This window comes from Dromiciops gliroides, chromosome 2, assembly GCF_019393635.1.
Source record: "Dromiciops gliroides isolate mDroGli1 chromosome 2, mDroGli1.pri, whole genome shotgun sequence".
NCBI classification, from domain to species: domain Eukaryota; kingdom Metazoa; phylum Chordata; class Mammalia; order Microbiotheria; family Microbiotheriidae; genus Dromiciops; species Dromiciops gliroides.
Window position 1 is genome coordinate 138,155,928 of NC_057862.1, and position 576,716 is coordinate 138,732,643.

At 37.9% G+C, this 576,716-nt stretch overlaps 4 protein-coding genes and 2 non-coding genes across 7 annotated transcripts; 1 reads left to right on the top strand and 5 right to left on the bottom strand.

Annotated features, from left to right (window-relative positions):
* Positions 1-2,531: 2,531 nt before the first annotated feature.
* On the bottom strand, positions 2,532-94,615 carry CHSY1 (chondroitin sulfate synthase 1). Its single transcript, XM_043986189.1, has 3 exons — positions 94,239-94,615; positions 80,506-81,001; positions 2,532-9,268 (listed from the first exon to the last, which is right to left on the bottom strand). Exons 1-3 carry the CDS (start codon positions 94,610-94,612, stop codon positions 7,676-7,678), a joined length of 2,463 nt encoding a protein of 820 aa, XP_043842124.1. The 5' UTR covers positions 94,613-94,615; the 3' UTR covers positions 2,532-7,675.
* Positions 94,616-139,816: 45,201 nt separating this feature from the next.
* On the bottom strand, positions 139,817-159,549 carry SELENOS (selenoprotein S). Of its 2 annotated transcripts, none has more exons than XM_043989930.1 (6): positions 159,391-159,549; positions 158,004-158,141; positions 156,132-156,238; positions 147,215-147,307; positions 147,034-147,109; positions 139,817-140,426 (listed from the first exon to the last, which is right to left on the bottom strand). In XM_043989930.1, the coding sequence occupies exons 1-6, from the start codon at positions 159,539-159,541 to the stop codon at positions 140,347-140,349; spliced, it is 645 nt and encodes a 214-aa protein (XP_043845865.1). In that variant the 5' UTR covers positions 159,542-159,549; the 3' UTR covers positions 139,817-140,346. The 2 variants fall into 2 exon arrangements, with proteins under 2 accessions (XP_043845865.1, XP_043845864.1); XM_043989929.1 differs by having other exon boundaries at positions 147,034-147,112.
* A 5,394-nt stretch (positions 159,550-164,943) lies between these two features.
* SNRPA1 (small nuclear ribonucleoprotein polypeptide A') lies at positions 164,944-175,013 on the bottom strand. The gene is made up of 9 exons (XM_043980146.1): positions 174,867-175,013; positions 172,688-172,835; positions 171,512-171,590; positions 169,622-169,668; positions 169,013-169,115; positions 168,396-168,475; positions 167,929-168,004; positions 166,256-166,349; positions 164,944-165,418 (listed from the first exon to the last, which is right to left on the bottom strand). Exons 1-9 carry the CDS (start codon positions 174,946-174,948, stop codon positions 165,360-165,362), a joined length of 768 nt encoding a protein of 255 aa, XP_043836081.1. The 5' UTR covers positions 174,949-175,013; the 3' UTR covers positions 164,944-165,359.
* Positions 175,014-204,118: 29,105 nt separating this feature from the next.
* Positions 204,119-464,343, bottom strand: PCSK6 (proprotein convertase subtilisin/kexin type 6). The gene is made up of 22 exons (XM_043985253.1): positions 463,903-464,343; positions 422,503-422,607; positions 387,829-387,939; positions 387,296-387,439; positions 384,724-384,800; positions 381,902-381,990; positions 355,795-355,967; positions 347,810-348,022; positions 340,761-340,861; positions 331,460-331,563; positions 327,586-327,703; positions 301,243-301,431; positions 290,169-290,305; positions 253,044-253,223; positions 252,878-252,916; positions 244,953-245,055; positions 242,654-242,850; positions 241,203-241,290; positions 228,110-228,213; positions 212,228-212,357; positions 207,133-207,245; positions 204,119-205,753 (listed from the first exon to the last, which is right to left on the bottom strand). Exons 1-22 carry the CDS (start codon positions 464,209-464,211, stop codon positions 205,656-205,658), a joined length of 2,922 nt encoding a protein of 973 aa, XP_043841188.1. The 5' UTR covers positions 464,212-464,343; the 3' UTR covers positions 204,119-205,655.
* On the top strand, positions 332,663-332,769 carry LOC122744752. The gene has a single exon (XR_006355100.1). It is a non-coding gene; the product is annotated as a U6 spliceosomal RNA (small nuclear RNA).
* Positions 352,190-352,317, bottom strand: LOC122745133. The gene has a single exon (XR_006355418.1). It is a non-coding gene; the product is annotated as a U6atac minor spliceosomal RNA (small nuclear RNA).
* Positions 464,344-576,716: the final 112,373 nt, after the last annotated feature.

The window sequence follows — 576,716 nt, forward strand, 5'->3', positions numbered from 1 at the left end:
TTCTCTTTCTATATCCTCACCTTCTTTGCCATTGTCTTTGGCAGCATACATAACATATAAAGGGCTGATCTTAAAACTTTGAAGGCCAAGTAAGAATATGATAGAGAATAGAGTAATAAATCTCCAGATAATACTCTATTGGTTGGCCATAAATCCTCTCTCTCTGAAGAAATATCTATTCTAATGTTTAGCTGGTAACCCATCTCACAGCACAAGTGGCCATATTTTTATTCCCTGTGGGAGAACGGGGCTAGTTGTCATGGGAAATAACAATCAAATGAGAATGGTGAGTTGATCAATATTACTGTTATAACAGTATTACTGTTACTGAGCAGAACAGGGGGTGGGGGGAAGCTTAGTTGGGACTCTAGAATACTCAGCTGACAAGATTATTGAAGGGCATTCAATTTCTCTATTGCTGATTACTATTTACACGTTAATATCATAGATTCTAAACAAATAGTGACTGGAAAATATTACTATTTTAAAATTCAATAAGATCCTTAAAACGTGTTTGGAAAAGTTAACCTTAAAACACATCTAGGTAGTGCAGTGGATACAGTGCTGTGCCTGAGTCAGGAAGACTCATCTTCTTGAGTTCAAATTTGGCCTCAAACATTTACTAGCTGTGTGACCCTGGGCAAGTCATTTAATTCTGTTTGGCTCAGTTTCCTCAACCATAAAATGAGCTGGATAAGGAAATGGCAAACCACTCCAGTATCTTTGCCAAGAATATCCCAAATGTGGTCACAAAGAGTTGGACACAACTGAAAAGTGACTGAACATCAAAAAAAGATAAATATAACCTGTCACTTCACCCCTGAAAAGGACAACACACACACACACACACACACACACACACACACACACACACCTATAGGAAAGCCTATATGTATTTTCATACCCACACACATGCTGAGAATCAGAATCACTTTTGACATTAGTGAAGAGGGAATTCTTCCCTTTATAATGTATCTTTTGTCACCTATCCACTTCCACATTTCATTCATGATTACTCCATAGTATTTTCTGAACTCCAGAATGGCAATCTTCTAATGTAGATTAAACATTTCTGTAATTCCATGACTTGGAATTCAACTTGGCTTCAAAAGTATCTCCTCCAATTCTTTCTCTGTGGTTCTCTACAGGATTAAGAGCTTTTGGAATGGGAACAAATGTATATGTACCTCATTCTTACATAGTCTTCTCTGTCTGGAACTTGTTTCTTAAAATCCACTTGTTTCTCAATGTATCCATTTGCTTTTTTCTTGCTTTATACTGACAGAAATGCTTTGATAAGTGAGTTAATTTGCAAAGTTTCCTTATTAAACATCTGATGAAAGTAACTAACTGAAATTTTCTGTATGGATTCTCATCTTTTTACTTCAAGGCATTATTTACCTAAGTTGTCTATGGAACAGAAAATGTATCACTGAAATATTTTGGAATAAATATATATTGCCATGTGCAATCAAGTTAAATATTTGAGCATTCAACCTGACAACAGAATTACCAAATGGCAAATTCTCTCCCTCTCCCCACCCCACTACTTTTGGGATTTAGGATAAAGGCCCTGTGTTGCCCTCAAAACAGTAATATGTTTACTCTTATGTGAACTGACAGAAGTGGTTAATTCCTAGCTCTAGACTGACATGTCAAAGGCATTTCAGAGCATAATTGAGATTTTTTAATTAATTTTTTTTTGTTTTGCCTTAAGAAGTGAACTCTTGTTACCAAGAAAAAACCATCAACCAAGGAAGATCCATCCATGGTTCAGAGTCCATGAATTTTGGACTCTAGATTTAGCTAAAAATTATTTCCCCTAAAGTAAACTTGTATGAAACAGCAGCAACTCAGTTTATAATATTCAACCAGTCTTGGTCCCCAAGGCTGATTAGCTATGAACCTTCCACAAATGAACCAAATTTAATTCTTTTGATGATGAACTACTTACCAGATGAATGAATCCAAGATAAAGAGTTTGACAAATTTTTAGTACTAAATAATGTTCAACTTTCTCTCACATTTACTTACTTAAAATTAGTTAGGAATAACAAGGTGTGTGAGAGGCAGCATGGAGTAGTGAACCAAGAAGGCAGATTTTAGAGTAAGACCTGGGTACTGTCTTTGAGACAGTGAGTGACCATGGGAGGTCACAACCTCTCACTGTTCCCAGGCATCTGTCTTAAAACCAAGTTACAAAGAGCTGGCCATCTGCATTGGTGTAGGGAGTTTCTAAACAGATAAAACCACAGGTCTGGAACAAAAAGAAAGGCCAATATTAACACACCATTTTAAATGAGGAATAGTTAACTGTTAAAAATAAAAAAATATGGGAATTAAGTTAGGAAATGATGAACCTGACAATTGCAATAATTAACTTTCAATTTAATGTAATACTTTTAATACCAAATAACAGATGTTTATATTGTTTTATTGCATTAATTACATGCAAACCCCTAATTTGCTTTGAATGTGTACTTTCATTTATCATACAGATAATGAAAAATCCCACCCACCCTTACCCCCAACAAATATCAAACAATCCTTTCAAAAAATTGTCAAGCCATTAACAGAGTGGCCACACAGTGAAGCACTTTTCTACTGCTAGTCATGCAAAATGATTTAATTGATTTAATCTAATTTACTACATAGCAATGTGAGGTTACGTCAATAAAAAAATATTTCAGACTAAGTAGATTTTGTTTAAGCAACATTTTTAACTCCAGCAAAAAAGGAAGCTTTTTTCCTGTGGGCACCAAAAACTGAGGGAAGTAATGCAGGTAATTTCTTGGAGTAAAGAAAATACAATCTACTTTGTGTCATCACATAAAGCAACATTTTAGTATGACCCAGAATTTTAGCACATAACCTACTTCACCAATCTATGATGTCAGTTATCAGTTTGTAACAGTAATATAGTTTAACTCCCCAGGACTATATTTAATGAAGTTAAGAGGATGCATTAATTACATTTCCAGTTAGGCCAAAAAAAAAATGTAAAAGGGCATCTTGTTATTAGTTCTGAATCTGTGTAAACTCTCAATATCAAGACACCTAGCCACTAGCCATGAGCCTTGTGAAAAGGCAGTACCAGTAAGATTCAGGGCTTTGGTCCTCCAATGTCCCTTGTGGCTGGAATCCTTGTTTCATAAGGGATGGGATTCAAACTTCAGGGATAAGCTTGGGAACATCAGTTCAGTTCTCAAAAACATGCTTAGCAGAAATGGTTTTTCTGATGGGAAGGTGAAAGACTCTTAAAACCCATTTGCTTTACTGACACACATACACACACACATCTTATTCAAGGGAATGAAAAGGGGTTGGCTGCATAGAGGAAAAAGACCAACATCTCTGTATCATTTCATCAAGAATGCAGAATTAAAAGGGGGAAAATGATGTGCGTCACACATCATATATGTGAATGTATGAAGGGAAAAAAAAGGAAAGGGAGGTCAGAAAACTACCACAATAAAACTAGGGGTATAGAATTCAAGAAACATTTTACTTATGACAAAAAAATAGAAATATCCCTACTTCCTTATCTTCTATTCAGAAAGAGAGAAATTGCCATTTTTGTGCCTTACTGCCCTGTTTTGGCCATGTGCATTGGAAGGTTTGGTTGAGATGTGGTAAGAAAGCTGGGCAGGCAGAAGGCTTAAGATAGTCTTTGCTTACATATTTGAAAAAAAATTGTCAGTTTGGCTGATAAATGAGACATTTGATTAATCCAGGGAAAGAAAAGATTTATATTATTTCAATCTAAAACTTTTTCTTGGTTTTAAATTTTATACTGCCACAAGGCACATTTAGCAATTTTCTTCTTCTCTCCTTTTCCCATCTCTGGACTCCCTAACACCCATGACACCTTATAAGCCATCTACATAGATGTTTCCTAAGGCACAGGTCTGGAGAGAGGTATGTTTCATTCTCTTTTCTCCTGGACATTGTTTTTATCAGTTACCGTTCTCTAAAACACTAAGGTAAAGGGACATATTTTCCACAGGTCCACTGTCTGCTTTCATAGTTAGATGGGAGGATAACCAGACATTTTCAATGATATTCAGACATGTAAGATTTAGGGTGACTAAGTCTTGATTTGAGCTTACGTGTTGATCTTGGCCCTCTGCAAAAGAGAAAAGACTCACTTACTTGAAAAAAGATCACTTCCACAGGAAATAATAGACTACTAATGTCTGCCTAGAATTTACTGACTACAAAGTCAATGATTCCATCTTCTATTCTGCAAAAATGGCAGTAGTACACGGCCTACCACATATCCATAGTAACACAGGAACCTAACAGTTGGAAAGATCAGTTATCAAATCTGATCCTCTCATTTAACAGATCAGGAAACTGAAAAGAACAGAGGTAAAGGGACTGGCTTAAGGTCATAATCTCCTTACTCCCAATACAGTATTGGACATTGCAATTGGCCACCTGGGAAATTCATTCCATGCCCAATTCCAGACAGAATACCATGTAAACAACTTCAAAGAAATCACTGCTTAACCTTCTCTAAAAGGATTATTTAACAGGGATTGGTCAGGATACAAGGGGAAATGACAGAACACAGCTTGCTACCTGAAGCTCAGAAAAGCTTTCCTAGTTCATTTCTGTAATCCGTTCTGCAGAGTTGAAGATGACATGGAGCTCATTATAGTAGCTACTTGAGGAGTGGTTTAGGGCTAATGTAATAGGTAAGGGTCTCCTATGCTACCCTGTGGCACAGATGATGGTGAACTGTGGTCCAGATTTGAAAGAGAAAAACCACATTGCCTGAGATTCACCACTGTTATAGTTTTAAAAAGCCTCAGGTGCTGGTGAAAGGCCTCTGTAAGGATTTTTATCTATCTTTAGAGGCAGTGAAATTAGAAAGCACTAATTGTTGTATTTGTTGAGGATAACATCTGATAACAACAGCAATTCCCTAAATAGTACCTTAATGCCCTGAAATAATTTATGTTTTGGATCAGAAGTGTCAAACACACCACCACCCCTAGCTGCTGAACCAGATTAAAATGTAATCGGGAAATATTTAATAAAATAAATAAAAAGTCAATAGAATATAGGTAATGTTATTATATGGCTTTGTGAGCCAATATGTAGCCTGCAGAGGGATTAGTGGCCCTGTTTCAATTTGAGTTTGTTTTTTCTTTTTGTTGTTGTTGTTTTTTTTGTTAGGCAATTGGGGTTAAGTGACTTGCTCAGGGTCACATAGCTAGTAAGTGCTAAGTGTCTGAGGTCGGATTTGAACTCAGGTAGTCCTAAATCCAGGGCCGGTACTCTATCCACTGCACCATTTAGCTGCCCCTCAATTTGAGTTTGATACCACTCCAGGAGGAAATAATTTCTAGACATCACAGGGAACAAGACTCCAGTATATCTTCCCCAAATTAACCGAATCTGCAATCAATGTTAAAGTTCCACCTTTAGAACCATGTATGTGTGTAAGAGAAGTACACATTAACTGAGTTCATATGAGAATGATTTTATCTTGTAATTTTCACTTATGGAAGACTAAGTTTTTAGCAACCTCAGACACAAGTTATCAAAGTGAATGTGACTCAATCCTTACCTAGATTGGCAAACTTCAGTATCACAAATTATTAATCAATTTAAAAATATAACTACCCTGCCAAAAAACCTCTAATTTCCTTGAAGTTCTATAATTTATTATGAAGAAGAATGAAAGGGAAGAATTAAACTACTTTGTCAGAATGAATAACAATAAGTAGTTCTTTTTATTTGTTAAGGGCTTTTAAAATCTGTTCTTTCCCTTGGAAAGGCTAAAATTTGCCATAAAAAAGACTGTCAATTATATTGAATTATAGCAATTCCTATTGAAAGTACAATATCATTATCTTGGGACTTGACAGTAATTATGCTATAAATACCTATTCTGGGAGTTTAATACTCTACCACAAAAGTTTACTGAGCCCTGGCACCAAAGGTCTCACTGTGTATGTTATTTTATTATTGGATTATATATGCCAACAATATGTAATTTCTCCTACAGCTCTATCCTAAAACTCTCAAGAACACAGAGTTAACTAGATAGTATGGGGAGGAGACGAAGAAAGAATCCATTCCATGATAAAAGCATGGATAAGTACTTATAAATTAGTTTCACACAAAAAATACCTCTCAAAGAACCACTTAGTCATTGGTCAGTCTTTAAAATAAGTATGATATCCCTCCTCCTCCTCCTCTCCAAAGGTAATAACATTCTTCATTTAAACTAGGAAATAACGAGACTAAATGGTGCTAAAAAATAAAATAAAAAAATATCGTTCACTAGTTTGTTTTTCCATCTGAGCAACCGGCTATTTACACATAGGTAGGTAGGTTTCAAACGATGTATTAAAATGGCAATTCTATCACTGTCTGAACTCTAAATGAAAAAAATTTCCTTTCATTAAGGCACATTCAACCTGTAATTTTAAAACGAATTTAAGTTTTCTGATGCAATCATATACAGATCCATTTGACTTGTTTTCCTTTAGTGTGTGAGCACCAAAAAATGTCTAAAATCACTTAATTTGTAAAATGGAAAGACTACAAATTATAGGTGGGAGGAAAAAAAAACTTTTCAAAAAGAACTCTTTGGAGATCAGTTTACTGCAAAGAAGACATACACTAACAGTGATTTTTAAAAAATTCCTAATACACACAAATATTAATAACTAACAGGCATTCAAAAATAGGACAGGAATCTATGCCATGGTTATTAAATAAATTAAAAGGTATATCAGATACAGAAAAATAAAGCAGTTTTCAAAGAATGAAATAATCATCTTCAATATAACACAAATGGGATAAAGTGAATGCAGTTAGAAATACAGAACACTGTATATTTTTCCCCCAATGTCCTCATTAGGGAGGGAATTTTTTAAAAGTTTACTTATATACTTTAGATTTGCAACAATAATTCTGCTTTGCCAGACTAAATATTACATATTGCCTTTTAGCCTTAAACTAAAGGACCAGGAAAGGAGAAATACTAAATTCCCCTTGGAATATGGTTTAATTCCATTTAGGACTTAATGCCAAACAAACTGCTATGAATAACCATATAACATATTGTGCTTTTCCCACTTCCCCTTCCCCAAAAGTTACATGATCACAACAAAATTATAATTTGGGTGAAATAACCTTTGAAAGTAATTTTGAGGATAATGACACAACTACTGTCATACTTCCTTATTTTATAAACTCGAACATGTAATGGCTTTCTTAAAAAATAAAAATCTTTTTGAAAAAGAAAAAAAGGTAGAATCTGTGCAATGTTAACAGTCACAACAGAACATTTACCAAAGGTACAGTGTTTTGTTACAATAATACTTTGCATCAATGTTCATGTTCTCTACTATAGAACCATAGCAAAGAAGTCTGGAATGAAAAGGTTAAAAAAAAAAGGATTTTTTTTGTTCATCATAGTTCTATTTCAAGTCACAATTATGCAGGATTGCTACATAATGTTCAACAAGATGTGTTCAAAGGCAAATATTGATCACATTTTTGTTCAAAAAGCTCAGTCTCTAAGGAGTTCTTTGTAAGAAAATCACTTCTAAAATATATCCTTGTGTGGACTTCAAAAATGACCTATCATATTAAAATTTTTAAAAATAAATTAGATAATTAAAAAAAGAGTCTTATCCAGCAGAGCTGGACATCAGGCTGTCCTCACTGAGCCATTATTATTGCTGCTTTTCCCATAATTTGGGTCATTTTTTTCTAGCCATAATTCAGCCAACTGCTGTGTAGATCCATATGTGGATGCTTTAGACCCTAAGCACATTTTGTACTGTTTGGGATCAAGATTAGGATCACAAAAGACAGGATGGTGAACATGGACTACTCCAACTTCTTGGCTTCTAAAAGTCTTCAAACCAGCTTGAACCACTTTGTTGAAAAGGTCCACATCTTCAAGTCCCCAACCTTGAATAGAAACATCGAAGCCACCTACTTTAACAAGATCTCCCTTATAAATACAAGTAATGCCAAACCCATAGTTTCTCCAAAAGCCAGTTTTTTGAGTGAAGGCAAAATGGTTGTCACTGGGAACTGTCCCACTATAAACAATCTTTGGATCATACTGGCTGAAGATGATTGGGAAATATATTTGTTGGCCCAAAACCGTATTTGCTCGACATCGTTGTAGGAATTCTGAAGTAAACACCAGGTCAACATCACAGAAGAACAGCAAAGATTCATTATTAAACTGAGAAGATCCAACTTCAAGAGCCAGAGCTCTTGAGAATTCTCCAGAAACTGGCAAAATCTGCATATCAGCTTTAGGATATTTAACTCGATAATCTCTCATCAATTCTACTTGTTTTGCTTTGTCGGGGTTAGAGTCAGAATTGAAAAGTAGGACAACAAGCTTGACACTTTGATTTGGAATAAGACATGTCTTTTCAAAATTCCCCATAAATCTTACAAACATGTCAAATCGCCCAGACAAAGGAATCAAGATATTTATCTTTGTATCTTTGGGTTCTTTGTTTTCATTTTTTGATCCAGGAAGTTGAAAAGGAACAAACATCTTCAGGGAGTTTGAGAGAAAAGATAAGGATCCAGATTCCTGGTTAATTTTGTTGGCCAATTCTTTTGCATCCATTTCTTCATGCTCCATAAACTGGATCTTGCTGAAGGTCTGTTGCAAGTAGGCATGCCTTCTCACAGGAACAGTCATTTTTTTCCCTTTATGTTTTTTGTACAGGAGTAGAAGGTCGAGAATGTATTCAGCCCCATACATAGGATTGACTCTACGGTAACCATACTGTATTTCTTTGAAATCAATAATTCGCCCCCTGGTCTTAGCATTTGCATTGATCATTTCCATGACTTGCATAACAATGTCTTCCAAAGCTTCTCTCTGAGAAGAGTCCATTCCTCTCCTGGGGGGCTGACCATCAGCAGCTGAATACAAGTATTTTCCAGTAAGAAACTCCCATTCTAAAATCTCCTCACGCTGGCGTGGCTGAAATCTCATAAAAGATGGTGGAATCCCCAACTGGAGATCTTCTTTGTGAATCTCTGTGTTACTGTACTTGCTCATTAGAACAATTTCTCTGTGGAGTTGTATGGTTCGGTGACGCAGTTCAGCTATTTTGCGACTCAACATGTAGCTGTGAAGTCTATACTGGTAAGGAGGGTTTTTGTTGGGATGTAAAGTTATAGCGCGGTGGATTTTGCTGTTGTGCAGGTCTCGGATGTAACCCTTTTTGTTCTGTTCATAGTTCTCATAAAACAGCTGCTGCATCTGGTTTAAAAAAAAAGATAAAGTTATTATTTTACTATTATATAATTTTAAATTCTGCTCTACACTTCAGCAATTTTTGAGCTATATGTTAGCCCACCCTCAAGATCCTTAGGAATAAATCTTTCTTATTAAATCATAATACATAAAAGGCATTGGTTATAAACTTTGATGTAGGAGGCAAAAAAGGGGTTAACAGAAAAACCGAAGAGCTGAGCTCTAATTTAGATCTGAGCTCCAAGAGGGGTTATAACTTACAGACTCCAGCACTGAAAGGGATTAATGGATAACTTGGGCCTTCATTACAAGTCAAGGACTAGGCTCTTGTTAACCACATTAATCACCACCCATAACAAGAATATAAAGAGGCAGGTCATAGAGACCTTAACTATAACAAAGACATAGAGATAGCTTATAGAAATCTTAATTGATAAATATGTTGATGCCCAGAGACTGGGCCTGGGAATGAAACATTCTGACCATGGCAAATTGAAGTAACATGCACAGAAAAGGCCAAATTTGTCCCCAGATTCACCTTATGATGTGTAAACTCTAAAAACACACCTCCATGAATTATGCCCAAAGGGCGATAAAGCTGTGCATACCCTTTGACCCAGCAATACCACTTTTAGGTCTTTTTCTCAAAGAAATCATGGAAAGGGGAAAGGGACCCACATGTACAAAAATATAGCTGCTCTTTACGTGGTAGCAAGGAATTGGAAGTTGAGGGGGTGCCCATCAATTGGGGAATGGCTGGACAAGTTGTGGTATATGAATACAATGGAATACTATTGTGCTGTAAGAAATGATGAGCAGGAGGAGTTTAGAGAAACCTGGAGGGTCTTACGTGAGCTGATGATGAGTGAGATGAGCAGAACCAGAAGAACATTGTACACAGCATCATCAACATTGAGTGTTGATCTACTGTGATGAACTATATTCTTCTCACCAATGCAATGGTACAGAAGAGTTCCAGCGAACTCAAGATAGAAGAGGATCTCCAAATTCAAGGGGAAAAAAAAAAAAAGAACTGTGAAGTATAGATGTTGAATGAACCATACTATTTCTTTTGGTTTTGGTGCTGTTGTTTTTTCTTTCTATTTTGAGGTTTTTCATCATTGCTCTGATTTTTTCTCTTATAACAGGACTAATGCAGAAATAGGATTAATGTTATTATGTGTGTATATATATGTGTGTATAGATATATCTATATCTATAACCTATATCAGATTACCTGTTGTCTAGGGGAGGGGGGAGGGAGGGGAGAAAAATCTGAAATTGTAAAGCTTGTATAAACAAAAGTTGAGAACTATCTTTACATGTAACGGAAAAAATAAAATACCTTATATGTAAAATAAAAAAATTAAAAAAACAAAACAAAACACACCTCCATGGAAAAAGGTACCCACCTTGGGGGTTGGCCTAGGACCCCAGGAACTCCAAATTAGGATAAGCCCTCCCCTGTACCTCCCTAAGGTAGAGATTATTATAATGAGACTGATAATCAGTTTATCCATACTATAAATATAACTATCTTTTCTTTCCCTATTCTAGAGACACCTCCATGATGCTCTCCCTGTGGTCACTCACAGTATTGCAATAAAACTTGGGAAATTGAGTCACTGAGTCTCGTAATTCTTTTGGGACAACTCACAATCCATCTGATCAATTAATTTGCCATCCCACATCAACTTGATGAGTTGGAAGAGGATTATGGGAAATATTAATAGAAAGCTAAAGAAGAAAGAGCTGTAAATAATTATTTTTAACAATAGTCTGTATACTTGGTATACAAAGTTTGTGATTAATATAACATTATAGTTAACACTGGACTCTCCAGAAAGTTGCTCCTGAGATAAGATAAGGAGATGAGTGAGACATCATCCTTAAGTTCGCATTCTTAAGACAAATGTTCACCATTACTAGAGAGACTCAAGGATAATGCTTCTCAACTGAGGAAGTAAACAGTATGATGCTATTAGTCTTCTTTCTTTCCTTATCCCCCCTCCCTCAATTGTAGGGTTAGCAAAAATTTTGACTACACATCTTATAGTAACAAGCTCCCACTGCATGGAACTCTGGCAAAATCTCCAGGATGAGAGAGGGGAAAGTATCTAGTAATGCTTTGCAAAAAATTAAAGACCCTCACTTCCTCCCCCATATATTGCAACTACAGCCTCTTAGACCTCTTTCCTGCCAAAAAGAAACCCATACAGTGAAGCTGCAGCCTCTTTGAACTGGCAGGTAGCAACTTTTACCCCCTTTAGACTTTCATGCTATAAGGGTCATATTAAAGGACAAAGAACACGAGGCCAGAATCCTCATAAATCAATCTTACAAAATAGACTCTAGAAAACAAACTTGGAGCCAATATACCTTCAAAGAATAAAGTCTAAATAGTTACGCTTTATTGCTCAGTACAGCTGAATAACTAAATAAAATAAGTATTTAAAGTTTTTAGGAAAAAATTAATCATTTAAAAAAGATTTTAAAATATAAAGAATATTGTCTCAAATTAAATTGCTAATTTACATAGGCAGATATAACTGATGTTGAAAGTTTAAAATAGGTGTTCACTTGCAAAGCAAACAGCAAAAGAAGTGATCAGGAAACCTGATTACAAGTATTCTTATTATACTATGATTTTTATACCCCTGTGTTCCCTTGCCTCACGAGTATTTCTGAGATCCACACATATGTCAAGTATTCTAATTACAATGCCCATATCTGAAATCTATTATTCTGGAGAACAATTTAGTATAAAAAATTGCCTCCATTTTCATGGAGCTTATAGCAGAGGCTGAAATTTTAATTATGAATGCTGAATTATTTCAAAAGAAACTAGAGATAAAATTTTAGATCTAATTGCTGTTGTCTCTTAATGCTATAATTTTACCAATTCTTTAGAACTCTGGCAGCTTGATGGGATACCAGCCAAATGAAATTTAGTTCAAGTTAATTATATTAGGCAAAGAATAAAACACCTATAATTTGGCATATACCTGCTCAAAAGTCAAATTATTAGTTCGATAATGAGTACTTAAGGTATTCAGTCTTCAATCAAGTACTGAATACTATCTCCTAATCAAACACTACTCTAGTTACCTCTCCATTAACCACAGTAATAGAAAAACAAAACTCACAAGTTTGAGCCAGAAATTTGTAGGAGTTTTTCTCTTTGCCAAAAGTAGTATGTGAGGCCCAAAGTCAAATAATGAAAAAAAGCAGCCAAGACCTGAGAAGAGCTGGGTGTAGAGTTAGAAAATTCAGTCTGCTTTTTTCCCCGGAATATTTTATAACACTCATTCTGTACCAATTAAATTTCGGGGGTGAAGGGGAAGAGGGATGCAGTTTTATACAAGAGAGTGGTTTCCTTTAATTACTGCTATTTCTGAAACAGAGGAAACACTTAAATGAAATATTGGTTTAATTCAGGTTCACACTGATTTATTAGTTGTTTAAAAGTAGTTTTATTCAGGATTTAACAAATTAATATGCCTAACAATGAATGACTCTAGTGGAATTTTAGGTACTGTATCATATGGTTATGGAACTATTTGCAAAGTACATGAGGGGAAATCATCAAATCAGACTATGATTACTTTGTACTACTATTGTAGCTGGGATGTTTGACTAGATATGTTTTGGATTCAATGGCCTCTAAAGGTCCTTCTCTAAGGGGCTGATATTCTGAGATTCCAGGTTCTGGGTCATGTTCTGGCACTGGAAGAGCTAATTTGGGAAATTTTCTACCTCATCAGTCTCTTTCTCATTTCTCCTTTAAATGTACAGTTGAATGACAAAGAATATCAGGCTTGAACAAGAGAAGAAGTAACATGGTAACAGAGAAAGCAGAGATCTCATGAGGCCACAGAAAGGGAAGATGACAGTCCACATCTCTATACTGCCTTAATGAAAGTTTTACAAAGTGATTGCCTTGTAAGATCCCTCTGAGGGAGGTAGTACAATGACCATTATCACTATTTACATGTGCAGAAACTTAAGAGTTTATCAATAAATCACTTGTCCAGGGTCACACAGTAACTTGTGGAACTAATATTATAAAACAAGTCTTCTATTTCTAAGACTAACCAGTGAAAAAGGGAATCAAGAGGAAACCCTGATCTTTTGGTATAATAGGGTAAGAAGGCAGCTGCAAAACCAAGTAAACAGGTTGTAGAAGACTGGTCCTAACACAAAGGTTAAGAGAATTGGGACCTAGTCCCAGCCCTCTAATATCAGAAGCTCATATTTATGCTATATTGTTCTCAAAACACTCATTCACTCTTCTCTCACGTCTGCTATTGACTCTGGATTTTCTTCCAAGCTCCTGTAGCCTTCTTACCCTAGAAGATCCCTTCATCCTTGAAGCTTCTGTCGGGAAGCTCCATTCCTACGAAATTTCTAGGTCAGTCACGCTCACTCCTTTATTGTTCTCCAATCTCCACTCCTACCTCTCCAGGCTTTTCCATCCTGCCGCTACATGAGTACCTTTTCCATCCCCATCTCCACTTTTAGCTCCCTTTTTATGTATGTTTTCTTATTAGAATTGTAAGCTCCTTGAGAACAGATATTGTTTTTCTTTTTGCTTGAATTTGTAATCCCAATACTTAAGCTTGTGTCTGGAATATTTTATATTTATAAAAAACTGTTGATTTCACTTGAACAGCCCTGGTATTCGGGTGTTTACTCTTATTTTACACATGAAGGAAATGAGTTATCTGGCTTCTTGTGATCACAAAACCAGTTAATGACAGAACAAGGAACTGAAACTAGTCTCTCTCTTTTCTTGGGGGGGGGGGGGGCAGGGCAATGAGGGTTAAGTGACTTGCCCAGAGTCACACAGCTAGTAAGTGTCAAGTGTTTGAGGCTGGATTTGAACTCAGGTCCTCCTGAATCCAAGGCCAGTGCTTGATCCACTGCGCCACCTAGCTGCCCCTGAAACTAGTCTCAACTCCAAGTTCATTATTGTTTCCACTATACCATGCTGCTTTTATATTATTCAGATAATTGGGTTTTCACTATAGCAATGCAAAAATATTTATAAGTCAGCATGACTAGTAGAAACAAAACTGGGCTGGAAATCAGTATTTTATTCTTGGCACTATGTAATTATCTCTAAAGTTTTTAGTTGTGAAGAAAGTACTTCAAAGATTATAAAGTGTTATATAAATATAAGCTATCATTATAAAACAGGTATTTACCTATTTTTCTACCTCACAAAGTTCTCTGAAGGATAAAATGACAATATGAAGGCATCTTGAAAAAAACTCAGTATTATACAAATGTAAAGTGATGATTTTTTTGGGGGGTGGGACAATTGGGGTTAAGTGACTTGCCCAGGGTCACACAGCTAGTAAGTGTGTGTTAAGTGTCTGAGGCCGGATTTGAACTCAGGTACTCCTGACTCCAGGGCCAGTGCTCTATCCACTGCGCCACCTAGCTGCCCCCCCCTTTTTTTTTCATTCTGTCTCTTTTAAGACAATACATTATCCTAGGGCTTGCTGGATTGGATTGAGTATCATTCCAAATCTCACTGATAGCTAAAAGATTAAATTTGCCCCCTTGAATTAAGCTCTTATTTATCTCACTTGTTAACTTTACTCTGTATACATTTGTATCAGTAGATAGTTTGAGGTCATGAGTTTCATTGCTGGCTTCTTTCTTGGTCTCTTGTTATAGCTGTTCCTCTCTATCTGTTAATTTAGCTTGGTAACTATATGCAGGTTGTTTTCTCCCTTTTCCCCTTTCCTTTCAGTTTATATCCTTCTTAATCAGAGCTGCAAGCCTCTAGACAATTTACAGATCCTTCAAAGTATATGTTCAATCCTTGGCCATTCTACCTTTTAAGTTGTGTTTGAGAAATCCAAATCCGATTCTCATCATTTTCTTTATCAGCTGTTCACTTGCCAGCATTACTTTTCCCTTCCCAAAATCTGATCTACAAATCAGCATCCATGAAAAAACACCATCAATGACTCTGGTGTCTTGCCTAAGATTTCATACATCCTAGGCAAGGATTTCTAGGTTCTTCCCGAAGGTCTTCTGCATCAATCAACAATCACTAAGTATTTATTAAGTGCCTACATACCAGGCACTTTGCTAGGTGCTGGAGAATGAAATAATTCTTACTTGCAGCAAGCTTACTTTCTTTTTTTGTTTGTTTTTGTGGGGCAATGGGGGTTAAGTGACTTGCCCAGGGTCACACAGCTAGTGTCAAGTGTCTGAGGCCGGATTTGAACTCAGGTACTCCTGAATCCAGGGCCAGTGCTTCATCCACTGCGCCACCCAGCCGCCCCCCAAGCTTACTTTCTAATGGGTGAAACAAGCACATATAATATAAAGTTAATAAATGCAAATACATAGTTAAATACAAGGTGGTTTGGGGAGGATACTAGCATTTAGAGGGATCAGTTAAGAAGATAGTGTTTTTGAACTCCCTTTTTGAAAGAAGAAATATATTCTTTGAGGCAGAGGTAAGGAAGGAGTGTAATCCAGTTATGGAGGATGAACAATGCAAAAGCACAGAGATGGGAGGTATCTCATATGAGGGACAGAGAGAAGGCCAATTTAACTGGACTAGAGAAAGTTGGAAGGGGAACAGCATCTAATAAGAATAGAAAGAGGCTAAGAATAGGTTATAGGGCTTTAAATGCTATACAAGAGTTTTAATTTTATCCTGGAGGCACAAGGAAAGCAGTGGAATTGGCTAGCTAAGGGAATCATATAGTCAGATCTATTTTTAAGGAAAATTATTTTGGCAGCAGTGTATAGGATAGACTAGGAGGGTAGGGGAGAGACTAGGCAGGGAAATAAATTAAGAAGCAGTAAAAATAATCTTGGTAAAAGATAATGAAGATGGTAGGTTTCTCAATAGACAGAAAACGTTAGATACAAGAAATGTTGTGAAGGTAGAGATGACATATTTGTCAAGTGACTGGATGTATATATATACACACATTTATGTATGTATGGCCAGAAAGAGTTAGGAGAGCAGGATAATGCTGAAGTTATGAACCTGGGAGACTGGAAGGATGGTGGTGACTTCATTAGAAATAAGGAAATCTGGAAGAGAGGAGAGTTTGGAAGGAAAAAATGAGTTCACCAGACATCTTGAGTTTAATAAGTCTGTGGAAATGTTTGAAATGTCCAATAGACAACTAGTGATGAAGGACTAGAGATCAGGGGAAGATACTAGTGCTGAATATGTAGCTGTTTGTATCATCTGCATAAAGGTGATAGTTAAGCCATGAAGACAGATGAAGTACCCAGAGTGTAGAGCAAGTGTTCTTAACCTGGGGTTTGTGAACTTATTTTTAAAATTTTTTGTGTGAGGCAATTGGGGTTAAGTGACTTGCCCAGGGTCACACAGCTAGTAAGTGTCAAGTGTCTGAGGCCGGATTTGAACTCAGATCCTCCTGAATCCAGGGCCGGTGCTTTACCTAGCTGCCCCAGTTTGTGAACTTATTAAAAAAATTTTTTTTGGTAACTGTAGTACTTTAATATAAGTGGTTTCCTTTATAATCTTTTGTAATTCCATATTCTTTATGCAGTTAGGTAGTGCAATGGATAGAGTTCTGGGCCTAAAGTTAGGAAGACTCATCTTTCTGAGTTCATATTTTGCCTCAAACACTTACAAGCTGTATCACCCTGGACTAGTTACTTAATCCTGTTTGCCTCAGTTTCCTCATCTGTAAAATGAGCTGTTGAAGGAAATGGCAAACCACTCCAGTATCTTTGCCAAGAAAACCACAAATGGAGTCATGAAGAGTCAGACACTGCTAAAACAAGTGAATGACAACAATCCTTTGTGCATTTAAAAACATTCTGAGAAGGGGTGCATCCATAGGCTTCATCAGACTGCAAGATGTCCATGACACAAAAAGTTACAACACCTGCTGCAGAAGGAGAAGAGGGCCTAGAACCTTATCTTGGAGCATAGCCACAGCTAGGGGCGGGGGAAGATGAAAGATAGATGCTGAGCCAGGAAGGGGAACCAAGAAAACAGTGTCACAAAGACTTAAAGAGAAAGTGTCCAGGAAGAGAAGGGGATCAACAGTTTCAAATGTAACAGACAGGCCAAGGAGGATGAGGACTGAGAAAAGGTAAATCCAAGCTGGCAATTAAGAGAACGGTTGGTAACTTTGGGGGAGCCGTTTCAATAGAGATTAGTGTCCTCACACAAAGGATAAGAAATAGGTAGTAAGTGGGCATTAGCATTCATGTGCCTCATGCACATCTTCTCAAGCAGTGTTAAAATGACAAAAAAATCAAAATAACCATTTGTTACCAAAGTTAACAAATAATAATAATGAACTTGCTGCCACTACTCACTGGAAGCTGCTCTCTCCAAGGTTATTGACAATCTCTTAACTGCTAAATCCAGCTGCTGCTTCTCAGTATTCATCCTTCTTGACTTCTCGGTATCATTAGACACTTTTGGCCTGTCTCTTCTCCCTTACTTTTTTATTTTTGACACTGCTTTCCCTGCTCCTTGTTCTATTTGTTTTACTGTTCCTTTTCAGTCTTCTGTCAGATCATCATCCATGTTCTGCCCCTCAGTTGTGGATTGTCTCTCAAGGCTCTGACCTGGGTCCTCTTTTCTTTTTCTACATCCCCTCTCTTCATGAGCTCATCAGCTTCCAGGGGTTCAATGATTAATCATCATTTCTAAAAAGTGAATTCCAAGACTATGTATCCATCCCTGATTTTTCTTCTAAGATATCTCCAAACCTACATCACCAATTGTTGTGTGGCATCCCCCAACAGAATGTCCTTTAGGCATCTCACACAAAAGAGACTGCTCCTTAATCTCCTCAAATCACTCTTCCTTCAAAAAAGAATTCCTATGGATAGAGCACGGGCCCTGGAGTCAGGAGTACCTGAGTTCAAATCTGGCCTCAGACATTTAACACTTACTAGCTGTGTGACCCTGGGCAAGTCACTTAACCCCAATTGCCTCACTAAACAAACAAACAAAAACAACACTTACTATGTGCCAATCACTGCTAAACACTGGAGGAAACAAATCTAAAAGCAAAAAACCATCAAGGAGCTTACATGCTAATAGTTAGAAACAACACACATAGGGGAGTTGTGGCAAGAACTGGAGAAAGTCACGGGGATGGTGAGTAGGGGGAGGAGAGTGACATAACCCATGCAGCAACAAGGGCAGAGTTGATATAATCATGCTTTATAGTTCCAGAGCTGGAGGAGGGAAAAGCAGGGGGTTGGCGAAGGTATATGCTCAGTGGTGAAGCAGCTGGTGAGAAGGTTGTGGAGGAGGTGGCCTTTGAAGGTACTCCATCCTTCCAGTCACCCAGGTTCATAACCTCTGAATCATCCTTGACTCATCCCTCTCCTTCACCAATCCCTTTTCCTCTTATGTAATCAGACACCAAGTTTTATTGATTATACTTTGCAACAAATCTTGCATCTGTCATATTGTCTCTTTTCCCATAGCCACAATGCAAGACCAGACTTTCAATACAAGATCACTTGTCTCCTGGAATACTGTAATTAATTTCCTAACTGTTTCTTTCAGTCTCTCCCTTCTCCAAACCACCTTATACACAGCTACCAAATTAACATTTCTAAAATACAAACCTGACCACATCATCTAACTACTCAGGAATCTTTAGTGACTTCTTATTGCCTCCCTGTGTTCTGGGGATTATTTTCATATTTCTCCCCTTTATATACTGTACATTCTAGCCAAACTGGGCTATTTGCTGTTATTCAAATTCATTATTTCATCTCCCTCCTTTGTGCCTTTGCATGAGGTGCCCCTACCCTTACCTAGAATGCATTTTGTCTTTGCATTTTGTTCATAAAATTCCTAGTTTCCCTCAAGGCTCAGCATATATCCTCCTCTTCTATAGGGAACCTTTCCTGATCCTCCTAATCAATATAGGCATATTTCAATTTATTGCACTTCACAGATACTGTGGTTTTTGTTTTTTTTTTTACTAATTGAAGATTTGTGGTAACCCTGTGTCTAGCAAGCCTATGGGTGCCATTTTCCTAACAGCATGTACTGACACTGTGTTTCTGTGGCACATTTTGGTAATTCTCACAATATTTCATACTTTTCATTATTATTATATCTATTATGTTGATCCGCATATAATCAGTGATCTTTGATATTACTATTATAATTGGTTTACATGAATTGTGCCCATATAAGAAGGCAAACTTAATTGCATTAAGAAGTTAGTAACAGGGAGGGGTTTGGGGAGAAAGATTAGTTCAGTTTGGGACATATTAACATGAATACAGGACCTCTAGTTTGAGATGTCTAATAAGCAGTCAGAGAGGTAAGACAGAAGGCAGTTGGAGATGAAAGAGAGGTCAGGGCTGTGCATTTGAGAATCACTGGCATAGAGATGATAATTAAATCAAGTGAAACCGTATAGAGGGAGTAGTGAAGAGAGCCCAGGATAGAGCCCTATGGAACAGCCACAGTTAGTGGAAATGAAAATCCAGCAAAAGAGATTGAGGAGTGGTCATACAGACAGGATGAAAACCACTAGAGAGTAGTGTTCTGAAAACCTAGAGAGAATAGAATGTCAAGGAGAAGAGGGTGATCAACATCATCAAAGGCTGCAGAGATCAAGAGAGATGAGGACTGAGAAAGGACCCTTTATATTTGGTAATTATGAAATCATTAGTAACTTTGGAGATAGTAGTTTTGGCTGTATGGTGGGTGAGATCAGAAGCTAGACAGTAAGTAGACTTAAGAGAAAGAGAAGAAAGGAAGTGGAGGCACTTGTTGTCAACAGCTTTCTCAAGGATTTTAGCAACAAAAAGCAGGAGAAATACAGGATGATGATGAAGATAGAGGGAACAAGTAAGTGAGGAGTTTTTGAGGATGGGAGTGACATGGGAGTGTTTCTAAGTAGTAAGGAAACAGCCAGTATACAAAAAGGGATTGAAGATAGTGAGAAAGGGGCTGAAAGAGAGAGAAATCCTACCGAATAAGATGGGATGAAAGATGATGACTTGTGCATGTGGAGTAGCTTTAGGTAAACTTAATATTTGAAAAATTAAGTAATTGCATGAAAATAACTAAATACTTACTCCAATTATAAAATACACCCTTGGAATCCTACCAAACTTCCATGGATAAATTTCATATAATATTCATTTATTTGGAAAGTGCTTAACAGTGCATAGGTTGGTGCATAGTGAATACTTAAAAATCCTTCCTCTTCCCTTCCTTCCCCTCTTTCCCTCCCTCTCTTCCTTCCTTTTGTCCTGTTACTGAGTTCTTACTACTTGAAGTTACACTATTATGTGTTAGATAATTGCCCTCAAGGAATTTATACTGAATGCAGCTGACTGCAGCTCTAGCTAAAGGAGTTTAGCCTTTTTTATTCATTTTACTTCCTTACTATACTAGCTAAGACAAATTGGAGTAATTTTTGTTTCTATTACTGATCTGACAGAGAGGGAGAAAACCCTACCATCCTAAAAGTTGCCACAGGCTTAGAATAATAGTGATAGCATTTATGTGTTGCTTTAAGGTTTGCAAAGCTCTAAAGCAGGCCTACATCTTTTTGGTACTCTTTTTGTACCCCTTTTGGTAGTCTGATGAAACCTATGGACCCCTTTCTCAGAATGTTTTTCTGTCTACATTCATAATTAAAGGAAATGCTAAGTTTCATCCAGAGGTAAATGAAAATAAAGATGCAATTTCTTTTCTGATCTAATTTCAGACTCCTTGAAGTCTATCCATGGAGGGGTCCATGGGCTCTATGTTAAAAATACCTTCTCTAAAGACTTTTTTGCCTGATAAATTTTTATGAAAACCTGGGTATATAGGTATATAAAACAGGTATACATAACCTTTTACTGTTGCCAAATTTCAGTTACACAACCCCACATGGGGTCGCAACCCACAGTTTAAGAAGCTAGGCTAGGGCAGCTAGGTGGCACAGTAGATAAAGCACCAGACCAGGATTCATGAGGCCCCGAGTTCAAATCTGGCCTCAGACACTTGTCAGTTACTAGCTGTGTGACCCTGGGCAAGTAATTTAACCCTCACTGCCCTGCAAAAGAAAAAGAAAAAAAAAAGAAATGAAAGAAGCTAGGCTCTAAAGTAACTCTGAAATAAGTAGCAATTATCATTAACCAACTTTACTCAACTTTTTCTTCTAAATACTTTAGAGAAAAAGTATGCCTTATCCATTGTAAGGGTAGCAGATTGTGAAAATATTTTCATATTTGGCACATTCAACACAAGGTAGGAAGTAGAAAAAAGGATTAGCTCTGGACCCTACTCATTAGTGTATAGGGTATATCTAATCTCAACCCTAGTCCCAACCCTCTTATCAATCATCACCACCAACTCCCTGATAACTAAAAAAAGCAAAAATTAGGGCAGTAGTCAGCCAAAGCTTTGTTCTGTGTGTGGTGAGAGTGGGGTAGGCAAGAGGGCAAGGAGAGAGATGTTAGGGGAGAATTGTGTTGTTATTTTTTTAAAAAGCTACTTCTCAGGGGCAGCTAGGTGGCACAGTGGATGGAGTACAGGCCCTGGATTCAGAAGGACCTGAGTTCAAATCGAGCCTCAGACACTTAACACTTACTAGCTGTGTGACCTTGGCCAAGTCACTTAACCCCAATTGCCTCACCAAAAAACCAAAAAAACAAAGAAGCTACTTCTCAGATTATCTGTACACTTAATCCATTAATTTGGGCCTAAATATCAGCTTCCTAAATTCTGTCCAAACAATTTGAAACAAGTGACTTATTAAACTTAAAAGGAGGAATCTATAGTAAGAACTTAAAGAAAGGAAAGGAGAAAAGAAAAAAGGAAGGAAAGAAGGAACTAGGGGAGGAGGAAAAAAGAAAGAAAGGAAGAGAGAGAGAAAGAAAGAAAAGCTTCTCTCATCACCTGGTAGTGAGAATGGTCATTAGAAAAAAAGATAAAATTTTAAATTAAATGCTCAGGGTTCTGGAAGTTATTTCTTTGTAAACCTTAAAGTGCTATATGAAGTGATGTTATTAATCATTTTATTTCAGGGAAAAAGCATTGCCTACACATAAATAATCATATCCCCTACTTGGTTGATTCCATTAACAAATATTTTGAAATTATTTTTTTTAATTGAAGATTTTTTTAACCTGGTATACTAGGTTTACAGTAGTAAAGTACTACTGCAGTTCCTGCCCCCCCTCCTAGTTCTTGATATGTTAATATAAACACATTTACATACATTTTCAGCTTGGCTACAAAAATGTAAAAATAAAAGATAGGAAAAAGTTCAAATAATAGAAATGCATATTATGCTATTAATGGTTTTCAATTAGGATTTTCCACTAGAAGTTAAAGCTTATTAGCATGACAAATTGACTACTGAGTATTTGCTGGGAAAATTTGTCCTCAAACTCTTAACAATAATTTTACAGTTTTTTAAGAGACTCTTGCTAAGGTCATTATTAATTTCTTGGAAACTGTTTTGAGTGCTCTAAAGGTAGCATTATAAAGAAGAGTAAATTTTTATTGACTAATATTTACTTTAAACTTTGTTGAAGCCTTTAAAAATGTTAATGTTCTTCATTCTGTTAGAGACTGAATATACAGACTGAACAACTGTGTTATAGTTGTTACGGGTACCATTGGCTAAATCCCAAAATTTTTGAGTGAAAGCAATGTTGTGTTATATTCAAGAAAAACTCTTACAGGAAAAAAAGGCAGCACATGGGAAAAAACAGACTTAAAAATAAGGCAATTTATATGTAATCTGGCCAGCAGCCACCAAACAGCCCCTAAGGAATTACAGCTCTAGATTAAGCTGCTGTTGCAATCCTAAAGATACAGTTTGACACATTTTAATTTTGGGGGGGGGGCATTCTAGGCACTAGAAATACAGACATATCATACAGGTTCTGCTTTCAAGACACTTACAATGGGGGGGGGGGTGGTATATGTATGTGTTTCTCACTATAATAAAACTGCAAGTGAGATAAGTGAAAAGGAGAGGTCCAGACATAATGAGAAACTAAAGAAGATGGCACTTGAATTTTGACTTGGCAGAAAGAACAGACAAATATTTTTATATGGGTCTGTATGGAAGACAAGTCCATTCCTAGCACTGTGGGGAGAGAAGTAAGCATGAAGCGATAGGTTAAGATGAAAATGGGGGACAGTGAGAAATCTAGTTTGGACAGAAAGTGGACCGCATTCTGAAGGGAAGTAGAATAAAATAAGGCTGTATAGGCAGATGGAGTACAAGCAAATTGTGAAGGACCTTGAACAAAAAGTTTATATTTTACTCAGCATCTAAGGTGGATATAGCTACAGTTGGCTTTTGAATATGAGTGACATAAACAGGACAGTCAGTATCAGGAAGAATAGACTGGAGAGATAAACTGGAGAAAACATGACCAGTTAGTTGACTACTACAATAATATAAATAAGAGAGAAATGAAAGCCAAAAGTAATGTGGTACCAATTTGAGGGGCAAGGAAAGGATATCAAGGAAAATGAATGAGTTAGAAACAATAAGCCTAGGGGCAGCTAGGTGACACAGTAGATAAAGCACCAGCCCTGGATTCGGAAGAACCTGAGTTCAAATCTGACCTCAGACAATTGACACTTACTAGCTGTGTGACCTTGGGTAAGTCAGAAGAAGAAAGAAGGAAGAAGGAAGAAGGAAGAGGGAGAAGAAGGGAGAAGAAGAGGGAGAAGAAGGGAGAAGAAGAAGAAGAAGAGGAAGAAGAAGGAAGCAGCAGCAGCAGCAATAGGCCTTGGCAATAGAATACACATTAGAAATGTGGAAGAGAGAAGAATCCAAAGTGACTACAAAAGGGGAGTAGGGGTGGAAGGAAGAAGCAAGCTAGGAATAAGTAACAAAGAAGGGAGGGAGACCACCGGAGCAATTTTTTAAAAATGCACAAAAGAGAACAGATGGAAAGCCAGAAGAAATCACAGACAATTAAGCTAGCTTTGAATTATATGCAGTTGCCCTAAACTAGACTTCTCCATAGCACTGGGAGAGAGTCAAGGCAGCCAATAATGTGAGTTACCAGAATGTCCACCAATGGGGGATGCAATTAAGTTTTTTTTCTTTTTAGTCTTTTATAAAGGAATCAATATGTTGAGCTGTACATCCAATACTACTGACATGGCAATGTTCAATGATAGCATATCAACATTTCCTTGAAGAGTGTGCCAGCAGAAATATATCTGCACTCTTCACCATTCCTCTTCCCAAGGGCAGTTTTTCAGGGACAAGTGAATTGCCTACAGGCAACAGCTGACAATAATTATTTGCCTCCTCCAGCAATAGTTTCTAATCTCATAGATCAAGAGGTAGACAATTCTCTCCAGTCATTACCCAGGGCTGGCTTCCTCAAGGACCTTCAGTGCCCCAAGGACTCAGAGAAACAAGCTTTTCTTCTTCCTCTTCCTTCTACACACATTTCTTCCCTTAAGAAATGAATGAGTAATTGTGCTAATCTCTTCCACTGCATAGACTTAAAAATGACATGAATTGAAATGTAATGAACAAAGTTTCTTTTTAGACTAAAAAGTTATGTTGAATTTATTACAAACTTTGAAGGGAAAACAATCTGTACATAATAAACACTTGCTGGGGTTTTTTTAAACTTTGTGTTCCAAATTTTCTTCTTCCCTCCCATCTCCCTAAGAAATCAAGCAATTCAATATGTCATACATGTGCAGTCATACAAAACATCTTCACATTAGTCAGGTTGTGAAAGAAAACAGACAAAATAACTTTAGAAAGAGGAACTAATAAATAAAATTATACTTCAATTTGTATTCAGATACCATCAAGTTCTTTCTCTGTTGATGGTTTACATATTTCATATGTCCTTCTGATAGCATCCTGCTCATCATTTCTTTCACAATTACTATTGCTAACTGTATTACCCTCTATCCTATTCCCTCCCCTTGATATTTAATCTATTTTCTATCTTCTTCACCCTATCCCTCCTCAAAGGTGTTTTGCTTTTTACTGCACCCTCCCCCAATCTGTCCTCCCTTCCTTCGCTTCTCCCCCCTTATCCCCTTCTCCTCCCACTTTCCTTAGGGCAAAATATATTACTATACCTACTTGAGTGTGTATGTTATTCCCTCTTTGAGGGAATCTTGATGAGAGTAAGACTTACTCACCCCCCCCCCTCCTTCCCCATCTTCCCCTCCACTCCATAAGCTTTTTCTTGTTTCTTTTACATTAGCTACTTTACATATTCCACCTCTCCCTTTCCCTTTTTCCAGTGCATTCCTCTTTACCCCTTAACTTTATTTTGAAGATGTCATCATGGGTCAGCTAGGTGACACAGTGCACAAAGCACCAGCCCGGGACCCAGCAGGCCCTGAGCCCAAATCTGGCTCCAGACATAAGACACCCCATCCTGCCTGCCCCACAAAAAACAAGGATAAAAAAAAAATATGCTTTACAGATATCATCCCTTCATATTCAGTTCACACCTGTGCCCTCTGCCTAAGTAAATTCTTTTCAACTGCCCCAATACTGAGAAAGTTCTTATGAGTTGGAAGTATTATCTTCCCATATAGGAATGTCAACAGTTAACCTTTTAAAATCCCTCATGATTTCTTTTCCCTGTTCACCTTTTTATGCTTCTCTAGGGTCTTGTATTTGAAAGTCAAATTTTCTAGTCAGTTCTAGTCTTTTCATCATGAATGCCTGAAAGTGCTCTTTTTCATTGAAGTCCCATTTTCTCCCTTGAAAAATTATACTCAGTTTTGCTGGGTAGGTGATTTTTGGTTGTAGTCCCAGTTCCTTTGCCAGATCTTGTGTTATCCTGACCGTAGCTCCACAGTATTTGAATTCCTTTTTTCTAGCTGCTTGCAATATTTTCTCCTTGACTTGGTATCTTTGGAATTTGGTTATAATATTCCTGGAAGTTTTCCTTTTGGGATCTCTTTCTGGAGGTGATTGGTGGATTCTATTAATTTCTATTTTACCTTCTTCTTCTAGAATGTCAGGGCAATCTTCCCTGACAATTTCTTGGAAGATGATGTCTAAGCTCTTATTTTGATCATGGTTTTCAGGTAGTCCAATGATTTTCAAATCATCTCCCTTGGATCTATTTTCCAGGTCAGCTGTTTTTCCAAAGAGATATTTCATATTGCCCTCTTTTTTTTTATTCATTTGGATTTGCTTTATTGTATCTTGATTTCTCAGAAAGTCATTACTTTCTATTTGCTCTATCCTAATTCTTAAGCAATGATTTTCTTCAGAGAGTGTACGGACCTCCTTTTCCATTTGGCCAACTTGGCTTTTCAAGCTGTTGCCTTTTTTCATGACCCTCCTGCATCATGCTCATTTCTCTTTCCATTTTTTCCTCTACCTCTCTTACCCTATCTTCAAAGTCCTTTTTGAATGTTTCCACGGTCTGAGATTAATTCATACTTTTCTTGGAAGCTTTGGATGTAGGAGATTTGACTTTGTTATCTTCTTCTTCTGAAGGTGTATTTTGATCTACCTTGCCACCAAAGAAACTTTTGATGGTCTGCTGCTTTCTCTACCTTCTCATCTTGGCCTCCTGTTTCTTGGCTTTAACGCTTTCTTAATGTATAGCGCTGTTCCCAGGATGCGTTGTCCCAAGGTACAAGGGGTTCCAGGTGGTAAGGTTCTCACCCCACCTGGCCTGTAAGTAACCACGGGCCTGCTTTCTCTTTAACCAAGAAGCAGAGGTCTGATTGAAATCTGATTCTCTAAGGTTGAAAGCTTGGCATTCCTGTGCCCCTCCCCTACTGGGTCTCTGCCACTCAAGTCTGCTTCCTGGGCAACACGCTCCATCTCTGCTCCTGCAGAGATCCCTATTATTTCCCCCTGGGCAACCGCTGGACTCCCTCACCAGTCGGTGAGATGAATTTCAGAAGAAGCTGCTGATGCTGAAGATTACGAGGCTCCAGAGGTACAGTCTGCCTGGGGCTGAATCTGTGCCACATGCCAAGCTTCTTTCTCATCTTGTACAGCAGATGATCCCTGCTGCCTATTTAAGACATCTTTGACTGGAAAATAGTTTCACTATGTTCTTTTGTGGGTTTCGCTGCTCCAGGAGTTGTCTTATGGCATTTTTTTTTGAGGTATGTGCATGGATTTGTCGGGAGCACAGAGAGTAACAGTCTTTCTTCTGCCATCTTGGCTCCGCCCCCCCTACTTCTCAACATTAGCTGTTTTATAAATGTGTGTACATATATATATACACACACATACACACACACACACACACACACACACACACACACACACACATATGTGGAAATGCTGATTTTTTTTGGTCTTTAAGTTCAGAATAAAATAATAAAACTGAGGGTTAAAAAAAAAAGATGATTCCAAAACTATGGACATAAGAGACTAGGAAGATGATGTTACACCAAATATAAATAGAAAAAGTAGAGGGAAGGTCAGATATTATTGGAAAAGGGGGAGAAAGAAATGGGAAAAGGGAGTGTGATTGACAGTTCAGCTTTGGACATATGAAATTTGGGCACTGGTGGAACATCTATAGGTAGAGATACCCAGAAGGTATCTGAAATTACAAGATTAAAACTCTTGGGAGAGACTGGGGATTAAGTTATATATGTGGAAAATGTGTACTGGAGTGTAGAGGGACTTTGCACCAGGATGCTGACATCTGGGGAATTTTCATTCTTATCTCTCTATCATTTCTCCTCTTGTGTACACCAAAGAGCTGTCTTCAGTAGACAGGAGTTCCTCTTTACTTTTGTTCCTTATAATTCCTAGTTTCCTTCAACACTCAGCTCAAGCATCACCTCCTATATTAAGCCTTTCCAAATCCTACCCCAGAATGTCCTTATATTTACTTTGTGTATGTATTCTGCATTGCTTTATCTGTGTGCATGTTGTTTGGCTAGATGGAGCGCAATCTTCCTTAAGAGAAGAGGTTTCATTTTTGTCTTCGTATTCCTACAAGCTAGTATAGTGACTGCTCATGTAGTAGTTGCTTAATGAGTGCTCACTAACTGATTGACTAGATAGTCTTCAGAGACACTTCCAAATCTAAAAGAACTCTGAAAAAATGTTACTCATCTAAAAGAACTTGCAGTTACTCTCCATGTCCAATATTGGTTTTCCTGTAGGACTTCTGAGCAGCTTCTCTGGACCACCATTTCCTCATCTGTAAAATGAGGGAATTGGACTAGATGATCTCAGTCACTTCTAACTCTAAAATTCTATGATTCTACATGGAATAACAAAAAAGTTGCTATATATTTCATTTTATGATTATAAGCCTCTGTTCTTCCATCACCACTACTGTGGCTGAAGTTACTAGAATATTACAGGATTCTGTCTTCACTGGGGAAAACTATATTTGGAGCATTAAAGGGTAACAATACATTCCTAAGAACTGTTCCCACCCTGTAAAAACCTAGTCTCCAACTCTACCATAAAATAAGAATGGTTATGGAAAGAATGTAGAATTCATAACAGTGCATTTTAATAACTTCTGGGGCAATAAATATAACATAATGACTCTTTCATAAAAAGTCTTTTTTAAAACTTCCAAATTTAGAACTTAAAGCATTGCCAATGCTATAAAATATTTTAAGTTATCTATATTCTGATGCTGCAATTTTGAAATATGCCATAAAAGCAGTATACCAAAAAAGCACTAAAGAACAGAATTTGGTTTGGTAAAACTTTAGCAAATTAATAAATAACAACAAATTTCTCTTAAGAAGAAACAATATTTGGTTTAATGTAGAACCAGTGGTTTTACTTAGCTTCTTATGATCTGTCAAACTTGATTCTTCAGTGCCTCCCATGTTCCTGCATTCCAAACAATGCTCCCTCCTTTATTAAAAAAAAATGTTTCAGGAACACAAATTGTTCCACAACAAAACTAAAAGGTTACTGAATTCCCAAGTAATTTGGAGTCCAGCTGTGAACAAAAACCAATTATCCCAAATTTAATCTTTAATTTAAAAATACTGTGCAAGACCTTACATACTCTCATTCTAATTTCTTCTTTCCTCTTCTATTCTTCCCTTCAATACATCTACATTTTAACTCCTGCTAACTACATTACTAAAAATCTAATCCCATTACAGCTCTGCAAGATAAAATATTACCAAAATCTAAATATTTACTTGAAGAAATTTTCAATATTTGTATTGATTTTATTGTATCCCTCCCTTTAAGCAAACTTATTTTTCTTTTTTTTTAATCCAGAATTTAAAATATATTATATATTAATAAAGTTCATTTTGCAGAACCTAAATTTTCAAATTCTAAAAGGCTGTTGCATAATTTATGTGGCAAAACAATGTGGAATCATGTGATGAGCATTAGAGTCAGCCAACCAACATCTGAATCCTAACTAGCTAATTTAACACAAGTCATTTAAAGAAACTAAAAGAGATAATTATCTGTTAAATGAAGGAATCAGAATAGATGAACACTAGACTCTCAGCTCTAACATTGTGATTCTATACCTTAACAGTAACTATAAGGGAAAGTGTGATGCTGTGTTGCAGTGTAGCCCTAATGAACAATGCAAATGCTTATATAAATTAAGGGAAGGTTCTAAATCAGAAATATAAGTGGATCACCAAGGCTAGAGATTTTCTTTGACTTGTGAAAGATCTAGGATTAAAGAAGAATACAATAGCAAAGAAAAGCTCTAAGAATAAGTAAAGTATTTTTTAAAATTACAATATATTTTTTTTAATTACAAAAGTACTCAGTATAACAATACTCTACATCCTAAGGTCATGACATAGACCACAACCTAATTAGATTCTTTTCCAAATCAAGGACCTCCATCTGTTGGAGTTTAATTTTTAAAAATTGATACATTTTATTTTGACACAATCACTTTATAATACTGTCAATCTCCGCCTAATCCAGTAGTTTCTTCTCCTTTAAAAAAGTAAGAGGGGCGGCTAGGTGGCGCAGTGGATAGAGCACCAGCCCTGGAGTCAGGAGTACCTGAGTTCAAATCTGGCCTCAGACACTTAACACTTACTAGCTGTGTGACCCTGGGCAAGTCACTTAACCCCAATTGCCTCACTAACAAAAAAAAAGTAAGAAAAAAATTTACTTTTGAAAGCCTAGGGATTATTCTGACAGAATGCTGTATACTGTACTAAATATAGTCACTGTATTAGGTTTTTCCTTAATTAGTTTTCTTTATTTCAAGTGATGGTTCAAAAGGGAAGAAGGGTGAGGGAGGGGCAGGATATTTCCCCAGAAATCAGTAACACAATGACAAAAGACTCCAATAAAATGCATTTTTTAAATCCAATATAATGATTGTGACTAATAGCACATTTAACTTTTTTTTAAACACAAACTATTATAATTCACTACTTCTTAACAGAAAGGAAGTGAAATATATTTTAATCACAGTAATCTGGAACTGACATTAACCTGAATTCTGTTGCCTTTTGGTGTTGTCTTCATTTATGCTACTGTGTATATGGTTCTTTTAGTTCTCTTCTCTTTGGGGCTTAAAAAATTGAGAATATGCTTTCAACTTTAATAATAAAAATTAGTTTTACTGAAGCTTCATATTAAAGCCAATTTTGTTAAAATAAACCAAAATCATAAAATTAGTCTTAACAAATCTGCTTCGGATATCTAGGAGACTTTCGAGCAGAGAAAAAGACAAAAGGCAAAAATGATAGAATGACATCATAGGTCACTGGTTTTCAATATAAGGTCAATATCCAAGTTATAAAAAGCTCTAAAGGAGTTTTTAGAAAGGTCCAAACAGGCAGCTAAATTTATTTGATCTTGGTACTGGTGGGCAATGGCCTCACTTCTGTCTCATTCTTTGACCTCATCTTTTAAATGATCAAAGAGAGAGAACTGCCCAGTCCCATGATTCAAAAAGGCAGCAGCACCAGAGAAGTTTTCAAGGTGGTTCCCAAGATGGTAGTGGCTGGGAATACAATCTCTTTTCTATTTCACTTTCTTCCAGACATGTTTATTTAAAAAATTTTAAAAGATTTTTCTACAAGGTAATTTTGCATTTTGGGCATTTTCAATTCTTTCTCACCCCCTCCCTACCTCCTTTTATTCTAAATGTCAGTCTCAATTAAAATAGTGAACTTTTCTCCTTAACCTCAGAAAGCCTCTGATCCCATGGTTGGGTGGGTAGGTGTGCATGTACTGTGAGTGTATATTAAGTTAAGGAGGTATACTTGTAATCATTTCATTAATTATAAAACATACACCAGTATTTTTTAAAAAGTGAAATCTCCCTCTTAAATGAGTTTTAGTGGTTTTTTAATGTGCATGTTATTTGACTAATATACCAGGGGAAATATATATGATCACAGCTCATTATGACAACTTATATTCTGAATAGATTCATCCAATTTCCATGTCATCAAACAACTAACCTTTCTGAAAGGAAGTAAGATGGACAGGTGATAAAAGCTACAGTCAAATGGAAAAAAACAAAACTTAGAAAGAGTCCCCAGTGGAAAAAAGAAATGGACATAGCAACATGAAAGTGATTTCTCATTCATTAATTGATGGTTATGCTTCTTCAAAAAAATCAGTATTCAAAAAAAGAACATTTCAGTTCTTCTTAATAAAAATCAGAGAAATCAGCAGTACTCCCAAAGAAAGCCCCAACTAGATTTTTGTTACAAACATCAATCCCCAAAGGCAGATTTTCCTCTCCACACAAACTGGAAAGGAATCAGAGGGCTAATTTTAAGCTGAGGATAGGATACTTTTGCGGGGTAAGGGGGCATGGTTGTGGGATAATAATAATTTGATATAATAATCATCAGACTCAATATGTTCCTTGATTAATGTCAGTTTCTTCTGACATTAAGGGAAAATTTCCCTTCTTACCAGTATTATTTATACCAGAATGGTCATTAAAAGCATTTAAATTATGACCTCTGGGCTTTTTGATTTCCTATAGAAGAAACTGATTTGAAAGCAATGCCATAATAAATTTTCCTATTAGAGATAATGTTTAAAAAGACAGGAGACAAAAAACTACCCCAGAGCAAAGCCCTGAGCCTGATTGGTAGGGTTTAAATGAGTAGACTGTTAAAAGGCATTTAAAAGTCTTTAAACATCAAAACCAGATTTATACAAACAAATGGATGCACAAAACGATGGAGGCCATATAGTAATTATAGCAGATGTTTTGTTATATAAAAAGAATAAAGAAGTGCAGAGCATCAAAAGGAGGAACAAACTTTAAATGGGGGAAGCTAGGTAGTGCAGTAGATAGAGCAATCTGGCCTCAGACACTTAACACTAGCTGTGTGACCTTGGGCAAGTCACTTAAACCCCAATTGCCTCACTAAAAACCAACAATAACAACAAAATAATTTAAATGAAAAAGCACACTAGAGAAAAGTGTGGAAGGACAGTTCACTTATTTGGTTTGGGGGGCAGGAAGAGATGTGAAATAGACACATTAAAGTTCTCTTTGCAAACAGGTAAAGTGGACAGTAAAAACTGGCTTTTTTATGGTAGTCTCTTCTTTTACTGGCTTTTAAAAAATATGCTTGGTATTCTAATATACAGAAGTGATACAAATGCAGAGACCACTCAATCAATCCACCAACTGGTGTTACTATCAGTGGTCACAATGAAAGCATCTAACGGTTTCTTTATTTTGCTTTTGTCATCTGGATAAAATTCCCTAATAAAAGTCTTGGATAATTCTTGGGCATCAGCAGAATGCCTAACATCTTCCAAAGAAATTTTATTAATGAAGGATAGTTACTTTAGAAAACTAATTGCCCCCCCTGCCCAGTTTTATATATTACATGGTTTCACTTTACATGTTTTTTAAATAACAGCATCAATCTTTCTGTAACAAAGTACTATTTGAATGTGCTCACAAGGGAGGGCAAGAAGACAGTGTTATGACTGTCCCTTGGTAGGTTCTAACTGTGTTCGTTGTGGGGTTAAATGGCGGTAAACACCTACCACCTGCTCCAATATAATAAATTTAACAGTAGCTCTCACTTCACAATTAACATACAAAGGCATGACTTGTCAAATGTTTGTAATGAAATATTTAATTAACCCTCAGAAATGTCTTGTTCACATGTTTCTTTTATTTTAGCTTCTGATTATATGGCAATGATTCTCAGTGACATAATCAAATTTTTTTAAGACACATGCATCCAATTAACTAAAAATAAAATTTTGAAATCTAGCTTCAAAAACATGGTATAGTAGAATAGATATGAATATGAATGGATATGATCTATGTTTGAATCTCAGCTATGCTACTTATACCATGTGACCTTGGGAAAGTCTTCTAACCTTTCTGGATCTTGATTAAATGAATTCTTTTTCTTTTCTTTTCTTTTTTTTTTTAGTGAGGCAATTGGGGTTAAGTGACTTGCCCAGGGTCACACAGCTAGTAAGTGTTAAGTGTCTGAGGCCAGATTTGAACTCTGGTCCTCCTGACTCCAGGGCCGGTGCTCTATCCACTGCGCCACCTAGCTGCCCCAATTAAATGAATTCTAAACTTCAAAGAGAGATACTTATGTGGCATTTGTTTAAATTCTGACATATTACTAGTACAATCCTTTTTAGAAGAATATATAAAATGAAATGACTATTTCCTTTTGTTATTCTGTTTTCCAAACAACTCCACTTTAAGAAAACCCAACTCAAAAAGAGTCTGACTTCCACAAAATAAATTTGGAGGCAATTATTCACATTGAAAAGGATTCTTTACAAGATTCCTTTAAATAGCCATATCTTATAAGAGTACTTAAAATAACTGGATTTTCAAAAAAAACCCAGTTAACTTATAGCTGTCCAGTAATATATCTACTGTATAAAATGAGGTATACCAATGCTAATTATAATTACAAATTTAAAGTTAACACTTTTGAGATTCTATATTATTAAATATTCTTTTTTTTTTTTAGTGAGGCAATTGGGGTTAAGTGACTTGCCTAGGGTCACACAGCTAGTAAGTGTTAAGTGTCTGAAGCCGGATTTGAACTCAGGAACTCCTGATTCCAGCGCCAGTGCTCTATCCACTGTGCCACCTAGCTGCCCCTATTATTAAATATTCTAATAAAGATTTTAATATTTAATCTATTGCAGATGATTCAAAAGACATGGCACAAGTAGATTACAATACAGTATCAGTGATGACCTATGTTCAAAAAGTGGCATGATGGATAACCCAAACTGGTTGTATAGCAAGATGACATACAGATGGGGATAGGCATAGTACTCCAATGGAACACAAACTGTAAAAAGGGCCCAGAGGAAGGGCTTCTTTTAGAGGATTTATAAAAGAACTCTGACAAGAATCACACATTAAAAAGAAAAAGAAAAGAAAAAACCCACAGATGGACCATTACCTATACAAAAAGAAAGAATACCCACGTGGATGAAAGAACTTCCCTTAAGTGCTGTATAGTAGTAACAACACTAGATTAGGTGTTGCAGGACCTGGGTTCATATTCTGGTTCTGTTATTTACCTTGGGCAACTGACTACCTCTCTGGGTCTCAGTTTCCTCATCTATAAAATGAAGAGGGTATATAAGATGACCTCCAAGGTCCCTTTTAGCTTTAAATCTATCTTCCTATGACTATACCTGTTCTATGTGAAAAGTTGAAAAATAGCAGTATAGTATACACAGAAAAATGAAACTTTAAAAATCTGTACCTGTGAACTCCTGCCTTGCTGCTGCTCCTCTGACCTATTATTTACAGCATTCAAGAACTGCTTGAGCCATTGGGAGGATGTGACTTTCCCAAGGTCTTTGTAACTCCAAGAACCTCTAAGCCCTACACTGCTGTCCCTCTAACTCTGCCTAGACCACATGACCAAAACCCTGGAAAATGGGAAGCAGCAAGTCTCAACAATGAGTAGAGTATTATTGAAAAAAACTTTTAAGTTTGGCATTTAAAAATATTTTTTCATACTTGTAGAATGACTAAAGACTTTAAGAGGTCATTTGGTCTAGTTGTTTGACTTCTAGCAAAGTTACCACAATATTAATTATATTAATTCTTTCTCTTCTGACAAGAGAGGACAAGTTATCTAAATATAAGAACCCTTGAGGAGTCTAATATTTCTAAGGCTCCCATGCACTTTTGATTTTCAGTTATAGAATTTACTTTATATAAAGCTATAAGTGTGGCATCCTTAAAAAATTCTTTGGATCCCCAGTGTCACACAGTGACATATATATTAAGTGCATAAAAATGCAGATGAAAGATGAGACATTATTAAGAGTGGACCATGTCCATGGGAATTCATCCTGTAATAATTTTGAAAAAATGGCAATGAATTCATACCACAATAATGTCTAAAAGTGAATGTCATTGAATAAATTCAGTTAATAATGTGCCAGAAAAAAAGAACATTAAAAAGAATATTTGTGGCAAAACTAAAAAGAAATTATTCCAACGTTAAAGTAATTTCCTGATTTTTACCAATGAAGATATCTGGAATCCTGAACTTCAGTCAGGCTAGTAAGAGAATACAGAAATTGGGTTATTAAACTACTGTAACATTGTTTTGAAAAGTATTTAATACATTTAATCCCAAGCCAAAAGCTCACATTACTCTTCAGAGCTTAACATGTATTTTATGTGGATAAATTAAATGTTTTAATCAACTAGAATGTAATTCCTTTGTTTCATTAATCAAGACTATTGGACCTGAATTTTACAACTTTAACCCTAAGATTAACTACCTACTGTGTAGTAGTACTTCTGAAATTATTTCCATACTAAGATGCCATGGATCATGAAAGCACTTATCTTACAGACAATATTATCCAATGACTTTTTTGTTGTTGTTGTTGTTTTGTGTGTGTGTGTGTGTGTGTGTGTGTGTGAATGGGGGTTAAGTGACTTGCCCAGGGTCACCCAGCTAGTAAGTATCAAGTGTTTGGGGCTGGATTTGAACTCAGGTCCTCCTGAATGCAGAGCCAGTGCTTTATCCACTGTGCCACCTAGCTGCCCCCTATCCAATGACTTTTTTTTTTTTTTTTTGGCGGGACAGTGGGGGTTAAGTGACTTGCCCAGTGTCACACAGCTAGTAAGTGTCAAGTGTCTGTGGCCGGATTTGAACTCAGGTACTCCTGAATCCAGAGCCGCTGCTTTATCCACTGCGCCACCTAGCTGCCCCCTATCCAATGACTTTTTAAAGAAAAGGATAATACCATAAGCTTTAAAAGTGCCCATTTTAAGTATCCCTTTAATATACTATGCATACGTAAAGTCGGCGTGATTTTTCTTTCCCACATCTGTTACAATGTCAGTTCTATATAACTAATTAATCATAATCTTTTAAAGGCTCCTCTTCTATTATAACAATCTGATAATTTCAAATTATTGAACCCTCACCTTGAAATTAAATTATTTGCAATTGTACATTATTTTCTTTTTTTAATTGTACATTATTTTCAATAGAATTTTTAAGTAGTGATATCTGGATATAATGTAGACTGATACTTCCTGTGTTGTAGGCATCATAAAACATTTTTAAAATTCCATAATTAGGTGTCTAAGAGTTTTGGTTTTGGTTTTTTATATTTTTAAACATTCAATGTATGCAAATGATTTTTTCTTAGTAAAAAAAATCAAACCAGATCTGAAACTGCCTAAGAACTGGCACTTTACAGGCTTTGGAGTAAGGCAATACATATAGATAAGAGTTGAAAAGGAAAGCAATATTCTAATAGGCAAATAACGCCTTTGCATTGCTATAAAAATAATTTTGACCTTGTAGATCTCCTGAAAGGATCTTGAGGAAACCGAGGCGTCTACACCACACTCTGAGAAAACTACTATTACAGGGAAAAAATAATTTTGAAAGACTTGAGAAACTTTGATCAACACAATGATAAATCACAAGTACAAAAGAATGAAGATGAAACACGCCATTCACTGATACAGGTGAAAGACTTAAAATGCAGAAAGAATATACATTTCTGGATTTAATAATATGGAACTTAGTTTGGCTGGATGACACAGCTATGTTTTGAGAGCTGTAATTTTTGTTCTATTCTGTTTTAAATTTGCTGGGGTAAGTAGGAAGGAAAAAAATGTATTAAAATGTCTGTCCCTATAAAAAGTAATAAACTACACATATACATGTATGCATGTTAGATGACCAGGAATGAGTACTGCAACTTAACCCCCAAAAGTTATATATATAAATCAAGTGCTGACAAGGTACATTCACATGCAAATAAAATTGAGTACAACAACAAAAAGTTTCCCTTTCCAGTACAAATTCAGAAACTATAAAATCCACCCTTTTACTGAGGTTCTATTGTAGTGTTTTGCAATGTCCAAATACTGAAGAAGCTGGAATGATGGCTAGCATTTATCTAGTGCTTTTAGCTCTGCAAAGCTTTTATACATGTTATCTCATTTGATCTTCACAACAACCCTCTGAACTAGGTGCTGTCATTTTCCCTGTTTTACAGCTGAGAAAAGTGAGGCAAAGAAAGGTTAAGAGACTTACCTAAAGTCCCAGCACTAGTGTCTAGGATAGGACACTTGGGCCTTCCAATGCTCTACCCACTGAGCACCTAGTGGCCTTAAGATCTCGATATTCTGACTAGATTATTCAGGTGATCAAACTGCTCATCCACATATCAAAGACCCAGGATATTTGCCAGGAATGAGTCCATATAACAGAAAGAATGTAGAGTTTACCTCAACAATTTCCCCCAAAGGAAGAATTCCCATTTGTTGCTATTGTTCAGTTGTTTTCACGTCATGTCCAACTCTTTTTTGACCCCTATTTGAGATTTTCTTGGCAAATATACTGGGATGGTTTGTCATTTCTTTCTCCAGCTCATTTACAGATGAGGAACTGAGGGCAAACTGGGTTAAGTGACTTGCCCTGGGTCAACCAGCTAAGCAAATGTCTGAGCTGTTTTGAACTCAGGAAGATGAGTCTTCCTGACTCCAGAACCCATACTCCTATTCACTGTAACCACCTAGCTTCCCCTACCCACTTGGAAATGTAACTATTTATGCTAGGGAAGCAGGGAAGCAAGCTCACTCAAAGTAAGTAAAGGGAAAAGAGATACTGGAATACTGTTGCATCTCTGGTCTTCCACCAGGCTTGCTAAAGGTTTATTAGAACTTCCCCTTACTTTAGCCCCCTCCTCTGAAGAGCTGTTGTGTCTTGTCTGACTCTAGTTGATGAATTTTCTGTAATTAAGTCATTTCAAATAAATTATATACATACATTTAAAATAGATAAGGAAACAAAACAGTTTTCCTACTGAATTCAGGGACCTTTTCCTATAGTACAAAAATATCATCAAGGTAAAATATCTTAGACTTCTACTTGATTTCAAGTGTAGTCCAAATGATATTTTATAGATAATGCTAATTATGAGGGAGTTGTAGTAAACAACAAAAAAATCAAATAAAGCCCCCTAAAATATTCTAGAGATTTTACTATTATTCAAATACTTCTTTTCTAAAGTTATTAGGCTATTTATTTCAATCAGAAGTATTTTAATGGACCTACAAACATATCTAAATCTCAAATTACCAACTACTGTTATAGTCAATTAAGTAATAAAGAATGCATGTGGTCTGTACTCCAAAGAGATAAAAGAAAAAGGACCCATGTGTACTAAAATATTTATATAGCAACTCTTTTTATGGTAGCAAAGAATTGGAAATTGAGGCAATACCTATCAATTGACTAAACAGGTTGTGGTGTATGCTTGTGATGGAATGCTATTATGCTTTAAGAAATGACAAAACGGATGGTTTTAGAAAAACCTGGGAAGACTTATATGAGCTGATGCAAAATGAAGTGAGCAGCAACAGGAGAACATTGTACACACTACTAGCAATATTGCAATAATAATCACCTATGAAAGACTTAGTTAGCTACTCTGATCAGTAACAATTATCCATGATAGTTCTAAAGAAATCATGATGAAAAATGCTATCCACTTCCAGAGAGAGAATTGATGAGCCCTGAGTACAGATTAAAGCATATTTCTTTTCTTTTGTTTTCCTTATTTTTTCTGCTTTTCTTTTTTCCAACGTAGTACTACATCAAATAAAACAAGTTACAGTTCTGTCTCTGAACAAAAGCTCACATTCCATTTCACAAACTCATTCTTAAACGCCTACTGCTCCTTACCATCCAAATATTGCTTCACCTGTTTCACACAAAGGTGACCTTTCCCCACACCAAGACAAAAATCTCATGATCCCATTCCATCCCCTCTGCTCCAGCAGACTGTCCTCTCTATTATCCCAATTCTTTCTGAGGTCTTCAATCTCTCCTCTACTGGCTGCTTCTCTGGAGCCCACAAACAGCCCAACTGACAATCCCTGCTAGCTACTAACCTCCATCTCTCCTCTCCTTAATGCCAAAACCCAGCCAGCAGCCTGGGACTGGTCCTCATCACCAACTGCAACAACAGCCTGGCTGGTTACTTTGCCTCAGGTCTCTCCTGCCTCGAATCTAGCCTTTAATCAACTGCAATGATGAAGTTCCTAGGGCACAGGCATTACCATGTCACCCTGCAGTTTAATAAACACTAGTGGCTCTCTATTTCCTTTAGCATCTAAGGCTCTCCCAATCTGCCTCTTCTCCAGTCTTCTTGTTCAATACATCCTTCTCCACACCCAGGGATCTAGCAGCACTGGTCTTTTTGCAGCTCTTCCCATAAGGCACAACCTTTATGATCCCCTGGCTCCTATTAAGACTGCTCCAATTCTACCATCTTCAGGAGGCCTCTCCCAGGACCTCCCATAGCTTTCCTTCTGAGATTATCTTTCATTTACAACATATATCTAGTACACATAATCTTTTGCATATTGTCTCCCTCATAAGAATAGAAGCTCCTTGAGGGCAGAGACTGTGTTTTTGCCTGTCTTAAATAATAAGTACTTATTAAATACATGTTGAATGACTTATCTATCACCAAATTATCTGGACAATTATGAAAGTCAAACTAATGTCTCATGTAGACAAAATATTAAAGAATAAGCAAACTATCTTCCTGCAATTTAAAGTAAGAGGTAGCATGTATAGTAAAAAGGTGCTGGAACTGGTGTCAAAGTGATGGGTTTGAGTCCTGGCTCTATATACTACTTGAATGTTCTTGAGCAAGTAACTTCTGATGCAATCCAATAAAACAATTTTCATTAAGTGCAATGCCCTCTGTTAAACAACAGGACAATAAATGAAAAAGTCCCTGCCTTGTGCCTTGGTTTCTGTATTTGTAAAATGAGGAAATAGAACTGTATGATCTTTGAAATCCCTAACTCTAAATATATGGCCTGTAAGTCTAGTTATTAGAAAAAAGGGTCATTTCAGAATCAAAGAAGCTTTTATGTAAAACACTGTACACTGGGAAAAATGATAATGAATATTATCCAATTTTTAAAATGAAACAAAACTAAAATTTAACTGAATAATCTTGGAGTCAGAAAGAATACATGGTATTTCTCACCAGCATTATAATTTGTGGGATACTAAATTCAATGTCTTGAATACTACCTTTTAGACTAAAACTAAAGACAGATAAAATGTCTAGATTATAACTTTTAAAGAACATGGAAAAACATAAATTAAAATTTATAAGAAACTACATAAATTTAGAATAGGAGAGAGGGGAAGAGAGAATAATGTGAATTGCTAGTAATAGGATTTAAACACTTATTTTATATTCTCTCAAGATACACATTTGGTATCCCTAATAGGAAAGTGCCCAATTTCATTCTGACACCTAGATTAAAACCTACATAAATAGAAATTTTGATGAATGATGGCTAATCCTTATGTAATTATTTCATAAGACTATGCTGTTAGCTTATAGAAGCTCAAACTCTCATTTTCTTTAAGGCATATGGGAAAAGTCTTAAATACTGAACTTATTTAAAGAAATCTGGAGAGAAAAACTGATTAAAAATGCTTGTTTTAATCTCTTTTTGCCCTTGATAATCCCCCTGTTATGAAGTGCCCAGGGTGGGGAGGAGGCAGAAATGCTTTGAGAATCCAGGCTCCAAGAATCTCTGTCTCCTTAAACACTGGGCAATTCATGGTTCATTAGTCTAGGTCTGCCCCAAGTGATTTTTGAGTGGTCAGAACTGGCCTTCAGGCTTAGTGGAGTGTTGCTCCCCTACACTCTACACCCCCACACAGAGTCTTGTCCTCCTTCCTCTGTTTCTCAGTGCTCTGGCACAACACAATACAGCACTAATACTATGGGGCTGCAGCTGCTGGATGTCTGTCAGGCTGTGTAAGAGGAAAAAGGAACTGGGGTATGAGGGTGGGTTTTGTTGAAAGCCTGTGTCAGGTCCTTGAGTCTTCTACTGCAGCCTTGCTTTGGTACTGTGGGAGGTGAGAGGGGTACAGAGTGAACTCTGGGTCAAGGGGCTATTGATTCATGGAGTTTAAAAAACCTCCTTTGAGATTCTGGTATGTTCTATATGGCCAGAAAATCACTGAGGGTCTTCCCTCCCAGATTAAGTTTTTTTAATGCAAAGTGTAGGCCATTTTTGCCTCTATTCTTACCTAGGCTTTTAATCACTGAATAGTTGTTGCCTCAAATCAAACTGTGATTTAGGGAAAGACCTTAGCTTGAAAAAGGCCAAAGGTCTCCCAATTGCATCTAAGACCATTACCAGTTGTCCTGATCTCTGTCTTGCCATTGGACTCTTGATGACCTCTGGAAGAGAGATTGAGGTTGATGCTTTGCAATACCCTGCCTCATTTAAATCCAATTCAGTCGCACGTCAAGACATCACTCTTTTGATGTCATTGGTCCCTCCTTAGAGAAAGAAGGTAGGAACAACAGCAAAAAGTCCTAGACCATGAAAACAGCTGAAGTAGCTTTATCTTTGGAATATAATTCTGTTTGGAGGAGGTATGAGAAATTGGAGGATAAGAAAAAATGTCTAGTCTTATTGCTTATGTGACCCAAAAGTACCCTAAAATACTTCTGGTAGTCAAATAATTACCCTTACTCTCACAAAAAACCCACCTCACCCTCCAAAAGAACAAAACCCAACCTCATCCAACCAATACAGGGGTGAGAGGAATGTTACAAATAGCAGAAAAACTTGCAAAACTGCCAGTAAAGCAAATGCATTTGCCCATTATTGGAAGTTCTCTAATTATTGACTTAAATACCCTACATTTCCAAAGCTGTATGGGAAAGCTTCTTACCTTCCCTGGAAAATTCAGGTATCTTATCTCCTGTGGATGCTTAGAATTGCTATCCTATCCTGACTTTTTATTTTTACTTAGGGACAATTAAATAAAGACTGGAAGACTAGTAGAGCTTAGGAACAAAGAGAAAGTAAACTCCTCTAGGCACAGACTCTATGACCCTTTCTTAGAAAGTTTAACTGATTCAAAACAACAGTCACCACAGTGAGAGTCCTTAGGCAGCAAACTCTCAATGTATTTGCCAAATGAAAATGCGAGCCAGACAACTGTGACATAAGTTTTGTTGTAAATTCATTTGTAAAACATTATATAGGCAAATATGTACAATCACAAGCATCACTTTCTCACATGGGATGAAAAGTCACAGTGGGAAAAAGGAGCTTTATAAAAGCTTAATATGAAATCCATCTAAGCCAAAGCATTCTGAAAGTATTTGTTGTAGTAGGGGAAAAACTGGAAGGAGCACAATAAGCAGATGTGAAATGGGATTTAGCAACCATAGCACATCTGCTAAGTTCACAGCTATTAGTGTAACTAGTGTTAGAGTTGACACCAATTCATAATTTTTATTTTATTATTTTGGGTTTTTTTGCGGGGCAATGAGGGTTAAGTGACTTGCCCAGGGTCACACAGCTAGTAAGTGTCAAGTGTCTGAGGCCAAATTTGAACTCAGGTACTCCTGAATCCAGGGCCTGTGCTTTATCCACTGCTCCACCTAGCTGCCCTCCAATTCATAATTAATCTTAAAAATGGTAATTTCTGTTATGTACTAATGTATATGCTTAGAGATTTTTAAAAAGAAGCTGGAAGGAATAAAATGGCTCATCACAGGATCATATATTTAGAGCTAGAAGACACCTTAGAATGGCTTTAAGAGCAACTCCCTTATTTTACAGAAGGGGAAACTGAGTCACAGAGTGGTTAAATTAATTCTCCCGAGTCAAACAGTTACTAACTTTCTAAGAAAGGATTTTAACCTAGGTTCTCCTGACTCCAGGTCCAGGGCCCTAGCAACTATGATTCCCTGCCTTTCATAATGTTCCTGATGCTTTATAATCACTGGACTTTCGATGAAGATTCAAATGTTAAATTTATTTGACAATGATAATTCCCATCCCTAATTTACTAGAGAACTTTTCCCTGATTCACACTCAGAAAACAGATAAGCACAAGCAAAAGGGGTGTGTGTGTTTTTTTCTCCCTTCTGTTCTGATCTTAGGAATAACTACCTTCAAGCAGATAGGACAGTCAAAAGACTGAAAAAATGAGAGAAAAATTTAATGTACCTCATAACAAAAACGACTGACCTATAAAAGAGATTGAGAAGAAAAGATTTATGAGTCATCAGAGCATCTGAATGCCATAACCAAATCAAGGGCCTAGAAATCATATTTCAAGAAATCTTGAAAGAAAATTGCCTAGATTACTTAGAAGTAGAAGCCAAAGTGGAAATAGGAGAAATCTTCTGGGCTTCTCCTGAAAGAAGCCCCCCAAATGAACCCCCCCCCAGGAACACTGTAGCTAAAAGCCAGAGCTTTCAGGTCAAAGAAAAAAATACCACAATCAGACAAAAAGAAAAAAAATCAAGTACCAAGGAGACACAGTCAGGATCACACATGATTTAGCAGTCACCAATATAAAGGATCAGAAAGCTTGGAATATCATATTCCAGAAGGCAAAGGATATAGGCTTAGACTCAATAATTACCAACCCAGCAAAACTAAGTATAATTAATCCTTCAGGGGGAAAATGGATTTTTAAAGAAACAGAAGACTTCCAAACATTCCTGATGGAAAGATCAGAATTCTGCAGAGAAACTCAAAAATTCAAACAAAAGGAGGAGAAGAAGAATTGGTGGGGGTGGGGGATGGGGGGTGAGTTTTGAGGGAAAGGGAAAAGTATGGCAAAATTATCTACCATAATCAGGGTGTGCAAATAGATAGCTATACCAACAAGGAGGAGAGGGTGAGAGGAACTAGACATCTCACTCTTTTTTGAAATGGTGAAAGAAGGAAAGAACACACAGAGAATTGCTTACAAAAATACATTTTACTCAATAGAGGAATAGAAGATAAAAGAGAAACAAAAGGAAGAATTAGAGGGAGAGCAGATTAAGGGAGGGATTATCCTAAATCAAATAAACCCCTAAGGATGCACAAACATATTTATAGTTCTTTTTGAGGTAGCAAAGTATGAGAATCTGAGGAGAGGCCCATAAATCAGGGAATGGCTGGATAAGTACTGGTTTATAAATGTGATAAAATACAATATACTAAAGACATATGAAAAGGACAATGGTTTCAAAGAAACCTGGGAAGATATATGAACTAATGCAGAGTGAACATAACCAGAATAATTTAAACAAAAACAACAATATGGTAAACAAAACCCAAAAATTTTGAAAGAATTAGGAACTCCAATTAATGTGATTATCAACCATGATTCCTGAGAAATAATGATGAAATAAACACGCAACCTACCTTCTAATAGAGAGGTAAAGGACTCACAACACAGAATGAGACAAATTTTTTTTTTCGGACATGGCCAACGTGAAAAATTTGTTTGCTTGACTATACCTGGTTTTAACAAGAGTTTCATTTTTCCTTCATTCTCAATAGAGGAGGGGTTAAGGGGAAGAAGGGGAGGGAGAGAAGGTAGATTTTTGATCAAGAAACATACCTGTTTAATTTTTTAAAAAAAGCATTAACTTGTAGGTAAACAACTAACTACTGCTGAATAGAGGATCAGCAAGAAATGTTCCTGGGTGTGGAATCAATGGCACTCTATGTGCCTTTTTTTTTTTTAAAGACCCATGTGACAACTTGAGAGAAGCCAGTCACCTTAAAAGATCAGTTTCTATGACTGAAACACAGGGTGTCCCAAAAGTCTTTAAAATAGGAGAGAAGGTCCAAACCTTTGTTCTAGAAGTTATTTTTATTACTGGCACTAACATGAAACTTGAGGTTTTCTTATTTTATCTTTTGGTTCAAAAAAAATTTTTTATAAAGTAATCAACATGGCAATAGCACATTATATCCTTTGAGGTTTCCTGGACAAAAAAATCTGTAACTATTCCTGTCTCTAATTCATCCTTTTTGCTTGCTATGCTGTGGGCATGACATCAAATTATAACCAATAATTTACTGTGCCTTCTAGTCACTAAATTACCACACTCTAACCACTGATGATTCAGTCAGAGCAAATGAGATGCACTACGTAGGAACGAGAATATTCATTTATCCAAGCAAAAGTTTGGCAGTTATATTGGTACAGACCATCATGTCTGTGTAGATCCTACAACACTTTCTGATAACTACAAGAAAACATGGATCTATAACAAAATATTTAAAGGTTATCTGTGGAAAGAAACTAAATTGGAGAGCTAGCATTCCATCTTAAAAATCCTACAAAATTTTATGTCTATATCAATAACAATTATTATAACAAAAACAAAATACAATTATTAATTTAATTAAAATGGAAGAATTTTAATTTTGATATTGTTTAGAAAAATAAATTAATTCTTATTACAGAATTAATACTGTATTTGTATATAAGTAAAGAAATAATCAGAGCAACTCTGTCAAATTCTAACACTAGGAACTTTAGATAGAAACTGTCTACAGAATAAAACCATTTTATATTCTCAGAAATAATATTTCTGTTTTAGATAGTTTAATAACCTTATAATGAATCAAAACTATTTGAAATATTTTATCCATTTAAAGAGTGACAAATTCCTCTCTGATTTCAAAGCCTCTTGCTATGATATCTCTTTATCCTTTTCTACCTATGGCAGTCTTTAAGCTACAAGAAAGAATAAGTCCATGAAAAGAAAAGTTAAGTGAAAATGGTTTTATGTGGAGCTAGTGGACAAGATCAAAAACATTCATAAAACCCACAAATGAAGTTCATAGCTTTTAAATCAGTTTTCAGTCTTAAGAATTTATTCTTATTAAGCAGAGTATATTATACAGAGACCTAAAATTTAGAATGTATGAAAAGGGAACTTGACGTAATAGTTTCTTATTAATTCATTCATTGACTTTAATTTATCCAGGCATATTAGGTCATTTAATCATAATGCACAGTTGTTGATGATTTGATCAACTTAAAGAGAAACTGGACAAATGTAAATTATTTCTGCAAGAAGAAAAATATACCTAGTAAAATTATTCAATGAAAGAAGACAGCTGTGTTATCAAATATAACATTAATGCTGTAATATGAATAGTTTGGTTATCTGGTAATAATAGGCAGAGTGGAGAGAATAGAAATATTATTGCTTAAAAACCTCATACGTGTGAATACACGTATTTACTAACAATATGAGATAAAAGATATTGGAAAAGAAATGTACCTACTATACATTTTCCCAGACCTATAAACTATTATTTGTTTTTAATTAACAAACCATTTAATATTTTTTATTCTATTACTTTTATTTTAAAAATTTTTTAATAAAAGTTTTTATTATTTTCCAGTTACACATAAGGATAGTTTTCAACATTTGTTTTCATAGGATTTTTAATTCCAATTATTTCTCCCACCCTTCCTTGCCTCCTACCCCAAGATGGAAAGCAGTCTGATATAAATTATATATGTAAAATCACATTAAACATATTTTTGCATTAGTCATCTTGTGAAAGAAGAATCAGAGCACAAGGGAAAAACCTCAAAAAAGGAGGAAAAAACAGCCCCAAAGTAGAAACAGTATGGTTCAATCTGAATTCATAATCCACAGTTCTTTTTTCTAGATGTTGAGAACATTTTCTATCCTGAGTTCTTTAAAATTGTTTTGGATCATCGCACTGTTGAGAAGAGCCAAGTCTATCACAGTTGTTCATCACACAATGTTGCTGTTACTGTGTACAATGTTCTGGTTCTGCTCCTCTCAGCATCAGTTCATGTAAGTCCTTCCAGGTTTCTCTGAAATCCTCCTGCTCATCGTTTCTTACAGCACAATAGTATTCTATTACATTCATATACCACAACTTGTTTAGCCATTCCCCGACTGGTGGGCATTCCCTTGATTTCCAATTCTTTGCCACCACAAAGAGAGCTGCTATAAATTTTTCTGTACATGTGGGTCCTTTTCCCTCTTCTATGATCTCTTTGGGATACAGACCTAGCAGTGTTACCACTGGGTCAAATGGTATGCACAGCTTTATAGCCCTTTGGGCATAGTTCCAAATTGCTCTCCAGAATGGTTGGATCAGTTCACAGCTCCACCAACAATGCATTAGTGCTCCAATTTAAAACCATTTCATATTCAAAAAGAAAATAAAAACACAAACTTTTACTATTGCCTAAAATGGAAAAGGGATGATATATGTTACTGGAAATAGAAATGTTTGGCTGAAAGAGGAAGAAAAAGTTACACCCACAAAGCTTTCACATAGGAAGGCTATCACTCTCTGTAGTGCTTTAACAATTAACAGGAGTATTCAAAATATTATTCATTTAATTCTTTTAAGAGAAAAATAAGTTTTAGTTACATGTCAAGTGAAATACTATCTGTTCATATTACCTACACCAGTGGTGTCATACTCAAATCAAAACAAATTCCTGCAATTGCATACTGACTTAGAAAACCACAAATTAACATTATCCATGTTCTCTTGTATTTTCATTTATTTTGCTAAATATTTCCCAATTCCATTTAATCTGGTTCCCAACCCAGAATATGACACCCCTAGATCTATACCATGAGAGTTGGTGAAATATTTTTCTTTAAGTCTCTAGGGACAGTTTCTGCTCCATATCCAACACTGCCTAAACAAAAGAATAAAATTACAAAGTGTTACCTTTGGCATATAGACTTTTCTTCAAAAACATATATGCATGCACAGAGATAGTGGTCAACCAACAGAAATATCCCACTATCTCCCCTTAATTAAATTTAACAAGTTTCTTTTTTAAAAAATTAAGGCTGGGGCAGCTAGGTGGCGCAGTGGATAGAGCACTGGCCCTGGAGTCAGGAGTACCTGAGTTCAAATCCAGCCTCAGACACTTAACACACATTCACTAGCTGTGTGACCCTGGACAAGTCACTTAACCCCAATTGCCTCGCCAAAAAAAATTTTTTTTTAAATTAAGGCTATATAAATTCCCAGTTGAAATGTGTAACCTAAGTCTAACAAGCTAAAAATATTTTCAAAACTCACATTGGGGCAGCTAGGTGGCACAGTGAATAAAGGACTGGCCCTGGATTCAGGAGGACCTGAGTTCAAACCGGCCTCGGACACTTGACACTTACTAGCTGTGTGACCCTGAGCAAGTCACTTACCCCACTGCCCCCCCCCCGCCCCAATCACATCACCAAACTTCTGATACTTACTTACTATCTATGTGAATCAGGTAAGTCAGGAAACTTTGTTGGGCATCAGTTTCCTAATCTGTAGAACTGAGTTCAACTAAATAGACTCTAAAGATCCCTTGCAGCTCACATGTGATTCTAAGAAAAGCTATACTACATTTAACTTATTTCCTCTTTTGATAGGGATAATAAGTGAAAGACAGGAGAAGGCTGTAGCTATAGATGCCCTAAATTTTGGCTAGACATTTCATAAAGTCTTTCAAACTATTTTTTTGTGGATGATATGTGGGAGAAATGATAATCTGATGGATTCATTACTGACTAAATAGCTAACTCCAAAAAATGTTAAATTAATGGTTTGATGCAAACTTTTTAGAAAAACTCTAATGAAATGAACTTCTTTGGGGAGGTAAAGGAAAGAAAAAAATAACTCCCACAAAGGTTGGAAACTGTTATATTACACAGTTAAATATTCCTCAGAAAAAACATGACAAATAATAAGGATGGTTGCTATGTAATACTAATGTTCAAAGTTTCTAAGAATTCAGCAGGGAGGGGGGAAAGTAATAAAAAAAGAAAAAATCAATAATGACATTTTCTATGTTGTGATATTAAACAGGCAGAAGAGAAGATACTCCTAATATGAAATGAATGGAAGGATTTCTTTAAAGAAAAATTTAAAAGTACACAATGGCATTCTCAACAAGAAACAAAAAAGGAAGACAATATGAATGTTAAAGGCAAGTTTTTTGATGAGAACACTTTTCTGAATGATGTAGTAAAGAGCTGTATAAGATGCCCAAAGTTCTGAAAAGCATGCATATCCTAAGTAATTATTAGAAAAGTTAGTGTCATAAGAGCAATGTATTTCTTAAAGAGCTACACAAATTCACACATGTACTTGTACTTGTTTTGTTGATTTAGTCGTATACAACTCTTTGTGACCTCCTTTGAAGGTTTTCTTGGCAAAGATACTGGAGTGGTTTGCCATTTCTTTCTCCAGCTCATTTTACAGATGAGGAAACTGAGGCAAACAGGGCTAAGTGACTTGCCTGGGGTCACACAGCTGGTCTCTAAAGGCAGATCTGAACTCAAGTCCTCCTGATTCCAGAGCCCATATTTTACCTACCTGCCTAAAATAATAATTCAAAGCCTGAAATTTCAACTTTATTTTTGGCATTGCTTTACCAGAATTAATAGCTAAAGAAAAGAAGAAACTCTGTCTTGGGCCTCTTCTCTTCTTTCTACACTGCTCCCAAAGTGAAGCACCTGGGGTAACAGGGGCACCCATCCCACTGCCACGTCAGATTTCCCAGAGGACAACACCCTACACAGCTGACCATCAAGACCATCTTGCCACGGACTGTCACTGTGAACTTATCATCTCCCTTCACCTCTAGCATACTTTTTTATCAAAATTTTCAGGAAGAGGAGTTTAATAAAAATATATTCTTATTGCTGACACCACACTCATGGGGAGAAGGCATAGCATAGCAGCAAGAGGACCTGGGTTTGAATCCTTATTCTGCTATTTATTGCCTTTGTGATACTTGGCTAGTCACTTTACCTTTGTAAGCCTCACTTTCCCTTATCTATAAAGCATAGGAGTTGGACCAAATAATTTATAAGATCTACCCCAGTTTTAAAGCCAATAAAATCTTCATTTTAATGTGTTTTTATAACATATTGAGCAATAAGTTAAGAAATTATTAATACATTCTATTTTTAGTTGTTTTCTTATGTCAAATTTCCCAGTATCCCTAAAAAGACCTTAGAGGAAAAAAATTATAAGCCATAAACAAATACACACAGCTGCTGAATCACTGTCAGACTACTTTTTAAACAAAAGAATTAATACATTTCTCAAAATGACTAGGAAAAATGGTTTTAAATTCTAAAAAGATGAATTATAACTAACCCTAGAAGCAACATGAACCTCCTACTAGAGTTAACTGAGTAGAGGAATGACGTCGATAAATCTGTGATTGATTTAGGAAAAATCACAAAGTGTGATTTTGGAAATTCCCTTTGGCAGCTTTGTGGAGAATACATTGGAGACTTGAGCCAGGGAGACCAATTAAGAGACTATTAACAACTGTCAAGGTGAGAGGTGATGAGATACTAAGCTACTGTAGTAAAGTGGAAAAAATTCTGGATACTTATTTCCTGTGTGACCAGGAGAAAATAACCTCTCTGAGCCTTGTTTTCCTAATATGTAAAAGGTACTTATGGTATCCAACACACAGAGAGATGGTAGATTCAAAATGCAGATTAACAGACACGGCCAATGTGAAAACTTGCGTTGCTAGACTACACATTTGTTACAAGATTTTTTTTCTTTTTAACTTTGGGAAGTGAGAGGGAGGGTAAAGATGGGGTAATGTCCTGTCCCTCCCTGCCCCCCTCCAAAAGAAAGAGGGTCATCAAGGCATTTCTTAAATACATGAATAGAAGGAAGGCCAGAATCACAGACATGCAAGATAGCTTGAAAGTTACATATTAGATTTATTACCTATTTAAAAAACAATAACAAGATGAATATACAATTTTTAATTTCATGTAAAATCCTTTTTCTGTTCTACTAAGTACATATAAATACCCATTTATTAAGTATTTGTTAAGTTCAGAATAAAAATAAATAACTTTTCAAAAGACATCCCAATAGTTCTTGAGGCTCTGCCTAGTCTAGAGAGAGAAGAATGGCTATAAGAATAAGGAGAAGAGTCTGAGAAAAAAGGGAAGGTGTGACAGCCTGGATAAAAGAATAGTTCAAAGCTCTGGTACAATTTGATTGGGAAGGTCCTAGAGGGATGATTATGTCGTCCTAGCAGTTGCCATAGGAAAAAGGAATTACCCTTTGTCCCCTCCCCCACCTTGGATACCATGAGCCTATACTGTGCATTTAATAAATTGTTTTTTTTCTCCCAGATTTCTGTGTGTTGATAGTTTTGACTGGCAACAGCACCTATCAATGAATCCTTGAATATTCTCATAGCACACATCTAGAGAACAAGTAATAGATATTCACACAGAACACAAGGTCCTTGAGAGGAAGAATTCTTTTCCATTCATCTCCATATCCTTAACTCATAACACAGCTCTGTAATACATACATAACAGATTGCTGCTATTGTTTTCCTTTAGAGTGAAGATAAAATACTTAAAAGCAGAGTCAAGTAGACTTGGAGCCAAATCCTGCCTGAGATACAAATTAGCTGTGTAACCTTGGGCAAGTCATTTATTATCCAGGCCTTGGACAACTCCCTAGATTTTATCTACTAGGTCACAGACTGTTGTGATCTGCATTGGTAGAAAGAAGGCCCTAGATGAATGAAAATAAGGTCATCAGAGGAAAAAGATTGTCTAAAAAGGGAAAAAAGCCTTCTTCCTATACTGTCATCACTATAAAATTCGAGACCATTATAGATAGATATTCTGAAAGATACTCAGAAAATCACTAAACTGTGCATCCACTTTGATCCAGGACTATCACTGCTAAGGGGGGAAAAGGGGAAAGGAAACATACATTTAATATGGTGCCTACTATGTGCCAGGAACCATACTAAGCATTTTTTTCACAAATATAATATTATTTCATCCTCAAAACAATTCTAGGAGGGTAGGTGCTATTATTATCCTAATTTTAAAGCTGAGGAAGACATATTAAGTGACTTTCCCAGGGTCACAGAGCTAATAAGTTTCTGAGGCTACATTTGAACTTAAGTCTAACTCCAGGCCCAATATTCTATCCATTGCACCACCCATTCATTCCCTTCAACCAGACAGAACTAAACATATACCCCAAAGAGATCAAACACAGCAGGAAAAAACTCTTAGGTCCAAAAATATTTACAGCAGCACTTTTTGTTGCAGCAAACAACTAGAAACAAAGGAAGTGCCCATCAGTTGGAGAATGGTAAACAAATTATGTTGTATTAATAGAGTAGAATATATAAGCTATTAGAAATGAGATGGTGACAGATCCAAAGAAAATTTGGAACTTACAGGACTTAATGAAGAATGAAGTGAGCAAATAAGACTCCAACACAATAAAGGAAAACTATTTTAGAAGAATTGAGAACTCTGATAAATGTAATGAGCAACCAAAACTCCAAAAGCTGATGATTAATTATGTCTCCAACTTCTTTGAGTACATAATCAAAGTGTAGATTTTTGATTAATTATAGTTATTTGGAAGTGCTTATTTTTTCTAGGTGGAAAGAGGAATGGAGGGAAAGAAGAACTGATAGTGATCCTCCCACCAAAGAAAAATAGGGTGTCAATAAAATCCTTAATAATTACAAGAAGAGAAGGAAATTCATAAGAAGATACAAACAACGGAACTGCTATGCTAAATTTAGCGTATACTTAAGAAACCAAGCTATACATGATCGTTTCATGATTTCATATGCAATCCTCTTTTTATGATCTCTGCACATATTAATGTTTGTGCTTCCTAATGTTTAATCAAATTCAAAATAATTTTTAAAAGGACAGTTTTTAAAAGGAAAAAAAAATCAGGGAGATAGTGCAATGTAGCAGATGGAGAACAAGTCAGGAAGAAGCAGAGTGGACATACCATTGAAGGAATTTATAGTCATGGGACCTAATTTCAAAGGCTGTCTCTGCCATTAGTTATTTGAGTGACTTTAAACAAGTCATTTAACTTTTCTTGGCATCATCAGCTTCCTCATCTGTAAAATGACAGGGCTGACCTAGACAATTTCTAAAGTTCCCTTAGGGTCTAAATGCATAATTCTATACACACCTCCCATCTCTGTGACCCTGGGGTAACTCTCTGAGCTTTTATATATTAACTGATGGCCTTTGCACCATATACAATTGATAAAAAGAAGCTAAACGTTTAAGTGTCGTAGAGAAGAGATGATGGAATGTATCTCCCTCATTTCAGCAGAGGTATAGGAGATACCACAAGCAGAAACACTGTTACTGTGTCTAGAAGGATTCAGAATGGAGAATGACTGAATTAAAAAAGCAGTTATTAATGGGTCAAAGTCAGCATGGAAGAAGGTCTAGTATATTCCACTAAGAGTGTTTCTGTTAAACATTTTTATCAAGGCTTTCAACTGAAAAAATTAAATGTCCCAAATACAGGGCCACAGGGTCACTAAATCTGAATTTAAAGGAATCTTTTTTTTTTATAAAAAGTATTTTATTATTTTCCAGTTACATGTAGAGATAGTTTTCAACATTTTTAAAATAAGATTTCTAATTTCAATCCCCCCTCCCTCCCCCCTCCCCAAAATAACAAGCAATCTGATATAGGTTATATATGTAAAATCACATTAAACATATTTCTGCATTTGTCATGCTGTGAAAGAATCAGAGCAAAAGGGAAAAACATAAAAAAAAGAAAAACATTTTAAAAAATAGAAGTAGTATGGTTCAATATGCATCTAGATTCCATAGTTCTTTTTTTCTGGATTTGGAGAGTATTTTCCATCATGAGTCCTTTGGAACTATCTTGGACCATTGCTGAGAAGAGTCAAGTCTATCACAGTTGATCAACACACAATGTTGTTGATATTGTGTACAATGTTCTCCTGGTTCTGCTCATCAGACTCAGCATCAGTTCATGTAAGTCCTGCCAGGTTTTTCTGAAATCTGCCTGCTCAACATTTCTTCCAGCACAATAGAATACTATTACATTCATATAAATTTTGTTCAGCCATTCTCCAATTGATGGGCATCCCCTCAATTTCCAATTCCTTGCCACCACAAAATGAACATCTATAAATATTTTTGTACATGTGGGTCCTTTTCCCTTTTTTATGATCTCTTTGGGAAAAAGACCCAAAAGTGGTATTGCTGGATCAAAGGGTATGCACAGCTTTATAACCCTCTGGGCATAGTTCCAAAATTCTCTCCAGAATGGTCAGATCAGTTCACAGCTCCACCAACAATGCATTACTGTTCCAATTTTTCCACAGCTTTTCCAACATTTATTGTTTTCCTTTTTTGTCATATTAACCAATCAGGTGTCAGGTGGTACCTCAGAGTTGTTTTAATTTGCATTTCTCTAATCAATAGTGATTTAGAGCATTTTTTCATATGGCAATAGAGAGCTTTGATTTCTTCATCAGTAAACTGAATTTAAAAGAATCTTAAATGAAATCTGATCCAATTTGGACCTGAACAAAAATTCCCTCACCAGCACCCTAAATCAAACTACCATACATCGTTGGCTCCTGCTGACCTTGGAATCCACTAAGAGCCCTAAGTCTTTATTTAACAAGGTACTACATAATCCTATCTCCTCCAACTTTTACTTATGTTTAACCCAAGTTTATGACTACATTTATCATTATTAAATTTCATCTCTAGATGCTCCTGCTTATGGATGACACTACACAACTGACTGTAAAGGCCTGGGAACAGTGCAGAGCCCCCTAAATGAAATTCATAATCACTCAAGATATGCAGTAAAAATGAAGTGGATATAAAATGTCTATTATCCAGATGGACGTTGACATGCAGCTGGATAATAACACATATATAGTTTTTAGATCTGCAAAGCAAAAACATGCATTACTTTGATCCTCGCAATGCTTTTATGATGGCGTTACTATCTATCCTCATTTTACAGATGTATAAACTGTGGGCAAGATGCCTCAAACTCGGTTGTATGTCACCTAAAGAAACTGGAAATGTGTATGGGAGAGACAAGCAAGCGGTAGTTCTTACCTGATGAAGAACTGCGTGGGAGAAAATGGCCTATCAAAACCAATAATGGCTCAGTAATCACACCCACCATTGTTAGTATTCCGAGATCCAATTTATCTAAGGAAGGCATTGATAGGCAATAGTTGATGTGAAAAAGATATAATAGAAAACTGTAAGTTCAATGTGAGACTACAGGATTCCTGCGAAGCCAAAAAAAAAAAGTCTCTATTTTGTCCTGGTCAAAACACATCTGAGTATTGATAGGAGCATTATAAGGTGGAAAGACCATGAGCAAATACCCTCTCCAAGTTTCAGTTTTCTCATGTGGGACTAGAAATGTAAAATATACCTCTAGTCTTTCAAGATGATTGTGAGGCTCAAACAAGGCAATCTATGCAAAGCATTTGCAAATCCTTAAGTGCTATATAAAGGTCAGGCATTATTATTATTGCATTTAGTTTTAAGAGCCCCTCTTTAGCTTGTCCAAAGCTTTAATATGTTAAAAGGAAGGTGATGAGGAGTATAGACTTGGAATCATACCAGAGAGTGGCTGAAGGAACTTGGAATGCTTAACCTGAAGAAGAGGAAAATGTAGGAGGTACATGACCCCTTGTCTTCAAATATTTCAATGGCTGTCATATGAAAGGGGGAGCCAGAGGTGACAGATGGGTAAGGGGGGGGATCAGAAATAGCAAAAACTTTCTAACAACTGTAGATCTTCAAATATGATTCAATGGACTGCTGCAATAAAATCACTTACACTGGGGATCTTCATCAAATAGGAAACTAAATGACCACTTTGGTAGAGGTGATTTTTGTACAGTTATGGGTTAGACTCTATTACCTCTAAGATTCCTTTTTAACTATAAGTTTCTAAGATAGTACACTTTAGGGAGCAGCTAGGTGGTGCAGTGGACAAAGCACTGGCCCTGGATTCAGGAGGACCTGAGTTCAAATCTGGCCTCAGACACTTGACACTTGACTAATTGTGTAACCTTGGGCAAGTCACTTAACCCTCATTGCCCCACCAAAAAAACAAAAAAACAAAGATAGTACACTTTTAAATTCTTCAAGTCTGAAAAATCTGCTCTTCAAGTTACTCTGAAACAAGGAATAATTAAATTTACCTCAATGAAAATAATCTCTAAGGTAATTTCTAGCAACTTTATTCCATTTTAAAAGAATAGATCAGACATCCAAACAAATTTTTAGCACAATGCTTGCCTAGACTTGAATTAAGAAAAAAGAGAAAATAGTAATTTGGGCTAAACTGCTTGCATCCTGGCTAAGATGGATCTGGGTGGTCTCAACCACAAAGTTACTAATTAACTACAAAGCTAAAAAGTGATTTGCCTTACAAGCCTGCATATGTTTGGAGGGATGAGGGGAACAGAAGGAAGAAGAGGAAGGCTTCTATCATAGTGGTAGTAGATAGCTTGCTCTGGTGTTTCTAGCTCAGAAAAAGGCTGTCACTGCATTCTAAAATGGCTAGTGAAATCTCTCTAATTTAATGCTTTCAGCTTTGGTGTAGATAGATGATAGAGCTGAACAACGTTCAGAGTTTGGACAACTAGCTGCCCCAGAGGTTTGACAAAGACCTGAGGTACTTTTCCCACATCACTGACCTTCTTCTTAAACTCTCTTCCAAAATTCTTATTTTGTCATTTTCCATGAACGATGGTATGGGTGTTTCCTCCATAATGAAATGGGAGTCCTCTGTAATTTTTCTTATCACATGAGAAAACTCTCCAAACTTGGTCTCTGGACAGCAGACAGGAAATCTATCACAAGTCTTGCAAATAGGTTCAAAACTATAATCTAGTTGGAAAAAAAATCCTGCATAATGATTTAATAACAAGGAACCTCAAGATACAAGTAATCCAATGTGGTAAAAATTATTTGTGGTAAAAAATTATTGGAGTTTTAGCTGACTCATTTGGGAGGGGCCACACCTGGCCCACCCTACAGTTACATATGCTACTGAGGTCAGAAGAACTCTCCATAGGCAGTTTTTGAAGGACCTCCCCTTTTGGGGGAGGAAGATTGAACGCTCCCTGAGGGAAGGCGGAGACACTTCTGGAATGCTAGCTCTCACCCTGTATTATATAAGGAGGGGAATGTAATATGATATAGATAGATATAGATATAGATATAGATATAGATATAGATATAGATATAGATATAGATATAGATATAGATATATAGAGAGTTTGAGTATGAGTTATATTTTGAAGAACTCTCACTGTTTAATTTGATCATTGACAATGCTATGCTAAGGATTAATAAAAATCCAACAGTTCAACAGCTAAAGAAGTGAGTCCAGAGACAACCAGAATCCAGACCAGAGTCCAGTTTTCCTGATGAGTCCAGACCAGAGTCTAGTTTTTTCCTGATGACCACTCCAAGAAGACAAGATCTCAGAGACTTTAAATGAACAGTTTTGTTTTGTTGTTTTTCTTTTTTCCTTCTGTTATTATATACACCATTTGTAACATGTATTCTCTGCAGAGGCCCTCACTCTGCAGGCCAGTGTCAAAGCGCCAGTTCATGAGAGACTGCCCCTCTGGACAAAACTTTCCTTTCTCCCTTTTCTATATTGTTATTAACATATTGTTTGCTAGCACAGGGTATTATATTCTGTTATTTTTGGCTGTTTTATCCAGCAAACCATATGTGTTTTCCGAAGAAACAAAGGGGGGGAATGTGGTAAAAATTATTTGTGGTAAAACATTATTAGAGTTTTAGCTGACTCATTTGGGAAGGGCCACACCTGGCCCACCCTGAAGTTACGTATGCTACTGAAGTCAGGAGAACTCTCCATAGGCAGTTTTTGAAGGACCTCCCCTTTTGGGGGAGGAAGACTGAACACGCCCTGAGGGGAGGTAGAGGCACTTCCGGAACGCTAGCTCTCTCTCTCTCTGGCTTCTGCTTTTTCCAGTGGCACGAGCAACTGTAGACATTCCAGGTTTAGGTGAGTGAACACAGAAAACCCTGCATTCCTTTGAATTAGCTCAATTGGAAACGATCTGGGGATTGTATAGATTTTAGGTTAGAGTTAAGAGGATTTATCTGTATTTCTTTTTCCCTATTTCCTTATATTTGATTTTTTATTAATTTCACCTTTGTTGTTTAATTAGTTCCCAAATAATAAAATCTGATCCTTTAGTGGAAAAGAAACTGTAAGGCTCCTTTCTTATTGGCCTGGGAGAAATATCTAAAAGGGCAGTTCAGAGGGGAGGGAGCTTTGAACCTAAAGGTGCCTCATATTTCTGGGACCCCAATATTTCAGCAGGTCACCCAATTAACACTCTGCATATTAAATTCTTTTTCTTTTCTTTTCTTTTTTTTTTTTAGGGCAATGGGGGTTAAGTGACTTGCCCACAGTCACACAGCTAGTAAGTGTCAAGTGTCTGAGGCTGGATTTTCCATATATTAAATTTCAGCCCTTACACCAAGTAACATTTAATTTGCCTTTTATATATCTTATTGTCTACAAATTTTTTTAAACCCTGAGCATGTAATTAACTATATATCCTTTTCAAAGTTTCCAAAGGGTGAACTGTTCAGTACATGCAATGGGGAGGAATGTGAACAATTTTCTTTTGGCAATATACATAAATGATGATTTATGTGAGTTTATTTTATATCCTGCAACTTTGCTGAAATTGTTAATCATTTCAATTAGTTGTTAACTCTCTAAGATTCTCTAAGCAAACCATATTACCTGGCTATGCTTCTTCCCTCAATTTCTTTTTCTTATTTCAAGAGTTAGTATTTCTAGCTCTGTTTTCAAATGAAATGGTAATATGGACATCCTTGTTTGCTTTATTCTGCTGTTTTGGCTTCATGGCTAGCTTGCTTTCCCCGCTCCCCCCCTTGGACAGTATAGCAGCCCTTCCTTAAATAACAGTTGGGACTGACATTCACAATTGAAGACAATGCTAAATTTAATTTAGATGTCAGTGAAAATCAAGATGTAATTTTCTCCATTCGAATTCACAAATATCCCCAAAAATTTGTTCATGGACCCTGTTAGGATCCAAAGACCCCAAGTTAAGAATTCCTGTTCTTGGTCCAACCATTTTGGAGAACGAATTGGAAATATACCCAAAGGGCTATAAAATTGTACATACCCTTTGAACCAGTAATATTACTAGTAGGCCTGTATTCCAAAGAGATCAAAGAAAAAGGGAAAGGACTTATATGAAGAATGAAGGAATGAAGACCCAAGTTCAAATTCTGTCAACACATACTAGCTATGTGATCCTGAGCTAGTTACTTAACAGCTCTCGTCCTCAGTTTCCTCATCTATAAAATGAAGATAAATAATGGTACCTATTAACAGTGTTGGGAGGATTAAATGAGATAATGCATGTAGTGTTTTACAAACCTTAAAACATGACATGTTCATTCTTCTTCTTATTAAAGCATGTCAGGCTTGTCCCCAACCATTACATTTAAGTAAGAGCTCTTAACTTGGAATCCACCGATCTACTCTCCACCCTCCAACAAAGGGGGTCGATGTATAGATTTCTCCGGGTTAATGAACTTGGATGGGGGGGAAAAATTGCATCTTTATTTTAATACAATTGTTTTCCTTTGTAAGGCTCTGTAGTTTATTTTATGAATTTAAAAACATTATTCCGAGAAAGGGGTCAATAACTTTCACTAGACTGTCAAAAGTGTCTATGACACATAAAAAAGTTAAGGACTCTTGATTTAAAGGATTCTACTGTATAATTCTACTTTGTATTCAAAAATTCTCTCTAAGAGCCATTGTTCAGTTCAACAACAATCTGAACTTCATTCACTTTATACTTGGCAGAAGCAGATAGAACCCCTTTGTGTTCAGTCTGCTCAAAGACAAATAAATCACAACTAGCAAGGATTGTTTGGAATCAGACAAAAAACTCATAACAGTGTGAACTCTTTAAAAATATTTTAGATCTTCGCTTAGGTCACTCATTTTTACTTGGATCATTTTAGTATTAGTATATTCCACAATTTGACTTGTCTTCTTGTGAGCTGTTTTTCTAGTTTGTAGACTTAATAGTAATGACAAAAAAAAAAGTTTCTAAGTACTGTGCATTAAGAGACCAGATGCCCTAAGGCACACACATATCCATAAAGTACAAGAAGTCAAATCCCAAACCTCAGTTGTAGTTAAGAAGTTTAAGATTTTTCCATATCCTAATTTTACAGTCAAGCACAAACATGTTCAGCTTATAGTATTATTAAAACACAAGATGGAGAGGGGAGGAGGATGTGGAAGAGGAGAAAGAGAGGTAAGACAAGAGAGAAGCTAATCAGAAAAGAGAAAGGACAACTACTGTACTAAGTAAATGACTTGATTTTGTGGAACCTTCCTCATACCCTAAAGCGGTATTCTGAAATGGCCATGCAGGCAGGTGCCTGAAGACTTTCCAATATGATTTGCAAGGACTACAAATGTTGAACTGGGTTCCCACTAGGAGAGCATGGTTCTATACAAGGTGTGGGTAATCACAACGAAATAAAGAGGACAACTGGAAAATTCTTGTCTATGAGGTCTAGACAGGAGCTATTTTCTGCCATTCCCAGAGAAAACTCTAGGGAAAATAGACATATTTTCAAAGGGAAATAGACAGGTTTTCAAGGGGAAGTCACTGGTTAAAAAGTGATTTGCTGCAAGTCCCCATGACTGAGTCCAGAATGTGAGTTGTTTGGATATAGGGTGCTCCCAGGGAGGGGCTTCTATAAATGCTTATCTGTAGCTTCTCTGAATCTTACATTTTTAGAGAGTTGATTGAAGCACTGAAATATTAAATGGCCAGTCCAGGGTCATACAATTAGGATGTGTTAGAGGCCAAACTTGAACTCAGATCTTTCTAAGTGCCTCTCTTTATATTTAATCAACAATATTCCGTTATACAGCTTTCACCAATCCTCTCCAACATGTGCATGTGCATTGCGTGTTGCACCACACCCACAAACATACACCCACCACAATTCCTTTGCCAAGAAGGGCTGTACTTTTCCTTGCTTTTCCTCGAAAGCTATGAAAGTTATACATCTTACTCACATACGATATCTTTTTTAAACAGAAAAAACTCATTTTTCCTACAAAGTACTTCATTGAACTTTTTCAAATCTTTTATCTTCATACAGACTATGTGGCTAGGCTATTAAAACTGGAGTGTAAAAGGGCAAGGATTGTTTTGTGTTTGGTCTAGATCTGTGATTGCAATGTATTTTAAAATTAATTTTTACTGGTATATTTTGTTTTGATGTCACCTACATTTCCAAATATATCCTTTTCTTCCAATTGCCCTCCTCCAAAAGTTTCTCCTTATAAGAGAAAAACAAGCTGTTCAGAAAAAAAAACCAAAACAAACAAAAAAACAAAACCAAAACTAAGCAACATATCAAATGAATCTGACAGTATATGCAATGTCCCACACCCATATCCCTGAACCTCTCCACAGAAGGAAGGGAAGCACATTTTCTCATTTCTTCTCTATGACCAAGATTTCACAGTAGTTCTCTTTTTATTGTTGCAGTCATTACTTCTGCTTACTTCAATCCGCATCAGTCCATTTAAATCTTTCCTAAGCTAGGAGGGTAAGTCTTACTTTCTAATGTTAAACATAAAAAAGGCTTTTCTCCAAAGAAAAAGGGTCTCCTGTAAAAGAACCTTACAAAAATTCATTTGTGTAACCAGGTATTGAAGGAGGAAAACAACACTAATTTGGTTTATTTTATGGCCCATGTACTATATACAGAGTAGGGGAGGAAAGAGAGATATTTAGAAATGAAGGTGATATAAAAACAAAAGATATCAATAAAAGTTTCTAAAAATAATTTAAAAACACTCATCAGATAAAAGAGCAAAGAACAAACATAAGGCAAATGTAATTTTAAAAGTAATAATGTAATGGGATCAGTATGTGTAGCTTTGATCTCAACTGAACATTTTTATATAATGATATTGTAATTAGACTGTTAACCTTACAGCTATAACCCTAAAACCATAGGAACAATTTAGTTCTCTCAATTTGACTTCACAAAAAAAAAAACACAACAACAAAAACTGATTCCTGAACTAGTTAAGGGTATGGCTGTAAAGAAAAGGCCACCTTGCCTCTGGCCTCAGAGAATCTAGGAAGTTAACAAGCACATTAATTCAAGAAGATAGTGTTTACATACAAATCTGCCAAAGCGACTTCACAGTCAAACAGGAAAATCAACAGGAATAACACACGAGCCTTAAATGGAAAAAAGTAATTTAAAAAACACATATGATGCCCAAGAAATCCTTTGAAGCTTCAAAAACAAAAATATTCGTAATAACAAAAGATGAATCAATGTTTAATCATATTTGTTTCTGATGACAAACCACAGACTTTGTCTATGGAGCTAAAGTTACACATCAAAGTCCTTTTCTCTTCCAAAAGTGAATGTTCTTGTCAATCTCTGTTTAGCTTTTAGTATACTAAGCTTTGGATTGACTAAAGCCTGTAAAGGAAATGTCCAGCTGCCAATGTCCTTTAGTAATTCATGAGAACTATATGAAGAAATCTAATACATGACCAACAAAGTCCAGTAGCAAGAGATAGAAAGAGAAATTCCATTTAAAGTAACGGTAGATAATATAAAATACTTGGGAGTCTACTTGCCAAGACAAACCCAGGAACTCTATGAACACAACTACCAAACACTCTTCACACAAATCAAATCAGATCTAAATAATTGGAAAGATATCAATTGCTCATGGATAGGCAGAGCTAATATAGTAAAAATGACAATACTGGGGGCAGCTAGGTGGCGCAGTGGATAAAGCACTGGCCTTGGATTCAGGAGGACTTGAGTGCAAATCCAGCCTCAGACACTTGACACTTACTAGCTGTGTGACTCTGGGCAAGTCACTTAACTCCCATTGTCCCACAAAAACAAAAAACAAAAATGACAATACTGCCTAAATTAATTTACTTATTCAGTGCCATACCAATCAGACTACTTAAAAATTATTTTATAGAGCTAGAAAAAATAATAACAAAATTCATCTGTAAAAACAAAAAATCAAGAATATCCAGGGAAATAATGAAAAAAAAATTCACAGGAAGATGGGTTAGTGGTACCAAACCTGGAGCTTTACTATAAAGCGGCAGTCATCAAAACTATCTGGTACTGGCTAAAAAATAGAGTGGTAGATCAATGGAATTGGCTAGGCACAGGAAATGCAGTAGTAAATGACACTAGTAATGTAGTGTTTGATAAACCCAAAGACTCCAGCTTCTGGGATAGGAACTCAGTATTTGACAAAAACTGCTGGGAAAACTGGAAAATAGTATGGCAGAAATTAGGCACAGACCAACATCTTACACCTTATACTAAAATAAGGTCAAAATGGATACACGATTTAGACATAAGAGGTGATACCATAAGTAAATTAGGAGAGAAAGGAATATAGTCTACCTATCAGATCTTTGGAAAGGAAAACAGTTTATGATCAAACAAGAGATAGAGTATATTATAAAATGCAAAATGGATGATTTTGATTACATTAAATTAAAAAAATTTTGTACAAACAGAAGCAATGAATCCAAAATTAGAAGGGAGGCAGAAAGCTGGGAAACAATTTTTGTGGCCAGTACTTCTGATAAAGGCTTCATCTCTAAAATATATAGGGAACTAAATCAAATTTATAAGAATCCAAGTCATTCCCCAATTGAGAAATGGTCAAAGGATATGAACAGACAGTTCTCTGATGAAGAAACCAAAGCTATCTATTCCCATATGAAAAAATGCTCTAAATCTCTAATGATTAGAGAGATGCAAATTAAAACAACTCTGAGGTACCACCTGACACCTATCAGATTGGCTAAAATTACAAAAAAGGAAAATAATAAATGTTGGAGAAGCTGTGGGAAAATTGGAACACTAATGCATTGTTGGTGGAACTGATCCAACCATTCTGGAGAGCAATTTGGAATTATGTCCAAAGGGCGATAAAGCTGTGCATACCCTTTGACCCAGCAATACCACTTTTAGGTCTTTTTCCCAAAGAAAACATGGAAAAGGGAAAGGAACCCACATGTACAAAAATATTTATAGCTGCTCTTTACGTGGTGGCAAGGAATTGGAAGTTGAGGGGGTGCCCATCAATTGGGGAATGGCTGGACAAGTTGTGGTATATGAATACAATGGAATACTATTGTGCTGTAAGAAATGATGAGCAGGAGGAGTTAAGAGAAACCTGGAGGGTCTTGTGTGGGCTGATGATGAGTGAGATGAGCAGAACCAGAAGAACATTGTACACAGTATCATCAACATTGAGTGTTGATCTACTGTGATGGACTATATTCTTCTCACCAATGCAATGGTACAGAAGAGTTCCAGGGAACTCATGATAGAAGAGGATCTCCAAATCCAAGGAAAAAAAAAAAAAGAACTGTGGAGTATAGATGCTGAATGAACCATACTATTTCTTTTGGTTTTGGTGCTGTTGTTTTTTCTATTTTGAGGTTTTTCATCATTGCTCTGATTTTTCTCTTATAACATGACTAATGCAGAAATAGGATTAATGTTATTATATGTGTGTGTGTGTATATATGTATATATGTATATATATATGTATATATGTGTATATATATATATATATAAAACCTATATCAGATTACCTGCTATCTAGGGGAAGGGGGAGGGAGGGGAGGGAGGGAAAAAAATCTGAAATTGGAAAGCCTGTATAAACAAAAGTTGAGAACTATCTTTACATGTAATGGGAAAAAATAAAATACTTTATTAATTTAAAAAATAAAAATAAATTAAATTTTAAAAATAAAAATAAATTTAATAAAGATTTAAACAAAAAAAAGAAATCTAATAACAATGTAAAATACATTTGAAGAAGAGAAATATTTGTATCTGCTACTGTGATGAGGACTTCTCTTAAAAAAATTTACATGAATATCAAATCTTTTTATAAACAAACATCTCTATAGCAAAAAGATGTTTGTGCTCCAATGGTTTACTTATTTCCAACAATATTCCAGGAATGCATGATATATTAACCACCTACCACATGTGATAAACTGGTCCTGTGACGAAATTATGTTCTTATAGTATAATGATGATGATAACATCTGGCATTTATATAATACCTACTATGTGCCAGGCAGTATGCTAAGTACTTTTTATAACTATTATCTCATTTGATCCTTACCCTGGGAGGTGGGTGCTATTGCTACTCTTCCTCCTCCTAGTTAATAAAAGCTAACAGTTATATAATGCTTTCTATGTTCCAGGTACTGTACTAAGTGCCTTACAATTATTATTTCAACTGATCCTCACAAGAACCCTGAGAGGTAGGTGCTATTGTTATCTCCATTTCAGATAAGGAAACTGAGGCAAGCAGATGTTAAGTGACCTGCCCAGGGTCACTGCATCACCCAGCTACTGACATTATATACAGATGATTGATGCCAGTCAGATAAAGGTTCTTCCTGATCCTTTTATGCTAGTTCTCCTGCCATAATACCTAACTTGTTTAGGTTTCCTTTACCACTATTCTTTCTCCTAAATTCATGGGACATTTAGGCAAAGACTATGTGACAAATATAGCAAAATGACTGACAAAGATGGAGTATTTCAAAAGCCCATTGAGTACTACTGTAATTTGTGAAGCTACAAAAGTAACAAAGAATTTGGAGAGTACCAGAGAGTTCACTAAAACAAGATCTGACCTGTATCTAAATCAGAAACACAAAACCAAAACCACATTTTCAGTAAATATAATGCCCACAAGTATGATGTTTTGATGGCAAAAGATATTAAAATATGTTAGAAGAGACACAAATAGATTTATATGTCTTTATTTAGTGTCTCTTTTCAAAGTCAAATGAATCTAGAATTAATCCCCAGGAAGCATCTCCAAGTTTGTATTATTAAAATACAATAAAACCTCAATTAACCATGCAAACTGAAAGTTTTTATACAATTCATTTTTTAAAAGAAGTACAAGGCAAAACCCCCAAAAAGATGAGTAAGGATGGCATCACATCTAGGCTGGAGGAATTAATGCAAACTCTTCTGTCTCAAACCTTTTATAAATAGTATGATAGTTAATGTTCAAGCTTTACTCTGTTGGCCACTCAAGACCTCAAATGAGTGAGAAAAAACAATCCTTTACAATAGTTCATTTGCACACTGCACTTTAGAATAGGATCTGACTCCATTTTACAGGAGAGTAAATTGAGGCTCTGACAAATTCAATGACTTGTGACAAGTTTCTAGAATAATAGGACAGAACCAGGGATAGAATCCATATTTCCTAATTCCCAGTACTGTGTCTGTTAAAAACTAACCTTTATATACCTTTAAAGAGACTTTCAACAAGGGTTGAAGCAAAGATAAAATAATTTTTTATGTTTTACTGTAGCAAATAATAAGTTTAAGCCAAATTCAATGAAATTATCATTAGTTAATATTCTCAAAGAACTCCCTACAAGGTTATAACAATGGTCAGGTACTAATAATAAATTAAAACACTATGTTTGTTTGTTTGTTTTTTTAAATCAACTCTTAATTCTCTTTGTACATAATTGTCTAAGACAAATTTGTAGCAGTGGGTTCAACATCACCAAGCAGACCTCTGGGTTGATTTCCCTTGCTGCCCAAATGTTATATATGCACAATCTAACGTATTTCTTTTATTTATCTAAGCAAAACCTAATTGGGAAAATAGGACACTAAATGGACACATGCTACCGGGCTTCAATTTCCTCATCTGTGATGGCATGTGAGAGGTGTACGTATTAGACTAGATCATCTCTAATGCTCGTCCTAGTTCTAAAGTTCAATGAGTCTGTGTACAACAAAAGTATTATTATGCACTCTAAAATTAAAATAAATTATTCTTATGTCATCAGGATTTTAAAAAAAGTCTATCCTGATAAGGCAGCTAAATCAAGAGCAGGCAGTAGTTAAGAATTCTAAATTATTACATCATCTACTTGTACATATCATATTGATTTGAATGTCATCTGTGACCCTAAAAATTTGCTATATTTTAAAAGAAAAAACTGTATATGCACTAGAAAATGGCACTAATTATAGGTCACATCTAAGTTACATAAAGCAGATGTGGGAATAGAACAGAAAAATGGACAAATGTGAACCAACATTGCAAGTAGAATATCAAATAGATTTAAAATACCTAGACATTTCACACACATTGTGGACAGTCTCATAATATAAATGAACAAAAAAATATGTCAGTTCTCCTTAATTTTGATTTGTAAAAATAAACCATACCATGTTTTATAACAATAAAAAGTAGGTTAATATTAGAGCCGTATCTTTAAAACTTGTGTTCTTTTTAATAAAGTATTTCCTATACAAATGTGTTTTGTTTTTTGTTTTGTTGTGTTGTGTTGTTTTGTTTTTATGGGGCAATGAGGGTTAAGTGACTTGCTCAGGGCCACACTGCTGGTAAATGTCAAATGTCTGAAGTCGAATTTGAACTCAGGTACTCCTGAATCCAGAGCCAGTGCTTTGTCCACTGTGCCACCTAGCTTCCCTATAAATGTGTTTAAAGGAAAATTGTTATTCATAATACTCAAGTATGGAAGGGAAGAATTTCTAAAATATAAAACGTCATAGAAAAAAAACTTAAGGACATAAGGTTGGTTTTTTTGGTTGTTTTTGTTTTTGTAGGGCAATGAGGGTTAAGTGACTTGCCCAGGGTCACACAGCCAGTAAGTGTCAAGTGTTTGAGGCTGCATTTGAACTCAGGTCCTCCTGAATCCAGAGCTGGTGTTTTATCCACTGTGCCACCTAGCTGCCCCCAGGACATAAGTTTTTTTGGCCTTTTTCTCCTTCAAGGGTTCATTGAGAGAAAACAGAGAAACAAAATACTACAGGATTAATCTTGATGACGTTAGCAATATAGTTAGCATTAAACTGCTAACTTAAGATTGAAAGATTCTTTTTAGGCAGGGACAAATTTTGCTCCAGTAGTGCTGTTACAAACTTCTTAAAGCAATAACATGGTACATTATAAGCTTGCTTACATGATAAACTCTTTAAAAGGGTCAGGATTCTGTAGCCCTCGAAAACAAAGAACTTTCTGTCTTACATTTCCTAGAAGTCAGTTAGCTAAAACTCACATACAGCACAGTATCCATTTACAGTTTTAGAAGATCTAACCACCCCCCCCAACAGATTAAGTTAACAATCAACTTTTGATATAATACCAGGAAATACACACAAACAATTTTTCATTCAATTAAATGACCATTTTTATGTTCTATCTACTTGTTTCCTCATTTCTGTTGGATACAAATCTAAAATTATTACTCAAAAAAGTTTATGTTATAAGGTTAGTGACAGATTTATAACTGAGAAACTAATAAACAAAATCTTTGGGACTTGCAGAGACAAAAAGTCTTATTAAATATCATCTAACTTTATCATTTATTTCTGCCTCTAAGTTTGTCATCAATCACCTAACATTTCTTTTCAATATGTCATTTGCTGTAAAAGTATAACGAACCCTTTCCCTCTCCTCTTCTTCCCTAGAAGAAGCCTAAGGCCTCTTGCTCATCTTGCTCACCTCACCAGCTAATGACTCGGCAAGTCATTTAATATCACTGAACCTTTATTTCCTATAATATAAAACAAAAATACTTCTGAAACCTATTTCACAAAGCTGTTGTGTAGAAAGCCCTTTTTAAAGCTGTAAAACATTACACGAAAATAACTATTATCTTCTAGACCCTGAACTTCCATGGCGACAACTCTACCTAAATTTTGTCGTCTTCTTACCTCATCCTTTATATGTAGCTTTCTACACAGAAGAGGTGCTTAAAATTGGGCAAATAAGATATTAATAAAGCCCTTTTATGTTAATTTACTTCATTCTGAAAAAAAGCACAAAAAAATACCAAACTTACCAAGCAATGTAGGCACAGCTAGTCTTCCCAATACAGTGTAAGTGACATATCTTGCATTTGTTTTCTATTTGCCACAACTGTACCAGTGTATTCTGTATACAATAACTCAAATATTTATTAACTTGTAATTTTGGTTTCTGGATGGCATCGTTAATACTAAAACAATCACTGTAACAGGAAGAAATGCTTCCAGAACATGACATAAAGCAATGCAAACTGATGTAATATGTCAATGACTCCCCCCACTAAAAAACAAGGGGCAGCTAGGTGGCTCAGTGGATAGAGCACTGGCCCTGAAGTTGGGAGGATCTGAGTTCAACTGTGACCTCCAACACTTACTAGTTGTATGACCCTGGGCAAGTCACTTAAACTCAATTGCCATAAACATCAGGGGCCATCTCCGGTTGTCCTGATAATATATCTTGCCAATGGACCCAGATGACTCTGAAGGAGAGAGTGAGGCTGGTGACTTTTCACAGCCCTTCCTCACTTAAATCCAATTCATTGCAAATCATGATATCTGTCATGGTCCTCTGTAAGAGCAACGGACAAACAAACAAACTATTTTTACTGCTGTCATCTATTTACTTCCTGTCCAAACTAGTGAAAGTTTGGGACCAACTTTATCCCTCACTTTCATTTCTCTCCACCATCATCACCAGAAGTTCTTTTTTTTTCTTTTCTTTTTCTTTCTTTTTTTTTTTTTTTTTTTAGTGAGGCAATTGGGGTTAAGTGACTTGCCCAGGGTCACACAAGCTAGTAAGTTGTCAAGTGTCTGAGGCCGGATTTGAACTCAGGTACTCCTGAATCCAGGGCTGGTGCTTTATCCATTGCGCCACCTAGCTGCCCCATGTTTTTTTTTTTTTTTAAATGATGCCAATTGACTCCCTTCTCTTATTCATTCCTACTTCCCCTTCCTTCAAATATGTATGGCCTGAAATACTGTCCAATATTCAGAATACTAAAAAAACACCCAAAACTGGGCTATGTTCGGTAAAAGTTTTGTATGGGAAAGAGGTATTCCCTTAGGTATTCCTCAGTAAAGAATTACACTCTTGTACACAGTCCAGTTAGAATTAAAATGGTCTTTTATTTGACACTGGAGAAAGTGACAGAGGGTGAAGTCACCCCTGGGGAGTGGCTCAGAAACATTCTCCTCCCCAGAACAGAAGGAAGGAAAGGCTTTTATAGTGGATAGATGGGGTGACCACCTGAAAATGGAAAGTTATTTTTTGGGCTGGGGAAAGCTTGGATGTTTGTCACATTCCTGAGAGTCAGTGGGATTTTTTTTTATTTTCTTGGAATGATGGTCCTCACTTCTGGGGTTATCTCTGCCTCCTAGCTCCAGTCAGGTAGTAGCCACACCTAAGTGACTGTCAGCTATAAAATTATCTTTTCCCTTACTGTCTATCTGATATCTAGTTGGCCAATCTAAACTTTATTTGTCCCTTGATTCCTTGATATGTCTGTCCTGTTATCTGGTCATCTTTGGTTTTGCTTCTCACTTATCCTCACTTCTGACTTATCCTAAGCCCATGTCAGTTTCGTTTTCACCCTTGAATATTATCAAAAAAAAAAAGAGAAAACTGTCATGGACAGTAGGGGGCTAGATCAGATAATCATTTCCTTTCAACTGTGCTTCAAATTACGATCCAGGAAGCCTTAAAAAAATTGCTCTACATTTGTCCTTAATTATACTTTCTTTGCCATGGTTTATGTGTTTCTTCATAATTGAAGTATTTTTTTTTATGTAAGCTCTTTGAAGGTAGGAATCTTGTCCCTTTTTTATCTTCTTCTAATGGCTTAATAAAAGGTAGCTTGGCATAGTAGATAGAGAGAGACCCAGGCCAGGGAGCCTGGATGAACATCATTAAATGTTACTCTGGATAGGCCACTTGACCTCTCAGTCCCAACTCTGACTTTCTAACACTGTAAGTTGCATAAAAAATGGCTACCCTTCATGGGTAGAAGGAGTTTCCTTTTCTGGGAGTTTCCTATACCAATGAAATCACTGGTCCAGTCTACATTCCTATGCATAATGCTAACACTGTGCTCCAGCCAGCCGGCAACTTCAGATCAAGTAACAGAATTCAAGTTACCTCATAGTGAGCAAAAACAAAAAGTTCTTAAGTTAAGTTCTTTTTAAGACCAAGGAACACCAAAATGATAGCTTTAGTGGCCTCTAATCATTTGGATAAGAAGTCAATTTTTTCCAGTCACTAAGGAAATCATACTGATCTCTACCACCTTAGTATCAAAGAAATCTTACATCCATCCTGTAATACCAAAAGTTAAACAAATCTAAGTCCAATGTTCATAGCGCTAAACTTTTAAAAATAACTCTTAATAATAATATAGGTTAATATTTCTCACATTTCAAAGTTTGCAAACACTGTCAATTTCTATGGAACTTCAATTCTTTGAATATCTTGCTTAACATTCAGATTATTATTTCTCAGGCTATCAAAATTACAATATTGTCTGAATAGTTAAGTGAAATTGGTAAAACTTTAATCAGCTTTAGTAATAATTGTTCAGAACATGGACCAACATTTCTTTTCAGTAAGACCTCCACTCACCAGTTAAAACCAGGAATGAAGGATTTGAATATCTGTGTTTTCAAGATAGCTCTGAGAATGTCTTCTTTAAACTTCAAGGTTTTAAAGGGGGAAAAAGACAAGGGGACAGAGAAATGGAGATTTGGGAATTATCTGTTTATAGGTGATGAAAAAGAAAAGATTTCCAGGTAGAATTCTGTGGATCACCTTAAGGAACTGGGAATAAGTCAGGGAGGAAGCAAAAAAGAGGAGAAACATTTAGAGAGGGAGTTGAAGAGAATCAGGAGAATGCAGCATATGAAACTAAGGGAGGAGATATAAAGGAGTGGGTTGCCAATAATATCAAATTCTGCACAGATGTCAGGGAAGATAAAGATAGGAAAAGGCTTCAGCAGCACTGTAAGAGCAGGAGCTGAGGTGCAAGAGGCAGAGGAAAAAGCAGGTGGCAAAAGAGTAGAAGCATCATGTATAGATACCTTTTAAGGAAACTGGCAGTAAAGAGGGGGAGAGAGAGTTTGGGTAGATGAGCCAAAGGAAGGCATTTTCAGGACTGGAGAGAAAAAAGCATTTTGCAAGCAGGTGGGAAGATAACTTCCAGGGAAAAAAGAGAAGAATTCAAGATAAATGAGAGACAGAGACTTGGGGGTCAGGGGGATGGGGATTAGCTAGAGCAAGGTGCTGGAAGAGGTAGGAAAGGATGGGATCCAAGAGCATGAGTAGAGGAATTAGCCTAGAGATTCGAAATACCTCCTTCTCTGTGATCCAGAGGTAAAGAACAAAGAGCACAACGATCCTTGAGAAGTTTTGAAGATTGAAAAAGGAGAATTGTGGAAACTCCTTTCATGCGTCCTAAATCTGAAGTAGGAAGCTTTGGGGAAGAAGGGCACAGTAAGAGGCTTGAGAAAAAAGGAAAAAGTTTATGATAACTGCCATGGTCAATAAGATCCAAAATTCAAGTGTAAGTGCTATTCGACAGCAGTGAAGCTCCAACTGAATATATGTAAGCATGAATTTGTAGTGGGCAAACCCCCAACCTTGTGGGGTTTTTTCCAACAATATTCAACAGCCTAGTCAAAAGAAAAGTCAAATGTTTGGGATTACCAATGGATGAAGACTGCCAGGTGTAGAGTAATGGAAGGCCCAAAGGATGAACAATATGATGATAAACTCCTTAAATTCAGTTGGCATAGTTTGTCACTGGGATAGAAAAGACAGTCATGGAAACTGAGGAGGTGAAACAAGAGGTCAAGATGCTAAAAGGCCGGTGAACATAAATACTTAAGCAAACTGTTCAATTCAACAAACGCGTGTTAGAAGTACCTGTTATACTCTGGGCACTATGCTAGGCACTGGGGATATAAAGACAAAAATTAAGCACCCCAAGGAACTCACATTCCGGGACACAGCATGTACATAAACAAATTTTCATGGTTCACATTTGTAAACAGTCCTAGAGCTGATATTACCTCAGGGATTGAGGTTAAGTGACTTGCCCAGAATCACAGAACCAGTTATGTGTAGCATTTGAACCCAGGTCTTCCTGACTCCAAAGTCAGTTTTCTATCCACTAACTCCATGCTACCCCCTAGATACAAAATATGTACGAAGTAAACACAGTCTAACTCTGGAGGACTGGGGGGGAAAGGAAATTGTTTAAAAGACACCCTGAAGGAGGCAGCATTTAACCTTAATCTTTAAAGGAGCTAGGGATTTCTAGAGGGTAAAAAGGTAAAACATGACAAGAATTGGGGGGGAGGGGAAGAGGTCAGTCTAGCTAAGACATGAAGGCGGGAAATGGAATGCTGTGTAGAGGAGACAGTCAGTAAGCCAGGTTACCTAGAATGTAGAATGCTGCTGGAATATGGTAGTTAAGTTCAACAAATAGCTGGGGAGACTGATAGGGAAGTCAGTAGATAAAAGCAACAAAGTTAGAGAAAGGGTAAGATAAATGTGGGCTTCAGAAAAAGCAAGGCCATTGAGGGATGTTAGAAGAATGTTCTGCAAATAACCCCTCCTGCTGGCCCTGGAAGTTAGGGACTATGGGAGATGGAATGGGCTCCAACTAAAAAAGGGTTCTGGAGCATGTGGTTTCCCCAGGGAAAGCCAACTTTCATTTAAAAGGAAGGAGAAGAAACAGGTTAGGAACACAGGGGAGTGAGAGAATAGAATATTACAAAAGCTCCAAAGGCCACAGGGGCACCAGTAGGTCTGACTGTAACAATCCTTCTCCTTATCTCTAATGTGTTGCTTCTCATTTGCCCTGGAATTGGAAAACAGATAATCAAGCTCATTATAATTGTATGTAAAGTATGGGTAAATAATCTCTGAGTAAGGGCCTGAGGAGCTGCCTTATAATTAAAAGCGAGTTATTTTGGCTGTTCTGAGATTCTTTTTGCCTCCTTTCTCCCTGGCCCCCAGCTCTGCCTTAGATAGAGGTTTTGAGTCATCTGTAAATAAGTCTTGTACCAATTCCATAGGTAACATTAATTTTTTTTTAATTCTAGGCAAGTCAGAACACAACCTTCCTTTATAATCTATTCCAACAATATCAAAAACACTGGTTTTTTACATTATATTTCATTGTAAATTTTGTTTTTGTTCTTTTCCCCGTGATATTCCCTACCCCAGGAATGTCCCTGATGTCACCCTCCTCTGAACTAGTATCCTTGTGATTCATGCCAAACAGATTAGCCCTTAATTTGGTATCCAATTTTCTCATGTATACATGCTTTACTTTCCCAACTAAACCGTAAGAGCTCAGGAGGTAAGGGCCACAGTTTACACTGTGTTCCCACAAGACCTGCCACAGGTTTTATGGCACACAGTACAGATGTAACAGATGTTTATTCACTGACTAATCCACTCTGCCTATCTCCAAATATCATTTCAAGACAGCTTAAGAAAATATGCTGCCTTTCACATGCAGAAATGAACTTGATTACTTTCCAAAATATAGGGGGTGCAAAGGTAACTGACTAAAAAAGGAAAACAAGATTAAACTTCTCATATACTCTTGTACTTATTGATGGTAGGTTCTTTATGATATCAGCTTTATATAAAACAAAATGCTATGAGTTCAGATCTTACATTGGTTTTTCCTCCAAATGAGAAGCTTCAAAAAGACAAATTTCATCTTTAAAATAATGAAGATTTTTGGAAAGACTTAAAGAGAACTCCAGCTAATAAGACTAATTTCACATCAGGAGTCCATATAAACGAAACTAATATTAAGAGTATGCTTTTAAAGAATTATTTACAAACATTTCAGGAGAAATAACAGTCCATTTTAAAAATGATTTTTTAAAAGTTCTGTCACATAGAAACATTATAAAATTAAGATGTATTTAAAAGGTCACTTAGTATAAGTCACCTGTAACTTATAGCAGGTCAGCAACCTATGGTGTTCATAATTATTCAGAATAGCACAGTAGTATAGTAGTATGGTTTAAGATGAGTATATTACAGTGGAGCTAGAACAAAGTGAACCTTCTCACTCTCTTTAACCCCAGTTTGTCTACTGTTCTGGCCAGAAGGGTTTCCAAGTATGGCACTGACTAATGCCACATGGGCCTCATACACATAGCACTGGAGCTGGACATCTACTACTGGATTATTTAGTTTGACTAAACACATTAAAATCTGTGGAAAACTGAGGCTCAAGAACATTAAGCGACTTGGTTATGTTTTCACAGCCAGCAAGTGTCAAGAGACAGGAAGTAAATATACATCAGGATCCTACACACTGAAATGCCCTCTTACTCCCAATTTCCCTTCTTCCCAGGAACCACCTCCAAATAACATGGGAGAGAAGCTATTAAGCCTTATTAAATATTATTTCCCTTCATTCACACTATTTACAATCCAGTGATATTGCCTTCTCTCCTCACAAATTATTCTATGCCTTTGTATTATCTATCCCCTACGCCCAGAATACTCTTCTTCCTTTCTTCTGCTTTCTAGTTTCTTTGACTTCCTTCAAGTCTCAGTTCAAGTGCTACCTTCTCCAATAAAGCCTTTCCTGATCCCACCCACACACCAGATGATTTTGTATATACCCAGCAAGACTGTAAACTCCTCAAGAACAGGTACTATTTCACTTTGTCTCAATATCGTTGTAGCACAGTGCTCAGCACATAGTATGTACTTAATAAATGCTAACTGATTTAACAAAAATTTGAGCACCCAGTATGTACAGAGCCCTGCAAAACACAAAATTCTTGCGCATAGGAAGATATAACACATGCAACCAAGACAGTATCACTGTGTAAAATAGTTTGGCTATTTCTATTCCCTTACTACAAAGCTGAGAATAAGTGGAAGATATTTTTTCTGATATTACAGAGGGGGAAAAAAAAAGTAACACCCTCCACTGATGACAAAAGCTTGAATACTATACCTCAGTTAAAATAAGAACTCTGTAAATAGCAATCCTCATTAACCAACCTTACTCTATAGCTTTCCTTCTAGATACTTTAAAAATACAATACACATAAAGTAACAAAGGATTGCCAAGAAAGTAGTTGTGAAAATACTTCCTTGAGTGTCACAGTTCACACCAAGAAGCCAGGGTTTAGCTATGGTCTCCAGTCACCTGAGTGTTGGAGAGCTTCTGAAACTTAGTGTTCTGCTGCTATTCACCATGTCTCCAACTTGCAGGTCCCCTGGAAGCAACAATGGCATTACTAGTCAACCCAAATTCCAAGGAAAATCCAATTCTGCTGCCTCCACTTTCAACCACAATTCTCTTGTGCCTTCACACTTTCATCTGTCACATGTCACATCAGGTCTAAGGAGAACACTGATACTTAATCTTCCTTCCAGGTTTACAAAACGATAGTCACGGTCAATTCTCAGGGCACTAGGTAGTTATTGAAGGATGAGGCTCTCTCAGCATCTGAGAAATGGCATGCCCAGGAGACCTCTACTAGTTTGGAAACTAATTCTTTTGCTAATGTTATAAAGAACATTTAAAATATAAGCTCTAACCTCCCTATTCTTGCATTCATCTAAAAGAAATATGGCCACAGGTATACTAGCCTTGAAAGTATACATCAAAACAAACAGATATGATAGACACTACAAAGAGGTAAATTTATAATATCCTTACTAGGGTGAATTCTTAATCAGACAACAGTTAGAGGTGGTTAAAAAAGATAAAAGTTTTAATTACATGAAATTTAAAAGCTTTTTGCATCAACAAAATTAATGCAACTAGGACAATAAGGGAAGCAAGAGATTGGGGGAAATATTTTTATCAAGTATCTCTAACAAAGGTCTGATGTCCAAGATAAATAGGCAACTAATATAAATGTATGAGAGCAGAAGCCATTCCTCCCAAAAGATAAGTGGCCAAAGGATATGAATAAAGAAGTCTCACAAGAATCTGTAACTATTAACAATCATATGAAAGAATGCTCCAAATAACTAACAATAATAAGAGAAACAGTTAATTAGAATAATCCAGAAATTTCACTTCACATTGAGACAATTATCAAAGGTGACAATTTGGAGGGGTTGTGGAAAAAAATAGACACACTAACAATTGATTGATAAAACTATGAATTGGCCCAATCATTCTATAATTTGGAATTAAGCTAAGAAAGTGGCTAAAATGTTTCTATTTTTTAATTCAAAGATTTCTTTACTGAATATATCTCCCAAGCAGGTCCGTGATAAAAGGAAATGCCCCCATAGGCACCAAAATAGTCACAGCAGCACATTTTTCAGCAAAAAAGAACTAGAAATAAAGTACATGCTTATCAATTGGGGAGAGGTTAAAAAACTATGGTACATGAATAACAGAATATACTGTAAGAAAAAACCAAACATGATGAATACAAAGATGCACGGGAAGTCCCATATAAACTTAGGCAAAGTCAAGTAAGAAGAACCAGGAAAACAAAATTCACTATGACAGGAACAATATAAATGGGAAAGAAAAGCATAACACAAACTAAATGTTGAAAAAGGATGATCAAAGTTTTATCTTCAGAGAAGAGATACGGGAAGATACTTCCCCTCAATTCTTTATAGATATGAAGACGTATGTGGAAAAAGTCACAATTTCAATATTGATTAATTTTGCTAAACTGTTTTTCCCATTTTAAAATTTTGTGTTATAAGAAACTCTCTTGGTGTAGGGGGGATGCAGAGATACATTCAGAAAAAAAGGTGATGTGAAAACAAAAGACAAAAATTAGTTTAACATTTTTTGTTTACAATAATTAAATTTCAGAATATTACATATTCCGAGCTTCTATTCACATAATTAAGCATGGGAAATACTTCTGTTTTAAGAGGAAGCCAGAAATACAGAATCCATAAGACAGCTGCTTACAACTGCATAAAATCCTCAAAACAGCTGTGTTTTCTCATCGACTCTCTTAGCTATTTTTTAGCTTTGAAAAATAAGGTCCCTTACATATATTTAGCTTAATGCCAATGCAATTTAAGGGGGAAGAGATCAAAATGTGCACTCTGATCAAGTCTTGTCTTTACTATATAACTTTGTGATTTTATAACTTGAAATGAAAAATAAAGGCTACTCCCTCCAGCACTGAAATATGCATATCTCTAAAATTTCAACCAGAAGAAACTCTGATTAGAAGAAATTTAAAAGCATGCACTGGCAAGAATAAAGTGCTTCCATGATCAACTACTTGGACAAATTTATCTTAAATGAAAATCAACTGTTTGCTACATATTATGCATCCTTAATTATGTAATTTCCTTTCCTTGCATATATTACTACATGAGAGAAAAGTATCTCATTTTTCAGAAACACTTCTAGTAAAACTATCTCTGAATTAGAAGTACTAACATTAAAGTCATAATTTTTTAAAGTTTGTTTCAGATTGGCTTCTTTTTGAAGGAAAAAGGAATGCATTAGAGAACAAAGGATCTTCTACTTCATTATTAGCAAATAATTTTCAACTGCTTCTTCTGAAGAAATAATTTTTCCATATCAAACTTACTATTGTTGGACCAAATCTTGCTACATCATGTCATTCTCCTGCTCAAAAACTTTCAATGGCTCCCCGTTGCCTGCGTAGTAAAGTCCAAACTTCTTAGTCTTAAAGTCACTCCCTCCACAGTCTGGCTTCAACTTTCCCAGACTTATTCTAATCAATTGTCATGGGAGGATTATGGGCCCTGGTTACCCCAACAGTTCTCTGGGGGGTTCAAGGAACTTTTTCCTTGAAACTTCAGGGGTTTTCCCTTGAAATCAAGTAGGCCTCTCCTTGAACTCAATCAAGGACACACACACACCCCCAATGGAGGTAAGCGGCACCAGATCGAACTGAGCATGTTCCAGTACCACCACCCTACATTCCAGTCCTCCTAAGCACCTGGATGAGGTAATCCAGGAGACCACCTGGAACAGCCCATCAGCAGACTGCTTAGACCCATCAGGACAAAGTTGACACCCACCACCAGATGGCTCAGAAGGGATTCCTCCTACCCCAGCGCAACGCAGGAAGACCACCAGCCCCTCGCCCAATAAGAGACTCTTACGCACCCCATCTAAACCCTATAAAATGGTGCTCCTTGAGCTAGTCAGGGAGGAAAGCGTTTTGTTCAGGCAAAACCTTCCTCCCGGCCGGTTTCTCTTGTACCCCAATAAACCTGTTCTTTTATTCCTAATTAGGTCTTGCGTGAGAGTGTAATTCTTTACAGAGGAATCCTAAGGACCCATGTGCTTTCTCCTATCGGTTTCTCCCCCATATCGCAATGATCCTTCAAACTACACCACTCATTCTCCAAGGTTATCTAAATGTTTTCTATTTCTTTGTCCTCTCCTATGTCTAGAATTAATTTTAATTTCTTCTCAACACTCTCAACTTCCCCCATCTCAATATAAAAATCTTACCTATTCTACAAGCCCCAAATCAAACTCCATGCACTGAATCCACCCTATTTCCATACCTTATTCTCCCACACCTAGAAGGAATGGTATCTTCCACAGATCCTATTCCCTTTTGTTTGTCCCTCTCCTCTTCTCTTACTTTCCATTTTGTATTACCTATTTGTATGTATTCATTCTCACCAGCTAAACTATAAGGCCTCTGAAGACAGGAAATGTGCCTTTTATCTTGGTATTCCTTAGTGCTTAGAAGAATGTCTTACATATAGCAGTATAATTTATGTTTAATTGAATCATGATGACCTCTTGATATGGTCATGACTTTAGATTAGCCAGTCTGGGCTTCAGGTTCCTTATCTGTGAAATGCCATGGTTTGACTACAAGTTTAAAGATTCCTTTCTCATGTTCCACTGTTTGTTAACTATAGGCTGGAAATAATTACAGTAGATTAATTTCTTTTTCAGGATTAAGTAACAAAAACATTATTATAAGCTGAAGGCATTATTTGTGGAAGAAAAACAGAGGGCCCTTCACATTAAATGTAAGAAGAAGAAATGTGAAACTTGTTAGGTGAAAAAGTGAAATACAAATCAGAAACAAAAATATGAAGGGCATGTGATAACTTCATAACAGAACTTTCAATCTAAGGATATATGAATTTCCCATACTGATTCAATACTAAAAGCCCCAAAATGTTTACAAACTATTAAATAACTTTGTTCTTACCTCATAAGACCAGACACACTGTACTCCTGCAAATCTCCGGACACATCGCCCCACCTCCACATCTTCATGGGTAGTATACATTTCTCTCAAGCATTCTCCAATGTGTGGTACCATTCTTCGAAGCACCTCTCGGCTCATGATCACACCAGGACCACCCATGCAAAAGTTCTCACCAGGCTCAAGAGCCAATTTTCCCATCTCTTCTGTTGTGCCCAGTCCTGTCTGCCCAAGAAAGAGGGGTTCACTGCTATTCAAACTCCTTAGGAAATTCTCCAGACGATCTCCTTTGATGTAAACATCATCATCAGCTCTCATAAACCATTCATACTTGTCCAAGTAGTGGTCGTGCATGTACTTGAGCATCATAAAGGACTTCTTCTGGGGTGGATAGGAGTCATCCACACCCTGTAGTGGCACTATAGGAATTGGTATGGACGTGTCTGAACCCTCACTAGAGAAGAATTCAACTTTCCCAGGAATTGTCTTGGACCATGTTCTAGAATTAAAATAAATTCCAGTTAGAGATCAAATCAGAGAGATACCGCTTTCATTTTCAATAATCTTTCATACTTCATATTTGCAGAGTTTGGGCTATCTGCTCATTCTGAAAAATTAGTACTTTTCATAAGAATGAAAAGCAAATTGCTTTCTCCCTCTATTATTTCTAACTTAAAAAAAAAAATCAAATCCTGTTACAAAGAATGCCATGCAGTAAAGGGTGGAGTATTAAAGTGTTCCCTTCATACTTAAATTTTACTAAATGACTATAATTAGAAATCAGATTTACAAGGCACCAAGGACCATTACTCATTAATGTAGGTACCCGGAAGTGTTGTTTATGTAACAGAAGCAAGGCAATTCACTTTGAGTTCGGTCTTTCCCTAGCGACAAACCAAGGCCTGAATTTCCATGTCTGTAAATCATTTGTTCTCGTTCTCCCTCCCACTCCCCCCCCCTCTCTCTCTCCCTCTCCCTCTCTCTCTCTCTCTCTCTCTCTCTCTCTCTCTCTCTCGCTCTCTCGCTCTCTCGCTCTCTCGCTCTCTCGCTCTCTCGGCAATGAGGGTTAATCGACTTGCCCAGGGTCACACAACTAGTAAATGTCAAGTGTCTGAAGCCACATTTGAACTCGGGCCCTCCTGAATCCAGGGCTGGTGCTTTATCCACTGCGCCACCTAGCTGCCCCCACTTGTTCTCTTTAATAAAAAAGCATGCAACTTGGAAAATCAATTCAAGTGTGATATCTAATTTGCTCTTCACAATAACCTTTTCAGGGGGGAAGGGCAAAAATTACCTCCTATTTTAAATTACAGGCCCAGAAATTGAGTGATTTGCCCAAGATCACACAACACTGACAACCAAAACCAGACATGAGGCAGTGATCAGCAATTTAATCTGGATTTGAAGGGCATGATTTGAATCCTGATTCTGCCACTTAGACCAGTGGGATCCAGATTTCAAGTCACTTAACATCTATCCATCTTGGTTTCTTCATCTATAAAAGGAGAGGGTAGAATGAGATGGTATCTAAGGTCCCTTCCAGTTTTCAATCTAAGGTCCCAAGAATCTAATTCTTCTCACTTCTAGTACAATCCTCAACCTCTTTTCATTGTTGCCAAAACATGGACTTTAAGAGACTATAGAGGGGCAGGTAGGTGGTGCAGTGGATAGAGCACCGGCCCTGGAGGCAGGAGTACCTGGGTTCAAATCCAGCCTCAGACACTTAACACTTACTAGCTGTGTGACCCTGGGCAAGTCACTTAACCCCAATTGCCTCACTAAAAAAAAAAAAAAAAAAAAAAAAAAAGGAGAGACTATAGAAAAAGCAGGAATCCAAAAGTGTCTTAATTCATTATCGTCTTTCAACTTTAGGACTGTTGCAAAAACAAAAGTCTGAAGTGCATGCTTTAACTAATTTGGTTATTTTAGCTATTCCTTTTTAGGTAACAGAAGAAAGAAAAAGTATGATGTCTGTATTTTTGTCTTTGTAACTAGTAGTTTGAGAAAAATAAGTTCCCTGAGGTCAGGAACTATGCCATTTTCCATTCTTATATTCCCAGAGCCTAGCACTGTATTTTACCTCACATAATAGGCATTCAGTTACTGTTAGCTGAATTATAAAGGGGTTTCTCAAGCTTCCTGAGGAATAAGACTCTTTTGCAGCTGAGATGCCTTAGTAGCTCAAAAAAGATATAATTTTGTTCTGAAATGAAATTCAAGAGTCTAAAGGTTTATCTTTTAAATAGTCTTGCCCATTTCTGAGACTTATAAGAATTACTTCTTAAATAATAAAGTGAAAAAAAACCCAGCAAAATCCATTATGATAGTCTATATTAATAAAACATTCAAGAAACTGATCATCATGAATTTGTCTCAAATAACAGATTGTAACTCCAACATTGCTTGGGTGACAGCCTAGAAGACATCTGTAGGGTGTTTTATACTAAGATGTGTTCTTCAAGACTAGTGGTACTGAAAAAAACTGAGCAAGTTTAGCTGGGCAAGCTATACATTACATCCCCCCAAAAAGGAAAGACAAATTCTGCTATTTCAAAGGCTTATTTTACTAAAATAAATAATAAATTTATCTATTTAAAAGGCAAAAACAGTTACACAATCCAATTTTTACTCATCGGGCTTCATTAGTCCATCAAAATATTATACTACAAAACCTGAACCAATTCTATCACTTTGACCATCTCATCTACCGAGTCTTTTGTCCATCCTTTCATGCAGTCTCTCATCTACTGCTATTTGTCACCTTCAAATTCAATTCAACAAGCATTTATCAAGGGTCTCTAATATGGAAGGAATTATGCTTATATTTTTTCCAATCCACTTATCACTGAAAATTTTTTCCTCTTTACAATTTAAGACCCTATGCTATATTTATATTTCCTCTTCCTCATCTATTAATAATGTTGGCAGAACCCATGGTAAAGGTTAGCAGACTATAACATAACTTGGTTGTGCTCAGTCAACCCTTAAGTCTGACTGCATAACAAACAGTGTCAATGCCTATTATTCACAAGTTACACTAGCTCATTACTCCATGAGTAATCTTTAAATTTAAGGACAGGTGATATTATAAAAAAAATTTTATCCTCATTTCATGTTTGAGGCAGTATTTTAATCTAAAAATTATGTTAACGAAGCAAAGGAAAGTGAAGAGGAGAAATACTACCTCAGAGTGAAAACTTAATCATAACAATTTTAATCTGATAAAACTTTAAATAAATATAAAATTTCCACTTATGTCCATCTAGCAAAATGCCCTAACTACATATAAAATAACAATTATGCTTATAGTCACATTTTCAATTTTTTGTAATTTCTCATTGCAAGCATCTACTTTCCTTCCTAATATTATCTTAAAAGCTAGAAATGCAAATAAATGCAAATTGTATTTTTAATTATTTCATGCATAAGGTTTTCTTTGGCTACAGAACAAACTAGTAGAGATGACACTTTTGAAGTGTTTTTTGAGTTTAGTGTTACAGGGGCCAATAGTGTTTAGAATTGGAAAAAATGATTTTTAATAGGATATAAAATCATAACAAATGGCATCACAAAAGATAAACTAAAAGAGAAGAAAAGGTTTTCCTCAGGCTGAAACAGATAGAATATCTATGGTATTCTAAGTATGGTTTTTCTAGTACTTACTCGAAACATGGTTATAATGACTGAGCAAAGTATAAAATTGTCAATATAATAGAAGTAACTCTGACTAACCAATAGTTTTTCTACTACCATACAATATAAGATTTATTAAATTACTTGTCAAGTAGTAGAGATGATAAGGGTTTCTGCTTTATTTTCTGTTTTAAATAAAACTTTTAAATTTTTATTTGTCTTACATTCTCCATAGAAGGGTTAAGAGAGATGGCAACTGAACTCATTAAATTCCCTCTTGAACTTGCCATTTCTTCCAAATGCCCTTTTTCTTTTGATGGTACCATTAACCTTCCAATTACCCAGGTTTGAAACTTCAGATTTATTTCTGACTCATCATTCTCTGTCACCTTCTATCTTTTTCCAAATCCTATGATTCTAGCTCCACAATATTGCTCACATTTGATCATTATATTTCTTCATACCACCACCATCCTAGTTCAGAAATCCCATCACCTCTTGCCTAGTCTACTGTAACAGCCTCCAAACTGGTCTCCTTGACTCTCATTTCTCCCCTCTTCAATTTATCTTTCACACAACTGCCAAAATGAATGTAGGAGAGGGCTGACCATGTCAATTTCCTACTCAAAAATGTTTATTGGCTATCAACTGCCTATAGGAAAAAATACAAATCCTTAACCTAGCATTTAGTCTTCTGAACCATCTGGTTCTCATTTCTATGCATTTGCCAAGGCCTCTTTACATTTCTGCTTGACTAAATTCATCTGTCCCTGAGCTCAGGTGCTCTACCTCCTTTATCAAAGCTTACCCTTGAACGTCCTCTTCTCCTCCCTCAAGTTTTCCTAGAGCACCTTTAATTATTCCTTTGCCTGGATTACATTCTAGTTTGCATTATACTTATTGTATAAACATCACTGTCTAGTATCATCAACTCATTGAGTGACAAATTGTGCTATTTTTCATCTTTTTATCTCCAGAATATGGCACTGTGCCAGGACACAAAGGTATGCCCTTATATGTCTGACTGAGCAGTCCAAGGTCTGGAAAAAGATACAAGTCCCTTTATGTTGGGGCTACTGGCCCTTTCAGCCATACTTCCTATACAAATCCTATTTGCTGGCAGCCCAACAACAAAGAAAGAGGAGTAGATAGATAGTGGAGCAAGTAAAAAGGCTGAGGGGGGAATAGTGACAAAGTCCCTTGAATCTCAATACCTTACTACAAGGTTTTTTAAAAAGTTCATTATGCTTTTGGAAAACAAATTCTGAGAATCTCTGTGACTGAAAGTTGTTTTAAAAAATTGGATGTTAGGTTGTTAATGAAAATGCAAATTTAAATTAAGATGTAACTGGTAGGCTTTTCGGGTTAATTCTGAGATGTGGCTAAAATAAGAAAAGTCCTTTTACTTTCTCTCCTTCAAAGGTCATAGGGCAAGGACTGTTTTGGGGGGGTTTTTTCTCCAAGATGGAGCACATTTTTATAATTTAAACTTTTCCCTTATTTAAAAAGTGAAGTCCATTCATTGATTGTGATTTATGAATTAAAAAAACAAACAGCCATCTGGCATGCACTAACTTCTCTAAAGTTCAAATCCAAGCAAATTTTACCGGATGATTTCTGCTGAGACCCATATACATCTGTAAAGCTTGCTAAATAACAAGATTCTACCAGTAATTTTTTATTCCCAGGAATATTTAATAAATACCCACAGCACATGAAAGAAACAATGTCCCCACCAGGGAAAGATATGCTAACAGAATTTTGACAAAAATAAATATTTCAGGGCAGCTAGGTGGTGCAGTGCATAGAGCACCAGCCCTGGAGTCAGGAGTACCTGAGTTCAAATCCAGCCTCAGACACTTAACACTTACTAGCTGTGTGACCCTGGGCAAGTCACTTAACCCCAATTGCCTCACTAAAAAAAAAAAAAAATTCTCTGCCATCCAATCAAAAGGCTGAAAAATCTACCCCAATGATTTTTCCAACCTTTTTCTAGGAAATGTGAAGAGAATGTTAGAAGGGAGATAATCCAATTTGTGAAAATACTATCAATTTTATATATGGCCCCAGAAATAACAGTGACACTGATTAGGTAATGATAATAGCCACAGTTCTTTAGAACTTTGCTTTAAATACATGCGTTAGTCCACATTCTCATCACATAACCATCCCATCTCCTTTTCTGAGCTTGCATCTACTGGATATTTTTTATACCATGAATAAAATTTCATAAACTCATTATTGATAACATGCTGCATCCTATTTACACTTACCATTTGTTTCTCTCCATTGCCCTTTGCAACAGACATCGCAGGTGAACAATGAATGAGCTAAGCCCAGAAATGGATGGGAGAAAGAACAGGCTGAATTCCATTTGTTTAAGTGTATAGTGCCATCAATGATCCTAAGGTGCTTACTGACACAAAAACCTATATTTTTAAATACACATATTCTTCCAGTGATGATATATGCTTGTAGATTATGGAAAATCTCAATGCCTGAAGAATCAAAACTGTGAAGGAAGGCACTATGGGTATTATTAAATTCACTTTATCAATGAGGAAACTGAGGATCAGAGTGGTCAAGTAAAGAAAGCCTGCCTGTGGTTACAATTCAAGCCAGGTCTCTGACCCAAACTTTATCACTTCTAACTATGCCAGTTTATGTGAAGGCTTGCTCTGAACTAAAATCATATTTGCATTTTTATATGTTTGAAAAGAAATGTTTTCTCTACTGAGACCAATTACTTCAACAAACTGTGCATGTGAGAAAATAGACTACTTTTCTCTCCAAAACAAAAATCCATCATTTTAATATCAATATTATTCTATAACACAACATAGCTAAGAATCACGGAATGTCACAACCTCTAAAGAATAAAAACTTTAGGTTACCCAAGAAGACAATGGAGTGTTATTTAAGGGGCGTAAGTAAGCTTTTGCATATTATTGATTATTAATTACATGAAATATATTGCATAAAAGATACTACCAAAAGATATCTGATCAAAAAAGGAAAGCAGCCTTGCTCTCATTACTATTCAGCAAAGACAAGGGGAAATGGAGGGATTTCCCATATAAAGTTAAGAAACCTAGAGGAAGTTTTGGGCATTGTGTAGACCCTTGTGGATAATGAATATGTGCAAGAGACACATAGGTTAAAAAAAAGTTCAACTAACTTCAACTTTTTAAAAGACACAAATAGAAAATAGAAGGTAGGTGAGAAAGCCACAACAAATTAACCTCACTTCCATTAAATGGGACTACTAGATTGGTATTCAGGGAAATGTTATAGACAGATAGAGTTTAGCCATAATTTAGCAAAGTAGATACCAAAGTCTCATGCTAGCTTTGGGGGAAAGTTGTGTGGGAAAGCTGTGGGATAGAAAATAATACACCTAAATGAAATCAGAACTGGTTGAATGACCAGACCCAAAGGGTAGTTAATAATACTTCAATTTAGAAGGAAGTCTCTACTGTAGTGCTCCAAAAATTTATGCTTAGTCCTAGACTGTTGAACATTTTTAATCAGTCACTAGGATAAAGGCATAGATGGTATATTATCAATTTTCAGATTACACAAAGCTGTTGGGTACAGCCTATAGTTTTCTCATATACAAAATTGGGACAATAATATATGCACAATCTGTACACTCAGATTTATTGTAAGGTAAATGACCTGGTAAACTGTAAAACACCATATAAATATGAGCCAATATTACTACCTACACAAGTCTTTTTGATCTGTTGATTCTACCACCTCCTGTCTCAAATACATACCCTTCTCTACTCATACCACAACCATTCTTATGGAGGGACCTCATCATCTCTTACCTGGACTTCTGCAACAGCCTAACTTATTTCCCTGAATCCTTTCTCTCCCCTCTCCAGTCAAGATTCCATTCATCTGCCAAATAGACACTGCTAAAGCACATGCTGGAAAATGTCACTCTTGCTCTAAAAGGTGTGACTCATTAAATGTCTCTGGGGAAAAGGGATTCTTAACATTTTTTGTTGTTTCATTAGCCCCTGGTGAAACCTATGGACCCATTTTCAGAATGTTTTAAAATGTATAAAATAATGTATAATGTATAAAATAAAAATACATAGGCTTACAAAAGAAACCAACTATGTGGGAATGCAGTTATCAAAATATCAAAAAGAAACAAGTTCAGGGACCCCAGGTTAAGAACCCCTTGTTCAGGGGCAGCTAGGTGGCACAGTGGATAAAGCACTGGCCCTGGATTCAAGAGGACCTGAGTTCAAATCCGGCCTCAGACATTTGACACTTACTAGCTGTGTGACCCTGGGCAAGTCACTTAACCCTCACTGCCTCACAAAATAAATAAATTTTTAAAAGAACCCCTTGTTCTAGGATAAAATACAAACTCCTCCATCTAGTATTTAAAAGCCCTTTACAACTTGACTCTAACCTGCCTTTCCAGCTTCACTGCAGGTCATTCTGTCAGGTGCTCACTGGTCTAAACATGCCCACTGGCTGCCATTCTGTGCACACCACGTGTCATCTCCTTCTCCAGGCTTTTGCATGGACCATCCTCCATCCCTGGAATGCTCTCTTTATCTCCGTCTCTTAAATCATCTCCATCCATCTCTATAGATCCTTTCAAAGTCCAGCTCAAGCACCACCTCCTTTCCTAATCCTTCTGCCTCACCTCCCACCCACACTTTAAAATCACTTTACATTCATCTTGTATATATTTTGTATTTACTTGTCTGCATACAAGTTGTTTACCACCAGAGGTGTATAAGCTCCTTGAAGAAAAGAATTGTTTGGTTTTTCTATCTATAACAGCAATTTCTAGCAAGTATGGATAGTTAAACAAATGCTTGTTGAACTGAAAGTCTAGGAAAGATATTAACAAGCAGAGAAGGGGGGAAAAGCCCAAAGACTATCTTCCTTTTTTTTCTCTCCTACCAAAGTCTTCAGATAATCCATAGCTGATAATCAGTGTAAGACATGAGGTATACCAATTTTCAGATTCAAGATTTCAAAAACTTTTCCCCTTTTACTTTAATGTTGTATCCCAACTTATGAAATGCATTTTGTTGATGTCTTTTATCTTTTGAGATTTAATTTTTATACCCTTTTTGAACTTTTTGTGGAGTATAACATCATCTGTGAGTCTAAACCTAGTTTCTGCCTAACTGCTTTTCTAGTTTTCCCAGTCATTCTTTTGGAGAGAAAAAATTCTTCTCTCAGTAATTCACATTGTTCAGTTTATCCACACTGCTATGTTTCTGACTATCAATTTCAGTTGTCAAAGCAAGTGATTGGACCAATAAGGATTTCTGACCACCCTCTGCCAGTAAGTAGAAAAATTACTCTGGTCAAGTCATGTACTACAAGATGTAATAAATCTAAGACCCAAATAAGTCTCCTAGAAAATACAGTAGACTCTAGGCCTTTTAGGACCTTCTGGGGATTGAGTCATCCAAATGGTCAAGTTTTCTGAATATAGTTGAGACTTTATTCAAGCAGCAGTTTCTTTTCTTTTCTTTTTTTATACAGTTTGGATAATCTTTTTAAAATGTATTATACACTTCCTTGTGAGCATAATGAATTTAACCTTTTCTTGATGACTCTAGGTCCATCCTTGTTAATACATGTTATTATAAACATCTTTCATTTGTACAGAAGCTTTGTAACAATTACATTTATCTCATTTAAGTTCATAGCACTACGAAGCAAGTAGTATGAGTACTTTATTGATTTAATAAATGAGAAAACTGAGCTTGGAGAGTTTAAATGTTATGCCCAAACTGTATCAGTAGTAGATAGCAAAGCTGAGAGAGATTCCAGGCTTTTCATTACACTACAACAGCCTCTCAGTGATTTTACAATATTGCCTCAGTGAGTACTGGGCTGTTGGCCCCAGGCTACCATACTCTAATTCTTAAGTTTACTCTTTCTAGTTTCCTATTCACTTGCTGTCAGACTATTGATTACATTTCACTGTACCTGCCTATAATGGCTCTCCCTTCTAATTTCCAGATAACTAAACTTTTTAAAATTATGTGTAAAGCAGGAGTAAGCAGAGAGCTTCTAAACATCAGAAGAAAAGCTTTTACTGTACTGACTTTGTGAGATCTATTTTGGATGCTCCAGTCAGGTTTTGTTTTTTGTTTTTGTTTTGCATCCTTGGTAAAGAAGGGAATAAGGCATAGTTTTTTTTAAAAAAAACCTTACACTGACCCTGTGTGACTGAAAAAAAAAAACACACCACTTCTCTGGGCCCTAGTCTCTTCATCTATAAAATGAGAGGACTAAACACAGTGATCTTCAAGTGTCTTTGCAACTCTATTGTTTGAGATGATTTTAAGGGTGTTACTGTAGATAGTAACTGTATACAGTAAGAGAGTCAGTATACACACTAACTTATACTGATACAGTTTCAAGTACATCCAGGTATACTAACGAAGCACCATCTTGGCTAGATCAAAAAGTTTAAGCCTAAATTTGCACCAAAATTAGTATTACTTCATTTAAGGACTGAACATTGACTTTCAACTTAAAAACAGTCTAACCTAACTCTAAGGTATAGATCAAATACAAAGTCCTCTGTTTGGTATTCAAAGTCCATACTCTAGGTCCCTTTCCCTCTCCCAACTCTGACCTTTCTAATCTTCTTATGACTTAGTCCCCTCCAAGTACCCCTCCATCAAGTGACACTGGCCTCCTAGCTGTTCTATGAATGAGATACTCTATGTCTGGGCCTCAGGGCCCCATGGTTCCAAATGCTCTCCCATTTCCTCTCCATCACCTGGCTTCCTACAAGTTCCAAATAAAAGTTTTCCTTCTACAAAAAACTTTTCCCAACCCCTCTTATTTTCAGCACCTTCACTCTGTTAATTATTTCCCATTTATCTTGTATATAGTTTATTTGTGCATATTTATTTGTTTGGTATCTCCTCCATTGGATTGATAATTCCTTGAGATCAGCGACTGTGTTTTGCCTTTCTTTGTAACCCCCAATGCTTAGCACAGTTCCTGGCACACAGTAGGCACTTAATAAATGTTTACTGAGTAACTAGTATATAACCACCAAATCCAAGTCAAGACAACCCTCTCGAGTTAAAAATTACCTGGTCAAATGACAATTCAGAATCAGTCAAAACTATCTTTAGATTAGGGAAATGTTAGGCTACATGGTGCCAAAGCCCAACCAGTGGAGAGAATTCACCTCACCAAGTCCTTTGAATCCTAATTGCTTTTCCAAAAGGGGAATAAGGGGCAAGTCCCAGAAAAGATTCTTTGTTTTGTTTTAAAGGAATGAAGGAAGATGAGTGGCAAGAGAAGGAAGGAAAAAAAGGATAGTAGTATCACCAAAAGAGTAATAATAAGACTGAAGGCCAAATGATTGATGTTTCTACCTTTCTCAAACAATAATTCCAAGAGTATCCATTAGAGGAGCATGGAAGACAAAGCATGAGGGTCAACATTAAGCCCCCAAAGTAAAGGGCATTGAGAAGTGAAGAATGAGGCAAAAACAATATGTGAAACATTATATCCCAGCCTCTAGGAAAATATTAACGATATTGATCAGACTTCAAAATAACACTGGATTTATTGTTGAGTCACACAACTAATAAGCTAACCACAGGGTGGTCAGATACTCTGGATATCATAAGCTGTATTCAAAAGATGGTTACCAAAAAGTGATAGTGAATTTATAGAATGGTTTTCATTTGAACATATGATATTTTTGCAACCACATTGAATAATTGACTTTCATATGTCCTTTTAAAGTATGCAAAGAATTTCACATACATTATTTCATTTGAGATTCACAACATTACTGTGAGACAGGACATGGATTATCATTCTTATTTTATAATTGAAGAAGCTAAAGTGGAGTAGTGGGCCTGTAGTCAGGAAGACACTAGTTCAAATCTTGTCTCGGCTACTACTTACTGTGTAATCCTGGCATCTGTCTCAGTTTCCTCAGCTGGCAAATGGGGATAATAATAGCATCTACTTCCCAGGGTTGTTGTTGAGCAAAAAGAGATATCAGTAAAGCACTTAGAATATGTGTGACACATACCTCATGCTTAATAAGTGCTTGGTTTTTTTCCTTCCTTCTTTCCTTGGACACAGGGATTAAATGACCTGCCCATCACATTTACTGTTACTGTCAAAGACAAAATTTGAATGTAGGCCTTCCTGGTTCTAAGTATAGCACTATGCCATGCTAAAAAATCTTATACTCATTTTATGATGGAGATGGGAGTAAAGTGATTTGTATATGGTAACAGGGAATCAATTTAATACACAATAGAGTAGTACTTCTAATGCTCAGACCAATCTACTATCCACTAAATGTTTCTTCAGCTTATCAGCCAATAACCATGCATGTTAAATCTGAACTCTGAATGTATGTAACATAATGGAAACTTTAAGATCAAATCCATATAGATAAAATCAGATCAGCATTAATAGTACTATTATAATTCCCCATTATCACTACAGTGTCTTCCTAACTCTTTTCTTCCAATCTGGTATATTCAGTCCCAGACTCCTTTTTAATCTTCACTACTATTTTCTGGGGGGGAAATGGAAACTGAGGCTAACGATGAGTCAGATGTGATATGGGGTCCAAAACAGACATTTACAATAAGATATAAATCCTAACTTAGCACCCTCATATTCTAGAAATTAATTTTTTTCTATGTATTTGAACTTTGGTGGTATACGCATATCAACTTTCCTGACATATGTCTTGAAGTCTCTCACATATAATCAATAAAACTTTTTAAAAGATTCAATTTCATGAAAATGGACTTATTATCTTTTCCTACTATCTAATTCAAGGCAAAATTAATTCAGTTTCAGCCATCATTCCAGAAAATCTCTTTTATAAGGCCTATTTAGCTAATACCTAGTGTTCATTCTGAATGTGAACCCATCTTTTTAAAAAATTCATACTGATTACTTCAATGGGTAATAACTACTCTTGACTTTATGAATTAATATTTAAAACATTCTTTCATTCTTAAGTACATAGATATTATGCCCTCCCATACACACCTAGTATTCTACTATACAAAGGTCTAAAATTTTCAAATTATATATGAATAGCTGAGTATTTACTGAAAGCCATTATTTTTTTAAATTGTATTTTGGTTACTAAAAAAACACAGTACCCCCCCACTCTGCCCCCCCCCCAAAAGACACTTAAGATTCCTATTCTATCATAAAGCTACAATAGATCTCTCCCTGCTCTCCTATTTATGGAAGTCCAGTTGCAATGATGGAAACCAGTCTTGATTTATTAGGATAGCTATCTTAACTGACAACAAACACACTTCTCTTTTGGCTGTTAGATGCCAGGAAGTTATAAGTGCTTCAGAAAATAGCAGCTGTGTTGGACAAATTCAGTTTGGAGTGGCATAATTCCTTGTAAGCATCCCTCAATTTTTAAGAGTCAAATGCTCATTCCAAGAGGTTCTCAAAGTTTAAATCGGGGATTCTTAACGGGGTGTGTGTGTGATGGACACTTCTCAGAATAATGCATTAAAATACTTTAAGGAATTGCTAAATTTCGATAAAGATTAGTAAAAATAAAGATGCATTTTTCCCCATCCAAATTCACAAACCTCTTTGAAAATCTATCCAAGGAAAAATGGCCCATAGACCCCAGATTAAGAACTCCTGGCCTAATTTTTTTAAAAATGCATGTACCTTTGTGTGCCTGTGGAAATCTAGAGAGGCTATCTGTCCAGATAAGCACAGTTGGAATCCCTCTAGCTTTGTCAAGAGAGGGTTACAGCTGTCAGGAAACCGGATAGTGTATCTATGCTGTGTACCATCCAAAGACCCTACCCACCATCCCCATCCCCCCCTTACCACCCCCATCCCCCCCTTACCACCCCCACCCCCAACACAAGAGAATGGCCAAAGCTCTCTCCAGGCTTAAGCAGGTCCCATCTGACAGAGAGAAACCGATTCAGAAGAACATTCCCCGCCTTCCCAAATCATCCAGAGGTTAGGGAAGAGACTGGAGCCGCTAGGGGCGAGGAGTGAAGATGAAATCGGATGCCCCGAGAACCTGCCCGGGATGCGGAGCCTATGCAGGCAACACTCACTTGTAGGCGGCCACGGCTCGGTTCTCCAGATACTTCTGGGCTGTCATGACTCCCACGAAGAGAAAGTTCTTGGCCCGGGGTAGGTCGTCGGGGTGGCCGCCAGCGGCCAGCTCCGGAGGCCAAAGCAGCGAGCCCCGGGAGTCCTCGCGCGCCCCGCCGAGCGATAGCACTGGGGGCTGCTGCTGCTGCTGCTGCGGTGGCAGATCCTGCAGCTGCTGCTGCTGCAGATGGCAGCCCTCCGGGCTAGCTTTGCGCCGGTGACCCGCTTTCTTCAGCTCCGAAGCGCGGGGCAGGATCAGTCTTGACGCCAGGATGAAGCCCAGGATGAGCCCTAGCAACACACTGAGCCAGGATCGGCGGCTTCTCCCAGCCATTCCCCAACCGCCCGCCGGCCGCACAGCCTCCCTCGCCCCCTGAAAAACAGCCACCTCCCCCGGGGGCAGCCTCCTCCGAGCCGGCCCGATCCCACTGCGCCGAACTGCTCGGCGCTGCGCTCCGCGGCTCCTGCCAGGGGCTCGCTCGCCGCAGTCCCTTGTCCGCTCCCTTCACCGGCCGGCGGGAGAGAGCTGGCCCGTCACGGCGCCCCGATCTGGGGAGGCCACCCTGTCTGTTCTAGCGGCCCCGGGCCGGGGACAGGCAGCGCGGCCGCGCCTGCGGCCGGCCCCGCATACCCATGGCTCCTCGGGGTCCTCCTAATCCGCCCGCAGGCCCCTCGCTCGCTCCGCGAGCACCGGTGCTTTGTTCTGCCCGCGTCCCCCCTCCCACCCCCGCCGCGGTCCTGCGCCTTTAAGAAGGGACCATGCCCGGCGCGCGGCGGCGGCGGCGCTGGAGGAGGAGGAGGAGGAGGAGGAAGAGGAGACTGCAAAGGGACCAAAGAGCGGCAGCGAGGGCTCCCGCTCCGCGTCTCGGGGCCGGAATGGCAGCGTGTCCAGCAGCGGGGATATCCCCTCACTGCCTCTCCCCTGCCCGTCGGACTGGCTGGGTTCCGCTAGGCTAGCGCTACCCCTGCCCTCGTAGTCGCCGGCGGCGCCGCCGCTGCTGCTGCACATCCTCCGGCTCAGCTCGCCATTGCAACAGGAGCCCCTCACGTCACGCACAGCGCGTTATGAAGCGGCTGCCGCGGCAGTGGTCCCGTGGCCTCGCTCGGGATCCGTCCTCGCTGCCCCATTGGCGCAAAAGTGAATGGGGGGCGGTTCACGTGGCCAAAGTTTGGCCAAAAATAAAAAAATAAAAAGAGAGACTGAGAGAAAAGAAACCTCCCTTGCCGAGTCCCCTCCTTCTTCCTCCTCCCTCCTACCCCCTCCCTCTTCCTGCTCCCGGCCCTAACATCCCCCCATCCCCGGCGCCCGCAGCTCTTGCCCCCAGCTCCGTTGCACCCCGAGCGAGGAGAGAATAGCAGCCCCCCGGAGCTCAGGGGGGAGGGCGACTAACGGTCTCGGGGCCGGAGGCGAAGCTGGGCGGGATTCAGCACCCGGGGCAGTGCCCGAGCCGCACCCTCCCCTCGGTCCAGCCCCAGAGCCCGTTATCCGCCCGGCCTGAGAGCCAAGCAGAGCCGAGCCGCGGCCGCTCAGCCAGGGCGTGCCGCCGCCGATGCCCCTCCGCGCCACACCCGCGCCCCGTCTAACCACTGCGGCCTCGCCTCCCTGGAAACCTGACGTGGAAAAGGAAAGGGAGGGGTCTGGCCCCGGCGAGGGGGGGCGGAGGGGAGCCTGGCCACGCTGAGGCCCCCCACCCCGCGACGGTGGAGCTGCCCACGTCTGCACTGGTCGGGCTCGGAGCTACGTCAGCCTTGCCTGGACGGCTGCTACCTGCGGGGCTGAACCGCCCCGTGTCGTCCCGGAGGCCCAGGGAGAAGGGCTTCTGCCAGTCTAGGGGAGCAAGGGACGTGGTTGTGTGCGTGTGGGGGTGGGGGGAGACAGACTGCCGGGTCGCTTGCTTTAGCACCAGAGGGAAAAGTGAAAACGGGTCTTCATGCTAAATAAAGCTTTATGCATAGAGTGGTTTTCCATTTCTTTTTTTCTTTTTTTAAAATGTCACTTTTTAAAATCCCTGGATCCTGCATCAATGCCTAGGCCTGCTACTCTTCAGGCAGCTAGCACCTGTTTCCTTGGAGGGGATTCCTCTCATGACTTGTTTGTTTTTATGTACCTCAAGGGTTTGAAAATTATTCTCTTCACCCTAATCTCTCTCTGATTAAGACTGGTCCTAAGGCAAAAATTGGGAGGGGGGGTGAGGGAGAAACATCCGCAATCTCCCATTTAAATCCAACCTCTCTTCCAGGGCAACCTATTAGACAAACTGAGCTTTATCACTTCCCTTATCGCCTTTTAGGTCAAACATCTTTCTTAACCTTTTTTTCTCTTCCCATATCCCTACCAAAATCTTTTTACAAAGAATCCAATAATCTACAAGGATCGATAAGCTTTATGTATGTTCCCTCCCAGGGTTGGTTGGTTGGTTGGTTTGTTCATTTGTGTTTTTTGTTTTTAAAATTTTCTTTGGGGGTGGGGAAGCCAAGAGAATGCATCCTGATAAAATTTCTGGAGATTGCTTGTCTGGGCCATGCAATAATATGGGAGTGGAATGGAGCTTTCCTGACACCTGTCAAATCACACAATATATCTACTCTACTATCTTTCCTCAGCGAAATCACAAACTACTGCACCCACCACTCTGACCAGGCAACTTGTCTCAATTCACTACCATTGCTCAGATTTGTGTATCAGTATTTTGGACTATGTTAATCAGCCGTGTCATTCTCCCTTCGCATTTCAAAGACCCTTTTAATTTAATGCCCTATTCATTCCAGCAAGCATTTATTCTATGACAAGGGCAGAGGGTTAAAATGGCCCTGCTTTCAAAGAGCTTATAGATGACGTCAATGATGATGATAAATATTACTTTTAATTACAATGAGACAGGGACTGGAACTTAGATTTCATTGGTGTAGAGAACTCAAATGAAGAAACTCCTACCAAGGCAGGTCAGCACTTTCTCTGCCATTTATAGTCTAATAGAGTTGCTTAGAACACTGAAAAGGTAAATGATTTGCACAGAATCACACATCCTGTACGTGTCAGAGGCAAGATTTTGAACCCAGATCATCTTGGTTTTAATGCCAGCTCTCTATTCACTAGACCATGTTTTGAGTTCTTTTAATTACAAGGTGGAAGTGTTTTCAGAAGTTGGTAGGGACCTTAGAGGTAATCTAATCCAACCCGTCATTTTTCAGATTATGAAATTGAAACTCATATGGGCTAATGACCCTCCTTGACAGCTCCACTATACTTCAGTATGGAAGTGTACAGAATGCTGAAGTTGGAATGAGAAGAGGCCCAAGTTTGTATTTTACCTCTGACATTTACTACCCCTGTGACTATAGGCACTTACTTTAACCTCTCACCCTCTTTTCTCATTTATAAAATGAAGGTAATAATGTCCTATGTACCTTACAAAGCTGTTGTGAGGTTCAAATAACAAAAGATACGTAAAGGGTTTTGCAAAATTTAAAGTTTTACATAAATGCCTACAACTGTTATTGAGACAACCCATTTACAAACAGTACTCTGGATTGCCAAAAGATAGGCTTTCTGTGAGAAAGTGCCTCTATTTATTTTTTAAATTTACATATGCAAAAAAAAAAAACACCTAAGAAGGTACATGAAGCTGTATTTAACTGCCAGCTTATCAGTATTCTCAAGCAAAAGTATCCTGGGGTGCAAAATAATATTTCCAGGACCAAGATAGGTGCCTTTCATTAAATAAAATTATTTGGAGAATAAAAGACAGAGAGTGAATAGTATACCTTGAGTCTTTTTTTTTTCAGTGATGATAAGCCATCAGTGACCTAAACAAAGAAAATCAAAAATCCTTGAATCATATTTTCCTGAAAATTAAAAGTATCAAGATGTGGGTGATATAAAAAGACATTTAAGCTATCCATTGGCTATACCTGTTCTTAGTAGTAGAGTCAGTCTTGCTTATTCAGAATTACTGCTTTCCATTGCCCGTTGTGATATATGTCAAAGAATAGCTCATTACCCACCATCCCACATGTTCTCTAAGTGGTGATACACATCAAAAAATAATATACTAGTTGTGCAGTGAATATGGTATCGTAACAATGGTCTTCAGAAGAATATAGAACACATAACCATGAATTAAAAGCCCTAATTCCACTGAAGAGGATTTTCAGGAAGGTCATAAGCCACAAATGCAGAATAAATCATCAGAACCTTCAAACTCAGTTAGTCTCAATTCACAGTGTTTGTCAATTTTTATGTAATATACAAATCTGACTAGATGTGGATGAATTCAATGTAATGCCAATAAAGACAAACATCTGTCCTATTCTGAGTAAGAAAAAGATTCTCAACATAGATAGACTAGAAGTTCAGAATGAGACATATTTTCATCCAAATTTTATGCATTTGTTTTGCTTGACTTTATTTTTTAAAAGGGTTTGCATTTTGGGGGGAAGAGTTGTGAAAAGGAGTGGAGGAGTGATAGTGATACAGAAAAAATAAAATAAATGAAATATTTAAAATACAGAGAAAAGAAAGTTTAGAAAGGGATACAAACATGGAAGTGTTGGTGCTATAGTGTTAAATTCAATATATACTTTTAAAAGAGGCTTTAGTAGTGATTCATGATTTCCTTTAATCCTATTTCTGTTCTTTGAATATGGACATTTTCATGTTTGTCAAGTTCATAATTAAAACATTAAAAACAAAACACACACACAAACAGCTAGTCAACAAGCATTTGTTTTTTTTGTTTTTTTAGGCAATGGGGGTTAAGTGACTTGCCCACGGTCACACAGCTAGTAAGTATCAAGTGTCTGAGGATGGATTTGAACTCAGATACTCCTGAATTCAGGGCCGGTGCTTTAACCACTTTGCCATCTAGCTGCCCCCCAACAAGCATTTATTAAAGTGCTACCCTGGTCACCAGGCACTGGGCCAAGTGTGGAGTATATAGTGTAAGGTTTGGAATGACGCCCCCTGCTGGAGATTTACTGTAGAAGAGTTCCGCCCATGAAGCGAAGGTCTTTGAGGGCAAGACCAGGAGTCTTTTCTTTGGCATCAGGAAGTGACGCCGGCTAGTGGGAGGAAGAAGGAAGAGACTGGTGGCTCGGTCTCATGCTCTTTCCTTTGGACTCTGGTGGAGAACGGAGCTAGAAATGTGCTCTCCCTTTAATAGATAGGAATCTAGGCCTTGCTCTCTCTTTACCAAATTCTTATTCTCCTTAATAAACGCTTAAAAGTCTAACTCTTGCTAAAGCTTATAATTTATTGGTGACCACTCATTAGATATTTTAGACAGTTTAGCTAGAATTTTAGCCCTTAACAAAAGAAAGACTATGGGGAGTGTTGGGGTTAGGGAAGGAAGAAACCAGTTCAATAAGGAGCTTCTATTCTAATGAGGGATATGATGTGCAAGTAAGTACATGCAATCAAGATATAGAATACAGAATATATGGACAGTAACAGATAAGGGGACTAGTGAAAACCTCCTGCAGAAGATTGAATTGGAGTTGAGTCCTGAAGAAAGCCAGGGAAACTCGGAGATAAAAGTGAGAGGGAAAGAATATTCCAGATATGGGGCACAAACAACAAAAAGACACAGAGATGGAAGAAGGAATGTGAGGAATGACAAGTAAAGTCAGTATAGCTGGATCATATAGTTTGTGGAGGAGAGTAAGGGAGTAAGATAAGAAAAGTCCAGAGTTATGAAGAACCTTAAATGCCAAAGGGAGTTTATATTCAGTCCTGGAGGTAATAACCATTGGAGCTCATTGAGCAAGGGAATGACATGGTCAGAACTATACTTGAGAGAAAACCACCCTGGCACCTTAGAGGATTGGAGTAGGGAGACACTTGAGGCAGAGAGACCAGTTGGAAGGCCATTGCAATACTCCAATCCATAGGTGATGGGGCCTGAACTAAGGTGGTCACTATGTGAGTGGAGTGAAAGGGATATTTTGGAAAGATATTATGAAAGTAGAACTTACAAGATCTGGCAAAGGAATAGATATTTGGGGTGAGTTGAGAATGTGAGGAGTTGAAAATGACACCAAGGTTTCTAGCCTGGATTATTAGGAGAAAAGTGGTGCCCAATTAAACCAATAGTAAAGAAGTTCAAAAAAGGGGAGGGTTTGAAAGGAAAGATAGTGAGTTCTCCTTTGATATGTTAAGTTTGAGATGTCTAGAGGATATCTAGTTTAAGATCTCCCAAAGCAGTTGGGGGTGCTTGATTAATGCTTAGAAGCAAGGGAGGGAAGAAGGAAGGAAGGAAGGAAAGAAAAAAGAAAACAAATATTTATTAAGCACCTACAATGTGCAAGACACTGTACTAAATGCTTACAAAATATTATTTCATTTAATTCTCAATACAACCCTAAGAAGTAATTTCTGTTATTACACATATTTTATTCTCAGAAGAGAAATGAGGGCTGAATATGAAAGTGTGAGAATCATCTAAATAGAAATGATAAATTGAACTGATTTCAGGAGAATCTTTAAAGAATGAACTATGTCTAAGTATAGTTCTTTAAAGACAAAGCAGTTTAATTTGGGGGGGGCAGGGCAATGAGGGTTAAGTGACTTGCCCAGGGTCACATAGTCAAGTGTCTGAGGCTGGATTTGAACTTGGGTCCTCCTGAATCCAGGGCTAGTGCTTTATCCACCACACCACCTAGCTGCCCCCAAAGCAGTTTAATTTTAATCACTTTACTGATTTTTGAAAGTGGAAAATTTGCTTGAAAAGAGCTTTACTCAATGCATTAAGGAAAGACTTTGGACTAGGAGATATAATTTCTAGATTTCACTGCACAAATGAAGGTCTGCTATCTCAAGGCAATAATTTAATTTTATTTCTTCCCCCTAAAAAAAGATCATGCTAATGTTAATCAGGCATTCTTGCAAGACCTCATAACTGCAAAACAGTCCAATTATAAAGTGTATACAACTATCTTATTAATATTTCTTACACAGCTGATATGATACACTGGATTGAAAACTGTGGGCTTTAGTGATAGCTCAGCCCCAACCAGTTGTGTAACTAATGGCAAGTCATTTAACCTTTCTAGGCCTCAGTTGTTTCACCCATAAAGTAAAAGATCTGAAGTAGATGATCTCCAAAGTGACTTCCAATGCTAAGATTCTATGATCTTTGTGTTACCTTTTAAAAGTCTGTTCTTAAAATTCCATGTCAAATAATTTCCTTTGTTTATGATTAATTGATTACCTTTCCATTAGAGCTCTTGTTAGTATTATTCAATTTATATAATACTATATTATTTTCTTGCTTAGTAATCTCTATTGTGGCTCCTTATTATCTCTAGAATTAAAAAACACACACACACAAACAAATAAACAAAAAAAACCCTCCTGTAACAGTTAAAGCCTTTCACAAACCACTTCCAACCTATCTTTCTAGGATTACTTCCATTCATATATTATATGGACACAATCAAACCAAACTGGTCTTCTTGCTGTTCCTGGTATACAACATTCCATCTCCCATCTCTGTGCATCTGAGCAGGCTATCCACATATCTACAATTCCCTTCCCCCTCACTGCCACCTCTTAGAATCCCTACCACCTTCTACATTATGCCTTTCCTGATCCACCCCTCTCACTACTTAATACCCTTCCCACCAAACTGTGTATGTATACAGATACAACATACATGTTGTGCATATATATATATATATATATATATATATATATATATATACACACGTGTGTGTGTGTGTGTGTGTGTGTGTGTGTTGTCTTCCCCTATAGAACATAAGCTCCTTGAGGGCTTTATCTTTGTTTCTCTAGTGCCTTGACCATAATTAGTGATTTCTAAATGCTAGTTTATTGCCTGTTTTTTCCCATAATTTGTACCTTTCCAGATTCTTTACATTTTCTATGTTAATAACACATAGAATTCCATGTCATTTACATTGCATTTCTTATCATTTGAAGTAATTTCTTAGAAATGCTTGGTCAGCATCTCGAATGTTTTCTGGCAACTAATTAAGGATTTCTAGAGACCCTATTGAAATCCTACAGACAAGGATTCCTATAATTTACTCAGTGCTTTTATAAAGGTCCCCTTTAAGGCAAAGGAGGGAGACAATAAGAGACCTTTAAGGAGATTTTGTCAGTCTTCTAATATGAAAATGCATAATGATTATTTTATGTGAATAATCATCATAAATCAGTTAACATTTAGGTAACATTTTAAGGCTAACAAATTAGTTACTTTAATGGTTTTCAAACCATTATCACCTCTACTTTATAGAAGAGGAAACTAAGGCTGAGAAAAGTTAAGTGCTTTTCCCAGGGTCACATAGCTAATAAATGCCTGAAGCAGGATCTGAACTCAAGTCTTCATAACCCCAAATCCAGCACTCTAGCAACTCTGCAAAGTGGCCTTTCTCCTAATTACAATATTTTCAGATTCTTTTTGCTATTAAGCTATGAGAAGAAATATCCTAATTATTTTATTAATTTCTTTGTTTCCTAATCTTTGCTCTAGTTGCTCCCAATCACCTCAAAAGCATGAGAGGAATAATACTCTATATATATAGAGAATATTGTGGCATTTTAGATATGTGTAAACAGAATATCTCTCTATACCATAAGTGACTATATCAGAATGAAGCATTTGACACTATTACCAAAAATAACAGGTCTTAACCTAAAAGATACAGTAACCTTAAGTGTAACCAAATCAGAAAGATATAAAGTTAAAAATCATGGGAGGGAGCATTGTAAAAGAATTTGCTTATTAAAGCAGATTATTTTTTTGAAATGGCACTTCATGAAATGAAATAGCTTTCATTCAATAATAAGAATGAAATAATTTTGAAATTCTTTTTCCAATTCAACACATGTGCTCAAAATACCAGTCATAGTGCACATTCGTCAAACAGAAACATTTTATAAAGATGTAGAACAGAAGCCATAAAGAAAGCATCTGAGGGTTGCTTTCATTGTATGGTAGAAATACTATCAGAGTGGAATCTTAGTTTTATCACTAACTTTAGGCAAATCACTTAACCTCTCTTCTTAACATTTTACTCACCTATAAAGTGAAGCTGATGTTATTTTCTAATAATGGTGGGAATAAAATGAAATAAATGATATGAAAGTCTTTGGAAAAGTAAAATACTATACAAAGGAATGGAACAGTACACTTCTTACCTAGGATTTAATTCTCATGTAATGGGCAGTTTACTTTATATTTGTTTTGGGGGGGGTTGCTTTTAATTTGGGGGGGCCGAGGCAGTGAGGGTCAAGTGTGTAAGGCCAGATTTGAACTCAGGTCCTTTTGAATACAGGGCCGGTGCTTTATCCACTGTGCCAGCTAGCTGCCACCATATGCTATATTTGTTGAAGATGTGTGTGATGACAGGATTAGGAGTGAGAAGATTAAACCACTTGCTAGACTGTGTGATCTTGGCCACATCACCTAACTTCTCAATCTCCATTTCCTTATCTACAAAAAGGCAATAAAAATATCTATCCTGCTTATTCACAGCCATATGGGCATGCATATACAAGCATATGGCACTGTATTATTTTTTTAAAAAACTAGACTTTTGATTCCATGTATTCCCAATGAGGAAACTCATTCTACATATTCAGATCAGTAATAATGGTATTATTATCACTATGAAAAGTTATATTACAAATAGTGATTAGTTTAAATTAAATTATAATTAATAATAAGTACATACTTGACCAATGTATTTCCTTCCATTTCAGGAGTGAATATATTTATCTACCTGTCAGTTTCCAGAGCAAACTCAGGGTCAAAAATTTATAACATTTCTAATTATGTAGAGAAGTAAATGTTTAATTCCTTTTTTAAAAAAAATTTTTTTGAATGGGGCAATGAGGGTTAAGTGACTTGCCCAGGGTTACACAGCTAGTAAGTCTCAAGTGTCTGAGGCTAGATTTTGAACTCGGGTCATCCTGAATCCAGGGCTGGTGCTTTATCCACTGGGACACCTAGCTGCCCCTTAATCCTTTTTAAAGAGCAAATTATATGTGATTTATTGTGGCTATAACATAGTTGACAAGTCTTGGGGACTTGCTTGAGACAGAGAGGTTACATGACTTACACATGGACACAAAACTAATAAATGTCAGAGATAAGATTTGAACCCAATCACTCTGATTCTAGTTCTAGTCCACTATTCACCAAGGCATGCTGCTTCTCCAACTTTTAGCTATGGTCAAATACACAAGTAGTTGCACTGCCTTTTTGGAGGTATAGGAATGTAACCTTACCTTAAGGAGGGTGCCTTGAGAGAAAGAGAAAGAGAAAGAGAGGAAGAACAGGGAAGAAAGGAGTGGGAAGGGGGTCAGGAAGGAGAAAGACTGACACAGCACACAGAGAGAAACAGACAGACAGACAGACAGGGAGGGAGAGAGGGAGAGAGAGAGAGAGAAAGGGAGGGGAGAGACAGAGAGAGAAAAACACTGGAATTATGTAGTATTGACTAGATAGGTTATGATACTACTAATTAGGACAAAGTTGGATGCTGTTACATAGACTATGCAGTGAAACTGCTTGTGGGTTCTTTGGGATATAACCTTAAAGCAAAAGGCATGGGACAAGACATTTCCTGTCTCTAACAACCCTCATATAGTAGAACCATTTTCTTTTCCCATCTGCTATACAGAAATAACATTTATCTTTAAAACATTTCCAAATTCTCTAAAGATAGCATTGGCATAGACAAAGGAACTCATGAAAATATTTAGATATATTACTGCCTTTTTGTTTAAAATACGGTATTTTTCAGGTAAATGTGCTATGAGAAAACATGAGCTCCTAAACTCTGACTATCTCATTTTATGCCTAATGAAAGATAAAATTGCTGCAAGAAGAAAAAAATCAAACTGCATATGCAATTTGTATATTTGAACTACAAAGAAAAGAAGCATAAATTTAATTGTTAAAAAATATGAAAAGTAAAACTGCCAAGGTAAATATCCAATAAAATATGTGTGTACTCCAATGTACTCTGAATAATCCTATACCCAGGGCTAGGTTCCATTTCTTTAAATCCTTTATTATTATGCTCTTGTTAATATAGCCACAAACATATCTTCACAAATATTTTTGTAACACATTTCATAGTTTTTAAAATGGTTTTCTTCAAGTCTTGGAGTATTCAACCAATATTTTAGACACCTACAGTAACTGAAAAACAATAGATGATCCTATGTCTTCAAAATTACTAACTCTAAAATGATATTTATCGATCAAAGAGATATAGAATTTTGGAGGTGGACTGTAGATAATTTCATTCAATTCATTCACTTTACAGGAGAAAAAATAATGATACCTTGAGAGGTGAAATGGCATAATTAGTTAGCAATAGAACCAGAACCAGAACTCAAAATTTGTCATTTTCTAGGTTAAATACTCCCCAGATATTTTCTGTTAATATCCCCTTTCTTTCCTTCACAAGGCATCCATCACCCAAGTTTGGGTGTAAGATTGCAAGTTCCTTGAGAGTTCCCTTGTAGGGTACACTTTTGCCTATCTTTATATCTTCAGTGCCTAGCACAGTATCTGATACATATTAGGTTCTTCATAAATGCTTGTTGACTGACTTATTGACTAATAAAATTCATTGACCTCCAGTCAAGAGTTAATTATATGATTTCCTTGATACGATGTTAGAAATGTTCCTCGACCATGAAGATAGCCTTATTTCATCTATATTCTATTTCTTTCAAAATGTCCCCCAGTCTCTTTTTCTTATTCCTTTCTCCACCTTGTTTATGGATTCCTCAGCCTCCTGCTGAGTCAATCACTGTATTCCCTCTTAAAACAGAGAAAATACTAGTGCAGCTTACTTAACAAAACGGCGGTCAAGATTAAAATAGATAATGTATACAAAGATCATGCAACCATGGTGCTATATGTAAGGCATGGTATCATTATTATTTACCAAGCAGATTCTACCAGCTGGAGGCAGGGGGTGCATTTCTGTGGTCTGGATTCTCCTTCTGGAACATCAAAAGCCCTTTGTGCCTTAGGAGAATGGTTGTGTTGATTTTTCTCTCACATTTTGATCCTGATTACCTTTGGGAAACTTTATGCTAAATAACAAATTTCTGTAGAACAAGGGTTCTTAACTTTTTGTTGTGTATTATGGACTCTTCTGATAGTCTAGTGAAGCCCATGAAGTCTTTGCAGAATACTTTTTAAATATATAAAATACATTGGATTTAAAAAACCAATTATATTGAGATGCAATTATAAAAAATATAAAGATTTTCAAGTTCACAGACCCCTTGAAATCTGGGGGCGGGGGGAGGACCATTGATCAGAAGATTAAGGTCCCTTGCTCTAGGTGAGATTATCTTTTTAAAATTTTTTGCCATTGAATCCTGGTAGTCCAGTGATGCTGCATCTTTTCTGACTTCTCTTTTTCCCCTTTGCTTGATCAAACAAGGGAGAGGGTCAATCTTTCAGATAATTTACAGGATAATTTCAATAGACAGTTGTTATTTAAAACAAAGAGCTGAGCAGAAGCTGTGAAACTTTAGAACAATGGCGCCCTCTTTTGGTAAGATAGTTGTACCTAAAGAGCAAAATATCTAATGGAACCAGAGTGCAGCAATTTATTTTTAATAATATACTGTTTCTATCCACAGTCCTTTGAGGTGGAAAAACTTATTCTTAGCAAGTTCCAAACAAACCAGTAAGTAGCAACTTATTTACATTCTGATATTCTTCTAACAAAATAGTTCAATAAGAATTTTCTTTTTTCTTTTGTGTTAATAATCAATTACAAGCTACAGAAAAAATTCATATAGTCCAGCCTCTCTAAAAAAATCTTGAAAAATTTGAAAAGTTATTTTTTAAAATTTTAAGCTGTAATAATGCTCTATGATACATGAAACTATATACCACAAGATCAAATATGCTCACAACTCATGTGCCAATACAGAGAAACAACAAATCCAGGTAATTAGCTTGAATTCTGGAAGAAAGGCAGGAACTCACATAAGCTCTCCCAGATTCCTCTCCAAACAATTTAAAATATTGCTTCAAAACAAATTATGGAGCAAAAGAACATATAAAAGGATGAGGTGAAACAATTTTCCAGCCCAAGACAACTTAGAAGATTGGAAAGGTCTATTATACTAGGGTGAGAGTAGAGTACAGTCTAGTGCAGGTTGTATCAGTATAGGATATGCCACAGGAAATTAGCAACAGGCCTTGAGGACTACTGAATCAATGGTGACCCCCTTCCAGAGTGCTTAACACACAGACAGTAAAGGTGTTACCCAATTTGTCTGAAGAAGGCTAGAGGGGTCCCTTTGCTGGCATTGTGTGCAGGACTCTGCTGAATTACTCATACTCCCAATTGGGGTGAAGTCCTAGACTGCAATCGGGGTTTGCAGTCCCAGGGTGAATATCACTTCAGAACTTGGCCACAGGAGATCAGGGACACTAGTTACAGTTCCAGGGCAAAGAAGAGTGGTCATGGTCACTCACACACAACAGCACAGGCCAGGAAAGTAGTAAACACACATCTTCTTAGATCATACCACCTTGAAAAAACTGAAAGCTTACAAATCCCCCAGAACTAGCTCTGAAAATAGCTGCACAAAAAACCCTGAAGCTTGGTGTCATGCCCTCTATGACTCAGGAGCAAGGTTCAACTTTAATGTAAAGTTATAAGTCAAGAGAGAGGCTGGGGAAATGAGCAGAAAAACAAAAACAAAAAAGGATTCTGACTATTGAAAGATATTATGGTAACAGGTAAAAGGAGAAAGTAGGATAAATGGGAGAAAATAGGATGGAAGGAAATTCTACTAGCAATCATAACTATGAAAAACATTTGCAACAAGTATTTCTGATAAAGACCTCATGCTCAGATATATAAAGAACTGAGTCAAATTTATAAAAATAAGAGCCATTCCCCAACTGATAAATGGTCAAAGGATATGAACAGGAAGGTTTCAGAAAAATAATCAAAGTTATTTATAATCATATGAAAAATTGCTCTAAATCATTATTGATTAGAGAAATACAAATTAAAACAACCCTGAGGTACCACCCTTCACTTATCAAATTGGCTAATATGACAGAAAAGGGAAATGACAAATGTTGGAGGGGATGTGGGAAAACTGAAACACTGTTGGAGTTGTGGAGAGATTTAACCAGTCCGTAGAGCAGTTTGGAACTATGCCCAAATGCATAGCCTTTGACTCAGCAATACCACTACAAGGTCTATATCACAAAAAGATAAACAACAAAAAGGAATAGGACCTGTATATTACAGAAAACATTTATACTAGCTCTTTCTGTGGTGGCAAAGAATTGGAAACTGAGGGGATGCCATCAATTGGGGAATGGTTGACCAAATTATAGTATATGATTGTGATGGAATATTATTGTGCCATTATAAAAGAAATGATGGTCAGGATGTTCTAAGAAAAACCTGGAAAGACTTACATGAATTGATACACAGTGAAGTGAGCAGAACCAGGAGAACAGTCTACCCAGTAACAGCAATATTGTAGATAGCTATTTTCAACAATACAATGATCCAAAAGACAATTCTGAAGGACTTACAACGAAAAATGCTATTCATCTCCAGAGAAAAATGATTGGAATCTAAAAGCAGATTGAAGTATACTTTTAAAACCCTTTCTTTATTTTTCATATTTGGGGAGTCCGTTTTCTTTTACAATATGACTAATATGGAAATATGTTTTGCATGACTGCACATTAAATTGCTAACCTTCTTAATTCAGGGGGAGGGGTAGGAGGGACAGAGAATTTGGAACTCAAAATTTTTTTAATGTGAATGTCAAAAATTGTTTTACATGTAGTTAGGGGAAAATAACATATTTAATAGATAATTAACTTGTACTCTGTTCTTTGGGGCATCTTGCCAGCTGCTGGGCTGTGACTCTAGGTTATTTCCAGAGTGGGAATGACACTAAACAACAATACAAGATAAAAATAACACTACATGAAAGAAGAAACAACCCCACCACATCTGCCTTTTATGGTCGTTTTAATCTGATTTCACTTGTATAGGAGTCTTGTAAAGAATAGAGGGGAAAGACAAGGTAAACAAGAGATACACAGTGTGTTTTCCCTAACCCTTATTTCTGTGATTCTCCTCCACTTGTCTAGGGATAGCCCTGCACATGAAAGCTCTGAATACAACTAAATTATACCTAGCCAACATGGATTGGCTATGCTGGAGGTGAACGAATAACTTTAAAACTATCATGATTGTCAGAATTTCTGTTACCATTTCTGTTTGAAAATAGATTGCAATATGACAAATAATGGATGAAATGCAATTACTAGCATAGCATACTCTGGAGCATTTCACATCAACTCTGTTACCAAAGTGGTAATCTGCAATCCTTAAAATAGGTAGGGGATACCTTTTCCTCTACTTATCCCCACTCTGAGCAAGTGACCTCTCAGCCACTTTGGGGTTTGTGTCTTCTTTCCTTTGGTACAGGGTTTTGTGAGCTCTTGAAAGTCAGCTGGCATCTTCCTCTTACCCCCTTTTTGGGGCACAAGAGAAATTATAGTAACAGAAATAGCAGCAGAGGCAGCAGACCCATGGCAAAGAAGGAAAGAGTTGCCTACAGAAAGAAAATGCTGGAAAGAAAACCCACTTAACAACTATCTGGTTATACTCAGTGGAAGCAAAATGCAAATGAGTTAATAAGGATCAACTCTGTTGTAAATGTCCCAGTGAGACATGCCTTTCAACTGACAGTAATAATTATATGATTCTTTTTGTGTTTTTTTCTTTAATTAAATTTTATTTTATTTTCCAATCATCAAGTATTTGGTTTATCCCCTCCCAACCATCCAACCAGGGGAAAAGAAAAGAAAAACAGACCCTGTGATAAATATATTTAGTCAACAAAACTAATTCCCATATTGCTCACATCCAAAGATACGTGTTTCATTTGTATGTTTAGTCCCTTCCCTCTGTCAGGAGATGGGTTGAATTTTTAATCTCTGATCCTCTGGAATTATAATTGATCAATGTGATCAGAGTTCTTAAGTCTTTCAAAATTATTCTTTTTTTTTTTTTTTAGTGAGGCAATTGGGGTTAAGTGACTTGCCTAAGGTCACACAGCTAGTAAGTGGTAAGTGTCTGAGGCCAGATTTGAACTCAGGTACTCCTGACTCCAGGGCCGGTGCTCTATCCACTGCGCCACCTAGCTGCCCCTCAAAATTATTCTTTTTTATAACGTTATTTTTGTATCAATGACTGTCCTGATTTTGCTCAATTCACTCTGCATCAGTTCATACTTGGTTTCTCAGACTTCTCTGAAACTATCCTATTCATCATTTCTTACAAAACAATAGTATCCCATTACATTTATATACTATAATTAGTTCAGCCTTCCCATAATTGATGGGCATTCCCTTAGTTTCCAATTCTTTACCACAACAAAAAGTGGTGCTATAAATCTTTTTTCATATGCAGGACCTTTCCTTCTTTCTTTAATTCCTTTCAGCTATAAACTGAGTAATAGTATTGGAAGGTTAGTGATTTTTGAAGGAATTACAAATTGCTTTCCAGAAAGGTTGCACCAATTCATCATTTCACCAATTGGTGTGCCTATTTTCCCATAGCCTCTCCTAACATTTGTCATTTTCCTTTTTTGTCAAATTTTTCAATATGATGGAGGTGATGTGGCATTTCAGAGTTGCAATAATTTGCATTTTCATAATTATTAGTGATTTGGAACATGTTTTTATGTGGCAATATATAGTTTAGATTTATTTCCTTGAGAACTGACATTTCATACCCTGTGACCATTTATCAATTAGGAAATGACTCTTAATTTTATAAATTTAAATCAGTTCCTTACATATTTTGTAAATAAATCTTTTTCAAAGAATCTTGCTGAAAATCTAGCCTCCCCCCTTCCCTTCTAAATAGTAGTTGCATTGGATTGGTTTGTGCGAAAACTTAAATTGTATGTAATCAAAATCGTCCATTTATCTATCCTCCATAATCCTCTCAGTTCCTTATTTGGTCATGAACTCTTTTCCTAGCTATAGCTTATTCCTAGCTAATTTGCTTATAAAATGACCTTTTCTATCTAGCTCATGTTTCCATTCGGAGCTTATCTTGATATATGGTGTAAAGTACTGGTCTAAACTTAATTGGGTTAGCTTTTGTTTTTTGTTTTTGTTTTTGTTTTTTTTTACCAGACTGATATCTAAGTTTCCCCAATAGTTTGTCAAATAATGACATTTTGGGATTTTTATTGTTTGGTGTTCCCTGTGTGGGATTAAAATTGCTTATTCCATACTTAAGTCATGTTTATACTCTTGGGTACTTAAAAAACAAACAAAAAACCCTCCTCCCAACTCAGACTAGAACCAAATATAAAATTATTCCTCAGTAATTTGAGGTGGGAATAGAATTAGAATACCATGGAGACTAGTTCTCCATTGATGAGACTGGCAACCCCAGAGCAATAAACCCAGGGCAAACAAGATGACCCACTCCAGTGGCCTTGGCCTATCTAGCCATAATGCTAACCTATCAAAAAGTATAGCCCAATTTTCTCGTCATATATCCAAATGAACACCTGTATACTATACCTACACATAGACCTATAGTGCACACTTATAGCCAATTTATCATTATATATGCTAACTAGTGCAACAGAAACACCTATTAGATTTGTACTTTTCAATGCATGCAATAAAATTTTATTAATCAATATACAGAAGCAAGACAAAGAAGAACCCCTCTAAGAACAAACCATCATCTTGCTTCTTAAAGGTTCTGGTAAATGTAAGGTTCTTTCTCTGCTCAGCCAGAGTCTATGTGTCTCCTTCAGCAACAGTCATCTGGCAAATATCCATTAATCAGCATTGCCCTCAAGTGAACAAAGGTTTCTTGACTTACAAGGATGGGGTTGAAGAGCCTATCTTAATTATGGCCCAGGAGCAGGCTAATAGGGCCTGTGGTGTGTTTCTTATAGTTTTCTTCATTGGTGGAAATCACTGTCTCACATCTGCATGAGGGGCAAGTTAGAGTTGGTAAAATCTGCTTTCTCCTATTTTTGCCAATACCAGTGTGCCCCTCACACAGGACATTGATCTCTATCAATAAGGAGAAAGTTCCATACCGATGTGCTTTCAGACTTGGGTTACACTAATGATTTGATTGGTTGTTCATTATATAAGCTATTGATAGAGTTGTTTATAATATTTTTCAATGGTAGACTATCAGAGGGTCTACATATGCTTATCAATTGTTTACAAAGTTGTTAACGATTTTGTTTACTACATCATACTAAGTCATTTCATATATGTCTGACTCTTCAAAACCCCATTTGGGGTTTTCTTGGCAGAGACACTGGAGTGGTTTGCCAACCCCTTCTGAGGCAAACAGGGTTAAGTGATTTGCCCAGGGTCACACAGCTAGTAAGTGTCAGAGGCCAGATTTGAACTTTGGAACATGAGTCTTTCTGACTTCAGCTACTGTGCTCTAACCGCTGCACAATCTAACTGCCCTATTGAAAAAAAAAGCATATTCAAAATAATCCAGTCACCTAATAAAGGCTTAAAACAAAATGGAGGGGCTAGGTGGCTCAGTGGATAGAACACCAGCCCTGGAGTTAGGAGTACCTGAGTTCAAATCTGGCCTCAGACACTTAACACTTACTAGCTGTGTGACCCTGGGCAAGTCACTTAACCCCAATTGCCTCACTAAAAAAAACCAAAAAAAACAAAAAAAAAAATGGAATCAGTTATGCTAAACTGATAAACTAATTCCTAACATCTTATTAAGGTAATAAAACTTATCCATATTACAAACTAATACGTTAACCATAAATTTATTTTAAAGGTTGATGGAAGATGATTAGGATGGGAAAATGAGAGTAACTTCATTTACAGTATGTAATAACTAACTAAAGATTTGTATTTCATTGAGGCTAAGATTTAGCCCCTCTTTAAAACTTCAAACTCCAGGAAGCTATAATTTTTATCTATTACTTTCCCCAACCCTCATTACTTCTATTTTGAAGTTGTCTTTCATTTTTTTTCAAAGTTAGGGTTAGTGCTTTATAGTGGGATAGCTGCAGTGAATAGTGTGATGTGCTGAAATGGTCAAGTACTATAAAAATACTTATAAAGTGAAAAAAGGAAGCTTTACACAAAGGGCTTCGCCATTTGTTCCAGCAACTTGTTCCTCCAGCTATGGAATTCAGCAAAGAATCCAGAAATCTTCCATCTAAACAGTGTTGAAACATGTTGCTAATGGAGGAAGGTAATTATAATTACAGTACACTCCCACAGTATTTCAACACATTATATAGGAATTGGTAAAAGGTTAAAGGGAACTTCAGTATTTAGAAGGTGAACTGTTTTTGGAATAGAGCATTAGGTAACTAAGAATGAGTCATCCTTTTACAAACTGCAGTAAAACTGGGGAATTTTTCCAGTACTTTAAGAAACTCATAAGCTTCTAAGTTTATTGCATCCTGATTCACTAATAACCCTATCAAAAATCACTATAGACACAAAAACCTGTTATTAGAGTTACGACAGTCTTATGTAGATTGATATGACACAGAAGGTCATTTGATGAGTAATATTTATATGCTGTCATCTTAAATGGAATTATTAAGTGTTGGACATTTCAAAAATTAAATCAGTCTGGAATAATAAGATAAACATCAAATCTAAAGTAAATCAAGAAAAGTCAAAAACTAAAATAATCATTCAAGTATTTAAGCACTTATTTTGAGATACTTTGCTAAACATTGAGAATACAAACAAAAAAAAAGTTCCTATCTTCAGGGAGTTTATATTTTAAGGGAAAGACAGTAAAAATAGGTATTTCAAGACACATACAGAGTTGATGGAAGGAAGGTAGCCTCACTGGGGAAGGTACTAATAGGAAGGGAAAAAAGGAAAAGTCTTCTGTAGAAGGTGACACTTTAGCTAAGTCTTTGAGGAAGTCAGGATTTTCAAGAGGCAAAGGAAAAGAAATAAAGTATTCTGGCCATGGGAAGTAACCTGTGCAAAGGCATAGAGATGCAGAGTCATGTGTGAAGAACATCAAATAGCTCAGTATAAGTGGACTGTAGAATACATGGAGGGGAAGTAATATGAAGGAAATATGGGGAAATGGGAAGAGCAAAGATGCAAAAAATGACAAACAAAAGAGTTTGTATTTGATTCTAATGGTAATAGGGAGTCATTAGAGGTTATTGAGTGAGGGCTGACCATGATCAGTACTATGGTTTCATTAGACAAGAAAGAATTCATCGTTGTGTACTTGTAAAGAGTTTAGGAATCAATTCTGCATTTAGCCTATTTGAAAATCATTATATCATTTCTAACAGTTATATACCTAGTAATTTGTTCAGTGAGTTTAGTTTAACCATTGAATCTATTTAAATATTTACATAATAGTAAAAATATATATTTCTAAGAATACTTAGGGCACATGAGATATTCTAAGGCATTTATACTATATTTATTGGTTGTGTGTACACTCTCAAATAGGTTTTTGTGATGGCTTAACCTCATTCCATTTATAAACAAGTTCCTGAGATGTTTAACTTCCATTATTCTCTTAGAATTATTAAAAACAAAGGTAGCAGAAGAAAAACAGGTGAACCTCATGACATAATTTGTTATTACATGGATTTGGATATACTAGGAATCAGATTATATCCTTTAGAATATTACAACTACTTAGACAGATATAGCACAAGTATTAGTCCAGTCTCCTGGCATGATTACTATAAAAGGTTACATTGTATTTATAGGAATTAATTTTTAAAAAAATTTTTGGGGGTGAGGCAATTGGGGTTAAGTGACTTGCCCAGGGTCACACAACTAGTAAGTGTGTAAAGTGTCTGAGGCCAGATTTGAACTCAGGTCTTCCTGAATCCAGGGCCAGTGCTCTATCCACTGTGCCACCTAGCTGCCCCAGGAATGAATTTTGATAAACTGTACCAATTATACATTTAGAAAGGCTTTTAGCAAAAGGTTAAAAAAGTTTTCACTATGCTTGAAAAGTGAAACTATTATTTAGCTAATAATTCCCCCCAAATGTGTTTCATATCAAAAGTTTCCCTAACAACAAAGTTCAGCAGTGAATCTGAATTTACCAAGTAACTCAGGAAGGCTAACTATATAGACTGATGTTAAAGGCAATGATTTCATTGCTATTTTACCAATATTTTTAGGTAACTGATGGGAAAATAAGAATCTTAGAGTTCATTTAATCTAATCTTCCACCTAATGTAAGGATCCTCTCTATTACACCTATAGCAGATATTCTTCCAGTCTCTGCTTAGCATTTGATAGGTTCTTCTGGACCAACAAATTGATAGGAAACCCACTACCTAGCAAAATAAGTCATTACATATTGGAACACCTCAAACCAGAAGTCTTCCTCCTTGTAACTTCTACCCTATGTAAAGTGTTCTCTTGTCATATCACTGAGTTCTTGGATCTTTTTAAGGTACACAGATTCTTAGTCATTAGAGAAGACACAAACCAAGTGTTACACATTAGTAGATGAATTATTCTATATATCACCAGCATCATTTCTCAGGTTGCTATCTTGTAGGTAGCTATAGAAAATGTGTCATATATTTCTCTTATCCCTAATTAAATATAAACTGATAGTAAGAAACAAATATTAGGTATTGTTGAGTTGTTTCAGTCATGTCTGACTCCTTATGAACTCCATTTGGGGTTTTCCTGGCAAAGGCATTGGAGTGGTTTGCTATTTCCTCTCCAGCTCATTTTACAGATCAGGAACTGAAGCAAACAGGGTTAAATGACTTGGCCAAGGTAACACAACTAGTAAGAGTCAGAGGCCAGATTTGAACTTAGGAAGATGAATCCTCCAGATTCCAAGCCCAGTGTTCTACCCACTGTACCACCTAGATGCCTGCCAGGTCTTACATACTGTCATTATTACTATGTTAAATTCTAAATATTCACTCAATAATAACTGTCAACAGTGGCAATACAGTTTTGTAGTACTCGGGTTGTATAGCTTTTTTTTTTTTTTTTTTGCTGGGCAATGGGGGTTAAGTGACTTGCCCAGGGTCACACAGCTAGTAAGTCAAGTGTCTGAGGCCGGATTTGAACTCAGGTACTCCTGAATCCAAGGCCAGTTCTTTATCCACTGCGCCACCTAGCCGCCCCAGGGTCATATAGCTTATTTAAGCTCCTTTCTTCAGAGAAAACCAGGTAGATTTTGCCTTCTTTTTTTTTTTTTTAAACCAAAAACTGCAAACTAACATCTAATGTGGTTGTTCTTCAGTAGATCAGATTTCAAGGTCAGGTATAAAATCTGTATTTATCACAGCTACATGTACCTCTTTAAGGACACACCTGCATTTTTTTAGTCAAAATATAGGAATGAGTCTGTACTTGCATTTGTGTCTTGATGCATACCATTCATGCTGTTGGTGAAGGTATTATGAACAATAAATCACTAGCTGTCTAAAACAGTAAAGTTCATGCTTAAAATTCGCACACTTTCCCCTTTCAATTGTTCAGAGCACAGAGCCCCAATAGTAATCCTTTCCTTAGTTATTGTCCCCACTATTTACCTATGCTTCACCTACTACTTGGGCTTGCTGCATGCTTCCCACTTGTTATGCTTCATTCTCTCAGGACTAAACTCTCCCTAACTTCCCAGGTAATAATTAACTAAATTCATATCTGCAAGCAATTAATCTACCAAAGTGAGAAGACCATTGGAGTTTCTTAGAATATTTCCTCTAGGAATCCATTTTGCTTGATGCTGCATATTCATTATGAAGGTTTTATGTTTTGTTTATTTAATTGGGGTGGAGGGTGGACACCACTGGAAAGTAAGGAGTAGAGAGAATAAATCCTTTTTAATTAATAATAAAGCTTAAAAAACCATTTTTTTCCAAAAAGAATTCTCCCTTCAGTTCCTAAACCATACATGCGGATTTTATGGATTAAATGAGATATTTGTAAAGTTCTTAGCACAATGTCTGTCTAGAAGATAATAATTAGCACAGTGTCTATCACAGTGTCTATAAATTGTATTATAGATATAATATCTATCGTACATTCCCTCATTTTCCCCTTTCCTTACTTTCCTTTCCCACAGTTTAAAAAGGACATTGAAAAATCGGAGATCTTCCAGAGGAAGATAATCAGGATAGTGTAGGCCCTTGAGTCTATGTCATATAAAATGCTGAAGGAATTGGACATGTTTTGACTGGGGAAAAGAACACTCAGGGTTGGAAGAATGATACTTGTTTTTTTGTTTTTGTTTTTTTTTTTAGTGAGGCAATTGGGGTTACTTGCCCAGGGTCACACAGCTAGTAAGTGTCAAGTGTATGAGGCCAGATTTGAACTCAGGTACTCCTGACTCCAGGGCCAGTGCTTTATCCACTGCGCCACCTAGCTGCCCCATGCTTGTTTTCAAGAATTTGAAGAACTTTCATGGGGATAAGGGATTGGATTTGTTCTGTTGGACCCAGAGGGAAGAACCAGGAATAATGCGTAAAAGTTGAAAAGAAGTAAATTTATGTTCGATGTCAGTAACAACTTCCTAACAATTAAATCTGTTTGAAAATAGAATAAGTTATTGTGAAAGGTGGTAGGCTCTCCTTCTTTGAAAGTCTTTAAACAGAAGCTGGATGACAGCTTGTTGGGTATGTTGTGGTAGGGATTCCTTTTGTATATGGATTGGTCTGGATGGCTGCTGATGTCCTTTCCAATTATCAAAATCTATGATTCTGTGGTTCTCATATAGATGGTTATGAGCTCTTTTGAGCTATTATGGATCTCATTAGGAAAGCTCTACAATGTTCTGAGTCTTGATAAAATCAGCACAATATTGTGTATAAACAAGAGTTTCTGGAGAAACTCGTCTAGAAAATACCTCTTCAATTTGAACTATGCAGTAGATATCTTCAATGATATAAAAAATCCTTTGAGGAGCCTGTTTCCTTGTTTTATGCCTCACTGGGTATTAATGAGCAGTGCAGTCATTAAATAAATTTATCTCTTTTATTACATCTTTCAAGGAACCTTGTAGTTATCACATGAATATTATCACATGAATATCACAATGAACATTATCATATGAATGGAAAATACTTTATTGAAAGAAAGACTTTAAGATAACACTTTGATTTACCAAATTAAATGCTTTTTCATGTCAACAAACAATAAGAGTGGCATCTTGAATTCTCTGTATATATCACCCAATTGTATGACCATAGAGGTGATCTGTTGAAGAATATTATTTGCAAAATCCTTTTAGTTTTCTTCTCATACTTTATCAAGTATGCCTTCAGTGAGTGTGCAAATTATTCTTATAAATGTTGTAGAAATGGGATGTTAGGCATGTAGCTTATCAGGAGCATTTTCTCAGTTACCTTTTTCAGTAATGATAAGCAAGGTAAGGGAACAGCTAGGTGACGCAGTGGATAGAGCACCAGCCCAGGAGTCAGGAGTACCTGAATTCAAATTCGGCCTCAGACACTTAACATTTACTAGCTGTGTGACCCTGGGCAAGTCACTTAATCCCAATTGCCTACTTAAAAAAATAATAATAATAAGCAAGGTATTTATTAAGCACTTACTATGTTTGAGATACTGTGAAAAGCACTGGAGATATAAACACAAATTTGAAATAGTCTCTGCCTTCCAGAATTTTACAATCTAGCAATGACAGACAGACAGACAGATAGAGAGATAGATAGACAGATAATTTGGGGTGGAGGGGAGTCAACTAGAGTAATCAGGAAAGACTTCTTGTAAAAAATAGCACTTGAATTGACCCTTAAAAGAAGCTAGGAATTCCAAGCAGCAAAGGTGAAAAGAGTCCATTCTGGACAGTACAAAGGCAGGGAGACAAGAGGAGTATCATGTATAGAAATAGTAAGAAGATCAGTTTAGCTGGACCATAGTATGTGTAAAAGGAAGTAACCTATCACAAAGCTGAAAGGGTAGGGTGCAGTCAAGATGTGAAGGGTTATAAAGCAAAACAAAGAAATTTATATTTGATATTTTAGGCAACAAAGAGCCATTTGGAATTTATTAAGCATGAGGGTAACAAGTCACATTTATACTTTGGGGAAATCATTTTGATAGCTTTGTGGAGGAGATTTTGTAATACAGAGACCTGAAGCAAGGGGAAAAATTAAGAAACTATTGCAATAGTCTAGGTAAGAGGTGATAAGGATAAAAATCAGAATTAGGGTAATGGCCATGCGAAAAGAGAAAAGGAGAATAGATGAGAAATACTACAAAGGTGGAAATAAAATGGTTTGGCAACTGATTGTTGGGGTCAGTGTAGGAGTGAATGAGAGTGAGGAGTCAAACATTGCAATGAGGAATGAACCCAGGTGTATGGAAGGATGGTAGTATCATCTATAGAAATAAGGAGGTTTTAAAGAGGGATGCTTTGGGGGACAAGGATAATGCTTTGAACATGTTGAGTATGAAATGCCTACAGGACATCAAGTAGTAGGCAGTTTATGATATGATTTGGAACTTAGTAGAATAATTAGAGGTGCCGAGATCTGAATGTTGTCTGCATAAAGATCATAATTAGGGGCAGCTAGGTGGCACAGTGGATAGAGCACCGGCCCTGGAGTCAGGAGTACCTGAGTTCAAATCCGACCTCAGACACTTAACACTTACTAGCTGTGTGACCCTGGGCAAGTCACTTAACCCCAATTGCCTCACTTAAAAAAAAAAAAAGATAATAATTAGAGCCATGTGAGTTGATGAGGTCACCAAACCAGAGTATATAGAAGATGGTGCAAGACAGAACCTTGGAGTATACTTACAGTTTGGGTCTATATATGGATGGCAAACCAGCAAAAGATTCATATAAAAAAGAGTAGGCTGGTGGGCAGGAGGAAAACCAAGAGAAAAATGTCATGAATGTGTGGATTGAGAAAAGGTTACCAGATTTGGCAATTAATTTGGCAATTTGGTAGTTGTGGAGAGAGTAGTTTCTATCAAATGATAAGGTTGGAATCCAGCAAAGGGCTGAGAAGAGAACAAGAAGAGAGGAAATAGCAATGAATTTAAATAGTTTTTTCTAGAAGTTTTACTGACAAAAGAGAGATATAGGATAACTATATAGCCTGAGGGAATGATAAGGATTAGATGATTTTTTGTTTCTTTTTTTATAGCACTTTATTTTTTCCCAATTACATGTCAAGACAATTCTTTTTTTTGGGGGGGGGAGGCAATTGGGGTTAGGTGACTTGCCCAGGGTCACACAGCCAGTAAGTGTTAAGTGTCTGAGGCCAGATTTGAACTCAGGTCCTCCTGAATCCAGGGGCATTACTCTATCCACTGCACCACCTAGCTGCCCCTAAGACGATTCTTAGTATTCATTTTTACAAGATTTTCAATTCCATATTTTTCTCCTTTCCTTCCCTCTCCTCTTACTAAAATGGTAGGCAATTTGATATGTTATATATATATGCAATTATGTAAAACATATTTCCATATTAGTCTCATTTGTGAAAGAAGAAACAGATTAAAAGGAAAAAAACACAAAAAACCATAAATTAAGTGAAGAAAGTATGCTTTAATATGCATTCAGAGTCCATCAGTTCTTTAACTGGATGTGGATAGCATTTTCCATCCTGAGTCCTTTGTACTTGTCTTGGATCATGGTGTTGCTGAGAAGAGTTAAGTTATTCATAGTTGATCATCACACAATGTTACCAATACTGTATGAAATGTTTTTCTGCTTCAGCTCATTTAATTTTGCATTAATTCATACAAATCTTTCCAGGTTTTTCTGAAATCTGCTAAAGGATATTTTTTAAGTAAAAAATATGAGAGAGTCTAAGTGTGTTTGTAGGCAGTAGGAAAAAAAAACAAGAGTTGTGGGAAATACTGAAGATAAGCATGAAAAGGGAATGATTGTGGGGACAATTCACTAGAGAATACTGGAGGGAATGGGATCATGAGTATATGTAAATAGGGACTGATGTTGGTGAGAAAATATATCTTTTTACCAGAGACTATAGTGAACAGATAATAAGCGATATGAGATATAGAGAAGGGGGGCTCAAAACAAATGACCTTTGTCTTCTCAGGGATTGGTGTAGGAGACTTGAGAAGAGTGGAAGAAAGAATCAGTTAGGGTGGAAACATACTATGTGGTAAAGTGGGTAGAATGCTGGACTTGGAAGCAGGAAGGTGAGTTCAAACTCAGCCTCAAACAGTTATACATATGACCCTGGGTAAGTCACTGTCAACTTCTGTTTCCTAATCTATAAAGTGGGGATAATAATACTACTTGTTTTCCAGAGTTGTAAGGGTCAAATGAGATGATTTTTTTCAAGTACTTGGGAAACTTTAAAGTGTTATATAAATGTTAGCCATTATCATCATTATTAAAATAAAAGCATTGCCTTGCAGCGGTGAGATCAGTTAAGATTAGTATAAAGTGTCTGTGTATCATTGACATAACTTCTCCACTTTTGGTCAGTTAATACTCTTGTTTTTAGTTTCATTTTTAAAAGGCCTCAAGATGATTTCACTTAATTGGGACTTTGGCTGATCTTTTTAACTTGTATTCCTCTTCACTGATTCTCACTGGTTAAGGAGGCAATAATATTCATAATCTTCCACCACACTCCTCCATAAGATTTTTGTTTCTTTTTGTTAATTTTTAAAAGTTCAGTGATTAGAACAAAACCTAGAAAACTAACTAAAGATAAAACAAAAGATAAAGGATAAAGATAACTAAAGATAAAACAAAAGTTCAACTAAGATTTTAAAACCCAGAGCTAAGGAGAGACAGGATACCATGCTGCCCAGGGCATAACGGGTATAGTGTGACAAATGGGGGGAGGGGAGGAGGAAAAGGGAGGGAGAGAGCAAATTTGAGAGAAAAAAAAAAGGAGAGGCACGGGGAGAAAAAGACTAGTGAGGTTGGGGGGAGGGCAAGTGTTATATTAATTGCTAGACAATGACAATATTGAGCAGGTTGCCTTCATTCAAGGTCTAGTTCTTGTAGTCCAGGTCTTTATTTGAAAAGGTGGCTATAAGGACAAAGCTCATGGCTGCCATCACTACCTGAGCATTGACAATAAAAAACTGGGAATCATGGATCCTCTGATAATGGTTAATTTTTTGGTTCAGTCATCTACCATCAGCAAGCCAGAATTGGATATTGGTCATGGACTTTATTTCATCAATTGTGACAGATGAACTGGCTTTGGCTTCATTTTCTGCCTGCCAGACTGGAGAGCTTGTGTTCATTAGCTGGAGGATAGTGTCATCTCATGTCTGCTTTTTACCAATAAAAGCTCTGAAAGATCTCTTATGCTTTACTAAGCTCTAGTAATTTACTAAGTGCTCTTCTTGGCATTCCTCCACGTCCCAGTTGGCCTGTCTTCCACATGATAACCTTTTGAGCTCTTTAGATATTTCCTCTCTAAGGGCTGATTAGAAACAGGGCACGTGATGGGTGTTGGGAGCTTCTCAACTCATCCCTGCTAAGGTGATAAGCCTCAGCCATCACTTGTAAAAAAGTCACTCTGGAACCTACTCTTTCTTTCACTGTTTCAATTACTATATGCAGATATTGGCCTGACTATTGTTGTCCTTCTCCAGCTATATAAGCAGACGCCTTTTCTGAGTCTTCCCTGAGATGGCACCTGCTCCCTGCAAATGTTTTTGGCCTGCGAGTATCATCAGGGCTCTTGGGCATTTGATCTACAGTTTCTGCTTCACATTCTTTGGCACCCTTGAAGCGGCATTACACCAACTCATGTGGCTTTCCTATCTTGGGAAGCAGGAAGTTGATAATTTGATGTCTATTTCTCTCAGAGCCTCTAGCATAAAATCTGAACATAATAAAGGTCTCTTTGATATTCCTTATCTTCATTATCTTCTTGAGCATGAATAAAATTTCTGAATGATTGTCACTGAAAACTGTGCCTATGGACACTGAAATGTATGCTGGCTGGAAAGTGATAAGATCTTTATCACTTCTATACACAGAAAAAGCTGTCGGGGTAATCCACAGATCCCATCCAGCTGATTTGAGGAAGAAGCAGGCCCTGATCTCCTGGGCCTTGGCATCACCACAAATTTCTAAGCACCTCCTGCCACTTCAACCTCCATAAGATTTAAAAGCAATTTTATGTTCTTTATTAGTGTTGCCCTTGGCTATCATGTATCTACACTTGACAAGATCAAATACTTGATAGCTAACAGTGGTTTCTGAGTTCTTTTGATCTCATTGTACTGACTGATTTATATTGGTTCAAGTAGTTCCTAGTGATTGTGTGTGCTGATATTTGTATTGATTTTTTTATCCATTTCTTTTTTTTTCATTAAGCAGCTCATTTAACTAGATTTGGTTGGAATTGCCTAAATTGCATGCTATATCTTTTTCTCATTTTTATTCCTTCTTCTAATTTGGAATTGGTTCTGATTTTTGCTCTGAAAAGTTGATGGTATAAAGAGCTGGCATAAAAATGACTTCTACATCAATAGACAGTTATTTTCTATTAGAATACCATTGATTTCATTTTTTACGCTATTTGCTACATTTTATTTTTGCACCTTTCATATCTATAGCCAATTATTTCCTCTATGATATTATGGTTTTATTTTTGTGATGCTGTTTGCTGCTTACCATTCCAGAACTCACAATTACACGCAGCCACCACAACAAAGAGTCCATGAGGTTATCTATCTTTTTAATTACTTCTCCATCAGCAAGACCTCCCCAGATCCACTTGGTAAGTAAATTATTTTCATGTCCCATCATGCTTCTGACATCTAACACCAGAGCCATGCAAATAACCCTGGAACTTTACTTAGCAGTACTGGAAGGATCAAGATAGAATTGATGACTTTGTGCTGTGTTCCTCCAGCTATTCCCAAATCACTGCCATCTTTGTACATTAGACTTGGGAGTCGGGTAGGTGGTACACTATAGATAGAAATGAGTAAATGCAAGGTAATGTCAGGAGAGGGAGAACATTAATATTTGGGAAGTCAGGGAATACTTTAGAGAAGAGACAGCTTAGGATCTCAGGCTTAAAAAATAGGGATTTAAAGAGGCAAGGATGAGAAAGGAACTGCATGGAAACAAGGGATGGGATATCAATTTAGGAAAAGCAATAGTCCAGTTTCACTGGAACACAGTATGTGAAGGCGAGTAATGAAATAAAACTGGGAAGGTAGGTGGGAGTCAGATTTTGGAAGCCTAAATACTAGAATGAAAAAAATGTATTTTATTCTAAAGACAACAGAGTCACTAAGGGGTCTTGTACACAGAAATGAAATTGTCAGACTTACACCATCTGGACAATGATAATTTCATGCTCAGGCAGAGCAACAGAGGATAGCAACTTCTACAAAAATCCCATTCTGGTGCCTCATTTTCTTATGAAGATGACAAAGACCCATGTTAGGGGAGCACAGACTCTGGTAGATTCTCCCAAGTATGAAAAAGCTTTGAATAAGGTCCTACCAACAGTGTCTGCTATTCAAGGACCATACTAGGCAAATATGAAGGAATTTATTACCATCAATTTGGAAAGGAGGTGATGAATAATTTATCAATATGGTCCCCAGTTCAGTGGGATTCTCTTCCACTTTTGCAAAGATGGCTGAGTGGTTTAAAGAAAAAGAAAAAAGAGGCAAAGAATAAAAAATTAAAGCTGTCCTATAATCATTAATTTGGGCAGCTGGGTGGCAAAGTAAATAGACTGAGTTTAGAATCAGGAAGACTTGAGTACAAATCTGGCCTCCAGCACTGTGTGACCCTAGGTAAATTACTTAACCCTGTTTGTCTTAGTTTCCTCATCTGTTAAATGAGCTGGAGAAGGAAATAGCTAAGCACTCCAGTATCTTTGCCAAGAAAATCCTAAAAGGAGTCAAAAAAAGAGTCATACATGACTGAAATGACTCAATAACAATATAGGCATTAATTTATCTCTAAATGTAAGTTCCCTATCCAACAATAACAGAATTGAAAAAGAAGGCAATATGGTGCTATATAAAGAGTGCTGAGTTTGGAGTCAATGGACTTTGATTTGAATCTCAGATTTGCCACTTACTACTTCAGTATTCTTGGGAAAGTCATTTAACCTCAGGTTTTTAATGTCTAAAATGAAGGGGTTGGTCTTAATGACCTCTAAGGTTGCTTACAACTCAATAGATTCTATGATTTTATAACCTTATGGACTATAACAATGAAACTATATTTCAGGATACTGAAAGAACCAACAAATATGATTAGTGAGCTGCTAACAGTGATCCTTGAAAAACTGTGGAAAGTAGGAGATAAAGTGCCAAAATAGAGAAAAGTGATCCGTATTTTTTTTAAAAGGATGATAATAGATTCTGCAAATTATAAACCAATAAATTTACCTTCTATTCCTAAAAAAATCATGAAATATACTTTTAAAGGAATGGTCTGTGAACATATTGAAAAGGAAGCAATAATCACAAAGAGCCAGCATGACTTTATTAAGAGTAGGTCAAGCCCAGTGAATCTCATACCATCTTGTGGGGAGGGATACTAGTGGCAGATGAGGGGAGGCCATATACATACACATACACACACAAACATACACATACAATATGCATATATAAAAGCTTTAAATATATGTGTATATATATGCATATATACATATATATGTATATATATAAACTTTTTTTAAAGCTTTGATTGACATGGTTTGTTTTATCATCAGTTAAAACCCCTCCACCCCCAACAAATTGGATCTTCCCCATTATAAAAAGAAAAAAGTTAAACAAAACCAATAAACTTTCTTACTAAGTGTGACAACTTTTTACCACATTCTACCTATAATCTACTACCTATTAAAGGAAAGCAAGTATGTTTCATTATCTATTCTCTGGAACTGAGATTAATCATTACAATTAATTAAAATTCAGTTGATTTTTATTTTTAAAATTTATATTATTGAAGTCACTATGTATATTCTTCTGCCTCAGCTTACTTTACTCTGTATCAATTCATATATCTTCCCATGTTTTTCTAAATTTTTCATATTCATTTTCATTCTTTTACATTCACATATCAGAATTTATTCACCTGTTGCCAATCACTGGGCACCAATTTTATTTCCACATTGTTACTGCTTTAAAAGCTGCTGTGAATATTTTAGTATATGAAGAGCCTATCATTTTTTTTGTCTTTGACATACTTGGGTTTAGCCCAATTAGTAATCACTGTTTCAAAGGATATGAAGAAGTTACTGACTTTTCTAACATAATTCCAAACCGTTTACAGATTGGCTGTTTACAGCTTGACCAAGAGTGAATTAGTGTGCCTGTCTTCCTCAAACCCTTCTGACACTTTTTATATCTCTTATCCTCTCTCAACCTTGAGAGATATGGCATGAAACCCCAGAATTATCTTAATAGGCATTTGTCTTATTTATTACTATTTTGGAGCACATTTCCATAACACAATTGATAATTCTTTTTGTTTTGTTTTGTTTTGTTTTGTTTTGTGGGGCAATGAGGGTTAAATGACTTGCCCAGGGTCACACAGCTAGTAAGTGTCAAATGTCCGAGGCCGAATTTTAACTCAGGTTCTCCTGAATCCAGGGCTGGTGCTCTATTCACTGCATCACCTAGCTCCCCCTGATAATTCTTTAAAAAATAACTTTGTTGCTTTTTCTTTTACATTACCAGAATTTTACCCAATATTCCTTTCTTCCCCCTTCCAAGTATTTTGAAAGATAAAAAGAGGAAAGAAGGAAAAAATCTTTAAAACTGATCAATACAAGAAAAATCTGAAAATATATGCAATGTACCACACCCCTGTACCTTGCACCTCTATAAAAGTGAGATCTAGGAACCCTGTCAGATGTTTTCTTTGGAGTCATGCTTGCTCTTAGTAATTCTGCAACATTTACTTTTGATTTTTTTTGTGTGGTTGCTAGTTCCATTTACATGACTATCATCATTGTGAATATTGTTTTCTTGGTTCTGTTCACTTTGAATTAGATGTTTCCATGTTCTCTATAATCATCATATTTTTCATTTCTCATAGCTCAATAATATTCATTAATGTTCCCCAATTCACTTAGCCATTTGCCAAATGGTGGGTATCTACTTTGCTTCTAATTCTTTACAACCATAAAAAGTAAAGTTGTTATAAATATTTTAGTGTTTATGGAGACTTTCTTCTATCACTGACCTACTTGAGGTATAAGTCTACTGTTGTTGTTGTTGTTGTTCAGTTGTTTCAGTCATGTCTGACTCTCTCTGACCCCATTTGGGGTTTTTTCTTGGCAAAGATACTGGAGTAGTTTGCCATTTCCTTCTCCAGCTCATTTTACAGATAAGGAAACTGAGACAAACAGGGTTAAATAACTTGCCCAGGGTCACACAGCTAGCAAGTGTCTGAGGCCTGATTTGAACTCAGGAAGATGTGTCCTCCAGACACTAAGCCAGGCATGTGCCACCTAGCTGCCCTAGTCTAGTATTGGAATCTATAAGCCAAATGGGATTTGGACATTTTAGTCATTTGATTTTTATAATATTAAAGTGTTTTCCAAAATGTCCTAATTCATAGCTCCACTAACAATGTGCTAGTGTACCTATCTTTCCATAATCACTTCAACATTAATTATTGCTTATCTTTTGTCATCTTTGACAATTTGCTAGGTATGCAGTAAAACCCAGAAGTAGTTTTGATTTGTATTTCTCTTATTATTGGTTATTTGGAGAATTCTTTAATATGATTATTAATAGTTTATAATTCTTTTGAGAACTGTTTATTATATCATTTATTGGGAATGTCTTTTGGTCATTATACACATATACAAATATACACACATACATGTATACATAAGCACATTTATATATACATACACAAATCTATTTGTTGGCTATATATTTTGTATATAAAACCCTTCTCTAAGAAATTTGATAAAAATTTTCCAATTCAACTGCTTCTTTTTATTCTAGATATATTTTTTGTGCAGCTTTTTAGTTTCATGTAATCAAATTTATGTTTTTATCTTTTATAATTGGCTCTATTCCTTATTTAAGAAAACATCTCTTATTCATACTTGTGAAAGAAATATGATCTGTTCCTCTTCTACTTCTTAATATCAGGGTCCCATGTACATTTCAAATTTATTGTGGAATATAGCATAAGAAATTGATGTAAGCCTAATTTCTTCCAGATTATTTTCCAATTTTCCTAGCCATTTTTACCTAATAGGTTTTTAAAACTTATTTTTTCTGGTTTATTTGCCTTAATATTCTAGAACTTCTGCTTCTCCAAATGAATTGCATTATTTTATTAAGTTCTGCAAAGTATCCTTCTGATAGTTTGATTGCTATAGCATTAAAACTGTAAATTAAGTTTGACAGTATGGTAATTTTTAATATTTTGGCACATCCCAGCCATTAACACTGAATATTTCTCCAGATACTTAAATTGTTTAAACAATACTTTAAGGAGCACTTTGAAATTAAATCTATACAAGTATTTTGTGGGCTTTGATAGGCTTATCCTTACATATTTTATGCATTCTCTAGTTTTTTTGGTAGTTCCCTTTCTATTTTTTTCCTCTTGGATTTTCTTATTACTATATAGAAATGCTATTGAACTTTGCTGGAGCTATTTTCTCAAACATGCTATCAACAAATAGGGATGCCTCTATTTCTTCTTTGCCTATCTTTACACCTTTAATTAATTATTTTGTCTAATCGCAATTGCTAGCATTTCTTGAACTAAACCAAATAAAATAACAAAAAAGAATGAGCATCCTTACTTCACTCCTGTATTTACTAGGAAAGCTTTTAGTTTGTCTCCATTGTATATGATATTTGTTTTTAGTTTTACTTCTTATATTAAAAAAGATCCCATACTTTATAGGACTTTTAGTATGGGTGTTGGACTTTGTTAAAGGCTTTTTCCTGCATCTATAGACAAATCATATGGTTTTGGATGTTTTTCGTTTTTCCTTATGATTTTTTTTTTTGAGTGAGGCCATTGGGGTTAAGTGACTTGCCCAGGGTCACACAGCTAGAAAGTGTCAAGTGTCTTAGATTATTTGCTGTAGTCTATTTGAAAAGATTTTATTTAAAATTTTTGAATATTCATTAATGATTTTGTTATATAGTTCATCTTCTTTGCTTTAACCTTCCCTGGTTTAGGTATTAGAACTATACTTGTCCCGTAGGAGTAAGAGTGCTTTCTCAGTTTTTAAGTAACTTTACCTTGATACTAATTATTCTTTAAAAGTTTAATAAAATTCGTTTGTGAAACAATCAGGACCAAGACCCCCTTCCCCCATTGGTAATTCCTTTAAAGCAAGTAATACTTCCTTTTCTTTTTTTTTTTTTTAGTGAAGCAATTGGGGTTAAGTGACTTGCCCAGGGTCACACAGCTAGTAAGTGTTAACTGTCTGAGGCCGGATTTGAACTCAGGTACTCCTGACAACAGGGCCGGTGCTCTATCCACTGTGCCACCTAGCTGCCCCAATACTTCCTTTTCTGAAACTGGATTATTTAAAATCTCTACTTGGTCTTCTCCTAGTTTAGTAATTTTATGTTTTTGAAAAAATTTACTCTTTTTTTTCTGGCCTCAGTTTTGGTAGTGTAAAACTGTGTATAGTAGATCCTGATAATTCTTTTAATTTCTTCTAGTTTTGCTATGATTTCACCTTATTTCATTGCTATTTTGTGGATCTGATTTTCTGCCTTTACTATTTAATCAGGTTATCCATTTGTCAGTCTATTAAAAGAACCACCATTTAGCTTTATCATTTTTGTACTTACTTTTTTCTCCATTTATTTTTCCCTTAACTTTCATATCTCATCTTTTGTGTTTATTTGGAGTTTAGTTTTTGGCTTCCTTACATATGCACACACACACACACACACACAATCTATATATCTATATATATTCAGTTCATGTATCATCTCCTTTTCTATTTTGTTAACATGTTTTTAGGAAATACTTTCCCCCAGAGCACTATTTTAGTTCCATTCCAAAAATTTTGGTATATTGTTTCATGATTATAATTTTCTTTCATATAAATATCGTTTCTATGATTTGTTCTTTGGCCTCATTATTTAGGACTTCACTGTTATGTCTCTATTTGGGTCTGTCTTTTATTTATACTCCCTGAATTATTACCTTTATTGCATTATGATTTGTCAAGGATATTTACTACTTCTGCTTTTTAACATTTGCAGTATCTTTGTGCCCTAAAACATGGTCATACTTTGTAGGTTTCATGTGATGCTTAGAAATAGGTATATTCTTTAGCAGTTCCATTTAGAAGATTGCCATGTCTATTAGCTCTAGATTTCCCAATAATTTGTTCAATTCTTTATTTTCCAATTTATCTTTGTTGGATTTGTTCCTATTGCATCAATGTCTTCTTGTAATTCAGCTTTATCCTTTATGAATTGTACCAAGACATTTGGAGCGCATAAGTTTAATATTGATGTTTATTTCTTTTAGCATAATTTGGTTTCCTTGTTTATCTCTTTTTATAGTGTGAATTTTTTTTACTTTTATAACATGATTAGAATTCCTATTTTGGACTCACTTGATGCATAAAAAATTTGTTCCAGCCGAATTTTTATTTTATGTATGTCTTTTTAGGTGTATTTCTTTTAAGCAACAGTGGGATTTTGTTTTATCAACTTTGTCACTTTCTTATAAAAATTTTATTGGGTTGTTGAAATGAAGGATCAGGAACTATGAAGGGGATCAAATTCCACCTACAGTCTACTTTTGTACATCTCTGGGTTAGGAATGGTTTTTTAACATTTTTGAATAAAGTTGTATTGTATTTAAAAATAGAAAAACCATTCACAGTTTAAGCCCTGCAAAAACAGGCCTTGTTCCTCAATTGTAGTTGCTGACCTTTAATCCATTTCAAGTTATAAGAATTGTTTTCCTTCATTTGTATCTAATATTGCTTTTTTCTGAATTAGGACTTCTTTGTTGTTCACTTATGTATTTTCCTCTTCAGTTATTTTTGCTTGATTTTCTTTAAGGCAACTTTATTCCCACAGGCTTCCATCTCCTCATCCTCAAGTACTCCACTCTCATTTGTCACTCTTTCCTTAGTTTTGGTGTTTTACTTATTTTTCTTCCTAATTCCTTTTTTTTTTTTTAAATGAGGCAATTGGGGTTAAGTGATTTGCCCAGGGTCACACACCTAGTAAGTCTTAAGTGTCTGAGGCCAGATCTGAACTCAGGTACTCCTGACTCCAGGGCCGGTGCTCTATCCACTGCACCACCTAGCTGCCCCTTCCTAATTCCTTTTTCAGTCAATAGTAATCAAAAACTTCCTTTCTCTCCCAACTTTTGCTTTAAAAAAAAAACCCTCCTTTTTCTAAAAAGAATTTCCTTCTTTTCATTATTTATTCTTTCCATTTTAAACTTCTATTCTTTGATTCATGGTCCTCATATGTATTCTTTCTTTAGCCTTTTTATTCCTCATGAAACCAAAGCTTCCAAAGTACACTGCATTGTGGATCTTGTGTCTACTCCTTTTTTGTTGTTTTTGTGCCTCATGCTTAGACATATCAAAGGAGATAGGACTAAAGTATTGCCTCATGGTACAAATTTTTCTCCTCTCTCCTGTAACCTCTCTTCTTCTTGAGATTGACTATAGGGGTTTTCTTTTTATTGTTTAATATTGACCCAAGATTATATCACATTGACATCTCCCTCATTTATGCACCCTCCTATTCTGCCATTTAGTCCCATTCTCTCTCTTTCTCTCTCATGCACACACACAGAGAAAGAGAGAGAGAGAGAGATATTTACCTGTAGGGAATGTGCAGATATTGAGATCACAGTACTTCAGACTCGTTCTTCCACCATTACTTCTATTCAAGTTCGGCTTTTCTTGTATTTAAAAAAAAATAATCTCATTGGTTCCTTTGTTTTTAACCCCATGGGTTTCCCCACCCCCTTTTTTCTGGTGTTATTTAAAAACATTTCTGCTTTGGTTATTGTGTTTATCTTGTGTTTCTGTTGTCTGAGGTGTTTGCAAAACACATAATCTGCTGGTGTCTATTTTGTTTTTTGGTCATGTCTGACTCTTTGTGACCCTGTATGTAGTTTTTTTTGGCAAATATACTAAAGTGGTTTGCTATTTCCTTCTCCAGTGAATTAAGACAAACAGACTTGTCCAGGGTCACACAGCTAGTACCTAAGGCTGAATTTGAACTTGGGTCTTTATGACTCCAGGACCAGTGCTCCATCCACTGAGTACCCTAACTGCCTTTGTTTCTTGGTAGGACTACTCAAGTGCCTCTCTTTTATTGAATGCCCATGTTTTTAATTGATGATTAGACTTAGGCTTGTAGGATATGTCACTTTGGGTTGAGTCTTGAGTTACATTTTGCTCTTAGGAATACATTATTCTATTCCCTTTTCTAGTGTCTGATTATAGCTTTTTCAAGGAATGTGGCTAAAATAGGGAGGAAAGATAGTTTGGGAGATTGGCAGGATAAAATGGGTTTGTTTTTAGGATATCAGAGACTTGGACGTGGTTGAAGTAGTAAGGAAAAAGAAAAGATCCAGCTGAAAGGGAGAGTTTGGAGTTTTGAGAGGTTAATTAAGGATTGAATCTGCTGGAAAATTTGAGTCCAGGACATATGTGGAAACATTGATCTATGCAAGGAGAAAAGACACTTCTTTTTCAGAGGCTGTAAGAAAGGAAAGTGGGATATTATGTCAAGGGGTTTTGAGATGAAGAGAATGGTTGAATAGGGAGATCACATCTAATAGCTTGTTTGCTCGGTAAAGAGTTGAGGTCCTCAGCTGAGAAGGGAGAAGAAGAGAAATTGTGGAAGGATTGGGAAGGGAAGAAAAGATTTGGAATACCTGTTGTGGGAAGCAGGGTAGGGAATCAATTAGGGGAAGACAGATCAACTGCCTTGTTAAAGTGAGGGACCAATAGAGGGAGAATAGTATGAAATGTTACATACTCAATCAACAGGATTATGTCTTCCAGCTGTGCTGAACAGCAGGTAATGGTGAAATCTAGCATATGACCACATCTAAACAGTTGGCAACTCTTGTCAATTTGATCTGTACCATGTATCTCATATCCAGCTCTTTCTCTCCATCCATACAGCCACTACCTTAGTTTAGGTCCTCTTCATTTTCACCTGGACTTTTGCAACAGCCTTATAATTGAAGCATCTCCTTCTAGGCTCCCCTCTCCACCACATACCATACACAGCTATTCAATGAAATGTTCTAAGACACCAACTTGATAGCAATTACTTGCTTGAAAATCTTCTGTAGTTCCTATGCCTTTTGAATAAACTGTAAGCTTGGTCTGGTATTTAAGACCTTTCACATTCTGAAGCTAGTCTATCTTTCCAGGCATATTTTCTATTATTTCCCTTCAAATATTTTCTGTAAAAGACTAACAGGGGGGCGGCTAGGTGGCGCAGTGGATTAAAGCACCGACCCTGGATTCAGGAGTACCTGAGTTCAAATCCGGCCTCCGACACTTGACACTTACTAGCTGTGTGACCCGAGGCAAGTCACTTAACCCCCATTGCCCCGCAAAAAAAAAAAAGACTAACAGGCCTGCTAGCTGTTCTCTGAACTTGATATTCCATCTCTTGACACTGTGCCTTAGCGCAAACTGTCTCCCATGCCTGGAATGCTCTCCCATTTTCCTTTTGCCAATTAGAACCTCTACCTCCCTTCAAGATGTAACTGGTTGTCCCCACATACCTAAAATACAGTCTTTACCTCTGCCTCATGAGGTCTTATTCATTTAATAGCTCAAAAGCCATTTTCTGTGTAGTCTTTCTTGACCCGTCCATTTGCTAGTTCCCTCCTTTCCATGCTACCTTGTAGTTAACTATTCTGAATTTATTTGTCCTTATTCACTTTAAATGCATGTTGTATATGTCTCTGTTGCCTCTTCTATTAGAATGTAAGTTCTTTTTTGTAGGGACTGTTTCATTCTTTGTACCTCTTGATACATGCTTTGTATGTTCAACATTTAGCACAATGTCCAACATAGAGTTGGCATTTAATACATGTTTCAAGTATCAAGGTTGATCCCAAGATTGTAAACTCGGGTGACTAGAAGGATGGTGGTGCTCTCAAGAGTATGGAGTAGGTTTGTAGGGGAATGTCTATTTTGGACATGCCAAGTTTGGGATGCTCTGGAAGTATCTAGCAGATAGGTGGCTATATTAGATAGAAGTTCAGGAAGGAGGACTTCCAATAATATTAAGTCTGAGTGGTATCAAAGCTCAATCCCCACCCCCCATAACCTCAAAACATATGGAAATAATACAGAGTAGAAGAATGTCTACCACACTTCTAGAAAAACCTTCAGAATAAGAAAACAATTTTATAATAACCACAACTAAAACTCCAGAAAGGATAATGGAATGGCCATAAAAACACTGAGAATGTTTGGAAGACCTAAAAAAATAATGGAAGAGATAAAGAGTAAAATTAGAATACTTAATAAAAAGAACTGACAGCTTAGGACTGGAAAAAAAGAAACTGGACACCTTGAAGAACAAGAAAAATATAGAACAAAAAACCCCCCACAATACAATAATTTTTGGAACAAAGGTAAATGACACAAAAATTTGAAAAATGTGTGAGGTCTCTACAATCAATGCAACTGACTCCATAGAATGGACTGACAATCTAAGGATGATTAGCCTCCAAGAAAAATGAAACAAAAATATCTGAATACCATATCTAAGGAAATCATAAAAGAAAAATGGCCCAAAAGTAGAACCAAAAAGGCAAAGTATTCATGAATAGAATCAATAGGATGTCATCAGACAGGAACCTGATTTAATTACACAAAATACATAGTTGCTAAGTTATAGGGCTCCTAAGTGAGACAGAAAATATTACAAGCAGTAGAGACAGATCACATAACCAAGTAACCCTAGTCAGAATCATTCACAAACTCACAAACAATGAGAAGGGAAATTTTTAAAAAATTAGAATTTGGGAGCAATTCCTTATCTAAGAGTTATGGAGGAAAAAGGGACAAGACCTGAGCTTAGGTATTTTTTTTTAAGTGCTCTAGGAGAAGGGAGGAAATTTATATTTCTCAAAAATGGGGTACCACAAGTGAAAGTAATTTAAACATATTGGTGGGACATGAGGGGGGATAATAGGAGATTCACAAACTACACTTTGTACACTGACAAGGGAAGGCTAAAACTAAACTAGTAGAACTATAATAAAATGAATACTGGAGGGTGCTAGGAATAGGAAATAGAAGGTGAGGTGTATGGCCCAGAAGGTGGGAATTTGGAAAGGGAATGTCTTAAGCAAAACAGAGTATAGCTATAGAGGTCTAATTATTTGGTGAGGAAGGGGAATGGAATAAGATTCAATGATTTGGGTTTTGACTGGGAAAGTATAAGGAATGGAAGTATTCCAAGCAGTACAAACAGGAAAAAAACAACCTAATGCTGAATTTAAATAAATCATGATTTCACGTGTGGTAAAAAAATGAAAGTTTTTTTAACAGTCAGTTAGCGATAGCTGAAAGACGCCAGTTTCTTGTGAAGGACCACCCTTTTGGGGAGGAGACCGAGACGAACCGCCAGTCCCTCTGCTAAGCACTCCACTTCCGGGGTGTGAGCTTAAAAGGCAAGGAGAGAATGGGAGTGAGGTCTTTTTCTGCTCTCTTTGCCTGCTGGTTGCTCTGCACACACAGACGCTGACTGAGGTTCGACTGGGCCTGGTTCTCCATAACAGCACGTGCTTGACGAGGTTCTCAGCCTCAGAAGTGGCCTTGGGTTTTTGGTGAGTTCTATATGGAATATAGACTAAGCTTAGATCTAAGACTATTTGTTTGTATTTCTACTTTCCTATCTCTCTAATCAACATCACCTTGTAATTCCCAAACAATGAAAGCTCTAAGTAAAGATCAGAGGCTTCTTCCACTTACTGGTCTGGGAGATAAATAAGGGAAAGGTTAAAAGGGAGTTTAATGCTCTTGTATCCAATTTTAAATCTCACACATGAAAGGAAAAAAATGTTAACATTGTGAAAGTTAATAAAATAAACTTGCCCATAATAGAAAGGTATGGCAAAATGTATTAAAGTTCAGAAGAAATACTAGAACTGGGCACACAGTATTTTATAAATGCTGGTTGACTGTCAAGTAATAAAACTATAGTTTAAAAATTTTTTTTAAGATTATAATATGAAAAGATATGTTCCACTGTAGAATACTACTGTATTTGTGAAAGCATACCTATTTCCTGCCAACAGCCTCATCAACGTTGCCAATGATTCATATATAAATTCTTATAAGGGAAATTGGGGATATAGGTCAGTTATTATTCTCTTCATAATTTTTTCAGTAGTTCCTCTCCTTCTTCCTTCTACCATGTGAATCTATCCCTCCACACCTGGATCTCCTCTATATACACTTCTAGTTGGGGGGAGGGGGAAGCATTTTTTAAAAAAGGAATGTAATAGAGTCAGCAGGGTTATGTGACTTTCTCTACCAATATTCTATTTGCTTAACTCCAAGTTCAAGGCAGGTGTAGAGAAGACATGTTAGGAAAAAAACAAAGTTGGCATTGGCAAAGGAGTGGGGAAAAGACATGGGGACAAGGAATTCAAGGGAAGAGGATATTAAAGAGTTGAATAATATGGTCAGTCAACTGTGAAGGGGAAAAAGTGAGGCAAAAGCAGGAGCAATAGACTAGGACAAGGATACAGGGATGAGAGGTTATGATGAGATTAAGTTTAGGAAGAGTGGGGCAAAGAGAGAAATGAAAACATTTATCATTAGACAGTAATTTCAGAGCTCAAGATGATAGAGGCAGCAAAGTTATATGTGGTGGCAACAACCAAAATCTTCAAAGCCCCCCACCTTCCCATATTCATTGTTATTTGAACAGTGTCAACAGAGACACTAGCACTAGCTTCCACAGATTGTCCTAAATATTATAAGCTATGGGTGTACAGGTATGAGGACCTCTGATAGATCAATACATTTCTGTTGTTCAAACCCCCTGAGAACATACCCTCTAGTGCAGTGGTTCTCAAAGTGTGTACAGAAGCATATTAGTATGCTTTTGAGTTTCAATTAGGACTAGGATACCACCTCCTCCACAGTAAGTCCTGGGAAACTAATGAAAAGGGGGTCAGTGGGGGAACAAGGAAGATGAGAGACACAGAAATCCTAAGGACCAGGTCAGGGTAGATGATGGATCTGGAGTCTTGAATGCCTGAGAATCATTCTTTGTTGCCAACTACTGAAATTCCTTTTGACAAAAAATACTGTGCGTAATAAAAAAAGGTTTGAGAACCCTTACTTTAGTGTGCAACTGGTTCTCTGTGGCTAGATTTCTGAGATCTTGGTGGAAACAGATGATTGTGATATAGTCACATAATTCATTCACCACGGACTATCATTGGTGACCTACCACCTATGGATATCCTCTTCACTACACAGTTATCTTGTATTCTCCTATTCTTGGCACCTCCACTGCAATCCACCCTCTGAATCCAACATGGCTGACTGTCAATGTATAAGAAGAATTTGTTTAGGGTATACTTGATGCAGGGAGGATTTGGAGTCCTCTTTACTGCCTGGTGTATTGGTAGGGCTGAAGGATTAAGAAGTAAATATGGGAGCTAGCATATACCACAGGAACTGTCAGAAACCGTCAACACCACCTCACAGGCTGAAGGGTGAGGGTTCACAGAAATTTTTTCTAAGCTTGAGGTGGGGCTAAAACAAGAAGCTTGGTAAACTCTAAGCACAATTATACTGTCATGCTGGTACTAGGCAAAGGCAGAGAATGCAAGTTGAAGTATTTTTTAAAAAATGAAGCTCTGAGAAACAGGTTGAACCAAATGATCAGCTCCCACAATGTTTGTTTCCTTAACCTAGAATGGCTGCCCTGGCCTTTAAACCCTGCTCTGTCATCCATTTTTATTCTTTAGCATTTTGCAGATACTCTGTCCACTTACTTACTGTCTTCCCAACTCAGACCTCAGCTCCAGACAAGAATTACCCTTGGGGCGGCTAGGTGGTGCAGTGGATAGAGCACCAGCCCTGGAGTCAGGAGGACCTGAGTTCAAATCTGGCCTCAGACACTTAACACTTCCTAGCTGTGTGACCCTGGGCAAATCACTTAACCCCAACTGCCTCACTTGAAAAAAAAATTACCCTTTCCTCATTCAGATAATTATTTATTCATTCTTAGATTGTGTGTGTGTGTGTGTGTGTGTGTGTGTGTAATAGGAAACAGGGACTGGACCTGTGATTTCACTGGTATGGGAACTTTCAGGTGAAGAAACTCCCTCTACCAACACAGGTCAACAAGAGAGCTGCCCAGAGCCCTGAGAGGTTAAGTGACTTGCTCCAAGTCACACAGCTGGTACATAGCAGAGGCAGGACTTGAACTTCGGTGTCCCTGGTTCCAAGGCCATCCATCCCTCTTATCCACTGGTTCTGATGCCAGTCTAGGCACTTTAAGAGGGGTTTAGAACTTAGTTGATTACGTTTAGGAAACTATGCAGTGCTTTCAATAACCCCAAATCATATTTTGTCCATCTTTTTTTCCTACTAATATTCTCTCAGTGGTGCTATACACATGGCTGTGAATCACTGAATACCACTATTTCAGAAGAATCAAAATTTAGATAAACCAAAGGGAAAGTGAGCAGAAGAGGTGGTGTATTAACCATCATCCTGGTGACTTTTCAAACCTTAATTCTTCTCTATGTGTTGTCTTCCCCACTAGAATATAAGCTTCTTGAGGTCAGCAATTGTCTAGATTTTCCATTTGTATTCCCAGTACTTGATAAGTAATAGTATGTAATAAATGTTCTTCATTCATTCATTCAAGAAGAATTCAATATAAAAGGTAGACAGCTGAAGTACCTCATTGGCCAGGGGAAGGCCTCTATTATACTACCACATTCACTACAGATGATTCACAGAAAAATACATCAGGATGGGTGGATATGAATAATTTTCTCTGGTACAAAGGATGCACATGCCAATACATCTCCAGGGAAGTACTTAAGTATAATATACATATGCCTTTCAAATTTATTTTCTTATAATAATTTACAATTATAATCTAATTACTGCTAATTTAAAGACAGCCATTTCTCTATTCCTTCATACTATCCTTGATAATTGGCCAAGAAGAACTATAACATAGGAGTACAAAAAAAGAAAAGATACTTTAGAAATCCACAATTTTGCTCAAAAATATGCTGGATTTTGCTCTAAAAACAAAACAGAAGAGAAGCTTAGACAAAACCCAAGGTCCACATTTTTCTAAATTCCTACACGTTACCTGTGCTGGGTCTGGTAAGATATAGTAGGGAGATGAAGAATCAAAGTATGAAGATGAAAATATTTATAAAATTCATAGTTCTTGAGCTGGAAAGGTGTTTCAACCCCTTCATTTAGTAAATGTCAGAAGGCAGAATGTGAACCCAAGTCATCTGATTCCAGAGCTGGAGTTCTTTCCATTGCATCATGTCTAGTTTAATAAAAAAACATGCTGAGAAAGGCTCTTTGCATTTTTAATATTTACAGTATTTTACAAAGTTCTGTGCATAAAAATGAATATATAGAAAAAAACACCACCAACTATCTATCATCAGTAATCCTCACTGGTGAGTTCACCATTTATAAGGAAGACATCATTCTGCGCAGCCTGTCACAGAGACTCATCTACAGTCATAGACGTTCAAATGATTAAAATATCATGATGAGGCTTTTCTAGAAAGATTATTAATTACCAACTGAAAAACTATATTCCATCTGTGATCAGCCAACAAGAAATTATTTTAAATAATTTTTAAAATGTGCTAAACTAAAACAATGCCACATATAACACTCCCTAAATCCTATCCTATTGGCATTATTTATAACTTTTATTGCCTCCAACTCTTAAATGAATTTACATTTATAGTAACTGAACTAAATGCCACTTCCCCTTAAGTCGTCACTGTGAAAAGCATACGCTAGGCAGCTGCATAGTGGGCTAAAATTTATCTTGCTAATGTCAAGAGACATAAGCAAGATTCTTAACCTCATCCACCAGATGAGGGTCCTCTACGTCCTGGTCTCCATGAACATGTTCCACCTCCTTCTCCAGACAAAGGGTTATAACCTAGAATGACAAAGAAAATTATCACTAGAACAATCAATCTGCAGTTATCTTTGAAAGTCAGCAGCAAACGTAACTTAATATAGGACACACACACACACACAAATTAAGTAGTGAAAAGACTTCACTTTCCCTAATTCATTCACTACCAAGGAGGGGAAAAAAAATTTTTTTGTAGATGAGTGGCCAAAGTGAAGAGTGAACACCCTTTGAAGTAATACCTCTATCAACCCAAACTGACCCATTTACAGCATCACAAAAATAATGTAATTTCAGTGATGGAAGGGGCCTCTGTAGTCATTTGGTCTAATTCATGCCTGAAAAACACCCCAGAGATCATCCAGTAACCTCCAATGAGAATAAAACCACTACCTCCATAAACAGCCCACTCCCCTTTAGTATAATTCTGCTAATAGTTTTGGCTTCTTGGGCCAAATCTAAACAAGTCTAATCAGTCTTCTACATGACAGCCTTTCTTTTCCCCAGGGTAAACCTACGACCCTTCAGTCGATCCTCACATAGCAAAGACTTGACCATCAACTTCCTCCAAGAAATCTCCAGCTTTAATGTCCTTTCTAAAATGTGGCACTCAGAAAGGAAAAAAAATGCTTTACATGTGGCTGACCAAAACTGAAGACACTGGAATGATTATTTCCTTTTTCCTAAAAGTAATGACTTTTAATGTAGCCTGAAATTGTATCTTGGTTGCCATAATCACACTGCTGACTCATACTGAATTTGCAATCCACAAATATCCCTAGATCTTTTTTAGATGAACTGCTGTCTAGCTATGCCTTCTCTTATGGGAAGCTGAATTTCTGAACCCAGTAAAAAAAAATTATATTAATTCTACTTATATTTCATCTTATTACATTTGGCTCAATTTCAGTCTGTCAAGTTTTGGGCTTTTTTTGAATTCTAAATTTTTTTCAGCATCCCAGGTCATTTGTTCCATCTCAGCTTTATGTCATTTGTAAATATGATTGAGTGTGCTATCTATGTCTTTATCTAAGTCACTGAAAAAACAGTTCAGTAGCACAGGACCAACCATGGATCCCATGACATTCCACTGTACACCTCATTCTAGGTTGGCCTTAAACCATTAAAAACTGCTTTTTCAACTTGCACATTCCACCAGGTCTTAATTCACCTAATGGTTATTATTTAGCACAAATTTCTGCTATCTTTCCCCCAAAATACTGTCAAACATCTGGCTAAAATCTAAGTTTACCTATTCCTTTAGTAAGACTGTCAACCATCTCTTTAATAACACATGCTAAAATTTTACCCAGAACCTATGCCAAGCTCATTAGCTTATAGCCTAGAGTAAATTCTGTTCTAGATTCTGAAAAATAGGACAATATGTGCATTTCTTTAGTCCTGAAGTTTACTATTTTCCCCAGTCTTTCAAAGATCAGTGGCAGTGGCTTAATAATTACATCAACCGAGTGAGCTCCCGAACTCATGACACGATCACTCCAAAAAACATCCAAATAAGGTCATAGGAAAATGCCCGGAGCAGCAAAACTCACAGAAGAATGTGCTGAAATCATCTTCTAACCAAGAACGGCTTGAAAGGTCAGAAGGAGGGAGCTGCTGTGCTGATACAGGAGTCGGGCCCCACCCCACAGTCACCCTGACACAGATCCAGTCTCAGGAAGTCCTTACCAGAGAAGGAGACCCCCAGAGCCTCTGAATCAGCTGAAGCACCAATGGCATCTGGAACTAAGCTCACAGTCTGGTGAGTGGGCTGAGCCCTGGGCAAGGGAGAGACTACAGGTGTCTATGCTGGTGCTAAGGCAGAACTTGGATTTTACACCCCTACTGAGAACCAGGTGAGAGGCTCGAGTAGAAGTGGCCCAGGTTGGGGAGGGGCACAGGCTCGTCGGAGCTAACAACCACAACACACAAATCTGGTTGATTGGCAAGTTGGTCTGGGGTTATCTATGACCAGGACGGGCGAGGGAAGAACCTGATTCTCCTTAAATCATACCACCTGGGACTTCTTAAGCTTGAGATACTGCAGTCTGGAAACAGTGCCCCACTTTAAGGAGCTAAAAGTCTAGTAAAAGAAAGGCAAGATGAGCCGACAGAGAAAGGTGAGGACCATAGAAAGTTTCTTCAGTAACAAGGAAGACCAAGGGGCACCCTCAGAGGAAGATGTCAACATCAGGGCCCCTATATCTAAAGCTTCCAAGAAAAATATGAATTGGTCTCAGGCCATAGAGGTGCTCAAAAAGGACTTTGAAGATAAAATTAGAGAGATAGAGGAAAAAATGGAAAGAGAAATGAGGGTGATGCAGGAAAGACATGAGAAAAAAGTCAACAGCTTGAAAAGTCAAATGGAAAAGGAGGTACAAAAGCTCTCTGATGAAAATAATTGCCTAAGAATTAGGATTGAACAAATGGAAGCCAGTGACTTTATGAGAAACCAAGACACAATAAAGCAAATCCAAATGAATAAAAAAATAGAGGGCAATGTGAAATATCTTCTGGGAAAAACTGCCGACCTGGAAAATAGGTCCAGGAGAGATAATTTGAAAATTATTGGTCTACCTGAAAACCATGATAAAGGAAAGAGCTTAGACACCATCTTCCAAGATATTCTCAGGGAAAATTGCCCTGAAATTCTAGAAGAAGAAGCTAAAATAGAAATTGAAAGAATCTACCAATCACCTCCAGAAAGAGATCCCCAAAAGAAAACTCCTAGGAATATTATAGCCAAATTCCAGAGCTCTCAGGTCAAGGAGAAAATATTGCAAGCTGCTAAAAAGAAAGAATTCAAGTACTGTGGAGCCCCAGTCAGGATAGCACAAGATCTAGCAGCTTCTACATTAAAGGACCGGAGGGCATGGAATATGATATTCCAAAGGGCAAAGGAAATGGGATTTCAACCAAGAATCACCTACCTATTTCAGTGGAAAAAATGGGACTTTAATGAAAAAGAAGACTCTCAGATATTTGTGATGAAAAGACTTGAACTGAATGGCAAATTTGACTTTCAAATACAAGACCCTAGAGAACCATAAAAAAAAAAAATTGGAGCTGGGGGATATACCTGGGGTTGTACAGCGGGCAACTGTCTTGTTCTGAGGCTAGGTTTTGGCTGGGATCCCCCTGGATCCAGGGGTGATGATTTGTCCACTGTGTCACTTAGCTAGATGATAACATCTTTAGGGTTAAATTGAGGGGTGAAGGGAATTCACTGGGGGAGGGGGAAGGGCAGAAGCGAAATCCTACATGAAAGTAACAGGAAAAGGCTTATGGAGTGGGGGAAGAGATGGGAGAGGAGCAGGGCAGTAAATGAATTTTACACTCATCAGAAAAGGTTCAAAGATCTTAAACTCATCAGAGCTGCCTCAAGGAGGGACTAATAGACACACCTAACTGGGTGGAGTAATCTATTTAATCTGGGCAGTAAATGAGCCTAACACTCATCAAAATTGGCTCTAAGACCTCAATCTCATTAGAATTGGCTCAAGGAGGGAATAATATACACACTCAATTGGATGGAGTAATCTGTCTAACCCTGCAGGAAAATAGGAGGGGAAAGGGATAAAGAGAGAGGGGCAAAAGAAGGAAGGGCAGAGTGGGGAAGGGGACAGACAGACGCAAATCCCTTTTGAAGAGTGATAGGATGAAAGAAGATGGATAATGGAATAAATATCATGGGGAAGGGAATAGGATGAAAGGGAAACAGTTAACAATAGTAATCATGAAAAAGAGAAAAGGGGGAAAAATTGTACCAAAATATTTATAGTAACTCTTGGTAGAGGCCAAGAATTGAGAATCAAGGGAATGTCCATTAATTGAGGAATGATGGAAAAAGCTTTGTAGTGGAATGGACTTGTGCTACAGGAAATGACAAACAGGATGATCCCCAAAAAACCTTGAAAGACTAATGAACATCAATGTATAGTGAAGTGAGCAGAGCTGAGAGGACATTGTGCGGAGTGACAGCAGTATTATTTAATGAGTAATTGTGAATGACTTAACTACTCTCAGCAGTGCAATGATCCAAGACAATGCCAAGGAACTAATGAGGAAGCTTACTATGCACCCCTAAAGAAAGAACTGATAAAAAGAACACTTGTGGATTGTACATATATAACCTGATTGTGATCTTGTGGAAGGGGGAGGAAAGGGAGGGAGAAAAATTTAGTACTCTAAATCTTATGAAAATGAATGTTGAAAACTACCTTACATGTAAATGGAAAATAAAATAAATGTTTGTTGAAAGAAAATAAAGGCTATTAAAAAAAATAATTACATCAACCAATTCAATCAGTAACCTTAGCAATAGTTATTTGTGCTATGGCTGTAGCACACTGTGTAACCATTGTTATAAGTATTGAGATCTCCCCACACTGCCTCGGCTCCCCCTACTGGAGTCCAGGGCCCGATACCTGTGTCTATAGCCTATCCTTGCTTGCAAGTCATTTCCTTCACTTTTAAATTAAACCTTCTGATTAATTCCTGACTCACCTGTCTCTAGCCTGCACTGTTTGGTTCTGGCCATCCTCAGGTTAGAGGCTGGTTCTGATCCAGTTGACAATTTTCAATGCTACCCCCTCCCCTATCATTTAGTTAACTATTTCGTCTGAATTTGGTATATACCTTTGCAACATTTAAATAACAAGACCTCATCAAGTCTCTGTGAGATTTCTATAAGATCAACTTTGTCTCCTTGTGTTAGATTCTTTAGTTTAACTTGTTACTTAAAGTGTACATTTGTGTATATGCATATAGAAGCAACTGGGTTTTATTACTGGCTCCTTTCTCAGATTCTATCTCCTGAGAAACTGAATGTCTCAAATGCTATTCTTTTCCTACACAGTAAGGTGTTCCTACACTATCTTTGGTATCTTTTTACACACATAAGCAGTTATACATACAAGCATATTTCTTTCTCCTTCCTTTCACTTTAAAGTTCTTGTTAGATTTTTTTAGGATTCCAGACAAATTAGCAGCACTTCTTAGATGCATTCCACCCCTGGCCTGAAGCTTGTCATTGCTGTTATAAGCAATGACCTAGAAATCCTGTTCTCAGATACCATCTTCATAATCAGCTGCTCACTTCCCAAATCTGTTTTTCTCCTCTGAACAACTTATTTTCAGTGGGCAGCAGTGACAAAAACCACTTGTGTCCTAAGTCTTCAGCTCCTTGCCCAAGACTTCATAATCTTTGGCACTACTTTCTGGGTTCCTTCTGGCAAAATCATTTATGTCTGCATGAATCACAAGTCATCTAATTTGATGAGTTGGAGGCAGGGTAATACAGTATAACAAGTACTAGATTTGGAATCAGAGGATCTGGACTCAAATGGATACTTTGTTAGCTGACCTTCAAGTCTCAGATTTGTTTCTCGGCTTCACCTTTTTACACAATCCTTACATTTTCCCCATCCATTAACATCTGACACAGATAAAAATTTTCCTCTCATCCTTCCTCTTTCCTCTTCTTTAGGTTAATTAGTTTTGATTACTTTAGAAAGTTCAGGAGAATGACTATACATGGATAACCTAAGTAAAGTTGCTTGCCCTCTTAATGGAGGGGAGAGGCAAAGGGAGAGACAGGAGGGAGAGAATTTGGAACTCAAAATTTGAAAAAAAAAATAGAATGTTAAAATTGTTTTTACATGTAATTGGGGGGGGAAATAAAATATTAATTTTTTTTAAGTTCAGCAGAATGGTACATAGATCCCCCCTTCTTTTTACCCTCCACCCCTTAGCCAACAAATTGTCTAAAATAGCTTTTTGATACAACCATCACAAATCATGTGATTTGCAATTTGTCATTTTCCCCTAAGGCTCATTATATTTTCCATGTTAACATACTGTGTTACTGTAACTAATATAGCAGAAATTTTATAATTACAAAACTACATGTCCTGCAAAATGCACACTCATCTCTCATGTCCTATGAAAAGAAATGTCATGTCTAGAGTCCCACCCTCAAAGAACTGTTCTGCAACAAGAATCTAACACATAAAAAATGGAGACTATAAAATGAAATATGACAATGTCAAATTGAGCAAAAAAAGAAAAATTCAGTATAAACCATATAATGAGTTAGGAGTTTAAAATTTTATAGAATGACACTTGTGGTGTAGTAGAAAGGCCACTGGCCTCAAAGTCAGAAGATTTCAATTCAAATCCTGCCAGTGACACTTACTACCTTTGTGACCTTGGGCAAGCCACTTAGTGGCTTCTTAGTGGTCTCTGGACCTTGGCTTCCTCATTTGTAAAGTGAGATCTCTTGTGGCTCTGTATCCACAAACCTATTAGAATTTTTAAAAAATTTTCCCGCCAAACTCATTTGAGCTTCTTAGGCCACTTATTATTGCTGAGTTCAAAAAAGGCCAAATAGAATAATTTTGATCTCCCTTCTTGGCTTCTAATTCACTGGTTTCAGAGTCTGAAAGCTGCAGTTGTCTAGTTTTTGAGTGTGGTTTTGAATGACTGTTCCTTCAGACCAATTTTTCTATTAGTTTATGAGCCCCAAAGTCCATTTAAACATAAAACAATCTGTTTCCTTTATTAAATACATCCAAGACTGAAACAATTGCTTCTTTTAAGTCACCAACAAAACAATTTAGTTGGTGCTTACCACTTCCCCGCAAAGGCTTTCTGTCAGGTTTAGGCTTTGGTACAGATGAAGAACTGGAAGAACCAGGTTCAGGTTTCTGCTGTTGACATATAAAACAAATATGTTTTTTATAAGTAATTTTAAAATCTGATTTTAAAAATAATTGACTTAAAATGTGAAAATACAGGATAAAGTTTGTCACCTCTGACCACTTTTTAGAATTTCCTTTATAGCTTTTTCCTTCTTGCATGCTTTCCCACATCTCTATCTTCTGTCTTCTTTTCTCCTCTTCAAGCTAAGGATTAAATATGGTAATCATTAGACTATACACACGTTGTGTGTGTATATGTACATATGTATAGTTCTAGCAGCATTATCCTAAAAACACTTGACAAGTTTTTTATAACTCAAACCTTCCTCATAAAAATTATTTCATGATTAGATAACATAAAAAGAACACTATAAAACTAGATAGCGGGGCAGCTAGGTGGCGCAGTGGATAGAGCACCGGCCCTGGAGCCAGGAGTACCTGAGTTCAAATCCGGCCTCAGACACTTAACACTTACTAGCTGTGTGACCCTGGGCAAGTCACTTAACCCCAATTGCCTCACCAAAAAAAAAAAAAAAACAACTAGATAGCAATATAGTTCATAGTTCTCTGTGAAATATTGGTAAAACTCTTCTCAAAATGTTAGGTGCACTGTGCAATTTAAATATAAAATGCAATCCTTATTCCATAATGGCATTTTTCAGCTTCAACATAACCAAAATTATGTTTTTTTAAAGAGTGAAAACCATTTACAAAACCAGATAGGACTTACTGTCTTTTCAGTATAGTGGTAGTCTAATAAATGCACTTTAACCCTTTGAACTTCACTATTATTTCCATTTTACTTCTGAAAAAGGCCCCAGTGGCAAGTGGCTCATATTTTAACATTTTTGGAGGGTATTGTTGGAAGGAACTCCAGGTAACCTAGACAAACTTCTACCCAAAGTATGAATTCTGCCTACATTTCCAAGAAATAGCTGCCCTGTTTCCTTTTAACATGTTCAATGATGAAGAACCTATCACTTCATTCAATTTTTGGAAATTCTTAATTGATATTTTAGGAAATATTTTCCTTCTGCTGAGTTCAAGTCTGTCTCATTGTCTCATAGGATCCCAGATATAGAGTTGACAAATATCTCAGGGAGTCATTTTAGTCTACTCCTTTCATTTTATAGATGAGAAAGCTGAGAACTACAGAGGTTAAATGATCAACCCAAAGTCACATAGAAATAAATAAATGACAAATAGGGGGCAGCTAGGTGGCACAGTAGATAAAGCACCAGCCCTGGATTCAGGAGGACCTGAGTTCAAATCCAACCTCAGACACGACACCTCCTAGCTGTGTGACCTTAGGCAAGTCACTTAACCCTCACTGCCCCACCAAAAAAAAGAAAGATAGAAAGAAAGAAATGACAAATTACAGATACTGAATATAGGTCCCACATTCAAATCCAGCATTCTTTCTACCCATACCACAGTACCTCCTGCAGTCTCAATGTACTGTTCCCTATCCTTTGCTTTCCTGGGGCTAAGAAAAACAAATCTAGTCTCTCCCACATGAAGATCCTTAAAATATTTGACCCCCTCTAAATTTTCTCTTAAGTGTCCTCAGTTCCTTTAACCATTTCTAATTAACTAAGATTTCAAATCCCTTTAAGATTTTTGGTATACTTATTTGTATGCACTCCTGTCACTTTCCCTTCTGAAATGAAGTACCCAGAGTGTGACCAATACTTCAGACATGGTCAGAGGAATATACAATGGAACTACTGTCTCCCTCATTCTAGACATAACTTTTATTATTCCAATGAATATAATATTAGCAGTTGTGGCCACTACATCATACTCTTGACTCACATTGAACTTGCTACATACAAAAAGCCCTTTACTTTTTTATAAACTACTTTAAAGTAGATACTGTACTTGTAGCTCTGCCTCTGGGGCCATCTCCAGTTGTCCTGAAATATATCCTGCCACTGAACTCAGATGGCTCTGGAGGACAGAGTGAGGCTGGTGACTTTGCACAGCCCTTCCCCACTTAAATCCAATTCACTGCAAGTCTTGACATAACTTCCCCAATGTCATGGACTTTTTTGAGAATGAAGGACAAATGAACAACTTGTAGCTGATTGTTCAAATCTAAGTGCCAGATATTATATTTCTCCCTTCTAATGTTACATCTTTCATTTTATAAAGTGACACGAAATTAATATTGAACATCAATACAATTAAATGTTAATTATTTACATTTAATTTTAATACTGTAATATTTCAGTCTATCACTAAGTCTCCCTCAGAAATATTATTTGCTCCCTTTTCTTTTAATATGGTCAGAGTGTGTAGTCTTCTGGTTCTCTTTTCCTTTTTGCATTTTATCATGAATCTTTCTACATTTAGTTATATTCCTCACATTTGCTGGTCACAATTAATTTGATACTCTACTTTTAGACATTTAGATTATTTTATATGCATACATGTGTATACATGTACAGACATAAATACACAAACACACAACTAGAATGATGCTATAAAAATCTTTGAACAGTTAGCTTTTTGTTATTTTATGCTATTCTCAACAATGGAATTACTGGACAAAAGGTATGATTATTTTTGTTGCTTTTTACTGGCAGAATAGCCTCTAAAAGGATTCTACTAATTTGCAATTCTACCAACTCAAAATTTACCTGTTTCTTCAAAACCTTACTGACATAATTTCATTGCTTTTAGTAATTTTTTACCAATTTGATGTTTGTGTGGTGATGTGTCCAAGTTGTTTTAATTTTTATCTCTTTGACTCACTGGATTGAGCATTTTTCAGTTACTAACAATTTTGTCCTCTTCGAAAATTCTCCTTTCATATCTATCAATCATGCTACCTTGAATTTCTAATATAATTGTTTGTTAGATATTTTCGGTCATAAATATTTCCCCATTCTCTTCTTGTGTTGAATAGAAATCTTAATGTCTATCTTGTCCCTAATAATTGCATTTGTTAAAAAGAAAAAGTTATCTCTCCACAATTAAGAAAAATATCCTATGTTTTAAGATCTTTCTCCTGTTTGCTTACATAATTTATTGTCTGTCATTGAACTATTAAAATTTAAACATTATGCATCTTGAAGTTTGCAGAATAAGTGTTTGATGTTTTTTTTTTTGATTTTCCAGATATTTTGCCAATTCTTTTGCTTGGCACTTTTGTTTTCAAGTTTGGAGCAATTTTCTTGTATTGCAGTATTGCAGTTTGAATTACCATGTGCTTCTGAGAGGCCTTTACTCCTTAAGTTGCCTCTACATATTCTGTCTTTGAGATTACTACGTCTGAGTTTTTATTTTCTTTGAATTTATCAAATGTTAATCTTTTATATAAATTTAATTGGGTATCTTTTCTACTCCAGTGATTATATATATATATATATATATATATATATATATATATATATATGTCTATTTTGATAAGTATTAGAAAGTTTTTGTGATAATTACTTTTTAATATATTTTAAAGTCTCAGAGTATTAAACCACCTTCATCAGCTTCATTTTGTTCCAGTATTCTCCTTGATATTCATTTAGAAGGGAAGGCACAAATTCAAAATTAGAAAAAAAATCTTTCATGATCCAGAAAAGCCTGGATCAAAGGTCTGATATTTTCATTTTTGTTACTTCAATCTTATCCCAGAGTGGTGTGATCTTCCTCCCTCCCCAGAAATGGTGATCTAAAAGCACTCTTTAGGGAGTCTCAATGAGTACTTTGTAGCTTTTCAAGACGGTTCAGGAAACTAATATTTCTACAGGACCATCCTCAAGAGACTTAAAATAATATTTTATACTTCAACACTTCAGCTATAAGTGACTATTTTATCTATTTATACCAGGGCAAAAATTCCCATTCTATTAAACAAGTTAGTATTCAGATAATAGAAGACGACATAGGGTGATAGAAGCCAATTTTGTTCTGACCCTGTGTCATCTCTAAATAACAATAATAGCTAAAATTTACATAGCACCTACTATGTACAAGGCACAGTGTTAAGTGTCTTATAAATGTTATCTCATTTGATTCTCACAACAACCCAGGGAGGTAAGTGCTATTATTAACACCCTCATTTTACCACTGGGCAATCAGAGGTTAAATGACTTGCCCAAGGTTACAATAGTTGGCAATTGACCGAGGCCAGATTTGAATCAACCCTCCCCTTTTCCCAAAACCTATTTAAAGATTCATATGATTTAGAGTGAGAAAGAACCTACAAGTTCATCTAAATCCAATCTCCTAATTTTACAGATGAGGAAAGTTGATGTATAGGGAGTTCATTTATTTTTTCCTTAGGTCATATAAACAAAAGGTATCTAAAGAAACTGAATGCTATTTTCTTTCCACCAAACCAATCTCTAACCTCTTTATTGGGGAAATAGTATGCCAAACACCACAGGGGAAAGAGGGATCATGGACATACCTTCTACCACTATTTCCACTTTACTCATTTAGAGAAGTAATTATCTTGCTAATATATTAACAACCAATTATTTAATTGAGATTAAAGCTTTCTCTCTTTATTTCATCATTTAGGGACCAGCCCCCGCAGGCAGGTCAGTCTCTGAAGGGTATGACTGATAGAGATTTCCCTGGTACTCAGGGAACTTGTTCCTTGGGCAGGATCCCACCCAACTAGGAGACCTTACTTCTATTTAGAGTATAAACAGAATCTAATCTAAGGGAATTCTTGCCCTTAGGAAATAAACCTAAATCCTTGCACCCCTCCACTGGAATTTGGGGTGACTCAGCTCATGAAGAAGAAAACCAACCAGGGTGGTCTGGGTGGAGATGGATTCCTCTGTCTAGATTGCTGGAGGCAGCTGAGTCTTTGTGATTAAGCCCCCAAAAGGACAAACTCCACTCATCATTAAAGTGTCCACCCATCAGGGTTGATTTTTACTTGTCAGGGGCATTCCCTTTCAACAAAATATTTAAGGCATTCGGTGTCTCCAGTGTCTTTGGTTACCAAAAGAAACCACTGACCATAAATTTATTGTTGATTAAATAGCCTAATTAATAAAGTGATTATTAATTACCCAGAAACTCTGTCTCTCTGGTTTTTCACTTGTCACATCATAGATAAGTAGGCATATGACATGCCATCCCTATTTACTATAGTTCTGTCTGCTTCCTGTGCCCTTTGGGACCTCTCATTTGTTATACACGAACTCCTCTTCTTCAAACATTCCAGTACCCCTTTAAATTATATTTAATGAAAGATTGGTTGTCCCCTAAGGATTCCAGTCTTCACAACCAGCTCCATTAGAGGAGACTTCTTGTAGCCTCAGTGGCGCTGGATGATGTACAACAAGCATCCTGACCCTACTGATGCTTCCTTCCAGATCATGCATACCTTTGATACCATCTTCCAAGTGGGAAGAAAAGCACACTTGTGCACTGCTGGTGAAATTATGAATTGGTCTGGTCATTCTGGAAAGCAATTTGAAACTACGCCCCAAAAGTCACCAAATTGTGCATACCTTCTGATTCATCAATACCACTACTAGGCCTATAACCCAAAGAGATAAAAGAAAGAGGGTAAAAGATCTATATATATATACACAATATTTATTGCTCATCTTTCTGTTGTAGCAAAAAAACTGGGAACAAACAGATGCCCATCAACTGGAGAATAGCTGAACAAATTATATGAGTGCAATGGAATATTATTGTGCCACAAGAAACAAGGGAAGAGATGGTTTTAGAGAAACTTGGGAGTATTTGTATAAATTAATGCATAGTGAAGTGCACAGAACCGGGAGAAAAAATTATATAATAACAACACATTGTTTATAAAAAGGACAAATTTGGAAAGGCTTAATAACTATAATCAGATGCTGTCTATTTTCTGACAGAGAGGTGATGGACACAAGGTGTGAAAAAAGATTTTTGCACAATAGAAAGATGTAGATATATTTTACTTAACCATACTTATTTTTTACAAGGACTATGTTTTCCTATTTTTTTTTCATGAGGGGAAGGGAGTTCAAGAGCTAGCTCTCTGTCTCTCTTCCTCTCTCTGTGTCTCTATCTGCATATATATAATGAATATATACATAAAGATAGGTAGATAGATAGTTTCATTGAAGCAACTCAGAAAAAGGAAGAGAAGGAAGTTCAGAGGGAAATAAAGACAAGAATGACAGCTTTAAAAATAACATATAATGTGTATTTATGTGTGTGTATATACACAATACATACATGTGTATACTTAAAACAATCAAGCAAGCTGTATGTAATGGATTTTTGATTTTGCACATAAGCCTCTTGCTCTTCTACTTTTATGGAAATTCTGTGTTTGTTGAATTCAGAATTCGAAAGATATCCCTCCTTAAAAATTCAATGCAACTTCTCCCCATTTCTGCTGCAGTCCATCTACAAATATGTAGGTTAATGCCCTATCTCCACAGCCTTCTTCAATCACTTCAGCAACTTGTTTAGCATCTCCTTCACCTCCCCTCACTCTTGACCCTTCAAATACACTGACCTCACAGTTCTTCAACCTCAACTTCTACAACTTCCATTACTCCCCTACTATAGCCACATATCAGCAAGGCCATGGTTCAGACTTTGCCAATCCCCTCCTTCAAAATTCTGACTTCTAAAATCCCATTTACCACAAGCTCACATATTTCCACCTTTCCTAATCCTTCATGTACCTTCACTTTCAGTTCATGGACCCTTCCCTGTTTTCTTGATCTACCTTCTCCATTTGAATTTTACCTTATCTACTTCTGACCCTTGGTCAGTCACTTCAATAATTTACTAACGGAGAATAAGTGGGGAGAATCTTGAAACTTGATTTTAGGTTTTTTTAGTCCATAAAAACTATATGCTATATAGTTCCTCAGTTGGGCCCTTGCAGCTACTCAAGAAGACTTTTTGAACAACTCTGATAATCTCTCTTTCTCCTTAAATAAAGTTCTAAAACATTTATCTCAAGCACCAAAATCCTCTTCTGCCTTTCACATAACTAGATGATCTTACCTTTTAACTTTACTGACCTCAAGGCTTTTCTTTACCCATGCTTTTTGCCTTCCCACCTGTCTCAGAAGAAATTGCCCTATTCTTCAGTAAGGCAGTTTTCAACCTTTGATCCTGTCCCTTTCTGCATGTTACAGGTCAGGATCCTGCTCTATCAATTCCTCTTTCCCATTTTAGCTGCAAACGTGTTAAGATGGCTTGGGTTTTCCAATTTTCCTCTTCCCTGAAAAAAAAAATTCTCTCCTTCATTTCCTCCACCATAAAGTTGTTATTTCATCTTTTTCACTAATTCTTGAATTACCATATTTTGAACTACTTACAGAATAGCTCTACTTGGATGTAAGGGGTAGAGAGGAAGGGATTCAAACAGAACTCATTTACCCTTCCCCCTGCCTCAACACTTCCTCTTGGCTTCTCCATTCCTGTGATTGAGTAGTAAAACTTAAGCTCTTTCAATATAGAGACAATTTTTTCTTTTGTCTTTGTATCCTAATACAGTGCCTTTTACATAGAAGCTGTTTAATAAAAGTAGAGGTGATGATCATTAGCTGCCTAGACTGATATAACAACACGACTAATTTCCACATTTCCAGTCTCTTCCTTTGCATTTAGTAATCAGTTTAAAATTGTCGTTCAACTTTGAGGTTTCACCTCACACCCAGAAAAATTTGACAAAAGATAGAAAGACAATGTTGGAAGCACTGGAAAAGGTTAGGCACACTAATGCACTTTGGGGATTAATTGAAGAGAGGGACTTAAATGTCCATATCATTTGTCCCAGAGATTGCACTACTAGGCCCAAAGAAAGGACCCAAATACACCAAAATATTCATAGCGGCATTTTCTCTAGTAGCAAAGAACTTGAAATAAAGCCCATCGACTGGGGAATAGTTAAAAGTACATGAGTGTAATGGGATATTAATGTGTTGTTAGAAACATTGAATATAATGAACACAGAGAAGCATGGAAAGGTTTCCAAGAATCGGTAAATATACAGGACTTAGAACCAGGAAAACAATCTATACAATGACTATCTATACAATGTAAATGAAATGAACAACTTGAAAGGTGGGAAATTATAACAACTGGCTTAGCTCCAAAGAAGAGATAAAAGACACTTCTGCTCCTACTCTTTTTTGTAGAGGTGAGGGACCTCTTTGTGGAACATTGTATATAATGTCAGACTTTTTCAAAATGTTAATTTTGCTAAACTTTCTTTTTATCTTTATTATAAAAGATGGCTCTCTGGAAGGGGTGGGGAGAAGGATATTTTGGCAAACATAAATGATGTAAAAACAAAATAAATTACTAATAGTTTATTTTTTAAAAATAGATGAAAAAACTCTTCTACAAAGGAGCTCTTGCTATCTATATCATGTGGTGAGTAAAAAAATTGCAGTTAGGTGGCACTTTGAAGCTTAGACAGTCTGTTACACAGAGATTCTCACGGTAACAGTATTTGATATATAATGGAAACATTCTTTGCTGCTAAATTAAACTACCATATGAAGAATGGGCAACAGAAGTAGCATCAGGCAAGACAAACTATACTTAGCATTCAACTCTGAAATCAACCAACAAGGTATGTTGCTGAAAACAGTACCTGCTCTAAGAGAATGTATATAAGGCACTCAATGTGTACAAAGCTTACATTCTTGAGACAGCCTTGAGACAGCACACAAATATTTTAGTAATAAGAGAACAAAATATGCAATGAACATTCTGTTATGTGTCATGCTACATGGAAAGGTTGTTGTTATACCTCACAACTCATTGATTCCCACTATCCAGAATTCTTGTAAAAAAATGAAAAATTACTCTTTCCCTGTAACCCCAAATACACATATAAATATGAAATAAGTTTTTTTAAAAAGCCTATTAGCTAGGGGTAGCTAGGTGGCAAAGTGGATAGAGCACCAACCCTGGATTCAGGAGGACCTGAATTCAAATATGGCCTCAGACACTTAACACTTACTAGCTGTGTGACCCTGGGCAAGTCACTTAACCCCAACTGCCACACACACACAAACCTATTAGCTTCAACCTTTTATACCTGCTTTAATTTTTCTTTATACTTTTCAGCTTGTGCATTTAATTCTTCTTGCATTCTCAAACGAGCAGCTGCTAAGGCTTCCTGTTGTTTAACAACGACATCAGGTTCTAGAAAATCAAGACAGGAAAAGAATCGCAAGACAGTGCCTTAAATAACAAGAAAATGTAAAAGTAAAAAAATGTAATTCCCCATTAATCTGTTTATTCCACACAGTTCTAGTTTGTATTTAGTCTTATGAATACTTATATTTTGGAAGCTGTTTTATTGTTAAAATTCAGCAGTTCAATGGAAAAAAGCTCTTGATTTGGAAGTAGAAGACCCAGGGATGGAATCCTAGTTCTTCCTTAATTCTTATTTAGTTCTACTTACTACCTGTAGTGACCTTGAACCAAGTAACTTTCTGGGCTTCAGTTTTTCTATCTGTAATATGAGGGGTATGGAGATATGTTATTTGAAGGAGAGGAAAGAATACAAACTTTCTGATGATGAGAGGATGGGGAGAGGGGTATATCAGGAAAACCTTCCTGGATATATCACCTGAGCAAAAGTGAAGGATTCTAAGAGATAAAGATGTGGACAGCATGGGTTTTAGAGTTATGAAAGAAATTCAGGTCAGGAATTACAAAAAGATATTGCTTTAGAGCAGGTGTTCTTAATTGTTTTTATGTAATGGATTGCTTACATAGTCTGTTAAAGTCTATGGATATCTTTCCAAAATACTTTTTAAAAAACTAATCAAAGCAGAAAAAACAAAAAACATTAATAAAATTTATTTTTTAAATACAAAATTATAGTCCTTTATTTGTGGGGAAACAGTCAAAATTTACTCAGAGCCAAATTGGGTGCTTAATATCAGCTTTAATAAAAAACAAAACAAGGCTGTGACTTTAAAATAATCAGACTGATCCTAGATGATTCACAAATTGACAGTTCAGAACTGTGTCCTAGTACTGGATATATCCAAGTGTCAGGTTGCAAAGAAAAAATAACTAATAAATCTGGATACAATTTCTTTTGAGATTGGGTACATGTTCATATGATTTTAATAAGCATAACAATTTTTTTAAATGGTAGTTTGTAGCAATGTGCCAGTAATGCAAACTGCAGCAGTTAAGAGTTAACTTAGGGTTCTCAGTCAAAATTATAACAGTGAATGAGAGAGAGATAGAATTTGGAACTCAAAACTTTAAATAAATATTAAAATATTTTTTAAAAACCACAACAACTATAGTGGTTCCAGGTTTAGAAGGTAGAGGTAAAGGATCCCTACTGGTCACTAGACTTCACCTAACAAAGACAGTTTTTGCTTCCCTGTAAAGCTTAAACACCCAGCAAATGTAAATCGAATTGAGTCAGATCTCTCTGATGACTATCATTTGAGCTTTGACTGGAAACTGTATATCAATGCCTTCAAGCAACAGGTTGCCTCTCTTTCTTTAAAAGCCAAGAAAATTCACATGGCTCCTAAATTTGGAAGCTGACTCGCAGATCCAAAGAACAAAATTTGTTAAGCCTTGATACATATCTATAAATAAATATACAGGACTTAGAACCATTCTTTTGAGAAATTTTAGAAACCATTTTTAATCAATCTTATAAACAGCTACTTCTAAAACAACTATGAAGTGTTATATACTATGAAAAACATACTACCAAGGTGAAAATTCAAGAACTACCATACAATTATAATCCCAGATGAATAAAAAAAGAAATATTACATTCATCAAAATGTATTTAAAGTAAATTCCAACTCTTCTTTTTAAAGCTACCACCATCTTAACATCATCAATCAGATGTCTAATTGAAAAAATAATTAGGTGTCCAGGATATCACTTCTATTTTCATATTTCTTATTTATTTGCAACTACAGACCTATATTAGATGCAATCGATGCATCCAAGCTTCTCTGTCTCATGACTCTGAAGTTACTGGAAAGCTTTTGAAAGATCAGGTAGAGGATAACCAAGCTGAAAAGAAGGTACCAGCCATAATTGGAAAGCAGCCAGCCCACTAGAAAAAGGGGAAAAAAAAGGTTATTAGCCATATTCGAAGTGGTGTTCCCTCTTTCTCTCCCTCTCTCCCTCTCTTCCTCTCTCCTCTCTTCCTCTCTCTCTCTCTCTCTCTCCTTCCCCCCCCACTTCCCTATAACCTCCCCTCCCCCCTTCTCTCTTTCTCATCAAGCTGACTTCTCCCGCAAAGGAAACATAAGGCCACATAAGCAAACTCCAGGTGTCACAACTGCTACTGCCATGACTCATGCAGAACAAGTCCAAGTACTGGCAGGAGTTGTGAGAAACAATTTTTAAGTATCAAGTCAAGTAGATAAAATGGGGTTTTGGTGGTCCAGTCACTCAATATGAGTGCTGGGGGATCCAAAGAAGGGCAAATGACAGTCCCTGCTCCTCCGGGGCTCACTCCCAAGTATAAATAGGGCTGGATAAAAAGGGACTCATGTCTCATACTATGAACCACCTAAGGATTCGTGAATAACACACAAAGTCGATGTCATTTCAGAAAGCCACAGGCTGGGGTAGGGGGTTCGGGGGTCACACCATTGCACCAGAGGCTTCCCAAACTCTGAGATTGCTGGGGGAGAGGGGGAGTCAGAGTATGGAGTCGCTTCTCATACTCACACGTAGTGGGTTTTGTGTTTGCTTCTATTTCGGACAAGTCCCACCCACCCCCCTCACGTTGAAAGACCCCCTTTCTCTCCTCGAGCTTCATTCAACCGGGAGACTTCCTCTCCTGGTTCTGGGAAGAACAGCATGTTTACCCAGACTCATCCTCTGCAAGCACAGGACTGCACCGTCACCTCCAACTTGTCCGCCCGGCGGAGGAGGCCGAGGTTTCACAAGGAGCCTCCTCGGGCCCCTTGCCTCGAACCCCGAGCCAAGCTGGGTGGGCGCGTCCAAGGGGTGTCCTAACGAACAAGACCCGGCGTCCCTGGCATCGTGCTTCTGAGATCGCTGTCGGGGACATGGGAAGGCCGAGTTCCAGGGGTTGGGAGTAGGGGAGGGGTGGGGGGGGGGAGACTATGCAGACGCCGCCGCACGAACTAACGGTCCCTGGGGTGAGGGTCGGGCGCGCGGGCCCCCAGACTTTACACCAGCTCCCCTACCCTCAACCTCTCGCCATACCGCCACGCCCCACCCCGCCCCGCCACGACCACAACCCCGCAGCCCCGCAGCCCCCTCTGTAGGACGGAGCATAGTAAAGAGTGGTTTGTTCGTTATCCCTCCAACGGTTCCGACCGGCTCACCCGTGTTCTGGAGAAAGCGGATTCCCTCCTGCTCTAAGGCCGGTTTGGCAAGGAGCCGCTCCTCCTCGTTTGGCTCCATCTTCCAGGCCTTCGCTGTTCTTTTTGAGGTCGGAGGATCCGGGATGCTGACCAGTTCATGCAAACACGCCATTCGCCGGGCGGAGCGGGAGCCCCCGCCCCTCCGGCCAATGCGGTGCCTAAGCGTCAACGAGAGCAGCCAATCAGGGAGAAGGGGCGGGTTCCGACAGCTGGAGGCGGTGAAGCGGAAAAGAAAGGGGGGAGGAAAGGGCGGGGAGTTGGGGGGGGAGGAGAAGAGCGGGGAGGGAGGAGGTGGAGGATGGAGGGGGCGGAGTCAGAAAGAGGGAGAAAAGAGTTCAAGTTCTTTGTAATGAACACCTGTCCCCTGGGGTCGCACCCTCGAATACACTAGAACCTGATAGTTACAGGAGTTCAACCTAATGTATTTGATCAAATGTGTACTGAACTTCAATGCTGTTTCGTTTTAAAAGCCCTTCACAGTGTGGCTCCAGCCTACCTTTCCAGCTGTGTCATCCGCCTCTGCACCTTCCTAAATTTCAGCCGAATTGGCCTGCTTGTTGGTCATCTCATACTCTATATCTGGATACTGTAGATTTCTTTCTTACATTCATTCATTCATTCATTCATTCATTCATTTTTCGGGGCAATGAGGGTTAAGTGACTTGCCCAGGCTCACACAGCTAGTAAGTGTCAGGTGTCTGAGGCCAGATTTGAATTCAGGTCCTCCTGAATCCAGTACCGGTGCTTTATCCACTAAGCCATCTAGCTGCCCCCCTGCTATGCCTTTTAAACGGGTTGTCCTCCCGTTCCTGGGATGCACTGTCTAGAACTCCAGATTGTAGCTATGGTATAGTGGTGGTGGTGGTTGTTTGTCCTTCATTCTTGAATATGACCATGATGTCAGGAAGATGGTGTCATGATTTGCAAGGGAATTGAATTTAAGTGAGGCAGGACTGTGCAAAATCACCATCCTCCCTTTTTTCCTCCAAAGCCATCTGTTTCCAGTGATAAGATATAAACCAGTAGGACTGGAGATGGCTCAGGATGCTGGGAGACCTTGGCCTTTTTAAGCTAAGGTCTTTCCCAGATCTGTTTGTCTGAGGTAACGCCCATTCAGTGATTAAGGGTAGGTGAAAAGGAGGCAAAGAAAGGTCTCTTTTACCTAATTTTTTTTTAAATCAATCTGTGAGGGGAAGGCCCTCAGGGTTTCTGGCTAAAACAGGAACAATTGCTATTTACACTCACTCTGAGTCATCAAATCCCACCACCTCAATCAATAGAGCCTGGCTGCTTGATTCATCAACTGGCCATCATGGAGGGAAGCAGACTGATAGGGGCTTGGGAACTCTAGAACTGGATCAAGAGCTCCAACCCCTCAGGGCTACTCTGAGACAGAGGAGACCCAACCAGGGAGTGAAAGCCAAAGCAGGGAGAGTTCAGATCATGCACTATACTATACCATAGAAAAGAGAGATCTAAATAACAGTACATTTGACCAATCAGTTCTTGAAACTGTAGAAGTAAACTGATAAAAGGCCCACTAAGTGGATCATAGGATTCTAGAGCTTGGTGGAACTCCCTGTTTTACAGAAAGAGGCTCAGAAAGGGAAGGACCTAGACCTGGACCCCAAAGGCAGTAAGTAGCAAATCTGAGCTTTCAACTCCTGATCCAAACCCAGTCATGCTCCCCTCCTGCCACACTAAGACTCTTTCTTCTACATTCACTCATGATGGGAATGAGGACTCTCCAGTGACATAGTGGACAGAATGCTGGACTTGTCAGGAAGTCAGTTCAAATCCTGTCTCATTTATTAGTAGCTCTGTGACCCTGGGTAAGTCACTTTAAACTTTCTCAATCTCTGTTTACTTATTTTTAAAAACCAGGAATCTTGGGAGGTAATGTATGTAAAATGCTTGGCAAACATCAAAGCAATTTATAAATGCTTGTTATTATTAGAATAGAATCTCTTCAAAGTTCATCCCTTGGGGGCAGCTAGGTGGCACAGTTGATGAGCACCATTCCTGGAGTCAGGAGGACCTGAGTTCAAATGTTGCCTCAAACACTTGACACTTAACTAGCTGTGTGACCCTGGGCAAGTCACTTAACTCCAGTTGCCTCACCAAAAAAAAGCTCATCCCTTCAAAGCACCACTTCCTAGGAAGTCTATCCTGATTACCTCCTTGCCCTCTCCTGAGGAAATCATTTCATATTTGCATTTAATTATGTATTTTCCCCCAATAGAATGTAAACACTTCATGGATAGGGGTGTCCCTCCCCTCCCTTTTTACAATTATATCCCTATACCTAGCACCTTGTAGATGCTCACTCAGTAAATGGTTTTTTAAAATTTTTTTTTTTCTTTTGGTGGGGCAACGGGGGTTAAGTGACTTGCCCAGAGTCACAGAGCTAATAAGTGTCAAGTGTCTGAGGCTGGATTTGAACTCAGGTACTCCTGAATCCAGGGCTGGTGCTTTATCCACTGTGCCACCTAGCTGCCCCAGTAAATGTTTTTTGAATAGCACACTAACCAGTGAGATCATGGGATCAGTGACTTAGAGCTAGAGGGTACCTATCTAGTCAAATCTCCTTGAGGTGGAAATCAGGATCATAGGTTTAGAAATGGATGTGATGTTAGAAGTCATCTAGCTTAACTTTTAATTCACTCATCTTACAATCAAGGAAACTGAAGCCCATATGAGTTACTGACTTACCTAAAGTGATGTAGAAAATAATCCTCAGAGTGGGGAATTGAACCCAAGTCATGATTCCAAGAGCTGCTGCATTTTCTACTTGTATTATCCTCCCCGTTAACTGGGCAGCTCACTAGAAAGAGCTTGCCACTACACCTTAGGGTCACTATATATAACATTACAGGTACAATTGGTATAGCATATAGGCAGAGGTGTGCTGAAGCCAGCTCCAACAGACTTTAGAATGCCCCATAACTTCTCAGAAATCAACAAACCTATTAATCAGGGCTGAATTTATTGTATTGCCAATTGTCAATTGATGAAGAAAATATTAAAAATGTAGATTAAGCTTAAATAATGTGTTGTGTATACATATTCAGAGAACTGGCTGTTAAACATTAACCATTACAGCTATGTATATAGGGCAATAAGGCACTTATGGGTATGGGTTGAAAAACATTTCCTAAGAACTAAGCACAGTATTAGGCACTAAGGATACAAATGCAGAAATAAAGATAGCCCCTATCTTAAGGAGCTTCTGCTAGACGAGGAGACACACAGATAAAGCCATGATGGCTAGGGAGGAGAATTTTGGTTGGCACATTTAGTAGAATGGCATCCATTATGGCTAGAGTTTGGAAAGGGGATGGAGAGGGAGAAATTGTTCTCAGTGAAAGCAAGATTATAGGAAATGGGGACGATACTCCCACAGATGTAAATCTACAGTGGCAACATGGTGTCCTGGAAAGAGCACTTAAACTGGGAGTCAGAAAGCCTGGGTTTCAGTCCTGACTTTGTTACCAGTACCGGTTACTTAGTATTTTGTAAAACCTAGCTAATACATCTTTGAAAATCAGCCTCTTTCTTCTCCAATAGTGTGGCATTCATTGATTTAATATCACACAGGATAGTAGGCCTTGAAGATTTTCGCCATGGAGGGTTTATGAGAGCTATTATTACACTCTAGTTGGTTTTGCTTCCTTTGGAGTACCTGGTTCCCCAATTACAACTGAGAACTTTCAGTATATGATGATTTTTGGGGTGGGGAGGGGAGGGTGCAATTCCCATCCACTGACAAGAAAGTCATCAGTCTGTGGCAGCAAGGGATTCCAAGTTAGTTGTGTGACAATTGAAAAACCTGAGAAGTATTTTCTGGGTAATTAATAATTAATTAGGCTAGCTAATAATAAATTGATGGTCAGTGGTTTTTCTGGGTAAACAGACAAAAACCATGGAGAAACTTAAAGTCTTAATACACTTTTAGAAATGGGGGACCCCCTGACAGATAAAGATCAACCCTTTAATGAAGAGTGGGATTTGATGTCTCCAAGCTCCTTCAGCTGAGAACCTGGCATGATCATGAGACTCAGCCCCCTCCAGCAATCTGGACAGAGGAATCCAACTCCACCCAGAACACTTTGGCTGATTTTCTTCTTCATAAGCTGGGTAGTCCTACACTGCAATGGAAGGGTGCAAGGACATGGGTTTATTTTCAAAGGGCAAGAATTTACCTAGATTAGAATCTGTTTACATTCTAAAAAGTAAAGGTCTCCTAGTTGGGTGAGGTCCTGCCCAAGTTTGAGGAGCCCATTCCCTGAGGACTAGGGCAACCTCTTCTATCAGCCAAGTCCTTCACAAGACCTGGTTCCTGAATGAGGAAATAGAGACAGCCTTAATCCTGATTATTGGCTGTTAATAGCAAAATATTCATTTCTTTCAGTTGACTCCAACCTCAGACTGAGTTAGAAACTCAGTTTACCTCCAGGTAGAGAATGAATGAATGACATTTATTAAGAGGTTACTATGTATGATAAGTTTTGTACTAACTGCTGGGGATATATACAAAAACAAGATATTCTTGCTAAGCAGGAGTCAATATTCTAAATGGGGAGATAAATATGGAACAGTGGTCGAGAGGGAAGGGTGTTTGGGCCTGAGAAATCATGAAGATGGTGAGTGGTACAACTGGGCAATCCACTGACAAAACCAAGACCATGGTAGGGTAGAGTTTATTACTAGTTTGGAAGCAAGATGTGAAAAGGGCACAGCAAACCGTAATCAAACCAATACTACCACTGGAAAGGAAATATCAATCAGCTCTCCTTGGGTTCCATTCACTACCCCTGAAATTTTTCCAACCAAAATATCCTTTCCTGACCACTGTCTCATTCTAGGCATGCTCTCTGATGGTTTGACTAATAGAGCCAATGACACTGCTATTATCTGTTATAGGGCTGATAATTACAGTGGGAAGAGACCTTCAAGATCACCAAGTCCAACCTGAACAATACTGCATCTACAAATAGTCTACATCTTCCACTTCCTAGCTGAATCCTCACCATAATCCTATTCTCCTATCTCTACCGGAAACTTGGACTAGGCTTCTGAGTCCCAGACCCTGATAGATAAGATTTTCTTATATTTTGGGGTTGGGTAAGGTCTGGCCTCCACACCCCTTTTTTGTCTCCATACCGTGCCCTAGCTCTATTATTCTCCAAGCCCAATGGCAGATTTAACATGATTCTAGAACATAATGTGTACTAAGCAAATGTTAACTGAATGATGTGTTCAATCCAGTTTAATTTCATAGAGTAGAAGGCAGGGGTCCTATCACCATCTTATGTTCGTAATCAGAAAATTGTTTCTAAAATTATATTTTATTCCTTACAAGCAATGGCAAATAAAGGGAGATACTGTTTATGTATTTAGAATTTAATTAATGATGCCTAATGCAGCTCTTTAGGTTGGCCCCTTTATTCTCTAAGAAAATTATCTAAAGAGAAAATGAATCAAGTTAAAATTTATTGAGTAAAACATTATTTCTGGACTTTTACTAAACCATTTTCAAATTTTAAAACACCTGATTTTAGCCTTAAGTTTTATGGACCTGCCCACTCCAGGGGAAAAAAAAAAACTTCACCTACAAATTCTTGGGCAACAATAATTTTCATGAAATATATTACTATAAAGACAAGACCTTAGAAGTGGCACAATAAAGGTCTTACTTATTATCATAGAAAAAAGTTTATTCAATTTCAAAATGTACATTAAAAATTTACATTGGCATTTTCAAGCATTTTAGTAATGCTTCTGAACTCTACTCTGCTGCAAGGAACAAGTATATTAACCTATTCCATGACAACCTTCCCTCCCCTCAAACCCCCAAAACAAACAAAATACCTCTTGGCTTAAGAGGCACTGACATTCTACATATACTCCAAAGACTGTGAACACAAAATTCAAGATCCATTAGCAACTGTGTCTTCTTCCATCTCTTCTTCACCATCATCTGTGGGCCCTAGATGGAAAAAATCATTATCAAATTTCGTGGATTTTTATGCCAGTGAAAGCATGCCATTCTCTCACATCACATTCCTATGTAGTGCAGTATGAAAAAATGACATACAATAATCATTTTGTGGGGCCAGAGAATTTGAATTGTTGTTGTCTCTTGAAACTAAACAAAATGATCATACTTACTAGTAATGCTAGTACTAATTCACCATGAGTTCAAGCTAAGCCAAAACAGAGACCAAAGGAAAGGCTGAATCTTGTCCAGCAATTGGTTAACAGATTTGGGGGCATTGTCTTTAAACTAAATAACTCTCTAGGTCTAGCTAAACTAGTGAGTTTGGCTGGGAAATTTTTGTTGTGATAATGTTTGTGCTGCTATTCTTGTGGAATCAGGGCAAAAGACCTTTTAGAACCCCGTTACAAGAAGGGAAAAGTTAAGATAGTTGGCCAATGGCCAATTCTAAAAGAGTAGCAAACAGTAGAGAATGATGCCTCTGAAATTCACCATCATTGTACCTACCTCACTGCCCCTTTATGTACTTTCTGATTAAGTATAATATTTCAAGAGAATCCAGTCATGAAACTTGCTAATAGTTACTAAATCACTAACTGAATCACTTTTGTATAATCTCAGATAGTTAACTCTAGAATCCCTTCATACCAGTCCTTTAGCAATAGAAATAATTATGAGCCTTAAAAATATAACAAATATCCTATTTACAATTTTCTTTATAGATCTTAAAATAATCTTTACAGAACTTAAAATATCTGTCAAAATATTTTGCTTTAACCAGTCACAAGAGTACAATCTAAGTAGTATGAGAAAATGAACTTTAGAAACCTGATTTGCGTTCTCTGCCAGGTATCTGACCAGACTGTAATAATCCCTTCAGTCTCTCCACTTCGGCCAGTGTCGATGCATTAGCAATAGCATTCTGGAAGGAAAAGCAAAATGAGTGAATAATTTTTCTTTAAAATCCTGAAATTATCTAGTTCTATAGAGAATCACAGTAAATGTTCAAAAGCATACTTAAATGGTTAAATATTATGAAGGATTTTAAAAATTACAATTATCCCTTCCACATCATGGAAGGTGGTTTCAATGTATCATGGGCTGGCATAAGAAATTAAATTGAGGAGTTTTGTGGAAGAAACATGGAAGGCCAGTAGACAACACGGAAAAAGTTTAGAAACTCAGAAATGCATAAAATATATGTATAGTATTATATAAAATCAATATATTTTATCTTTTAATACCTCTCCTCTAGTATGTAAGGAGGGCCCAAAAATCATATGGGCATTTTCCACATCTCTGAGCCCCTAACCCCTTTTATGTGGAAGTTGTAATTGTAATTTACTATGTCGAAATTAAAATAAAAATTTTTTTTAAAGAGTCTATTAGGGGCAGCTAGGTGGCGCAGTCGATAGAGCACCGGCCCTGGAGTCAGGAGTACCTGAGTTCAAATCCGGCCTCAGACACTTAACACTTACTAGCTGTGTGACCCTGGGCAAGTCACTTAACCCCAATTGCCTCACTTAAAAAAAAAAAGAGTCTATTAAAAGTCCTTAGGTGAGAAAAGTAAAAGTGAGTATTATATACTAAAGTATTAGTTAATTAAATTATACTGTGGGGCCAGCTTATGAAGAAACAATATTATCACATAGTTTTATCTTCCCTATAATAGGACTGGCTATTAGATACATCCCCCTACAGGTCACATAGTGACTTAGAAAATCACAAATTTTTATTTTTTTTTAAATATTCTTGATTACATTTTATTTTATTTATTTTTTTACTTTTTGGTGAGGCAATTGGGGTTAAGTGACTTGCCCAAGGTCACACAGCTAGTAAGTGTTAAGTGTCTGAGGCTGGCTTTGAACTCAGGTCCTCCTGACTCCAGGGCCAGTGCTCTATCCACTGCGCCACCTAGCTGCCCCTCTTGATTACATTTTAAAGTGGTCTGGGCTGTACTCTTGAGTTTGTAGGCTCAGACTGACACCTACTTATATACCAAAAATCTGAAAAAAGGGCTTTTTAGGCAAAAGTAGTTGTTCCATTTTCTTAAGGATCAGAACTATTTACTGCAAAAATTCCCTCCATGATTAAAGGCAGTCAATAGGCTAAGAAAATGGCAAATCTTAACCTGTACAAATTCAAGATGAAGGTCTCAAGTCAAATATGGACTGTGAAAAAGACTAATATGCTAGTTTTTCCTTGTAAAAATAGATCCAAGGGGCAGCTAGGTGGTGCAGTGGATAGAGCACCGGCCCTGGATTCAGGAGTACCTGAGTTCAAATCTGGCCTCAGACACTTGACAAGTGACCCTAGACAAGTCACTTAACCCCCACTGCCCCACCAAAAAAAAAAAAAAAGATTCAAGTATAAAAATGGTAGATTTTATTATGTCCTCACCTTTGAACATCAAAGAATTAATAAGACTTATAAAGTTTCATATCTAATCAGCTACAGTTCTATCTTGGAACTCTCTCAATAATGTTCCCTCAATATATTACCTTAATTGCCTCCACATCTCCTGGAGATGGCCCACCTTTCTTTTTATCAGTTGGTAAACCAGCACCTGGATTAAAACTTAAAAAGAAAAGGGAGGGAGGAGTTAAATCCAGACCAAAAGAAAATGCTTCTCTTTTACTTTCAAAATTTTGAAAGTAATTCAACCAGTGTAGTATCTTATCTTCGTTAACAAACTGATACAAGAATTCCCTCCTTCAGAAACACCAGTACAGTTTACTTTCCTATAGAGAAAGCAGATGAAATGCTATTATGTCTGCTTTGCTAATTTGGAACAAATTTGGCATGTTGCAAGGAATCAACCAGTCAAATCATGAACCAAGGAGCACCTATGTAATACTACATTGATTACTGATAATTGTTATTTCATTTTATTTTGTAGGCTGCAAACTGCAAAACAGGTGGTGTTTCTGAAGGTGAATCCCATTTAAGTTGTGCATCTGTGTCTTACGTTTTGGTTCTCCTGGCAATATCCTTTGCAAGCTGTGCACCCCGTTTGCCCTTGAACATTTTCTCTGCCTCCTGACGCTCCTACAGCGATACCACACATAGAGTTAATGTAAACAGGAACACCACATGCATTTTGATGTATTCCTCAGAAAATACTGAAGAAAATCTCCCTGAAAAAACTTTAGGGTTGTAAAGAGACTCAATGTAAAAAGATCAAATTTTGAAAATCAAGTTTGAAATGAAAAGGAGACACTGTTTTTGTTTCCACTGGTGCTGTTTTCTGAGGAAGGAGTGGCCTGTCTCTCTCTTATTGGGAAGACATATTCTCTAATGAAATATTATACATCTTTTGTGATGGTCACCATGGCCATTCTTTCACATAAAGGATGACAAATAGTATATACCTGGGTTTTAACAGATACACAGAAGTCTATAGCAAACTTTGCTACAAACAAAAATGAATAAAATTTGTTTGCTTAGTTATAGGCTTATCTCCCACGGTTCTGATTGAAACAAAGTTAACAGAAAATTCACTAAAATAGCAAATAAGTACAGCATTCACTAATACCAAAAAGGACTCTAATTTGCATAATGAACAGGAAAAAATAAAATACTTACTTTTAGTTTCACTTTCTGGAAATCCAATACTCTGACTTGTGGAACTTTATGAATTACATATAGTCGATAATGTTTCTTATTTGTTACAGGATTTCTCAAAATACTACAAGGAAAGGGAAACAGCATTTTCTCTAATCTTATCCAAAGCAATAGGAATCAAAGGAAGGTTATAATAATAAAGTCTAATTTTTAAAATTTTAAAATTCACAAAGTTTTAACTATTCTTTCCATATTTCAATGTAATAGAATCATATTACCCAATGGCAGAGGAAAACTAACTCCATAAAGAGGGATAATACTAAGACCATGGGACAAATTTTATATCAAAATTCTTTATTTCCCATTGTTGGATTTTGTTCAGAGGGGTTTGAAAGCAAAGTTGAACTATCAGGAGGCCCATAATTGACAACCAATGGTGACTGATTTGACCTTAAGTCAATTTATTTACTAAAATCAATCTGTAAAAGTGGGGGTTTGGAAGGTAAGAAGCCAGAATCAGATGATCTTCAAGTAGATGATTCTACATTCTAGTAGGTTTGGTAAGTGATAGATAGGTTTGTTACTTTTGCAGGGCTGCACTAATAATAAGCACTAGAACTGAATGCATACCTCAGATAAGTCAGTGATTTGAGAGTTGCCAAAGGATCCAGATCACCCTGAAAAACAAAACAACAAAAAAAAGGTAATCTGATATGATTTGTTATCTTAGTAACTTGAGCTACTGCTTCAGTGACAAACTCATATAAATTGTTTTTCTATAGTTACCTTACTTTTTAAAAGAACTACAAAGCCTATATTAGTGTGGTAGCAATGCCCTGAACCAGGAAATAAAGTTGTTTTTGTTTTTGTTTTTTTTGGCAGGGCAATGGGGATTAAGCAACTTGCCCAAGGTCACACAGCTAGTAAGTGTCAAGTGTCTGAGGCCGGATCTGAACTCAGGCACTCCTGAATCCAGGGCCGGAGCTTATCCACTGCGCCACCTAGCCGCCCCCTAGGAAATAAAGTTGTATAAGGGAAGTATAGGCCATAAAAATTGGATGTTTGCAATTCACAATCAAGTGAGAAAATGTATTCAAAATGCTTTGCAAATTTTAAAGTTATATAAATGCCATCATATATTGCATTATAAATTACATGACTTCATTTGATCCTTGCAATAGCCTTGTATAAAATACACTGTTACAATACCTAATTTAAAGTTGAAAAAACTGGAGCTTAAAGGTGGAATCATTTGCCAAAGGTCACATAACTAGTAAGTAAGAGTTCAAACTAAAACCTAAGTCAGTACTCCTTCTACTACATCAAACTGTCCTCAATTTCAGAAGATGACATGCATGAAAACTAAGAAATGTACTTCACCAAAATGTTTGGCTTCAATCATAAGCTAGGTGCCCTCATGTATGTGCAAAAAGTAAAGGGTCCCATAGTCTTACAGCCACCACCATGGGAGAGTAGCTCCTTAAAATGAATTGATTCATATTCACCATACAGGTTCCAAGTAGGATTGCCAATCGGCTGGTATTTTATCAGGGTAGCCAGTTTCTTATGATGGGGTATATTACAGTCATTTTCTTGATCTTGCTATACCAATGCCATTGAGCAGATAAGATTCATCTAAGTGAGCACTGACAATGTAAGAGTACTGCTCCTATTTCCTAAAGACTTACCATTACAATAAAAATGTATTTAAAGCAAAGACAATGTCAATAACGGGAAGACAACTGCTCTGAACCACCTATTACTTCTGCAACTATCATTAAAATATGCTATAACAGTCTATCAATATATTATATGCACCCTATCAATTATAACTTGAGACAAACTATATGTAAAATCTAAAGAAATCATAAGCATTCTATAATATAAACACTATTTAAAACACTTCAAAAAACTTGTCAAACATAAGTCAATTAAACTATATTCAAAGCTGATGCTTGATTAATGATGTCAATAGTGGAATAATCTTATTTTAATTTCGATCCTGTCCCCAATCCCTGGTTCTTTTTAAAAAAAGAATATGTTTTCTATCCATTTTTCCTGGTTATAACCTCCCCCTCCCCAAACTTACTATCCTGTATTATGGGTTATTTCTTTCTTTTTTTTTTTAAGTGAGGCAATGGGGGTTAAGTGACTTGCCCAGGGTCACACGGCTAGTACATGTTAAGTGTCTGAGGCCGGATTTGAACTCAGGTACTCCTGAATCCAGGGCCAGTGCTTTATCCACTGTGCCACCTAGCCGCCCCCATGGGTTATTTCTTAATGGGTGGATGGTCTATCTTCCCAAGTTGATTATAAACTATTTGATGACAGACACAATGTTTTATACTTAGTTTTGTATTCCCTACATGCAAATAAAGGCCAGGGGTGAAAGAAGAGCAAGTCTTCTTGGCCTCTATTTAAGAAAATATTCTAGAAATAACAGTTAAATTTTCACTTAAAAAATCTCTTTTTTTGGATTTACATTTGAAATGATTATTCAATTTTTTTCCCCCAACTTACCAATTCCACAATACTGTTGTTGGTAAGAATAAGTTCTCTCAGGCTAGGCAGGGCCTGATCAAGTCCTTCACCTATACGGCTAGAACAAAATAAAGGTTGTTATAATATAATTAATAATTGAATCAAATTTTAAAAAAAGCTTTTTACTCAAGACCTAAAGAAACTTAAAGATGAGCAATATTTTTCTTATGTTTTCAATTCACAGAACCATAGAAATTCAGAACTGAATGGTACCTTAGAGATCATCTAAATAGACCAACTCATACCCTGAACAAAAATCCCCCAACAGAAACTGAGTAGTGGACATCCAATCTCTTATTAGAGACCTTCAGTGATAGGGAACCCCCAATACACTGTGACAGCCCTTTCCATTTTAGGAAGGAAAAAAAAAAAGGTGACAGCTGTTTCTATTTATTGTTTCTAAATATTGACAATTCTACAAACTATAGACCTCACTCTGAGACAAAGTCCTACACATTAAGTATGGTGTGCTAGGAAGGGTACAGGAGGAATATATATTTGCACACGCACGTGCATGCACACACACATACACAGTGCATTCATGAGTTATTTAGGTATTGTTAATATAGGAATTATATTTAACCAACCAAAGTCTTGAAATAAGTTTTACCCAATGATATGAGCAACATAATTTTTTTTAAAAAGGCAGACCACGATTTTTTCTAAGCCTTAGCTTATACTGCATAGATCTTTTACTGCCTCTCATTTCATAACTAAAATCTGTGCATATCCAGAACATACCAAACAACAGACATCAAAAGGGGGCAAAAAAAAGTTATTAAACTAAACTTCTGTCCGTAGCAAATTTCCTCATTTGGAATCCTTTGCAATGTGCACTTTAGATAAATGAAAAAGAAACTAGGATTAAAGTATTATCATGAATTATTTGAATTTCTATGGAAGAATAAATGCTAACTTTTCAGCTTTAAAAAATTTCAGCACTGGGGGCAGCTAGGTGGCACAGTGGACAGACCACCGGCCCTAAATTCAGGAGGACCTGAGTTCAAATGCGGCCTCAGACACTTGACACTTACTAGCTGTGTGACCCTGGGCAAGTCACTTAACCCCATTTGTCTCATCAAAAAAAAAATTTTTTTTAATTCAGCATTCTTGAAATTCTATACCTGGAGCTAACTCAGAAGAAAAATAACTTACCATATTCTATTGTTATTCACCAATAATGTTTTCAGTCTTTTCAACAAGGGAAAACCATCCAGTTTTCTGATTTCATTGTCAGAAAAATCAATAGCATCAAACTGATCCAAGGTAGCCCCCAAGTTTTCAATTACAGGAATTTTGTATCCTAGAAAATGGTAAAGATAACAGATTACATTGAGGTAGTCAAAATATACCATAGGTTAAATTAACAGTTTCAGTAAATTAAATCAGGTGCTGTTTATCCATTTTAGAGTGAGCATGGGCAATTCTTCATTCAACAAGCAGTTAAGTAACAAGTAATTACTAAATTTTGAGGAAGACACAAAACAAATGTATAGTTTCTACCCATATTAGAACTTATAGCCTATTTTGAAAGATGACATACACACAAACATTTAAATAACATAAGGCAATAGTGCTAAATTACTCTTGGTGGAGTTATGGAAAACAATTTGAAATTATCCAAAAGTGACTGAATTGTGCATTCTCTAACAAGAGATTCTGAAACTGGGCCTAAATATCTAAGATACAAGAAAAAGACTCAAATATACAAAACTATCAATGGCATAAATTGTGACAATAAAAAAAATCAAACCACTGTGCCCCAACCATTGGGGAATAGATGAATAATTTATAATGTATGAGTGTGTTAATCTGTGCTATAAGGACTGACAAATATGAAGATTTCTGGGAAATAAATGATTTGATTTATAAAAAGTATCACTAAGCTAAATCCTTACAATATACATATACATGCCAACAAACAAATGTTCAAAGACAAAAGAACTGGCTTGTCAGGCAAAGTTTTAGAAAAGGTGAAACCTGAAGCATACCTTCATCGATTTAATAATATTAACTATTTTTTTTAACTGCTCATTGGTTCAACAGAAAATTTATCAAATTAAGAGGGTGGGATTTCCAATGGCTAAATAAGCAATGGGAAAAGGATAAAAGGTCAACTTCCCACCGCATCCTACTGTCAATACCATGTTCCAAAATCATGCCTTCCTTCTATGAAAGCTCTCTCATACTGTAACTCATGCACTTTCGTACCGTGATGTCATTCTACCCTAAAATCTTTACCTTCACCTTGAAGTAATCTAGTCCAACCCTTTCATTTTACAAATGAGGAAACTGAGGCCCAGAGATGAAGTGACATGCTCAAGGTTATAGAGGTAGCAAGCAACAAAACTGACTCAAAAATTTAGCTGAAAAAAAAATTTTTAAGCTCTTTCCACAGATGCACACACAGAATCAATTCTTCACATCTACCTGATAACTTGCTTAGCCCTCAAAGACCATTTTATTGCGCTATTCTTCCTTACTGTACTGTACCTAACTCCATAAACTTTAAGTTTAACTTAATTCAACTAAGATACAGCACAGCTCCAAACTAAGACAGAACATGGTCCCTATGTGCAAATTAGCTCATAAACATCAGAACTAAGGTGAAGTCTGCCCTTCCAATTTCATATTTTAGCGCAGAGACGATGAAGGGTAATAGATGGGACGTGGGTCTGAATACACAATTTCTGAACTTCGCTGACAGCACAGCCTGGGGGGAGGAGGAGCCGGCTAAGGAGTAAAAACATCTGAGCACACTAGCATAAGAGGATGAAGTGTGAAGGCAGGGGGTGATCCGAAGAACGAAACCTTGTGAGTATGTCATTAAGGGGACCGGGGGAGGTGTCACAAAATGAAAATAAGAATCACTGGGCGGGAAACAAAGGGGCGAGGGGTCCACAGAATAGCATCCAAGGATCGCTGATGGGAGAAAGGTGGTAGCTACAAAATAAAAACACGTGACACGTTCGGGGTCGGGGGCGAAGAGCACGGGGTGAGGAAACTTTTCAGACTCTCTGGAGTTACCCTCTTCGACGCGTAGCAAGAAATCCTAGCCTCAACCATCCTGTTTGCGGGGGTTCCCTGAGCCTAATGGGCAGACTTTAGAACACGCCCCCAAGCCTCCCGGGACGGGCCTCAGTTTCCTCGTCTGTGTTCGGAGTTCGGAGCTTGAACTGCACAGCCTGGGGAGCTGCGGCTGTAAAGGTTCACTAAAGGCCGCTCGCGGACCCGGTAGGCGCGCGCAGGCCGGCACGCGCTCCAGGACCCATCCCGAGGCCCAGCGCGGGGGCCGCGGCCCCCTCCGTCGCTCCTCCCCGCGCCCCGACCTTACCTCGCAGGTCAAGCTCCCGATCTCGCACGGCGTTGGTGTACTGAGCCGCCTGCTCGATAAGTTCCGCCGTGAGCTTCACCATCTTGTCGCCACAAGGCACAAGGCACTGCCGAGGCCACTTCTTCCGGCCCCAAAAGAATACCCAGCAGTCCCTGCGCACCGCCCCCGCAGCCAGGCAGCGCCAACCACGGGCTGCTGGAGACCGCGGCGTGATCAGGCCAAAGCCATCGAGCGCCGACTCTAGGAGACCGGAACTACTGCCTGTCTTCCGCCGCACCTTCGACCTAAGTCCTAATCGAGCTCACGGTACTCGAGGTTTTACAGAGGTTAAAACCTCTTTCGTTGCTCTCGTGGATTCCCGTTGCTTGTGTCTTGCTGACGGTCGTTTGCAAAAATAGGGCTAAATATATGCGTTGTAGGGTGAGGGAAGACAGGATAATTTGTTTTTGATGCATCCATCTAACGTTTATAGACACCTTTAAGGCTTTACCCGTTACCACATTTTGATGCTTCTGGTTATGAAAAACATTTGAGCAAGAAAAGATTCTGCTGCTCCGATTAATTTATTGATAGCAAGAAAAGACATATACAACAATATTCAAAGAAACATTTGTGATTTAAAAAATACACCCACGATTGGGGAATGGTTGAATCAATTGGTATGTAAATGTAATGGAATTCATTACATCATAAAGAATGATGAATATGAAAACTTTACGGAACATGGGAAGATTTGAAGAAAGTGGCGATGCAGAACTTTAAAAGTCGAATTAAAAGAACAGTATGAAGTGTCGAAACTTAAATATAGTTTTTATTTTCCTGTCTCCTAAAAACAAAATAAACAGATCAGAGAACTTAATTTTATAATGTCTGTTACAATTTGTTTCCATACATGTCCTCCTATTAAAAAACAAACAAAAAACCCCAACAGATCGGAGAACATAAATAATGTCTCCTACAGGAAAAACCAGATCAGAGAGAGACAGGAAAAGCATAGTACCAGTTTATTTGTCCCAAGAAAAAACAAGCACGATTCAAGCTTTCCAAAGGAGCTGGAAGACTCCCTCTTTCTGAGGGTATATAAGGGGTTTTTTTGGTTGTTGTTCACTGGTTATGGGGTGTCATCAGTTTCATTAACATGATACAAATCACCCCAAAAGCAAATGTAAATCAGTTAAACAATGCACATCAGTTTAACAGTTCAATTTAAAGCAAATGCTGTAATTAGATTATGTGGAAACCAGAAAGTTTTATCAAAGACAAGGAAGCCTAGATAGTTGATTGGGAGAAAGAACATTAAGATCTATTTACTCTCTTGGGGAAAGAAAATAGCGAATGGGGACTTCAAAGGGGCATTTAAATTTGTTTATTCTCTCGGGGAAAGTAGTTAGTGAATAAGGACTTCAGTTTGAAGTTTTTGTCAAAGAGCATTTTTTCCTGTTAATCCAGGGTCTCATAAAATCCACTTGGATAATACGCAGCTCCATCAAGTCCAGGTATCCATACATTCCTATTAACAAGAGCAACAATGTGAATACAGATAACATCGAGAGGTAACGAAACTGGTGGTGGAACAAAACAAGGTTAGAGTATCATACTGTTAAAGTTAAAGCATACATCTTTTCTGTATATTACAAAAAATAGGAAGTTACAATCAGCCTTTGAGAACAACAATGTAAATAAAGAGATAATAAAACTAGTGGTCAAATATAAGCAGCAGAACAATCTTGGTATCATATTATCAAAATTAAAGTTCTGAATATTGCAAGTTACAACCAGTCTGATGATTGGGGGGAGCAGGGAGAGAGGTATGCACTTTGAAGAGACGTTTGTTTGAGTGTTAGGAAAAGTATTGTGTAGAAACAATGATTTAAAAAAGAAATAAAGTAGCAAGGTATACATAAATATATACATATATTAAATCAATTGCTTTAGAAATGTAACAGAAGATAAACTTCACTCGTAGTAAAATGCTAGGAATATTATTTCTATTCCTTTGGGGGGGAGGCAATGAGGGTTAAGTGACTTACCCAGGGTCACACAGCTAGTAAAGTGTCAAGCGTCTGAGTGCGGATTTGAACTCAGGTCCTCCTGAATCCAGGGCCAGTGCTTTATCCATTGTCTATTCCTTTTTTAATGGATTACACCTTTACTTGGGCCATAATAATTAGAATTGTGTCAGAAAAAAAATAGAGCACCATAGCTGAATTAAATTATATTTAAGGCCTTTTCCTACTCTAAAATCTTCTGTGATTTTGTGCTTTATGATATAGTAAATGTTGGGCCTCTTCAGTGGTTATGAAGCCTTTGAAAAATACATGAAGTGACTTACTGAATCATGGAGGCTTTGACAGATTCCTCCAAAATGGAAAAGATATCCAGCCCACTGTCCAAAGACCAACCCAGCTAGCTGAGAGATTCTTGTTACCAAAAGTTTGGCCATCAGGTGATGGATTTGGGGGGCCACTGCATTTCACTTATATCATCTACTAAATCATGGAGGATGTTAAGGGAAAAAGATATCTGCATTGTTTATAGTCATATAAATTAGAATCAAAGTTTTATTATTAAATCATGCAATTGGAAGGAGAGTGTTCTCCTATACTGACATTGTGACCTGAGTATCAGCCATAATCTGGGGACTTTCATATATTTTCTTTTTTAAAAATGTACATGCATTTATAATTTGTCCCTCTCAGTGTCCCACTGAACAACAAAAAATGAAACCCACACCTGAAACAGGCATAGCCCAGCAAAACAAGTTTCCACACTGGTCTTCTCTGCATTATTAACCCCTGTAGAATGAAGTGTTTCATGATCCTCTGGGATCGTGGCTTATCATTACAGTGATCAGAGTTCTAAAGTCTTTCAAAGTTCTTTTTCCTTGCAGTATTGTTGTAATTGCACAAACTGCTACAGTTCTCCTTACTTTGACATAAATTCATAGAATTCTTCCCAGAGGCCTATTTTGCTTTCTCTTAAGGCACAGTAATATTCCATTACTTGCATATATCATAATATTTTTAGCCATTCCCCAATAGGCATATACCCCTTTAGTTTTCAAATTTTGGAAAAGAATCGTGATAAATATTTTTGTACATTTATATCCTTTCTTCTTTCTTTGATTTCTTTCAGGGTATAGGCCTAGTAGTGAATAGTTGGGTCAAAGGGTATGCACAGTTTACTAACTTTGAGGGCCTAACCACATATTGCTTCCTAAAATAGTTGGATTCATTCACAGCTCTAACAACAATGAAGTAGTATGCCTGTTTTCCCATAGCTCATCCAACATTGGTCATTTCCTCCATCTTTTTTCAGTCCAGTGGATATGAAATGGAACCCCAAAGTTACTTTAATTTGCATTTCTTTGATTATTAGTGATTTGGAATACTTTTCCGCATGGTTATTCAGAGCTTAGATTTCTTCCTTTAAAAATTGACTTCATATTCTTTGGCATGTATCTATTAGGGAGTCTCTTTTAATATCTTTTCAAGAACAATCTAAGCATTTGTCCTTGGTTTAGCATTAACAGGCAGAGTTACAAATGGGGACAGAAGGAGGTAGGGAAGGAACCCAAACATCCATTTGTAATGTAAAACAGGACATAGCATATAATTTCAAGAACCCATGAGATCTTAACACTTGCAAAATCTCTCAAGATAGTTTTCTTGTGGGGGCAGCTAGGTGGCGCAGTGGATAGAGCACCGGCCCTGGAGTCAGGAGTACCTGAGTTCAAATCCGGCCTCAGACACTTAACACTTACTAGCTGTGTGACCCTAGGCAAGTCACTTAACCCCAATTGCCTCACTAAAAAAAAAAAAAGATAGTTTTCTTGTTACATTCTTAGAACAGCATTTGGTTCATTTTAGCCACTATTTTAACTTCTTACTAGCACATGGCAATCAAGCTTTAATCAACGGTTTCAACTTTGGTTTCTTACCATTAGCTTAGGTTATAGCTCCAAGACCTTAATTTCTAATTTAATTATAGTTTGAGGCTTTAATTCCTTGCTTCTATGATCCCTTGTTTTGTGTCTCTTCAGCAAAAAGAAGCAGACTCAAGCTCCAGTATGGAAAAGATTCCCCACCCCCTATCCCAGCAATCTTAGTTTAAGTACTGCATAATTATGCCTTTTGTTTTGGGCTAAAACTTTTTGACTTGTGTCAGATTATTAGTCAAGCAGTGCTATACAGTTGTTGTTACTATACAAATTCTAGGGGGTACAATAAACAGTATTGAGTCCATATATAATGATAGGACCAAGGAGTCCCAGATAGGACCATTTTTCCCCAAATCCCATCAGTTATTCTCATGAAGTTTAGATATAAAATATTAAATTAAATTATTTATTTTTTAAACAATTTAGAGTAATATTGTCTATTCTTTTAGAACCATTATTAACCTAGCAAGCCTGTTAACTGGGAAAAGAGAAATCCTAGGTCTCCTGGATTCCCGCTTCAAGAGAGAAGATATATGATTCCAGATTTTCTTCAGGGAGAGGTCTGTGGAGGGAGAAAAAAAAAACTGTAACATGTAGAGGAATTGGTGTCCCCATCATGCCCCTATACCCAGCTTTCCACACTAGGGATTTGGGGGAATTTCCTCTTTGGTGAGTTTACACAGTGTCTAGTATAGTCTTGTTTGTATAACTTTTCAGATTTTTATTTGTTCTTGGCTTAGGTACATGGGTTTATTTGTTATTTGCTATGTGTGCTTATTGTGAAATTGGCATTTGGTAGGAATGGAGTCAAACCTAGAACATATAGCTTGGGGCACTCCTTCCCCATTAAAGGGATAGAGATCAAGAGCTCAGATTGAACCTATAATTTCTTCCCCCTAGGCTAACAATATTTAGAGAGCAGATACAATTCTAACCTGGTACCGCCTGTCAGGGGGAAGCAGAATGACCAATCTTTTGGCCCCAGTCTCCTGCTACCCTCCTAGCAGGAATCAAAGTTTCCCATGGAAAGAGAAGGGCAGAGAAAGAAAAGAGTCTAGAGATATCTGTTCATACCTCCTTGTGAGACATATCTAGGCAAACTCACATGGACACACATAATCTATATGGGCTACAATACAATATAGTTATTTGTGAACATTTTGACTCCAACATACTGGAATATCCTTGAGGTCAAAAAAGTTTTCATTTTTTCTTTGTATCTCTAGCCCTTAGCACATTGGTACATAGTTTACACTTAATAAGTACTTGTTAATGAATCAATTGATTAAAGGTGTCCAGCGATGGGGAATTCATTACTCTCTAATGTACGCCATTTCACTTTTAGATAACTCCAATTGTTAGGAAAGCTTGCCTTTTAGCAAATCAAAATCAGACTTTCTTCAAATTCCATTTCATTATTCTTCATTCTACCATCTAGAGCCAAACAAAACAAACCCAATCCTTCTTTTACTTGTCAGTTCTTCTAACACTTGAAGACAGTGATCATTTCCCTTCCCACCCTGCACCACTTCTGTTTTCCAGACTGAACACCCCCAGTTTCTTCAGCTGATCTAAGTATGGCAGGCAAGTATTCCAGTTCCCTCACTGTCCTGATCACCTTCCTTTGGATATACTTCAGCTTGTCAATTTCCTTCCTTCCTTCCTTCCTTTTTGGTGAGGCAATTGGGGTTAAGTGACTTGCCCAGGGTCACACAGCTAGTAAGTGTCAAGTGTCTGAGGCCGGATTTGAATTCAGGTCCTCCTGACTCCAGAGCTGGTGCTCTATCTACTGTGCCACCTAGCTGCCCCGTCAATGTCCTTTCAAAAATGTTATCTGATACTAAGAACAATGTTATAGAAATAGCTTGACCAGGGCAGAGTATGGGGAGACTTATCACCTCCCTCATTCTAAACATCATATTTCTATTAATGCAGCCTAAGGTCATAATATCATGGCTTACAATGGTTACAAAAAATCGATACCTGTTTTCTAAACATCTTGGTTCTGCATCCTTTCTGAAGTTGATAAGACTGTTCCTCAGATAATAAACAAATACGCAGTTTCAAGGCTCATTTTCAAAGCCTTATATTTTTGTTAGAGCTTAAGATGGCTAGCATTCTGAATCATCAGAGTGGGATATTTTAAGCTTATGGTAAGAGCTTTTTTGGCTTCCATATTACACTGTTGGGTTGGGTTGAATATATAGGCTACTCTAACTCATATGCCTTTTTTTGTATAAACTATTGTCTAGCTATACTTTTCCCATCCTTTACATGTGCTGCTGACTTTTTGAACTCTAATGGGGTCCTAATAGTACTATTTACATAATAACAACTAAGTGTTAAGTACTACACTATGTTACTCTTCTTGTTTCATGTTGTTTTGCGTGTTTCATGATGTGGCATGTTGTGGTATGTTTCATGTTGTGGCGTGTTTCACGTTGGGGTGTGTTCATGTTGGGGTGTGTGGCGTGTTTCATGTTGTGGCGTGCAGTGTGTTTCGTGTTGTGGCGTGTGGCGTGTTGTGGTATGTGGCATATATATATATATATGGTGTGTATATGGCAAATAGCTTGTAAATGCTGTGTAAATGGCATGTATCTTACCTTGCGTGATGAGTTCAAGCTTCTTCCTTCCCATCCTGCTCTGCAGTGCTGGGTCTAAAAGACCAAAAATAGGAGTAGATCATTTTAATAAGTGTTAGTAAGTCAGCAACCTTTATAGGATGAAAGATTCATATTTTCTCTACTTATACTGTATTATACTGTACACTATGCAGTACCATCCATCCCTATCTATATGGTACTCTGTACCACATGGAACTTTAAAAAAATTGATCATGTACAAACCAAAAAAAAAAAGGGAGGAGGGCAGATATACTTGTGGTTCAGGCACCACAAATAATAAAGACACAAATGTAGATAGTACAGTTTTTGGTGAAGTAGACGACATAAATTCCCTACTTAGAAAAATTCCTGGAAAAACCAAAAAACAATCTGGCACAAATTAACCTTAACACCACATTCACAATTCATTCTAAATTCTAAAGTCATTAAAATTAGAAGAGAAATATACCATAAAATTCTCACAGCTATGTGGATGTATTTTTAACCAAACAAGAGACAGGGGATATTGAAAAAAAACTGAAACCTTCTGCAGAGACAACATTAATAGTGGGGGGAAAAACAATTGTGTGCCAGATCCATATTATTATTATTATTATTATTATTATTACATATGTAAGACTAATAGCCATTCCTCAAAGGATAGCAATTCTCAAAGAAGAGCTACAATTATTCACAACAACATGAAAAAAAATGATCCAAATCAAATTTCAAGAGAAATGCGCATCAAAACAAGCCTGACATTCTACCTCACACACTCAAAATTGGCAAAAATAGCAACAATGTTGGAGGGGTTATGGAAGAATGTACTAGGAAATAGCAATTTGGAATTATGTAAAGTTACTAAAATGCCCATGCTCTACGAACTAAAGGCTGTTACTGAGCTTATACTCCAAAGAAGCCATGTTAGTCGTTAGAAAAGAAGCAGGCCAAAAGAAAAGAACCACAAAAAAGTGATGCTAAAGAGGATAGAGAAGCAATTTTTTACTGAATGGAAGGGTAACCTGGTTGGTCCTGTACTTTAGGAAAAATATTTTGGATGGATGAAGGATCTGTGGCCAGCCAACCCACAAGCAGGCTATTGCAATAACTGAGGCATGAAGACATTAGACCCCACATTAGAATGGTTACAGCATCAGAGGAGAGAAGGTGACATACTTATTGACTGATAAGTATGATAAGTTGGACTGTATAAATATATAAATATATAAGATGTAAATATAATGAACAAAAAATTAAATGAAATGTATTGACTTGTCTTTCCTTGATTATTATGTAATTTACTACAAGAGGAAAGTGATAGAAATCCTAAAAATTAAAAAGACTTTTATATTTAAAAGACTTTTTTATTTATTATTTTCTCTTTCTTTATTCAAACTTCTTATTCAAAAGAAAATAAAATAATTTAGAATGGACACAAGTTTGTTGAATCAAATCTTTTATATATCATCCTTTTGTTCTTCATATGCCTGAATGTGTTTCTTGATTATTAAAGTTCATAATATATTTTTAAATTCATGAAACTTTTATCTAGAAATCTCATGGGGAGGGGGAGAAAGTCCCAAGAGAGTCATCACAACATGTGTGCATGTGTGTGTGTGTGTGTGTGTGTGTGTGTGTGCTTGCAATAAACTGGGAGAAAAAGTGGGTATGCATTGTCTGAGAAATGACTATAAATTCTCAGTCTCCAAATGTGGAACTCCTATAAGATTTATGCTTCCTATTCTTTTCTCTATATAATCTCAGCTTTAGAGATGGTAACCATTGCCATCATCTCTACTATAGCTAGATCTGACATCTTTTATCTCAGGGTCTCTCTCAAATACTCAAATGCCCATTGGAGGACATTTTCATTGGATGGGACCATTGGCTCAAGTTCATTGTGTATTAAACTAAACTTATCTTCCCCTTCCCCCAAAGGTGCCTCAAGATCTCCCTTTGGAACCCTTTACCACCACCACCTTCCCCGCCCCCCAAAAAAATAAAAAATCAAAATCTCAATGGTATCTTTTACTCCTCCCTTAAAGGTTCCCTATCTGCCGCCCATCTCTGTCTCCCTTCATCTTTCCTAAACCTGGAAATTTAATTTTTCTAAAATATTATTTCCCTAGTGCCAATTCCCTGTGGCTATTTCTATTCATCCTTTACCTGGATCTCTTGTTTAAACCAACAAACTTCAAACTGTCTAAACTCCAGACCTCTGCTTCTATTTTCCCAAAGTTTCCCCCCCACACTTTATCTAGCTCTTAGAAGGGCTTTAAGACCCATTTAAGACCTATTTCAAATCCTTCCTCCAGTCCATTTCAACACCCTTCTCAGAACTCATAGAAAAAGTTTGGAGTCATGGAATATTAAAAGTGGCTCTTGGGAAACAATTTGGAATTATATAAAGTTACTAAAATGTCCATGCTCTATGAACTTATACTGAGCTTATACTCCAAAGAAGCCATTGTTAATTGGGCGGGGGGGGGGGGGGCGGGTGTGTGTGGCAGTGGCAGTGGTGCAGTGGATAGAGCATGGGCCCTGGATTCAGGAGGACCCGAGTTCAAATCTGGCCTCAGACACTTGACACTTACTAGCTGTGTAATCCATGGCAAGTCACTTAACCCTCATTGCCCCTCCCCCCCAAAAAAGTGGCTCTTAAGGCATTCCAGATGAGGAAACTAAGGTCCAAAGAAAGCACTTGCTCAAGGTCACAAAGCTAATCACTGACAAAATTAGGCCTATAGATAATAATCGTAAAATTCAGATGGGTTTTAAGGTGTAGATTATCTCATTTGATCTTCACAACTCTGTGAAGTAAATGCTATAATCATATCATTTCCTAAATGGGGAAACCAAAGATAAAAGGTTAAGTGACTGCCCAAGGCCACACAGTTAACAAATGCCTGGGACAGGATCTGAACAGGTACTGGGCTACATGGTACAGGGCTACATGGTACACAGCTACATGGTACACGGTACTGGGCTACACGGTACATGGCTACACTGTACACAGTATTGGGCTAACATGGTACTGGGCTACACGGTACTGGGATACACGGTACACGGTACACAGCTACATGGTGCACGGCTACATGGTACACAGTACTGGGCTACACGGTACTAGGCTACATGATACACGGTACTAGGCTACATGGTACACGGTACTGGACTACACGGTACTAGGCTACACGGTACATGGTACTGGGCTAACACAGTACATAGTACTGGGCTACGTGGTACACAGCACTGGGCTACACGGTACTGGGCTACACGGTATTGGGATACATGGTACATGGTACACGGCTACATGGTGCACGGCTACACAGTACATGGCTACATGGTATACGGTACTGGGCTACACGGTACTAGGCTACACGGTACATGGTACTGGACTACACGGTACACAGCTACATGTTACATGGTACTGGGCTACACAGTACATGGTATTGGGCTAATATGGTACTGGGCTACACGGTACATGGTACATGGCTACATGGTACACGGTACTGGGCTAACACAGTACACAGCTACACGGTACACAGGTACATGGTACACGGGTACATGGTACATGGTATTGGACTACACAGTACACAATACTGTGGTACATGGCTACATGGCACATGGTACTGGGCTACACTGTGATGGGCTACACGGTACATGGTACATGGTACTGGGCTATCACGGTACATGGTACTGGGCTAACATGGTACTGGGCTACACAGTAATGGGATACACAGTACACAGCTACACGGTACATGGTACTGGGCTAACACGTTACTTGGCTACACAGTAATGGGATACATGGTACATGGTACTGGGCTAACAAAGTACCAGGCTACACGGTACACGGTACTTGGTTTCATGGTACATGGTACATGGCTACATGGTATATGGTACTGGGCTGCACAGTACACAGTACATGGTACTGGGCTAACACGTTACTGGGCTACACGGTACATGGTACTGAGCTACACAGTATATGGCTACACAGCTACACTGTACATGGTACTGGGCTAACATGGTACTGGGCTACACGGTAATGGGATAAACGGTACACAGCTACACAGTAAATGGTACTAGGCTACACGGTACACGGTACACGGTACCGGACTACATGGTACATGGGACTGGGCTACACAGTACACGGCTACACGGTACACCATACTGGACTACATGGTACATGGTACTGGGCTATATGGTACACAGCTACATGGTACCTATTACTGGGCTACACGGTACAGGGCTACATGGTATATGGTACTGGGCTACACGGTACACGGTACACGGTACTGGACTACACAGTATGCAGCTACATGGTACACGGCTACATGGTACATGGCTACATGGTACACGGTACTGGGCTACATGATACTGGGCTACACAGTACATGGTACTGGGCTACATGGCACATGGTACCAGGTTACACAGTATATGGCTACACGGTACATGGTACTGGGCTACACAGTACATGGTTCATGGCTGTACATCTACATAGCTAGATGTAATAGATAGATACATGGTACATGGCTACACCATACACAGTACTGGGCTACACGGTACTGGGCTACATGGTACATGGCTACACCATGCACAGCTACACCGTACATGACTATACACTACACAGCTACACACTACATGGCTACATGTCTACAAAGTCCAAAATATTGCATCCATAATAATTAGTGATAATAAAGGAACCTTCAACTTCAGTGATGTAGCTCTTGCTCATTTTAAAGTATCCAACACCCCCTGATTTCACATTATGTGCATACCTACAAGACTACATGGCTACATGTACATGGCTATACACCCACATAGCTAGATGTGTGATACACAGCTACATGGTAGATGGATACACAGTACATGGGTAAATGGCTGCACGGCTACATGGTAAACAGCACATGGCTACACAGCACACGGCTAAACGGCACATGGCTACATGGCTACAAAGCCCAAAATACCTACATCCAAAGCTTCCAAGAAAAAGATGAATTGTTATCAGGCCATGGAAGCCCTCTAAAAGGACTCTGAATAGAAAGTAGGAGAGATAGAAGGAAGATTTAGAGAGGTGGAGGAAAGAATGGAAAGAGAAATGAGAGCAATGCAGGAGAGTCATGAGAAAAATGTCAACAGCTTGAGGGGACAAAAGGTCTCAGAAGAAAATAATTGCCTAAGAATTAGGATTGAACAAATGGGAGAAACCAAGACAGATTAAAGCAAATCCAAATGAATAAAAAAATAGAGGGCAATATGAAATATCTCCTTGGGAAAATAGCTGACCTGGGAAATAGATACAGGAGAGCTAATTTGAAAATCATTGGACTCCCTGAAAACCATGACCAAAATAAGAGGTTAGACATCATCTCCCAGGAGAAATTGCACAGATATTCTAGAAACAGAAATTGAAAAAAATCCACCAATTACCTCCTGAAAGAGATCCCAAAAGGAAAACCTCCAGAGCTCCAAATTCCAGAGCTCCCAGGTCAAGAAGAAGGGAATTCAAATACTGTGGAGCTACAGTAAGGATAAAACAAGACCTAGAAGCATCTACACTAAAGGACCAGAGGGCATGGAATATGATATTCCAGAGGGCAAAGTAACTGGGACTACAGCCAAGATTCACCTACCCAGCAAAACTGTGTATAATCTTTCAGAGGAAAAATGGGACTTCAATAAAAAAGAAGACTTCCAGGCATTTGTGTGATGAAAAGACCTGAACTGAATGGAAAATTTGACTTTCAAATACAAGACCCTAGAGAAGCATAAAAGGTAAACAGGAAAAAGAAATCATAAAGGATATTAAAAGCTTAAACTGTGTCCATTCCTACATGGGAAGATAATACTTCAAACTCATAAGAATTTTCTCAGTATTAGGGCAGCTGGAAGGAATATATGATATCTGTAAAGCATTTATTTTTTGTTTATCTTTGTTTCTTGTGGGGCAGGCAGGATGTGAGCCAGATTTGGGCTTGTGTCTTCCTCAGTCCAGGGCTGGTGCTTTGTCCATTGTGCCACCTAGCTTCAATATAAAGTTAAGGGGTACGAACAAGGCACATGAACAAGAATAGGAAGTAGGAAAGGGAGAAGTAGACTGGAGAAAAGTAGATAACATAAAAAGCTTAAGGACGGGAGGGGAAAAGAGGGAAGGCGTGAACCTTACTGTCATCAGAAATGGATCAAAGAGGGAATAACATACATACTCAAGTGGGTATAGTAGTATATTTTAGCCCTGAGGGAAAGTGGGAGGGGAAGGAAGGAATGGCAGATTGGGGGAGGGAGCAGTAAAAAACAAAACACTTTCAGGGAAGGTGAAGATGTTACGCATAACTGCATATGTATGACATATTGAATTGCTTGATTTCATAGGGAGGGTTGAGGAGGGAGGGAGGAAGAAAATTTAGAGCACAGAATTAGCTCAAGGACCTTAATCTCAGAGTTGACTCAAGGAGGGAATAACATACACACCCAATTGGGAGGAGTAATCCATCTAACCCTACAGAAAAGTAGGAGGGGAAGAGGATAAGGAGGGAAGGGTGAAAGAAGGTGGGGCAAAGTAGGGAGTGGGCAGTCAGAAGCAAAATACTTTTGAGGAGGAAGAGGGTAAAAGAAGATAGAAAATAGAGTAAATATCATTGGAAAGGAAAAGGATGGAGGGAATTAGTTATGATGATTGATTATAATGGCAAAATGTACGGTACCTACTTTGCTGGGATGTTATGAAGAAAATTCTTTGCCAAGATTAAGGTACTATATAAAAGTTATGATGAACAGGATGTTATCAGAAATACCTGGAAAAGACCTACATAAACTGAAGCAGAGTGTAATGTATTGTATACAAAATAACAGCAATAGTGTAAAATTGTCTACTGAGGAGCACGTGGTTATTTTCAGCAATGCAATGATACAATATAACACTGAAGGATTTATGAAAATTGTAATCCATCTACAGAGAAAGAACGGCTGCTATCTGAAAACAGTTCCTTAATCTGAACTTTTGATTTTTATCTGTTTTCTCTCAAAACCTAGCTAATGTAGAATTGTTTTCCACGACTACTCATGTATAATTTATATTGAATTGTTTGAGTTTTGGGAGTGGAGGTGGGAAGGGAGAGAGGAAGATAAGTTGGAACACAAAGGTTTTTAAAAATTGATGTCAAAATTTGCTTTTACATATAATTTGGGAAAAAAATCTAAACAGAGAAAAGCATGCTTACAAGATAGTGATAATAAAGGAATCTTCAACGTCAATCTCTTGTATATCTCTTGTTCATTTTAAAGAGCGGCACTTCAGAAAAATCAATAAATTAATTACTCTAAATAGAACCAAAAAATAAATTTTAAAAAATCATAGGAGATACAAACACTCCCCTCATTAGCACACACGTGCTGCACTGGGTTCTAGCTTTACTTTCTGAGAACATGAAAGTATTGTGACTTTGGGAGGAGACTTCTATAAAGCAAAGAAAGTCAACTTTCCCGTTCTTAGAACTCATAACAAAAGAGGTTTCCTGGGCAACCAATATAAAGCATAAAATAATAATAAAAAGCATAAAATAAGCCATCTTCAAACACCTTGTGGAGTCCAGAAATTCTCAAGTGACTTCGTTGGTTCTAGAGACTATAAGAACAGCTGGTGCTCTGGGTTCTTTCAAGACCAACCCTAGGGACCATTGTGAAGTTAATGAAGTTTGTTTTGAGGGCAGCCTGTTCATTTTTGTTTAATCTTTGTTTAACCATCCCAGCAAGGTACCCAGTGTTTTCCCAACTTCCCAAGTCTTGCTTGGTATGTGGCCCCTTGTGATATGTGGCAAGCTTGTGATAAAGGCATTTACATTAGGGTGTTGATGACTTAAAGCTAAACCAAAGTTAACTTTATTATTCCTCATATGAATTTTTATTTTTAAAAAGGTTTTAAATCTAAAGGAATAATTTCCAAAAGTTAAATTTCACACTTTAGTAGAAAAGAGATATTTGGCATTTTGGTAGAGTAGCCTTCTCCCTGTTCTACTCATGTTGTCCTCATGTTGAGGATTTGCTCCTTTTCCTACCTGGTCAGTCTTGGAGACACTATAACCAGAGCTTTGAGGTCTGAGTTCCACAGGGTAGAAGCAAGGTTTTCTAGAATAGCCTATCACTGAGCACACAGAGCTAGAGAGAAACATAAAGAAAGGCTCTAGTTTAACTTCTTTGAACAATCTTCTAGCACAGCGGTTGGCACATAGGGTGGGAACTTAATAAAATTTTTTGATTGATTAGCTGAGTCTGATATTTCAGTGAAAAGGCAGAGGCCTACAAAGCCAAAGAATCTTGCCCAAGATTCCTCATTATATTGTTTGTTTTTCTTTTCAACTAAAAGATTTCCTGGACCACATTATGACCTATTATGAGTAGGGAGACTTACTATTCAGAGAATACAGACAGCTTTTGAAGGGAAGAGAGAATCCAGTTAATTTTCCAGGATAAACTCTAAGTTGCTCCAATTCAATTACCTTTAGGTTTTCAGCGAATGACCAGTGAAACTCCTTTATTTATAACAAACACCTATTATACTTATTGTGACTCTTTCTTGCTACCAAAGGACAGGCGAAACAAAAAGGATTGTCCCAAACTGTCTTGTTGAAGACAAGCCAGTGATGTTGAAAGGTTCATATACCAGTAGCATTTTTACAGGGATTGTATTGAGAAATACTACTAGGAACATAGTCTTCTTTACTTAATCTTTTTTTTTGGGGGGGGGCAAGGCAATGAGGATTAAGTGACTTGCCCAGGGTCACACAGGTAGTAAGTGTCAAGTGTCTGAGGTCAAATTTGAACTCAGGTCCTCCTGAATCCAGGGCTGGTGCTTTATCCGTTGTGGTACCTAGCTGCCCCTCAGTCAATCTTTATCACCTTTAGTAAAAGTTCTTTTTGCTACGATATTGTGGCTCCCAGTAGTTTGAATATGGGTAACAGTATACTCAAAAACCTTTAAAACTTCTTTTTGCCTATAAATCCCCCTGTACATAAAGTGTGCTTAACCCCCTGTGACCTGGGCTATAGACAATGATTATGTGTAATGCTCAGCCAATGCTAATGACCAGCTGTCTTTAATGCAACAATTTCATTATTGCCTTATACAAAAGATTTGCTTAAACAAACATCATTTCTCCAGGCCTGGTGTTTTGGACCTAGTAATCACTTAGTAAAATATCTATTGAATTTCTTCTTGAATTTGAACATGCTATATGCAATCTTGTTCGCTGTACTTTGTTCCTACCTGCCTTTCTATCTAGAATGCCTATCCCCTTTTAATGTCTAAGTATTTCAAGGCCAGGTGCAAATCTTACCTCCTCTATATAGATTTGGTCCAATGTGACTGCTTTTCTAACTTTTGTGTGTTTGTGTGTTATGCTGTTTCTACTTCACCTAAAATCACATTTGGGACTGTAGTGTTAAGGTTCAAGTTAAAAGGGTCTGCTGTCTATGTAGTGAAAACAGTTTGTTATAATCATCTTTACAGATCTTTTCCATTTTTATTTTATTTGTTGGCTTTTTGTTTTCGTTCTTAAAAGTCCTTGGGGGCTGTAATGATTGGAATGATGCCACCTGCTGGAGACTTACTGTAGAAGAGTTCCGCCTATGAAGCGAAGGTCTTTGAGGGCAAGACCAGGAGTCTTTTCTTTGGCATCAGGAAGTGACGTTGGGTAGTGGGAGGAAGAAGGAAGAGACTAGCGCTCTGTCTGACGCTCTTTCCTCTGGACTCTGGTGGAGAGCGGAGCTAGAAATGTGCTCTCCCTTTAATAAATAGGAATCTAGGCCTTTCTCTCTCTCTTTACCAAATTCTTATTCTCCTTAATAAATGCTTAAAAGTCTAACTCTTGCTAAAGCTTATAATTTATTGGCGACCACTCATTAGATATTTTAGACAGTTTAGCTAGAATTTTAGCCCTTAACAGGGGTAACTATGCTCAGTGACTACAGTTGGTTACTAAGCTTACCTTCTACTATTTCTGTGTTATAAGAAAATACTATTCATGATAGTTTATCATCTTTCTTCATAAGATAGTACAAGCAAGTTTACATTCTAAACTGCTATGGCCTTTGCTATATCCCTCTGATGGACAAATAAGTCAGATGATTGCTGACTAAGGCTGCTTTGCTTCTCTTGTTGTGGCAATAGATTTACAGCAGTTAAACTTCTATTTAAAATACTGTAATCAATGTTGATGTCATTTCTGACATCCATTTTACATTACTCATTGATGATTACTTGTTTACACAGTTCAGGATTGAGTTGTTTCAAATATATGCTATATCTTTTTTTCTCATTCTTCTTTCTTTTTGACTTTTACTAATTTTGATCTTTGCTCTAACAAGTCAGTGGTCTGACTGTACACATTGTTATTGATGTTGAAGCTATCCCTGAGTCAGCTATCTGCACAGTGTGATAGCCCAGCGTGCTGTCATTGCAACAACTCATATTTATACGGCATTTTGAAGTTTATAAAGCGCCTTTCTTAAAATGTTCCCAGTAATATATTATTTTTTCTCTTTCTCTCCTTTCTATCACCACTCTATCTCTTTGTGTCTCTGTCACTCTTTGTTTACCTTTGTCTCTTTCCCTCTCTTTGTGTCTGTTCCACTTTTCTCTCTTCCTGCTCCTTTGTCTCTCTCTGTCTATATCTGTATGTCTTTGTCTCTCTCCCTCTCTCTGACTTTCTCTCTCCCTGTTTCTGTCTTTCTGAATTTCTCCCCCACCCCTACCCTGACTTGTGATCCCGGGGAACTTTCTGGAGAATTAAACAGATCTTCTCCTAGGCCCATTATTCCTTGTCCCCTCCCACACATTAGTTGGGATTTCCATGCTGAGTTTCTGTGCATTCTCTTGTGTAGCATCTTGTGCTCCTCCTAGGTTCAGGACCTCTGTGTCCACTGGGAAATTTCTATTGGCATTGATCCCCCTTCCAAGAGTCACATCCCTTCCAGGAACAGGTATTGCAATCAAGCACTGGGGTAGGTAGTTTAACATCACTGATCTAGTACAACCCTCTCATTTTACAGGTGAGGAAACTGAAGCTGAGGTTTACTACTTGCCCAAGACCATATTATTAGTAAGTGTTGCAGTCAATATATAAAGCCAGGTCCTCTGACTGCAAATCTAGTCCTGTACTAAAAAATTAAAAATACTGTAAAATGTTGGTACTAACTTTCAAAAAATACATTTAAATGAATGAATAAAGCACTTAGTAAGTACTTACTATGTACAAAGTATTGGCTGGGAGGACTGGGCTAGAAGCTGGAGTGGTGGTCTGGGGGGAATGCTATTACCACCAGGGCTCTTGTGCTTATCTGCCTGTAAAATGGCAGTTGGTGGTTAATTTTGGTGAGGACCACCTTCCTTTTCCACAACGAATTCTCCTTTTAATTATTAGCTGTAGAAGTTGGACTGGAAGCTGGTCTGGTGATTTGGGGGATTCATCTATTCCCATGATTCTTGCATTCAGGGTCCTTCCTAGACTGTCTCCACAGGATCAGAGGGAATATAGTGGTTAAGGTGGTGGTAGCTTAACTTGCCCCCATCATGTAATCTCCTGCTTCATTTGCCCTTTGCTTTAACATTCAGCAAACTGTGTACCATCAGTCACAGTTCTTTTATGTTGTTTTACCTGACAGTTTTCTGGATTGTATGCTGTGGGGGTTTCAAATGAGAGGAGGTGGGGGTTTGTGTGCTGAAATAAACAAAAAGGGAAAATAACAGGAAACATTAAAAAAAAATGTTTAAAAAGCACATCCAATTCCAGAGAACACCACAAGGTGGGGTTACTCTATCAGATAGCCTTCTCATTTCTTTAACAACAACAAAAAAAAGCAGAATGGTATGGAATTTATTTATTTATTTGTGGAAAATATGTACATTTTTTTTTCTTCCATGGCAAATGAACACTGCTTCACAGATGGTTTTCTTCATCTCTGTTTGGCAAAAATAAAATAGCACTGGAAAGAATTTCCTCTTTGAATTTCCATTTCTTAACTACTCTGTTGGCAAAGATAATGTCCCCTTATAGAGTTTTTCTGAACAAAGTGAAAAACTGCTTTGTCTCCTATTACCATTACAGTATAATGAGGCATTTCATCTAAACATTGGTTAAGTGACTTCAAAATGAATCTGGAGTAGCTGTGGGTGACTCCATTTTAAATTTCAATGGGGGGAGTGAATTAAGAGGAACCGTATACAACAAAAAGGTTAACTGTTTTTTTGGTGCTTGATGGTGGTTCTCTGCTGTCAACAATGAAGATATGTATTGTTGGGTTTTTTTTGTTGTTGTTTTTTTTGTTTGTTTGTTTTGGCAAGGGGCAATGAGGGTTAAGTGATTTGTCCAGGGTCACACAGCTAGTAAGTGTCAAGTGTCTGAGGCCGGATTTGAACTCAGGTCCTCCTAAATCCAGGCCCAGTGCTTTATCCACTGCGCCACCTATCTGCCCCATGAAGATATGTATTGTGATGGTTGTAGTGAGGTATGAGGAAAAATGAAGAAACAAAAACAGGAATATGTGCTAAATAGATTGTGGGGATATGGGATTGTACTCTCCATTAGACAGGAAACAGAAACTTAGAGCTTTTGATTCTGGCTTGTTTAAGAGAAGCCTTAAGGTTATAGAATGAATTTGATGCATTAGGGTCCTTGCTTGCTCATCTCTCTGTCTCTGTCTCTCTGTTTCTCTCTGTCTCTATCTCTCTCCCTCTCTCTCCCTTTTGAAGAACTGGTTCCAAAATCAGAGGACATGGGTCCACATCTGATTTTTCATACTTATTACCTGTATGGACTTCAGCAAGTCACAACCTTCCTGGGCCTGTTTCTTCATTTGTAAAATGAGATTTGTGTATTGGATGGCCTCAGAGGTTCCTTCCTACTCTAGCTCTAGGATAGTATGATCCTATGTTCTTTTTGAAACAAATTGTTCCACAAACTTTCCAAAATTAGGTCATTTATTATTATTTTTTCCTAACTGTTATTGATCCAGAGCAAAAACTGTTCTTCATTTCTGTCTTCGTCCTGCCATAGCCTGGTACAGTGCCCTGTATATAATTAGGTGCTTAATAAATGTTTGTCAAATTTGAAAAATGCTTTACTCTCTCATTAGGATCATGTCTATATGAGGTGGAATCTTTCCAGTCCATCAATCAGTATGTAATCCCTGTTCTAAAGCCCAATGGTATGGAACTTTCTCTTTATTGGTAGAAATGAATACCCTGCCCTGCAGGGGGGATAGGGTGGAGTTGTTCAGAGCCTAGAGAGCTTCAGCTCTTCACCAGTCCCTTTTGAGCCCATTTTGGAACTCTTCAGGGCAAATCTCTTTGGGGTACTCATAAAATTTCAAGTCTTCACTGGGACTCTTCAAGCATTGAGTTGCTTTGGGGGCTTCTGCCAACCTCATTTCAGGTTGCTGGAAGAAAAGACTCTGGGAAGACATGGGAGGAGCTGGCAGTTTCTATCATGCCCTTATTTCCAGTTTACAACTCTAGAGAATGCAGGGAGTGTCCCCTTGGGTGGGATCAAGGACATTCTTGTTTGAGCTGAGGTATCTTGCTCCCAGTGAGAGAACTCCTTCACTTTGTATTATTGGGCATTTATTCTCCTATGTATAACTTCTCTCATTTGTTTTCTTTTGATTTGGCTAAATGGATTTCTTTGGTATTCTCTATGTGTGTTCATTGTGGAATTGATATTTAGTGGTAAAGGGGTCGTCTTGGATATAGAGCTTGGGGTCCTCCCTTTCCCCCAGAAATAACAAAGTGATCAGAGGTTAGCATGAAACTGATCATATCTCCTACAATAATAATATTTAAGAGAACAGATAGATATAATTCTAGTCTGGTACTGACCCCCCCCCCCCGCCCCTTTCTAAGGATAGCAGAGAGTGCCCTCTGGTCCCAACTTCCTTCTTCCCCTCCTAGCAGGAATGAAAATTTTTCTTAGAGAAGGGTGGGGGGAGAAGAGGCTCAACAGTCTGGGGTCCTCATTATACATGTGGGATCTATTCCTGCTACAAATAGGGCTATTCTTTTTTTTTTTTTTAGTGAGGCAATTGGGGTTAAGTGACTTGCCCAGGGTCACACAGCTAGTAAGTGTTAAGTGTCTGAGGCCAGATTTGAACTCAGGTCCTCCTGAATCCAGGGCCAGTGCTCTATCCACTGTGCCACCTAGCTGCCCCCAGGGCTACTCTTAATAAAGTACTACAAGTACTTAATAAACACCTACTATGTGCTAGGGGATACAAGTACAAACAATGAAACAAGTTCTATTTTGAAGCTTACATTGTAGGGGATGAGACAGGTGTATGTGAAAATATATACAGCATAAATATAAAGATTAAGTTGCTAAATCAGAGCAGTGGACTAACTTGACTTTTTGGTCTAGCCCTTTCATTAATTGTTTGACCTTAAAAGTTCCAAACTAACTGGTTAAAACTTTTTCAGCTGGATTGCATAAAGTCGAAAGCATTCTCTCCTCAAAATTTTTTAAAGAACTTTGTCCAGATGTTTCCTTTGTTGCAATCATTCTCTACTTTGCATTATACTTATCTGTGCACAAATTTTATCTCCACCATGCCCTTAAAGAAGGTAATCTTAAATACTAGGACTGTCATTTTTGTTTTTGTATTCCATTGACTAACACATACCTTGCACATAGATACTTAACAGATGTTTATTGAAGTGAAATGCTTGTTGAATGATCTGTAATGTTTCTTTGAACCTCTTGCTTCTCTGACTGAAAGTCAACACATAATTACTGACTTCTGGTTTTAATGCTAGAAAAGACTAATTTTAATCTTAGTGCCAGTGTATTTTTAGCCACCAGGGGGTGCTCCCACCCAGTTAGCCAACCTTCTTTATTGATGAAAGCCTGGCACTGACAAGCCTGTGCTTAGCCTGGTGGTTTGGCTATATATTCAGGGTGTTTAGGAGGAAAGGCCAAGCTCTCTCTAGTTTTCAGAGGGCAAGTGACCTGCATAACGTGGCTCTATTTATTTTCTTTCTGGGCCCTTCATTAGTTCAGGGGTGTGGTCAATCTAGATTTATCCACTTAGAATCCTAACAGTCTCTGTACACTGAAAATATTTCTCCTCTTCCTTGCCCTGTTGAATTTCAGTAGACCTCAATCACATAGCATAGCATCATGAAATTGACCATACAAGCATGACTTGACTATATACAGTACTTTGCTTATTATTATAAAAGTAAAATGAATAAAATCAAGTAAACTAAAACAACAGTCTTTGCACCCACTGCTCCTCTCAAACCATACCTTCCCCAAACCAATTTGGAGATATACCTCTAATGTGAGTATTTGGACATAGTTCAAGTGCTTAGACTCTGTTGTCTTTGAGAGTTAACAACTGTTTCTCTCTTGCTTTTAAAAACTTTTATTTTAAAAATTTATTGTTTTAAAATTTTTAACATTCTTTTCCTTTTAAATTTTGAGTTGCAACTTCTTTCCTTTTATCCCTTCTATTCTTTTTTTGATAATAAATATTTTAATTTAAAGTTTTGAGTTACAAATTATATCCCTTTTCCTCTCCCTCCCCTCTCTCAATTATACATGTACAATTATGTAGAACATTACCATATTAATCCTTTTGTACTCAAATTTTAAAAATGAAAGAAATAAAATGAAAAATAGCATAATTCAGTCTGTATTCAATCAATATCAGTTCTTTCTTTGGAGGTGAATAATAGTTTGCTTCATCATTAGTCCTTTGGAATTTTCTTGGATCATTGTATTACTGAAAGTAGTTGTCATTCACAGTTCTTCATCAAACAATATTATTGTCACTGTGCACAACGTTCTCTTTGTTCTGCTCACTTCACTTTATATAAGTCTTTCCAGGCTTTTCCAAAACCATCCTGTTTGTCATTTCTTATAGCACAAGAATAGGTATGTGTTGGTACCTCAGAGTTGTTTTCATTTGCATTTCTCTAATCAAAAGTGATTTAGAATATCTTTCCATATGGTTATGGATAACTTTGATTTCTTTGTCTGGAAACTGCTTGTTCATATCCTTTGACCATTTATCAATTGGGGAATGACTTGTATTTCTATAAATTTGACTCAGTTCTCTATATATTTCAGAAATGGAACTTTTATCAGTGATGCTTGTTGCAAAAATTCTTTCCCAGTTTTTTGTGCTCCTTCTGATTTTGGTTAAATTGGATTTGTTTGTGCAAAAGCTTTTAAATTTTACATAATAGAAATTATCTATTTTACATTTTGTAATGCTCTCCATATCTTCACTGTTCTTAAATTCTCCATCCGTAAATCTGACAAATAAACTATTTCATGCTCTCTTAATTTGCTTCTGGTATTACTCTTTATGTGTAAATCATGTACCCATTTTGACCTTATTTTAGTATACAGTATGAGATGTTGGTCTATACCTAGTTTCTGCCATACTCTTTTCCAGTTTTCCCAGTAGTTTTTGTCAAATAATGAGTTTTTGTTCCAAAAGCTTGGATATATACTATATACTAGATTACTATAGTCATTTACTATGGTGTAATTTCTACCTATTCTATTCCACAGATCCACCTCTCTACTTCTCAACCAGTACCAGATTGGTTTGACAATTATTGCTTCACAGTACATTTTGAGATCTGGTACTGCTAGACCACCTTTTTTCACATTTTTTTCTCATCGACTCCCTTTATATATCCTTGAGCTCTTGTTCTTCCAGATGAATTTTGTTATTATTCTTTCTAGCTCTATAAAATAGTTTTTGAAAGTTTGATTGGTATGGCACTAAATAAATAGATTAATTTAGGTAGGATTGTCATTTTTATTATATTGGCTCAGCCTACCTATGAGAAATTAATGTTTTTCCAGTTGTTTAGATCTGACTTTATTTTTATACAAAGTGTTTTATAGTTGTGTTCATATAGTTCCTGAGTTTGTCTTGGCAGGTAGACTTCCAAGTATTTTATATTCTCTACAGTTATTTTAAATGGGATTTCTCTTTCTATCTGTTACTGCTAGACTTTCTTGGTGATATGTAGAAATGCTGTTGATTAATGTGGGTTTATTTTTTATCCTGCAATTTTGCTAGTTGTTAATAATTTCAAGTAGTTTTTAGTTGATTCTTAAGGATTTTCTAAATATAATATCATATCATCTGCAAAGAGTGATAGTTTTGTTTCCTCATTGCCTGTTCTAATTCCTTTAATTTAATTTTTTTCTTCTCTTATTGCTATAGTTAACATTTCTAGAACAATAATAGAGGTGATAAGGGGGATCCTTATTTCACTCCTGATTGCATTGGGAAGGCTTCTAGCTTATTCCCATTACAGATAATGATTTTTGATGGTTTTAGATAAATATTACTTATAATTTTAACTAAGCTCCATTTATTCCTATGTTCTCTAGTGTGTGTGTGTGTGTTTTGGTTTTTTTTCTGTTTGTTTTTGCGGGGCAATGAGGGTTAAATAATTTGCTCAGGGTCACACAGCTACTAAGTGTCAGGTGTCTGAGGCCAGATTTGAACACAGGTCTTCCTGAATCCAGGGCCAGTGCTTTATCCACTGTACCACCTAGCTGCTCCTCTCTAGTGTTTTTAATAGGAATGGGTGCTGTATTTTGTCAAAGGCCTTTTCTGCATCTATTGAGATAATCATATACTTTCTTTTAGTTTTGATACTGATACGGCTAATTATGCTCATAGTTTTCCTAATATTGAACCAGCCCTGCCTTCCTGGTATAAATCCCACCTGTTCACAGTGTATGATCCTAGTGATATATTGCTATAATCTCTTTGTTTTATGTGGGTTTTTTTGTTTTTATTTTTGCATCAGTATGCATTAGGGAAATTGATCTATAATTTTCTTTCTGTTTTGGTTCTTCCTGGTTTGGGTATCAGCACCACATTTGTCTCATAAAAGGAATTTGGGAGGATTCCTTCTTCGCCTGTTTTCCCAAATGATTTACATTGTATTGGGAATAATTGTTTCTTTAAATGTTTGGTAGAATTTGCTTGTAAATCTGGGGATATTTTCCTCAAAAGTTCATTGATGGCTTGTTCAATTTATTTTTCTAAGATTGGATTATTTAAGTATTTTATTTTTTGTTAATCTGGGTAATTTATTTTTTTGTAGATATTCATTCATTTTAGGTTGTCAAATTTATTGGCATATAATTGGACAAAATAGTTCCTAAAAATTGTCTTAATTTCCTCTTCATTGGTTGAGAGTTCACCCCCTTCATTTTTTTTTTGTTTTTTTTTGTGTGTGGGGCAATGGGGGTTAAGTGACTTGCCCAGGGTCACACAGCTAGTAAGTGTCTTGGGTCGGATTTGAACTCAGGTACTCCTGAATACAGGGCTGGTGCTTTATCTACTGCGCCACCTAGCCACCCACCCACCCCCTTCATTTTTGACACTAGTAATTTGGTTTTCTTCTTTCCTTTTTTTGATCAAATTAGCCAATGGTTTATCTATTTTATTGGTTTTTTCATAAAACCAGCTTCTGGTTTTATTAATTCAATGTTTTTCTTTCAATTTTATTAATCTCTCCTTTGATTTTCAGGATTTCCAATTTGGTGCTTGGTTGGAGATTTTTAATTTTTTCATTTTCCAGTTTTTTTAGTTGCATGCCAAATTTATTGATTTTTTTCTCTATTTTATTGATGTAAGAAATTAGGGATATAAATATTCCCCTAAATACCACTTTGGCTGCTTGCCATAAATGTTGATATGTTGTCTCATTGTTGTCATTTTCTTTAATGAAATTATTGATTATTTCTATGATTTGTTCTTTGACCCACTTGTTTTTTAGGATCAGATCATTTAATTTCCAATTAATTTTTAATCTCTTTCAATTGTCCATTATTGGATAATTTTTATTGCATTGTGATCTGAAAAGGATGTGTTTATTGTTTCTGCTTTTCTGTATTTGGTTGTGAAGTTTTATGTCCTAATACATGGTCTGTTTTTGTGTAGGTGCCATGTACTGTTGAGAAGAAGGTATATTCCTTTCTTTTCCCATTCAGTTTTCTCCAGAGATCTCTCATATCTAACTTTTCCAGGATTTTATTCACTTCCTTAATTTCTTTCTTGTTTATTTCTTGGTTAAACTTATCCATTTCTGAGATAGGGAGGTTAAGGTCCCCCACTAGTATAGTTTTATTATCTATTTCCTCCTGTTATTCATTCAACTTCTCCTTCAAAAATTTAGATGCTATACTATTTGGTGCATATATGTTAAGTATCAATATGATTTCATTGTCTCTGGTACCTTTCAGCAAGATATATTTTCCTTCTTTATCTCTTTTAATTAGATCTATTTTTGCTTTTCCGTTGTCTGAAGTCATGATTGTTACCCCTGCTTTCTTTGCTTCAGCTGAAGCAGCATAATAGATTCTGTTCCAGCCCCTTACCGTTACCCTGTGTGTATTTCTCTGCTTCAAATGTGTTTGTTGTAAATAACATAATGTAGGATTTTGGTTTTTAATCCATTCTGCTATCTCCTTCTGTTTAATGGGTGACTTCATCCTATTCATGTTTATAGTTATATCTAAGTGTATTTTCCTGTTATTTTTTGCTTTTTTTTTATCCTTCCCTTTACCCCACATCATTTCCTTCCTCACAAGTGTTTTACTTCTAATCACCACCTTCCCCAATATCTCCTCCCTTTTATCAGTCCCACCTCCCCTTTCTATTATCCCTGTACCTTTTTTACTTCCTTATAGGGTAAGGTAAATTTCTATATCCAATTAAGTGTGTATGTTATTCCCTCTGAGCCAGTTTTGATGAGAGTAGAGTTTAAGCCTTTTGGATTGCTCCACCACCCCCAGCAATGCCCTTCTGCTGCTGCTGAAGGCTTACACCTCACTCCTTTCTCACCCAGGTAAGACAGACAAAGCCTGTTGGGTTCATAAGCTGCTTCCCTGTTCCTGGAACAATTCAGAGGCAGTTATCTAGTTGTTAGGAGGGGAAATTTGGGAAGGCTTCAGAGGGTTCCTTCCTTACTCTGCCATCTTCACACTGGAAGTCCCCTTCCCTTGCTTTTCCAATCATGGTTTCTGGAAAGGTCAAAGTCCAATCAGATGGTTAAACTCAGGAACTTGGGCCAGCTCTTGATGCCATTGTTTGTTTGATTGTTGTTGTTTTTTTACTCTGTCACTGGAGGAAACGTCTTGCCTTTTTAATTATTCTCAGCATGGATGCCTTATTTGTTAGACTATATGAGACTGTAATCATTTATCACAACTTTGTTCTTTGCTAGAATGGAGTCAAGGTCAGGGCTAGGCATCGTGAAAGACTTCTTCGGATACCCCAACCATTTTACTTCCTAATTCTCTGCCTAGCCACCCTCTACATCATTTCTACCCTCATCCTTTGGTTCTTTTAGTATTATTTTTGTGGGCACAGCTGACCAGAGATATAGGGCCCATGGCTCAGTATTTGGGGTATAAATATAACCCACATGATATTCTGATTATCTTTTTTAAAATTTTCTAAACATTTTCTCATTAATGAACTGATTCTCAGACTATACTGTCATATTTATAGAGCTATGAATGATAGGTGGGACATTCTGAAAACCACTTCTCAACCAACTTCCTATTTTTGTTGAGAGTACTACCATGTTCTTAGTCATTCAAGTAGAAAACCTTGGATAATCTTTTTCTCCTCCTTCTCCTTTCCCCCCTTTAACTTCTTGTATCCTAGGTGCTGATCATAGTGTCTTTTACTTAGTGAGTACTTAATAAATAGAATTGGATTGTTGGATTGGAAGCTACTCATAGATCTCTATGAAGACACTGAAGATGTTATTTGTTTCCTCAATAATATTGGCCACTTCACATTAGATATTTGATATGCAACAAAAACAGAGGAGACAGTTTCTAAGGTTGGTGTCAAATACTCTTGGCTTATACATGATCACACATTTAAGTTATAAGCTCTCAGAGACTAGTGACATAGATAAACATGTTAAAAATTCTGCTTATGTTCCTCAACTGTCAGATCTGTAATTGAACTGTAACTGAATTACCTCATATTTGCAGTGGCTTGATGAGTCTCGAAACTACGACTGAAGCATAGATGCAATATTATCAGTAGAAGGTGAGAAGTTGAGTCCATCAATTACCTCACCCCAATTAAAGTGACAAAATGCTACACTCTGATGTCTGTCAATGAGTAACATGATCATTCAGAGTTGTGAATTAAGTATGAACAAGGCCACACAAATCTATGGAATCAATTATAGATTTTAGACTAAGTATGGAAAAATCTTTGATGAATTTAGCTACTAAATATGAAAATAAGTGACATTGCACAGGAAATTTGTTGAAATTGAGGAACTTGGTCATTCCATCTAGGTCATCCACAAAATATCAGATCATTTTGGAACCCAAGGATTTGAAGGTCTGGTAGGCTGGGGTAAATTCTTACAGTCGAGCCTCTGAGAAGGAATTGCTTGGAGGGGTGTGAAGGGAATAGTCCTGGCTTCAGCCTTAGTTTCTATTTTCCTTCCTCCTCCTCACTTCCCAGACCTTAGTAAGAGGAGGATCTCATGATCTTTGGAGGGCTGGAGGATTTGGACTTTTTCATCAGTATGTTAGCAGTGTCCCAAGAAGAATAATGGTTGATGGTAGTATCTGCATTAGGAGACAAGGATAGACTAGATATAATGAAGAAAGGCAGATTCAAGGCTCTCCAAGGAGCCCAGCAAAAAAGCTACATCATACCTAAGGGGAAACATCTTGAGGATTTCAGAAAAAGAATATCTAGGAAGTGTAAGTTACTTCTTTGCCACATGTGCTCTCTAAGCTTAAATGCCCTTTCTCCTGGACTCTGTATTAATTTGTTGGAGAGAACTTCACAAGCTTTTTTGGGGGAATGGAGGGAGATGTTTTGTAGTTACTGTTCATACCATATCTTTTTCTAAAAGATAATTAAATTTGACTAACAATGGGGACTCCTGAGCTACAATATTAGAAAGATATCCCTTCAGGGCTTCCCCTAGACCCTTAAGGGACTAGTAGTTATTGAGCTTTGGGAACCCAACCCAACAAGTGCAAGTGAGTATTGGGAGAGTAACTCCAGAACATGCACTAAAGTAAGATAGCTGGCACTGGAAGTGAAATTAGTTTTCTTTCAACAGACTTAACTAAAGAGAGGGGGAAGAGCTTCTTTCCTCGTAAGCTCCTTTGGTTTGTTTTTGTTTGGTTTCCCCCCAAGTCTGAGATGTGCTACAGTCTTTTTTCTCACTCAACCTCCACAATTTAACCCACAGTCCTGAGCATTTTTATAAGTTAAAAAAAGATTATTAGGTTCCCATATGTTGTTTGCTTTCTCCTTTATTTCTTTATCTTTCATTTTTTCATGATACTTTAGAACTAGACTTCTCAACTTTACCACTTCAGCATTTCTTAAATTAAAGAGATGTAAACTTTGTATGTAGACAAAGCAAGATATCACATATAAAATCAACTATATATTTCCAGTTCACACAGTAATCGAAAACTATTTTAGAAACTTTACTTTGGTGAATTAGAAAGGGGGCAGCTAGGTGGCGCAGTGGATAGAGCACTGGTCCTGGATTCAGGAGGCCCTGAGTTCAAATCTGGCCTTCGATACTTAACATTTACTAGCTGTGTGACCCTGGGCAAGTCACTTAACCCCAATTGCCTCACCAAAAAAAAAAAAAAAAGAGAAAGAAATACAGGCTCTTTTAGTATGGGATGTTAATTGTTTTTATTAACTTAGTGTTTAAAATTTTATTCTCTTTGTTTTGTTTTTGTTTTAGGGCTTTTTTTGGGTTGCTGATCCATGTAGCTCATGGTTCTCACCTGCTCATGAAGGAAAAGGCCAGTATGTTAGAGGTGGAAGAAGAAAATAGGGCAAAGTGGCAAAAAAAATGCTATTCAAAGAATCCTGTTATTTCCATACTAAAATGAATCGATCAAGCAGATCTGTGCATCTCACTGCAAAAATATGAAACACTTTTCAAAATAATTAACATTGGCAAAAATTAGAACACATAGCTTAAAAAATGATATCCACAAATGTTTCAAGGAAGAATAAGTCATTCTTTGTCCATATAGGCCCACAGCACACACAGAAATGTGTCTATTTGCCTCAAAAACACATCTACTGAAAAAAAACCCACAACTGCATAAGTTACTTAAAATAAATGTCACCAAATATATTTTAAAAGCAATTCCATAAAACAACAAGTGATTCTCTTAAAGATTCACTGAATGGGTTTTGATTTGCTTGACAAAATTGCTTAGTATAATTAGGGTTTTTCTTGGCTTATTCATTGGAAAGCCTAAGATACTCTGCTGTCATCCTCTGTAAGAGTTTATCAGAGAGTTGTATTAATACAAGTAAACTGATTTTACTGAGATTTAAAAAAATTTAAAAAACCCTACTGGTAGAAGATCTGTGGCAATATGAATAATGTGCTAAACTGATCTCAGTAGTTGAATTCTGTGGAGAAAGTAAGAATCTTCTGATTTGGCTTTTGGATTTGAATGGGTAAACCATTAATAGCAGTTTCAGAATTAGCTTTAGTAAGTAAATAAACAAACACTCTATTCCCAGAGATCCTAAAATACACGGCCAAAACTACAACATATTTGGTCTTATCAAATGGCCAATTTAATTATTTTGCTTGACATTCAAGTTTGTGACTTATCCAATTCTTCACTGTATGTGTGGCTAGAACACAAATGTATTCTATTGTTTTAACTATCCTATATAGATTTACAGTGATGTCATCCAATAGCCCGAGGTGGGGAGAAACAGCTTTTATATTAGATTTCTTCCCTTCCTGCTTTGGTTTTGGAGATTCAGTTAACCCACGTTCCCACATGCTGCTATAAGTCCTGAGCATGGAATCTTTAAATTTGCAGCATTTCCATTTTGAGTCCGTTAAGAGGATTTGGCTAATATGGCCAAGGTACACAAGTTATATATCCATTGCAGCTCAGGTGCCCCTGTGTTTGAAAGAATTAATATCACCATTTCAAAAATTGCCCTTTGAGACTTCCACAACAATAACAAAATTCCATCTTGTGTTAAAAAAGAGACAATGCTGAAGAAAAAAGTTCATGGTGAGATTAAAACTGTCAAACATAAAAGAGCATCCTCAACAGCACTATATGAAAACATTCCCCAAACTGAAAAAAACTTTGTCCTAAAAGTTGGGCAAAACTGGACTTGCAGGATGCTTTCTTTCTTGGGTGCAGACACTGAATCACTCTATCCAGCCAGAAGACATGTCCGACAGCAAAGTTGTGTGAAGAGCTTCCGCTCACAGAGATTATTTGATTTCACCATTTCACAAAACATTTCAGCAGCTGGAGTCCCATGTTCATGGCAAAAAAAGAGAAAAAAAATATCATGAGGCTTTTGTATTAATATGCCAAAAGGAATGTGTGGAAAAGCGAACCCTTTCATGAAGAACAGCACAGTTCATTATTTTTATGTATTAACTAAAATTCTGGATCCCCAGTTAAAACGTTTCTTTCCCTTTTGCAAAATGTAAACTAAATAAATTGATAGGTGCTTCCTATTCATACCCCTGTGAAACCTTTCCTCTCCCTAGTCCTAGGCTCCCCTTTATCACATAGAGGTAGCATAGTATAGTGGAAAGAATACTGAGTTTGAATCTGCCTCTGCCAACTTACTATCTTGTATGATCTCAGGTAAATCACTTAACCTCTCTGGGCCTTGGTTTGCTTATCTGTAAAATGGGGTGAGGGTAACCTGCATTGCCCCTCAAAAAAAAAAAAGTTAGATGACCTGCCCAAGTCCAGGAAGATGGAAGGCAAATTAGGTTTGGGGCAGCTACATGGCGCAGTGAATAAAGCACCGCCTCTGGAATCAGGAGGATCTGAGTTCAAATACGGCCTCAGACACATGACACTTACTAGCTGTGTGACCCTGGGCAAGTCACTTAACCCTCATTGCCCCACAAAACAAAAAAAAGAAAGAAAATGGGGTGCGGGTATGTGGAATAGATGGCTATGGTGTCTTTTAGCTCTGAATCCCATGATCATGATTCCCTGCATCAATGGCAATACAAGGATTCCTTAGATTCTAATTATGCCTATACTGGCCATCATATTTCTGGAATGGTAGAAACAGTGCAAGACATTAAAAATTAAAAAAAAAAACATTCAGTGAAAACACTGATAGTATATTGGGCCACTATTGTCAAGCCAGTGATTCTGATCAGTGTGTGATTCCAGAAGATGATACTGCAGAAAGCAAGGTTGTCTTCAAATGTTTTGATAAAGCATATAGTAGTGGAAAGACAACCAAACTAGGACTCAGAACACCTACATTCTAGTTTCAGTTTTGCTATGAACTAGCTGTGTGGCCTTGAGCAAGTCACTTTACTTTTTTATACTATAGTATCCTCACCTGCAAAATAAAGGTTATATAATCTCTAAGGTTCCCCCATGTGTTTTCAAAATCTGAGGAATCAACTAGAAAATTCCTAAGAAAGTCCATTCAATATTAAGAAAATATGATAGAAGAGTGGAATTTCTTGTCTCTTTTCTTTTTCTCCCTTACATTATGTAATGTAGATGGAGTTCTACTCACAACTGAATAATATGCAACCTTGAGGATACACCTCTCATGGTGGATATGCCTTCCTCTCTTATTCTGTAACTTTGGACAGTCTGTAGTCAAAGATGCAATTCAGTTCAGTTATATGAAGGTTACTGACCATTGCTGCAGGTATCATTTGCTATACACGTGTTTCCCAGGAGCATGAAACCAGCTTTACACTTGACACAATTCTTGCTGGAGCCTTCACAATGTAAACAATTTTCTTCACACCTGTTGGAGGAAACAGTAATAAACTCATTTGGGAAATGCTCTACAACACTTCCCAAGTCCCTAATAAGCTGCTGAGTGCTTCAAGTTGCTTTTGGTAAAGCATAACCTATGGTATCAACATAATTCAATACAGAGGCTCCATGTTAAGATAGTTGATTCAAAGAAACAAGAAAATGGTAAGATACTGCTTATACTTAAAGCAGAGCCCTGACCATATTACTCTCCTGCTCAAGGGTAAATATGTTTAGGGCATGGCATGTTCTCCCCCTCCATGCCTATCTCATCTCAGTCTATCTCATACACAAAGAGTTAAGATGCTTAACAAAGACTTGTAATAGAGATGATGATGACAGATGACACTTCTGGTAGGAACTTCAAGCACTTGGGTCATGCCTCACTGGCAAATATTTCTGTTGCTAGGATCTCTATTCTGATAATAGAACAGTCACCCATCTAGAGTAAGAGTTTTAGTGGTTTTGTTATATATGTGTATTAAACTAAATATTTGCAATTATATGGCTTGAGCCAATTGAATGAATTTTCTTAGTCTAGTCCTTAGGGAATAGGCCTTCAGTTTCCCAAATCACTGCATCATCTTTCTTATGAATGTCAGCCAAGGACTGGGTTGGCTACAGTGGTAGGATTTCTCAGAGGATGTTGAGAGGGCTGAATGATGTAAGTCCTCTATGCCAGACTTATTTATTGACAAAAGGGAATGTTTTAAAAGTCTTAAGAGTTCATCAATCCAGCATGTTTCCTGAACAGTAACTTAAGTAGGGGAAATGGAATAGTTAATTTGTATTGTTCCTAACAGGTCCATGTCCTGGCTTGAATATTCCACATCAACCCTGTATTTCATAAGTACCTTCTGAGCACCTGCTGTGGGTAGAATAATGTTGGTGTCCTGTGTTCCTGGAAAAAGTCCACTTCAACAGGAATTTGGTACATTTTAATGGAATAAGAATGATAAATGCTGGGTTGGACTAGGAAAAACTGGGAAGTGGGCAAGAACCTTGAGGGAAGTGTAGAAGTGGCAAAAAGGTGCTTCCATGGGCATTGTCTGCTATGGAATCCAAACCGAAGGGGTGCCTCTTAACCATGTGTATGGCCAAGTGGAATCCTTAAAGTTGGCAGCATTTTTTAAACTCATAAGATTTGCTATTATTAAATTTCTTGATGTCTAGTGCTTAGCTCAATGCCTGGCAGATAGTAGGGGCTTGAAAAATGCTTGTTGTTGACTAGTAGGCAGAATGCTAGACTTGGGTTTGAATCCTGGCTTCAACACTTAGATATTATGTATGACCATGGACACATTAATCAACTTCCTCATGCCTCAGTTTCCTCATCTGTGAAATGGGATCTTTCTTGTATTCTTTACCTCACAGGGTTGTTGTAAGGAAAGTGTTTTATAAAACTTAAAGCTTTATACAGATTATCTATCTATCTATCTATCTATCTATCTATCTATCTACCTACCTACTTACCTGCCTATCTACCTATCAATAGATATATATGTATATATCTATAGATATAGATATTGATATGAGGTTGGGACATATCAAGGTATTTGGGACTATTAAAGTTTAAACTGGCCAGCTAAACTAAAGGACAGCCACACTTTGAGAAGTAGGGGAGATAAGCCCATTAGGCATGGCTGCTGCCTGATTAGTGCCAGGTGACAGAGATAACTCCAGGAAGTCTGGACCACCACCTCTCACTCAAACTTTCCCCTACTCCCAAAGGGAACTTTCCATACTTGGGTGGTCACCCCATCTGTCCTCTATAAAAGCTTTTGTCTTTCTTCTATTTGAGGAGATAGAGTATCTCAGAGAATCATGTCTCTGAACCGCCTCCCCTTGAGAGAAGTTTTTGACATCTCTCTAGGTTGTTTTCTCTAGCACCTAAATAAAAGATTATTTTATTCTAATTGGATTTGTGTGCAAGAGGGTGTAATTCTTTAAAGAGGAATTCCTAAGGACCCCCACACCACCTATTTCCCCTGTGACATATATGTGTGTATACACATGTATATGTAATATATATACATAGATATAAAATGTGTGTTTTATATGTATACATATATATTTATGTCAAGAAATATCATACTAACTCCAACATTTTATCAGTAGTCCCATTTTTAAAGTAACATGATAGGCCAGTATTTTATCTTTATCCCCAGTTATTAAATTGAGCCATGACTGAGATTAAGATAAGGACAGGGACTGAACTCATGGTTTGATTGTTGTAGGGAACTTCTTCTTGAAGAAATACGCTCTACTGATGCAGCTGTTGTGTCTTATTTGCAAATTAGTGAATTGCCTAAAATGCTAAGGGTCCCAAAGCCAGTGTGTATCAGAGACAGGACTTAAGTCCAGGTTTTTCTATCTCCCAGGCCATTGCTTTATTTAATACACCACACTCCCTCTCACTATGGCTACTTCAATAGCGGCTACCTTCTACCCCAAGTGCTTTTAGGACATATTAATAGGATCATAGATTAGAGTAGAAGGAGCCCATCTAATTCAACTCTCCCACTTGATGGAGGAGGAAAATGAAGCCCACAGAACTGAAATGACTTGCCTATGGACACATATGTGATCAGTAACAGAGGCAGGACCTGAAGCTATGTGCTAGAGCTCCAAAGCTGGTGGTTCTTCTCACTGCCTCTTGTAGAGTGTTCACACCAAGTCCCCAAACTTGTAGAAACAGAAAGAATAGCATTTATCCTTTGGACTGAGGATGTATTATTAATGGAAGAGATGATTATCATTCAATTCCAAACTTTCCCTGGGTTAGGGATATTTAGTTTAATTATACAAGAACCATCTGGCTGGCAAAAAGTAAAGAGTTTGCTTCAGAGAGGAGTTCAGGGGCCAGATCAAGACTCAGCAAGGAAAGCTGAAACTGAGCAAATTAGGCCTGCAAGCTAAATAAAGATGCAGAGGAACACACGTCGGTATATTTGTAAAATAATCACCACCAAAATTGGGTTTTTCATAAGATCATAGAAATGTCTCTGACTCGTTCTCTTGTTAGCTCACTAAATCACTTTTTAAAAAGCAAAAGGGGAAACAAACTGAAGCAGTTATCAAAAGCCCACCCTCCACCATCAAGCTCACCCTCTTGCACACTGTTAACATAATCAGCAAAACTTATGGATTTGGGCTTGTCAAAGGTTGGATTTCTGTCAGGGCCATCACAAGCATTAGTGAAGGAAAGAATATTTTCTCCCTTGCAAGTAGCTGTCTTGCTACTTGAGAAAAAAAAATACAAGTCCACTGGGAAAGGAAGAGGGGAAAGTCTGTCTTATTCTACAGATTGTTTATTAGAAAATCCAGTCAGCCTGAAATATTTCCTGGTTACCAAAACACTGTGTATAAAAATCAAAGGAATGCCTCTGTGATTGAACAGAGGTAAAGAGCCACTAAAGCAATTAAACCACTAACTACTGTGTTCAACAGACAGTGCAGACAGTGGTATTAAGTCAAACAAGATACACTGCTTAAAACACCTAAAATTAAAAGACAACCCCTGCTAGATTTTCTAAAGTTTAGGAAGAGGTAGTGTTTTTATAAGCCTAGCGGTCAGTGTCCAGAAGCATTGTTCAGTCAATTAACAAACATTTATTAATCAGCTTTGATGTGCCAGGCACTGTTAGGTAATGAAAGTTTAAATACAAAAGAAAGACAGTTCAGCCAAGTAGGGCCAATCAGTAAGCTGGGAGACATGGTCTAGTTAGAGGTGTCAAACACAGCCTGGGCCCATATGGTCCCCAACATTCCAGAGTGTAGCCTGAACCATGTTAAAATGTAATTGGGAAATATTTAATAAAAACAAATACAAATACAATAGGATATAGATAATGTTAATATGTAGTTTTCTATGTTAATATGTGGAGGGATCTTTATGTGTTGGTTTAATGGCCCCTTGTGTCTATTTGAATTTGACACCACAGGTATAGGAAGCTCTATTTGCAGAACAGAGAGCCAGTTTTTTTTCCATGACCTGTAGCACAGAATAACTTCAAGGGAAACAGGGAAGAGAACCAACCACATCCTAGGGATAGGCTATGGGGAGGTGAAGGAAGAAAGGATATAATTATACAATATTGGTTGCTTGTTTGGAATCTGGCTGGATCCTGGGGCTCAACACTTTAGCTCATAACAATCCTTCTGAAGAATCTTTACTGGTCATTTCAGACTGTGTCTCATTCCCAGAATTGTGCCTGAAGTGTATCAGGTTACTCATAGATTCTATGTGTGGATACAGAACTGAATGATACAGCAGTATCTCCTTCACTGATGTTGGGCAAGCTTATAGATAGCAAGAACAAATATGCTTGTTGAAAAGGCAGTGCAGAAAAATGGATAGAGTGATAGACTTGGAGTCAGGAAGTTATGGGTTTAAATTCTGCCTCAAATACCTACTAGCTGTAAAACCCCATGGCAAGTCATTAATTCTCTTTTGTTCTTAGTTTTCTCGTCCGTAAAATGGGGTCAGTAATTGTACTTACCCTACCAGACTCTTAAAAAAAAAATAAGATTTAACATAAGAGTTCAAGCTTTGCAAGCACAAAGTGCTAAATAAATACTTTTGTGATCATTTTCACAGATGGTAACAATATAAACCATATCATTTTGAAGAGGTCATACCTATATATCTGTGATATAGTATAAAGAATTCTGAGCACATGGACTCTAAACCTGGCTTTGTCCTTAACTAGATTCATGATCTTGAGCAAATCACTCACCTCTCTGTCTTGCTTTCCTCAACTATAAAATGAGGATAATCCTTGCCTTGAAAGGTTAGTGTGGAGATGAAATAGATAATGGACACAAAAAGCCTACACATACAGCCCACTCTTGTGGGGGCACGGACATCAAATATACAGGTTTTGGTGCTTCATATAAGTTGTTTCATTGCCACATAATGAACCACAATCCTATTTGGTCTTAAAAACTTCCAAGAAAGGGATTATGTACCTTGCACACACTTTTTGCAGGAAACCTGGCACCTTGGCAAAATAAAATCCTTCGTTGCAGCCCGGGACACATTTCTTCTCATGGATTTTAAAATTGTTGACACAATAGATACATTCATCTTTGCCCGGTCCTGGAAAATACAGGAAAAGAAGCCAATTTTAAAAACCACAAATGATAATTACTCTGTGGTATCAATGCCACATTGTTCAAAGTGGGGCAGAGAGGTAACAGTGGCTCTCAGCCCAATTCAGTGACCCTTGGGTAAGAAGAGCAAGTTAGACAGGCAGCTGGAGTCCCTAAGCTGCACTCCGTAAGTGTTAATATTTGAGTAGTTCACAGGTGCAGTAGATGAGGACTAATAGTGACCTGCCTAGGGGACATAGAAGCAAAGTCAAAGTATATTAATCCTGATAATAGTGCACGGACTGGTTGTATGTCAAGGTCTATAAAGCCCCTTCCCTGTAACATCTGTGAGATAGGTAGTGAAAATATTATCTTCATTTCACACATGTGAAATTGAGCTTCATGGGGGTTAAGTAATTTGCCTAAGGTCACACAGGCAGGAAGTGCCAGAGCTTGGGACTTGAACCTAGGTCTTCTGTTTCCAGGTTTAGAGCTCTATGATACCAAGCTGCTTTTGAACATATCTCACACTGTCCTTGCTGACATTCTCTCATTTAGCCTTTATTTCACAATTTCTAGACATGCTTTGTTAGGCCTTGTTATTAGATAATATGGGCCAACTAGGAAGAGATTGTAAATGTGTGGGTAGAGGCATATGCCTTGGCGATGTCCTTTATTACCAAGATGTATAATCAGTGGTAGACAAGCTATTGGAAAGTCCTGGAGGAATGAAATGAAGCCAGGAACCTTGAGCTGAAGATAGAAAAGTATGAAGAAGTCAATTAGGCAGAGCCAGAAGAGTATCTACCACCTTGTGTTAGGCAGTTGTGTCTGGAAGAAGCAAACTCACCTCCCAGCAGTTGGCAACATCAGATGCTTTAGAGAAGGGCAGTAAGATGACACCTGGCTAATTTCTTAGACTTTTAAACAGTGGGGAGAAATGACTCCAGATGTTCCTAGATAACCAGTCTCTGCTGGATTTCTTTTGTTATTTTTTTTGTTTTTAAGAAATCTGGTTCATTCCCTTGAAGTCTAATTTCAAAGCAGGTAATATCTGACTCATGCCTATTCAATGATCATGGAAAGATGCATTAAGTAGACATCCCATTAAGGGTATTCTTCCAGACAACATTAAGGAGAAGGGCTATTAGCAGCCAACTTTATCATTATTCTACCAGGGTATATCAGGAGCACAAAAATTTTAAGAGCCCAATCTCCTTATTTTAACAGATGAGGAAACTGAAACTTGGGGATCTTAAGTGATTGGCCAAGGTCACACATATAATACTATTTGAGCAAAATAGCTTGGATTGGAAAGCTTGTGAAAGTATTATAAAATAAAATTGGGAAGGTATGTGGCAGGCATATTGTGGAGGGCTTTAAATATCAGGTTGAATACTTTGTATTTTAGCACAGAGGCAATGGGGAGCCACTGAGCACTTCTGGGTTGGAACAGAAGAATGTTGTAAACCTTAGAGCACTATGCAAACAAGTTATTATAATATTACAATAATCTGCATTATAGTTATCTGAGCATGACCTCCTTCCTACTAAGCCTCTGATCACTTCCTCCCTGGTAAATAATCTAAGCAATGACCACAGGAGAGGAAAATAACCTTGCCTGTGGTTAGGAGTAATTTTCTGTGATCTCCCCAGATCTTTCTCTTTTATGGTGGCTTTAATGGAGTCAAGGTGAACAAAGACAATACAGAGGAAAAAACAGAGGGTCAGGACATCAAACAGGGTGAGGCAAATGAGGTCCCCAAAAGGGAGGAGAAGAAAGTGTAGTGAATACAAATATAAGGAATGGAACATGACACCCCATCTCATTTCCTCGATGATGGCAACTTGACATGCTGGCTGGCAGAATAGAAGTGGAATAGATTTCTTCTCTCTATAGCTTGACCTTTTGAGCCCCGATTTCCCTCACTCTTTCTGGTCTTCCTTCAGTACATTTTTCCTTTACCTTGTATATAAAAGTACATCACACAAAGGCAGGTTAAACACAAGTAACATTTACTATAGAAGAGATTCGGGAGGTACTAGGCATTTACAGGTGAGGAGTCTCAAGTAAAATTCACTGTACTCTCTTATGGTGGCAAAGAACTGGATACTGTTCCTATGGGGGAGAGGACAGGTTTTGACAGAACTCTGACTACAACTAAGGAAGAGGCTTTGTTCCAGGGTGTAAAATCTAAAGAATAGCTTTTATACTCCTTTAAGGAAGAAAGGCTGGAGTATGCTGGTGGTTTAATGGTGGAGTTGTGGTTAGGTAGGAGCTGGTGATAATAGGAGTAGGGGTGGGAATACCAGCAGAAATTCGTCAGGGTTCCACTGAAGAGAGGCATTGGGCTAGAAAGCCCGGGGTCAGCCTGTGGTGAGGCAGGAGGAGGGCAGTGCTTTGTGCCCTGGGGGAGGTCAGTGTCTTCATAGTGATGTTTCTTCTTCCTAGATCTCAGGGGCCTTTTTTTACCCCCAAATTTTTGTCCTCCTTGGCTTCTCATACTTTTCTGAGGTTCAGAGGCCAGGGATTGTTTATGAAGGCTCAACTGAAGTATGGTAGACCACCTTGTGAGGCTGGTGGGCAGAGCACTTCAGGAAAGGGAGGGGAAAGGACCTGGCCAGCCCAGGGTCATCTGAAATGCTTCCCCACAGCTAGAAGTTCCCTTTTCTTTCTACACAATCTGCCCCAGGAGAGGGGTGGTATAGGATAGAGGTACTAAAGTGACAAAGTGGGGGACAGAGTTAATATTCCATTTCTAGGACGGTTCTTTCCCTTAAGCTTTTCCCTAATAAACTATTTAAACTTCCCAGGGGAATAGGTTATTTAGGAAAGTTAATTTGGGGCCAAAGTGGTTCCTGAAGAAATGAGAGCCCCCCCCCCCCCCCCCCCCCCCCCCGCAACTGCTTGTCCTGAGTCACCAAACCAGGGACTACTGCTTTGGAAGGGCTTGTATTCCCTTACCCTGGAGGGTGGATGGATTTCAAAAACCTAACTGAAGGCACTGGACTAGGAGTCAGGAAAACTGGGTTTTATTTCCTTCTTGGGATATATTTATTCATAGTTTTTCTCATTAGTATGTCAAAATATGTATTTGCATTTTAAAGGTAACTTCCATAGAATTCTACTGTGCTCTAACAATACTTAAGGTCATACATTTACATTTTAAAATTTTAATTTAATAAAATTTTTTTTTCTGGGCAATGAGGGTTAAGTGACTTGCCTAGGGTCACACAGCTAGTAAATGTCAAGTGTCTGACTTCACATTTGAACTCAGGTCCTCCTGAATCCAGGGCCAGTGCTTTATCCACTGTGCCATCTAGCTGCACCCCGCCCCCCCAACACACATTTACATTTTAAAACAGGTATCTTTGGCCCTTTGTTTGAGGTCTCTCTCCTAAATTTAGAATCACTTCCCCCTCCAAAGGAAGATGAGGTATACACAGGGAACAAAGAAGGAAGCATCTAGTTTGGAGAAAGATAATTTAAGCTTAGGGCCCCAAAATTTCAGGAAAACAGCATTTGCAAGTATAATAGAAAACACGAATGTTGCAAGATAATTTTTATTTATTATTCATATAGGAAGTGGAAGTATTGAAAATGAACTACTGTCAATAAGCCCTTGACAGAATGAAAAGTAATTTTAACAAAATATTAGGGTAAGAACTATCGGCAAGAAAAAAATAAAGGACTGAAGATCTTGCTTCCAGGAGAGTGTCTTTCTGCCATAGTCAGATAATTGCTATCTAAGCTTAAAGTAATGCTTTGTCACTCTCCTAAAAGAGATTTTGGGGAGCAGCCAAGTGGCACAGTGGATTAAGCACTGGCCCAGGATTCTGGAGGACCTGAATTCAAATTCAGCCTCAAACACTTGACACTTACTAGCTGTGGGACCCTGGGCAAGTCACTTAACCCTCATTGCCCTACAAAAAATAAAAATTAAAAAATTAGGGGGCAGCTAGGTGGAGCAGTGGATGGAGCTCCGGCCCTGGAGTCAGGAGTACCTGAGTTCAAATCCGGCCTCAGACACTTGACACTTACTGGCTGTGTGACCCTGGGCAAGTCACTTAACCCCAATTGCCTCACTAAAATTAAAAAAAAAAAATTAAAAATAAAAGGTGAGGGGGCAGCTAGGTGGCGCAGTAGATAAGGCACCGGCCCTGGATTCAGGAGTACCTGAGTTCATATCTGGCCTCAGACACTTGACACTTACTAGCTGTGTAACCCCGGGCAAGTCACTTTACCCCCATTGCCCCACCAAAAAAAATTAAAAAAATAAAATAAAAGGTGAATTCACAACCATTGAAGATTAAATTAAAAAAAGAGATATTGAAGGGGCTAGAGGAATACCATCATGGCAGAAGCTCTGCAATGGAGGGTTCTATACTTAGCTCTGTGTTGTTTAACATTTCTCTCAATGACTTAGACAAAGGCAGGCAGATGACATAAATATGAGGTTAGCTAACATATTAGATGACAAAGTCAGGATCCAATAGGATCTTGAAGGGGTAAAGAATTGGACTGAAACTAATAAGATGAAATTCAATAAAGATAAATGTAAAGTATTATGCTCAGGCACAAAAAAAATCAATTTCACAAGTAGAAGATGGGTGAGATAATAGTTTTTATGACAAAGATTTGAGGCTTTTAGAGCATAGCAAACTCAATGAGTCAGAAGTATGTTATAGAAGCCAAAAAAGCTAATATGATCTTGGGCTGAATTAAGAGGTACATAGCTTCTAGGAATAAGGAAGGTCTCAGAATTTATTTGGAGTATTGTGTTCAGTTCTGGGGGCCATAGGTTAAGGGTAATATTGATAAGCCAGAAAGTGTCCAGAGGAGGAGAATCAGATTGGTGAAGGGCCTTGAATCCACACCTCAATAGAGACAGAAACAGAAGCAATATTGTTATTGAAGTATCACATGGATTTAATTAGAAAAGAGTTGGGGAATTCAAGAAACATGATACTATTGGTACAGAAAGACACATGATATAGTAAGAATGAAGGACTTGAATTAGCTGAATTATTTCTTTTCCAAGAACAGTTTAGCTGATTATTTTTATACTTAATGATTCAATTCAACTCAACAAAATGTTAATAATAATCTTATCCTTCAAAATGCGGAAGAACCAATGAAGGAAAATGCTATTCTTAGCCTGAATTTGACTAACAAAGAGGAGCTGGTTGCTGTGGTACAAATGATAGAATCTGGGGCAGCTAGGTGGTGCAGTGGATAAAGCACCAGCCCTGGATTCAGGAGGATCTGAGTTCAAATTTGGCCCCAGACACTTGACACTTACTAGCTGGGTGACCCTGGGCAAGTCACTTAACCCTCATTGCCCCGCCCCCAAAACAATGATGGAACCTTAGATAGAAATGACTACTTCCCCTTAGAATTTATGGTAGAGAAAGGAAAAACTGAGTACAGCCTGCCAAGTACTTAATGATCAGGAGAATTGTTTTAAAATATTCCAGAGAAAAGATGGGTAGGATGCCATGGTCTAAAATTCTATAGAATGAGTTGGTGCAAGAAGGCTTGGAAGTTCTTAAGAATGAAATTCTGAAGACAGAGACGAACAGTTTGATGAGAAGAAAAAAAAGAGGAAGTGGTCTGTGGATGCTTGGGGAATTCATTGATCTACCTGGATTAAAAAAAAAAGACATTTAGAGGATGAAAATAAGATCAAATAACAGAGGATGAATTTAAAAGAGTGGTATCCTATAAAATAAAAAGCATACGTCAACAATGAAACCTTTTTTAAAAGCTAAATGGCTGGAAAGAGTAGCATCAAAAAAGTGCAATACCAGGGCAGCTAGGTGGCACAGTGGATAGAGCACTGGCCCTGGAGTCAGGAGGACCTAAGTTCAAATCTGGCCTCAGACACTTGACACTTACTAGCTGTGTGACCCTGGGAAAGTCCCTTAACCCCAAATGCCTCACCAAAAAAAAAAAAAAAGAAGAAGAAGAAAAGAAAAGAAAAGAAAAGAAAAAAGTGCATCACCATGGCTTGGGCTGGATGGGATACTAATAAATGACAATAAAGCGTAATGATAACTGTGAGAGAAGGCCAAACCATTTGACACTTATTTTTCTTCTCTTTTCTCTGCTGAGGTAAGTGATCTTTGAACAGGAAAGGACAGAACAAACATGACCAGTAAGGAGATGAAACCCAAGATAGGTAGGGGTATAATAAGAGAGTATCTGGCTACTCTGGATGTGTTCAAACAACCAGGCCTTGACAAACTATGTCCAAGGGCATGAAAAGGTCTGACAAATATTATTGCCAAGCTATATTGATTTATATAAATTGTATATATATATATATATATATATATATATATATACACACACATATGTATATATATACACATATGTATATATATACATATATATACACACACACATACACACACATACATATAATATATGAGTTATTTATGAGATTTGTGTTTATGAATGACATGAGTGATTTCTGATAGATCATGAAGAACAGAAGAGGTGTGACAGGCCTGATAGAATATAAATATTGTTCTGATTTTCAAAAAAATGAAGAGAGTGAAGTCCAGAAATCATAGCTATGAGGATTGGACTATTGCTATGCCCTAGATGACAGAAGTGATTCCATATTTGATCACTGACTAAATGGCAGATATGCCAGGAAATTCCTATTACTGAACATTATTCAATAACTGGTTTAGTCAGCTTCATTTAGATAAGCAATACAAGGCTATCCTGATCATAATCAGTTCAACGAACCTCATCTAATCCATGTATACAAAGTTAACAAACTTTTCTAATCACAATGAAAGTATGGAGGGTTTGTAGTCTGGGCCACTCACGGATTGACTGCCTGAAGGTCCCCTCCCACTTGGTCCCTACGAGTCTGCCCAGCAACAATAATCAGATATAAGGGCAGAGACCCAGAGCTCTATATTCTTTTTTTTTTTTTTTTTTAGTGAGGCAATTGGGATTAAGTGACTTGCCCAGGGTCACACAGCTAGTAAGTGTTAAGTGTCTGAGGCCGGATTTGAACCCAGGTACTCCTGACTCCAGGGCTGGTGCTCTATCCACTGCGCCACCTAGCTGCCCCCTGGAGCTCTATATTCTTGACTGGGACACACATCCCCACTGCCTGTGGACCTGAAAGGCCACATTTGAATATCTATGAGTAATGAACTATCTTGGTTGTTATCCTTTGAGTGCTTGTGCTTCTTCTTAGTATCTTACCCATGATTTCCTCAAAACAGTCCAATGAGATTGACTGACTCCTGGCAGAATTTTAGAATATTTTATTAAGGAAATGGTGAGTGAAGATCTAAAAATGGAAGTAGTGATCACCAAAATTCTAGATGGCTTCATCATAAACAAATTGTGCTAGACAAACCTCATTTCCTTTCTTGGCACAATTACTAAACTGACAGATCAGTAAAATGTTGTAAACAGAATTTACTCAGAATTTAGCAAAGCATTCATGTTAATTCTAGCAGACAAGATGGGGAAATAAATGCTAGATTATACAGTTAGTTGGATTACAAACTGGTTGAATGGCTAGACTCAAAGAGTAGTCATTAATGGTTTGATGTCTACTGGGAAGTAAGTCTTTGGTAGAATGCCCCAGGATTATATGCTTGGCTTGGTGCTGTTTCGTATTTAAAAACAAAATAATAACACAGAAGAAGGAAAAGATGGTATATTTGTCACATTTCAAGATAACACAGAACTTGGATGTTCTCAACAAGCTAAAATATTGAAATTAATAAAATAAGATGACTACAAAATGTACACTCTTATACTTGTATTAAAAAAATCAACCACGTGAATACAAATAAAGAGAAATGTGGCTAGACAGAAGGCCATCTGGAAAAGGTCTAGGGATTTCACTGGGCTGCAAACTACATATGAATCAACAGTGTGATATAGAAACCAAAAAAGCCAATTCTGTCTCAGGCTGCATTAAAGAGAGATACATAAATAGGCAGGTGATAGTTTTATTGGTCTCTGTCCAGTTCAGACTGCATTTGGAGTATTATGTTTAATTTTAAGGAGGACAATTATAAACTTGGGAGTATCTGGGGCAAATAGAAGAGTGAAAGAGCTTGAGAGTATTCTGTATATGAATCAGCTGAAGGAAGTGGAAACATTTAGGGTAGAGCAGAAAAAAAAAAAACTTAGGTGAGACACAATGGTTGTCTTCAAGTATCTGAAGATCTGTCTTGTGGAAGAGTGATCAGGCATGTCCTGCTTGGTTCCTGAGGACAGAACTAAGAGCAATAGGTAAAATTTGAAAAGAGGGAGATTGAGGTTTAAGGTAGGGAAAAACTTCCTAACAATTTGAATTATTCTAACGTGAAATAGGCTGCTTCGGTGGGTAGTAGTAGGAGTTTTCTCCTTCCTAAGTGTCTTCATGCACAGACTGGATAATCACTGAAATATAGAGCAGGTTTCTGTTCAGGTACAAGATGGATTAGAGGGCCTCAAAGAGATAGTTCTGCTTCTGAGGCAACCTCCCTATCCACTACACTATGCTGTCTCATTTCTAGAGTATTGAGTTGAGATTTCTTTTCCATTTATTAAAAGTAGACATGGAGCTGAGTGTGGTGGGGCACTTCTGTGAACCCTGTTACTGGAAAGGCAAAGGCGGGCAGATCTCTTGAGTTTGAGAGTTCTGAGCTGCAGTGGACCACGCTAATCACGTGTCTGAACTAGGTATGGTATCAGTGTGGATGAATCTTAAAAAAATAAAAATAAAAGAGAATTTTAAATGGAGAGACTCCAGTGAAGGAGAGTCAAAATGACTTTATGGGAAATTGATGAAGGAGGAAAAGTTAACAGAAAACTTAAAGAAGACTAAAAGGTAACTTGAGGGGGCAACTAGGTGGCACAGTGGATAAAGCACCAACCCTGGATTCAGAAGGACCTGAGTTCAAATATGACCTCGGACACTTGACACTTACTAGCTGCATGACCCTGGACAAGTCACTTAACCCTCACTGCCCTGCAAAAAAAAAAAAAAAAGTAACTTGCTCCTTAAGCACATGAAGGATACAAGAAGGATGCTATTGAATTATTCCCTATCTCTCAAGAGACCCAAAGCAAGAGGAAGCCCAATTAAACTCACTGGATTATAGTTTTATACAAAGAATCTTTGTGGTACACTCCTAAATGATGAAACAATGGCCAGACAGGTAGAGTATTGGAATTGCCAAGCCTGAAGAGTTTGTAAATGAGAAAACCAGGTTTAGGTATTGACTTGTCTAGAGGGAAAAAACCTGGGGCAGCTAGGTGGCGCAGTGGATAAAGCACTGGCCCTGGATTCAGGAGGACCTGAGTTCAAATCCGACCTCAGAAACTTGACCCTGGGCAAGTCACTTAACCCCCATTGCCCTGCCAAAACAAACAAACAAACAAACAAACAAACAAAACTTGCTGTAGATGATCTCTTGAGATCACTGTTCAGTTTTATGATTGTGGTAAAACTTAGAGATGCAAGATCATGTACCTCCCAGGGTCCTATGTACTAGACAATGCTATTCTACTATGTCTAGCTGCTAGGGAAAAGATTCTAAGACTAGTTGGCATCAACGCTAGAATACAGAAAAAGGCCATTGATGATTGAGAAACAATGTTACCAATGACCTAAGAAAGAAAGTAGGTCTAGAAATGTATATATGAATGGTGGAGGAATAAGTAAAAAGTTTAGAAAGGAAACATAGCTAACTATATTTATATTGATTGGAATTTGAATAAGAAAGAGAAGAATTTTCTTAAGGGAGTCTAAGTCAGCTTTCTTGTATGCTTACCAAGAATATCAATGAATAGTTTAGAGTTAGTCCCAGGAAATGAACCACATGTGATGAATGGGATTCAAGCCAGCGAACATGAATTGCTTAGAGATTTTACTATCATCATAGCAGACTATATTCCCTTAAGGGTATGCATAAGAATTAAATGCAAATAATCCTATTTCTGTAAAATTATGAAAGCCAAACCCAAAGGAATGTGGAATGAATTCAAGAAAACTAATGGAATTCAATGGTGTCTAGGATTTGCATTTGGCAAACAAGGAGGTAGTTAGGATCAGAGGGGCACAATGAGAAAATTTTCTTTTACCAGGATTTCTACCAGCCTCTTGCATTCTGGTAATCCCTCATGCGATCACAGTAACAGGATAACCATTACAGTTTTCCTAGAGCATCCTTTTGTTCATCATATGAGATGACTCATTCTTTGGCATGCCTAGGAAAACTTTCAAATTATTCAAATTATTTGGGTGCAAGAGAGACAGCATAGTGTAGTGGATAGGGAGGTTGCCTCAGAAGCAGAACTATCTCAATTTAAGATACTGATATATACTCTCTTTGTGATATTTAACTTCTCAGTTCCCCAGGTCACTCCCTAAGACTATAGGTTGCAGAACAATTGTTGATCTGCATTGCCTAATAGAAGGAGTTGACTTTCTGGGGGTCCTTTTTGTCAATGAAATCATAGGTTTGGCCTAAGAAAAAGAAAAGACAAATAAGCCTTAGAAATGGCTTCCTGACATAGAAGTAATATTTGATTCAAAATGGCACTGGGTGAACTCACAGTGACTAAGTTTCTTTATTCCAGATTGGCAAGGTTGACATGTAACCAACCTATTGTTCATCTTTGTTTGTTGCTACTTAGGCCACACGTGGATAGAAATAATGAAAATTGGACTCTAGACAGGGTTAGTGGTTTTTTATTCTTAAGACTTATAGTAGTAGCTCCTTACAAATGTTGAAAGAAAAAGTGATTTGTTTTTTTCCATCAAACAACTATACTCAAGGGCCCATAGTTATATTCCTCAATCTCTCTAGGCATTTCCCCTGGGCTCACCATAACAGAAATATCTCTGGTATGTCTAGTCAAGGGACTGAAATATAGTGACACTATCATTACCATCTAAGACTCCCCAAAGAGTAAGCACAAAGGGATTTTAAAACTTGCATGGACCATTAGACCTAGGCACAGGTGTTCAATTGAATAACTGCAGACTCAGATGTTCTAGAAGGCCATGCCTCACAGATTCAGAGTAATGGACAAACAAGAGCTGTGGAAGGATCTCAAAATCTGACATTAAGACAGCATCTGACCTCCAAATACCATCCAAGAGATTAATGATGATAGACTGTGAGCTGGCTAAAGAACAAGAAAGGAAGATTTGCCAGCAGAATGTTTCAGGTTGGAAAGACATTAACTGGAGACAGTCCCTAGATTTCAGTTAGAGCAACCCTTCAACCATGGCACTGGATTAAAAAAAAGGAGGAAAGGCAACAGAGAGCACAGTTTTCAAGCTTACAGATGCTGCTATATTGGGTGTGACAAAAGATAATGAGGAGTGATCAGGAGCAATGCAGTGAGATTCTGAAATGACTGCATGACTAGAGAAAGGATAAAAGAGGTGAAATGAGAACACCCTGCCACACTCAGAACATTATCCATGATAAAAAATCTTTTTAGGCAGCAGGATTAAAGTTAGCATGCAATTCCACTGATGGCAATTTTGGAATCTGCATTTCAAAAAAAACCCAAAACCCCCAACAAAATCCACACCTCAAATAAAGTGGTAGTTCAAAAAAGACAATGGAAGGGAAGAGTACAGGTGGTTAAAATTTCCTTCACCTGAAATTCAGCATTCTCCACAGCAGCCTGCAGGGCCGAATCTATTAAGATTCTTCTTAATCAACAGGGGATAAAGAAAGAGTCATTGGTCATAGGAAAACAGTAATTAAAAGAGAGTGGAATCTGAAATCACCTTTTAGAGTTGGGCAGGATAAATGAATTCAATGTCCATGTTTGATGACTGGGTTGAAAATCAGAATCTTAATTTTTCCAGTAAGCTTCATATATATATGTCATCATATTTCAAGAAGAAAAGGTTAGCTCATACTAGAGTATTAAAAGAACTTCTTGACATTCATTCATTCACTGAATATTTCTTGAACAGCTTTTTCAGTCTGTTCAAGACACTGATAGGCATTTTGAGGAATACCAGAGCTAACACACCATGCCCCTTGCTCTCACAGAGCGGGGGAAGCAATCAGACTTGTACACAAATAATTATAAGACATACTATATTTGTGAAAGTGAATTACAGTAAAATAGTTGTAAAGTGCTAAGGAAGTTGGAAATAATGATTAAAGGAAGGCTTCAGGGAAGACATGGTATTTGATTTGGATCTTGAAGGATTAAAGGAATTGGAAAGGCAGAGCTGGAGGGAAGAGCATTTCAAGCAGAGGGAATAGTGTGAACAAAACTGGGAAAAGTTGAGGTGTGCTTAGAGAATGGTGACTAATCCAGTTTAGTTAGAAAAATAGGTGAAGACCAAATTATGGAGAGCCTTGACTGCTGGGCAAAGGGAATCCTACACTAAGTATGAAACTGGGAGCCATTAAAGACTTTTGTGTAGAGAGTAGCAAGAGAAATTGTACCTGGCTACCATGTTACTGGAAAGAGCTGAAAGAGATTATGAGGAGTTAGAGGTTTATAGGAATAAGGACTAGATTTGTGATTTCATTGGCACGGGGAGGAAACTTCCAGATGAGGAAACTTCTATCGATGCCGATTGGCACCTTGTCTTCAACTTATAGTGTTAGAGACTTGCCTGGAGCACTGAAAGATTAAGTGATGTGCCCAGAGTATATAGCCAATATGCATGAGAGAGGACCAGAACCCAAGGTTTGAGGCTGGCTCTCTATCCACTAAGTGACTTGCCCAGAGTCACACAGCTAGTAAGTGTCAAGTGTCTGAGGCCGGATTTGAACTCAGGTACTCCTGAATCCAGGGCCGGTGCTTTATCCACTGTGCTATCTAGCCGCCCCTACATTAGTATTTTCTTCAATTTCCAGAGTAGTTTTTCTTTAATAGCTTCTACATGCTTGACACTGTAAACTGTTATTGAAGTTATGGAGGAGCATTATGATTAAAGGGACCAATGTAGAAGATGGTTTAACTGGCTGTTCATTTTCACAAAATGAATGGTACCACATACATAATTTCACTCTTTATAACCACTTCACACTGAGGGTAGGGAGTGGGGAGTGGGAAGAGTATCTTAGGTTTCAGTCTTGGCTATCTTCCTATTTAATTCTGCAATCTTACCCAAGAAAATTCCTTTCTGTACTCAGTTTCCACATTTTGAAAATGCAGATAACACCCAGGTCTGTAAGCTGTGACCTATTTAAGTCAGAATATGTGCAAGGTCAGACAAGAGAAAGCACATCAACTCTCCTGGGTTCTTCAGAAGAAAGGCATGATATGAGTGGTTATTTTGCTGAATTATAATTCTTAAACTCCAACTTCAGTGAAAGTGCACCATAATGAGGATTCTGGTAAACAGAGATATAAGATCATGGGTTATGTAAAATATAATGACCCTGAGGCAACAAGAAAAGGGGGTGAGGAAGCCTAGAAAACTCAACCTGACCTGAAATAGATTTCAATCCACGATACAATTTTATGTTTATGTAATTCTATATACACCTCAACAGATGCAAACCTGCTAAGATATTATCTTCTTTAATACTTCAAAAAACGGACTTTATCAGTGCTAGTACTCCTTTCATGGATGCAGATTACAACTCCTCTATACCTTCTTTATAAATTTTCCTAAATTGTGGACAAAGGGAATCTATTACCTAGTGGCCAGTCTTTTGGTGATGAGTTTCTTTGAACTTATCTAGGTTGTCCCTTGCCAAGCACATATTTGAACATTTTCTGCATTTTCCATGCCTTCTGCTGCCAAGTACAAATTCAGTTTAGCTTTCTTTCCCTGTAGGGTTCCTCAACCCAAAGTCCTAATATGCCACTGGAGTACTCAGAAACACAAGAGATCCCCAGCTTCAGGAAATAGAGGCAGTAGAGGTCATGTACCATAGGTATTTCACATCTGATAGAGATCCTGAGATTCAGAACACCCAAGTTATCAGAAGGTCTGTATTTACTGACTTAGAAATTGGGAGTCATGTGCTTGTTCCTCATATTGGTTATCTGATGGTTGTGCCTCATAACCAACATCCTGAGATGAAGCTATAGAGCCAGTGCCAAGTGTGAGTTCCCCGCTTTGTTTCCTCAAGAAACGGTATGTTTCCTTGATGAAACAGTATCTAGTCAGCAGGTATTTATTCATTCAGATGCCAACTCCATCAGATGTTTGATGTTAACAAGCTATGGAAACAGAAGCTTCTCTCTTGCATTGACACTGTGCTCAGTCATCACAGACCCTGGAGGACTGGGGTTGAGGTTGGTGGACAAGACCCAATCAACTGTTTCTTTCCTTAATCTTAATGAACCTTCTCTTGACCCTGCTATCCCCTCAAGCTATTATCTCATGACTCTCCTCACTCTCACTGACAAAGTCCTAGAAAGAGTCTCCTATTTTGGTTGCCTCAATTTCCTTACTACTAACTTCTCCATCACTTAAAATCAGATTTCTAATCCTGCCACTCTACTAAAAGGGTTCTGTCTAGGGTTTCCAAGGAGAACTACTAAATTCCATGGCCATTTCTTAGTTTTCATTCTCCTTAACCTCTCTGCAGTTTATGGTCCTGTTGACCACCCCTTAAGTCCCCACTCTTAAATAGTTTACTATATTCCACTGCATAGCATGTACAGAAAAGTAAGTGTCTGAGGTCATATTTGAACTCAGGTCCTCCTGACACCAGGGCCAGTGCTCTATTTACTGCACCACCTAACTGCCCCCTGTGTACTCTATATTCCAGCCAAACTGGTCTATCAGCTGTTCCAAGAACATAACATTCCAAGTGCTGCCTCTGTACATCTGTAGAAGTCATCTCCCATGCATGGAAAGTATTCCCTCCTCATCTCAACGTCACAGAATCTTTACCAGGCACCTGTCATGTCCTTTGCCATCCCCTTAGCCTTTAATGCTCTCTCCTACCTCAAGCTACCTTTTATCCGCTCATTTCCGTACATGCTATGTAGTAGAATATAGTACACTATTTGAGAGTGGGGAATGTTTCATTTTTTTCTTTGGATCCTCAGCATCTAGGCAGTGTCTTGTACACAGTAGGCACTTAATAGCAGGTTGGATTGAATCACTAGGACTTCCTAGATTTTGGGCTCTCCCGGCAAAAGAAGTTAGAAACCCAGGGTGACCTTTACACCATGATGAGGCATCAGAATAGGATTGTAGATAAGGAATGAGAGTTTGCCAACTATTTTACATAAAATTGAATCCAGTAGATATCTGTACAGTCATAAATGTGCCACTCTATTCTTTGGAAAGTTAATAATTTTAACATAAAAAATCTCTAGAACTGTGTCTATTGGAACAAAATGTTCAAAGGGAAAACACATTAAAAAAAATGGAAGTTAGGTTTCAAAAAGCCATTGCATTCACTATCATAATCCCCAAATGCCTTTAAGCCCTCTCAATCTTTAAAAGACATTCTGAAATCAAAGCCATTTAGTTATTAGCTGCATTCAGCATCAAGTCGGGAGCTTCAAGGAAAGAGAGACTCATTAGCAGTTAGCATTTATTTCACAGATGGGAAACAGACACTGCTTGGTTTGGTTTATAGTACTTGGAAGGCTAAGCAGGGCAGCTCAAAGTGTACCTTTGTGTCTTAAAGCGACAATAAATGTTGAAGTTCATGAACCACTACTCTATTTTTTTGGATTTTGGAATAGTAAGCCTATTTACCTGCTGCTAATTCAGTTTATTACTGTTGATCGCAATGAAATAAAAGCCTGCTTGCAGATAATTAACTTACCTACACATGTTTGACAGGTTGAATGGCACTTCTCACATTTGATCAACTCAGAATTGAAGTATGTGCCTGGTGCACAGTCTGGAATGCAGCTACCTCCTGCTAGACTGTTGAAGGGAACAAAGGACAGAATTTAACATTTGTACCCAAAGTTTTGCCCTCAAACATCTTTCATTGGGAGGAAATTAAAGTTCTTCACAAACATCTATTTTTCCCACTTAACAATTTAGAGACAATGAAAGACAAGATGCTATCACAAACTGGGGCAGTGGCCAAGTCTGAACTGGCAGTCTTCAGGGCCAGTGCCTGTTCTAACCAAAAGCTTGTGGTTCAGTGGAAATAGTGACGGATTTGGACTCAGAGGACCTTGGTTCAGCTCCCAGCTCTGCAATACTGCTTGGATAAACTTGGTCAAATTGCTTACATTTTCTGGGCCTTAGTTTCACCTGTAAAATAAAGTGGTTGAACCAGATGACCTCCAAGTTCTCCTCTAGCACTGAACCAGTCATCCTTTAATGAATGCCATGGACAAAACATCTTGGCTCTGGTAAACTTCAGCTCTCCCCCACAATGGGGCTGTCCCTTTCTAAGCTTTCCCAATGCTGAACTGACACAATCTCTATTGAAATGTTGAGAGTGACAGAGGCTTTAAACCTAATTTCCAGCAACCGTATCTTCTATTGCTTTCTGACAATCTCTTCTAACCATTTTTTCCTAAACTTCAACCATAATCTCAAAGACTAATGACTCAAATATTGTTACTTATTTATACTCAGATGAAGCAGTCATCCCTTGCTTCTAAGCCATGAATCCCATTTTAGCATTTATGGAACAGAGGTGGTAGTGTTGAGGGATGGAAATAATAATTAACTATACTATGTTAATGCCTGTCTTCAGGAAGACTGTATCCACTTAAATACCAATTCATCCCCAGAGGACACTTTTTGTCATGTTCAAGTTAGATTTGGGTAGTAGGAAAAGAGAACCATGGCCTGGGATAACCCCAAGACCTTCCTCTAGGTAGAAAGCCTAGTCTGTAAGACTCACGAGAAGACAGGGGGGTACAAGTGCTATTAGAACACAGGTCCATTTTAGGAAGGGACCCAATGTCAGGTTCAGACCAGGCCTAAAAGTCAACAAATTTACCATGGAATTCAGTCATAAGAATCAGTCCAAGTAGGGGGCAGTTGGGTGGCACAGTGGATAAAGGACCAGGGCTGGGAGAACCTAAGTTCAAATCCAGCCTCAGCCACTTGACACTTTACTAGCTGTATGACCCTGGGCAAGTCACTTCACCCCAATTGCCCCGAAAAAAAAAATTAAGAGAACACAAGAATTAGTCCCAGGGGCTTAGAGCAAGAGAAAGAGAAGTGAGGATCTCAGTTCAAGGTAGGCTGGAGGGCAAGTGAGTTTTTCTAGGAACCTGAAAAGAGTATGTTATATTTGTGTGTCTGCTAGTGCCAAGCAATAGCAATAGGTGTATGAAGATATGCAGGCTGGTCTCTCTACTAGTAGAGAAAGTAGGACTTCTTTCCCTCTAGTTTATCATGAAAAAGGGAGTGTTCCTTCAAAGAAAGTAATGTTTCAAAGTAGAAATAAAGAGGAAAAACAAACTAAAGAGACAGTGAGGACATCCTAACCTGTGTTAGGAGTTTGAAAGGTAGAACGACACAGAAAAGGGAGGACTCTTTAACCTCTGGTAGAAGGAAGGAAGCAAGCATTTATTAAATATCCAATGTGTCTGGCATGGCGCTATTTTTCTTATCTGATCCTCATAATAACCTACCTGGGAGGTAGGTTCTATTATTATCTCTACTTTATAGTTGAGGAAACCGAGGAAGGGGTTAAGTGACTTGCCTAGGGGTCACACAGCTACTATGTGTCTGAAGTAGGATTGGAACTCAGGCCTTCCTGACTTCAGTCCTAGTACCTGGTGCTGGGAAATAGTTTTGAAGCTCTTCCTCAAAAAAGCTGCTGGGGCAGCTAAGCAGTACATTGCTAGAGTACTGGGCCCGAAGTCAGGAAGAACTGAATTCTAGCTGGGTGACCCTGGGCAAGTCACTGAACCTTTGTCTGCCTAAGATTCCTCAACTTTTAAATGAAGATAATAACAGCATATTCCTCACAGGACAGTTGTGAGAATCAAATGAGATAATATTTGAAAAGTGATTAGCACAGTGCCTAGCACATAGTAGTTGTTCATCCTTCATTTTTTTTTGTTTGTTTTTTTAATTTTGTGGGGCAATGGGGGTTAAGTGACTTGCCCAAGGTCACACAGCTAGTAAGTGTCAAGTGTCTGAGGCCAGATTTGAACTCAGATACTCCTGAATCCAGGGCCGGTGCTTTATCCACTGCGCCATCTAGCTGCCCCCATCCTTCATTTTTGAAGAGTATCAGTGACATTATAGGGTGATAATCTTTTTTTTTTTTTTTTGGTGAGGCAATTGGGGTTAAGTGACTTGCCCAGGGTCACACAGCTAGTCAGTGTCAAGTGTCTGAGGCTGGATTTGAACTCAGGTCCTTCTGAATTGAGGGCTGATACTCTATCCACTATGCCACCTAGCTGCCCCATGGGGTGATATCTTGACTCAAGCATGAATTGTATTAAAATGAGGCAGAGTTGCACAAAGTCATCGGCCTCACTTTGTCTTCCAGAGACATTGAAGTTCAGTGGTGAGGCAGAAGACAACTGGTGATGGCCCAGGATGCAGTAGATGACCCTGGCATCTTCGATGTCTGACCAAGTTCTAAGCCTCCATAGCACCTGCTTCAGCCACCTTCATGAAACAAATTGTTATCTGCCCATTCTACCAGGGAAAGTCTTCGCATGCTTAGGGTAGAGATTTCCCTAACTCACCAATGGGCCTGAGGACTGTCAGTTACCCTCAACCTATTTTAGCCTATCTGCTGAGATGGCTTCTGGGAGTCACTGTCACTTGCATGTAGTAGGTGCTTAATAAATGCTTGTTCCTTTTCCTTCCCCTTCCTTTGAAGGATAGACCTGGACCCTCTGAGAAGGTCCAAAAAAATGATAACAATGCCACCGAGAAGCCTTCTCATATTTATATGATAACATCTAGTATCCAGAAAGACCTTAGAGGTCATCTAGTCAAATCTCTTCAACTTATAGATGAGGAAACTGAGAACCACAGGGGTTAAGTGATTTGACATGGGCTATAAGGGCAGAACGAGGTTTCAAACTCAGGTCTTCTAATCTCAAGTCCAACCAACTCTTTCTACTATTCCACAATGGTGGTTGGTGACTTCCAACTAAGAGTTATCTAAGTTACCATTTGTCAGATTGCCATGAAGAACAAAGAATTATTTTGCCTTCTTGAAACACATATTCAGGCATGAGTCCAGAGACTTATCAAACTGGATGACCACTGACCACTTTTGATTCACATGGGAACAAATACCATCAGAATAACCTAGAAAGCATTTCTAGTTCCATAGAAACCATTGTCAGGAAACTGAAGACCTTAGCAGCCTAGATGTCATTTTTTTCCCCTGTTTGTAATCATTGCTTCTGATTGAAGGTAGGAGATTCCATCGAAAAGGACAGATCTTCACTCATAAAACTCCTGTCACAGGCTTAAAAGATGTTTGAAAACTATATTTTGGATTTCTACATTATGGCTAACAACATGGGAATGAGGAGATGTTGGCTAGACTTGAAGTGAATCTGATGAGGGCTGGTAAAAATACATTTTTGTGGAGACATGATTCTGATCAACAAGGCTTTTAAAAGATGAAAATTGAGGGCAGAGGGTGGTATGTGAAAAATATCTACATACTTCTGCCAAAAGAGATACTAGTAAGAGTAAGTGGGTATAACATAGGAAAAAACTGTCAGTGAAAAGGACTGATTCAAAGGAAGCAATATTCAAGAAGAGCTGTAATAAAACTCATGACCTCAGATATCTACACAAAAATGCAAAGAATGTGCATAATAACAAGATAAGATATCCAAATGCAACAAAGTAATTTTGCTCTTATTGGTATCTCTAAGACTTGGTAGATTGGATTTATGCCTGGAATATGGCTATGGAAGAATATACCTTGTTTTTTTAAAAAAAGATTAGATAAAAGGGGAAATTGAATAGCAATTTAGGTTAGAGCAATAGTCCAAACCAAAGATGACTGCAGTAAGCTGACAGTGCAAGGGAATGCACACCATTACCATAAACAGATGAAGCTTTGGGGAAACTAGTGGAGTCAGACAAACCATTCATTTTCTGACATTCTCTATGGATTACTTTGTAATTTTATGCTGATCTACCCTCAAAGTCTCCATTCCTGGATCTGGCATCTTATTCTATGTTAGCCATTTGGACTTTGGTGCTTCTAGAGATAGCAGGCCCTGGATCCTGATTTAAAACCTACTCTTGTCCTCCCTTTCCAAATCCTGGTGATTACTATTATGATAGATTAGATTTATTTAAGCTTGGCCTTAAAAGTGAAGAACTAGGAACAATAAGTGGAATTTGTAGAGAGGCTTATTTACATCTGATAAAAGGGACAATTTCCTAAAATCATGCTGTTATTCAGTTATTTTTCAGTTGTGTCTGACTTTTCATGACCTCATTTAGGGTTTTCTTGGCCAATTTACTGGAGTGATTTGTGATTTGATTCTCCAGCTCATTTTATAGATGAGGAAACTGAGGCAAACAGGCTTAAGTGACTTTCCCAGGGTTACACAGCTAGTAAGTGTCTGAGGCTGGATTTGAACTCAGGAAGATGAGTCTTCCTGACTCCAGGTTCTGCACCATGCAGCTGTCCAAAAATGGAATGTGCTACCATACAAGACAGTAAGTTCACTGTCACTAAATGTCTTCAAGCAGAGGCTTGAAGAGGATGTTGTTGAGTGTATATTCAGATACAGGTTGAACTAGCTGTCGAATGAGGGTTCCTCCAACTCTAAGATTGTCTTTGACTACTGGGTCCATGTCATAGCTATCTTTGAAAAAATAGAGTCCCTAGTGCCCTAGGTTTGTTTCAGATTGGAGACCATTTTGGATTAGAAACAACTTCCCTTCCTCCCCTTCTACAGAGCTAGCTTGTAACAAGGCATTGAATCAGCTTGTCTTGATAAACATAAATCACAGAGAACAGAAGTCTTCGAGGAGAGAGTGGATGTCCATTTGTCAGTTATGATATAGAGAACATTCTTTTTTTACGCAGATTGAGAGTCCTTGAGGTGCCCCACAATTCTGAGATTTTGTGATTTCATGACCCTTTGATGCACCAGTTATTTTATGTGTTGATTTCTGAAATCTGCAATAATTTACTTCTTCAGGTTCATGATTGTGCTTCAATGTAAATGAAGTTTGCTTAAAACCCCCCTAAAGAAATAGGATTCTTATGGACTGTACTTGAAACCATCCTCATTCCCACCCCACTCCACCTCCCACTATCTTCATTACCAGCCTCATTTCACACCATGCTCTATGCTCTAGCCAAATTGGGTTATTTGCCATTGCTCTAACCCTTCTAGACTTTTAACTTTGCTCACTCTGTCCCTGATGTATGTACTGAATGCATACAAAAATTCTCATGCTTCTCAGTTAAGGGAATAGGTGCTACCCAATTCCTGAAGTTTTTATTGATCTTTCCAGCCACAAATAATGTCTCCTTCCTTTGAAATAATTTCAATAGGAATATCAAGGGCACTACTTTCCTCAGTCACTCAGACTCAAAATCTTGGCGTTATCCTCACTCATATCCAATCCAATGCCAAATCTAATAACTTTTCCCCCTTCACAACATTCCTAATATATGTCTCCTGTAAACTCCTACTCACCACTTTTCACTCGGGCTATTGCAATACTCTTTTAACTGGTCCCCCTGGTTCAAGTTTATCCCCACTTCAATGCATGCTCTGTGCCAAAGTTATTTTTCTAAAGTACAGATCTGACCGTGTCAAATCTACTACTCTCTACGTTTCAGTGATTCCCTGTTAGCTCCAGGATAAATTATAAATGAAGGCATCACAAACCCTTTATAATCAGGTCACTTCCCACTTTTCTAGTCTTATATTTTATTCTTTACCATGGATTCTATCATCCAGCTACACTGGCTGACTTGGGAATTCCTCACTCACTGTCTTCCATCTCCATGTCTTTGCCTGGGCCATCCTCCATACCTGGAATGTTCTCCTTCACCTCTGCCTCTTAGTATCCTTGGCTTCCTTCAAGACTCCATGTAAAGGCCATCTTATGCAGGAGGCCTTCCCAAGTCACCCAGCTGCCGGTGCCTTCCCTTTTCACATTACCTTTAATGTGCTCTATATATATCCTTTTTTTTTTTGGTGGGGCAGTGAGGATTAAGTGACTTGCCCAGGGTCATACAGCTAGTAAGTGTCAAGTATTTGAGGCCAGATTTGAACTCAGGTTCTTCTGAATCCAGGGCCAGTGCTTTATCCACTGTGCCACCTAGCTGCCCCCCCTATACATATCTTGTATGTACTTGGTGGAAACTGTGCCACCTAGCTGCCCCCCCATACATATCTTGTATGTACTTGGTGGTTGGTGTGTTGTTTCCCCCATTAGAATGTGAACTCCTCAAGAGCAGTGACCGTTCTGCTTCTTGAGTTTCTTTCCCCCCAGTGTTTAGGGTTGTGCCTGGCACTGAGTAAGCACTTAATAAATAAATACTTGTTGAATGACTGAATGCCCTCAAATGGCTTACACCTGAGTGGACACTTTTGATTCACTGTCCTATGCTGCCTTTCATAGTGGAGTCTACATCAGTGTTTGCTGAATTGAATGGAAGGCTACGACAAATCAGCATCTGTTTTTAGCATTCCTAAATGCTCTCCTCCACCTTTCAGGTTGGATATGTCCCCTTGTGGCCATCAATACAGTGGACACAAAGTCAGAACAATAAAAGAACTTGAAGGTTTCTTGGAGCTAAAAAAAAATGGGATTAGGGGTCTTAGTTAACATGACTAATAGAGAAACATGTTTTACATAGCTGCACATATATAACCTATATCAAATTGCTTGCCATCTTAGGGAGGGGGAAGGCAAGGCAAGGCTAATACGTCTACCCCTACCCTTGATTTTATTTCCTCCTATCTCCTCTTGGGCCTTGCTTTAACAATCTCAGCATGTCTTCTCTCTTCTCTCCCTCCCCACAAATATATCTAAATCTCTTCTTCACGAACTCATTCCCATCTGCCTAAAATGTACACAAAAATACACAGTTCTGTCTCCCTGGGATAAAAAAAAAAAATCTTCCTTTGACTTTTTTTTTTTTTTTGCAGGGCAATGAGGGTTAAGTGACTTGCCCAGGGTCACACAGCTAGTAAGTGTCATGTGTCTGAGGCCAGATATGAACTCAGGTCCTCCTGACTCTAGGGCTGGTACTCTATCAACTGAGCCACCTAGCTGCCCCCTTCCCATGACTCTTGAAGGCCATCTTTTAGTCTCATCCCTCTGGTAGAATGAAGTACTTGGAGGGCAGGGATTGCCTTTGTGTTTGTAGTTTTTTTTCTTTTGGGGCAATGAGGGTTAAGTGACTTGCCCAGGGTCACACAGCTAGTAAATGTCAAGTGTCTGAGGTCAGATTTGAACTCAGGTTCTCCTGAATCCAGGGCCATTGCTTTATCCACTGTGCCACCTAGCTGCCCCCTTGCTTTTCCTTTTGTAGTTAAATCTCTACTCCTCAGGTACAAGTGATTTAGTCATGTCTGACTCTTCAAGACCCTGAGGACCAGACTGTCCATGGGATTTTCTTGGCCAAGATACCGGAGTGTTGTGCCATTTCCTCGCCAGTGGATTAAGGCAAATAGAGGTTGTGACTTGCCCAAGTTCGCACAGTAGCCATCTGAGGCCAAATTTGAACTCAGGATTTCCTGAATCCAGGTCACTGAGCCACCTGGTTGAATCCTTAGGCACAGAGTAAGCATTGAATAAATGCTCATTCATTATTCATTTCCCTTTTCTGGGAAACTTCCTGAACAGAAGTCTATGCCCTAATGTATCTAGACTCTCAGCACCCACTCTGTCCTCCAGGCCTTGCAATCAGGCTTCCACCTCCTCTGCTCTATTGAGAGTACTTGCTCCAAGGTCACTAAATGACTTCCTCACGGTATAGTCCACATGCTGCTGCTGCTGACACCTCTCCTCTCCCCCAGAGACACCAGACTCTGATGTTTCCCCTCTCAAATCCTTCCATCTTCTGTACTGGTCCCTTGTCCTCTTCCCAACTCCTTTAGGTGAGTATTTCCCTGGGCTCTGCTCTCCAGGCCCTTCTCTTTTCCTTCTTTAGAAATTTCCTTAACCCCCGCGGCTTCAGTGATCCCCTCTATGCAGTCCGTACCTCTAGTGCCGCCCCCCCCATCATCAAGCTCCAGATAAAGCATCTCTCTGGGTATCCTCCCTCCCCCAATACCTCAAACTCAATATGCCCCAAATAAAGCTTATTAACTCTCCCGACCCCCAATCTGTGCATCCATTACTGTTTGGTACAGTCAGTCCCAGTATCTGCCAATCAATTTCCCAGGTTCAAAACCCAGGCCATATCTTTAACTCTTCCCCTTCTCCTTTATCTGAAATCTACTCGGTTACTAAGCCTTTGTCACACCTCTTGCTATGTTTCCTCCTTCCTATTCCCACTGCCACCACCCTCTTAGAAACTCTCATTATCACCCACTTAGACTACTGCAATAGTTTCCTAACACTGCCCTTTCTAATCCATCCTTCGTTATTACTGCCAGAATATTTTTTCTTATGCATAAATCTGGTTATGAAACTCCTTTGCTCTATCATTGGGTGCTGCCCCACTTTTTCAGCTATATATTGCTCCATTCCAAGCCAGATGAGACTACTCTACCCTGTAAACACAACCTATACTTTCCTCTGAGTGCCTCTGCTGGCATTATTCTTGTTTTTTTTTGGTGAGGCAATTGGGGTTAAGTGACTTGCCCAGGGTCACACAGCTAGTAAGTGTCAAGGGTCTGAGGCCGGATTTTGAACTCAGGTACTCCTGAATCCAGGGACAGTGCTCTATCCACTGCACCACCTAGCTGCCCCCTGCTGGCATTGTTCTTGATGCCCAGAATGTTCTCTCCACCCCAACTCTCTTTGCCTGCTGACTTCCTTTGATATCCATCTCAAATGCCACCTCCTTTGACATGCCTTTCCTGATTCCCCCATTTGGTAAGAACTTTCTCTTCCAGACTCTTGGATTTCACATGCTGTTTTGTTTGGTACTTCTCTGTGTGTGTATGTATGTATGTATGTATATGTGTGTATGTGTATATATATGTATATATATACACACACACATATACATATATACACACATATTTGATACATTTATAATACATATTTGGGGTGGGGTAATGAAGGTTAAGTGACTTGCCCAGGGTCACACAGCTACAAAGTGTCAAATGTCTGAGGCCGAATTTGAACTCAGGTCCTCTTGAATCCAGGGCCGGTGCTTTATCCACTGCAGCATGCAGCTGCCTCTTCTCTGATATATTTTTTAATGTTATTATTGTATAATGAGAGGCACTGTGGTATAGTGGAGAGCTGGCCTTGGAGTCAGGGAGATCTGAGTACAAGTACTACCTTTGACACATTTTTAGCTATGTAACTGTGGGCAAGTCACTTCTCAGTGTCTTGCAGTAAGAGTTGCTGATTTGCATTGGTTCAGGGATTTTCTATAATAACAGATCCCTACACTCATGAAACTACAAAACATTTTAAAATAAATTATTATTAGATCTTTGTCTTTAGACAAATAAGACAAATATGAAATTACAGGTCTGATTGCACCTTCACTCCCCAATAGTGTATGTATTTATATGACCTTTCCCTGCGATATATTGCAAATTCTATAAAGGCAAGACTGTCATATTGACATTTTGTACCTCCCCCAGCACATACCTCCCCTGTTCTTGGTAGGCACTATATAAATATTTATTGATTGTTCAATAAAAGGCCACTTGAGAAGTCCAGCTACTTCCAGTCATATTTGTCTAAAGACAGAGATCTAAGCATAATTTGTTTTAAAATGTTTAGTCCCCAGATGTCTCTCTCCCAAGGAGTGACACCATAGGAGCCATAATCCCATGACTGAATTATGGCTCTGTAGGCTCAATTAGGTAAGTTCATTGACAGAGTTCTAATTTTCACACAATTTTGTTAATATCTTTATTACCCTGGCTCGTGATTTACAATCTTGACATAGATGTTTCCCCTGCTGTTTCAATGCCCAGGATGACTGTGCTACTGCTGAATGTTGTAGCTGAACATGTCAAGATATCACTCTGGGATATGTCAAATCTAGGTACTCGTGTTTAACATCAAGGAGTTTTTGTGCCTTCTTCAGATTAAAAAGCTACTCTGCTACAGCATTTTTGTGTTCCAGCAATGGCAAGTATTTTAAGCAAGAACACAGAGGTCTTTTCCTTGTCATAGCATGGGGTCATTGTGACTGGCAGTTAAATCATGCCTTTAATAACTCACGTTCCCACATGTAACATTTCTTACAATTTAGTCTCCCGAAGAACCAGACAGTCGTCGAGGGGAAGCAGCTACTGCTGGGTCTCTAACTGCTTTAACATGACAGGGATGATTTGAAGTCATAGCTTAAAAAGGATATTGTACAATAAAAGGCAGCTTTCTGTGGATTATGGCTGACAACGTTTTCAATTTTTACTTTTCTTTCTGAAAAGTCTGTCATCTCCAGCACTGCTATTTCTATTTTTCAGAAAGTAGCTATTGTTAGAGGCCACTTTTTTTTCCTACTAGAAAATGCAAGGAATGAACATCTAACTTAACCTTTCTCAAATATACCTTCAGAACGGGATATGAGGTCACCAGGATGTTCCCAGTCATTTCAGTATTTCTCCTAACGGGGCAGTGTTAGGAAATTGGCAGGATCGATTCAGACATTTCAGAAGCCACCGGGTCTTCTTCAGTTACCAATTTAGGAAATAGGCTTCAGAGAGTGAGAGACCTCAAGACACTGCTACTCTCTGGAGACCTTGTTGGCCATGGTTTTGGGGCAGATATAGAACACAATAAAATCCTTGGATTATTTGCTTTTACCATCTAAATCAGCCAATTTTTTCCTCAGTTTTTTGTTTCCATCACCTCTACTTCCCCTCTCTCTGCTTTGTGTTCTCTTCCTCTCTGTTCATCCTTATTGTCTGACTTTGCCTTAGTTAGAGGAACAATCTATAAAGAAGGAGTTTTTAGCCTAAGGTTCCTGTTTTGGGAGGGGTATAACCTTGGATGAGGAAAAAAAATACACCTTTATTTTCAACAACCTTTGGTTTCCTTTGTATTTTATTTTATGGATTTTAAGCCATTATGCTGAAAAGAGGTCCATAATCTTTACCAGACTCCCCAAGGGGTTTCTCTCTCCTCTCTCTCTCTCTCTCTCTCACTCTCTCTCTCATACTGGCTCTATTAGTTATTACCTGTGTGACCTTGGGCAAAAACACTTTCCCTAAAGAACTAGATTATTGCTTTAAACCCTATGGACATTTCCTAGTAGGATGAGGTCTTTCAAATTAGGAAGTATATGAAGTTTATATTTGGCACCCCCATTGCTTTTTCCCCAACTTTTTATCTCCTTTCACTTTTCCCTCCCTTTTTTCCTCCCAGGATATCCAGGGTTGCTAAGTATCCCTGTCCACCAACCCAATTTGTTCTGCTAGGAGGAAAATAATATAATAAACTAATTCATATCTAAAGTGTTAGTGATTGAACCTGTTGTTTCCTGGAAGTAGTAAGTCCATTTTTAAGAAAGGACCACTTAGAGAAGCAACGAATTTCTGATGGCAAAATTTTATGTACCTTAACATGTAGGTGAGAAGATTTTGAATGTAAGGATGCCAACATTTACCATTGCTCCCTAAATCATACTACCTAGATGAGTGTATTCCTTTTAATAACTATAACACTGTTTCCAAGTAGTTTTAATAATTTAATTAATAAATTTTATAACTGGAATATTTACAACATAAATCACTGTCAGATTTTTCTTCAAAAACATTCTTAGTATAATGCCTTGAGATTTTTTTGGAGAACAAGCAAATGATGAAATTATTTAGTTAGCTAAACAAATCTTTGGAAGGTTATTCAAGTAAAAAAATACTAGTGGTTTTTAGTGTAGTTTTAAAGAAAATTTGTACAAAATCATTTCTTTATGAAGATGTTTGATGTTGGAGGTGGAAAAAAGGAACTGGGACATTTTCCCTCCTACTTAAACCCTGATCATCTTCACCCATCAGCCCTTTTGGGATGAATGAGAAAATTGGAGGAAGGAAAACATGGGGGAGAAGAGACAAAAAGAGAGAGAGATGGGATAGGGAAAGGAAGAGGAAAATTTGAGGCTCTGAAGTGGTTTGCTTAGGAATGAGTAGTGATGATGGGAGGAAATTAAATCACTCAGAAGAATAGAAGCTTGGTTCTTCTCACTATTTCTTACCTCTTTCACCACCAAGCACTATATTATGCTGGGGCAGCTAGGTGGTGCAGTGGATAGAGCACTAGCCCTGAAGTTGGGAGGATTTGAGTTCATATTTGACCTCAGACACTAGCTGGGCAAGTCACTTAACCCCAGTTGCCTTAAACATCCAGGGCCATTTCCAGTCGTCCTTATATACATCTTGCCACTGGACCCAGATGTCTCTGGAGGAGAGAGTGAGGTTGGTGACTTTGCACAGCCCTCCCTCACTTAAATCCAATTCACTGCAAAGTCATGGCATCACCTAATGTCATGGTCCTCTTGGAGAATAAAGGACAAACAAACAAACAACAATAACAATAACTATATTATGCTATGTTATGGAACTAATTTCACTGATTCCCCAAATTCATTAAAAATTTCATTGTTTTGCTCATTTCATTTAATTTCTACTCTTAAACCCCCCCACAATAACCCCATAATAAAAGCATGAATTTAAATGGACCGAGAATTCTTACACTGAAATAGTTTGGGGTTGCTGGAACCATAACTTTAGGACCTAATGAATAAACATGAGAAATTAAATGAGAGAAACTAAAAATAGTGAAAACCACTGAAATCCTCAGCTTTGAAGCCAGTTTCTGCATCCTCAAAGCCAGTGTTTTACCTGAATCCTTCTTTGCATAGGGTACATTTTTCTGCTTCATCAACACACTTTTTACAGTTTGGATGACATTTAAGGCAATATTTCTGACCTGTACAAAAGAAGCAAACAGAGAAGGGGGTAAGGGATTTGGGGCAGAAGAGCAGTTAGAGAATAAAAGAAATGGTAAAAAAGAATATAAATGAAGTCTGCACAAACAACAGTGTCTATAAACAACAACAACAAAATCTCCCAAAGCTTCAAAGCTGTGATAGGAAAACGATCCATAAATTAGCAACTTCTAGAAATAGGCAATATGTTAATAAAATAAAAAGGCAGGGCATTGGAGAGTATACTCCAATGGACTTGGAGTTAGGAAGATCTGGGTTTTCATCTCATCTCAGACACTTACTAGCTGTGTGATCCTGGGCAAATCATTGAACCTCTCCGTGCCTCCATTTTCTTACCTGTGAAATGAGGGGCCTGGATTCTTAGGTCCTTTCCAGCTCTAACTTTATGATCCTATGATAGGATAACCTGAGACCATGTAAAAAGGTAAATAGATGTGAGGTCAAGGACCCTATTGTCAATCCTTTAGGCAGTTGGGTGGCACAATTGATAAAGAGCTAGGCCTGGAGTCAGGAAGGCCTAAGTTCAAATCCAGTCTTAAACACAGCTGTGTAACTCTGGGCAAGACACTTAACCCCTGTTTGCCTCAGTTTTCCCAACTCTCAAGGTTGTTGTGAGGAACAAATGGGATAATATTTGTAAAGTGCCTAACTCAGTGTCTGACACATACTAGGTGCTATATAAATGACTATTCCCTTTCTTTCCCACTCCACTTTAGTTAGGATAAATAAATATTTTCAGACTGTAAGATTTGATTTTTCCCTTTCAAAAAGGGGAAAATGTGTCTGTATTCCCAATCCCTACTACAACACTTAGAACATAGTAAGAACCTGAATAACTCTTTTTTTTCCATTCATTCATAATCTACTACTTTGTCTTTCACTAACGGCCATTCACTGGATACATATTAAGTCCATGGATAATATAGAAACCTCATGTTAGTTTTAGTTCAAACCTCTTTCCCTGGGTACATCTTTATAGGAACTGTTAGCATGTAACATTTGGCTAATTTGAATTTGACAACCTCTCCCTTCTTTCTGAGGATGAATACGGAGAAGTTAGCAAAGGGGCTTTGGAAGATCCAGGGATGGAGTATAATCAGCCCCTGAACATTTGAGAATCAACTCAGCATTTTTAAGTCTTTGTGGACAAGCATGTGTTCTATAAACTTAAAGATTAATCAGGGGCAGCTAGGTAGCGTAGTGGATAGAGCACCGGCCCTGGATTTGGGAGCACCTGAGTTCAAATCCAGACTCATTTACGTAACAATTACTACCTGTGTGACCCTGGGCAACTCACTTAATCACAATTGCCTCACACACAAAAAAAAGATTAATCACACTTACTTTCATCTGTATAAAAGCCAGCTGGACACAGAGTCACACAGGTGTTCAATTCCTGATGGTAGTAAAAGCCACGTCGGCAGGACAGGCACTGATTCTGACTTCTGCCTGTGCAGGTCTCACATCCCCTACTACACCTTCGACACCTCTTTGATATAGAATCACCAAAGTATCCCAAGGGGCAGACATTCACACATTTCCTGGAAAAAAAGGAAGACCCAGTAAGTACCCCAACAGCACTGGATATAGCACAACAAACACATTTCATATTTTTAACATTTGCACACTGGGGTATATTCAGAAACATGAAATCCCTTTTTAAGGAAAGGAAATTATGTTTTTTTGAAAGAAAATTCAGCATCAATCAAGGACTAGCATAATCTTTTAGAAATTAAACACCCACAAATGAATTTTGAAACATAAATTGTGGTTACATTAGGAAAGCACAGTTGGAAGATTTTAAAAAATCCAAATAGAAGTTCTTGGTGACTTTTTTTCTTCATTAACTGGAGGTTGTTTCTTTTATAGGTCAATAAAGATAATTCTTATAAGAAGAAGAAGTTTTCCATTTCCTATTCCCTGAATCCACTAAATTGAAGGAGACTCTGCAGTTTTATTTCAGGGGTATTTTGCTTGGACAAGATGCACCTATTATTGGAGTTTTGACTGTTTTGTCTACCAGCCACAGATAGCTGCCAATAATGTGTCAACAGATGACATGAACAAGACCAATTGTGGGAGTCAGTGAGCAGAAGTGATGGTCAGTAATGAAGAGACTAGGAAGGACCAGTAGTACCCTTATGTGAATGTAGGCTACACCGAGTGAGGATGCATGGGAGGAAAAAGCAGGATAGAACATGTGGACAGAAGGGAAACAGAAGAGAGAAGGAAAGACAATGAAATAGGGAGAGACAAATAGAACCCTTGAGAATTAGAATAAGTGTAATGTATATTCTATTTGGAGGGTTTTTTGTTTGTTTGTTTTTGTAGTGTATATTCTAGAGAACAATAAAATGCACCTGCCTGTGGTCCACAGGTCACATTTACCAACCTTTAAACTGTCAGGGGAAAGACCCCTCTGCAAAACTATATGAGCTAGGAGGACACAGGTGAACTTTTACATGGTAGCTATCTTCCCACTAGTATAATATGTCTAGTAAAACATCAAATTTTAAAAAGTATAAATTTAATTTCTGAAACTAGAATTCAGAAAAATAATGAATATAGGCTTTAATTACTCAAATAAATTATTATTTTTCAGTTTATACAGACAAGATGCTGTAGTATAGAGTAAAAGATTTTAGGACAGATGACCTGGGCTTGAATTCTGATCCCTGTGGGTAGGGAAGTCTTTAACCTCTGTAGGTATCATTTTCCTTATCTGTAAAATGAAGGACTTGGTCTAGATGACCTCTGAGGTCATATAGATAGATATGGGATCCTATGTCTATACCAGTGATGTCAAACACAAATAGAAAAAGAACCCTCCAGGCCGCATATTTCCTTAGAAAACCACAAATTAACATTGTCTATGTTATATTGTATTTTTATTTATTTTGTTAAATATTGCCCAATTACATTTTAATTTGGTTCTGGTCACATTGTTGTTTTATGGATTGTATGTTTGAGACCTCTGATCACAGCCCTAAATCCATTATTCTGTGATAATTTTTAGGCTTCTGGTATTTTTTGGTTTTTAGATGCCACTTGTATACATTCCTCAGGTTAATTTCCATTTTTTGAGCAGTGGACTAATCAAGGCCAGGAGAATATTAAACCTTATTCCCACTCCACATCTGTCACCTTCAGTTTGGGTATTTTCCAAATGTAATTAAGCTTTCCCTCTTACTATTTAAGGAAAACAAAAGGACACTTTCTCCTGGGGCATTTTGAAGTGATGCTGCTAAACCAGACCGTGTGAAAAACCCACAAAGTTATTGAGCACCTGCTCATGTGGAAATGATTATTCTGAAGCAGAGTTGGAGGTCATCTAGGCCAATCCCACATTTTATAAATAAAGACACCGAAGACTAGGGAGATTCAATGATTTGTTCAAGGTCATAGGGTAAGGTTCAGGGCCAGAGATAGTATTTGAACCCAATACTTGGACATCAGAGTAAGTACTATTCAGGATCTACTGCAGGGAGTATGCTAAATTGGACACCAGTAGGATTGGTCATCTTCTTAAACCTACTTTGGATTTATAGTTGGTCTAAAAAAACCCAAACCCAACTTATTAAAATTATGTTTCATTATATAGTGCTGAATCTGAAAACTAAAGAAGGCATTTCTCATTCATTACCTGCCAGTTTTGATACTTCCAAGACTATAATGGATACAGTTCAAGCACTGGTCAGCTTTTGGTCCATCACACCCTTTGTCGCCACACTCTGGATGACACACACCTTAAAGAAATAAGTGTTTTCTTTCATTTATAGAGATGATCTCTGTCAATAAAACAACTTCATGAAGAACATTCAACCCTAACATCAAAGGCCCAAGGTGATGAGAAGACTAATCTGGTCCCTTTTTTACATACATAGAAACTGATGCACCATTATGACTCTTCATGTTTACATTAAAAAACAAAACTTTAAGTATAGAAACTAAAGGTATTATTAAAAAAGACTGGATTTGGAGCTTGAAGATCAAATCTGGGGTTCAATTTTGTCTCTGCTACCTATTGTCCATGAGACCTTAAATAAATGATTTCAATCTTAAAAAGCAAAAAGCACAAGGAGACAACATAATTCAGTATAAAGTGGGCTGTATTTGGAATGGGAGAACCAGGGTTCAAATGCCAGCTCTGGTACTTACTGCCTAAGTGACCTTGGGCAAATTAATTAACCTCTCTAGGCCTGAGTTTTCTCATCTGTAAAATCAGGGAATTGTTTTAGGAGTTTCTCAGGCCCTTTCTAGCTCTGAATCTATGAACCCAGGATGATGCTTCAGTTCAGCCTCAGTAAAATAAGAGATTTTGAATTAGACAATCTTAAAAGTGCCTTCTGGCTTTAAATCTTATCCTTTTTAAAACAGGAGGTAACTCTCTTGTCTTAGCTGGAACTTAGCTAGGAGCCATTTTTGTTTTGTTTTGTTTTAAATTCTGGGACTCAGTTTAAGAGGGATCAGAATGCCTTAGAAAGGGATTCATGGGGATGTAATCAAAATAATTATGGAATTACTTAACCTGTAAAATAGAAGGCAGATGGAGGGAAGGCGTAGACTTAATAACATTGATCTACATGAAAAGTGTTTAAGCTCAGGGTGATCGGTTGCTTTTGTCACCACTAATGATAGAAGAGGAAGATAAAACCTTAAAGAATGGTGATGATGATGATCGTATTTATATAGCAATTTAAGGTTTGCAAAATGCTTTATACAGGTTAACCCATATGATCCTCACAAAAACTCTGGGAGGTAGGTGCTATTATTATCTCCATTTTATAGATCAGTATAAGCTTGGGTTAAAAGCTGAAAGCATTATCTAGTTGAGTCAAAGCACCAAAGAATTTTGTCCAAAGCACCAAAGAATTTTGAGGAATGTAAAAGAAGTATTTGTCCCCTTCCCTCAAGGTTCTTATAGATTCACACACAGAACAAGAAAAGGCAACATATAAAAAAGTAAGACGTGCTCTAGTGGATGTAGTACAGGCCTAGGAGGCATAAAGACCTGTGTTCAAATTTTGCTCCTGGTACATACTGTCTGTGTGAATCTGCGCAAGTCATAGAATATCTCAGTGGCCTGGGAAGCTCTCTAAGATTGTAAGTTGAACATTTTCCTCATCTGGAGCTCCCAATGAATTCACAGGTCTGGAGTGAAGATAGATAGATAGATAGATGTGTGTGTTTATACACATTATATACATACATATACATATGTACACACGTGTATATGTGCACTTATGTTGTTGAATTTTTTCAGTCATGACTGACTCTTTGTGACCCCATTTGGGGTTTTCTTGGCAAATATACTGGATTGGTTTGCCATCTCCTTCTCCAACTCATTTTACAGATGAGGAAGTGGGGCAAACAGGGTTAAGTGACTTGCCCAGGGCACACAGCTACTAAAATGTCTGGGGCTAGATTTGAACTCACAAAAATGAGGCTTCTTGATTCCAAGCCCAGTGCTCTATCCACTGTGCCACCTCACTGCTAACTATCTATCCACATACCCCATATATAATATATGTAGATGAAAGGAAATATGTGAAGGTTGTAGATATTAAGTGCTAGAGGATTCAGAAGGCTAGAGCATCATGGGTTGGGGCAGTCTGTAAAGTTTTCCTAGAAAAGGTGGGACTTGAGCTAGGGTTTGAAGGATAGAGGGGGAGATTCAGAGAAATTGGGAGGAGTGTGAGATCTCCAGGTAGGGAAAATCGTATGGGCAAAGGCATGCATAGGCAGGCGTGTCCATGGAAGGAAAGCTTTACTGACAGAGAAGGTTGTTAATCACTGGAAAGACTTAACAAGGGAGGTTATGAAATTACCTTATAAAAATAGAATGGGTTTTCATTTGTTTAGGACAGTTTGGGTGTGGTCTTACATAGAGGAAGGGGCTAGGTATTCTGACTTCTCATGCCCTTTGAGCCTCATTATTTTATGAAAGATCTGGGGGTGTTAGTGGATTACAAGCTCAATATGAGTGAACATTAGACATGGGTGACCAAGAAAACTAAGTTGATCTTGGGCTTGACTAAAAAGCATGGTGTCTTGAATGAAGAAGTTAATGGTAGTGGTGGGGGGTCAGATCTGACTCAGTATTGTATGCATTTCTAGGTACCACATTTTAGGAAGGACATTAATAAGCTGCAGAGTAAGGTGACCAGGATGGTGAGGAGACTAGACTATACTGTATGAGAACTGGCCAAAGGAACTTAGTGATGTTGATCCTGAAGATGCAGACACATTAGTATGGTGGAGGATGAATTTGGGGGCAAACATGAGGGAAACACGTTCTCTCCAGATAAAGCTACCTCTGAGGCCCAGAAAATAGAGCTACTGGATTTATATTTTATTTCTCTCCTTATTGGAAACAACAGGAAGAGCAAGAATGATTCTATTTTAAAAGGATGCCTCTATTATCTTAGACATTTCCTGCCAAAGTGGGGAATTCTGATAAGAATAACCACAGAAAAATGTTTTACCCAAAACAAACCTGAACTTTAACAACTACTGTGATCCCAAAGCTTGCACATGTCCCCCAATTCTGTTTGATGCAGAATGCTGCTGATTTGTGTACTCCAAGAAAGACTAAAAAATTACAAAAACCCAATGTGTAAAACAAACAAACAAAAACCCCCAATCTGTACCTTAAAGAGTGGAAGCTGCCATCAGGAAGCAGTCTTCCTTAGTGAACTAATGAATGTCTTTTCCTTTCAGTTTGGCTACTTAGTTCAATAGATCTTGGGTAATTTGGACATTCTGGTGGGTGAGATTCTTCAAGTGCTCTCAGAGACCCCCAGCTGAGAAACTCCCACAACAATAAGCTGTCTTCAAGTATCTGAAGGGTTATCATAAGAAAAGCTAGAGTTTTGTTCTCTTAAGGCCCAGAGGCTAAACCGGGAGGAATAGGTAGAGGTTTGCTAAGAGACAAAATTTGGCATGATATAAGGAAAAACTTCTTAACAACCACATCTATCCAAAAATGGAATGAGCTAATTAAAAGAGGTAATTGGATAGCAACTTCTGAGAGATCGTGTAAAACGGATAAACTGTTCAGATATGGGTTGGGTCCCTTTTGACTCTTAGATTCTGTTTACTGTCACAGTATTGATTAATTTCCCACAGGCAACAAAGTCAGGTAGAGTGCTGTAATATTGTTTTTCTTAATTAGTTTCAAGAGTCAGCCAATTGGAAGGAGTAACTCAGACCTCCATTCAAAAATTATCCTTTAAGAGTTGTTGAGTTGTTTCAGTCCTGTATGACTCTTCATGACCCCATTTGGTTTGGTTTTGTTGGTTTTTGTTTTTTTGCAAAGATAGAGTAGTACCCATCCTTAAAGGCCAGTTTAAATGCTACCTCCTCCATGAGACCTTTCTTAATCCTTTCCATTAGTAATTATTTTTCCCCCTCAGACCCTACAGAATACTGTTTTATAATTCTAATATATTTGTCATGAAACATTATATATTAAAACTACCTCTGTTAGTGACTTATTGCCCTATTATTCCCCTATAAGGTCCTTGAGCTTACCTTTTTAGTTTCCTAGTGCTTAGCACAAGGCTCTTATTGCAGTAGGTGCTTAATAAATACTATTGTTTTGTTTTGGTGGGGCATTGGGAGTTAAGTGACTTGCCCAGGGTCATACAGCTAGTAAGTGTCAAGTGTCTGAGGCCGGATTTGAACTCAGGTACTCCTGAATCCAGGGCCAGTGCTTTATCCACTGCACCAACTAGCTGCCCCCAATACTATTGTTTTTTACGACTGTTGGTATCCTGGACAGATTCTCTCAAAATTTCACACTGTTGGGATTATGAGTGACGAAACTGAAGAAGAGATGAACTGTCTGCCCCCTGAAAACTTCTAGCAACTGTTTCTTCTTCCACTATGAGTGGAGCAGAGATTATCACCAGTTTTAAGCTTCTAAAAACACTTAGACTATATAACTTTCAGTAGATGACAGAAATTATCTTCTCATTCCGGTTTGACAAAGCTGCAGGCTGTCAGCCTACCAGGCATGGTCCTTAAGTCAGTTTTGATAAGATTTTTTCCTCCCCCATCCCTTATTGGAAGTTTATATATACATACCTGACTCATAGGATTCCTAGGGGATATGAAGAGAAGCTAAATAGTACATTATTAAGGCCTTTGAGCTTTTAGGAGGGAAAACACTCTATAAATGCAAACTATTATTTTTAGCTGTTAGGGGAGAAGTTAACGCAGACACAGAAAGGAGGCAGAAATTTCCCAAGGGAATGTGAGGAAAGAAAAATGTCCCCATTTTATCCAGCCAATAATACCATTTTGCCTTGGAAAACAAAATCCTTATTTTTTACATCATCTTTAAAAAGTTTCCAGATCTTGATGTACTGCACATGTATATTTTCTCTCTTTCCCTCAAGGTTTAACATTGTTGATTTTCCAAATTCTCCACCATGAGTTCTTTCCTTCCTAAATTCCCATCCTAAACCTTTTTTTTTCTTCATAACATTTTTGTCCTTGGAGAAATCTATATATGTTGTTATTCTTCCCTTCCCTGCTCATATACGTTCCCTCCAGCCTTTACCATCAGGGTTTCTAGTTGAGACAGGTAGAAATTTTATATTATCTTCAGTTCCCCCTGAAATTTCCAATGCTTATTATTTGACTCCCCCCCCTTAACTTTTATGCAGTTTCAGATTGCTTTGGGACTGATTCTAATTTCACCCACTATAAGAGATTTTATTCTTTACTTGTTCAATATCACTTTGAGCCAATTTGTGGTGTTATCATTTGAAAATGCCTTTAATTCAAATCCCTGTTTCATTGTGCAATTGTTTCCAGTTCGTGGGTGGATTGGAAAACACATCTGCTTAGATTACTGAGCTCATTCTATGCATTCTTTGGCCATTTGTCTACATTTTTCAGCATCAGAGACCATCACTGCTGCAGCAGTATTGACAGAGATGAGAAACAGCCATATTCTGGGCCTGTTTCTCCATGAAACCCTTCATTTAGAGTACTAAGAGAATGACTGGGTCTGATAAAAATGACCTTTTTCCTCAATCTTAACTGGGACAGAGGGCTTGGAGGGAATGAAGGAGGGAGCGAGAAGCAAAGGATAGTCCCCTGAAATTCTCTAATACCTACAAATAAAATGCCTATTACATGGGAGTCAAAGAGCATATTTTAGGGTATGAGAGAAGGAAGATTGCAGAGACAAGGTCACATAGAGAGGTCTTGAAAATTCTACTTAAGGCTTCAGTTTACATTGTACAATGTAAAGGAAGAGAGTTTATGGGTTATTCTAATAATTTTGCCAGCCTACATAACCAAACTGGATAGCTCAGATAAAAACAAAAATCCTCTTTGGAGCCTGAGGACGTTTGAAATTCTTGTTAACCAACATAAAGTAAAGCTTTATTCATGAAATGAAAACAACTCAGGTTTTTAAATATTAAGATTCACCTCCTTCACAATGTCTTCCGTGATAAAAAACACCTGGCTCTGGTTACCCCCCATATCTCAGCAATCCTTAAGCATTTGATTATCTTTCTTTGTCAAGCTTCTATAATTGGTTGAGTGTGTGAGGACATTTGCCATTTGTGTTCTAGTTTGTATTCACTTTATGTTTCCTTCATTAATTTGAAAGTTCCTCAAAAATTCACCTTCTTCTTTTGTAACTGCCCCCAACACCTAATTGTAGTGCTCTCTACACCATGGTGTCTTAATAATGTTGCTGACTGGATTAACTGATCAATTTTCCTTTTCTCTGGGCTATGTTGAGGCAGCTCATATCAAGAAGTATCCTGGTAGTTCCTGATCACTTTGTAAATAGATTTTGCTTTTATCCTTCATCAAGAAAAGCTGCCCAATTAGAGATTTGAAATAATTTACAATGATACCTCTTAACCTTCATTTAACAATAAAAAGATATTTTCCATGAAAACTGCATTCAAAATTTATCACAACAGTAGGGAGTAGGATTTGCAAATATGGTAGAATTGTATTGGTCCCCATTCAAAAGAGTTTAGTTACTGAAGAACTAGAAGTAACTCACTAAAAGCCAGTTCCAACAGAGGACTGAAGGATGGTATTATAATGCAGATACAGTGTATAAAGCCAAAGTCAGAAGTAAATTTGGGGGGTGTGGGGATCAGTCACTCATTAGTAATTATTTATTCTTGCCATAACTTACAAACCACAGAGAAAGAAACCCAGAGTGGATCAGGGCATGCATAATGCAATGCTGTTTTTTTTTTTTTTGGTGAGGCTGGGGTTAAGTGACTTGCCCAGGGTCACACAGCTAGTAAGTGTTAAGTGTCTGAGGTCAGATTTGAACTCAGGTCCTCCTGAATCCAGGGCTGGTGCTCTATCCACTGCACCACCTAGCTGCCCCTGCAATGCTGTTTTAAAGGAAGGGTAGGTGAAACTTTAAAATTGAGTCAACAGTAATTTATGCTTGATGGGTACCAGTCGAAGTCAGAACACATTAAAAGAATCATTCATAGAGTTTTGCATTCTCCATTTTGTAATTTTTAGAAAGATATTGCATAATCTAAACATCAATATACTTAAATATCTTCCATAATTTATCAAGCATTCATAATATTTATCTAAGGAAAATCTGCAAAATCAGGGAGACCCATTTCCTCACTTTAGTGAAGCTTCAAAGGCAGAGAGCATAGAATTAATTCCATTAAATGAAAAAGTGTTGCTCAAGATTTTAATGCATCATATCCATTACCTATCTACTATCACTAGACCTAAGACTGTGATTAATGTAAGAAATTCAAACCTCTATATCAAAGTGTGAATTTTCTCTCCCACTCATATACTAGTTATACATCTCACCTCCAAACTGATTAGCTCTGGCACCAAAACAGCAGTTTAAAGTCAGGGATGCTATCAAATCTAAACAGTGCTGAAAATATTTTTACTAGTATGGCTACAGAACAAAGTATTAGCAGAAGGCATTTTCTATAACATCCTGTAAAATGTTTATAAGTCTTTCCTTATATAGCATCAATATCTGTTGACCTGATCCTTTCAGGGCCCATGATCAATCTTTTATTAGCCCTTCTGTAAGGCTATGGCTGAATCCAATAAAATCTTGTTCCTTTCATTATTCCTTTGTCTTAACAAAAGCTTTTCTCTGGCAAATGGGTTTAAGACATATGTACTTCTTCACTGAGGCTTTAAGGGTGGATTTCATTTTGAAAGTGAAAGTCAGTGAATAAGCATTTATTATGTGTTTCCTATATTCCAGGCACAATGCTAAGAGCTGCGTGTACAAAAAAACCCCAAGCAAACAGTTCTGGTCCACAAGGAACTCTCATTCTAATGGGGGAGATATGTAAATAACTAAGTATATATGAGATACACTCAGTTGATGGTTTTCTCAAAGGAAAGGTACTAATGAACATTAAGGGACACACATGAGAAAGGAATTACTGAAGTTAAAAATGAAAATAGGATCCTTGGAAGGAAAGAGGGTAATAATGAGTATGCTATGGGGCTATCTATCATATCTCAGTTTCCCCATCTGGGAAAAGTTTGAAAGTACTTACTTGTTTGTAGAATACTTACTTGTCTGTAAAGTATTAGGAGAGCCTTGGATGGAAGGAGCTGTGTAAGTGCAAATTATCATTATTATTATTATTTCCAAGAAAAAAGAAGGCAAAATTATACCACCCACCCTTTGACAGGAATAGTTCCCACATTTTAAGCTACAGCTCTCTTGTTAAGTCTTTACCTGTATAATCTTCCTCATCTTCTGTGACTTCCACTTGTTTATGAAACAAAGCAGCTTTGGATGGTTCCAGTTCTGGTGTTGAAATCTCCAGCATCCTTGACCGAGATTGATGGGAGCTAAATGTATTATAAGGGTGCTCAGCCGTCCCATATAAAATAAGGCTCCATTCTTTCAACTTCCCTGAAAAATAGGGAAAAAAAAGTCATTGTACATACAACCAGGAAGCACATGACTAACCTGTGGCTGCAACATCGCTCATTTTCTTTAAATTGCAGCTTGCTTTCTAGCTGGTCACACAAGTCCTTCATAAACCTTAAAGCATTAATAATAATAACATAAAGGACAGTGTAATAAATCTTTTTCTCCATCACCACTTTCTCCCAGAACAGTCAATATGAATAACAGCCCCTCAGATCTGAACCTACCTCATTGAAGCTGCTATAAGGGCCTGGCCAACGAGCTTCTCAACAGATAGAAAACGTTATAAAAATATATGTGAGCAAAATAATTTAAAAGCATGTGATTTTCTGAATGCCTTTTTGTGTGGCCCACCATTGGCCATTAGTCATTTCCAAGAGATATAGATTTGAAATAAGACCACGTTCATGGGAGAAACATTGCACACAAAAGCACTCAGCAGAATTAAATTCTACTCATTTGTCATGAATCTTCATTTGCTCTCTATTCCTCAGGATCAAATTAAAGGTACATTTTAAGGCAGCTAAGGAAAAATCTCAATGTTTTAACTTTTGAATGATAAACTGTGATTAAGTTAGTAGTATAATAACTATGCAAAGAGAACCATGGGGTTTTGTAAACTATAATTTGAAACAAATGCATTCTATACTTTAAAAATGTCTCCCAAAACACTTGAGTAAAATAAGTTGGTCCTAAGACATCACTAAAATTAGATTCTTATTTTCAGCTATGGTTTCAGTGTGATAAACAAAGGAGACCTCCCCAGGGTTCAGGATTTAGTTCTGTGGTTCCGGTGTACACATTTTTTTTTCAAGACTATTACCCAAAGTAGTACCATTGCCACAAAATAAACAAGACATTAAAAAGCATCAGCCCCAGGAGGTTTCTGATTTGATTCAATTTGGAAAAAAAACAAAAACCTGTAAACTTTATGGAAGATTACAAAATAAAGTTGCTTAGTGGGAGCAGATAGTAAAGATAAATGTAGGAATGTGGGGAAAAACAAATTTTGTTCTGTTAAACAGGTAAAAAAAGACCTGTTCGGGATAAGAAACAGTTATCACAGAAGCAAAATATGGAGTTGGGAAATGACCAATACAGAGAAATATTGGGATTAAGTATAATTGAATCACAGAAATCACAAGGGAGAAAGGATGTTTATATTCTACTTGGGCTTTGGTGAGAGAAGATTGTATGAAAGAGAAGCAGATGGGTTTAAGTTGAAGAAACAGTAGAAAGAGAAGGAATTCTGGTGTAGGAGGTTATTTATTTTTTTTAATTGTGAAGGTCAGAGATTGAAATTGGGGAGGAGAAATTTGGAAGGACTAAAAATGAGAGAGCAGTATGTTTTGAAAAGAAAAACAAGAAAGACAACTTTTTTTTTTTTTTTTTAGTGAGGCAATTGGGGTTAAGTGATTTGCCCAGGGTCACACAGCCAGTAAGTATTAAGTGTCTGAGGCTGGATTTGAACTCAGGTACTCCTGACTCCAGGGCCGGTGCTCTATCCACTATGCCACCTAGCTGCCCCGTAAGACAACTTTTTAAGAGAAGGGAGGAGATAAGAAAGGAAACTAGTTAGACAATGGAAAGGGAGTAGGGCAAAGATGTTAAGGTACAAACAACATGAGAAGCTAATGAGGTGAGAACATTGAAATGTCCAGAATTGAACATCTCACAATTATTCATACAAAGCAGTTTAATCCAGGGGAGCTACCAAGAAGGATAACAAAGGACCAAGGATCGCATTTAAGCAGTTATGGAGGACAGAAACTTGCATTAAATATATGAGTTTCATATTTCTGGCATGACCATGACTATGTTTTTTTAAAAAAAAATATGTATGGATCTCTCTCCTAAAAGAAATAGCAAAGGAGACTTGAAGAATGCCTTTTTACTCTCTTAAGTTATGAGGGAGAAGGAAATGATTCTTTTTTTTTTTTTTTTTTTGGCAGGGCAATGAGGGTTAAGTGACTTGCCCAGGGTCACACAGATGGTGTCAAGTGTCTGAGATTGGATTTGAACTGAAGTCCTCCTGAATCCAGGGCAGGTGCTTTATCCACTGTACCACCTAGCTGCCCCAATAGGTTCTTTTAATAATTGCAATAGAATATCATTGGGTGGCACAGTGGATAAAGCACCAACCCTGGATTCAGAAGGACCTGAGTTCAAATTTGATCTTGGACACTTGACACTTACTAGCTGTGTGACCCTGGGCAAGTCACTTAACTCTCATTGCCCTGCCCTGCCCCCCCCCCCAATCCCAACTTCAATGTAAAAACCAATGTAGCACATACTCTGGGACTACTTTCACAAATCCCATTTATACTGACACATTGGGTCCCTAGAACAAGGTTACTTCCCCTCTCAGAGTTCTAGGGGAACCTTGTCCTGATAGGTTAGGGATAATGGTTTAGTACTATAGCACATCAGCTCCTACTAGTGTGCTTGCCCCCCCACAAATGATTGTTCATTGATATTAATCAGCAAGCCAAACAATTATCCTTTTGAAAACGGTATTTACTATTTGTAGATAAAGAAAATGTGGCACAACCCCTTTCCCTCAAACCAGTCTCCCACAAGCACATACAGAGTTCGGGGAAATGGGGTCAACCTTAGACAAAGATGGTAACTCAAAACTCTAAGAAGTCCTTTTGTTGGAAATACTTTTCTCCCCTTTATGAAACCCTTACAATATCCCTTAGCTATGGTGTAGCTTTTTTGCTGAGGTCCTTGTAGAGTCTTAAAGATGCTTTTTCTTCACTAGAAGTGTCTAGTTTATCTTCAGTTCTTGATGCAAAAACAGCCATCAGCTATTTGCAGGGAGACTGATAGGATGCCTACTGGAAGTCTAAGTCTTCTGAATTTTTCAAAGTTGGCACACAGTCTTCCCCTGGTTTGGGAAGGAGGTTGGAGGAGATAAAAATTCTTCTCCCCCAAGTGAATCCATCTCAGGGGCATGGCTAGAATGGATTTTTCCACTGAGCTTGCCAGCCACTTGAATCCTAGACTCCAAAATTGCTTGCTCTTTTATCTAAAACCATTAGGGCATGGCAATCTCTTTAGCCAATTCTGATAAACTTTGTGTGTTTCATTTCATCATTTCATTTCTTAATTAGCTGCATGCCCTTAGTTGAATGTGTTTAATTGATAGATTCAGTAAGAGTATCTTTACCTGATAAAGATATCAGGGAATAACATCTTCTTCTGAGTTACTTTAAGTGGAGAAAGGGCGATTGATTACACAAAGAAGAAAACTGAGACACAGAAGGTAATCTTGAATTGTAAAAGGAAGTTGAAGTATTAAAAAAAATGTGACAGAAAGGAGAAAGGGACCAGTGAATGACTGGGGCTAAGAACAGAGATCAAGATCTTCTTGAAGTGGAAGGAGCTAGACCTTCTGAGGCAAAAATGGTTGCTTACCTTCTACAGAAAACTGATATAGTTCTCCAGGTCCTATCAAGTGAGGAGTCATCCAACAAAAGTTGGGGGAAAAGAGAAAAATAGTGGCAGCGGATGATTTCTTGTTGAGGGATATTGATGCAGCTGTTTGTTGATTTGATAGCAATAATAGAGAGGTCTGCTGTCTTCTTGGGGCATGTATCCAAGACATAACAGACAACTTCCCAAGTACTGTCAAAATCAATGACTGCTATTGACTTCTTGTGATCAATATGTACACAATGGTAATCTGGAAAGTAAGAAGGAATTGAGAAAGCATTGCCAAAGAATATAATGTCTTGGGCAAGAAACTAAAGCTATGAGGGGCCAGGCAGTATTTTCATCATTGTTGCTAATTGAAACAAAGCAGTCAGAAGAGAAAAGCAGATTTGGAAGTGAACAATTGGTTAAGAAAATGGTATTTGAGAAGGAAATTTAGATTTTAATACTATTTCTGTTCCTGAAATATAGGAATGACAGGTTCCTAACCAGTGGTGGATTGTTCCTAATGAGAGCTGGTCATACTTATTTCCCAGAGTCTTGCAAATTTAAGCAAAGGGACTTTAAACTAAAAAGAAAAGGAGAATGATGACACTCCCTACTTATATACATAAAATGAGATGCACAAACAAAATAATTATAATAGCTAGCATTTATATGTTACAACATAGTAAACATCAACAATAATTGCTAATATTTATATGCTTATATAATATATTAATCTGCTTCAATCCTCATAACAACCCTGAAGTAGATTCTATGATTATCTTTAATTACAGATGAGGACATTGAGTCAGATATTGAGTGACTTGCCTAGTGTCACACTAGTAAGTGTCTGAGATGGAATTAAATTCAGGTTTTCCTGAGCAGTGCATATTCTGGTGCTATTCTGCCTAGGTTCTTTTTTTTTTTGGACTGGGCAATGAGGGTTAAGTGACTTGCCCAGGGTCACACAGATGGTGTCAAGTGTCTGAGATCAGATTTGAATTGAAGTTCTCCTGAATCCAGGGCCGGTACTTTATTCACTGCACCACCTAGCTGCCCCCATAGGTTCTTTTAATAATTGCAATAGAAGATCAGTAGAGACATCTAGAAATCCATAGGAGACAAAACCAAGAGGGGACAGTAGTAATAAAAGCTACGAGCTGAGATGGTTATGCACAAATGTGCAAAGTGTAGGAATCAACAAGGTTACTGGAATAAAGCTTCTTAAAAGTATGAGTTGCAACCTCATATAAGGTCATGCAATTGAATGTGGGGGTCGTGAAAAATTTGTCAACAGTAAAAGGTTATGTATACCTATTTAATATACCTATATACTCAGGATGATGTAAAAATTTCTCAGGTGAAACAGGATTGTGAGTGGAAAAAGGTTAAGAAGTCTTGAACTAGAGATCCCAAGTAAAGAGGCAAATTGATTTCACATGTCTGAAAAAACAGGATCCAATAAGATACATGATGGGAAACAGTGTATCTAGAAAGGTAAACATTATTAGAAGGAAAAATGAAAGATAAAATAGGAAGTAGAATAGCGGTATGCAGTTATCCCTTCCACATTGTGGGGGTTAGAGAAAATCCACATAAAATTTTAGGCCTTCCCTTCGTACCAGAGAGGTCTGAATTATTATGGTATCAAAGATAAAATACATTGATATTATATAATATTATGCATATATCTTATGCATTTGAGTTTCTAAATGTGTTCTGTGTCCATCTGCACTTCTTCAAAACTCCCCCCAGATTCCTATTTAATTTCTTAAGTTGATCTGCAATATATTGAAACTGTGATGGGGAAAGTCAGAATGTGGAAGAGATAATTGTTCATTAAGCAAATATGCTAACATGAAAAAAATCCAAGAAATAGAGGTGGGGGGAAGCATGGTGGTGATTTGGATAAATCTCAGTTGGAGAAGAAGAGATATTAACATTGGAATATATGACAGACCTCTGGATGGAAAATAGAAATAGAGGAGAAACTCAGAAAAAAGATCACAAATGTAGTATGATATAAGAAGTAGTGAAGGGTTTCAATTATCTGGACATCTGTTGGATCTCTTGATCTGACAAAATCATAACAGCTAATAATTTTTCAGCTAGCCTTATTTATAATTTCATCCTTCAAAAGGTCACTGAACCACCAAGGGGAATGTATATTCTTGATCTGGGTCTCATCAATAAAAAGGGAATGGTTGCTAGGTGGTAATGATGAGAGTCTTGCTGGGAGGTGATTACCATATCTTAGAATTTGCGATAGGGAAAGGAAAGCTGGGTATAAATCTGAAAGATATAGATACATATATACACATATGTGTGTATATAGATATAGATATCTTCTAGTTTTGGGGAAAGAAGATTTAAAAGCGTTCAAAGCAAAGATATAAAGGAACCTATGGACCAAAATTCTATAGAGGAAAGTTAGCTCAGGATGGATGGAAGATTTTACAAAATTAAATTATGAAGACAGTTACATAATCAATTCTGATGCTTAGGAAAAGGAAGAGTTGTCAAAAGAGACCAATGTGGACAGACAGGAAACTCATCAACTTTAAACTTGTAAAAAATACATGTTTAGAAGATAAAAGTAAGGATTGGTAAGGGAAGATAAAGACAAAATTATGGCACAGACTTATAAGAAGAATACCAGGAATAATAAAGCTTAGAATGAGCCAAGAAAGCTAAGGACAACAAAATAGCTATTTCTAAAAAAAATCTTTATTGAAAAGAAGGGGGGGGGCAGCTAGTTGGTGCAGTGGATAGAGCACCAGCCCTGAATTCAGGAGGACCTGAGTTCGAATCCGACCTCAGACACTTAAACACTTACTAGCTGTGTGACCCTGGGCAAGTCACATAACCCTAATTGCCCCACAAAAAAAAAAAAAAAGAAAAGAAGGGTAGGATCCAAGAAAGAACAGGATTACTACTTGGGCTTGATGGAATGGTGGTAACAGAAGACAAAGAGCACATATAGCCGCTAAGTTTTTATTTTGCTTCTGTTTTCTCTACCAAGGAGAACGATCATTTTACTAGAAAAGAAAGAATAAAAATAGCTAATATGGAGTTGATAGACAAGCTAATTAAGGACATAATAAAAGGGTACCTTGATAAATTCAAGTAGTCAGGTCCAGATGTAACCAGGTCTGCATATTATGGCACCAAAAAAATTGGTTGATGTTATGGCTAAGCCACTGTCAGTGCACTGTGAAATATTATGGAGACTAGGAATGATACTATAGAACTAGAGAAAGTAAATGCCCTGATCTTTAAAAAAGGGTAGAGAACAGTGTATGCAAACCATAGTCTAGCTTATTTCAATTCTTAGCAGAACTCTAGAGCACATTATTTTATTTTTTTTTAGTTTCTTTTTTAATCTTGATAGTATTTTTTTCCAGTTACATGTAAAGATAGTTTTCAACATTCATTTTTATAACATTTTGAGTTCCAGATTTTTCTCTCTCCATCCCTTCTCACCCCTTTCCCCAAGCAGAAAGCAATCTGATATAGGTTATATATGTACAATCACATTAAAAATATTTTTACATTAGTCATGTTGCGAAAGAAGAATCAGAACAAAAAGGAAAAACTTCAAAAAAGAAAAAAAAACCCACAAAAAAGTAAAATCTTCATTCAGATCCCACAGTTCTTTTTCTGGATGTGGAGAACATTTTCCATCATGAGTCCTTTGGAACTGTCTTGGATCATTATATTGCTGAGAAGAGTCAGGTCTATCACAGCTGATCATCATACAATGTTTCTGTTACTGTGTACAATGTTCTCCTGTTTCTATGTACTTCACTCAGCATCAGTCCACCTAAGTCTTTCCAGGTTTTTCTGAAATCTGCTTGCTCATCATTTCTTACTTTGTCTTCAAATTCCTTTTTGAGTACCTCTATGGCCTGAGGCCAGTTTATATTTTTCTTTTTGGTGGCGTAATGAGGGTTAAGTGACTTGCCCAGGGTCATGTTGCTAGTGTCATGTGTCTGAGGTCAGATTTGAACTCTGGTCCTCCTGAATCCAGGGCCAGTGCTTTATCCACTACGCCACCTAGCTGCCTCCAGTTCATATTTTTCTTGGAAGCTTTGGATGTAGGAACCCTAGATGTTGCTATCTTTTCTGAGGGTGCACCTCGATCACTTTTTCATAAGTAGTAGATAGCTTTGAGTTTTTCATCTGAAAACTACCTATTCATATCCTTTGACCATTTTTCAATTGGAGAATGACTTGTATTTTATTAATTTTATTCAGTTCTCCATATATTTTAGAAATGAGGCCTTTATCAGAAACACTGGCCTCAGTGTTGTGATTGTTCCCAGCTTCTCTGCATTGGCTCCATTGCTTCTGTTTGTACAAAACCTTTCTAAATTTAATATAATCAAATGATCCATTTTGCATTTCATAATGTCTTCTCTCTCTTCTTTGGTCATAAGTTCTTCTCCTTTCCATAGATCTGAGAGATAACTAGTCCTTCTTCTTCTAATTTGCGTAGGATATCACCCTTTATGTCTAAATCTTGTATCCATTTTGACCTTATTGGGGTATACGGGTGTCAGATGTTGGTCTATGCCTAGTTTCTGCCATACTGTCTTCCAGTTTTCCCAACAGTTTTGGGTCAAATAGTGAGTTCTTTTCCAGAAGCTGGAGTGTTTGGGTTTATCAAACAGTATGTTACTATAGTCATTTACCACTGTGTCTCCTGTGCCTAACCTATTCCACTGATTCACCACTCTTTTTTCTTAGCCAGTACCAATGGTTTTGATTGCTGCTTTATAGTATAACTTTAGGTTTGGTACAGCTAGCCCACCCTCCTGTGCATTTTTTAAAAATTTCCCTTGATATTCTTGACCTTTTGTGCTTCTAGATGATTCCGTTATTATTTTTTCTAGCTCTATAAATTTTTTAAGTAGTTTGATTGGTATGGCATTAAATGAGTAACACTAATTTAGGTAGAATTGTCATTTTTAATTATATTAGCTCAACCTATCCATGAGCAATTAATATTTTTTGATATTTAAATCTAATTTTATTTGGGTGAAAAGTGTTTTGTAAATGTTCATATAGTTCCTGGTTTGTCTTGGCAGGTAGACTCCCAAATATTTTATATTGTCTACAGTTATTTTAAATGGAATTTTTTCTAGAGCACATTATTAGAGGGTTGATTAATGAAAGCAAGTGAAATGAGAGTGAAGCAGCATGGTCTTACCAATAATAGGGAATGTCAGACAAACCTCATTACATTTTCTGACAGGATTCCTAGACTGGTAGATTAGGGTAATTCTGGAGATATAATTTATCTAGATTTTTAGATTAGCATTTGACTAAATTATTCAGGATATTCTTGTGTAAAAGATGAGAGATATTTAGGCCAGATGATAGGTGGATTCAGAACTAGTAGAATGGTCTGATGCAAAGAGTAATTACCAGTGGTTCAGTGACACCGTGGCATGATGTCTCCAGGGATCTTTGCTTAGTTCTGTGGTGTTTAAAATGTTCCTTGATGACTTGGATAAAGACATGGGCTACATCTTTATGATGTTTGCAGAAAGCACAAAGCTAGGAGGGATAGCTAGCATACTGTATGACAGAATCAGGATCCAAAAGGATCTTGACAACTTATAACATTGGGCTAAATCAAACACAATGAAGTTTAATAGGGATAAGTGAGGTGTGTTATACTTGCTTGAAAAAACATCAATATTGCAAGTACAATACATTGCTAGGTAGTTCACCTAATAAGATTTTGGGGGACTGAAAACTCAATGTAAGTCAACAATATGGCAGGCAAAAAACCAAATTCAATCTTAGGCTGCATTAAGATGACCACCATATCTAGGATAATGGAACTGATAATATTACTATTCTCTGGCCTGGATGAGACCACATCTAAAAGAATGAATTCAGTTTGGGCTCCCCATTTTAGTAAGTACACTGATAAGTTGAAGAACATACAGATGACAGCAAAAAGAATGATAAAGGACCTTGAGATCATCCCTTAGGGGGGGTAAGTTTAGATGAGAAAAGACATAAAGAAATTAGTAGTTGTCTTCGAGTCTTTGAGAGGGTGACACTTGTAGAAGAGAGATTAGGTTAGTTTTTCTTGGATCCAAAAGGCAGAGCTAGAAGTTAGAAATGGCTATTACCCATAGGCAAATTTAACTCTGAGGTAAAAAATAACAGCTAAATAATTTAAGAACTACTTAAAAGTGAAATAGGCTACCTAAGGAACTAATGGGTGCCCTTTCTCTGGGAATTTCTAAGACTAGATTGCCATTTATGTGGGAGAGAGGATTATTATTTAGGTAAGCACTAGCTGGATTTTGAAGTGCCTTCTATCAGTCAATCAATCAATAAACATTTATTAAATGCCTACTATGTGTCAGGCACTGTGGTAAATGGTGGGGATACAAAAAAGAGGCAAAAAGACAGTCCCTGCCCTCAAGGAGCTTACAGTATAATAGGGGAGACAACATGCAATATATCCAAAGCAAGCTAAATAATTGCTCTGAGATCCTCTGAAATAATTGTCTATTTTTATAAGCTTCTTCAAAAATGGACACTTTACCTTTAGGTTGGGTTCTACCAATAGCAAACATTAAGAAATGGGAAAGTTTAGGTTGAATGCCTGCCCCGGACAATTTCTTTCTTTCCTCCTAAATTGATGTCAAGCAGCATTTGTTTCACCTCTAATTCAGAAATGTTCATTGAGTTTGCCTTGTTTAGATGAGAACAAGTAACATCATATAACTAGTATCAGAGATGGCCTTTGAATAGACCATTGGGCTAGTTGTTGTTTTTTTCCTTAAAGTCCTTCCAACACTCCATTCACTATACCAGACTGCCTTTTCATTGAGCCTAATGTATTATTTTTCACATATCACTCCTCTACCCCCTAATTTCCTAATTAGTTTAAAATAGATGGTTTTGTAGGATATAAAATGAAAGGATCCTTAGTGATTATATAGGGTTTAACAAAAAACAAACAAATGAAGAAACTGACCCAAAGAAGACAAGTGACTTGCTTAAAGTCACACAGGTAGTAATTAGCAGGACTGGATGTGAACTCAATTTTTCTAATGCCAAAATCCAGTGTTTTTCTACTCTACTGCAAACTATTTTGTTTCTGCCTCTTTCAATTGTTTCACATGTGTATAAAAGCACAATAACCATTGGGGAGGGGGTCAAGCTAAAAACATATCAGAAAACATGATCTGACAAAGGAAATTCCATTTGCAAAGCCTCATTAAAAACCTATTTTCTTTTCTAAAATTAGGATTGGGCTAGAAAATCTAGTCTAGAGTTGCTGCATATAATGCATTTTAACCTGGTATGCTTTATGCTTTTGCAAATACAATCAGTCTCTAAATCCCCAATTCTACAGTTACATGGAGAAAGAACACTGATATATGAAAGGCAATGATACCCCAAATCTCACTTTGACAGCTTTCAACAAAACGAATTTTTCATAGGTTCCAATAGGGTTGGATTAGGAAAGACTAAGATCTTTTCTCTTTCTACATTCCATGTTCTCTAAGTAAGAAAATAACAGACTTAGTTCACCCCACTCTTTTTCTCCTACTTTATGCTTAGCCAGGCTGCATTACAGTCGGGGGGGGGGGGGAGGGGCTCACTTTTTTCATCTGTAAAATGAAGGAGATGAACTCTTTGATCTCTGAGGCTCTTTCGAGCTCTCAATCCTATGATTTAGTAGGATTGTGGTATTCAACTGACCTCTTCCCCAAAGCGTATTTACCACATCATGCCTTTGCTTATAGTATTCCCTGTGCCTAGAATGTCCATATTCTCTATCTTTTACTACAGATACCTTACATATTCTTCAAGGTCCAGGCTAAAAATGAACCCCTCTATAAAGCTTTCCCTGATCCCTACCCAGTCACAATTGATTTCTTCCTTTTCTATGAATTCTCACAGCACTGTATGTATCTTATTCTATTTTATATCATAGTTATCATCTCCTCTCCCCTTTCCCCCTGCCCCAAACTATAACAGAAGTATATTGCATAAAGTAGGTTCTTAATACATCTTTGACAAATTTGAACAAAATCACCTGACTAGAATTTTCTATTCTCCTTTTCATTTTTCACTTTAAGGGTGTGAAACGAGCATCAAAGAAATGTCTGAAAAACAGGCAGCATAATAGAGGAAAAACTCTGGTCTATATGCCCAATGGATAATCAGCTTCTGGATTACAATCCCTTTGGTCATATAAAGATATCAAGAGAAGTGCCAAGAATAAGATTTAAGAGTCCTATGACCCATTTTTATTTGGGTGAAAATTCAACAAATATTTACTGAAAAAGGTAGGCTAAAGAAAAACTGTCAGTAAAGGCACATTTTTTCACTCTATGCAGTGAATTTTACTCTCCCTAAAACTATATCCATTAATCTAGTAGTTGGAGACATTTAAAACCTTTTAAAAATTTAAATTCTATCCTAGAATTGAACTTAAATCTGCTTTTCTTCCCATATCCATACTGCAAAATTGATCAGTCCTTGGGTATTTATGGATGTATTTCCTTTTTGGATTTCTTTGTACTGGTCCTTTTTTTGTACTTGTGATTTCATTGATTCAAGGATCTTCCAGTGAATAAATTCCCTTAACCCATGTAAACGGGCACCTGCTTTGTAATGTACAGTTTTACGAGTTGCCTGGGGCACTGAAAGCTTTAAGGTGCACAGGGTCACATAGCCAGCATGTATCAAAAGAGAAAACTTAAATCTTGGTCTTCATGAAGTCAGTTCTCTGTCTATAATACCATGCTATCTTTTTGGAGGTAGCTACCAAAAAACTACCTTGCATTTGTTTGTACATATTTGCATATGTGTACATTTAAGGTAAGGGACTTTCATTATGTTTTTATTTGTACTTCCAGGGCCTGCTACATAGTAGGTACTTAATATTTGCCTGTTTGTTGCCTGAATAGAGCAGAAATTCAGGCTGATCATAGATTCACAAAGAAATTCACTTATTTCCTCCAAAATAAGTTAGTAAATTTATTTTTTGAAGCATGAACTCCTGGGAGAAGAGGTGGTAATTGGGAAAGAGAGGGGTAATACTCATTCAAAATATGGTTAATTAAAAAAAAAAATCAATGTTCATTAGAAGCAGCATGGCTTAATGTATAAAGTCAAGAAGATATAAGTTTAAGACCTATCTCTGATCCTCTTAACCATGAATGACCATGGGCAAGTCACTGAATCTCTCTGAGCCTTAGTTTCTTGGTTCATAAAATAGGTCTAGTAATACCTATAGTACCTAAGGCTCAGGTAAGAAAATGAGTGCCAAGTAAAACAATAGGCAAACATTAAAGCATCACATAGATGTCAGCTATTGCTATAAGGGTTATCTGAAAACTGTTAAAAACAAACAAAGCCATGACTGCTCCTTTTGATTATGTTGTGTAGAGGATGTTTCTTGGCTTTTTAAAACAGTGGGGTCATATACTATAATTACCTTTTTAAGAGATGAAAGTTTAGTGGCCAATATTAAAAACTAGAGAAGACAAGTACACTAAATGTGACTTTCTTACCAGCAGTGAATCTAATAGGACAGACTTGAGCCACTGAATACAGACCATAAAACTTAACACTGATCTGAGGAAGTAGCGAGGAGATCAAAATAGATGTCCAAAAAGCTAACAATAAAATGGGGAGAGACCTGCTTTGAAGGGGAGAAAAGGCACAAAAGACTCAATGAAATGAAATCAGAAAATGATGACACTATTTTTTTAATGGAAAAGAGGAAAACCAAAGTTCTAAAAGACAGCACAAAATTTGAGGGGAAAGAAAACCACTGATTCCCTCTTTTTAAACTCTGTGTGTGTGTATGTATGTACGTACATACACACACATACCTGTACCTAAAAGTATAGTTCAGCATACTTCAGGATATAAGAGTTATAGTTGATTAAGATGAATTTTGAATTATTGCTTGACCACAGTTGAATCTCATGGCAAGCAAACAGGCCTACACCCAAAGAGTTACCTAGTCAATTGTCACTCCACAATATGGAAAATTTAATGCATTTGGTGATTTTTTTTTTTTAGTTTCTTTTTCAGTTTTCCTTTCCTTGTATAATACTATGGAAAAATTATCAGAATGTGACAAAACTCACAGGCAGAATGAAAAAATAGCATAAATGGTTATCAGGAACATTAAAAAGGATTATTTTTCTTTCACTTCCTTCATGTCTCTTGATTCCTTACCTTTCTGTCCAGAAAAGTCTATTTCTAAAGAGCAGGGACCCTGAAACCTTAGCATAATACAATGTAGTCTAGTGGAATTTGATCAAACTCAGATTTGTCTTGGACTCCCTTAGTCTCCAATTAATTTAATCTACAAATATTTCTTAAGTATCAGGTGATACAAAGATGAAAAATGGTCCAGAACTCGCCCTCAAGGAACTTAAGAGTTTAATAACGAATTTAATAAGACATAGAGGCAAGTACTCATGATATAAAATATAATGCAATAAAGAGAAAGATTATATTTAGAGCCAGTTAACCAAGGTCTGAGTCCTAGGTTTATACCTCCTAGATATTTAACCTCAGGTAAAATCAGTCAATCAACAAACATTTATTAAATGCCTACAATGTGCCAGGCATTCTGCTAAACACTGGGTTACAAAAAAGAAGCTTATGATCAAATGGGAGAGACAACATGCAAAAAAATATATGCAATGCAAACTATATACAGGATAAGTAGGAAATAATTAACAAAAGGAAGGCACAATAATTAAGAGAATTTGAGGAATGCTGCCAATAAAAGGAGGAACTTTAGTTGATACTTAAAGGATGCCAGGGAAATTAGTAGGCAGAGTAGAGGAGGGAGAGAATTCCAGGCATGGGGGACAGCCAGAGAAAATGCCCAGAGCCAAGAGATGGTGGGTTTTGTACATGGAACAGCTAAAAGGCCAGTGTTCTTCACCTTTCTGAACTTTACTTATCTGAGTTCCAGGTCTAAACTATACTAACAGAGCAGTATTCATTCAAATGATTTGGTACTAATCAAAATACAGAGAGGTCAATCACTCAAACCAAGTAAGTACATAGCATGATAGGGGAAAAAAACCACAGTAGCATAGTATTCTGTAAACCTAAACAGTCCAATTTTGGGGGTAGGGACTCAGTATTTGGCAAAAACTTCAGGGAAAACAGTCAGGTAGAAATTAGGTATAGACCAACAGATCACAACATATACCAAGATCAATTCCAAATGTATGGGTAATGTAGTCATAGCAACATCAAAAACAAATTAAAGGAGCAAGGAAGAATTTACCTATCAGATTGATGAAGAGGGAGAGAGGTCATGACTACACATAGAATAGAAAGGATCACATAAGATAAAATTTTCAAATCACAACAGAAGTACAGGCTAAAGCAATCTAAATTCTAGCTCACACCTATCAGATAAATAAAGATGACAAGAGAAAAATGACAAGTGTTGGAGGGGCTGCAAGAAAACAGGATACTTGTGCATCTTTTGTAGCATTGTTTCTGGAAAGCAGTTTGGAATAATCCCCCCAAATCTCTAAACTGTGCATATCTTTTTTTTTTTTTTTTGGCACGGGGCAATGGGGGTTAAGTGACTTGCCCAGGGTCACACAGCTAGTAGGTGTCAAGTGTCTGAGGTCGGATTTGAACTCAAGTACTCCTGAATCCAGGGCCAGTGCTCTATCCACTGAGCCACCTAGCTGCCCTTGTGCATATCTTTTGACCCAGTGATATCACCACTAGGTCTGTGCCCCCAAAGAGATCAAAGAAAGAGGACAAGTGATCCACCTGTATAAAAATGTTTATAAACAATTCTTTTCATAGTAGCAAAAAACTGGAAACTAAGGGGGGTGCCAATCTTTTGGAGAATGACTGAATAATTTATGGTATATGAATATAATGGAATATTATTATGCCATTAAAAGTGACAAAATGGGCAGTTTTAGAAACTGAGACCTCAATAAAAGGATGCAGGGTGAAGTGAGCAGACCAGCATAATAATTTATACAATGACAACAACATTCTAAAGAAAAAAATAACTTTGAAAGACTTTAGAATTCTGATCTTGATTTGAAATGCAGAAGGAGATAAAATTTTGGACATGGCCAATTTAGGAATCTGTTTATTCTGCTTATGCATATTTGTTACAAGGCTCTCCTTTTTAATTGTTCATTTTAAGTAGGGAAGGGGGAGGAGAAAATAAATGTTTGTTAATCAGAAAAAAAAGAGAAGGAAGTAAAAATTGGGGGTAGATAGGATAGCTGGTCTCTAATTTTGACTCTAATTAAAGTTCAACAATCATTTATTAAGTATCTACTATACATAAAGCTCTCTACTTAGTATTGATGATACAGAGATGAAAAATGACACCATTCTTGCCCTCAAGGAGCTTAAAATCTAAAAGATGTGGATATGACATGCACATAAATAAGAATAATGGGTGCAAAAGAGAGACCCATATCATTTTAGGAAAATCTAAGGAAGAAGAAATTACTTTCTGCTTTGGGGGTTCAAGACATGCTTTCTAGAGGAGGTGGCATGTGAACTGAACCTTGGAGGAAGAAGACTTCAGCAGGCAGATAGAAGGGAATTTATTCCAGGCATGAGGGTGGGGATAGTCTGTGAAAATGCATGAAAGCTGAATTACTGAGAGAGCCAAAAAATTATGTAAGAAGTTCCCTCTTCTAATACAACACAGATCTATAACAGGGATCGTGAGGATGGTGCTTTAAATAGGATCCAATTCATTTATCATCCTCCTGGTTTTTATCCAAAACCTTACCCAAGTCTTGAATTTTTCACTCACTCTTTAACTTCATTCTGCTTTAATCTTTGTAATTTATTTTAAAGATCACTGAACCCCAGAACTGGAAAGGATTTCTGAAGCCATTTAAATCCCACCCCTGGACTAGAATATGAATCCCTCTAGTAACCTTGACAAAAGGAGAGTAGATCACATTGTATTCATTCTTTGCTCCCTAAGCCTTGTAAGATCTTGGCTAAAAATAACGAAGTTCTGACCTGAGTTGGCCCACTCCAATCCCCGGTTTCCCCTCCCAGGTTTGTGTGTAGGAGAAAACCGAAGATGGAAGTCAAATGGAGCCAGCTGGTGGTGTCAAGTTTACTGTGCTAAGTTCCTAAGAAAACCAAGATTTGTGGGAACTTCTTAAAGTGGTTTACTTGGCTCTGATACCAGAAAAACAGATAAGCAGGCATACAAAAGAAATAGAAAAGTTAATCCAATCTGCCATCTATCATCTAGCCAAACAGTTTTAAAGCCAGGTGGCTATTAGTTTATTTATTTTTATTTGTTTGTTTTGCTTGGGGAAAGGGAAAAAAAGTATTTACCAAAAGAAAAGATGAAGAGCAGAAAAATTTATTGGCCATATTCAGAACCCGGTTCTCAGAATTTTTTTTTCTGGTTGAAACAAAGTTCAGGTTTGCCTTTTCTGCTACCACCCGGAATTTCTTCATTTTTAAGTTCTAGCATTCTCTAGGGGTCAGGTAGAGTTAATGCTTTCCCCCAATGAAACTGGAGCAAGTCTATATACTGGAATATGCAGGTCTGGATTTCCCCAAAAAGCAACAGGGCACTTCATTGGTGACTAGAACAACCTGCTTTTTTTTGAGTGGGAGGAAGGAAGGGGTGGGTCTGATTCTGTGCCTTGTGTCTGACTGGTGGCCTATCATCATGAGGCCTTGATATTTTGAGGTCAGTTATGGTCCTATCCCAATGGCCCTGTCCAGGGGTGGGGCTAAGACCCCTAGAGGAAACTACCCTCCAAAACATGTGGGAGACAGAGGACAAGAGTTAGTCAAGAGAACTAAAGGGCAGAGCCATGGACCTGTGTCAGTGCATAGAGACATGGGTCAAAATTGCCAGGGATCAATCGATACCCAGAGAGGTAAGAGAGAGAGGAATGAGAAAGTCTGATGGTGATGAGGAGAGTAGCAGCTGACTTTTATATAGAATTTTAAGGTTTTCAAAGTGCACAAAAACCCTGTGAGGTGGATAAAACAGGGATCTTTATTCCATAGATGTAGGAACTGAGGCTCAAGGACGTTAAATGAATGTCATGCCCATACCAAGTGTCCAAGGTGGGATTTGAAAGCAGATGTTTCTGATTCCAAATGGGTGGAGCAAGAACTAGGAATTTTTGTGCCCATGAAAAATTCAAGTGAGAAGCAGAAGCAGAGCATTGGCCACTCTGACCTGGGTATAATCAAAATAGAGAAGGTGTGGCCTATCCCTTAGAGAATTCAGTCTGTACTCCCACAGCATGATGGATTCCTGACTTCTCAAATGCCAAGAGGAAGCTAAGAAAGGGAGAGGCAAGAGGTGAAGTGGCATGGCTGTAGGGAGAAGGGGGTCCTAAGGAGTGCCAGAGTTCAAGGACTCTGAGCGTGGTAGGCCTGGGCTTATAAGGAAATGGGGGTGACTGCATCATGCAACATAGGATGTCTCAAGCTTGGTGGTCACTGCAGGGAGGAGATCCCCTGCCATTCCTACACCATCTACTATGTGTTAGCCCTCTGATGTAAGAGCTCTGGTTACCCTACTTTAGATATCATTCTGGTAGTTGAGCCCAGTATGGAGTAGGCAATAATTCACAAAAGGTTGGCTAAGTCAGGGATCAGATCAAGGTGGATCCAGCAGGGAGAATGGAAGAGAGATGGGGCTGCGCAAGTCAACAAATCAACAAGTATTTATTAATCACTTTTGTGCAGGCATTGTGCAAAGTTCAGGTGCTACAAAACAAAAGAAAGACAAAAACAACACGGTAGAAAGAACATTCCTGATTCTGATGCTACTACTCATGGGACTGTGGGCAAGTCCCTTACTTTCCCTGGGCCTCAATTTTTTCATTTGGAAAATGAGGGAGTTGGACTAGATGACCTCTAAGTCCCCTTCCAGCTCCAAGTTTAGGAGCCTATAAGGCAGGGTTGGGCAAACTATAGCCCTGAGGGCCAAAATCAGGGAGCTCCGAATGGTTTTTATATTTCTAAATCCAGCGAAACTTTACTTTAAAATGTTTAAAACATTCTTAGCTTGCAAAGGTGCTAGTAGAACCATTGCTAGGCTATCTCTTTGCATTAGATTGAAACTCTTTCTACCAGGGTTTCTTAGCCCTTTTAAAAAAAAAATCATAGACCCCTTTAGCAATCTGATGAAGTCAATGGATCCGTTCTCACAGTCATAGAATTTTGTTGTTTTTTTGTTTGTTTTTAGTGAGGCAATTGGGGTTAAGTGACTTGCCCAGGGTCACACAGCTAGTAAGTGTTAAGTGTCTGAGGCCGCATTTGAACTCAGGTCCTCCTGAATCTAGGGCAAGTGCTTTATCCACCGTGCCACCTAGTTGCCCCGAGTCATAGAATTGCAAACCCATAAAAAACATATAGGGTTACAAAGGAAACCAATTATACTGAAAAAGTTATGCCTGTCTGTCTGTCTATCCATCTATCATCTATCTAATCTGTATATAAAACACATTCATGGACCCCAGGTTAAGAACATTGCTTTTATACTCACTTTATTCTGGCTCCCTCCAGAAGCCAGGGCTCTTTGAGCAAGGTCAAGAAGCATTGGGAAAAAAAATCATGATGACCTCTAAGTCCCCTTCCAGCTCCCAATTCAGGAACCTATAAGGCAGGGATGGGCAAAGTATAGCCCATCTGAAAGGCAAGGAATGTGGGGTTGTTTTTTTTTTATAGGGGGGAGGTTTTTGTCTCCCCAGTGCCTAGTACAGTACCCACTAAATTTAGATGTTCAATGAATGAATGAATGATTAAAAAGAATTTTTACATACCTATTACCTAACCAGGCACTGTGTTAGTTATTGGGGACAAAAGTGATATAGTCCTTGGCCTCAAGAAGCTTACCTTCTACATGAAGAATATACACAGATAGATCAGTAGGGGTCAGGGAAAGGAAATCAATGGTCATACCCTACCTAGTAGCAATTGTGGCACTACTTTGATTACCATATTCAGAGTAAGAATCAAGGGATGGGGAAAAGTGGGTAGCTATAATAGCAATGGCAGAGCATATACTGAGCCTGGTTTCTTGGCAGAAGGCTGGCAGCCAGGTATAGTAGGTTAGGTAAGTTTTCAGTCATATACTGACCAATCAGGATAGCTCAGCAACCACACATCCCCAACCCCACCCCCCAGTATGAAGCTGAATGGACTAATTCTCCATTCCTTATTGGAGTAAGGGGAGACAGGAAGGGAAGCTATTCTCTGAATTAAACTGAAAAAGAAAAATCAAAGAAAGGTCAGGCCTAGCTCCTTTTACATTCACACTAAGATTAGGTGTATCTGTTACTATATGATTTTTAAAAACACTTTTCCCCTCTCCGCCAATACTCTGAACTATACTTAGCAGCAGCAAAAAACTCTTATAAATACTTATAAGGGCTACTCACGTATTTTAGGGATAGAGGCAGGAAAAGAAATTGTGAAAAGCTACATTTGTTTTTGCATTGAACTCAGGAGTAGAGAAATTCAGGCAGAAGAAATAGAGATTAAAGATGAGACAAAATGAGTGAGGGGAAGCCCTGGATCTCTTGGGGTACAAGAAGATTTGGCCTGAGAACAAGAAAGTTTGCTAGTAGGAGGCTCCACACCTATAGCAACCAAGTGTTGAGGTTTACCTGAGGCACTCCTGATTTGAAGAAATGAAAGTGTACTTTTAACAAGATGTTCTGAAAGAGCTCTCCCTTTGTCAGATTACGTAATGCGATTTTTGCTTTGCAAAACATGGTGACTATGGGCATACTGTGATACCAAGGGGTGGGAAAATATCAGACAAAAGAAGAAAGTTTTAATCAGTAAGAGAAAAAAGTGAATTCTTACTTTTTAAGTAAATAACAGAGAACTTTAAAAAATACCATAAATTGCCTGACAGTTTATTTGTTACTATATGGATTCAAATATGTAAAGCAAAACCCCCTGGAGCCATGAAAAAAAATGCATTTTGCCTGTTACATAAAGAGGTTTGGAAAGTGAGTTCCATATGTTTTTCCATTTAAATGGTAGTGCCTAAAATGGCAGTTCTCACCATGAGAAAAAAGGGTGATATGGATGTTTCTTTCCTGAAATGTGGTAGGTGAGGTTGGATTTATAACTAAGTAGTGAGGGATACAATTTACATTTAAGAGCCAAACAACTATGGAGATTTTTCAAGTCCTACATAGAGAGATGACAATAGTCAGTACACTATGAGTTTTTTAACGGTAGGCACTGTTTCTATTTTTGTTTTTGTGGCCCAGGGTGTCTTGCCTACGGCAGATGCTTAATAAATGCTCACTGAATTCAACTGATTGAATCAATATTATCCACTATATACAAAAATACATACAATCTCTGCCCTTAAGAAGTTTTTAATCTACTTGAGAAGATAGGACTTATATACATGAAAAAAATAACTAAAACCAAAATGTGATATATATATCAAGTGCTAAATGAATGGTGCAGATAATTGCTCCAGGAATTTGAAGGAGGTAATGGTTATCAAAGCCATAGACAGGATAGAGAAAATGGGGTTTTACCTCAGGCTATCAACAGGTAGGGGTAGGAGAAGAACACGCATTCTCATCAGAAGGATATGATTCGTGGAGGCAGGAGGATCCAAGTTAAAATCCAGTACATTTCCTAGCTGTGTGATCCTAGGTAAATCACTTAACTTTTCTGTGCCTCAGCTTTCTCATCTGTAAATTGGAAATGATAATCCACCTACCTCCCAGGATTCTTGGGAGGATAACATAAGCTAATATTTGTAAAGTGCTGTGTAAACCTTAAAATACTACATAAATGCAAGTTATTAAGTCAATATGCATTTATTAAACACCTACTATGTGCCAGGCATTGTGCTAAGCACCAGGATAGTCCCTTCCTCAAGGAGCTCACAATCTAGGGAGGGAAACAACATGAAAAACAACTAGGTTCAAACAAGAAACATACTAGATAAATGGGAGATAATCTCAGAAGGAAGGCATTAGTATTTGGGGAAAGGGCTTATGAAAGGCATGACACATTAGGTAGGATTTTAGCCGAGACTTTAAAGAAGACAGGAGGCAGAGACAAAGGAGAGAGTTCCAGGCACAGGGGACAGCCAGTGAAAATGCAGGGAGCTGAGAGACAGAGTGTCTTGTGGGAGGAACTGAAAGGAGGCCAGAGTCACTGGATCAGAGTATACATGGAGGGGAGTAAGCTGTAAAAAGACTGGAAAGTTAGGAAGAGCCAGGTAATGAAGAACTTTAAAAGCCAAACAAGGCATTTATATTTGATTTTGGATGTAACAGAGAAGAGAGTCACAAGAGTTTATTAAATGTTTGGGTGGGGAGAAGGTGACATGGCCAGACTTGCTTGTGCTTTAGGAAGGTCTCTTTGAAAGCTGAGTGGAGGATCTATTGGAGGCAGGGGAGAGACTTAAAACAGGGAGAACAGCCAGAAGACTATTGCAAGTGATGAGGGCCTGCACTGACATGATGGCTAGTGTCAATGAAGAAGAGGCAAACACAAGAGATATGGCTAAGGCATAGAACAGACAAGACTTGGCAACCGCTTGGTTGTGGGGAGTAAGAAAGAATTAGGCTTTGAATCCGGGTGACTTGGAAGATAATAGTGACCTTGGCAATAATAAGAAAGTTAGGAAGAAGGCAGGGTTTGGGGTGGAAGGAGTATGAATTTAGGTTTGGACCTGTTGAATTTAAGATATCTTTTGGATACCCAATTTGAGATGGCCAATCGGAAGTTGGAAAAGTGAGACTGGAGGTGAGAAGAAAGGTTAGAGCTGGATAAATAGAGCTAAGGATCATCTGTAGAGATGGTAACTAAATTCATGGGAGCTGATGAGATAGATCCTCAAACAAAATAATAAAGAGAAGAAGACACAGAGCATTGAAGGGACTCTTATGGTTAGTGGTGGGACCTGGATGAAGATCCAGCAAAAGAGATCGAAGAGGGAGACTTGCCCACAGTGACACAGCCATTATGTGTCAGAAATGAGAGTAGAATCCATGTCTTCGGGGCAGGTAGGTGGCACACTGGATAGAGCACTGGCCCTGGATTCAGAAGGACCTGAGTTCAAACCTGGCCTCAGACACTTGACACTTACTAGCTGTGTGACCCTGGGCAAGTCACTTAACCCCAATTACCTCACTTAAAAAAAAAAAAAAGAATCCATGTCTTCCTGGTTTTGAGACTGACTGCCCTGTATAGATGTAAATGTGGTTGTATATTCAGTAAATCTCTGAGCTACTGGAAGGAGACAGTGCAGCAAAACTCAGTTCTTTCCTTGGGATAGGAACTGAAGAGGAAAATGTCTAATAACCGAACAACAGATCTAGACTGAGGAGAGTCTTCAAAGGCCATCTGGTTCAAAGCCTTCTATTTTAGAGATGAAGAAGCTGAGGCCTAGAGAAGTTAAGGGACTTGGCCAAGCTCACCCAGGTAGTAACATCAGAGGTGGGATTTGAACCTAGCCTTCCATTGCCAACCAGAGCTTGTGATCTTTCCACTGAAAGGCAGCTAGGTAATTCGGTGGTTAGAGCTCAGGGTCTAGAGTCAAGAAGATATGAGTTCAAATCCAGTCACAATTACTAGCTATGTGACCACAGACAAGTCACATAATCTATTTGCCTCGGGATGGCAACCGCTCACCTGTAAAATTGGAATAATAATAGTACCTACCTCCCGAAGTGGTTGTGAGGATCAAATGAGATATTTGGAAATCACTTAGTACAGTACCTGCCGCATAGTAAGTGCTACATAAATGTTAACTATTTTGTACTATGCTGACTAATTTGCTAATGTGAGCGGGAAAATTCAAAACAAAAACAACCCCATTATGTATAAATCTAATCATTTAAAACCAAACTCAATTTGGCATAAGATTGAGTATGAATCACAATATCATCAAACTCACTTCATTACTTAATAACCCACCTGATACTAACTGGGCTTGTAAGATAATTAAAAATTTTCTGTTGAAAGAATAACGTAGCAAGCAATGAAGTTATGCAGATTTGAAGGAAACTGAAATTAGTGATGAAGATATTAATGCTTTTTACATATGGGCCCTGGCTTTCCTGGCTCCTGTCTCTGTCCACTGCACCATGTTACCCTTCGTGGGTTTAGTTGATAGATCTGACAATCATCAAAAGAAGCATTGAAGAGAATTAAGTTTTTACTGCTTTCTGGGTATATGCACTTGATACTCAGTATGCTTTCATCGACAGATTGGGCCTATCTATTCAGCACAAAGGGAAATGGCAACCTGGCAATTACGCAGTTAATTTGCTCAGTGTAGACCACCTGAGTGAGGCTGTGGGGTAAGTGAGATATTACCATTAACTGCTGCTTACCAAATACTGGGGGTGCAGCAAAAGGCCATTGCGCTGTCTTACGTATCAGGTCTACACTGTAAAGATTAACAAAATGATGGCTAAATCTATACCTCGCTTTAATTATACAGGCAATCATATCCTTGTCACATCTATAATCCTAACACCTTAGAGTTGAAAGGAATCTATCTAGATGTCACTTATTTAAATCTACTTTCTTCTAAAGGAATTCTTCCTATCACATGGTCCTAACATTGTCATTCAGCCCTTGCTATGTGACAGTAATAATAATGATAGTAGCAATAATAATAATAATAATAGTTACCACTTACATGTTACTTTAAGGATTGAAATGTGCTTTCAAATCATCTCATTTTATACTCACAAAAGCCCTTTAAGATAGGTACTGGGGCAGCTAGGTGGCGCAGTGGATAGAGCACCGGCCCTGGAGTCAGGAGTACCTGAGTTCAAATCTGGCCTCAGACACTTAACACGTACTAGCTGTGTGCCCCTGGGCAAGTCACTTAACCCCAATTGCCTCACTAAAAAAAAAAAAGATAGGTACTATTATTACTTTCATTTTACAGATGAGGAAACTGAGGCAAACAGAGGTAAAATAGCTTGCCCATGGCCACATTGCTAGCATGTATCCAAATAGGATCTGAACTTGGATCTTCCTGACTCCAGGTCAAGTGAGACCCAGTTGCTTCTCAGTATCAGTGACCAAGAGTACCCTAGCACCCTGCTTTCCAAGATAGCAAATTCCACCATAGAACTGATAACTTCAATTGTACAGTATATTGATCCAAAATCTAAGTGCCAGTGACTTTCATCCATTGGTTGGAATTCCATCATCTGGAGATATAATACCTGTCTATTCTCTTTTTCCATCCAACAATCCTTCAGATATTTGAAGGCTACTGTCATGCTCCTCAAAGTTTTCTCAATTTAACAAGCATTTATTAAGTGTTTTCAATGGACAGGGTATTTTTATAGGTACAACAAAGATAAATAATAAACAGTCCTTGCCTTCAAGAAACACATTCTATTGGGGAATGTCGCCTGTACATAGACAGGTAAATGCAAGGTTATATGAGAAGACAGAGAACATTGAAGACCAGGGGAAGGGGGTAGGATGAGGTGAGGTGGGGTAGAGTGGGGATGGGGATTGGAGTTAGAGAAAGTTTTCACAGAGGACCTCAGAATCCCTGAATTTTAGTTAGAAAGAACTTCAGTAGCCACATAGTCAAATCTATACATAAAGGAATCCTCATTGTAACATGCCCTATGAAAGGCTATGCATTCTCTTTTCAAAGACCTCCAGGGAAGGGAACCCATTACCTCTTGAGGCATTGATGGACAGCTCTAATCAGAAGAACCAAAGAGAACACATCTAGCCTTTCTTCCCTATGATATCCTTTGAAATACTTAAATACAACCATCATGTCCTCTTCCACCCCACCCCAGATCCTCAGTTTTCTTCTTCACAGACTAAATATGCCCAATTAAAAAAACTAATCCTCACTCATATATTATGGACTCCAGGATCTTCACTATCTTGGCTGCCATGCTCTGGACACTTTCCAACTTCTTAATGTCATGTGGTACTTGAAGGCAGGGATTCCGAGAAGTGGAGATGAGGAAGGAGTGCATTCCAGGCATTTGGATGCAAGCAGAAAGGCATGGAGGTAGATGATGTAGTATCAGATTTGGGGAACAGCTGGTACGTTCATTTGGCTAGAACTCTGAGTGGGCAAAGGGGAGTAATATGAGATAATGCTGGAAAATTAGGTTGCAGCCAGATTGTAGAAGGCCTTTGTATCAAGCAACTAAGTTTGCATTTTATCCTAGAGGCAATAGGGAGCCAGTGAAACTTTCTGAGTGTGCTGGGTAACAGTCAGACTTGTGCATTAGGAAGATCATTTGACAATTCTAGTGGCTGGTTTGGAGAGGAGATGCAGGAAGCAGGAAGCCCATTGGGAGGTTTTTTGCAATAGTTCAGGTAAAAGTTGCTAAAGGGGGGCAGCTAGGTGGTGCAGTGGATAGAGCACTGGCCCTGGATTCAAGAGGACCTGAGTTCAAATCCAGCCTCAGACACTTAACACTTATTAGCTGTGTGACCCTGGGCAAGTCACTTAACCCCAATTGCCTCACACACAAAAAAAAAAAGTTGCTAAAGGTCTGAATCATGAGGGGGAAAAAAAGAGGATGGATAAAACATTGTGGATGTAGAAGAGGCAGGGCTTCACCAAAGGAATGGATGCAATGGGATGATGCAGAAGGAAGAGTCATGAATGACAGAACCTCTGAGTTTTCTACTACAGACCTTCTCCCAGATGGGCTTTGATCCATTAATCAATCAATACTTTTGGTTCAATATAGAACATAAGTATCTTGTCTGTGGTGTTCATGTCCTCTCTATATGTGGACATTCATTAGACATTCAAATGTTATACCATCTATAGAAGGTTACAGAAAAGACTAAAAAAAATGGACTGTAATTATGATGATGATAATAAGAACACTCTTAACAAAGTGCTTTCACAGCCATGATCTCATTTCATTTTCACAAAAACCCTGTGAGGTATATGTTAAATCTCCATTTCATAGGTTAGGAAATCGAGTCAAGAGAGATCAAGGTCACACACCTAGAACTGGAACATTAAAAAGATATACTATATTCCACCTCTTTGCCCTTAAACAATTCAGAAATGGTCCATTTCCTTTTCTAGAATAAAAGTTCTTCAAAGATGCTATCCATCCATCAGAAGCCAAGTTCAATCACTAACAACTAATGAAGGCTTCTTCATTTCTAATTGAAATAGCCTTTTCTGAATTTTTAAAAAATGAAGTTTTATTGGTGCTTTTAAAAAGGCTTTCCTTTATATGCACCCCTCAACAGCACCAATACTAAGAAACATTCTACTTTCAAGACAACTGATGATTTTATCACTGGACAGTATTTAATGTTAGAAAGTTATAACAAAGAAAAATAGGTAAATAAAAATAACAAAGGTAGCAAATGCACTCGACAGAATATTCTGGGTACATTCAAAACCCATTTTTTCTTGTTCAATTTTCAGTGAAAAAAACGTTGATTACCTTCCTCCTGATAATATTTTTTTCACAAATTTCTTATTATACCTCAGGCTTAAATGATCCCAACTACTTTAACCTTTCTTACCAGGATATATTTTTCAAAACTATAATGGTTTTATAGTTTTTTCTCCCTCTGGCTCCTTTGCAATTTCTTTACCCTCTCAAAATAGAATCCTAAATGAAGTAATGGTGTCTAATAAAAACCTCACAACTTGTAAAAAATAAAGTACAAAAATGCTAGTGGCTGTTCTTTTTTTCTTTATCCTTTCCCTCTTTTTCTTTCTTTTCCTTTCTTCTTGCATTTCTTTCTTATTTCTCTTCCCTTTTTCTCCTCTCTTCTTTCATTTATTTCCTTATTTTGCTTTCTTTCCTTCTTCCTTGCCTTTTTTAAAAAAGGTTATTGATAATGTATGTTTTCATATAATTTACATTTCCCAATCTACCTCTCTCTATCCCCTTCCTGAATAGTGCTCATAACAACAACAACAAAAAATTAACCCAGCTCAACAAAAACAAAATATTGAAAAAGTGAAAACTATAATATTCCACATCATAGTCCCCTACTTCAATAAATAAGAAAGGAGAGGTGCCTTATCATCTCTGTTATTATAATTTCACAGCATTGAGTTTTAATAGTTTTGTGGTTTTTCCCTCCACTTGCATTGTTGCAATAACTATATTATTTTTCTGCTTTTCCTTGCTTCACTTTGAATAATCTTTCTCTCTTTCTTTCCAAAGTTTTATAGATCATTTTGTTTCTGGCTAAATTCTTACTAGCAAGGTATTTGAGGTCATTGATGCTTGTTCATTATGCTTTGAAGATAGGATCTCCCACAACTTCTCTGGAGAATGGAAGGAGTTTAGAATGTTGCTAGTTTTTACAAAACCCAGTCTCTTCCTTCCTTCCTTCCTTCCTTTCCAAGCAGTGTGACAAGGTGCCGATACCCTTACCTTTTTGGGGTGCTCATAAACATTCAGATTCTGACTCATTGGAGAATTGTTCTTTGCAAGTTGACCTCTGGCCACTAACTCAAAAGCAAGGGAGGGATTAAATACCTGCTGCCAACTTTTGCACATAGCAGTGGTCTTTTGCAAGAAGCCTGGCATTGAGGATGACATTAGTAACTCAACTATAGGCCAATTAAAAAATTTTCTGTATACCAACTTTTGCTCAAGTGCTGTGGGTTTTTACAATTTTTTAAAAAGAATTTTACTATGCTTGACTTCTGAGAGTCCACTTTAAATAACAGCTAACTCCACTAGTCCACTCAAGTTCTTGTCACCTGGATAGCCAGCCCACTGGCTATCAACAGCACCATATCCAAGACAGATACCTTTCTTATACCTTCACTTCCCACTATTTTTCTATTTCTGTTTTAACATGCCACCCTCCAATATCCTCCTAGTCACCGAGGCTCATAATCCTAGAATTTTGGGGGGGGCAGGGCAATGAGGGTTAAGTGACTTGCTCAGGGTCACACAGCTAGTAAGTGTCAAGTGTCTGAGGCAGGATTTGAACTCAGGTCCTCCTGAATTCAGGGCTGGTGCTTTATCCACTACGCCACCTAGCTACCCCTGTGGAATCATTTTAGATTCTTCTTTCTCCCTCAAACTTATTCCCTCATATAATTAGAGTCCTTTTGTTTCTCATCTCTCTCAAATAAGGCATTTCTATTCCATGCCTACTGTAACCACCCTAAATTTGGCCTTCCTCTATCTTATCTACTACTGTAAAGGGTTGGAATCAACACAGAGTAGGAAGAAGTATAGCCCAACTTCTCTAACACATCTTCTTCATAATAACCTAGAAAACACATCAAACCATGTCCTGATTGGGAAATCTAAGAAAAAATTACAGTGAGTCATTGTGGATACTGGGGACAGGGTATGGCCAGGAGGATGCTGGGTAGAGCAGTCCATAACCCAGGAATTGAAGGAGGGAAAGGGTGTAGACCAGGGCAAGACAAGGTCCCAGACCCATAACAGGGCAGAGTGACCTCATGTGGGGTGCTGGAACAAGTGCCAATTGGCAGCTCTGTCATTCACTACTCAGTTCTGTGTCAAAGATCTAGAGCAGATTGAGGAAGGGATTTGCAACAGGGTGGTATTCCAGGGCAGGGAGTTTTAGCCCCTACACTGTGTACTGAGGAACAAATCCAGAAGCAAACAGCAGTTGTGTGGCTCTGACCCCATAAAGAAAGGAGGGTCTCAGCTCTAGGCCCAAGCCTGGTCTGAAGCCCAGAGTGGAATTACCAGGGCAAGAATTCCAGACCAAAGTGGGGCCTGCAATTCTGTCATTCTGAACCTACAGAGCTTCCCAGCTGAGCCTAAGCAACAGTCAACTAGAACATCCAACCAAGGACAGGCCCACAGGAGCGTTGAGCAGACACAAACCCAGGTCAAGAACTTCCAAACCAAGAGGGCAGATAATTGGACTTTACCCCAGATTACACCACTTTGGGAACACTGAAAGCTTGCCCAGCTTGAGCTATCCCTAAAATCCTCGAATAACGTGACCTAACAAAGTCCAAAGTCAAGCAGTAGATTGGTAGAAAGAGCAAACAAAAACCAACCCCACCACAAAGAGCTATTATGGTCATAGGGATGCCCAAAACACAAACATAGAAAAGAATGACTCCAAAATATCTACTTCTTAAGCCTCAAAGAAAAATATGGCTTGGGTACAGATCCAAAAAAACATTTCCTGGAGAGATGAAGTAAGAGTTAAAAAAAAAAAAAGAAAGAAAAAAAAGAACTATATTATTGTAATGGCCTCCTAAGTGGTCTTTATGATTTTGCTTTGCTACTTATCGGTTGTATAGCCATGTTCGACTCACTTAAGCTATCTACATCTCAGTTTCCTACACTGCAAAGTGAGAAAAATAATACATATACTACTAATTTTCTGGGTGGTTGTGAAGAAATACTCTGCAAACTCTAAGGAACTCTATGGAAATGTGAGTGACATACTATGTGCTTTATTGGTATCTCCACAAGAGATCTGGAGGAAGACCGGAGCATGTTGAGTGGAAAACACCATGTGAAGGATTTAAGGTAGGATACAAGAAAAGAGTCATGTAAGATGAGAAGGGATGTATGGCTATGATATGCATTATTGATAGGAGTACTCGTGTGGACAGGATCACAGATCTCCTGAAAGATTAAAATATAGAAGTGAACCATTATCTTTATAGGAAACAAATCAATTGAGACAGTATATGTAAATAACTTGCTTCCAAAGAACCCTAAGCAAATTGAAACTACATAAGTGAAATGAGATACATGCACAGGAAGGCAGATGGATAATAAGTATCCCTCCTTTGCTCTTTTTCTACTTTTCCCTCTTTACTTCAGCAGGAATGCTCATATACTCTGTTTGGTGACTCTCTTCAGCATGCCTCCCTGGGTGGCTACAGTTTCCAAGCTAATAAAAAGGGACTATATGGTCCCTAGTCAGATGTAGGTATTGCAAACAGACTGCAGAGGAGTGCATCTATGTAACAGCAGTACTAGAGAGAAAGATTCCAGTTGTATCAATGATGAGCTAATCTCTCCTTAATCTATAATGAACAAATGAGGAGAAAGAGCTGCTGATTGCAATGGTTGAGATGATGGAAACAGAAAAAGGTTAATCATCTCCTAGAAATCAGTACTCATCATGATGAGAAAGACTTTATTGTAATACAACAATGACACAACACTCGCCTGCACTTGTTATTTCTGGCAAAGGATATAGGGAACAACAAATCCTGGCAGGTTTATGCCATCTCTAGAACCCTCTATGGGAATAAACAAAGAAAACTTCTTGACAATAATGAAGAATATCCCAGGAAAATTCCATCAAATTATAGAATTTCATAGCTGGAAGGAACAATGAGAAAATGTTTAATTCAGTCTTCTGACACAGCCACATAAGGAATTTGATGACCGTTATTTATGTTAAAGATTTACAAGGATGGAAAATGGATGAGCTCTTGTTTTCTATTCTTTAATCAGTTTCCTCATTAGGAAATACCCTTGATGCTTGTTATCTCTAAATTTATTTCCTCTGGTGTATGAGAACTATGGTTAGTGTGCATAGTGGAGGGAGAGATGAACTTGGAATTTGGAAGGCCTGTGTTCAATTCTACTTCTGATACCTGTGTGATCATGAATGAGCGTTGCCCCAGACAAACTGAGACCTGGGAAAGACCTTAGATTAAAAAGGCTGAGTTCTCCCACTGTATCTGGGGCTATCTCCAATCATCTTGACCTATGTCTTACCAGTGGACTCTGATGACTCTAGAGGAGAGAATAAGTCTGGTGACTGCACAGCCTTGCCTCACTTAAATCCAATTCACTGCAAGTTATGACATCACCTTCCTGAAGTTATTGGTCCTCTTCAAGAACAAAGGACAAACAACAACAACAACAATCATGGACAAATGTCTTAATTTTCCTGATCCTCAGGCAATTTTCTAAGATCAAGTTTTAGATGGTTTACAATCTACATTGGTGGAGGAAATATGTTCAAAGTTAATCCCAGGTTCTTGATTTAATTAGAATACCTTTGTCAAATAATCATTACCATCAATGAGGTAACTGGTAGTGCAACAGACAAGAGTCCTGGACTTAGAATCAGGAAGAACTGAGTTCATATCTAACCTCACTCACTAGCTGTGAGACCCTGGGCAAGTCATTTAAACTCTATCTACCTTAGTTTCCTCAACTGTGGAATAGGGGTAATAATAGCACCTACCTCACAGGGTTGGTCATTGTGAGGAGTAAATGAGAAAATATTTGTAAAGTACAGAATACAGTGCCTAGCACATAATAGATATTTAATAAATTAATCCTTCCTTCCTTCCTTCCTTCCTTCCTTCCTTCCTTCCTTCCTTCCTTCCTTCCTTCCTTCCTTCCTTCCTTCCTTCCTTCCTCCTTTCCTTCCCTTCCCTTCTTCCTTCTACCTTCTTCTCCAGCCCAATACAGTACCTTCTGGGGTGGGTGAAGGAGTGAACTATTAACAACTACCAGTGGGCAGCTAGGTGGCACAATGGATAAAGCACTGGCCTTGGATTCAGGAGGACCTGTTCAAATGTGACCTCAGACACTCGACACTAATTAGTTGTGTGACCCTGGGCAAGTCACTTAACCCCCCTTCCCTGCCAAACAAACAACAACTACCACTTAATAAATCAGTTTTGAACAATACATACTATATATCATTTTGTACTGTTTGTTAATAGAAAGGAAGGATTCCTGAATTAAACTATAAGGAGATTTTCCAGTGTTCCTTTGTTATAAATAATGTTAGCTCTTGGACTTATATAAATGCTTTTGATCATATCAAAGAAATATTTCATTCCTGAGATTTTTAATGTTTTCAACATAAATGAAAGCTTTTATAGGCTTTATTTTTCTGTATCCATTGACACATACATGATCATATAGTTTTGGGTATTAATATGACTTAAAAAAATTTTTTTTAATGGGGCAATGAGGGTTAAGTGACTTGCCTAGGGTAACACGGCCAATAAGTGTCACGTGTCTGAGATCAGATTTGAACTGAGGTCTTCCTGAATCCAGGACCAGTGCTTTATCCACTGTGCCACCTAGCTGCCCCCTAATATGACTTTTAAAGTAAATTATTTTCCTAATTTTGATCCTTGCACACATCTAACTTGATTGTAATGGAAAATTTGGGGTATATATTTCCACACTCTCTTTACCAGTATTTTATTTAATATTTTTGCATCAATAAAACGATTTGTGATATTTGTTGCAATTCTCTTTCTCTTCTTTATCCTATCCTGGTTTGGGAATCAGGACCATGTCTGGGTAAAATGACTTCTTTCTCTACTTTTTGAACATAGTTTTGGTAGCACAAGGATTAGTATTTTTTAAATGTTTCACAAAATTTACTTGTCAGTTTCTTGGGATAAGAAGTTTATTTTTATTTTCCCTATGGGACTTCATTTTTGGTTTGTTCAATTTTTATCTTTTTTTTACCCAAGAGTAGGCTATTAAAGTTATCTATACCCAGTTTTGTTAATTTGAGGCTTTTATATTTTTTGTGTATATTTTTGAAGATACATATACATATATATATTTCATTTATATGTTCAGTTTTGTTGCCTTATAATTAGGTATAGTAGTTTCTGAGAATTTTCTTCATTTCCTTTCAATTTTTTAACGAATTTCCTTTTCATTTCGTTATTTTTATTTTTCTAATCAAATTAGTTAATACTTTATTAATTTTTGGGGCTTTTAAGAAGCAGTGCTTTGTTTTATTAGTTCATTTTTATTTTAAATTCTATTTATTTTATATTTAATACTCAAACTTTCTCCTTTTGTGCTTACTTTTGATGATTAATTTGCCCAATACAGTTTTTGCCACCTTCCCCCATGCACAGTTTTAGACTGAGTACATCACAATTCAACGTTTATGTTGACTAACTTGAAGGATCTTATTAAGTTTCACATATAATTTCTCTGTTTTCTGCACCAGAGATTGGTGTGAAGGTTACATCTCTCTTGACAGTGGTCTGTTTGATATGGTCATCATGAGTACTGAAAGACAAGGCTGACCAAGCATCCCATGAGATGAAACATTTCCTTATTGTCTTTAGGCACATAATAAAATCATTTTCACTACTCCCTTATTTGACTCTCTGAGGAAATTCTTAGAGGTATTCTTTCATTGAGCTTCAACCTCTTTATGCCTTTTGATTTCACTTATAGTAAGGATGTCAATATCACTATGGATTTTCCTCCTATTACCTACATATACTATGTCTGTTTGTAAATCTTTGGACAAAGATCACACATTAAGAGTCCCAACAGTGAAATTAGTGTTTATATTTGGTCAAAGAATTACTGTATGGTTCTTAGCACCCTCTTATTCCTTCTCTTCCACTCTACAATGTCACAGTAGAAGCAGAAGGAGAATGTACAAGGACCACTTTGATTTTTACTTGTTTCACTTGGTGACCAGTTCGTCACTTGGTGGCCAAACTTCTGGTGATAGGCCTCTCCTACTTATATTGAACCTTGGATGGCAACATATTGTCTATGACTGGGACAATAGTTCAAAGTTTTTGAGTCAACTCCACACTACCATGAGGTATCTGAATTTTTATGGTAGTCCAAAGTCATACATCAAGTTAGTGACAGAAAAATAAGGAGCTGCTGAGTCCTAATCAATTGTTCTTCAACTGCACCATACTGCCTACTAGATCTCTTAAATAATCTTTCAAAGAACTGGAGATAGTAAATAATTATTCAATTTGTTATTTACTCCCCTAGTGGTTTTCTAACTTTTACAGTATATGGGCCACATAGGAGACATAAAAGGACCCATGAATGACCAGTTGTAAAAACACATCAAAACCAATTTTTAAAATGGACATTTATTTGATGGTACTAATGTGGGCTATTATACAGTCCAGAAACAAAAATATAGCCCCTGTCATATTAAAAACATTAATGTTACTGTAAGAGATCATTTAGCAGACACTAGAGAGCCATTAATTCAGACAAAATAACCCTAACTCTTTTAACTTTTACTTACATGTGTTATTTTCCATTCATTTCTTTTTAATACATCCAGTTTCTCTCTGCCTCCATTTCAAATTTGGAGACAAAAATGGAAATGTTAATCTAACAAGGGCCTAATGGTTAAATATAGAGGAAGAATTACTCTCCATCTTTTTTGCATTACATTTCTATTAATATGTTGCAACATTCATCTGTTGTTGATTGGTATTTAGCTTATAATCTTTCTGCTATACAATATAAATGTGAGTCAAACAGAATACTCAGTACAGAATATGATAACAAAAATTAAAAACGCTGGGGAGGGGAGGAAGAAAATTGGAAGAGATAATAAAAATCATAGAGTGAAATTACTTATTTTCCCAAATTATACAAGTCACAGGAAGGTAGATGCAGGAGTAGCAGTTTTATATAAGGACAATCACAGGCAAACTACTCTCATACAACAGCAAAAAATGATGTTTCTACACTAGTAGTGATATAATGTTATCCTCTGGGTCAGTGCAACTGGACTGCATTAAAAAGGTGGTTCACATAGGTCTCCTATACAAGTCATCTTGGGTGGTATCCAAGAGCCCATTCTATGTCCCCATCAGTGCTTTTAACAGGCTATGTAATAATTTAGTATACTTAATTCCCTCAAGATTGTATGATAATAAATTTGATACACTTAAGGGACATAGATTTAAATTCAAAGCCTTTAAGAAACCGTTACAGAAAAGGTCTTTGTATCTTCTGCCTTTCACAACATAAAAAAATCTCCCTTATTTTCTGGGTCCACTTGAAATGCAGGAGCTCAATGACAATATCTGTGTCTTCCAGTGAAGAGAGTGTGATATTATACATTCCTTGAGGGCTTGGGGCATGTGATATATCTTTGTATCCACAAGACAGTACCTGGCATACAGTAGGTGCTCAATAAATGGTTTCTAAATGGAAGGAACATAATTATTTTAATTCCACATAACAGAATATCATGCTCTCATGAATGTTAATTCATGTCTCCACACAAATGTAAAAAAAATTATCTAATTTTACAAATCCGTGACAGTTTCTGAAAGTGTGAGGATAGTGGTTTTAAGCCTACTTTATCTTCATTTTCTCTGACAAAAAAGAAATTTCAGTTATGAGGGAATTTCTGTTGATTTGCTCCTAGAAACAACTGGGCTGTCATCCTGGCTGCACTTCATTTGTTACTGTAAGAAAAGAGATTTACTCACTAATGGAATCCTTACTGAATGTACAATGACTATTAGTGTCTACACACATAATATGCATATATATATATATACATATATATATAATACACACACACACACACACACACACCTATACACATTTATGTATGTATACATATATGGTAGCTTCACTGCTACACTGGAATTCACACATTGGAAGTACCTGCTGCCCCAAAACCTCTCCCTTTGAATGGAGGGCTCCTCCCAGAACTGGAGGACACTCAGGCCAGCTATGCCTCAGTCTTCTACAGGAAATATTCCTTTCTTACTCTTCCCCATCCTCCTCTCTTTTAGCTTCCTTTTATATTTTGTCTTCCCATGTTAGAATGTTAGCTCCTTGAGGACAGGGATTGTTTCTTCTTGTATTTGTACTCTGCTTGTATTTGGGTTCTGCTTTGATGTTCTCAGATGCCCCTGAGTTGGGGCATCAACCAAAGAGATCTGTGACAGACCATGCCAAGGTGTACCTGGTCTATAGTAACAGAGGCAGGGGAAGGTGGAGGCAACTGATCCACAGGTTACACTAATGAGATGTACAAATAAGAAAATCAATTGAAATAGCAGCAGCTTCTACAATGTTTCCCATAACTCATAAACCAAAGGTCTCAACCATCGATTGGGCCACACTGGATTACATTAGACATTCAGTGGCATGACAAACAAATTACTGAATGTCAGTGACGACAGAGTGACCTTAAAGTTAATAATCAAATGGAAAACATTTTAGTAATTTTAAGGATGGGGGCATTCTCTTTCAATAATTCACAATGACTTTTGAGTTGTGTGTGGGGGGGTGTTTTTTGGGGGAGCGGGGAATAAGGTAGGCCAGTGATATCTTTCCTATACCTAAAAAAACCAGGAAAGTTAAAAATTTGGGACATCTAGAAACAGGTTATGTTACCCTCTCCCCTCTCTTTGGAATTGATTCACTGTTTTGGAAGGTATCACAGAAAAATGGAAAAGGAAAGGGAAACATCTGTGAAAATCCAACAAAAAGTGACTCTTGAGAAATATACACAGCTCTAATTTTTTATCCTGTCCAAATAGGAAAGAAGTTTAAAAAAGGTCTCCCATTGCAGCACAGGACTAAGCATGCTAAATGATGTGAAAAGGGATGCATCACTAAATAGAGTTTATAGATAAAGAAATAACCTTTTTCTGTTAATAAAAGAGCTTTAATATTAAACTTGCCATGAGATTCATTAAACTTTAAGCCAAAAACTTTTCTAATCACAAAAATTATTGTTCCATTCACAAAAGTCACTTACCTTGTTTCTCTGGATTACGGACCTGAGATGGTATATCATGGATTTCTAAAGTCCATTCTCCTTCAGCTTTTTCTCCCCAGCAGTGGACAGTCATAAATTCCCAGTTTGTGAATCCATCATTTGAATGATCAAGTAATCTGTAATTTTGGATTGAAAATCAGTAAATTTGAGGGGGGATCTAAATCCCAAAGAATACAATCTCTCTTCACCAAAATTATAGGTCAGAATTATTGTCCCGATCTGCTATGCTGTTATGGTTGGTTAGAATATTTATGAGGGGCACCTAGGTGGCTCAGTGGATAAAGCACTGACCCTGGAGTCAGGAGTACCTGAGTTCAAATCTGACCTCAGACACTTGACACTAGCTGTGTGACCCTGGGCAAGTCACTTAACCCTCATTGCCCTGCCACCCCCACCCCCCAGCAAAAAAAAAAAAAGAATACGTTTATGAGGTCTAGTCTGGTTCTTTAGTACAGGTTACCTATTTATGCCTTATAGACTCATAAGTGAGATTAAAAACCAATTGGAAATTAAATAATCTTACCCTAAAAAACAAGTGGCCAAAGAACAAATCATAGAAACAATTGATAATTTCATTAAAGAAAATGACAATGATGAGACAATGTATCAAAATTTATGGAATGTAGCCAAAGCAGTTCTTAGGAGAAAATTTATATCCCTAACTGCTTACATCAATAAAATAGAGAAAAAGCAGATCAATGATTTGGGCATGCAACTAAATAACTAGAAAATCAACAAATTAAAAAGCCTGAACTAAACACCTAATTGGAAATACTGAAAATCAAAGGAGAGATTAATAAAATTGGAAGAAAACCATTGAATTAATAAATAAAACTAGAAACTGGTTTTATGAAAAAAAAAACAATAAAATGGATAAACTATTGGTTAATTTGATAAAAAAAAGAAAAGAAGAAAACCAAATTACTAGTATCAAAAATGAAAGGGGTGAACTCACTACCAATGAAGAGGAAATTAAGACAATTATTAGGAATTATTTTGCCCAATTATATGCCAATAAATTTGAAAATGAAATGGATGAATACCTATAAAAATATAAATTACCCAGATTAGGAGAAGAAGAAATAAAATATTTAAATAGACTATACTCCTAACCTTAGTTATTTCACAAATGTAGATTACTCTTCCCAAGGGAGTCAGGACAGTATGAATCCCAGACAGAAGACCCTGACTGTGTCAACAATAGCTTAATTTTTGAAAGATGGTGAATATTATGCCATACAACTTGCACAACTTTATTAGCATTGTCTTCTTAATATTTGCAATTTTCATTTTTTACTCTTCCTATAGATCATTTTGACTGTTTTCTTAAGAAAACAAGTAAAGAAATATTTTAAAATGTAATCACATACAACTAAATTTTTAAAAAAATAGTTAAGGTTTAGATAATGAGATATAACACAAAAATAAATATGGGACTTCTTATTTTCTAAATAATATCATGAAAATTATGATTATAGATTCAGAGCTAAAAGAGACCTTGGAGGGAACCTAGTCTATGCCTGTTCCTTCCTCACATTAAAGATGAGGAACCAAGGCCCAGAGAGACTAAATGAAATGGCCATCTAGTAAGGGCACAAGGGGCTCTAGTGTTGGAGGAAACATTTCTGCTGCTTACCATCTGTGTGACCTTGGTCAAGCCATTTAACTGACTTGGGCCTCAGTTTCTGCATCTGTGAAATGAGGGGGATGGAACAGATGTGCTCTGAAGTCCTTTTCAGTTTTAGATTGAAGATCCTGTTACTCTAAGGCTTCAAGACAGGATTTGAACTTAGGGCTTCTGCTGTGCCACATAGCCAAGCACAACAAAAGAGGGCCATATGAACTTTAAAAGAGATCATCTAGTCCACTCTCCTCTAGACTATTCACTATAGCTATATCTAAATTATCTCAAATAGATAAAAATATGTCCCGTTAAAATAACAAACAAACCTCCAAAGGAGATTCTACACTATCCCTTAATGATAAAAATAAAGTAGAATGATATCCAACAGTACTTATATTAAGTCATGTTAATAAAACATTATTATTATAATAATAGAATTTTCATAATATAATAAATAGAATCAGAAGGTTCATCTCTCCATAGGTGACATCCATGTGGATTTAACCTAATATTGTTGACAAAGAAGTACAGAACAAATGGCTGAGTCATGCAGATTTGTTTACAGAAAAAGGAGGAATTAATCACTGTTTCAGGATCAGGTCACTGCTGCTCAAAATTACACAAAGTTTATCTTTAAGGATCCCAAACCATTGATCTATATAGATTGTGCAATGAAGTAGTACAAACTGAGCAAAGCAACAGGCTGCAAAAATGTAGCATCTATTGGATACCTAGAAAAATGTGATCCAGTAGTTAGAATTATGCACTAGAAACTTGTTGTTTTTATAAACTAAGAGGCAACAAGCCCCCTTCCCTATAAATACAAATTCTCAAAATACTCAGGAGAATCCAGCAAAAAATTATACTAGAAGCAGAGTGTCACTAGAGACAGAACTGTTGCCCATAATTGCCTGGACAAAACATGGATTATTTATTTATTGGTTTGTTATCTTTCTTTCTTCCTTCCCTCCATTCATTCATTCATCCATCCATTTATTCATCTATCCATCCATTCATCCATTCGTCCATCCATTCATTCATTCATTCATTCATTCATTCATTCATTCATTCATCTATCCATCCATCCATCCGTCCATTCGTTCATCCATTCATCTATCCATCCATCCATCCATTCGTCCATTCGTCCATCCATTCATCCATTCATTCATTCATCCATTCATCTATCCATCCATCCATTCGTCAACTGTGTTTGTTTTTTTTAAAGACTAAGTCTCCCTTTCCCTCCCTGGCTGGAAGCACACAAGCTACTGATGGTCCATCCCACTACTGTTCAATGCAGTAGCTTTGACCTGTTCTAATTCCAACCTGGGATGGTTTATCCTTTCTTAGGAAATCAAGTGGCCCTCTGATCCTGGGTGCTCACCATATCGATGCCACACTTAATTCTGACATACATAGATAAAGCTCCCAGTCTCAGTTTTCCTGGTGGTTGCAATTGCAGGCTTATATTATTAGCCTCGAGTTGTTCCATAAAATTTAAGAGCAATATTTTAAATAGATGTTGCCATATCAAATGCTTATCTCAAAATATGGAGAATAAGAAGCTTAAAAAAAAACCAGTGCTCTAATACAACAAAATTAAAAGCATTTGGGAATGGGACAAGGTGCATGTCATCCCTGTTGTCCAGTCTGCTCCTGAAATTTTCTTTAAAATGTTTTTAATGAGTCTATAGAAGGTGAACTTACATTCCCAAGTCCTTATTTAATTCTTTTAAAAAAAAAAACTGGAATTTTATCTGCCCGCACAATAATCTGTGTAACATTAAATATAACAGAAAAATAGCAGGATGTTGGCTTGTACTTAGACTGTTTCAGTATTAAACCCATCCAAAAAAAAATGAGATAACAGTGATTAAAAAAATATAATAAAAAGACACCTAGAAAGACAAAATCAGGTGGCTAGAACTCTAGGCCAGAAGGTCATTTTCCCTTATCAGCTAATATACTCCAAATCCCTGCACTACAAACATAAACCCCCAAAATAACCTTGAGAATTCAACAAACAAACTGTTCTGGAACTGGCGCATCACCACAGAAAACTATTATCCACAACCACTGGGATATCATTTAGCTCCATAAAAAGTTTAGGAATAATATTTTTAGTAAATAATACCATAATGAATAGTTAATCTTCAAACTGCTGAAAGAAAAAAAAATCAAAATATAGGGACCTACTGGACGAGTTAAAATCATATGGTAAGTATGGTGCAGAGGATAAAGCACTGGCCCGGGATTCAGTTCAAATCTGGCCTCAAACACTTTACACATAACTAGCTGTGTCACCTTGGGCAAGTCACTTAACCCTCACTGTCCTGCAAAAAAAATCATATGGGAAGATTAAGTACATGTCATCCCTGAGGCCCTGTCTGCTACTGAAGGTGTCCCAAAGATACTTTCAGTGAAAGTAAATAAGATGAATAGGCAGCTAAGTGGTGCAGTGGACAGAGTGCCAAGTCTGGAGTTAGTAGATTGATCTTTCAGAGTTCAAATCTGTCCTCAGACATTACTAGCTCTGTGACCCTCGGCAAATCACTTAACCCTGTTTGCCTCAGTTTCCTCATCTGTACAATAAGATGGAGAAGGAAATGGCAAACCACTCCAGTATCTTTGGCAAGAAAACCCCAAATGGGGTCATGAAGAGTTGGACACTACTGAAAAACAACTGAACAACTGAAAAATAAGATGAGTTTACATCCCAATACCCTTAGTCAATTATGAAAAGCTATTGGGGGGGTTTTGTTTGTTATTTTTTTATTATTATTTTTTTTTAGTGAGGCAATTGGGGTTAAGTGACTTGCCCAGGGTCACACAGCTAGTAAGTGTTAAGTGTCTGAGGCCGGATTTGAACTCAGGTCCTCCTGACTCCAGGGCCGGTGCTCTATCCACTGCGCCACCTAGCTGCCCCGTTTGTTTGTTTTTACAGGGCAATGAGGGTTAAGTGACTTGCCCAGGGTCACACAGCTAGTAAGTGTCAAGTGTCTGAGGTCAAATTTGAACTCAGGTCCTCCTGAATCCAGGGCCAATGCTTTATCCACTGCACCACCTACCTGCCCCCAAAAGCTATTGTTTTAGTCCCCAAGATACTGAATATAAAAGAACAATAGCAGAATATCACCGTGTCCTTATCCATTTTTATCTGAACTCTATCACAAAAGAAAATGAGGTAATAGTGTTAATAATAATAGCTCACATTTATAGTGCTATTATAGAACTATTATAATGCTATAGTCTGTAAAATGCTTTACACGACACTTTATTCTAGAATTTGACAACTTTTTTAGTAAGTTCCTTGTGGACAGGAACTGTCTTTTGCCTACTTTTTGTTGTTGTTGTTGAATCACCAATGCTTAGCACAGAGCCTGGTATAGTGTAGGTACTTAAAATGTTGACTGATATTTTTCTTGCTTCCTATTACAAAGGCCATCTGGAAATATAACTTCATAGTACCATATATTCCCTTTTCACCCATTCTCTTCTGTTCTATTATCCAAAGAGGTAGAAACACCTGAACCGTATCCTGTACATTCCTAATTCTTCTCTTCTTTAGCTAAAACAACTCTATTCTCCTTGTAGTATAACATTGTTTTTCAACCTCATTTTAAAAAATAAAATTTAAAACATCTAAAGGATGATGAATCTAGACAATTAGCATTATTATCTTCAGGCCCTTTGATAGAAAATAAAAATCAATTAATCAATAAGCATTTGGGGGGCAGCTAGGTGGCACAGTAGATAAAGCACCAAACCTGGATTCAGAAGGACCTAAGTTCATATCTGAACACAGACACCTACTATGTGTCAAGGCATAATACTGAGCTCTGGAAATACAAAAAGAGGCCCTCAAGGAGTTTATAATCTAATGGTGGGAAACAACATGCAAACGAATATAAAGGGCAGCTAGATGGTACCATGGATAAAGAGCTGGCCCTGGATTCAGGAAGACCTGAGTTCAAATCTGGCCTCAGACATCTGACACTTACTAGCTGTTTAACTCTGGCAAGTCACTTAACCCACACTGCCCGCCCAAAAAAAAAAATTGACTCAGAAACAAATATATATATATATATATATATATATATATATATATATATACAAAGCAAGGTAAATACAGGATAAATTTGTTGTTGTTCAGTTATTTCAGTCATGTCTGACTCTTCATGACCCTAATTAGGGTTTTCTTGGCAAAAATACTAGAGTGATTTGTTATTTCCTTCTCCAGCTCATTTTATAGATGAGGAACTTAGGTAAACAGGGTTAAGTGACTTACCTAGGGTCACACAGCTAGTAAATCTCTGAGGTCAGATTTGAATTCAGTAAGATGAGTTTTACTGACTGCAGGTGCAGCACTCATTCCACTGTACCACCCTACCTGCTGCCACACTGGATAAATAGGAAATAATTAACAGAGGGAAGGTATTCCTGGTACAGTTTTTGTCTTAGAATAATAAAGAAAGAAAATAATTCCCTATCAAAAGAAAAAGCCATAGTGAACCCTTATTTTCACATAGTACTGAACTGGTTCCTACATAATTGAAATGTGCAAGAGTAAATAATCTTTATAACTGCCGAGTTGCCAAAAGGATTCTCAAGTTATTTTCAATGGCAGCCTGAAGAAACTGCAGAATTAAGCAAGAAATGAAAGAAAGGAGAGGGTAATTAATCCAACCAGGGTGAAAAAAAACAACCCTATTTGGCACTATCCTATCTGGCTTGGAAAAAATTCTTCTCAAGATTCAGAAGAGTCACATCAACAGTCTCAGCTCATTTTTTTAAAAAATGCCTAGACATTTATTATAGTGCTACAAATGTAGGTGGTACTTCCCGGCAAATGAATTATTTCTAAATAAAACTGAGAACATCCAATTCCTTTTTATCATAATTGCCTCAAGGACAGGAATCAGAATGGGAAGCTAAAGATTAAATAGGAAGAAATGAAAACAGGAAGAGAGGAAACAAAAGCAAAGGGAAGGGGGGTGAAGCTGGAAGGATTCTTTTTTTTTTTTTTTAATGTGAAGGGTGCTATGTGATATGGATGAACCACCCTTGGGCATTGATTATATTATTATCTGCTTTTAGAATTGTGTTTATCTGTAGACCTCTTTACTTTCCAACAGCATCAGCTATAGCATGGTGATTTTTATTTTTTATCCACAGCAATTCAAATGTTGAACATCCCAAGGCTAAGAACAGATCTCATGGACACTCCAAGGAAGACCTCTTGCCAAGGTAACATATCAAACCAATTTAAAGATCATTTACTCAATGATAGAAAAGTTTTACTCTTTGTCTGTGGAAGGAATATTCATACCAAAGAAACCACAGATCTCTGAAGTTTTGAAGCACTGAAAAACGTATGATTTAGGAACTGCTATCTGACTCCAAGCACCTCAGTTTACAGATAAAGAAACTGAAGCCTAGAAAAATTAAATAGCAGTTGTTTTTCCTCCAAGAAATGACAAAGTAAATCCCCAGATGAGAGGTTAATCCAGTAGGTATCAGAGGAAGAAGAGAAGAAAGGTGTTGACTGGTGGTGGGTGACCTTTCAGCTAAGGAGTTCTGAGGCAGCTATTTGTCAGCCTGCTGACAATAAGAGAGACCGCTATTGCTTTCTCAGAGTATGTATCCAAAATATGACAGGAAATCTCTCAAGATTAATAAAAATGGATGAAAACTACCCACTTTTCATGATTGATATGGGCACAAAAGATACTGCCAGGAAGAATCTAGAAAGCATTGCCAAAGATTATTAATCAATCACTTAATCAATAATCAAGTATTTATTAAGTGCTTACTCTATGCCAGGCATTATTTTAGGCCCTAGGGATAAAAAAAAATTAAAATGAAACCACCCTTGGTGGTTAAGACACAGACCTAGTATAGATATAGATATAAAATGGATACAAGGTAATTTTCAAGGGAAAGCAGTAAGAGCTAGGAGCATGAAGAAAGTCCTCATGTAGGTGGTGGCACTTGAACTGAGCCTTAAAGGAAACTATAAGAAATGGGGAGCTAGTTGGCGTAGCATATAGAGCACTGGGCCTAAAGTCAGGAAGACCTGAGTTCAAATCTAGCCTCTAACACTTACTAGCTGTGTGATCTTAGGCAAGTCTCTTACCTCTGTTTGCCTTAGTGTCCTCATCTGTAAAATGAGCTGTAGAAGGTAATAGCAAACCACTCTAATATATTTGCCAATAAAACCCCAAATAGCAATATGAAAAGTGAGACACTATTGTAATAACTGAACAACAACAACAAAAATAAGAAATGGAGGCAAAGAAGGAGTGAATTTCAGACAGAGGTATAGCTGAGAGTCATGCATGAGCAATAGTAAGAAGACTAGTGTGGCTGGATTGTATGTATATGAAAGTGAATAATTTGTAACAAAGTTAGAAATGCAGGTTGTGGCCAAGTAGTAAAAGGTTTTAAGCAGGGGTTTATAATCCTTGAATAGGGAACCAGTAGAGTTTATTAAATAGCAGAGTAACATGGTTGTATTTAGGCTTTAGCAAAATCACTTTGATGGGTAGGTAGGTAGAGTATGGATTGGAATGTGGATTTGAGATAGGGGGAGAATCAAGGGGTTAATGCAAGAGTCTGAGCAAGAACTGATGGGTAGTGGATGTGTGAGGAGGAAGAAGAAGTGAATATAAAGATAGCTGTAACATAAATAAAAAGATTTGGCATGGGATCAATAAAAGTGAGGAGTCAGGGGTGACTAGTTGTGAACATGGGTGACTAGAAAGACAAAGTGTTTTGGGTAGGAAGCTGAAGACCATAAGGGCACAGATGCTGTTTTCACTGTTGATTATTGGAGGCAAGGGACAAAGAAGAGAGAATATGATTTAGGAAATGAACAGCTATCTAAGAAGATGAAAATGGGCTATCAATTTCTGGACCATGCCTTACAATATAGAAATAGCTATTTCCTAGCAAGGGATGGAGTGTTACTAACAAGGGCTACTCCACAAGAGTGTCCTCATGTGGAGTCTTGCAAATATAATGAAAAGGGATAAAGGGAAAGAAAAAGAGATCATCTTTGTATATAGCTTCCAATTGAAATATCAGAGAAAGTAGCTAAAACGTAGGGAAAAAAGAAGTTTAAGAAACCCAAGAGTTCACGGGAGACAAAATTCGAGAAAGGAGAAATTAAAGAAACCTATGGTTTCAGGAATATTTATACACAAATGTACCAAGTACAGGAAACAAGATAAACCAGAGATCTCTAAAAAAGGAAGCCAATTTGATCTTACAAGTATCACTGAAATTTTGTGGAGTTAACAACTATGACTGGATTGTAACTAAAAGGACATAATCTATTGAAAAGAAACAGGATTAGGGAGAGGTGGGGGGGCAAGGGAGAGAGGGAGGGGGGGGAGAGAGAGAGAGAGAGAGAGAGAATGTGTGAGGGATCTTCGGGATGGGATAGCATTGTATATTAAGAACATACACTCACTTCTGTGAGTAAATCTTGGAATCAGAGGTGGTGTAATGGAACTTTCCTGTAGAAATGGCCTCATTATTCTAGAATGTCATGGTTGGTTAACTTATTTGGCTGGCTCACAGAGCTAATGAGGCCAAAGGTCATGGGTGTGCCTTCTATCAAGTACTTAAGAATGTGCTAACAAAATGTCGGGTGCTAGAACCACAATATCCATTTCTCCCCCCCCCCCACAACCCCCTTTCCTTCCATTTTTTTAACAATATCTAAATGGAGTCAGCTGTTTTGCATGTGTGTGTGTGTGTGTGTGTGTGTGTGTGTGTGTGTGTGTGTGTGTGTGTGTAGCACATGGCTCAAAGAATAAATGTAAATAGATTAGCCAAGCACACAGCTCATTGACACCTCTAGAAAAACATCTCAGAACACATACCTACTGACTGTGAGTCAGGAACCTAATCTGTATTTGCAAAGGGCATTATATTTGTAGAAAAATGGTTAGGTACAATGTTATTGTTCTCCAAGATTCTTAATATGAATTAAACTGATTTCTATTGGGCAATTAGATTAATCAAGATAGCAGAAGAGCTAAGCTGAGATAGGTTAGGGTGGGGTAGTAGTATGGGTAAGAAAAGCAAAAGAAAACAACATTCTGATTCTTCTCTTGATAACAATTCCACACTCTACTTTCTGAGTGGGCACAAAGTGTGGAGCCCACTTCTGTCTCTCTTCTTCCCTCTCAAAAGATGGTATGTTGAGAGCTGGAAGAGACCTTAAAGGCCATGTAGAACCAAACCCTCATTTATAGGGCTGAGGATTTATAAAAGGTCTAAGGCCCTCACAAGTTAAGGGGTTTGCTCAAAGTCACACAGGTAAGTAAGCATCAGAGATGGGATTTGAACCCACGTCCTCTGAGTCCAAAAGCAGTGAAGTTTCCACTGTTCCATGTAGACCACATCTCTCAGGTCCTTTCCATCCTACCTCCTTCCTCCTAACTTACCTCTCTCTCCCTTTGTCTCCCTTCTTCTTCCTCCACTACTTAGCTCCCATTAAAAGGGAAAGAAAGGAAACATTCTCAGCCCTTATTGCCTGCCCTTCTGCCCAACCTAAACATATGCCAAAGTGAATTCATTTCCAATTACTTACATATCACACATATGCAACAAAACATTTCCAGTTGTTCTAAATTTCAGAAATGATGCCACAGTTTCTAAAGTAACCTACCTCCAGCTTTAGCTAAAGCACTCAAAGATTTACTTTGAATCCTAAATATAGGAAATTTCTCATGGGTTATGCTAAAATGTGGTGCTAGGAAGCCCTCTGTTCGGACCTATCCTCTCACACCCAAGATAAACAAAGTCTCCAAAACAAACCTTCCCAGTACATTCAAGCTCTAAAATTCAATTAAATGCTGAATAAGAAGAGAAACAAAATGGGACTATAGAGGTTCTCAATTAAAATTCCAAAAGAATATGGCTAAAAAGAAAGTCACTTTAAATGCATATCACAAGTACAAATTAAAATCACAGGGACTATTCTACATCTTTTTCCACTAAAAATATTCTCTTCTTTTTTTCCCCCCCTTTGGAAAGTTTTCCAGGAAAGAATAAAAAATAGACTAGGTTTCCAAATACTTTTTAAATAGATGACATTTTGTATATACTAAAATATTGAAATATCTATTTGTAATCATGGATACACATATACATGTACATATATATATATATGTATAGATACACATCTAGAAACAGATATAGACACCTGAACCTATGGCTATAAAAGAGACATTTCTAGTTGCTAGGAGAAAAACTGAGTGAAACTGACAGACTGAAAATAAATTGGAAGTTTTACCCTTTTTGTTCTAAGGGACAGTTCTTTTAGGGACATTCTGTGCTCAAAACTGACTAGAGTGTCATCTGCAGCTGTAAATACTGGCATACTACACTCCTCTCAAATACAGCTTGAAATTTTACCTCCTTGCCAAAAGCTGAGACTTGGTTCCCGAGGGAGAAATCAGGTGAATTTGAAGGTCTCCTCGCCGTGGGTGTGAAATAGAAACTCGAACTACAACATGCTCGAGGAAAACTACTCGTTGGTCAAAATGGTCTGCGCATGCATTTGTCAGGGCTGTTGTCCGAAGAGTTTGCTCAATGGGAATAATCCTAGAGATATGGGGGGGGGGTGGAGAAAGAGAAAAAAAATAATGATGGATTCACTTTCTATATAGATTAGCAGTCCCCCACTTTTTTCTTATATTATATAGTCTTATATTTTTCTTATATTTTCTTATATTACCATATTAATTTCAAGTTTGATAAAGCAGTTTCAACTGCTGGCCCTCTAGCCTTAAGTTCTTGTTTTATTTAAACAATATCCCCAAATCTCTTATTTGTTCTCCTTTCATTCCCACCAACACAACTGTGTTGGTCCTAGATTATTTTCCCCAGCACCTATTCCTTAACTCATTACCTGACGGTTTAAACAACCTTCTTAAATGCAATGACGTGTGTAAATATTTTTTTAAATGTATCCTTACCTTCCACTTTACACCCCCCAAAAGGAAAGGACAAGGGCAGATGTCTTTTGTCTCTTTTTGTATCCTCAGTGCTTAGCACAGTGCCTGACATATAATAGGTGCCTAAAAAATGTTTCTTGATTGATGAGTCAAGCCTACTAAGTTCCACTGACATGTATAAAATAAAATGCAAGAGGCAATTTTTGGCCCTGGGGATATCCAAGTGATGGGCTCCTGTAAGCCACTATGGGAAATAGCACATCAAACTTTCTCTCTATATGATTTTGAAAGTTTTCTATAAATGTCATCAACAAGAAGAAAGAGGTGGTCCCGACACAGTATAAGAAACATAGGCAGCAGTGGCACTGATGATGACTCCAGTTAAAGACACTGGTGAATCCCACTCAAGAGGGCTAGCAGTTAACCAGGATCCAATGAAGACAGGAGTATTTGTAATGGAAGTTGGCTAGCATCATTCTGTTGGGCCAAGTAAAGAAAAGGGACACTTCAACGTGTGGGAGAACAGTGGTTCTTCATCACAACAGCACAGCCAGTTTGGTTTTGTGGTGTCCTGAGCTATCATTCTCTATGTCCATCTGAGGTCTGGTCAGTTCAATAAGAAGGGGAAGTGGACTCTGAAGTATCTCCTATCTGATCTGTTTGGAGAATAGGCATTGAGGAAAAAAGACCTGAGGCAGGGCAGCCCCCTAGGAGAACTGCCAGCAAGGCAAATTGTTCACAGGTTCAAAAATTGCAATCCTGCTGCTTGATTCTAAGGCCTTTCCCCCTTGTCATTAGCTTCTACTAAGATAAGTCCAAGGAATAAGATTTTAGCTCACAGAAGACAGGAAGGATCATAATACAATTTCTGTTTCTATTTTTAAAGGTCTAAGTGGTTTGAGAACAATTTCCTTGTGTAGGGGTGTGCTCCCTTGGATATTTCTAAGTGGTGATCCTACTTTTTACTAAGTCTTATCAGAGGGTTTATGATGAAGATAAAAATGTACCACAAGCCTCATCTAAGGATTGAATTTTAGAAATGTGGGTCCTGATGCTAAAGAATGCGTGGCTTAGGACAGAAGAAAATGGAATATGTTAAAAAAAAATGAGTGAGTATAGGTGTGATGTAAGGGAAGGAAATGAGGAAAAGCTTTCTGGCACTATTCCTTCCTCCTCTCTTATGACCCAAGAATCAGCAGGTGACTAGAAGGCCCCTACAAAGAAATCATGCTCCCCCAAGCCTTACTAAAGCTTCATTTACCTGGACTTCTTTTTTCCTCTTTATTAGGAAACTGAAAAGGCAATCTACATTGGAAATGTCAATCACAAAGCAGCATTTTGTCATTCAACACTCCCAATTGTTGACTGAACCAGATTGAAAGTAATTGGAAAAACATTTAATAAAAGAAATAAAAATACAATAGAACATAGAAAATGTTAATATATCATTTTCTAAGAGAATATTCAGTTTTAGGGATCCTTATACATGGTTTATTCAACCCAATTTCTATTTAGGCTTGACACCACTGATCTACATTATAAATTCATTGAAACTTTCACATTCAAACAGGAATCTAAGGGTAAAACAGAACACCAATGACATGAGACCTGTTTCCATATGCATTATCTAATGCATTCCCCAGACAAAACTGACTTTAAATCTAAATGCTATACCTAAATTCCTGTGGCACCAACCCTCCCATTCTGCATGAACATTTCTTTCACATCTTCATAGCTTCTGGGTCTTTAACAATCAAGATTTTCAAAATGAAGAAAGATTGCATTCTTTGCTGTATAAACAACCACCACCCACCATCACATTAATAATTCCCCTACCATGTTGTTAATGCACAATTTATTAGAGGGAGCAGTTTTCCTATTATGCCCCAGATTTTCCTCTTGGGAGGTTTGTAAGCATATGCTCAGAGGCTCTTAGGAATTACATCGTTTGGCTCCATTTTGCCTTAGTCATAAAAAACAATCAAAATAGTTATAAACAGTGATGTAATTCCCTCTGAGAATTTGTAAATATTTGAAAACATGATTTGCATATACCACCAATTGATTTAGAGATGCTGGCTCCTTTCATTGCCTCCTCCAAAGTTTTATTGCCTATGTTTGTTGTTTAGTGGTACCCACCATGGCAGATGGAGAACAGACTTGGAAAACCTTTGAGAGATTCTCAACCCACTGCCATGTTGTGCATATCCAGGTAAATAATTTTTCATGCACTAAGGAAAAAAAGTGAGAAGGGGGGGGGATGCAGTCAGTTAGGGTGTCAAGAGGGAAAAAAGAAACAACCAAGAGTCCAGAGGTAATCTATTATTTTCAGAGGATCTGAAAGCATAGTTTCTATTTACTAACCAAAAGTATGGCAATAAAGCAACTCAGACCCCAAATTGTCACACTTTCCAAATGCATAGCACCCTGTACCAAACTAAAGCACAAACAAAAGCCTTAATGTGGCTCAGAAATTGTACCACAGACCAAAGATTCTGGCAATTCTTTTTTTTTCTCTGTTTAGAATTTTATTTTCCAAATAACATGTAGATTCTGGTAATTCTTGTGATATTCACTATACCATAGACATATTATTTGAATTCAAATGACGATGTGAAACCAGATGTCTTAAAAGCACTGAGAAAGGCTTCATTCTCTCCCCTAGTCCCAGTAAGTTAGAAACTTCAACAAGCAAGCAAGGCAAAACAAAAGTTTCTGGCTAAAGACTGAATAAATATAATATTTAACCATGGAAATCAGCCAATTGCGTTAGGATTTCCACATGTATGAGAGGCAGCAATCTGTAGAGGAAAGGGCACTAGGCTGAGAGTCAGGAGGACATAGGTTCAAATACTACCTCAGATACTTACTACTTCTATGATGTTGGGCAAGGCACTTTAACTCCACAAGTCTCAGTTTCCTCATCTATAAAATGAGGGGGTGGACTCAATTATCTCTAAAGTCTAAATTCTAATTCTGTGAATCTGTGATATTGTTATTTTTTTTAAGTACTTTACTAACTCCTTGAATGTAGTCATACTTTTTACCCTAATGAGAGAGGTAGTGTGGTATCATGAAATAGACATGGAATTCAGAGTCATAAAAACTGAGTTTGAACCCTAGTTCTAGCATTTACTACTTGGGAGACCATGGGCAAATCACTTAACCCCTCTGGGGCCCAGGTTCCTCATCTATAAAATAAAGAAGTTGGATCAGAAGACCTTTAAGGTTTCTTATATCTAATAAGCATATGCACATAAGTAAGTAGGACAGTCTTTGCTTTGGAAACAATTAAAAATCTCCACTTAGCTTTAGAAACACAGATATCATCACCTGTGTAGACTCAGGACAAAGTTATAAGTTATAACCATTACAATTCTTAATTTTAGAATTTAGTTGGCATGCTTACTTCAACACTTCCAAAGTTCTCAAATTTCAACAGTGTGGGTACTCTCTGCACCAATGCAGATTGCAACCCTTCCTCCCCAAGTTGCTGTGGCCAAGTAAAATTCATCACCTTGCCAAGCTTAGCAAGGCTGGTCTTTGGACAATAGCAACAGATTGGGCTAATACTTGAAAGCTAGCCAGTCTGACGGGACTTGCCAAAATCTAGCCATCACTGGCATGGTCTTTGAGAGCCCAGGATCACCTCCCCACCCATGACAAGGCACAAGAGTAAAAATTTAGTGAAGATTTGTTTTTATATAAAATGCCAGATTATGGAACTGAGAAGGCAAAGAGACTGTGGCACCTCACTAGTTTTTTGGGAAAGTAAGAAAAGGTGTGCAATTAAGACTTTAATTTAAGGCACAAATCTCTATATGGATAATAATTTCACATACTACACATATACATTTATTCTGTTAATTTGCATTTTATTTATTAGTTCCTATCAAAATACTATCACCACCAACAGTATTTTTTGTCTCTGGAAATGTTTGAGTTGAAAGACAGGCAGATTATACATGGAAAGCCCAAGGAACTCAAAATGGTCTGTAACTGATAATTAGTGGTTGGGATATAAAGTAATGTCAAGAGGTTCTACTCAAACTTGCGATTGTTATTTGCTATGGTAGTACAAAATACAGCCCTGGTGTGTTTGTGGCAAGGTGGAGTATGGAATACTGAGAGCAAATTGTGAACAGAGAATTATGGTAGAAGTGACTTAATTAATCTAGTGAGAAGTCACATGAGTCAGATAGTGAGAGGTAATGTAACATGACTACAAGTCAGTGGGAGTGGTTTATAGGGATATCTAGGTCAGGATCCTAAGGAGTCTGTGAGAGGTTTGTCCAGATGTAGAACATTTGTGGGTTAGGTTTACTCTTGGGGGAAGTCTTAATTTGTGGAAAAATTAAAGGAATTGGTACAAAGGCAAAATGGAGGGTGACGTATTCAAAACTGTCACTTTCCCACATGACATATCAACATTTGAAGATTAATGATGAGAGGGGCTTTAATGGATGGTCTCTTGGAACACCATATTTCCATGACACTCAAATCCACCACTCTAGAGCTCAATGCAGTGATGATCTTCCCTGAATTTCTTTAGGCTAATCCTTGGATAATAGACATGTCCTTGGCCTGTGCTCAAGGACTATAGTCTTTCTGACTTTTAGGGCCTGAGGGAGCTTCTATTTTATTACCAAAACTTTCAAGAATCTAAGTTCATTTCCAAGCAACGATGAGACCTCTAAGTAGGATTTTCAAGGAAGTCCAAACCAACTATGCAAATAAAATACCTCTAAAATAACAGCTTTGAAGTACTTTATGGTGTCAGGGCTAACTTCAGTGACTCGGAGCCACAAATATTTCACATGTAAATGGTAAGGACAGATATCAACAACCATAACTTGCTAGGAATCAACAAGGTCATAGTCCATTCTAACTCAAAAGAAAGAAAGGGAAATGAGTAGGCTCAATCAGAAACTACAGTTATGCCCCACCTAGTCATTAATTTAAAATGAATGGATAATGCAATTAATTTGAATCCTATTTGCTAATTTGAAGGAGAATTAGTGGGGGAGAAAAGATCCTGTCATTCAAACAAAAGCAACTCAATTACAAGGAAATTTAAAAAACATGAGAGAGCAGAAAAGCATGTGTCTTAGTATTATGTACATACCGGCACCTTATCTATATAAAATCAGAATCAAAGGGCTAAAAAGGACCTCAATGGATTAAGTAGCCCATCTCTTGATGCTAAGAACATTAATACCTAAACAATTCAAGATTATATCAGGGCAATTTCTATTTCGGAATTCCCCATTTGGGAATTCCCCATTTGGGAATGATCAATTCTAGCTGGGACTCAACCCCTTCTTGCCCTTTTGTCTTTAGGACCTCTCCCTATCCAATCAGTACAAAATTACTGCATATGACTGTCATAGTGGATCAGAAGAGATCTAATATTGTGGCTTGTTTTAAAAGGATTTTAAGTGATACAGGAATGATATTTCCTTTGAACTATATGCCACATTTTATTCCCTTTCATAATTCGAGTTAATTTCATGTCAAATTTAAGTGAACTTTTGTTTTCTTTTCAGGTCATTTCCATTTGTAGATGAAGAGAATAACTAGTCAGGAGCCTACATAATAACTCTCCAAATGCTGGAAGACCAGTAACTTACTGCTTGGGCTTTCATTTTCCATAAACAGGATGTCTTTTGTTTCTTAAATAAGAAGCAAACATTTATAATGTCAAAGATACAATGCTTTTAATTAAAAAAATTTTTTTTGGTGAGGCAATTGCGGTTAAGTGACTTGCCTAGGGTAACACAGCTAGTAAGTGTTAAGTGGCTGAGGCTGGATTTGAACTCAGGTCCTCCTGACTCCAGGGCCTGTGCTCTATCCACTGCGCCACCTACCCGCCCCTGCTTTTAAATTTAAAGAAAAAAAACCCTGGGAGTTTACAGCATCCTGAATTCCTTTATACTCATACAACATTTTCAGAGAGATTAAGAAGGGTATAAGAAACATTCTATTAGGGATTCAATGGGCCTTGAATGGGCTATTTCACTACGATACCCTTCACTTTCTTCTTTTGTAAAAAAGAGAATATTAGACTACATGGGGGGTGGGGGTGGGCAATGAGGGTTAGGTGACTTGCCCAGGGTCACACAGCTAGTAAGTGTCAAGTGCCTGAGGCCAGATTTGAAATCAGGAACTCCTAAATCCAGAGCCTGTGCTTTGTCCACTGCACCACCTAGCTGGCCCCCTAGATTATTTCTAAATTCTCTTTTTTGCTCAAACGATTTACGATTTTATGATCTTTTTTGACCCTTTCTAGCTCTTAACATCTGGCCATTCTCATTTGCTCCTCCTCAACATTACCTTAATGTGTAGCACCATTGAGGATGTTCCCCATCCCTTTGTGCAGCATAGTGTATTATAGGGGAAAAAAATAGGAGAATCAAAGTGTAGATTTCAGTCTTGACTCTTCTACTAATAACTGTATGAAGTGGGCAAATCACTTAGCCTTTCCATCTCATTTTCTTCACCCCAAAATTAAGCCAAACTAGAGGATATGGTCCCATCTGGCTCTGAAGTTCTATTATCTCTCAATTTGCTAAATTAATATTATGTTCAAAGCCTTCACAAGGGATTCAAAAGAATTACAAGCAATCCCCAACTTACTTTTCCTTTGTTGTTAAAATCTGTCTATAATGTACTAGTTCTTTTTTTTACCTTTGTAAGTACAGACTATTGAACATAAATGAATCTTTCTTTGATGAAAGAGGATCTTTCAGGGCCCTAGGGTCAACTCTCAGAAGAGCAATTTTCATTGCATAGTATTGTGTAGTAATATTAATAACTTAATAGTAATAACTTACATTGACATGTAAGTTATTATTTTTAATAATGTCTCTAAAGACACTGGATCAGCAAAGATCAAAGACCTGAATAGATGGATTTTGGAATCTGATCAGTGCCAGTAAAAATATATATTTGCCAGAATAATTATGGGGCTGAACAAAAGGACTTTAAATTAAAAATGGGGGAAATAAAATCTTGCGTCTTTATCCACTAACACTTAGAATTCATAGCAGGTATTACAAAAGAACAAGAATATCAATGGAAAGAAGCTGTAATTCATAGGAAACAACATCCAAGAAGAGGTAGAGTAATAAAACTAATGGCTCCAGATATCAATATACAAATGTGCAGAATATGGATAATAAACAAGGTGAACTATATAGGTTGTAACTCAATGAGGTTGATTTCACAGGTAGATTTAATAGAATGGGACTTAAAATTGGAATGTGGCCATGGAAGAGTATACCTTATTCAAAATGAACTTATTACATAAAAAGAATTGTAGAGTAGCATTGTATACTGAAAACCTATACTCCTGAAAGGAAATCTATGAAATGTAGGGGAGAAATGTGGTAAAAAGTATTTGGCTAAGGGTCCAACAAAAGGAGAAGCAACATCGTGGTGGGAGTAATTCAAAAGTAATATTGTGGTATGATGTAGATAAAAGTTCAAGAAGCAAATCATAAACCTATCAGGGAAACATAGTACATGCTTTTGATCACATAAGCAGTGCTGCTGATGAGTTTTTTACTTACCTTACTGATCATCTAAATTTTAGGACCTGGAAGAAATGATGCAAGCAATAACTCTTCTGGACCTGGTTCTGACCAATTAGAAGAAACTTACTACTAAAGTAGAAATCTTGAAAACCTTGAGAGGAAGTGAGCACTCTATTATAAAATTCATAATAGATAGGCAGAGAAAGTCAGGCATAATTTAATGTAAACCCTAGATCTGAGAGAATAAAATTTAGAAGCATAGGTCAGATTCTATGGCCTAGAATTTTCCAGGGGAAGTTGACTCAGAAGGGAGGGGATGTTCGCAAAAATAAAACTCTGATAACTTAAATAAATGTTACCAATTAGGGAGTAAAAGTGAACATTATCCAAAGATATTCATGTAGATACACAGGGACCTCACTAAATTTAAAATTTCAAAAGGCATGCAAAAGATGGAAGCAAGGACAGTTAACTAATGATAAAAATAAAGAAGTAATTTAAACCTGTAAGAATGTCAGGTGTCTCATGAATGATTCTTTCTAAATCTGGACAGCAAAAACACTTAAAAAAACAAACAAACAATGTTGGGATCAAGAAGTTTAAAAAATTAAACTAAGGGTAGATGATAATGGATGATGGAAAGAAAGCAGAATCAATCAACTTTTACTGCACTTCTGTTTAGCAAGATGAAAAATTTTAAATAATGATTTAATTCATAATTGGCTACATGTCTCCTGTCTCCTATTTGTTAATCAGGCTAAGTTCAGAGGCACATCACCAGGATGTGCACAGGATAATACAGTCACAGCAACTCTCAAGCACCTTTCAAGACATAGAGGGATTATAATTTGCATTGGTGGAAGAAGTACCAATACTGATGGAATCAAACATCCTTGGCACATTGAAGTAAGTATTTTTTAATGAGGAGAACGACTTTCAGAGATGGAAGAATGAAACAAAGAGTAGTTAATAGTATATTGAAACCCAAGAAATGTGAGGAAGTGGTAAGAGAGGATTTAGCTTACTTCCATAAATTCAAGTTACAAAGATTAAATGAACTACAACCCAGGGTAATGTAAGTATTGAAAATATGACTGCTATGTCATTTTGGGTGATTTTAGAAAAACTATGCTGAATGGAAATACTTTCACAAGACTACAGATTGGCAAATGTTCAGCTTTCCAATAAAGGGAAAAACAAGGAGTCTTTAAACCACAGACCAATCACTTCAATTACTGGCAAAAATCTAGAGAACTGATTGAGAGTACTTATAAAGGGAAATAGTGATCACTAAGAACTATAAAAGTAGGATTTGTGTAAAGAGACTGAAGTGGATACACAGGCTACTAATCAACTTATTCATGAAGGACAGTTCATGCCCCACAAACTTCATTTCCTTTCTGACAGTATTATTAGACTGGCAAAGCAAGGGAAAGAAGACATGGAATACCTGGATTTTGTAAGGCATGTGACAAAATTGCTCCTCAGACAGTACGAATAGCTGAGGGCTACACTATAGTAATGATAAGGTATATTTGGAACTGGTTGAATGACTCAGTGTAAACTAAAGGATCAGTTTGAACATTTATATGTTATTTAGATTAAGGCATAAATATATAGCATATTTATCAAATTGGCAGATGTCATAAAACTTAGAGGAATAGCTAACATGTTGGACAAGATATTTAAAAGGATCTAAAAAGACCTTCACAGGTTAAAACAATGGGCCAAATTATACAGAATCATAGATTTCCAGAGTGGGAAGGCATCTCAGTGGTTATCTAGTTCAACATATATATAAAAAAGAAGTTGCTACTACAATATACCCAATTCTTATTCGATATGCATGCCATTGGTGCCACTGACAAAAATGTTAGACAGCCCCAATGTTTAGAACAATCCAATGGAGACCTGTCAAGAGAGTCAAGATAACATTGACCATTAACAAATGCTTTTGGAATCCAGCCATTCAACCAATTCCAAATCCATCTAATATTATTATCACTTAGCTTACATCAAAAGATGTCTTGTAGATATTTCTACAAGAATATAATTTAGCAAATGTTTTGCTAATGTGTAAGCAAATTCAAACTGTAGTAGTACCTTGTTCTAATAGTTTAGTAACTGTCAAAATAAAAGAAAGAAAGAAGGTTAACTTGGCATTACCTATTTTGGATGAAACCATGCTGGCTCTTTGTAATTACCACTTCCTTTTCTAGATTGTTATTTAACCATTTAAAAATTATCTAAACTAAAATTTTCTCAGGAATCAAATTCAAGTTCATTGGTTTATGGTTTTTTGACCTTACTCTCATTCTTTTTGCAAAATAAGACAGTTGTCCTCCAATCCTATAGTGCCTCTCCTGTTCTCCACAATTTAAAAAATCTTTAATCTTACATAAAATCTTCCAATATTAGTAATCATACCTGCCAGTTATTTTAGCATACTAGGATATAATTCATATGATTCTAGTGATTTGAATTCATATGGGGTAGTCAGATACTCTCTTGCTTAAATTGGGGGTCAGTTCCCTTTTAGCCATTTCTGTTGTCATTTCCTGTGCAAAGATCATTCTCCTTGGCAGAAAAATCAGAAATAAAAATAAGAGCTGAGTAGTTACACTTTCTCTTTGTTGTGAATTATCATTATCCCATCCACCCCGAATAACAGTCCTATTTCTTCTTTGGAAAAAAAAAAAGGCTACTTTCCATTGTTTTTTTAAACTTCCTTGACAGTTTCAGCTCATTCAGAAATTTAGAACTTCTGGTAATATTTTTATAGATCCATACTGTTTTATCTATCTTTCATTACTTGCTCTTGATTTTTTTAATCTTTAAAAAATCTAAGTTAGTGAATTTCTGTATCTGGATCTACATTTCTATATCTACATTGGTCTCCTTGAGAAATTTCCCCTCTTCCTCCTCAACAGAATTGTTTCTCTTTGCGAGTTCAGAATTTCATTCATGAGAACTTCCCATCATCCTGCTGGAGTAAACTTTCCAGTAAAATTTTAATCTCTAGCAGCCTATGTATCTAAACTTTCTTTGAACCCTTTAAAATCATCTCTCCCAAAATCTAGGGTGCATATCAAACTATGCCTGGCTTTTCTTCCCTAACACAAACTCCAAGAGGGAGTAGTCACTTCTACTTAAAGTTACTATCATTTCCATCCCAGCAACTAGTTTTCCCTGCTAATGAGAAGCAAGCTTGGGGGCAGCTAGGTGGCACAGTGGATAGAGCACTGGCCCTGGAGTCAGGAGGACCTGAGTTTGGATCTGGCCTCAGACACTTGACACTTACTAGCTGTGTGACCTTGGGCAAGTCACTTAACCCTCATTGCCCAACCAAAAAAAAAAAAAGAGAGAGAGAAGCGAGCTTAAAAAAAAATGTCCAGGGGCAGCTAGGTGGCACAGAGGATAAAACACTGGCCCTAGATTCAGGAGGACCTGAGTTCACATGTGACCTCAGACACTTGACACATACTAGCTATGTGACCCTGGGCAAGTTACTTTAACTCTTATTGCCCTGCAAAAAAAAATCCCTCTTGTTGGTTTCTCTACCTTCTGAAGGATGTGATCATCACTGTTATCAGCTGCTATGTTTTTGGCAGAGAGACAGCTACAATCTCATGCTTCTTTGCCAAGCTTGTGACCTGCTTCCTGAATTCCTAACCCTCTTTCTCTTGCTGTACAAGTGTCATATTATATTATGCTTCAATGACAAAACTGCTGCTCTTTCTGCATCCACTGTCTACTCAAATGCTCCTTCCCTCTCTGGATTTCCTCAGGAGTATGCCTTCTTAAGATACAATGCTTCTGGGGGCAGCTAGGTGGTGCAGCGGATAGAGCACAGGCCCTGGAGCCAGGAGTACCTGAATTCAAATCCGGCCTCAGACACTTAACACTTATTAGCTGGTGTGACCCTGGGCAAGTCACTTAACCCCAATTGCCTCACTAAAAAAAAAAAAAAAAAAGATACAATGCTTCTCCATCACCCTTGCCTTTTACTTATTCTATTACTTTTGAATGAGGTATACTCATTTAGGGATATATATTCACCATGGATTTCATTTAAAGTCTCACGAATGATGACGAAGTCAAATTTGCCTTCTTGCTTTAGGCTCTCTGGTTCCATCTTTAGTTGCCTAAACTTTAGGCATGTTTATAGACATCTAAAGTCATGGATCTTACTACTTTCGCCTTTCTTGGATTTTGTCTCCTGTGAATTTCTGGACATCTCACAGAAGCTACTCTCTATCACATCTGACTTGGTGGATAAACACAGATTTCTCTTCCCCTTCCTCTCATTCCTTTATATTTAAAGCCCCTTTGATTAGATTTGCAAGATACTAGACAAATACATTCTTACCAGCCTTTGTTAAGTGTACTCTAAACCTGGCCAGGAGATTGTAATTCTTTTGTTTTAACCCAAATCCATTCTCAGACACCATCTTAACTATCCATTTATTTCCCAAATAAAATTTTCTTTTTTTGCATTCCTTGCTTTCAATGTGTAGGAGTACAAAAATAGAATCAGCTTCTTGCCTATGACTTCTGGTTCCTTCTGGCAATGTCACTTGTGGCCATCTGAATCATCAGAAGTTGGTAACTGTAATTTGTTAAAGTTCTCTGTTATGTTTTACATACATGTCCTGGGAAGACAACAGCCTTTTCTATTGTTGTCAGGTGAACAAATGGTTTCCTTAGTACCCCTTAGTAAGGAATCACCAATCACCATTATTCTCTTCTTCTTTGTACCTTCCTGGATTAGCTCTCATCTGATTGCTTTTAAGAATTTAGCATTTCTTAGAAGATAAACAATTGCTTCTTCAGAATATTCACTTTCCTCTTCTTCAAGAAGGGTCTCTAATTAATTTTTAGCTTCATGTGTACTCTTATTTTTTTATTCTTTTTGCCAGGCAATGAGGGTTAAATGCCTTGCCCAGGGTCACACAGCTAGTAAGTGTCAAGTGTCTGAGCTCAAATTTGAACTCAGGTCCTCCTCAATCCAGGGCTGATGCCACCTAGCTGCCCCCATCATGTGTACCCTTATTAAAGATAATATGTAAAAAGACTAAAGGTAAAGGTCAAAATCCAACTGCCCAAGTACAGGATGGGGTAGATGAGGCAAGACAAGATCACATGAAAAAGACCTAGAGGTTTTAGTGGACAAAAAACCATGAGTCCAAGGTGTAGCATGCAGTTAAAGACAATGGAAAAAATTGATTCTCGTTTTAAAATTGGGGTTACTTTGCTTGGAGACACTTAAAGGAGATGGGCTTTTGTTGGGGGGGGCAGGGCAATGAGGGTTAAGTGACTTGACCAAGGTCACACAGCTAGTAAGTGTCAAGTGTCTTGAGGATGGATTTGAATGCAGGTCCTCCTGAATCCAGGGTCGGTGCTTTATCCACTGTGCCACTTAGTGGCCCTGAGATAGGCTATCTTTTAGAAAAGAAAAGCAACCCCATCCTTAAACTCTTCTGCATAGGAGATTAGGGCTGGGGGGTTTTGTTTTTTGGTCTGAGAGGATTCAAATCCCTGTCATGTGGAGGAAGAATTAGATTTATTCTGCTTGGATCGATAGGGCAGAACTAGAAGCAACTGCTGGAAGTTGGAAAGAAGAGCTTGGCTGGATAGAAAAAAGGTTTCCTAACAGAGCTGTCCAAAAGTAGAATTGGCTTCCTTAGAAGGTAGTGAGTTCCCATTACTGGACATCTTCAAGCAGGAGCTGGATGATCATCCCTCACTTGTTGGCACAGCCAGAGGAAGAATTCCTGCTCATCTGTGAATGAGACTAAATGATTTCTGAAGTTGCTTCCAATTCTGAGATGGTGTAAGATCATGCTTTAAGAGTTATTGTACAACTGTTTACATACATTGCCTCATTTGGCTCTCATAACAACTTCTAAAATAGCTAATGCATCATTATGCCTGTTTTGCAGATTAGGAAACAGGTTCTGAGTGGCTAAATGATTTGTCCAGCATTACATAACTAATTAACACTGGAGTCAGGGTTAGAAACTGATTTTTCAGTCTTAAATTCAGCCCTTTTTCTGTTACAATACATCTATGTTTACAGTATCTGTAAAAGATCGAGGAGACTGAACTGAATGTGTGTTCTGGGCCCTTTGTGATATTTTTATTGTTGTTTTGTCTTACCAAATACTCAATACAACCTTGTTGTCTTATTATTTATATCTCATAAAAACAGAGTGTAGAGGAAGGAAATTTGGATTGAAGTTTCAAATTATTTGAGCTCTTTTTTTTTTAAACTGTATACAACTTGACAGTACAAGGGATATACAATTAAGGAGTAACCAAGCTAGATTAAGTGAGTGATCAAAAGGGATTATGATTAATCTGGGAAGGTTTTGTTACATTCAACTAGAAGAAAGTAGTGCCAAAAATGTGACAATGTAATATAATCTCTTAAGTATATTGTGACAGCTGAAGGCTTTGTTACTGTCTAAGATTTGGGGGCTAGGAGAAAAGCCACTTTTTAAAAAATGGGAGTAGCTCCTCTTACAAGATTATAATTAGTGTCTGTAGCAGATACATTATTTTAGGAATTTGTAACAGACCTTTATTTTGGAAATAAATTGCTTCCATTCTTGGTCTTTAAAAAAGATCTTTTGTAAAGAGGCTATCTATCCATTAATCTGAATTGATAGACAAGTTTGCTTTAGATTAATTAAGCAATTAGGTAGTATAAAATGCATATTTGCATATATATAAAGTCAGTTTTCTTTTAGTCTGCAGTTGGGAGTGCCTACCTTTTCTTGAGATGAGCAGAATAAAGAAATGTAGTGACCATCCTCCTGTGTTTTTTACTTGTTGAGCTCTTACAAGGTATTATGTAGAAAGCTCCATTCATAGCTACAAAGTGATCATTTTTTTGTTGTTGGTGGTGGTAGTTAATGCTTTTTAAGGTAAAACTACAGTCAACTTTGGATTATCTTTAAATAGATTGCCTACTGTGTTGATTTTCCACAATGATCTAAGGCCTGTTTAATCAGGTCCAAACTTGGAAGGGATCAGGACTGAAAATAAAAAGTGGGGTGATATCTGAGTGTATGAGAATATTTGTATATTCATTTAATCATTCAACATTTATTGTGTTCTACATTGTGCACAAGATAACATCATTCTATAGAGGTTTACAGGCTAGTTGGGGAAGTGGGATAAATCACATAAATAAATTACAATATAAGTAATTCTAACTTACCAACAGGTTATATTGCAAATCTTGTTTGAAAATCATTTCTCTGAACTTGTAATGCATTTTCCCACAGAACTTGGAAATGTATTCCAAGTTTAAATTAGGGACACCAGGAATATATCTCCTACTCTGCTAACATTAAAGAGCAGGTGGGTAGAGTGATGGATATGTAATTCTGTCCACTAGTAACTTATTAATACTCTGTGTCAGCATTACAGAAGGCACTTCCCTATACCACAACATCTGTATAAGATAATAGATCATTTGAACTATGGAACAAAGAGCAGTTGTGCCTCAGAGTGGTGCTCCAGACATATCCCACTGATCTGTTCAATATTCACAAGTTGTGGACTGCTGTAAAACATAAGCTATCATAGGTTCATAAGACTTAAGTGCTGGAAGGAATTTTAGATGCAATTCAATTTAGTTTAGTTGATTCAAGAAGCTTTATTAAGTGGTCATAATGTTCCTGACATTGAGCTAGAAGAGGGATACAGATAACCAAATACATACATACACATATATATATGTATATATGCAGTGGTGGAGAGAGAGACAGAGAGAAATAAAAGAACTTGGCAGAGGGTAGCACTAAGTGAACAATAAATGGAGTTAGAGATTCCAAGAGACAGAGGAAAGTTAGCAGAGCATTCATGGCATGTCTGTGTAGACAAAGGGGCTAGAGATGGAATATTGTATACAGGGCTGGAACCTACCACACATTAGGAAAAGCCAATGTGACATCAGATAGGTTGGCACTAAATAACGAAGGAATTTCAATGCTAAGACAAGATTGTGCATTTTTACCTGGGAGTCACAGAAGCTTCATGATCCCTTCCCCTCTTCAGGCCTCTAGGTTATCTAATTCAATTGTTTCACTTGACAGATGAGCCTATTGATGCCCAGGGGAATCGGGCTAGACAGAATTAAGAGTTAAGTTAAGGCCACATTATGTGGCCTTAGGCAAATTACTTTTTGGGTCATAGTTTTCTCATCTATATAATGGGTAAATTGGATTAGATGATTTCTGAGGTCTCTTCTAGCTCCCATGAAATAGGTAGTAAGTAGCAGAGTGGATATGAATGCAGTCCTGTAGACTCCAACTTAATACTGTAGTGGAATTGTTATTTTCCATACACTATGGAGTACGATGGAGATGATAATGAGTGCTATAGGAGTTCAATGAAGGACTGCACATGGTGTCTGTGTGGATTTCTGATAATATACCAAAGGAAAATTTGTCTTGGACTTCCCCAAATCCTATAAGATATCTCTGGACTTTACTTATCTCCTTCAGTTTCCACAATCAAGACCCCAGTGGACCATAACTTCCTATCTTTCTATGTCTCCTTACCCTTAGTCCTCCCAAACCTATTCTTGTCCTTATCTAGTCTAGGTCTTGAAGTCATGCTCATATTGCAACTACAGCTTCCTAACTGGTCTTCCTTCTTCCCCTCTCTCTCCATTCCAATTTATTCTGGACATTAAGGCCATCTTATTTTCCCCCCAATACTACTTTTTATCATGTTCCTTTTATAGTCTTCATCTCCACTATAGGCCTTGCCCTTATTTTTGAAAAATTTAATATACATGTTGCTATATCCTTGAGAACCCAGTTCATTGATCTTTTCATTCTATGATTTCCATCTTAGCCACACTCAGGGATGGTCCAACCCTTGATCTCACCACCACCCATATAAATTTCACTTCCTATGAAGCCTAAAATTTATCTCACCATAATTTCCTATCTTTTCCCATTTCTCAGTTCTCCTAAATTTCTTCTTATCCTCACGAGGGAAGGGAGTCGTTCAACACCTCAGTGCTATCCTTGGTCATTATTCCTTTTTTTGATTCATTTTCTTCCTATCTCAATGTTGATGCAAGAAAAACCAGTTCAACTATATATTGTCCTAATTTTGAAAAAAATTCCTTCTCCCTTCAATGGCTCTTTTTTGCCTCTAGGATGAAATGTAAACTACTCCATGTGGTATTTAAGGCCCATCACAATTTGACTCCAATCCATCTTTCCATATTTATTTCACATTATTCATTTTCACATAATTCACACAATCCTACCAAACTAATTTTTGTTCCCCATCTACAACATTTAGTCAGTCACTTAGTCAACAAGCACTTAAGTGCTTACTATGTGTTAGACGTTGTGTTGAGTTCTGGGGATAGAAATATAGGTAAAAATACTTCCAGCCCTCAAAGAGGTCACAGACTTATGGGGGATACAAATGTAAATAAGCAGCTATATGCCACGTATATGCAGAGTAGGTGGGAGGCACTGTCAGAGGGGAAGCTACTAGAAGTGAGGAGACTAGGAAGCAAAAAGGATTAGGTGAAGAAGAAAAGTTCTCCAGGTATGGGAGGCAGCCAGTGCAAAAACATGGAGGTGGGAAATTTATTTGCAAGGAAAACCAAGTAGGTTTGCTTGTATGAGTAGCTGACTCATACAGTGTGTGGGAAAGATCATGAAGAGTTTTGAATGCCAAACAATGTTTTATATTTGATCCTCAAGGCAAAAAGGAGTCACTGAAACTTACTGAATAGTGGGAGAAGAATAATATAGTCATATCTGTGCTTTAGAAAAATTGCAATATAGAGTAACAACCTTCTAAACTTGGAATCAGGAAGACCTGAGTTCAAATCCCACCTCAGACACTTACTAGCTTTGTTTATTGCAATAGCCCAGAAGAGAGGTGATAAGGACCTGAGCTAGAGTGGAGGCTGTGTGAGTGGAGAAAGGGGCATGTATAAGAGATGTAGTGAAGGCAAAAGGGGCAAAATTTGGCAGCAGATTTAGATACATGGGATAAGAGTAAGGAGCTAAGGGTAACACCAAAGTTGCAAGTCTGAGTGACTAAGATGGTGATGGTTCCCTTGATGGTAGTAGGAAAGTTCCCAAAAAAGGGAGAAGTTGGGGGAGGGGAATCATAATAAGTTCTGGAGTTTGAGATGCTTCTAGGACATCCAGCTTAAGATTTCCAAGATCCAGTTGGTGATGCAGGTATATACCTCAGGAGAAGAGGGACTAGGGCTAGATGTATAGATCTGGTAATCTCTACAGAGATGACCCCTGGTTTTTTTTTTTTCTCCAGAGATGAACTCCAACTTTTTTCAAGGCTCTGCTCAAGTGGCACCTTCTACAAGAGGCCTTTCTTGATCACGCCAGTTTTTAGTGTCCTCCTTTCTAATCAGTTCACATTGGCTTTACTTTGTATACACTATTTCCCTACAGTACAATGTTAGCTCCTTAAAGGAAGGACTATCTCTGTGTTTTTTATCTAGATCTCTGGTACCTAGCATAGTGCTTAATAAAAGCTTATTGAATAATAATAATTAATCATAACAATAGCTAGTATGTATGTAGCACTTTAAGGTATGCAAAATGCTTTATAAATATCATCCCATTTTTTCCTCTCAGAAACCATGGGATATGTGCTATTATTATTATTCCATTTTGCTGAAGAAGAAATTGAGGAAGATCAAAGCTAAGTGACTTGCTTGCCCAGGGTCACACAACTAAAAAGTGTCTGGAACGATGTGAACTCAGGTCTTCCTGACTCCAAGTCCAATGTTCTCTTCACTTTGCCATCTAGCTGAATGAACGAATGAATGAGTGTTGTTACTCTATATTATCTAAACTAATGGTTCTCAAAGTGTGCTCTAGGGATCCTTTCAAGGGATCTATGAGGTCATACCAATTTCTATAATATTAAGGCATTTTAATTTCTAACATGGAAAATATTGATAGATAAAATCCACATAAACAAAAACTTTTAGTGGGGTGGTCCAGTCCTCAATAATGTTTAAGAGAGTAAAGGGGTCTTGAGCCCAAAATTTTGCTAAGCAATGACCCAATACCAAATCCAAACTCCTCTGCTTAGTATTCAAAGCCCTTCAAAATATGGTCTGTCGGGGCAGCTAGATGGCGCAGTGGATAGAGCACTGGCCCTGGAGTCAGGAGTACCTGAGTTCAAATCCGGCCTCAGACACTTAACACTTAACTAGCTGTGTGACCCTGGGCAAGTCACTTAACCCCAATTGCCTCACTAAAAAAAAAAAAATATGATCTGTCTTCTCATTTAGCTTCTTTCTCATTATACTTCAACTCTAACCCTTACTTCCAAACAGGCCAGTCTCATTATTGTACACTAGACATAGTATGAGTGACTTCCAAATTTTCAGTTCTGTTACCCTATAGTGGAATGTCATTTCTTAGATTTCTGTTTTGACTTCCTATAATATTCACTATCAGTACAACAGTTATGTACCTCCATTTAGCTTCTAAAATCCTCTGCAACCTGGCCCCTACCAATCTTCCCAGCCTCAGTGTTCATCATTTCCTTCTGACATACTGCAATTCACCTATCCTAGCCTTTGTTTCTCACACATGATATTCCTATTTCTGTGTCTTTGTACTGGTCATTTTCCATGCTTGGAATGCACAACGTCCTTACCTTAAGGCAGCTAGGTGGTATAGGGACTAGGGTTCTGGGCCAGGAGTCAGGAAGACTTGAATTCAAATCCAGCTATAGATGCTTAATAGTGGTATGACCCTGAGCAAGTTATTTTGCCATTGTTTGGCTGCTTCCTCAACTGTAAAATGGGGGTAATAATAGTATCTACCTCACAGGGTTTTTTATGAAGTATTTGTAAAAAGCACTTAGCACAGTGCTTGACACATGTTGGTATAAAAATGCTCATTCCCTTCTCTTTCTCCCCTCTTATCTCTACCTAATAAAGTCCTTCTCTTCTCTACAGCTCAGACAGGAAGCTTTCTTAATTCCCCTCCCCCAATTGCTGGTGCCCTCACTCCCCAATTACCTTGTATATAACTACTTTTTATACATATTTGTTTATTAACTTTATTTATTTTGTTTATTAACTTTATTAACTTTATTTGTTTATTAACTTTTGTTTATTAACTTTATGTTCAATCTCATTAAAATATAAGCTCATTGTGATTAAGGATTGGCTCCTCAGTAAGACTGGGACACTCCTTGTGCAAAGAGATTATATGTTTCATTTCTTTTGTATTCTCTAAACCACCCAGGACAGTCCTAGGCCTATAGGGCCTTTGTGTATCCCATTTCCTACACTTGGATTTCCCCTCCACTTTATCTTTGCCTTTTGACATTCTGTCCATCCTCCAAGCCGCACCTCAAATATTATCTCCTCCAGAGTTTCCTTTGATTCCTCTAGTAAGAAATGACATTTAATTCCTCTAGCCTCACCCACCCACACTAAATTTTTATATTTTATTCTCCAGTCTAGTTATTTTATGGCATTGCATTTTTGCATGTGTCATGTCCTCCAAGTTAGGCTGTAAGATTTATAAGGGTAGAGATCACACTTAAATATCATATCTCCATCCCCCCATAGTATTTTGATTATAATAAATATATGCATTTAATAAATAGTCATTTAGTGAACAAATGAATAGCAGGCATTCCACATTGTAAGGGACCCTAATGAAGTCATCTAGTCTGACCCCTTTGTTTAATTAAATTGAATCTGTGCCTTGTCTTTACATCATTAGCATGAATTAACATTTCTTCATTTAGATAAATACAGATCAATGCTGAACTATCAACCCAGTAGGGACTGTCATTTCTCAAATAAGTTTAAACTGACAGAATATGCATTTCAGGTCTTACTGTCTTTAAATGTGTTTAACGTTTGATAATTCAATAGATCAATGATTTCTTCAATGTGTATAACCCCATCCATCCTTGGAGATTATATCCTATGTGATTTTAATTCTTTTTCTTCCAATGACCCACTCTGGAGAATCTATCCTATATATTGGAGGCCTTCCTCTAAGTCTTTTTTTTTTTTTTTTTTTTTTTTTGCGCAGGGCAAGGAGGGTTAAGTGACTTGCCCAGGGTCACACAGCTAGTAAGTGTCAAGTGTCTGGGGTCGGATTTGAACTCCCATCCTCCTGAATCCAGGGCTGGTGCTTTATCCACTGCGCCACCTAGCTGCCCCCTAAGTCTTTTTTAAATAAGTCTTAATAGTTGTCTTAATGTTTATCTTAAGAATGATATAAAACTAAGTCACTTCAGAGAATAATAAGGAAAATCTTAGTAGCTTTCATAGAACTCTGAATTATTAAGAAAGCAAGGATAGAACAGACTTGAAAAGTCTCAAGGGATACATAAGACATTTAAAAACCAGGTTCCTTTTTCTCCCAAAACATTGCCGTAATTTTATTTTTTTTTCACCTTGGAGAAAAACTATTTTAAAAACAAAATAAACACAATTTCAGTTCCATTCCCATGGAATGTAGACATATGTATGGTCTGCAGCAGGGAAGAACTTATAAATTTACTAAATGGGGTTATGTTTCTACTTCTCTTGTCAAAGTGAGATGCTCAGCCTAGATTAAGGCCATTAGAACTCCATGAGCAAATGAAAATTGATTAGTTTTTATAATTATATTTGAATTTCACAGTAGGAATGTAGGCTTAGCCAACACTTTTGTCTGCTGACATCTTCTATCACACCATGTAACTCTTAACAAATGATTTTCCTTCACAATATAAGTGTAAATAGACTCCTGATACATGACTTTTAAAAAAAATCTATACCTATAATTTCATGAAGAATTTACTGATTGTTTTTTCCCTGACACATTAGCCAGATTTTCTTGGTCTTCAGTTTCAACAGCTACAATGGGAAGTATCTACTCTGATGAAATCATCTATACAACAAAGTATTGAAAAGAAGAATCTCTTAGAACCATATTATTTGCAATATATGCCTTTACAATATAAAGTCCTATTCATGAGCTCAAAGAAAATAATGGGACAGTATACAATTTTTCATATTTTTATCCAGTGTACTGTCCTTTGTTTTCATTCAGTTCACTTATATTTGAAACTTTATCCAGTAAAGGGACATATATACACACATATACATACATACATACACACACACACACACACACATATAATGATTGTTTAATAAGAGAAAAGTCAGAACTGGAAAGGTTAAATGTCTTTATGAATAACGATCCAACTGGAACTACTCCCTAAATTCTATGATGCCCCATCTAGAAATATAAATTCTTCTACCTATACTATCATATTTCTAGATTGGGGTCTTTTCTGATTGAGCTTTTAACATAAGTAGCAAAGAGTATTCTCTTTGACATAGGACATGCCATTTTATACTAAATAAATTAAATGTCATTTTTCCGAATGGTGACTAATCTTGTCTATTTCCACAAAATCCCAACCCAATTGGTTTCTGTAATTCAGGCCAATAAAAGCAGCAATGCTATTTCCTGAGCATTAGCTGAGAACACTAAGTTGACACCTAAGGGAAGAAGCCTTCAACTTTAGATCCAACACTAAATGTGATGATCTATCTCTTTTAACAACGACCTTATCCCAAAAGGATCAGGCTGGGTGATTGGGCTAGATAGAGAGAATGAAGCAGATGCATCTTATTATAACTTCTTCTACTATTACCATCACTCATGGGAATGCAGAGGGACCTTACAACATGAAAACACTACTTAATAATGCATCCGTTTATCCTTCAAATTCAGAATACTTTCAGGAGAGTCAAGAATCAGGGACAGCCATATCCTAAGTCACTTCCCAAGTCTATTTTCTAAAGTTCGGTTCTATGAGCAGAGCTATCCAACCATTTGCCCCATCCCAGAAGAGCATTCTCCTTCTATGAAAGAGGAGGTACACAAGCACACATGTATAGGTAAGAGGAATCCATGAGAAAAGATTCTATTTCTCTCTCTCTTACTCTCTCTCTTTCTGCTACTCACCATTGAAGGAGGAGGCTTTGACCTGGTTTGGGGTGGACAGAAGATCCTAGGAACTGCTCAAAAACTGATTCCAGGATGAGAGGGAGAGATGCTGAAAAAGGCAGAGGTGGAGGAAAGCTCAAGAACTAGATAGATGCAGGCAGGGAGACACCACACCCAGAAGACATGAAGATCAAAGAAGTAAAGCAAAGTTGAGGCTAGCCATGAGAACTGTCCCAATTCTAAAGGCTGCTTCTTCCCTCCCCCTCCCCTTTTTTCTTTTAAATTAGCAAAACTAACAGGCATTGAGCCACCAAAAGACCTTGAAAGTTTTCTAAAGGCTTCGGCAGAACAAATGGTCTTTAATTTTACCCAAGGACTTGACCTCTTGTCCCAAGCTTATTCTCAAGTCTGATAGTGCTCAGTCAAACTATCATTTGAAGGAATAATATCACTCTGTACCAGAGTCAGCTAAGGCTGTGTCAAAGGGCAGAAGGTTTAAAAAAAAAAGAAAAAACATTTCTGACATTCACACACCTCTTATTACTGCAAAGTGACCTCAAACTTTATCCAATTTTCATTTCCTTAGGGATGGCTGAGGTGGAATTGGATAGATTGATGAAGAAAGTAAAGCAGGGAGTGGTAATTTTGTTGGGTTTTCTGAATAGTTCTGGAGAGATTTAAATGAAAAATTAATCTTTATGCTTATTTAATAGGAGTCTGATTCATCTCCTGATGGAACTGGTTGAATTTCTGCTTTCCTCAAAGAAAAAGAACAATGCTACATTGTATGTTATAGCTGTTCCCCTCAACTTGCACTGTCTAGACTTTGTGCTTTTATTGAAAAAATAAAATAAAAACAATCATTCCCCTACCTAGGCACCACTCTCCCTTAAAAAAATATATTTTTGGCAGTGGTAAAAATGCTTTATTCAGGAGTTGCCCTGAAAGGGAAAGCATACAAACAGATCTGTTTTAAATTGGAGACACCAACACTGTGCAAGAGGCCAAACATTTGGTCAGCAAATTGAATCAAAGCTGCAAGGACAACTCCTATCTGACATCCAACACTGTTTATGTCTTTCTTTCTGAGATATTCTTAAAAGCCATCACAACCTGAGAAAAATAATGAGCTATTTAAAAAGTTAATTATTTGGGAATATCTCTCTAATTGTTAAACTTGATGACACAGGAGGCAATTATCATTTCCTGACATAAAATATCACAGAGATAAGAAACTGAATTGAATGGACCATTGGTTTGACTCTGTATGCCTGTTCCTATGGGTAAGACGCTTGCTCTACCCAAAGCATCTCTTAGAATAAATAAACATAAAAAACCTCACCCTTTTATTTTATGAAGCCTACTTCTGAATGAGACAGTCATAGGCCCTACCATAAATGGTCTTTCAGAGTTTAAGACTGCTATTTGAATGTTTGCATGTCTGTCTGTGAGGTATGTTAGAGAGCATACCCAGGTGACAATCTGTAGAGTTAGCAGAACTATGAAAATACAACTTCTAAAGAGAAAAAACAAAACAAAACACCTCCCTTCATGTTAGCTCCAAATACTTTCTCAGATTTCTTTGGCAGTATGGTAGGGTATTTATTAGAAGAAGTGGAGCTGTTTCAGAAAGATGTGTTTTGACACATGATAGTCTGCCTTAGTTCACAAATTAAAACAACAGCCACCATCACTTTTTATAGATATATCATTTCATTTTCAAGCACATATTATCCAATAATAATATTTATAGCCCCTTTTTTCCAATGAATAAGAACTATTGGGACACTCTATAAGGATGCTCTTTCCTTCCTAAACTAGGATAATTGCACATACAGAATTCATAAGGAGTACCATCTGCTTTTCTCTACTAATGTATTTAGGATCTTCTGTTTGATTCACTTTATAGGCTGGGAATCTTATTTAAAAATTCACAGTGAATGAATATATCTAACTTCTTAAAAAACTGAAATAGAAAGCAAATGCAATTTGAGTTTTGATCCATCCAGAGCAGTAATGCCTGATAAACATTCTCAATATGGGTGTGGTACCTCAAGGGTGTTCCTAAAGGTGAGTATGAACTCATTCATGAAATCTTGGAATAACTACAGTAAAGTTGTGACCCCTCCAGTAGAACACAGAGTTGAAAGGGACCTTAGATTTCAAGGAATCCAATCACCCCACTGACCATGAGTTCACTGACAACAGGAACTATCTTTCTTTGTATGCCCAGTGCTTCGCGCAGTGCCTGACACATAGCAGGCATTGTGCACATGTTTACTGACTGACAGATGAGGGAGAGAAAGGTTGTGACTTGCCCAAAATCACAGAGCCAGTAAGTGTCTGAAGCAGGATTTGAACCAAAATCTTCCTGTCTTCCAGTTCATCCCTTTATTCCCTACATGTCATTTAAAAATCTTTATGTCCTCAGCACCTAGCATGGTGCTTTGTTGTAACAGGCACTCAATGACCATTCGTTGAATTGTATTGAATATTAGAACTAGAAATTTGAAGGTGTTCCAGGTCATTAACAGTACGCTACTTGGGGCAGCTAGATGGCGCAGTGGTTAAAGCACCGGCCCTGAATTCAGGAGTACCTGAGTTCAAATCCGGCCTCAGACACTTGACACTTACTAGCTGTGTGACCCTGGGCAAGTCACTTAACCCCCATTGCCTGCAAAAAAAAAACCAAAAAACCAAAACAGTACGCTACTTTAGGTGATCACTGTAAGGAGCCACTTACTCTAAAAATGAATAAGAGGAACAATAATTAGTTATTAGAAAGGTAGGATTATTTGAGGATGTCTCTCTAACTTTTAAACTTGCTGACATGGAAGGCAATGATCACCCCGTGGCATAAAAGATCAAAGAGATAAGAAACGGAATTGGGTGGACCAGTGGTTTGACTTTGTATGCCTATTTTTAGAAGAAAGTCTCTCAGAAGTTAGGTCAGAATTGACAGACTAATGGTGTTTTTATCTTGGAGTGTTATGGGGTGATACACAGTGAACTAAGAAGGATCTTCTTCCCCATGTCCCAGAGAGCCTGCTTTGTTACCAAACCAATCCAGAAAAGAAAGCAAATATCACAGTGTTCCTAAGGTACATGTATGGGCATGCACGTGTGCAAGCGTATATGTGCAAGTGTGTGTATGCACACACATACACACAAACACACACACACTTCACAGTCACCTTAAAATAGCCTTAAATATAAGATGACAGGAATTCACATGAAAAATAACACAAAGCCAGAGCAAAAACTCACCTGGGTCTCTTGTCTGCTGCAGCGATGCACATATGCTGGGAGGGAACAGCCTTCCATTTCTTAGCTTCAACTACAATACCTTCAGCATCCACCAAGCCAAATCCATACAGATGGCTAACTAAAAAGACAGAAGCTTCAGAATCTGGCTCCTTTTGTTTGGATCTTTTAAGAGTCATTCATGGCTGGAATTATGAGCTATAATTTATGGACCATGGTACAAAGCTACGTGGCAAGGAGATGTCAGGTTCTCAGACAAATTGAAAAACTTTCTCCTAGTCCTGTTTATATAGCACACTTTAAGATTTGCAAAGCACTTTACATATATTCTGACTTAATCCTGGTAACAACCCTCTTTGGTTGCCATTGAAATTCTCATTTTACAAAAGAGGAAACCGAGTCTCTGAGAGATTAAATAACTTGCCCGGGGTCACAGGAAGATTCAAATCCATATCTTCCTTAAAAGGTAAGAATATGTGGTAAGCAGTCATGGAATGAGGGAGCTGACTGGCCATGCAAGGCAATCATAAAACTTCAACCTTTGCTCTTATTTGTAATGAGCAAACAATCCTCTTTTTGAAGGAATTAGACATAATTAGCGTGAGGAAGAAAAGACTCCTGGGGGACATAATAGTCATCTTCAAATATTTGGAGGGCTGTCGTGGAAGAGAGACTAGATTTATTCCATTTGGACCCTGTGAACAGAAGTAGGAGTAGTGAATGGAAGTAGTAAACGGGTAAATTTAGGTCTGATGTCAGGAAAAACTTCGTAACAACTAGAATTGTCCAAAAGAAGATTGTGCTGCCAACAGAGGTTGTGGGGGCAGGGGAGTCTCTTTCCTTGGTTTTCAGTCTTTTGAGACCAGATAACCACTTGTTGTGTGGATTCCTTTTGTATTAGACTAGATGGCTTCTGTGATTCTGTAATTAAAACTGAAAATCATTATTATGTGCCATGTAGGATAAATAATATTCATATCATGCTCCATTCATCTTTCTTGCTTCCCTATTTAAAAACAATTATTTGTAGGGCACAATGCTACTATCCACGGGGTCATATAGATCAGGGCTTTTTAAACACTTTCCCACTTGCAACCACTTTTTGCCAGAGAAATTTTTATGCGACCCTGGGTATATGGGTATATAAAATAAGTAGATAGAACTTTTTACTGTTGCCAAATTTTTTGCGACCCCCACATTCACTTATGTGACCCCATATGGGGTCGTGACCCACAGTTTAAGAAGCTGGGCTATAAATACTGTGATACAAAAAAATAGTTAAGAAGCCCTGCGTCCAGAAGTTTCTTACCTTTTTGAAGTTCCTAAATCTTTTTCTTTGGTGTCTAGGCAGTCTGTTTTAGAGTGTCTAGGGAATAGATTGGAAACCTCAGTGTGATGCTGTTTATTATATGGTACCATGTTGGATATTTAGAGAAATAACCTGTCACTCCTGGTGTTCTAGACAATCAAGGAATGGACATTTAAAAGTATAATTTCAAGACAGAGAAAGTTTTTTAATAGGTTAAATTTTTTGTCGTTGTTAGGTTTTGGGGGGGTGGGGCGAGGCAATGAGGGTTAAGAGACTTGCCCAGGGTCACACAGCTAGTAAGTGTTAAGTGTCTGAGGCTGGATTAATAGGTTAAATTTTAAATGCAAATAAAATGCTGATACAGTACCCCCACTGCCACAAAAGTGTACAAAACAAAGACACACCCCCCCAGTCCAAGCCTTAATCAGTGGCCTATTCATCTTTCAGCAATACCATATAATGGGGCTCAAATGGATTAAAATTATATCCCTTGAAGTTTATTATGTTTGGATCAGATATATATTTTTAAAACTAAATAAACATAAAGCTGAGTGATTTCAAAATGTTTTGGTCCTAGGCTGCTAAAGAGAAATAAATATAGCCACAAGGTTCTCTCACTTTCTGTCTCTGTCTCTGTCTCTGTCTCACACACACACACACACACACACACACACACAAAATAGCACATTATGATCTTTCAAATTATCCATGCTCCAGACAGAAGCAATTCCATTGCAAAGTCTCCATCATCAACCACTTCATTTTTGTGCGTTATTCTAGTGCAGGGGTTTTTAACCGGGAGTTCATAAGCTTTTTCCAAAAATTGATGGAACTCTATTTCTATATAACTGGTTTCCTTGGTAACTCTATTTGAATAAATTTTATTTTGTGTATTTATAACATGATTCTGAGAAGGGGTCATTATACTACTATATTGCCAGTGAGATCCATCATGGGGGTGGGGATTGATGAAAGAGGGAAATAAGTATGTATTATTTATTTTGTGCCAGGCACTGTGCTAAACACTTTATAAATATTATTATTCTTTTGATCCTTGCAACAACCCTGGGAAGAGATGCTTTTATGATCTTCATTGTATAGTTGAGGAAACAGGTTAAGTGATTTGTCCAGCATCACGTAGCTCGTAAAATAAGTGTCTGAGAAGTTGATTCTTCCTGGATCTTCCAAGCCCAGAGCTCTATCCACTGGACCATATAGTTGCCTTCCATACAAAAAATAGTTAAGAATGCCAACTCCAGTATTTTGTTTTGTTTTTGCCTTTTTGAAGTTCCTAAATCTTACTCTGACTTTTAGACAGCCTGTTTTAGAGTTTATGTGGAACATACTGGAAATCTCACTATAATGCTGTTGTTTGGCTTCCCTTGCATCCCCATCGGAAACCAAAAACTAAAGCTGGTAAACACTTGGGGAGCCTAGAGATTCCGGACCTGCCATATTGCTGCTTTGGATACTTCGTTAACTAAGTCCCCTTGAATGAAGTCTTATACAGGATGGTATAATTTTGGAGCTAGAAGTGAACTTGGATTAGTGGCTTTCAAACTGTTTTTGCTCATGGCACAGTATTCTTTGCCACGAGGAGTCGTGGCACACTCATTTTTTAGGCTGGCAACAAAGAAGAGTTCCCAGGTAACTGGAACTTCAAATTCATTACCCAGACTTTGGGGTTCTTTTGCTTCAACTTCCCCCAACCTCTTCTTTTTTTAATTTCCTCATGCCTCACAACGGGGGAGGCAGCTTTGGGTCTCCCAACTCTTCCCTGTAGAACTGCTGTGCAAAGCTGGGAAGGGTATGTGGCAGACTGAATTTTGTTTTGTTTGTATTCTCATAACATTAACTGCAAGCTCAAAAGGATGGAGGCCAAAGAGCATTTTATAATTTATGATATTTTAAATGGTATGTGGAAAGCAGAATTTCACATCACAGCTAATGAAACTTATGGCATGCTAGTGTTCCCAGGCACACCCTCTGAGACACACACTGTCTCAGAGATTAATAGCACCAACCACACAGGGTTGATGTGAGGATAAAATTATATGTGTGTGTGTGTATAAGTGTGAAGCACTTTGTGCACATTAAATTGTTATAAAATTTCAGATATTATTAATTTCCTCAGTGTTACCACAAGGTTCCAACATATTGATTTTTAAACATTGAAGTGAATTAAACTTATTATTGCTTCCAAAAGTAAGCTAGGTGGTACAGTGGATAGACCCGGAATCAAGAAAACCAGAGTTTAAATCCAGCCTCAACTGTGTCCCTCCGGGCAAGTCAGTTAAGCTCTGTCTGCCTCAGTTCTCTCATCAGTAAAATGGGGTTCATATTAGCCTTTACCTTCCTTCCACGGTTATTGTGAAGATAAAATGAGATCATAATTGTAATGTGCTTTGCAAACCTTAAAGCACTACATATAAATGCTAGCTATTATTATTATCGTAAAACAAAAAATACACTTTAAGATGAATGGAGACACCGTGCACAATGATGGTTCAGAATTGTTGGTCTATTCAGGGAAACAGTGTCAAAGGTAATTGAAACTGTTTATCTCACCTTTGTGACCTGCTCCATTTACTTTCCAGTCATTTGCTTTCAGATGAGCTGGCCTAGATGTTTTCACAAGCAGATGCTGAACATCTCTCCAGGTTAATTGGTTGCTACGAAAATACAAAAACAAGATGATGATGATGATGCCCTGAGAAGCTAATAGACACATTGCACATTGGCAGCATGTAGAATTTAGATTTCAGCAAGCATCCTGAGACTGAGGTGGACATACATTCTTTGGTGGATTTGTACTGCATCCCTGAAGGAATAGTTTTCAGTAACTGAATATTGAGATGAAATGTAATAAGATATAAGATAAAAAATCCATGAAGGTTTTAACCTCCAAGCATACAAACCTAGACTTGTTTTTTGTAACATTTGCTGTACCATTTGTACCATAATCTATCTAAGACTTTCTAAAAGTGGAAAAAGGTTAAGTAGGAAGGCCTGTGAGGCTGTTAGAGAAAATGGTAGATAGAGGGCTGGGCCTGGAGTCAGGAAAACTGGATTTCAAATCCTTCCTCAGACACTTATTAGCTGTGTGACCCTGAGCAAGTCACTTAATCTCTGTCTGCCTCAGTTTCTTAACTGTAAAATTAGGACTATAATAGCACTTACCTCCTAGGGTTTGGGGGAGGATAAAATAAGATAGCATCTGTAAAGGCCTTAACAGAGTGACTAGCACATAGTAGATATTTAATAAATGCTTGTTTCCTTTCTCCCCTTCACCTATCATACATAGATTGAATGTTGTTTCTTTAGATAATTTCCTTTCACATTTATTGAGCACCTATACTTATCCTAAATTCTGTGAAGGATATTAATTCTCTCTCTTTTTAAAAATTTTTGCAGGACAATAAGAGCTAAGTGACTTGCCCAGGGTCACACAGCTAGTAAGTGTCAAGTGCCTGAGGTCACATTTGAACTCAGGTCCTCCTGAATCCAGGGCCAGTGCTTTATCCACTGTGCCACCTAGCTGCCCCCCTATTCATTCTCTTAATATATTTTTGTTTTGTTTTGTTTTTGGCAGGGCATTGAGGGTTAAGTGACTTGCCCAGGGTCACACAGCTAGTTAAGTGTCAAGTGTCTGAGGCCGGATTTGAACTCAGGGAGTCCTGAATCCAGGGCCAGTGCTTTATCCACTGCGCCACCTAGCTGCCCCCTCTTAATATATTTTTAAAGTATACAGTAAGTTAAGATTACATTCTAGTGCTCGCTTCGGCAGCACATATACTAAAATTGGAACGATACAGAGAAGATTAGCATGGCCCCTGCACAAGGATGACACGCAAATTTGTGAAGCGTTCCATATTTTACTCCTCCAACCATCGGAGTTAGCTGGCAAGTGCGTGGGATTTGAGAGTTGAAAAAGGACCTAGTTGGAAGTCTATTCCAAATTCTTCGTTTCATATATAAGGAAGTTGAGGCCGGGAAGTCAGCCTATGATAACTGAATGTGAATTGGAGTAGCCTGTCCCTGAAACAAGTGGACCTCTTCCTCTTACAAAGCTTCCATGAAGAATTCCTGTCTGGGGGCAGCTAGGTGGTGCAGTGGATAGAGCACCGGCCCTGGATTCAGGAGTTCAAATTCGGCCTCAGACACCCTGGGCAAGTCACTGAACCCCAGTTGCCTCACCAAAAAAAAAAAAAAAAAAAAAAAAAGATTACATTCTACAAAACTCCCCAATCCAGCTACTTATTGCTTGGGCCTGAAGGTTACAGAATTAAGATCTTCAACTGTATGTAGAATATAATAATTTTATTTATAAAAAGTGAAATTTAGTACAAAATGCACCTGCCCATTGGTACTTTCCCTACTTTTATACATATCTCCTTATCAATATGCTTTTACAAGAATAAAATAGTCATCAGTATTCCTTCCAACTTCTCCGTCATCAAGTGTTTTTGAGCCCCAGGTTCATCTATGGCTTATATTTTAAATAAAAAGTAAAGAAGCTTTACCACCAGGGCAGCTAGATAGTGCAGTGGATAAAGCACTGGCCTTGGATTCAGGAGGACCTGAGTTCAAATCCAGCCTCAGACACTTGACACTTAACTAGCTGTGTGACCCTGGGCAAGTCACTTAACCCTCATTGTCCTGCAAAAACAAACAAACAAACAAAAACAACAAAGAAGCTTTACTACCAACATGGACTCATCATCACTTGAAACTACTAAACCTTTAGGTCTCCAACTCAAAAATTCTTTGCATTCTCCACAAGCCGCTCTCCTTCCATATATATATATATATATTACTCTTTGACTATAACTGAGTTCATTCTTCATCTTTATTATCACCTCCAGGCCTCTAACTTTTTGAACACTCTCTAAGTCTACCAGACTTCTCATGGCTTCACTTGCCTCTCTACTCGGTCTAGGCCCTATGGTCATCCATTCCAACTGTGTTCTTACACCCTCACCCCCAAGCCTCCTTTATTCCTTCAATTTTTACTTCATCTCTATTCTGCCAAATACAGAGCATTTGAGGAGCTTGGGGTGTTTGTTTTGCTCCAAGGCTGATAAGGCTGCTGTGCTTTGTGGGAGAAATTCACAAAACCCTGATTTAAATTATATAATGTTATACAAATTACACAAAATATAAATTTATTATAAATCCATGTTATGGAACCCCAGTTGGACCTTTACAACTTTCTCACAATCAGTTTATTCATCTCTTATTGATTTTCTTCATTAAAGTTCTCCTCTGATTTGGCATGGAGTTGACCTTCCAAGGCCAGTGCAATGGCCTACCATGCTACTGAACTACAAAGGCTTTAAATATGGGCCTGGTGATGGATTATATTTATGCCATCTAAGAACAAGTCTACCTTAATTTGGAGAGGTTCATTACCAGAGTAGCAACGGGGTGATTAATTTTTTGGCCACAGCAACCCCCTAGCATTACCTACCCAATAGTTATTTGAGCTGGGGAAGGAAACTTCTACACTGTCACTGAGTGATCTCTCTAATGTAATAACGCCTATGACTGATTCAAACGTCTTCTATTCCCTTCTAACTCTCCAACTCTACCCTACCTCTTCCACTCTCAGCAGATAAGCCTTCTTTTCTACTTAACTGAGATGGCTGAGGCTGTCTAAAGTAGGCTGTCAAGTCCCTTTGAGGGTAGTGGAAAATTAGAGTTTATTGTCCAGATCCTGTGTCCTGGATGCCAGGGTAGCCCAAAGTCTTGGGGTAGAGGCAAGGGATGGTTAGGGAATAAGCTGGCAAAGGCTGATGCTAAGGGTACAACAGGAATAGGTATTAAGACCCGATCTGAATTGAGACAGGTAGAGCAGATGTTCAGGTGAATTGTTTGATTGAAGATGCAGGATGGAAGTCAGGTATCATGAAACCAGAAGATAATCTAGAGAGCATAAAGCTCAAGAGATAAAGAGGAAGGACAAGTTGTCATGTGACAAAGATTCCCTATTTGTGGTTTCCTTTTTTTTTTTTTTTTTTTGCAGGGCAATGAGGGTTAAGTGACTTGCCCAGGGTCACAGAGCTAGTCAGTGTCAAATGTCTGAAGCCAGATTTGAACTCAGGTCCTCCTGAATCTAGGGCTGGTGCCTTATCCACTGTGCCACCTAGCTGCCCTTGTGGTTTCCTTTTAATGGAAAGCTTGGGTCATGAATTTCTTCAACTGCCCTCCACAAAATTTCTCTCTCATTCTTTCTTACTTTACTACTGTATCAAAGAAATTTCTTTCCTCCCTACCCAGCCTGATGCTTTTACCTTCATTTCATCCCCCTTCTGGGTCCTAGCTCAATTAGTCATCCCCAATCTTTCAATCTAGAACCTTTTCCTTCCCCCAATTCCTTCCCTTCCAACTAAAAATATGTTCACATCTCCACTAACCTGAAAATCCTTCCATCAACTCTTGCTATTCCCTTATCTTTCAGCTTTCTTTTACTTTCTAACTTTTTGTTTTAACTTTTATCCTACTGCCTCCCATCTTCTCCAGCAAATTGTTTCCACTATTATTCTCCTTCTGTCTCTAATCTTCAATCACTTCCTATCTACTAGTTCTTTCCCTGTTGCTTACAAACATGACCCATACTTCTAATCCTTAAGAAACAAAATGATTTATGACTCCTCCAAATACAATCCTATATCTCTTCCTCTTCTTTGTTAAATTACTTGGGAAAAGCCACATATATTTGGTGTCTTCACTTTCTCTCCTTTCCTTTACTCCCTTAACTGCTATACAATAGCTTCCAACCTTATCACTGCACTGAAACTACTCTATCCAAAATGACTAATTATATCTTAAATGCCAAATCTAATGGCCTTTCCTCAACCCCTATACTTCTTGACTTAAGTATTTGATCTTATTGACTACTATCACTCTGGGTACTCTCTCCTCTCCAGATTTTCATGACATCGATCTTTCATGGTTTTTCTCCTGTATTTTAGACTCCTGTTTTCTTTTGCTTGATCACATACATAAACTGTAGCTGTCTTGGGTCTTTTCTCTCTGTATTCTTACTTGATCTCATTGGTTCCCATGGATTCAAATATGGGGATGATTCCTAGAATTAAAATACCCAACCTTATTCTCTTTCCTCAGCTCCAGTCCTATATCACTGGCTGCCTAATAGACATTTTGAATAAGAAGTTCCATAGGCATCTGAAACACAACACACCCAAGGAGAACTGATTATCTTTTCCCCAAAATCTACCCCTCTTCTGAAGTTTCCTATTACTATTGATGGCGCCAGAATCCTTACAGTCATGCAGAATCACAATTTGTAGTTCATCTTTTACTTTTGCTTTACACATTTCCAAAGCCATTGCCAAAACTTGTCATTTTTTATCTCCACAATATTTCTAAAATACATTCCCTTCTATTTACTCATCCCTGCCCTAGCTCAATCTCTCATGACCTCTCACCTGTACTATTTCAATGCCCTCCTAACTGGTTTCTCTGCCTCCATTCTTTCTCCACTCTATTCCAGCCTTCACAAAGCTGCCAGGATGATTGTTCTAAAGCATGAGTCTGACCCTGCCAAACTCAGTAGAATTCCCGTGGGCTCCCCCTTACCCCCACTATCCAATATAGAGTCCTATGGTTGGCATTTAAGGCTCTTCATCATCTTGCCTCTTCCTATTTTTTTAGTCTTCTTATACATTATTCCCTCCCATGTACTCAATGTTGTCACACTGGCCTACTTGTCATTTTTTCACACACTGCACTCAATCTCCTCTTCATCATGTCTTTTCACTGATATCCCCCCATGCCTAGCATATACTCCTTCCTCACCTCTGTCTCTTAAAATCCAAGGCTTTCCCCAAGACTGGGCTCAAAACACCTGTCTGTAGGAAGTCTTTTCTAGTGACCAGCTGCTGCTGCTTTCCCTGTAGGGTTACCTTGGAGCTACTCTCTTTATCTTTCATATCTATCCATCCACCTACCTCTCTACATGTTGTTTCCTCCAGTAGAATGTGAGTTCCACAAAGTGAAGGCATGGACACTTTCCATTTTTTCACTGTAGGCCCAACATCTAGCAAAGAGCCTGGGATCAATATTCCTTACTACTTCTTAGTACCTAGTAATCTGGCTTCTGTGAATGAGCATACACTTGCTGCTCTCACCAAACAACCTTAATGGCTAGCTGGGCCTAGAGCACACCATGTATGGTGGTACAAGGGGCAAACATGGTAAATATTCTAGCTCACAACAATGCCAACACAGAATGGAAAGGAAGGGGTGTAGCTAACATGCCACTGCCATTCAACACCCAGTACTGCCATATAGAGCAGGGAAATTGCTTAAGACAAACTGTCATAGAGGCAGCTTGGTAAAAGTAGAAAGAGCTCTGGATTCAGAGTCAGAGGACCTGGGTTCAAATCCTAACTTTGACATTTACTAGGTGTGTAACTTTGAACAAGTTGCCTCAACTCTTTGGGCCTCAGTTTCCTTGTCTATTAAATGAACAATTGACCTAGATGATATCCTAGGTCTTTTTCCAGCTCTAAATCCTATGATTCTATGATTTTACTGAGAGCTACTACTCCCTTTTGGGTTGTATTCTCCTTAACTCCACGCTGACTTCCCCAGCTTTAGAGCACTGCTTTGGATTCTGTTCTTGCCCTCTTCCTCTCTCCAGCTAGAAGTGGTAGAACTGGTGACATTTGGCTTGACCCTGACACAGCCTCTAGTTTACTCTTTTTTAAAGTACATGTTAAATTGTTTGTATGTGTCTCCATCTGAACTTCTTTCTGCTCTTGTCTATGTATTGTCAGATTTACTCTTGGCCTATAATTCTTTTTCTCTTGAAAAGTAATTCCTTTAGAAGCCCTGATGGCTGCCTTCAATCACTAGTATATATTAGCCCTATTCATACCCCTCCAACTAACAGTTAAAAATTGACCCTTGTAGATCCCTTCACAATAAAGTAGGCTATCCAATTTGAGAGGAAAGGGGCAAAATTATTGGGGAATTCCATTTCTACTCTCCTCTTTTACCGGTATTATCAGATAAGAGGGACCCTTTATGAAGTTTGGGGAGAAGAATCTATCAAGTCCAATATTGCTTTGCTTTTTGATTACAGGGGACCCCAAGTGACAATGACACCAGTGCTCCCATTCAAAGTATCAGAATAACAGGGAGGATAATACTCAGTAGGGTCCACAGGTGAAAGGGAGAATATCTGATACTTCTCACTGAGTACAGGGTGCTCTGGGGCTTTGACAAATAGATTAATCAAGTGACAGTTTTTTACCCCTGCACTTTTGTCACATAAGGCAGATACAGGAAAAAGTCTGGTGTATCTTCTAGAAAAACTATCTACCTTTAGTGTTGGGAAAATATGTTGTAAAAGTCAATAAGGTGAATGAGGGGAAAGTGATTTGAGTTTGAAAGATAGGTTACAGTTGTGGCACCCATGATAACTGGTCTTGTTTCCTCTTTTGTGTTGTTATGGTGAGATGTGTTTCTGTTTGTGTGTAGCTGTTGTTTGTAGGGGTGTGTTGATCTGGGGTCATGTCTTGAGCTAGAACTAGAGCATAGATAATGAATCTGGGTTCTAAGTACAATCTAGAGGTGCTGTCTGTCTGAATGGTACTAGTCAAGGTTACTTCTGGATTTCCCAATAGATATCACTGGTGACAAAGAGGCAGGAAGTGAGTAGGGATTTCTTTTTCACTGCAGGGTTGCAGGGCGAAATCTGATTTTTTTTTCATTTCAGGTAAAACAGGAGCAGGAAGGAAGATATCAGGTACTATCTCATATAATACCTGCCCCAGGGACTTCCACTATATTTTTTTTTCTGAAATTCTTATTATAAGACAGGAATAATTACTATGGCACCACTGAATTCAGTGTTTCTAACCACACATTCATAGAATCGTAGGAGATCCAAGTTGGATGGGAACCTAGGGATCATCTAGTCCAATTCCCTCATTTGTAACTTACCCCCTAGTTAGTGGCAGAGCTGGTACTAGAACTCAGGTTTCCTGGTTCCCAGTCCAATGCTCTTTCGCAGGTTCAGGAATAAAAATGACAGCTTCCTATAATAAAAAAAATAAACTGTGCCTAACTAACTGAGGCTAAAACTAGTCATCTGGAAAGTTTTGACATAGGGGTATCCATTGTTTTAGAACAAAATAGATGGCTTCCAACAAACTATAAAACCAAGTTTCTGTTAAGAAAATCCTATTTTCCCTCTGATTTTCATGATAAAGTCATAGGTTTGCAGTTCACAGGATCATAGATTTTGAGCTGAAGGGAACTAGTCAAACCCCCTCATTTTTACAGATAAGGAGATTGAGGCCCAAAGAAGTTAAGGAACTTGCCCAAGATTACACAAGTTTTAAGTGGAAAAACTGAGATCTAGTATGCTTTCCACTGAACCACACGGCTTCATAAAGTTAGAGGAGAACTCTCACTGGAAACAAAATTCTATTACAAACTGAGTCAACTATTTCTGGAGTAAGGTTCTGTGTGTCCTTGCCCACCTGTGGACCATGAGATCTTCTTCCTTTTAGGGAATCCCTTGATTTCGTACTCAGAGATCTCTGACATCTTCTGTTCCCTTTCGCCATTTGTTCAAGAATTTACAATAGTTGATAGAATGGGGCAACAATGGGGCCAATATGGCACTTGGTTTAAGGGCTGCCTCCTGAACAGCCTTCCTATCAGTCCAAGAGTTATTTAATGTTCAATTTCTGTAAAATAAACTTACTTCCTATAAGTTCAAAATTCTATCTATCATTTAGTTTAGAGTTATCTTTCTAGCTATGCATATATTTCTGAGGAGCAGCTGAAATGAAGAAGACAACCATCTGATTTTTTTTTTTTTTGGTGAGGCAATTGGGGTTAAGTGACTTGCCCAAGGTCACACAGCCAGTAAGTGTTAAGTGTTTGAGGCCGGTTTTGAACTCAGGTCCTCCTGACTCCAGGGCCAGTGCTCTATCCACTGCACCACCTAGCTGCCCCAACCATCTGATTTTAATGTGTGCATTTCCTAAGGAACGGGGTTTACTTGCACCAAAGTCAGAAGGATCTGATAATAGATGAAGGCTATATATTATTAATTTATGATACTAACATTGAATAATAAATTCATTGCATGTTTTCCAAAAAGAAAATGGAAGAAATGTAAAAACATAATAAATTGCTGAGTATGTGGATGCAACTTTCCCTGAAAGTAACAACTTAATTTTAGGGTTTTTCAAGAGCCTTGGGACACAGAAACTGACCTATTTGTACTTGAACTAGAAACATTTAATAGTTTCTTTGTTACATTCATAGTAATCATATTCTATTCCAGTTAGCTGCAGGCATATTAACATCTTTAAAAATACATAATTAGAAGTATTTAAACATTTTAAGAGTTCTTTTTAAATCTTTTTAAAATCTTAAATCTACAACAAATGGATACAATAAATGACCGACTTGTTATGGCCCATTTAGGGTGGACATTTGTTTTAAACAAACTAACATTCTCTTTTGACCCCGAGAAGGCATACACAGCCAATCTTCTCCTCTTCCCACCCCCATCCACATACAGACATCTTTTAAGTTTCTTTGTGGCCAACAGCCAAAAAAAACCCTTAACATTTTACTAGCAATTTATTAGCATTAGGAAAGCTAATGCAGTACAAAGGCATTACCTTAGTGTATAACACAGAAAGGGAGACAGCATTGCTGTCATTAATAGGGCTCAACTATGTCTCCACAAGCAGATTAAGTTGTGTCTATCCTCATAAAACCAAACACATTTAGGGTTCTTATGGTCCTAATAACAATAGGTTACATAAGCATTCGGCATAGATTGCCTTAAAAAATAATAAAAGTGTTAACTTACTTTGCTTCTAAAGCCAAGGCAATAATGCCAGCCACCATAGGTGCTGACACAGAGGTCCCTGTGTGGCCATCAGTACAGCGCTGACGTAAATCAGTGGTAACCTATGGGCGAGAGTGTCACAGGACACAGTGAGGCACATTCTGTGATTTTACTGCAGAGTCAAGAAAATAGATTCGAGTTCAAGGAGAATAAGATTTTAGTTAAGATGCAACTACATGAAGATGTACACAGCAGGAGACCTTTCCCTTAGGAGTGGGAAGGTTGATTTACAGATCAAAACCAAGGCCATGAACTAATTAAAAACTCAGTTTTCGGACATTTTCAGTTCTCGTTGTATGGTTATTTTGCTTTGATGTATAAAATGTGGATCATCAAGGGCCATGACTGTTGGGGTTATGAATGTGGGTAGAGAACCAACAAATGTAAACCTAACATAAATAGATATAGTAATATCATATATTAGCATCATTGTTCCTGAAAAAATAAAGGCCACCTCACACTTCCATTCTCCTCTGGGTTTCTGGGTAATGTTTCTCACTCACTAAATGTGTAGTGAGTCACCACATTTGCCAATAGCATTAGCAGTTAACAACATGAATCACTCCAGTAATTTAAAGCAGCAGGAAATATCTTGATTAGAGTTATATCAAAATCTCTCATGGAGGTGACCATATGATTCAGAATAGCACTTTTGCCTTCACATCAAAAAAGATCATAGGTCTAAGTTCTCCACCAGTACTTTTTGCACAGACAGTTACCATCAGAGCTCTGAGGCTAGCTATGCAAAATACATTTTCCTCTTTGCAGAAGCATGTAAACCTGGGACAATTTCCCACTCTCTTGTGCTTATCAGTGGGGGGAAAAAGGGATTATGCTCCTTTTAGGAAAGGAGATCTTGGATCCAGTTTCTGAGATGCCACTTCACGTTAACCTAAGTTCTATGACCTCAGGATGTATATTATCTATCAATAGGTGGCTATTGGTCTGTCATATGGTGCCTTTGTCTAGTTGGCTATTTGAATACTGTTGTTCTTAAACTATAAAAAGTGGGAGTATGAGTGAAACATCAGGGAGTTACCTTTGTTGCATTCGTCCACAAATGTCTGGGAAGTTATTGCTCACCTTCAGGTATATTTTTCTAAAAGTTATTTGTTATCCTAGTTGTGCAATGAAATGGAATGGAAAAGCATTTATTATGCACTTAGTATGGATCAAACTGGGGATTCTAATCAAAAACAGAGGCATTTCTGCCTCTCAAGAAGCAAAATCTGAGTAAGACCAGACATAAGGGAAGGTTCATGTTTATGTTTAGTCCATGACAGATGGAAAGGCTGAGTAAGACTTGGGCAAGAAGAATAGCAGGTCAGATAGAAAAAGCAAAGGATTTTGGGGAGTAATTACAAGGCAGATGATGTCCTATTCTGAGGATCATGAATGGAAGGGTGCACTTCCTATTAAATTCTTAAAACCATATAACAATGCGGAAAACCTTTCAGAATGACACATGTCTCAATGACTCCCAGTCAGATGATCTTCAAAATATTGTTGGTTCTCTTCCTGAATGTTTTAGTGTATAAATGTGGGAGCCAGTATGTATAGAGGCTGATGAAGTAGGGAATCTGACCTGTATGAGCACATTCGTCTGGACAGCATTAGATTATGTGGGGGAGTCAGTGGGAATTCACTTTCCTCCCCATCCCTGCTAATATGACCATAGCAGCTGAGTAAGAGGGTGGGAAACAAATGAGAAAAGCTGTGGCAAGTATATTTCAAAGGGGGAAGAGGTGGGTGTAAAGGACAGTCTGGAATGTGCTTGGAGAAATGTACATTTCTCCTACTTCTGCAGAGTCTAATAAAATACTTCCCAGTTAGAGCTTTCTTTATGAAAGAGCAAGGGAAAGCTCAGCTATGAGTGATGATGGATGTTTGAAAAGACCAAGAGTAAAGCTAGAAACGAGTTATGGAGGAGATGTTTTTACTAAGCCGGAGTGCAGGGCGTGTGTGTGTGTGTGTGTGTGTGTGTGTGTGTGTGTGTGTGTGTGCGCGCGCATGTGTATTGTCCAAGGATCATTATATCTTGGGAAATTGCCACTAAGCATGTTTTCTCTTATTTCTGTTCTCCCAGAAAACAAGAAATTCTTCTTACCACCCCATTATCTTTAAGAGAAAAGAATAGTCTTAATTGGCATCAAAGTATTTTGCCTATTTCTAAGTCCCTTGCACATATGCAGTGCCTATTAAGCAAATAAAGCCATGCCACAGCTTCCATGTGTTGAGAAATACTATCTAATCAGCACAAAGTCTACAGTACACAGTAACACATGCTCCAATTGGCATAAGTTCAGTCAATGGGTCCTTCCTTTCCGGGCTTCAATGGTTAGATATGACTTGAGCAAGTCAATACTTAAACTTGGCTAAATTGAACTTATTTCAACAAGCATTTACATTTATTCAGAGCTTATCATATGTGAAGCACTGTGGATGGAATGGCAAAAGCAAAACACTACCTTACCTCAAGCATCTTATGTTCTAAGCATGTTTATAGATAAGTAAATACAAGATCATAGGATTCCATTTTTGAAGTTAGAAGGCACTTAGATGCCATCTAGTCCAACCCCTTCATTTTTAAAAAATTTATATGTTTTTCAATTCCCCTCAGAATACTGAGGCCTGGAGAGGTTAAATGATTTGCCCTAAGTCACACAGGTAGTAAGCGGTAAAGGTTGGATTTGACTCAAGTCCTCTGGCCTCAACTCCTTTGATCTTTCCACTGTTATGTTGTCTATCAAGAAAGGATTCATATGGTAAATGGGGCAAAAGGGGAAGAGAGGCATGGGGGGGGGGTGTAGCCTATACAAAGGCAAGGAGGCAGGAGATGGAATGTCAAATCCAAGCTAGTTTATTAAGAACACAGAATTCATGATGAGAAGAGGCAGGAGATGGAATGTCAAATCCAAGCTAGTTTATTAAGAACACAGAATTCATGATGAGAAGTGAGGTGAAAGAAGCCTGCAAAGCTGGGCTGGAGTTAAGTTCTGAGAAGCTTTAAATATCAAACTGAGAAGTTTGTATTTTATACTAGAGTCAACAGGAAGTCATCAAAGATTCCTGAGTAGGGAAATGCCATGTTCAGCCCTGTCCTTACAGAAGATTTGGACAGCTCCATGAAGGAATCCTCACAGATGATTATCCTCAGAGAGGAGAGAGACTAGAAGCAGAAAGACCAAGTAGGAAGCTCTTGCAAAATTTTAGGTAAGAGGACCTAAACTGGGTGGAAGCCTTATAGCTAGAGAGAAGTCAACATGTAAAAGGTGTTATATAGACAGAGTTTTAAAGATGCAGCAACTGATTGAATATAGGGGTGAGTGAGAGAGAAGAGTCAAGAATGACTCAGGTTGTAAAACTAGGTGGCTTGATGATGTTGGTGCCTATAAGAGTAATAATAAAATGTGTAGAAGTGGTAGGTTTAATGAGTTTAATTTGGGCACATTGAGTTTGAGATGGGATATCTGGGTGGCTATATCCAAGAAAACCATGGTGGGACACAAAACCTCAGAGGAAAGAGAGGACTGGATGATATATAGATACGGGAGCTGATGAGATAAATAAAATATGAATAGGGTTGAGGACAGAGCCCTGAGACACACCCATGCTTAGGAGATGAAGTATGGATGCTGAACCAGGAAAGGATACTGGGAAGGAGTGATCAGGAAGAAAAGTCAGCAGATAAACATGTAATGAAAATCTGGAGAGGAGAATATCTAGGAGGAAAAAGTGGCCAATAATATCAAAAGATGCAGAGAATATAAGGAGAAAGACTTTGAAAAGGCTAGAAAATGTAGCAATTAAGAGATCACTCAAAAAAACAAAACAAAAACAAAAACAGGAGATCACTCAGCTACAAATACAAGTTTCAATGAACTACTAGGACAGAAGCCAGAATAAAGGTGATTGAAAAGTGAAGATGAAGCAACAATGCAAGAAGAAATGAGTGTAGACAGCTTTGTCTAGGAGTTCGACTGTGAAAAGGAGAAGAGCGATAGGATAATAGTTTGAGTGTACAGCAGGGTCAAGAAAAGGTTTTCTAGGGATGGAGGAGCAAGCCCCGGGCCAGTTTGCAGGCAGCAGGGAAGGAGCCAGTAGATAAGGACACCATTCAGAATCTCAGCAGCATATCCTGGGAACACATATTCCAAGAGAAAAGGAAAATACTACATTGAATTAATAACATAGTAAACTAGTCAAAGTTGCTGCCAGGCTGTGCTGAGAGCTATTATAGCTGACCTTTCTGGTTGGTTCAGAGCAGACCAGAACAGGAAGCCTGTGTGCTTCTACAGAAAAACATAAAAATAAATTTGCACATAATTTCTAAAGATGTGGCTCAGTAGCAAGGGTAATAAAGCAATGCTAGTGAGCTTTAAAATTAAACTGTTTCTGTCTAACATTACAGTTTTGGTCTAACCATGTATAAAATGACCACTTTAATAACCAATAATTTGAATTATGCATTAATTTTAAATTTAAGACAGTTTAAAAAGTTAGTAAAATATCAATCTCTAAACCCACCCAAATATTTTTAAAAAGACTGTGTTAAGATAAATCAGAGTTAAACTAATGCTCATTTCCCAGGAGTTTATAGATTCAAATTTTAAAATACTGTTTTAATGTACAAAGGAAAAAGTCCCATGAGTGAAAGAGGATAATTGCTGAAAACTGAAGGCATTCAAAATATATCAATATAAAAATCTATCTCTAAACACTTAATACAGAGTAATATCCTTCCCTTACTCCATTTATATGTGGAAACTGAATTTGTCAACAGGATCCCAAGTAAAATCTAGTCCATCACCATGGTTGTACAATTAAGCAAACTGAAGGTCAGAAATATGAAGTGATTTGCTCTAGGTCACAGAGCAGTTTAATGGAAGAATTAAAACTAAAACCTAGGTTTTCTAACTCCCAGTCCAAGAATCTTTTACTAACCACATCACAGTTTTGAAACACCTTGACAATGGCGAACTTAATATCGTTTGATAAATCCATTATTTCATTAGTGTAAATTACAATCTCTTCATACCTTCTCATTCTGTGCAGTTTTTCTCTGTGTCTTTCCATAATCATTTTCAGAGGAGCCACTAAGTACATTGAAGGCCTTTTTCCCATTCCTTTTTTTTTTTGTAAGCAAAGGGTAAATGGAGCAACTGTACTGTTCTTATGTTCTCTCTCATTCTCACTGCATGATGGATCTACCAACTTTTATGGTCATGTGTTGTCAATAATGTCTTTTATGGTTTGCATTTATCCTGGGCAAGCTATTAGTAAATGCTTCAACCTGCTTATGCACTTCAGGAAGCTTTCTCTAAACCCCTCTTAATTTCAGTGCTTTCCCTCTTTTAATTACTTCCTATTTATCCTGTATTTCTGTGTATATTTGTTTGCATGTTATCTCTTTCATTAGATTGTAAGCTCCTTGAGATCAGGGACTGTCTTTTGCCTCTTTTTGTATGCCCAGTGTCTAGTACAGTGCCTGACACACAGTAGTACGTCCTTAATAAATGTCTAATGATTGATGAATATCTGTTGTCCTTTGGATTCTTTGTAAAGTTTGATTACCCTGAAATCATGGTGTTCTACAATTCACATTCATGTGGCACCACCAAAATATTGGTGTTAAAGAAATGACATTTGTGGACAATGAGAAGTTAAGAATAACTTCAAGCTTTTCACATTTTTTTCCAAAGCAACACAGACCAATTTCTTTTTCCTGCCCAATTTTAGGCCCAGGTCACTGACCATCTATAGCACTTATCTAAGATATACATAATTTGCTGGTCTACCTTAATTGGTCTCCTGTTCAGCTTCATGTCACTGTCTGCCCAGTAAACATTTTGGGGAGGGTTCAGTGTGCATATTTGAGACCAATCTCTTTCACACTATGGTGGATTTCCTGAAGTTTTGAGGAAGTACAGTCTTGAAGTAATTGTTATAATGTCATATGTGGACAACAACATTTAGGGAACTTCATTTTCAGTAGGGAATCCTTATTTTGTTTTTCTACATACTATCTTCTGTGACACTGCTGAATGTGTAACTTATAGATTTCTATGGTACAACATACTACATTATAATGCATCATAAGGATACAAGTGCTTTGTGAAGCCTAGGGGCAGGGACTAAGTTGATTACTTTACATGGGGAATAAGCCAGTCTCAATAAGAGTTTAAAGAGATGAGTAAGCAGGCATGGAGGTTGATAGTTGATCAAATGAGATAGTGGATCAATTGACATAATAGATGTAGAGTGATGTAAAGGCCTTAAAGTACTATTGACATGTTAGGTGCTATTATTTTTTTCTAATCACTTTAAAAAAAACGGGGGGGGGGTAATCCTATGGTCCTAAGGGTGCAGTGGTAAAGATACTGGTAATGCCTCTTCCTTAATATCATTTCCACTGATAAAATCATATCTGCTACAGTGCCAAGGACTTTGGTAGCAATAACTTCCTTTTCTGGGCCTTCAGTTGTAGTAGCAGCAGAATTTGCAGGAGAAGTTGCCAGGCTATAATTCCACTGTGAGTAGCTTCCCAGGATGATGGTTGAGGGCACTGGGCTGGAAACATTGCTATTGCCAAGGTTCTTGGGGTCAGAGTGTCAAATATTATTCGTCTCTTTAAGATAACTGGAAAATTGATCCTAAAGTTTCTCTAAAATCATGTTTCTCTAGCAAAAATTTCTTCTGTATTTCTTTTATTGTGCAGATTTTTTTTCTTCAAACTTCTACTTCTTAAGTGCCTTAGCCACTTTTTCACAAGGTAGTAGGAATGAATCTACTTTCTTCTTTCTTGAATCCCAAAGTTCTATGACTTACCTTTAAGTTTAAATAGTTCCTTCTGAGGTAAAATGAAGCTGATGATGACAGAATAATCATTCTACTTGGCCCATCATACATCAAGTATCAAATATCTTTCCCAATTAAGGCTCAAGGTAGAAATTTTACAAATCATTCCAAAAGTTCTTAAAGCAGATTAAAAAGAAGCAGATGTAACTTACGATTTTTCCTTCATAAAATGCTCCACTGCTATAGGTTGTAGCCAATGTAGAAGCACACTCCTCGAGATACCAAGGTTTATAACCATTCTCTGTGGTACTACTGACAGAGATAGTGTATATGCTGTTAGTGTAGCCATCACAGGAGCAGTAGTCTCCTTCTCTTCCTCCATTTCCTGAAGCCCAGACAAAGATGGAGCCTAAGCCCTGGCGACCCTAAAAATTAAAGATAGGGGAAGTGAGGGAAGTAGGTTTCTAAAATGAGACAATAACCCCACTCTAAAGCTTCTAGTGGTGTTTTCTAATAAAAGAATCCACGAGGGCAGCTAGGTGGCGCAGTGGATAGAGCACCAGCCATGGAGTCAGGAGTACCTGAGTTCAAATCTGGCCTCAGACATTTAACACTTACTAGCTGTGTGACCCTGGGCAAGTCACTTAACCCCAACTGCCTCACTAAAAAAAAAAAAAAAAAAAAAAGAATTTTCACATCCATTCTGATCCTCCTCTGTACCCGACCTACCTAAATATAATATCAATAGCATAAAGAGGCAAGATTTACATTCTGTATTCTAATGTAGTATTTTTGTTTGAGGTAACAGCCTCTGTAGAACTACAGAGACACATAACTATGCTCTTATAGTTTCAAAGCAAGGATGTAAGTTTTCTGTCACCATTGATAATATTATGTTTTTGAAACCTACTGTGTTCCAAATAATGTACAAGTTTTCAGTTATGACTAAATTTAACCCTTTAATTGGGACATAGAATTCTGATACAATTAGTCTCAACAAGTAGCATAGTGTAGTAGTTAGCATGATGAAATTGGAGCTACTAAGACCTGGTTCCAAATCCTGACACGCACTAGCTATATGACTATGAAGAAGCCACTTACCCTCTCTAAGCCTCAGTTTCCTCAACTGTAAAAATGAGAGCTCTCCTAGCTCTAAGTCTAGGATCTTGTTAAAAGTAGTTGAGGGGCAGCTAGGTGGCACAGTGGATAGAGCACCGGCCCTGGAGTCCGGAGTACCTGAGTTCAAATCTGGCCTCAGACACTTAAGTAGTTGAACATTTTAGGAAGAAAAGAATGAGCTCTAAAAACAAGAAAAAGGGAAAATTATCTCGAGGTGGGAGATGTTTCTTTAAATAAACAAATGCTGTTTTTTATGGGAGTCTGTGTTGCTCCTTCATAGCCTACTGAAAATAATTCACAACCATACCAATGTGATGACTGATTCAGAGAGGAAAACCTAGGTAAATGTAGTATACGTTGTTTTTCTTTTTTGAAGTACAAATGAAAAAATGAAAATGATGGGGGCAGCCAGGTGGTGCAGTGGATAGAGCACCAGCCCTGGAGTCAGGAGTACCTGAGTTCAAATCCGGCCTCAGACACTTAACACTTACTAGCTGTGTGACCCTGGGCAAGTCACTTAACCCCAATTGCCTCACTAAAAAAAAAAAAAAAAAAGAATAAAAAAAAAAGAAAAAATGAAAATGATGTGTTACAGACAGGTTTTAGGATAATACTAGCCAAGTCACATAAGATGTATCTAAGCATACAACTGTGTCGTCAACCATTTTGACTATGAAAGAATGGTCAGACTAACTGCATTAGCCTGAAAGAACTAATCAAATTTCTAAAAGAGCCCTGTGTTCAGCCAAAACTACCCAGAACCACACTATCAGTCCACAAATCATTGAAATCTTGGCCAGTGCTTGCCATTCAGATTCGATGGCGTAAGCTTTCCAGACCAAATGGCTAACCCCAACTAAATTGGGGGTTAAGATACCTAGTGAAGTAGCGCTACTGTTCCTAATTTTGGCTAGCCCACTGTTAGGTTTGGAGACAGTTTTCAACTTCAGATCTAAAATCCTGTTTCTAATTTTAGGCTGATGTCATTTAGAGACCCTGTAGGAAATACCAAAATCACATTCAGAAAATTAAAGCCAACATCTACCATGTAGGTCTTCCCATTCAATAACCCATCAACCACTTATATTTATAGATCAAATGGCCTTTCTGGGATTGTTTTATTTTTATCATTCTTTGTACTTTCTCCAGCAAGAAGAAGTTAACAGAGGATATATGAAAAACATATTTCATTCACATGCACTCTGTCCGCTTATAAGTTACTATACCATAAAGACTTCTTTCTAAATTTAAAAATTGGATTTGTCAGACTCGACTATAATAATTAGCACAGCCAAAACTTGAATTGAAAGGCTATTTGCATTTATGTGACAAGCCAACCCTTTGGAACAGTATACAAAGCAATAATGATACTGCTGAAGATGCTGATAACAAGAAAAGCTGGCACTGACTTTAATGCTTTAAGGTTTGCAAAGTTCTTTACACTGTTAACTCATCTGACTTTACAACAACCCTATGGAGTTGGTGCTATTATTATTTCATTTTTACAGGTAAGGAAACTGAGGCTAAGAGAATTTATGTGGCTTGCCTAGATTGGATAGCTAGGAAGTGTCTGAGCTAGAATTTGAACTCAGGCCTTCCTGACTCCATAGAACAAAAACACACATTTGTGCATATGCATGCTCTCCAAAGAGCTGAGACTGCCTCACATCAGTCCATCCTCAATAAACCAATTCAAGAAATATTTCCTGCTTGCATGACTTTGAAGAATATTACCCCCCTACCCAACATACCCTCAACAAGGTTGTTTTTAAAAGACTGTCACTTTGACAAAGTAGAACTTGCATCACTTTTAAATGATCTAAACAGCTACATATTCTGGCTAAATAGTCAAGTCAATAAACGCTTATTAGGCACCTACTATATGCCAGATAATGAGCTAAGTGCTGGAGATATAAAAAAGGCAAAAATAGCCCCTGCACTCAAGGAACTCACAGTTTAATGGGGGTAAATGGCATGCAAACAACACATATATAACACATGTATAAATATATATATGCATACATGTTTATATCTATATATTATCCCCAATGTACATTATAGATATATGTATACATATGTACTCATGTGAATATATTTATATATCTTTAAATAGATGCATTTATACATATATGCATATATTTTAAAATATATATATATAATATAAATTGGAGATAATCAACAGAGGGACGGTAATAACACTAAGGAGGATTGAGAAAAGCTTCTTGTAAAAGGAGAGATTTTAACTGAATACTTCAAGGAAGTCAGAAGGCAAAGGAGAGAAATAGCATAGCTTTACCCGCTACACATTTAAATAGAAGTCCATTTTCCAATTTCTCAGTGTATGTTTATTACCTGTAAACTTATACCTACTTCAAAGCATCAATAGCTATGGCATGTATTTTCATGGGCCATAGCGTCTATTGCTTCTATCAAAATATCAAGGTTTCAGATGAAGTGTAAACTCTACCCTTGAACTTGGATATTCTATTCATTAAAGCCACAGCACTGACCTGATCAAAACATCCATCAGCTTTGTGCCTGTGAGCGGAAGAGTTCATCCATGAACTCAAAAGCTCTGTTGCTGAGGTCTAGTAAATGTCTGCCATCTGTTAGCAGCTATGGCAATGTGTGGACTCTCACAGTGGAATGACAAATCTGTACGTACAGTAGAGTATTTTGTGATGCCAAACTATTCAGATGATGTTTTATTTTATATCTAACAATGAATTTTAAACTTTTTCCACCCATATCACCACCACTACCATCACCTCATACCAAAGAAGGAATCGGTGAAAAAATGGGGAAGGGATGAGGAAGAACAAATGAGAGTGTGGACACAGCTCAAGGTCCTTAAATCTGTAAGAGATTTTTCAGTGGTTAATTTAGAATGCTTCAATTTAAGGATCCCCATACAGGACATTTTACTTCAGTTTAAAGGGACTTTAAAAATCATACACTTCAGGGCAGCTAGGTGGCGCAGTGGATAAAGCACTGGCCCTAGATTCAGGAGTACTTGAGTTCAAATCTGGCCTCAGACATTTGACACTTACTAGCTGTGTGACCCTGGGCAAGTCACTTAACCCCCATTGCCCTGCAAAAAAAAAAAATCATACACTTCAAGCCTGTTATTTTACAGATGAGGAAACTGAGGCCCACAGAGGCTCAATACCTTGACTGAGGTTGCATAACTAATTAGATGCAGAGCGTCTAGAACCTTTGTCTTTTGCTGTCTGCCTCCTAGGGCTAATACTCTTTCCCCTTGATGATGATCCCCCAGTGATTTCAGTATTTCAGGAATCTGTGACAAGAACATTTGGGAGAAACTACCCAATTCCATTTGAAACTTTTCTACTTTTCTAAAATGATGAAAACACAAGTTGGCTAAGATTCTGAATGCCCAATCTACCTAATCATTTTTTGCCTTTAGGGGAAAAAATGGAACAAAAATAACATATTATTCAAACTTTCTACCCATTTATTCATGGTTAGTTGCCACAGAGTAGGTGGCAATGCCTTAACCGTATATATGTTGCAAAGGCCACTAGGACCTCTTCCATCCTTATCAAGGGGAGTGCTAAACTTCTCTCCTTTCATACAACACCATTCATTCACTTACTAAACACTTACTGAATACCTAATATGTACAAGGAGAAGGGAATAAACATTTATTAAGCATCTATCATGTGCCAGGCACTGTGCTAAGCACTTTCCAAATATTATCTCATTTGAGCCTCACAACGACCTTGGGATGCAGGTGCAATTATTAGTCACAGTTTGCAGTTAAAGAAACTGAGGCAGACAGAGATTAAGTGACTTGCCCAGGGTTACACAGCTAGTAAATGTCTGAGGCCAAATTTGAACTCAGGTCCTCCTGACTCCAGCCCAAAGCTCTATGTACTATGCTACCTCGCTGCTTCAACTATGTATAGACACTGATGAAAACAATATTAGATAACATAAAATGAATGAATGATTGAAGTCCAAAACACTTCTGTCTTAATTATTTTGATGTTTCAGGTAAAAGAACGTGTGTGCATGTTTTTTACTGTTTGTAAAATCCAAAATGGAATTTATCTCATGTTGGAGTTTCTGGTATTAGAGGTCTCTTGAAACCAGAGAGAATGACCTCCGCTGAAGTCTTACAACTTCACATGCTTCTTTCTATATGAATGACAGTAGGAAATATAAACATTAAAAGTAATGCTTCCTACCTAGGAAACAGAGCCATACACTGTGGAGATTAATCTAAGCTTTATTTTAAGATTGTTTAATTCCTCTTTACCAAGAAATGTCTGATGCAAATAAGCTCACAGATTTCCAGGCAGGTTGAATGAAAGACTACAATGTTTTCTTACATTGACTTCTATACATTTGCTGGTGACCTTTTTATGAAGCTGATGAATTTTTTAAATGGAAATGCTATCTATTGCTTCAGTTGAGAATTTATATAGACATGAATGTAGTTTCCCCTTTTTCCCCCTCTCTACATTTGATCTCACAAAAATATAATGTTCTCCACTGAGGGGTTGTCCAAAGAGTCACGTACAAACGCATTGGGAGCTGAATTCCCAATCCTAGTCAATCATTTCTGAAGCACAATAAACACTCCTCTCTCAAAGGTCAAGCTTCAAAACAGAGGCAGAACAATGACTAAGGGATGTTTGCCTCAGCATACGGCCCAGGCCAACAAAAATATTTGAATTTGATGTTCCTTTAAGTACCTACAAAAGACTCTGAAGAAATCAACACAATCGTATAACTTCTAAGTTCAAAGGAAAATCAGAGATCTTCTTGTCTGACCTCATGTAACAGATGAGGAAACTGAGGCAGACAGAGGTTAAGTGACTTAATCAAGTCACAGCTTAGAAGTGTTTGGAGTCATATTTGAACTTGAGTCTTCTTGACTTCAGATCTGGACATCTATCCACTGAGTCACTTAGTTACTTAATGGTCTTAGAACATCTGCTAAATCGAAGAGCCTCTGACTCCACATAGGGAGGCCTTTTTATGCCCATAATGGAGCAGCACAGCCTGAGTCTACCAGGAAGCTTCATCAAAGATGACCTGGCTTGGGTCTTAGTCCCCTGGATAACCATGGGAATACTAATTCTATCACACATGGTTACTTAGTGGCAGAGGTCTTGATTTCCAGTTCAGTGTTCTTTGTACTATGTAAGGCTGCCTCTCATGTCTCACTAAAAGAAATGAGGTGTTTAGAAGCTTTAAAAGCTGAAGCAAGGATTTTAAAAAGGAGAGGAATCTGGGAAGCAGAGCTGAGTTTTTATTTATCTAAAATTTTATTTTGTTTCTTCAAAATATCTTAATGAGGGGCAGCTAGGTGGCGCAGTGGATAGAGCACCGGCCCTGAAGTCAGGAGTACCTGAGTTCAAATCCGGCCTCAGACACTTAACACTTACTAGCTGTGTGACCCTGGACAAGTCACTTAACCCCAATTGCCTCACTAAAAAAAATAAATAAAAAATAATAAACAAAATATCTTAATGAAAACAAATACCAGAGAAATCTAAGTACTTTATAAATCTCAAAGTAGCTGCAGTCTATAGCAAGAGGGAAGAGGCAGGAGAATGTAAGACTCTTGAAAGCAAGATCTATTTTATTCATCTTTATATCTCCCAGCCCTCAGCTTTTCCCATGATAAGCATTTAATAAATATTTGCTGAATTAAATTCATACTTCTGGGCAGCTAGGTGGCACAGTGGATAAAGCACCGGCCCTGGATTCAGGAAGACCTAAGTTCAAAGCTGGCCTCAGACACTTGACACTTACTAGCTATGTGACCCTTAACCCCAATTGCCTCACCAAAAAAAAAAAAAAAAATCATATTTCACCAGTTACTAGGAGTACAGAGCCTGACTTACCAACATCATGATTTATCTAATGGAAGTATCTACTTAAGAAATTTTAAATACTTTTTTTTTAACATTTCTTTTTTTCTTTCCTTTTCTTTTCTTTTTCTTTTTTTGGTGAGGCAATTGGGGTTAAGTGACTTTCCCAGGGTCACACAGCTAGTAAATGGTAAGTGTCTGAGGCCGGATTTGAACTCAGGTCCTCCTGACTCCAGGGCCGGTGCTCTATCCACTGCACCACCTAGCTGCCCCTAAATGCTTTCTTTTTTCTTTTTTTTTTTTAGTGAGGCAATTGGGGTTAAGTGACTTGCCCAGAGTCACACAGCTAGTAAGTGTTAAGTGTCTGAAGCCGGATTTGAACTCAGGTACTCCTGACTCCAAGGCCACTGCGCCACCTAGCTGCCCCTAAGTGCTTTCTTAATGTAAGGAGAGCTGGAAGGGCTGAAGCCCAAGCATGTTATTTATTTATTTTTTACAAATGAAGGGAAAATAGTAGAGAAGTTAAGAGTGTTGTCCAAGTTCATATAAGTAGCAATTTTGTTGTTCAGTTGTTTCAGGCATGTCCAAGTTTTTGTGTCCTCTTTTGGGTTTTCTTGGCAAAGATCCTGGAGTAATTTGCCATTTCCTTCTCCAGCTCATTTTACAGATGAAGAAACTGAGGCAAATAGAGTGAAATGACTTGACCGGGGAGTAAGTGTCTGAGGCTGGATTTAAACTCAGTTCTTCCTAACTCTGGGACCACTGCTCTATCCACTAAGCCACCTAGCTGGCCATAAGTAGTAATTAGCTGAGTTTAGATTGGAACTCAGGTCTTTTGACTGCAAATCTGGTAGTTTTTCACTATACCATACTATACAACTATAAAGAGTGGCCATTCTAAATTATTATTTCCTACTGATAATGGAGCCATTAATTGAAAAGAACATATTGCTGTTTTCCATTAGGTCTAATTAGGAGACATTCTGTGTAAGTGAGCTTCTTAGAGTAGACACACAAAACCCAACGTTGCCCATTTTACCTAAGTAATATAAATCTGTAGCCTGAACTTCTGGGCGGCTATTTTGTAAGACCACAATTACACACCTGCTTGCACATCCACACAGTATGGCAGTCAAACTTAATGGGGTTATTTACACTGGAGTCATTTAAATCTAAACAAAATGAAATACCATTGACAGGAGAGCTATTCTCCAGCACACTGTTACCCACACCTTTTTAATGCCGTACTCAAAAGCTTGTTTGGCCAAGCGGCCAGGACCATCCACCGTCTTCCCATCATCATCCGGCCCCCAGCTTGCGCTGTAAATGTCAATGTAATTGGGCCTGATGCCAAGTGACTTCGCTTCGACAACATCTGTCACATCGCCATCTAACATACGAATGCCTAAAAGCACAAAACAACATTAGAAGTTAGTGCTTCACGGCTTTTATGAAAGTGCAGTGATTACAATCAAAGGCCTTTGTGAGTGACTGCAGCAAACGGAAAGGCTTACAAAGTCCCAAACAGCTTAAAACAATGACACTGTGTGTACCCTAATGAGTTCCCCTTTAATGATTTTTTTTTTTAAGTTATTTTGGAAATCTTTCTTCCCTCTCTGCACATGTTTCTAGATGTGAAAGAATTAAAATGACACCTCAGGCCACATTGGAAAGTGTTCCTAATATGAGAAGAAGCAAATAAAGCAAAAGTTTCAATATTTATGAGTTGGACCTTTTCTTTTTCCAACACATTTTCCCTCAAAACTCACAACTCCGGAGGGCAGCTAGATGGCGTAGTGGATAAAGCACCGGCCCTGGATTCAGGAGGACCTGAGTTCAAATCCGATCTCAGACACTTGACACTTACTAGCTGTGTGACCCTGGGCAAGTCACTTAACCCCCATTGCCCCGCAAAAATAAAAATAAATAAAATTCTAAAAAAAAAACCCCAAACTCACAATTCCTATATCTACAAATAGATGCTAGAATCTTTCAATTATTTTAACTGATATTGATTTTCTACCCCACCCCTCATTTAAATTCATGACGAATCAAATCATTAGTTTTTACACCTATAAACTATTAAGTGATCTTCTCAATGTTCTGGCAGCAGGCCTATCACAGAGGGTCCATGGGGTGACCCACCATCTCACTTTTATTAGTGAACCTAAGTGGTATAGTGGCTAGAATACTGGAATTGGAGTCAGGAAGACCTGAATACAAATCCTTCCTCCTAGCTGTGTGATCCTTGGAAAGTCATTTAACCTCTGTCAACTTCCATTTCCTCATCTATGAAATGGGGATAATAAGACTAACAGAATTGTTGTGCTGCTCAAATGAAATAACATGTCAAGTGTTTTATAAACCTTAAGGTCCTACATAATTGCTTATTATTATTAACCATTTTGTCTAGGGTGAAGTATCAGCGTCAAAACTGCTAGGGAGGGGGCAGCTAGATGGCGCAGTGGATAGAGCACCGGCCCTGGAGTCAGGAGTACCTGAGTTCAAATCCGGTCTCAGACACTTAACACTTACTAGCTGTGTGACTCTGGGCAAGTCACTTAACCCCAGTTGCCTCACTAAAAAAACCAAACAAACAAACAAACAAAAAACAAAACAAAAACCCAACTGCTAGGGAGGCAGTTGTCCCCACTACTGTCCAAGAAGAAAGATAGCCAAAAGGGTGGTATCCCACCCACATTCCCTGTGCCTGTCATTTGAAAGAATCTACTCTTCTATTCCTCAGTTGCCCCTTGTCCCACACATCATTATAACAAGAAATAATACCTTTTTTGGACCAAACTCAGTAAATCTATACCCTTTAATTAATTCAATCAACAAATCCAACATCTATTAAGCAACTATTATCAAATCAATGAACAAGCATTTATTAAAGGCCTTTTTAATTAATATGCTAGGGCACTGGGAATGCAAGCGCAAAAAGACAAAGTGTCTTCATGATGCTTATATTTATCAGGTAGAATAACTTATATGTACAAAGGCTTTATAAACAAACGCCAAATATATACAAGCTAAAAGTAAAGTAATTTGGGGAAAAAGGCACTAGGAGCTTGGAGGTGGGCTCAATGAAGGCCTCATCTAGGAAGGACTAGGCTTTGAAAGGAATAGGGATTCAAATACCTATATTATAAATATATATACATATATATATAAAATATATTATATATTATATATGTAGCATTGTGGTGGGAGAATCTTCTAGAGATGGGGGAACTAGGGGTACAGCCTATGCAAAAGCATAGAGATAGAAGCAAAAATGTTGTATATAAGGAAAAGCAAGTAGACCATTTGACCAAAGAATGCAACTGAAGTTTCTTGTTTAGTCGAGTGACATGGTTAGACACATTCTCTAGGAATATCACTTTGGCGGCTAAGTGGAAGATGGAATGGAGAGGAGAGAAATGAGTCTAAAAGAACAATTAGGAAGCTATTATAATAGTTCAAGCAAGAGCGTAAACTGAGTCTGGAAAAATTAGGAAGTTATTATAATAGCTGAAGCAAGAGCCTAAACTGGGGTAGTGGCCATGGTGGAGGAGAAGAGGGAACCAATACAAGAGATGTTGTGGACATAGAATGAATAGGAGTTGACAACTGACCAGAGACTGGGGTAAGTGAGAATAAAGAGTTAATTATGACTGCCAGGTTGTGAAACTTGGGGACTGAAGGGATAGTGGTAGCCTAGACAGAAATAAAAAAGTTAGGAAGAGGGATGGGTTTTATATTTTTTTAAATGAGTTCTGTTTTAGACATACTGAGTTGCAGATCACTAAATGGCATCCAGTTGTCAATGTCCAATGGGAAGTTAGTGATGGAAGATTAGAGCTTGGGCAAGTGGATATAAGTGAACTGGAAAGTAATTGCATGGAGATAATAAATGAACCCATGAGATCACCAAATGCAAGGACATAAAGAAGAATGAGGAGGTCCAGAACAGAATTTTGGGATACAGCCATACCTATAGGACACAAAGATCCAGCAAAGGAGACTCAGAGTGATTGATCAGACATACAGAAGGAACAAGAAATAATCAAGAAACAACAGTGTTATCAAAACCCTGAAAGGAGAGAGTGAACATGGGGGAGAGAGTGGGCAATAGCATCCCATGCTGCAGAGGGGTCAAGACAGCTGAGGAGTAGGACAAGACCAATGGGCCTGGCCACTGAGAGAATGTGAGTGACTTTCAAGAGAGCAGGTTCATTCAGTGACTAAGTCAAAAGCCAGACTTCAAGGAGATAAGAAGTGAGTAATAGGAGAATTAGTGGAGACAAGTATAGATAGTTTTTTTCTAGTAGTTTGGTTGTGAAAGGGAGGAGGGATAAAAGAATAAAACATGAGGGAATGGTAGGGTTAAGGGAGAGGTTTTTGTTGTTGCTGCTGTTGTTTTTAAATGATGGGGGCATCCTAAGTTTGCCTGCAGGCAGCAGGGATGAGGAGAAATTAGAAATGAGAGAAAGTAATTAGGAGAAAGGACATTAACTCCTTTGGAGAGGAGTATGAATGTGATGGAAATGATAGAAAGGGATGGGATCCCTTGGCTTTAACCAGGAAATGGGCTGCCTCTTCTGCAGACTGAAGGAGGGGACAAGGGGGGTTGAGATGCTGACTAGGAGACAAGAGGAAGTTCATAGTGGATAGCTTCTATCTCAGTCAAACATATAAAGCAAAATCTTCTTCTGGGAATGAGGTGTGGCATGGAGATGAATAAATAACAATTTTTCCCTGTCCATAAGAACTTACAATCTTAAGTGATTCAATAGATTAGCCTTCTTAGCTACCTTGGTACCGCACCCAGGTGTTCTGATGTAAACCCCTAACACATGTAGTTCAGATATGTCTGTGATAATGGATTTTCTCATGAAAAGTAAATTTAAATTTCAACCCTGTATTAGAGTTGAGCAAGTATAAATGTTTTCAGAGGAATTTAGTCTAAAAATAAGTTATTTCACTGCTAAAATGTTAAAAAATTTTAAACCTTCTGTCTAGCAGGAGGACTAATTAGCTCAGAAAGTAAAGATAACAATATAAGGGTATTAGTGAGGCAGGCATATGCACTATCACCAGAGAACTGAAAAGGATGCATGAGAGGCAGCATAACAGAGAGAGTAATGGATCTGAAATCAGAAGACCTGATTTTAAATACCAGCTCTATCTATGCAATCTTGATCAAACCACTTAGCTTCTCTAGCCCACCATTTCTATATCTAAGTATTTCTAAGATACCTTCCAGCTTTAAATCCTCTCTGAATCACTAAGAGCCTAGACTCAGCTCTCACTAAACAGTGGTCTCCAAACTTTTTGGACCACATATCCCTACTAGTAAAACATTTTATGGGAAGATATCCCAAATACATAGATATTTACTTATTTATAAATTATATGCAGTCATATTGAACTAATAATTGTGTATATTCTAAAGCTTACACAAAAAAGGAAATTAAAAAGGAAGAGATAAAATTAAAATAATATTTGATTCTAGAATCAATAGGGAGTCCCTGGAGTTTTATTGCCAAGGGGAGTAACATGGACCTATACTCCATGAAAATAACTTTGGAGAATGGATTGAAGTAAGGAGAAATGAGGCAGGGAGACTAAGAAGGAAGCCATTGCAAAAGTCTAAAGAAGAACTGATTTAGATCCAGGACTAGGCTGGTGGCTGTGTTAAGTAGAGAAGAAAAGGTCCTAGAGATCTTGTCTTGGTAAGAACAAGATTTGGCAACTGATTGGATAGGTAAGGTGAAGAAGATCAAGAAACCAAAGTGGTCCTATGGTGAAAGACCTAGGTGACATTGTGGTATAGTCAAAAGAAATAGGGAAGTACAGAAGAGAGTTGGGTAGGGGGTGGTGGTGGGGTGGGGTGGGGAGAATAATGCAATGAGATCCATAATTCAAACTGCAACTCTTTTAAACCTGATCATTCTGTGGGACTCCCTGAGTCCCACTCAAAATGAAAGGTGAGGTGAAGCTCTTACCTCACTATCCAGAGTGCAAAGTCTGCCCTCTGAGAGCATGATCTAGGTAATCCGGGGGACAGGGGATATAGGTATGCTGGCAGTGTGGGGGGGGGGGGCTGTGTGGGGGGTATATGGATTTTTCCAATAACACTGCATGGTTTCTGCCCTGAGCACTGCCAGGCAACGACTGGGCTCAGAATGGGGGAAGAGGGGGAGTTGTAGTGAAAGCTTACACAGGGGTGGTAGGAAAGGGAGGGACTGAGAACCTGGAAATGTTGAGGGAAAAGGGTGGGTGTGCATTTGTTTGGAGATAAGTCCTACAAAAGACTATCAGGGGAAGGGTGGAATCTGGCCAATCTTCCCACCTTCTTATTGGTTGGTTCCCATACCCTTTGGGGAAAGGTTATGTCCCTAGTAAGATCTAGAACAGCCCCTACTTTGGAGATCATTCCCTAGAAGATTTACTTAACTTTTCCCAATAACCAAGTTCCTGAGAAATTATCTGTTAATTAAATCCTATTTTCTCACTGACTTAAATTATAATTCTAGAGATGCTCTATCTTTATTTCTGATTGATATTCAATTGGCTGTAGTCCCTAACACATTAGTTTTTACATCCATCAGCCCTCTAGCCACTCTGTCAAGTTGTAGTTAATGATTTGTAAAAGAACATTTAAATGGATTCTGTGGAGAAGATACTTGCTATTTAAAGAATTCCCCAAATTCACTTTATGAAAAGAAAAAAGAACTCCCTAAACTTATCAACTTTGGAAATTCATATTTTCCTAGGTTATTTCTTAAATGGAGCATGTTATAATGCTTTAGAAGCATATCTATAACGTCTTGTGCTAGGTTCTCCCAGCCAGTAAGGTGAATGTCAGCACAGAAATGCTGACAGCATCTAAGGGGCCCAGGGAGTCTAGTAAAACATGGGTCAAAGTGGTTTAAATATAAGTCTATCCAGACATCAGTCAGCCATAGGTCTCGATTCCTGGGCTCTCTGAGTGAAAAATTCAAATGGATGGTAATGTTACTTGAAATGAATTGTGAGGAAAAAACTATAGCAAAATAATACCCAAGGCCAAGGACAGGGAGACATCATAAGTTCGACAACAGTGCCATGGGCCATCGGAAAGGTGTCAGCCAAATTGCTCATGACTTGTGATTGAGGAGCAAGCTAAACCCATTATAAGAATAATCTTTTTATAGCTTGGAGGCCTTGAAAGACAAGAAACAGGGCAAATAAATTTAACTTCAGGATCATCATTTTTCCTCCCAGTACCCAGACATTTCCTTACCATTTTGGGAACTGATTTCAGACTCCTACTATCTTAAGCATCTGGGCTCAGATGGTTAGTCAGTTAGTCTATAAAAGTTAATTCGATTTTTTCAGGTTATTAAGATGATAGTGACATATTGATAATTCTTCCTCAGTCATCTGCTCCACAGGAAACTTTCATTAGCTTTGGAAGGAGAGATCTGTCTACTCTTATTTGCATTGAATCCTACCCCATGATTAAGGGCAGTTAACGGAGTTCCAAGAAAAGAACCCTCTTGGAAAGAAAGCTTGGTCCAAGATGTGACTTAGCTATGATTTTAGGTCAATTGAGAGTTCAGAGGATAACCACATCTGAGGGGCTAGTGAGGAGGCTGGAAAGGAGTTCACAGCATCATCCTGAAGTCCAGGTAAGTGGGCACTGGATAGGCCATGAAGAACACATTTTGAAAGAGATCAAGAGGTGGTGGTAGATGGCAAGTTTCTTTCATGACTTCGCTGCCTGACACAACTTTCTCTTATAGTGGCAGGCTGCAACCATGCTCCCATTTTGCTTTGCAACATTGGAAGTGCTGTGGGTTCAGAAAAATGTTCTTGATATTTGCAGTTTTACTTATTTTTCCTTTCATGCATAGAATGGTGGTTGCCATATATCCACCTGGGTTTGTAAGATTATGGGATTTAGAGATGAATGGTTCAAATTCCCTCTTTTTACAAATAATAACAGCATTTATATAGCTCTTTAAGGTTTATAAAGCATGTTATGAATGTTATCTCATTTGATCCTAACAACAAACCTGTGAAGTATTGTTGTTCAGTTGTTTCAGTCCTGTCCGACTCTCTGTGACCCCATTTGGGTTTCTCTTGACAAAGATACTAACTAGAATGGTTTGCCATTTTCTTCTCTGGGTCATTTTACCGATGAGAAAACTGAGGCAGTTAAGTGACTTGCCTAGGGTCACACTGCTATTAAGTGTGTGAGGCTGGATTTGAACTCAGGAAGATGAATCTTTCTAACTGCAGGCCTGGTGCTCTTTCTAATGCACCATTGAGCTGCCTCATCTGCATTTTACAAATAAGGAAACTGAGGCACGGAGAAGTTCAGTGACCTGCCCAATGTCACACAGCTATAAAGTGTCTGACGTACAATTTGAAGTCAGGATCTTTTGGATTTTCAATTTGATGCTGCCTAACTGCCTAAGCCTGGAAGAGAACAATTTTGAACACTTCACACTATCCACCCTATCCTATCTTTCCTCCAAGATAAATCCATTCTGGGTTGAGGGAATTCAAGGATAGTTGCATTAGTCTGGATTTCCACATTCACTCAATCTCCCTTTTGTGGAGCTACTAAAAAGCACAGCTGCTATCCATACGACTCCCACAAAGGTCACACCCAGAGACCACCAAATCCATCTTAGATCATATGGGTCCAAAAACAGTGCAACTAGTAGGCAGAGTGTTACAAATCCATTGTTTCCAATCTTCTTGTGTACAATCCATCAGAGCAAGAATTTCAGAATGGGAGTTAATCTATAGACCAGTTAGTTAATCTACGGATCATGCAGGCCTAATTCTAAATCACCTATTATAAAGAGCCACCTTGATGGTTTTAATGCCTGTAAGCCAGGCATTTCTGTAATAATGCATTTTTTTTTTGAGCAGGAACAAATAGCTTTCAAGAAGCATCTAAAATATAATAGAAATATAAGACTGAGGCAATTTACAAATATCTGCTTCTAATCATCATTTTTTAAAGTTTGACTGATACACCCTAAAGCATAATTTCTTTGGACTTTAATGAAGCATATATTTTCACAAACAACACTGACAAGCTGCCTAAAGAAAAGATGGATATTTTCGGAGCAAACCTGCTGTTCCCATATTAGTCATTTGTATTTAAAATGATCAGGAAGTGACAAATGGAAGAAAAACAATAATTGTGTCTTTAATGAAAGACCATTTCTTGTACATTTTAGGTACAAAAATAATTTGGACAAATCACTTTGGTTGCAAATTGACTTCAAGTTGTTGCCTTAGTGAAATATTCTTTTCAAGATGATCAGCATAGAGCTTACCAGCTAATGCAAAAGTGAAATCCAGGAGATAGCTTTTGAGGGGCAAAAATGTAGCCATTACATTACCTGGGAGAGGGCATTTCAGAGCCAACCCAGTGCTTTGTGTCTCTGGCTGATTTTCACTGAGGGAACCTAGGATGGTATTGAGACAGATTCTTCCTCAAAAGAAAATTCTATTCATGTTTTGTGTCCTCTCCTCGATCAAAGAAGGAATGATTTAGGCATGTCTCATTTTATATAAAAGGAACATAGACTTTAGAGGTCAAGGGAACCTTAATGATAAACTTGTCCAAGCTGTGCATTTTACAGTTGAAAAAACTGAGGGTGTAACAGGTGTTTAAACGACTTACCTAAGGTCATACAGCTAGTAAGCAGCATTCAGTACTCAGGCCAGATCCTGTCATTCTGAATCTATTGCCTTGTTCATTACATCATCCCTTTAACCTTTGGTGAGTAAACTGAATTTTGGTCAATCTAATCATATCTTAAATGTACTAAGAGAGCTTCACAATTAAGGGAGTACTTTTAGTAAAGCAAAGAACCCTTGAACTCAGTTTTTCCTGACTCCAGTGGGGGCATGATAATGAAAGGAGTACTTTTCATAATTAAGACCAGTAACAACTTTATCTTAATAATTTATCATTTATATAAATTCAGATTTTCATATGATGGGTTTACATGGGTTTACACTTACAGCTAGTTTAAGTGTCTGAGGCTGGATTTGAACTCAGCAAGGTAAGTCTTACTCCAGGCCTGGCATTTTATCCAAAGCACCATCTGGCTTACTAAACAGTACTCAGGATCATAGGATTTATGAAGGAAACTCAGAGACCATCTAATCAACTCTCTAACCCTTGCCCTCATGTTTACTGGTGATAAACAGGAGCCCAAAGAGGTTAAATCCCACCGTTATAATTGGGGGTAAGTGACATAGATGAGGTTTGGATACAGGTTTCCTGATAGGTAGCTAGCTATCACAGTGGATAGACCACACAGCCTGGAGTCAGGAAGACCTGAGTTCAAATCTAGCTTCAGACACTTAATAGCTGTGTGACCCTAGGCAAGTCACTTAACCCTGCTTGCCTCAGTTTCCTCATCTATAAAATGAGCTGGAGAAGGAAATGGAAAATCACTCCAATATCTTCTCCAAGAAAACCTCAAATGGGGTCATGAAAGATTTAGAAACAACTAAAATCACTGAACAAAAACTCCAAATCAGTTAATCAATCAATAAACATTTATTAAGCACCTATTATGTGCCAGACACTGTACTAAGTGCCAGGGATACAAAAACAGGCAAGACCCAGCTACTGCCTTCAAGGAGCTTACCATCTAAATCCAGTGTGCTCACATGACAATGACTTTTTTTTTTTTTCCTGAAAACTTCCTGGGAAATTAAAAATTCAAAAACAATAAAAAGGAAGAAAAAAGGAAACCAAAGATTTTCCTGTAATAAAAGCTTGAAAGTACAGACAGTAGAGAATTTGAGGGAAGGGGGAAAAATGCCAGACCCACTTTTTTGTTTACTGAGTTGTAATGTATTTTGCCTACAGCCAGGGAAAAGCAATGCAAGAGCAATGAATAGCGGCAAATAAAATTAGATTGTCGCTTTTGGAGTGTGACAAATAGGCCTCCCCCAAGAACTTGTGCTCATTAATCCCAAGTTTATTTTAGCAAATCCTCTGAGAATCGCTCTTCAGTGAAAACTACAGTAGGTTCTGCTCATGATCAGTAGCTCTACGTAAAATGAGGTTTATTTTCCCCCCGATGAAGTTGCTTAGAAACGTTACAAATCTAAAGGTTTTTGTCAGCTTTTATTGTTGCTAGAGACAAAGTGATCTCATTTCCTCTAAATATGCACACACATCACAACACTCATTTGAAAAAGCAAATTAAAAAAGGGGCCGTAGCTGTGGCTTCCAAACCTGTCAGGAGATATTTGCATTCATATTTGTTATATAAAACGCCTGGGAGATAAGCTGTTACCCAGTCATCAATTAGAGCCAGAGGAAGCTTCTTGCTGTTTGTGCCTTTCTCTAGCTGGTTACCACATCACCTCTTTCCAGAGAAGAAAGAGTAACTGGAATGAGTTTGCCACTATAAAGTCCACTATGTTAGCACCACATTATTTAATGCTCTCATGTGTCCCGTCCATTTGGTCAACTCATTTTCAGGAAAGAAGCATGGCATGGTGGATGGGGTCAGCTTCAGACTCAGGAAGACCTGGGGTCAAGGGCCCCTTCTAACACATGTTGATTATGTGGCCCTGGTCTCTCACTGTCTCATGCAAGTCATTCCCTAAGATTATAAACCTGCAGAACATTTGTAAATCTTCATTGACAGAGGGAGTTAGATATGACTCCACCATTGAGGAAATCACAGGTACAAACAAATGAAAATCTTCACAATGTCAAGAGAAATAAAGAAAAGTTCCTTAGATCTCCTGTTGTGAAAAGGGAGGACATGGACAGAAATCACACGGGATGGGTCCAGTATAGATGGGTTGCAATCTGCATGGTGGGAGGAAATACCAATGTGGATGAGATGGCATATCCATTTGAATACTGAGTACAGATAAAATGCCTTATAATGAAATCCTCTGAACACTTCATTTTCTCCAATGAGGTCTGAGACAAGTATATTTATTAGGCAGCTAGGTAGTAGAGTGCTGATTATGGAGTCAGGAAGATCTGAGTTCAAATCTAACCTCAAATACCTATTAGCTGGATAAGTTACTTACCTTCTGTCTGCCTCAATTTCCCAAATGTAAAATGGCAACAATAGTAGTAGTAGTAGTAGTAGTAGTAGTAGTAGTAGTAGTAGTAGTAGTAGTACCTTTCTCCCAGGATTGTTGTGAGATGGAAGTGAGATAATATTTGTAAAGTTATTTGCAAACCTTAAAGTTCTATGTAAATTCTAGCTATACTACTACTACTACTACTACTACTACTACTACTACTACTACTACTACTAATAAATTATTCATCATAATGCATTTTGCTATGTGGTGGCTACCATTTTATTATGGTTCTAGTGTACTTTAAAATTCATAAGATCATATATTTAAAACCGGAAGGGACCTCAGAGAACATGTAGTTCTACCCCTTTATTTTACAACTTAAAAGACTGAGCCCAAGAGAGGTGAAATTACTAGCCCAAAGTCATATGGGTAGTAAGTAGCAATGTCAGGCTATGCCTTTGTTCTTGGACCCCAAATCCTGCAGTCTTTCTGCTGCACCATGGACCTGATGTAATCTGAATATCAGCTTCTTCATCCATTAATAAGAGGGCTGTACTAGATAAGGTCTCTCAGAGCTCTGACATTCACTGCTTTTATGTACATATGTTTATAGTAATGTAGAAAGAATGCTAGGCTTGGAATTAGAAGGCCTCTGGCCCTTTGGGACTTTTGACAGATCATTTAACCTTACTGAACCCTGCCAGTAAAACAGAGAGAACTATATCTCCATCATCCACCTCACAGAGTTATTGTATGGAAATAACTTCAAGTTGTAAGGCACTATACAAATTGGAGTTACTATTGCAATTGACCTATTTATTTACTAAGTAACTTTCTCCAAAGCAGGAACCATATGCCTTTTTAAATATGATCAGTCTCTTTCATGGTAGGAATTTTTTTTAAGGTTTGTTGAACTGATATTAAGAAAAGCACAGAGCTACAAATTAGTGTTGTATATTGTTGTATGGTCTGGGATCATTTCCAATTACTATCCTAGAATTCATCCATGAGTGAATAAATGGAGAAAAAAGTATTTAGTAAGCATTTACCATGGACCAAGTACTGTGCTATTTACTGAGCAAACAAATAGAAAAGGAACACAGTCCTTTTTTTTCCCCGAAGTAGTTCACATTCTAACAGAGAGAAACAACATATATAGAAGGCTCTAACTGCAAATCAAATGGAGGTCCCATGGATCTTGGGTTATAGTGGCATAGCAGATGCTACAGCATTGTCTTTAGTGTCACCTCTACTGATAAAATCACCTAAGTTTCTGGTGCTGAACCATTTGACAGTGCCAAGTACTGTTCTGGCAAAACCCCCATTTTACTGGATCTTCAGTAGCTATGACTCCCACTGAAGCATCTGCCAGGCAGCATCTCCATGAAGATTGCTTCCCAGGATGATGGCTGTAGGGGCAGGGTCTGAAAGCAGGACCCAAGGTCTGAAGGATGCTGCCGCTCTTGGGATTACCTGCCTTTTGTATGAGATGATTATGGATTTGAGTCAGATTAAACTCTGAGGATGGGGTCTGGAAGGTAACCAGCCCTGCCCCAGTATAGTTAGTTTAAAAGTTTATTGCTTGTCAAATTCTCACTGTCTCCTTTAAATTTTATTGACAATTAACAGTATTTTTACTTCTGCTCAGTCTCCTCACTTGTCAGCTACATCTTAGTTTTATCTGGAATCCATCATGTGTCAGAACCCCAGTCCCTGTTGAGTGGGTTGGGGAGTTTGTCCACCAATTCAATACTCGGGACTCAAGAAGAAAGGACAGGGCTCGGCACAGGATGCAGCAATTAAGTTGAAACCAGATGTTAAGTGACATGTCTCTTTTTCTCAGAGCAGAATCCCCTTGACCCTAGGGTCCCAACAATGGATTATTCTTTTATTCTTTATTCTATTTCTTTGATTTCCCAACATAGCCGAAGATAAATTTTAACCCTGTCATCCTTCTAAAATTAACATGACTACAAAACAATGCTGAAACACCTGAGTGACTCTTCCTGTTATTCAAGTTGAATATCTTTAGAGATAGGGGCCGGGAGAGAGGAGTCAGTGGGAACTGTGAGATCTGAAACATTTGACTGTCACTCCCCCATTCCCTCTTCCTTTGGTTTGACCTTGTTCCCCCTCCCCTTTTCCCCTTGTTCCTGGAACATGTATGCATGTCTCCATACATTGATCAGGAGCTAAACATGCACCCTGGGTGAGACAGGATTGGATGTTAGATTGTGAGCTCGCCCTAGTGTGTGTGGGGACTTCCCCTATAAAAGGTCAAGGCATGTATTAGCTATTGCGACTCAGTTATTGAGTTTGCCCATTCCCATGGGAATGTAATAAATCTGTCTCTGCTTGACTTGGTGGTCTCCTCGAGTTATTTGGGTAAACTGAGGCAGTTTGCCCCATACACTTTGGTGACAGCTGGTATTGACAAAGGTGATTTCTCCTATGCAGTGGTTTCTTCCCACTACTATTTCTCTCTGGGTCTGAGAAGAGGTGGTGTTCAACACCAAGAGATCTTGAGGGACCACAAGCTAACATGATCATTTGGATTATCTGCACTACTTACGCAGATATGGTCTAGATCAATTTACTGAAAAATCCAGAAGTAGATGGCAGTGGCAGCACCCATTTTATGCCCTGCTGAAATGTGAATTGGACCTTGCCTTCAGTTGGTATCCCCAGCAAGGTGGGTTTTTATCCCTGGCCCCAAACTAAACTTCCATTTTTTGCTTACATCAAAGAATCCAAGGTAGGAGCAGCCAGGCAAGAGTAAAGAGCTGCCCAGATAAAAGAACGAAAAACAAAAACAAAAACAAACAAAAAAACCACAAGGGAGACTCTGAAAGAATGGAAATCGGAGTAGAAATACCTTGGATTTTCACAAAGCTCCTATCTATTTAGGCTAACTCCGAATCCAGAAGCAAGTAATGAAAACTAGACAGCAAGCAAACCTTTCACTTGTTAGCACTAGCTCCTAAATTGGCATCATAAATAAATTTGCTTAATCTCAGAAACCGTTCAACACATTTTAATCCCCATTACTGCTGAAAATGCACTTGGAAGCTGTTGAGATTAATCTGTAGCTTAAAATCTTCCCTTAAAAATACTCAGAAGTCTGAACTGGTTAATGAAAATACTAATGAGACTGAATTCTGCAAATTTGAAATTAGCATAATTAGCCAATTTACTAGCATAGATTAATTTGGCTATTATGTACTTAACATTTTCATGTTTATGAAAGGGGGAAAAATGATTAAGCTTCCCACACAAAACACTGAGCTAAAACATTTACTGCAAAGTGGTAGTTGGTGTTTACTTTTCCTTATGAGAAAAATAGTAAACATAAACAGGATAAAGGCATGTTCTTAATGGAAGTGTTGTGTAGGGGGAAACAGCCCCTATTTTATCCTCTGGGTGAGTCTCCAAGGTAATGAGACAAAAGCTAGAACATGTGACAAACCATTTGGCTTCAAACTTTCAGTTCAATAAAAAACACCAGCATCTCTATCCTACCTTGAACTCTATGTTACGTTGCCATGCATATTAAAGATAGCAACTGACTCTTCCCCTGAAAGATTTTTTCTATCAAAAACTAAAAGACCCCTTTGACTTTGCATATTGTAAAATAGACCAGAAAATCAGAATACTTTCAAGAGCTTGTGTAATAGTAACTCATATTTCTATAGAGCTTAAAGGCTTTACAGGCTACTTCTTAACAATCCTAGGTTAGTGATATAAGTATTATCATTCTCATTTTACAAATGAGGAGGGTTAAGTGATAGAGGTCAGACAGGTTACAGGATCACAGGGTTTAGAGTTAGAAGAGAATTCATCTTACAGAAGAGGAAATTGGGGCCCAAAAAGGTTATGTTACTAGTCACCCAACTAGTGACATTCTGAAAATTCAAAAGTAGATCCTACTTTCTACTACTGCTACCACTTACTAATGGAAAGAAAATAAAGGACAACTTGTGATACAGTAAAAAGTGTCCTGGCTTTGTGGTGAATGGACCTGGCTTCAAATCCTACCTCTAATACTTAATACCTGTGTATTAAAGCAGTCTGGTAAGTTACCTAACTTCCCTAAGTCTCAGTTTCTTCATCTGTAAAATGAGAGAGAGGGAAGTTGGACTAGAGGGTCTCTGACGTTTTTTCTAGCTCTAAATTTGAATGAACAGCTCATAGGTAACTATCTCCTCCGGAGTAGTTGTTACAGAGACATGAACCTCAAGTGGGTAAGAAAGGAGGTTGAAAGACCAGGCTGGTAATGTCCAGTGGGATTTTGACGCTCCTTGGCTTTGACGTGAGCAGGTATGAGAAGTGTTAGAAGTGGTCCATGCAAAATCTGAGAAAGGTTTCTCTTACAGAATAATAAATAAGTCACTTCCATAATAATGAATTAGGAAAGGGACTCAGTGCTAACAAGTAAAAGATTGACTTACTATATTCTTTTCATTACTCTCCTCTGGGTTTTGAGTCATGCTAAATAGACAAGAGTCTTATGAGCACCCAAAGAGAAACCCTGAGGTGATTCTAACTTGATTTTCGTTCTTCTGGAGACCTAGATTCAACTTGCTATTCTGTCTGGAAAGTCCCTTGCCTTTGACAGACTGACCCTACCTTGTACCCTTTGGTACAGGGCTAAAATGGGCTTTCAGCCTAGGACCAGGATTGAAGTCATAGCACTAGGGAGAAATGCTGACATCAACTCCAGTCAATGTGACAGCATTATTCTTTTTCTGGTTTCCCCAACAGCACACCAACTTGCCACATATGCACCAACTATTTACTCCATTGCCCAAGAGCAAGTAAATGAATGGCACTGGACTACTCAAAAGTTTGGGGGGAAGGGGAGAAAAGGGGAAAGAGATAACTGGATAAATGAACAGCATATTGGAAAATAGACCAGAAAATCAGAGTACTTTCAATAGCTTGTGTAATAGTAACTCATATTTCTATAGAGCTTAAAGGCTACTTCTTTTTTTTTTTTTTTTGGGTGGGGCAATGAGGGTTAAGTGACTTGCCCAGGGTCACACAGCTAGTAAGTGTCAAGGGTCTGAGGCCGGATTTGAACTCAGGTACTCCTGAATCCAGGGCCAATGCTTTATCCACTGTGCCATCTAGCTGCCCCCTTATTTTATTTTATTTTTATTTTTTGGTGGGGCAATGAGGGTTAAGTGACTAACAGGCTACTTCTTAACAATCCTAGGTTAGTGATACAAGTATTATCATTCTCACTTTACAAATGAGGAGGGTTAAGTGATAGAGGTCAGACAGGTTACAGGATCACAGGGTTTAGAGTTAGAAGAGAATTCATTTTATAGAAGAGGAAATTGAGGCCCAGAAAGGTTATGTTACTTGTCACCCAACCAGTGACGTTCTGAAAATTCAAAAGTAGACCCTCCAACATCCCACTACTGCTACCACTTACTAATGGAAAGAAAATAAAGGACAACTTTCCTCTAGCCCTGCTTTTGCTATCCCTCACTTTCCTGTCCAAACACTGCCTTCCTAACCTAGAGTTGGTTGAGCAGAAAACTCCCACTCTTGAGAAAAGAAAAGCCTTCACCGACAATAGCTCAGACACCAAATTTATAAGTGATCTGTGAATATCGCTGCACTGTTGCACCCTACATGATGCAAACAAGAAAATGTACCAGCGAGAAAAATGACATCTTTCAGAGGGGTACTGGGAGGAGATGGATTATTAAATCCTTTAAGTACTGCAGAAATGGGAACCATTATTATTTTCATGGGAGACTCCAGGGAGAGACAAATAGAAAAACAGAAGGGATGAAATTAGCAAGGGAAAAGAAGGAAAGGACAGAGCAATTAAGAATTTAAAGAAAATTAGGGAATTAAGTGGGAGGGGAAAAAAAAGAATAATATGCACCCTTCTCTTTTTTTAGGTCTCAGTGTTAGTTTCTCCATTGAGGGGAAGAGAATTAATCTTTAATTTTTTTTTTTTACATTAGATGGGGGAAAAGGTCAGTGAATGCAAAAAGAGAATGTGAATTCTGTAAAGAGAAGGGGGTAAACAAGTTGGCATCAAAGCCTCCTCAAAGGACAAATGATTTGATAAGTTAGTCAGGGCATTTAAACTTAAAGTTTAAAGTGTCCAACTCTTCATGACCCCATTTGAGGTTTTCTTGGCAAAGATACTGGAGTGGTTTGCCACTGGCTAACTTTTTATCAAGTCATTTATCTCAAGCTGCACACTTTAGACTCAAAGAATGGAATAAATGGAAGGCAGCTGGAAGGCCATCTAATCCAATGTCCTCATTTGATAGATGAGGAAACTAAGGTCCAGAATGGAGAGATGATTTGCCCAAACTCATATACCAGAATAGTGGTAAAATCTGTCTAATGCTTTTTAACACTAACCCATTATAGCCTTTCAAGTAAAAACAAGAAGGCAAACACTTGAATGCTAGTACCTTTCTAGACACTTGGAAAAAGAAATACAGGCAGAGATGCTGTAGCTTCCAATACAATTTCTAGTTTCACTAACATTATCACCAACACCATCAATAATCACCTCATTATATATATATATATATATATATATATATATATATATACACACACACACACACACACACGTATTTATATGGCACTTTTTCAGAGAGAATGCTTTTGTTAGCAACTTTATTTCCCAATGACCTCCATGAGCAGATTGAACTTACCAGCCTCAACCTAACAAGTGAGGTTGGGAGATATGAAAAGCCCAGAGGCAGATTCTATATTTTAATTTCCTAGATCTTTGTCTTAATTCTGTCATATTTGGAACAATAAAAACTGATATTACTTAATAAAGTGGATGGGACATGGAAAGTAGTTTCAGTCATTGAGCACGAAGAATATTTGGTAGCAGTCATTATAAATGATTAAGAATTACAGCTTATTACTAACAAGGCAAACAGGGAGAATCACTATGAAGAAATCTAAAGAAAAGAAGTTATGAATGATGATAATGATCTACCTAATATCCCATTGAGAAAGATAAGCAGGCTGTCATGGAAAAGAAACTCTCATGATTCTGGCCACTCCTTCAATTCCTTCTGCTGACTCTTCATCCTCCTCCTTGCCAAAGGTTTTATTTTCGGCCCTCTTCTTGCTCTATACTGTCTCCCGGGGTGATCTCATCCATTCTCATGGCTTCAATTATCACCTCTATGCAGATGACTGTCAGACCAGTATCTCCACCCTCAGCTTCTCATCAGAGTCCTGGTCCTATATTTCTAACTAACTCCTGGTTAACTCTACCTGGATGCTCTTGCTGGCTCTTCAAATGAAACATGTCTTAAATTGAACTCATCCTCTCTTCCCCTTCCCTTCAACTCTGTATTTCTATTATGCCGCTGCTATAATCCCAGCATCTCAGGCTGGTAACCTTGAAGTGATCTCTGATTCTTTACTCTCCCTCTCCCACACATCTAATCAGTTGCCAAGTCCTGTTGTTTCTAATTCCAAACTATCCCTGGCATCTGGTCTTTACTCTCCACTCCCACTGCAAATACCCTAGTCTAGAGTCCATACACTCTTCAAGACATCCTTCACATGGCTACCGATGTAGTCTTCCATTAGAAAGTACCACTCTTCCTTTGGAAAAAGAGCCAGGAGGAATTGTTGAGCAGTCCTAAGAGAAGTGTTATACATTGAACAGAGACCTGGTCTTAGTGTCAGAATGATCTGGGTTCAAGTCCTATGTCTGACACTAACTGGTTATATGACCTGGGAATCGGTGCTCCTGACAGCTTTCTAAAGACTATAAGCCACAGAACAGCCACAGATATATATTGGTCGAATATCCTCATCTGGGTAGCTCCCTAAACCAATGAGATCAGAGGTCTAAACCACACAAAACGATGTGCCACTATATTTGCCACTCCTTTACTTAAAAATATTCTGTAGCTCCCCACTACCTATCAAATAACATATAAAATCCTGATTCTGCAATTCAAGGTTCTTCAGAGGCTGGCTCCAGCCTATAATAATAAAGTAACTGATAATTGCTAAATTATACAGGGTGTCCCAAAAGAATTAGTGCAATTTAAAGCTATTAAAGCTTAATTGCTTTATGTATGTGTGTGTGTGTGTATATATATATATATGTATGTGTGTGTGTGTGTGTGTTTATATACACAAACACACATATATATGTATATACATTTCTAGTAAATGCTATACAGGGTGTCTCAAAAAGTGTATTTTTAAGGTATTGACCTGTTAATAGCTTAAACTGTACTATTTCTTTTGGGAGACCATATAGTATAGTATTTGTGTGAGTGAGTGAGTGAGAGTGTGAGTGTCTGTGTGTGTCTGTAAGAGCTATTGAGCTCTGATAGCTTAAACTGCACTAATTCTTTTGGGACAACCTGTATAGCATTTCTAAAATTCGGTACATTGTGTTATTCAGTTTTCACAACAACCCCATGAGAAAATACAATTGATAAAATTATATCCATTTTACAGATAAGGACACATTCTGAGAGGAGTTAAATGACTTCCTCTGGGTTAAGAATGTCACCCTTCATCTCTGTCTACTGAAATCCTAACTCAGTTGCAATCTCTGCATGAGGACTAGACTGACACCATCCTCTTCCCCTCACATGAAGGTGGGCTTTCCTCCCTTCAAGATTCTCATGACTTTTGACTGGATCTCTCCTTTGACTTTCTCTCACTCTCTTATATCATAAACTTTGTCTTACTCCCCATAAACTCATAAACTCAAGATCAAGGACTGTGCTAGTTCTAGCTCTGTATACCTAGTGCCTAACACAATGTCTTGGAGGCAGTAGACGCTCACTGTTTGGTAAGCTGAAGAACTTAGAAAGAATACTAAAGATGATACAAAGTTAAGTGATAGCTCCCCAACAACATAACAGCTCAATAGGTACCACACAAACTTGAGGGTTTGAATATAAAACATTTAATTTGGGAGACACACAGACTATTTATATGCCTAGACAAAGTATAGGGTATATGTCTCTGTCACATGGATATGACCTTATCAGAACAAGGTTTCTGGCATAAAATCATACTTTTTAAGTTTCAGTAAAGAATGTATACTAGAATGATTTTACTGAAGGAATGAATGAATGAAAATAACACTTATTCAGAATATACTATTTGCCAAGCCCTAGGGATAGAATGCAAAAGCAAGACAATCTCTGCCCTCAGAGAGCTTATATTCTAATAGGGGAGACAACACATAAAGAAGAGTGGTGGCCAGCCATGGAAGTTTTGGCCTGGGAAGACACAGAAATGATGGATGAGTGGAACAACAGGGCAATCCATTGACATGACCTTTCTAGAACAAAGGAAGTAATGTTCTATTGCATTAACTTTACATCTATGAAAACATGATTGATACTTCCTACAGTTTTTATATTTAGATATTTTTTTTCTAGAGGACATATTTCAATTTTAAAATGAATGCCAGGTAGAAAATATGATCCAATTTACAGAAACATGTTTTGTAGCCACCTCTTCAGGATTCCATCAATTCTAGGAGAAAATACTTACAAAAATATATGACTATGTATAGAGTTTACTCTTCTAATCCCACGTTCCTCAGTCATGTTTAGGCATAAAGCAAGAATAGAAGACTAGAATGGAGCACTACTCCTTCTTTATTTCAGACCTCTCCATGATCAATAATGATAAGTTTTATTATACTTATGCAATTATCTGCATCAATCATGAGGACAGTCAAAAGGAGCATGCTGGTGGCTCTCATGCTATATAGCATCTGCCTGTGTTTCAGAATACCCAACCTAGCTGTAGTCCTGTAAATAATCTGAAAGGTGCAGGGCTTCAAGGACACTAGAATAACAATATGTTTTAAAAGCCTTCCTAGGGCATGTTTCTTCCTAGGACCATTTGTGTGAAATGGTGAGTTCTGTTGGCTTAGAGTTCATATCCCAGGAAGAAGAAAGATGGAGGACAGCCAGAAGCACTGGTAACACAAGACCAACTAAAGTGAGAAGGATACATACTATTCGTTTGACTCAATTTCAATGAGAAAGGAAATACTGGAACATAAGCATGTTACAGGAAAGGCTTGTTTTGTTCTTTTGAAGGTTCAGTTCAAATTGATTACATTAACAAAAATGTATATTATGGGTACATATGTATAGAAGCTGGATGGTGCAGTGGATAGAACACTGGCCTTGGAGTCAAGAAGACCTGAGTTCAAATCTGACCTTAGACACTTAACTGTATGACCATGGGTGAGTCACTTAACCTCTGTTACCACCACGACGACCATTATTACTCTTCTCATACTTTACAATATCTGGCTTACTCTCTGTTCTCACACGTAACATTCCATCTCCTATCTCCATGCCTTTACTTTGGTAATATACTCTCTCCTGACCTCAGCCTCATAGAATCCTTTTAAGAGGCAGCTCAAGCATCACCTTCTACAGGAAGCACTTCCTGATTTCCCCAACTGCTAGTGTCATCTCTCCCAAATGACCTTATACTTACTACTTTGTATTTATTTACACTTATTGTCTTTAAATTTATTGTGTATTATATATACATACATATATATATACATATACATATGCAATAAATAAATGTATATATGTGTATATGGGGGGAGGGAAGGAGGGAAGGAAGGGGAGAGAAAGAGAGAGAGAGAGAGAGAGAGAGAGAGAGATAACTTCTTGTCTTCCCTGTTAGAATATAAGCTCCTAGAGCATAGGGATTTTTTCCATTCATTGAATTTGTATTTCCAGTGACTAAGGATTAAGCACCTAAAAGGTGCTTAGCTTAATTAATACAGGTTGATTGATTGAGCTCATATCCTACCCCCCCCACACACACACACACTCTCCCTTTAGCCCTGCTCATTTCTGACCCCCTCAGTACATCTCTCCTACCCCTCAGCCAGAAATGGCAGAGAACACATCCTTTGCATGGTTCTCAGTTATTCAAACTGGGCTTTACAAATACTTAATGACTTACTTTGAAGATGCCCCCCACCCCCATCCTAACTAACTCTATTCTAGGTTTATAGGCTTGATAGATTAAGGTTTGATAGGTAAAGACTTTATCTTAACCTAACCCTTTAATTCGTGTGTGTGTGTGGGGGGGCAATTGGGATTAAGTGACTTGCCCAAGGTCACACAGCTAGTAAGTGTTAAGTCTCTGAGGCCGGATTTGAACTCAGGTCCTCCTGAATCCAGGGCCAGTGCTTTATCCACTGCACCACCTAGCTGTCCCTTAACTCTTTAATTTTTCATTTGAGGCAACTGAGACCCAGGGTGTTTAAATGATTCACTCAAGGCCATTCTGATAATGTTTGCAGAGTTTGCATTCAATCTCAGGTCCACAATTTTCAAAATTCACTGTTCTTTATACTGTACCATATTGCTACTCATTCTTGAGGGGCTGGTCAAATACACAGGCTTTGGAATACCTCAGCATTATCTTTTGATATTTGTCTGAGCACTGATCCAAATGTGTTTTACTTACATAAAAAGTGGCAAAACTCTTGTTTTATTTCTCCTATAGAAAATTCCAGAAATCATGGTATCTGCTAGCCAGGTAGGCTGGCTGCCTACGTTCTCAGCTTAACACCAGGGAAATGAATGGTAGCAAAGATAATATGCTAGCATCTTCTAAATGTACTACGTCAGATGTCTTCGCTCATCTGATCCCTAGCTTCCTTCGAGGCTCAGCTCATATCTTGCCTTCTACATGAGGCTTTCTCTGATTCTCCCCAGCTGTTGTGTCTTCCCCTCAAAGTCACCTTGTGTCTATTGTGAGTGTATCTATATAGGTATATGTTGTCTCCCCCAATAGACTAGAAGTCCTTTGAAGGCTTAGACTATTTTTGTTTCCTCTTTGTATCCCTAGTGCCTGGCACCTTTTGTTGTTTGGTCTTGTCCAACTCTTCATGACCCATTTGAGGGTTTTTTGGGCAAAGATACTGTCGTGGTTTTACCAGTTCCTTCTCCAGCTCATTTTATAGATGAAGAAACTGAGGCAAACAGGGGGTAAATGACTTGCCCAGTGTTACACAGCCAGTAAGTTTTTGAGGCCAGATTTTAACTCAGTTCTTTTTGACTCCAGGGTTGGCACTCTATCCACTGTGCCACCTAGCTGACCTATAGCCTAGTATCTAATAGGCACTTAAATACTTGTTGATTGGAAAATTCTTTTTTCTCCTATATGGATTTTTAAAAATTACTCATAAAGTAAAATACAGGGGTTTTAAAATAGAGATTACAAGATAGAGGTTACTCAATCTCCCAATTCATTTCATGATAATTGTCTCTTATAGATCATTCTGTCATGTGTTCTCTTGCCAATATTGTCCTTTCTACTAAATATCACCAGTGAGAAAAAAACTAGCCTATGGATGCCAAAGGTTAGCTAAGTAAAAGCTTCAAGTTCCTGTTTTTATAGCAGAAAAACTTCACAAAATCAAGATGATTACAGAGAATCTGTTTTCCTTCCTCTTATTTACATGAAAACTATGCTGAGAAAACTGCCTTACATTCAAAGGAATTAAAAAAGAAGAGGTAAAAAAGAAGAGATAGTATGTCAGAAGTGCCACCTTCCCCACTATTTGTTTTCTGAAGTTTATCCATCAAAGGAAGAACAAATACATAACCAAATAAGAGAATGATTGGAAAGATAGGAGGTTGATTGCCTAGTTGCCTAATACTGACTTTTGCTATAAAAGCATTCAATGAATATTTATTGAGTGCCAACTAACTACATCATACTTTTTTTTATTTGGATGAAAACATCCTTTCATGTGCTAGCTGAGTGCAATGCATGTAGTAGGTGCTCAATAAATATGTGACAAAAGAATGAAGTACAAAACAATAAGCACCATAAAAGACAGAAACTTCATATGGTATTTCATGTCCTTTAAAAGCGTGGAGAGGCAAAGCATGTATATGTGGAAAAAATAAATACTGGGTGACATGAAAGGTATTATATAATCAGCTGTCACAAATGAGAGGTACAAACAGTAAGTATCTTTTCCTCCTCTTAACTCTCAATACTTAGTGTAGGAAGAACGTACCATGACTTTACAGAGGATATGGAACTTGAGCTGGTCATTGAAGGCTAGTGAGAGTGGGGGGCAGGGGAGGTAGAAGGCAAGGAAAGGGAGCAGAAATATTGAAGGAAGCCCTTAGAGGATAATGAGTAGCCCAGTCTGGCTAAATCAGAAGTTTCTTGCACAAAGCATAATAGATAAAGCTAGACTAGTAGGTTGGGGCTGGATAATGGCAGACTTTCCTTGCCAGATTAAGCAGTTGGCACTTTCTCCTAGAGGTGATGTGGATCCAGCAGGGGGTTTTGAGTAGGAAGTGGCAGGGATCAGGTAAAGAGGTATTTTAGCAAAATCATCTGGCAGCAGCGTGTAATGTAGACTAGACAAGGAAATAACAGCTGACATGTACATAACACCCTGAGGTTTTCAAAGTACTATCTCTATCTCTGTATAGGTATGTGTATATGTGCACATGTATGTATACATACTTGTTATATACATAAATATATACATGTATACATATAAAACCTGTGATCCTTATGGCAACCCTGTTGAGGGGGATGCAAGTCAACCTCATTTTAAATATAGAAAACTAATGCAGAGAGAGGTTAAGTGATTTTCCCAGGGTTACACAGATAGTAAATGTCTGAGGCACTATTTAAACACAGGTGTTCCTGACTCCAGGTCAGGACCCCTAATTCTATCCATTATGTTAAAAGGCTGTGATCTCATAGATTCAGGAATTCCCTCCAGTAATGCAGATCATACACAACCTATAGATGCTTGCTCATTCTGTGATTTCTGTTCATGTCATACTGTAATTTCACGAGGGATCTTTTCAATGTGATGAAGGCTGTCCTCCCATTTCTTCTGACATTTGAAGGCACCAATAGAGCATTTTGTCATGCACCCACTCTTGCCATGTGACCACTCCATCTTCTCTTCCTAGTATAACATTTCCTTGATGATCCCTTTTTCCTTTAGAGTTCTCCACTGGCTATATATTGTACCCTGTTCATATGCACCATCTGCCCCTCTATCACCTTCTGTGTGATACCCATTTTTGTTATTGTATTGTATGTATGTCATTGTATTTTACATCTTCCTCCCATATAGCAAAAACTAGTAGAATATTATTATTTTTTGGTTTTCCACATACAGGGTTGAAAAAAAGAGGAATGTACATGAAACTGTGAATCTATTTGATATATGGCTTAGCATTTCATATATATCTTTTCAAATATATGATAAATTCAACATATAACTTTAGAAGTTGTCCTGCTTGTCTGTGATTCTTTCTGCCTCTTTTGCTCTTTTCTGCACAATTTTAAAAAACATGCTTCAATCTTTCTCCCCGTCTTTCCATTCTCCATAGTAGAATATTAGTATTAAAAAGATAGTCCCTGGCTTGTGGGAAACTTTGCAATTTCTCAAAGGCTATGCAACTTGCTCTTTTCTTCCTACACAACTCTGAACCCAACTTACAGTCCATTTATATCAACTGTACTAGATATACACAATGATGGGTAAATTCCATTGGACAACAACACAAATGCATGTTGAAATCTGGACAGCAGAAATAGGCTAAATGTCTTTGAGTAATTACAGATCTCTCCTAATAGATGCTTCCATAGTTTGGAGCTCAATGCAATCAGTTCAATGCCATCTATAAACAGGAGCATCTAGAGGACCTAACCATCTGTAAGGAAAATTTCTTCCACCTGAACTCTAGACAGGATCTCCTCCATCACAGTGGTAAATATCTTTAAGAAGCATATAATTACCATATTCTATGCTTTGTCTTAAGCTTAACTTGGGGGAGTGGTGTTGAATAGGATTATTTCTATTGTCATATCTTCTGAGGTATATCAAATGATTTTGAGGTAAGACTGGGAGATGGCTTGCTGTAAAAGTCTGTAAGGCTCTCTTTTGTTGTACCAAATCATATGCCCTTTTTTAAATCAAAAAATAAATACAAGGGGATCTTATAGTTTCTATATTTTTCAGTCAGTCAGTCAATCAATAAGCATTTATTAAGCACCTACTATGTGCAGGGTATTACCTGTGAAATGATAAAAATGATTACTTAGTAATAACCTCCTAGAAGATGCTCTCAATAAACATATAGATGACTCTTGGCATCTATATGTAGGATAAATGGCCTGGGACTGCTGAGGAAATGTAATGGATTAAGCTGTCAAGACAGCCCTGTGAAACAGAAGCTACCAAGCCTTCACACTTACCTCCTATCTTTGCGTTGTATGCAATGCCCACTATGCAATAGGAATTGTTTGCTGAGGCAGCAACTTCACCAGCACAGCGAGTACCATGCCTAGAGCAGATGGGGGGAGGAAGGGAAATAAGAAAATCAGGAGAACTATGCAGAAAGTTTCAATGAATTCACAGCAATACCCCAAATTAAATGCAGCAAGACACATATTTGTAAGCATGGGACTATTATTTATGATTCATATTTTTCATCCTCTTTGCCACCAGCACTTTTGCTAATAGTGTCCTGCAGTTACCCCATTATTTGCCCAATATCTATCCCCAGTCATACAGTCTTCCCTTCCCCTACCATGCTGCAACAATGCCATAGTGCTCATTTCTATGGCCACTTCGACAGAAGCTGAGAAAGACTGCTCTTGTCTTAACACTCAACAGCAGCCAGGGGACTACAAAGAAATTACCAGCAAAATGAATTGCCTTTCACAGGAATGACCTCATTTTAAAATGTGTTGCTTCCTGTCAATCCCTCTAGTGGAAAACAAAAATATGGAGAGCTTTAAAAATGAAAACTATGAGAAGAGTCCATGGAGAATTTGTGTCATTAGCCAAATTAAAGGCCTCCCTTAAAAATAGTTATGACTTGGCTCTTTCAGAGAGAATAGTCTTATTTTTCACTGACTTGCTCAATCTACTGCAGTTAAAAGGATTCCCCTACTCCATCCTCTTAACAGCAAGATTCAAGCCTGCTCTTCAGGATTCAAAACTTCACAACAGGATGACTCGACATTTTGTGAGGAAAGGAAAGTCCTTCATTTTAAACAACCTAGGATGTATGGTATGAACAGAACCTTTGAAGCAGGGTTTTATGACTAGTTGATAAATCGACGTAGGCAAATTTTGTTTCATTTATCAAACTATGAGGGTCTGGCATTTTTGTACATTGCTCTAAGGGGATAAGTGAAGCGACTGGCTTCGGGTCACACAGCCAGTTTATGCCAGGTGCAGAGCTTGGACCCATTTTCCTGATTCTGAGGCCAGCTCTCCATTCACTATGACTCCTAATGCCTCTCAGGCACTGCTTGTTACTGATTATACTCATCCAGATTTTGAATATATCTGTAATCTACTCTTCTTCCACTCCCACAGTCTAACCCCCAAGCTCTCTCTCTCTTCATGTATGGAGACTACAAGGGGCTCAGGACTGTGCTCATCAGATAACTACATCTTTTAGAGCTTTGTAATCACGGTTACCAACTAATAGAATTATTCTATAGGAATCAGCAGTTGGACCCAGGGTACACTCATTTGCAAGCCTCAAGTCAGAAGGGGAGCATGTTAGCCTCCACCTAGTTTCAGTACCTTCATTCTCCTTGTTCCCTAACCCTCCAAGGATCTGCCTTGAAAAGCCTGAAACACACCCTCAAATTGCTCAGAGATCCACACCTTAACAACCTCCACAAACACATGCACTGACTCACACACCCTCAGTTCACACACTGTGGTATTACTAGCTAATCACACACTCTCTCTCTCTCACACCATGAATCATTCCAAGTCTAACAATAACACTCCAACAATACTCTATTCTCCACAAACTGTATACTCCACTTTCAACATACTCTATCACAAACACCCAAGAGCCAACTACCAGTAATGCCTACTCCACCAATTACCAGCATCAGGAAAAAGTCCTGATATTCTCCTAACTGGGCAGCTGAGAGGCCTCTTCAGCTCAGAACATAGTTACTAACTACTTCAGAGTCTAGCAGTCAGAGAGAAGCTAAACTTGGGAATAACATCAAAATATTTAGAATAGGCTTTAATGGAACAGAGTATAACAATTAGAATATGTAAACAAAAAGAGAAAATGTTTTCTAGCTATTAGTGTTCAGTATCAGTGACTAATGTCCACTGATACCTAGAAAACATCAGTTCCAGGAATCAGCAATAAAGGAGAGTGGCTAGAATGCAGGACTCGAATTCAAGAAAACTGGGATTTCAATGCTGTCTGAGATACTATACGAACTTGGGCAAGTCATTCAGCCTTAGTTAACTCCCTCTTCTATAAAATGGGACTAATCCTAGCTATTGCACTTGCCTCAAAGGATTGTTGTGAAAGTCAAATAAAATAATCTATAAAATAAATTGTGCACCTTAAAGTATTCCATTGATGTCAGTAGAACTTTTAAACATATCTATGTCTATATGTGTTCATCTATGATACCCTTTATACATTAATAAAACAGAACAACATAATAATAGCTGACAATTTACATGGTATTTTATGATTTACAAAATACTTTACATTTATTTCTCTATCTCATTTGAGTTTCACAACAGCCCTGTGAAATCAGTGCTATTATTAGCATACTTTATATGCTAGGAAGCCGAGTCTGAGAAAGGCTAAAGGATGTATCCATTGTCACATAGTTAAGTAAGACAAGATTAAAACCCATACAAGGGAAGAAGTATGGAATCATGGAAAGGATGCTAGATCTGGAATAAGAGGACCTGGGTTCAAATCCTTCCTGGGCCACTCGCTACTTGTACGACCATAGGCAATTCACTTAAATTTAGTTTCCTTATCTGTAAAATGAGGGGGCTGGACAAAATGACTTCTAAGGTATCCTCCAGTTCAAAATCTATGATCCTGACTTCAAGCCAAGTACTCTTTCTACCTTGCCCTCTTATCAACTTATTAAGGACTTTAAGGTTTCTGAAGGAACCTAAAACCATATCCAAAAGTAGGGAGGCATTTGAATTTCATTCATTTTATTAGGTTTCTCTGTGCATAATATTATCTTTAGGCGTCTGAGAAAGAGAAGAAAAGACATACTTATTTTCATTGCTGGCATCATAGCGTGGAGAAGGATCATAGTCATTTCCATTGACATCATAGCTTGCATAGGCATCCTAAAATTAATGTGTCTCGATAAGTGAAAGAATACAAATTACACAACACACAGAAGCCCTATCTACATTTGAAGGCACTGGGCTTTTTTTTTTTTCTGAAATGGAAAAATGCACAAAGTGGCTGATCTATAGGGTACAATAATCACATCATGTAATTTCTCCTTTTCAATCAGGTAATTTAGGTATACATTAGGTACAGATTAGTTTAGGTAGAGATTAAAATCTAAACCTGAATTTATAGTCCAAGCACAATGAGAATATCAAATACATTGAATTTACATAGCTTCTACATAACTTCAATAGGGCAAAATTCTCATTTGTAACAGCCCTACATATAAAGTGCTTTGCAATACTATGCATTTTATAGTCTCCAGTTATTATCATTATCTAAATTATTTTGACCTCTTATCTCACATTTTCTAATAAAGTTCATAAAGAAAAAGTCCAAGGACAAGTTCAATATTCTTCCATATATGATGTTCTGAGAGAGAAGAGTCGACAGAGATTCTCTGAAAGCATGCCTGGGACAGTTCCAGCAGCAGACAGGACAACAGGAATGACAGTGCCTTCTGCTCTCACAGGGTTTTAATTTGTGATTATCTTGTTCTCAAGAGAGGATTTAGATAGAGATGGTGCTGGGACACATTCCTATCCTGCTATTATTCCTTTATAAAGAAGTTATATGGTATGTTCTGCTAAGGTAGTTGCTTTTTACAGGTGAATAAAAAAGTGATATATGTGCAGTTTTTGTAAGCTCACTAAAATATTCTTTGATAGAGCTGTGGGAGCAGAAAGTACAACAGTGATAGTATTCAAATAATAACCTACAATCTAATTCCTTTTCATATAGTGATCTCAGGGCCTGATCTCAGAGCCAGGAGAATCTAGATTCAAATCTCACCTCTGACACGTACTGACTGTGTGACCCTAGGCAAGCCACTAAAAATTTCAGTGCTATATGTCAGTTCTAAGACTATGAATTGCAGAGGACATTCCAACCTATATGTGTGGAAGGAATTTTTTCAGATGGGAGTTGCCTATGCTAATGAAGTCAGCAGTCCAGTAAATTAATAACATATTCTACTTACACATTATTATATAATAATGTCAAGTCAAATAAAAAATTATTAAGTGCCTACCATGTGCCAGGAACTGGGCTAAGTCTGCCTCAGAAGCTCTAATGGCCAGAATGAGTGAAGGCCCAGGCAGAGCCCCTAGACTCTTGCTCTCCCATAAGGGGAGAGTTTTGTAACAGAAAATACAGGGTGTCCCAAAAGTCTTAGTTCAATTTTAAGCTTTAATAGTTTAAAACTGCACTAAGACTTTTTGAATACCCTGCATATAATAATAATAATAATAATAACAATAATAATAAGATGATAATGATATCATTCCCATTGTCCTGTCTGCTATTAGAGTTGTATCAAGTGAGCCTACAGAGAATATTCTTATATTTTAATTCTTTTAATTCACTTCCAAAAGCAGTTATCTTAAAAAAATAATCATCCTTAATATCTCCAGAAAGTTTTCAAAGGCTAGTGCTCAACACAAAACTTGCTCTTGAGCCTCAGAATGAAAGAATCTCCTTAACTGGGTCAAGTGATTCTCTGAAGGTATCATAGCAGCCATGCTGTTGCCTATGGTAGTAGTTAGAAAACTGTGTGTGTACACATAGAATATTTATATAGTTTATATGTGTACATCTTTAATACTGAAAATAAGCTTTTATCAACTGGCTTTCCAGCTTCATCCCTGTTTGACCATTGCCCAGATCCCATACAGGGCTGCATGCCAGGGACAATATAGCCAGCTACAATAGGATAGCACATGGACAAGAAACAAGCTATATTTCCACCTACCATCCCCTGAATTGATACTTTATCATTCTCAGCTGAGGAAATAGAATCAAACTCATTGTTTTCTAGGGGTAATCTTTTTTTTTTTAAGGTTTTTCTTGGTGTTCCTTTCCTTCTGACATTACATCCTGTTTCATCTCACCAGATGAATAGAAGCTTCTTGAGGTTAATGACTGTCATTCCTTTCTTTCTTTCCTCCTTCCTTCCTTCCTACCTACCTACCAAATAGATGTGATGAGCTTGCAGCTGGCTACATTTATGTGCTTTTCCTATAACATGGCATCTGATTTGGAATATGGTTAAGAGTCAGGATGAGATGAAGTCAGATAGCAAATAGAGAAAATGTGATTTTTAAATGTTAAAAAACAAAACAAAACAAGCATTTGCTTGCCAATTTTGAATTCAAATCCTTGGTTTTGAAGACACAAAATAGTTTCAGCAAAGTAAAAGTGAAAGCTGCTATTGAAGAGACTTGAATGTTTATAGAAGGGTGTCATTTTCTGAAAAATCAAGACAGAACCTTTTAAAGTACATTTCTCTTTGGGGAAAAACGAATAAACAATATAAAACAATTCTATGAGGCTATACATTATCACATCTATACAAAGGGAAGTATAAATAAAATGAAGCTCAACTTACATAATTAGCTGCTAGATCTGGGTGATTCCTCTCTATTCCATCATCCAGAATGGTGACCACAACGTTTTTTCCTGTATAGCCTCTCTTCCATGCTGCAGGGACATTCATTTCTGATCGGCAGCGACTGTGCTTATCCCCGCAGTGCTAAGCAAACAAATAAATCCCCAAAACACAGAAGCTGAACCATAATACATTCCATCTATCCAACTGGTAGTAATTTAAAAGCTCAGGCATGACTATATTCATGTATGCACATGAACAAATAATTAAAAACTCCTCATGTTTTAAGTAACAAGTCTTATTTCAAATAACTATTTTATTTCCCCATGAGTAAAGATGAAATATTGCATTTAGTTATTTTGTTCTAAGCTATTTCTCCATAATTTCTGTAGAGAAGCATCATCCCTCTTAAAGTGTTTTTTTCCCTATCCAAGCATTCTTTTGGGGGACCAAATCATTTAGTCACAAGAATATGCATCAAACTGACTTACTAATACCTAAAACACTTCCCAAAGGAAAGTACTTCTGCTTACCATGTACCACATGTTGGACCATATTGGGTCATTGAAATAAATGGAATGTGTATCACTTCGAACATGTCTCTTCACTCTCCGTTTAACTTCTTGTTGTTGTAGCCATTTTACCTATCATATAAGAAAAGTTCATATTTATTTATATTATCATTTCCTACTTTCTGTTGCATCACATGCAATGTAGATTTCCATCTTCATTATCATTATCATCATCCTCATAGTTAACATTTATATGCTGTTTACTGTGTGCCAGGCACTATGCTAAGCATTTTGTAATTGTTATCTCATTTGATATATCTTGATATATCACCATGTCATTGTGAAGTTTGGGATTCTAAATTCCATGAGACAGGAAAATACCTATTTAACTTCATTAATTTTGTTGATCTACTAATGTCCTCTTTGGATGTTTCTTTGTAGCATAGAGATGACCACTGGTTCTCTAAGTCTATACTAGTAGGTTATAAGTTCCAAAATATCCTACCAAGGCTTAGAGTACAGGATGGGGCTGAAGAATATAATGTCTCTGTTGCCTAAGAACCACCCGAGATGAGTTCAGAAAGATTCATAGACCAGAAGGTTGGTTGCAAAGGGATAGCTTTTTCGTGAGGAGCAAACTATGAAGATAGTTTATTACGGTATGGAACTGTGATCTATGACAAAAAGAATATTCATACCTATAAAATAAAGCATCTTAAAAATAGTGAAGGAATCTGAACTAGAGTGGTTAAATTTATGAAATGGAAAAAAAGGTGAATAGCAAGATTTTTCAGGACATTATCCTGAAAAAAGCTCAAAATTAGGATGGCTGGTCACCTTAGACCCGAAGAGGTTCAAGGAAAAGTGAGCAATTACATGGAAGGGAAGAATGCAAATAAGAAAATATAATCTTTTTCTCCTAGGAAGTTTGTCAAGAAAAATGAATTCACTGGTTCTAGCAAAAACTTACAATGGTTTTCTACTTTGGTCATGTATCACAAATCTACTGGATAATTTCCTCCACAAAGTTTGAGTCCCACTTAGGTGGTCCCACAAACAAAAGGGTAGGAAGGACTCTTCTAGCCTGTCCTTATGTAGATCCCCACCAAAGAAATGGATAGAATAAATCCCCTCAGTGTGGCATATCTAGGAAGGCCTTCTTCATAAGTTCTACCTTGAACACAAACTGGCTATGTCATCCCAGTCAAGTCAGTTAATTTCTTAGTGACCCCAGGCAACTCTCTATGTCTAGAAATGGAAAAGTAGCTGCTGACCTGCTTTGGTGAAGGAATTTCCTTACTGAGACCTCCCTACCCTGGTAAAATCACAGATCGGGTTTCAAAACAAAACAAGCTAGCAAAAGATGACAATTTTTGTGACAAAAAACGTGTCTTAGGACACTGGGACAAAATGCTTTTTTAAAAAAGGATCAAAATAACTTAAAAGGGGACAGTACAGCATTTATTACAAGGCTCACATGAGCTTATTAAATACCAGTCAATAATAATAATACATTTTTCTCTTAAAAATACAAAAGAATCCCAAGAGTGAAAATCAAACTCCAGAGTGAACACTAATTAAAATGCTCATCTGTAAACTACCAGGTAATTTCAACAAGCTATCAAATATTTCTATGGCAAGCCAACCTATAAATTTAGACATTATTCATCATATGCCCTAATGACACTTTGCAGGTTCATCATTTACTAAAGAATACATACTAACTCACACACACACAAACACACATGTACATACATACCCATCTCCTAGAGAAGAATAACTTTTACTTGACAGAAAATAGCCACCCTCTAAGACATTTCAAGTCAGTTTTATATATCATATTTTTAAAACAATCACACATACCATTAAATGACTAAGCTCCCCAAGATTAATTTTTTTATAGTATAAGCATTCTCACCATTGTATCATACTGGTTACTCTATTCATTAATAACCTATAGCTGGAAATAACCATGGCAATCTCCTGTGGAATCCAAATGAAAAGACTGGGTTTCCTAAAGTTTCATTTACATGACCACACAGAAAGCCTCCCCCTCCGTAGTGTATAAGTTACTCCTTGGTTACAAGTTAGCTGTTTAGGAAGATACACTGACTTCAGTTTACTTTTGGTTGGGAAGAATTCATGTCAGAACCCAAGTACCTAAATATCACCGATGAGTGATTGAGAATAATCAAGTTTGTAATATTCTGCTATTCTCTTGTAAAATGGTCCTGATGTTAGCATATGATGATATGGCAGGCTCCCACAATTCAATAACTTGTTCCTTAATCCTCTCCTTTTGAATACCTCCTTGTAGTAAGCTTTTTGCTTTTGGGGGGTTTTTTGGTGAGGCAATTGGGGTTAAGTGACTTGCCCAGGGTCACACAGCTAGTAAGTATCAAGTGTCTGAGGCTGGACTTGAACTCAGGTCCTCCTGAATCCAGGGTCAGTGCTCTATTCACTGAGCCACCTAGCTGCCCCTGTAGTAAGTTTTTGATAGCAATATCCACTTAGGTCAGTTACCTACCATTTAATCAACAAGAATTTGTTAAATGCCACTATATGTAGGCACTAGCCATAGAAATAAATTGAACCAAATTATCGCTTTTCTTAAGGAGCTTATGTTGTAAGGTAGAGACATACAAACTGGCCTACTAGTACACCTGGCGCATGTTCTGGGCACACCTGTGTCTGCTAGTTATTCCCTTGAGTTCAGCATTCTATACGTTCTATACACAATCTCCTTGCCTCTGAAGAGGCTGTCTCAGATGTCTGTAATACATCCTTACCACCCACCACCTCTCAGAATCTCTAGCTTAAAGCACAATTCAGGAGCCATTTTCTATACAGGCATTTTCTGATCCCACCAATAGTGAGACTTTCCCTTTTGAAGTAGCTCTTTTCCTTTTGAAAATTTCTTCCTATTCCCTTATCTGTATACATGTAAAATTCCTCCTCCTGGGAAGGCAAAGACTAGTGGATTACTTGCACTTGAGTTATGAGGTGCAGAAGGGTGAAAGGCCAGCTGGGTTTCTACAGTAAATCTGACATCAATTGGTGAGCTGCTAGGAGCTAGAAACCACCAGGCTCCCTAAGCAAGAGAAAGTAGTGGAGACAGGGAGGGAGGAAGGAAGAGAGGAAGGAAGGAAGAGAGGAAGGGAGGAAGAGAGGAAGGGAGGAAGGGAGGAGGGGAGGAAGGAAGGAAGGGAGGGAAGGAGGGAGGGAGGAAAGAACAAAGGAATGAAGACTGACCTGGGCAGGGAATGTTTGATTTTTGTCTTTGTATTTCCAGCATTTTGCACAAAGTAGATGATTAATATATGTTTATTGAATAAAATTAAATGTAGCTTGTTCCCAGTTTTTTACAATTATAAATAAGAATATTGTAAATGTCTTTGAAAGGAGAGGGGTTTTTTTGGTTGTTTTTTAATCATGTTGTTAGGGTCTAGTCTCAGTAATAAGACTGTTTAGCCAAAGGGTACAATTATTTTTAGGAAATGTATAGTGCATTACCAGTCAGTCAGTAAACATTTATTAATTGCCTACGATGTGCAGTGTACTGAGCTAAGTGCTTGGAATACACAAAGAAGCAAAAGACAGTCCTTGATCTCAGGGAGCTCACAATCTAATGAAAAGAAAAAACTAATGGAGGGAGAGATTGCTCTCCAAAAATATTTCATCAATTGGCAATTTCAACAACAATGTAGCTATATATTTATCAAAAGCTCTAGCAGTAACATTTAGTCGTTGTTGGGCTTTTGATTGTTGTGTTAATTTGATTGTCATGAAGTAATACCTCAGAAATGTCTTAATTTTCATTTCTTTGGTCATTAGAAAAGTAGAATTTTTAAAGTTATTATAAGTTGTAAGTTGTCTGGCCATTTTTTCATTAGAGAGTTAGCATTTCCCTCGAATATTTGTAACTGTTTCTTGTACAATTTTGGAAGTTTTGTTCCATTTGCCACAAATATTTTTTCTCGATCTGTAATTTTTCTTTTTAATTTACTTAACCTTTTTTTGTTATAGAGATTTTGTTTATGTAATTGAATCTATCTAGTGGGACTTCTTACATGTTAAAATAGATAACAACTTATCTCCCAAGTAATGCATAAATAAATTATTCCATTTTATTCTATTTCTTACAGGTTCTTTATTATACTTAACCTAGGGTACCATCAATAAAATCCCACTCTGATGCCTCATCATGGTGTGGAGAGGACTCTGGGTTTTTTAAGGCTATGATAGAGGAACAGAAGCTCAGACAAATCCTATCCAACTAGACAGGCTTCCAGGGCTAGACTTGTGACGAGTTGTATAAGTTGGCCACCAGTTAACATTATTGTGTGTTTACAGTCTGTGAAAACATGGAGAGTTTTGATCTAGGCGGTTGGGAATATATGCAACACTGATGAAATCACAATTCCTTAAAGCATGAATCTATTACTCAACTTGAATTTGATATATCATATGGTGAGGTTATTATCTAAACTTATTTCCTGCCATCCTGCTATGTATTTTTCTTGATATTTAATTAGATAATTAACTTTCTGCAGTTTCTATTTCCCACAGGTTTATTGAATACTGATATTTCCACTCTGTTCCACTGACCAATTTTTATATTTTTGCCTTTTATAAGATCATTTTGATAACTGCTTAATGTTTTTGAATCTGAGAGTTTAATGGAGCTACTTATAATTATTTTCAGTTGCTATTAGAACCATTGAATCTTCTATGTATACAAGTTTATCATCAGTAAACATTATTTTGACTTCTTCATTTCTTATGTTAATCTTGCCATTTTTGTTTTATGTCCTAATATTAAATAAGGCCAATAAAAATGGTTAAATTGGGCATCCAAATATTTCAATACTGCCATGGATCTTAACAAGAGTGGCAATAGCAGGTACTATCTTGTCAGGTTAAATTGAGACAAAGTTGGTGGTTGGAGTTAGCAAACACTGATAGTATTACATGCAGCAAACTGATGGAATTCTTTGCTAAACATTCAACTTCCTGTTTTCAAACTTGCTAGCAAACTCCTGTAGCCTGATCTCAGGCCTCATTTCTCATTTGCTCCCTCTGATTTTTTTTTTAGTCTAATTTTGGCCCGGCTTCTACTCCAGACATTCTTTCTACCCTTCAGCTTTACAACCTATATCTTTTTTTTTTTTAATAATGAACATTTTTATTTAAAGTTTTGAGTTCCAAATTCCATCCCTCCTTCCCTCCCCTCCGCTATCCCTGAGGCAGCAAGCAATCAGATATAGGTTATACATGTACAACTCATAAAACATTACAATATTACTTATTTTATATAAGAAAACTTGAGTTTAAAAAAATGAAAGAAAGTGAAAAATAGCATGCTGCAGTCTGTTCAATCAATATCAGTTCTTTCTTTGGAAGTGGATAGTATGCTTCATCATTAGTCCTTTGGGATTGTCTTAGATTATGGTATTGTTAAATCATTCACAGTCCTTCATCACTGTCACTGTGTACAATGTTCTCCTGGTTCTGCTCACTTCACTATACATCAGTTCATATAAGTCTTTCCAGGCCTTTCTAAAATCATCCTGTATAACCTCTATCTTGACAAGTGACCTTGGTTGGGCTTGTCACTGTAGTTTCTAGACCCTGACGGTATAAGAACTTCTCTGCTGCAGCATTCCCCCCAGTCAACAAAAATGACAAGGCTTCCAAAAGCACTAGGAAACCTACTTATGACAGGTTCCAACCCTGACCTCATCCTCGGTGGTCAACCTATGGGAATAGTATAAATAGTATAGTCCATGTTTAGCACTCATTTTGTTTTTCCATAGAAATGCTTCAAGTAGTTTTCTTTTATATGTTGACCCTTGTTTTTCCAGTCGATACTTTCACCTAGTTGAAGAAAAACCTTCCTCTTCTTTAAAATCCTTGGCATCCTTCAAGAATTAGCTTGATTGTCTTCTTCAATATTGCCTTTCTTGATCCTACTTATTAGAGTTCTCTGTGTCCTCAAATTGTTTTTATTACATTTTTTAACTACATGCCGTATCCCCCCCCCAACTAGAATATAAGCTCCTTGAGAGCAAGAACTATTTGTCCATTTTTTTGTCTTTATATGTCTAGTATCTAAAATAGTGTCTTCCACATTTGCAAGTACTTACTAAATGTTTATTAACTTGAATTAAATTTTATCAAAGGTCCTTCCTTTCTACATCTTCTAACATGAGCATATGACCTTTAAAATATTTCTTGGTGTAATGATAAATTATATTGATATTTTCTAATGAGATTCCATGATGCTTTTGGTATTTCTTCCTTCTTATAAATATCCAACTCAAATAATTTCAGTTTTATTCTTTGATTTACGTTACAGGAGGTTTCTTTGGCTTGTTTATCTGTAAATCAAGTTGTTGTGTCCCCTGATTATTTTGCTGTCATTATTTTGAGAAGCCAAGGATGCTGCTCTAGTAGAAAAGATAGTCCCAGGAAAAGACTTTGTCTGTGCTTTCCTGCCCGGGGTGGGAAGGTGGTGTAGCTTTTTGGTGGTTGCCCTCTCAATCAATAAATCAATCTACAAGCATTTATTAACCACTGTATGTGGAACACTCTCCCTCCTCCCTTCTGCCTCTTAAAATCTCTAGCTTTTGTCAATCATGGGCCTTTCCTGGTTCCTCCAGCTACTAATGCCTTCTTCTATAAGGCTATCTTGTATCTCCTTTGTGAAGCTGATGACTTTGTGGAATTTAGTCTCACTTAAATCCAGTACATACATGAGTCAAGCCATCACCTCATGATATCATTGCTCCTCTTTGAAAATGATGGACAAACAACAACAATCCCATATGCGCCTATATTTGTATATATGGTCTCTCATGTTAGAAGACAAGTTTCTTCATGTCAAGGACTCTTCTTGTTTTTCTTTATATTCCCAAAGCTGCCTGATCCATGGTATGTGCTTAATCAGTATTTGCTGTTTGATTGACTGATTGATAAGCACTGTGCTAGGGAAGCAGTAGAGCCTATTTAGACCCTTTCTTCCAACTCCTGGCCCAGGCAGAGTCACATTTCTGGTCAATTAGTTTCCAGCTTCTGCTTAACTTAATTCTTTTTGCAATTGTCCTCAATGTTCTACCCAGACACCTGGGTTTCCTTTTTGATACATGATCTAAGCTGAAAGCTGGTGTTATCCTGTCTTTCCTGGTTGGTCAGAAGACTATCTTGATGACTCATTACCAATTAACTCAGCTTTCAGCTTTAGCACACAGGAAACAGTAATTTAGCTCACAACAGACAAAGGCAACATCTTGCCTCCCAAGAAGAATTTTACTAACAAAGTCATTTAAAGGGATTACGGTGGGGAAAGATTTTGTCTCACATAAGGTCACTTCCCCTCCTATACCCACAGTATAGGATAGTCAGTAGACTATTTATGGCCAAAGAACTGAAGAACAGAAACAATATATTTACAGATGTCTCACTGGCTAAGTTAACTGTTCCACAGAACTTGTGAAGACATGATGAGCTTCATTTTTTGAAACTTAAAAGATCACTGTTTTTTCCCCCCTTTTCCTTTTAAAAATGCTTTAGCACACTCCAAAGTACTGTTCTACTTATAAGGGACACAACACAGACATACACATGCACATGAGCACAGTGCCAAAGGGTAAAAAACAAAAGTACATCATGTACTTTCAGGAAGTTTATTTTGATGTTATTTTAAATTGAAGCTTTGTCCTTGATCTTGTCAGACTCTAAAAGAAGGAAAACATAATGACACCAAGTCCCTCAAAACTTCTATGTTCTAGGCATTGGGAGTTTCTACTTTAAAAAAGAAATCATCTGTAAGCACAATAGCTTATATTTTCCACATCACTGGGCATACTAACTTCTAAGCTATGGCGTTTGGAAATAAAAACTACTTCTAAAAGTAAAAAATAAGTTTAAAAGTAACTCAAAAAAAACCCTAAAATTTGAATATATGGTTAGAACATAGTTTCCTAACTATTGTATGAAGAATCTTCACTTTTCATTTGGGTGGAAGGGCTAGAAGAGGAGAGCTGGAGGGAGTAATAAAGAGAAAGGGAAATGTCTTTGCAGAGCAAAAGAGAAGATACAATAGGGTACTCCACTCACCAATGGGAATTTCAAGGCTTTCCATCATCACTTATATTTTTCAGCAAACTGCTCCTATCCCAAATGCACCTATTTTTTGTCAAAGGCACTGTCATTCTTTCAATCAACCAGGCTTGCAAACTAGCTATCATCCTTGACACCTCATTCATTTGCCAAATCATCATTTCTACATTCCCTACTTCTCTCACAATCTGTCCCTTTCTTCCCACTCAGGTGGCCACTAATCCTGGTTTAGGTCCTCATATCATTTCTCTTGCTTGGACTATTTTTCCCAATTTAATTGTTTTTTTAAAAAATTTATTTATTTACTTGTTACATTTTAACCCCCCGCCCCACTTAGCACTAGAGAAGGCCACTATTTCACACACACACACACACACACACACACACACACAGCCATACTATGCATACTTCTATTTATCAGCTCTTTCTCTGGAGGTGCATTAGCATCTTTCTTCATACGTCTTCTATAGTTAGAGTATTTATAGTACCAGAATAACTTATTAATTCACAGTTGTTCTTAGAACAATATTGTTGTTACCATATACAATGTCTTCTTGGCTCTGCACATTTCACTCTTCAATATTTCATGGAAGTCTTTCCATGCTTTTCTAAAATGAACCAGCTCATCATTTCTTACAGCACAGTAGTATTCCATCACCATCATATACCACAACTTATTTAGCCATTCTCCAATTGATGGGTATACCCTCAGTTTCCAGTTCTTTGCCACCACAAAGAGCTGCTATAAATATTTAATTTTTTAATTAAATACTTTACTTTTCCTTCAATCATATGTAAAAACAATTTTACCTATAAATATTTTAGAACATATAGGTTCTTTCCCTTTTTTCCTTCATCACCTTAGGAAACAGACCTAATAGTGGTATTGCTGGGTCAAAGGGTATACACAATTTTATAACTCTTTGGGCATAATTCCATATTGCTCTCCAAAATGGTTAGATCAATTCCCAGTTCCACTAACATCGTATTAGTGTCCCAGTTTTTCCACATCTCCACCAACATTTTTTTCCTTTCTTATCATTTTAGCCAATGTGATAGGTATGAGATATTTCAAAGTTATTTTAATTTGCATGTCTCTAATGAATAATTATTTGGAACATTTTTTCATGACTATATATAGTTTTGATTTTTCCATCAAGAAACTACCTATTCATATCCTTTGACCATTTATCAATTGGGAAATGACTCTTGCTTGGACTATTGGAATATTCTTCTAACTGGTATAAGTGCTTCAAGTTTCTCCCCATTCCAATATATCCTGTACTCAGCTGTCCAAGAGATTTTCCTAAGGTATGGATTTGACCATGTCATTACCTTACTTAAAACTCAAGTAACTCCCAATTGCATCTAGAATAAAATGAAAGCTCTTCTCTCTAGCATTTAACACCTTTCACAACTTAGTCCTCCTACCTTAACATTCTAGTGCATTTACTTGCCTTTATGCATACAACAACCCTACTAAATTGGCATTAGTACTGTTTCTTATAGGGCAGCTAGGTGGCAAAATGAATAGAGTATTGGGCCTGAAGTTAGGAAGACCTGAATTGATATTTGGCTTTAGACACTTACTAGCTGTATGACCCTGAACAAGTCACTTAACCCTCTTTGCCTCACTTTCCTCATCTGTAAAATGATCTGGAGAAGACAACGGCAAACCACTCCAGTCTCTTTGCTAAGAAAACCCCAAAAGGGATCACAAAGCATTGGACACAACCAAAATGACTGACCAGCAACACTGTTCCTTGTGCACATCACTCTATTTACTCCATTGCAATGCCAATTCCTTGAAGTCTAGAATGATTGGACTCTCAGTGTTAACTCTTTGAATCTTTATCTTCCTTCAAATGTCATCTTCTACAAGACGACTTTCCTGATTCTCAAAGCTGCATTTACCTTTCCACACCAAACTATCTTGTATCTGCTTTTTATACACACACACCAGTATATATATGATGTAAGCTTCTCGAGGTCAGGAAGTGTTTGACTTTTGTCTTTGTATTCCTAGCTTGCTCCTTGACACATCAGTGGACAGAATGTTGGACCTGGAGTTCAAATCCAGTCACAACTTCTGTTTACGTCAGTTTCCTCAACTAAAACAGGATAATAATAGCACCTATCTCACAGTGTTCTAGAAAAGATCAAATGAGATAATATTTGTAAAGCATTTACCATAGTGCGTGGCATGTAGTAGGTGTTATATGAATACTTATTCCCTTTCCTAGTAAGCACTTATTGAAGAGCTGCCATTTCAGGTCAAGCTTTAAGATACATAGGCAGATACCAATTTACTGGTTGGCAAACTCACTCTAAGAAGTTCAAAGGATTTTCCCCAAATGCAGCAGCAGCAGCAAAAGTACTTTATCTTCCTTAATAAAAAATAAAGTGGAAATTAGGCACAAGGGGAAATGTCACATTAGGATCTGAGGTTTGCTTAGAGCTTTCTCCAAGGGCTTCATCATTAAAGCAAAATTAGCAGCTTTCAGATTCTAAACTTTACAAATATGCTGTAACCAAAAATAGCTTTAAAAGATTATGCTTCTGAGAAAGAAGTGTAGTTTGGGTTTTAATGTCTACGAGAATGACATTTGTTGGCTTTTTAGTGGTGCCTGACATTCAGGAAGGTCAAATATAAGTGATTTTGGAAAGGGCAAGGTTTGCCAAATGCCACTTACAGCCCATACAAACACAAATCATGTTTCTGAGGGAATCTGTATAAAGTACCTGGATTTTTCTAGTCAGTAGTTGTTTAAAAAAAGCAGGGGGGGGGGGACATAACCCCTTTCCCTTCTAACTCCCTGCCCCCTCCATTTGCAAGGTCCTTCCTTAGACTCTAATATACTTATCATAGTATATTTGTATCCTCAGTACCTAGCAGAGTGCCTAGTGCATGGTAGACAATTAAGAAATGCTTGTTGATTAACTGAATGAAACTGTGTTCGTTGCTATTTTATGTATACACCAAGACCTTTTATTTTAATGGCAATCCATCTATAAACATGCATTAAGCATCCACTATATGTCAGGGACTGTACTAAGCAGACTTCCTCCACTGAAACGGATAGCAACCCCTCCATGTTTTAGTAGATGATCTTTATAAAATCCTGTGGCCAAAACCATTCATCTCCTGGCAGCTAACTCCCTGGCACTGAGCCTCTTCAATCTTTTTTTTTTTTTTTTTTGGTGAGGCAATTGGGATTAAGTGACTTGCCCAGGGTCACACAGCCAGTAAGTGTTTAGTGTCTGAGGCCGAATTTGAACTCAGGTCCTCCTGACTCCAGGGCTGGTGCTCCATTCACTGTGCCACCTAGCTGCCCCTGAATTAATCCATTCTTAACGTGATCTCAGGTGTACGGAGTGCCCTAGTGTGGTTTCCTTAGGGATGCCTTTTAAACTTTCCCTACTTACTTTTCACTTGTGAGCCACTGTCATGCTGCCAAGATATCAGGGGAAACCATTACAAAATGTTGGTGTTGAATAAGATGAACAACAGATAGTAGTTTTGCAACTTACACTCATGGAACCAATATCCCACAACTGAAAAAGCTGGGGCAGAGAAGGACATCAGCTGTCCTTCTACAAAGGGCTATGGATCCATAGCGATTCCTCAAACACAAGCTCCGCCCTAAAACTTTGTGAGCCAGAATGCAGTGCAGAGAGCTGTAGATATTACCAGAATAACTTAGTATGGTTTGGGGGTTGGGGTGATAGAAGGTACAGAGACTCAAGGGGCACCATGAGGTCCACCTCATATGTATAGGAGCAAAACTCAAGAGTTTTGACTAATTCAAAAGAAGCCAACCTATGGAGCGCTGTTAGGGCTCCTAAAACAAGGCATCATCAAATATGAAGCCCACTTTACTTAAACACCGCACAGCTGTGTGAATTACCAATTTGCCAAAGATATTGCACTCTCAGATTGTTAGGGCCAATTCACTGCAGGACATGGTTAATTTGGAGGAAGTGCAAAAGTAATTTGAGATGGCACCAGCCAGCTAACTCCTTTCTTTCTCTTCACAGACATTACCAAAGTAACTCGTGCCTTTATGGGAGACTGATCGCTACCCACTCCTCACAAGTTACATCATGAAAGAAGGTCCTTCCTGAAAAATTTACCGGAAGTTGGCTCTGGATGTGTCATTCGGAGAAGATGACAGGGAATTTAGTAATCATTTAAAATATTATACATGAGAAATCAGGGCATCTATATGGTGCAATAAATAGAACCCTGGGCCTGGAGTCAGGAAGATTCATCTTTGTGATTTCAAATCCGGCCTCAGATACTTACTAGCTGTGTGACCCAGGGCAAGTCACTTAACCTTGCTGGCTTCCATTCTTCATCTGTAAAAATAAACTGGAGAAGGAAATAGCAAACCACTCCAGTATCTTTGCCAAGAAAACCCCAAATTGGGGTCACAAAGCTTCAGACAACTGTACAAAAACAACATCATGAGAAATCACTATATGCTGCTTTGGCACATTTAAAGCAAATTCTGATAACAGGAATCCTCTTATAGACATTATCTAGCTCTCATAGACACTTAGGAAAGTAACTTCACCTCTCTAGTGCTCAGTTCCCTCAGTTATAAGGGAAGGGAGTTGGACAAGATGATTTTAAAGATCCTGCCAGGGGGCAACTAGGTAGCACAGTAGATAAAGCACCCGCCCTGGATTCAGAGGACCTGAGTTCAAATTCGGCCTCAGACACTTGACACTTAGTAGCTGTGTGACCCTGGGCAAGTCACTTAACCCCCATTGCCTCACTTAAAAAACAAACAAACAAACAAACAAAACATAGAACAGCTAAGAGGCTAGCATTGCTGGATCAAAGAGTATGTCAGGGAATAAGGTGTAAGAAAACTGAAGCGGTAGGAGGAGGCTAGGTTAAAAGGGGCTCTGAATGCAAAACAGAGCTTTTTGTATTTGTTCCTGGAGTCAACAGTCTGGTGTGGTAGAAAGTTCTAGATTTGGGAGCAAAGGATTTGATTTGAATCCTAGCTCTGCCACTCACTACTTTTTGTAACCTTGAGCAAGTAACTCAAGCTTTCTGGGCCTGTTTCCTCATCTATAAAATGAGAGATTGGATGCAATGATCTTTAAGCTCCCTTCCAATTCTGTCTCAAAGATCCTCTGATCTAGAGATTCAAGGAAGAAACAAAAGTTACTTAACCAGCAGCTCCTTGACACTCCTGATGACATTTCTCATTGGCTAGAACACTAAAGTAAGGTAACTTAAGTGTCTATTGATTGTTACATGGACCATATAAATGAAAAGTGTTTCCCTATTTTCTCTGAAGTATTTTTGACGAATCCTAGGATTCTGCACTACCTTCTCCCTTCTCATTTATCCTTTTCCTTAAACAGGGGAAGTTTGGTGAGTGCTAGGCCAGCTCATAACTATTCCCTGAGCAGATCTATAAATCAGCCAATTGGATTAGCTGGCAGTGAAGAAAGAACTGTCAGTCAACACAGACTATCATTCATTTACCCAACTGGACCACATCAGTAAGCATAGAAAAACCTGCTTTCTTTTTTGGAAAAGATTTATAACAGGTACGCTCTTTCTTGTTTCTGAGAAAATTTAAATTTCAGTGAAACAATTGCTAGAAGCAGTTAATTCAATCAAAGCAACATCATTGTAAATGGAAGTTATGTTCCTAGATATTTAAAATTTGGACCATAAAAAGTTTAAAATCGGGGCAGCTAGATGGCGCAGTGGATAGAGCACCGGCCCTGGAGTCAGGAGTACCTGAGTTGAAATCCGGCCTCAGACACTTAACACTTACTAGCTGTGTGACCCTGGGCAAGTCACTTAACCCCAATTGCCTCACTAAAAAAAAAAAAAAAAAAAAAGTTTAAAATCCATCCTTAAACACCCAAGACTAGGTAATAGAGTTGGTCAGGATGGGGCAGCTTGAATTTGCCAATAGATCAGAGTTATAGGGACCTATCACACTAAGAGGGATTCCTAAAGTTTGCTACCATTGGCACCTGGGGAAAATGGGGGAATGGGATGACTCGCTCAAGGGCAAGAAGGAAAGAACCCAGATATTATTCAGAAAGGGGCTGGAAAGGAAGTTAACCTCCCAGAAGTCACTTCTTGTTTAAGATATAGCTAGAAATGACAACTCTCAGATCAGTTTGGACATTTTTCTAAAACTCTAATACAATGTATGGAAGGAGAATAACCAATGATAGCTGGAGTCTTGGGGTTTAGGAGTCAAATCCACTGATCCCACTTCAGTAGATTGGTGGAAGAGAAAGAACCCAAGAGGACAATAATGCTGAATTTGCAATAGCTAAAATTCTTAAAAAAAAAAAATTTTTTTTGGCCCAAATTCTTCATCTGTTCTCTCTTCCATTACATCCCAGTATCAGTAAGGTGGAACAATTATGTTGCCACCTCTCCATTCCTAACCTAAATTATTAAATACCAGAGGAAGAGATATTAAGCATTTCCTACAAACTAGTCACTGGTAAATGGACCCATTCACAACACAGACTCAAACTGTGTGCCATGGCTGATCTCCATGGACTAACCCTATCTTACAGAGGGGAACTGAGTTTAAGGGTGGGGACTGATATGTAACATATTAACAATATCACAAGAGTTCTGGACTGCATATTTATAGCCAGAAGTTACCTAGTCCAATACCATCATTTTACAGATGAGAAAACTGAAGCCCAGTAAAGCTTAACCACTTAATCTTAGGGTACACAGGTAGCAAATATCAGAATCAGAATCTGAACTCACACCCTCTGGCTCCAAATCCCGTGCGCTTTTTCACTAAACCACAAAGTCCACACGTGTGGTTGGGGCAACCTCATGTAATAGTAGATTTATATATAATATCCAGCCAGGTGGTTTATTTAAAATGTCCTTAGGTACATAATACTTTCTCCCCTTCTTCTAGGCTTATAATTATATTGATAATCATAGCTAACACTGAAAAGTACTTTAAGTTTTTTATTTTACATATAGTTTTTACATAACATGCATTATCTTGTTTAATCCTTATAACCTCCCTGTAAAGTTAGTGCTATTACGATCCACATTTTACAGGTAATGAAAAGGTCAGTATAACTCCATGACTTTTATTACCTGGCTTATAAGGTAACTTGGCTACAAAGACCTTATTTCCGAACCAAAAATTGGGAGGGGGGGAAGGGAGAGGAATATCTGAGAAAGGACATTTCCTTTTCAAATTCTCATTTTAAAATATATGTATTTTTAGAGGATCAACTAAACCCTAGTTCAAAAAATGAACATTAGCAAAGTTGCAGAAAATAAAATAAGGGCATTTAAATCATTTGCATTTCTATATATTACCAATATATATTACCAGTAAGACATACCAAAAAAAAATAGAAAAAGAAATTCCATTTTAAATAATTGCAGACAGGATAAAATATTTGGGAGTCTACCTGCCAAGACATACCCAGGAACTACATAAACACAATTATAAAACACTTTCCACACAAATAAAGACAGGTCTAAGCAACTGGAGAACTATTAATTACTCATGGAGAGGCTGAGCTGATATAATAAAAATGACAGTTCTACCTAAATTAATTTACTTATTCAGTGCCATATCAAACTACCAAATAATTATTTTGTAAAGCTAGAAAAAAATAATAAAATTCATTTGGAAGAACAAAAAGTCAAGACTATCAAGTGAATCAATGAAAAAAATGTGAAGGAGGGCAGCCTAGCAGCACCAGATTTCAAACTATATTACAAAGCAGCAATTATCAAAACATTATAGTGATGGCTAAGAAATAGAGCGGTTGATCAATAGAATAGCTTAGGTATGCAATATATAGTGGTAAATTACCAATCTAGTATTTGATAAACCCAAAGATTGAAGCTTTTGGGACAAGAACTCATTATTTGACAAAAACTGCTGGGAAAACTGGAAAGCAGCATGACAGAAACTAGACACAGATTAACATCTTACACTATCTACTGTGATGAAATAATGGGATTTAGCAGATACTCAAAGACCCAAATAGGTACATGATTTAGACATAAAGGATGACATATGCAAATTAGGGAAACATGAAAAAAATCAAATCTACATCAAATCTATGAATAAGGGGAGATTTTATGGCCAAACAAGAGACATGGGGAAATTAAAGGAAATAAAATTGATAATTCTGATTACATGAAATTTAAAAGGTTTTACACATTTGGCTGCAATGCAACCAAAATTAGATGGAAAGAGTTTTTACAGCAAATTTATAAAATAGGAGCCATTCTTTAATTGATAATTGTCAAAGGATATGAACAGGCAGTTTTCAGATAAAGAAATTAAAGCTATCTATGGTCATATAAAAATATTCTAAATCACTAATAATTAAAGAAACCCAAGTTAAAACACATATCAAATTGGCTAATATGACAGAAAAGAAAAATGATAAATGTTAGAGGGGATGTGGAAAAACTGAGACACTAATGCACTGTTGGTGGAGCTGTGAACTGATCCAACCATTCTGGAGAGCAATTTAGAACTATGTCTAATGGGCTATAAAACTGCATACTGTAAGGACTAAAATTCTAGCTATATTGTTTAAAATATCTAAAGAGTGGTCACCAATAAATAATAAGCTTTAGCAAGAGTATTTAAATGTTTAAGTATTTATTAAAGAGCATTAGGATCAGAGAGAAAGGTAAAAATACCCTTTGACTAGCAATACCACTACTAGGTCAAAGAGATCAAAGAAAAACGAAAATTATCTATAGGTATGATAAATATTTGTAGCACCTCTTTTAGTGGTGGTAAAGAAATGAGAATTGAGGGGATGCCTATCAATTGTGGAATGGCTGAACAAGTTGTGATATATGATTGGTATAGAATACTATTGTGCTATAAGAAATGATGAGGGGGATGGTTCCAGAAAAAAAGATCCCTAGAAGACATAAGAACTGATGCAAAATGAAGTGAGCAAAATCAGGAGAACATTGCACACAGTGCATTTTACATGGCATTGTAAATTATACACAGCAATAGTGTAACAGTGATCAACCATGAAGGAAAAAGAAAGATACTCTGATCAATACAATGATCCAATACAATTTCAAAGAGCTCATGATGAAAATACTATCTAGTTTCAGAGATAAAACTGATGAAGTTTGAATGCAGATTGAAGCACATTTTTTGCCTTTCTTTTTCTTGCTTTTTTTTTTTTTGCAACATGGATAATATGAAGTTATGCTTTGCATGACTTCACATGTATAATGAATATCATATTGCTTTACCTTCTTAATGGGTGGGGAAAGGGCTGGAGGAAGGGAGAGAATTTGGAACTCCAAATTAAAAACAAAAGAATGTTAAAAAAATAAATTATGTGTGTGTTCTTTTCTTGAAATTGAGCCTATATGTTGGAATATCTGGAATGCATAATTCCCATAGACTTGGTATAAGTCCCTCATCCCTTCAGCATCTAAGTCTATTAAACTTGCCTCACTAGAATGTTCAGGGAGGGAATGAATTTATAAGCAACTTGGAGGAACAGATGTAAAAATAGATCTGAGGCTCTGATCAATACATCTCTGCATGCCAACATGTTTGACAACATGCCAACCCCAAAGAAAGGCAAAACTGAAGCAAGAGTTGGATATTTATATTCTAGTCTAAGCTACCTTCCTTATCAAATGACCTTGGTCAATCATAGCTTCTCTGTACCTCATATATAAAGGGTGGATACTGATGCCTGTTTTGCCTTTCACATTTATTAGTTGTATAACTATGGTCAAATCCCTTTACCTCTCTGAGTCCCAGTTCCTTTATCTATAAAAATGGGGATAACAACACCTATAGTACCTTACCTCACGAGGTTAGGATGAGAATCAAATTATGATACTATGTCAAGTACTTTGTAAATATCAAATTAGTATGTGTATCAGGTATGGTTATAAGCATCAAATGAGATAGAACTTCAGAGTTCTACCTTCTTCAGAATTCTTCATATGGGTAAGGGATTATATCCTCAATAATATTTTTATTTTGGTTTTTTGCCACAGACATTCATGAAGTAGATACATATCTCCCCAAAAAGCCTCCATCCTGAATGGTTTTCTTCAGTGAACACAGAAATGGGTATTACAGGGCATTAAGAAACAGTTTTAAAACATTTGCAAACATTAATTTAATGTCTGGTATTCTTAAGGTAATCATTTCCTAATGGTCACTGGAACAACTGAACCTCATTCATATTGACATTCTCACTATAAATGAAACCAGATGTTAGAGCTGAGAACCCAAGAGAAACCAAGACAGCTGTGAAGGGAAGAGGCAGACAGTGCAGATGTCTACAATCATTAATTACCTCCCCTTGGCTTTGAAAAGAGTATCAAAAGACTGTTAATCAGTGGACAAGCATGACTGGAAGCCAGCCCTTGGGTGTTTGTATTCAATAGCTTCCAACTTCTTCTGTCACCAAGTATGGAATTTAAGGACCTGAGCATGGACCAAATGTTAATGTGCTTCATGAAACTAGAGCAAGAGTGTTTCTAGAAAATGATATGACTGTGTGGAAGCAGAGGAAGTATTAATTTTTGTGAGTCAGTGCATGCATTTGTAGGGGTCGTTCTGATTGTTGATTCCTGGGCAATTTTTTTTTTTTTTTTAGTGAGGCAATTGGGGTTAAGTGACTTGCCCAGGGTCACACAGCTAGTTAAGTATTAAGTGTCTGAGGCTGGATTTGAACTCAGGTACTCCTGACTCCAGGGCCAGTGCTCTATCCACTGCGCCATCTAGCTGCCCCTAATTCCTGGGCAATTTGAGGGTGAAGATACCTGGAAGCTTGTGGGCTATTTATAATAATAGGGTCATAGATGTGGAACTCAGAAGAGATCTTGGATATCTTGGCCCAATTCTCTCATTTTATGGAAATCTTATTTTAGGTCTTAAGTCTTCTTCATGAGCTAAAATGTACCTAAAATAAAGAGCCATTGCACCAACAATTATTGGTCTATCCAACTCCATTGTGAGAGCTTCTTTAAGTTCCCTAAACATCAAGAATGCACTAGGGCAAAGAACTTGATAAAACACTCTAAACTGTTGGCATAAATTTACATATAAGTATGGAAACCGGAGGCTAGCTGCTCAGTGGTAAATTCTTTGGCAATGGCAAACCATGAAACAAAGAAAAATACTAAATGGCACTCAGTTCAGAGTGCTTTTTCAGAGTCTGCAGAATGTAGGGGAAAGGGGGAAGGATGCTAAGAATCACACAATTTTCAGATTATATATAAATTTTGACTGGGTTATTGGTACTCTCAGCACATACAACCATAGGATTTAATTGTATAAATCTTACAGATTCCTCACCAAAAAAACAGAATAAAGAAATTGTAGCAAAAAAAAAAAAATGGAAGGATGGCTGCCTAGATAAATAAACGAGTTAGTTTTATTGTGCATTCAAATCATTTCATGGGAAATGTGGTCATCCCATAGTACCTGCAAAAAGACTACCATGAAAATAACTGCACCTTATGCTCCAATATCTATTGCATAAGATAAAAAGGAAGAAAGATTTTATGCAGAACTGAAGTGACACCACAATTCAAATCAACATATATTTTGATACTCAGTGACTTCATTGTAAGGGTGAGAACAAACAAGAACAGTGAAAAATAGGGATTGGAGATGAGAAATGTGAGAGGCCAAAAACTTGTAGACTACATAAAAGCTTCATGCTTATACATCATGAATACTTTCTCTGAGAAAAAACTGGAAAGTGCTGGATATGGTGAGCAAATAACACTAAACAATGAAATTGATTACATTTTAAGAGATGAGTCATTCAAGTTAGTCTACATGCATTTATTGAGTACTTTCTCTATGCCAGGCACTGTACTAAGTGTTGGGGATACAAATAAAGGCCAAAAAGCTCAGTCTTTCCCTTTGAGAACCTCACATTCTCATAGAGGAGATGACATGTGCATAAAAGATACACAAAGTATAAATGAAAGACAATCTCAGAGGGAAAACACTAGCAGTGGGGAGGTCCAGGAAAAGTCTCTTGCAGAAGGTGTGATTGGAGCTGAGTCCTGAGGGTGGGCAGAGGGCAGAAGTGAGGAGGGAAAGCATTCTAGGAATGGGAGACATACAGTGAAAAGCCACAGATTTTGAATATGGAATATCATGGATGAGGAACAGCAAGTTGGCCTGTGTCGCTGGATCATAGTTTGTAGAGGGGAATAAAGTGTAAACGACCGAAAAGGCTAGAAGCATTCAGGTTGTTAAGAGTTTTAAATACCAAACAGAGGACTTTATATTTGAGCCCAGAGGTAACAGTAACCCACTGAGGTTTCTTAAATAGGGGGTTGACATGGGCAGCATACTTTAGAAAAGACATTTTGGCAGCTGAGTGGAGGACGGATTGGCAATAGGGAGAGATGAGGCAGGGAAACCAGGGAAAAGTTATTGCAATAAATAGTCCAGGCAAGAGCTGAAGAGGGCCTAGAACCAGAGTGGGAGTTTCATGATTAAGAAGCGGTGATTTATTCAGAAGATGTTGTGAAGGACGAAATGACAAAACCCAATAATATATCAAATGGTATGTGGACAACAGATTGGATACGTAGAGTGAATATGAGTGAAAAGTTGATGGTGACACTGAGGTTAGAAGTCTGGATAATTGGAAAGATGGTGGTGCCCTCAATAGTAATAAGAAAGATGGGGAAAGGAGGGGGGTTGAGGGGAAAATATAATGCATTCTGTTTTAGACAGGAAATGACTCATTAGTTAATCCACTGTCCATGTACAGTCAGGTCACAAATGTTTATATAACAAGATTGAAATTAATGCAATACTATAATAAAGAATAAAAAATGTTGAAAGATGATATACAGTTAAAACAATTGCATTTGGTTTATTCAAAGAAGTTAGTGATGTTTAAAAATATATGAAAGAAAAGACATTTACACCAATCATAACAATTTTATGTAGAAGTTTAACTGATGTAAATCAACTGCCACATTAATTTAAAAAAAACCTTTAAAAGCACCTTAACAAATTTTTATATACTTTCCAAGCAGTGAAATGAGGTATCCAAAGACAACACCAGTTTAGAATATAAATGTTTGTAAAATCTATAGGGAAGGATAAGTAGATTATGAGCTGTATTGCCTTATAAAACAGAGAGAAAGAGTGGAGGTTAAAACCACTTGAAAAACTTGGCAAGAGACTCAACTTAGCAGAGTCACCCCAGAGGCACTTAAGGATAAAACTGGAAAGATGACAGCAAACAAATGAAATATGGAAAAGATCTGTAAAACTATGTATAATTTTTTACCATTGATGAATCTATTACACTTAGACTGTAATATAATACTCCCAGATTTGCTTATAGAGAAGTCTGAAATAGTACCAAAGAGAAAAAACATTGAGAAAAAAAGCTGGATTAGACCAGGTTTACAGAGGAAGTCTATGGTGGAGGCAACAATTATGAAGGAGCTAAGGGATTGATTCTTAAGGGATCTGAAAGAAGGAGAGATTCTAAAGGGATGGAAATAATCTGGGGCTTTATCACTACTAAAAAAAAAGATGACTAAAGAAAATACCAGCAATTACCAAGCTAGATGCCTATTGTTGTTCCCTTTATAAAAATTGATAGGAAAATAATCTATATATCATTGAGGATATCCTTTAAGCAGATATTATAAAGAAACAGCAATATATTCCTAAAATGTGGTATTCCTCAGTACAGCATACCTTTATCATCACACAATTGACTTGAAAAATTCCACTGTACTTATTTTTCTGACTATAAAAAGCATTTGTTTCAGTGGAGCAAAAAGACTATTCAAAGTCTCTCTTCCAACAAAGTATCTTACATACATACATACATCAAAATTATATGATTGTTTGAAGAATGTATCACAGGGATAACATTGTTTGATAACATTTTGGTCTTCACTATCAAGGGAGGCATAGAACAATATATATGCTCACCACTGTCATGAAGAAGATCTGGTGCCAATTGCATGTCATTTAAGGATTCACTAGAAATGACAGGGCAGTTAGGTGGCACGGTGGATATTGTGCCAGGCCTGAAATCAGGAAGACTCTTCCTGCGTTCAAATCTGGCCTCAGACACTTTGCTGTGTGACCCTGGGCAAGTCACTTAGCCCTGTATGCCTCAGTTTAATCATCTATAAAATGAGCTGGAGAAGGAATGACAAACCATTCCAGTGACCCCCTAAATGGGGTCATGAAGAGTTGGACATGACTGACAATGATAGAACAACAAAAGAAACAATAAGGGTCCTTAAATCAGTGTCTTTGGAACTCAGGCTAAGTTCCCTTGCTTTAGATGCTTCTGTTTGTATATATCGTGTTGGTTGCCATGGAACATTAGAAATCCTCCTTATGAAATTTATAGCTACTCAAGAGTTTGAAAAGCATTCACATGAAAAACCAAGTAGATGAAGAAATGGATAATCTATAGGGTTTGTCTGTGTCTATCTGTGTGTATAAACACACACATATATGTTTATAACAGCAATCTGTATATATAGACACATACATACATATATATAAAACATGTTGCTGTTATCAATTTATAATAAGTGAAAAACAGAAAAAAAGGAGAGGGAGAGAACAAGAGTAGGAAGGGGAGAGGGAAAGAGAGGGAAAGAGAGAGAAAGAGAGACAGAGACTGAGACTACAGGGGGATAATGAATTTAATCCAGAATTTTAAAAATGTATGGCTGGTTGGGGCAGCTAGGTGGCGCAGTGGATAAAGCACCAGCCCTGGATTCAGGAGTACCTGAGTTCAAATCCAACCTCAGACACTTGATACTAGTTGTGTGACCCTGGGCAAGTCACTTAACCCCCAATGCCCCGCCCCCCCCCAAAAAAGTACGGCTGGATTGACTATGGAAAAGAAAAAAGGTCCTTTAAAGATCTCAACCTTCTTGAAACAAAAGCCCATTTTTAAAACACCAATATTTTTTCATTGTTGTATACCTAACCATGGAAACTTACAGTCTCCAGAGAAATGAAAAGGAACATTCCCCAGAAAGCAATAGAGAGACACGTGGTAAGTATGAATGGGCTACAACACATTAGACATAAGGAATTATGAAAGAGAACTGGAATAAAAGAAGTCAAGAAAGAATCATATGAATGAAAAAGATAGCTTAGTGTCATGGCAAAAGTAAGAGAAAACCAATTTACAGTGTTTATGCTCCAAGGCTATCTTTTAAAAGAATGTCAATAGAAAAAAGCTGGGAAACAATTTTTATAGCCAGTACTTCTGATAGAGGCCTCATTTCTAAAATATATAGGGAACTAAATCAAATTTAGAATAATCTAAGTCATTCCCCAATTGAGAAATGGTCAAAGAATGTGAACAGGCAATTTTCTGATGAAGAAATCAAAACCATATATTGCCATGAAAAAATGTTCTAAATCAATATTGATTAGAGAAATGCAAAATAAAACTACTCTGAGGTACCACCTGACACCTATCAGATTGACTAATATGACAAAAAAGGAAAATAATAAATGTTGGAGAAGCTGTGGAAAAATTGGAACAAAAATGCATTATTGGTGGAGCTGTGAACTGATCCAACTATTCTGGAGAGCAATTTGGAATTATGCCGAAAGGGCTATAAAGCTGTGCATACCCTTTGACCCAGCAATACCACTTTTGGGTCTTTTTCCCAAAGAGATCATAAAAAAGGGGAAAGGACCCACATGCACAAAAATATTCATAGCTGCTCTTTTTGTGGTGGCAAGGAATTGGAAATTGAGGGTATGTCCATCAATTGGGGAATGGCTGAACAAGTTGTGGTATATGAATGTAATGGAATACTATTGTGCTGTAAGGACTGATGAGCAGGAGGATTTCAGAGAAACCTGGAAGGACTTGAATGAACTGATGATGAATGAGATGAGCAGAACCAGGAGAACATTGTACACAGTATCAACATTGTTTGTTGATCAACTCTGATAGACTTGATTCTTCCCAGCAATACAATGCTCCAAGATAGTTCCAAAGGACTCATGATGGAAAATGCTCTCCAAATCCAGAAAAAAAAAGAACTGTGGAATCTAGATGGAGATTGAACCATACTGTTTCTATTGTTTTCTGTTGTTGTTGGGGTTTTTTTGAGGTTTTTCCTTTTTGCTCTGATTCTTCTCTCATAACATGACTAATGCAAAAATATGTTTAATGTGATTGTACGTATATAACCTATATCAGATTACTTACTGTCTTGGGGAGCAGGGAGGGAAGAGAGGGAGGGAGAAAAATTTGAAACTAGAAATCTTATAAAAACAAATGTTGAAAACTATCTCTAAGTGTAACTGGAAAATAATAAAATATTTATATGGGAAAAAAAAGAATGTCAAGAGAAAATTAGTAAGGTCCCCAGTGCCAAACTTATGTGGAGACATAAAGAGTGTGACACAATGAGTAAGGCATGGTGGGATCGAAGCCTATATCACTAGAGGAAATACATCAATGAGATCACAGATCCATTTGAATGAGTGCATGGTGGGCACAAGGGATACAACAATGAGAAATGACATGATCTATGTCCTCAAATAAGTTATAGGCTAACAGAGGTTATTCAATGTTTATTCAGATAAATACAATACACGGCAGAATATTTTAAAGAAAAGGGAGATCCAGACAAAATACTCTTAGAAGATTTGTAGAGGAAGAAGTCATTTTCATTTAGGGGCCAAGATGGAAAGGTAAGGTAAGGTTTCACAAAGGGGTTATACCTCGCCTGAATCTTGAAGTAAGTTAAGGATTCCAACAGGTGGACATGTGTAGGGAGTTTATTATAGGCTTGGGGGAAAGTCTGAAGAAAAGTATTGAGACAGGAATGTGTAGGCTGAGAACAAAGCATATCTAATAGTCATCCAGTTTGGCTTGAACACAGTGTGTGAAGGGTAGTTACATGAAATGAGGTTGGGAAGGTGGATGGGCTCCAAATTTCGGAGTGCCTTAGGAGTTCATATTTTATCCTAGAGAGGATAAGAAGCCACTCAAGATTGTTAAACAGGAAAGTGGCATGTCCAGACCTGTACATTAAGACTACTTTGGCAGCAATGTGGAAGATGGAGTCAGAGACAGAATAGATTAGAGGCAGAGGGACACGTTATGAGCCTATTACAATAATTCAGACAAGAATTAGTGAGGACCTGAACTTTGTATGTGTTTACATGGAGAAAGGGAGAAAGTAAGAGTGTGAAAACAAAGTAGTTGAATCTAGTACATTTAGAGACGATGCCCCTTCATGGAGGGCTTTATGGAAGGATATGGATAAAAATCACACAGGGTGAGAAAGTATGGAAGGGTTGAAATCCAAACCCATGAAATTATTCTTAGCAATGAAATCATGGATCCAAAAGGTAAAAAAAAAAAAAATCCAAATACCGCCAATGTCCAAATAGAACATTCAAAAGTGAAAATGCAAATGCCCTGGGGTTCCTGGAAGATTCAAGTAACCACAGTGGCCACAGCTTTAGAGGTAACTCCAGTCTTACATACCTCACAGAGCTTTTGAGGAGAAGAAATGAGATAAAGAAGTATGAAAGTATTCTACATATTTAAAAGGGCATAATGCACAATATTATTAGCATTATTTTTATTGAAAGGAACCAGTATGCCAAGTCCCATTCTATACTACTTGCCTTTGCTTATTGAAAATGAAGACAGAAAAGGTAGAAGAAATACAATAGTATTCTCCTCCTGTACCTAGGAGATATAGTTAGTAATCAGATAATCAAACTATTTTCTGTCATCTGTCTATATACCTGCCACCAATGATATTTCCAAGAGGTCACATGGCATATTGGATAGAATCCCAATACAGAGTCAGCAAGATTAGGTTTGAATTCTGCCTTTAACAATTATTAACCTTGATATACTGTGCAACTCATTTAACCTCTCCTAACCTGTTTTGCCATCTGTAAAAGGCAGAGATAGCAATACCAGAAGTACCTGCCACATGGAGTTGTTGTGAAGCTCAAATGTGTGGCTTTTTATCCTCTCTAAGATAGAATATAAACTTCTATATGAAGCATTTTGCAAGAGTAAAAGTACTTTATTCATGTCAGTTATTGTTTCAGATATTGGTAATTAAGGGCAGATATTTGGCAATAACATCTAACTTGATTTTATACATTTTGATTAAAACTACTAACACCAACACCTAGTAAAATACAGAACCCCACTAATTTGGATTTTCTAATAATTTACCAGGACTATAGTATATTTCTGAGATACCTCGTGTTATGCTTTACTTTAAGCTTACATGGCAATGAATCTGTAATCTTAACTGAAATGAGTATTCCCTCATATAGTAGTGCATATCATAATCTATATATGCTTTCTCATCCTGTGTCATTTTCATCTGTAGTTTCTTCTTAGAGTGTTTACCCAGTGTGTTCAAATCCTATTGGACCTTTTTAAATTTTAGATTTCACTGAATATTAAGGACTCACTAAAAGCATACACTTTATCCCTTGTATGTGTGGTTCATATCTTTCTCCAATCATCTATTTCCTCAATAATATGTGCATAATCAATAGAAATATACTACAAACCACTTGTGCTAACCATGTGTCTCTCTATTGACCTTGGGTCATCTTATGAAACCATCCAGAAGGACACTAAGCAAAATAGCATCCTGCCAACTGCCCTGTGTCTCTGGCTCAATCCTGATATTTCACCTTTTGCTCTGGAAATAATAATCAAATCAATGCTATCATTGCTACTGGGAAGGTCATGATAATATACTCTCCCATGATTACACTCATAAGCTCTAGGACTACCTACATCAGGGAATCTTAACCATTTTTTGTGCCATGAACACCTTTAGTACTTTGAAAACATATGGTTCCCTTCTGAGAATAATGTTTTTAAGTCCATAAAATAACAGAATTAAAAAGGAAACCACTTATTCTGAAAGTTATCAAAACATTAGATCCTAGGTTAAGAACTCCTGGCCTAGACCAAAACTCTATATTGGCCACCATTCCTTTATATAATAGGGAGATCCCAAATAGAATGGAAGCTGCCTGGGGCAGCTAGGTGGCACAGTGGATACAGCACCGGCCCTGGAGTCAGGAGGACCTGAGTTCAAATTTGACCTCAGACATTTAATACTAGCTGTGTGACCCTGGGCAAGTCACTTAACCCCAATTGTCTCACCAAAAAAAAAAAAAAAAAGAATGGAAGCTGCCTGAGATCAGGGACTATGGTACCTTTGTCTTTGTATCCAGTGCCTAACAAAGGGCCTGCCAAATAGGAGATGCTTAATAAATGTTTTTAATTGATCAGTCACATTAATTTCTCAAAAATGTATGTGTTCCAGCATAGCACAATACCCTGCACAAATTGGGCACTTACTAAATTCTTGATGAATTGAATTCAAGATCAGAACTATAAAATATCACCAGAACTTGTCTGTTAAAAAAGATGGGGTTTTGCCTGAGGCAGCAGTCTGGAATTGTTCAAAGGACTGTGGAGTTTCCCAAATGTGCTCCAGACCACCTCCTTCCATCTGTTCAACTCTAGGCTCAGCTCAAATGTCCATCTGCAGAATTTGTTCCAGATTTCTATGCTAATGTACTCATTTAAAGGACTGATCATCCCATCCATGTCATAAAAAGGCAAAATAGAATAACGGTGTTGGGAAGAACTGTGTTCAAGTTCAAATTTTATCTCTGACACATACTCACTGTGTCGTGCTAGGCAAGTGACTTAACCTCTCAGTGTTCCCTGCAGTTCTCTGTGATTACAAGTTGAGAAACCTGCATTGGTAGTGGGAGTTTCCTTACTGGGAAATTCTCTATACCAATAAAATCACAGATCTAGTACCATCCCAATTTTTATTTTATAAACTATCAGGACTATTGCTTATGGGTAATTAGATCTCCTCAAAAAATATCTCCAAAGCTTTAAGTAAACATGATATATAAATATTCACAAATGGAAAAAATGAAGCTTTTCATTCACTTTTTTCATTGTCACATGCTCTAGTGGCAAATCATTTTGAAGTTACATTTGTGAACTTGAAATTATTTGATATACCAAAATACAATCACATAAAAATTTCAGAAAAAAAAATCTGTTGCATTTTTTAAAAGGGGACATTTGTAGTATTGACAGTATGGCAAGGGAATATCTTTGACTTAATTAAGGGGGTAAGTATTTTAAAGCACCATCTATTTGCTTACAATGTGCTAATTATGAATGCATCTTCCCTAGTAATTAAAATAGACTCAGCAGGACTTCTACTTGGAAAAACTTGCTTATAAATTAATTCCAGGTTTTGTATATATTTAGAAGTAATAAAAAATGTAAAATATTTAGCAATTCACACATTTACCATTTCACACTATTTCTTCTACAAGCTGGTAGGAATTAGTGAGATTTTACTGGCGATATGAAAAGACATCTTGTTCTGAATCCTTTCTGTGGTTCAGGTGGAAAATCTTCCTGGGAGGTCACTATTGGACAGAGGGCCATGATGAGGGGCAGAAAATGAGCAGGACTTAGCTAGCTATCTATGCTTCATAGGAGTTCTTAGATTCGACTTCACATTATAGGCTTCTGCTCAACTGGGGTAGTTTTAGAAGAGCCGGTTTGTAAAATGGGACTGTGCTCATTATTAAGCAAACTCGGTGGTCATTATGATCACTTGCTATTTGCTTTCATTTGCCAGAAAGTCTTCTTTGTCTATTTAGTAATAAGTCTAGCAGACAAAACTGTCAGATAAAATTCCAGCTGCAGGTAATGGAAAGATCTGCTTAAAGCTTTCCATCACTGCTGGAAAATGCAGGGCTGTCATTAAGCTCTTGGGGAAATTTTCCACACTGCAAAACTTAATGCCTACCTCAGGTCTTCAAATAGCTTATCGGGAACTTTTTGAACTTTGAGGCAGTGGAGTAGGGGTATAAACCCCTCCCCCAAGTGTTTTATCTCTTCCACCTAACAAAATGCCATCTCCTTTCACTTGCAATTTTAAGTCCTTGAATGAAAGAGATGAGTGAAAACAACAAGCCGAGAAAGGGCTGGACCAAAGTCATCAGGTTAAAATGTCAGATTTGGATGACATAGGCAGCAATATCTTGCCATCAGCCAGTTTGGAATGTACTCGGAACAAGTAATTTTTTATTTGTAAGTCTTTTCAACTATTGGCTGATCTGCAGCATCCACCCTTCTCCAGACTTCTGGCAAAAGGACAAGCTGAAAACAAATGCTTTCAGTTTGCTTAAATGACAGCCCTTGGAAAAGCTCAATGACTGATATTTCACACTGAGGAGAACCCTCAGTGGTTGGGCTGAGTGAACAACCCAACATGAGCCTACATTCCAGCAGTGGCTGACCGTGTTCCCTGAATCTTTTTTTCAAACATGGTAGAGTGAACACTGAATACATGATGAATAAAGACTATAAACTTCTCTCTATAGAGTGCCTAGCAGAGTACTAGGGCCTCTTCCTTCCTTGAAAAGTTAAAAGCTTTTCGATTGGTTGAAGTCCATTTTCACAACATGCATCTAATCTCTCAGCTTTTATGTGTACAGAGAGAAGGGCAGATTATAAATTCCACCATTTACCAAAGCATTTTTATACCCTAGGGACAAAGGAGAAGGAAAAGACAAGACCATCTGCATCTGATTGAGCTTTATTCTTTATAAGTTCTATAACATTCATTTCTGGTTTGCTCATGCAAACTATGGTAACTTTGCTTCCCAATGCCTCAGAATAATATTAAACCACAGCTTTCCTTTCATGAAGAATATTAATTACACAGTGCTCCACATGCCAGGGTGTTGCGAAACACTTTGTAAATGCAGAAAATTACGCTGATTGGCTACAATAAAGGATAATGCTAAACACTTACATAAAAGTCAGCTAATTTTGCCAAATATTTGGCTTGAAAGGCTAGGTAAAGTAAATATTAGTAAGACTGACAGCTAATTGATTTGGTTTGCATTAAACTAGGCTAATTTCAACAGAGGTATTTCAGTTTCAATTCTGAATACATAATTGGTTCAAATGCCTTCTATGCCTTCCCTAGGGCTACAAATTTAATTAGAACAGTGAGAAACAATCAGCCAATCATGTCGAATTTTTAGCTAGGCTGGAATGTTTGGACTGTTTGCCTTTTCTTCATCCTCCCCCTTTTTTTATTGGCAGGATGGCTTTGATGTCAACTCATTCTGAAGGTTATTAAGAATTACTATATGAAAGGAATGTCTATTTGAACTATGCAAAAGAGTTACAGAAATGATGCATATTTCCACCCTGTTGGATTCCCTGAGCAGACAACTGGAAAGAGTATGGGATTTAGAGTCAGAAGACCTCGATTGGAATCATGCTTTTGCTACTTACTATCCTCTGGGCAAGTCCCAACTTTTCTAAGTTTCAGTTCCCTAATCTGTAAAATGGAATAGGTTGGGAAGATCTCTATTCTCCTTTCCAGTCCTGGCTCCTCTAGTCAAAGACAGAGTACAATAAAGTAGCTGAACTTTGAATCCACTTACAGGATACTCTTTAGATAGTAGAGGCAGCTAGAAGACACAGTGGGTAAGCCCTAGGCTTGCAAAGCAGGAAGACTCATCTTCATGAGTTCAAATCTAGCCTCAGACACCTACTAGCTCTGTGACATTGTGCAAGTCACTTAACCCTGTTTTCCTCAGTTTCATCATCTATAAAATCAGCTGGAGAAGAAAATGTCAAACCACTCTAGTATCTTTGCCAAGAAAATCCCAAATGGGTTCACTCGAAGGACTGAACAACAACTAGATAGTAGACAAGCATCCTAGAAATGCTCACTTGCGGCACTTACCACTCATAAAGAACTGTCCCCATAACCCTATACTAAGGGATGGGGTTGTATGTATCATTGTATATATCCCCAGTGTCAGGTCCATAAGTAGGAATTTAATAAATGCTTGTTGACTGAGCACAGAGTGCAATAAATACTTGTGTAAAGAATGGATGGATGAATAAGGCAGAAAAGCTTGGCATCTCAGTACCATTTTAAAGAAAAAAACTGGAGGTTTAAAAAAAGGGGGGAAAGTGGGTGCAGTTTAGCACTGACAGAACACAGATTAGAATCTGGAAGTCTCAAATTTCTAGCAATTCTTGGCTCTTATGTTTAAGTAACAACAGACTCCTTAGAGGCCTCAAAGAATAAGAGACTGCAGAAAAGTAACAGTTCCCATTTTTTTCTCTTTTCAAGGCATTCTCAGTATTTCAGCAAACAGCTTAGCTCTAAGGGCATTCTACCTGAGTGCTGACCATTCAATTAATGTTTGCGATTCGAATGCTGAGTAAGATGTTGTCTTCATAGTAGATCAATTGCTTCCTTATAGCCAAGGAAGGGAAAAAAAAAAAAAAGATGCTGGATCAAGCTTCTTCCCCAGCCAAGATTTTTTCTTCCAACTATGGTAGACCACTTGCAACCTTATCCCCTCCATTTCAGCACTACCACATTGCTCACATTTCCTCCGTGACTAGATTCTGTTTATTTTTTGCACATGGCTTCACATGAATTCAGACAAACTAATGCATGCAATCAAGTCTGCCTGCCCTCCTCCCACTCCCTGAGTCTTCGGGAACACAGAATTGACAGCCTTGCTTTACTTCCTACTGAAGGCTACACTTTGGGCATTTTAGTAAACTTGCCATCCAAGTTCCAAGCTCTTTGCCCATCTAGAGCTACATTCTTGTTCCGTAGATATCATAAACCAAGGTGAAGAAACAAGAGAAAAGCCTCTCTTCATTCTTCTTTGTATATTGAAATGTCTTTTTGATGACTAAGGTTCACAAGAAAAAAGAAAACAAAAATGTTCAAGAAATGAAAAATTATTACATATAAAATGGTTCAAACATTACAAGCAGTCCTCCAAAAAAAGGTGAAGTGAGCCTCATGGGGCTCATATGAGTCAGCCTCATTAAGGAGTCCTAGTAGCAGATCATCTACCTTTTCCAAAGGATGCCTCTCCCTGCCATTTTTAGCTGCTTCAGAAAATCAGGGGCTTAAAGAAGACCTTTTACATATCTATGTAGGTATAGATGTATATACCTTTATAAATGCAAATATACATATATGAATGAATGTATATATGTATGTGTAGTCTGGTGAAGCCTAGGAACACCTCAGTGTAATGTTTTTAAATGCATAAAAATAAAATATCTAGAACTATGAAAGAACTCAATTATGTTGAAATATAGTCATCAAAATATACTTTTAAAGACATTCATGAATTCCCAGGTTAAAGACTCGTGTTTTAGACAAAGCCCACTGCTCTCTAGCTGCAAGGCTTAGAGAGCTATTATCATCAAAGCAGAGGTGAGGTGAGATGTGGCATCCAAAGTTAAAACTCAAAATTTATTTTCCCATAAAACAAAGTTTTAAAAGGTACTTAAATATAGTTGAAATAGTACTAAACATCAGCTACACTCTAGGTTAAATAAGCTTTTGCAGGCTGGCCTAAGGACCTACGCATCCATTAAAGCACTATTTTTATGAAAAAAAAAATGCATTCTGTGCTCCAAGGAGACAACTTACAAATAAACCTTTGGAACATGACCTGTTCGGGAGTTGGAGGCTGCCTGTGCCTATTGCTGCTTTTTTTGAAAGGGCCAATGAGATGTCAGATTGAATATTTTAACATTTTTAACAATATTTTAACATTTATGGGGCACCAATATATAGCAAGTTAGCTCTTTTAGGAAGTCAATATAATCACCTAGTAAAGCTAGAGTATTTAAAACCTAAAAATGGAAGACTTCCTCCAGGTTGCATATATTTAAGATTTGTCTTGTTATTGGTACTATTTTTCAAGCAACCAACCAACAAGCTTGTATTGGGTACCTACTATATGCTGACCGTTATGCTAAATGCTGAGGATACAAAGACAAAAATTAAATTTTCCTTTACTCCCTAGGAGTTTCTACTCTATGGAGGAAGATATCATGCATTTAATTAAATACATATATGATAAATTATAGTGGGGGGTGCCAATCAGAAAAGTCTTATGGAGAATTCTGAAGTAAATAAAAGAGTTCAAGACAATGTGAAGTAGAAATTCATTCCACATATAGAAGATAACAACTACAAAAGCATGAAGATAGAAATGGAATGCTGTGAGTGAGGAAAAGCAAGAAGGCCACTTTGACTGAAATGAAAATTGCTTATAGGGAAACAGGACACATTATGAAGAGCATTAAAAACTAAACATATTTGAACTAAGCAATGACTTCCAATTCAGGGAGTAAAGGCAACCCTTTTTAATATAAAAAAATTTAACAGATCCCACCATTGAAGGAGCTACACTGGGGCAGCTAGGTGGCGCAGTGGATAGAGCACTGGCCCTGGAGTCAGGAAGACCTGAGTTCAAATCCGGTCTCAGACACTTAACACTTACTAGCTGTGTGACCCTGGGCCAGTCACTTAACCCCCATTGCCTCACTAAAAAAAAAGAAAAGAAAGAAAGAAAAGAAGGAGCTACACTACAAGAACCCATTGATTTAGAAAATACAAAATGACAAAAAGACATTAGGAATTCAGTAATTCTTGACATAACCTTTCCCTGGCTCAGTTTTCTCATTTGAAAATGGGGATAATTAAAAAAGCATTTATTTAGCAGAATTGTTGTGAGGATCAAATGAGAAAACATATACATATGTAAAGTACAAACCTTAATGTGTTATATTAATGTTTGTTGTTATTCAGTTGTCTCAGTCTTGTTCAACTCTGTGACCCCATTTGGGGTTTTCTTGGCAAAGATACTGGACTGGTTTGCCATTTCTTTCTCCAACTCATTTTATACATGAGGAACTGAGGCCAACTGGGTTAAATGACTTGCCCAAGGTCATACAGCCTGTTAAGTGTTTGAGGCCACATTTGAACTCAGGAAGATGAGTCTTCTTGACTCTAGGCCAGCACTCTATCCACTGTGCCACTGACTAGAACCATTGTTAAATGCTTTCATTAAATGCAACAATAATAAGCATTTGTTAAGTAGCTACTTAGGCGCCAGGCACTGTATAAACTGTTGGGAAAACAAAGAAAGGCAAAAACATCCCTTGACCTTAAGAAGTTCACATTCTAATTGGGAATACAACATGCAAAAACAATTATGTACAAGCAAGACATTTAAGGTAAACTGACGGTGATCACAGAAGGAAAGTTATCCAATTTCTAATTCCAATATTGGAAAAATTGCTCAAACCTCCTATCCCCGCCCCTTCTATCTTTACAGACAGATTCAGATATAGAGTTTCTTACAATCTTTTTTGTAGTGGTGGCTTCAAAACTACTTATGGTACCAGTAAGTTAATTCTCAGCTAATGACCACACCAGGCTGGCCCTAAAAGTAATGTTTTTAGTTTATCCAGTTCTCACCCAGACAGATGGACACTGAATTGATTTTTATTGGAAATGTATCTAAGGAAAATTACAGACTCTTCTCACAGACATTTTTGGAACTAATGGCATGAACCAAAGGAAAAAGCACTATTTTGGATTTCAAATAGGAATTTCATCTGGGGACCAGAAATATTTACCTTTGGATCCATTCTGAGAAAGGTGTGGGTGCCTCTGCTACTGAAGGTTGATCTTTTAAATGTTTTGCTGTGATAAAAATGGTAGTAATTCTCTAGGTTTCCAATCTGCAAAACAAGAAAAAGAATATTGTCATCACTGCAGTCTTGCAAATAGTTGGAAAAATCTAGCAGTCCTTATTAAAACATTGTACTTCTTCAAATTGGACCTCATTTTCTCAAGAAAACTTTGCCTTTTTACAAACTATTTGAAAATAATAATTTTAAAAAATTATCTTAAATGCTCCACAAATGCATTTTATATACAAAATACAGGGGATTCCCTATGAAACTCTACTTCATGCTGCTTGCATTTTTAAAGTATATCATAGATTCTCTGCATTACTATTGTTTGGGGGGTGTGTGTGAGGCAATTGGGGTTAAGTGACTTGCCCAGGGTCACACAGCTAGTAAGTGGTAAGTGTCTGAGGGCGGATTTGAACTCAGGTCCTCCTGACTCCAGGGCTGGTGCTCTACCCACTGCGCCACCTAGCTGCCCCTCCTCTGCATTATTTTCAAAAGTGTACTGCTAGTTTATGCTTCCTTATAAACAGCCTTCTAGGGGGCAGCTAGGTGGCGAAGTGGATAAAGTACCAGTCCTGGATTCAGGAGGACCTGAGTTCAAATCTTACCTCAGACACTTGACACTTACTAGCTGTGTGACCCTGGGCAAGTCACTTAACCCTCATTGCTCTGCAAATGAATGAATGAATAAATAGATGAATGGATGAATAGAAAAATATATAAGTGAAATAATTAATTAATTAGCATCCTTCTAATCTCTTCTGTATGTTAAAAAAAAGTGGTCCTCCTATTTTTGACATCTCTATTAACTAGCTGCCACTTCTTTCTCCAGAATTCATTCATAAACCATTTTAATCATATTTTTATTATATTGGTTATTTGTATTATATTGGCTCATCCTACCCATGAACAATTAATATTTCTTCATTTGTTTAGATCTATCATTTTTTTCAGAATTCATTCAAAACTATTTATTAAACGCTTATTTATGCCAAGCACCGCTAGGTCTTCAGAGAGAGAGGAAAATGAAGCAGTACCTAGCCTCAGAGTGGTTATACTCTATTTGGAAAAAACAACATGAACCCAGATAAAAAAACAATATATGTACTAATTAAGTACGAAATAATTTCAGAGAACAGGGCAGGCACTAGATCAGGGAAGATCAGGAAAGGCCTGGTCTTATAAGCCAATAGAACCCCTCGAAAAGGGGAGTGGTGTTGTCAAACCTATGCTTTGAAAATACCAATTTGGCAGTTTTGTGAAGGAGAGATTGGGTAGACAAGAGATTTGAAGTGGGAAGACAAACCAATTAAGAGGCTACTGTAATAATTCCACAGAAATGTGATGAGGTAGTAGCTGTTTAAATAGGAAGATGGGATGTTATAAACGCAGAATCAACATAATTTGGCAAATGATTAGATATGTGAGACAGGAAGGAATAGGGTGAGGAAGATTGAAAAGCTGAGGATGAGTTGCAAGCTTGTTAACTTGGAGTCACCATAGTGTCTTCATCAAAAATAGAGACTGTAGCATCCTCAACAGAAACAGGGAAATTAGAAAGAAGGGAAGGTTTAGGAAGAAAAGATAAAGAATTCTGTTTGGGGAATGTAGAATTTGAAATGACTACTGGATATACATTTTTAAATGTCCGATCAGTAGTTGATGAAATGAGACTAAAGCTCAAAAGAAAATCTATAGTTAGTTTTATACATCTAGAAGTCATCTGCATAGAAATAACAGTTGATCTCATAAAAGTAGATGAATTTACTCAGGGATTAATTAATAAAGATGAATTAAAATATCTTTTAGACGCATATTGATAAATCATATTACAAAACAAAAAATGCTCCACTGAATATTGTGAGACTAAATATTATGCTACTCCCTAAACATTCATGAGTTAGTTGTGTTTTTCAAGGCCTCAATCTACTTAGAGGCTGAAGTGAAATTCCCCAATGGCCAAAATGACACAACTATCATCCATTGCAAAGAACATTGGATTAGGAATCAAAGAAATGAGTTCAAATTCTGGCTCTCCACTTACTATGTTTTTTACTTTGGGCAAGTCACTTAATATCATTCTCTGACTTAGTTCTTTCATCTGTAAAATGAGAGTGTTGGCACCAGAGGACTTTTAAGACTCAATCTGGGGGCAGCTAGGTGGCGCAGTGGATAGAGCACCGGCCCTGGAGTCAGGAGTACCTGAGTTCAAATCCGGCCTCGGACACTTAACACTTACTAGCTGTGTGACCCTGGGCAAGTCACTTAACCCCAATTGCCTCACCAAAAAAAAAAAAAAAAAAAGAAAGAAAAAAGAAAAAGAAAAAGACAATCTGTACTGAAATATCTTTTTTAAAAAGAAGGAAAAATATTCCATCTTTTCCACCCTGTTGGTAAAGTTTCTAAGAATAAATGTTTGTACTTGGCTAAATCTATAAGAGTCCAATAAAAACACGAATAACTGTCTTCTTGGGAATTATTCATATTGTGAAAGGGCTAGATAATATCAAAATTCCTGGAGCTTTCCTATTTTCTGCTTAAAGGCAGTTTCTCAGAACAAATTGCAGAATCTTAAAATTCTAGGGGCTAAAAGAGGTCTTGAAAGGCAATCAATCTAGTGGCATACCCTCCTATCTTTTTTAGGTATGTTTTTAAATTTTTAAAATTTTATTTGTGATATATATTTTATACATATATCAAACATAGATATAATATACACATACACATATACATGACATGGCCCCTATACTTAAGCCATCCCCTAAAGATGAATCTTTTTTCTATTTTGAAGTATCTTCAAGGAAGTAAATTTTACAACTTTTCTCCATGACTCATTCTAAGTCCAACAACCACCGATATCAGAACCTTTTAATATTTATCCTAAATCCATTGTGCTGTAGTTTAAGGTCTTCTTTTTGTTCTACTTTCATTGACTATTGAAAACACCTAGTCTTGGTATTCTAAACTAATGTTGTTGTTAAGTCATTTTTCATGTGTCCAACTCTTTGTGACCTCATTTGGGGTTTTCTTGGCAAAGATACTGGAGTGGTTTGCCATTTACTTCTCCGGCTCATTTTATAGAAAAGAAAACTGAGGCAAACAGGGTTAAGTGACTTGCCCAGGCTTACCATGACTAATAAATGTCTATAGTTGGTTTTGAACTCAGGTTCAGGTCAGGACTCCAAGCTGGCACTCTATCCAATGTGCCACCTAGCTGCTCCAATTCTAAATTGGAGCCCTTTTTATATTGATGAATTGCTAAAATACTAAATAGGCCTTCAACAACCCTTTCTTCAGGCTAAACCATTACCAGTTGCTAACATCTCATTTTCTAACCTACAAACCCACTCTCTACAATCTTTTTTATCTGTGGAACTCAGAGCTGGTCATCATTCTTTGGTAAATACTCTTTATTTAAAATATAATTGATTATCCCCTCATTATTCATATATGCTAGAGTTTTGTTTATTCCTTCTATTTTAGTGCTTTCTTTCTAATGCAGTCAGCTAGCTTATTAGCTGTTCTAACCCCTAGACCTTTTGCTGCCATACTTCCACATTCGTTTTTTCTTCCCTGTTTAATATTTGTGGACTTTATTTTTCTTCCCCCCAGGTACAGAACCCTGCACTTGTCTTTAATGAAGTGAAAAATTATGTCAAAAGCTCAGCTCATAAACTAAGTCAGGGCCACTATTTATACATTGAAGGCATTAATGAAGTCTTAACTTGTGGCAATATTTAATTACCATGTTTACTTACAAGCTAGCACCATTCCTTGGAGGTGTTATGTTAACTTATCTGCTTTCTGTATATTGGTCTTAAACTGCAGCCATTCAAGTTGATTATTATTCAGAGAAAAATAAGAAACTAAAAGTAAAACAAATCCTCAATTGGCAAGAGTAAAAGAGCTGTTAATCTATGCATGTACACCACATCAAGTTCTGGGGACAGCTAAGCTTGCTCACCCTCTGGGTTGGACCATACATGCAGGAATGTTCTAACTTACTGACAGCTGTCTTTTCTCTAATTTTGCAGCAGTTCACTAATTGCTGGAACATTCTCTTTCCTGTTTCCTTCATGGTCATGCTAGTGCTTAATTGCTATTCAACAAGTCCAGAGTAAGCAGGAATGGATCTCCTCAAGCCATCAGTGGGCTGACCACTGAGTTGATAGGTCCCCGTGGGGCTGACCAGGCAGAGGAACACCTGTGTGTTGTAGCAACCAGTACTCTACTTCTGTTTGGGAACCTAGTATTCAGCCCAAGAGATTACAAGAGATTACATAGAGTGGTGGCAGCCAAAGGCACCAGCATTACTATTTCCCATTATTACAAAGCCAGAGGAAAGTATGGGGTGTAAAAGGGAATAAATCTGAAAATAACATCAAGTTGTCTCTCCTAGATTCTGCTGTGCCTGGAATTTGCCTTGTTCTACAGGTCTCTATGAAGGGGGTAAGAGTGAAGGAAAAACTTCCATTGTTGTGTAGTTCTCTGAACCGCTATTTGAATGAAGGGCCCTGGGCTAGCTATCCCCCATTCTCTGGATTTAACTACCATACCTCAGCTCCCTCCAGACTCTGTCCCTGTTACCCAAATGGAGGAAAGGCCCCAGAGCACCAGCTATCTCATTCTCTGAACTTATCCTCTATGATCCTATGCCCACTTCAAGGTACCTCCTTCTCAACTTCACTTTGCAACTCCCCTTTTATGTATTATCCTCCCTCATGAGAATATAAGGTCTTTAAAGACAGAGGCTGCCTTTATTTTTGCTTGCATTTGTATCCCCAGGGTTTGGCACATAGTAAGCACTTAATAAATGGTTGTAGACCAATGTCCTCTCACCTATTCCTATCAATAACCCCCCTTACTTGGGGCAGTCAAGTGGTTCAGTAGATAGAGCACCAGGCCTACAGCTAGGAAGACCTGAATTCAAATCTGACTTCTGACACTTACTAGCTGTGTGACCCTAGGCAAGTCACTTAACCCTGTTTGCCTCAGTTTCCTCATCTGTAAAGTGAGCTGGAGAAGGAAACGGAAAATCACTCCAATATCTTCTCCAAGAAAACCTCAAATGGGGTCACAAAGAGTCAGAAACAACTCAACAACATCAACAACAACTCTCACTTCATGACCAGAGTCAAATGGCCAGTATGTAATCTCAAGTCTTCCATAGAAGGATACAAGTTGAAAGTGCCTGAGTCATATATGATTACCAACCTTTGAACTAATACTAAGAGTCTAGACTTGCTAAGCTTTGTTTTAATAAATAAACATTTATATGAATTTATGTATATAAAGATGTAAATTAAAAGGAAATTGCATCTATTTAGAAATAAAATGTCAGCATCATCTTATTTTTTGAATTATTCTTCAGTTTATACTGTTGGGTTTGGGGGGTTCTTTTTTTTTTTTTTTTGCCTGACTCTCATCACTTGCTATGCCATAATCTAGGATTCTCATATCTAGTCCTATGCTAACAAATAATAGGAACATCAATTTAGAACTCAAACAGACTTCAGAGATCTAATCCAACTCCAAGGTTTTCATCATAGGTACAGGTTATAAAGAGAATATGGGCCAGGGGGGTAGTGGGAGTAGAGAGGATTCACAGTAATATCAAATTATAAAACAGGAAGAATATTACTGAATTCAAGCCCCACATTTGAAATATAAGGAAACTGGAGCTCATTGAGGTGACATGACTTTCCCAAGGCCACCAAGTCAGGCATCTATGAATAAGCCTGTGTCACATCAAGCATTCTGTACCAAGAAACATGGTGGGCCCTGGAAAGGGAATCTCTGCTAAAGTGAATGGCTGTCTTATAGTATTGACTTGACATCCTCTAGAGTGGAGGTATCAAACTCACTTCCACTGACCACAAAACTCCTCCCTATTGGGTGAACCAGATTAAAATGTGATTGGAAAATGTTGAGCAAAATAAAAACAAAAATCCAATACAACAGAGATAATGTTAATTTGTGTTTTTCCATGTCAATATGTAACCAGCAGGTATCCAGTTTATATCTGAGTTTGAAGCCACAATGCTAGAATCTTATTTTTTCTTGACCTTGTTGAAATTCAAACAGGATTATAAAAACATCAACATCTAGTCTAGCTGTCATTCACATAGTAAATGTTCAGTGAACTTGAAAAGCAAGATATACATTTGCTGGCCTCCCCATTTTAAGGTATTGTCACAGGAATTTTTAATTTCCTTTTATTCCTCCTGCAAATTTTGATTAACTAAAAGTATATCTTAATATTAACCTCATCTGACCAAAATGTGTCCTATGGCATGTGAAAATTTACTCAGAGCCATAAGCATTCCTTAGATAAGAAGCCAGAGGAAGAAACTCAGCTGTCTCCGACTCCTTGGCAACATGTAAATCCTCCTCCTCCATGGGTCTATTTGTAAACCCTCTAAATGTAGTTTAATCTGTAACTTGATTTAGTTTACCTATTGAGTCTGTTTGATGAAGTTTGTTTCCTTAGGGGATGTATGAGATTATGACTCCATTTAACTAGGCTTGTCCAGTTTTTATGCCATTGAAAGAAGTGTGGGATTATGGATTTATCTTCTCTTTAAGTTTTATGACCTAAGAGGAATGCCAAAGATTGCAATAGGTAAATGAATTATTTCTCTGTCACTCTGATGTAACTTTGCCTATGAGAAGCCTTGTCAGAATTCTCATGATTGTTCAGGTTTTCTCCGAGGCCTGAATAAGCATGTTATGCTTGGCATAATATTATCATAAAAGTATTTTATATTTTCTAGTTACATGTAGTGATAGTTTTCAACATTTGTTTTTATAAGATTTCTAGTTTCAAATTTTTCTCCCTCTCCCCTCCAAGACAGCTAGCAATCTGATATAGGTTATATATGTACAATCACATTAAACATATTTCTGCATTAGTCATGCTGTGAAAGAAGAATCAGAACAAAAGGGGAAAACATCAAAAAAGCAAAAAACAAAAAAAAAGTAGAAATAGTGTAGTTCAATCTGCATCTAGATTCCACAGTTCTTTTTTTTCTAGATTTGGAGAGCATTTTCCATCATGAGTCCTTTGGAACTATCTTAGACCACTGTATTGCTGAGAAGAGTCAAGTCTATCACAGTTGATCAACACACAATGTTGTTGATACTGTGTACAATGTTCTCCTGGTTCTGCTCATTTTCTCTCAGTTCATGTAAGTCCTTCCAGGTTTCTCTGAAATCCATTGGTCATAATAATAAAACCTACATTTTTACCTTCCTAATTTCTGTGTTGTGGTAAGTATGTTTGGCAGCAGTTACCCACCATGTGAACTCAGAGAGATATTTCTCCCAAAACAGTATAGACTAAACAAACTGGAAGGAGAACTCATTCAAACCATCCATTGCACAGATGAGGCAATTGAAGCTACAGAAATCCATGGTTATCTTGATTCCAAATCTAATTCTCCGTCTAATATACTCTTGCCATAGCCATCCCTTTTGGACATCAATAGATACATAGAAAAACAGCCAAATCCAGAATTGTTCCTATTCATTTAAGATACCGGTGAGGCACTTTCTTTGCAACTATTCAAGGACAGTTTGAAAAGTGTTGGCACATAGTAATATTGATGATAGCTAACATTTATACAGAGCATAAAGGTTTGCAACAGAAGGCTTCATACATCTCACTTGATCCTCCATTTAAAAGTATTTCTTATGTAAGAAGATTGAAAAAGAACAAAAATATATTGAAACCAGAAATATTTTTAAAAATCAAAATGTAGGTTTTTAAAAATGCTCTTTAAAAAAATACTGTTTCTTCAAATGAGTATTTTTGTTGTAATTAAATCAGTTCCTCCTTCTGAACCAGCTGCTTTGTGCCATTTCACGATTTCTGTATTTTTCCTGCAACAATATAGTATCTTTCTGTTATGAGAATGTTCATACTATACTATATTTAATTATACTTTGGAAAATGGTGTCCTAGCTTCAGATAGTAACTCATCTGCTTTCCTAACAGGGAGTAATCATTTTTGCAGCACAATTATCCCTCGGAGATGGCTAGCCCCCTTTTTCCCTTTCCTGGAAATGGAAAAATCTTTTTTTATTGTACAACTCCAAAGATTATTTGAGATATGTTACTATTCAGTTACGCCTTGCCAAGAGCCTAATCCCAGATCCTAGAAGTATAAGAGATTTAATCCCATCCACTCCAAGATCATTAGACTTCTTCCATATAAGGAATAAAAAAAACCTCATACCTGCAAATGAAATCTATGCCTTTAACCTAACCTTGCTACTATAAAACTACAATAGCAACATCAACAATATTAAGATCTTGGCCAATCTTAAGATAACACTTATATATGTTGGGTCCTATGTCATTAGGGAAAACAGTACCAGATTATAATTAAACCTGTCAGCCGATAAAAACTAATTGTAAAAGAATTCTCACAGACTTCTTGGCAAAGAACATAGGGAGAAAAGGGATCAAAGTACATAAAATGAAAAAAGAAATCTAGATTTTCTTTTTGACAGCTAGTGTTAAAGAAACACCTTCTATGTTTTGGTTAGTCATGACAACAAAATCAAATAAACAATTAAGGAGCACCTACTTTGTACAGATTACTAGATTCAGTGCCAGAGGTGGGGTAAGTGGGTGGAGGAGTTGGGTGGTTTACAAAGAGATAAGATTATAATTGGGGGCATGAAGAACACTGGAAAAATTAAATAATATAAAATTTAATAACAAGAACAAAGATCTCATAGAGTTATGACTTCAATGAGGGGAGAGATCATTACGGATAGAAGTGTTTTGAGAAGACTTTGATAGACTTTAGGTATATCTCAAAAGATAGGTAGAATGTGGTAGGAAAGATAAGACAGGATTTCACTTGGAGCAAAAAATATTAGTAAAGGAATGGAAGTGAGGAAGTACAAGTATACCAGGGATAATGAAAAGACCTGCTAGAAGATGTGTATAAATAAGTAGTGGAGGTTGGAAATATAGGCTGGGGCCAGATCATGAAGGACCTTAAATATTTGCCTAGAAGTTTGTTTTTTTTATCATGTAGACAATATGTAGTGATGGAAGAATTTTGAACACCAGAATCATATAATGAAATCTCTACATCAGCATCTCAGTCTAATCTTATTTTGTGATCCTGGGTTAAATCAAAAGCCAGATGACCATGAGCATTAAGTGAACATCCCATAACCTGCCTGGAAAGCAGTTTTATAGCACATGAGTAGTTCCTGGTTAAGATTACACAGAATTAGAATTAAAATTAGAAGTACTTTGCTATCCCATGGGAATATTTCATTCTTTAGTCTTGAAGCTCTCCCATAATGCCCCTTGCCTACTATAAAATGTACCCCTGGGTGTACATGTCCTCACACATGGATGGAGAATATCTTCAAAGACCATTGGCCAATGAATGATACCAAATAAGAAGAGGGTGTTAAGCCAAATGTCATAAGGCAAGAGCCACGATGAGTACATATATGTGTTTATGTAGGAGTTCAACTCTCATGATTATTTTTTTTCTTCTTAAAGAGTGAGGAGGGAAACCTCAGATTCTCTCCTTGTTGAAACAAGGTGCATTTGCACTGAGTTGTGCTGGAAGGCTTTAGTAGTAAAGGTTTATGTATACCCTGACTGGTTTTAGCTCACCTTGCTGTCTCAAACATTAAGAGACGATAAGAAGGCTACCAGCCTAGACCTAGACCTAGACCTAGACCTAGGGGGAAAAGGGTAGAGGGTGGAAAGGAACACCTTGTCTTCTTCATCCAAGTCTCATTTGCATCGCCTGGCAAACTCAGTGAGGGTGGCAACACTTCCTTCCTTCAGTCTTTCAGGAATCTATGATTTCATTAGTATACTCCTTCTGATAGGATATAACCCGGCTGCATCTTAGTACAATTCATGGGATTTCAATTCAAACACCCATGTAACTTCAAAAGCCCAAGAGTAAGCAATACTCTTGGAGAAGAGGTTGTGTTGCAAAGCGCATAACTCCGTACACAAAAATGATACCCTCATCTCTCCCTATGCCATTAAGCCCTTCCTCAGAGAACAGTCAAATAGGCAAGAAATGTCACAATTCAAGGTCTCAGAAAGAATGGATTGTAGATGTATGTTCTGACGTTGCAAAAAAACTATTCACTTTATCACTTATGATGACTCCCCTTGGCTGCAAAACAGATGTTCAGAGACACAACTTGCTCAGCAGCTGCACTCTGTTTGCATTCAAGGGGTTATGCTTCCTCAAGGTCATCATCTGGACATGACTTTCTGTGAAGAGACTTCCTAGAGGTCCAGGATTTTGAGTGCAGTTATGTAACATTATTGATCACAATCTGTTTGCTTAAAAACAACAACGATGACAACAACAAAAAATTTCTTAAAAATCTAACTAATTAGAGCCTATAAAAACACACACCAAATTAATTCCGGCTCACCCTGGCGACTTCAGTCTGGAGAAAGTTATAAATAAGAAAGGAGCCAGGGTCTATATTTAGCCAGCATTTGGGCTCCCAGTATTTAAAGTTAAGGAAGTGGGGGTGGGGGAGACGGTGTTTTTTATGCATTTAAAAAAATAAACTACTTCCTATTTCAGACAAATATATAAACAGTAGCATTATACTATTAAAATAATCACAACTTAGGTAGATCTCTTACAACCCAGTACTTATATTGCACAACTCTCCCCAGATCCCCAAATGGTCCTATTACAGTCCATATCTCTTCACAGTACACAACAGAGCTGTTGAACCAGTTATAAACAACACAATCGTTTAACTTCGACTGTTGAGCCATCTCTAAACTGCCATGGCTTCTGTATTCAGATTAGGAGGTTTAATGTGATCTGGCCACAGCCTAGTCCTCTAGATAGGACGCAACTCAGAAATTGTGAACATGAAATCTCAGTGATTGCAACAACTCACTTTGAATAAAACTTTTCTAACTAAATCTTTCTGAGGAACGGTTTTTCTCTTAGAATTAATCTTTCCATTAGTTTCTTAAACTCAGCCTCCTTAATACTACCCACGTGACCTTGGGCAAATTACTTAACTTTGCTGAGACTCAGTTTCCTCATTTGTAAAATGGGAGATTACTTTAGATGGCTTCTAAGGTCCTTTCCATACCTAAATCTGTGATCTCCAGGACAACATGCATTTTTTTTTTGCAGGGCAATGAGGGTTAAGGGACTTGCCCAGGGTCACACAGCTAGTAAGTGTCAAGTGTCTGAGGCCAAATTTGAATGAAGGTCCTTCTGAATTCAGGGCTGCGCCACCTAGCTGCCACTGACAACATGCATTTTTTTTTTAATTATTGTTTCTACATGTTAGGGACCATCAGCCCCTTCCCTACTGGAAATAGGGTAATAAAGCAGGGTGAAGTTGTGTGTGTGTGTGTGTGTGTGTGTGTGTGTGTGTGTGTGTGTGTGTTTTCTGGGCACAAAGACTAGCTTTATAGGAAGGGTAGTAAATAGTGAACTCCTAGAGGATAAGTTGGCATGCTTCCAAGTTCTTCTAATCCTGTCACTAAGAACCCAACACTCTGTATAATTAAGTTCTTCAAAAATGCATCTGGCCTGATTAACAATGGGAAGTATGCATTTAAAGGGAGGGATGCTACCTTCTGGGGTTGTTTGTCAAGTGCAGCTGGTTCCACAAGCCAACGGACTCTGTGCAATGTGCCTATAATGCCAATTTGGTTCTCTTGTGGTATACTTACTCTTCCTGGACACCTGGCCCAGATTCTCGTACCTCTTAATATAATAGGAGGCAACATGGTACAGTGTAAAGAGCACTGGCTCCAGGTTCAAATGCCACCTCCCCTACTTAGTACCTGTGCCATTTTAGTCAAGACACTACCATATGGCCTTGTGCAAGACACAACTACCCTGGGTCTCAGTTTCCTTATCCATAAAATGAAGGGGTTAGACTTGCTGGCCTGTATATAAGGTCCCTTCTAGCTTTAGCTCTGTGATGCTCTCCGTTGGGTTTTTTTTTTTTTAATGGAGCACTGGAAAATGTAGGAAAAAAGGCTTCCTCACAGTCAGAATTCTCAGGTGACCAATGAACAAATGTTCCCTATTGACAAGGGTCAGTAGTAACTCCAAGCTTGTCCTAACAAGGAGCTTCTTCAGTTCATAAGTGGAAAGTATGCCTATTTTTTTAAAGCCACCAATGGGTGTGTAGATATATACACTGAACAATTCAGTTAGCCCAATTAATGTAGGATAAGGTTACAAAAGCATTGGAATGGTTCTGTTTGGTTATTTCAGGCACTTCTCACAGGCTTTGAAATTTATGATATTTCATTCAGAAGAAAGGGGACATAATTGCAATTAACACATCAAATAGGAAAAGTCTACTAAGTACTCAAAACTGTCATATTGGAGACCAGAGGGTTCCTGGGAGTCTCTTGTTTCTTGTGGTTAAAAGAGAACATACAGGGGGCGGCTAGATGGCACAGTGGATAAAGCACCGGCCCTGGATTCAGGAGTACCTGAGTTCAAATCCGGCCTCAGACACTTGACACTTACTAGCTGTGTGACCTTGGGCAAGTCACTTAACCCCCATTGCCCCACCCCCCAAAAAAATTAAAAAAAAAAAAAAGAGAGAGAGAGAACATACACTGAAGTAAAAGTCTAGGGCAGGGGTTGAGGATGAGGGGGTAGGTGGGGTTCATCCTATATTGCTAAAATAAAACAAACTCCTTCCAACCTGGGGCAGCTAGGTGGTACAGTGGATAGAGCACCGGCCTTGGATTCAGGAGGACCTGAGCTCAAATTTGGCCTCAGAAACTTGACACTTACTAGCTGTGTGACCCATGGCAAGTCACGTAACCCCAATGAAGAAGGAGAAGGAGAAGGAGAAGGAGGAGGAGGAGGAGGAGGAGGAGGAGGAGGAGGAGGAGGAGGAGGAGGACTCATTGCAGAACCATGAATGAACCATGAGAATTGGGTGCTATTAATAGGAATTCCCTAACTCAGACCAAAATTTTCCAAACAAGAACTTTCAAATACTTTAATATTCCTTTGACAATGACCAAGGTAATTACAGATGATTCTTGGCTCAAAAACAGTTTTAACTCCTGTGACCCCTTCTATTATGTGGTTTCCCCTGAAGGGAAAAACAGAAACCAAGAGGATTCATGTCCTCAGAAAAGCCACCAGAGGACATTTAATATTCTCATAAACCAATGACAATGGAAATGTAATCTGGTTCCATTTTTGCTTGGTACTTAAATGTTGGTCTGGTAGAACATTCAATCTTCTGCTCTATCTTTGCATAGGTTGTCTCCCATGCCTATAATGCTCTTCTCCCTCTCATTTCTACTTCTTGGAACTGCTAGCTTCCTTTAAAGCTCAGGTCAAATGTCCTTTGAAAGGCTTTTCTTGATTCTCCCAGCTATTATTCCTCTCTTCCTCTCCTCCTTATCCCTCCCCAATAATTTGGATTTATTATGTATATGGAACTTCCTCTGGGCTATGTCCCCTAATCAACATTTATAGGTCTTCAGGTTTGGACCCCAGAATAGGGATTGTACCACTAAAACTATAGTACACGAGTCTCTACTGGTGAACTTACTTTTAATGGTAAGCCAGTATACATAATTAGCTCAAAGCAAAGGCATTTATTAAGATGGCATAACAAGGATAGTAGCTACAAAACATTCTTCCACATAACACTACGGAGGAATCTCCCATGTTACACATAACGTCTGTGAAAAAAGTGAGCATAAACTTCAGAATACTCTGGTAGTGAGGAACACTTATAGGAGATCTAGATCTATATACACACATGTACATATACATACAGAAAACAAAGGCGATTAACATCTTTGGTACTACAGGGTCCTGATGGACTTTCTCTTATGGTACTACTCTGCCTAGGAACAGAGACTCACCCACCTTCCCTCAGTCTATTTCTCTCCAATGCTTAATTCTCAAATCCAGCTATTTTCTCTTGAATCCATAGTTAGCTGTCCTCTCTGCTCTTGCTCCTCAAAGCTGCTGTCTCTGCTCCCTGTTGGATGAGGTGTCTTCTAATAGGGAAGTACTTCCACAACAAGATTCTATGACTGATAATGGCTGGTGGAGGAAAGAAAATGATCTACCCCATCTTAGTGCCCTCTAGTAGAGACACAGGGGCTACACTCTACAAAGTTGCTCCATGTCTTCGCAGTCTGGCAGGCTTATCTATGAAGAGCCATCAGTAACATGGTCATTCTTCATCTAATCAATGCAAAATTGCCTCTCTAATTTCATTTAAAAGAATACATCATGTATTATAAAGGGATAAAGAGTATAGATTCCTATTGGCACTTAGTTGAATACATCAACACCACATTTTCTCTAGTAAATGTCCTTTCTGCAATTACATCAATCAAGTTGGTTAGGGAAGCAATCTTACAATTCTATATCCCCCATCCCATACATACTATGTGTATATATCCTTATTTATGAATTCCCATGGACTGTTTCACTTCTTTCTTTGTATTTCCAGGGCCTGGCACATAGGAGGCATTTGATACAGGTGGCTAAACTGAGATTCACCCTAGGAGGAGCCAGATCGTCTATTTCAATGTAAATGAAACTCTAGTTCAAGCTCTGACATTAACTAGCTCTGTGTGACCTTGGGCTAAAAATTACTTGACTCCTCTGGGCCTCAATTTCCTAATTCATAAAAATGAGAGGGTTGGACTTGTCGACCTCTAAGGTGCTTTCCAGCTCTAAAATTCTGAGTCCGAGATCTGACAAACTATTAAGATAGTTCACAATCAGCTTTTTTAAGATAAGAAAAACTTAAATTAACTTCTATATTCAAGCACAAACTTCAAGAATTCTAATTAACAGCAGATGTAGAGGGTAGCAAGAGATGACATTTTGCTTCTGTGATCCAACTCCAGGCCAATAATTAAAAAGGAAAAAAAAAAAAGCTAAGTGATGAGACATCTGTTATGATTTCACCAAAATACAATTCGAAGGAGCACACCCCTCCCTTAAGTCACAATATACTATAGATCTAAATTTCCAACCAAGAATATAGCTTTATGCCTTTTTTGCATTATGGGTCTTTTGTACTTAATGTTATATGAGTAAATTGATTCACCAGGATATTTCTCAATAAAGTCTTTAACTCTTTCCAGTATGCATCTATAAGTTTAGGAACAAGACCTTGGAAGAGAAAATTCTTAGATGTTTTATCATTATTTTTAAAAAATGGTTTTATCTTCTACCCTACACCTTAATTTCTGTTTCCATTCAAAGTTAATTACAGCATGACATTTAAAAAGCAAAAAAAGGCATTTAACATGGAGTCATACTGAAAATCATAAAAAACAATTTCCTTTAGTTCACTTGCAGTAGCTACCATTTAGGATTATGTAAGGTATCGCCCCATTCTTCTCTGGATATTTTATTTACTGAAAGGAGCCAAAATGGGAAATTCGTGAGAGAAGCACAGAGAAACACGGCTTCAGGAGAAACAGACAATTCCGAGAGGTCCTGAGAGAAAACGGTGTCTCAGAGGAAAAAGTCTTGACTGATGACTGCAGTATATTGTTTCCCAGTAGCTAATTTACATGACTATTTTTTAGGACATAGAAGTTTTATTGTCATGAATCAAAGAACCGTTTGGGGACTATTGAAAAATTATATGCATATACATGTATGTATGTACACACATATATACATGTGTTATACATATATGTGTGTGTTTAAACAAAAATCCACATTTCATAGACTATTTGTCATCTGACAGAAATGTGTGTTTTTGGTTTCTTAGACTAAGAGATACATGGTATAGCAAGCAGTAAACTGTCCTCAAAGTTAAGTTCAAGTTACACTTCTGAAACATAATGACTATGTAACCCTGGGCAAGTTGCTTAACACCTTAAGGGCTCTGCTTTTGTCAATCACAAAATGTGGAGCCATATTGCTAGAGGGAATTTTCTTACCTAGGAATTCCCAATAAAATCCCAATGAAATCACAGTTCCAGTACCCTGATTTGAAGCTTTAGAAGCCACACACAAAAATAATGTGGCTAGTGAATCAGAATGCAAAAATGAATGTCAGAAGGCAGAAGATACAAAATATAAGCCAATAGAACAGAAAAGCCAAAAGGAGAACACAGCTAAGACCAGATGACTAGAGAAAGCCAGGCTCCGTAGTGATTTATGAAGCTAATTTAAATAAAGAGAAGAGAACTGATTCTGGGAGCTGAATGGAAAAAGAATCTTCTCATGTGTAAAAAACTGTATTGGGAAAGTGTGTCTTGCTCTCTAGTCCCATCCTGAGAGAAGCTTTAGGGAAGGGAAACCTCTCAGAAACGTGTATGCAATGCCCTTGACTACTCTCTATGGCTTGAAGGGAGGAAAAATGTCCAAGTACAGATAAAAGAGCTGCAAAGTTGTGTAGATCCCAAGCTTAAGGAAACTGCTTTTCACTAAAAGTACTGCATTCTCACTCAACCATGCAAGCAGACCTGGGAAGTTCTACAGATACCAGGCTTAATGCCAAAAGAGTTTAGGGTTGCTTTAGCAACCTAAGCATAGGAGGAAAGGGGGGGGGCCTTACCCAGTAGGGCAGTGGAGAGATATAGAATATGAGCAGTTCTATCTAGTAGGTGATATGTAGTACAAACTGTCTGCTAAAGAAATCAAGGGTATCAAGACTTATAGTGCAGAGTTGTGAATTGTACCAGGTACATGCATTTTCCTAGTCATGAACCTTCTTGTTGGATTTTGACAAATTTATGCCCACTCCTGCTGTGGATACTCTGTCTCTTGGTAGAAGAGTGTAAACCCAGTTAATAGATAGACATTTTATGATTACTTTCAGTTTTGCCTTGTTGAAAGTGTTTCATAATTAGGAGTTAATGGTATTATCTTGATGGGTTTGTTTAAATAGGAAGTATACCAGTGGAACTCAAGAGATACAGTAAGGAGTAGTAGATATATGTCTTGATCCACACCAGGGTTACCCCTAGAACCCCGAGAGTGAGTTGTAACCACATGGTCAACCCCTGTGGGGAACCACCTTGACCTAACAACATAGGCATAGGTGGGGTAAGCAAGCTAAACCCAACCCAGGAAGAAAGCATGTTGAGGGTCAGTGCCATGGGCTACATTTGTATCTTAGTTGAGTTTACCCACATTTTATTTAAGTTAGGGGATTATTTTCTGTTATATATTGGATTTATACTTTGAACCTTCCCACCCTAATGCTTCTTGAACTACTTATAAAAAGGTTTGGATATGAATAATGGCACATTTCACCACTTTTCCCTCACTTCCTAACTTTAATTTCTGTATTTTAGATGTGTATTAAAATGACAGACAAAAATTCATTTAATATGGGAAAACAAGAAGGTATCACTCTTATTTGTGGGGAGTAGGGACAGGGATGGTAGAATATCATTATTTGTTGATACCCTAATGGTAAGACAGGATAGGGCTGGAAGGGGGGAAAATGATAGCAAGATTTTTTTTAAAGTGCAACTTTTCTTCTGATAACCACAACAACAAAATTTCCGCACTTCTTTTGTTCAAGTATAATAAAGAAAGGTATTGCAGCCAAAGAAAATAAAGGCATTTCTCATTTTATAGAAAGGATGCATTCCAATGCATTCAAGGTTAGATATAAAGTATCTTTCCATAAAAGAAATCTTATTTTCCTTTTAACTTCACTACAAGAAGCAGATTCTCTCAGGGGGAAAAAAATGCCACACCAGACAAAGTTGAAAATTTCGGAGGAAAAGATGTTGTTAACACAGTAGTCAAGTAACTTACTAGGTGTTATGAACTATAAATGAGCACTTTCAGAAATCCTCAACACTTTCTCAAATGTAGGATCTTCTCTTTGATAGTTTCCCTTAAATCCACAATTATAAAAACATCTCCCATGCCTGAACCTATATCTAGCCTTTCCAATTTTAATCCATTTCCTTGTCTTTTCAAGTTTATGATACCTAATCGAATGAGGATGCAACATCATACTTTGCTAGCAGGTGAAATTCTTCTATCGACCTACTCCATGAAGTTCCTGGCTTCAGATTCTTTCAACCCACATAGTTTCCTACATTATCAATACAGATGAAAATTCATTTGTGACAATTTGTTTTTAAAAATGATGCTAATACTAGACACAGATTTTATATTCTCTATATCCAATTACATATTAATGTAAAGAATTAATCTTTACAGTAGTCCTAACACTAGATATCCACACATCAAAATATACCCTGTTTTAAATTCATGTGTGATTTGTTCTAGTATTATTCCTGTATTTTTTAACTTTTGGGGGAGGGTGGGGCAATTAGGGTTAAGTGACTTGCCCAAGGTCACACATCTAGTAAGTGTCAAATGTCTGAGGCCAGATTTGAACTCAGGTCCTCCTGAATACAGGGCCTGTGCTTTATCTACTGTGCCACCTATCTGCCCCTATTTTTTTTTTAACTTTTTAAAGAGGTCCAAGACAATGGTTAAATGCACTACTGTTCTCAAAATACTCTATCGTTATGCATCAGCCAGTTAGTCAATTTGACTAGTCAAGTATGACAGATCTAGATCTATTGCTTGGCTTCCTTTCATCATTTCAAGCTTTTTCTGCCAGAATATACCTGCAGGGAAAAAAAATTGGGGAGGCCTTTGTTGCACCTTACACCTGTGTTTCACTCTCACCACCTTTCCCCTCTGTAGTAATTTGGTTTCAATGGCTCCCAGCAAACTTTCAACACACCAAAAAAGCTGCTTAAACTACATGTTTTATAGGTCTTTACAATAGCTTTAACCCTTGCTATTTTTTTTCTGGAGGGCATAAAGAACCTTTTGTCCTCATGTGGAAAGATCTGCAGCACGTTATACTTATTCTCAGACATTCTAACACTCTCCTGGATAACTAATATCCAGACATCTTTCAATCAAAAAAGTTAATTCTATCATACCTTACTTGTGATTTCTGTTCAGCCTTTCAATTATACTTTAATACAACTAATTTCATTCCCTTTCATGTGGAAAACAAAACAGAATCTGAGGTTTTTATCAACATAATGCCTAAGTATTTGTAAGTTCTTTGCCTTTTGCCCTTTCTATTTTCTGGGATCCTCTTTTCAAGACTTAATTGGCAAGGTGAGGATAACGTTTAAATAATTAGCCAGATGCAAAGTGAAAAACTCCTGCATAAGCTATGTTCTTTAAAAAAAAACAAACACCTCTGCTATGCTTTTCCCTCAAATTTTAACTTTCACAATAGCAAATAAAGATTTGTTCAAACATTTTCAAATGATAGCTCATATTCTAATCAATAGGCCTCATTACTAGCTGAATTGCCTCCTCAGTATGAATAAAGAAAAACTTGGGGGCAGCTAGGTGGCACAGTGAATAGAGCACCGGCCCTGGAGTCAGGAGGACCTGAGTTCAAATCCGACCTCAGACACTTAACACTTACTAGCTGTGTGACCCTGGGCAAGTCACTTAACCCCAATTGCCTCACCAAACCCCCCCCAAAAAAAGAAAAACTTGTTGGAAGGGACCTCTATGACAATCTAGCCCACTCCAAAAGTGAAAAGAATTTCCACACAATATACCTGACAAGTAGTCATTCAGCCTCGGCAAAAAGGCCTCTAAAGAGAGAGAATCCACTGTCTTTTGAGGCAGTCTGCTAATTTTGTTCTGACTTAGTTAATTAAATGTGGCTTGTTGCAACTTTCACCCATTGTTTCTGGTTCTGCCCTTGGAGGCTAAATAGGGAAAGTCGAATCTCTCCTTCATATAGTTCATTAAATACCTGAAGACACGTATCATGTTCCCCCTGAAATTTAAATCCTGCCATTTGTTCCCTTCTATCTTCTCTCAAGACTTGTTTCTTGAATCACTACAGAATACCTACTGTGAGGTTCCATGCTCTCATGGTAATCAACAGTATTCTATGTTTCATCAGGTAATGGTTCAGTTTCCTTAATCTTGTAATAGCTATTTAGAAAAGTTTCTAATCTTTTGAATGTTTTCGTAGTTGTCCTCCCTTCTAATTTTAGTTATATTCTCTGCTGATTTATCTGCTTGTGCTCAAGGTTTTTAGTGAAATTTTCTTCCTCTTTAAACATCTGGTTATTTTAACCATTTTTTTTTCTGATTATATTCCCCTTTTGCTCACTTTCTGACTCCTCCCCCGCGGATGCAGCCTATATCTTGGGCTCATCTCACTTTAGAGAATTTGCTTTTCAGCAACCTCTGTCTCTCCTCAAGTATCATCTGGGGGAACTAAACTGGCACCAACTGAATTCCAATCCTCTTTCTTTCAGGCCTGGTGCAGGTACACATGCTAAACCCCAGACCACGTTCCTTCTTTCTTTAGTTCCATAATGGGGCCAAATTGAAAGCATTTGCCCCTTTTTACAGAGTTGGAGGATGATAAATTGGTTGCTTCATGTTTTTGCCCCTACTGGAGGTCCCTATGGCATACCCCAGGGAAAGGGAAGCATGGTCCCTATACTACTCCTTCCTCTTTCCATTGTTGTGCAGAACAATTGTGCATTGATTGTTGCAACTGTATGATGGAGGGAGGGCAAGGGAGGGATACATTGGCAGAATCTCTAGAGCAACAGGGAATTGCAAAAGTGGGTCCCAAAGAACAAACCATGCATTAGTTGTATACCCTCCTGGAACAGGGAGGCTCTTAGTGAAAGGCAGTTGAGTGAATAACTTAAAGTCTGTCATTTCACACTCTTAATTCATACGGTTTTACCTTTTGGGGTTTCTTGCTTTCTTGTCCTATAGATTCAATTCTAAGTGGTACATAATTTTTCTTTGGGGGGTTTCTCCCCGAAGTTAGTGGGGACTGGGGAAAAGGTCTAGTCCACTATCCTGTTGGTCACATGACCTGGCAAGAAATTGTGTACTGATGAAGTCATATAAATGTTTTTATTTGTGGATGATTTTATCAAGACTCAGAACACTATAAGGACCTTCCCAACAAGTTACATCATCACTAAAAAATGCTAAGTCTAACCATCTAAACAGGAAAAATAAAGAGGAGGAAGGATATATAATATTCAGATTATCAAGGCTGCCCACCAAGTTAATGCATTACAACATATATCTCAAACAGATACTATTGATAGGAAATGGTTAGGTTTCAAACTTAACAAAATATAGTGTTTGAATTGGGAGACCATATAGTACTTTCAGTGATTCCAAATTGTTCATTACTTCCAAAATCCATTTTAAATAAGCATTCTAAAGATGCTATATGTCTACAAATCATGATTTCAAAGAGGTACAACTACAGATGCTCCACTGGAAAATAGAAAGATCCATGGTGGATATAAGTGAGTCAGTTAACCAACTAGCATTGATTGAACTCCTACCATGATGCATACCATGCTAAACACCAAGGAAACAAATAAAGGCAAAAAACTCTGACCTCAAAGAATTCACAGTCTCATGGGGAGACAAGATGAAAACAACTTTATATATTCAAGATATCAAGATAATTTGGGGATAATCAAGAGAGGGAAGGCATTAGTATTAAGATAGATCAGGAAAAGTTCCCTACAGAAGATGGCACTTGAAGGAAGGCTGAGAAAGGTGAAGAGGATGAAAGAATTCCAGACAAAGGGATTGGCCAATGAAAATGCCCAGAGTCAGGGGATGGAATGCCCTTGTGCTAGAAACAACAAGGAGGCCAGTGTCACTGGATTGCAAGGTAAGGGGGCAGATTGAGTAATAGGGTGTGGGCAGGTAATACAAGAAGGAAAGGTCCAGGTTATGAAGGGTTTTGAATACCGATGAGGATTTTATATTTGATTCTGGGCATGACAGGGAGTCACTAGAGGTTACTGAATAAGGGATGATGTGGTCAAACCTGCCCTTTACAAAGATCAATCTGATAGATGAATGAAGGATTGCCTTGAGGCAGAGAGACCAACCAGAAAGCTATTGCAGTAGTCTAGGCATGAGTAATAAGAGCCTGCACCAGGGTGGTGGCAGTGGCAGTGGTGAGAGAGGGAATGTATGAGAAATGTTACAAAGGCATGATGACTATGTACAAAAGATAGTACAAAATATATCAACACACATAACTAGAAAAGGGTAGGCTCTTCAATGTAACTTGAGAGGATAACAGTTAGCTTACATAGTCACAAAAAATTAAAAGAAGACATGTGGAATGTTAGGTGGATCATTTATGGAAGGACATGGACAAGAATTACATAGGATATAAAGGTTGTCACCTGCAAACATGGCAAGAGCATTCACACAGAGTCTAAGTTCAGTGAAGTAAGTTATTAGAAAAATGTATTTCCAGATATATTACATATTCTTGTTTAAGTTTTAGGACAGTAATTTTCAAACTTTTTGGTCTCAGGACCTTTATACACTCCTAAAAATTACTGAGTACCCAAAAGAGTTTTTGTTTATGTGGGTTATATCTATAGATACTTATTGTATTAGATATGAAAACTGATAAAAATTTTAAATGTTTATTAATTTATTTTAAAATAACAATGAACCAATTACATGGTAATATCATGCATTTCATAAAAAATAACAATTTTCTAAAATAAAAAAACAGTGGGAAGAGTGACATCCTTTTACATATTTTGGGAAATTTCTTTTAATGTTTGTTTTAATAGAAGACAACTGCATTCTCATATATATGCTTTTGCTTTCAATATTCTGTTATATAATTTTTAAAGTATATGAAAAGAAGCCTCACACTAATACGTTGTTGGAAATACTAAAATGTAGTTTGAAATATTAAGATGTTATTTGCCTATCTCAATGGACAAAAACATTTTAGTATTATTATGAAAATAGTTTTGAGTCCACAAACCACCTATAAGGTTGATAGGGATTCCCCAGGGTCTATAGAACACACTTAGAGAAATGATGCACTAAACCAATCCTTAATATGTTTTTATGTTGGATAGTGGCCAAAATGGGTGTGTTTCATTACATCTGACCCTGTGCTCTATAATCCCTTATCACAACAAGGTGCAAACAAAGAAAAGGGAAAAAGGCAAGAAGACAAGAGGGGAAAAAAAAAAAACAAGAAAAGAGGAAAGAAAGAAAGAATGCTGTTCTTTGGCATCAGTAGTGTTGATCACACATGTCTTTGGTTCTCTACTTTTTGATATTTATTCTGGACAAGAACAAAAGTCACTGCTAGTATATGGCTGATACAGGTACATTTGACCAAGGGCAATAAAGTAGCTCCTTAATAACCTTGGGCACATCATTAAGAGGTTTTTACCACATAGCCTAGACTTGAACAGATGCATATTATTACTTAATCAGTTTCTCACCAGCAATTTCCCTATTTCAATTGGGGTTCTTGCTTGTATTCTTTTCAGAAAATGTACAAATAAATAAAAAACAAAACAAAGCAAAAGAAATGTACCTTACATTGATTCCTACATAATTTAAGTCATTAATGACTTCCTTTTCTTCCTCTAATGCTAGATGCTTATTCCCTTTTCTTTCTCTCATAAGCAGTTTAGTGGACTTGATATTCTTTATGATTCCTAGTACCTCTAAAATAATTATTATTTGTTTGGGACAGTATAGTACAGTGGAAAGAACACTAGCTCTAGAGTAAAAGTAATAATAAAAATGATAACTTTATATAGCACCTACTCAGGCACTTTTAAGCACTTTACTAAATTATAAGTTGTAAATTTACTCAATAACTGTAACTAAACTGTACAACTCTGTGAGGTAGGTCCTATTATACCCATTTTGCAGATGGAGAAACTGAGACAAGTACCAGTTAAGTGACTTGGCCAAGGTCAATCAATAAACATTTATTATGCACCTATTATGTGCCAGGCACTGTACTAAGCAATGGCAATACAAAAAGAGGCAAAAGACAGTCCCTGCCCTTAAATTCCTGAGGCTAGTGTAACGATTGGAATGACGCCACCTGCTGGATACTTACTGTAGAAGAGTTCTGCCCATGAAGGGAAGGTCTTTGAGGGCAAGACCAGGAGTCAGGAAGTGACGCGGGCTAGTGGGAGGAGGAAGGAAGAGACTGGCGCTCAGTCTCGCTCTCTTTCCTGAGGACGCTGGCAGAGAAGGGAGCTAGAAATGTGCTCTCCCTTTAATAGATAGGAATCTAGGCCTTTCTCTCTCTCTTTACCAAATTCTTATTCTCCTTAATAAATACTTAAAAACCTAACTCTTGCTAAAGCTTATAATTTATTGGCGACCACTCATTAGATATTTTAGACAGACTAGCTAGAATTTTAGCCGTTAACAGTAGATTTTAACTCATGTCTTTCTGCCTCCAGGAATAAAAAGACTCATGTTCAAATCCCACCTCTGGTGCTTGCTATTTATGTGACCTTAGGAAGTCACAATCTCCTTGGGCCTCAAAGTACTCATCTGTAAATTGAGGAGACTGGATTAGATAAAAGTTTCTTAAACTATGGGTCACAATCCCATATGGTGTCATGGAACTGAATGTGGGGGTCACAAAAAAATTTGGCAATAGTAAAAGGTTATGTATACCTATTTTATATATCTATATACTCAAGATCATGTAAAAGTTTCTTGGGCAAAAAAGGGGTCATGAATGGGAAAAGTTTAAGAAGCCCTGGATTAGCTTATCTTGAATTGAATGAGATAACATGTATTTTAATTTCCCGTATCCATGTCTTCTCCTTCTATAAACACCAAAAGAGTAGAGAGTAGGTCCTATCCAAATTTTGAAGGAATTGGGGATGTTTGGCCCAGAGGGAAAAAAAGAGTTAGGGGAGCCATGAGACTTACCTTCAAGTATTTAAAGAACTACCAGGTAGCAAAAGGATAAAACCTGTTCTGCTTGCCCCAGAGGAACAAACCAGGCCCATTAAGTAGTCAGCACAGATTTATGCTTGATATAAAAAACAGTTCCTAACAATTAGAACTATCTAAATGCTTGAGAATGGATTACCTCAGGACAATGTGGATTTTTGCCTCTTATAGTAGTTTTCAAATTGGCATCAGAACGACTGCTTTTATATATAGGTAGGATAGATGGCTTCTTTGGTCCTTTCCAATTCTGGCCTTGTCTCATTTTGAGCTTCTTTCTTTATCATTTATTCTTTTTTTTTTTTTTGCGGGGCAATGGGGGTTAAGTGACTTGCCCAGGGTCACGCAGCTAATAAGCGTCAAGTGTCTGAGGCCAGATTTGAACTCAGGTAGTCCTGAATCCAGGGTTGGTGCTTTATCCACTGCGCCACCTAGCCGCCCCTATAATTTATTCTTAAAAGTCAGAAGACAAATAATCCTTAAAAATGCCTTTCCTTTTAAGACTGGTGCTTATTTCATTCATTCATTCAAAAGTAGCTTGAGTTCCTGGACAGTGCCTTTTAGATTCCATAATATAAGCAATGCTTGTTTAATTTAGCTTACTCTTTCTCAAGTTTAGTTTCTCTAATTAAAAATCCGTGTTTTTAATGTGCAAGAGACTGGAAGTGAGGCACTGAACTGGTTGCCTGAACATTCTAGGCAAACTATTACAGTTATTTACATATTTTACCATATTTAATGCATCCTATTTTGCCAACTTTTTAAAAGCAGACTAATTAGTTTTATTGCTTTTTATGACATTCATTTTATTTACTTGTCTCTAAAAACCATAGTTACTGTTATCTTAATATTTCCTCCTTTTCATTGTGTGATTTGATGTTTCCTTTCAAATCTTCTCTTTACCAAGTACTATCTTAATTCATCTTCCCTGTATGGCATATTATATGATTATTTTATGCTAGAAAAATGCCACTTGTTCTTCATGATACTAAGATTCAAATCTTATTTTAGCATGAATGGTTCCTTCTTAGAGTTAAAAATTCCTCCACTTCTATTATGTATTCTAAGCTTTCATCCCTCAAGCATTTGTTTTAATAGAATTAGAAGAATCTATAAATAAAACAACTACTGCAAAAATGCTTGTTATTCTTCTCATCTCTCTTCACTCCCATTTTATGTAAATGTACTAAATTACCAGTAAGTGATCAGTAAGTTTTATACAAAACAAAAGATGGTATACACACATAAAATTCTTAATAATTTAACTTCAACTTTGGCCTAGGCAACAAGAAACAAAGAAATTACTTGACATAAATAGTTACCCATGACTTGGGAAGTTCAAGCAGTGATAAGGAAACAAAATTACCCTTGAGGAAGCCCACCCATAAGACACTATGAGGAATAGCTCTTCCTATAGGGACAATAGGATGATGTTTCATTTAAACAGGTCTGGAAAATCTGTAAATACCACCAGAAGCTAATAATTCACATAACTTTATTAGGAAAATCCTAATGAGGCAGTATTGAATGAAAAATGATTGACCTGGAAATACAAATTCTAATCCTTTTTTCCCATATAAAGGAAGGCATAATAAAAGGTGGCAAGGGGCAGCTAGGTGGCGCAGTGGATAGAGCACTGGCCCCGGAATCAGGAGGATCTGAGTTCAAATCTGACCTCAGACACTTGACACTTACTAGCTGTGTGACCCTGGGCAAGTCACTTAACCCCAATTGCCTCACCCCCAAAAAAAAACCAACAACAAAAAAAAAACAATACAAGGTGGCTATCGCTATTTAGCCCTTATTCTAAAATTATACTTTGGCATTAATTTGCACATTGTTCTCATTACTATTACTACTTACTTCTAGAAATTGGACTCAACATTCATAAATCATAAGCTATGCCTTAGAAACTTTTGGGGAAAAAAAATTAAAAAAAAAAAGAAACTTTTGAAAAAAAAATCATCACCTTTGAGTTAGTCAACTGATGGACCTCTCTTTAATGTTACTTAGCTTAGTTTTCTGTTAACAGAAACATATTGTGTCAATGGCCCTAACTAGAAGTTTTTCCATCTTGGTAGGACCTTCAGATCTCAGGCTCTGATGGCATAGTCTTCAGAAACCCCAGGTTCATCACTATACCTTGGAGAACAATAACTTTTCATTTGCTAAGAGATTAAAGTTTATAAAGTCTTTTACCTTCATTATCTCATCTGATTCTTATAGCAGTGGGCAGAACAAATATCACCTCTATTTTATAGATTAAGACACTGAGGTTCAAATGATTAAATGAATTGTCTTAAGTCACACACCTAGTGAATACTGAAGCTGAGATTCAAACTTAGGTCTTTTATCTCCAAATCCAGTACTTTTTTTTTTAAGTAGTAACCTCCAAACAATAAATTATTTAATTATTTATTCCTTACTTAGTAATTGTATTTATTTACTTCTTATGTTCCTGTTGCATGGAGTTTTTGTATGTCTAATATTCTGATCATTTCTGTTTTGTTTTGGGTTTTTTCCCCATATAACAGAACAATCTCTTGTTGAATGTCCTTTTGTTTTTCATTAATGATTAAGCTCAGATTTGCAAGGTATCTCATTTTGGATTGTATACTGAGTTCCTTTGCTTTTTTTTTTTTTTTGGTGCATATCCTATTCCATTTCCTCTGTGATTTCTTGTGACTACAAAATAATATTGTTACTCAACTTTCTTTTTCTTTGTATTTGACAGTCTTTCTGCTGGACACATGTAAAATTTGACATTCCACTTTTTATCACTAGATTTTTGAAAGTTTTAATTGTGAATTTTTTATTTATGTATTTATTTTGCAGTGGATTTCTTCAATAGATTCTTTACTATGCATTTGTATGAGTTCTGGACTATTTTCTTGTATCATTTACTTCATTGTGATATTCAACTTTTTCATTTGTCATATTCTTCTGGGATCCTTTTGATCACTATGTGTCAAGATAATGGAATGTGGTAGATAAGGGGATTTAGCAGATACTCAAAGGCCCACCTGGAGATTAATGTAAACTGATTGTTAACTAGATTGTAAGCACATCTGGCTAGACCTTAAGAAGGTATTGTTCTCAGAAGCTAAAAACTTTGAACTTAACTGAGACCACCTTCAAGTCCAGTGAACCAATGTATTTGAATGACGCTAGCCAATCAGCTTGAAGAACCTCCCATTTCTGGGAGAAGGACATGAAGGAGGAAGTGGATGCTAGCGGGGAACTTCTTCCTCTTTGGGTTGGAGACATAGGTTTGGTGCCAGGACTTCGCGTGGGAAATTAGGAAAGCTAGAATTTCCATGCTATAAGAAATCCATTCTCAATCTTTCTCTCTCTTTACTATCTTATATCTTTTAATAAACCCTTAAAAGCCTAAACTCTTGGTCAATTTATCAGTGATTTTAGCCAGTTTCCCCAAAAAAACTAGGGGGGACAGATTAGAAACCACATTTAGAATTTTATAATACACAACTAAGTTACTTTGTTTTTCTCCTGTCTTCAAATGGTTTCTATAAAATTCAAGTGTTCTTTTAATGCTACTGCCCTTCACTGCTTTTCAGCCAAATTTTCCTCCATTTTAATATTTTTGTATTCTAAATCTGTTTCTTTCACCTCTTTAGAAAGATTTTCTACGATGGATTTAGTTTTTCTTTAAAAATCTGTTGTAAAAAAAAAAAATTATAAAACAGGGGCAGCTAGGTGGCGTGGTGGATAAAGCACCCACCCTGGATTCAGGAGTACCTGAGTTCAAATCCAGCCTCAGACACTTGACACTTACTAGCTGTGTGACCTTGGGCAAGTCACTTAACCCCCATTGCCCACCCCCCCCCCAATTAAAAATCTGTTGTTTTGGGGCAGCTAGGTGGCACAGTGGATAGAGTACTGGCCCTGGATTCAAGAGGACCTGAGTTCAAATCCGACCTCAGACACTTGACACTTACTAGCTGTGTGACCCTGGGCAAGTCACTTAACCCCAACTGACTCATACACACCCCCAAAAAAATCTGTTGTTTTTTAAAAGTTATGCATTGAGTGTCAATTTCTGACCTACATTCATTCTTAATTCCTTGTTTGATGGATTTTATTTCTCTTTTGAACTATTCTAGAGTTTCTTGCTGTTCTATGCTCTGTGGGGCATCTCTACGTATGCTAGATGGTGCAATAACTGCTGTCTTCTTACATTTTCTCATCTGTTAAATGGGGTACTGGAAAAGGAAATGGCAAACCATTCCAGTATCCTGGCCAAGAAACCTTAATGGGGTCACAAAGAGTCAAATCCAGCTGAAATGACTGAATAACAACAACAAATTAGGAATAATAATAGCACCTATCTTCCAGGGTTGTTGTGAGGTTATCCTGAGACAAAGTATACAAATAGTTTGAAAACTTTAGAGCACTCTATAAATGCTATTATTACTATTACTACTACTAGATTATTTAAGCAAGTTTAGTTTAGTTTCATAAATTTTTATTTAATTTCCTTATTATAATATTTATTAAAAAGTTTTGTATTCTCTGACACTATTCATTTTTATCTTTTGGTTTTAGGATTGACTCTGTTGAGACAATATGTACATGTGAGAGACTTTTGCTGAAGCTTTTTCTTTTGATATTCTTTAGCATTTTAGCCTCTTTTTTATTCCTAGATCACTTACTGTCTGGTTTCTCACCCTGGCTGGTAAGCAGGCATCTGAAAAGATGATGAAAGGCTGCCTCAAGCTCCTAACATCAGAAGACATTAAGTTTGTCAACTTGGTTCTCTGCCCTGAGTAACCTTTGTGGAGGGAGAGAAGACTGGCATCAGCTGGGTTTCAGTCCCCTTTCCTGCAGGTCTGATGCAGTAATGCATGCTGGCACCTCTCTTTTCCTCCTTCCTTTCACATGGCTGGGCAGAGTCCATTCCTACAGCTTTTTACAGAGTTGGGAAAGAGCCAAGATGTTCAGACAGAGTCATTAAAGCTGTAGAGAAGTGAGAGGATAGTCTGTACTCTAGAGCCAAAGCCCCATCGAAAACCTGTTTAATTTCTCCTCGTCTCTCTTTTTCTTCAAGTGGCTGGGTAGAATCTATATCTGCCATTTCTTGCAGGGTGTTTGGGAGGTTCAAGCTCCGCACAAGCCTCTAAGTTTGTTTATACTTCTCCTCTGGGAGCAATGAGATGTGAGGGAGGAATGCTTAAGGAACATTCTACACATTAGAGTTCTCCAGTGTTAATTGATGAAGGATTTTATCTGGTCTGGAATTTTGTTATCTTCTTCTATGGATTTAATTGTAGTTATACTAAATCACATGCAAAATTGCTTTGGGGTATGGAGGGGATTTAGAGAATGGTGAAAATATTTTAAGTAACTAATCTGACATCTCACTGATCATCTAACCAATAAGTTTCAAGGAAACAAGTTTTTGTTAGGCAGTCACATTATTTTATTAAATGCCTTTAGAGTATGATTCAAGGATCAAAAAGGGTGGCATGGATATGTGCATGCTCACACACACACACACACACACACACACACACACACACCCCTACAGACTTGGATTCCATAGAATAGCCCATTTATCATCATTCTGTCTACTTAAATTTAAGCTAACACTCCTAGAAAACTACACATACTCTTTTCTTTAAATAAAAACTTTGTACTGTGATTCCAACTGTATCAATAATTTTTCAAAAATTCTCTTCTTCCTTTCCTCTTTTCCCTGCCTCTAAGAATATTTTTAATAGTGAGGTTAGATGAATAATCATAAGCAAGGAAGGCCTAAGAAAGACTATAACCCACTGTAAATCCAAACTTCAAACAAACACCATAACCATTGGCTACTGGGAAACCAGCTGACAAAGAAACAAACCTGTAGTACTGGATTTAGAGATGGAGTGGCTCACATGAATCAAAGGTGCCTATTTGGCAGAGAGGACAAGTTGTAAAAAGCAACAGACCTCAAAGAATAGTTAAGAGTCATTAACATGTACAAATTATAGAAAGAACTACTGTCCACTTTGGATCTTTCCATCCATCTAACAATGTCAATAGTCTTGCCTACAACTCTTGAAGAAAACTTTAAGCCAAACTGCACATAACATTTACAAGAATCTATGAAAAGATATAAATGAAAAAACATGTCATTCAAAACAGATTAGGCAGGTTCAGTCAGATAACTACTCCCATATGCCTACATAAATTAGTCCCAATTATTTGTTGAGCATCAATTCTATGTTCTGCATGGGACATGCAGAGACATAGGCCTTGCCCTTTAGACTTCCAATTTCATTTATACAGACTGCATGATTCACAAAAAAACAGACACACATTGGGGAAAAGATGTGCAATCCTCAGAAGAAGTTTCCTTGGTATTTAAAAAAAAATCTCAATGGTGGTAGCTAGTCATTGAAAGACTTCTTTGAGGCAGCAAATTTCCAGGAGAGACTTAGGGAGGGGACTGACTGGTTGCTTGGCAAGAAGAGAAAGCCAACCTTTGGCATGGAAGGCAGTATGGATGAAGTAAAAAGAAGAGGTTTAAGTGACTAACTTCAGGAAAGGAACAAATTACTGGAAAGTAGAATAAACTTTCAGTAAGAAAGAGAGTAATCCAAAGATTGAATTCTATGTGCTTAAGAATGCTTATCAAACCCTTAGTCACCAAAAATAAAAAAGAGAAAAGAAAATTAAAAACATTAGCTCTAACACACACTGAATGTGAAAATTTTCAGGGGCACTTATGAGCATAAAAATAAAAAGATTACAAAATTATCAGTTTGGGAAATTACCTAGCTTAACTATAATTGAATACAAAAGAACTCTTTTCTGATAACTTGTTTTACATAAGATTCATATGCACCATAGGTTGAATTATCTCTTTATTCACAACCACATACAAGAAAATACAGATATGACAGCAGGAAATATCAGTATTAGTTCTGCCCTCCCATACTAGCTTTATAAAAGGAGTTGGGTTTTTTTTTTTACTATATTTAGTTAATTGGTCTAGAAAAATAATATTAAGGTAGGGGAGTTTGCTTGGATTTATTAATAATAATAATAAAAACAACCATCATCTCACACTGATATAGTGCTTTAAGATTTGAAAAACACCAAAAAGTCAATAATAATAAAGGAAAATAAACCAGAAAACTTGCCTTGGGTTTACAGTGTTCCCACTGTAATCAACTATCACAAGCAGATAGGAAAACAAGTTTCTCTAAAAAACAAAACAAAATACATATATACTGCAAATGCATATCTGGATAAGGAAGTGTCTGTTCAGTTACAAGTTACAAGCACAAGCACCCTAGGGAGAGAGGACAACAGTCTCCATCACTGGACTTTTCATCTCATCCTCAAATGATGTGCTGCGGCAGTTGTGAATTGGCAAAGCCTTGGTACAAGTAAACATCTGGTTCAAGCCACTAAACTAAGCCTAACTTTCTATTCTTAGCTTCATCTTTCTGCAACTAAGAAATTAAGATATATGCACAAGGAGATGGTCAGTGAGTTCAGCTATAAAATTATTTTGACAGCGTGACAAAAATAAAGTTTATTTTTCCTTCACAGAAATGAACCTTTATCAGCAGGCATGCAAACATGGCCCATTTTTTTAAGAGGAAAAAACGGGTAAAGCTCAAAATGTGTGGTTAGACATGGTGGCCATATTTTTTTTTTAATAAAATGGGCATTGACCTTTTTTTAAAACCTGTCCTGGGACAGACACACCTAAGTAAATTCAGACTGAGACAAGGAGGCACAAGTCCAGATATTTGGGGTCTAATACACACAAAACTACTCACCTCCAATGTAACCATATAGGAAAGAAAAAATGAGAAAGTCAAATAGGCTTCAAGTTACCAGTTCCTGAGCTATCAAGTATTAATTGCTCAAGACCTGATGGGTTGAAGGGGCAGCTAGGTGGCGCAGTGGATAAAGCACTGGCCCTGGATTCAGGAGTACCTGAGTTCAAATCCAGCCTCAGACACTTGACACTTACTAGCTGTGTGACCCTGGGCAAGTCACTTAACCCCCATTGCCCCGCAAAAAAAAAAAGAAAAGAAAGACCTGATGGGTTGGGTTGAGGGGGAGGGGCCCTCAGAAGAACCAATGATAAGATGGAAAACAGAAAAGGCACAAAGGCCTTCTTATAGGCAGTAACAGATGCTTTAAAAATGTTTGCTGAAAGAATGAGTCAGTCTTGTGACTAATGGCATGCGCCCCTGAAATGGCTAGGTGGAGCTAAGGCTAGAGACCATAGAACCAACCATCTGATCCACATGGGACTCTATGGGAATATCATTCCACCATAAAAAAAGAGAAAAATAAAATATAAGGAACATACAAAGAATTATAAGTAGCAGGATAATGAAAACAATCAGAACCACCAACATATACAAGGACATTCTTCAGAGGCCTCATGATTTGTCGATGTAGGTATTCCCTCTCTCAGTACAGCTCACATCCTATCCAATCTTCTCATCCTGTGTGATTCTTTACATATTCTCTCATTGATTCTCCAAACAGCATCTACTTAATGAAAGGAGGTCACCTTCTAGAATTTCTTATATCTCCTGGCCACCATAACAATACTTCAACTGTTTATCTATTATTACATATTCTTGCTACATGATTGGCCTGTTTCCTTTTCTGATTATACAGTTTCAGGAATGATTTACTTTATGCCGCTTCTTGTGTATAGGTAGTTGTTGGAAGTAAGCAGCAACCTACTTTTACCCAGAATGCATCTGTCAGTCGGGTAATTTACAACTTTTATCCTTCAGCAGTTAGAGGATTTCACAAGTCATAACCACCTAGCATCACTTGGAGAACACTCTAGAGGGAGAAAGAGGGGGGAGAGGGGAAGAAGGGGAGAGGAGGAGAGGGGAGAGGGAGAGCACACATGTGCAAGACAGTAGTTTGGGCTCATTATAATGCCTATACAATTTTCCAAATGCAATCCATCCCACTCTCTTCCTCCTATTAAAATTTGGGCCCAATTCACTGTCCATCTGCAGTGCTTATCATATTCATATATATATATATATATTCATATATATATATATACATACACACACATACATACATATATACATACACATACACACAGGCAAACCAACTCAACAGACTGGTCATCCAGTATTACATGACCAACGCATAGACTATGGATATATTTAAAAATTCAATAAAGTTGATAGATTCACAAATTTTAAAAAGTGTTTGGGGGGGGGTAACATAAAAGGAAAAAAAGCTATAGTGTTTGTTAAAATTTACATATATTGACTCTTAGTTTCTTACTCCCATACATTTTTCCACTCTCCTTTTCCTCTTTCCCTTGCTTATGCCTTAGGTCTAACAGCACCAAGAAATACCCCAAAGCATTAAATGAATCCACTGGTGGCACTTGGTCTTTGGTATATAAAATTAGCATTACCTAACTATGAGACACAAGTGAGTGGCAAAGGACTCGATAACCCAAAAAACTTGACTACTAAGAAAATTATCACAAATAATCACCAGCCCAATAATTTAAAGATAACTCTCCCCAAAATTAATTTTTTTTTCTGATGTGTCCCTCCACTGACATGGGTCACAACCCCTTAACCCCTTATCAAATGGTCTTTAGGAACTACTATGTCCAAAAATAATTTACTACCTGATAGCCAGCCCCTTGGTATTCAGACTCTGAACTTAGCTGGTCTGGTTCTCAAGCTATAGAGAGTCTATCATCAAGCTAATTACTAACTGAAGGTTGGTAGAATCTGGCAGATTATAGGCTCTGCTAACAGTCTCCAAGAATCCAGAATCACTTCTGTGCCATAAGGCATTGATCCAAGTAGGATGTTAGTGGAGTTATTGTTATGTATGTAGCAACATTAATGAAATCAGCGTATTTTCCCTATTCACACTATATGACTGATATAGAAGAACAGGCCCAAGACCAACTAACTATTCATCTGAGGAATCTATAAAGGGTCTCAATTGTTCTTTCCACATAGATCCATCAACATAGTTCTTTGACTTCCAAAATTTTATCCATATTCCTCTTCTTTCCTCCCACGATATTTATGTATGTAGAAGAAGGAAGTATTGAAAAATAAAGATGAGAATCTGATCCATGAATAGTCAATGAAGAACCCCTGGTCCTTTAAATATTGTAACTCTTCTGAATATTGTAGAAATTTTTGTTCTGTGAAATTAAAGGTTGAGAAATCAAGTTCTCTGTTTATTCAGTGACAAAATATGTACTGTTATAAAGATAGAGTCTTATTGATTATTTAGTCTTGGGTCTTCAGGCATATTATTCAGTTACAATGGTTAGTGCCCACAGAAAAGACTGATTTACACAATATTTGGGTAGAAAGAGGCAGATCAGCTTAGGATTCCAATAATGAACAATTGTGGCCCATGGCAGAAATTCAGGTAGCACTGAAGTGTGTTAGAAACTGAAATTGATTGCCTCTTTCTGGACAAATTCAAAGAATGGTTTTATGTGAAGAAAGGTAAATCAGCTACGTCTGAGTCCCAGGTTGTACTATACTGCAGAGCTCAGCTTGTTTATGTCTGCAGTGACTAAGTGAGAAACAATGAGAAAGTGTTTCTTCTTTGCGGTACCATCATTACTACACTAAGGGTATTGATGGCCCTGTTACCATGGTTACATGTGTCTGCCAATTTCATCCTATGAAGTGTGAACTGCTAGACAGCTGAGGGGGCTATTCATCACCATTATTTAGTGACACTGGACTAAGGACCTTGTGAATATAGCTAGCTAGAACTTCAAAATACCTCATCAGAAAACATCAAAGAGGGACTAATTATTTTACTACAAATATAACAGAATCAGTTACCACAAGAAGCACCTTTGAAGAACATCTGCTCTGGATTCATTGGATCTGAGTTCAAATCCTGCTTCTTATACTTACTACCAGTTTGATCTTGGACAAGTGACTTAACTTCCCTGAGCCTCAGATCTTTCATCTGTAAAATAAGAGGATTGGACTAAAAGGCTTCTGAGGTTCCTTCCATTTCTAGGTCCATGAACTGTGAAAACATGGCCAGCCAGATGAGAGTATGATATAGCCTTGGTTGGGGGGGGGGGGGGAGACGGCGCTCGGGACAATGAGGGTTAAGTGACTTGCCCAGGGTCACGGAGCTAGTAAGTGTCAAATGTATAATACTGGATTTGAACTCAGGTCCTCCTGAATCCATGGCCAGTACTTTATCTACTACACCACCTAGCTGCCCCATGGTATAGACTTTTCATATATCTCTATAGATAACCCAGGGTGGGGATGGCAGGGGCAGGGGTGGAGGGGGGGGCGGGGGGGGGGGGTGGATTCAGAACATTATGACCTGAACCATTATTAAAGCATGGGGAAATAAGGGTTAAAGATTCTTAGACTCCAGATTTGGGGACATCCCTGTTAGGTTAAAACAACTGTCTTTGCTAACTGACAACTAAAGTCCTTTGGGGATAAAGGTAGTATCATCAGCTGGTGCTAAGACCTGAGGATAAAATACATAAAAATTACCCCTAACAATCCTTTCTTGCTCACAAACCAAGATAAAACATGGGGGTCTGCCCTCTCCCAGACATTCTTCATGTGGCCCTTTGATGATATCTAAGATATTGATTGTAAAATCAGTCTGACCAACTTACCCATTTTACAGATGAGATAACTGAAGGCAAGAGAGATTAAATGATTTTCTCAAAGACACATAGCCAGTAAATAGTCATGCCTCAATCTACTGAGCTTTATACTGCTCCCTTTTCTTCTTCAAGGCTGCCCTTGATGTTTATTTTAACCTAAATTTCACCCATATAAAATACCAGGGAAGGGAGGGCACACAGTGTGATTTGCCCTAGGCTCTGAACTCTGCTAAGGATGGATGGATGGCTCAAAGCATACTCTCTGCAGCAAAAGTATATTATTTGAAATACCAGGTTAAAAAAAGGCATGCAGATGACTACTGTGTTGCAAATGTTCCTGTCTGCCCTCTTCCTGTTGGCATTCTTGGACAACTTTTTAATACCTGTTTTTTATCCCTTCAGTTCAGTTCAGGTTGCAGCTTTACTTTTTTAATCATAAGAACAAGAAGTCTTTAGCATTGTAATTCTCTCTCACTGCCAGGAATTGCTTGAGGACCACCAGAAATTCAATGTCAGGTGTGCAGTGATCAGCAACTATTATAAGTAAAAACCATTTAAGGCAGGTTTAAAAACATTTATGTCAGGAAGACATTTTAGAGATTTGGTAGTGAGTCTCTTTCCCCTCTCCCACCCTCATCCCTATCCTCAGCTCAGAACCAACAAGTAAACTCAATATTCCAGGCTACCAAAATAATTGAGAGGAAAGCACAATGCTTAAGCCCATCTCTAAAGAGAAATGTAATTTGAATAAACTAAAGACACAGAACTGTTTTGAATTAGATTGCAAAGATCACCTAGTTTTTAGGTAATCCATTTTAAAACTCCACCCATCCCAGTCACCAGCATTCTAAGTCACAGGCAAAAATACAATACTTTGAGTAGGTACAGCATCTCTTTAAAGATCAATCTATAGAGGGCAACATACTTTAATGAAAAGAACACTGTAACTAGAAGTCAGGATATCTAGATTCTGCCACTAATTAACAGTGTGACCTTACTAGTCAGAAGGGACTAGATAATTTAAAATAGCTTTGCACCATGTTAATTTAATAAGGATACCAGTTACTTTAAAAGAAAAATAATTAAGCATTAATTTAGAGCATAAGAAAAATCTGAGGAACCAGGACTAGGGTAGGAATAGAGTATAAATTTGACTGGCCTATTAAGTTGGTTTTGGGGGTTTTTTTTACGTTGCTTTGAAATGAGAGTATTTAGACTAGTGTGACCAAAGCATTAGAAAGAAAGATGAATTTCTATGTGAAATTGTACAAGTCCCTTCTTCTGTTCATTGACTGGCTTGCTTGAAAAAGGGGAGTTAATACCTTCATCCAATACCCACAAATACTCCCAGCTGAAAACGACAAATTAGATTTTCTTTTTTATGAGTTGTTAAGCAGGTGCTTGAATGCTCCTGGCCTTTTTCCATAGGAGCAGTGCATTTAAAAGAAAAAGTAAAGATTGGTTTGGAAACAGAAGAGGGGAAAAGTAGTAAAAAACAAAGGCCTATTTTTGTCACTTGTTAGATGAGGTCTCATAAGCTTCAAAAGTCTCTTTCTAATAATCATTAAAGAGTCAAGTCAAGTCAATAAGCATTTAAGTGCCTACTATGAGCCAGGCTCTGTGCTGAGTACTAAGGCATTCGAGGCATAAAGAATAGAGGGCCAGATTGGGAGTCAGGAAAATCTGGGTTGATTCCTGCCTCTGGCACTTAACTATAGCTGGCTAACGATGGACAAATCACTTAACCTCTCAGTGTCCCAGGCAAGTCTCAGACTTTTAAGACAAAGAAAAGTTGCCAACTTACATAAACTAGGCTGAGTTTCTATATAGAAGTTTGTCCTAAAAGATGCAATCATAGGGGGCTGCTAGGTGGCGCAGTGGATAAAGCACCGGCCCTGGATTCAGGAGTACCTGAGTTCAAATACGACCTCAGTCACTTAACCCCCATTGCCCCGCAAAGAAAAAAAAAAGATGCAATCATAGGTCCCTGGATCCAACCCCTCACGGTCTAACAGAATTCATTCCAGCACTAAGTTCTTATGCAATGTATCTCTATTAATTAGAAATTATTAATCAGTATTCTCAAAGAATCTTCATTCTCAGGATTCTTGACATGTTGCTATCTCATACTGAAGTCCCATGATAGTGGCTATTTTAATAGATTTAATTCAGTTATATGAATGATGCCATGTGGTGCAGCAGTTGCTTACTGTGACCTTGGAAAACTCACTAACTCCTTGTGTGGTAAGGGTCATATTATCCACTCCTCCTTCCTTCCTTCTCCACCCACAATAAGGATGGAATAGACTGTATGTGACCTGCCTGGAGAGCTTCCAATGAAGTTAGAGTCAAGAAGAATTATACTGCCATCACTGGCTTATTTGTGGATATTGTATATTGGATATCGGATATTGGAGTTCAAAGCACTGCTTTGGTCTAGTCCAGGCACTTATGCCTCAACTTAAATTCCAGTTTGTATGTTTAATTATACAAGCCAACAATTCAGTCTCTTTGTAATTTATAGCACACTTCAAGAGATACCTTTGCTAGTAAGACAAATTGCAGTGCCACCTGGACACAGAGGCAGTGAACTGTGAACACAGAGCTGGCAGACTCTAAGCAAACACGAAAAGCAATAAACCCAGGATAAAACCCTGAGGAACACCTTTTCACATCTGGAGAATTAGAGAATAAAGATTTAGGAACTACCGATAGAAACAAAGTCAGTTATATGATAAAAGTAGAATGTTAAATCACAGCAATGCTTGAAGGCACTTGAACCAAATAAATAAATAAATCACCCAGTTAATTATATTCTTTCAGATAAACTATGACCATCCATAGTGGAAGTTTGATAAAACCACAAATACGGTTCAAATGATTGAGATTACTTTTACAGAAGACCACACACTGCACATTAACAGTATCAATATAAGACTTACAAGGCAAAGAAAATTCCATTTAGATTAGGCAGCACCACACTTTGCTGGGTTCTGTCATGGATAATGATAAAACTAAATTTAACACTGCATGGTGCTGGAGTTTGAATTACAATAAGAGCTTATCTGTAACTTGATTTGATCCTTTATGTCTGTAGTTTGCATATACTTGTTAACCACATCTTGGAGTGTAATCCCCAGATGAGGCTATACATTTCATCCTACTAATCGCTCTCTCAGTGAACTATAACCCCTCCTCCCCATTCACACTTCCGACAACTCTACACAGTTGGGTGGCTTCAAAGTAATGAGAAAGGGACTCGGTCCAGGCTCTCTTCGGTTTTACCTGCAAATAATCCACGCAGTAATGTCGGTCGGCCATGGTTCGTTTACTTACAAAGCCACTTTCTCCCCTAAGAATATGCTTCGGCACATTCACTTCAAGAAAACTTACGCGCCCCAACTGCAGCACCACTGGGTTTTCCATGGGCATACTACTCCTTCTTAAGATATTCATTTCAAGCAGCATTGACAAGATGCAGAGACAGTTATTCATTTCTCAGCGGTCCCTTGCTTCTCTATGTGTTGTTTCCATTACAGAGTACAGTAGACTAAATCCCTGGACTAGAATGTCTCTGATTGGGACTGAGGCTCTCAGTAGTTTAGGATCTATCTATTAGGTCTCATGTCCATTTGTTTATTCAATGTACTTACATCCCCTACCCATCCCTGAAGTATTCGCCTGTCTTTCTGGGCTTTATCAAAATCGTCACGCTTTATGCACAGGTTGAGGGAATACAGACTCGTGTGGTTCGCCCAAATTAAATACTGATTTGTTGAATTGAATTGAACTGAACAATTCTCTTCGCCAGCCCAATTGTCAGCATAGTGCTGAGATCCCACATTTTTCCAATCTGCCTCTGCCTACACATCTCGGCAAGCGCACCCAGATTTGAGAAATTCTACTAGGGTCAGCCTAGAAAAAAGGAGCTGGCCCAAATTGTAGGACAGAAGGCTATGAACGTGCAATTTTATATTCAGGGGCAGAAACCTCAACCACGGGGGACATGGGAGTCGTAGGAGAGAAGAGTAGGATGGTTCGCCCGAGAGGTGGAAGGGGCGGGTTGGGGGGAGGGGAGCGAGTCCCTCTTCCGCCAAAGGGGAATAAGACAGGTGGGTCGAGCGTCTTTCGCCCAGTTTCTGGTTCAACCATCCCGGAAGCTTCCCCGACCCGCTTTCGAAACCAGGTGTCCAAGTCCAAGGCTTCCAGGATGAAATCCGAAGGCTTCCTGGTACTTTTCAATACCTTTCAAAAATTACTTTTCTTTCACCTTCCCCCAAACTGTGTGCGTCTGTGTACAGACGCACAACATGAGCTAGCGATACTTACTAAAGTCTTCATATATCGTCCCAAACAACCTCGTCTGCTGCTACTGGCTGGGCACCAGTGCACAACTCCCACTCTCGTCGCCCAGCTCGCGCACGCACACACACACACACACACACAAACACTCCCCATCCCAAACAAGAAAGAGACCGCCGCCAAGTTAAGGCCGGTCACCCCAACTTCGGAGTTAAGTTCTGACCCCATGAACTGGGCTTTCTTTTCGCCCATCTCTTGGCAGCCGGCGTCCTGCCTTCTCCCGCAGCCTCAGTCGCATCTGCATTTCACCTCCTTTCCTTCCCTCCCTCTCTACTCCCTCCCAGAGCGCTGCTTGCAGTGTTGGGTCAACGTCAATCCTCCCCAGAGTAGGACCGGGTCAGGGCACACTGATGTGCCCAGGTTGGGGCTTGTTGGGACGCAGGAGCCAGCAGCCACTCCCTGATCGGGGTTTGTGGGAGAGAAGAGGAGATGAGAAGAGGTAAGGCGAGGTCAGAGAGGACCGAAGCTCCAGTTGCTTCTCGGTGCCAAGGACACCACGGGGGACCTGCAGCGCGCACGGGGAAAAGTTTGCCCCTCACCACTTACCTGTCCCAAGTTCAGATACCCGTGCGCAGAGGCTACTCGGTCCGCCTCGGCTGGCCCTCCGAGCACTTCCACAGCCCAGTGGTTGGTATAAACAGTGGGCGATCGCAGCGCCGCGCAAGCGGTGGGCAGCGCGAGCACCAGGAGCCAGCTCCAGCAGCGCATAGCCAGCAGCCGAGAGCCTGTCCCCCTCCTACTGAAGCAGACGCCGCCGCCGCCGCCGCCGCCGCCGCGTCCTCCTCTGTCTCCTCCTCCTTCTCCTCCTCCAGCGCGCAGCAGCCTAAGGGATCGAGGCAGCTGCGAGCGCCGCATGGCTTTAGCCCGGCTCGCTCAAGTGCCTGTGCAGAGTGCAGGGCTGGGGGGGTGGGGTTGGGGCTTTTTAAAGCCAGCGCCGCTCCTGGGAAGCGCCGCCGCGAGGGAGGAAGGGAGGGTGGGAGGGCGCGAGGGAGGGAAGAAGGCAGAGGCGCATTCTCGCCGAGGCTCCAGGAAAGTTCCCGGGAGAAGCGCCGACTCGTGCCGTGCTCGTGTGGAGCCTCACGGGCCGGTCTCCCGGCCCCCCCGAGCGCCCTGCGCGCCCCGAGGAGCGCGGGGCAGCTAGTCCGCCGGCCCCAGGAAAGTGGGTCGAGGGTCAGGTAGGGTAGAGCTCCCAGCTACTGACTGACGCTCTAGCTTTGTGGGAAATGCAGTGGAAGACTTACTTGATCCCTGCCTTCAGGGAAGTTCTAGCCTTGTTCACACAGCACATAAAACAATTAGGGAATATGATACAGGATCCAGGCTACGTAGTCAGTAGAAAGAGTGCGGAATTTGGAGACAGAGGTTCAAATCCCCGGTCTGCTGCTTACACTTGGGCATGTGACCTTGGACTCGCCAATTAGTCCCTTTAAGCCTCAGTTTCCTCATTGGTAAAACAGTTAACATTTATATGAGCCCTCCCTCACTTAAATGCAATTCAGTGCAAGTCATGACATCACCCCAATGTCATGGTCCTCTTTGAGAACGAAGGACAAACAACAACATTTTTATAGAGTTTAAGGTTTTCAAGGTGCTTTTCATTTATTATCTCGCTTGAGTTAATTTATTAGTTATTAAAAATTTATCTCATTCGATTCTCTCAACGACCCTGTGCTATAATCCTTATTTTCTCGAAGTGACACTATGAAATAGGGCTATTATTATCTCAGTATTACAGGGGAGCAAACAGGCTGAGATTAAATGATTTGCTAAACCTCACACAGTTAGTTAATTGTTGCTAGTGTGTGAGGCAGGATTCAAACTCATGTCTCAGAGACTCCAACTGCAGCACTCTGGTTACTTAGCCACTTAGCTGCCTCCAGCCAAACGAAGGTGTTCCTAGACTTATTACCTCTTGGATTCCTTCCAGCTCTATAACTATGGATCCTATATGTTCAAGAGCCATCTTGGAACTTTGGATCTTAAGTTAGGAGACAACTCGTGCCCTTTAATTAATCAATGTGCCAGGATCCATGCTAAATGAGTCAGTTAACCTCTCTGAGACCCACTTTCTCCATTTGTAAAATGAGAGGTTTGGATTAGGTAATTTCTTAATGCCCCTTCCAGATCTGTCTATGAGCCTACATATCCAAGAAGGGGCATGGAGCATTCTGGATGCAGAGTCAAAGGCATTATGGTAGGCCTACTAATTTAGCTGTGTCCTTAGATGAATCACTTAACCTCTATCGTTTTCTGTGCCCTTATTTGTAAGATGAGAGGGTTGGACTAGATAACTGGATAGTAATAATTATAGCTTATATTTAAATTGTTATTTATTTACATAAATCACTTTCAGGTTTCAAACTTAATGATTTCTTAGATCTTTGAATCTGGTGATTCGGTATTTTTACATGTCAAATTGTGTGGCAATGTTTTGGGAAAGTATTCTCTGCTGACACCAGGTGGCTCTTTCCAGAGGCCCAGTAGTCAACAGAGCAAGAAACTAGTGTTTAGACGGAGGGGCTCTTTGTGCAGAGTCCAGGATCTTTTGTGAGGAATATCCACTTCCCTCTCCATTCCCATCTCCATCCTATTTATTTCTTCTAGGGGCTTTGTAATCCCAGATTACACAGGAAAAGTGTGTCCTTCCTATGCCACGAATTCTCAAAGAGAAAGCACTACTGTACAATTCTGTTGAATTTTGAAGCCCCCACCCCCTGAGATGGCACCCTTTTTACAAGGATCTTGGAGTTTAGGGATGGTTGCGCCTCAAATGCCCTGGCCATCTGCCCGTTGCACCCATTCCGTTTCTCTCTTTTAGAACTCTGCCTTGGAATTCTAAACATCATCCAAAGCATTGACTATATGACACATTCACTGGTATAAAGCACGGAGCTTAGAAACTCTACAGAGTTCAAAAAGATTGCCTTTATCCTCTAGTGTTTACAATCTATGGCAGTCAAAGATAAAGCAGATAAACATTCAGAACATACATTGAATGTCTAGAAGTTATATGTGTTAAATTTTTATATACTGGTGAAAGCTAGGTGGCACAATGGATAAAGCACTGGCCCTGGATTCAGGAGGACCTGAGTTCAAATCCGGCCTCAGACACTTGACACTAGCTGTGTGAAGCTGGGCAAGTCACTTAACCCTCATTGCCCCACCAAAAAAAAACCAAAAAAACAAACAGAAAATTTTTTTTATACCAGCACTAAAATAAGGTAATATTTACAAAGTGCTTAACACAGTGCCTGGAACATAGTAGGTGGTATATAAATGCTTATTTCTATTTATTTGACCCTGAACAAGACACTTAACATCTATCTCCCTCAGTTTCCTCATTTGTGAAATGGGATTAATAGCAGTACCTCCCAAGGTTGTTAGTGTGGATCAAATGGGATGTTGTAAAGCATTTAACACAGTGCCTAGCACATATTAGGTACCTAATAAATGCCTTTTTCCTCCCTTCCTTATCCCTTTTTCCTCCCATCTGTTTTTCTTCCTCCCTCCCCTTTTCCCTTCCTCCTTCCCTCCCTTTTCCTTTTTTATTTCCTTCCCTCTGTTTTCCTTTTCCTTTCCTTTCTTTTTTTCTTCCTCCCTTCCTTTTTCCTTCTTTCCTTTCTTTTTTCTTCATTCTTTCCTTCCTCCCTTCCTAAAGAAGTTCGCCGATGCCTCCTTGTGGCATAAAGGACACCCTGAGTTCTTGAAGCACAGATGTGACCATGCTACTCCTCTGCTCAGGAACTTCTCAGGCTCCCTCTTTTGGGGGGGTTAGAATATAAACTCTTTATGTTTGACTTTTTTTTTTTTAAGTGAGGCAATTGGGGTTAAGTGACTTGCCCAGGGTCACACAGCTAGTAAGTGTCAAGTGTCTGAGGCTGGATTTGAACTCAGGTACTCCTGACTCCAGGGCCGGTGCTCTATCCACTGTGCCACCTAGCTGCCCATTATGTTTGACTTTTAAAGCCCATCACAATCCAGCTCCAGTCTACCTTCCCAGGCTTATTTATCACATGTTAATTTCCCTAACACACTCCGTGTTCTTGCCAAACTCGATTGCTGTTTCCCCAAACATGACTTTCCATTTCCTACCTCTGAGCTTTTGCAATGGCTGGTTCCCATACCTGGAATGCAGCTGTTCTTTGCTATTGCATCACAGAATCCCAAGCTTTCTTTGTGTTCACCTCCAGTGCTACTTATTTTTCCAATGCTACTTCTTTTTTTTTTCCAGTGCTGCTTCTAACAGAAAAAAACTCTTCCTATCCCCCCCCCACACCTGAGGGGCTGGTGCCCTTCCCCTCAATATTATTTAATTTATTTGCTCATGTTATGTCCTCTCCACCATGAGAGTAAACTCCTAGAAGGTAAGGACTTTCATTTTTTTCGTTTGTATGCCTAGCAGCTGGTCCTTTGCCTGTCACATAGTAGGCATTTAATATTTGTTGAATTTAACAATAATAGTAAGAGCCAGTATTACAAAGCACTCTATGGTTTGAAAAGTACTTTACATATATCATCTCATTTGATCCTCACAACACTCCTATGAGGTAGTTGCTATTATGATTCCCTTTTTACAGATGAGGAAGGTGAGTCTGAGAGTAAGAAACTTGCTGGTAGTGGCACAGCTGGTAAGTGTCAAACAGCATCTGAATCTACATCTTCTGCTCAATCTACCATAAAGTCTAGGTGCCTTTAAACAAGAAAAAAGCTAGCATTCACTTAAAACCTTAGCATTTGCAAAAAAAACTTTACATATGTGTCTCATTTGATAACATATCTCATTTGAATTGGATTGGCCATTTATGCCACCAGAACACAGTCAGATTGTAGTAGGCCCTTCATACTAAGATAGAAAGACTTTATGGGCATCTGGATAGTCTACCTGTCTGTAGTTGAGGAGTACTCTAGATAAGTTCTGAGAGACTCCTCCTTAGGAGAAATATTTGGCCAAAGCATTTCACAAATGTAGGCTACTGAGGACTGTAGTCTGATGTGTAGAGAATATTCACGCCAACAAAAATTATAGATTCTTGAAGTATTGAATTACATTTTTATATTATGGACCTGTAAGGGACATGGTAGAGGTGGCTTTGGGGTCAGAGATCCTTGCTTCAAATCTTGTCATTGGGGGGGCAGCTAGGTGGCACAATGGATAAAGCACTGGCCCTGGATTCAGGAGAACCTGAGTTCAAATCCAGCGTCGGACACTTGACTCTTACTAGCTGTGTGACCCTGGGCAAGTCACTTAACCCTCATTGCCCAGCAAAAAAAGAAAGAAAGAAAGAAAGAAAAGAAAAGAGGGGGAAAAAATTCTCCTTAAATCAAATCTTGCCACTGATGCTTATTACCTGTCTGACCCTGAGCAAATCACTTAACTTCCCTGGGCTCCAGCTTCTGCCACTGTAAAATGAGGAAGGTCAGCCCCTTCCAGTTCTAGAGTTATGATTTTATACATGCATTTAGTTAGATGGAGAGCAGAAGTATAAAAGGCCTCCCCCTTTTAGGATTTCCTCTGACATTCTGTTGCCTCTTAAGTAGATCACATTTTCCTACCCCTTTTGAAGCTTCTTTCAGTTTTTACAAGGCTCAAGTTCACAATGTCATAGATTTGGAGCTAAAGAGGACGTGAGAGATCATTTTAGGCCAACCCTAGATTCTTAATCTGTTTACCAAAGGAAGCAATAAAATAAACTGAGACCTTGAAAGAGGTATGGAATTGGTTTCTTATCTGATCTTCTGTTTCTAACAATGATTGTGCCTGTGTTGAGCCCTGCTGAGCAGAAGTATGAGTTTTCCAAAATCTATAGTTTAGCAGTCGAGTGGGGGGAGGAAGAGAGGGAAGGAGAAACTGGGCAAATAGAAGGTGGCCAGATTAGACTAGATGACTTCTCAAAGTCCTTTCTAGACTTAGGTTTTTAGTTTCATAATTAATATGATTCATCCTTTCTGCTGCTATGATTCATCCCAAAACAAAAGTGGGAGAATACAAGACATGATGTGAAACAGAGGAAGAACTACACTCAACATCCCCAAATGTTTTCTTCCAAAGACCTCTTGAAGCATCTCAAAATTTTAAGGAGCCTTTCCTTCCTAGTTTCATACCTAAATTTGCCTTTATCGTACTATGCTTCACAGCTAGTGTCAGGTGGCTGGCTGTCTCTTTGCATAACACTGTACTAAGATTAATCAGGTTAAATAGACATACTCATTCCCCTCTAAAAGTTTACCATACTCCTTTGTTCATAGAGATAATCAGCATTTAATACTTGTTTACAGCATTAAAAAACAGCATTTATGTAGTACTTTAAGGTTAGAAAAAGATTTTACCCATATTATCTCATTTGGTCCTCACAGTCCCCCCATGAACTAGATGCTATTATAGTCCTCATTTTATAGATGAGGGAAGTGAGGCTGAGGTTAGATGACTTGCTGGTAGTCTTAACCAGGCTTCATGAATTTATTGTTTAGAGCATTTGTATATGACTATTGATAGCTTTGATTTCTTCTTCTGAAAACTACCTGTTTTATCCTTTCACCATTTTGTCAGTTGGGGAATGGCTCATGTGTTTTATAAATTTGGCTCAGTTCTCTAAGTCTTTGAGAAATGAAACTTTTTTGAGAAAAACTTCCTATAAAAATATTTCCCTTGTTTTCCTGCTTTCATTCTAATGTTGGCTGTGTTGGTTTTGTTTGTGCAAAACCATTTTAATTTAATGTAATAAAAATTATCCATTATGCCTCCTATGATCCTCTCCATCTCTTGTTTGGTCATATCTATAAATATGACAGGTATTTTTTTCATGCTGTCCTAATTTGTTTATGATATCACCCTTTATGTTTAAATCATAGACCCAATTTGACCTTATCTTGGGATATGGTATAAAATGTTGGTCTATACCTAGTTTCTGCTAGATTGCTTTCCACTTTTGAATCTTTGGGTTTATCAATGTGTATTTACATATATATGTGTGTATATGTGTATGTGTACACACACACACACACACACACACACTTAATCTATACCTTTGATCAACTATTCTTTTTCTTAACCACTACAGATCATTTTGATGTACTGCTTTGTAGTAGAGTTTGAAATCTGGTACTGCTAGGTCACTTTCCTTCACTTTTTTTTTCATTGATTCCCTTGATATTCTTGACCTTTTGTTCTTCCAGATGAACTTTCTTATCATGAACTCCCCCCCATATATCTATATCTATATCTATATGTGTGTGTATGTATGTAAATATATAGATAACTATTTCAGTATAATTTGTTTCCTTTATAGTTCTATACATTTAATTTTATGCATTTAAAAATATTATTCTGAGAAAGGAGTCATACCAGACTCCCAGAAGGGTTGATGGCATAAAAAAGTTTAGAAATACTTGTTTTCTATAAAACTAATTTGTAATCTCTTCAACTTTCACTTTTAATTGGTTTCTTAGCAGTTCTTTTTTCTTTTCATCTTCCTTTTTGAGCTCCACATACAATCCTAAAATGCCCCAAGGTCCTGAAACCATGTTTTGGAAAAATCTAAACTAGAGAAAAGAACCATCCTGAAGAGAGAACCCAAGGTTCTCCAACTATCAAAAGGCACAAATACATTCTTGCCTAGCTGCACAGCCATTCCTTCCTAGTTGTAAATCTACAGCAGCATATATTCTAAGCCATTCTTTCAGGGTACACCCTAAACCACCAAACTTGCCCTTGGCAGTCAGGTCTATTATTTAGCAGGATGTACTTAGAGGCATTGTGTTGCAATGGAAAGAAGACTAGGTTTGGAGTCAAAGAACCTGAATTTGAATCCTGCTCTGCTACTTACTACCAGTGTAACCCTGGATGTCTCTAAGGTCTAATCTGAACTGTTTCCTTATTCATAAAATGAGAGTATTGGATTTAATAACTTCTAAGATCCCTTTCATCTCTAATTCTATCATTCTATGACCAACTTTTTCTTCCTAGGACAATGAGAGGTGAGTACAATAAGTAGAATATATGGACATTTTTATTATAATTTAGGTAGACTAAAGCATTTAGCTGCACTTAACTTAGAGAAATTTTAATGTATCTTGGCTTGGGGGGTGGGATGTCAGTATCATGGGCCCTAAAAAAATAAGAATCATTTCAGACTGACATTTTTCTCCCCAAAAATCCACTGGAATCATCTTCATGAAAATGATACAGGCTGGTTAGCTTTCCCAAATGGACATCCTGAATCAATTCACCCAATATGATCTTCCTATTGATTTATACTGTGACAGGATTAGCTCAATCACTGTTGTAGAAGCCCTTTGCATCATGATAGGATCTGTAATAGGACTTGACTCTTCTTCCTGCAGGGATAGGATTTATTGCCTGCTAAGTGTTCAACTTTCTAGAGAGAACTTCAGGACTATACTACTTTAACACTGAATTTTACAGTCTATACAAGCTATTTAACTCATCATAAACAAAGTAAAAATTGAAGCCAAAATGGGAAGCAGAAAATTAATCCCTTTAAAGTTTCTTGGGGGGGGGGGGACAGCTAGGTGACGCAGTGGATAGAGCACCAGCCCTGGAGTCAGTAGTACCCGAGTTCAGATCTGATCCCAGACACTTAACATTTACTAGCTGTGTGACCCTGGGCAAGTCACTTAACCCCAATTGCCTCACTAAAAAAAAAAAATAAAAAATAAAAATTTAAGTTTCTTACGGTAGTGCATCTCCCCTGAAACATTAAATGTAAAGAGAAGTTCGGGATGATAATTTCAATATGTTAATTATATGTCCTCAGTCTCCCAGAACTACCATTGATTCTACAAATCAAATTCTATTTGAACAAATACTGTTCAAGAGCTCTATGGCCCAGTTTACGGTTCACTTATTCCAAGCAATGTTAAATACAAAAAATTGCAGGATAGCAAACACTTTCATTAATATTTCACCTGACCTAGAAATCACTTTAGACAATAGATTCATTCTTGAAAAGCTACATCTAAATAAATTGTTGTAAACTAAATCATATGACATTTTAAATGTAGCAGGGTTGTTTTGTTTTGGTTTAGGGGAAAAGGAGGAAGGGTAAAGAAACTTGAAATGAATCCCAATTGTTAAGCAAAGGATACTAATTTTTCTGTCATGTGAGTTTGGGTTTTCAAATATGGTGATTAAAATAGAGTATACCTGCATTTTACCTTATTTTCAGAATAAGGCTACTGATGGCAAATCACCTAGATAACTTCAATGAAAGATTTTCAGAAATTGTTGGAGTTGGTTTTTTTTTCGGTAGTAATAACAGAGTCTACTGATTCCTTGGGCCTCATTTAACAAATACTGCCTCTACCTACAATAATGTTAAAATTGATATCAATTACAGCACATAATATGTAGCATATAACAGGAACAACCCTGGGGAGAGAAATAAATCCCTCAGAATTTTCTCCTCTTCACTGTCCCCAAAATGCCTTTCCTCCCCACATCTAACAAGTTCCCTAACAAAGCCTGGGGAAAGGGGTAGGATAAGGATGTTCCCTTTTCCTTACTGGCTGATGTCCAGTATTCTTCCAGTGCAAGAGACAGCATGACATACTAGAAGAAGAGCACTGGATTTGGAGAAAGAGAATCTAGGTTTCAATCCCAGCTCAGCTCCTTGCTTACCTGTATGACCTTGATCACTCCATTTCCTTCCTCTAAGTCCTAGCTTCTTAAACTGTAGGTCACAACCCTATATGGGGTTGTGTAACTGAATGTGGGATTGGCAAAATATTGGCAACAGTAAAAGGTTATGAATACCTATTTTATATAGCTATATACCCAGGGTCACATAAAAATTTCTCCACGAAAAGGTGTCTGGAGTGGAAAAAGTTTAAGGAGTTCTTTTCTAAGTCAGAGGTGTCAGACTCATAGCCCTGGGAGGCCACATGCCTACAAAACTCCCAGGTGCAACTAACTGTTTAAGAAAATAAATGAAAAGGCAACAAGACTTAGATAATGTTAATTTGTGGTTTTCTAATTCAGTATGTGGCCTGCAGAGGTGTTTCTATTTGAGTTTGACACCTATGCTCTAAGTCACAGTTTCCTTACCTATATAATGAGCCTTTGGATTAGATGACCTTGAAGGATTCTCTCAGCTATAAATTCATTGATCCCACCCCTAATCTGTAACACTTTCTTTGAATTTAACAAGAAATGTGGTTATTTCCTATATACTTTCTCCACAGTGCAAATTTATTGTTCATTTGTAATTTTCAACACAACTACCCTGCTCTGAAACTCTCAGGTCATTAATATTTCTTACTTAAGAATGTTTCCAATTCTATAACTGGGTATAGATTTTCATTCAACTACTTGTTAGTTTTCAACTTTCATAAATTTGTTCTATGGATCCAATGACTATATTTTATAAATCAAAAATCACAACATGAGATCAGTCATTTCTGCATTGTTACCATTTGAACTTTGATGGTAGCATTTGCATGTTGTTCAAAGGCAATGACCAATCATTGCCACCTCTTTGCTTGGATCACAGCACCTATTCTGCACACAATCTGTGTATATACACTGTTTACCTAGCTACAGATGTACAGTTTTGTGAGTAATATCCATGTTTTTTCAGCCTGTAGTTCTCCATTTTTGTGGCTCTCAATAGTTTTATCAAAATGTTTACTGATGATATATTCAGTTGCTTTTTGCTAAAATGTTGACATTTTTCCTATATTTCGATGATATGAGGTGATATGAACTGAAATTAGTATCATTTCCCCCAAATATAGGACATATGATTACCATAGACATCAGATCTTCTGGGGGAGGGGTGGACTCCTTTTTAAAGGGAAAACTGAAAAATATATTGAAAATGGTAAGATGGGGCAGCTAGGTGGCGCAGTGGATAGAGCACTGGCCCTGGATTCAGGAGTACCTGAGTTCAAATCCAGACACTTGACACTTACTAGCTGTGTGACCCTGGGCAAGTCACTTAACCCCCATTGCCCCACAAAAACAACAACAACAAAAAAAAAACCCGAAAATGGTAAGAAAACTTAAGAGGGAAGAACCCATAGAATGTTCCCCCCAGCATCACCATGGCTCTTGTCACTCCCCTCTGGTTATATGTGTCTCTTTGCAGGCCTATTGTCCAGGTCCTTATATGATTAGCACCAGGCAGCTTCCTTTACCCACTGCATAAATTGGCTTTCATTTGAATTACGTGAATAATTTGTTAAATATCTGTTATTTTCAGAACATCTGTACTTGAAATTGAGGATACATAAACATAAATAAGACATATACCTGCCCTCTTAGAAGTCACAAAATAGTGAAGAAATAGGATAGAAAGATACACACATATATAAAATATCTTATATATTTTATTGTGCTTCATTTTATTATGCATATATATAGGAATACATACATGTATATATCTGTATGTATATACAAATATACACATGCCTGTATATTTGTGCTTATATTTACATATAGTTGCATATGTGTGCGTATACATAGACATGTGTACATGAGTATATACATAGGCATATTATAGTAGTATCTCAACATACATGTCTAAATATACATAAATATACATCTGTGTATATTTCTGTATATACATGTATATGTGTATGTATGTATGCTTGTGTACATATATACATAATAAAATAATGATAATAACTACCATTTATAAGGTAGTTTAAAGTTTATAAAGCACTTTACATATATTATTTCCTTTGATCTTCCAAACAGCCCTATGAAACAGGTAGTATTATCATCTTCATTTTCCAGATGAAAAAGATAAGGTAAGAGAGATTAGGTGACTATCCCAACATTACAGTTAGTATCTGAGCTAGATTTGAACTGATTCCAAGCCCAGCACTCTCTCTACTGTGCTACCCAGCTACCCCCTTGTACATCTCTATGTCAACATATGTGCTTTAGAGAAGTACAAAGTGCTATGCAAAGTTCTAGGAGTGAAAGGCCACATTCAGTTGAGATAATGAAAGGCATTATGGAGAAGGCTGCATTTAAGCCACATCTTAAAGTTCATTCATTCACCCAATAAATATTTATTAAGAGCCTACTATGTGCCAGACACTGTGCTAAAACCAGGTAGGGATAGACAGAAAGCTATATGATAGGCATGGTATCAAAGGAAACTTGAAACTTGAAGTAAGTTTGTTGTTTTTCTCCCCCAAAAGCCTAGGTAGTCATATTAACTTCTGAGTTAACTGTAGAATGTGTTTGCAAAAAGTTGCCTATAGAAATGAGAGCTCACAAAACCACTGTCCCCAAAGGATAACCTATTGCTTTAGATTACTGATAATGAAGAAAGAAGCAAGGTAGGAAAATGGGATGAAGAGAGAAGAAGAAAGTCAGGAAATTATAACTTTAAGCAATCAAAAGTTATTTTAAATTTAAGTACATAAGAAGAGTACCGAAGAAGGAATTTCATTTGTAGACATATGCAGATGGTCATGAATATTAAATAGCAGGGAATGGGAAGGCAAAAAGTCTTCCCAATATACATAGAATCTTAAAGTTGGAAACAAAAGAGTTGGACTGGTATTCTTTAAGGTGCCTTTCAGCTCTAAATTCTATGATCCTCCAAGTTCATCTAATCTAATCATACCTGATACATGAACTCCCTCTACTAGATGTGTGACTGAGAGTATTACCTTACCTCTCTGGTCCTCAGTTTCTCAAAGGGATAAATATTTGTACTACCTACCTTCACAGAATTGTTGTAAAGAAAGTACTTTGTCAACTTTAAAGTACTATATAAATGTGAATTACTATTGCTATTATTATCACTGACAAGTGATCACCCAACTTCCATTTAAAGATTTCTCATGTCAAAGAACTAAATATTGCCTGAAGCAGCCTGGTACATTTTTTTAGCCAGCTTTAATGGTTACAAAGTTGTGTTGAGTTGAGATATGCTTTCCCGTGGTTTCTACCCACTAATCCTAATTTTGTCCTCTGGGGCCAAGGAAAATAAATCTAATAGCCTCTTTTCATACATTTGAAGACAACAATCTTCTTTCCCTTAAGTTTTCTCTTCTCTAGGTTACACTTAATTCAGAGAAATTTGAGTATATTGGTTCCTTCTCTTCAGTTTCTTCGACTGATCTTTATGTGACATAACTATGATTACCCTTACCATCTTTGTTACCATCTTCTGGGCATCTTTCATCTAGTCTGTCTTCCCATCTTATCCCCCTACTGGGAGGTAGGGATCATGTCTTAACTAAACTTTGTATCTCCCCAACATCTAGAACATTTCTCTGTATGTCAAAAGTATTTGTTGAGTCAAAACAAAATGAATTGAATGGAAATCCTAAAAATAGTTCCTCCAGAAATGAAGACAGTACTCCAGATATGATCTGGCCAAGGCTGCTGGGAAAACCAGGAGATAGTATAGCAGAAACTAGGCATAGACCAACTTCTTATTCTGAATATCAAAATAAGGTCAAAATAGGTACATGATTTATACATAAAAGGTGATACCATAGGTAAATTAGGAGAGGAAGGAATAGTTTACCTCTCAGATCTATGGAGAAGAAAAGAAGTTATGACCAAACAAGAGACAGAGAATAATATGAAATGCAAAATGGATGATTTTTATTACGTTAAATTAAAAAAGGGTTTGTACAAACAGAAGCAATGCAGCCAAAATTAGAAGGGAAGCAGAAAGCTTGAAAACAATTTTTACAGCCAGTGTTTCCGAGAAAGGCCTCATTTCTAAAATATATAGGTAACTAAATCAAATTTATAAAAATGCAAGTCATTCCCCAATTGAGAAATGGTCAAAGGATATGAAAAGGCAGTTTTCAGATGAAGAAATCAAAGCTATCTATTGTCATATTAAAAAAATGCTCTAAATCACTATTGATTAGAGAAATGCAAATTAAAACAACTCTGAGGTGCCACCTCACACCTATCAGATTGGCTAATATGACAAAAAAAAAACAGAAAATAATAAATGTTGGAGAAGCTATGGAAAAATTGAAACACTAATGCTTTGTTGGTGGAATTGTGAATTGATCCAATCATTCTGGAGAATAATTTGGAACTATGCTATGGGGCTGTTCATACCCTTTGACCCAATAATACCACCACTAGATCTGTATCCCAAAGATATCATAAAAAAAGGTGAAAGGATCCACATAAAGAAAAATATTTATAGCAGCTCTCTTTGTGGTGGCAAAGAATGGGAAATTGAGGAAATGCCCATCAATTGTGGAATGGCTGAACAAGTGGTATATGAATGTAATGGAATGCTATTGTGCTATAAGAAATTATGAGCAGGCAGATTTCAGAAAAACCTGGAAAGACTTAAGTGGACTGATGCTGAGTGAAGTGAGCCGAACCAGGAGAACATTGTACACAGTACCAGCAACATTGTGTGATGATCAACAGTTATAGACTTGGCTCTTCTCAGCAATACAGTGATCCAAGACAATTTCAAAGGCTCATGATGGAAAATGCTCTCCACATCCAGAAAAAAAGAACTGTGGAATCTAGATGCAGATTTAACCATACTTTTTCTACTTTTGTTTTTTTTTTCTTTTTTGAGGTTTTTCCCTTTTGTTCTGATTCTTCTTTCACAACATGACTAATGTAGAAATATGTTTAATGTGATTATACATATGTAACATATCAGAATGCCTTCTGTCTTGGGGAGGATGGAGGAAAGGGAAGAAGGGAGAAAAATTTGGAACTCAAAATCTTATAAAAACAAATGTTGAGGGGGCAGCTAGGTGGCGCAGTGGATAGAGCACCGGCCCTGGAGTCAGGAGTACCTGAGTTCAAATCCAGCCTCAGACACTTGACACTTACTAGCTGTGTGACCCTGGGCAAGTCACTTAAACCCCATTGCCCCGCAAAAAAATAATAAAATAAAGTTGAAAACTATCTTTACATGTAACTGGAAAATAATAAAATACTTTTGTGATTTAAAAAAATCTTTGCCCTCATACTGTAGTTTTTTCCAAATATCCCCATAACTAGAGTGTTACAATACTTAATGGATTTTGAGGTTCCTGAATAGAAGGAGGTATATAAGCTATGTAAGTGCAAAGTATTTGAAAGATGAGTCAGTGTGTTCAATAAAATGAGACCTATGGATGAGGGAGCCATACTGACAAAGATCTCCTTTTCCTTACTTTCTTCCCACTCCTAAACCCAGGATATAGATTAGAGAAACTTTAACAGAGTTTGTATTCATTTGTGCCCATTGTAAGTAACAAAGTATCTTTGCTATTGAGCCACAGTTATGTTTTCAGTATGACTTCCTATAGAATTATCCATATTATTAGCCTTTTTTAACCTAAATTTATACTTGGGGGATGATAGACATTTAGATTTGTTTGTTAATAGCAGAGATATAAACCATAAATCAGCTGAAGTTTGGGAGCAAGAGTAGAATTATGTTTAAATGAAACCCAGAACATGTTTCCGATTATCTGACCTGAGTCTACATTATGGATTTATGGTTTCCCAAAATACATTTGGGGCTATTTTTTTAAATCAATAGTGCAAAAGTTTTTTTTTAAGATACCAATGTTATGTAAACTCAGTTGTTTTTTAGACCTTAAAAATAGCCAAGAAATAGATGGAAGGTTATGCTGCCTTCCCAGAGCCTTAACTAGAAACTTTAGTGCTAGGGGTAAGCTTCATAGAATTATCCCAGGGCAAGCAACATGAAAAAATGCCCTCCAATCTACTTATAAGAAATTTAGTTGCTGAGAGCCTGAAACACCAGGTAATATAGGGAGAGAGACTATAGGATAATGTAATGCTGATGCTGGGAAGACATGCTAGAGACAGGGTAGCCCAGTATGGTAGTACTAAACACAGCTATTTTTATGCTACTTGTCTCTAAAGTCTCCTCTAAATTTTACTATCATGGAAACTGAGCCCCAGTCATGCCCTGCTACTAGGTGCAACTCTGTACATATCGGCTCAGTCCAGCCAAGCAATACATTCTCATTCTTTTCTTCCATATCTGAGAACTCTGGAAGCATTTAAACTTTGGACATTCTGCTATGGCTAAAACAGTTCACAGTAAACTGCCATTTTCATTCTTATCACATGTTTATTCCAACAACTTGGTATTAATTTTTAAGTTTTGAAATGTTTGTAAACATAGTCTTTCTACTATTCAAATGATTTGGTGGGCTGCCCTTTTAATGAACATTTGGATCAGTTCCTTATCCTTTTCTAATTCTCCCCCTACCCCTCCATCCCACATAATTTGCTATTCACTATAAACCAGTAAAAAACACAATCATGCTGTTTACTGGATAGCAAACTTTGTTCAGAAATCACAGTTTATTTTATCATCCTTAAAGAAAGAAGTCTAATTAAACTAACACTGCTGAAATAGATAAGCAAATATTATGACCATTGTGCTGATGTTTGAAATGCTGCCATTAACTATAGTTTTTCACCAGTGCACAACACTATCAAATAACATGACAGGAAGAGAAAAAAAAATGTTCTGTCCAGCAGGAACAGCAAGGAGGATTTATCTGAACTCAATAAAAATGACCTAGATAAGATTCTGAATAAGGCCATAGCTTTAATATAGACTAATAAACGTTTGCATTTGGAAAAGTCCACATGATGTTGCCACGGCTATCACCCATTCCTAGGAGAAATACCATGGGGTGGTCTAGCTGGTCTCTCCCCACCTCCAAGTCTCTACTAGAAATCTTCAAATAAAGGCTAAATAATTATTCTCAGGTATGTCTTAGAGGGATTTCTTGTCCAGGTATCAGTTGTACTAGATGGCTTCTCAGGTCCCTTCCAACTCTGGTATTCTGTGTTCCTGGTCAATCCACATCAATTGTCTTATACTTCATTTGAAAGATAATACAATCTTCTGGGACAATATAGCCTTTTACCTTCGAAAGGTAAATGTGTCATTTATGAACAACCTGTAGAGAGTTTCTGGCAAGAGCATCAGTATCATCATTATTAACATACATTTGCCTATGACAATTAGTCACAGCTGAGATAAAGAGATAAGTGCCATAAACTTGGAGGATCGGTGTAGCTGAAGAGTGTATGAGACCCAGGCAATTGCCATTCTGCAGCATTTAAGGGGTATTGTCTCTCTCTTTTGTTTTTTTTTTGTGGGGCAATGGGGGTTAAGTGATTTGCCCAGGGTCACACAGCTAGTAAGTGTCAAGTGTCTGAGGCTGGATTTGAACTCAGGTACTCCTGAATCCAGGGCCGGTGCTTTATCCACTGCGCCACCTAGCCGCCCCCGGTATTGTCTCTTTTTAGGATGACTGAAACCTAGCTAGAAGTTCCCTCACCCCAATCAAATACCCTTGTTTGTGTTCCATAGTTATTCCTGAACTACTATTAGTATAAAATACCATCACACAAGGTAAAAGGAAAGAAGGAAGAAAATAAAGAAACTGAGCAACCCTCTCAAAGGGCACCTTCTCCTCCTCCTGTATGGTATAGGAGCATGAACATTTTGGATGATGATCAAAGGCTTCACATGAACAAAGATGGGAAGGAAGGCTATCAGGGCTGATCTATCCACAAGTAAATAAAAGCATAGAAACAAGGTAAGGGAGGGAATGCTATTCATCTAAATGATAGCCCCTCAGCACTTAAGTCCTGTAGATACAGATATTAGTCCACTCAGTGTTGCCAGAGACACAAAGGAGTGTCTCCCCTTCTTTATAATACCCTCTTTAGGGATGTGAAACAAAAATGTATCATCTTCTAAGGTGGACAAAGATGGAAAGAAAAATGGCACCCAGCCAACAGAGTGTGGTGTATGCTGGAGAGGGAGATATTCCCAGACTTAAAATATACCGAGGATGGTCTTCCAGAATGTAAGGAGATCATCTCCATCTCACTACAACTCCCTGGACTTCTTATCTCTATGATATATGGACCAAGTAAGTGATATGTCAATTTGTACATTAAATATCAGTAAAATTTAGTTTATTTCTCTTTTTTTTAAAGATCAAAAAAGAGGTAGAGAGTCTAATATTTTACCTGTACCTAAATGAATCTTCTTACATACCCTAATTTGGAGTCTACTCTTGAGTCCTAAACAGATACCTTTGGGGTGTATGCACAAAGTCTTCTCCATCTGCTTCCTGATCTGACAATATCTTCTCTGAGAGCACTGCCTTTGAAGAGAAGAAAGGCCAACCACTTCCACAGATAGTTCATTAACAGTGTGCTATTTTAGCCTACTTAAATCCTTTCTCCTGAAGGACAAGTCACAGTGCTGCATGATGGGCCAGAGCCATCTTGCCGCCCCCTGACGTCTGTCAGAAAGTCAAACCTATTCCTGCAAACGGCATCTTGGAAGTTAAACAGCATACACTTTTTTTTTAAAGTACTTTTCTCCAGAGTAGTACTCAAAAGCCCATGAGTTCTGCCATCCAATATGAATATTCTCTTAAAAATAAAAATTATGGGACACTTAAAATGGAACATGTTATGTCAGCATTGGTGATATGACAATTTATTACTGTCTACAAAAAGAAGACTTTAATGACTTGGTAGAAGCTGACTCTGCTGGCCATAAATTATGAGCCATTCTCTCACTGGTGAAAATAAATCCTCTTGTCAGTCATTGTGTTTCCTTCATGACAGGCAAGAAGGCATAGAGCAGAGTCAGGAATATGTTCATTACCTGTGACAGCTTTATCCAGCTCCCAGTTTCCTATGCTTACAAACACACAGGCATATTTTCTATTCAAATTCTTTTGGCATGATGTTCATAGGAACATAGATCTATAGCTGGAGACCATCTAGTCCAACCCCTTCATTTTAAATATAAGGAAATTGAGGCCTAGGGAGGGTAAGTGATTCACCCAAGGTCATACAGGTAGTGACTTCTGACATTTTTTTAAAAATATAGCCTTTCTGAGAAGTAAAAGAAAAATCCAGCCTTTCATGATGTGGTACAGTGGAAAATATAAAGGATTAGGAGCCAGAAGGCATTAGCTCTATTCCCTGTTTGGTCATTACTAGGACCTCAGGCAAGTTACTTAATCTCTCTTATCTCAAGTGAGCACCTGATTATCAGAAATGTTTAAGCAGAAGCTAAAATGTCTACCTGTCAGGGGATGATCTGAGGATGAGGCAGAGAGGGATTCCTGCTTTGGGTGTAAGATTAGACTAAACAACTAACAAAATGCCTTCCATATCTATGAAAGGAAGGAAGGAAATAAGCATTAATGTAGCAGCTGTTATATGCAAGGCACAGTGGTAAGCACTTAACAAATATTATTTAATTTGATCTTCAGGAGGCAGCTAAGTGGCACAGTGGGTAGAGCACCAGCCCTGGAGTCAGGAGGACCTGAGTTCAAATATGACCTCAGACACTTGACACTTACTAGCTGTGTGACCCTGGGCAAGTCACTTAACCCCAATTGCCTCACACCCCCCCCCCCAAAAAAAAAGAAGAAAGAAAAAAGAAAAAAAATTATCTTCATAACATCCATGGGATGTAAGTGCTATCATTCTCCCCATTTTACAGTTGAGAAAACTGAAGCAGACTGGTTATGTGAAGTTGTTCAGGGTCACTGAATTAGTCATTGTCTGAGGCTGGATTTGAACCCAAGTCTTCCTGGCTCCAGGCCCTAGTGCTCTTTCTATTTCACCACCTCATTGCCTCCTAGAAGCTAAAAGAAACGAGGAAAGAGCATTGAATTTCATTTTTATCATTTTCACTCACTACAAATCAAGTAGGTCTCCAAGGATTTCCTTTTTGTGGCATCAAAATAATTATCAAAAGCTTTTTTAAGTATTAAGTACACATTCATGCAAGGTGTTATGTGCTGAGTGCTACACATAAAAGTGTGTCCTCCTGGACACAATTTAAATTGCATTTAAATCGGACTGCAATTTAAAACAGACACTGATGAATCCAAACATAATGATCATATAGGCAGTGAATGAACCATAGCATACCATGGACCCCCCCCCCAAAAAAAAATTCTGACCTTTACAAAATGTTTATTCAAATGTCTCATTTCAACAAGGAAGTGATCTTGAGTCCTCTAAGGCAAAGCCAGTGGAATAAAAATCCTGACAGGTTCTAGTGGGCTGGAAAAGGCATTGAGTTCAACTCCAGGTAGAAACTGTGTCTGTTGTCCCAAAGATCAGCATAGGTGAATACAATTTTATGCTCATAACCAATTGCTGGCGATGATGAATTCTTTGGTCTTGGCAACCCACAAATCAAAGCAAAATTCAAATTGGTCCTCAGTTCTCTGTGCTCCCCCCCCCCTACCCCCTACCTCTATTTCTGCAGTGAAGATGTGGAAGAGGCAGAAAAGGTGGCAGTAGGGGTTAAAGGTCTATAAAGATTCATCTAACTGTTGGTACTCAAAATGTGAAATCTCTCTCTCCCTGTTTCCGTGTGTGTGTGTGTGTGTGTGTGTGTGTGTGTGTGTGTGTGTGTGTGTGTGTATGTAAAATGAAACCAGAAGACATAAGAAGTTGTGTCTAAGTGGATTGCTTAGTTCTCCTTGGAAGGGCAGAGAAATGAATTTATGGAGTTGATTTCATAGTGCATCTCAAGGGAACAAGAAACATCATTTCATGGGAAACCTGTTCATCATGCCTTGTAATGCTTGTGATGATTATGCACTAAGATCTATTACAGAGGGTGAAGAGTTAAAGAAATTTTACAAAAAGCTTGATAAGATCATCCAAAGTGTGTCCACTGACTTTTGGTAACTTCAATGTGAAAGTGGGCACAGGAGAGCAAAGCAAAATAAAATATGTGGGAAATATGGTTCAGAATTAAGAAATAAGAGAGGGGAGCAGCTAGGTGGCACAGTGGATAAAGCACCAGCCCTGGATTCAGGAGTCCCTGAGTTCAAATCCGGCCTCAGACACTTGACACTTACTGGCTGTGTGACCCTGGGCAAGTCACTTAACTCTCATTGCCCCGCAAAGAAAAAAAAAAAAGAAGACTGTTCATGAGGCTCACATATGTAGATCTCTAAGGTCAGAAGGCACTGAGTATGGCAAGCACTAAAGAGCATCACAAAAAATGAAATTAACTGCATCTTGAAGAAAGGAAATAACTTGTAAACAATGCTCATTTCTGAAGCAGCTATTTACAGTGAGACCACTAATTGGTTAAAGCAAAAGTCAAAGTGAACATGAAATTAATAGAGAAGATAAAGATGAAAAGAAGACACTGTATACCACTGCAATGCTCTAATCTATTTAAACACAATATTAACAATGAAAAATGGGCATCAATAAAGGAAAAATGTTGACTCCAATGATCAAGATTTACTATAGGAATTTAGTCAACATAAAAAAATGCTACCAGTAGGAGGCCAAAAGAGGCCAGAAACCATCTCAGCTGGAAAACACTTGAGCTTTTTTTTGTACCGCCTCCCCCTCAAAAAAAAGGTAGTAGAGACACATTGAGTACTACCACCTCATATGCTTACTTTTTCATCTCTCTTATAATGAAATCTCTAGATTTTTCCTCCTTTCCTGTTGCGTGTCCATCCTGTATATTCTTCTACCCTGAGACCCTTCTTTCCCAATAATTGATTTTTCACCCTGGGACTACCATGGTGTGTAGGGCCCAAGTCATGCTTCCCCTCACTCATGCCTGGACTTCCCAGACTCCTCATCCTCTTACCTGTCACATTTAAAAAAATAACAAACATTTTCACTTGCAATTTTGAGTTCCAAATTTTATCCCTCCTTTCCCCCCTCCCCTCCCTGAGGCAATAGGCAATCAGATATAGGCTATTCATCTGCAATTATGTAAAACATTACCATATTGGTCATTTTGTATAAGAAAACTTGAATGAAAGAAAAAAATGAAAGTAAAAATAACTTGCTTCAGTCTGTTTAATCAATATCAGTTCTTTCTTTGGAGCTAGATAGTATGCTTCATCATCAGTCCTTTGGGATTGTCTTGGATCATTGTATTGCTGAGAATAGTTAAGTAATTCATAGTTCTTCATTGAACAATATTACTGTCACTGTGCACAATGTTTTCCTGGTTCTATTCACTTCACTATACATCAGTTTATACAAGTCTTTCCAGGCCTTTCTGAAATTATACTTGTTGTAATTTCTTATTGCACAATAATATTCCATCACCATCATATACCTTGGGTTGCTTAGCCATTCCACAATTGATGGCCATTCCTTTGATTTCCAATTCTTAGCCACCACAAAAAGAGCTGCTAGAAATATTTTTGTGCAAATAGGCCTTTTTCTCTTTCTGGGGATGTCCTTGGGACCTAGCAGAGGGATTGCTGGATCAAAGGGGATGCATAGTACTATAGCCCTTTGGGCATTTACTGTCACATTAACACCCTTCTCCTCCTCATTTTCTTGCCTTCTGGCTTTCCAGCTCCCCTTTATGAGTGGCAGTTGGTTGGAGTTTGATGGGGATGGCTGAGCCCCTCCCCTACAGGAGCCTTCCCAGATGATGCTTGAGGACCGGACTAGAAGCAGGATTGGTGACCTAGGTTGGGGGTTGTTATTGCCACTCTCAGGACTCCTGTGTTTATCTTCCTATTGATGGTGGTTGGTCAGTACTTGTTGCTGGTAGTGATGAGGAAAGTGGGTCCCATCTCTAACAATGATTTCTCCCCTCAATGATACTGGCTGTGTGACCCTGGGCAAGTCACTTAACTCTCATTGCCCCGCAAAAGAAGAGAAAAGAAAAGAAAAGGAAAGAAAAGAAAAGAAAAGAAAAGAAAAGAAAAGAAAAGAAAAAAGAAATAAGAGAGGACTGGACTGGAAGCAAGTCTGGTGGTTTGGGGAATATTGTTATTCCCAAGGCTTTTATTCTTAGATGCCCAATGAACCACTCAGAATTGCCTAGAACAGGGATTCTTAACCTTAGAGTCTATGTACTTTTAAAAATATTTGTTTAACTATATATTGATATAATTGGTTTCTGTTATAATCTTTTATTTCTGTACTTAAAAACATTATTCTGGGAATGGATAATAGGCTTCACCAGACTGCCAAAGAAGTCCATGGCACAAAAAAGGTTAAGAGCCTCTGGCCTAGAGGGAAGAGAGTTGACTGAAATGCATTATTGAAATTGCTTAGCATTTTCAATGACACAAGCTGCTTCCTGGGGGGGGGGAAACCATCCATCTTTTTAACATAAAATATATTCTCCTGGTAATTATGTGTGGTTTTGAATCACAGAATGCCACAGTCTAAAGGAGTGAAAATTAAGGTGGCCCAAAGGGCAATAGACAGTTGAATGGTGGATATAAAAGGGCTGCAGCTCATTACCAATGGTGACTTAGACACAAGAAGTGGCATAAAAGATATCCTAGGAAATGTATGATCAGAAAAAGGAATGGGCTAATTCTGTAGCAACCCCTCTCTGCTACTTCCTCAGAAGATGACTACCACTTCAAGCTTCTAGGGACAGCCCATGAAGCTTCTCACAAGATCCCACAAGTGTGTCTTCCACTAACAATTAGACCCAGTTCTTAGCAAAGGCATTTATTAAAGTAGCATAGTTAGAAGAGTCAAAGAAAACATTATTTCTCCCCCCATACCCCAAGTGATTTTCTCTCAGTCTTGGTTCTTCTGCCTCTTCTGGCTTAGAGTTAGCAACTCAGCCTTCTAGTGATCCTCACAGGCATGAGCAGCCTTCTGTTTATCCAATCATATTGACCCTTCCAACTTACTCAAGAGACTCGTTCATACATCATAAAGGCACAGGTGCATTTGAAACATGGTGTTAGCACATTAAAAACTCCCTATCTGTGACTTCACCAAGTGTGTGTGTGTGTGTGTGTGTGTGTGTGTGTAGGAGAAAATCACATTCCCCTTCTTTTACAAAAAGATAATAGATGGATAGCCTGAGTGCCCATGGAATGTTAAAAGACTAGAGGAAGGCCTGTGGAGTATTGAATAGGTCGTCTGCAAGATTGATGAGAGAACATGAGTAAAAATAACACAGGATAGAAAGGCGTGAATGGGTGACAAACTGCACTACTGAGGGAGTGCCATATCAATAAGATCATGAATTCATTGAAATATACAGGAAAAGATTAAGTATTTACATTCTGAAGAATAGGTACAGTGGGAGAGCATTGGCTGGGAATCAAGAGCCCTGGGCTCTAGTCCTGAATCTGTCACTTATTAGCTATGTAACCTTGGGCAAGTTATTTTCTTTCTCTGGTACAGAGTTTCCTCATAATTAAAATAAAGGTGTTGGGTTAGATAATTTTGTTTTTTTGGTAGGGCAATGAAGGTTAAGCGACTTGCCCAGGGTCACACAGCTAGTAAGTGTCAAGTGTCTGAGACTGGATTTGAACTCAGGTCCTCCTGAATCCAAGGCCAGTGCTTTATCCACTGTGCCACCTAGCCGCCCCCGGATTAGATAATTTTTAAGGCCCCTTCCAACTTCAGCATTTTCTAAGACCAAGATTAAGTGTCAACCAAGGGTTAAAAGCATCTAGTGAGGGAGCAGCTAGGTGGCGCAGTGAATAGAGCACCGGCCCTGGAGTCAGGAGGACCTGAGTTCAAATCCAGCCTCAGACACTTGACGCTTACTTAGCTGTGTGACCCTGGGCAAGTCACTTAACCCCAATTGCCTAAAAAAAAAAAAAAGCATCTAGTGATATCTTTAGTGGGGGTAGAGTCAAATGCATAAAGTGAAATTAGGTTGGGGAAAAACTATCAGTAATGTTTTGAGAGAAAGCTTCCTAGAGAAAGAAATGAGTTTCTAGTTTGAAAATATTTGGATGTACTCTGATTAGACCAAAGGATTAGGTACTTACAGCATTCTTTGTTAGTGTCTAACCAAGCCCATATTGGGGCTTATTACATGTCTTGACACAATAAAAAAGAGGAGTAGGTAGTAAAATGTGGGGCAATCTCCTCTGTATAGGAACTGAGGCAATCCATTCTTGTAGAAGATGGTATTTTAGAATCTATTTGAATTAAGTAAGGGAGAAGGCTTGGTGAGTTGAAATTGGGAGTAGGGGAAAGTTGGTGAAGGGGAAGATTTGGCAACTTGGTAGAGGAAATATTTTGTCTACTCTCACCTCACATCCTGACTTACCATGAAGTAGGGTTCCCAGTTTCTTCCATGATAGGGTAGAATTTGCCAACTCTCTTTTCCTTGAAAATTACTTTGTATATATATTTTATACTTGCTTCTCTGTGTTCATGTTGATTTACTCTAATAGAATGTAAACTCCTTGATGGAAGGGTTGTTTAGTTTTTTGGGGTTTTAAAAAATAATAAATATTTTTATTTAAAGTTTTGAGTTCCAAATCTTATCCCTTCTTCCCTCCCTCCCCTAACCTCTCCCTGAGACAGTAAGCAATCAGATATAGGTTATACATGTACAATTATGTAAAACATTACCACATTAGTCATTTTGTATTAGAAAACTTGAATAAAAGAAAAAATTTTAAAAGTGAAAAAAAGCATGCTTCAATTTGTGTTCAATTTCAGTTCTTTCTTTGGAGGTAGTATGCTTCATCATTAGTCCTTTCGGATTGCCTTGGACCATTGTATTGCTGAGAATAGTTAAGTTACTCAAGAGTTCTTCATTGAACAATATTGCTGTCCCTGTGCACAATGTTCTGCTTCTGCTCACTTCACTATACATCAGTTCATACAAGTTTTTCCAGGCCTTTCTGAAATCATCCTGGTTTTCATTTCTTTTTTTCTTTTTTCAGGGCAATGAGGGTTACATGACTTGCCTAGGGTCACACAGCTAGTAAGTGTCAAGTGTCTGAGGCCAGATTTGAAATCAGGTCCTCCTGAATCCAGGGCCAGTGCTTTATCCACTGCACCACCTAGCTGCCCCGGTTGTCATTTCTTATAGCACAATAATATTCTATCACCATCATATACCACAGCTTGTTTAACCATTCCCCAATTGATGGGCATTCCTTTGATTTTCAATTCTTAGCCAGTTTAGTTTTTGTTTTTGTAGCTCCAGTGTCTAGCATATTAACTACCAGTGGGTGTTTAATAAATGCTTTCTGAATGAATAAATTAACAAAGTAAATGGGGAATATGACACAGTTCAAGGACAGTGAAAACCTGAAATTTTTAAGGGTAAGTTCAAAATTATCACCATCCCATTTTAGCCATGATACTTTAAGACTAGGTAATCACATATATCAATCAAACAGTCGTAGGCCTTAAACTAAATGTTAAAAAAAGGCATTTGAATTGGAACATATTGCATAAGAATTGTGTTTAGATAGGTTGAGGAAAATTGATCAATCCCCAAGAATCACATATAAAGTATCAAGGAAGTTGAGAAAGTATTGGATTCCAGAAAGTAGAGCAAGTTTCCATTATAAAACACCCTAGAGGAGCAAAGGTAAGGCTGACCTGAGAAGAGGAGAGAGGAGAGAGGAGAGAGGGGAGGAGAGGAGAGGAGAGGAGAGGAGAGGAGAGGAGAGGAGAGGAGAGGAGAGGAGAGGAGAGGAGAGGAGAGGAGAGGAGAGGAGAGGAGAGGAGAGGAGAGGAGAGGAGAGGAGAGGAGAGGAGAGGAGAGGAGAGGAGAGGAGAGGAGAGGAGAGGAGAGGAGGGCAGAGGAGAGGAGAGGAGAGGAGATATCAAGAAGGGTCTTTGTCTCTACAGGAATCTGAGCAGAAAACCCAGGCTGAGCGAAATCCCTAGGAAAGGTAAGATCTTCCCCCAATTTCCCATGCAAGTGCCTATCTTTTCATAAACACGGAAATATATAATGTAACATAATATGGTATAATGTAATATAAATGTAATGATATCACAATATAATATAATTAATATAATCTGACATTTTTGTCGCCCAAACATTTCCAATAAACTTAATTTTGCCACAAAGAAGACAAGGGTTAGCTGAAGGTAGATAAGAAGTTCAGTAAAAAGACCAAGCCCCCTAAATGTTAGTAATTTTCCTTCTTAGTGACTCGAAAGCAATTGTGATTGAATTGATACCTTTTCATCTAAAATAAACTCCTTTAAGTGGAAGAGAAAGGAACCTATAGATTTAGGCAGGTGAATGGTATAATGAATAGAGCATTAGGCTTGTAGTCAGGAAGATCTGAGATCAAATACTCCCTTCGTCTTCCTAGCTGTGTGATCCAGCCAGGGCCAGTCAGTTAATCTCTCTTAGCCTCATTTTCCCTAAAAGTAAAATGTAGGTAATAATAACATCTACCTCACAGAGTTGTTGGGAGGATCAAATGAAATAACATATGTCTGGTACTTTGCAAACCACAAAAGCATGATATAAATACTAGCTATTATTATTATTACCTTATTATTTATTTGTCATTATTAATATATTTAATATTTATTCTTAATTATTACCGTATTACTAGCTATTCTTATTATTACCTTAAGGGGTAGGCCCTATAGGGGCCTAGCAGTAAGATCTCTGAGGCAAAGAGTATGGGCATTTCAGTCACTTTTTTAAAAACTGTAATTCCAAACTGATTTCCATAATGATCAAACAAAATCATAATTTTGCTAATAGTGTGTTGATGTGCCTATCTTTCTGTAGCCCTTCTGGTGTTTTCTTTTTTGCACTTTTTGACATCCTCATCAAATTTTGTCATCCTCAACAAAACCTAAGAATTGTTTTTATTTGCATTTCTCTCATTATTAGTTATTTGGAACAATTTTTATATGGTTAATAATTTTTGGAGTTGTTAATTCTTTTGAGAACTATTTGAATCCTTGGGCTACTTATTAATTGGTTTTATATATTTATATGAATGACCTTTGGTTGTATTTATTTATATTATTCTAAATACTTTGGATATTAGACCATCAGAAGTATTTGAAGCAAAGATTTTACTAAATTAACAATTTCTCTTATTATTCTAGCTGCATTAATTTTGTTCTTGAAAAAGTTTTTCAACTTCAGATAATTGAAATTATTTTTTTACTTTTTGTTATCGCCTTTATCACTTCTTTGGTTGAGAAATAGTCCCTTAACCATAGCTGTTAAAGGTATCTAATTTTGTTTTCTTCTTGACTTACCGATCCATTTTGAGATTTTTTTTTGTAGTATATGGTTAAGATGTTGGCATAGACCTAATTTTGGCCAAATTGCTTTCTAGTTTTCACAGGAATTCTTGTCCAAAGAGTAATTTATCTCCCAAGTAATTTATGTTCTCAAGTTTATAGAAAAATTTGCCATTGTTCTTTTATTGTTTTTGATTCTTTCTTATATAGTCTGTTTTTCTGATTTAGCTTAAAAAATTTTTAACCAGTACCAAAGAGTTTTGATCACTACTACTTTGTAATATAATTTGAGGTGTGGAAATGCTATTCCCTCTTTATTCCTACTTTTTTTCCCTTTATTTCCCTTGAGATTATAGACCCCTATCCTCCAAATGAATGTTATTATTTTGTCTAACTCTCTAAAGTACACCTTGGTAGTTTGATTCATATAGCACTAAATCCTGCGAAGTTCCTTTCAAAAGAACTTACTCTCTCTTCTCTACCTATATGAACATAACAATGAAAACTTTTTATAGAAGGTGTAATGTCAGACACAAGGGGGCCTCTCATTTCTTCCCTCTTACTTCCCCTTATTTAATAATATCCTCTTACTCCCAATTATTTTTTCTAATAGCCATTAGGTTAACTCTTAAGTAATGAGCTCACATCAAAGAACATTACTTTTTTGAGGAGACTCTCATTCCCCAATACACATGTGCACATACATGTGCAATGTTATTTATAAATTCTTTGCTTTTTTTTCACTAAACGAATGCATTTCTTTCTATTGAATAGAGCAGCCAATAGTTGTGAATATAACATTTATCTCTTGCCATACTAAGCTCATGGGGAAACCATCCTTCATTTAATATTGCCAACCATGTTTAAAGGTAGAAACAAGGACACAAAAGAGGAGACGTGTGCGATATTTTGTACAAACCATTATAACCAGTTCATTTATTCACTCTTGTATTCAATGAGGAGTCTGCCATGAGTAGAAAAAGCTATCTGTCAATAATATTGTCTTTTAATGAAAAATACTGTACCATAAAGGTAAAGAGTAAAAAAGGATAGAACATTTTCCATCAACGAAGAAATCACAGTAAAAGTGATTTAGCCAGCATACTATCAAGTGAAATTATCAACTAGCACTTCCCGGTGTCTAATATACAATAATTAGAGTTATTGATGGCTGAAGGTACTGCAAAATCCTGAAGTGCCTTTTGAATCATCAAATAGAAATTGAGTTCTATTCATTATAGTTTTAGCATTAAATTGTATTCTTTTATTTTCTGATTCCTGAAATGTTGGTAATCCATGAATGGACTACAAACAGAGAAGGAGCCAAACTAGAGGTACCTAGGTCAGCAGCTATCTAATGATGTAAGGGATAGTAATAAGAACTGGACCTATGAGTTCACTGATATGGAAGAAGCTCCCTTCACCAATACAAGTCAGCACTTTCCATGCAACATAGTCTTAGAGAGTTGCTTAGAGCACTGAGAGGTTATATGACTCATCAAAGATCACATAGCTGGTAAATGCACAAATTTTTAATCTTGTAAAATTACATTCTTCATGGCACATAGGTGTTTATTCCATCAAAAGTCAAGTCTTGGGGCAGCTAGGTGGCACAGTAGATAAAGCACCCGCCCTGGATTCAGAAGACCTGAGTTCAAATTCGGCCTCAGACACTTGACACTTACTAGCTGTGTGACCCTGGGCAAGTCACTTAACCCCTATTGCCCCGCAAAAAAAACAAAAACAAAAACAAAACCCCAAAAAAGTCAAGTCTCCCATGTTACAGTGAAACCCCAGTCCTCTGGTGTACAGGAAGACTGAAGGGCTACAATTTTCAAACCATTCCTGGAACAAATAAATGCCTTATTGCAGATCTGCAAAATAAATAAATAAATAAATAGTCATGTTCTGATAAAGTATGTAAAGAGATAAGACTGAGCCCAAAAAGATGTCAGAAGTCAGACCTCGCATCTATAGCTAGGGATCCAGAGATATAGAGAAAGGATACCAAATGCAGAGAGAAGCCAGAATTCTAAAAACCTCTCAAGTAGTCAGCAGTACATAGCAGAGCATGGTCCAAGTAATAGTGAGATGAGCAAGTAGCAAGAAATAGAGACAATGTGAACTGGAGAACCAATGGTAACTAATAATTAGGAACTGGGAGCCAGTCAAGTGTAATTAATCCTCAAGTAGACCCAGGGAAAGAAAACAGGTCACTATACAATGGGAATGCACCTCACATGGCTAAGTTAGGGTGTGCCAACCATACTGCCCCTTGTTTTTTAAGAGGACTAGATTTGTGTGATTCATAATTAGACAGAAAAACTAGTAAGTCTGCCCTATTTCCACAGTTAAGTTATTGAAATACTGAAGAACTCTGATCAACTCAATGACCAACCTTGATTGCAGAGGGCTAATGATAAAGCACACTAGGTACCCAGTGCTTAGCAGAGGAATGATAGAATCAAGGTGTAGGATGAGACAGATTTTTTTTTCCACAGTAACAATATGGAAATGTATTTGCATATTTGTTATGAAAGTTTTGTTTTTCTTTCTTTTGGAGAAAGATAAGGAGGTGAGAGGAAGAAATAAAATTTTGTTTATTGGAGAAAATAAAAAACCAAAATCAACAGGTTAAAAGGCAGAGTACTGTCACAATATCAATGACTTTTGCTATTCACATATCTCTTCTAAGAGAAAAATTTTGAAATAATTCATTAGCTCCAAGCTATAAGGGAAATTTAAATTCAATGCAGATATACAATGAAATATGAATCAAAATGCTGATCTGATTATTAATATTTCCTTTGGAGCAATTATGATCTATCATGTCAATGAATATCTAGGTACCTTTCAAACCATGTATTAACGGCCCATCAGTTTCATAATAATTCTCCCTTGTGTACACTCAGAGCTATTCGTTGACATGATTATGCATTCTCATCTTTCCCATATGTCTTACAGAAATTAGATGTGATTTCTCATTTTAAATGATGTGGCATCAATACATTGTTGTTCACATAAACACACTTTTGGGGATCTTCCCAGCAGCACTGTTTAAGGGGACTAGCCCACTATGCAGAAGGGAAGAGAAACAGGGATAATTAAAATTAAAGGAAATGTAGTGACAATAAAACGCCATGTATTTGTGCAGAAGATAATGACATTGAAAGTAGCCTGGAGGAATTAATAAACCTGCCCATTTTTATAACCATGTATCACTTTTTCAAAAATAGAAAATATCAAAGTGATATATAAATGGTGATCTTATCCCAGGAAACCCCAGATTCAGGTTGAAAGGTTAGAATAGTCACTGACACTTCCAGAATGACATTATATGATGGGCAGAAAGACCCAGGGAGACCTTTAGTAAAAGAATTATTTAAAGAAACCCTCCTCTTCTTGTACAGTGATTCTTAAAGTTAGGAGGTAGAAATCATCTGCTCTAACCTCCTATCCCATAGAATTCCTCTAGGATTTAATGGAATGCATCTCTAGTAGGGGAGAATGAATGCCTATGTCTATGGTTATGTAACATGTGCCCAGAACCTCCAACTTGTATTTATACAGACTTAGTTCAATCTTGAAGGACTTCTTACCCTGATTTTCCCCTAGGAACCACAGAAGTTATTTCATTTTGCCTCCTGTCAATTATGAATGTAGGTAGTAAACCACAGTTGTCGTCACAGTTTTTACGTCTTTGTCACCAATAACAATCACAGATATATTCATATGACATTACAATTGTTATAAATCTCTCAAAATATAGTTTATCCCCATCACTACTTCAAAATTACTGTATTTATTAGATCCAAATTTGCAATAGACCAAAATTACTATAGCTATCGGAACTGTGGTGGGTCATTGTGTTGATTAGAATTCTAAGTCTAGACTTAAAATATGAACACAGATTTCCTGTCTACACACTGTATTTTAGGTTAATTAGTTTCCTTTGTAATCCTATGAATTTTATTTTATGTATTTAACAAGTATTCTAAGAAGGGGGTCTATGAACTTCATCAGGATGCCAAAGGGGTCCATAACATGTAAAATGTTTACAACCCCTGATTAGGGCCTTATACGGTCCTCTAGCTTTATAGTGCTACCTTAAGGGTTTGGACCTCCCTTGAAAAGAATTTTATATTTGTATACTTAAGGAGGCAACCCCTTTCCATTGTACCAAGACTGAATCTTGGTAGTAGATCCAGGTTTGTTCCCCCACTCATGTTGTGGCTCAGTGCCTTGCTGGTCCTCCAGTTCCAGGAGACATATACTTTCACCTCTTCTCTAGCATTCTAGCACCTTAAAAGAACTACCCTTTTTGTTCATGAGATACTGGCAATCTTTCTTCTCTCTTAGAAGACTTGGTACTAGAGTCCTCAATAATATTCCAGAAGACTGGATTCAGAATCCCTGGTAATTCTTTCAGAGGCTTGCCTTCTGGAACTCCAATTACCTCTACTCCTCCCCCTTACTACTGCTATCTCTCAGGACATGTGGTTACTTCCTCTCCTAGGACCATGTGGTTTCCTCATCCACAGCTGCCATCTCTGTGACTGAGAAGTTACACCACTAATTACCTCTAAATCCAAGAACTTCTGGTCCAGGAGAATTCAATACTCAATCATGTCTCCCAGTTTCTGCCATCTCTCAAGGTAGGAAGTTCTGTCCCCATAGCTACCTTTTCTGGGACTAAGTTGAATCTGTGGTCCTTGGGGGACTGTAATAACATATAGGCTTGTGGCAACTAGGTAGCACAGTGGATAGAGCACTGACTCTGGATTCAGGAGTACCTGAGTTCAAATCTGACCTCAAACCCTTGACATTTACTAGCTGTGTGACCTTGGACAAGTCATTTAACCCCAATTGCCTCATCAAAAAAAATTAATAACAATAATAATAACATATAGGCTTCACCTCTGTAAAGACTCAAGTTCAGTCTTAGGTCTCTGGTCTCCAGTCTGTATTCAGCTATGTCTGGGTCTCTTTATAGGCCAAGTATAGGGTGAAACTCAGATTTATAATATCCTGATCCAATCTTATTATCTCTTCATGCAAGAATTTAATTAATCAATGGAATTTTCTAACCTAGCAAGGATGCATAATCAAAGTCTCAAAGAAAGGTCTCATCCTTTAACTTTATTAAGTTGCCCAACTTTACTCCTGGTTATCACTGTGTATTTACAAAGCAAGAATCAGATTTTCCCATTTTTATGGACATTTTGAAGTTTTAGAATACATTATAATGATGACAAATCTTGCCCATGGTAGTCTGTTCAGTGTACACATAGCCTAAAGAGGGTTTTGCTTGGAATTTATCAATGTACCAAACAAAGTAGAAAGCAATGAAAATATTTCCCTCCCATATGAATACAGGACCAAGAAAATTTCCTGCTAATTATACTTGTTGGATGGAAAGAAAGAACATCAGACTGAGCCAACAAGCCTGCCCATTGAACCTCATAGATGATTCTGTGGCTATGTTAGTTGTAAGGCAAAATGGCCTTAGCCATCCATCCAAATAAGCTGTAGATACTTCATATTAACTACTCATAAGAAATAGCATATAGGTAAAATTTCCTCATCAAACCAATACAGTCCTACCACTGCATAGCAATGTATATAGAATTCAAACTGGCAGCTAACTATATCATACCTTATTCAACTGGAATAAAATTCCAACACCTTTGGAACACCAACACTTGGAGTTCTTTCCTTTTTTATTGTATTATTCCAAAATGCCATGCTTGTCTCAATTTATAATTTTGGTTTGTATCCCACACACATCACTTTTTTCTGTAGTTCACCTGCATGTGCGTATGTGCACGCACATGTGTGCATGCACACACACACACACACTTTAACAATCAAGTCCATACACTTTAATGGAATTCTTTATACTTAATCTGAACTTATAATTACTTTTATTTTTAATTCAATTTTATTTTATTTTCCATTCTGAATCTCTTCTGACCCCTCCCCCACCTATTGAGAAGAAAAACAAAGACCATTGCAGATATGTGTAGTCAGTCATGCAAAACAAATTTCCTCATTAGCCATGTCAAAGGGGAAAAAAAAAAGAAAGAGAAGAAAATATGCTTCAGTCTGCCTTCTGTGTCCATCAGCTCTATCTGATATTTCATCATGAATTCTTTTGAACTTTGGTTGATCGATCCAAGTTACTAAGTCTTTCAAAGGTGACTGTCTTTACAATATTGCTGTTATTGTAGAAATTGTTTTGCTAGTCCTGTTTACTTCACTTTGTATCAATTCATCAGCCTTTCCAGGCTTATTTGAAACCATCCATTTCATCATTTCTTATGGGACAATAGTATTCCATCACATTTATATACCATAACTTGTTCAGCCATTCCCCAACTGATGGACATCCCCTCAGTTTCCAATTCTTTGTCCCCATGAAAAGGATTATAAATAATTGTATATATGGGTTTCTTTTCCTCTTTCTTTGAATTATTTCTGTTATAGACCTTTAGAGTTGCTTAAAAATCTCTAACAGGATGTGTTTCTTAAGGACCATTAACAGCATTCCTGAGCACCTTGGGTGGTATCAGTTCTGTGATCATTTTTGTTTGTTGGCATTTCACTGAAAATGTCCCATTTTTCTATTTCTTGATAAGCCTTTCTGCATCTGCAGGCTCTGTAGCAAGAAAATGTTATCGGCTTTCCCCTCAAATGAGAGTAAGAAGTAATTGACCTTCTGAGCTTCTGAATAACTAGCTCCATGCACACTTAACTGTGCAAACGTTATGTGCGATGGCTTGATGGTAACAATATGGACTGCCAGGGATGAATTTAAACTGAATTTTTTTGCCACAGGATCTGTGATCATAAGGCTCAAAAACCACCCCCAAAAAACAAGCTGTGTTTTTTCATCATGGATTGAATAAGCAACTCTAAGCTTCATCTCTTTCATTTTGAAATTAAACTAAGTTAGTTCTTGGGTTTATTGTTCCTAGGATGATGCTTTTTTGTGAATAATACATTATCAGAAGGTCTCATGCTGATGATGGATTGTAGTAATACCTCATCAGAGTGACCTGTTGCTCTGATGATGTATTACACTAACACATCATCAAAGGGCTGTTGTTTTATTGATGCTTGAGCAGAATACATTGTCTGAGTAAGTCCCACTGCTGATGGATTACACAAAAGATGGTCCCTGGTGGAAAGAAAGACTCTAGGAAAAAACTTTCTAATCATTATTGGAGAAGATCCAGATAACATGCCAGGTATAAAAAACAGTTTCTTCTGTCAACTAAGAAGGAATATGGATGCTCATTTAACTTCTCCAGGATTATTTCTCCTGCCTTAGCATAATACATCAGACAGTGTTCCAAATAATTCTTAAACTATGGTCCTCACAAAAAGAATCCTTGAAACTAGAGTAACTCTCTAAAAGCATGGGCCATTTATCCAAAGTTCTCTGTGAACCATATAGACAGTATCTGTCAAAACACTCCGGATTTGGGTGGATTTACCAAGAAAAACAAAAGTATTCCTTGCTTTATTATTACTAAGTGTATAGGATTTCAAGTGTGGAAATATATTTGAGAATCTGTGGGGAAAAACCTATACTAGAACTCGTTTCCAACTTCAGATGGCTAAAACTTGAAGTGTAGATCTTAATCCATTTGTAACTTTTTCATTCATAATTATAATACTTGTAATAGTTAACACTTCCATAGCACCTTAGGGTTTTCAGAGAGGTGTATGTAGTGATCAGGGAGTACTAGTACCTCTGGTGTGAGGTCACGCCCAGCCCTTTTCAGGGCTGCTTATGCATCTTTGATGTCCACCTGATTCACTCAACTCTCACCTGTTTCTCCAAAAAGCTGTAGTATGTGAAGTGGCCATACCCCAGTAAAGAAATGGGTTAAATCAGGTTGAAGGTAGCTAAGGGGCCTCAAACCTGTTGGTGAATTAAGGGGATGTCTCCACCAAGTATGTGAAGGTTTTTCCCAGTGGAATGGGAAGATGAGAACAATTTGTTCCAACAACCATGCAGGCAGCTGAAGCAGGCACTGTGGACTGTATCAAAGATGCCAGTTATCCACTGCATCCTGAGCCATCACAAGTCATTTTGACTTTTGTCTTGATACTGGACTTCGATGACTCTGGAAGAAAGAGTTATTTTCTCTATTTAAAATATAATCAAAGTTGGGTAGTCGAGCAATTTGAACAGCCATGCAGTTGATAATATTACAACTGAGGCTCCAACCCAGGTCTTCTGACTCCAAGACCATTCAGTACCTTTTCTGACTGGCTTTTCAAGAATTCCAATTTTTTATTAGAATATTATAGATGCAGGGGCAGCTAGGTGGCGCAGTGGATAGAGCACTGGCCCTGGAGTCAGGAGGCCCTGAGTTCAAATCTGACCTCAAACACTTGACCCATACTAGCTGTGTGACCCTGGGCAAGTCACTTAACTCCAATTGCCTCACAAAAAAAATGGCTCAAAATATTATAGATGCAAAAAAAAATATTATAGAACACTAGAGTTTACATGGCGTACAGTAGGTATAAGGAATTTACATCAACTACTGGTCATCTAATTAATGCTTATTCCCTACTCCAGAGGTATCCAATATATATTCTACAGCATTCCAAGTGGCCTGAACCAGATTAAAATGTAATTGGGAATTACTGACCAAAATAAAAATACAGCAAAACAGAGATAACATTACATTTTAAAACTATGTGAATATGTGGCCCACAGGGATCCTAATTTACAGTTGAGTGGCTACATTTTTGAGTTTGATACCATTGCCTTACACCATCTCTCCAACCTTCCAATTTTCCATTATATGCTGAAAGTTAAGAATGCCATTCTGAAGATTACCAACTTCAGTCCAAACTTGCCACCTAAAGAGGACCCATAGGCCCTTGCAATTTCTCCAGGATACAAGAACAAAGGGCAGAATTCTAAGTGGACCACCTTGATCCATTAGGATGGATTTTGATTTTAGGACATATCACACCCACACCTATCTAGTTTATGGCTATTGGCCTGTATGCCAGGATGCTGAGTGGCCCCTGAGGGGCAACACAATGTTACATACCAAAGAAAACATAGCCTACAACTCACCCAATAGTGTATAAGCATCCAGTGCTTAGTGCTGGTAAGTGCTTAATAAATATTTATTATTAACTGGCAAATAGAGTTGCTCTGAAAGGAAATTATTCTCTCAAGGGAAAACATGTGCCACCTCTACACTGTCACCATTTTGTTTTTAAGCAATTCATATGGATTTCAAAAGCAAGTCACTGAAATTTGAATTACAACATACTGTTTGATTTTAGATATGGCAATTCTAGAGAAATATGGCCCCCAGTGATAAGGGAAAAAAACCACCTAAGTTTCCATATACAAAACCTAACATAATAAAAAAGTACAAGCATTTCCTGGTAAATAGCACCAAGTCAACATTGATGTCTTTGCCTCTGCTATATTCAAAATATTTTTCCTAGACCAAGTACAAAATATTATCATTAATATTAAGTTTATCCTTCTTGGAATAGTGCCAGACTCCAGTTCTATGAGAAGGTAAAGTAGGTAGTAAATGAATGAAAGTTTATCATGACAGCTTCGACGTTTTAATTCTCATCATATAAAAGTTGCAAAGCAGTGGATAGAATTATTGAACTTCATGATATGTAAGCCTAACTTGGGGTCAACAGCAGTCACTTTAACAATACCATCAAAACAGAAATGCCAAAGTATTAAACACGAAAAACTCAGATCAAATTAAAATTGCAACAAGTATGGAAATGCCAAGGCATAGCCTATAGGAAAGAGTATATACTTGTGCCCCAACCTTTGCCTTAAATGTCATGGGGAAAAAAAACAAACAGGTTTGACAAGAATTTATGTGCATTGCTATAGTATTACTTGAAAAACTGCCAAAACTTTTAAATCAAAAGAAAAATGTTAATTTGCATATCAATCTACATACAGTTTGTATACAAAAGGAAAGTGTTACATACACACCAATTCCCACATATTGGAACTACAAGGCTAAAAAAAAATTAAACAAATTGCGACCTATGGATCTTTATTTGAATCTAATAATTGGGGCATAGCATCATCATCCCCATCATCAGGACTAAACACAGATGTCCCCCTTTTTTTTTTCTTTTTTTTTTAGTGAGGCAATTGGGGTTAAGTGACTTGCCCAAGGTCACACAGCTAGTAAGTGTTAAATGTCTGAGGCCAGATTTGAACTCAGGTCCTCCTGACTCCAGGGCCGGTGCTCTATCCACTGCGCCACCTAGCTGCCCACAGATATTCTCTTAATGGATCTTTAAACCAATCTATGTGATCACATTCCTAAAAGAGAAAAAACAACAAGATTGGAGGATGAGTATACAAAGGAGAAGTGGGGGAAATTGAACAAATGCAAAAGTTTAAGGAGGAAAAGAGCATAGAGACTGGAAGAGGGACTGGTCTAAAAGGACAATTGGGAGGGCAGAGTATTTACTGGAGTGGATTTCTTGGAAAGGCAAGGCAACACTATCCTTGCTGAAGTTTTAATTATGTGAAAAGTACTAGAGGGAATTCCTTCTCTTCTTCCACTCACCATTAAGTCATTCAAGAGAGGAAATGTTGGAAGTGCCAAGAGTAAATTAGCCAGCCTGCCCAGGAGCCAGGGATGGTAGGGCTAAGTGTTAATAAAGGCAGGTTGGGAGAAAATGAGAAGAATGAATTTGTTTTCATTCTCCAAACCCTCTCTATTAAGGTCCAAGGCAATGGTCATGGAACCGAAGGGATCTAGTTTCAAAGGTTCTCAAGCTGGGTTCTATGAACTTGTCTTTTTAATATTTGGTAACTATGTTTCACTATAATCGGTTTCCTCTGTAATTTTCTATATTTTATCTTCTACATTTTAAAACATTTTTGTAGAAAGGGGTCCATTAGCTTCACCAGAATTCCAAAGGGATCTATGACACAAAAAAGGATAAGAATTATCATTTTAGCTTGTAGTCCCCAAGGAAAAATGACTTGGGCTGAAAGAAGCCTTTTTTCTGGGTAGCTTTGTCCTCCAGGCTATAGTTCTCAATTTCCAAGAAGCAGATGATCTTCAAATCCCTGAGAATTATTTTGTGAACTGCCATATATTTAGATGTACAAATGTTTGTTTTAACTATGGTAATTCAGGACAACAAGGTGGCACAATGGATGGAACACTAGGCCTAGAGTCAGGAAGACCTAAATTCAAATCCTGCCTCAGACACTTACTGGCTATGTGACCCTAGGCAAGTCACTTAACCCTATTTGCCTCAGTTTCCTCATCTGTAAAATGAGCTAGGGATGAAAATGGCAATGCACTCCAGTATCTTTGCCAAGAAAACACCACATGGCATTACAAAGAGTCAGACATGACTGAAACAATAACAATAAGAAATGGCAATTCACAAAATAACTTTACGTACTTCACAGTTTGTTGGTATTTTTATCTGGGACCAAGGGAACAAAAGAAGAGAGCTTGCCAAGGACATTTTCTGGGGATCTTATTCATCCAAGACAGGTTGGCAAAAAAAATAAGACCATCCTAACCAAACCAGCAAATCTAGTCATTTAACCTGAGAGGACATAAAAGGGGTCAGTGTAGCCAAGAAGGAAGAGTTTCGGGGGTGGGGGAAAAGACAGCTATTTGGGAGTTGCTTCATGTATCTGAGCCCCTCCCCTTGGTTGCAGAGCTGGAGGTGGTGATTGGGAACAAGACAGGCAACTAGGTAGGTTACCTTGTGAAACATAGACCTATTTCCCTGGAAAATGGAACTGCTTATTGAGCCAGAGCACATCCACCTGGAAAACTATTGTTGAGAAATAGCCCTGGCATGCCTAACCCCAGTTAGAGCATTGAATAGAACAGCCTGGTAGATTCAGAAGAAACATGTGTCCTATAAAATTTCTGCTAGTTTCAACCCCACCCTCATCAAATGGGCACCAAGAATATCTCGCCCTTGTACTAAATTAACCTCCTACAAGCATTTAGTGAGGTTGAGCACATTGATGCTCTTTTTTAAAAAAATAGCAAGTCATGTGATGGGGAGATAGCATAGCACTTGGGTTCACATTCCAACTCCATCTTTTAACTAGCAATGTGACCGTAGGTAAGTTACTGGTTCTGTCTGAGCCCCAGTTTCCTGTTAAGCAAGGGGGTTGGACTGGGTAGCCCCTAGGGCTTTTTCTGGCCCTAAATCTGTGCTCCTATAAGTGTAATTTAACATCATTTTAAGTAGCCCTAGCCCCATTTTTAGGCTTATTTGTTTGCAATATTTCTTTTTTGTTGTTCAGTCTTTTCTTGAGTCATGTCTGACTCTTCGTGGCCCCATTTGGGGTTTTTTGGGCAAAGATACTAGAGTGGTTTGCCATTTCCTTCTCCATCTCATTTTACAGATGAAGAAACTGAGACAAACAGGGTAAAGTGACATTCCCAGGGTCACGCAGCTAGGAAGTGTTTGAGGTCAGATTTGAACTCTGGAAGATGAATCCTCCTGACTCCAGGACAGGCACTCTATCCACTGTGCCACCTAGCTGCCCAATATTTCTATATACTTCCATGTTTGGGCTCAAAACTATTCAGATGGGAATAGAACTTGTGTTAATTACACGCACTTGGGATCCCTAACAATCTATTAGGCACTGATGTGTTTGGGTATCACCAGGGCATTTTACAGGTTAGGAAATGGAGGCCCAGAAAATGAAATTATCTGTCCAAAAATCGCACAGCTGGTAACCATAGGAGGTAGGATTTGAACCCCAAAGCAGTGTAGAATAATGAAAGAGAGACAGATAGATGGTGGGGTCTTCCAGATGCTTCTGCTAACAAATAATGATGATGATAATGATGCTCACGAACTTTATCTCATTTTTTTCTCCCAACCATCACCCCCATTTTTCAGATGAGAAAGGTGAGGCAGACAGAATTTAAATGACTTGCGCGGGGTCATACAACTAATTAATGCCTGAGGCACTAGATCTGAACTCACATCTTACTGACTCCACTTCCATCTCTATATCCACTGTGTCACCTAGATGTCTAAAAAGATGAAATGGCACTGATTAAATCAAGCCCTAAAGGACTGCAGAGCCTCCTGAACAAAATCCATCATTACTCAAAGGTGGTTGTTATTGTTAAGTCATTTCAGTCGTGCCCAAGTCTTCAGGACCCCATTTGGGGTTTTCTTGGCAAAGAAGAGTGGTTTGCCATTTCCTTCTCCAGCTCATTTTACAGATGAGGAAACTAAGGTCAATAGGGTGAAGTGACTTGCCCAGGGTCATACAGCTAATAAAGTATCTGAGGTTAGATTTGAACTCAGATCTTGGAGTTCAATCTAACTATCCTCACAGGAAAACCTGAATGGATAAAGAATGCCTATGGTGCAGACTATGATATGAAGTTGTATGGACAGCACATCAAGTTGGGACATCATTATTACATATATCATGGGCAGATACCACAAATGGACAAGGATCTGGGCCAAGAACTGAAGAGGAAAAGGAGCATAAGCAGCATTGCCTTTGGAAAATCATGCTGGTTTTTTAATAACTCCTGGCTTCTCCCTAAAACAATGGCTCATCTTTCTAAGACAAGTGATTATCCGGTGTTGTTGTTTGGTTATGGATTATGAAATATCACATTTTCCAAAGAAATGAAATTGAGGATCACCTAAAGGGCAATGGAGAGAGGCATGTGGCAGGTATGATGAGGCTGCAATGGGGGGCAGCTAGGTGGCACACTGGATAAAGCACCAACCTTGGATTCAGGAGGACCTGAGTTCATATCCGGCCTCAGACACTTCACACACTTACTAGCTGTATGACCCTGGGCAAGTCACCTAACCCTCATTTCCCTGCCAAAAAAAAAAATGAAGCACATGATGAGGCTACAACACATTACAAATGAAGGATTATATAGGGAAGATGGCCTAAGGTATGTTATTAATATGAAGACCTACAGAAAAAATCAAAATCCTTTGATGACAGAATGAATTACATATTCTTCTACAATTAGAGTTACCCTAAAGGTGCTTTCAGTGAACCAACAGAAGATGAACTTATATCCTAATGCTTTTATCCAATTCCAAAAAGAGCAGTTATTTTATCTGTCTGTGCAATAGTCTGTGGAATATTCAGTGTAAAAGAATAAGAGCCAGTTAGAGATTTGTCCCACGATCTTTTTTAACCAAATTCTATTTGAAAAGATGAGATAGGTAATGATGCTGTGGCAGTGGCAGCGGCTGCTGGAATCACAAAGTAACCTCAAAGTCCAAAGTGTGCTTGTGCCATGGGGTGGGGTAACAGCAGAGTGGGAGGATGCCCATCAGAGTGATGATGTACAATTGAGAGATTTTGTGTGTCCTGGATGGTAGCTTTGGAGGCCTGGAAGGACCCCTGCAATTCGGGTTAATTGGGCTATAGCTATGCCACTGATTGGGTTACCTTCCTGCACAGTGTGATCCTATTGCTCCAAAGAATCAAAGAAATACATGGAACACCAGAGTCTTATACAGGCTGGTCCTACCTGAAGTCATTCTAATGATCTGCTTGACACAGATAATTGTTTTTGTTAAGTCATTTTCAATCATGTCCAATTTTTCATGACCCCATCTGTGGTTTTCTTGGCAAAGATACTGGAGTGGGTTTGCCATTTCCTTCTCCAGATCATTTTATAGATAAGGAAACTGAGGCAAATAGGGTGAAGTGACTTGCCCAGGGTCACATAGGTAATAAATGTCTGAGGGAAGATTTGAACTCAGAATCTTCCTGATTCCAGGCTTGGTACTCTATCCACTGTGCCACTTAGCTGCCCAGGTGGCACAGTGTACCAAACTTGGAGTCAGGAAGACCTTCGTTCCAATTCTGCCTCAAACACTAGCCATATGACCTCTCTCTGCCTCAGTTTCTTCATCTGTTAAAATGAGGTTAGCACCTACCTCACAGGCTTGTGAGGATCCAATGAGATAATGTATGTAAAGGGCTATGCTCACTAGTAAAATGACTGATTGCCTCACTCATAGGCAGTTTCCTTCCCTAAGTGAAATTCTCAGGCATCTGATAACTTGGGAATGTCTCAGCAACCCTGACAGAGCAAAAGAGATAAGGCAAACGTTCTTTTGTCCAGAAGCATAAATTTGAGAAGTTAAGTAAATAAAAGCCAGCTTGGGAAGACACATACAGCCTTGTACTACTTTCATTGAGACAAACAGGCCCAGAAAATCCCAGGCAACTTCTTATAACTCTAGGGAGGAAAAAAGTGTGTTAAGTGCCTTTAGAAATCAATGACAGAACAAAACAACAAAATGCAGAACACTTCCACAGCTGATGAAACAGCTGACCCCTCATGGAAAACTTTGATGAAATGCCCTTTGGGGGAGAGTTCTGCTGCTGTGTTCTCTATTTTTTGGACTTGTCTTCATTCATTTTTTATTACTGTTGACCCTTGCTTCAGCCTCTGTGTATTCTGACCCTCCTAAGACCTGTTTTCTATCCATGAAGTATAATCTCTCTAATTATGCCCCTCTAAGGCACTATCAATAAATATGTTAGAGAGATTTTTGGAAAAAGTAATTCTTTTTGGGGAAGAATCCTGAGATAACCAATCTCTTTGTAATTCACTAGCTCTCTCATTGTTAATTTGATTTCTTGACACCTACCTCCTTTCCTAGTCACTATCTCACAAAAAGCTTGTGTAGAACAAAAGTATTTCTTTCTTTCTTTTTTTTTTTGGTGAGGCAATTGGGGTTAAGTGACTTGCCCAAGGTCACACAGCTAGTAAGTATTTCTTAATAAAAGAAATTAAAGGGAATCTTGGCTTTTGTCATGATTTCTTGGCCTAAATAAAATTAAGGTAAAATTAGCTTTGCTTTTGGGGATTTCTTTCTTGTTTTTTAAGAATATCATAGTCTCACCCATAGGTTCTCCAGGCCTCAGTTTCCAAATCTGTAAAAGAAAGAGGCTGGAATTGATGGCCTCTGAAGTCCCATCCAGGTCTATATCAATGATCGTGATAATTTTATAGTAAAGTTTTTGAGACATTTGGAAATCCTTTGAGGTATAGCAAAACCAGTATTGGGGATCACTGACCTGTACTACAAGAAGTGTTTTGGAAAACTCAACCTCTCTGCCTTCCCACTGACTGGCATTCTGGGACTTTGCTGAAAAGGCAGAGGAAGAGATTCCAGAAATGAACAAGTGTCAGAGACAGGAATAGATAGTGAGCCAGTCTCAGAGTCAGGATGATCTGGGTTCAAATGCTACTTCTGATGATGATTGGCAGTTTGAGCCAGGACAGTCTCTGTGTGCTATAGGTCACTTTCTAAAACTATAAGTTGTCAAATAGGTCTCAATCTGTATGGGTAGAGGGAGTCCCCTGTATCAATTAAATCACAAGTCCCATCTATATTTTCTAATGGAAACCACACTGGAGTTTGAAGGGAGAGAAGTAGATGCACCTGTTCCATCCCTTCTTGGTAAATGGAAGTCAAATGAACTTGCTGCCCGTTTTTATGAGGTTTTAGTGAGCTGCAAGATAATTTCATCCACAAACCACAAACCAAGAAAGTAGAAATTCAAACAAATTCATACACATTATGGCTTTTTCCAGTAACCTCAATCTGGGACCACCAGAGTTTTTGCAGCTGAATTTGGGTGAAACCCGCGGCTTCCAGCAGGATGTCACAAAATTCTGTGGTTTCAATGAATTTTTTGGTGGAACCTGAAATCCCCTAGTACAGCTCAGCACATCTGAGAACCCAATCCCCTCCAATCAAACATTGCCCTCCTGGCTAGCTGTGATCCTTTTTCTCCACCCTCTCCCCTTACGAAACACAACACAGTTTCCCACAGCTGCAGTGCTGTGTTCATCTGCTCCTGCTGCTTTGTCTCTACCTGAGTTTATAATCCTCTGTTCTGAGCATCAAAACCATGCCCACAGCAGATAACTGTCATTGTAGAAACATAAAATCCTGATGAGAACAGTGGGAAAAGAGATGATGTCTTAGGGCCAAATGTGTACGCACAGCTCCACATTTCCACAAGTCACTGGCTGTTTACTTTCCTTCCCACCCCCTCTTCCTCCCCCATACCCACATAACACAATGGGATGGGGACTAGGGACATCTGCATTTGACTGAGTGTAAAGGCAACGGGTGATAGCAATCCCCTAAAATAAAGATGAAACAGGATAGAGAAATCACAGTGCACCTACCGCACAACCTCTAGGCAGATCTGCTTTGGAGCCAAATGTTGTCCTAAGATTTTCAGGAGGTGTAAGAAGCGGTTCTTTAAAATTTAAAGTCATTCAGACAGAAAGGACAATAACAATAATATAAAAAATGAAATAAATGTTTGACATTTACTGCAATTTAATAACCAAACAGACAAAACTAGTTACAGAACCATTTGAGTCAAGCAGTCACTTGGGGACATGAAAAGCAATTATTTAAATATTTAAAACAAAAAGCTTTCCAAGCAGCTGGGGAGGCTGCTTTTTGTTAATATTTAACATTGAGAGATGGTCAGTCACTAGGAAAAACAACTATTTATATGAGGGATTTAACAAACACCCCAGACTGTCTCCTGGTGGTGGAAAGATTTTTAAGGGGATGCAATGATTGTCCAACATCAATTCTAGGTAAATAGGGATCATAGCAAAGCTTAGGCCATGGAACGAAGCACCCATTACAGTGGCCTCAGGGGAACAGTGAGATCTATAAATGTTACAGAGCTGCGCCTCTGCCCTCCTGGCTTTCAGTTAAATGTGGTTGGCAAGAAACCCAGCCTTACAGCTGGAAGGAAGCAAAGTGACACTTGGAATTGGCTCTTAGTTAACCTGTAAACCCACAACCAGAGCAGCCTTTTCTTTCTGCAGGTGAATTTTATTCACGCAGTAAAGATGACTTCCACCCCTTCTCCTCCTTCCACCATTTGATAGCTCTCTAAACAAATCTGAGAAAGGACACCAAACCAGATAACTGTCAGACTTGGCAAATAAATTAGAGACATTGATCTCTTTAATTCTTTTTTTGTTTGTTTTTCTTAGTGAGGCAATGGGGGTTAAGTGACTTGCCCAGGGTCACACAGCTAGTAAGTGTCAAGTGTCTGAGGCCGGATTTGAACTCAGGTACTCCTGACTCCAGGGCCGGTGCTCTATCCACTGTGCCATGTAGCTGCCCCGACATTGATCTCTTTAAAGAAAGTACAATAGCTGTAAATGGTGAGAAACTGTCATCTAGTAATAACACACATTGATATAGCATTATGTAGGTTTGCAAAGCATTTTATCCTCCTAACAACCTAAGGGAAGGTAGGTATTATTATTATTATCCTTATTTTATAGATGGGGAAACTGAGGCAGACAGAGGTTAAGTGAGTTGCCCAGGATCACACAGCTGGTAAATGTCTGAAGCTGGATTTGAATCAAGTATTCCTGATACAGGTCCCTTGCACCATCCATTGTGCCACCTAGCTGTCATTTGATGCTAAAGAATAAATCTGAATGGAGATCCAGTTTTCTCCATTGCATTTAGCTAATATTCATAAGAAAAGGAATTGGTACAGTGGAAAGAATCCTGTATATAGAGTCAGAGGACTTGGTTTTTAATCACACATCTTTCATTTACTACCTACGTGAGCAAGTGACAACTTCTCTGGATCTCATCTGTGAAATGGAAGTTGGACTAAATGCCCTCTAAAATCCCTGCCAGCTCTGATCTCGACTGTTTCTTGCTACCTGTGTGACTGTGGGCAAGCCATTTAATCTCTCCAAGCCTTGGTTTCTCCACCTGTAAAATGGGAAGGTTGTATTTAATGACCTCTAAGTACCCTGACAACTCTAAATTTATACTCCTTTGGCCATGGGACCAACAAACCAAAGGCAAGGGCAAGATGGAGGACTCAAGAGGCTTATTACAAAAGCCAAGGCAAAACCAGGAAGCACAGCAAAGTCCAGTAGCAAGAAAATATCTCTGTTACAGGCTAATTAGGTTTGGTACCAGACAAATAAGTGACAGGACATTGAGCTATACAAAGTGGCTAAATTTGCCATTCTGTGAGTTCAAGAGTATTTTGATGCTTGGTTGAATGTTACTGGGCCTGCCCTCCAGTTTCTTCTCAAGGTCCTTCAGTGGGAAGAACTCCTTCCCTCTTTCTTCCTTCCCATTGTTCTCCATGGCAATGGATGAGTCTACAAAGAGCCATGTACTTTATTTGTAACATTCTTCATTCCTTAGTTATTTCTAGATTTTTCTTGGTCAAACTAAAAATGATACAAAGAATACCAGTTTCCTTGAACTATTGGCCATAGGTTTCCATTTCTCCATCATTTAATCATCTTCATAGATCTCTGACATTACCCTTCATGAATCTTCTGTGTGTCATTCTTTAGTTGTGGAAATACTCTTATTAGGGTCTAAATCTGAATTCTAATCCCATTTTGCTCCCCTTTTCCTAAGTGGTATCATCTACACCTCCCCCTATTCCACCCCAAGATTGTTATTATCTGCAAACTAATAAGAATGTTCTCTTTCATCATAATCCAGGTCACTGATTAAAATATTGCATAATATTGGATCTAGGGCTGACTCCTGTGGGATATCACTAAAAGTCACAGCCTTCTTACTCTTCAAATCCAGATTAGCTTGAGCTACTGATAATAGCTGTCTGAATCTTACACTCCTACCAATAGTAGTGTCTATGCTTAACTCTAATCATGTTTAGGCCCAGTTTACAGACATATATGTTGTGATGAACGGAGTAAAACATTGTGGTCAAGTCTGATTGTTATCATATTTATATAAGGTTTTAGGGCTCTGTATTAGGTCATTGTTATTATTTTTTTCTAAGGAAAAATTGACATAGTATCTAAAAATGTTTAAATCTTTGACTTTTCATTACAAATATAAGTAGTCTACAGAACTTATTCCCAAAGTTGAGAACATGGATTCATGACATGAGAATATAAAAATACAAACCTAATAATTCTTTTTTAAAAGGCATTGCACACCAACTAAGTACAAATAGTTTTTATCAATTTTAAATATTTTGTTGTTTTTTTATAAAAACCATTAATGGCCAGATGATTAGCCCAAATTTTTCTAGAATTATGTAACTTGGAAACCATGCTGGCAATCACCATTAGGTAAAAGAAACTAACATAAGCTAATATACAAATATAAAATTAGAGGCTTAAAAGAGACAGAAATCAAACATGAAATAACCATATAGAGCTTGAGAGCCAAACTAAGAATATCTCCACTCTAAAAGTAATCATGCTCTGCAATTATACAGCAAGAACCAAAAGATACTTTATTTAGAAGTAAAGGGAGGCAGAAAAAAAAACCCATGCAGGAAACTGATTTCATCAGGCTAAGAAGATTGCTCCTCTGTTGGTCAGATGTGGCCCTTAAGGATTGACTCAGAAGAGTTTGCTAAAGAATCTAGGATTTAAGTACTTGCCACTAACATTTCCTCAGTAATGAGCTAATTCCCTATGAATTATGTCCAGTGACCTTTGGGTTGATTGATATGAAATACTAATGTGTTGCCACTCTATTTGGAAGATAGATTTTAGAGGACTACAATTGTGAAGGAGAATTTGATCTTTGATTTTTATGTAAAACCCTCCAACAGACTTTCTTTCACCCTATTATATTGCTGTTTTAAAAATTCTTTAATGTCCTTCTTCCCAAGGCTAATCCCTCTACTTGTATCTTTGAACCCATCCCTTCACATCTGCAAGTATGAAGTCAAGTTAACATGCATTTATAACTCTGCTAAACACTGGGAAGGGCAGCTAGGTGGTGCAAGGGTTAGAGTGCCAGGCCTGGAGTCATCTTCATAGTTCAAATCTGACCCCAGACACTGTGTGACCCTGGGCAAGCCACCTGTTTGCCTCAGTTTCCTCATCTGTAAAATGAGCCCAGGAAGGAAATGAAAACCCACTCCAGTATTTTTGCCAAGAAAACCCCAAATGGAGTCACAAAGAACTGGACATGACTGATAAATGACTGAATTGAAAACACAGGGAAGTACAATTAGCAAGCATTTACTAAGAGCCTGTCATGTGCCAGACACTGTGTTAAGGGTTGGGGATACAAAACAAAGCAAAAAATAGTCCCTGTGCTTCCAGAGCTTACACTCTAATGGGGGAGACAATGTGCAAACAACTATATACAAACAAGATAGATAGAGGATAAATTGGAGATCATCTTAGCTCCAAGGCTCCAGCATTAGGAGGGTTTAGGAGAAAGTAGATTTTAGATACAACTCAAAGTCAAGAGGTAGAGATGAAGAGGGAGGATGGTCAGTGAAAATCCAGTGTGAGGAGATAGATTTGTGTGTATGAGACTAGTGTCACTGCACTAGCACATGGAGAGGTGAAGGATGAAAGAAAACTAGAAGCTTGGGTGGGGGAAGTAGAAAGGAAAGGTTTTTAGGAAGTGGTTTTTTTTTTTAACGGGGCAATGGGGGTTAAGTGACTTGCCCAGGGTCACACAGCTAGTACGTGTCAAGTGTCTGAGGCCGGATTTGAACTCAGGTACTCCTGAATTCAGGGCTGGTGCTTTATCCACTGCGCCACCTAGCCGCCCCTAGGAAGTGTTTTAAAAGCCAAACAGGATTTTCTATTTGATTCTGAAGGTAATAGGTAGTCACTGGCATTTATTGAATGGGGAGGCGACATGGTCAGACCTGGACTTTATGAAGCACAGTCTCCATGAGATTGCCCCTACTACATTCCCTATTCTCTCAACCTCTCCCAGTCTATTGACTCCTTCCCTGCTATGTACAAACATAGCATCACCCATCCTTTAGAAAAATCCCTCATTATAATAGCTCTCCTCCTTTCTAGGCTAAACTGCTTGAAAAAGTTGTCTACACTAGACTCCTCCACTTCTCTCTTGATTCTTAACCCTCTGTGCTCAGACTTCCAACCTCCTCCTTCAACTGAAGCTGTTTTTTCCAGTCACATCACTCCAGTCAATGAGGTTCACAACCTTGCTGTCACTCTCTCCTCCCTGCTCTCACTCACCCCCACTGAGTCAATCAGTTGCCAAATTTGGGACTTTCTTTCTCCACATATGTCCCTTTCTCTCTACTTACAAAGCCACCACTCTAGTTCAAGTCCTCATCACCTCTAGTCTGGGCTATTACAATAGTCTTTTTGTTTGTTTTTCTTTTTGTTTTGCGGGGCATTGGGGGTTAAGTGACTTGCCCAGGGTCACACAGCTAGTAAGTGTTAAGTGTCTGAGGCCAGATTTGAACTCAGGTACTCCTGACTCCAGGGCCGGTGCTCTATCCACTGCGCCACCTAGCTGCCCCTACAATAGTCTTTTAATTGGTTCCTACCTAAAGTCTTTCCCCAGTCCTACCTCTATCCTCTGCAGAGCTACCAGTGAGTTCCCCAGTGTTGTCTAATCATGTCATACCCAGGGTCATGCAGCTAAGTAAGTATGTGTCAGAGGAAGACCTTGACCTCAATTTTTTTTGGCTCCAATGTCAATTCTTTATCTACTTTCTATACTGCCTCTAATATATATATATATATATATATATATATATATCCCCACAAAAAAAAAAGAGAATGGGAAAGGCTAATAAAGGAGAACCTACATACAAAAATTAGCCTAGTAAAATATCTTCTCTATACATTATGAAGGAAGCAACCCTCTGTTGGTATACATAGTGTATTGTTATTATTACATGTTCAAAGTATTTTTCATATTATAGAGTTGTAATGATAGGGTTCTCAAAGACCACTCCCCAGGAAATGTTGATGCTGAGTCTCCAAAGATAACCTGAGTAAGTGGGTGGAGATGGTAACAACCCAGGAAAGGTATGATCGGATTTAGAGGATGTCAGTCATCTTGGCTCTGCAATAGACTAAAAACCAAAGGTATCCTGCAGGCCAAAACCAGGACCTTTTTGGTAGGTTCAATGGTAGCAGATAAGCTTTGATATAGCAGGAGAAAATGGTCTGATGCTTCACATTAAAGGGAATTGACAGGAAGCAAACAGTCTTCTTCAGATGGTGCTGTTGATCAAAACCACATGGACCTGGAAGGAAAGTGAGAATGAGAGGCCAGAGAGAAGACAGTTTTTCTGTGGGTTGATGAAGGGAGTGAAAGAGGGGAATGTCTTCACAACAGAGAAACTGACAACCTCAAAGAGAAAGGGATCATAAAAAAATAAAATTTTGTAAAAAAAAAAAAGAAAGAAAGAAAGATCAGGAGCAAGAATAAGATTTCTGGAGATCTAGGACTTTAGAGATGGAGGAAGGGTGGAAAAATCAACCCCGACTAAGACTCAAGGAAAGGGAAGGGAAGTAACCACAAGGTGAGTGCAAGATGACCTGACCCTCAAAGAAGAATGGTTAGGAGCAGGAATCCAGTTGCACTGGGCCTGGAGTCAGGAAGATCTGGGTTGAAATCCAGCCTCAGCAGCTTGCTAGTTGTGTGATCCTGAGCAAGTTATTTAATCACTGTCTGCCTCAGTTTCCCCATCTATAAAATGAGGGTAATAATAGTGGCCACCTCCCTGGATTGTTATGAGGATCAAATGAAATATTTGTAAAGCACTTAGTATAGCACCTGGCACACAGTGGTCATTTAATAATTTTTTTTCCTTTCTTTCCTCTAACATATTTGAGGAAAGAAATAGGATTGAGGGCTGCATCAACCAAGCAAATCTTTAGACAAGACTTCTTTGCTCTTATGACATCTATTGTTTCATTTTCTATTTACTTTCCTTATCAAGGAAAGCTCCTCTTGAAAATTCCTATCTTATCTCTGCCAAATTAAGGGAGAAGTAACCATATCCAAGCCAAGAAAGTTAAGATATCAGAGGACCTCTAGAAATAAGTAAATAAATAAACCTAGTTTTTCAAATGTGTTAGTCTTGTCTTCCCAATTAGACTGTAAGCTTCTTGAGGAAGCTTCCCTTTTCCTATTAGCTACACTGCTTCTGGACTTCTCTGGATCTCTCCATCATGCCTTCCACCCTCAGGAAACTCATTGGGAAATCTCAGGATGCTGCAAGATTGAATCTGCCTAGTACTCACTCACATGTCATCAATACCCTCTTCCAGGGCCTCCAGGGCCTCTATTTAAGGAGGGGCCTCAGCACCTTTTTTCCTCCCCATTTCCCACAAGCTTTAAAATTTTTGGACTTCTTTGGAACTTTCTGTTGTTCCCTCCCCACCTCTACCCTACCCCCAACCTCCCCTCCCCCGCACAAGTACCTTTTTCCACCCCACTTCTTTTCCTTACTTTTCAGCTTCCAAATATATGTTCTCTTCCTCTCTTAAACTGTAAGCTCCTTGAGGCAGGGACTGTCCTTGTTTTATTTGCATTTGTATCCCTAATGCTTAGCACAGTGTCTTGGCACCTAATGGGAACTTAATAAATGCTTATTGACTGATTGAGGACAAGGAATGTGTGTAATTTTTAAATAATAATTCTCATAATACTTAACACAGCCCTGAATAGATCATAGGGATTTAATAAATATTTCTTGAATGAATAAATGGATTAATGGAGTGAATGAAATACTTGCATGATCTTGAGTCAATTAATTAAACATTTATTGAGTGCTTATGTGCTCAGTACTGGGTAAAATGATGAGAATACAAAGAAAAAAGCAAAAATAGTACCTATTTTCAAGGAGCTTACAGTCTAACAGGGAGTTTTGATAAGGAGAGGAGAGATATAGGATGATAGTTGGCTGGTGCAGTAGTATCTAATGAAGGGGTGTTGTTTTTTTAAAGAATGGAGAGATTTACGTATGTTTGTAGGCATCAGGGGAAAAGCCAGCAAATATGTAGAGATCGAATATTAGTGAGAGTCTATCATTAGAATTCAACTGGTGATACTTTTAAAGATCCAAGATTTTTTACCCATATGATTCTTACAGCCAAAATACAAAAAAAAGAAGTCCATACAGACAATTTCCGTGGAGACAAATGTAGCATTTAAATAATGCTTTACAGAGGACTTTACATATTTTATTTCATTTAATCTACACAAGAACCCTATGAGGCAAGTGCTATTATCATTCCATTTTACAGATGAAGAAATTGAGCTGGAATAAGTAACTTGCCCATGGACACACAGCTAATAAGATTCTAAAGCAGGATTTTAACTCAGGTCTTCCTGACCCTAACTCAACCACCGTAAGTACCACTCTCCATCCAGCTAGGTTTTCATAGTCCTGTTTATTACAATTCTTGAGGATAGTTGCAATAGCAAACATGTACTCATGGCCTAAAAGAAAAAAATGGTGACCCAAAGGAAATCAGAATCATATGACTATTAGAAGTTCTGGATGAAGCATACATAGTGAGTAGTGAGTCAAGAAGTGACATTATCTATCTATCTATCTATCTATCTATCTATCTATCTATCTATCTATATCTATCTATCTATCTATATCTCCTTTCTCAGTTCTGTATCCAGGATATCACATAACTAGCACAAGACCTGATCTAGGCAATGATAGCCTAGGGACAGTGACTATTAGCTATTACTGGTACAGACCATTAGCCGTCAGGGAATGCTGGGAAAAGTGGTCTCAAGTTGAGCCAAGGTTTGAGGATATTTATGGTAGACAAGGACAGGATAGGAACTATCAGAGGTATCCAGGGAATAAGCGGGACAGTGGAGTTATGAGCCAAGGGAGGGTCTGAGGATAACTAGGATGACCAGCATGAGTAAGACAAGAAACTGTGACCCAAAACTGGGTGAGTTAGTACTAGGCTTGGAGAGATGGATTGTTGATCTGCTTGCCAAACAGCTGGATGTGGCTTTTATTAGGATGCTGACCTTGCCGACCCTCTCATTTTATGATGGACAAAACGGAGGCTCAGAAAAGTCATATGATTTGCCAGTGATCACACAGCTACTTGGTGACAGTGCTGGGAATAGAACTGAGGTCTTCTGCTTTCCAGTCGGATGCTCTTTCAACTCATCTCCCTAAAACAGCTGCAAGCCCAACAGTAATTGTGCAACTGGGCCTTGGGGAAGAACCCTGAAAGGAAAACATCAGACTATAAACAAGTCTCTCTCCTATGTGAACTTGTGAGTGCAGTGACGATGAAAGCAATTTTGAGAAGTCCTACAATGACAAATGATAAATATTCAATTGAGGAAACTGAGGCTAATGATTCCTGCAAAATTACAGCCATTTGGTGTCAGAATGGAGATCAGAAACCACAGCTCTTCCTTGTTCCTTGTGAGAAATGGGTAGTTGTCTCCTCTCAATGTGGATATAACAGTCAGATATACTCCCCTGACCTGTTTGTAGGACAAAGGTCTCAGATCCCCTCCTCCCCCTCAGGTTAGCAAGGTCACATGGTTCAAGGAGCCCTGGTCTCAATTAGGTCCTCTTCAGAGTTGTGTCCATATAAGGAAGTATAAGGTCCACTCCTGAGTTATGCCCATACAAGGAAGAGGGGTGGGAATACTGCGTTCTGATTAGCTAGTTTTTGAGCATAGATTGTAACCCGGACCAGTGATGAAAAAGGGAAGGTCCATTTGCATTAGGGACTAGGGTATAAAACAGGACCTGTGAACCCCCTTTCTGGGCACCCACTAGCTGCACACTAGGGTGCCTCCTTCTCATGAGAAGAAAATAAAGCCTTTGTCACCTTGCTGCTGAGTTCCTGAGAATTATTGAGAAGAGGATGAATTTTTCCCTCACATTCCTGTTCTAAGAAAACAGTCAATCCTGCTTCCAGGACAGGGCTTGATGTTGATCAAGTGTTTATCATACAATGAACATTTCACTTAGTTCCAGAGGACCCAGCTGCAAGCCAACTTCTCCAATCTCTTGGTTCTAACAGTGTTATGCTCTTGCTTTTATTCTTGTGTCATTGGAAGGACTGCTTCTAAACAGGCCTGCCTGTTAATGTACTTCTATTAATAAAATTTGCAAATTGTAGGCTGCAGTGGTCAAGATAAAAATCTGGCATGTGAAGAGAATTACTGTAGATGAGGCGTAACACCTCCTAAGGAACATCTCAGTTCAGGGCGAGTCATCATCATGACTTCTAAACTCAATTTTTGCCTGGGGGCTTCCTTTTATGCTGGCCTAACTGGTATTCACAATTACATTGGATACTCCAGAAGTCTCACTATAACAACTCAAAGAGACTTGATACTTAGCACCGTTTTTGTGTCCTCAAACTACTGGGTGAACCGCATAATTAGAAGGGAGGGAAGCCTCTAAGAAAAGATATCTGTGAGGGCAGCATTATGATATCATTTGAAATTGGGGAGATTTTTCAAAAAGGAGTTAATATTTGCCCTTTCTTTGAATTGTTCTTGTATTTGCAAGCAATTTTCTCTCAAAAGTTCATCTTTAAACTCCTAAAGGAAAAAAAAATGAACAATTTTGACACCCAAGTCAGGAATGCAGCTAAAAATGGGAAGTTTCAACAGGAGCACTTTTTAAAGTAAGAGCAAATATTTTTAGAATTTCATTTTCCTTAGGAAAATTTACTTCCAGACTGAATGTCTGCATTCTGTGTTTGAGTACTGAACAAAATCTGTTGTCTTTATTTGTAACTCCAACATGGTGATTGATATATGACTTTACACATTCATCATTTCCCCACTAGTAACCCAGCAATAATAGTAGGTAGCAGCTTCCTTCCTTAGACTCATAGGATCAGAATTCTTGCAAACCTCCCTTTCTCTCTTTTTCAAATCTCCCTTTCTCTCCTTTTCCTTTTTGAATGTTGTACAGAGAAATGAGATGACAGTGATATGAAGCACCTTAAGTTCTTTCCAATAAAAATAGTCTGTACATAGTAGTCATTGCTGTCATCTTACTGTATATATTTCTGCATCCACATTCCAAAAAGTGGCCAGGTAGAACCTAGTACTTAGGACAGGTAGAAAACTAGAAGAGCAAAAAAATCAAAATGAGAAATAAGAACATAGAAGAGAAAGGAGAGAATGGAATTAAAATTCACCAAGCTTCCTTCCTGGGTAACATTATCCTCATTATACAGATGTAGAAATCATGGCAAAGAAATGAAATAGCCTGCTTAGCTATTCAGAAAATCCAATCGAAGGACAGGAGGGAGTCCAGGTCTCCTAATTTCTAAACCAATGCTCTAATCACCAGAAATGCCTGTTTTGTAGCTTCAACTGAGTTCACCAAAAATGGGAGTGGGGAAAAGAAAGGCAAAATCAAACCCTCAGCTATGTTCACATTGTAAGGTCCATGCTAAGACTGCTTTCATATTCAGCCCTTTGGTAGATAAAAAAATCGTCTGTGAAAAGCAACTGATTTTAAAGTACTGTTCCCATATGGAAATGAGTATTGGATAAAATATGTAGGAACATTTTGGCATTGCATTTCAGGCCATTCAGGGCCATTTGTAGCTTCCTTAAAGTCCAGCATAGCAATGTTGTTTACACATTGTTTTGTGTTGAAAGGATGTAGCCAGGAGTAGAGTGGATGCTGATAATGTAACTTCATTCTCTAATAGGAATCATTTCTGCACCTGTGTTTACTGGAGGTTAGTCAAAATGGGGAGACCGGGGTTTGTCTGCACACGTGTGCATGTTTTGGTTCCTGCTGGATACAGTGATACTTTTCTGGCTGAACTTTTTGTGTTCGGACTCTATCCAAATTCATGCTAAGTAAGTGGCGTAGCCTCAAAAGGCAAAGCCAAGGACTTGATTAAAATATTCGTGCAGACTCCCACAGTTTGGTGTGATGAGTGCAAACTGTTAGGTGATGAGGACAGCAGATTTCAACATGAAGTAGAGAGGGTTCAACATGATGTTATCAATGGAATAACAAAGACTGAATAGTGTTTTAGGACCAATGCCATGGCCTCTACATTCCATTAAGTCGAAAGAAAAAAAAATATTTCATGCTCCATCTTGTTTTTGTTTTTCACTTAAATATAGAAAGCATCAAGTACTGTTTCTCTTTCATGCCAAAACTTTATTATGCTGGCTAATGGAAGACATATAGTAGCAGTTCAATAAATATTTGTTTAATTGAATTTAACTCTTTCTTTAGAACCTGAAATTTTATGAAAGTTAAAAATTGAATCCTAGATTTGTGCCCATCTGATTTTGTACTTCACTAGAACTGGTATGTCCTATATTTTCAAGGTTCCTGAAACAAGCAACAGATTTTGTTACTCCATTCAACAAGCAATATTCTCACCTGAAATATCAGTGGTTGGTTTCTGTGAGGCTTTCTATTTCAGTGAGAAAAAAAAATATGGAGAATGATTTTTTTAAAAAACACCACCACATTAGACCTTTATGAAGCTACTAAATTCACAAGAAGGTGAGGGAGATCATGAAAAAGTCATCTAATACAGATGGGTATATATTAAACCCATTCCCTAAGCCCTCTGGGGAAGGAAATCCCATGGACTCCCTAAATAACTCATTGTATTTAAAAATGCTAACAAGAAAGTGAGTCATTATACAAAGTAGCATCCTCTCAAAGCAACTATAGTCCATTGTCTCTTCTTAAGTCAATAGCACTGGACAAACACTGAACCAAGTCTACATAGCTCTTGTTTCCATAGCACTTCTATTGTTTAGTCATTTCAATTGTTTCTGACTCTTTGTGATTTCATTTGAGGTTTTCTTGGCAAAGATACTGGAGAGGTTTGCCAGTTCCTTCTCTAGCTCATTTTGCAAATGAGAAAACTGAGGCAAACAGAGTCAAGTGACTTACCCAGGGTCACACAACTAGAAAGTGTCTGAGGCCAGATTTGAATTCAGGTCCTCCTAGCTGTCCCTATAGCACTCTAGGGTTTCCAAAACATTTTCTTTAAAATAACTCTGTAAGGTAAGTAGAACAAGATCCTTATTCTGCTTATTTTATAAAAAAGGAAACAGAAAAAAAATTTTAATTAAAAAAAAAAAGGAAAGAGGATCAGAGGGGTTAAGTCTCCATGGACATGTAGTTATTAGGTCAGCCTCAGGACTAGAAATCAGGTCACGCAGAGTTTGAAGGGTTCATGAAACATATCGAATAAGTGGTCATCCAGCCTTCATTTGAAGATCTCAATTAAGGGGAAAACTATTACTTCCCAAGGTAGCCCGTTCCATTTTTGAATGACTCTATTAGAAAGTTTGTCCTTCCGTGGAGCCGATGTCTTCTGTCTGCAAATTCTATCACTCATTGCCCTTAGCTCTTCCCTCTGGAACTAAACAGTACAAATATAATCCTGCTACTTGACAGTCCTCCAAATAATAATAGCTAACACTTATGCTGTACTTCAAGGATTATAAAGTGCTTTACATACATTTTCTCATTGAATATTCACAATCACTCTGTGAGGTAGGGGTTATCATCATCATCTTCATCCAAATGAGGAAACAGACTGAGAAAAATTAAATGACTTAACAAGGTACACATAGCTAATAAGTGCAGAGGCAAAATTCAAAGTGAGATCCTCTTCACTTCAAGGGTTGTGGGTTTTTTTGTTTTTGTGGGGCAATGAGGGTTAAGTGACTTGCCCAGGATCACACAGCTAGTAAGGGTCAAGTGTCTGAGGCTGGATTTGAACTCAGGTCCTCCTGAATCCAGGGCCTGTGCTTTATCCACTGCACCACCTAGCAGCCCCCTCCCAATTACATTTTAACCTGGTTCAGGCCAACTTGGGAGTGTTGCCAACCAACCATATGCTCGATACCTTTTGGATCCTGACTTTAATTTTTTTTTTTTTTGCAGGGCAATGAGGGTTAAGTGACTTTCCCAGGGTCACATAGCTAGTAAGTGTCAAGTGTCTGAGGCTGGATTTGAACCCAGGTACTCCTGAATCCAGGGCCGGCGCTTTACCACTGCGCCATCTAGCTGCCCCGACTTTAATTTAATATTCTACAGTACAGGATAAAGAAACTGGACTCTGGGCATAGAAGATTCTGGGTGTCCTTAGACAAGTCACTTGGACTGGATGCCTTTTGGGACATTGTCCTGCTCTAGATATATTGTCCTATGATCTTATCTTAATAAGCCCTCCTAGTTATCAGTCACCTGTAAATCTGATCGGCACATCATCTATGCATTTACTCAAGTAACTGATAAAAATATTGAACAGCACAGGACCAAACATAGATTTGTGAGGCATGACCACCTTCCAAATTGATATCAATTCATTAATGACTTTTCATTAAACCCAGTCATTAAACCAGTTCTGAATACATTTAACCAAACTATTTTCTAGCCCACATCTCTCCATCTTGTCCACAAGAATAACATGAGGCTTCATCAAAAATATTTTTAAATATTATGTACATCATTCCTGTTATATCAGTTTAGCAAACCCGACAATAGGAAATTATTTAGCCTGGAACACTAATTCATTGTTTCTTTTTCTAGATGTTACTTGACCACTTCTTTCATAATTATGCTTCAGACTGTTGCCCAGAATTATCACTATTGCTGTCATATAGTTTGCAGATTCTACTCTCTTTCATTTTGAAAATTTAGACAGCACCCACGTTTCTTCAATCTTCTCATACTCTTCTCATTCTCCAGGATCTTTCAAAGATAGCTGAAAGTGGTTCAGTGATCACATTTGCCAGTCTTTTAATTCCCTGAGATAGAGCTCACCTGAATCTAGTGGCCAGTACTTATCCAGGCCTGGTAGCTGTGTTCTCTCAGTCTCTTCTTATTAGATTGGACTTTAACTCCCTATTATTAGCCATTTCTTTTTTTGTTCTGTCCTTTCTACTGTAAGGATAATTCTCCTGGCAAGAGAAAACAATTTCTGCAACTTATCTTCTTCAGGATAAAATACCAGTTCTTTTGACCTTTCTTCCTCTCAGTTCTCATTTCTCTTGCCTTTCATTGGTTTGATTGCTACTTCAATCACTACTGGAGCTCTTCCTAGGGCATGTGGAAAAATAAAGATGTTTGCTTCAGTCTCGTGCTCCATGGTGGTTAGGTAGTCACTCAAGAAAGTATCCAGGCTCAAGAAAGAGGCTTGATACTAAATAAATCTTTGGCTCTTACATATGGAATCAGTCCATTCTACCTCTACCTCAATCACAGGGCAAAGAGAATGAGACCCCTTCCTCACACAATCCTCACACTGCCCTTGATGTTCATTTTAACCTGATTTCATCTTCTATAAATATGTTGAGGGGAAAGGGGGAAGCAGAGAGCATTCAGGGTGATTACTATCACATGCATACAACAATTTGGGATGGCCCTGCTAGATATATTAGATATCTAGATTCTCTCAGAAAACAAAACTGGGGGTTTCAAATGCCTCAGGTACCTTTGTGGTCCTGGTGGCAGCAGTAAGTCCACGAAGTCCACCTGAATTTATATCCAGCAGGACCATCCATTATTGTGTTACCAGATCTTAGGGTGTCTCCTCCGTGGGGCCACATACTTCCTGGTTCCTCTTGTCCTGGAAGCTGTGTTGTGGGTAGATATCTATGTCCAAATACAATTGATATTGCTCACCCACACCCAAGCAACTGCAAAGCAATTCTATATGAGATGTGTTCTGCAGTCAGTATGCATTTCACATATTAGGGATGAAGAACCTCTGGCTCATGAGACAGATTTACCTGTCTCTTTTAGATACAGTCATCCCCAAACCAGATTTCTAAAATTAACTATCCACTGGCCACTCTCAACCTTTCTGACATTGATGTCAACCAACACAATATCATGTTTATCTGAGAACTTCTATTGTAAGATACAGGTGCCAATGTCCCACAATGTCTTTACCTCTCTGATGAACTCTCAGAGTTCTCAGCTCAGCTGGTAGTCTTAGTGACAGTAGAGCAGATGCTAGGCAAATTTCTAAAGGTAAGTTTTCTAGAATTCTTTTGGCAGCAGAGTGAGAAAGTAGGGATTCACAAGTCCCATGGGCAGGTGAGAGGCTGAAGGGATTGGTGCATCAGATCCTGGGCCAATTATAAACTGGGCTTTCTACAGAAATCATTCTAGCATTTTACAATGGGAATGCAGGCCTAGTAGGTGACTGAAGCACAGCAAAATCCTTAGGAATCAATTAATGATTTAACAAAGGTCATTATATTGTATTCATGAAGATAGGAACCTGTACCCATGTTTCAAATTATTTTCAACCAGAATTGTGACAAAAAGGATTTTCTGATGAAATTCTCAGTTAACCAGAAAGTTTCAATGATCTTTAAGGTCTTTAGATTTAAAACTAAAAGGGATATTAAAGTTCATCTCTCATTTTGCAGATGAGAATATATATTAGGCAAAGTGACTTGTCCAAGGTAATAGAGGTACACTAGCAAAGCTAAGATTTGAACCCAGCTCTTCTCATAGCAGATACAGCTTTCTTTCCCCTAGGCCATCCTTCCTCTCAGCTGAAAGCAATGCAGAGGTAGGCAGTTTAATAGTTTTCTTAGCCCAAGGCAGGCCCTTCAGGAACCAACAAATTCATCAAGGAAGTACACTTATGAAATAAGCTTTACCTAGTTTTGCACATCTTTATTCATCATGCTTCTGAATGGAAGGATGGGATGAACTACTGACTTACAGAAACCAAGATGAGGTTTTCATCTAAATAAAAAGCAATTTACAACTAACTTTAGCTATTTTAATGGAGAAATAGAAAACAAAACTAATGCAGTTTTTAAGAAGAGGAAACATGAAATGTTTACATAGATTTTACTTCTTTGTTGTATCTAGAAAAAGGAAGAGTTGTAAAAAGAGAGAATTAAGAAAGAAAGACACAGAGAGAGGTAAAAGCAGGTGAAGAGAAAATGAAAAGTAGTGAAGAAAGCACATACTATTGTGCCAGGTACTGTGTTAACTTTAGAAGCATCTAATTGGACCCTCACAACAACCCTTTCTTTTTAAAAAATTTTTTTATTTTTTTGATGAGGCAATTGAGGTTAAGTGACTTGCCCAGGGTCACACAGCTAGTAAGTGTTAAGTGTCTGAGGTCGAATTTGAACTCAGGTACTCCTGAATCCAAGGCCGGTGCTCTATCCACTGCGCCACCCAGCTGCCCCAACAACCCTTTCTTAAGAAAAAGTGCTTTGCAGTTGGGTAATTGTCTGAGTGTCAGTGAGGAATGTCAGCTGGATTTGGACCTCCACTTATAAAAGGTTTCCAAGGTAAGGAAGGACAAGGCAACAAAAAATAAATGTGAAATGAAACAGATTTTTCAGCCTACTATGATCTCTTCCCATCATCAATCACAAATGATCTACCACATTTGGACTTTATCAGTCTTGTTCCCTACATTTTCTATCAGGACATTGTTGTTCATTCTTTGTTTTTGAAGAGGACCAATGACATCATGGGTGATTGAATTGGATTTAAGTGAGGCAGAGTTGCACAGTCATCAGCCTCACTTAAGTGATCAAAAGAATTATCAGCAACTCCTAACCCAGATTCTTTTTCTTCTCTATGAAATCCTTGTAAGAATGATCCCCAAATATGTTGGTGAAAATATGATTAGAGATAATACTGTATTTATTTATTTATTCATTCGTCTGTTTATTTATCTGTTTATTCATTCATCCATTTATTTATTTGTTTGTTTATTTTTGTGGGGCAATGAGGGTTAAGTGACTTGCTCAGGGTCACACAGCTAGTAAGTATCAAGTGTCTGAAGCCAGATTTGAACTCAGGTTTTTCTGAATCCAGGGCCGGTGCTTTATCCACTGCACCAGCTAGGTGCCCCAGAAAATTTGAGTAGAGGAAGGATTTCAGGGATGATTTTCTATGGTAAACTATGATTTCAGTCATATAATTTATCTAAGGGTATAAAGAACTTTCAAATCTTATTGTGTGTACTGTTTGTTCATTTTAAATATATGTGTGTGTGCATGTGTGTGTGTGTGTATATATATATATGTATATGTATATATATATGTATATATGTATGTATAATTTGGCTGAGCATATGTTAACACTAGAAGGACCAGGCATACCCATTGATGAAAAAATCTGTATGGTTCTTTGCATTCTTCTTAAGTTCAAGTCCTTCTGGGTTATATAAGACTCATGCAACCATGAGCTAAATGTGTCTATATGCAACCTTGCAAATAGATACAACCATAGAGCTAAGTTTATCCAACTATCTTTTGGTTATCACGTGAGGAACATCAGTCAAAGTTATTTATATGGTGTTCTTTGCACACAGAATCCAAATAGAAAAGGGATTCCTTAGAGTTGGGGAGTTCCTCTTTAAGCTCTTCTTTGCAAATGATATTAGGTTGATTGAATTGAGCCCCCAAATATTATTTTATTAAAATTCAAATTCAGAATTGCAAATTGTTTTATTCAAAGCAGATTGACTTAAGAATCCATATAGGAAAAAATCAGATGGAAGAAAAATACCTATTGTCCATTTTATAGAAGCTCATAAGACTATAAATTATAGGATAATAGATGAAGAGAACGAAGGAAACACAGAAGTAATCTTCATTATTTTACTGATAAGAAAACTAGGGTGGTTAAATGACTTATCCAAAATTACATAGTTAGTAAGTTTCAGAAGTGGTATTTGAATCCAACTCCTCAAATGTCAGAGCCAATACTCTTTTGAATGGGCAGTCCATTGAATTAGCGCATTTGGTTAATTGCACAAGGCTCTTACTTATTCCAAGCTTCTCCCCACCATAACAGCCCATCTTTTAATACAAACGCTCTAGAGGCATCACAGTACAGAAGAAAGATCAGTCAATCAATGAAAAAGGATCTATGAAGCAGGAGTACTATGTGTCAGTCACTATGTTAAGTTCTGGGAATACAAAGAAAGGCAAAGACAGTCCCTGTCCTCAAGGAGCTCATATTCAAACAGGAGAAATGACATGTATATACATAGCAAGTACATAAAAGATATGCGCTATTTTTAAGTATCTCTTTAGCTCCAAATCTTCGATCCCATTCTCCCAGTGATACCATGTAGTTCGTTGGAAATCATGGAAGACAACAATATCAAAAGAATCAAAGTTGAGGGTAAAAAAAGGACCGTGGTGGCATTAAGTAGGCTGCACCATATTGCCAGTAGTGAGCTTTACTCTTTAAAGCAGTGGAAAATAAGTTATCTAGCAAATGTAAGATCAAAAAAGAAGGTGGCTGGTCACATAAGGAGACTGAGGGATGAGATGGACAACTTGAATGCTCCACTGAGCAAATGCTAAAAGACCCAGGGGAAGGCCCCTAGTACTGTGAATAAATCCTATTGGGAGAATTTATCAAGGAACACAAATGAGTGGATGGGTTGTCATCTGTATTGTTGGATAGAGTATTCATGTCAACAAGACCCACTGAGATATAGAAGTCCTTGAAGCCCTTCTTGCAGTGTCTCATATTGCTATAATGTGTGGTACGTGAAGCATGAGGTGGGGAGGAACATCTGTTTTATTACCTTTGTCCTTTGCTTTGCTGAATTGAAGTGAGGAAGAAATTACAGTCAGTGGTCTATTGAGCTGCAAAGGCCATTGTTACTACCCAGGGAGATGGAATGACCCTCATTCTCTTCATCTCTTGGCTGATTTGACTCTACTTGGTTTTTTTATGATGGTTATACAGTCTTCCACAGAAACTTTGCTGTCCAGTGTCACAGACCTTCTTGCCAACAAGTATTATTCTAACAGCCAAGTTCACAGCAACCCAGCCCATGGGCAGAAAAGAAAAGGGAGGAAAAGCAAGTCTCAGAATAACAATAATGGTGAGGGGGGAGGGGAGGTGGACTGGGAATGGAAAGAGTGGCATTAACAGGGTAATTCTGGAACCTTCATTCATTAAAATTAAAAATAAGGAAAATTGGCATTGAAGTGAGGAAAATTACATGGTATTTCCTGCCAGGAATATATGGGACATCCTTGGGAATTTCTTCAGGCATAATGCATTTTCTGTTTCTCCTTTAAAAAAAAATCCTTGCTGTGGCTCACCTGTCCCCCAAAAAGCAGCTATTTATGGATGTAAAATATTCCTTGTTTGGGGTAACTTAAGAGAACAAATACTGCTATTAGAATCTCCACCAGCAGCAAAGAATTTGGCAAGTCTTTCGGGATCTGAGGTTTAGGTATTTGCTTGCAGTTCGTTAATTGCTGTATAAAGCCTTTGAAAAAAAGTACTGCATCTGTAAGCCTCGGCTATAAAAGCCTATTTAGGAACCAGTGGGAAACTGGTCTTTAAGGTCTTGTCAACAGAGGCACCAGTCTATGGGCAGGAGCTCCCAATTACACATTTAACTGGATAAACTTATGGCAGATACCTGGGGGGGTTATTAAATATTAAAATCCACCTTTGAACCTAACTTTGTGGGGACAGCCCCAGAATTGGCACCAGAGCCACCGAATTTGTGGCACTCGGGAGCCTAAAGAGAGAAGCTGTGGGGCCGGGGAGAACAGAGGAAGGTTTCTTTCTCGTCTTTCCAAACTAAGGATTCTTTGACCCAGTCCCGCTTTAAAAAAAAAAAATGACTAATTAAATGCTGAAGTGCAGCTGCTTCAGTGCTTGCCAGGGAAATCATTTAGAAAATGAACACTCAAAATCAACCTAGAGACAAATGCATTTTGTTGCCCCCACTGAATTATAGAAGACACTTCCTACTGAACCATCTTAGCAAAAAGTCATGCTAGCAAATGGCATTATTGAGATACAGTATCTGAGCTGCATCTCTCAGAGATATAGGACACAGAAAGGGTCAAGATAATTTTCTTTCAAAATCAACAGATTTCTTTGCCAGTTTTGATAGTGGCTTAGCTCACGGAAACAGAAAGAGCATTGGAAACAAACTCTCTTTATATCAGTGGGCCTTTGTTTATTTGTTATATTCCTTGATCCATTTCATAGTCTGATCTTTAATGCATTTTCTACACTGGGTTTCATTTTCTTGCCCCTGCTCCATAAGGCTTATTTAGCTTTGCAAATAGCCTAGGGAGATGTCTAAGCCAAAGAAATTTCACTCCTAATTTAGTATTCACATTTCATTTTAGGTGATGACAATTTGTAGTAGGATATCTTTTCCTTGATCTTTAAGAGAAGCGGCACCTAGGTGGAACAGTGGTTAAAGTGCTGGGCCTAGAGTCAGGAAGACTCATCTTTCTGAGTTTAAATCTGGCCTCAGACACCTACTAATTGTGTCACCCTGGGCAAGTCACTTAACCCTGTTTGCCTCAATTTCCCATTTGTAAAATGATCTGGAGAAAGAAACTACAAACCACTCTAGTATCTTTGCCAAGAAAATCCCAAATGAGTCACAAAGAGTCAAACACAACTAAACAAGAACAAAGGATTTGCTAGGAAGTTTAGATACAATCTAAGTAAACTAGAGCAGGAAGAATAAACTAGTTGATCTCTCAGCTTAGGTAGAGTCTAGAGATCACTGAGAATGAGAGTTGGTAGTTTATATTGTTCTATTGCTTCTGCTTACTTTGATCTGTATCAGCCTATATAATTCTTCTCATGTTTTTCTGAATTCCTCAAATTCATAATTTCTTACAGTGCAATAGTATACCATAATATTTGTACATCACCATTTGTTCAGCAGTCTCCAATTAATCAGTATTCACTTTTTTGCTACCACAAAAATTGTAATTATATATATGTAATTATATATAGACCCCTTCTTTTTGTCCTTGATGTCCTAAGGGTATATGCCCAGTAGTAAGATCTCTGAATCAGAGTATAAACAATTCTCTCTGTTGCTCATCCCATTAGCTACCATAGAATCAACTATTATCTCTATGCAAATAATTCCCAAGCCTACAGGTCAAAGTCATCTCTCTCTCTGGAGTTCTAGTCCCACATCTCCACTTAACTTCTGGACACCTTTACCTGGATGTCCCATAGGCACCACAGACTCAACAGGTCCAAAACAGAACACATTATCTTTCTTCTCAAATCCCATCCCTCCTCCTAACTTCCCTGTTTCTGTTGAGTATACCACCTTTTTTTTTTTTTGTCCAGTCACCCAATTTTGCAACTTAGGACTCACTGTTGACTCTTCATTTTCACTCACCTTGTATTTCCAATGAGTTGCTAAGTCTTGTTGATCATATGTCCTCAATCTCTCTCCTCTCTCTCTCTCTCTCTCTCTCTCTCTCTCTCTCTCTCTCTCTCTCTCTCTCTCTCTCTCTTTGTGAAGCAATTAGGGTTAAGTGACTTGCCCAGGGTCATACAGCTAGTAAGTGTTAAGTGTCTGAGGCCAGATTGGAACTCAGGTCCTCCTGAATCCAGGGCTGGTGCTCTATCCACTGCACCACCTAGCTGCCCCCAATATCTCTTCTTTCTACTCATATTGCATTTTACCTAACTCAGGGAGTCACTGCTTCCTAATTGGACCTTCCTTGCATCCAGCCATTTCCCTTTCTAATCCATCTTCCACATAGCTGCCCAAATTGATATTCTTAAAGCTCAGGTCTGGCCCTGCTCAAGAAATTTCACTACCTCTTTATTATCTCTAGGATTGATCATCTCCCTTTGGTATTTAATAGTCTTCACAGTCTGGATCCTGGTTACCTCTCTAGGCTGATTACACATTAATCTCCCTTATACATCCAGCTAGATTGGTTTACTTTATACATTTATACAGCACATGGAATTTCACAACTTATCCTCTCTGCCTGGAATGCTCTTCTTCCTCATGTTTGTCTCTGGGAACCCCTGGTCAAGTCAAGTCAAGTTAACACACCAATAAGCCTTTGTTAAGTGCTTACTACCCACCAGGTGCTGTGCTAAGTGCAAGCAGAAAGAAAGAGCTCCTGCCACAAGGAGTTTATATTTTAATGTAACATACAAAACATATAAAAAGAAGCTTAAAAGGGGGAGAGAGGAGAAAAGATGTGAAAGTACTTGGTATATGGGCATTGTAGATAAAGCCTGGGAGAGTCAGGATAGCAGCTTGAAGAGCTTGACTTGAGCCTTCTCTTTCAAATGAAAGTTCTGGGAGGAACCAACCAATCAAAGGGAGAAGCTGTAGGGGTGAGGGTACTTCCTGTGTGTGGAGTCTGGGGCTAGAGTGAGCTTAGAAGATAAAGAAAGGCATTGTAAAGAAAGTTCAGGAGAGTCAGGGGTTCAACCTAGAGAGGAAGGTTCCATTCTCGTGCCACCTCCTTTCCTTTCCACCAGGTATTTATTTTATATTTATGTGGGTTTTTTTTTCCTTTATCTGTGCATATGTGTCTGCTCAGGAGAAGGTGAGCTCCTTGAAGAAAAAGACTCAGTTTTGTATTTCTCTTCTCGGAGGTGAGCACAATACTTGGCACAGAGTAGAACTTTTTTTTTTTTTTTAAGGGCTCATCTGTAGTGGTGCCAGGACAAGGCAATGAGGGTTAAGTGACTTGCCCAGCTTCACACAGCTAGTAAGTGTCAAGTGTCTGAGGCCGGATTTGAACTCAGGTCCTCCTGATTCCAGGGCAGGTGCTTTATCCACTGTGCCACCTAGATGCCCGCAGAGTAGAAATTTAATGTTTGTTAATTGATTCATGAGATTTTGGTCTGGGTGATCAGAATTTGAGCTGGAGCAGATCTAGAGAACATCTTGACTAATCCTTTTGTTTTACAAATCTTGGCCCAGAGAAATGATATGAATTGCCCAAGATAAGATAGTTAGTAAGAAGCAAGGGTAGGATTTGAACCAGGCTTCTTTCCTACTGCATTCTTCCCACTAATACATGATTAGGTTGGGAGTAGGTGCTAAGAAGAGAAAATGAGTATTCTGATGTCATGATTAGAGGTGGTGAAGTGGCAGCATAACAATACACAACCCCAAAATGGACTTGCCATGGTATTTCACTGATTGCAACCTCCCCTCAGTCAGAGAAGCCCTCCTCTCTCTGCCCTGGAACTATAATCTCTGCCTTTTGTTCCCCATTCTTTACCTTATGAAAGGGCATGAAACCCAATAATATTCAGGACCCTGCTTATTTAAGCGGTGAAGTTCAGACATAGATCTAGTCAAAACTGGTATTCAGGTGACACTTGTGTTCAGGCCCCTGGCTTTTTATATCCCTACCCTTCCACTAGGACCTAGTACCTTCTTACTCACAACTTTCCTGGTCCAAGGGTCTGGTGTTTGGGGAGGTCAAAATTTTGATTAGGAGCTCTTCTCTGAAAACCTCTAAGCCATGTCACTTTCAGTAATCCACCTATTATACCTATATGCAAAGGGCTCATAGATTCAGAAAATGTCAGAACTGCAGAGCACCTTAAATACTATCTAATCCAAACCCATAATTTTATAGGTGATAAAAACTGAGACTAAGAGAATTAAAGTGACTGTTCTAAGATCATATTCAAGGTCATCCCTGAACATGTCAGTGGGCAGTCTGTGAGGTACAGTATGAAGCTGTGAATCATTCCAACCATTCTGGAAAACAACTTGTCATTATGTAAGAAAAGCCACAAAATTGTTTATACCCTTTGACTCAGATTTCATCACTGAGCATATACCCCTAGGTATGCTATTGCACAAGGTGACACAGTGGATATAGCACCAGGCCTGGAGTCAGGAAGACTCCTCTTCCTGAATTCAAATCTGGTCCTACATACTTATTAGCTGTGTGACCCTGGACAAGTCACTTAACTCTGTTTGCTTCAGTTTTCTCATCTGTAAAATAAGCTGGAGAAGGAAATGCAAACCACTCCAGTATCTCTGCCAAGAAAATCCCAAATGGGGTCAAGGAGAGTTGGACACAGGTGAAATGACTCAACAACAACAAAATACTATTTATTGCACTGTAACAAATTATGACTATGAGGAATTCAGAAAAACATGGGAAGAATTATATGAGCTAATACAGATCAAAGTATACTGAAGCAAGAGAACAGTATTTACAACCGGCACTAAAATATAAAAGAAAACAATACTAAAACTTAGCCTAATTTGACTTAAGTGCAAGAACCAATCTTGGTTTCAGAGAAGAGATAGTAACACATTTCTTTGATCTTAGTAGAGAAGTGAGGTCCTATGAGAAGGAATGTCGCATATGCTGTTAGATGAGGTCATTTTGATCATCTATTTCACTTAATTGTTTTTTATATATTATAAGAGAAGGTTCAATATGGAGTTGTTCAAGGTCAAGGAGAGTGGTGTAGGAAATAGCTAGAGTATGAAAAACAAAATCAGTCCATAAAACTTTTTAAAAATAGTAAATTGGGGGGCAGCTAGGTGGTGCAGTGGATATAGCACCGGCCCTGGAGTCAGGAATACCTGAGTTCAAATCTGGCCTCAGACACTTAACACTTACTAGCTGTGTGACCCTGGGTAAGTCACTTAACCCCCATTGCCCCGCAAAAAAAAAAAATAGTAAATTGGATGGAGATTAGCATGGTTCAATGAATGAATGAATGAAGAAGCATTTATTAAACACATATCATGGACTAGGGATTATGATGAGTGTTGAGGGAAAGAAATATATTTAAGAGAGATAGTTCCTGTCCTCAGGAAACCTATATTCCTGTAGAGGAAGACAACGAACTGGTGATCGGTGTTCAATGGAGGTAGAAGAGTGAGGGAAGTGTGGCAGGCAGATTATGAGATAGTCTGGGTGGATGGATGGATGGCAAGACAACAAGCATTTATTAAGTGCTATTTGCTAGTCACAGAATAACTATAAAGTGAAATAAAAACACAATATGGAAATAAAAACTTAAACAAAAAGATAGTCTCTGGCCTTGAAGGGTTCACACTGTTGAAGAAAGACAACACTCAAAAATATTAAAAAGGGAGGGTGGGGGCAGCTAGGTGGATAGAGCATCGGCCGTGGATTCAGGCCAGAGTTCAAATCTGGCCTCAGACACTTGACACTTACTAGCTGTGTGACCCTGGGCAAGTCATTTAACCCTCATTGCCCCGCAAAAAATTTAACAAAAAATTTTTTTTAAATAAAAGGGAGGGTGGTAAAGATACCTAGGCAGGGAGCACAGCCAGGAAGGGAATGCAGATTGGTTAACCAGGGCCCTTCCCGAAGATGGAGGCTCCTAGGGGAACTCACCAATAGGTGAAGGAGGCCAGCATGACAAATGATGTTCCACTGTGAGAAGGTCACAGAGGTTGGATGGACATTCCAGGGTTGGAAAGAGGTTCCAGGATGAGACTGAAGCTTAGATATGGTGTGCAGAAAAAGACAGAAAGTCCAGTATTTTTAAAATGCCATGGTATCCAGCAAAATACAGAAACATAACTGGGAGGGGAACATGAAGCTCAAGCATGATCTGGTATCAAGAGCCAGTCAGTAGACAAAGTGGGCTTAGGTGGACTAGTTTGTACACACTCAGTCACCGTTCAACCGGACTTCCCCATGATGCCCCATGAGGAGTGTATCGACAAGGACTGAAAGTAGAATTATGAAAGACATTGGAGTAGAAGTCCAGGTTTCAGGTCTGGTATGAAAGAGGTTGGTCTAAGTGGGGAGGAGCAGGGTAGCAGCAGCAGCAACAGGCAAACAAATAGCCTGGGTGTATGGCTGGATGAGATGTGAATCTGAAGTATAGTCCAATATAGTTCTATAACTGAATTTGTTCTGTCATTTTCTTGGCTTTGAATTAATAATGATAATAATAACTTTTTTTTTTTTAGTGAGGCAATTGGGGTTAAGTGACTTGCCCAGGGTCACACAGCTAGTAAGTGTTAAGTGTCTGAGGCTGGATTTGAACTCAGGTACTCCTGACTCCAGGGCCAGTGCTCTATCCACTGCGCCTCCTAGCTGCCCCGATAATAATAACTCTTAAGTTGACACATACTAGCTGTGTGACCCTGGGCAAGTCACTTAACCCTCATTGCTCCACAAAAACAAACCAACAAAAAAAGAACCTACCTTTGACAAATGCTGGCTTTGGGACTCTAGGCAGGTCACTTGGACTCAGTGCTCTAGGAAACATTCTTTTCAGAGAAGGTGCCAATCTGCGTTGGTACAGAGAAAGTTCCTCCCTCCATCCATGAAATCATAGGTTTCCTCCCTATCCCTTTAAAATTTGAAAAGTTCTTTGCTCACCACAACCCTAGGAAGCAGGTAGCTCTTACAACAACCACTTTGCATCTGTGTGGCACTTTATACTTTTCAAATCTCTTTCATCCATATCCTCTCATATGATTAACAAAACAAAGACCAAAATAAAAACAAAACCACTTTATAAGACATGTGAGATAGTGGTTCTCCCCATTTTAAGATGAGTAAATTGAGATATGGGCAAGTTAGATGCCTCAGGAATCCATATTTTGAGGCTTTGTGGTCAGTTCACCCATTTCATATAAACAGAGCCTGGGACAGTGTGACTGCACGGCTTCTAAGGTCAGGGAAGCTGACAACAGAATGGAAGCAGATTTATGCATGTTTTTTCAAGAAAGAAAACTAAAATAACAGGATTTAGGATTAGCCCCCAGGAAGCTTTTTGGTCAATAAGATAAAGGAATGATCCTAAACTTTCCTTGGCCTTTGCCTATATACCTGATTAGGCACTTTAACAGCCAGCATTTCCAATGTATTTCAGGGGTTCATGAAGGAACTGGTAAATCCCCTATAATCCCTATGCTAGAGTCTTCCTTATGATATGCAGGGCCCAGGTATACTGTTTTCTTTTGAAAAATTATTGTTATTATAAACTTAAATGTCAACAAACTTGCAAATTGACATACAAAGAAGATAAGAGAGTTATGGAGGAAATCTGAGCTTCTATTTTATACAGTTTTTTTGTTTTGGTTTTTTTTTTTTTTTTTTGGTGAGGCAGTTGGGGTTAAGTGACTTGCCCAGGGTCACACAGCTAGTAAGTGTCAAGGGTCTGAGGCCGGATTTAAACTCAGGTCCTCCTGAATTCAGGGCCGGTGCTCTATCTACTGCGCCACCTAGCTGCTCCCTTATACAATTTTAAAAAAAAGAATCACATGAAACTTAACATGGTAATAACAAAATTGTTCTGATTATCTGTGCCTCCCCCTGAGCTTCCTTCTGCTCTCTTCTCCCAGGTATGTTTTCTTGCTTTCTTGGCTCATAGCCAGGGAAAAGGGATTCATAACATAGGGAAAGTTGGAATAGTATTTGCATGCTTCCCTCAGTATAATAGAATCGATGCTTACCATTTGAGCATGTAATTCACAATATTACACAATAAGGTTTTATTAACTAGAGGAAAATCCTTGATTGAACAATCACTGATGGAAGGATATAGGGTATTTTTTTCTCCTCTTCATTTTAATGGGGACGACCATTGCTCTAAAGCAGATTACCAATTTCTCTGGGGAAGCCAGCAAATTTGTATAGTTTTCTAAATTTTTGTTACACCTATCACAATCATATCCAACACTTAAACCAGTGTCTTGCAAATAGTGGGCAAATGAATACATGTTGGTTGAATTTAATTAATTTTAATTGAATTGATGTCATCTGCTAGGTATAGGATGAGGGCAATGAAATCTAGGTCTTTCTTTTGTCTTCTTATTGCTCTGTTCTCTCTCACTGCTAGGCCCTACCCCTTTTTTTTTTTTTTGGTTTTTTTTTTTTTTCCGGTAAGGCAATTGGGGTTAAGTGACTTGCCCAGGGTCACACAGCTAGTAAGTGTTAAGTGTCTGAGGCCGGATTTGAACTCAGGTACTCCTGAATCCAGGGCCGGTGCTTTATCCACTGCGCCACCTAGCTGCCCCGCCCTACCCCTTTTTACCTTTGTTTCATCTTATCCCTTCATTACCAATCTGTGTGATTTACTCTCTTAATGATTTTCACTTTTTTTTGTATCAGTATACAAAGGTTTTACTTTGAGAGTTCCTTACTTTTTAACATCTCTGAAAAACTCGTGTCAAAGGCTCTCTCCTTCCAAGAAAGGACCAGGGATGTAGTAAACACCTGTTACTTTTCTATCTTGCTGTTCTAATCCACGGTGAAACCTAGGAATGTAAACATCTCATGGAATGAGAATTGTAGAGTTTCTGAGGTGAAATGAACCTCAGAGGTCATTTAGTCCAAACTATGCCTGAAAAAAAATCTTATCTATCACATACCCAACAACTCAACATATGACATTTGCTTTAAGACCTCTAGTCTGAGAGAACCCACTATCTCCTGTAGGGAGGCAGCCTCAGGGTATAGTGGAAAGATCACTGGCTCTGAAGTCAAGTGTTGGGTTCAAATTCTGCCTCTCATATTAATCGTGTGACCTTAAATTACCATAGGCCCACTTAAAATTTCCACGACCTCACATGTAAAACGAAGGAGTTGAACTAGAGGACCTCCGAGGTCCCTTCAAGGCCTAGATCTATGATCCTTTGATGGGAGAATTTGTTCAGTCATTTGTTTTATTTTAGTTGTGTCCAACTCTTTGTAACCCCATTGTGATTTACTTAGGAAAGATATTGGAGTCATTTGCCATTTCTTTCTCAGCTCGTTTTACAGATGAGGAAACTGAGGCAAGCAGGGTTAAGTGACTTACCTAGGGTCACACAGCTAGTAAGTGTCTGAGACCAGTTTTGAACTCCAGAAGATGAGTGTTCCTGACTCCAGGCCCAGTACTCTATCCAATGGGTCACTTAGCTGCCCTAGGGGGAATTTGTAGAAGAATTTATATTGGAAAGGCAGGTTGAACAAAAGTTCTTTTTTGATTCCAAACATGTAGTTACCACTTCCTGTAGCAGGCAAATATAAATTCCTGTGTTTGTCTTTTTGTATTCTGTAACATTGAAGAATCTAGTCACTGGCTGGTTCTTAGACAAAGAGCTCAGATTCTTTTATTTTATTTATTTATTTATTTTTTAGGTCTTTCCAGGTTTGTTTGTTTTTATGTATAAGGTATTTTATTTTTTCCGTTACATGTAAAGATAGTTCTCAACTTTTGTTTATACAAGCTTTACAATTTCAGATTTTTCTCCCTCCCTCCCCCCTCCCCTAGATAGCAGGTAATCTGATACAGGTTATATCTATATATCTCTATACATATACATGCTCAGATTCTTTTACAAAGGGACTGATTACCTGGAGCTCACACTCAAAGAAGCTTCCACATAGTTCCAATTTTTGATGCTGGGAGTTTCCTTATTTAGCCAGTCTACTTTGCAGGCATAATGTTGGAGTCTCCCCACTTCTGGAAGTAAAAACTGCCCCCTTATCCTTTTCTCCTCCTTTAAAAGTTTTCTTTTAACCTCTATCTTCTGATTGCTTCTCACCTCAGGGGGATGGGGAGGGAGGGAAGGAGGGATAAAATTTGGAATTCAAAACTTTAAATAAAAATATTTATTATTTTAAAAAAAATTTTGAAAAAATGTACCCCTGTCTCTTCTTTGAATATACTATCAGACCAAAAAAAAAAAGTTTTCTTTTCTATGTATTATAGTTTCTGTTATCTTTGTATTCCCATGATCAAGGACCCTCCATGGTCAATATCCAGTCCAGTTCACTTTTAGAGTTCTCTAATTGTTTGCTGGTTCTTTTGTCAAGAATGATTTGACCTCTTCATAAAGTTACCCCCATATTGTTTCAGAAAAATCCAGGAAGAATTATATGAACTGATGAAGCCTAAAGTAGGCAGAACCAGAACTTTTTGTACAATAAAAATAAAATTATTATGATGAAAACTTTGAAAGACTTGAAGAACTATGATCAATGCAATGCAATCACTATGTTTCCAGAGGATCATTGCTAGAATATGCTACTCTGCCTCAGACAGAGAGAGGATTGATTCAAGTTCCAGAATAAGACATACATTTTTCAGACACAACCATTGTGGGAATTTATTTTATTTTACTATGAATTCACACATATATGTACACTCACAGGCAAACAAACAAACCTGCCCTATGAAGATGACCATGGCAGAGTGAATAATGAAGCAGAAAGGAATCATGATATAGTGAATAGACCCTTGACAGGAAGAGCCAAATTGAAGTCCTGTGTGACCCACAAAATGCCTGTGTGACCCTGGACAAGTAAATATAACTCTCAACCCCCCTTCCCCTGGGCAACTCTCAAACTGTATAAGTTGAAGAGAAGTTTGTGATCTGTATTATTAGAAGGGGTTTCAAAAGTTAGCAAGATTCCCCTCCAAAAATGAAAAAAAGGAGTTGAAAGAACTGTAGCATGAAGAAGTAGGAATTTGATATATCTTTAAATATTTTAAAATTTTTCATGTGGAAGAAGGAATAAGCTTATTTGGCTTGGTCTTAAAGTGTAGAACTAGAAATACTTGGGAAATTGCTTTTTTGTTTTTATTTTTTTGGCAAATTTATCCATAGTCCCTCTCTCCTTCCCCCTTTCCCCTCCAACTAGAAAAGAGAAAAGAAAACTTGTGTACATACATACATTTGTATATATACATTATGTGTGTGTACAATACATATATATTTTATCCAGCTAGGGACACAGTGCTTAGAGCACTGGACTATGAGTCAGAAAACCTGACTTTGAATCTAGCCTCAGACATTTCCAAGTTATACAACCCTGGGTAAATCTCCAAGCAAGATAACATTTATTAACAGGGTCATGCTGACAGCCAATAAATGGGTCAATGGCTTGCCTCCATTTATGCCAAAGACCCTGAGTTCCCTATTTCGTTTTTAATTTTTGTGGAGTACAGAGTAGAGTGGAACAGGCTAGAGGACATTATGAATACAAAATAACTGGTTACAAAGCTAAGGCATGGGGAAATGACATGATTGGTTGGAAGTTTGGTAATGGGAGCTAGCAACAACCCAGCTTCTATTAGACTAAGAAGTGTTCATTGTTTGAGTCCAGGTGCAAGATAGGTGAAGATTTTTAAACAGCAAACTAGACATCCTTGAAGGATAGCTTGGTGGAATAAAGATTTCAGGCCCAAACTCTCTTTTGATCCCATTCATTCTCCTAGGCCAGTTAAATTGCTTGAAGCAAGAAGAGCTGGATTTTTAACCCATTACAGGCCAACTGAACTCTCAACCAAGTTCAGAGTCAAAGAACCATGACTTAAGCAGTTATGACAAAAGTATTTACAGGACAAAATCAATTACTTGTAAATAGGATCACTAAATAAATGATACAGAATTGATCTTAATCTTCTCAGAACTACATGCAGCTCACGGACAGTTTTCAGACTCCATTTTCTTCTGGTTTTTTAACTCTCATTTGCCTTTCTCCAGTCCTATGTCACCTCTCCTATTCTCCAAAATTTCTCAAATGGCTCAGGAACCACATTCAATTAGCATTTATACAATTCAACAAGCATTTTTTAAGCATCTACTATATGCAAAGCACAGAAATTTCAAACATCCCCTGGCTTCATAAAGCATAATGTTCTACAATGGAATATTATTGCTCATTAGAAATGATAAAAGAAATGGTTCCAGGAATCCTGGGAAGATTTGTTTAATTGAGGCAGAGTAAAGGAGAATTAGTAAAGAAAAATAACTTTGAAAGACAAAAAGATTTATCAAATAATTCACTGACCATGATTCCAGAGCAATGAAGCATAGTACCCAGCTCATAACAGAGAGGTGATGGCCTCCAGGTGCAGAATGAGACATATGTTTATGGATTGATTTTCCTTGATTATGCCTGATATAGTTCTGGACCTGGAGTTTAGAAGACTTGAGGTGAAATCCAGCCTCAGATACTAATTAGCTGTCTGACCCTAGGTTAAATAAGTTAGCTTCATTCTGCCTCAGTTTCTTCACCTGTAAAATGGGGATAATAGTATCTACCTTCCAGGATTGTTGTGAAGATGAAGAAGATATTATTTTTAAAGCATGTTATAAATCTTAAAGTGCTATATTAGTGCTAGCTATTATTGTTATTAGGGCAGGTAGGTGGTACACTGGATAGAATTCCAGGCCTGGTGTCAGAAAAACTCATCTTCCTGAGTTCAAAACTGGTCTCAGACACTTATGTCCTGTGTGAACCTGGGCAAGTTACTTAATCCTGTTTGCCTCAGGATTCTCATCTGTAAAATGAGCTGGAGAAGGAAATGGCGAACCAATTTAATATCTTTGTCAAGAAAACCCTAGGGGCAGCTAGGTGGCGCAGTGGATAGAGCACCAGCCCTGGAGTCAGGAGTACCTGAGTTCAAATCCGACCTCAGACACTTAACACTTACTAGCTGTGTGACCTTGGGCAAGTCATTTAACCCCAATTGCCTCACTAAAAAAAGAAAAAAGAAAAAAAAAAAGAAAACCCTAACAACATTATTGTTATTATGATTATTACAAGGATTTGGGGGGGGGTGTGTTTTTTCCAAGGTGGAATTAGCAGGGAAAGTGAATTAGCAATGATATTGTCCAAAAAAAGAAAAGAAAAGAAAAGAAAGAAAAGAGGGTCATTAAAACATTTTTAAATGCATAGAAACAAACAAAAGGAAGGAAGTTCAGAAGGAAACATATACAAGTAGGACAACTTTCAAAGGAAAATAGAATTTATTATGTACTTAACAGGTAAAGCTGACTGTACATAAGAGAGATTTGTAGTTTCATTTACAATCCTTATTATCTACTCTACTTTGTATGTAGAAATGTTCATTTTAAAAATATATTTTTTAAAAGAAGCTTACATGCTATTAGGAAATATGAAGAAGCAAATAAAATATAATTTGAAAAGGGAGACTGAGATAGAACATTTCTCAGGGTATTAGAAAAGACTTCCTTGGGGGCAGCTAGGTGGCATGGTGGATAGAGCACCCGCCCTGTAGTCAGGAGTACCTGAGTTCAAATCCAGCCTTAGATACTTGACACTTATTTGCTATGTGACCCTGGGCAAGTCACTTAACCCCAATCGCCTCACCCAAAAAACAAAACAAAAAAACCCCCAAATAGAAAATACTTCCTCTAGGAAGTGGCATCTGAGAGTATCCTTGAAACAAACTAAGTATTCTAAGAGGCAAATATAAGGTGGGAGTGTGTTTTGCACATGTGGGACAGCTGTGAAAATCCATAGATGTGATATACAGAATGCTAGTTTTTATTCACTATGCTGGGATGTACTTCATCTGAGTCTGCTGACATATTCCTGAAGGGGAGCCAGCTGCTCTCTAACTTATCTTTGGTATCAACTCCCCATTTGCCATTTTCTAAACCAATCTAAAGATGATGCTCCTTGGTTTTAATCAAAATGAGCATCGGGTAGTTATGCATCATTCCTTCTACCCCAAACAGCATCCAACCCACATGGGGGCTTGCTGTGAATATTATTCATGTTTCCAGGCATGAATAAGGAGAGCTCTCACCTCCATTTCATTATATCTGTAATTATTCTATGACTGTTTGCTGTCTGTGTGGTGATAAAATGTCTTTTAATTGGCTACTATGCCCAAAATGAGTATATACAAAGCGGTCCTCTCTCCCTGGTAGATTTCGAGTGAGGAGAAAGAAATGCTCTAATCCTCTGTATGTGGGAAACACCTCTTCTATAGAGGCAGCTAGGCAGCTAGGCAGCTCAGTAGAGAGAGCACTGGGCTCCATCCTCTTCCATCAGGAAGTTGCTATTGTTGTTCAGTGGTTTCAGTCATGTCAGACTCATTGTGACCCCATTTGGGGTTTTCTTGGTAAAAATACTGGAGTGGTTTGCCAGTTCCTTTGCCAGCTCATTTTACAGAATGAGGGAACTGAAGCAAACAGGGTTAAGTGACTTGCCGGCATATTTGAACTCAGGAAGATGAGTCTATCCACTCTATCCACTGTATCACCTAGCTGTCCAGTCAGGGAGACTTAAGTTTAAAATATAGTACACATATAAGCTATATCAGATTACTTTCTGTCTTGGGGGAGAGGGAGAAAAATTTGGAACTAAAAATCTTATGAAAACAAAACAAAACAAAAAATCAGCTCTCCCCAAATCTTAGGTACAAGTCAGACTATGCTCAGATTGCTTTTCCTCAGTCACAGATTTTGAGATGAAATAGTCATTTCTGCCCAAGATTCTCACCATTTCTACTTCAGCAACTACTTCCTTCTTATTTGTGACAAGCAGGACCAGAATAGCAGCTCCTCTCATTGCTTCCTCTACCTTTCAGAAGATATAATCATTAAGGCAAGCCAAGAGAAGTATGAGTTGTTCTCCATTTGGGAGAGAGTGAGATCCAGCAGATGTCCAGATAATTGAAGTTGCCCATCATTACTATAATGAGGGGACTGGCCAATGTGGGCCCCGTCCTTACAGCATGTACAATATTCTCTTCTAGTTGCTAATCCATGTGAATGCTTGTTGAGCCTGCTTCTGGAAATGCATGATGGATGAACCGTTTCCTTGTCTGCTTCAGAGCCCACAAAAGTGTCCTATTTCCTGTCTGCTCGCTGAATGGTAGTAAAAAACCTTTTAATTATCTGGTGTGCTAGAACTGAGTGTAGGTACAAAAGATTCGAACAGATGAACTTTCTCTGGCTTCTCTGGTGGTGAATGAGGCAATAATTGTTATGAGCCTCTGGGTAGGGTAGAGGAATTAGGCCTCCCTCTCCTATCTGGCTGTGGGGGTGAATGTATTGCTTGATTGTTTTTTTATTTGTTATATATATATATATGTGTGTGTGTGTGTGTGTGTGTGTGTGTGTATTTATTTATTTGTTTGTTTATTCTTGGGGAACTAGGTGCTACAGTGGATAGAGTGCTAGGCCTGAAGTCTGGAAGACTCATCTTCCTGAGTTCAAATATTTCCTCAGACCCTTACAAGCTGTGTGACCCTAAGCAAGTTCCTTAACCCTGTTTGCTTGTTTCCTCATCTGTAAAATTAGCTGGAGAAGCCAATGGAAAACCCCTCTAGTTTCTTTGTCAAGAAAACCCCAACTGGGGTCACAGAGAGTCAGACATAACTGGAAAACGACAAATTTTTATTCTTTCCTGATCTCAGGACTGTGCCAGGCTTTTATATGCATCCTTCATTACTTGCCTTTGCAAATGATAGAGTGAGTATCAGAGACAGAGCAGAGTGGGTTACAACGCTGTGAGCTTCTAAAGGCTGGGAAAATTACCAAAGGTCCCCACAACAACTAGAACTAGTACCATCAATGGCCAAGTCCAGTGAAGAGCCAGCCCTGAGGATCAGTCAGCTTGACCCAGCCCAGGAGTGAATCAACTTAATAGCCCAAGACATCATGGCCTACAAGAAAGAACTTGTCCACTGGTTACTCCACACCCAGGAGTGAACTTAGTAGGAAGTTCTCTGAATTAGAAAAGGACTTGCAGATTCAAGGAGTAGCCCTCCCAGGTCAGGAGAGGAATGTTTTGTAGCAACCACTTTAATTTTGAGTCCACTTTCCCCAGAAACTGAGTGTAATAGGGAGAGTGTACCCTTGGTTCAAGCAACTAGAGCTAGATTGCAATTCATGTAATTTCAAATAATGCAAAATTTGATTAATTGGGAATTATAAAATGATACCATATTGCATTTAAGGTGAGCCAAAATTCAATTATGTGATGTGAGCAAGTGAATCGAAGGTATTAACATTCAACCATTGCATTGTCAGTCTGTAATTGCCTATCATTACATGTGAATGTGATGTGCTACTGCATGCCACATTACCAACAGCTGCGTAATTTTTTTTTTTAAAGAGCCCTTACCAAAATGGACAAAAGGAGGTAGACTTGAGATAAATTAAAAAAAAGAAGAGGTTTTTTATTACCTTAAAACAAAAATATGGTATAATTGAATGTCTTGAAGATAGTCGTAGCAACTCTAAAATAGAATGAGATGTTAAAATGCCTGAATTTACAGTACAGAATATTATAAAACATGTAGGCAAAACAAAAGAACTCAAAGATGCATCATGGTTGTGTGTGTGTGTGGTGTTATAGTGATAGAAATGGTCTATCTTTTAGCTGTATACATTGAAGATTCTAATAAAAGATGCATTTCACTTAGCAGAGCAGCCATTCAGACAAAAGCTTCAAGTGTATTTAAGGCAGTGAAAGAAAATGAAAATAAAGTGGGTAGTGGAAGAATTTTTACTCCAGCATTGGTTGGTTCAATTGCTTTAAAAATTGAGTTCAATTGCATTATGTTAAAAATATCAGAGAGATCAATGAAGATGAGGATGGGGCAGCTAATGACCCTAATGTTTTTAAAGAAAATAATCAGACAGTAGGTACACTGATCAACATATTCTTCATGTGAATGAAACAGACTTATTCTAGGGGAAAAAAAGATGACTTCCAGAATGTACATTCCTAAGAAAGAAAAAACTCAGGCTGGATTGAAATGTCTAAAGTGGGGCTACCTGGTGGCACAGTGGATATAGTTCCAGACCTGGAGTCAGGAAGACCTGAGTTCAAATCTGATTTGAGAAAATATTTATTTATTTATTTATTTGCTTGTTCCTTTGTTTATTTGTTTATTTATTTTTGCAGGGCGATGAGGGTTAAGTGACTTGTCCAGGGTCATACAGCTGGTAAGTGTCAAGTGTCTGAGGCCAGATTTTAACTCAGGTCCTCCTGAATCCAGGGTTGGTGCTTTATCCCCTGTGCCACCTAGCTGTCCCCCAAAATAATTATTAATAATGGATTTCTTGAGAGGACCCAGATATCAGTTTCAATCCTTTCTCTCCCCTCCCCACCCCACTCCAGAATGTCCAGTTCTTTAGGAACTTCAGCAAACCTTATTTGGGACAAATCCAAGGGAACAAAAGAAAGGGGATAGATTCTTTTGTCTAACTCAGTGAAGGACTAATGAGATCAAACCACACCTAGATAATGGACTTTGCTTTTGCCCTTCAGCCAGGATTTTTTACATTCTTCTCCCTGACGTCTGTAGACGACATTTTAATGTAGACCACCCTCAAGTCATGTCAACCAATGGAATTGAATGATGCTAACCAATTAGCTTTGATCAATGTATAATGACCCACCTCTATCAAAAGAGGATAAAAACTCTTGGAAAAGGCCACAAGCTAGCTCTCCTCTCCTCTCCTTGATTCTCCTCTCATTTCCTCTCCTTGACTCTCTGGCTTGTAGGTCTTCTGCACTCTCTTAGGTCTCCTTGAAAACCACATGCTACAGACAGCATGGGTCTTTGGGGGCTTTTTTCCTGCTCTCGCTAACTACCTTCCTGAAGCTCTCTCCCTGCTTTCTCTACCATGTAGCCTGAGACCATGAGAAGCTAGGAAGATTCATGGTCAATCCTTTACTGGTATATGTTATTAATAAATAATATACCTAAAACCTATAGCAATTATTTTTTTTAAAACACAGTTTTAGCTTATTTAAAAAACACTGTGTCACCCTGGGAAAGTCACTTAACACTGTTTGCCTCAGTTTCCTCATTTGTAAAATGATCCAAAAAAGGCAATGACAAACCACTTCGATATCTTTGCCAAGAAAACCCCAAATGGGGTCATAAAAAGTTGGATGTGACTGAAATGACTGAAAAGGATAGCCTAACACTTTTATTATAGAGATGGAGGAGAAGGGGATTTTAAAATTAAACTGTTACTTGTTTGTTGATCTTGAAGTCCTCAACATGTCTTGGAAACTTGATCCAGGAAGAGAGTATACTTCCATTAATGACAATATAACAAATAGTTGCCTCAGTATGGCTCAGCAGAGAAGCACCAGCTACCACTAATTATCCTTTCTTCTTCTGACTCTTGGTGATCTCTCATATAATTGCTCCCACAAGGGAAGCCACTAGCTCTTCTTAAAAGCACTCAAGTTCACAAGGCTAAAACAAAAGAACAAGTTTATTTACAAACTAACAGATACAGAAATAACACCCTTCTAAGCTCAAAAAGAGTAAAAACCAAACCAAAACACAACTCTCTTCTCTTTCTTTTCCTCCCCCCTCTCTAACCAGCCTTCTTCCAGAGACCTATATAGTTTTTCAGTTCTCACTCAGGGCACTGGCAAAATAGAAAATTTAGAATTTGTTCCTACATATCAATGCTCTTCTCCAAGGACTCTTTGTAAATCATTTCACTTTCCTTGGCAGCTCTCACTAGACATTGCTGGTTCCAGCTCCTTATAAATGTCTACTTCTCTGTCCCTATAGTTTAGCTCCTTTACTGGCATGTAGTTCTTGTACTCCCTTACCCCAGGAGATCAGTTCTTTAGCCATGGTTTCATATGGAATTACCATATTGGAGCCCTTAACTCATTTCACTGGTTAGAGTTTAAAAAGACAACTCAGGTCAAGAAGACTGCCATTCTTTCAAAACTCTTTAAAATGTTTTATACACAAGGTCCTGTAGTCTTTAAACTTATATTTCCCAAGTTGCTAAAAGTTCTATAGGAACATTCCCTTCCTCTACTATTCAAACACATCTTTCTCTTGGAGTCCATATGGGGGATCCCTCTAAATTTCAAGACTAAGATGGAGAAAGGGATGTATATAATGATGTATGTATCACCTACTGTGGGATCAGTATCAACCCCCAGGCAGATGGTACATACCTCCCACTCATTTCATCACATGTATACCCCCTTTCCCTATTATGAATGTTAGAGTTTAGAGGGGCACTCCTGCTCTTTCCTTACTTGTCTTTCTGTTTCCCATATTTCTACGAGTAAGCTGGGCTTGCTTACCCAAATTATCCTGGTGTTTATCTGTGAATCATCTCCAAAAGATAGGGGTAGTTCAAATCTGGCTTCCAAGGGACTAACAAAATGAGAGTCACATTGAGAAGAGACCAGTGCCAAGGAAGAAGGAGGTTTTGTAGTCCCATTACAGCTATAAACCTCTTAAAATATCTATTTCTTCTTCCTACAGCCTACTCCTCCTATCCCTGGCCACCTGACCCTACCCACTGAGTCTTTTTTTTTAGTGAGGCAATTGGGGTTAAGTGACTTGCCCAGGGTCACACAGCTAGTAAGTATTAAGTGTCTGAGGCCGGATATGAACTCAGGTACTCCTGAATCCAGGGCTGGTGCTCTATCCACTGCGCCACCTAGCTGCCCCTCACTGAGTCTTAAAGAACAACTCTTCTGAGATTGCAGAGGGTAAGAATGGTCCTTCAAAGAAAATTCAGGTTTTCTACAAATCTACATCCATGGAATAGTTTGGGTGTGTAACATCACTTCACACACCCTCCAACAAAGGCCCTGAATTGTAATTGCCCTATATAATTCTGAAAACTCCCCTGTCATTGGCATCTTGTACATTCTCTTTTCTTTCACATAATCTTTCAACTATCCTAATACCCAATTTATTCTAATGTATGCCCAATTTTGAATGATAGGATATTAGAAAGGAACTTAGGGGCATCTAGGTGGTGCAGTGGATAAAGCACCGGCCCTGGATTCAGGAGGACCTGAGTTCAAATCCGGCCTCAGACACTTGACACTTACTAGCTGTGTGACACTGGGCAAGTCACTTAACCCCAATTGCCCCGCAAAAAAAAGTTGAATCCCCTCATTTTATGAACTGAGGAAATTGAGGCCCAGAGTGACTTGAACAAGTGACTCACACTGGTGAGCTAAGTGGAAGTATCAGAATTTGGAACCAGGTCTTATTCCAGTGATCTTTTAGCTAAATTATTTGAGGCTCTTTGGGGACATACAAAAGTGATTGCTAATGCCATTTATGAGTTATGATGAATGCCCTTGAGGTCATTATAATCTAGTCTGGATTTTTTGAATGGGGGATGGGTGTGGTGTAACATGTTCAGACCTTCACTTTGGAAAGATCAATTTGACAGCTGAGTAGATGATGGACTGGAATGGGGTCCAGAATTTAAATGATGGAAAATTTCAGAAAAGGTAAATTAATAAAAGTGGGAGTAGTCTTGGAAGGTTTCTTGCACAAAATAGGACTTTAACTGACTTATGATTAAGCTACATTCTTTTCTGGGCTCCATTTCTGACTCTCTGGACTTTCTCTATCATGCCACAGAAACCTGCTCACCCTTGAAGCTCACTCTACTCCTAGACTTCTCATACTGGAGATAAATATACCCTCCACCTTCATGGACCCTTCCTCTGATTGGCTGGTTCCTCCTAGAACTTCCATTTTAAGGGCATCACTCAGGCCTTATTGCTGACTCTGGGGACTCTACCATGGGTGGGTCCTCACTGACTCATTTCAGCTCCCCTTTTATGTGTTGTCTTCCCCATTAGAATGTAAACTCTTCGAGGGCAGGGACTGTCTTTCTTTTTGTATATATTTGTATTCCCAATGCTTGGTACAGTGCCTTGCAAAAAATGAGTACTTAGTAAATTCTTGTTGCCTTGTAAGAAGTAAAATGAGGAACCAGCAAAAACTCAAAGACTTCTAAATCTGAAAGGGCATTAGTAATCATCTAGTAATTTTAGATGAGGAAACTAAAGTTGGGTGAGGTCACATAACTAGTTAGCAGTAGAGCTGGTATACCACCTGAATTCTATGCCCTGTCTAGTACTTTTTCCACTATAAGTGATACCTCCATGAGAAAGGTATAAAGGAAGGTGATCATGAGACACCAAAGAGACCAACCTGACTGAAACTGAGGTTAGATACTAGGGAATAGTGGGAAATAATGTGGGAGAATCCTCAGCTCTTTTCTAAAGAACATACTTATAGGCAACTGAGTTAATCATGAAAAACATGAATGGATGGAGAAAGGTACCATCTTATGCCCCCATGTCTACAATGCATTCCTTCCTTAACTCTGCCTTTTATAACCCCTGGTTTCTTTCAAGACAAAAATTAGTGTTTTGTTCTGTATAAGTATAAAACTAGGTGTATGCTGGAGCCAACTCATACAAAATTATTACTTGTTTAATTTTCAGTGGGGGTACAGACACCTTGGAAATTGGCAAATGCAACAAAATCAGGGTCTGATTTTTTGTTCTGTGTGAGGAAAACAAATACTGCTCAATAATTCTCTAGAATTCAGCAATGGTGATGTGTCAAAGGCTCATTTATTGTCATTCTCTCAAGAATGGGTAACCCAGTGTGCAGCTGGTGGGTGCAAAGAATGGGAGCTCCCAGGCCCCATTTTAAACCCTAGTCCCTAACGTGAAGGGGTCCTTCCCTTTTTCATCACTGGTCCAATTACTCAGGGGTTACAATCTACGCACAAAATCTAGCTAACCAGAGCAGTATTCCTAACCTTTATTTTCATAATTATTCTTTGGGTTCTTAGCCAATGGGGGAGGTGATACAGGGACAATTCTTCAATCCTCCCTTATACAGACATAGATCAGGAGTGGACCTAACTGAGACCAGCTCAGGGCTTCCCTGAACCATGTGATTTTGTTTGCAGGAGGAGGAGGAGGGGAAGGAGACCTTTTTCCTCAAACAGGTCCAGAGGGGTGTAATTTAAATGGGGACTATTATATTCTTATTGATAGGAGACCATTCCCCATTTCCTCACATTCTGTTGATTATTTAGACTTATGAAAGTGATGGAGAAAATTTTAGCACTGCAGATTAAACTTTAAAGTCCATCCCTGTGTATATTTTTTAGACAATCTGTTGTTGAACATTTACTAGCATACCCCTGCACTAATTAGCAGCCTACTGAACAGCAGAACTGTTCCTTAAGTGTACCTTCACCATTCACCTCTGTTGTAAATTGCATTTAATCAACAAGGGTTTATTAATTACCTACTATGTGCCAGGCACTGTTCTAAGCCCTGGGGATACAAGTAGAAAGAAGAAAATAATCCCTACTTGCAAGACTTTACAATGGTGTAGACAATAAGAACACATATAAATATAAAGTGAATACAAATATATGCAAAGTAGTTTAATGCAGGAAGCTTGGGAGGGAGCTGGGGTGGGTAACCAGAAAGCCTTTATGCAGAAGACAATACTTGAGTTGCAACTTAAAGGGAAGAACTGTGAGCTATAGATAAGGATGGGAATATTTTCTAGTCATGTGGAATAGCCAGTTCAAAGGAATGGAGGTAGATGGGGTGTTGTATATAAGGAAGTAAGAGAATGACAGTTTGACTGAATCATAGAGTATGGCGGAGGGGTGGAAAGGGACACTCAAAATTTGGAACTCAAAATTGTTTTGAATGAATGTTAAAAATAAATTTTAAAAAATTCCTAGGGACAGCTAGGTGGCACAGTGGATAGTGCACCGGCCCTGGAGTCAGGAGGACCTGAGTTCAAATGCGACCTCAGACACTTGACACTAGCTGTGTGACCCTGGGCAAGTCTCTTAACCCCAATTGCTTCACCAAAAAAAAAAAAATCATAGACCCAGATTAAGAACCTCTATTAAGATGTCTCCAGGGGGCAGCTAGGTAGCACAGTAGATAGAGCACCGGCCCTGGAGTCAGGAGGACCTGAGTTCAAATCTGGCCTAAGATGCTTGACACTTACTGTGTGACCCTGGGCAAGTCACTTAACCCCAATTGCCTCGCCAAAAAAAAAAAAAGAGATGTCTCCAGAAGGTTGAGTTTGAAATGTCCAATAGACAAGTGGTGATGTGGGGACTTAAGCTCAGGGGATAGGCTGAGGTTAGATACATAGGTTTAGGGAGGCATCTATGCGAAGGTAACTGGAATCCATTAGTTTACGGAGAATGTAGAGGGGAAAGCAAAGAGGGTGGGAAACACCCAGAGTTAGGCATGTTATGGATTCCTCTGGAAATGTGTGTGTCATGCTTGCTCTGTAGAAGAATTTGGTTGTAATAGCAAAAAGGAGTTTATAGTGATAATCGAATATAAGGTCCTGTGATTTTATTAGTTTAGGCAAATAATGGCAAGAAAGCACCTTCTACTAAGGCAGATAAACATAAACTTGGCAACTAAAAGCCTTAGAAAAAAATCCCCTTAGGGCACTGAAAGGTTAATTGGCCTAGAGTTACACAACCAGACTATATTGGAGGTAGAATTTGAATCCAGGTCTTCCTGACTCCAGGGCTAACTCTCTTCTATAAATACTATCTTTCATCTCTTATGGCAGCTAGGTGGTGCAGTAGATAAAGCACTGGCCCTGGATTCAGCAGGACCTGAGTTCAAATCTAGCATCAGACACTTGACACTTAATAGCTGTGTAACCCTGGGTGAGTCACTTAACCCTCACTGCCCTGCAAAAAAAAAAAAAATTCCATAAAGCAAGTGACCAAATAAGGGGTGATTAGTATTAGTATATGGATGTAATTTGGAGCTAGAAGGGATATTGGAGGTTACCGAGTCCAACCCCCATTTCTTCCAGATGAGGAAACTGAATCTCAGAGACATTAATAACTTGTCCAAGGTGACACAGTGGAAAAGTTAGAATTCACATGCAGAACCCTTTCCACTATACACCACTGCCCCCTCCACCCCACCTCCCACTTAATAATTTTTTTCATTTGAATGTTGACAGTCTCTTGTGGACTTGCTTTTTATTTCCTGCAGATAATTCTGAGCTAACACTGTTTGAAGAGATGCAGTTGCAATGTTTCCAAAGTACTCTGATATCTACAGATGAAAAGTGTTTTTACTGTGGTCAGGTATTTATTGCATAACATTGAAAAGGCTTTTGACCAATCAAGTTATTTCACTGACTTTGGCACATTTTCATGGTGAAATGAGAAATCACTTGGCATTGTTTATAAATCCCAAACAGCCCTCACAGGAGCTATTAGGTTTTCACATGGGATCTCATTTAAAAAAAAAAAAGCTTTTTAATAAAAAAGGTATATTACAGATCTGGCTGTGTGGCTTGATTAAGCAAGATGCATTTTATTACTGAACTTCAAAGAGAGTTTCCCAATAGCTTTCTTTCTATGAATGTGGAAATCTTATAGTGCCACCCAGGAAATAACCACTGGTAGATGTTGGATCACAAATATGCAGCACCTTCACCTTATCTCATCCCAGGAGCTGCTAGGGAGTGCCAGTAATGTTTGGGCTGCTATCCAGGAAATTTATAAATCCTACATGAAAGGTGAATTCTAATGTTGCCTTTTATTGCCCACCTGGAAGGTAAATGGAACTTTTTGGATTCTACATGTGTCAGACCAATTAAAATGATCTGAGGTCAAATTCATCATCTTTGGAAAGCTCCTTTTTCAAATTCAAACAATTGTGGGGGCAGTACAATATAGCGAATTAATTATAGGAAATAGAGTCAGAACTGAGGTGAAATCTGGACTCCCCTGCTTTTTTACCTTAAAAAAGAAACTCAGTTTCCTCATCTGGAAAATGGGGATACTTAAACCTGGATTCTCAAATTCACAGAGATTGTGAGACAAGTATGTGCGTAAAGCACCATAGAAAAGTCCATTATTTTTACATTTTTCATCTTCTTCCCTTTTTTGCAGGGGACGGGTGAAAGTGTGGACATGGAACTCTTGCCTATAATATCTACCTTGGTTGGCATGTTGGTAAGTTTTGCAGGACCATTTTCACACTCCATTTTATTCTTTTTTATAAGAGATATCTCTTAGAGAGAGGGAAGAGGATATCAAGGGCTATAGTAGAAAATGTAAATGACATAAAAATAAGAAAAGGGTTTATTTAAAGAAATATGTTTTTTTTATTCTTTAAAAGTTCAATTGGGGGCAGCTAGATGGCGTAGCGGATAGAGCACCCGTCCTGGATTCAGGAGTACTTGACTTCAAATCCTATCTCAGACACTTAACACTAGCTGTATGATGCTGGGCAAGTCACTTAACCCCAATTGCCTCACCCAAAAAAAAAAAAGTTCAATTGATCTAATCTTCATAAGATGGTTTGCCTAATTTGCAGCTATATAATGATTGCTTGTCTATCATTTTTCACCATCACTCTTTCTTGAGAAGCATAATGAAGCAGTTTATAAAAGAGGTGTAACTCGTTGCTCAGTACTGTCCCCCCCAGCCCCCAAAGCTCTGAGCTTACAAGACTAAATCCAGTCTTTTGGGTAGACCAAGGAAGGGTCATCTTTCTGTCTTTGACTTGTTAGGCCTGTACCTGGAGTTTACTCCAAATATAACTTAGAAATGGCTTGTACATTAAGTTCACAGAGATGTATATCAAAAAAATGCCAATTCTAGTACAAGCATTTCAGATACCAATATGGTTAATAGGTGGGAGATAGCTTTTATTTCATCCCAAAGAAAATACAGAAGACTCACAGGAGGCCAGAAACAGAAAAAGAAGGCAGCATGTATGGCATTCAATGGACTTACAAGAACTCATAAGCAGATCTAGAAAACACAAAACATTAAAAGAGACCCTATATTCCAAAGAGAAAGTAACTGAACAAGCAACACCACTTCCCATTGGACCTAATTGCCCCATCACTCACTTAATATTGAGAAGTATGGTAACAGTCAGGTCTTTAGTCTTCCCAAATTGTGGTCCTTTTCAGTTTCCCTAGTGAGTGGTTCTTTTCTTTCTCAGAGGCAATACTACTTGGAGTGCTTTACCACTGTGCCATCTAGCTCCCCCCAAATTGTTTTGTTTTGTTTTTGCAGGGCAATGGAGGTTAAGTGACTTCCCAGGGTCACACAGCTAGTAAGTGTCAAGTGTCTGAGGTCAGATTTGAACTCAAGTCCTCCTGACTCCAGGGCCAGTGCTTTATCCACTGCGCCACCTAACTGCCCCGAAATAAATATTTTAACAGAAAAAATGTATTAGTGATATGGGGAATTATCTCTCAATCAGCTCTTTGTGTACAATTAGACCACTGACTCATCAGAGCTAAGATTGGAATTGTCTTAGAGAGAGAAAGAGAGAGAGGGAGGAATGGAGAGAAAGACAGAAAGAGAGAGAATGAAGAACAATAATGAGAAAGCATATAGCTTACAACTGAAACAAATTAACCCTAAGCTACTTAAACAAGTACCTGACAATTAAAACTGGGAAATGGACTACAGAAATTACATCAATATTGACTATAATAATTTTACCCAGAAGTTTAGCCAATGTAAATTAATTACCACAAAAAGGAAACCAAAGAGCCCAGAAAATGCTTAGTCAGCAAATACTGGCCTTACTTGCCAAACGGAGTTGGCTAGCTACCACGCCAGCTAATAACACAGGGTATTACAAAAGTCTTAGTGCAGTTTTAAGGTATTAAAACATTTAGAACACCTAATATAAAACTTGCTTGTAAAATAATGTGAATGATGATGGGTAATTATAAGTAATATCATCTCAGAAAGCAGAGAAAAGCAGTAGAGACTAAAACCAGGTTAAAGAAAGCTTGGCAAGAGGTGTAAACAGGCAAAGCAATCCTAAAAGTTTTAAAGGAAGAAAAGAGAGGAAGTACTACAAAGATTAAAGGGGGTGGGGGGAGGAAATATTTGCAAAGATTATTTTATCAAGCTGTTTACCTCACATAAGGCAGTGGAAACACCACACCTGGAGTTTGACATTACAGTCCCTGATGTGTTTATAAAAGAAGTAGAAATGGTACTTTAAAGAGAAGAAAAAAGGGAAAAACAGATGGATTGGACCAAGTATATTTACAAGAGGTCCATGAAGGAGATAATATAACTGTGAGAGTGTTGAGGATCTAATATATAAGATATGTGAAGGAAGACAAGACATTTTTTTTATTTTGTGGGGCAATGGGGGTTAAGTGACTTGCCCAGGGTCACACAGCTAGTAAGTGTTAAGTGTCTGAGGCCGGATTTGAACTCAGGTACTCCTGAATCCAGGGCCAGTGCTTTATCCACTACGTCACCTAGCCGCCCCTGAGAAGACATTTTAAGCTCAACTCAATATAGACTCTACCTCCTTCTTGTTGCCTGTCTCCTTTCCCTTTCCTGTGTCTTCTTCCCATTCCTGCTTTCTAGTACCCCAATGTATGTTGTCTTTCTCCACTAGAATATAAGTTCCTTAAGGGTAGGGGGTATCTTACTTGCTTGTATTTGTAATTGTAATTGCATACTGCAATTTATCACTATGATAAGAGATATCTATTGCACAGTCCAAGGTCTGAGAGGGATTCTCAGTGAGTGGTGAGAAACTTCTGTTTGTGAATGTTTACATCAAGCCCCAGAACATTACAGAGCCTCCTGGGGAAAAAATCTATAATCTCTGAAAGAAGCTTAAGATGTCCATCCACACAGGAAAGACAAAATAGAAGAATGTCTAGTCCTAGATTTTAACATGCATTTGAATGGACACCAGAATTTGCATCAGGATGTATGTCTGAGACAGACAGTACAAATGAATAAAAAATTGGGGCTAGAGTTGAACAGGAGAGTATGCTTGGTTGTTTTGAAGAAATTGCAAAATTTGTTTAATGACCTTCAGCTTTCCATGAGCACAAAGTCCTATCTTTTCAAGACTAATGTTCTACTGGTGCTACAACATAGTCAGACATGGAATGCAGTTTCTTCCAAAGAATTAAAAATTAGTGTAGAAAACAGAGGGCAATGGAAAAGTCCATGGTAGGTTTGAGCAGGCTGTAACATATAACCAATAAGGATCTATGAAGACAAATAAGAGTAAAAGATATCATCAAGAAACTATATGATAGGAAAAGAAGATGGCCTGGTCATGTGACATGAACTAGGAATAACAAGTAGATAGCTAGAGGGCTCCACTTGTACCCTCAAAATGTCAGGAGAAAGCAAGGAGGGCCTCAAACATGGTGGCTAAACTCACTGTGGTACTCTTTTTTTTTTTTTAATTCTTTTTTTTTTAATTTTTTTGCAGGCAATGGGGGTTAAGTGACTTGCCCAGGGTCACACAGCTAGTAAGTGTCAAGTGTCTGAGGCCGGATTTGAACTCAGGTCCTCCTGAATCCAGGGCTGGTGCTTTAACCACTGCGCCATCTAGCTGCCCCCTCACTGTGGCACTCTTAAGGGAATACAGGGAAATAGAATGGGCAGGCATCCGTAGCTCTCATTTGTATCACTGAAAGAGACATCCAAAACCATGAGATCAGAGATAGAGGGAATGAACTTATAATGTAGAAACATATTATGGGGGCCATGGCCAATGTAGGTATTTGTTTTTAGTGGACTGCATGTTTATGATGAAAATTTTAGTTTTTATTTTGCTTTGGGTTTGGGGTTTTTTTTGTTATTATTCAATGGGAGATCAGGGGAATAGATTATAAATGCATATAAATCAACAGATAAGCGAGGCATGGTTGTCCATGCCTGCAACTGTTGCTACGAAGGAGGTTTAGGCTGGTAGGTTTTTGAGCTTGAGAGTTCTGAGCTGTAGTGGATTAAGCTGAACAAGTGTCTGCACTGTCTGCAGTAGATATGGCAAGCACCTGGAAAGCAGGAGCCACCAGGTTACCTAAGGAGGGGCAAATCTGCCGGATGTTAGAAATGGAGCAGGTCAAAGCTCTTAAGCCAATCAGAGTGGCTTTGGCCTGTAAGTAGGCCCTTCAATTCCAGCCTCAGTGAGATAGGGAGACTAGGCAGACAGCAGACAAACAGACAGACTAAAACAGTGAAACAAAACAAATCCACACATTTGCCATATCCCAAACCATGTATTTCATTCTATACCTTAGTCCACTACTTCTCTATCTTCTGAAGTAATAATTCACTGCAAGGATGAAAATTTTTAAGTCGTTCAAAAGTTGTTTTTAAGGGCAGCTAGGTAGCACAGTGGATAGAGCATGGGCCCTGGATTCAGGAGGACCTGAGTTCAAATCTGGCCTCAGACACTTGACACTTACTAGCTGTGTGACCCTGGGCAAGTCACTTAACCCCAAGTGCCTCAGACAAAAAAAAATCAAATCAAAACAAAACAAAACAAAACAAAAGTTATTTATATTTACAGTGAAATTGTTGTTGGATAATCTCTTGGTTCTGCTCATTTCCTTCTGCATCAGTCCATGTAAGTATTTTCAGGTTTCTTTAAAACCACTATTTTCATCGTCCTTATGACACAATAATATTTCATTACATTTACATACCATAATTTGTTCAGAGATTCCCCTAACTGATGGGTATCTCCTTTGTTTCCAGTTCCTTGCCACAATAAAAAGTGCTGCTATAATTGTTTGTGTGTGTATTAGGCAGGGGTAATTTCTTGTTTTTATTCTGTCTCCTCCATAGCACCTAAAGGTGCTGACTACACAGTAGGTGTTCAGAATTTAGCAACCTTTGTTGAATTAGCCTGAACAGGAAGATGTAGCTTGAAACAATAGGAATTTCTGGGAAATTTAATACTGGCCCTCTCCCTCTTCTAGGTCCCCTTTATGTCATTTTCTCCCATTGGAATGTAGACTTTTTGAGAGTGGGGACTGTTTTGCTTTCTTATATACAAATGTATCCTCTTTGCTTAGCACAATGCTGGGCGCATAGTAAATGCTTAATAAAATCTTTCTCATTCACTCATTCATTCACTCCATTCATTCAATGAAAACAATGCTAATATCAATGGGAATACCCCACCAGAAAATGCTGAATACTAGGGCTTCAGATTTAGCCTCCAGCATGAGATTTTGGTCTTGAATCATTAGTAGCACTCCATTAATACTTGAAATGTGCCTGCATTCTTAAAACACATTAACTTTTCCATTAAGTGTAAAAAATTCTTTAGGACATCTCATTGAATCTAACCAAAGACCGAGTCCAGAGAGAACCAGGAGTTGACAAAAAATAAGACAATATAAACTTCTAGTCCAGAGGGTGTAGAAAGAAACATATGTCCAGTTCACTGAAGCAGACCAGGACAAGACCAGTTTGGCTGATGCAGACAGGTTTGTAACATTCTGATGACACTTCAGGATGGGTTTTGCTTTTTATACTGCATAGGTCTTCGAAGCAGATGGCATATGCTGCAAATGTGTCATTCTTGAAAGGCACAAAGCACTTTTCAAGATGTGGAAAGACAATCCACCCAATCTTGCTTCTGGATTTGTATTTAAAGTCAATACCTCTTCATATAGGATACATCTGTTCTTAACTATCTACCTGGCATTTCTACAAAGTCTTTTGGCACAAGATCAGAAGCCAGTCCTCAGTGCTGCAGTAGATAAAAGCATTAGGCATCCAAAGCTCTCTCTGCTTCCTGTCAGATTTTAAATGATTGAATCTCATCTTTTGGTAGTTTCGCTTTTCTCAGCTGCCTGTTAAAGTGACTGCATCATCTTTCACTGATGGACAGGAAGTCAAATGTCTTCAACTTGAAAAATATTTATTTTCCCTGAATGACGCAGTGGTGGGAAGAGTGTGCTGGTCTAGAAAGCAGCATTTGCAACTCTCCAGGTGATGCAGCCATAGAATGCAGAATAATATTTTCTGCATGAATTATGTGTTTTTCCTCTGTGAATTATGCCAGGGGATTTGCAAACATTAATTCTTTAATCCATACAACGATCCTCTAAGCAGTGCAGGAAATTGGAAAGAATTATTTCAGGGATATTGAAGCCGTATCAGCACACACAAACTTGTTTTGGGGGGAAAAAACCAATCTGGTTGAATTCACTCAACCAGCTAGCCTGAATAAAAGTTCAAGTTTACATTGTGCTTTTAGGTTTACAATACACTTTCCTTGCTTTCTCACAGCCTTAAAATATTAATATTGCAGTATTATTCCCATTGCAAATAAGGAAACTAAGTCTCAGGGCACTTAAATGACTTGCCTAATCACACAGCTAAGTGGTGAATCACGATTTGCTAGAATTATGGAGCCTTATTGTGGGAAGGGATTGTAGAGATCTACTCCAACTTCCCACCCCAAGAGAGAATTCTGTTCTGTTTGAACACTTCCAGTGAAGGAAAACTCATTTACTATCCAGGGAAACACATTCTATTTTTGAACAAAAATAAAACAAAAAGCTCTGTGGTTTGTTCTTTTGTTTTTAACAAAGAGCTCTAATTGTCAGAAAGTTCTTCATGAAGCTGAACCTAAATACATCTTCCTTCCCCTCAGGCAGCAGTTACAAGAAAGGCCTCTACAAACTGAAATTGAAAGACTCTAGTGCTAAGTAGATCTGCAGTCAAACTAAGCATGTATCTAGATCAGTGAAGGAGAAACAGAAGTCAATAACTGCCTCTACTTGGGAACCAAGTTGAAATGGAAAGGAGCTCAGGTCTTACCTGTACCTGATAAAGAATCCCCTTGAAAATATACTAAATAAATTATTGTTTAGTCACTTTCAGCCATGTCTGCCTCTTCACGACCCTATTTGGGGTTTTCTCAGCAAAAATCCTGGAGTGGTTTGCCATTTTCTTCTCTAGTTCATTTTACAGATGAGGAGACTGAGGTAAACAGGGTTAAGTAATTTACCCAGCATCACACAGCTAGTAAGTGTCTGAGGTTGAATTTGAACCCAGGTCTTCCTGACTCCAGATCCGGCATGGCACTGTACCACCTAGCTGCCCTACTAAATAAGTAGTCATTCAATATTTGCTAGGAAAATTGAAGTGAGGTGTGAGAACTACAAAATCTACTGAGAACTGATTCCCCACCCAGTCCCCTTTTTCTCAGACAAATGAATTGCCTGGGGCTGACTGTCTTTGTCATTTCCAGACCCTTGATGGACTTATGGACCTTCCTGCCAGTAACTTATCCCCTCTCGATGTTCCCCACCTAGCTTCCCAGCCTTTAGGTTATTACATAAAAAGGGTCCACTTACATTAAGTAGTTTCTATTCAGAGTCAGTAACGCCTATACTTAACTTAGGAGCAGTTCTATTATTTCTTTTGTCAAAGGTTCATTTACATTAAGTAATATGTCACTCTGGAGCAATCTTTTGGTTCCCTTTTTCTTATGTTACCCCATGAAAACCCCGTCCTCTGTTCCCATCTTTGGGTATTCCTAGCTTCCGAGCTTTGTGATACCACGAGCTATAGTTCCTCTGCCCGATTAAAGACCTTATTTTCTCCTATATTGATTGTTTCCTTAATTTCCAGGTTAACAGGTGGAACCCACTACTTCTCCAGGCAGCCTATTCAATATCTGGAGAATTCTAATTCTTAGGAAGCTTTTCCCTACATCTAGCTAAAAATGGTCTCTTTATGACTTCCATCCATTGTCCCTAGTTCTACTCTCTGAGACCAAGAACAAATCTGATCTCTCTTGCAAATTACAGCTCCTCATATTTGAAGGACACCAATCTCTGAAGTCAGCAGTCCTTCTTCCTTATCTTCCATTATACTCTTCTTCAGAGGAAACATCCCTACTTATCTCAACCAGTTGTCACATGGCATGAACTTGAAGCTCTTCATCATCCTGACTACTTCATGTAGATACTTCCCACTTTGTCATAACTAAATACACACACATACACACATATGGAGAGAGGGAGAAACTATAATGATAGAAAATAGCATTAGAATATAGCAGCAAAGAAATCTACCATTAACCACAAGAAAACAAATAGCACTGCTGGATAAACATTTTATTGACACAGAGCATGAACTCATATCTGTTCTCAAGCACACAAAGGAAAATAACAGGGAGAACATTGACAGAAGTGGGATAAGGAAGGAAGGGGGACAGGAGACAATGGGAGAGTTCCCAGGAGACCTAGGACACCTGACCTGCTCTTGACATCATGACTCTGTATCTAAATTCCCTCAGCATCGAAACCATCCCTCCCCTCCTTCCTCCACCACAGATATAAACTCTGACAAACAGACATGAGGCACTGTCAGGAAAGCCAAGAGGATGACACATTTTTCCAGTGATATTCAGATCCTGACTAGAGATGAGGACAAGCAAGGAAATAACATGACAAGCCCTGAATGAGTCATACTGCTTAAGAAAAGTGGTAGGAGGAAGAGTGAAGGGAGGGGAAAAAGGGCTCAGTGGAATTGAAGAAGGTGGCATCAAGGAGATAGTCTTCAAGCCATTCCTTCTATAGGATCCTATTCTAGGCATGGTAGCTTCCAGTGTCTTTAAGTAGAGGGAGTACCAACTGGACAGTGGAAAAAATTGAGTCTCTAAGGTTCCTCTGTCTAACCTCTAAAGCCACTCTCTCCTCTTTTCAAAGGCCTAGAAATCTCCCTAGCCAGACAAAAGCCTTTCTCATTGATGGAATCAGCTGTGGGCCTCAGAGCTATGCCGTCCTTCCTTAAAGAAAGGGGCTTAGAGTTAAGGAGTTAGGCCTCAGAAATTCGATAGCTTCTACATAGGTCTGACCAAGTCACTCTCCTACTCAGTAAACTCTAATAGCTACTTATTGCCTTAAGGCTCAAATGTAAACTACTCTTAACTTTTAAAGCCTTTCAAAATCTGGTTCCAATTTTCCCACCTTTGTTCTATGTCACATGCTTTCTTGTGGTCTCTGCTCCAGCCAGACTCACCTTCTTGTTGTAGCTCACACATAAAAACTCCATCTCCCTTCCCCATGTCTTTATGTTGGCTGTCCTTAGGCCTGTAATATTATCCTTCCTCATCTCTGCCTCTTGGAATACCCTTGTTTCCTTCAAAAGTTAGTTCAGATGCTTGTTGTTTGTCCTTCATTTGGAAGATGATCAATAACATCATGAGGTTATATATTTTTTAATAATAAACATTTTTATTTAAAGTTTTAAATTCATGAGATTATATCTTGACTCACCAATGAATTTAGTGAGGTAGAGTTTCACAGAGTCATCAGCTTCACTCTCTCTCCTCCAGAGTCATTGAAGTCCAGTGGCAAGACAAAAGTCAGGATGAGTGGTGATAGCCCAAGATGCAGTGGATGATTCTAAGGACTCCATTGAGCCTGCTTCAGCCTTCATGGTCTTGGGAACAAATTGGTTTCATCCATACATTCTGCCTTAGAGAAAGTCTTCATATGCTTGGGGTAGATATCCCTGGGTTTGAAGTCTGTCTTTGCCCTCAGCCTGGTTTGGCCTGTCTCAGATAGTTTTACTGGGTGTGGCTGCTGTGCATGCTACAGCTTCTTGAAACCACCGGTGAGATTTGGGTGAAGGTAGATACCAAAGGTGGATGAATAGCCCTTAAAAAGGGCTTCACAAGCCCTCATACCAGAGGTGTTATTCCTCTACATGAATCAGTTCCTGATCCCACCTATTTGTCAGTACCCTTCCCTCAATTATATTGCATTTATTTTATATATAATTATACAAAATATACATTTATATATGTGTGTGATATAATTATACAAAATATACATTTGTGTGTGTGTGTGTGTGTGTGTGTGTGTGTGTGTGTGTGTGTGTGTGGTCTTCCTAGGCAGAAAGGAAGTTCCTTGAAGGCAGGGACTACTTTATTTTTTGTATCTCCAGCACCCAGCATACTGCCTAGCATATGACTTTAGTTGGTTGGTTGTTGTCCTTCATGTTCGAAGAGGACCAAAATGACATCACTAGGTTGGGGTCAAGGTACAGTGTGTCCATCTGTGGCTGATCAGACCAATATGTGCTCCAAGAAGGTTGGGCACAAATCTGGCATATAGCAAGCTCTTAACAAATGCTTATTGGTTAATTGATATCTGTGTGGAGGATGGATTAGATATGACTGAAAGTCAGAAACCAATTAGGAGGCTATTGCAAGAGATTAGATGAGAGGTGATGAGGTCTTAAACTAAGGTAGAGGCTGAGGGAATGGGGAGAAGGGGTAAATGCAAGAGATGCTATAGAGGTTAAGATGTTTTTATTTGTTGCCTTTGTGTCCCCCACCTACAAGCACAGGCACTTAAAATCATTTGTTAAATTGAATGGACAAGGGGCAGCTAGGTGGCGCAGTGGATAGAACACCGGCCCTGGAGTCAGGAATACCTGAGTTCAAATCCAGCCTCAGACACTTAACACTTACTAGCTGTGTGACCCTGGGCAAGTCACTTAACCCCAATTGCCTCACTAAAAAAAAAAAAACCAAACCAAACAAAAAAACAACTTTAAATAAATTGAATGGACAAGACCTGGCAACTCATAGGATATGGATGTAGAGTACAAAGGAGTTGAAGATGACTACAAAGTTGCAAGCTGAGTGGGTGACTAGAAAGATAGTGGCACCCTTAACAGAAGTAGGAAAGTTGAAAGGAGGGAATAAATTTGGGGAAAATATAACGAGTTCTATTTTGGATATGTTGTATTTGCCATGTCTGTAGGACATCCAGATTTTAATTTAACAATTAAGAGAGAATTGTTAAACTTCGAGAAAGCAGTTCAAGATATGTGATAGGGTGAGAAGAGAGACTGCAAAAGAATAAGTGACTAGAAGGTGAGAAAATACAGGCAATTAGTGTATATGACCTTTTAAGGAGTTTGGTTATGGGAGGGAGGAGGGATAGAGGGAAAATAGTTTAGCAGGATGGCAAGGTCAAAAGAAGGACTTTTCAGGACAGGGGAGACTGGGGCATATTTGTAGGGAAGGGGCTAGTGGATGAGGTAAGACTGAAGATGCTAAAAAGGGAATGATTGGGGGCAGCTAGGTGGCTCAGTGGATAAAGTACTAGCCCTGGATTCAGGAGGACCTGAGTTCACATCCAAGCTCTGACACTTGACACTAGCTGTGTGCTCCTGGGCAAGTCACTTAACCCCCATTGCCCTGCAAAAAAAAGGGGTGGGATGATTGTGTGGGATAATTTCCTGAGACAAGATGATGAAAGAGCAAGAGGACAAGGGGAGGGCCAGCCTTAGTGAAGAGAAGGATCAGCTCCTGATTAAGAGCTTGTAGAAAAAGAGGAAAGAATGGGGGAATGATGAAGAAGAGTTTTGAGGTATGGGGTAGGGGAGAAGAGAGAACTTGTTATGGACAACCTCTTTTTTAATGAAGTAGGAAGTGAGGTCCTCCGCTAATAGGGAGTGAGAAAGAGGAGAGAGAGGAGATTTGGAGGGAAAGAAGGTTGCTACCAAATATTTGATAGTCAATCAGGGAAGAATAAAATGGTTATTCTTAAGCAGTGAAGGTTCAGGTAAGATTAGATAATGTATTTGTACAGTTAGCACAGTCATGTGACTTCTGTGTCCATTTCTACTCAATAGCACTTGATTAGTAGGGAAGAAAGCAGGTTTTTTTGTTTTGTTTTTGATGAGGCAATTGGGGTTAAGTGACTTGCCTAGGGTCACACAGCTAGTGTCAAGTGTCTGAGACTGGATTTGAACTCAGATCGTCCTGAATCCAGGGCCAGTGCTCTATCCACTGCACCACCTAGCTGCCCCCGAAAGCAGTTTTTAACAGGCTTATATTTGGCAAAACGTGACTGGTAATATGACAAGGGAGCAAGTGAGTATAGTTAGAGTATATGTTTGAATTAGCCAATCACAGGGTCAAGATAGTGACTGAAGTTGAATCTAGAGGTGAGGATTTACTGGGACACCAGAGAGGAAGAAAAGATGATTGGGTTAGGAGGAATAAAAGAGAAGGAGATATGGAAGGATGGAAAGGGACTTAAGAATAATAGGTCATGGGAATACAGGGGATGGTCTGAACAAGGGTTCGACTTATCTATGTGTAGCAGATTTGGGATGAAGATGAAGGGCCCTGGAGTTTAAGAGGTTCAAGAATTATGAGGCCAAGGTGTTCGAGGGGAAAAAGAGGGGGGAAAATTTGTTCACTGAAGTTCCCAAGTATGAGGGCAGGGGTTGGCATAGGGGGAAAGACTCTGAACCAGATACTGAATTCCTTGAGAAAGAAAGAATAAAGGCATGACTATGTATATTGGGACCACTCACTGAGGCAATTCAAATGAGGGCTATTTGCATGAGTGTCAGTTTTAAAAAGAAGAGACTTGATAGGTTCCAATATTCATTTCAATTCCTACATTAGGTGGCAAAGACCTCTCCAAATCATTGATTATGGAGTAAATCAGTATCTTCACTTTAGAAGGGAAAAGGAGAAAACCCACACACAAGACTTACATGTCTAAATGAAATTTATGAAAAGACATTCAGTACAGCTGATAGATGCTTCAGGATGGGCTGGAGACAGGAGATGATACTATGGTTCCCTATGTCTATGTTCATATTGGGGTGAGTAACTGGCAGCTCCCCAAATCACCTACCAACTTTCTCCTTCTGTGCAAGAAAAGTTCCATTTCTTAAGAGTATTAGGAATGTTCCTTCAGTTTCTATGACTTTCAGGGTAGTGACTAGTAGGGAAGCAACACACTGTTCCCTCTGTATCCAGAGCTATATTTTGGATCTTTGAGCCTCATAAGTGGCTGAGGAGACAAAAAAGTAAGAAAGGAAATGGAGAGAAAATCTGACTCATTTCATAGCTGACTTTGGGCCTTTTCTTATAAAGACTGGAGCTTGGTTTTTGTGGCCTTTACTGGAAAAGCAAAGAGAGAAACTTTCTTGTGAGAAACTGGTGGTCAAGAGCTTGTACAAAGAACAAAGGTAGCAAAGTTTGTTCATGGCCTGAATTTCCAATTTAACACAACTCTCCTGGACCAATCTCCTGATTCTGAAGCATGCAATTGGTACAATGAGTAGGTTAACATTCACCTAGGGCCTTTTGTTCAGTACTTCATACATCAAGATGTCTTGAATGTATGAGTTGGGCCAGCAGGCAATTGCTAGAACTAGAATAAGCCCTAATGTACTATGTTGATATTTTAGGATAGGTGATTAAGATGGATGGGTTGAACCTCAAAGAAAGAAAGTGGCCAAAGGATGGACTGGGGAATGAGCAAAAAGAGAGTTCTTCCTGGCCCACTGCTTCAAAGGGCATGAGAGTAGCCCTCAATCCTGTAGAAGGTGACTAAGGATGCAGTTTCTGCCTTCTGGATATAAACAGAACAATTCTAATCCCTCTTTCACATGAGAGCTCTCAAATATGTCAAGACAGCTATAATAGTCTTCCGAAGTTTCTTCTTTTTTCACACTGAGCATCCCTAATTTCTTCAACTATTCTTCATAAAAGAGAGTTTCCTTGTAATAGACACTATTTTCTACTAATTTATCCCAAGATTGCATTAGCTCCTTTTGCAACTCCGATCCCTCTTTTGGTTTGTATGAACTTTTAGTCATCTAAAAGCCCTAGAGTTTTTTCAGTTAGACTACACTAAGTCAGCATTTCTCTATCCTGTACTTCTGAAATTTATCTTTAAAAAAAAATCTATAGGTAGGCCTTTGAATTTATCTATATCAAATTTCATGTTAATAGTTTTGGCCTGTAATGTTCCTCCCAGTTGCCCCCAGGAGTTGTACAAGGGATGGGTGGGTCTGAGAATTCTCTAGCTATGGGCAGGAGAAAACTATAACAAGAACAGAAGGTGAACCATTAGCGCAGCTATATAGAGCCAAGAGCTGGAGAAGGAGATGGCAAACCACTCCAGTATCTCTGCCAAGAAAATCCCAAATGGGGTCACAGAGTCGGACACAACTGAAATGATTGAACAACAAAATTTGGTTACAAAGCTATATGTGAAGTGCTCAGAATCAAAAAGGTGAGATCTAGGCAAAAATAAGAATTGGTACCAGAGACATAACTGGGATTTTTTTGTACCTGGTTCCTAGTACCACAAACCTTACCTTAACTGAGCAACATGATACGTCTTTAGATGAGGAGTAGAGACAGCTGTGAGAAAGACCCTTGGAAACTAGTTTGAAGCTGCTTATAGGAAATGTGCCATGAGGAAAGAATGGAAGAGGAATGGATTGGGGGAAAGTTTGCTGACATTTGCCAGTAGTTTCCCAATTTTAACTAATTATTCTTGCTAACTTGTATCATCTACAAAATTCAATATCTTCTGTTTTTATCTAAGCTTCTAATAAAAATGTTGATCAGGATATGGGCTGAGTTTAAGTATACTTGGATGTATAAAACAAGAATATCTGAAAAGATTAAGTCTTAGCTGTTATAAAGAATGCTATTGTCAGCAAAACCACTGCTAGTTTTATATCCCAAAGACATCCAAAAAAAAGAGTAAAAGATCTATTTGTACAAAAATATTTATAGCACCTTTTTTTGTGTGTTGGCTAAGAACTGGAAATCAAAGGAATGCCCATCAATTGGGGAATGGCTAAATAAGCTGTGATACATGATGGCGATGGAATATTATTGTGCTGTTAGAAATGACAATCAGTGGGGGCAGCTAGGTGGTGCAGTGGATAAAACACCGGCCCTGGATTCAGGAGTACCTGAGTTCAAATCCGGCCTCAGACACTTACTAGCTGTGTGACCCTGGGCAAGTCACTTAACCCCCATTGCCCTGCTAAAAATAAATAAATAAATAAAAATAGAAATGACCATCAGGATGACTTCAGAAACGCCTGGAAAGACATGTTTGAAATGATGTATAGTGAAGTGAGCAGAACCAAGACAACATTCTGTACAGAGACAGTGATATTGTTTGATGAAGAACTGTGAATGACTTGACTATTCTCAGCAATACAATGATCCAAGATAATCCCAAAGACTATTGATGAAACATACTATCCGCCTCCAAAAAAAGAACTGATATTGATGGAACAGACTGAAGCATGCTATTTTTCATTTTCTTTCATTTTTTTTCTTTTAATTAAGTTTTCTTGTACAAAATGACAAATATGATAACATTTTACATAATCATACATGTATAACCCATATCTGATTGCTTGCCGCCTTGGGGCCCGGGGGGAGGGTAGGGAGGGAAGACAGGATAAAAATTGGAACCCCAAACTGTAAATAAAAATCTTTATTACATTTTTTAAAAATTTGAAAAGTGAAAAAAAAAGAATGCTATTGTTGCTTACCTTGTCACATAGACTCGTCACTGCCAAACACTTTATGGGTCTCTGTGCCCAAGAATCCCAGCAATCCACAGCATAGTTTGTCATACAAGACTTCTTCAAGAAGAGAACACATAGGCAGATAGAGAGGGGGGAAACCCTCTATTCAGGAACATCAGACTCTTGCAACTGTGTTATTTTTTGTGAATAGGTCTTGCCTGAATCTTTTTCTCCTCCTTAAAAGACAACTAGGTCTGCCATATGATGGGCCACCCTTTAACACCAGCAAAGAAGCCCTGAACCTTTCACCTTATATCTGCTAACTACAGATAGTCTCAGAATGGGATACCCTTATCAAAGCTATTATCAATCGTTTTTACCTTCCTTTTCCCACAACTCAATTTCTCTACCTTCCTGATAATTGTAATAGAAAGTCTACTACCAGAATAACTGCACCCCCCTCCAACTTCCCCCACCCCTTTAAATCTCTGACACTAAACAAACCTTTGATTAGTATTCCTCTGCAACCATCTCCAGCACACAATACCTACAAATTTATACTTCATGTACTTTGGGTGGGACCTTACTTTACATATTACAATATGGAAGATATGTTTACATATGTACTGGAGGGGTGAAGATTGGCCAATGAGGATCAATCATTTAAGTATGCACAATGTGCTCTTCCTGCTGTAATCTATCTACATGGAGGTTTGGTGAGATTACTTTGAGAAATATGTGATAGAAGGACCCTTTCCCTGATTGCAGATCATGGACAGGTATTCTGACTATTTCCTATTGCCTTATTCTATGGCAACAGAAACTTTTTAATTTGCTGCTAAACTGGAAATGATTGTGCACATGAAAGACACAAACAAATGATCTCTCCCCCTCCCCCTCCCCCTCTACTTCCCTCTCTCCCTCTCCCTCTCCTCCCTCCACCTCCCCCTTCCCCCTCCCTCTCCCTCTCCCCTTTCCTCCCTCACCTTCATACACTATCCATGGCTTTCAAGTAAGGAGAAAGAACTACTGAGGTCCTCTGGATGCAGGAGGGGCCCAAGACCCTCTGTCTCACCCAGTCACTATGTGGTTATGGATAGGTGGCTCACTATTTTTCTCTCTGTTAGAGATAGGACAGATCAGGTTATGACCTTATGAGCTTTGAAAGGTCAAAAGAGTCACCATAGGTCCTGCAACTGAAGTCCACAGCAGAGTCTTCTGGTAGCATCATCACTCATGGCCAATGAAGAGCAAGCCCTAAATAGCAACCTGCTTGATCTAGACCAACAATGAATTGATCCAACAACTTAGACACTGTTACCTTCAAGCAAGGGAGTAACTCATTCACTAGCTATGCCACACTTAGAAATTAACTTGGCCAAATGGAGAGGAGAGAAGAATGGTTTGAAGTCACCACTTTAAGTTTTAGTCTACTGTCTACTCTATGCAGAGACAGAGGTGGTAGATGATGAGCTCCTGATGTTCAAGGTAATTGGACTTTGGTTCTTGCTGTACCTTCTCATCAAAGAAGGTTCATGCTATACTTTCTCATCTCAAATTGGAGAGATGGAAATTGGCAATTGATATTGTGGCATACATACCAGAAACCTTGTGAGTAATAGTATTAGAAAGCTATTTTCCAGCTTCTCAGGATTATCCCTAGAATCCTGATTGGAAAACATAGCCAGCCATTCTTTGGAAACCCAATCTGGTATTCAGAGTGTGAGTTAGGAGAGTGAGCCTAGAATTTATGCTCTATATACTATGTAGTATCCTTTAAGATAACTGCTAACCATATACTTTTTTCAACCTTTCTTTTCTTTATTCCTGACTCCTATGGTTAATAGCCAGATCCAAATTGGAATAATAGTCTAACAATCATACTACTTGTTATCTGCATAGTTTTTTTCAAAGCAATTCCCATCTATTATTTCATTTTATCCTCAATAGTTCCCATAACCTATGCTGTAGCTACATTCATTAGTTTACAGATGATAAAAGAAACAGAGCTGTTATGATCTGCCTAACATCATAGAGACAGTAATCTCTAATCAGAGCTTGGTGTCAAGAAGAGTTTAGCTCTTCGAACCTCAAAGTTAGTGTTCTTTCCATCAGATTATAATCTTTTTCTTCCTATGTACTTTTCTTAGGGCCAAATAAATGGCAGAGCTAGTGTTGTCACCCCCAAAGAAGACACAACCTTTCTCAACTGAAGAGAGTTGTAGGCTAAATCAACACAATACTAGTTGATTGTGCTTGATGGTCAAACAAATAATCTAAATTAATTTCTGCTTTGCAAAAAATCATACACTGCAGAAATGAGTGAGAGAAACTAGGAAAGAGAAGGAAATGGACCTATATATACAAAAATGTTTCTAGCAGCTCTTTTTGTGGTGGCAAAGAATTGGAGATTGAGGGGATGCCCATCAATTGGGGAACAGCAGAACAAGTTTTAGTACATGATTGCGATGGAATATTGTTGTGCTATAAGAAATGAAAAATAGGATGCTTTCAGAAAAAACTGAAAAGACTTACATGAACTGATGCAAATTGAAGTAAATAGAACTGTTACATAGTAACAACAATATTGTACAATGATTAATTGTAAATGACAGCTATTCTTAGCAATACAAAGATCCAAGACAATTCTGAAGGAACTATGATGAAGAATGCTATCCACCTCCAAAGAAAGAACCAATGGAATCTGAATGCAAATCAAAGCATATGGGTTTTTTTAAACTTTTTTTTTAGTTGTTTTTTTTTTGTCTGTGTTTTCTTTCACAATATGACTAATATAGAGGTATGCTTTGCATGACTGCACATGTATAACCTTTATTAAATTGTTTGCCTTCACAATGAGGGAAGAGAAAAGGGAGGATGGAAGAGAATTTGGAACTCAAAAATATCTTTTAAAAGAGGCTAAAACTTGTTTTTACATGTAATTGGAAAAAATAGAATATTAAAAGAAAAAGAAAAAAGTATTTATCAAGTATTTTCAGTCAATCAAAAAACGTTTGTTTATTAAGCACAGCTATACATAGTCATGAATCTAATGATTTTGGCACCCAAAGCAAGTACTATGAATGACACTTGGGGTAAGCAGCATGAAAAATACCTTCAAATTGACTTAAAAAAATAAGTTGTGAGGACATATGAAATGTATTTAGCAGCTGAGCACTGTAAAGATTTAAAACAAAATCTCCTGTCTCTCAGAGAAGCTTGGAGTATAAAAAGAGATGGAATGTAAGCTCCCTGAGAGCAAAGACTATTCCATTTTATCTTTGTATCATCAGTGCCTAGCTCATTGCCTACCACATAGTAAGTGGTTAATAGATGCTTGTTAATTGATTTGAGCTGAAAGAGTCCTTGGAGGGGGCAATGAGATATAGTGGCTAGAGTGGCTAGAGTGATGAGTTTGGAATCAGGAATATTCGTTTTCCTGAGTTCAAATCCAGCTTCAGACACTTCCTAGCTGTGTGATCCTGGGCAATTCACTTACCCCTGTTTGCCTTAATTCCTCATCTGTAAAATGAGCTGGAGAAAGCAATGACAAACCACTCCAGTATCTTTGCCAAGAAGATCCCCAAATGGGGTCACAGAGAGTGAGACATGAATAAAAAACAACTTAACAACAAATTCTCCGAGACCATCTTAGTCTAACTGCCTCATTTTGCACATGAAGAAACAGAATCAGACATTTGCCTCTGGTGACACAGTAATTAGTGATAGAGCTGAGATTATAATACAGGTCTCTTGATTTCCAGTTTAGAAACCTTTCTATTATACCACCCTGCTTCTCTTGAAGAAAACAACACATAAATGGAGCTTTATTTTAGGGCCATGACTTAAATAAAACCAAAAATATGCATAACAGATGAGAAAGGAGAACAGAGATAAAGGAGGGAGACTTCAGGAAAGAGAAAGCAAGATGTCTATGGCATGCACATCTTCAGAACTGAGAGAGAAGCTATCAAAAGGAATAAGCTGGGTTTTCTAAATCTGGCGAGATCTTTGTTTATGATTCTATTCCTACAAATTACTCTTAGGTCATTAGTAATCAAAGTAAAACCCAAAACTCTTATCCTTGTCAACCTGTTGCCTAACATTTCCCACATTAGTACAAGAGTATCTCTACTAAGCCCTTGAGTTTTTCTGCTGTGTTTGTACTCCATGTTGGTAACCAGTTATGGGGATATGTGGATTAATTGGGAGTGATAGTGATACCATCTGACTTCCTAAGGAAGAAGCTTCTGGAAGAAACTTTGTTTATTCCAGAGCACATCTCCCCCCCCCTACCCCCCCCCACTCCCAGCCCCCTCAAGAACATCCCACTAGAAGGAACAAACCTAAGGCTTTTTCTTTAAAAAATAAAAATCAGTAAAGGGATTTATGAGAGATTATTATTCAATTGAAATTCCCCATTGTAATGATTAAACGAATTCCTTTTCTGCTATTGAAATGCATGGACAGATCAAATCCACTTAGAAAGATATGACTTTGGCTTCCTCTGAGGAAAGATGAAATTGAAGAAGTGGACAATGTGCTATCTGGGCTTGTGCCTGGTCTTTGGTAGGGCACTGGGAATAAATGAGAGCAGTAACTGGCTCAGGTGAAGGAACAACCATTCCCAATATGAATGCTTCTTGAAATTCATTCCAGGGAGATGTGTGAGCCTTCATTGGAGCAGAAAAACAAAAAGCAATCTCTTTGTCACAATCAAACAGTTGAAAAATGCAGCTATCTGCTCTTACCAAATGTGTCTATTGTAGATAGATGGTATTTTATGGAGTCAACCAAACAGGAAATGAATCAGTGGTACAAAGAGCAGTAGCTGCAAGAGATTTTTCTTAATTTTATCCAGACTGAAGAACAATAACAATGTCAGAGTCCAGGAGATGTAAGATGTCTGTCTTGTATTGAATAATACCACTGAATTCAACAGTCCATTAAGAAGGGCTCTAAATTGGTAGTTTTAAAACCAATAGATCAAAAAAAAACCCAACCCAATAGATCTCACACTTTATTATAAATCCTAATAATCTATTTATTTTGGCAAAAAAGGAGAAACTGAGCACCTTTGCTTTTAGGCCTTTATAGGCTTCATAATAGACTGAGTATCTATTATGTGAGAACAAGCTGAACTAAAAAACAGTGAGGCTTGTCACCAGGGGGTTGTCCACAAGTTGATAAATGATGGAGGTTTTAGTAATTCCTGAAACTCTCTAATGTATAGAAGAGTCACAATTTGCATTAATGGAGGGCATACCCACACGGATAAGATAATGGATTCTTGAAGGACTGAAGTATGAGCAGGAATCCTACTGAAGCACATAATAATAGTAAAGTCAGGATTGTCCTTGTAGTGAGGTGAATCAAAACATCCATTGTAGTAGTCTTTTTTTTAAAGAGGTACAAAGGGGGCACCCTTCCTCTACCCTCAGTGTATGAGTTAATTATACATAGAAAGAGATATAGCATCTTAAACCCTATTTAAATATGGCCCCCCAGGAAATTATCCCAAGTTTGAGGTATTGGGGGAAGAGAGTGTCAGAATCCACTCAAAAAACATAGCTCATGAGCCCCCATCAAATAATTTCATTCTTACTAAACCATCCAGAAGACACATTATTTTAAAATGAAAGGCATTTTATCCAATAGCATGACATAATAAGTGACGAGAAAGATGCCCCATTCACAGAGGGTACAATCTCCTAAAAGCTACCACACCAATAGTGAGAGAAGGGACATATAGAAGGAACACATACAGACAAGTATCCTGACTCTAGTTACAAAAATGTGGGGAATATGTTGTCCAGAGAACAAGTGAAGGGGTACCCATATGGCTGGGGTAATTCATACTTCTGATGCTGCAGAGATACTATTTTCTTGTGGTGATGTCACCAGGTGATCTGCTGTCACCACTAAGTTAAGGTCTTCTCTGAACTCTCTTCCACAGTGTTCATTGTTTCCTTCTATTCTGTTGCTATCTGGCTCTGCTGCTGTTCTCTAGTGTCAATGTCTGATCTTTAATGGTAGTGTGACTTCTTTCTCTACAAGAGAAAGGGCAGATTCAGGCCTTTTAGCTTCTAACCTAGTAGATACCTTTAGTCCTTTTGTGATATAGGGCCAGACAACTGTACATAGTCACCTAACTAGTAGTACCCTTAAGCATTTTAAAGTCTGTCTTTTTAGTACTTTGTCTCCTCTACTGGCATTTGAGTCTCTCCATCTAACTCATTTGAGTTATGATTAGAAAATTCCTTTTAATTTATGTTATCTCTTGGTCATATAAAGTCATTCCCAGGGTTCTCCTTGTCAAAATTACAAAGAAACTGAGTGAAGCAACTACTACTCTCAACTCCCTATCATATGCTTATATTCCATACAAACCACAGGGGCTATACTGGAGACCTCTACCCTGCTTCCTTGCAACACCAACATCATTAGCTTTCTATACTGTTAAGAAAAAAATCCTGGGGGCATCTAGGTGGCACAGTGGATAAAGCACCGGCCCTGGATTGAGGAGGACCTGAGTTCAAATTTGACCTCAGACACTTGACACTTACTAGCTGTGTGACTCTTGGCAAGTCACTTAACCCTCATTGCCCTGCAATCAATCAATCAATCAATCAATTAATCAATCAATCAATCCTGTTTCTTCTCTTTACTCTGTGAACATTCAAAAACAGGAAGAAATGTGACCTCTATATGACAGTTGTATTACTCAGCCTCTGTGATTAATGGCATAGTACTGGAGTACAAGATTTAGGGAGCCATTCTTGACTCCCTCCACATACCCAGACCTCAGGACTAAAGAAAATTGTCATGATATACATTCTTCCAGGGTACTCCTGGAGAACAATTGATATAATAGTACAGTGCTTAACACAGTACATGGCACATAGTAGGTACTTAATGCGTAGTGCTTTCCTCTTCCCCTTACTCCTTCCTCCCTTTGTATAATCCTTTACACATCACTGAAACACACCCTATCTCAGCCTGGATTCTCCAAGAGTCAATCTAGAACCAAAAAGCTCAAGTCAGTTTGCAGTATGAAATTACTCAAAGCTACAAAATAGCCCCACATAAACTTTGTCTGTTCCCCTCAGTTTGTCCTATAATCTTCCAAGAGGTAGAATTGTGATTCTTGGAATTTAGACAGTGATGTTTCTTTATACCCACAAGGCAAAAGGCAGCATCATGCAGCTGGAAAAGAACTGTAGTTTTGTATGGAGTCAGCAGACCAAGGTTGAGCCCTGATTCTACTATTCATTTAAGGTGTGACCTTGAGCAAATCACTTCTCTCCCCCTCATTCTCTCTCTTCAGTACATTCCCTACTGACTTCACAGATTTTTTATGATAATCAAATGAGGGAAGGTGCACAAAAGCACAGCATTAACATATTACGCTGCATTGTTATTATCATGAAGAAGGCTTTGCCCAGTCTGCAGGGTGTTCTTAAAGCAACTGAGAGGCAGGATAATCAAAATGCCTTGTCCTTGTGGCTGGAGTAATCTATGCAAGAGTAAAAATACTATAGCCAAGATTTTTTTCCTCTTTGCCCATATATTCCTTCATTCAACATCTATTCCCTTCCTAGCATTGCACTTAACACTGTGGGGGGAATATGAGGATTTTTAAGACCTGGTATCTGTCCTCAAAGAACTTATAATTTCATTGACACATGAGAGAAATTATTATTTCTCTCTTATATTAATAACCACTTAAGGGTGGGGGAGGATCCAGGGATTTTTTTCCTTTCAATTTTCTCATTCAAAGTCCAGTCTCTCAAGGAGATTACTGACCTTGCTCCAAAATTTCTGCCACCTAGACAATCTTATCTAAATGGAATTGTTACCCCACCTAATTAGAAAACCTTACACAGAAAATCTAATCTAGGTGAATTCATGCCCATTTGTGTTCTGCTCAGACAGGCTTGGATTTGGGTAGATGCCTTTGTCTAGATTTCCCTAGACTGGGGGTGGTCTGGGACTAAAAGCAACACAATCAAAGTCACATTTCCCCAGCCCCTCATTAGAATAGATGAAATAGGATATACTATATTTAATATATATCTACTTATCTTTCCTCAAGATCTCTTATTATAATATTATTTCTCTGGTTAATTGTT

Excerpts from the sequence above, each read along its gene's own strand:
- CHSY1 (XM_043986189.1), bottom strand. The coding sequence starts at position 94,612 with ATGGCTGGGAGAAGCCGCCGATCCTGGCTCAGTGTGTTGCTAGGGCTC. Across the intron at positions 81,002-94,238 it reads CGAGCCGTGGCCGCCTACAA|AACATGGTCCAAGACAATTC; the intron begins GTGAGTGTTGCC and ends TTTTAATTCTAG. Across the intron at positions 9,269-80,505 it reads AGTGTGTCTGGTCTTATGAG|ATGCAGCAGCTGTTTTATGA; the intron begins GTAAGAACAAAG and ends TTTTTAAACCAG.
- SELENOS (XM_043989929.1), bottom strand. The coding sequence starts at position 159,541 with ATGGCGTGTTTGCATGAACTGGTCAGCATCCCGGATCCTCCGACCTCA. Across the intron at positions 158,142-159,390 it reads CCGCTTTCTCCAGAACACGG|TGGGCTGGCTGCTTTCCAAT; the intron begins GTGAGCCGGTCG and ends CCCTTTTTCTAG. Across the intron at positions 147,308-156,131 it reads ATAAAGAAAAATTAAAGCAG|CTTGAAGAGGAGAAAAGAAG; the intron begins GTATAAAAGGTT and ends TTTAATCCTTAG.
- SNRPA1 (XM_043980146.1), bottom strand. The coding sequence starts at position 174,948 with ATGGTGAAGCTCACGGCGGAACTTATCGAGCAGGCGGCTCAGTACACC. Across the intron at positions 171,591-172,687 it reads GTGAATAACAATAGAATATG|CCGTATAGGTGAAGGACTTG; the intron begins GTAAGTTATTTT and ends ATTTTGTTCTAG. Across the intron at positions 168,476-169,012 it reads TCCAGAAAGTGAAACTAAAA|GAGCGTCAGGAGGCAGAGAA; the intron begins GTAAGTATTTTA and ends GTATCGCTGTAG.
- PCSK6 (XM_043985253.1), bottom strand. The coding sequence starts at position 464,211 with ATGCGGCGCTCGCAGCTGCCTCGATCCCTTAGGCTGCTGCGCGCTGGA. Across the intron at positions 253,224-290,168 it reads CCGTAATCCAGAGAAACAAG|GGAAGTTGAAAGAATGGAGC; the intron begins GTAAGTGACTTT and ends CCTATTTTTCAG. Across the intron at positions 205,754-207,132 it reads AAATGATACCTGCAGCAATG|CTGCTGAAATGTTTTGTGAA; the intron begins GTCAGTAACCTT and ends ATGGGACTCCAG.